The 576,716-nt window shown below is 38.8% G+C and overlaps 1 protein-coding gene and 1 pseudogene across 2 annotated transcripts; both read left to right on the forward strand.

Annotated features, from left to right (window-relative positions):
- Window positions 1-91,648: 91,648 nt before the first annotated feature.
- Window positions 91,649-414,960, forward strand: BICC1 (BicC family RNA binding protein 1). Its single transcript, XM_003258250.3, has 21 exons — window positions 91,649-92,147; window positions 208,486-208,532; window positions 283,047-283,116; window positions 368,774-368,853; window positions 370,696-370,854; window positions 372,152-372,205; window positions 373,041-373,235; window positions 373,465-373,716; window positions 377,290-377,421; window positions 380,130-380,316; window positions 382,193-382,354; window positions 382,846-383,042; window positions 383,983-384,115; window positions 384,674-384,830; window positions 386,863-387,028; window positions 390,322-390,361; window positions 390,742-390,896; window positions 397,343-397,499; window positions 401,079-401,239; window positions 403,883-403,982; window positions 412,271-414,960. Exons 1-21 carry the CDS (start codon window positions 91,658-91,660, stop codon window positions 412,399-412,401), a joined length of 3,225 nt encoding a protein of 1,074 aa, XP_003258298.2. The 5' UTR covers window positions 91,649-91,657; the 3' UTR covers window positions 412,402-414,960.
- LOC105737808 lies at window positions 296,406-297,217 on the forward strand (annotated as a pseudogene). The gene has a single exon (XR_001113501.2). The product of XR_001113501.2 is annotated as a protein FAM133B pseudogene (transcript).
- Window positions 414,961-576,716: the final 161,756 nt, after the last annotated feature.

The raw sequence follows: 576,716 nt of genomic DNA on the forward strand, positions 1-576,716 counted from the left end.
AACCCACCTTCCTCCATCCAAAGATCCCAAGCCACAGTTCCAATTGGCCACAAAATGACCATGGGGCATAATGGGGGAATAGAAAGATGTGACTGTGCCTTAAACTTCTGTGAACATAGACCTTGGACCTTACCACTTTAGCAGCTTGGAAGGAAGATGAGAGAATACTCCTGTGGATGTGATATTGAGGGAAAGTGTGTTGCAAGCAGAGGGAAACGTAAGCACACTGAGGCAGAAGCATGCTTGGCATGCCCAAGGGTCATCTCCTGATTCTTGGCTTTTATTTACTGTTTAATCTGTAACTCTGACAAGTGTTTTGTATCTCAACTGACAGCTAGAGATGTGATACTTTTAAACATTGTGACTTTCATTCCTTGGCTGTACTGGGCAATATTATATTCAGAAACAGAAACTTTGTTTGTTGACATAAACTTATTCCCTACTGGCACATAACATTCTGAAAATCAGTGATGTCACTCTTTTCCTAATCAACATTTATGATGGTGGTATGGTAGGGGGGTACCTTGTAAAGACAGATTACAAAGAGAAGTGATATGAACAATACTGACAATAAATTAAACACTTTTATTGGAAGACTTCACTTGGATTCATAGTTTGTACAAATGATTCATAATTTAGCATGTGCTTTCTGATCATTCCATGAACCACGAGGAATGCTGAAGACTGCCCCCACTCTGACTGTGGAAGAAAAGATAAGCTATACCTAGAGGTCTAAGTTAATAGCACCTCGGTAAAACTTGATCTGTATGGCAGTTGATCCAATCATTTGGAAGTAGTTTTGGTGCCCAGTTTGGTGGATTTTTCCTGGTTTCCATGAGGTTCAGACATCTAGAGCTATTTATCCCAGGAAACTACAGCTAGATTCATTCTCTTATGAGGCTGTTTCGCATTTCTCAAAAGTAGTTTATTCCACAAACATCAGAGGGCAGCATTTGATAGGGATTCCAAAAAGACAGAAAAGCTTGTCCACGTCGGACCTGCTTGCATGCTCCACTGGGCTACGCTTTTCTCTCTCCTCTTTCCTGGTTCCATTTCTGTTTTCAAACCAGGAAATGCCTTCACCTGTGGCTTTCCAGAAACCACTGCTCCCTTCTTTCTCCTGGGACACAGTGAACTGGCTGAGGTACATGGTAGATTAGTGCTCAGCCTCCCTTCTCCCTCCTTCTTGGATGCTTTCCTGTACTACACAGGCTGGAAAGCCAAAAATTCCATGTCCTGATTTTCTTATAGTGAAGGTTCCAGATGTGGGAGCCTTAGACCACGATTCAGATCTGACAAAATCTCAGCCAACCCAACGGGGAGCTCCAGAGCAAAGATTGCTCATTAAAGAAACCCACAGAAATGGCCAGGCCCTAGTGTCCTTACTGTGCTCAGTCACTGGCCGGGGGTTACCTTGGAAGAATGCAGATTCAGCTTGAAAGTGAAGGCAGATCATGAATTCATTAACAGCTGAGGCTGCCAGCAAGTTCTTCCTTCAAGGGAGTTATGAGCAGTAAACCTCCATGGTTGCCACAATCCACCCTTGTGCTGTGTGGCTTCGTGTCACCATATACACTTACAGAGCAGCTTCTTTGGGGTCCCAGTGAGCCTCTCTTCCTAAGAGGAAACTGAGAAGAGGGAGCTTAGGGGCTCCAATTGGCATTCACTATCCCCACCTTCCCCACCCAATGTCCATTCTAAATTCCCTGCTTCCTCAGCTACCACCTCAATGGCTTACCTACTGAGTTGACTCCAATTCCCATTCCTGAGGGGTCTGGACCCCTGATAATCACACTTTTCTCAGATCAGGATGGCTGCACTTGTCCATTCACAGTCACATCTGGATAAAGGAGTAACAGGAAGTGCCCCCGCAGATCACCTGAGTTCTGTAAATATTCCTCTCAATTGTATAAGAAAGAGGTGTAAGCCTCACCTTTTTCTGCTGGTCAGGGCCAATGACACCTTTCAGGACAATAACTCCTGTTCTTGCCTGCTGGTCCTGAATATAAAGAGCCATAGTGCCCAGAGGGCAGCTGAGGCTGGTAGTTTAATGGAAATCTTGCTGTGTCCCTTGGCAAGGGTGTGTCCCCTTTTGGAACCAGGACCTCTAATCCTGCAAAGCCCAGAGTTAAAGGGACAAAAAGAAATGTCCCCTAGTGGGTCATTGCAAATGATGTTAAGCAGGGCCACTTCTGCTTCTATACCTTGGTTCCTACTGGAGACCCAGCACCATATGGAGGTGTCTGATTCAGTATGTGTACTTCATCCTATTGGATGCCTATGAGTTAGTGTTTCAGCTGTGCCTTTTGCAGAGGGATGCCTGTGAGTTAGTGTTTCGGTTGTTTCTTTTCAGCAAATCATTTCATTACTCTAATAGGCTGGCAGCTTCTGGATGGGGCAGTATGTGATATGACCATTGGGTCTCCTGGTTATAGCTCTCACTCTCATAACTCCTTCTCCCCCATACCTTCAGTGGGTTCTCTGATCAGATGCTGAATTGTCTAGGATTCTATGACTATGGATCAGGCGTTCCATAGCCAGACCCTCCAAATCTGATCAAAATCCCATGCAGCTATCTTCTACTGTGATGCAGTAACAGAGAGACCCAATTAATTAATTTTATTGATGTAGATCCTGTAAAAGTACAACTTAAGAGTGCAATTGGTACAAAGATAGAAACGAATCTACACATACTAGTCACCTAACTTATGACGAAAATGACACTGCTGTGCAGTGAGTGGTAATAGATGATCATGTCAATAAATGGTGCTGGTTGGGCAGGTGGTGTGGCCCACACCTGTAGCCCCAGCACTGTGGGAGGCCAAGGTGGGAGTATCACTTGAGGCCAGGAGTTTGAGATCAGCCCAGGCAACAAAGTGAGAGCCTACGTCTACCAAAAAATGTTTAAAAATTAGATGGACATGGTGGCACACACTTGTAGTACCAGCTACTTGAGGCTGCAGTGAGCTATGATCATGCCACTGCACTCCAGCCTGGGAAACAGTGAAACCTTGTCTCTAAAAAATAAATGAATCCATACATACATACATAAAAATAAATGATGCTGGGCTGGGAGCAGTGGCTCACGCCTGTAATCCCAGCACTTTGGGAGGCCGAGACAGGTGGATCACCTGAGGTCAGGAGTTCAAGACCAGCCTGACCAACATGGCGAAACCCCGTCTCTACTAAAAATACAAAAATTAGTCGGGTGTGGTGGTGGGCACCTGTAATCCCAGATACTTGGGAGGCTGAGGCAGGAGAATTGCTTGAACCTAGCAGAGGTTGCAGTGAGCCAAGATCACACCATTGCACTCCAGAGCCTGGGCAATAGAGTGAAACTCTGTCTCAAAAAAAAAAAAAAAAAAAAAAAAAAAAAGATGCTGGTCAACTGGATATCCATATGGAAAAAATGTATCTTGATCTTGAGGCTTCCTTACACTACACTAAAAAAATAAATCCAGCTGGATAGTTGATCTAAATGTGAATGGTAAGACAATAAAGCTTTAGGAGAAAACAGAAAATTTCTGATACCTTGGAGTAGGCAAAGATTTCTTAAAAAGACAACAAAGTACTTACCAAAAAGGAATGTACTTATGAATTGGAGTTTAATAAAATTGAGAACTTATGTTTATCAAACAAACAAATCACATGGAATGTGAAAAGGCAAGCTAGGTCTAGGAGAAAATATTTGAAATGGCACCTGCTTAACAAAGGACTCCTACCCATTTATATAAAGTTCTCTTATTTTCTTACAAATAAGAAAAAGAGACAGCCCAATAAAAAGAGCAATGGGCAAGACTTTTATAACAGGTGCATTACCAAAGAGGATATCATTCATTTAATTCATTTGTTTCTGTTTATTTTCTTTTTTCTTTTATTTATTTATTTATTTATTTATATTTTTTATTATACTTTAAGTTCTAGAGTACATGTGCACAACGTGCAGGTTTGTCACATATGTATACATGTGCCATGTTGGTGTACTGTACCTGTTAACTTGTCATTTACATTAGGTACTTTTTTTAAAAATTATACTTTAAGTTCTAGGGTACCTGTACACAATGTGCAGGTTTGTCACATATGTATACGTGTGCCATATTGGTGTGCTGCACCCATTGACTCGTCATTTACATTAGGTATTTCTCCTAATGCTATCCCTCCCCTCTCCCCCAACTCCACGACAGGCCCTGGTGTATGATGTTCCCCACCCTGTGTCCAAGTGTTCTCATTGTTCAATTCCCACCTATGAGTGAGAACATGTGGTGTTTGGTTTTCTGTCCTTGCGATAGTTTGCTCAGAATGATGGTTTCCAGCGTCATCCACGTCCGTGCAAAGGACATGAACTCAACCTTTTTTATGGCTGCATAGTATTCCATGGTGTATATGTGCCACATTTTCTTAATCCAGTCTATCATTGATGGACATTTGGGTTGGTTGCAAGTCTTTGCTATTGTGAATAGTGCCACAATAAACATACGTGTGCATGTGTTTTTATAACAGCATGATTTATAATCCTTTGGGTATATACCCAGTAATGGGATTGCTGGGTCAAATGGTATTTCTAGTTCTAGATCCTTGAGGAGTTGCCACACTGTCTTCCACAATGGTTGAACTAGTTTACAGTCCCACCAACAGTGTAAAAGTGTTCCTATTTCTCTATATCCTCTCCAGAACCTGTTATTTCCTGACTTTTTAATGATCGTCATTCTAACTGGTGTGAGATGGTATCTCATTGTGGTTTTGATTTGCATTTCTCTGATGGCCAGTGATGATGAGCATTTTTTCATGTGTTTGTTGGTCACATAAATGTCTTCTTTTGAGAAGTGTCTGTTCATATCCTTCACCCACTTTTTGATGGTTTGATTTTTTCTTGTAAATTTAAGTTCTTTGCAGATTCTGGAGATAAGCCCTTTGTCAGATGGGTAGATTGTAAAAATTTTCTCCCATTCTGTAGATTGCCTGTTCACTCTGGTGGTGGTTCTGTTCTGTTCAGAAAATTCTGTTGTATTGGTCTGTCTGTCCAGTCGTGAACTATTATTATGCTAATTTAATTATAGAAGCTTTACAATATGTTTTCATATCTGATATGGCTATGCTCCCCTCCCCACCATTACTCTTGTCTTTCTTGCCTCTTGGCTGTTCTTGCCTGTCCTTTTTCCTATGTGACTTTATTTTTTTAATTGTGTAAATTTATGGGATATAAGTACAATTTTATTACATGCATAGTGGTGATATCAGTGCTTTTAGGATATCCATCACCCAAATAACATACTTTGTACCCATTAAGTGATTTCCAATTATCTATCCCCTTCCACCCCTTCACTCTTCTGAGTCTCCATTGTCTATCATTACCCTCTCTACTTCATATACACCTTTTCTGGCACTCATTTATAAGTGAAAACAGGCAATATTTGTATTTCTGTGTCTGGCTTGTTTCATTTATGATAATGCCCTCCTGTTCCATCCAAGTTGCTGCAAAAGACATGATTTCATGTTTTTATGGCTGAATAGTACTTCATTATGTATATATACCACATTTTCTTTATCAATCACCTGCTGATGGAAACTAGGTTGCTTCCTATCAACTACTCACAACTATTGTGAGTAGTTGATAAACCTACAAGTGCAGGTATCTTTTTGATGTACTGATTTCTCTTTCTTTGGCCAGATACTCAGTAATGAGATTCCTGGATCAAATGGTAGTTCTATTTTTAGTTCTTTGAGAAATCTCCCTACTGTTTTCTATAGAGATTGTACTAATTTACATTCCCGTCAACAGTGTATAAGCATTCCCTTTTCTCCGCACCCTCCCCCAAATCTTTTATCTTTTTAATAATAGCTTCTGATTGGGGTAAGATGATATCTCATTGTGGTTTTAATTTGCATTTCTCTGATGATTGGTGACGTCAAGCGTTTTTTCATATACCTGTTGGCCATTTGTATGTCTTCTTTTGAAAAAATGTCTATTTATGTCCTTTGCCCACTTTTTAATGACAGTATTTGTTTTTTTTTTTCCCATGGAGTTTTTTGAGTTCCTTGTATATTCTGGATAATAGTTGCATGTAGGATAGTTTCCAAATATTTCTCTCATTCTGCAGATTATTTGTTCACTCTGTTGATTATTTCTTTTGCTGTTCAAAAGTGTTTTCATTTAGTTAAGTCCCATTTGCCTGTTTTTATTGCCTGTGCTTTGGAGGTCTTAGTCATAAATTCTTGCCTAGACCTATATCTAGAAGAATTTTCCCTAGGTTTTCTCCTAGTATTTTTATAGATTTGGGTCTTTTGTTTAAGTCTTTAATCCATCTTGAGTTGATTTTGGTATATCCATGTGACTTTAGAATAATTTTGTCTTCTTTATGAAAAATCTTATTAGCATTTTTGTTGGAATCACAATAAATAAACAAATAGGTTAACTTCAGGAGAACTAACACCTTTATGATAATGAATTTCCTTATCCAAGAATATAGTATGTGTCCCAATTATTCAAGTTTAACTTTGTGTCTTTCTGAAATGTTTTGAATTTTTCCTCATATAGGTTTTGTATGTTTCATGTTCCATTTTCTTCCTAGGTATTTTATGGTTTTTTGGTTGTTGGTTTTTTGTTTTGAAACAGGGTCTTGCTCAGTTGCCCAGGCTGGAGTACAGTGGCATGAACATGGCTCACTGCAGCCTTGATCTCTTGGGCTCAAACAATCCTTTTGCCTCAGACTTGTGGGTAACTGGGACTACAGGTGTGTGCCACACTTGGCTAATTTTTTTTTTTCATAGAGATAGGGTCTTTCTCTGTTGCACAGGCTGGTCTTGAACTCCCGGCCTTAAGTGATCCTTCTGCCTCGCCTTCCCAAAGTGCTGAGATTACAGGTGTGAGCTACTGCATCTGGCCTGTTGTTTTTTAAATGGGATCTTCTCTTTCATGATACGTTCTAACTGGTTTACATTTGTGGATAGGAAAGCTATTGATTATTTCATTCAACATTAAATTTACTTTTTTGTTTTACTGAATTCTTTTTTATTGGTTATATATAATTTTTCATGAATGTACAGTATTGCATTATATAAAAATACTGTAAGTTAATTAACCAAACTCTTGATATTGAACATTTAGTTTTATGTGTGTGGGAGGTGGGTATGTTTTACATTTTTCCACTATTAATACAAAGATGTTTACATCCTAGTGGCTAAATATTTTTTGTTTCTTTAATCATTTCCTTATAATAAATTCCTGGAAGTGAATTTGCTGCTTCATTGGATGTCAAAACTGGAAAGCTTTAAGAAATATGTTTTGACAAATTGCCCTGGAGAGGTCTTGTACCCATTTATTCTCTAACAAGTTATGTCTGAGAAGGAACAGAGTTTAATTTTACTGGGCCAAGCAAAACATCAAGCTCATTAAAGGCCTAGGGCAATAACTTTCAAATTATTTAGTCACAGACTTTCTGTTTACAAGGAAGTTTATGTATTATATTGAATTATATGAAATTGACATTTTTGCAGGTAATATGGTTGAATATCAGCAGTTTCCTATGGTTCAACCTAACAGAAGCCTAACAGGTATAGCAAAAAAAAAAAAAAAAAGGCACAGCTGTTTTGACTGATGATGGAGTAGGGGTATTCAGAAGACCTCAGAGAAGGGCTTAAGAGCAGCTCTCTAGACACAAAGCCCTGGGTGGGAAGGCAGGTGCGGGATCTGGGAACCCTCAGTGTCTCAGTCAGGGAGGGCGAGTGTGTGGACAAGAGTGGTGGACAGTGTGAGGGCCCTGATTGCCTGTGGGATAGGAGCTGGCAGAGAGGACGAGAACGTCAACATCTGGCAAGGGAACAGGTGCTTTGGACATTTGCCTTTAACAGCAAGTCTGACCTTGCCCTTTTGTGGGATTGCAATGTCTGAGAAGCAGTACCAAGTTCCTACAGTGTCTCTGTGATGTGTGGAAAGATGTGGGTTCAATCCCAGATCAAGTATTTATTAACAATGTGACTTAGGGCAAGTTTGTAAGTTTTTCTATGAGTTAGTGTTATTTTCTGTAAACTGTGAATAAGAATTCCTACCGTATCAGTTTGTTATTAAAATACGATGCTATGGCCGGGCGTGGTGGCTCACGCCTGTAATCCCAGCACTTTGGGAGGCTGAGGCAGGGTGATCACAAGGTCAGGAATTCCAGACCAGCCTGGCCAATATGGTGAAACCCCGTCTCTACTAAAAATGCAAAAATTATCCTGGCGTGGTGGTGGGTGCCTGTAATTCCATCTACTCAGGAGGCTGAGGCAGGAGAATCTCTTGAACCTGGGAAGTAGAAGTTGCAGTGAGCCGAGATCGTGCCACTGCACTCCAGCCTGGGCAACACAGTGAGACTCCATCTCAAAAAAAAGAAAAATGCTACTACAAGGTACCTTAGATACTTAAAGTATTTACATAGCACACAATAGATTCTCAAAAATGTCAGTTGTAATAATAATTTTATTATCTTATATTCATTCCTTTTGCTCTCATCAAGGTTCAAAAGGACATCCAAATGTGTGTTCGTTTACAGAGTTTATCTTAGGGATTCCACCTCCCTAATATGTCTGTGAACCAAGGAATACAATAACAGTAATAATTCCTCTCACTTTATTGAAAAGAAACTAAAGCAGCTTATTATTTAACTCCATGAGGACCATTAAGCACTGGGACTCATTTTTATTCTCAAAGACTCCCAGGTGAAAAAGACCTAGAAATCATCTGTTAGTTCAAGTTGAGTCTGATTTCTGATTCACATCTGCAACACTCTTGGTGAGACACAAGCAAGCCTAAGAATGGATAGCAAAATCCACAATACCCGTGCCATCACGCCTCTTTCAAGGTCTCATGTAAACATTATTAATTTTTTTAACTTGTCCAAGTTCACAAAGCTAACTCTTTTTTAATGATATTTATTTTACTGCTGAGCCCTGATGGACCTCAGAATCTTTTTCAACAAACTCTGGAAGCAGCTAATACTAAACAATTTGATCTGTCACATTGAGTTGAAATCTATGTGCTGTTCTGACCTAGCCTCTAGCGGAGAGCTAGCCAAAGGCTGGGAATGCAATTCTATTTGCAAGAGCTAGTTTCATCTCTGGAAAAAACATGCTGTCTCATTTCACTTTTGAATTCCCCCAAAATATATGCATAAATGCTTAATAAAGATTTTTACAATGAATGAATAAATAAATAACTAAATGGAAGATTTACAGAAGTGTTTCATAACTTGCCTCAGATCTCCTAGAAAATATGTTGGTTCATCAAACATTTATTGAGAACCTATTATGTTAAGTACTATTTATGTGAGGTGATCAGGAAAGTCTGCAATGATATGACTTTTTAAGTTACGGTGAAATATACATAACATAAAATTGACCAGTTTAACCATTTGAAAGGTACAGTTCAGTGGCATTAAGTACAATCTCACTGTGGTGCAACCATCGTCCCCATCCATCTCCAGAACTTATTCATGGTCATAAACTGAAACTCTCAACTCATTAAACCTAAATCATCCACTATTCCACCCCCCCATCCCCTGGCAACCACTGTTCTACTTTCCGTCTCTATGAATTTGATTACTCTAAGAACCTCATAAGTGAATTCATGCAATATTTATCCTTTTGTTTCTGGCTTATTTTACTCAGGATAATGTCTTCAAAAATTCATCCATCTTGTAGCACATACCAGAAGACGACTTTTTAAAAAGCTTTTAATTAAAACATAACATAAAAAGTGAAAAGTGCATAACTTGCTCACAAACTGAACACATCAGGTTAAGTAGTGTCTACATAAGAAATGGAAAGTTACCAGAAGGGCAGAAGACCTCCCCATGCTCCACTCCTAACCCCCGAGAATAATCTCTGTCCTGACTTCTAACAGCATAATTTTGCCTAGTTTTTAACTTTATGTAAATTAAAGCATACAGTATTTTTTTTTCTATTTGCTTTCTTTTGCTCAATATAATGTTTGTGGTATTCATCCATATTGTTGTGTGTAGTTATATTTCTTTCATTCTCATTGCTATACAGTATGTTATCATGTCAATATACCACAATTTATATATCATTATATTGTTGATGGAGACTCAGGTAGTTTCTGGTTTTTTGTTAATATAAATAGTCTTGCTATGGCTAGGCATGGTGGCTCACACTTGTAATCTCAGCACTTTGGGAGGCGGAGGTGGGTGGTTCACTTGAGGCCAGGAGTTTGAGACCAGCCTGGGCAACATAGGGAGACCCCGTGTCTACAGAAAATTAAAAAATTGGCCAGGTGGGCCGGGCATGGTGGCTCACACCTGTAATCCCAGCACTTTAGGAGGCTGAGGTGGGTGGATCAGGAGGTCAAGAGATCAAGACCATCCTGGCCAACATGGTGAAACCCTGTCTCTACTAAAAATACAAAAATTAGCTGGGTGTGGTGGTGGGCGCCTGTAGTCCCAGCTACTCGGGAGGCTGAGGCAGGAGAATCTCTTGAACCCTGGAGGCGGAGGTTGCACTGAGCCAAGATTGCGCCACTGCACTCCAGCCTGGCAACAGGGTGAGACTCCATCTCAAAAAAAAAATAAAATAAAATTAGCCAGTTGTGGTGGTGCACAGCTGTAGTCCTAGCTACTTGGGAGACTGAAGCAGGAGGATTGCTTGAGCCCAAGAGTTTGAGACTGCAGTAAGCTATGATTGTGCCACTGCACTCCAGCCTGGGCAACAGAGCAAGACTCTGTCTCTACAAATAAATAAATAAATAGTACTGCTACAAACATTCCTGTACATGCCTTTTGGTAAACATATGAATGGATTTCTATTATATATATTATGTATATGCTATATGAATATATCATATAACTATATTGTATATATGCATATATATATATTCAGAACTAAAAATGCTGGGTCACAGAGTATGCCTATATTAAGCTTTAGTAGCTTTTCAATGTGGTTTACCATTTAGGAAGGGTCATTTAAGCTGTGGCCTGAAAAACAAAATGGAATGGAAGCTGCATTGAGATTTCCATGCTAACATCTCCCTACTGCTGTGACAAAAATGTGACCTTTTATAAAGTGGTTAGAGTCAAATGGGAGAAGTCCTTTGCCTCTTTTTTGCTGTGGTCTCCCAGTGCACTTTAGTGCGAAGAGCCTCTGTCATTTTGGTCAGACCCAGGGAGTCAAGAGATGATGACTGATGACTCAGCCTCCTCAGCTCAGCTTCCCAGAGCTCCACTCACCACATCAGTGAGACTGGCATGCAGGGGGAGACATAAACACAACCATGGTGTTGATATCAATCCTAGCAGAGACGTCACAAGCCAAGGCCTGGGAAGAGGAGGAAAGAATCACGATAAAACTTCAGTGGAAAAAAGACCAAGTGAGAGACTTGAAAGTCACGACTAAAGAATTGTGTAAATAACAGTGGCAAATGACAACAAAAAGCCTCGACTGCTAAAATAATCAGTGGTACCTGTTTCAGATCCCCAGGCTTCTCTGTTTTTGGGAGGTCTTTGGTGCAGGGCTTTGCCAATTGTGTGGCCTGGGATGACAGCCAATTGATGGAAGCTGGAATTCAGGGCTTTCTTCTCAACAGAAGTTAAAGAAGGCCAAAAAAAAAAAAAAAAAAAAAAAAAGCCAACAACAACAACAACAAAAAATCTGGCCACGAGTGATGTCTATCAGTGCTGTGTGGGTGTGAGAGCCTCCCCTTTGTCTTAATAGAGAATATAAACGTACCTGAAGAGGAGCCCCAAAGGCCTGGTAGGAATGGGTCATTTTGAGAAAAAGTTTCCAATGGGAAAGATAAAAATCTAGTTGTTTTGCCCTTCAATGTTTTAGAGTTTCCTCAGAGCACAGAGAAATCTTAATTTGCTTCTCCTTAAGGTACTGCTCATAAAGTCCTGTCTTTTAAAGAAAAGGAACAGAGTGAAAAATGATTGATAAGTCAAAGTGAAGTTCCCTTTTCCAAACATGTGTCCATAAGTGACTGATCTGGGGTCCCTTCAGAATTGCATGCTGTGTCTTTAACCCATTTCCTGTTTAGAAAAAAAATGTGGCTCACTGCCAGCACAGTGTTCTTGGGGCAAACGGGAAGTGGCTTTAGGTAGCCAGACAGGTATGCGGCAAAATACCTTTCATAACAATGCCTCAGGCCAGAAGGGATTGGGTCTTACGCCAAAAACATCTTTTGATTATCTTTCTTTAGTATGTACAAAAATTGAGACTTAAAAAGTATTTCAGGGCCATCATTTTAAATTTCAGTGGAACGTTCATGTTACTGATTAGAGTTGTGTCTGTAAAAAGTATTAAAGATTGAAGTGTGTTTCTATTCTGTAACAGTTGCATATGTGTGTATTCTAACAGAATTTCTTGTACGAAATAATTGCCTTTCATTTATGTTTCTCTTAAGAGTTCTCAAGGAAAATACAAGTTAAATTAGTTAAGAAAATTCTGATTAGTTGGGTTCCACCTACCTGCGTATTGATTTCTCTATATATATGGATAAAAGAAGTCAATTTAAATATGTTGACCCATGTGGTCCAGTTTATATGACATTCGAATAAACACAACTTTGAACATCAAGACTAATTGGAAAATAATTCAAATATTTACCAGGGACTCTTGAAGAATGTCAAAAGAATATCTACCCGAAGTCCTAACAGTTATTTCTGCATCTTTCTTTCTATTTCCCATTACTCTGAAGTTTTTTTCCAAAGACTTGCTCAACTCACAAAATCTCTTTCTCATCCCTGCATTGCACTCAGGGTTCTGGTCTTTTTCCTCCCTCTCTCCCAACAAAACACAAAAGTAAATAAATTTGTCTCTTTATAAGATTGAAAAAAAAAGTCCCAGTCTGTATCTTATCTTCCAGTTCTCAGATCTTTCTACCCATTGGCCTGATTAGCTTCACAGAGTCCTGGAGACAAGCTAGCAGTCACAGAGAGGGAAGATTGTGAACCCTTATACAATCATGCTTATAGTCCCAGTTGCACAATAATTTTAAATACAATTCATACAACAGGCCGTTTCCCAGTCACTAAATGACAAAACTTTCTTTGCAATAAGAGGCAAGGCCAACAGTGACCAAAATTCACATTTTTGAAGCCTGGAGAAAGGGATGAGGGAAGAGGTGAAATGTGGTATAAAATGAGTAACATCTTTGAGCAGAGGTGGCATTCTGCCTTAGACCCTCCTCTTCCCCTCGTCTTATGACATCATACATGCCTATGCTTTTCCCTAGAAGCCCTGTTTCTTGAAATCTGAGACCATAACCCAACAAATCATTCCCTTGAAAGTTTACTTACTTTTTGATGGTTATTTGATATGAAGAAGAGATCGAAAAGAGAGCAGAACTTCAAGGTTGAATTTGGCCATTTCCATGCTAGTTCATATTGGTGCCTGAGAATGTCCTCACTAGGATCTCATTTCTGCTAAAGTCAAACAGTATCTGATCTCTGCCTATCCAAGGGCTGGTATGGGCTGAATGCCAACGTTTAATGCTGGAATCTAAAGCTGGGACAGGTAAGTTGCTTCACCTGCAGCATCCCAAAATCAGAGCAGGCAGAGAGGAAGTCTAGGAGCATACAGAGTAAAAATGTATAAATAATATGATTTGATAAGATACAAGCACAATAAAAAGTTAGAAAAGAAAAATACTAAATACACGTTAAATGTATACACGCTGAAGAGATTGCCAGATAAGAGGGTTTACATAGTGTAGTGGAACAAGTGAAGAAATGTTTCCTTAGAGAATAATATATTAAAAAATATCCATGTCACCTGTATTGGTTCAGAAAGAGTTATTTTGAAAGCACCTGGTTGTCTTAGGATTAAACTGCCTAGCCCTTAGGGAAGGAGACAGGGGCTTGTTCATTCATTCATTAACTCATAATATATTAAAATTGTACTTACTATATACCAAGCACAGTATTAGGCACTAGAAATAGGGTATGGAATATGACCAACATGTTGCTTATCCTCTTGGAGCTTACAATGTAACAGGGAAGACAGACCTTGGAAAGGTTATTACTCATTCAGACAATGAATGTGTGCAAAGAGAGTGATGATAGAGAAGTGCATGGTGCTATTGAAGGCATTATGGAAGAATATGACCAAAAAAGAGGACAGGGTCGCTTTCTTATCAGTGAATATCAGTTGAGCAATTCAGGTGCCACTGCTTCCACCTCTGGGCATGGGCTTTCTCCCTTGCCTGGAAAGAATACATTAACATCAGATTAAGCAAAGAGCTCATAAAATGCATGATGGCACACTGACCAATCAAAACATACCAAGCATTCTTTTCCAGAGGACTGGGAAAGAGATTCATTTTGAAATAATTAGCTGGCAATAGGTTCAACATGAAAAAAATAAACATTAAGCCATAATTATTTTTCAACAGAACTGGAGACTTATTCATCCTACTTTCTGAAATTGTATATCTATTTCATAGCACTGGAAGCTCAATACTATGTTTAATGTTCTGAGGGTAAAAACACGATGTCTGTTTTATTTCACAACATGAATTGAAAGCGTTTGTGGGACAGGATGTTGTTTTGGTTCAATAGGTTGTTCAAGGATCCTTAGGAGTTTTATCCAGTAACTGCTTTCAGCTTTAAGAAATTAATGTTTCCATTTGGTTTTCAGATCCAAAAACTGCATAAGCAGATTTTTCTGTGTTTGATGCCTTATCCAATTGCTAGTGTGGTTTAAGGTAATCAATCATATAACTGAGAGTTAAAGAACTCTGGCTAAGAGTTTTTACACAAATAAAACTTGCATTGGTTTGAGTGTGGATGGTGCTTGTTCAAGGACTGTGGGAATAGGTTGTAGTCAAACCTCAGAAATGTTTCAGATTTGCAGCTCATGCACTGGTTGGGAAGGCTATACCTTATGATTCAGGTAAGATACAGGCAGGGCTCGTGTTAGGAAATGAGAATACCTGATGGGAACAACAAAGTTACTGATTCTCTTGGCTCCCCAGCAAATCTCTACCTGTCCCTCATGAATCTTTATGCCAAATTCCAGAAGGAAAAGCTCTCTTTCTCTGGGATATCCGGGGAAGATGGAGGTTCCTTTCCAGCATTCCTCTCATCACAAATTTACTAGTCATATACTGTGGCAGGCATCTAACAGCACAAAGACATAAGATTATAATCCCAAGGAGCTCACTGTCTAATAAAGGAAAATTAGCATAAATAAAATACTTGCAATGTAGTATAAGTACAATGCTAGGAACATTCATGTTATATTTTCAACCAGGAGGCAATGCAATTAGCAGTATCAAGATTCAGGAGAGAGAAGTGTGGCAAAGAATACTGCATAGCAGTGAACAACAAAGTGGGGAAGGGAAGGAAACCCTTCCCCAGGGTTTGTATTTAGGAATACAATGAAATTAGTCAAGGTAGTCACAGCCTATCTTCTTTCAGGACCATTTTCCCCTTCATAGGTCTATCATGCCTATCTTCCAGTGCTCAATACTTTCCTGTTGCCCTCTAGAGGCCCAGAGTTCACCACTCTGGAGTCCTATCTACCTTGGTCTGCCCTTACTTGGCCCAGTATTGTCACCTGTTCTGATCTTTCTCCCAAATTTTACGCTGACTCACTGTCTTAGTTTCCTTTTGTTGCAGTAACAATTACCATTAATGTAGGGCTTAAAACAGCACAAATTTTTTATCTCATTGTTTTGAAGGTCAGAAGTCTGAAATTATATCATTGGGATAAAAACCACGGTGTCGGCACAGCTGCATTCCTTTCTGGAAACTCAAGGAGAATCTGTTTTCTTGTCTTTTCTAGCTCCTAGAGGCTGCCCACATTCTTTGGCTTGTGGCCCCCTCCCATCTTGAAAGCCAGCGATAGCCAGTCAATCCCTTCTCACATTGTTTCCCCCTAGCTTTGCTTTTGCCATCACATTTTACCCTGACTCTTACACTCCCACTTCCTCTTTCACCAAGCACCCTGTGATGACATTGGGCCCAGCTGGATAATCCTGGATACTCTCTCTCTCTCTCTCTCTTTTACAGTCAGCTCATTAATAACCTCAATTCCATCTGCAACTTTAATTCTCTCTTGCCGTGTAATGTAATGTAGTCACAGTTTCTGGGGATTAGAATGTGGTCATCTTTGGGGGTGACTGTTATTCTGCCTACTGCACCCACCTTCAATTCTACTATCAATCAAAATTTACTTGTATGTTCTCCAATGACTCCTCATTAGCTAAAAAGTGGACCTAATAATTGAACCTAAACAGAAGGTGTTAAAAGGAAATATGTAGGACCTGTCCCTACTTATTCTCCTGTCCCTGTTTACATATCATGAGTCAAGCATAGTTCTCTTCTATCTGAACCCAAATGAGCCTTCAGAATCCTTTTTCACATCCTGGCAACCACTTCCTTATGACCCTCTGTGATCTCTACACCTTACCCACCCCACTCTCTTCCTTGAGAACTACTGATCTTTTTGTCTCTATAGATTAGTTTGGATTTCCCAGAGTTTAATGTTAGTGGAATCACACAGTGTGTACTCTCACCCAAACTTCATTCAGTGTAAGTAGTTTATGACTCACCCATGCGTCATGCAATAGTTCATTCATTTTGGATTAGTATTGTGAACCAATATTCCATTGTATGGGTATACCACAATTTGTTTATATATTCACCTTTTAATGAACATTTAAGTTGTTTTACATTTTGGCTATTAAATATAAAGCTGCTATAAAAACTCAGGAATAAGTCTTTGAAAGGACATACATTTCCATTTCTCTTGAGTAAATACCTGGGAATTAAATAGCTGCATATATGATATGTATATGTTTAACTTCTTAAGAAACCGTCAAAATATTTTGCAAAGAGGTTGTACCATTTTACATTCTCCCTATCAGTGAATACAAATTCCAGTTTTTCTACATCCTCACCAGTACTTGGTAAGGTCAGTCTTTTTAATTTTACCTATTCTGATGGGTATGTATACAGTGATATCTCATTGTGGTTTTAATATGCATTTCTCTAATGGTTAATGCTGTTGAGCTTTTCATGTGCCATTTGTATATCTTCTCTGATGATGTGTCCGATTAAATCTTTTGCCTAATATTTAATTGGAATGTTTGTTCTCTTATTGTTGAGTTTTGACAGTTCTTTATATATTCCAGATACAAGTTCGTTATTAGATATAGGCTTTGCAAAGGTTTTCTCCTAGTCTGTGGCTTGCCTTTTAATTTTTGTTGTTTCATTTCATTTTCATTCTTTCATTTATAAAACAGTGTTATTCAAAGAGCAAAATGTTTTCATTTTGATGAAGTCCAACTTACCAGTGTGTTCTTTTATGAATTGTCTTTTTGGTGTCATACCTAAGAAATCTTTGCCTTACCAAGATCATCATAAGTATTTCATATCTTCATTAATCTTATAAATGTTGACACTTCTAAATTTCAACTTCTGACACTTTGTTGCTAGTATATAGATGCCATGCTATTAAATTCCTCTCCATCATGTCCAGAGGCACACAATGCCTGGCTATCCCACTCTTAGTGATGTTAAGATTAACCAATGAGTTTAGATAGTGTCAACATGGTCTATTCATTAAAAAGGTTCTCCATCAACCTTTCACTTAATGTTTTTGGACCACTCAAATTGCCTACATAAATTATTTCATTAGAGGTTCCAAGCTGTTGATTTTTTGATTCTGTTATTCTTCCTGCATTTACTAGCTGTGATTCATTTATGAAGAAATTTTCCTGGTCCCCTATTTTATTAGCCTAAAATATAGCATGTGGAAAAAGAAGTATAAATACTTGATTCTCTTTTTTACTTTATTATTTTTATAATACATATTTAATACTCTAGAAACTACTAAAAGTCGTCAATAATGTTTTATTTTTGGAATATCTTAATGAACACATGCATTTATATTTAGTTGAAGTATTTCAATTCATTGGAGCCCTTATTTTTTGGATGCTTGAATTGTCCATCTTTGGCCAGTATGAGCCCTTTCTTATTGGTCTTTTTTCAGTATGACTCTAGTAGCCATTCATAACTTTCTTGCTTTCAGGAAAGACAAGATGTCCCAGATTCATCCTGTACCTTTCCTATTCTAGATGTCAAATGGCTATTTCTTTAAGGTGCTCTGGCTCCCTTCCTGGAGAAATGATATGAAGTGATCACAATCTAGATGCTAGGGACACTAATTACTCCTGCACTCTGATTGTTTCTTTTAGTGGGGTGTATGTTCATAATCAGAACTCAGTTTTAATTCTGTCAAGTTTAACAATGTTTTATTAATGATCAATCCTTTTTTGTGTCTTGTTTAAGGATATTTCCTTACTTGGAAGTTACAAAAGTATTCTCCCATATGATGCTCTGAAAGGGTTGAATATTTTGCCTTTCCTATTTAGGGCTGTGAACTAACTGGAATTGATTTTGTTTTATGGTTAGGGTTCCAGTATCATTTTCCTCCAAAATAATGCTCAACTTTTCTATAATTGTTTATTGAAAGTTTCACCTATTTCTGACTTCTCTGCTATACTATCCCTGTAATAAATCAAATATCTTTATGTGTGTAGGTTGGTTTCTGGAGTATACATATTTTATTCTATTGGTCTATTTGCCTATCCTTGTATGAGTACCTCATTCTTTTAAGTTCTATAGCCTTTAAAAAGCCTTAGTATGCAGTAGAGCAAATCTTCCAATTATAATTGTGTCTTGGCTATGCTTGGTTCTTTGTATTCTTATATATGTTAGAATTGGCTTGTCAATATTCCTCCCCAAAATCCTAAGATTTTAATTGAACTACATTGACACTAGATTAATTTGTGGAGAATTGCAATATTTATAATATTGAGTCTTCCAATCAATGTACAGTAAATCTCTGTATTTGTTTAGGTCTCCTTTAATTTTCCTTGTTATAATTTTACAGTTCTTGCCACACAAATCTTGTAAACCTTAAATTACAGTTAATTCTAGTTATGTAATATGCTTGATATTACAATAAATGGCATAATCTTTTAAGTTTTATTTTCTAAATGTTGCCTATATATAGAAATAACAAATTAGAAATTGATTTTTTTATTTAGTAGCCTTCTAAACTGAATTATTTACTCAAATAATTTATCTCTGAATTATTTTATACTTTTTATAAACATAATCATATCACCTGCAAGTAATGCTATTTATATTTTGCATTTAATTTTTATATATCTTTCTTTTTTTACCTTGTTTTACTGTTTTGTCTAGGTTCCCTAAGGCAATGTTGACTAGAAGTGGGATAGTAACACCTTTTTTTTGTTCCTTATATCATAGAGAAAACTTTATGTCTCCTCATTAAGAACTGCTTGCTTGTGAAGTTTAAATTTTTATTTTTATTAATTTTTAGACAAAAAAACATCCTCTCAATTCCTACTTTACTAAGCTTTTCTTTTTTAATCACAAAAGAATTCAAATTTTATCTAATGGCTTTTTTTCTGCATCTATTTAATTGATTATATGATTTTTCTTTAACCTCTTAATATGGTAAATTACATTGATTAATTTTAAGTATTAAATCAACCTTGACTTGCTGGCATAGACCCTAATGATTAAATTACATACCTGGCAGGAAACGGTGGCTCATGCCTCTAATTCCAGCACTTTGGGAGGCCGAGGCGGGTGGATCACTTGAGGTCAGGGGTTCGACACCAGCCTGGCCAACATGGTGAAACCATGTCTCTAATAAAAATACAAAAATTAGCCAGGTGTGGTAGTGGGTGCCTGTAATCCCAGCTACTCAGGGAGGCTGAGGCAGGAGAATCGCTTGAACCACAAGGCGGAGGTTGCAGCGAGCTGAGATCACTCCATTGCACTCCAGCCTGGGTGACACAGTGAAACTGTCTCAAAAAAAAAAAAATTACATTACCATTTTGCTATATTGGTTGATTCAGGTTGCCACTTTAGTGGGATTTTAAGAGTGAGTGAAAGTAGGTTCATGTTTTCAATCTGCCATCTTTACTTTCAAGTTAGTACTAATTTTTTCGCCAGCTGATGTACTATATTGGCACCTTCACTCCATTCTAGTATTCCTTGCCACCCTTCTCTCTCCTAAATCCTGGTACTGCTAATTGCATTGTCTTCTGGTTGAAAATGTAACATGAATATTCCAAGCATTGTACTTATACTACATTGCAAGTATTTTATTTATGCTAATTTTCCTTTATTAGACAGTGAGCTCCTTGGGATTATAATCTTATGTCTTTGTGCTGTTAGATGCCTGCCACAGTACATGACCAGTAAATTTCTAATGAAAGGAAGGCTGGAAAGGAACTTCCATTTTCCCGGGATATATATTAAAAATCCCTTATTGCAACATCACTATTTGGCAGCTGCTAAGAATGACAGCTGCCAAATGGTGTACAAGAATGTGTCGAAAGGCCCCATGGGGTATGATAAATTACACTAGCATAAATCATTCTTTTTAAATTTTCAAAGCATTTTTATAATTATCCTCTGATTTGACCCTCACAACTGAGAAATAGGTAAATTAGTAGCTTTATCCCTGCTTTACACATAAGTAAACAAGGCCCAGAGAAACTAAATATTTACCTAAGACTATACGCTAGTTTGGGGCCAAATTTGATCTAGAATTCAGGTTTCCAGATGTTTAAACCCAGGATCTTTTTAATAGACCAGTGGTTCTCAAACTATGGATTACTTAGGTACTGCTATTGAACAGGGATGGGAGAGAAGATAGAGGGTGAAAAATCAGGAATCTGGGCCCCCTACTCATGTTACAGTTCTGCTTTTGTGTCTTCTACGTGTAAGTGTTCCATATAATTTATCACTTGGAAAATAGCTCTCTTGCTGATAACAACACGCAGCCACTAGTCTTTAAGCACATACTTGCTTTCTGGCACCATGTGATGTTTCAGGCTTACTTTGCACATTCCGTGTCCTGGAATTGGTTTCAGCCATTTCTCCAAGGAGTTCTGGCTTCTTTTGGTGGAAATAAGATTTGGAATCCAGTATCTGGGCTCTAGGTGGGCTCGTCGCTGCTGGTGCCTCATTGCTTCTAGCTCTTTACAGGAGACAGTGATAGGAAACTGCTTTTCTAAAACAAAAAAAATAAAAAAAAAAAACAAAAAGATATAAGAAAAGCCTGAGTTTCTAGTAATACTTGTAATTCAAATGCATTACCACATGATTATTTCTTACCTTCTCCCATTCCATTTTTGTATCTCCTTCTTCCATAGTGAAAACTCTGCTTCTCAAACACCACCACCACCAATATTTGTTCACTTCTATTCTGCAATGCACACAAAACAGTTTTTGAGCTACAACACCATACACCTGTTCAAAACTAGTAAATAGTCAAATTTCTTTGCATTTCTTGTTATTCTTCAAAAATATTTCTAATTTTATATGCTTTATTGGTGAATGTATGTGTATATATGCATATGTTTGTGTTTGTGTGTGTATATATATGCGTGTGTGTGTGTACTGAGAAAAGCCTTAATTCCTGTCTATTCAGTCTCGACTTTGATCTCAACTACTCTATATAATCATTTTAATCTGTTGTTGGTTATGTTTTTTCACTTCTTTTTTGACCATAAATGCATATACACTTTTATTTTCTCTTCATTATTGAAAAGATAGCATATTGTATGCACACTCTATTATATTTTTGCTTTAACACTTAAAGATATATTTAAATTTATCAATTTACAATTTTATGTTTAGTATTCTCTTATTTTTTGTTTAAGAATTCTTTACCTGCCCAAAGATCACAAAAATTTTTCACTATATTATCCTCTAAAATTTTTAAAAGTTTTGCCTCTTACAGTCCAGCTTTTAATGTCTCTAGAGTCGATTTTGTGTATGATATGAGGGAGGTACCCATTCCATTCTCAAAAAGAGTTTCCATTTATCTCATACACTTTTTCAAACAGTCTATTCTTTACTCAGTGATATTCGGTGTCAGTTCAGCTCTACATCAAGTTTCCACACATTCATGGATCTGCTTCTGGACTTTCTATTCTGTTTTATTTGTTACTCCATCTATTCCTGAGAAAATCTTCTGTCTAAAACTTTCAGACATATTTTTATTTTATTAACTTTCATTTTAGGTTTTGGGTACACGTGCAGGTTTGTTAAATAAATTGTGTGCCATGGAGGTTGGTGTACAGATTATTTCATCACCCAGGTAATAAGCATAGTATCTGATACGTAGTTTTTTGATCCTCCCCCTCCTCCTACCCTCCACCCCCCAATAGGCTCCGGTGTTTGTTGTTCCCTTGTGTCCATATCTATTTAATGTTTAGCTCCCACTTATAAGTGAGAATATGTGATATTTGATTTTCTGTTCCTGTGTTTGTTCACTTAGGATGATGGCCTCCAGCTCCATCTATGTTCCTGCAAAGGACACGATCTCATTATTTTTTATGGCTGTGTAGTAGTCCACAATATATATGTCCCACAGTTTCTTTATCCAGTCCATCATTGATGGGCATTTAGGTTGATTCCATGTCTTTGCTATCGTGTATAACGTGCTGTCATAACCATACACACGCATATGTCTTTATGGTACAATGATTTATATGCCTTGGGGTATATACCCAATAATAGGATTGCTGGGTGGAATGATAATTGTTTTAACTTTTTTCAGAAATCGCCAAACTGCTTTCCACAATGGCTGAAGTAATTTACATTCCCACCAGCAGTGTATAAATCCTCCCTTTTCTCCATAACCTTGTCAGCTATCAGCATTTGTTTTTCTTTTCTTTTTTTTTTACTTTTTAGTAATAGCCATTCTGACTGGTTTGAGATGGTATCTCATTGTGGTTTGATTGCATTTCTCTAATAATTAATGATGTTGATATGGTTTGGCTCTGTCTCCACCGAATCTTGTCTTGAATTCCCAGGTGTTGTGGGAGTGACAAACGGGAGGTAATTGAATCATGGGGGCAGGTCTTTCCCTTGCTGTTCTTGTGATAGTGAATAAGTTTCACGAGATCTGCTGGTTTTATGAAGATGAGTCTCCCTGCACAAGCTGTCTTTTCTTGTCTGACCCCATGTGAGATGTACCTTTCACCTTCTGCCATGATTGTGTGTCCGGAATTGATGGGTTCTTGGTCTCACTGACTTCAAGAATGAAGCTGCGGATCCTCGCGGTGAGTGTTACAGTTCTTAAAGATGGTGTGTCCGGAGTTTGTTCCTTCTGATGTTCAGACGTGTTCAGAGTTTCTTCCTTCTGGCAGGCTCCTGGTCTTGCTGGCTTCAAGAGTGAAGCTGCAACCCTTTGCGGTGAGTGTTACAGCTCTTAAGGCAGTGCATCTGGAGTTGTTTGTTCCTCCCATCTGGAGTTGTTCATTCCTCCCAGTGGGCTCGTGGTCTCGCTGGCCTCAGGAGTGAAGCTGCAGACCTTCGCGGTGAGTGTTACAGCTCATAAAGGTAGTGTGGACCCAAAGATTTACTGCAAAGAGCGAAAAAACAAAGCTTCCACGGTGCGGAAAGGGACCCCAGCGGCTTGCCACTGCTGGCTTGGGCAGCCTGCTTTTATTTCCTTACCTGGCCCCACTCGCATCCTGCTGATTGGTCCATTTTACAGAGAGCTGATTGGTCTGTTTTACAGAGAGCTGATTGGCGTGTTTACAAACTTTGAGCAAGACACAGAGTGCTGATTGGTGTATTTACAATCCCTTAGCTAGACACAACCATTCTCCAAGTCCCCACTAGATTAGCTAGATACAGAGTGCTGATTGGTACATTTACAAACCTTGAGCTAGACACAGAGTGCTGATTGGTGTATTTACAAACCTTGAGCTAGACACATAGTACTGATTGGTGTATTTACAATCCCTTAGCTAGACATAAAGGTTCTCCAAGTCCCCACCAGATTAGCTAGATACAGTGCTGATTGGTGCATTTACAAACCTTGAGCTAGACACAGACTGCTGATTGGTGTATTTACAATCCTCTAGCTAGACATAAAAGTTCTCCAAGTCCCTACTAGACTCAGGAGCCCAGCTGGCTTCACCTAGTGGATCCTGCGCAGGGGCTGAGCTGCTGGCTGGGGGAGCTGCCCGTCCGTGGAGCTGCCTGCCAGTCCTGTGCTGTGCGCCCGCACTCCTCAGTCTTTGGGCCATGGATGGGACTGGGTGCCGTGCAGCAGGGGGCGGCACTCCCCAGGGAGGCTCAGGCTGCACAGGAGCCCCCCCGGCGGGGGGACGGGGCTCATGGCAGACTGCAGGTCCCAAGCCCTGCCCCTGGGGAGGCAGCTGAGGCCTGGTGAGAATTCAAGTGCAGTGCCGGCACTGCTGGGGGACCCGGCGCACCCTCTGCAGCTGCTGGCCTGGGTGCTAAGCCCCTCACTGCCCAGGGCCTGCAGTGCTGGCCAGCCCCTCTGAGTGCGGGGTTCGCTGAGCCCACGCCCACCTGGAACTGCGCTGGCCCGCAAGCACCCCGCGCAGCCCCGGTTCCCACCTGTGCCTCTCCCTCCACACCTCCCCGCAAGCAGAGGGAGCTGGCTTTGGCCTAGGCCAGCCCAGAGAGGGGCTCCCACAGTGCAGTGGCAGGCTGAAGGGCCAGAGTGGGTGCCGAGGCCGAGGAAGTGCCAAGAGCGAACCAGGGCTGGGAGGGCTGTCAGCACGCTGACACCTCTCGATTGTGAGGCCTCCTCAGCCACACAGACCTGTAAGTCCATTAAACCTCTTTCTTTTGTAAATTGCCCAGTCTCTGGTACATCTTTGTCAGCAGCATGAAAATACAGATGTTGAACATTTTTTCATATGCTTGTTGGCTGCATATATGTCTTCTTTTGAAAAATGTCAGACATATTTTTTAGTTCTAGAATTTCCATTTTAAACAACAGTAACTTTTTCTCTGCTGGAGGATTTTCTACTTCAAAAAGTAGAATTAAAATTCATTATGAACATATTTTCTTCTATGCTTCTGAGGATAGTTTTAATAAAATCCTTTTCTGCTAATTCCAACATCTGGCCAGTTTCCACTGATTGATTTTCTCTGGAATATGCATCACATTATCCTATTTCTTCACAGTATTCTAATTATTTATTCTATTTTTTCTTTATAATTTTGGATTATCCTAGACATTCTAAATGATACGTTGGATTCTGAATTCTGTTATATTCTTCTGAACAGTGCTGAATTTGTTTACAATTAACTTTGCTAGACTCTAAGTTCTAACTCAGTCTACCTTGAAGGTGAAATCTTGTTTAACTCCTTTATTCTTAGCAGGCTGTTTAGGGTTTGCACTACACACGCATAGCTTAGGGGTCAGCCAGAGATTTGGGCAGAGTTTATACACAGAATTTGCGACTCTCCTTTCTGGTTATCTCCTTTCCTGGACTTCTCCCCTCACTTTTAGCTGCTGTGGTGGTTCCCAAACTCTGTTATTTGATATTTCAAGCCACTAAGTCTATTTGAGTTTTGGCCAACTAATGGCTACCCTCAAATAAAGATCCATTAAAGAATAGATAACTCACCCAGTTCCATTTCCTTCATCTAAGTATAGGTCCCCCACTCCAGCTTCTGCCTGCTTTTAGTTGCTTTCCAGTTGTTCCAGGGAATTGGTTTTTTGTATTTTGCCTAGAATTTTTGTGTTTATATGTGGAGAGTTAGTTTGATGGGAGCTACTGAATCATTACGAGGAGCAAATAACCTGATTATTGTATTTATATAGCTTCTGATCAGTCTTGTATCTTGCATGACAAACCTTTACCTTATTTTAATTCTTCAGTGTCTTAGCTATTCTTGTGTAGAAGCTGAAGTCTTATCCAGTATACTTTTCTACCTCTCAGGTCTTTCTGAATGGAAGGAACTGAAAATTAGCCATACCAAAGAGAGGATATGTGGAAGAGAGGAAAGGAAGCTAAACAGCTTCCTTTGTGTGCTGTCCGTGCATCCCTACCACCAGGGATCATGACAGTTTGAGGTACCACCATAATGTACATATGCATGTCTGGTGTGTTTGGGGAAGGCTGTTTAAACCAGGACTGAAAATTTGAGGAAAAGAAGCTTGTGGTTGGGAGAAGCAACTAGGAAGTGTGAAAATGAAGACAGAGGTGAGTTAGTAGGCTACCGCAGGAATCAGGTGAGATGAGAAGCTGAGCTAAAGCAACATTAATGAGAATGTAGAAAGGGACCAGATTGGAAAGAGAATTAAAAATTGATAAACCGGCCAGGTGTGGGTGGCTCATGCCTATAATCCCAGCACTTTGGGAGGCTGAGGTGAGAAGATCACTTGAGCCCAGGAGTTAGAGACCCAGCCTGGGCAACATAATGAAACCCTATTTCTACAAAAAATAAAAAAATTAGCTGGGTGTAGTGGCACATGCCTGTAGTCCCAGCTACTTGGAAGGCCAAGGCAGGTGAATCACTTGAGCCCAGGAGGTCGAGTCTTCAGTGAGCTGTGACTGCGCCACTGCACTTCAGCCAGGGTGACAGAGTGAGACCTTGTCTCAAAAAACAAAACAAAACAAAAAAACAAGAAAAACTTGATAACCCCTGTGTACAGATTGAAAGAGATACTTATAAGGATAAGAAACATTTTCTCCCATCACTCAAATCACAGCAGGTGTCAACATCTTACTTTGCTGACACATGTAATAATAAAGTCTAGAAAATAGAAAAAAATTATCAAAAATTCCACTATCTTTACATAACTAAAAATGTTTTATATTATCTTCCAGGCCTTATTTAGAAACAAATGTATATGTTTTGTAGCTACAACCACACACAAGTTTGAAGGTCTTTGATACATCATAATTTTGCATTATTTCTATCATCTCGCATGAATGAGCAATTTTCATCATGCTGATATCTGTAATTATGTCCTTTTAAATGTCTTACATAGTATTCCATCATTTCACACACCCCAACCTTTTAAATTATTATTCAACTTGTTGGACATTTATATTATTACAACTATAAATAATGCACCACAAACATGTTTATGTATATAGTCTTTCTCTTCTATGGGAGATATGTCTTTAGCTGTAAGATATCCATGGTGAAAAGTAGAAACATGTAATATTGTTTTAAATTTAATATATTGATATTTAGTCACAAGAGCTCTGACATTGTAAAGCCCCAGAGTGATATGTGTGAGAATCTTCAAATTTCAGATAATTACTGAGAGAAAGGACTTTGCTTTGTAGCTCCAGGATCTAGTACTGTGGCTAGGCATATTAGACCAGTAATAGCTGTGTTTTGAATATGTAAATCAATGATTAAATGAATGATTAATTCACTTGTCTTGTGATGAGAGTTTCAACATGTTTCTTGCCATCTGGATGCAGTTTGATTTCAAATGTCCCCTGTGATACTGGCAAGGTCTGGAGAGCCATTAAGACAAAGAGTTTACTCCTGTGAGCTGGGTTCTACTGAAGTCTGGAATGTTGTTGCCCTGAGAACACAATCTGCAACAGTATCTGTCTAAGGTTTTTGGTTTTGTTTCCTCCACCACTATAAACCCAAGCATTTCCATGGTCTCCCTTCTGAAAAAGGGAAGGTGATATTTCCTGGCTGAAGGAGACTTGCCCATTACGTTTTACCTCAGTGTAGCAAGCACACTAAGCTTGGGTCAGAATGTTTGAATGTTTTGGCTCTGTTCTCTTGTGGACTTCAGAAAACAACTAAGTTCATTCTCAACTTAAACTGGATCACTGTTTTTGTTTTGTGATGATTTTTCTTGTAAAGGGAGAAAAATAATTTTGGTTCAGATCAAACTGTAAAAAAAAGTTTAAGATTTAGCCGATCAGAATAAGGCTTTTGAGATGGAGATTTTATATCAATATCGTTTGTCTTTTTACCAGCACTAATAATTACTATTTATAGCACTCTGTGCCAGTCCCTGCTCTAGTACATTTTTTTTACATTATTTAACTTACTTTAGTCATCTCAGCAATCCTATGAAGTAGGTATTACTTTCATTTTGTAATTATCAGGAAAATGATGCTTACAGAACTTAAGTCACCTGCCCATAAGCACATAGAAGTGGTAACAGTCAGAATTGAAAACTAGATCTGTCTGATATCAATGTCTATGCTCACATATCCATTTGATTTTTGTTTATTTATTTATTTATTTATTTTTGAGACAGGGTCTTACTCTGTCACACAGGCTGGAGCGCAGTGGTACAATCTTGGCTCACTGAAGGCTCATAGCAACTTCCGCCTCCAAGGTTCAAGCAATTCTCCCACCTCTGCCTTCCAAGTAGCTGGGATTACAGGTGCATGCCACTCGCTATGCTAGGCTAACTTTTTTTTTTTTTTTTTTGGTACAGATGGGGTTTAACCATGTTGGCCAGGCTGGTCTTGAACTCCAGACCTCAGGTGATCCGTTCACCTCCGCCTTGCAAAGTGCTGGGATTACAGGCATGAGCCACTCACACATCCATTTGAAAAGCACTTTCACATAAATTTTATTTTCTCATTCACAGTTGCAATACGGGGAAGAGGGCTGTGTTTAGTCCTACCTGGCATAGGTAAAGACAGAGATTTACAGGTTATGTGTTTTGCCATCCAAGGTCACACCGGAGAGAGTTATCAGAGTCAGGGCATAAATGAAAACCTTCTGGTCTTCATCCCGTACCCTTTCCACTCTTCTCACGGACTCCCTAGAGATTTTCTCTCTCAATCTCTCACTTTATGTTTGAGCAAATGGAAGCCCAGAATATTGCAATGATTCATCAAGGTCATACAGCTAGTTAGCAAACTGATGCTAGAGCCCGGATTTTTTGCCTCCCGAGCTAGTGTCTTTTCTATTATGTCTATGTAGCAAAAAAACCTGATTGTTAAGGAATGTTCAATGTGAGTTACAATCCAAGCCAGGAAAGACATTAATATAGGCCATCCAGTACAGAGTCCTTCACTCATCATTTTCATTTTTAACAAGTGTCCTCCTCATTTGAGATACCCAGTTGATGTGCTCATCATCAAGTATGCACTGAAATGATGAGTATGTATGTGTCCTGCGCTAGGGACCAGCCCCGAGTGGGTCCCCCATTGTCAGTATATGGAGAGTCTCAGGAATAGCAACTCTCTCTTCCTCAGTGTAGACCTCGAAACAGCCAAAGTAAATAGAATTTTCCGCCTCAACAGCTGTATTTATTTTGGGCTGTTTCTCCACCTACAACGCCCATTTGCTGTTCTCAGAGCTTCTGAACCTGTTTATTTTCAACCTCCCAGAGGCAGCCAGCTGTTGTATTCCCATTTCAAGGCAAAAAGAAGTCAACATGTTCTTCTGGAGGGAAGCAACCCATTTTAAGGTCTTAAAGGCTATCACCCAAAGGAGAGTTTACCAACTGTGGATATTTCCTGAGCAAGACACTATTCCTGCTTTCAAATATCTTATTCAAGTGGCTTAACAGATGTAATTGGAGACAGAGCTTGAGTGCTGAAAATTACATAATAATATAAAAGAGCTAGGGAGCAATATGAGCTGGAGATTTAAATGATGTCAAGTGAATGTGATTGAACAGAGCCTCCCCATCAGTAGGCTGGATTAAGCCTATAGGAATATTTTGTTTGGGATCCAAGTTTGTTTGTGTATGTGTTTGTTTTTCAGTGAGCCAATATTTAAAAATTGAGAGACTTTACCTAAAAGTCTAGATTTCTGGCTTTGTTTGAAATACCAGAAGATCTGTCAATACGTGTTTGTCCTTATTGGGGCATCAGTGGGCTGGTGTGGTGGGTGTGTTAGATAAAACACCCCCTCCTCAGTTTGCCGTAAGTACTCCCTATTTTCTTCCCAATGTTGAGGCCAACTCTTAGTTGCCTTGTACCTTCACAGTTGCAGTGTTGTTTTACTTATTCTCATTCACTTCAGTTTTGTGCTGGACCCCATGGGCATGTGAGTATTTCAACTCTTTTGGGGTCATTAGTGCCTTAAGGGCTGGTATGGATGTCACCTTTGTTGAATGCCCATTATAATATAATAAGCACTGTACTAGACATGTACCTCATTTACTACTCACAGAAAACCCTACCAGGCAGATATTATCATTCTCACTTTACAAATGGGAAAAATGAGACTCAGCAAGTGTTTGTGATTAGCTAGAAGTCATCCAGTTCACGAATAGCTAGGATTCAAATGCTAGCTGCCTAATTTCCTCCTTCATAGATACTGCCTCCCAGAGAACTAGGAAGTGACAAAGTTGAGTCTTGAACTCAGCCTAGTGAACATTCTAAAAAGTCATACTCTATCACAAGCACCAATTTTGCTGTGTGCAGAGAGATAGCTAGCAAATACTTCATGATGAATCAAGAGGACCTGGAAGAAAAGAACCACTTCCCTTGAGAAATTACTTAATAACCAATAATAACTTCTGAAAAGAATACACTGTAATTGTCCTTAAATTGTAAGTAAATGAACCCATCACCAAGGAGTTGGCCTGTGCTTCTGGGATAGATTGAAAATTTTGGCCATAACAGGGTATTGAACTATTAGAAAATACCATTTGGGTATTTCAATGAGAATAATCGAATCTGTGAAGATGCTAAACAAAGACCATAAATTCCATATGGTTTGGGCAGATAAAGTAGTAGTAAAACCTATATTCTAAATTCTAAGCCAACCATTCCTGGGCAGTGGCCACTGGAAGCTGGACCTCAGAGCCTGAAGCCTGGATGTCAAAACCTATCACTTCGCATACAGCTCATTCTAGGTAGCGGAAATACAAAATATTTAAAGGTCAGTTATTCTGTTTTATATTTTTAAAAAGACTTTTGGAAAGTTACATGGCTTGAATTTAAATCCAGGACTTCCATTATATGCTACCTTCCAGAAAACAGATGGTAGAGAGGGGAGGGAAAGGCATTCCAGGCAGGGGATATCATGTTAGAAAACTTCAGATTCAGCTTGGGTAGAGAAGGGAACTAAATAGCAGAGATTACAGTCTCTAAAATTTCTGTCACCATGGTACGTGATGACAGCAGCCACCTGTTTTATTACTTACCCTGTTACCTCAGATTGCAGAGAACTGACCATGCTGGCCCTCACTGAATTTCCCAAGGGACATGTCTCTAATGACCACATGCCCATTTTACTCTCCTTTCACCTAGCCATGGCCATTTACCCCACTTGCAAGACTCACCCTACTCCAAGGTTTTGGATCAGTTCTCTTCCTGGTCAAGGTAAGTTGCAGGCTAATAGGTAAATCACAAGCCAGCTATAGGTTGAGTAATGTTTAACAGCAACAACAAAACCATAAATAACAATTACTATAACAGTAAAAATGGTCGTTACTTTTCCTGAGCTATGTCTATGTACTAAACACTTTGCTATTAAATAAAATAATTAATTAAATAATAAATAATTTATATTCTTTACTCCATATAATTAAATCACTCTGTGAGTTATACATTATGGGGAGAAAATTCTCTGTGGGTCTCTTGCATTTCCGCACATCTTGTGAGTGAGGCATGCGCTCTTCTTTGTTCCAGACTTTTTTTTTGATGGTAAGCAATTTATTTTTTATTTATTTATTTTTTATGATGCTTTAAGTTCTAGGGCACATGTGCACAACGTGCAGGTTTGTTACATATGTATACATGTGCCATGTTGGTGTGCTGCACCCATTAACTCGTCATTTACATTAGGTATATCTCCTAATGCTATCCCTCCCTCCTCCCCCTACTCCACAACAGGCCCCAGTGTGTGATGTTCCCCTTCCTGTGTCCAAGTGTTCTCATTGTTCAGTTCTCACTTATGAGGGAGAACATGTGGTGTTTGTTTTTTTATCCCTGTGATGGTTTGCTGAGAATGATGGTTTCCAGCTTTATCCATGTCCCTACAAAGAACATGAACTCATCCTTTTTTGTGGCTGCATAGTATTCCATGGTGTATATGTGCCACATTTTCTTAATCCAGTCTATCATTGATGGACATTTGGGTTGGTTCCAGGTCTTTGCTATTGTGAATAGTGCTGCAATAAACATACATGTGCATGTGTCTTTATAGCAGCATGATTTATAATCCTTTGGGTATATATCCAAAGGATTGCTGGGTCAAATGGTATTTCTAGTTCTAGATCCCTGAGGAATCGCCACACTGTCTTCCACAATGGTTGAACTAGTTTACAGTCCCACCAACAGTGTAAAAGTGTTCCTTTTTCTCAAACTTTAGGTTGCATCTGAAATACTAGGATACTTGTTTAAAAACACAAAACTTCAGCCCTTATCCCTAAAAATGCCGAATCAGCAGGTCTAGGTTAGAACCAAAAATTGTTATTTAAAAAATAAGATTCCCAAGTGATTCAGGTGCATAAGGGTCATAGACTTCTTTGAGAAGCATTGATCTATGGGGGTAAAATGAAGTTCCTTTACAAGGAACACAAGAATCCCCACTATCTAGTCCTTACTTATATCTTATGCTGCCATTCCTTGTTTTGTGCTTTACATTCTAGCAACTCCTAGCAGCTTTTAACACTTTCTACTTCCATTCTTTCATATTTTGACCATCTTTCTTCTCTACATAAACTAGCTAACCTCTACTCTAGCTCAGGTGTCTCCTCCTCCATGAAGCCTTCCGCCATCCCAAATAGGGGATATACCGTACTTCCTCTTCCCTCCTAAAGCCTTCTGTGCTTACCTTTATTATTTAGATCTACCTTTGATTAAAATTATCTGTTTATATGTCTGTCTCTACCATATGACTATAAAATCCTTTAAGGTAGGCCATGTGTCCACTTTATCCTTATATGGGAAGACCTTTGTGGGATACTACAGTATCTAGTTTACAATAGGCGTTGGGTTTCAAAATCAGTTTTTGTTGAATTAATAAAAGAATGAATAAATGGCTGAATGAATAAAGCCATTTCTTTGCAAGTAGCTTTCAGTATAAAACCTTGTTATGATATACTACTGATTTTCTTAAAAGCATTGGTTTGTTCTGATATAGGACCAGAAATATGAGAAAAACGGGAAAGAGCAAAAAGTTAAATTTTAGCATCATAGGGAGATTAAATATTTTACCCTGGCCAACTCTTTTTACAGATAAGGAAACTGAGGTTTAGATAGGATGAATGACTTACCCAGTGTCACACAGCTTGTTAGGGACAAAATAAGACTGGGAGTTTTTTTCTCTTGGTTCATAGTCCCAAGCTCTTCAGGCTAACCATGGTCCCTCCCTTCCACTAAATTATGTACCTACTCAAAGCCCCACTGAAGTTTCTACCATCCTGGCTTTTCCTGAGCTCATCTGATATAGATCATCTTGGTACTTCATATTATCTGAATAACTCATATACCATTTTTCCTTACATACATTTGCCTTTGATAAATACCCAGTATCGGGAGTATTTTTAATAAACCTTTTGCTGTATTTATCTTTACTGTTTAGATTTTTGTTTTTATATGCTGTAAATCAAATTTGCCTCCTCATCTTGGCTGACTAATCTCTGATCAATAGATTTTTCTAGAGAATGTCTCCTTCACTAGTATTTAAGGGAGGGAAATGTGATATACTAAATAATAAACTCTCCTAGTTTTCCTAAATACATCCAAAGCACAATCATCTCCATCTGTGTTTCCTCTGTCACTTTTATAATCAAATGTGGAAAATATTTAACATCACGTTGAGTCCTCCAGTTTAAATCAGTACACATGATAAATTGCATGGGGGTGTTTCATTTGCCTTGCAACAGAAACCTTTATCTTTGCCTGGCGGCCTGACTGTAGTTTAATAAAAGAAAGGCCCTTTGAATAGATCTTGTGCAATATGAGTTCTCATCCAGGTCTATGAATAATTCATCAGGCAAGAATCTTGTTTCTGTTTATGAAATAATATTCTAAAGACAATTAAGGCTAGACCTGTGCTGTAGTCAAAAGTCCTTCTTGAGTTCCAGCTAGTGATATGCAGAAAATTATTGTTGCTACAACTCTTCAGACATACGGCTAAGTTCAAGGGAATTTGTTAACTTCTTGTGTTGCATCCAAAAGTTTCCAATTATCAACAAAAGATGGCATACCAACGCAATTACTCCTGATGTATTCCAGTTAGGGATTCTAAGTAACCATAGTTGTGTGGGTGTATGTGGTCTGAAATAACAGGAATCAGTGAAAATTTCAAGTGTAAATACACCACGGAGACCACTTACATATCACAACCAGACAAACGTATCCCACTGAGCTGAATATGCTTTTGACAGGAAGCAGGGATTTTTGGACCACCTCCCAAACCCTGATTCCCAGCCGTTGTAAACTATTTGAGATCCATTTTGTTTCCAGTTTTGCAACAGACTTCTCCAACAGCTTATTTGCTTCATGTGTCAACAAAGTTGAAAAACAGTGCCTCTTACACAAGTTAGTCAGAAATGTATAAAGCTATTGTTAATGACGTGGTTACCACCAAACTTGGAAAAACAAATTACAGGCTGTGCCAGAGAAGCAGGCTTATCTCGCTGAGCCTTAGTATGTCTCCTTGATTCCTAGATAACTCTTATACTCGTTGGTTTGGGATCTTCTTAAAGGTTATTTTTAGAGTAATTCTGCTAGCCAAGGAATAGCAAAGTAAGAAAGGGAAAAGACTTGTATAGCTTCAGGAAAACATACACTGCCTGTTTTGGAGGAAAATCATCCCTGGGGATAAGGCCAAAGGGAGATCTCTGAAGGCAAATTCTTGACCATCCAGGTCCTGTGGCCACACGCACTATTGCCTTTATTTATCCAAATATCAGCAGAAGCTACCAAGCCTGTATATGCAAGTGGCAATAATTCAGGTTTGATCTTCTTTAAATGCAGCTCAGATCATGTCACTAAATCTTTACTGATTTTTATCATTCATAAAATCAAGTGCAAACCCCACAGCCTGGCTCTCAATGCCCTCCAAAAATAAATAACTCTCTACTATTATCTTCCATTAATTTAATAAAACCTTATTGCCAGGTAGTCCCTGAAATAACCAGCCCATGATGGTTAATTTTATGTGTCAACTTGGCTGGGCCATGTTGATGCACATTTTAATAATTTTGAAATATGTGTTCAACATTATTCTGGACATTTTTTGTGACAGTATTTTTGAATGAGATTAACATTTAAATTTGTGGACTTTGAGTAAAGTAGACTGCTCACCACATAACGTGGGTGGGTCTCATCCAATCAGTTGAAGGCCTGAATAGGACAAAAGACTGACTTCCTTCTGGAGGGAAATTCTGCCAACAAATGGCCTGCAGACTTGAACTTTAACATCGTCTTTTCCTGGGTCTCCAGCCCAATGGTCTTCCCTGTAGATTTTGGACTTGCTAGCCTCCATAATCATGGGTACCAATTCCTTAAAATAAATTTCTTTCTATGTATGTACATATCCTAATGGTTTTGTTTCTCTGGAGAACTGGCTAAAACATAGCCCCAGGCTTTTATGTTTTGTTGTCTTTGTTTTTATGGTATTACAAACACTATTGCTAGTAATACTGTTATTAGTATTTATTGAATCTTACTATGTGCCAGGCACCATGCATTGAATTTCCACACATTGTCTCATTTAATTCTCACAACAACCTATGAGGCAAGGACATAGAGTTATTAATAATTGCTTAAGATCGTAGTACTAGTAAGTGGCAGATTAAGAGTTTTGATTTCATATGTTTCTGAGACAAAAGCCTTTATTATAATGAGTTCGAAACCCCACAAGAAATTATATCTTTGAGAAAGTTAATTTTCTCTACCAGTTTTTAAAATGATATCTTAGCAACCTGTCTGATCCTCATCCCACTACATAGTGAGCTTGTGGAGAATGGGAATCATGCCTCTGTGTTTTTGTATCCCATGCAACACCGCAGTATTGTGCATAGTAAGTTTTCCATTTGTTCTAGGAAATTCTGATAACCTAAATATCAGAAGGATTCTGAAAAGAAAAACAGATTCAACCAAAAAGAGGAGTTGGTGAGGTTGGTCTCTGGCATCTCAGCCTTCTCTGTCTGTGCTCTCCTTTTCCTCCAGAGAGAACTCCCATTTCCCAAGGCACTCACTGCTAGAATTCTAAGAGGCAGAGGATGCAAGGGTTCAATGAGGGCCAAGCCATGATACGCTGGAACCAATTTGTACCAGCTCATGAGAGTCAATTACAAGCACATTTTCTAAACTCTATATTCAATGATGTAACATTGGAAGCTTGAAATTGCCCATGTGTGAATATTTACACCATGGAAATCAGTAAACACTACAAATCAGGGCTTCCCTCTCTCCCATCCAGAGAACTGGCGTATCATTAAACTAGTACCTGCCCAAAGAGGAGAGGGACCTCTGGTTCCAAAAGCCTCCTGCCTTTTCCCTGCTCCCTTTGACCTTCTCAACTTCTGGATTCACAAAACTTTGTTAAGTGTCTTCTATAAGCAGTTGCTCTGCCAGGTGATATGAAGAATACCATGGTTAATGCCATCTGGTTCTTACGAACTGGTTTCTCAGTGGGAAAATAACAGATACACAAATAACACGAATAATTATTGATTATCCCATTTGGTTTTTCCCTCTTATTTGTTTTGAAATTCAAAGTATGAATATTTACCTACATAAAAATGTAGAGAATGTAAGTGCTACGAGGATAGGAACTTTGACTTTTTATTACCTTTGCCGAGTGGTATGACGGTGTGACGCATGTGATGAGTGCTAAACAGTCAATGGATAAAATTATGCATTAAAAAATGAAAAGACTATATATAATAAAATGTTAGCAATGCTTATTTATATAGGACTGATAGGATTATGGCTCACTTTTCTTCCTTTCCTTTTTGGTGAGGGCGTATCTGTAGTTTTCAAATGTTTAATGATGGGCATGTATTATGTTGGAGGCTGAACAAAAAATAAAAAATAACTAGAATTACACAAAGTAACCAATATTATGTTACCAGAAGGTACATAAATATAAGTCTCACCAAGGCTAGTTGCTGTATAGTCTTATGGGAGTGTTTCTTGAAGGAAATGAGGCTGGCGATATGTCTAAAATCCTCTTTGCTCAGAATCATTTTAAGCTACCTGTCATAGGAAAAGGACCAGGTAAAATAATTCACACTAAGGGATGACTGGCAGCTGATACTGTCATTTCTTTCAGGAGGCAGTCAGTTCACAAAAACCTAAACTAGTGAATTATGTAGTACAAATCTTCCATATCTTTACTAATTTTTCATATGCTTTATCAATTACTGAGAAAAGTATATTAAAATTACCGACTGTTGTGGTGTATTAGTGAGTATCTTCATGTAAAGTGTTTCATTTTATGTAATTTTTCAGGTGTATTTTCAAAATCACTGATTTTCCCTTCATCTGTGTCTAAACCAATATTTAAACCTTCCTCTGAGGTTCAAATTTTAATGATTAAATTTTATTTTTAGACACTTTATTTGTATTTCTTCTCTTTGTCTCATCAATGTTGATACTTCAACTACTTTTTATGGTTTTTAAAACTTATTTTATATTTGGTATCTGATCATTTCAGCATCTGTTGTCTCAGGCTGATTTTGTAGCTTGTGATGACTTGTTTTCTAGTGTGCTTAGTGATTTTTTTAGTTGTGTACTCATATCCCTCTGGAACATCTTTGAGGCCTGTCTTTACGTTTATGACCCAATAGATAATTGGCTTTTGCTTCTATCGGGTGTTTATGGCACCATCAACCTGAAGTCTTTTTAGCCTAATTTTTTCAGCTAGGTTTTTTTTTTTGTTTTTTGTTTGTTTGTTTGTTTGGGCTGCTTTGGCCGCACGAGTTCTAGCTCCAGACCTGTGTGAGGTGGAAATTATCAGGGTTTTTTTTTTCTTTTATTCTGTACCATGCAGAAGTAAGGCTGAGATAGCCAAGTGTTTCCATCATTTACTTTTTTTTTTTTTTATTTGTAAGGTTTAAAATTTTTTGTGTGTGGGTATATAGCAGGTGTATATATCTATGGGGTACATGAGATGTTTTGATACAGGCATGCAATGTGAACTAAGCACATCATGGAGAATGGAGTATCCATCCCCTCAAGTATTCATCCTTTGACTTACAAACAATCCAATTATACTCTTTTATTTATTTATTTTTTTTGAGATGGAGTCTCACTCTGTCACCCAGGCTAGAGTGCAATGGCATGATCTCGGCTCACTGCAACCTCTGCCTCCCGGGTTCAAGCGATTTCCCTGCCTCAGCCTCCTGAATAGCTGGGATTACAGGTGTGCATACCACGCCCAGCTAATTTTTGTATTTTTGGTAGGGACAGGGTTTCACCATGTTGGTCAGGCTGGTCTCAAACTCCTGACCTTGTGACCTGCCTGCCTCAGCCTCCCAAAGTGCTGAGATTACAGGCGTGAGCCACCACGCCTGGACAATACTTTTTTATTTTAAAATGTATGATTAAGTTATTATTGACTATAGTCACCTTATTGTACTATCAAACAATAGGTCTTTTTTTTTTTTTTTTTTTTTTACATGGAGTCTCCCTCTGTTGCCCAGGCTGGAGTGCAGTGGTGCGATCTCAGCTCACCACAACCTCTGTCTCCCGGGTCAAGCAATTCTCCTGTCTCAGCCTCCTGAGTAGCTGGGACTACAGGTGCATGCCACCATTTCCGGCTAATTTTTTGTAGTTTTAGTAGAGATGGGGTTTCACCGTGTTAGCCAGGATGGTCTTGATCTCCTGACCTCGTGATCCACCCGCCTCGGCCTCCCAAAATGTTGGGATTACAGGCGTGAGCCACCGCGCCCGGCCAATAATAGGTCTTACTCATTGTTTCTAACTATTTTTGGTACCCATTAACCATCCCTACCTCCCCCTACAACCCCATGCTACCCTTCCCAGCCTCTGGTAACCATCTGTTTATTCTCTATGTCCGTGAGTTCAATTGATTTGATTTTAAAAATTAAATCAGTAAGTAAGTAAGTACATGTGATATTTGTCTTTCTGTGCCTGGTTTATTTCACTTAACATAATGATGTCCAGTTCCAACTATCTTGTTGCAAATGACTGAATCTCATTTAAATGAGTAAGAACATGTGATATTTGTCTTTCTGTGCCTGGTTTATTTCACTTAACATAATGATGACCAGTTCCATCTAGGTTGTTGCAAATGACTGATTCTCATTCTTCTTTATGGCTGAATAGTACTCTATTGTGTATATGTACCACATTTTCTGTATCCATTCATCTGTTGATGGGCATTTAGGTTGCTTCCAAATCTTAATTATTGTAAACAGTGCTGCAACAAACAGGAATGCAGAGATCTCTTTGATATACTGACTTCCTCTCTTTTGGGTATATACCCAGCAATGGAATTGCTAGATCATATGTAGCTTAATTTTTAGTTTTTTTTTTTTTTGAGGAACCTCCAAACTATTCTCCATAGTGCCTGTATTAACTTACGTTCTCACCAACAGTGTACAAGGTTTCCTTTTCTCCACATGGTTGCCAGTATTCATTATTGCCTGTCTTTTGGATATAAGCTATTTTAACTAGGGTGAGATATCTCACTGTAGTAGTGGTAGTAGATTTTTCACCACCTGCTTCTTTGTGGTTTATCTTCCCCTCCTTCATCCATTGACCTAATTGTCTCTTGGAGCTCCTGAATTTATTCAGTGGTCTATGGATCAACCTTCCATAATGCACTGGTTTCAGGGTTTGTATTTTGTCACTTGAGCATGGGCCATTAATCCCAAGCTGTCTGGAGACTACTAGAGACTTGTAGATGACCCCTAATAAACAATGGCTTTTGGGTTGCTTTCTGCTTTGAATGTACTGTTTCTTGTTATTTCTTCTTTTTTTTTCCCCACTAGTATAGACACACTTAAAAATATTGATTTTATAAAATTTTTACTTTATTATAATAGCTTTTGGGGAACAGGTGGTTTTTTGGTTATGTGGATGAGTTCTTTAGTGGTGATTTCTGAGATTTTGGTGCACCCATCACCCGAGCAGTGTACACTGTACCTGATGGGTAGTTATTTACCCCTCACCCTCCTCTCACCCTTCTCCCTGTGTCCCCCAAATCCATTATATCATTCTTTTTTTTTTTTGAGACAGAGTCTTGCTCTGTCACCCAGGCTGGAGTGCAGTGGCGCAATCTTGGCTCACTGCAAGCTCCGCCTCCCAGGTTCACGCCATTCTCCTGCCTCAGCCTCTCTGAGTAGCTGGGACTACAGGCGCCCACCACCACGCCCGGCTAATTTTTTGTATTTTTAGTAGAGATGGGGTTTCACTGTGGTCTTGATCTCGACCTCGTGATCCATCCGCCTCGGCCTCCCGAAGTGCTGGGATTACAAGCGTGAGCCACCGCGCCCGGCCCATTATATCATTCTTATGCCTTTGTGTCCTCATATCTTAGCTCCCACTTGTAAGTGAGAACATACAGTATTTGTTTTTCCATTCCTGAGTTACTTCACTTAAAATAATGGTCTCCAACTCCATTCAGGTTGCTGTCAATGCCATTATTTCATTCCCTTTTATGGCTGAGTAGTATTCCATGGTATATACATACCACATTTTCTGTATCCACTTATTGATTGATGGGCATTTAGGCCACTTCTGTGTTTCTGCAACTGTGAATTGTGCTGCTATAAACATGTGTGTGCAAGTATCTTTTTCATATAATGAGTTCTTTTTGTCTGGGTAGATACCTAGCAGTGGGATTGCTGGATCTAATTGTAGTTCTACTTTTAGTTCTTTAGGGAATCTCCATACCCCTTCCCTAGGTATGGGGCTTCCTGAGAGACAGACTGCAGTGATTGTTATTGCTCTTCTGGGTCTAGCCATCCAGCAGGGCTACCAGGCTCTGGCTTATGCTGGGGAATATCTGCAAAGAGTCCTGTGATGTGATCCATCTTCAGGTCTCCCAGCCATGGATACTAGCACCTGATCTGGTGGAGGTGGCAGGGGAGTGAAGGAGACTCTGTGAGAGTCCTTGATTGTAGATATGTTTAGTGTGCTGGCTTTCTCAAATGCTGATTTTGCTAGCAGTAAAGTTGTCATGTGGACACCCTCAGGATCTCTAGTTAGCCAGAATGTTTCAGGCAGTTGTTTTAGCTGTAGTTTTCTCCTTCCTGGGAGGAAGGTTATTCTGTCATGAGTTGATGTAATGGCCTGAGTTGGTTGGCCTTCAACCAGGAGGTGGTGCTTTCAAGAGAGCACCAGCTGTGGTATTAGCAGTGCGATTTGGGTTTGCCCTAAATTGGCCAGAGGAAGTATTCTGGTTTCTCAAGCAATGGGTGGGACCATAAAGCTCCTAAGAGTTTATGTGTTTGTCTTCAGCTACCAGGGCAGGTACAGAACTACCATTAGGTGGGATAGGGTTAGGTGGGTCTGGGCTCAGACTCTCCTTGGGTGGGGGTTGCCATGGCCACTGTGAGGGGTTAGGGGATAGTTCTCAGGCCAATGGGGCATAACTGTTCCAGAGGGCATTATGCCTGCCTCTGTTGTGTCATATAGTTTGCCACAGAAGTAGGGGATAGCTGGTAGTGAAAGGCCTCATCCAGCTCCCATGTAGTTAGTGAGGCCAGTCTTACTGCCACAGTGCCCTGCCAACGGCACTGAGTTTAGATCCAGGCAGCCTGCATGTGGAACTCAGACCTTCTCCAGGCCGTAGTTTCCCCACTAAGAAGGCAAGAATGGCTTTCAGGCCTTGCCCCTCCCTCTCTGCCCACAATGTCAGCAGCAGCTCCTGCACTCATATCTGCAGCAATTCCCATTTGCCCCCACCCTGAATTCTGCTCGAGAAAATTCATGCCCAGTCAAAATTGTTACAAATTTCAGTTGGAAGATTCTTTCACCCTGTGACTTTTCCCTAATTCTGCAGGCTGCCTTCCCAAGGGCCCCTGGGAGACATAGTCAGGGATGACTTCTCTGTACTGGAGCTGGAGACTGGAAGTGCCTCCAAGGCTCTTCCCACTGCTGCTTCCACTTTTGTATTTCACATGTGATATGGTTTTGCTGTGTCCTCACCCGAATCTCATCTTGAATTGTAGCTCCCATAGTTTCCACATGTTGTGGGAGGGACCCAGTGAGAGGTAATTGAATCACAGGGGCAGGTCTTTCCTGTGCTGTTTTGTGATAGTGAAGAAGTCTCATGAGACCTCCCAAGTAAGTGTCTTAAACTGAAATAAGCTTAGAAACCACAGTTAATTAAAGTTAAAGGGCTTTATTTGTGGAGAAATCTCAGAGCTTTTAATATATTCAGTGTTCTTTGTGAGTCTTTAAGGAACTAGATGGAGTGTGTAGTTTATTCTAAATTCCTTTGATCACAGAACTCTCTTTCTGGAGGGCATTTCCAGTATCTGCTGTGCTATAGAACCCATTTTGACAAATATTGCTCCAAAATAATGAAATTTATTCTTCTCCTTCTGTAAATTTAAGCATCAAAAATTTTGAAAACATCAGAGAAACATGAAAAAGTCTTTAAACTTTATAGGAATGACTTTAAAATAAAGAAAAACAAATGGAGGTACTCAGCTTGATCATTCTTCCAATCATGTAAATTTGTCTTCAAATGACTCTTCCAATAATCACTACCACCCTCAGATGACTTATTATTACCAAGGACATTCCAAAGACGGAGTCACAGTCTACAGGGAGTGAGTTACCGAAGAGCAGTTCCCCAGCTTCCTAATTTATGGGCAGCATTGTTGGTACATGTGAAAGGCTTGGAAAGGCTTTGAAGAGGCAACTCTTGCTGGGAGATATATATTCAGTGATGCTAAAATCCCAAGCAGTCTCACCAAAAGGAATACATAAAAATGCTAACAGTATCAATCATTAGGTGGTAAGATTGTGAATTATTATTTTTTCTTTTAATTTATCCATACTTTAAAAAATGTCAACAGTGATTGTGTATTATTTATGAAATAAGAAATTTTTTTTTTTTTTTTTTGAGGCGGAGTCTTGCTCTGTCGCCTAGGCTGGAGTGCAGTGGTGCGATCTCGGCTCAATGCAAGCTCCGCCTCCTGGGTTTACGCCATTCTCCTGCCTCAGCTTCCTGAGTAGCTGGGACTACAGGCGCCCGCCACCACGCCCAGCTAATTTTTTGTTTTTTAGTACAGACGGGGTTTCACCGTGTTAGCCAGGATGGTCTCGATTTCCTGACCTTGTGATCCACCCGCCTCGGCCTCCCAAAGTGCTGGGATTACAGGCGTGAGCCACCGCGCCCAGCCGAAAAATATTTTTAAAAAGGAATCTTATAATCATTTAAAAGGGAAAATCCATTTTAAAAATGGAGGAATCTGAAGCTTGGAGAAAAATGAGTTTTCCAAGGTCACATAGTCTGTCAGAGGTAAACTGGATTCTTAAACTCCTGACCAGAGCCCTCCTCAGAATACTCCACATTATTTCACAGTCACAGAGGAATAGCCACTGCCAGGGCTGTTCCTCCTCAGGAAGGGAGTTGTCAAAAGAGGAGAAACATGGATCTTCTGGGTGGGTGAGCCCTTTCCCTCTTCGAACCATAGGAAGGCTATGCTGACACTTGCGCAGATTCTCTTGCTTGTGGTATAGGTTTTGCTACTATTTTTCTGGCTAGGAAATTGTCATGAAAGGAGGGAGAAAGATTTACATTAGGAATATGGGAGAGTTAAGTTTCCCTCAAGACACCATCCTATAATAAATGGAGCATTGTGGCTGCTATTTTTTTCCCAGGCTGCTTATTGCTGTTGAGTTCCCCTCTGCTCCCACAGAAGACAAGGAGAAGGAATGTCACAGGGGCTTGCGTATCCCTCTAGGGAAGAGTGGCTGGAACACCTAATGTGAAAGTTTGGGGAATATTTGGCTGCTGAGGTTCAGAGATTGGGAGGTCTGTGGTGATTCTGGAACTAATTTTACAAAATAGACAATGAAGTAATTGATTGATTCACTGTTTTCCATTAAGATTGTGTTTTTGTGGTTTTTCTTGTGGAAATAAGAGCTCAAAGGGATGATGATATAACATTGGAGAAAGGATGTTGGAACCTCACCCACCTGTATTTGCCTTCCCATGCAACTGGAACAGTGGAAGTTAGAAAGCAGGGTATGAAAAACGACTGGAAGCAGAGATCCTCTCCCACAGAGGGGTAGAATTGGAAGGCACACTCAGAAAGCCTTGTGGCCAACCTCCTCAGTTTTCATACAGGCAAACTAAATATTACAGATGGGAAAATGGTAAGTATTTAAATATTTATTGAGCATCTAGTATATGCCAAACACTGTGTTAAGTATTGAAGGTACAAGAGAAAACAACATAGATGAGTCTCTGCCTTCTGCAATGTAGAGGTCCTGAGAGGTGAAATGACAAAACAAACCCAGAACAAGAATCTAGATCTCTTAGGTCTGAATTGGTGATCTTTCTTAAATTTTCCATCTAGAATACTTTAAGCACCTAGGAATTTCTGTATGACTTTGAACAACTCACTAAACATCTGTAGGCTTCAGTTTTATGAACATAAAAAAAGAAATTTATACATTTACTCACTCATTCATTTACTAAAAATTTACTGATAACCATCTGTATTCCAGGCATAAAGCTCACCAATCTCATAAAACAGGAGCTTTTTTGCTGAGACTAAACATCCATCTGTCAATAATTCTCTCCAAACAGTAACCAATAGGTAGCTGGAAATTCCAGAGTTAGCTGTAGTTTATTTTTTTTGCCATTCAGAGTTGGCTTACTCCCTCAAGTGCCTTGAACCCCCACTTGGAGTTCTCCCTTCCTCCCTCACTTGCCTGCCTTCTTCCTTTCCCTCCCTCCCTCCCTCCCTTCCTCCCTTCCTTCCTTCTTTCCTTCCTTCCTTCTGTCCTTCCTAACTTCCTTCCTTCTTTCTTTCTTTCCTTTTTTCCCTCTCACTGTCTTTTTTCTTTCTATCCACCCATCTTCTTTTCATTTGAAGTGTAAACCCTAACACTAGGGAATTTTTTTACAAGAAGAGATTTAAAAGTCATAAAGCTATACACTTGGATTGGTACGGTTAGTATACTCTTGCTTTGTAGCTGCTCCACATTGAAACTTTTATTTATTATTCCTAAATGTGTACTTTTCCTAAGTCTCAAAATTTTATTTAACACAAGAAATGTCAATACTGGATTACATTCACTGCTGTATCAGGAAAACATGTTACTGGCATTAATCCCAAAGCGGGCAAGGGTGAGAGGAAGAAAAAGGAAAAATGCAAAATGACATGACTGATTCTTGACATGTCCAGATAAAAAGGAAGAAAAAAGTACTAGTCCTTATCAGAGCAAATAGTGTTATCTCCCAAAGTACACAAGAATTTCCAATATTAACCAACCTGTACCCTTTAGAAGACATTTTCTCATAGCTGAAGAATCGCATGCATGTTGGCAGTTGATTTATAAGGGCAGGAATGTGGTTTCTTGGACCATTGCCTCATTAGAATGGAGAAAGTGTAGAAATAAATGGTGCTGCTCATCTGTTTGTTTTTTCAGTTCACTTGTATATAATTTTTTTTTTTTTTTTTTTAGTAGAGATGGGGTTTCACCATGTTGGTCAGGATGGTCTTGATCTCTTGACCTCGTGATGCGCCCGCCTTGGCCTCCCAAAGTGCTAGGATTACAGGTGTGAGCTACCACGCTCAGCCCACTTGTGTATAATTTTTTTCCTGTCAATTTTGAGGAGATTAATGGCAGTAGTTTCTTGAAATTAGGAAAAGTTTATGGGCATACTGTGCTTTCAAGGTTCTGTTTCAATAAGTGAACAAGGTGAATATGCATGTTCTTTTTGAAGACTATTGTTGCATCAGCTCAAAGACTGACCATCTCATTGATACAGCCCTCCTGTTAAGCTGGGAGCTCTCTGCCGTAGACACTGTGCATCCATTCCTGGCTAGTGTGTGTGTGTGTGTGTGTGTGTGTGCAAATACAGATGGTGAATCTATGGGCTAATTTATGAAAAAGGCAGGTCCAGGCTGGAGAACAAAGCTCACTTTTGGTATTGGCAGGATCTTGATTCTGCCATAACTTGGTTTTCCTCATGCTGGAAGCACTCCCTGGGAGACTAAATAGCTGTTGTTTCAGCTATTTTCCTATGAGTGGGGAAAAATGACAATTCTTCTAAATCTATTCTTCTCCAGAGCAAGAGGAGCACAACCAGGCTATAGGCTGGGAAGAAAACTATTCTCCAGAAAATTCCACTGGATACTTTATCTGTGTTTTTATTATTTGCCTTATTGTCTGTATTTCCATTTACTCATGTGTAAAACTGTACAATGGTATTTCATATATTCAGTTCTTTGTGGAGTGCTACAGATAAGTACTTAATGTCTCTTAGCCACAAGTACTGTTACTCTACTACTACTAGGGCTACCACTGCTTCCAGGCTTCCTACAATTACTTCTCTGAGTCACTTCAGTATTATATTTGGACACTCAACAACTATAATAATATTTTGAGCTCCACAAACTTATGATGTTTTAGAATTCTGAAACATCAAAATGTCCTCTGAAGGGTACAGGTTGGTTAATATTAGAAATTCTTACGTGTTTTGGGAGATAACAGTATTTTCTGTTTCTTTACATAACAGAAAACTCAATTCAAATTGGCTTAAAAAACTAAACAAAACAACTTAAAGTTTCACTGCTGGTAATATATGAGCTAAGATAACCTGAAATCTTACCAATATAAACAAATAGAAATGCTGGATCAATTATTTCCAGAAGATTTTAAACTATGAATTCAATTTATTTAATTTTTTGTATTATTCTATTATTCAGATGATCTGTTTCATTATGGGTGAGTTTTGGCATTTTTGGTTTTCAAGGCATTTGTCCATTTTTTCTTTCTAGGTTGTCAAATTTTTGTGTATGGAGTTGCTCGTGTAAGTTCTTTATTTTTTTAATGTATGCTGGGGTCTAGGTGGTATTTTCTTTTTAATTCCTGGTATCAGTAGTGTATGTCTTCTTTCTTTGTCAATTTTGATACAATTTTAATTTTATTAATTTTTAACAGAACAAGATTTTGGTTGTATTGACTTTCTCTTTTTGTTTTCAATTTTATTGATTTCTGCGTTATTATGTTTTCCATTCTGCTTGCATTGGGTTTATTTTGCTCTTCTTTTTTGGGTTTCTCAAGGTCCTTTCTGTTAGCATTTGATGCTATAAATTCCCCGCTAAGCACTGCTTTGTCATCTGACAAATTTTGATATGTTTTACTTTCATTTAGTTCAAAATATTTTCTAATTTCCCTTGAGACTTCTTTAATGCATGGATTATTTAGAAGCGTGTTGGCCGGGTGCAGTGGCTCACGCTTGTAATCCCAGCACTTTGGGAGGCTGAGGCGGGTGGATCACGAGGTCAGGAGATCGAGACCACGGTGAAACCCTGTCTCTACTAAAAATACAAAAAAAAAAAAAAATTAGCCGGGCGTGGTGGCGGGCACCTGTAGTCCCAGCTACTTGGAGAGGCTGAGGCAGGAGAATGGCGTGAACCCAGGAGGTGGAGCTTGCAGTGAGCCGAGATTGTGCCACTGCACTCCAGCCTGGGTGACATAGCGAGACTCCGTCTCAAAAAAAAAAAAAAAAAAAAAAGAAGTGTGTTGTCAAGTATGTCTATCTTGGTGAATGTTCCGTGCGCACTTGAAAAAAATATATATTCTGCTATTGGTCCTGGAATGTTCTAAAAATTTCAATTAGATCCAGTCACTTGATAGTGTTTTACAGTTTATTAATATCCTTGCTGATTTTTTATTAGTTCTATCAATTACTGAGAAAGGAGAGTTGAAGCCTTTAATTATAATGAGAGATTTGTCTGCTTCTACTTTTAGTTTCATGCAACTTGAAGTTCTATTGTAAGGAAAAAACATATTTCGGATTTGTTGTATCTTCTTGGTGAAATAACCCTTTTATCATTATATAATGTCCCTCTTTATCCTTGGTAAATTATTTTGCTCTTCATTCTTCTTTCTCTGATATTAATACAGCCGCTCTAGCTTTCTTTTGATAAAGATTTACATAGAATATGTTTTCGTATCCTTTATTTTTAACCTACCTATATTATTATGCTTGAAGTAAGTTTCTTAGAGACAGCATATAGTTGGGTCATGTTTTTCAATCCACTCTGACAATATCCGTCTTTTAGTTAGTGTTTCAGTGCAGAATAATTTTGACATCTCCTCCAACCCATCATTGTGACAACCAAAAATGTCTTCAGATATTGCCAAATATATGTCCCTCTTTCCTTCCTTCTTCCCTCCCTTCCTCTTTCTTTCTCTTTTCTTCCTTTCCTTTCCTTTCCTTTCCTTTTCCCTCCCCTCCCCTCCCCTCCCCTCCCCTCCCCTCCCCTCCCCTCCCTCCCTTCCCTCCCTTCCCTTCCCTTCCCTTCCCTTCCCTTCTCTCTTTTATCAAATGCCTCTTTAGTGAAATTTCTTTTGTCAAATGCCTCTTCAGTGAAATTGCTCCAGGTTGAGAACCATTGCCCTAGAGTCAACATGCATCCTTAACTAGTTACAGTCTACCTTAACTAGTAATCTAATTCTACATAAGAATGTAAGAATCTTATAACTTGACTCCATTTGCCCCTTTCTCCTACCTTTTGTGCTATTGTCACATATTTTACACTGTTACATGTTCTAACCTCCAAAAGATGCTAGTGTTGTTGCTTTATTTGTTTATTTGTAGTTTTGAGACAGAGTCTTGCTGTGTTGCTCAGGCTGCAGTACAGTGGCTCAATCACAGCTCATTGCAGCCTTGACCTCCTGTGCTCAATCAATCCTCCCTCCTCAGCCTCTCAAGTACCTGGGACTACAGGTACACTCCACCATGCCTGACTAATTTTTTTTTTTTTTTTTTTTGAGACGGAGTCTTGCTCTGTCACCCAGGCTGGAGTGCAGTGGCGCAATCTCGGCTCACTGCAAGCTCCGCCTCCCAGGTTCACGCCATTCTCCTGCCTCAGCCTCTCCGAGTAGCTAGGACTACAGGCGCCCGCCACCACGCGCAGCTAATTTTTTGTATTTTTAGTAGAGATGGGGTTTCATCGTGGTCTCAATCTCCTGACCTCGTGATCCACCCGCCTCGGCCTCCCAAAGTGCTGGGGTTACAAGCGTGAGCCACCGCACCTGGCCTAATTTTTTAGTATCTTTCATAGAGACAAGGATTCATCATGTTGCTTAGGCTGCAATCAAGCTCTGGGCTCAAACGAACCTACCTTCTCAGCCTCCCAAAGTTCTGGGATTACAGTCATGAGCCACTGTGCCTTGTTGCTTTAAATAGTTAGTATTCTTTTATATTTATTCACCGATTTATATTCTTTTCAGTGTTTTTCATTTCCTTCTAATTTTCTGTGTTTCTAGCTCAGAAAATTTCCCTTCTGCTGGTAGAACTCCCTTTAATACTTACTTCAATGCTGTGTAGCTCCAACAAATTCTATTTTAATTTGAAGGAAATAGTCTTACCGGTGTATAATTCTAGGTTGAGAGGTCTTGTTTGCCTTTTTGTTTTCTCATTTTAAAAATATCATGACATCATCTCCTGATTTCCACAGTGTGTCATTTTGGGTTCCATGAGAAGCAGACACCAAGATAGGATTAAAAATATAAGAAATTTGTTTGGGGGAAATGCCTGTAAAGGATAAAAGAAGAAGGAGGGGAGCAGGCAGGGAGGACCTTCAGACACCAAGACAGGTCCAGCACCTGTGAGAGGAGACAGGTGAGGAAGGATTAGGCCAGAAGAGCCTCAGACTATTGACGGGTCTGTTAACTTCATGGCCAGGTCAGTAGAGATCTCCTGAGCCAAACTGCCTGTTAAAGAAATTCTGCATCTACCAATAGAGCCTGATTTTCATACCTCCATTGAGCTAATTCATTGACTGGAAGCAGCCCAGGGGAAGTATGATTTGATATGAAAGTTATAGTGGATCCAACAGTGCAGCAGCTCTCAGTAAGATGAGCACCCCACAGCATAATCTCTTGAAGGGAGTTCTGAGGGGTGCAATTCTGTGGCTGCCACACACAGTTTTTTTTTTTTTTTTTTTTTTTAAGTTAGCTGTCAATCTTATTTTAGTTCCCCTGAAGACATGGGCTTTCCCCCCCTCTGGTTGTTTTAGAACTTGTCATTCTTTTTCAACAATTTCTACAATGTGTCCAGGTATGGTGGGTTTGTTGGTGTTACTGTTGGTGTTGTACTTATTCTGCTTAGGGACTCCTGAACTTCTGGAATTGGTGGGTTTATATCTTCCATTACTATTAGAAATTTCTCAGTTGTATGTTTTCAAATATTGCTTCTGCTGCATTCTCTCTCCTTTCTCTCCTTTGAGACTCTATTACACTATATTAAACTGTTGGAGTATGTTCCACATTTGGACACACTCTTTCTTTCCAGTTTGGTTTTTCTCTGTGATCCAATTTGAATAGTTTCTATTGATCTGTCTTTAAATTAACTAATCCTATCATCTATGTCCAGTTTGCTTTTAAACCTACCTAATTAGTTCTTAAATCCAGACATTATACTTTTCAGTTCTAAAATATCCATTTAAAAATTTGGTAGAGCCCAATTATTTGTTAAAATATAATTTTCACTGTTTTTCTAACATGCTTTTTGAAACTTTTTTTTTTAACATGCCATGGTTATTTTATTGTGCTTTTCCTCATTATCTCAATTCCCTGTGGGCTTCTATTTATTTTATTTTTTTATTATTGTTACCTATCCTGATTGTTTTAATGTGCAGTAAATTTTGATGGCATGCTGGGCATTGTGTATAAAATAACTGTAGACTTCTGATGATATCTTCCACCAGAGAGGTATCCTTTTTTTTTTTTCTTTTCTGTTAGGACCAGGAGCTAACTACCTCATTTGAATGGGAACTGAGTTGAAGTAGGGCTGCATTTACAATTTTAGCAGGATTCTGTCCACCCCTGGTTTATTCCTGCTCTTTAGATATAGTCTTTCCAAGCTTTTGGTTGAGAGCCTGGAGTGTCTATCTCTTCTCAGCTCTAAGAAAATTTTTTCCTTTTTTAGTCTTTTTGAGACAGAGCCTTGCTCTGTCACCAGGCTGGAGTGCAGTGGTGCGATCTTGGCTCACTGTAACCTCCACCTCCTGAGTTCGAGTGATTCTCATCCCTCAGCCACCTGAGTGACTGGGATTACAGGCGGCTAATCTTTGTATTTTTAGTAGAGATGGGGTTTTGCCATGACTGGTCTTTGACTCCTGGGCTCTAGTGATACACCCACCTTGGCCTCCCCAAGTGCTGGGATTACAGGCATGAGCCACTGTGCCCAGCGTCCTTCTGTACTTAGATATCATGCGGTCCTCTATAGCTCTTTTATAACTTTAACAGATTTCTTTCAATGTATTCATTTGTTACTAGTTGCTGCAGCAAGACCTTTGACCTGCTTTGACCTACTACATTCTACCTAGGAACAGAAGTATATATAATCTGTTATTCTTACTAATAATATGGCAACAAATAGTCTTAAATATGCTTTATTTCATACAAATGCAAGTACTGCTGTAGAAGAAATTCCTAGATCAAAAAGTATATGCATTTGTAATTTTGGTAGGTGTGATAGTTAATACTGAGGGTCAACTTGATTGGATTGAAGGATACGAAGTATTGATCCTGGGTGTGTCTGTGTGGGTGTTGCCAAAGGAGATTTAATATTTGAGTCAGTGGGCTGGGGAAGGAAGACCCACCCTTAATCTGGTGGGCACCATCTAATCAGCTGCCAGCGAATATAAAGCATAAAGAAAAACGTGAAGAGGTGAGACTGGTCTAGTCTTCCAGCCTACATCTTTCTCCCGTGATGGATGCTTCCTTCCCTGGAACATTGGACTCCAAGTTCTTTAGTTTGAGACTAGGACTGGCTCTCCTTGCTCTGTAAACTTGCCAACAGCCTATTGTGTGACCTTGTGATTGTGTAAGTCAATACTTAATAAACTCCCATATGTATATATGCCTACCATTTGCTCATATATATATGTATATAGTGTATATATGTATGTAGTATATGTATATATGTATATAGTATATATATAGTGGGACCTTGTGATTGTGTAAGTTAATACTTAATAAACTCATATATATATATATATATATATATATAATGCCTACCGTTTACTCTTTTATATATATCCTATTCTGTCCCTCTGGAGACCGTGACTAATACAGTAGGCATCACCAAAACTCTCTCCTTAGAGATTATAGCAATGTATATTTCCACCAGGAATATATAAATATGCCTATTTTAACAGCAACTTTACAAATACTGTGTGTTAACTTTGAATGTTTGTGAGTTCAGGAGTAACATTATCAGAACTTTGCATTAGGAAGGTTAATGTAGTCATAATGTTAGGTGGATTAAAAAAGACCAAGGACCAAAGTCACTTACCTCATAGTTTTGTCTCTGTTTCTAGTGACCTAAAAAGTGAAAGCAACTGTATTCCTGCTTGAAAACATTTCCCGAATTTTCTAACCAGGTCTCTTTTTAGCTGGAAAGTTGATGGCTGAAAGTTCTTCCACAGGTTCAGTACAGATGTTAGCAGATTTTAATGGCTGCAGTGTAGTACATCTGTTTGTCACACCAAGCTCAGCATCTGTGTCAGGAACAGCCAGTTTTGTGATTCAAGAATAGAAGAGACAGAGATGGCTGTGGTTTCCCCTTAGGGCTCTAGCAGAGGAGACACTTTGGGGACAGTAAAGAACATGAGATGATGTTTCTGTTAAGAAGAAATCTGTTCCTGCCTCATTCTTGGTCAAAACAGCCGTAAGCCTGATAAAACAATATTGCATGCTAGTTTCAGGAATGTAACTCAGCCATTTCAGTGTTTCCTTTCTGGGTCCCTGTGGATTTCTAACCCTCACTTTAACAGTAAGGCTATATTATCCTCATTTTCTCCTGCCATCTCTCGGCTGTTTTTCTTTCTCTTGGGTTCAGTGAGTCATTTCCTCAAGTCCTCCCTGGTTTGGCTCCAAAAATTTAGGATAATCATCAAGGGCTGTCCTCTTCTCCCCTTCAGGCTTGAATTCCTCTTAGTGTTAAAGGCCTTTGACTTCTCAGCGTCTGAGGTGGGTGGGCTTGAGTTAGGATCCTTTCTTAAATCTTAGCGTGTGTGCTGGAGAAAGCCTAACAGATCACAAGAAAGAGGTAACAAAATGAACATTCCAAGGAAACTGGGAGGATGCGGGGGAAAGGTGCAGATTCATACTTCATTCACGTTGCTGATAATGAATGCATTACCAAAGTATCACACTACCAAGAGCTTCCTTTGTAATAACATGAAAAAGTCAATGCTTTGTGATAAACTTCATGTAACTTTATTTTTCTTCCTTACTAGTTGCATTTTTTTCAACTGGTATAGTTGTTAAGCACTTGACTCCTGATGTCAGATGGATCAAGGGTTGAAATCCTGACACTACCACCTTCTAGCTGTGTGACCACCCACTGGCAGTTATTTGACGGGCAGGTATTTTTGTCTTCTTATCTAACAATTTGGGCAAGCACAATAGCATCCTCCTCATAGGACCGGTAGAACAATTAAATGAGGAAATCCACATAGGAAGTGTTTAATAGATTGTAGTTATTACTATTATCATTCCTATGGGAATTTAAATTGATGCCTACCATTTGCTTTTATGTTCTTCTGGGATGTTCATGTGGTAATTAATAAATGACCAAGTCTAAATCAGGTCTTGACAAACTACAAATCTGGCCCATGCCCCATTTTTGTAAATAAAGTTTTATGGGCACACAGCCACACCCATTTGTCTATATATTATCTATGGCTACTTTTGCTCTACAACGTCAGAGTTGAGTAGTTTTAATAGACCATAAGGCCCTGAGGGCCAAAAATATGGACTAGATGGCTCTTTATAGAAAAGTTTGCCAACTCCTTGTTTGGAAATTCATACTTTAAAATTTTTCAATTACAAAGTAGTCATGGAGATATTGTAATTCTGTGCCTCAGTTTCTCTAACTGAAAAAGGCATATATTAGGCATATATTAGATGGCTCCTAAATAGGATCCATCTATAATTATTCGTCTATCATTTTTACGCATGGAGCCCAGGAATTTTTAATACATTTGGGCTTTCTGGTGGGTTCTTCCAAATGCTTTAATGAGAAAGAAAAAGCAGAAAGCAACCTTTAGTGACTTGAATGTCACATATGTGAAGCTTTAGTGTTTTTCTCTGAAGCCAGATTCAGGAGATCTTGGTCACTGGGCCACTTCCAGGCTGATTTAACAATATTTCTGATTCTTTGGTTTTTTTTTTCTTTTTTCTTTTAAAAAAAATCATTCTCTTTGTCTCCCCACTACCTGCTCTTCATACCACTTCCTCTCCAGGTTGGCCCCTGCCTTCTTGCCTTCTTTCAGCCTCCTTCCTTTCTCCAGTGGTTTCTCAGCTCTCCGTCCTCCCCCCAGCCAAATGTGAAGGAGAAGGTCTGCCAAGTCTCCCATCCACTGTCAGCCTAGCTGACTGTAATGCTTCCAGCAGAACCTCCAGCTCAGGGCCCTCTGGCAGGGCCTGAACTCCAAGCAGCAGGAGGGACCAGCGAATTATAAGAAAGGGAAATACCAACAGTAATCTGCATCCTTTGAAGTTGAGGGTTGGGAAGAGGGAAACTGAGAGATGTTTGACAATTTCCCAGGGGGTACCTTGGAAAGAGCCTGAGACTGCGGGTCAGGACTGTCTTTTCCAGCTCTGCCCCAGATTAAGTGCAGAGTCCTTGGGCAAGTCATTCATCATCCCTGAGCCTCAGTTTCTCTTTGTAAAATCAAGAAAATAATTTCTGTCCTGATTTTCCTGTAGGGCTTTTGTGATGATCATACATTTGTGATCATGTATGTGATTTATTTTTTAGATAAATATTTGATTTATATTTTTCCCATTTCAAAATTACCTCGTGCTTATGTGATAGAGGAACTTTTGTCAGTAGCATCTACCATCCCTCACAACAGAACCCCAATTTCCTTTGGGGAGTTAACTTACCCCACCACTGCCTATATTTTACAGAGATGGAAAATCCAACTGCCCGTGCCTCCTGTAGCCAAAGGTAGGCAGTCTCTTCAGCTCAACCCATGAAAGCTCACTGCTGAGATTTTGACTTTTGAGCATATGAAATTGGGTGAGTGAAGAGGCTGGCATTCTTTTATCTTGGCAGGAATATCCCTGCCAGACTGTTCCACTGCAAGACTGGTCCTATCATTCCTGCTTTCCTGCCCCTGAAGCTGAATTGGTGTCCGCCTGTTTCCAAGCCTAGTTCTCCAACTTTTGTGCAATGTTTTTAATAAATTCCCCTTTGTTTAAGTTGGCCAGATTTTTTTTGTTGCTTGTAATCAAAAAACCCCAACTGACACACAAGCCTGATGTAGAGAACCATTTATAGAGCACTTATTTTGTGTGTGGAGAGGCAGATACTTTGCATACATTATTTAAATTAATCTTTACAAAAACCCTAAGAGGTGGCTGTAATTATTTCTAAATTACAAATGAGGAAACTGGGGCTCTATGAGGCTCAATAACTTTCTCACATTTGTATGAGGAGCAAATGATAGAACTGGGTGTTGGAACCAAGGTTTGAACCAAGATGTCTTTGATTCCAAACATTTTAATCTTTATGCCATGCTAAAATGATGTAGTAGTGGGCATTTTATTTTGCAGCCTGTGTTTTGGGATTAGTAATTTATTATGAACATCCTCATGTCAATAATATTCTTGAACAACGTGATATATAATGGCAGTCTAATGGTCCATTGTTTGGGTTCACTACCATTTACCTAACCAAATTCATATTGATAGGCATTATGAAATGCACTGTAATAAATACCCTTGAACATTACATTTTGTACCTATCTCAACCCTTCTTCTGAAAATAAGTTACTGGAAATGAAATTTCTAGGTTTAAAGCTCATGCATAATATTAAGGTTTTTAATGTAATTGACAAATTGCCTGCCAGATAAATCTTACCAATTTTATTCCCACTAGTAGTGTGGATACCAATGTAAGCACTTTCTAAATGAAGAAAAATGCTAAAAACCTGTAAAGGGCTAATTAATGAAGACATTCTTATTTATAGAAAAGGCAAAATGTCTTTCCAAATTACATCTATTACAATAAAATAATATATTTGGCCATAAAAAAGAATAAAATTGGCCAGGCATGGGGGCTCATACATGTAGTCACTGCAATTTGGGAAGCCAAGCCGAGAGGATCTTTAGAGGCCAGGAGTTCAAGACCAGTCTGAGCAACATAGCAAGATCCTGTCTCTAAAAAAAAAAAAAAAAAAAAAAATAGGCAGTCACAATGGCATGCACCTATGTTCCAGCAACTTGGGAAGCTGAGGCGGACAGCTGGAGCACAGGAGATTGAAGTTAGTGAATCATGATTGCACCACTGCACTCCAGCCTAGGCAACAGAACAAGACCCTGCCTCAAAACACAACAGAAAAACAAACAAAGAAACAAAAAAGAAAATAAATCATGTAATTTGCAGCAACATGGATGGAACTGGAGGTCATTAAGTGAACTATGCCAGGCACAGAAAGACAAATATCACCTGCTCTCCCTCATATATGCAAACTAAAAAAAGTTGATCTCATGGAGGTAGACAGTGTAATTGAATGATAGATATTAGAGGCTGAAAAAGGTGTGAGGGAGGAGGGGTGATGAACAGAGTTTGGATAATGGTTGCAAACATACAGTTAGATAGAAGGAAAGAGTTCTAATTGTTCATTAGCAGAGTAGGGTGACTACAGTTAACAACAATGTACTGTACATTTCAAAATAGCTAGAAGAGAGGAATTGAAATGTTCTGAATACATAGAAATGATAAATACTCAAGGTGATGGATACCCCAAATACCCTGACTTTGTCATCACACATTCTATGCATGTAATAAAATATCACATGTATCCCATCAATAGATACAAATATTATGTATCAATAAAAATATTCAAAATTAAGATACAATTTGCAGTAAGATTAGTATTCAAATTATAGGTATTGGGTTCCTATACACTTCCTAAAGAAAGGGAATTACTTTGGGCCAGGCGCAGTGGTTCATGCCTGTAATCCCAGCACTTTGGGAGGCCGAGGCAGGTGGATCACCTGAGGTTGGGAGTTTGAGACCAGCCTGGCCAATATGGCGGAAACCCCATTTCTACTAAAATTACAAAATTTGCTGGGCGTGGTGGTGCATGCCTGTAATCCCAGCTACTCAGGAGGCTGAGGCAGGAGAATCACTTGAACCCAGGAGGTGGAGGTTGTGGTGAGCCGAGATCGTGCCATTGCCCTCCATCCTGGGCAACAAGAGCGACGCTGTGTCTAAAAATAAAAAATAAAAAAAAAAAGGGAATTACTTTGATTCCAAGGGTTTTTTTAGCAGCCAAGTCAAAGAGGGAAGCTAGAGATGATGATAGTGGTGGTGGTGGTAGTGATGATGACGATGATGAAGATGATGATGATGATGATGGAGAGGAGACAGACGGGGAAGAGGAGGAGGAGAATCCCATCGGGCATCTGTGGTGGTCGTATTAGCCAGTTAGATTTACTATATTTTTGAGACTTTGTCTTGGCATTCCTGCAGGAGACAAAAGAAAGGAAAGTTTCTCCTTAGACTTTCAGTAGCCTTGTGGTAAGAAGGCAGCCGGGCCACCCAGACTTACATATTTGAGGCAATAAACAGTGATCAAAGCAGTATGATTTCAGGGGAACAAAACTCTTCCACTCCATATACCTCCCTCTTTATTTCTCAATAAATGCACATTGGTTTCCTTTGTAAGAAGGCTACATTAAGATGCAATTTGACATCTGAAAAAGGTATACAATAAGCTATTTCCCACCATAAAAACTCTAACTGAAATTAGTTCATAAATTTTATTCCAATCATTTAACAAAACCTAAGAGGAAGAAATATAGGACTGCACTATTTTCAAAGGGAAAAGTGAACTAGAAAAGTCATAATGATTGTGAATGGGGTAAGGGATACTTCTAGGAAGTTTTGGAGACTTTTGAGCACCAAATGAGAGCTTGAGGCTTCAGATGGCCTGGAATGAGCTTATAAAGAGCTATTGAAAGTGAGATATGTAATAGCAAGAAATGAAAATGAACTTTGCACTAAATGATAAATACTAAAGGTATGTTATAACAAAGCCAATAATAGTGTTTAAAGTAAGAAATGAGAGTTCCCCACCAATGAACCCCCCCCCCCCCACACACACACACACTGTATTTCATTGATTCTAGGACCCATGTTTTGCAGTTTAACATCTCTGAAACTGGAATGCATTTTGTAATCAATGGTGTGTCATGGTTAGTTGGCAGCATTTTTTTCTTTGCTAGTGATACATAAAGAAATGGTGCATATTAAAATCTATGGTGTCTCCAATTTGAAGTGTGTTTGAGAGAGAAGGGGGAAATACTGTCTTGTCATAGGAAATGTCTGGAAGTAAATATTGATTACTTATACTATTTACCTTCCTAGTTTCTATTGTCTTCTCATTTATTCCTTTTCTTAATTTGAAAAAGGACCTTAGAGATGACTGAACTCAAAGTCTTCATTCTACTAATGAGAAGATGGGCCTGAGGTGATAGGTGACTGGTCCCCATCACAGGTGTTTGGGGTGTGGTGGGCCTGTGAGTATATTCAGAGCATATCTATACGTTCATTGTTTCCCAGAAATGATTTACAAATTACAGAGGGTTGGGAGCCCCAAGTGACAGGATCTGTTTGGAACTAGAAGGACCAAGAGTGATGAGGACAGAGTACTGCCCTTTGAAATGTGCTCCTTGATAACACCAACCCCAGAAAGGGAGGATGAGGGAACCGATCCTGGCCTGGGACAGCCAGTCAGTATTAGTGTGGTTTAGTTTTCCTGACTAGACTTCCTCCTTCCCTCCCTTTCCCTCCCCTTCCCTTCCCTTTCCTTCTCTTCCCTCCCCTCCCCTTCCCTTTTCTTCTCTTCCTTTCCCTCCCCTTCCTCACCTTCACTTCCCTTCCCTCCCTTTCTTCCTCCCCTCCTCATCCCCTCCCTTCCCCCCATTCCCCTTGCCTTCCTTTCCCTCTCCTCCCTCCCCTTCTCTCCCCTCTACTATTCTCTCCTCTCCTCCCCTCCCTCCCTCCCCTTTCCTTCCCTCACTGTCCCTCCCTTCCTCTCCCCTCTCCTTCCCTCCTCTGCCTTCCTCTTCTCTTTCCTTTCCTTTCTTCCACACTTTCTTCTTTCCTTCCCTTCCTCCTTCCTTCTTTCCACCTTTCAACTTTAAATGTTTGTGAGGCATGATAAGAGAGTGAATTTAATTATCCTATTGAGTGAGGAGGGTGCCCTGGCCTTCTTGGCAACAAAAAAGACACCTGTTGCCTTCTGTTCTCCCCCTACACATGCGGAAATGAGTCAGAGCTGCATTATTATTTGCTATGGTTTGAACTCCTCCTCCAAAGTTTATGTGTTGAAAACTTAATCCCCAAGGCAACAGTTTTGGGAGGCAGGGCCTAATAAGAAGCGATTAAGACATAAGGGTTCTGCCTTCATGAATGGATTAATGTTGTTATCACAGGAATGGGTTAGTTATTTGGAGGGTGTGTTTGTTATAAAAGTGAATTCTGCCTTCTCTCATCCTCTTGCCTTCTGCCTTGAGATGGTATAGCAAGAAGGCCCTCGCCAGATGCTGGCATGTTGGTATTGGACTTCCCAGCCTCCAGAACTATGAGAAATAAATTTCTTTTCTTCATAAATTACATAGTCTGTGGTATTGTGTTACAGCAGCACTAAACAGACTAAGACAGTATTTAAGTGTACAGTTGGGTTCTAGTGGGCCTGGATGAGGCAGAGTGGTTACACTTTTCCCTTCTGAAAGTCCAGAAATTGTCCTGCCTCATTTTTTTTGCTCCCTTCTAACCTCCCTTCTCTACAGTTTTCTTCTATTAAATGATAGCCCGACGATTGATCCTAAGGTCAGACTGGAACGCAGCTAAAAATGTCCTCGCTATCTCTTCTCCAGTGACTCTCTTCTTTGAATGTTAGAGTGGCCATTTTAGCTGTGTGACCTTGGGAATCTCAAAATACAGTTTGCTCATCACACATAGGCACATTGAGAAGATTAAATGTGATAATTCTTGCAAAGTCTTTCCATTTCTTACCATCAGGCCAATAACAGATATAAAAAATGTCAGCTATTTTTATTATTTTCTTGGAGTAGCACCTCTTCCCCTTAAGCATTGAATTACAATTCTTTCACCTGATAACAAAATTTATTCTTAGAAATACTTTAATATTAGTGACTTACTGGTATTTGTGTGAATTTATGTTAACTGATATTCTCTCAGTATTGTTTGCATTCTTCCATTTATTTTTGCAAAGTGTAAAGCTACTTCTCATATTGAAGGAAGTTTAGTGAAGTCATTTTGTTGGGCAAATTGTGGGGGGTAGGAAGGAGGGTCTTTGTATCCACTTTCTTTCCTACTTCCATCTTTATTTAAGGTTAATCCAATTGGCTACATAGGGATTTTTCCTGGTTCTAAGTGCTACTCTTGTGATAATCCCAGTCTCGTACACACTGATTCTACCCCTTGTTTTTCCAAAGGCTGCTCCCATTTAACTTCTCTGTTCCATTCTTGGCCTTTTTCTATTATCACCTTCTTCCTTTCCCTGGTAATAACACCCTAGCCAAGCTGCCACTCACCTATTTCCACAGCAGACAACTCTTTCACATCCCTCAAATCCTCTTTAGTTCTCCCTCCATTCAACTCTGCACATGAAAGTACACTCTTCCTTCTACTTGTCAATTCAAAAATGACTTTCATCATACAGGAGACTATGGAAAGACAACAGTATCCAGGAGAAGGAAGCTGTAGAGCTTTTTTGTTATCTTTATTGCTTTTATTCTGATTATAAAAGTAATACATACTATCTCAAAAAGTTTGAACAGTATAAAAATATACAAATGAGAAAGAGAGTCTCATGCAATCTCCCTTGCAAGAGGCAACCACTAATAACAGTTTGGGACACATTGGCCCAAACTTTTATTTCCTAATGGTGTTAAAGGTTGAGGTATAATTAGGCATAATGGAGAAGAGTTGGTTTCCCGAAACTCTTAAAGTCTTTGAAAATACCCAGATCTGCTTCTAGGAATCAGCATCAAACTTCCAATAAAACGTATTCTTCCTCAAGCCAAACATTCACAATACATAAAACGAGTTCTTATTCAATGCACTGTTTCGTTTAATAACTACCATTGCTACAGTATTGTATCACACTATTTTCTTAATAAATAATGTGGGCTTCAGATTCTTGATAAGTAAAGCAGGTGTTTGTGGCCTAATCTGGAAATTCAACCACCATTAAAAACAGTATTTCTGTAAGGAAATATATACTGACAAAGTCCAACAACAGAACTTGGAAACAGCCAATACTTTCAAGTGAATGCAGCTTTCATGTAGATTTAGAGCAGATTTCACTTTCTTAGGCGGTAAAGAAAACCTGGTTGAGGACCCAGTGCTACCTCAGTTGGTAGAACTTTCAGTAAATCATTGAACTTCATTTGGTTGCCTGGAGCTTCCTATGTAATATTATAGCAGATATCTTCTCTATGCATGAACATTACATTGTAGCTAAAAATGAACACAAAAAATAATGAGAATGGAAAATGGGTCTATCGTTTTTAAAAATCCATTCAAGTTATTAAAACAAAGAGTTGATTTTAGGGCTAAAACTGGCAAAAGGAGGCACATTAAGTATAGGTGAGTTGAAAAGGCAGTGAAACTGAAAAACTGGGACCTGAGACTGTTCCACCTCGTGGTTCTTTCAAAGAACCACACGGCCTGCATCTGCATTGTCTGCATGTTGGCCATCCCTGGCGTCTGTAACTTTGACTGACACATGATGATTTTGGCCAGGAGCTTGACACTGATCCTGACTTTAATGTCTCTGATATTCAGCTTCCCCAGCAAATTGAGCCAGAATTTCAAATTCTCAGGATGGAAAAATCTGGTTGGCCCAGATGGTGTCAAATATCTACCTGTTCAATCAATTGTGATTAGGGATGCAGAAGAGACTGTAGGCGGGAGTAGATTCTCTTAGAAAAAGCAGTGGCAGTAATGGGCCGGGCGCGGTGGCTCACATCTGTAATCACAGCACTCTGGGAGGCTGAGGCGGGCGGATCACAAGGTCAGGAGATCGGGACCATCCTGGCTAACACGGTGAAACCCCGTCTCTACTAAAAATATACAAAATTAGCCGGGCGTGGTGGCGGGTGCCTGTGGTCCCAGCTACTCGGGAGACTGAGGCAGGAGAATGGCGTGAACCCAGGAGGTGGAGGTTGCAGTGAGCCAAGATCGTGCCACTGCACTCCAGCCTGGGCAACAGAGTGAGACTCTGTCTCAAAAAAAAAAAAAAAAGAAAAGAAAAAGGAAAAGCAGTGGCAGTAATGACTATGATATTTAATATTAATACAATTTAAGAGAAAAAAAAGAGACTTCATATCTTCCAGTTCTAATCCTTCTTTGGAGGCTCTTATTTCAATTTAATTCAATTCAACAAAACTCAAATCTCTTCAATTCTAAGACATACTTTTTCATAATTTAATGTGTCTGATATCTAGTTCTGCCTCATAATCAGTGTGTTCATTTAATGATTTAATGTGGTAGTATTTCTTCTTCCCTCCTTCCCCTACAGCCAAAAACTATTATTAAACTGGTGAGGTTTTAAGACAGAGGAAATATGGTATGTATTATCAACAGGCATCAATTGCTTTCCATGGAGGATATAATTAAGGAGCCACTAGATATGGGGGTTGGTTGAAAGACAGGGAAATGTTCCAATATCTTTTTCCTACCACCCCTTAAATCGTGAACCAAAAGAAAAAGGAGGCTACATTCCTCCTCGCTTTAAAAGATGAAGTCCATTAAAGATTGTAAGGTGGTCTCAGGATTTACAGCACTGAGAAGCAAATATTTATTTTATAGAATAATAACTATCAGTGCTGACTGAGCAGGAAGTCAACACCAGAGCATGTGTGGGCACAAAATGTAGCTTCACATGCAACCAAATTCCAGGCAATTGCCTCGTCTAATTCACTCAGAATTTTTTAAAAAGAATGCTTCCTTTGAAACTGAAGTTCTTTCTACTTGGTTTCAGCCCAAAGGTGAGCATTTTTTTGAGAAGGTTAAATCTTTTCAGATGTTTTTGAGGTGCACAAAGAGGAAAAACTAAACCATTCTCTATTATGCATACTTCTAGCTTCACATTACCCAAATGGATTTGAGCTCTACTATTTTTATTCAATTTTGAGAGTCCAATGATCTGCTCAGAAAACTAGCTGATGGAAAAAAATTCATGTCAAATTAGTTCTGAAAATAGCTACTTTTATATTTGCTTAGAAGGGTAAACTTTTCAAACTATGTGAGAGGTACATGTAAGATAAGGCCTATATATAGAAACTCATCAGTTGGAAAACTGGCAGATAGAGTCTGTTAAAGTTCCAGAGAAAACTTGAATCAAGTTTAAGGAAATAGTTAACCTTTAAAGTATCAGTGGATTGGAAAAATAGAACATTTAAACTAATAATTGAGGCTGCATAATGTATTGGTTGAGCTTTGACACTTACTTGTATCAAGGACTAGTATGTCCTTGGTTATGTTGCTTCCCCTTTCTGTGTCTCAGATTTTATTTGTAAGGTGGTCATGATAGAAGAACCTGCTTCCAAAGTCGGGGTGAGCATCAACTCAGGAATACAAATAAGACACTTAGAATCATGAACGGCACACTGTAAGCTATCAATGAATGTTTTCCATTAATTACATTGAAAACCACCTTTCAATAAAGACAAATATCATTTAATTTAGAAATAAACATTGCCATTTTAATGATCACTCCATTTTTAAACTCATTATTTTCAAACACAATGGAATTGGTTTTCTTATTTTAGTGGTTTCAAGTAATACATCAAGTCTTTCTTTGCAGCTGGTGCACATTCTCCCTGTCAAATTGGATAGATTGGACCATTTGGAAATGGGATAGTTTCTGAGTATGAGCTATTCAATGTGTATAGTAAAAATTCCATGCTACTTGTTAGATCACACATTTGGAGATATTCTCCTGACACTTGCAATGACTAAATAAAAGATGACTCATGTAGAAACTGTAGACTCTGTTGGCTCCAAGCAGTCCCAACTGGGCCCATCCATACCCCACCACCCCCACTGTTAGCCTTGCCTAAGAACCATAAAACATGCGTATCCTTTATGCTACAAGAAATTTTAAATAGCTTCATACATTTATTTTGTATGATGCTAATACATTCTGGGGTTTTCATTTTAAGACTGACTAGGCCATAGCTTCATGCTTATCATAAGTGACAATTTTGCAAAGTGCCTCGAAACATGGTAAACATTCAATTTGTTCAATGTCTTAATAAAAATGAAGGGCAAATTTATACTATCAATGAATATTGATTTCCATATTGTATGTGTTCCTAAAAATCATACTGTAGACTATTTTTTTATAAATAAAATATGTATTATATTGGCTTTCATAGACTTACATTCGAATTTCTGATACTCTTTTACTTGTCTACAGACATTTAACACTTAAGGTTTAGATGTTTCTTCCATCTTCCCATTTCACCACCTGCCAATACCTACTTCCTCCTCCAAGTCTCTGTCAAGTAGTTTATGATATGGAGACATCCCTTTTGAATTACAATAAACAGCCCTTACCCCCAATTTACCCTTTGAATTTTTGTTTAATTGAGAAAAAAAGTTTTTTGAGACAGGGTTTCACTGTGTCATGCAGGCTGGAGTGCAGTGGTGCCATCTTAGCTCACTGCAACCTCCACCTCCCAGGCTCAAGTGATCCTCCCACTTCAGTCTCCCATGAAACTGGGACCACAGACGTGCACCACCACACCCAGATAATTTTTTATTTTTTTTGTAGAGACGGAGTTTCATCGTGTTATCCAGGCTGGTCTTTATCTGCTTGCCTTAGCCTCCCAAAGTCCTAGAATTACAGGGCCCTCTTGCACATTTTAATTTCCATGTGACAGATTGTCTTTAAGTAGGAATGTACTTATAAATACATTTATTTCAACACCAAAATATAAATAGAAAAATAGAAAATAAATTTTAAAGATAAGTAATATCCCAAATGTTATAACCCTAGACTTAGTGATTTACAACAATATCAATCCTAAGAGAAAATTTTGGGTTAAATCTCTTAAACGTAACAAGAAACCTTGTTATATTTATGACACAAAAACCAAGGTATCCATTTTCCCTTAGCACAAATAATGTGCTGGCTAGCTAGGAAGGGATGTAATTATGTGGTATACAATAAAGGGTTCCATTGATGCCAAAAACAGAAAAATGAGTGAACCCGACCAGAAATCATGTATTGGGTAAACAGCTTTCCAGACAAATGAATTTAGCTGATTTTTAAAAAGCGTTTTGTTTTGTTTTAAATTTTCAGTTTTATGATCTTTATGGATAGATCCGAACTCTATATACATATATTTTTAATTGAAGTACATGGTTCAATATTACATAGTTAATTCCATGAAACAATGTAGTTGCATGCTTGACAGAATAAATGGACATACTTTGGGATACTACTTTCAGGACTTTACCAAGCAACTTAAAGCTAACCTTCATACTTTTTGTAAATAGGTGTTAGGGGCTGGTTGGATGACTCGTCATGAATTATGTAATTGATATCTTTAGTTTTCTTTTTTTAACTTCTCAGGAAGGAGAAAAATGTAATTTTCTTTGGTAGGAAGATGCATAATAATTATAATTTTTAAAAATGTCTGTCTGATCATTTGGGATTATATATATATGTGTGTGTGTGTTTAAAATTTTAAATTTAAGATAATTTACATTTTCTTAAAAGATAAAATAGAAAATACAGAGAAGCCAAAAATTTTTTAAATTTATAATCTAATCCACTCAGAGATAATCACTGTTAATTTTAATACATATACATCCAACCTCTTGCTTCCTCACATTTTTGCAATCAAGATTTTTAAAAACAGCATGTATTTATGACATAATAACATAAATATATTTCTGAAAGCTGCCTCTCCAACCTACCAGTATATGGTATGGATATTTTCCCACATCACTTTATGGAAGCTTTGCCATTTCCTTTTATGGTAGGACCCAGTGAGTCACAGAAAATTGGCAGCTTTGGAGGCATCCAATTACTGTACTTCTGACGTAGACATTAGAATTGAGATGTTTTCAAAGCAGTCTTATAAGAAGTGGATATGGATAAATGGGAGCTGGAATAGTACATTGTGGAAGTCTCATAATGAATTGTGCTTATAGACTAATGTATGAGAAGATATAATTTTGTCTTTTGAAGGACCTTTTGAGATGGGACTAAATTCTTGCTTTAGCAGGTGAGGACGTGTTTGGTTAAATATGAATGTGAATTTCCTGTAGATAGTATGTCGTTTGGGTCTCATTTTTTAAATTCATTCAGCCACTCTACGTCTCTTGATTGGAGAGATTAATTCATTTACCTTTAAAGTAATTATGAATAGGGAAAGATTTACTATTGCCATTTTGTTGTTTTCTGTTAGTCTTGTAGTTCTTTTGTTAGTCTTTTCCTTTGTGTCTTTCTTTGTGTTTTCTAGATTTGCTTCCTTTTGCGCAAATTCTGTAGGTATTTTTTGTATGTGGTTATCTTGGAGTCTATATAAAATATAGTCACAACAGTCTATGTTAAACTGACAACAACTTAAATTCAATTATAAACAAAAACTAACTTCTCTTCCCCCATTTTACAACATAACGTTATTGTTGTTACAGGTTACATTTATTCATATTATGTACCTTTTAATGTGTTTTTATTGTCATTTTTAATACTTTTGTCTTTTAACTTTTATACTAAAATTAAAAGTCACTTACCTACCACCATTATAGCATTATAATATTCTGTATTTGTGTATGTATTTATCTTTATCAACGAATTTCATATTTTCTTACACTATTGTGTTGCTGTTCATCATTTTTTCATTTCAACTTGAAGAACTTTTAGCGTTTCTCATAAAGCAGCTCTAGTGGTAATTAACTCCCTCAGTTCTTGTTTGTCTGGGAAAGTCTTTATTTTTCCTTCCTTTTTGAAGGTCCGGTTTGCCAAGCATAGCACTCTTGGCAGTTTTTTCTTTCATTATTTTGAATATTAATATCTCATTGCCTTCTGGCTGGAAAGTTCTGTGCTAAAAAATCACTAATAATCTTATAGCCAATTCAATTTTCAGAAAGAAAAACAAAGCTGAACATGTTGCCCTTCCTGATTTCAAAGTGCATTACAAAGCTACAGTAATGAAAACGCTATGGTACTAGCATAAAGACAGACATATAGACCAATGGAATGGAAGAGAGAGCCCAGAAATAAATCTATGCATATATGATCACCTAATCTTCAGTAAGGGTGCCAAGAGTACATAATGGGGAAAAGATAATTTATTCAATGTTGGAGAAACAGAATATCCACATGCAAAAGAAAAGAATAAAATTATATTATATCATACTTGAAAATAAAATACCTAAATATTAAATATTAAATAAAACACCTAAAGACTTAAATATTAGACTTGAAGCTGTAAGATTCCTAGAACATGAGGAAAGCCTCGTGGCATTGGCCTTGGCAATTATTTTTTGGATAGGACAAAATACCCAAAAGCACAGGACAGGCAACAAAAGCAAAAATAAACAGTGGTAGTACATCAAACTAAAACGCTTCTGGACAGTAAAGGGAACAATCAATACAGTGAAAAGGCGAACTATAGAATGGGAGAAAATATTTACACAACACATATCTGATAAGGGGTTAATCTAAAAAAAATAAGGAACTCCTATAAGTTAATAGCAAAAAAATCTAATTACCCAATTAAAAAATAGACTAAGGACTTGAATAGACATTTCTCCAAAGAAGACATGCAAATAGCCAACAGTTATATGGAAAAATGCTCACTGTCACTAATCATTAGAGGAATTCAAATCAAAACCAGAATGAGATATCACTTTACACCAGTCAGGATGGCTATTACATATATAAAAAAGACAACTAATGTTGGTGAGGATGTGGAGAAATTAAAACCCTTGTATGCTGTTTGTGGGTATGCAAATGGTACAGTTGCTATGGAAAACAGTGTGGAAATTCTTCAAAAAAGTAAAAATGGAGCTAGCATATGATCCAGCAATCCCACTTCTGAATAGTCATCCAAAATAATTAAAATTGGGATCTTGAAGAGATTTAGCATTCCCATGTTCATTTCAGGACTATTTATAATAGATGTAGAAGCAACCTAATATTCATTGTCAGATAAATGTTTAAAGAAAATATGGTATATAGATAGAATAAAGTATGATTCAGACAAAATACTAAAGGAAATTCTACAATATATGACTACATGGATGAACCCAGGGGACATTAAGCTAAGTAAAATAAGTCACAGAAATATAATTACTGCATGTTTCTACTTATATGAGGTACATAAAATAGTCAAATTTGTAGAATCAGAGTGGATGGTGGTTGCCAGGGGCTGGCAGGAGGGGGAAATGGGAAGTTACTAATCAATGGGCATCAGGTTTCAGTTAAGCGAAGATGAGTAAGTTCTAGAGACCTGCTGTACAACTTTGTACCCATCAATGACAATACTGTATTGTCACGGGAAATTTTGTTAAGGTGGTAGATCTCATGTTAACACACACACACGATATTTTTTTTAAAGATAAAACCCCTCAATTCTCCCAACTATAAATATGGTCCCCATTTGCTATTATAGTTTGCTAAAGCTGGACCAGCATTCTTCTATCCCTATGTATGATTTATACATTGACAAATCAAACAAGCCACCAGGGTCCAGTTATGAGAACAAAAACCACACTAGTTATTTTTAAAAGAATTTAATAAATGAAATTGCTCAAACAGTATGACAAAAAGGGAGCATTATGGTAATACACATAGATACATTCAGGGAGCAACTATGCCACCCATGATTGGGGGAACAAAGGAAAGAGGTAGATTATTAAAACCTGCAAGCTTGAGGGGGGCGGTCCTGTGAAGCTGGGAATAAAACCTCCCAGCGGTGGTGGTACCATCTGCTGGTTCCTCTGAGGGCATGTGATGAGGCTGGTTCTGGCAGTGAAGGAATAAGTGGGAAACCAGAAGTAGACTTTGTCACTGGGTTGAAAGGACATTGCTGGGCAGCAATGACAAGAACGGGAAGCACAAGGAAAAGAGTCCCTTCTTCCTCCTCTAATCTTCCTGTCTCTCTCTATTGAATCCATTTATAGAACCTAACAGAAGGTGCTCTCACAAAACAGAAATGATATTTGCAAAGCCCCAGTCCCAGTATCATAGATTAGTATATAAAAGGTGGCTTGTAGCTGAGAGACAAGAGCTTAATCCAGCACTAGTCTGCTTGGATATAAATGCAATTCCCATTTTGTACTCACAGGATGCTAAGAGAGACCTGGACATTTTTGTTTCTCTGGTTATAAGTTATTAATTCAAAACCACAAGCAAAGAAGCCTATGAAAAAGACAAGTTGTCTAACTAAGTAAACATAAGTTTATGATATGCTACGTAAATGGAACATCAAAGCCTGGATGACAGCACATTCATTTACAGCGTGGTTTTAAGCTCACTGTTGAGATCTGCTGCTCAAAATAAAAGATTCCTTTCCAAATGGTAATTTAATTATCCACTGATCTATACTTAATAAGTAAATTCAGGTGATTTGTCATAGACAAACAGAGGTTATTTCCAAAGTTATTTTAAAAATCTTTTTGAAAAATAACTTAAAATTGAAGGACTTAATATGTAAATCCAGTATTTCTAAAGCAATTGGGAAAAGGTCACATTATTTGATCTAATAATTTGAACACTTACTCTAACTCTGCATTCCACCAGACATATTTAGAACCAGCAGTAAGATGATAGTAAATGGCTGCAAAATGTGAACAGGCACCATACAACAAAGCCTATTTCTCTTTTTCTGCTTCTGTTATTTGATTCCTTTGTTGATGTGGCTCTCCTTTTAAAGACTGTCAAAATAATGATATTAAAACCCTGAAAAAAATAATATGGTTTTGAAAAAATAAGAGAAAAGAAAAAATTAGATAAAAATTCTATTGGTTACAGGCATACTTTGTTTTATTGTTCTTTGTTTTTTGCACAAAGCAGACAACACATTTTTTAAAAATTGAAGATTTGTGGCAACCCTGTGTTGAGCTAGTCTGTCAGCACCATTTTTCCTCCAGCATGTGCTCACTTCTTGTCTCTGTGTCACGTTTTGGGAAATCTCATAATATTTCATTATTATTACATCCATTGTGATGATCTGTGATCAGTAATGTTTGATGTGACTATTGTGATTGTTTTGGAGCACCACGAACTGCAGCCATATAAGACAGAGAGCTTATTCAGTGAATGTTGTATGTGTGTTTTCACTGTCTCCTTACTGATTGTTCCTTTTCTCTCCCTCTCCTTGGGTGTCCCTGTTCCCTGCAATACAACAATATTGAAATTAGGCTAATTAATAACCCCTCAATGGCCTCTAAATGTTCAAGTTGAAGGAAGAGTCGTATGTCTCTCACTTTAAATCGAAAGCTAGAAATAGCTAAGCTTAGCTATTTCGTGTCAACAGCCAGGATAGGCCTAAAGCGAGGCCTCCTACACCAGTTAGCCAAGTTGTGAATGCAAAGAAAACGTTCTTGAAGGAAATTAAAAGTGCTACTCTAGTGAAAGTACAAATGATAAGGAAGCAAGATAGCCTAAGTGCTGATAGGGAGAAAGTATCAGTGGTCTGGATATAAGACCACACCAGCCACAACATTCTCTTAAGCCAAAGCCTAATACAGAGTTAAGGCTCTAACTCTCTTCAAATCTATAAAGGCTGGGAGAGGTGAGGAAGCTGCAGAAGAAAGTTTGAAGCTAGCAGAGGTTGGTTGATGAGGTTTAAGGAAAGAAGCTGTCTCTGTAACATAAAAATGCAAGATGAAACAGCAAGTGCTGATGTAGAAGCTGCAGCCAGTGATCCAGAAGATCCAGCTAAAATCACTGGTGAATGTGACTATACTAAAGAGATTTTCAGTGCAGATAAAAGTCTTCTATTGGAAGTATATGCCATCTATGACTTTCCTAGCTAGAGAAGAGAAGTTGGTGCCTGGCTTCAAAGTTTCAAAGGATAGGCAGTCTCTCTTGTTAGAGGCTAATGCAGCTGATGACTTAAAGCTGAAGCCAATGCTCATTTACTAATCCCAGGGCCCTTAAGAATTATGCAGAATCTACTCTGCCTGTGCTGTATAAATGGAACAATAAAGTCTGCATGACAGCACATCGTCTGTAGTATGGTTTACTGAATATTTTAAGCCCACAGTTGAGACCTTGCACTAGTCCCTTCTCATACTGATATAAAGAAATGCCTGAAACTGGGTAATTTATAAAGAAAAGAGGTTTAATGGGTTCACAGTTCCACAGGCTATACAGGAAACATGGCGGGGGAGGCCTCCGGATACTTTCAATCCTGGTAGAAGGGGAAGCAGGCATGTTTTAAGTGGTAGGAGCAGGAAGAAGAGAGAGAAGGGGAAGATGCTACACACTTTTAAACAATTAGATCTCGTGAGAACTCACTCCTATTACAAGAAGAGCAAGTGGGAAATCCGCCCCCATGATCCAATCACCTCCCACCAGGCTCCTCTTCTAACACTGGGGATTACAATTCGACATGACATTAGGTAAGGACACAAATCCAAACCATATCAGACCTACTACTCAGAAAAAAAGGTTCCTTTCAAAATATTATTCTACATTGAAGATGGCGCCTGGTCACTCAAGAGCACTGATGGAGATATACAAAGAGATTAATATTATTTTCATGACTGCAAACAACATTCATTCTGTAGTCCATGGATCAATGAGTAATTTTCACTTTCAAGTTTTAACATTTAAGAAATACATTTTGTAGTTCTATAGCTGCCATAGATTGTAATTCCTCTGATGAAGCTGGGCAAAGTAAATTGAAAACCTTCTGGAAAGGATTCACCATTCTAGATGCTATTAGGAATATTTGTGATTCGTGAGAGAAGGTAAAAATATCAACACTAACAGGAGTTTGGGGGAAATGGATTCCAACCCTTATGGATGACTTTGAGAAGTTCAAGACTTTAGCAGAGGAAGTACTGCAGATATGGTGGAAAGAGCAAGAGAACTAGAATTAGAGGTGGAGCCTGAAGATGTGAGTGAATTGCTGCAGTCTCATGATAAAACTTGAACAAATGAGGAGGTGCTTCTTACGGATAAGCAAATGAAGTGGTTTCATGAGATGAAATCTATTCCTGTTGAAGATTCTGTGAATATTGTTGAAATAACAACAAAAATTAAGAATATTACATAAACTTACTTGATAAAGTAGTAGTAGGATTTGAGAAGATTCCAATTTTTAAAGAAGTTCTATCGGTAAAATGCTATCAAACAATATCACAAGCTACATAAAAATATTTCCTGAAAGGAAGAGTTAGTCAATGCAGTAAACTTCATTGTTGTCTTATTTTCAGAAATTCCCACAGCCACCCCAACTTGTAGCAACCACCACCCTGATCAGTCAGCAGCCATTAACCCCGAGGTAAGACCCTCCACCTGCAAAGAGATTGGGACTTACTAAAGGCTCAGATGATCATTAGCATTTTTTGGAAATAAAGTATTTTTTAACTAGGGTATGTAAATTTTACAAAACTGAATGCCACTTCACAATATACTACAGTATAGTGTAGACACAACTTCTGTATGCACTGGGAAACCAAAAAATGTGTGTGACTCACTTTATTGTGATATTTGCTTTATTGAGGTGCTCTGGAACCAAACCCCCAGTATCTCCAAGCTATGCCTATATTTTGTACTTGAGCAGAATTCTTGATTGTTTTTTATTTTCACATTTTATTCAGTTTGTTGGCAAGGAGAACATTAATTCATTCACTTTATTTAGTGCCTTCAGTGTGTCAACTTTGTTAAGTGCTGGGGGATATAAAGATAAAGATAAATGGGATAGACCTTGCTCTAAATGGATGTGTGATCTAAATTGTCAGAGGGGCCATGATACAATCAGGTAGACATATCATTAATATATTAGGGAAGTGGTTAATTATGCCTTTGAGATAGGAATGGGTAGGAAAGTGTCCACTGAGGAAGTGCATCTTGTTGAGTCTTAAAAATGAGAAAATTTCTACCAAGTAGGGAGTATGCATACATAAATAGCCTCCACTGATGATTCTTCCTTCCACTACCTCTGATATGGTTTGGTTCTTTGTCCCCACCCAAATCTCACCTTGTAGCTCCCATAATTCCCAAGTATTGTAGGAGGAACGTGGTGGGAGATGATTGAATTGTGAGGGCGAGTCTTTCCCATGCTGTTCTTGTGATAGTGAATGGGTCTCATGAGATCTGATGGTTTTAAAAATGGGAGTTGCCCTGCACAAGCTCTCTCTTTGCCTGCTGCCATCCACATAAGATGTGACCTGCTCCTCCTTGCCTTCTGCCATGATTGTGAGGCCTCCCCAGCCATGTGGAACTGTAATGCCAGTTAAATCTCTTTCTTTTGTGCCCAGTCTTGGGTATGTCTTAATCAGCAGCATGAAAACAGACTAATACACCCTCCCTTTTTTGAGGTTCAGATATTGTATGTGGAAATGTCATATATATTGCCTCCATTTAAGAGTAAGAACAAAACTACTGGATGTCAAAGCCAAAAGAAAGATGAAAACATTCAGAAATATGAAGATCTTTGCCAAGAAGAGCAAATTTTTATATTGTTGGTTTGAGCAATTTACTGTACTCAATTTCTTGGCATTGAAAAAAAAAAAAGCCAAAGACAGGCTAAGCTTATGTCTGGCTTTGAGATTTTGTAATATATCATTTCCTCTTCAGTTTAGCCAATCACAGGCTCCTGTTGAATGTTATTTTAGCCATTTTGCCTTTGGCCTTATAAAATGCAAATTATACTATGCAAAAGCAATTTTAATATAGGACTTAAATCCAGATTCCGTTTGTTTTCACCAACTACCCGCTGTAACCAGATAATATTGAACTGTGTGACTGTTGGTAGAATTTTAGCTAGGAATTAAAATGTGGCAGTAACTGAAAGATATTTAAAGAAGAAATTCAATCACAAATATGTTGGATTTGGGTAGTGTGGATTTTTGAATGATTTACTTGAGCGTGGATTGAAAGATGGGTCTTGGAGTTTTCCTATTGATTTTCAAAATGAAAATATCATCAAAGGATTTAATTTTCCTTTTTAATAAAAAAGAAGTATGTAATTTGATCTTGTTACTTTAATGAAAGACATATTACAGGTACTAATTATATTCCATTACAACTTGAGCTCCAACTAGCAAGACCTGGCTTTAGAGAAAGAGATTATATCTAGATGTTGAGATATGTTATGTTGAACTAAGAATTTAGAATAGTGATTTTTGAATGATGCTGGGCCTTCTGGAAAACATGATAATATATAGATTCTCAACAGTTTCTTTCCATCTCCCACCATAAGACTCAGATTCAACTGGTTTGAAAAGAGTCCTGGAAATTTGCTTTTTTAAAAAATTAAAATGGTATTTGGTAGACAGGGTCTTGCTCTGTTATCCAGCCTGGAGTGCAGTGGCATGATCATAGTAGCCTCAAACTCCTGGGCTCAAGTGGTCTTGCTGCCTCTGTCTCCCAAGTAGCTGGGACTACAGGCATGCACCACCACACCTGGCTGATTTTTTAGTACAGACAAGGTCTTGCTATGTTGCCTAGGCTCTTGTCAATTTCCTGGGCTCAAATGATCCTCCTGCTTCAGCCTCCCAAAGTGTTAGGATTATAGGCATAAGCCACTGCACCAAGCTGACTTCTGACCTTTAGAACTGCTAAAAAATAAATTTCTGTTGTTTGAAGTCACCAAATTTCTGGTTATTTGTTACAGCAGCCACAGGAAACTAATACTACCTGGTTACCTCCCAAGGCAAAGAAAAAGCTAAACAATGTATAAGTGCTTTGTGAACTAAACTGTTCTACAAATATGACATCTCTTTACTGGTCACTTTTCACGGGGATTTCTGTTACCACGCACACAGCTGTTGTCATGGATCAGTCTTCATGGAAAAGACTTCGGGGGAGTTCCTGGAGCTTTCCTGTCTGATTGCATACCGTTCTCACTAATCCTTCTCTTTCCAAAACATTTTAAGTAGTGGTGTGGATATTGCTGACTGTAGCAACCCCAAAGAAAATGAATTAGAACTACCTTAGCCAGTCTCTTCAATCTGGCAAGCAATTACTCTTCTCTTTACTACAAGATCCTATGTTAGTTCAGGATATAGAGCAGGTATTCTCAACAGCAGCAAGACTGACGTTTGGGACTGGACAATTCTTTGCTATGGGGACGACTCTGCACATTGTATGTGTAGCAGCATCCTTGTCCTCTACCCACTAGATGCCAGTAGTACCCTCCCCAGTCATGACAATCATATATTTATCAGAATAATGTCAATTTTTCTGAGAAGCAAACTTGTCTGCCCTTCCCCCTTCTAACCAGTTCAAGAATCCCTGATTTAGAGGATGACAGGACGCGACTGGCCGAAGATCAATCTTGTGTGACTGTTTTAGGGAAGCAGGAGTCTAGGAGAGCCAGAGTGACACCATTTTAAAATCAACTCCATCTTAAATCTAACAAGGCATATTCCTTCCTGGTCTTGATCAATAGTCCTGACTAGGTCATGACTATGTTTACAGCTAAGGAGAGAGTTGAAAGACACCGGCAAGGAGAAATTCCTACAACAGAAAGTCCAGATGTCCCAACACCCATAATATATGCTTTCAAGATAATTATAGTTATGCCTTGATGTACTTACACACTAAGATGTCAAGGATAGATTTCTTTAAATTGATAAAGTACTAAATTTTGTCATGCTATCTGTCCATCCACCTGCAGGCACAGCTTAGTTTAGTCTTTACATAGACAAGATCCCTATGTAAAAAAAACTTAAGACAGTCCATTCGTCCTCTTGCTTTCTGAGGATGCCCTACTCTGCAATTAAGTAGCTTTCGATAAATATCCTTTCTCACTGCACTTTGCCATTTGCCTTGAATTCTTTCCTGTGCAAGATTCAAGCCTCTCTTGGGGTCTGGATCAAGACCCCTCTTTCTGGTAACAGCTCTCCTCCTGGTAGATAACCCCAATCTCCATTCATTCATTAAGATTTGTCCTAGACATCAACAGAGGACATATTTCTTAGTAGCCTGCTGATTCATCGTGAAATTGGTCTTTTTGATAGTTTCATCAGTGTTTCTTAAATTACGATCAATATTCCATTTGTGGCAGAATCACTTGAGCTTCTTGTTGACCTGCTGAAAGAGAGATCCAGGAATTTCCATTTTACATGTTTTGCAGATGATTCTTTTTTTGACTTTCTTTGATAAACACTACTTTTGACTAACTTCAGAAGCCAGGTAGATGATGTTATGTATTCTACTCTCCTGGTTCTGAAAACTGATCCCAGTTCTCCCTGACAAAGTCCTCCTTCACACTTGCTGTCAGTTGAACATCTGATTCTGGAGACCCCAGCCTAACTTCTGTCCTCATTGATATCTCAAGTTGTCTATCCTCACTTACAGTACGGATGTTTCACCCTTCTCTCCCCAGTAGCATTGATGTCCTTGGATGTAAGCTCTGATTTCTGTGGATGCATTCAGAGCTCTTATGTTTGTCTCTACATAAATGAAACCTTGGCTATTCCTAATGCAGTAACTCTATCAACTCTTCCAGCTTTAACATATTTTTGTGTACATGCCTGCATCCTAAATCCTGGCCTTGCCCTACCTCTTGAGCCTGGATACAATAGCCTAGAGGGACCAGAAATCTATAGGTATAGGCAGAGAAATGATCAAGTTGAAGGAATTCAGCTCCTTCTTCAACATTCCCCATCTTGGCTGCTCAAAGAAATGTAATCATAATATTTTCTATCTTTCTCTGCCTTATCTCTCACACTCTATCAATTATCAAGTCCTGTGGAGTCAACCTCTTAAATATCTCTTGAATCAACCTAATTCTCTCCATCCCAACATGAGGCAATTGAATGTGCTGTTTCTCCTGCCTTTCCACAAATATGAAATACTATTAGTTGCATAGTAGCCCGTCTCACTGGTAGGTTAGCCCACAATCATGCTTCAATATTTTGTACAGAGCAAATTTAGAATCTGCCATATGCAAGTTAATATGAAGATGCCATTGATGACACAGAATACTACAAGCTAATATACAAAAGCACCAACTTTGACTACAGATCCAACATAATCCCTGTCAAAACCCAGCTGGTTTCTTTAAAGACATTGATAAACTGATCCTAAAATTCATATGAAAATAAAAGAGATCCAGAATAGCCAAAATAACTTCAAAAAAAGTTGGAGATCTCATATTTCCAATTATAAAACTTACTACAAACTACAGGAATTGAGACAGTGTGATACTGGCATAAAGATGACATATAAATCAATGTAATGGAATTGAGACTTCAGATGTAAACACATATATCTGTGGTCAGTTGATTTTTCACAAGGGCATCAGGATAATTCAGTAAGAATAATCTTTTCAACAAATGGTGCTAGGACAACGGATATCCACAAGTGAAAGAATGAAGCTGGACACCTATCTCACACCATACACAAACATTAACTCAAAATGCATTACAGACATCCATCAAAGAGCTAAAACTATAAAGTACTTAGAAGAAAACACAGGAGGTAAATCTTCATAAACTTAGGTTTTACAATGGGCTCAGATATGACACCAAAAGGACAAGCAACAAAACAAAACAGATAAACTGGCTATCATCAAAATTAAAACTTTTTCTTTTCTTTCTTTTTTTTTTTAATATGGAGACAGGGTCTCTCTGTGTCACCCAGGCTCAAGTGCAGTGGTGCAATCTTGGCTCACTGCAACTTCCACCTTCCAGGTTCAAGTGATTCTTATGCCTCAGCCTCCTGAGTAGCTGGGGTTACAGGCATGCACCACTATGCCCAGCTACTTTTTGTATTTTCAGTAGAAGCAAGATTTTGCCATCTTGGCCAGGCTGGTCTGGAACTCCTGGCCTCAAGTGATCCTCCCATCTCAGCCTCCTAAAGTGCTGTGATTACAGGTGTGAGCCACTGTGCCTGGCCCAAAATTTAAAATTTTTTTTGCTGCAACTGATACCATCGATAAAGTGATAAAACAACCCCCAGAATGGGAGAAATTATTTGCAATTCATTTATTTTATAATGGGCTTCTGTCTAGAATATATAAGGAACTCCTGAAACTCTATAATGAAAAGATAACCTATATTCAAAATGAGCAAATAACTCAATTAGACATTTCTCCAAAGACATACAAATAGCCAATAAGCACATGAACAAATGCTCATCATTAGTCGGAATGCAAATACAAATCAAAATCACAATGAGATACTTAAAACCCACTAGGATGGCTATAACAAAAACACATACTAACCAACTGCAAGATTGTGCTATACATAACCCTTAATATCAGCCACTACTGCCAGCTTAGGAAGCTCTGAGTTATAGCACTACTCCCACCAACACTAGCTCCACATTATTTAACTCAGGAACTTTTGAAAAAGGCCAGTTCCACCCTCCAGATTCTGGCCCAGGCATCTGCCTGTAGCGTTGATTCTATTTAGACACAGTAGAGAATCACAGCACGTAGCTTGAAAAAAACCTACTCTGCAGTAGCGTATCACTCTACTTTCTTCAGTTTAAGTAAAATAGTCACTGGGAAGAAATAAGCAAACCCTAAGTCCATTTGCACCTACCCCTCTCCTGCCCCATGCACTCCCCAATTTCTCTCCAACCACTTTAGGGATTTCTTTCTTTTTTCAAAGATGTGGCTTTGCTGTGTTGCCCAGGCTTGACTCGAACTCCTGGGCTAAAGTGGGCCTCTTGAGAGGCTGGGACCACAGGCATGCACAACCATGCCAAGCTAATTAAAAAAAAAAATTGTTTGTAGAGATAGGGTCTTACTGTGTTGCCCAGGCTGGTGTCATATTCCTGGGCTCAAGTGATTCTCCCACCTCAGTCTCCCAAAATGCTGGGATTATAGTCATGAGCAACCTCGCCTGGCCAAATTTGCATTTTTAATGAGTATTGCAATTGATTCTAATATAAGTGGCTTAGATTACACTTTGTGAAAGGGACCATAAAATTTTCCTCATTCTAAAATTTTTCGTATCTGAAATTTCTTCATCGTAATGCAGAATACAGAGCTATTGAAAGGCAAAAGGCTTGGAACAATTATAGACCTTCTTACCATTGATTTTTGCTAAAGAAGTGAGATTTTTCTAACCTAAGCATTAGACATGATTATGGTTGGTCTTATTAGTTATCTCGTTTCCTTTCTTTTTTGCTCTCTTTTCCTCTCTCTCTCTGTTTAGACTTTTCTACCTTTCACACACTCCACTGATTTTCCTTTTTTTTTAAACTTGTACTGTATCTACAAGTATTACATACTATAATATCTATAATAATCATTAGTCTCAGTTCTACTGGTAATGTATATTTAATATTCAGATCTTATGTTGGATATCTACAAAATCATTTTGTATGCTGAGAACATATAGCAGATTTTTAAGGAACTTCTTTAAATACGGAAACAATATTTCCTAAGTATATTCATAACAGTTTGCATGTATCCTGTTATACCAGGAGGACAGTTTGGCTGGATATAATATCCTCGGTCTGAGAGTTTTCCTATTTTCTTTCTTGCACATCTTAGTTTTCTTCCTCTCGAATAACTTAAATGTATTATTTCTGTGTCTTCTGGCATAAGTTTTGCTGCTGAAAAGCTAATGACAGTCTTATTATTTTTCCTTATAAGTGACTTGATCTTTTTGCCTGGTAGACCAAATAAGTCCTCTTTTTATTTAAAATACAATACTTTTGACTGGAACATGTTTCGGGGTTGGCTATTCTGGGTTGATTTTCCTAGTATATAGATTTATGTCATCTTTTATTTCATTAAAGTTTTGTTCTTTTTTTTTTGGCTCACTCTGTCACCCAGGCTGTGCAATGGCATGATCATAGCTCACTGCAGTCTCGGCCTCCCGGGCTTAAGTGATCATCACACCTCAGTCTCCTGAGTAGAAATTTTTCTTAAGTTATAGTTTTTAGTGTTTGCTCTGTTCCATTGCTTTGATTTTCTTTGTAGGGACTACTATTATATAGAAGCATCCCCACCCCCATGTTCTATATCTACTATTTTCTCTCAAAGCTCTTTTAAAAATCTTTAATTTCCTTTTAATTGAAAATATTTTTCTTCTTTCCATTTTTTACTTCTCTTAAGACAGTATCCATTGTGTTTATTTGCTCTTTTGTTTCTTCCAATTTAGTGTTAATTTATTAATTTAAACTTGTTTAATTCTTTTCTGAGAAAGAATTCTTTATCCTTTCTTTCAAATCTTCATACTTTCCACTCAGATCAGACTATCCAATCCTGATTTATTTATTCTTTTATAGCTTCTATCATTAAAAAATGTCTTTTTATTTGTTTGGAAATTTAAGTTACAATTTTTATCTGTTTGGAGGGCGTGCCTTTCTGTCATGTTTTTATTATCTCTAGGGATATCTCCTCCATTATTCAACTTCTTGTTCCCTTTTTTTCATAATTCAACCTCAATCCATTTCTGTTGCTCGTTTTTAAGTAAAAGTAGATTTCTTTACCAAAGAGATAAAACAAGACGGGCCTGTGCTTCTAAGATTTGCTTCTCCCCTTCTTCCTCTTGTATCTTGGCCTTTTCCTACTTTTGCCCCTATTTCTTTATCCTCCTTGATTTTATCCTATTGCCAGAAGTTTCTCCTCAATAAAGATTTGACCCAGAAGAGAGCTTTGGCTTTTTAGTTTTGAGTGTTCACAGGGTCCAGATTGTTTCGCACCAACAGTCAGAACTTATTGCCATCCATTGCACTTACCTACAAATTGGATCCTGCAGGACTCCCACCTATTTTCAGCCGCTGTTGTCAGATTAGTTTGTTGTGCTTTCCAATGAGTATCTGATGGCAAATTTGGGATTCTCTGGATACTGTCACCACTAGCTTCTATTCCGGGATTTGTACGGATACCTAGTTGTCTAATTCTCTTATGTATATTGTCTATGTGTTTTTGGTTTTGCAATCTGTTAGGTTGGTACAAAAGTAATTGCTGTTTTTGCCATTAAAAGTAAGTGTCAAAAACTGCAATTATTTTTACATCAACCTAATAATCGTTCTGTCTGTTTTTTTGAGAGAATGGGCCAGGATTCAGGGATTTTCATAAAATACACTGCCAAACCTACCGCCACCTTCCATTATTTTTCTTTTTAGGTATATGAATGTCTTCTTTCCTCGAGCAGATTTCTTAATTTTTCTAGTTAAGCACAAAACAGTTATTAAAAATAATAACCATTATTGAGCGCCTGCTTCAATAACCATTGTTGAGTATTGAATGGATTAAATGTTTCATAAAGTGTTCGTTAATCTTTACAAGAACTTTTAGATATAGCTATGTTATACCCACTTAAAAATAAAGTGAGGTTTAGAGAAGTAAAATAATTGGTTCCAGTTTGGAGTAAGCAGATTCTAAAATGGCACCAATAATTCTTGCCTCCTAAGTATTCACAGTCTTGTGTAATCCCTTCCCCTCCAGTGTGGGCTGTACCCAGTTACTTACTTCTAATGAGTAGAATATGGAAACTGTATGTTATGTCACTTCTGAGATTAGTTCACAAAAAGAATGCAGGTTGGGCACTCACTCTCTCTTGCTTTCTTGCCAGCTTACTCTGATGGAAGCCAGCCGCTATGTTGTGTGTTGCTCTATGGAGAGGCTCAGGTAGAAGGAATTGAGGGAGGTTTTCGGCCAACAGTCAGCAAGGTACTGAGGCTTTCGGTCCAAGAGCCTATAAAAAACTGAATCCTACCAGCAACCAGGCAAGTGGCTTGAAAGTGGAGCCTCTCTCTGCTGAGGCTTTGAATAAGATCACAGCTCCATGTGACACCTTGATTGTAGTCTTGTTAGAGATCTTGAGCCAGTGGCACCCAGCTAAGCTGTGTCTATATTCCTGACCCATAAAACCCCACAGATAATAAATGTTTGTCATTTTAAACTGTGAATTCTTGCAGGTAATTTGTTATGGAGAAAGAGACAACAAATACACAGATCATATAAATAAAGTGGCTCAGTTGGCCTGGAACTCAGGGGATCTGATTCCAGGGTCTGTATTCTTTATCTCTGTGCAATGAAGACTTTGATTAGCCTGTACTTTTATAAGCTACTATTTCCACCACATTGAATTTGATAGTGTTTCAGTTCTTCTTTGATTCTATTTGTTCTTCTTTGAAAGAACCTTTTCTAACTAGAAACAACCTGTTGCTGAAATGAGGTATTATTTTCCAAGTAAGCAATTTCTTTGAGTCATGGAAATTTAGAGTTAGAAGGAACTTAAAAATTCACATAGTCCAAATCAACCTGTTCCCAATTTTTACAGATGGGAAATTAGACCCACCAAAATTAAGAGCCTTGTCTAAACTTACACAATTAGTGAAAGAATGAAGATTAAAATTCAGGTCTCCTAATATCCAGTTTAGAACCGATTGACAGCTCTACATGGCCCTAGCTCACTACCACATTGTGGACCTGGAGTAGCTTCAGTTTGATTCCTATTCATTTTAGCTGTACAAAAACATAAGAATCTTGAAGGGAACAGCTGACCAGGATATTTATTTCCTTTGCTCTGAGGCTCACCTCCCCTGAAAGAGGGGCCAACAGCCTGTGTCCAGTTGAATGACTATTCATCTTCCAGTCCCTTAACCACAGCTCAAGATCCAACATGGCAATGAAGTTTCATATTGAGAGCCAACTCCAGATGATTTGTCTTGGCTGTTTGGACTGCTTATTGAGAAGCATTTCCTGAGCTGGAGTGGAAGAGAGCTGTGATCAGCTAGTAATGTCAGCCATAAGAGGAGGTTGGGGGTGTGGCGGAGTGCATGCCATATATTTGCCCACTGGGATTTCTGTGGATTTTGGTCCAACTCCTTCCTTTGATGACCCACTCTCTTCCTGCTATGACCCATTCTTCCCACACAAGTTGCCCAGGAAGGCTCACTTTCAAGGCTCCCTTGGCCCTAATTTCTGGAATCTTTTTCTCGTTTGATGTGAGATTTAGCACACAAGTGGCATTGGTGGAATTTACCTTGTAACTGAGTGTGGTGTTAGAAACAGAGCCAGTTCTCAAATCCTTGTGGGTTGGATGCTTGTATGGCTTTGTAGTCTTTGTTTCTGGCTAGACTTAAAAATCACATTGCCAGCAGGTTATCAGTACATCAAATAAATAAATAAATAAATAAATAAAAAATGCAGGAAGGTACAACTTTGCACATGCTTACTCTGTTGTCTTTTACAAAAACATTCCATCTTTCTCAGTCCCAGGGGGTCATGAGAATAAATTTACATGTGAGTGTTAGCCCAGAAGTAAAAGACAGGGTAAAATACTGATGCTGTAGATCAAAAGCACAATTAACATGTACTTTGAAATCTGGACAACTGAAAGAGCTATGATGGGGGGCTTTTCCATGGGTGGTAACTTCAACATTGTAGTATTGTTGTCTTTTTACCCTCTTTTTGGCAGAGTTCTATGTTAGGCAATGTTAGAATTCAAATAAGTGACTGGGAAGTGTTCATTTCCTTTTATTCTTTTGCCTGCTTTTTAACTTTCTTCTTCCATATTCATCCATTTTATTTTCTTTTAGATGACCCAAATTTTCCTCTATTATTACTTTTCAGCATTGAAGTGCTGAAGATCTTAATGAAAATGTTTTACTTTTCACAATATTTTTAATCAGAAGCTTATTTTATTGAAATAGTAAGAGAATTCAAGAACCGCCTCTGTTATCTAAATATTCCTGCCCTTGCCTTCTGGAAAACAGAAAACCCCTCCTCTTTTAATGGGAAAGCAACACAAACCTGAACATAACTTGATGCTTTGAGCTGTGTAATTTGAATAAGTCACTGTCTCTATATGCCTCATTTGTACCCAGGGATAAATGTGTGTGTGTGTGTGTGTGTGTGTGTGTGTGTGTGTGTGTGTGTGTGTCAGACAGAGAGAGAGAGAGAGAAAGAGAAAGAGAAAGAGAGTGGAATGAGATCAGCAGTTTGAGCCCCTTTGAAACCCTGAGATTATGGGAAGGAGAAGATGAGCTAGTGAGAATCCCCCATCCTTCTTCAACCAGAGCCACTGTTACTAGTTTTGTGTAACGGCTTTCTGCATTAGAGTTAATTTGAAAGACAGTTTCTATTTTTTAAATGTGAAAATTACCTGAATCCATGAGCCTTAGGTTCCTTCTACCTCTAACATTTTACACTATCTACATGTAATCAGATGGTTCCAGGTTTAAGAATGTTGTCTCTTCCTGTGTCCATGTGTTCTCATTGTTCAATTCCCGCCTATGAGTGAGAACATGCGGTGTTTGGTTTTTAGTCCTTGCGATAGTTTGCTGAGAATGACAGTTTCCAGCTTCGGAGGGAGGAGGGATAGCATTAGGAGATATACCTAATGCTAAGTGACGAGTTAATGGGTGCAGCACACCAACATGGCACATCTATATATATGTAACAAACCTGCAAGTTGTGCACATGTACCCTAAAACTTAACGTATAATAATTAAAAAAATGTTGTCTCTTTCAGATGTCTCTGTGTTTGACTTAGAACCATTACCATACTGCAGGTCTTCAGGCAAGTTATCTTCTCGAGGCCTTAGCTCTTCTCTTCTCTAAAATGGAGACAAGAGTTGTACCAACTTCAAAAGATTGTGGTGACAACCAAATGAGACAACTCATAGTGTCCAGCAAATTATAAATGCTCAATAAGTGTTAGTCCTTATTATCAGTCTGAAGAAATGCTTGAATTACACATGGTAGATTCACCTTCCTTTATTAATTTGACTTATGCTTATTGCAAATAAGCCTTCTCCTAGAACAAACTCCAAGGTCATTAAAATAGAATATCTTATACTTTGCTTCTGTTTTAACTTGACATTGCAGGGAAAATTTATTTATATGATTTTAGAGTATTCACTTAAGAGTGAAGTGATATCCAAAACATACTGCATCATATCATGGCTATGTAGATTTCTTCCCAGAAACTTTCAGTTAAAAGTTAAAATGAAAAAAATAAAGTTGAGATGAAATGAATTGTTTCTGTGGATGATACTGTGCTGAATATCAGCTTTATCATAAATTTTAAGCTTATATTTGCAAGATTTTATTTTTTATTTCGGTCTTTGGGTCTTAGGTTCCCGATCTGTGTAAGTCAAGGAACTGGACCAATAACTGCAGATTCAACGTTGATGATTCAAAGTTTATTTCAAGTAATGTGGCAGTCTAATCAATTTGTCTCATTTCTCTGGGCCCGTTTCCTCAGCTGCAAACTGAGGAGAAAATGTTCTTACCTATCAGCTGCTTTTAATTATAATATTGGAGTTTTAACTCTTCTTTTTCTGCTCTTCCTCAACTAAGTTAGTATATAGTTATCTAATCATCCCAATTATAACATATCACAAATTAATTTCTAATGTTTCCAGGTGCACAGTTCAAAGCTTGTCAACATATACTAGGCAACTGCTCGGTGCTAGAGGCACAGTAATGAAAAGTCATGCTTCCTGCCTTCAGGAACTTGGACATCAGACATAGAATGATGATGATGATAAGGATAAGGATGATAATGACAGAGATAATAAATGTAAAGATAATTGCTTTAATAGGAATAAGTACAATATTCACTGGAGACAAAAGATCTAGAGAACCTAAATCAGCCTGGTGGCTGGGTGTTTGTGAAGGCTAGGGGAATAAAATGAAAGAGAATATTCCAAGCTGGAGGAATATTGTGTGCAAAGAGCTGAAGATGAAAAAGCAGGACTAGACCAGAAATTACAAATAGTTCGGAACTGTTGAGGTATGAAATGCAAAAAGAGGAGGCGGGAGAGACAAATGGGCCTAAGAACTTTGTAAGCCATTTAATTGATTAATATCTGGACATATGTTGAGATTTTTCAAACATAATTGTAATGTTAAGGTTTTAAATTCAAATAGAAAAGCAGTTTTAATATAAGCTTCTGAAACTATTACAAAAATACAAAAATTCAAGATCACTATTTTTGTAGGTGGCCTTAGAAGAAACAAATTCAGGGAAATGAAGAGTGCTTGGGAAAGAACACCAAACCATCTTGCTTTGAAGTGTATCCTGAGGAGTTTTTCTGTCAAGATGACTACTGATTAAGGTTAGACATCTAAGGTAGATGTCAGATAACTAATCTTGTTTTGCTAAAAATCTCTTTCGGGTTTTCATAGTTTGTGAACTTGAAGATTTGCTGTGATCTTAGTTATTTAAATTTTCTCAGTGATTTTTTTGTTTGAGAGCCTTACTGCATTAAAGAAAATCTATACAATTGATTACTTGGCATCTGATCTGTTCCTAGACTTCGAATGGGTTGAAAAGTATTCTTTTCTTGAATGAAGTGGAAAGATAAAGACAAACAGATGCATATATATCTATATATCTTTATATCTATATATGCTCTATAAAAACAAAAAGATTAGTAAATATTCTAATTCTGGTTTGATTTTTGTAGAAAGAGCACCTGACTCAGAAGTCATGAATTCAAGGTTCTGCTATTTATTTATTATTCATTAATGATAATGATATTTATCATTATCAATAATGGTGTAATAAGCATGCGTTACTTCATTTGCATTTCCAAAATTAAAGTTATACACCCATCAAATTGTTCTAGAAGACTTGTATAAAAACCAGAAGTACTGTATGCCTTCCCCTCATTTCCCATTTCCTACAGCAATGACTTCCAAAACGTTTAGCTTGATATTACTGTTGCCACTGTGTCTCCAAATAATATGCTTACATTGCTTCCTCCTGATTTTTGAAACCGTTTTAGCTATTATCTATTGATGTTTCCTTAAAGCAGATGAGGTTTTTTTTTTTCACCACTTCCTCCCCTTACACAAAGCCTCCACTACACACAGGCACATTGCTCAATCCCTCAAATTCCTAATCTAGATATGTCATAATTTAGGTTAGATCAATATGCATGGTTTACATTATTACAACTAAACAAATGCTAGTTACGACTCAGCCAGGTTGCATACTCTGATTATTCTGAAATTTCCTGCATGTTTTGTTATACTTGGAGTTAATAATTGTCTTCTTTTTGGTACCACAGTTTTCTATGAACTAATCACTAATTGAACCACAGAGTCTTCATGAGCTGTCTCAATATCCTCTGACTATGTTCTTGCATTCCAAGAATTCCATTTAATCTAGAAGAAATCTCAACCCTGAATTTTCTGACCTACTCCAGTTTGAGTTCTCTTTTCATTATCATCTTGAGGAACTCTTTTGCCTCTATCATGTGCTAGCTTGCTTGTTTTCTATATTCTACATTTTCTCTTTATCTTGATTTAATCTTGTTTTGGTGGCAAGCAATCTTCAGTAGCTACCTCTGACAGGGCATAAAAAAATAAAAAGTTTTTTTTTTTTGAGAATGGATTTTAGCCTTATGTTTGGTTGATAGTTTTGCGGGGTATAAACTTCTACCATGGAAATTATTTTCCACTGGGTATTGCTGCATTGCCATTTGGCTCTTGATGCTGCATCCATTTGGCAGGAGTTCTGTTTTCTCTGTGCCTGCATTCAAGAAGCTGAGTACTGTTGGAGAAAATCATAGGACAAATTATAAATTTATGATTATCATTATAATTTTATAAAGTTATGATTGCCAACATCAACTGGCCTCTCAACAGTGCCACTCATCCTTTTACAGATGCAAAGCCTATATAAAAACCTCTCAACTACCAAAAGCAAGCCAGATCTCTCTACTCCCTTCAAACCTATGACTGCTCTCTTTCCCTCCTACTCTTCATAGATAACCTTGACTTTTACTCTTTTGGGAAAATACAATCCATCATACGGGAATTCCTTCCTATTGTAAAAATGCAGCCTACAAACTGACCTATATTTGTACCCATCTTGTTTACTTTCTGATGAGCTATTTGTCCTCTTATTATCTCTTGTAATCTATTCTGTTCATGCTCTCAAAACCTGATAATATTAATGCTTCTCCTTTTTGTTGAATACTCAATTTCTGCCACCTGAATCTTTTCCAGTCACTTTTAAACATGCTCAAACCTGGCAAACCATTAAATCAACCATCTAACCAACCAAACTACCAAACAACCAATGAGCAATAAACAGGCTCCCTTTGCCCACTTTATCTTTCAGCTATTGCTCCTTCCTCCCTTTCTCAGCCAAACCTTTTCCAAAGAGTTATTGTTACCTCTCATTTCATTAGCTATACCCACTCCTCAACCACTCCATTATGGCTTTCTTGCCAAGGTCTCAGCAATCTCATAAAAAAAAATGTTGACTTCCCTTAGTATACAAAGATGATCACACTTTCCTTTTTGTAATAGTCTTTTTCCTGAGTTTACATGACACAGCTTTATTTGTTTCTTCATTCTTCTTTCACTGCTGCTTCTATATCCTTTCACATTACACTGTCCTCTACTTGACCACTGTCAGAATTTTAAAAAGTCACGTTCCTTGGTTCCCTTTTCTTCTAACTCTCTTCTTTTTCCCTAGACAGTCTGACCCAGGTAGATGGCTAGAATTGTTACCTATAAACAAATAACACATTTTAATCTCTTGCCAAGATTCCTTTACTGAATTCCAGACCTATTCAATTGCTAACACGACATCTCTTCTTGGAGATCTCAACATCATTTCAAACTCAAAATGCCGAATTCAACTTCATGAACTTTCCTCCACTGTGATTTTCTTTCAGTATTCCCAGTTTCAGTTAATGACACCTATCTCTCTCTTATTGTGTTAGCCAGAACCCTGGAGATATTCTCAACATTTCTCTTCCCATCACACTATTTCTAATTCATCACTTGGTGATTCTTACTGTTGAAATATTTCTCAAATCCTCTCATGTCTCTCATCTTCACCACGTATGTAAGCTAGCAGCATTTATTATCTAAACTTCCTCTATAGTCTCTTAATTGGTCCAACTGCTTCTATCTATCCTTGTCCCCCAGTCTGTTCTCCACACTACAGCCATAGTCAACTTTATAAAATGCAAATCTAAGCACATCTTTCTTTACTTACAGCCTCTATATGATTTCCTTTTATTCTAAGGATAGAGACAAAAACTCCTTAATTTGACCTATGCTGCTTACATATGCCCCCTCTTACTTATAGCTCCTGCCCCAGTGAGTCCTAATTCCTTGTTTCCTTGTACCAGCTATGCTGGCCTTCTTTTAGTTCATCCAACAGGGGAATGCATACTGCCCCCTTCTGCTACAGTGTCCTTACTTGTGCTAATCTTATTGAGAGCCAATATAACTTATTGGCTAAGCATAAAGCACCTGAAGCCTAATTTTCAAGAGACTGCCTGGGTTCAAATTCGTATTCTTCAACTTAGTCGTGCAACCTTGAGCAAGTCATTTTACCTTTTGTGCCTCAGTTTCCTCAACTCTAAAATGAGGATAATTGTAGTATCTACCTTCAGGGATGTTACTATGATCAGATGACCATTTGCAGGGATGGCTCTTCCTTTCCTTGCCTAGTTAATTTCTCTTCCAATGTCTGTTCTGAGCTAGAGTCACTGTTTCTGAGAAGCCTTCACTGACCTCTCTGACTGAATCCAATTACTCTATTATAGGTTTTCTCATATCTTGAGTCTCTTGTTTGTAATGCTTATTGCGGGCATGATTTTATATTTGTGATTTATTTTTTGGTCAATATTCCTTCTCATTAGAATTTCAGCTCCAGGAAGGAGTACAGGGATGTGTCTGTCTTTGCTCACTGTTCCTTGGGCTTAACAGTGCCAAGTACATAGTAGGGTCCTAATAAATATTTGTTGATAGAAAAACACAGTAAATGTCCCTGATGGAAAATAGTGGGAACGCTCCTAGATAAACCCTTTTGGTGCTGAAACTAGTGCCTTGGATAGAAATTAACAGTAATTAACAAGTTTATAAAAGGAACACATGATGGTGAATCAGAGCAGTTAAGTGTACTGATGCTCTCAGTTCTTCAGGAGGTGACTCTGGGCAGGAGGGGTCTCCGCTCAAAAAGGTAAGACTTTGTATAAAGACCCACAGACGAGGCCGGGCGCGGTGGCTCACGCTTGTAATCCCAGCACTTTGGGAGGCCGAGGCGGGCGGATCACGAGGTCAGGAGATCGAGATCACGGGGAAACCCCGTCTCTACTAAAAATACAAAAAATTAGTCCCAGCTACTCGGAGAGGCTGAAGCAGGAGAATGGCGTGAACCCAGGAGGCGGAGCTTGCAGTGAGCCGAGATGGCGCCACTGCACTCCAGCCTGGGTGAGAGCGCGAGACTCCGTCTCAAAAAAAAAAAAAAAAGACCCACAGACCTGGGTCCGATTATTGGCTGTATTATCTGCTGCTGGACGACCTTAATCAAGTTACTTTATTTCCCACGGTATCAGTTTCCTCATCTGTACCCATCACAGGGTCAATTCCTGTTAACTAGGCAGCTGAACCTGAAATAATTTTGATTTACCTTCAGCATATTCCATGATTATCCACAGGCCTGTGCCAGTGATATGGCTCTTCCTACATGTGAGCCAGGAAGCCTCCTTCTGTGGCGCAGTGACAAACTGCTATCCCCATCATTCCTCCCCGCAAGTCTTTGTACTTTGGGTCATAAAATAATAGGCTATGAATCTGTGTGAACTGGGAAAACAGAGTTCCAAGGGCACACCCAGTATGAGCGAGTCTCCTCTTCCCCCGCGCTTCATATCCAAGCTTGACAGAGGCCGTGGGTGGGCTGGCCCTCGGCAGTGAGGCTCAGAGGTTACTGGCCGTCATCTGTCAGAGACTGACCTTGAAAACAGAGAAAAACCCTCAGTCCCTGACAAGACAGCCCTGCCCATGTGCCAGCTGGATCCAGCTCACCAACACCGCAATCTCCGAGCCCCTTTTCTACTTTAAAAAAAAAAAAAAGTCTGCTGAGTCCATTCCTTGAGAATCACAGAGAAAACAATTCCTTCCTCACTCCATTCAAGAAAAAAAAAAAAATCCCCTTCTCAGAATAAAAAGAGTAAGCCTCTTGTCCACCTCTCGTGCAGCGGGCCACTTTGCTGGGAGGAGAGGAGGTGTCTGGGTTTGAGCCCTTCCTGGAGGTATGAACTACATGCGAACCACGTCCAGGGCGATGCCTGCGAAAGACGGGCATGATTTCTTCGCCAAGCCTTCTTTTTCCTCTTCCTCACGTTCGAGCTTGTGGAACCAACTGGGGCTGTGAGTTTCAGGGTGTAGGGTATGTATGTAAACAGCGGAATTGTGTATGCACTTAGTGTGCGTTCAGGACTCTGCTGTGCTTGAACTTGGCGTGTTTGTGTTTGTGTGTTTGGAGGATTATGAGAGTATGTGGGGGAAGAGATTTGTATGTGTAAGTGCAGAAAAGTAGTGTGTGTGATGTGTGTGTGTAGACAGGAATTACGTGGACACTCCATGTGCGTTAAGGAGTGTGTGTGTGTTTGAGGAGCTATGAAAGTGCATGTATGGAAAGGATTTATACGTGTAAGTGCAGAAAGTGGCAGTGTGTACGTGGTGTGTGTGTGTGCGCGCGAGTGTGTGAGCGCCAGGGGCCGCCCGCCCGCCGCCGCTCCCCGTGGGCTGGCCGGGCCAATGAGCGCGCGGCTGCAGGGGCGGCGGGCGGGGGGGGGGCGCCGAGCCCTGCGGATGGAGGCGCGGGCTGCGCGGCGCGCTCATTCCGCGCGGGCGTTGCTGGCGGGGGGCGGCGCAGCCACTGGACCCGGACCGGGGCCACGACCTGGGGTGGCGGGCGGCGTGGGCGGCGCCCGGGGCTGGGATGCGCCGGGGGCTCAGTGGCGGCGGCGGCGTTGGCGGTGGCGTCGGCGGCTGCAGGGGGACGAGCTAGCGCCGCGGCGCTGGGAGCCAGTTGAGCCCGGCCGGCGAGCGGAGGCGGCAGCGCAGGCAGAGCGGCGGCGGCAGCGGGAGCCCAAGCGCTGCGCGCCCACCATGGCCGCCCAGGGAGAGCCCGGCTACCTGGCGGCGCAGTCGGATCCCGGCTCCAACAGCGAGCGCAGCACCGACTCCCCAATGCCCGGATCCGAGGACGACTTGGTCGCCGGGGCGACCCTGCACAGCCCGGAGTGGAGCGAGGAGCGCTTCCGCGTGGACAGGAAGAAACTTGAGGCCATGTTACAAGGTAGGCATCCCCCGTGTTCTCGGACTCCCCGACTGAGCCTCTAACTCCTTCTCGGACATCCCCACCGCGCGCCCCGGCGCCCGCTACTCCAGCCTACGGCCGGTTTAGCTCCAGGCCCGCTCCCCCGCGGAGCCGGAGGACACCCAGGGACTGGAGACTTCGCGGGACTCCCCACCCTTCCACGCCTCTCAGGTTTCCAGGCGCTGGGGGCCCTGTGCAAACTTGACCCGCTTCAGAAAAGCCGAAGGCCGAGTTTGTATTGGCGCGCCCAAGTTGCGTTCTGGAGTTTGGAGATGCCAACTTTAGCCTGGACACCTGGGCTGTGCCATCCGGACCACTCGGGCCGCACAGAGTATGCGTGACCCTCCCCATGCCCTGGCAGCCTCGAGTTCTGTCTCTCCGTCTGTTTCACTCTCTCCCCTTGTCAGTATCCACTTCCTCCAGCTGAGGGGCCTTGTCTGGCTATTGGGAAACGCTCTGCAGATGTCAAAGCTTAAGACAGGAGCTCCCGCCCCCACCCCTGTGGTCAAGGAGGGCCAGGATGGGGGTGAGCAGCCAAAGCGAGGGGGGAGTGTGGAGGCAGTGCTGCTATGTTTGAGGACAGTGTTCATCTCTTGACAGGCTTATAAAACATATCTTGAGTTACATTCAGTCCATAAAAATCTTCCTATGCTATGGGTGTCTGACTTTGTCTTTCACAACTTAGAATTATTTTTAACTCTTTAATTTCTTTGGGACATTACCAGGCAGAAAATCTTCAACGATACTGGATCGAAAACAGATTCTGATTTATAATACGAGTATTGGAGTGAATGTCAAAACGTCCAAGGTCATTTTGACCTTTCTTAAAATCTATAAATTACTAGCCTACCTGTAGCCACCGATGTGGCTCATTTCCCACATCCAAAGAGAGAAATGAGTTAGTTTGAATGACTGTTATTCTTAAAATACGTGTACGGGACCAGGCATTAGTCTCACTTAGGGCGCTGGTGAAGATTCATTCAGTAGCTCGTGTTCTTTTATCGCGGGAGAGTTTGGAGCTTTTCAAACTTTATTTGTGGCTTTCTGCATAACTTACTTTGACTTTATCAGTCAATGCATCGCAGTATGGGAACGATTTAGCCCTCTGTGGAGATGCAGTGGCTTTTTAGAACAATTAAGCAGGTTATTTTAAGAGAGAACAACATGTTTTCCAAAACAATAACTTGGTGGAAACAAATAGCAAGAGTGTTTGGCAGGCGTTTTTTGGATGTGCTACAGGCTTTCCTCCCTTGTTGCTTATTTTTATTGATAAACATCCCTAATGTGTGTCATGTCTTTGTCTGTCTCTCCCCTTCCCTCTCTTTTTTTCTCAAATTATGTAACTTTTGAGGAGAGTTACTTCTGTGATAAACTCTTCAAGTAAGACCGTTATAAGATAGATTTGGAAATTAAAGCCCCAGTTGCATTTCAGTAACTCATTTTAGTTATTTCGTCTGTTCTGTGGTTCTTTTTGTCTAGTTTATGATTATAAAACAAAATATTAAATTTATGTCAGGCATATATTGTGAGATTGTTTGGAATGAACTGATAGTAGCACATACTCATCCTTTTCAACCAGCTTTCAGTTTTCTACATTAGTTTGGAGTGATATGAAAGAATGATCTGTTTCACCTGCGCACAAACAAGTAAGGACAGCCATGTTAGCTTCTGGGAAGTTCAAGTGTATAACCTGAGCTTTAGAAGTGAATTTCCTTTTTTGATTTAATTCATTTTCGCTTTGAATAAAATGAAATTTTGATGAGACTTTTTGAAAATTTGAAGGCTCTTTTGTATTAATAGATGTGATATTACGACCTGAGATGGTTTGAAATTGCTTTGCAGTCATAAAGTTTATTTTACAGAAAGTCTTAACATCTCTTGAACAACCGATATACAGTCATGCATTGCTTAAGGACTACGACTGGGATACATTCTTAGAAATGTGTCCTTAGGCATTTTCATTGTGCAAACATCATGGAGTGTAGTTACACAAACCTAGATTGTGTGGCCTGCTACACCTACTACCTAGGCTATGTGGTATAGTCTATTGCTCCTAGGCTACAAATAATGTTACTAGGCTACAAGGCATGTTACTATACCTAATACCGTAGACAGTTGTGGCACAGTGGTATTTGTGTATCTAAATATATCTAAACGTTGGAAAGGTAATGTGTTATGTTACTATGGCTATGACATCACTAGGCGATAGGAATTTTTCAGCTTCATTATAATCTTATGGGACCATTGTAGTATATGTGGTTAGTTGTTGACCAAAACGCAAGTGTGAGCACTGGGACCACTAATACCTGGGTTCAAAACCCTATAGGATCTCAGGAAAGTTGCTAGGCCTCTCTCTGCCTTCAGTTTGCCCATCTGTAAAATGGAGCTGATACTAGGACCTTTTAGGTTTTGGGAGAATCGAAAGAGATAATGCGTAACAAGCTAACATTTGCCCACAGTGTTTGGTCAATGATAAGAACTTAATGAATATCTGTTGTTATTATTAATAATAAATATTGCATCATGGATTAAAAGGATTTCCAGTGCCTACCACAATGTATGAAATATAGTATATACTCAATAAATAGTTGGGGAACAAAATAATTTTGCAAGTTCATAATTGCAGAAGTAAAATAGAAACTAAAGAAGTAAGTCTGTCAAGTCAATAAGCATTCTAATATTGTTAGATATTCTTGGGTGGAAAGCTTTTTATTTGAAAAGTGCCAAGTAAGTAAAGTCTATATTTGAGTTTTCAATTATTGTGAATTTGGGTGTGCTATTTTTCTATTTACAATTGACTTAAAATAGGTACGGGTTTCCAATTTAAATCAGGATAAATAAGATTATCTGCCTTTAAGTATTCAGAGTGCAAATTGGTGATTATAATGCTTGGAATTTGTTTCCAGAGAGACTGTCCTGGGGGCAAGTTAATCTTTAATGAGTTGTATTTTTATTAGTAGAGAAATTCTTCTACGCAATGGACCAAAAATTCAGTGAGGTTAATATATGGGCAATAGGGTAGTAGTCAAATAAATGAAATACCATTCTTAGATGATCATTGAAACTTAAAAGAATTGTTACAGATAAAAACCACCAGGCCAACAATGTAGGGAAATATCACTCTTTTTTCATGGTTTTTTACTGGCAGGTTGGGGTCTAATTACTACTTCGAAACAACCATGCAGAGTATCTGATGTTTTTGCTGTAAATGAAGATTATCAGTTTTATTAGTTTACAGTTTTATAAGTGGAAATTTGTTTTCAAGTTTAGCTTTTTGGTGGGTGTGGTATGTCTTGGAATGAATACCATAGACAGCATTTTTAATGATAAAATCCTTATGTAATTTCTTTAATACTAATCTTCAAATGTAAATTTCATGCATCATGTGAAATAATAGTATTGATTTATGTAAGTCAATTAAATTTTAGGTAAATTAACTCAAAGTTATAAGTTACATATCATAACTCACATTAACTCAACTGTGAGTTATCAGGGAGGAAAGGGAGGAGAGTGTTATAGCAGGAAGTCTGGGAGAAAGTAGGAAATAATTGAGTCAAGAGAATCAGAGATACAGTCTTGGTGTTTGCCAGAGTGCTGAGGCAATCACAGGATTCCTATATTAATACTTTTCTTTTTAAAAGTATTTTTCTTTGTAAAAACATATATGTGTACTATAAAATTAAAAATTCCCATATATAACACAGCACTTCAAATTATTAAAAAAAAATTTCCCACATAAAATTCAGAAGCATTGGCATTTTCAAAGTTTGGGAATCCCTTCTTTCAGTAGAGAAAGTAGTGAGTGTTAAAAAGTGGGACCTGTGGTGGGGAGGAATGGCCTATTTTCATGAAAGGAGATTGACATCTGGTGGGATTTTATGATACTGCTGCCGAAGACTTTAAGAACCATGTTGCATTTTTGCAATGATAGGCAGAACTGGGGTCATTTGCTACTGCTTGGTTAAGTAGCAGAGTTAGCCACTGAAATAGAGGTTGTTGTACATCATTGATTAACAGTAGGAGCAGCAACTATGTTGTCTCTTTAATTCAGCAAACTTTAGTTGATTTTTAAAATGATTTGATGAACAGATAATAATTTAGACTTTTTTCATGAGAGCGGGAAGAAATATGAAGCCAAAAATGTATGAAAATGGGGGAGTACTGAAAGTGAAGATAAGAGTAAAGCTTAAATAAACAGAGTTTTCTAGCTAATGCTTGATCAAGGCTAATAAACAGCAAAAACAAATCAAATAAGTTTATGAGCTTAGAGATTAAGAGCACAGGGCTCTGGGCTAAATCTAGATTTGAATCTTGATGCTACATTTTAATAGGGAGCTTGGGAGAATCCATCACTTGCGACCTCATTTCTCAAACGGGACAGTTAATGGTAGTACTTACCTCCTGAGGTAGCTTTGACAATGGAGAGGAAAAAGGTGTATGTAAGTCATCCCAGTGCTGGCAACATAGGAAGTGCTGAATAAGCTAATAACAATATTCACAGTAAATCATAATGTATAAAATGCCCTTTCTTATATTGATCATGAAAATCAAGTATATTGGAAACTTTAGTTTGGTCTTAAATTATCTTATGATTAATGAACATGCACAGCTATCTAAATATTATTATTGGCCTTCCTGGCAGCTTGCCATGTGTTGAGTACACTTGTAAAGGTGGGTGGGTAAATACTAAGCAAAGCTCCATTAGACATGAGTGTGGAATTTTAGAATTTGCTCAGGATGAGAGGGCATTTCGCCCTTTTTAGTTGTAAATTGTTCTTGCTTTGAGTATTTTTCATTCTTTGAGTGGTCCTGAGCCATTCATTTCTATTATGGTTTACTAAAGACTAGCAGCGAAATCAGTTAATCTCTCTTCTAGTTGTAAGTTGCTCTGAATTTGAGTCATTCATTGGTGTGTAGAAAGAAGCTTTTTTGAAGAAAATACTCTGCCTGGGTTAACATGTTTCATTTGCTCACCTGTAAAATGGGGATAATAATAGTCCCACTTTATGGTGATATTGTGAACGCTGCGTGTGAGAATGTATGTAAAATGCTTAGCTCAGTGCCAGGTTGATGGTGCTTAATAAACATCAGATGCGGCAGTACTGTCTCACATGATGGATAAAGATTTCAAAACACTAGAAAGCAAATACTTGCCAAGTCTTCTTTTCTTTTTTCTTCTAATTGCATGTGAATCCTTTGGGTGTGTGTGGGGGGGGATGTGTTTGATGTGTTTTAGTGAAAGTCTTCCTCAAAAAATTAGAAAAGTTTGTTATGACAATTTATTTGATCCAGAGAGCATAGTTGAAATTAAAATTGCTTTATAGATTAAGTGAAAAAACACATCAGAGGTTGTCTAGCTTGGCAGTAAAGAGCCCAGGAGCTGCTTTCAGACTAACTTGGATTGAGGAGGTCCTCACTTTGCTTCTTGTAGAGTTCCGTGAGGATGCACTGAGAGGGGCAGTAAAACCTCACGCTCACGGGCATGGAGCAAGCACTCTCAGTCACTGTTATCTCTATGAAGACTTGGGGGGTTTTGGTGAAGTTGATCATTGATAAATACATAGCTAGAGAGGTTTGTTACACCAATGACTTTTACAGGCAAGAATGTATTTGGCTGCGACTAACAGGAAACCTGACACAGAGTGGCTTAAACAAGCCAGGGGTTTGTCTTTCTCACCTAATGAGAAGTCTGGGGCTAAGCAGTCCAGGCTCCAAGAGCTGCTCAAGGGCATCAGGAGCCCCATGTCTTCCCTCTTCCCTGCCTCCACCATCTTCAGCCTGTGGTTTTTTGCCTTATTTTTGCACTATGGCTGTGGCCGTGTCTTGAGGTGTGTCGGTGGTTTATGCAGGTAAAAGGCGGAAGAACAAAAATTATTTTCTCTTAGACATTTTGCCTTTTTACGTGACAAAGAATTCTCTCTCCTGGAACTTCTATCTGTACTACTTTGGCCATCTTTTGCTGCAAAAGACTCTGGGAATCTATCTTCTTTTTCCAGCCTCGCTAGTGGAAGTAGGCAAAGAAAAAGGGGGTCAGAATGGATGCTGAATGTTTTACCCCATATTTTCCTCACAGTGGGCAAAGTGGAGGAGCATTGAGACTCAAAATTGCAAATTGCAACTGAAGTCAAAGCGTACCTGTATCAGAGACTTTGGACTGTGCTGATAATCTGTAGGAACATATATTATTCAGTAACATTATGTATCAGTAGAATTTCTTTCTTTCCTTTTTTTAAATGATAATTTTTTTTCATCAGGCAGCCCCTGAACCAGAATAGGTTCTGAGAGGCTCCCTAGAATTTCTTTCTTGGCATAGTCCAGAAATAAACCTAAATACCAAAGAGGAAACCAACTTTGATCGTCTAAAGCTCTTCTCATCTTGTTACTCCTTTTATGAACAGAATCTGGGGCCACTGAGTACTGCACTGTCTCTAAACTCTCCATTGTTTTCTCCATGTCAAATGTTTTTTTTGCATAGAAAATTACGTGGTACAATAAAAATACTTATTTCAATTTTTATTTTTATTTATTTATTTTTTATTTTTTTCATTGCCATTCTTTTTTATTATTATGCTTTAGGTTTTAGGGTACATGTGCACAATGTGCAGGTTTGTTACATATGTATCCATGTGCCATGTTGGTGTGGTGCACCCATTAACTCGTCATTTAGCATTAGGTATATCTCCTAATGCTGTCCCTCCCCCCTTCCCCCACCCCACAACAGTCCCCGGAGTGTGATGTTCCCCTTCCTGTGTCCATGAGTTCTCATAGTTCAATTCCCACCTATGAGTGAGAACATGCGGTGTTTGGTTTTTTGTCCTTGCGATAGTTTACTGAGAATGATGTTTCCCAGTTTCATCCATGTCCCTACAAAGGACATGAACTCATCATTTTTTATGGCTGCATAGTATTCCATGGTGTATATGTGCCACATTTTCTTTTTTTTTATTATTATTATACTTTAGGTTTTAGGGTACATGTGCACAATGTGCAGGTTTGTTACATATGTATCCATGTGCCATGTTGATTTCTTGCACGCATTAACTCGTCATTTAGCATTAGGTATATCTCCTAATGCTGTCCCTCCCCGCTCCCCCAACCCCACAACAGTCCCCGGAGTGTGATGTTCCCCTTCCTGTGTCCATGAGTTCTCATTGTTCAATTCCCACCTATGAGTGAGAACATGCGGTGTTTGGTTTTTTTGTCCTTGCGATAGTTTACTGAGAATGATGTTTTCCAATTTCATCCATGTCCCAACAAAGGACATGAACTCATCCTTTTTTATGGCTGCATAGTATTCCATGGTGTATATGTGCCACATTTTCTTAATCCAGTCTATCGTTGTTGGACATTTGGGTTGGTTCCAACTCTTCACTATTGTGAATAGTGCCGCAATAAACATACGTGTGCATGTGTCTTTATAGCAGCATGATTTATAGTCCTTTGGGTATATACCCAGTAATGGGATGGCTGGGTCAAATGGTATTTCTAGTTCTAGATCCCTGAGGAATCGCCACACTGACTTCCACAATGGTTGAACTAGTTTACAGTCCCACCAACAGTGTAAAAGTGTTCCTATTTCTCCACATCCTCTCCAGCACCTGTTGTTTCCTGACTTTTTAATGATGGCCATTCTAACTGGTGTGAGATGGTATCTCACTGTGGTTTTGATTTGCATTTCTCTGATGGCCAGTGATGATGAGCATTTCTTCATGTGTTTTTTGGCTGCATAAATGTCTTCTTTTGAGAAGTGTCTGTTCATGTCCTTTGCCCACTTTTTGATGGGGTTGTTTGTTTTTTTCTTGTAAATTTGTTTGAGTTCATTGTAGATTCTGGATATTAGCCCTTTGTCAGATGAGTAGGTTGCAAAAATTTTCTCCCATTCTGTAGGTTGCCTGTTCACTCTGATGGTGGTTTCTTTTGCTGTGCAGAAGCTCTTTAGTTTAATTAGATCCCATTTGTCAATTTTGGCTTTTGTTGCCATTGCTTTTGGTGTTTTAGACATGAAGTCCTTGCTCACGCCTATGTCCTGAATGGTATTGCCTAGGTTTTCATGTAGGATTTTAATGGTTTTAGGTCTAACATTTAAGTCTTTAATCCATCTTGAATTAATTTTTGTATAAGGTGTAAGGAAGGGATCCAGTTCAGCTTTCTACATATGGCTAGCCAGTTTTCCCAGCACCATTTATTAAATAGGGAATCCTTTCCCCATTTCTTGTTTTTGTCAGGTTTGTCAAAGATCAGATAGTTGTAGATATGTGGCATCATTTCTGAGGGCTCTGTTCTGTTCCATTGATCTATGTCTCTGTTGTGGTACCAGTACCATGCTGTTTTGGTTACTGTAGCCTCGTAGTATAGTTTGAAGTCAGGTAGCGTGATGCCTCCAGCTTTGTTCTTTTGGCTTAGGATTGACTTGGCGATGCGGGCTCTTTTTTGGTTCCATATGAACTTTAAAGTAGTTTTTTCCAATTCTGTGAAGAAAGTCATTGGTAGCGTGACGGGGATGGCATTGAATCTATAAATTACCTTGGGCAGTATGGCCATTTTCACGATATTGATTCTTCCAACCCATGAGCATGGAATGTTCTTCCATTTGTTTGTATCCTCTTTTATTTCATTGAGCAGTGGTTTGTAGTTCTCCTTGAAGAGGTCCTTCACATCCCTTGTAAGTTGGATTCCTAGGTATTTTATTCTCTTTGAAGCAATTGTGAATGGGAGTTCACTCATGATTTGGCTCTCTGTTTGTCTGTGATTGGTGTACAAGAATGCTTGTGATTTTTGTACATTGATTTTGTATCCTGAGACTTTGCTGAAGTTGCTAATCAGCTTAAGGAGATTTTGGGCTGAGACGATGGGGTTTTCTAGATATACAATCATGTCATCTGCAAACAGGACAATTTGACTTCCTCTTTTCCTAATTGAATATCCTTTATTTCCTTCTCCTGCCTGATTGCTCTGGCCAGAACTTCCAGCACTATGTTGAATAGGAGTGGTGAGAGAGGGCATCCCTGTCTTGTGCCAGTTTTCAAAGGGAATGCTTCCAGTTTTTGCCCATTCAGTATGATATTGGCTGTGGGTTTGTCATAGATAGCTCTTATTATTTTGAGATATGTCCCATCAATACCTAATTTATTGAGAGTTTTTAGCATGAAGGGTTGTGGAATTTTGTCAAAGGCCTTTTCTGCATCTATTGAGATAATCATGTGGTTTTTGTCTTTGGTTCTGTTTATCTGCTGGATTACATTTATTGTTTTGTGTATATTGAACAGCCTTGCATCCCAGGGATGAAGCCAACTTGATCATGGTGTATAAGCTTTTTGATGTGCTGCTGGATTCGGTTTGCCAGTATTTTATTGAGGATTTTTGCATCAATGTTCATCAAGGATATTGGTCTGAAATTCTCTTTTTTGGTTATGTCTCTGCCAAGCTTTAGTATCAGGACAATGCTGGCTTCATAAAATGTGTTAGGGAGGATTCCCTCTTTTTCTTTTGATTGGAATAGTTTCAGAAGGAATGGTTCCAGTTCCTCCTTGTACTTCTGGTAGAATTTGGCTGTGAATCCATCAGGTCCTGGACTCTTTTTGGTTGGTAAGCTATTGATTATTGCCACAATTTCAGAACCTGTTATTGGTCTATTCAGAGATTCAACTTCTTCCTGGTTTAGTCTTGGGAGGGTGTATTTGTCAAGGAATTTATCCATTTCTTCTAGATTTTCTAGTTTATTTGCATAGAGATGTTTGTAGTATTCTCTGATGGTAGATTGTATTTCTGTGGGATCGGTGGTGATATCCCCTTTTTCATTTTTTATTGCATCTATTTGATTCTTCTCTCTTTTCTTCTTTATTAGTCTTGCTAGTGGTCTATCAGTTTTGTTGATCCTTTCAAAAAACCAGCTCCTGGATTCATTAATTTTTTGTAGAGTTTTTTTTGTGTCTCTATTTCCTTCAGTTCTGCTCTGATTTTAGTTATTTCTAGCCTTCTCCTAGCTTTTGAATGTGTTTGCTCTTGCTTTTCTAGTTCTTTTAATTGCGATGTTAGGGTGTCAATTTTGGATCTTTCCTGCTTTCTCTTGTGGGCATTTAGTGCTATAAATTTTCCTCTACACACTGCTTTGAACGTGTTCCAGAGATTCTGGTATGTGTGTGTTTGTTCTCGTTGGTTTCAAAGAACATCTTTATTTCTGCCTTCATTTCATTATGTACCCAATAGTCATTCAGGAGCAGGTTGTTCAGTTTCCATGTAGTTGAGCGGTTTTGAGTGAGTTTCTTAATCCTGAGTTCTAGTTTGATTGCGCTGTGGTCTGAGAGACAGTTTGTTATAATTTCTGTTCTTTTACATTTGCTGAGGAGAGCTTTACTTCCAACTATGTGGTCAATTTTGGAATAGGTGTGGTGTGGTGCTGAAAAAAATGTATATTCTGTTGATTTGGGGTGGAGAGTTCTGTAGATGTCTATTAGGTCCACTTTGTGCAGAGCTGAGTTCAATTCCTGGATATCCTTGTTAACTTTCTGTCTCATTGATCTGTCTAATGTTGACAGTGGGGTGTTAAAATCTCCCATTATTATTGTGTGGGAGTTTAAGTCCCTTTGTAGGTCACTCAGGACTTGCTTTATGAATCTGGGTGCTCCTGTCTTGGGTGCATATATATTTAGGATAGTTAGCTCTTCTTGTTGAATTGATCCCTTTACCATTATGTAATGGCCTTCTTTGTCTCTTTTGATCTTTGTTGGTTTAAAGTCTATTTTATCAGAGACTAGGATTGCAACCCCTGCCTTTTTTTGTTTTCCATTTGCTTGATAGATCTTCCTCCATCCCTTTATTTTGAGTCTATGTGTGTCTCTGTATGTGAGATGGGTTTCCTGAATACAGCACACTGATGGGTCCTGACTCCTTATCCAGTTTGCCAGTCTGTGTCTTTTAATTGGAGCATTTAGCTCATTTACATTTAAAGTTAATATTGTTATGTGTGAATCTGATCCTGTCATTATGATGTTAGTTGGTTATTTTGCTCGTTAGTTGATGCAGTTTCTTCCTAGCCTCGATGGTCTTTACAATTTGGCATGTTTTTGCAGGGGCTGGTACCGGTTGTTCCTTTCCATGTTTAGTGCTTCCTTCAGGGGCTCTTTTAGGGCAGGCCTGGTGGTGACAAAATCACTCAGCGTTTGCTTGTCTGTAAAGTATTTTATTCCTCCTTCACTTATGAAGCTTAGTTTGGCTGGATAGGAAATTCTGGGTTGAAAATTCTTCTCTTTAAGAATGTTGACTATCGGCCCCCACTCTTTTCTGGCTTGTAGAGTTTCTGCTGAGAGATCAGCTGTTAGTCTGATGGGCTTCCCTTTGTGGGTAACCCGACCTTTCTCTCTGGCTGCCCTTAACATTTTTTCCTTCATTTCAACTTTGGTGAATCTAACAATTATGTGTCTTGGAGTTGCTCTTCTCGAGGAGTATCTTTGTGGCGTTCTCTGTATTTCCTGAATCTGAATGTTGGCCTGCCTTGCTAGATTGGGGAAGTTCTCCTGGATAATATCTTGCAGAGTGTTTTCCAACTTGGTTCCATTCTTCCCGTCATTTTCAGGTTCACCAATCAGACATAGGTTTGGTCTTTTCACATAGTCCCAAATTTCTTGGAGGCTTTGTTCATTTCTTTTTATTCTTTTTTCTCTAAACTTCCCTTCTCACTTCATTTCATTCATTTCATCTTCCATCAGCGATACCCTTTCTTCCAGTTGATCACATCTGCTACCAAGGCTTCTGCAATCTTCGTGTAGTTCTCGATACTTGGCTTTTAGCTCCATCAGCTCCTTGAAGCCCTTCTCTCCATTGGTTATTCTAGTTATCCATTCTTCTAATTTTTTTTCGAAGTTTTTAACTTCTTTGCTATTGTTTTGAATTTCCTCCCATAGCTCAGAGTAGTTTGATCGTCTGAAGCCTTCTTCTCTCAACTCGTGAAAGTCATCCTCCATCCAGCTTTGTTCCATTGCTGGTGAGGAACTGCGTTCCTTTGGAGGAGGAGAGGTGCTCTGCTTTTTAGAGTTTCCAGTTTTTCTGCTCTGTTTTTTCCCCATCTTTGTGGTTTTATCTACTTTTGGTCTTTGATGATGGTGATGTACAGATGGGTTTTTGGTGTGGATGTCCTTTCTGTTTGTTAGTTTTCCTTCTACCAGACAGGACCCTCAGCTGCAGGTCTGTTGGAGTTTACTAGAGGTCCACCCCAGACCCTGTTTGGCTGGGTGTCAGCAGCGGTGGCTGCAGAACAGCAGATTTTCATGAGACCACAAATTCAGCTGTCTGATAGTTCCTCTGGAAGTTTTGTCTCAGAGGAATACCCGGCCGAGTGAGGTGTCAGTCTGTCCCTACTGGGGGGTGCCTCCCAGTTAGGCTGCTGGGGGGTGAGGGACCCACTTTAGGAGGCAGTCTATCAGTTCTTAGATCTCCAGATGCGTGCTGGAAGAACCACTACTCTCTTCAAAGCTATCAGTCAGACAGGGACATTTAAGTCTGCAGAGGTTCCTGCTGAGTTTTTGTCTGTGCCCTGCCCCCAGAGGTGGAGCCTACAGAGGCAGGCAGGCCTCCTTGTGCTGTAGTGGGCTCCACTCAGTTCGAGCTTCCTGGCTGCTTTGTTTACCTAAGCAACCCTGGGCAATTGCGGGCGCCCCTCCCCCAGCCTGGCTGCCGCCTTGCAGTTTGATCTCAGACTGCTGTGCTAGCAATCAGCGAGACTCCGTGGGCATAGGACCCTCCGAGCCAGGTGCGGGACACAATCTCCTAGTGTGCCGTTTTCCAGGCCCGTTGGAAAAGCGCAGTATTAGGGTGGGACTCACCCGATTTTCCAGGTGCCACCTGTTACCCCTTTCTTTGACTAGGAAAGGGAACTCCCTGACCCCTTGCACTTCCCGAGTGAGGCAATGCCTCGCCCTGCTTTGGCTCGTGCACAATGCGCTTCACCGACTGTCCTGCACCCACTGTTTGGCACTCCCTAGTGAGATGAAACCAGTACCTCAAACAGAAATGCAGAAATCACCCGTCTTCTGTGTCGCTCAGGCTGGGAGCTGTAGACCGGAGCTGTTCCTATTCGGCCATCTTGGCTCCACCCCTCTATTTCACTTTTTATTATCTTAAGATATCCTTTCTGTCCTCCCTCCTCCCACCTTCCACACATGTCAGATTTTGTTTAGAATTGACAGGTTCAGTGTAGTTCATGCCTCGCCTATTTGGCTTTTCATAGATTGGTCAACAGATTAGGTATAATCTGGCCAACAAAGTTGACTCATTCTTAGTTCATTTTAAGATACAGTTCTTACTTAAAAAATATATAGGGTAATAGTGACCACATATATTCCTTTATGTGAAATATTTAATAAACTACCAGGAATGAGGCACAATTTTAATGCTAATTTATAGTGGTTTTGGTGTGTGGGGATGATCTTGGCAAGAAAATCTTGTTATGCTGTAAAAGCCACCAAATTCAATGTCTAATCCTTATTATACTACCATCTAGGGAAGTCTCTAAAGAGCACAAAACCATCATAGAAGCATTGTGGGTGCTATACATTTGTAAATCCTTTTCCTACCTATCAGGCTACTAATAACTGTGGATGATGAAAACATTTGTATTTGTAGCAAGTATTAAATCTTGTTCCCATTTATGATGCTGGCATATAAAAAGATAACACTTTCTAGGTATCAGGTGGTTTCCCTGTTATAGTGAGAATGATAAACCACGTATTAGCTGCATATTGAGTTGATCTGGAGCTTAACTGTATCTCTTATATAGGAAGGTGATTAAACATAGGATTTGAAAATTAGCCATTGCTGTCTTTTCCCCCTCGATTTTAAAAGTAATACAAACCTATATAGAATACTTGAAAGTATAAACATAAGTAAAAAAGAAAAAAGAAGTCATCCCTAACTCCAGAATCCAGCAATAACCACTGATGATATTTTAGGAATTTTTTTCCTGGTCTTTTGAAAATATGCCCACACATAATTTATTTTTGCCATTCATTTTGAGTTTGTACCATATGTCAGGTGCAGTGTTGAGCTTTAGGGATGCAGATGAAACTAAAGAGTCACTGGCTCTACCCTTCCGTGACTTAGATTCTACAATGGGATCATACCTCCTATCTTTTTCACTTAGCGTTAAATCATAAGTATTTTCTGTTTCATTAAATGTTCTTGAAGAACATGGTTTCAAATGTCTATATAATTTTCTTGTTGTAGTATACTTTGTTTAAACACTACAACATTTTAGTATATTTTTAGGTGGCCAGACAGTGGAATGAGCCCAATGTTTCTACTCAAACTGCCCGGGATTCAGATTATTAGCCATGTGGCCTGGGACAAATTAATAACTAATTTAGCTTCTCATCTCTAAAATGGAGATAAAAAGTATCTATCTTCTAGGTTGTGAGGATTAGAAATACTGTATCCACAAGTGCCAGGTGCGGAGCAGGTACTCAAGATATGACAGATGATAAATATTTAGCCCGCTGTCCCAACTACTTCTGCCTAAAAACCTTTTATGCATTTTTTATTATTCTCATAGGAAAAACCTTATTATTGAAATTTTGGGGAGCAAAGGACATGGAAATTTTAAGGTTCCTGATCAATTTTGCAAAATTATTTTCTGGGAAGTTTTGCAGGATAGGCAGAAGAGACAACAAATCTGCAGGGTAATCTGCTCCTTAGACCTGCGGTTCCCACAGTCCATTATTACAAAGCAATTGAATTACCAATATAGAGTTAGATCTCCATTTTGCCTTTTTCGCTGAAAAATTTAAGTGAATTTTATCTTACCTGCTTAGCATGTCTGTGGATCAATATTTTTAAAAAGCTGGGCGCATGAAAATCAGCCGGGGAATGTGGGGATTTTTTTTTTGAGGGAGTACACTTTGGGCTTCCCTCTCAGATTCCAACTTTGTAGGTTTGAGAGTGGTGTTGGCAGGGTTGGCATTTTGGAAAGAATCTTTTGTGAGTCTAATGGAGATGGTCCCAGGATCACACTTTGAGAAACATTGCAAGGTGGTTAGAGGATGGTGAAATCATTGAAGTTAAGAATCAGACTCTTTTCTTTCTTTGATTTCCTTTACCCTTGAAGCTAGTACTTTTTCCACATTATTAAACCATCTTGAAGCATTTTAGTCTGGGAACGTAATTTATAACTGGCATGTCGTTTATAGTGGCTTGTTGTAAGGGACTTGGGGGAGCAGCACAAATCTATATATTCTTGCAGAGGGCAATATTGTCATATTGCACAGTAGGCTCACAATGCATTCGGTTTTCCTGCAGACTCCCATTAAGTTAGGCATAATAGATACCTATGTAATATGTTATGAAATAATTTAAAAACACACTTTTTATTGTAGAAATTTTTAAAGCAATACACTCCTCAGCAAATGTAAAAGAACAGAAATTATAACAAACTGTCTCTTAGACCACAGTGCAATCAAACCAGAACTCAGGATTAAGAAACTCACTCAAAACTGCTCAACTACATGGAAACTGAACAACCTGCTCCTGAATGACTACTGGGCACATAACGAAATGAAGGCAGAAATAAAGATGTTCTTTGAAACTAACGAGAACAAAGACACAACATACCAGAATCTCTGGGACACATTCAAAGCAGTGTATAGAGGGAAATTTATAGCACGAAATGCCCACAAGAGAAAGCAGGAAAGATCTAAAATTGATACCCTAACATCATAATTAAAAGAACTAGAGAAGCAAGAGCAAACACATTCAAAAGCTAGCAGAAGGCAAGAAATAACTTAAGATCAGAGCAGAAGTGAAGGAAATAGAGACACAAAAAACCCTTCAAAAAATCAATGAATCCAGGAGCTGGTTTTTTGAAAAGATCAACAAAATTGATAGACCGCTAGCAAGACTAATAAAGAAGAAAAGAGAAAAGAATCAAATAGACACAATAAAAAATGAAAAAGGGGATATCACCACCGATTCCACAGAACTACAAACTACCATCAGAGTATACTATAAACACCTCTATGCAAATAAACTAGAAAATCTAGAAGAAATGGATAAATTCCTGGACACATACACCGTCCCAAGACTAAACCAGGAAGAAGTTGAATCTCTGAATAGACCAATAACAGGCTCTGAAATTGTGGCAATAATTAATAGCGTACCAACCAAAAAAAGCCCAGGACCTGATGGATTCACAGCTGAATTCTACCAGAGGTACAAGGAGGAACTGGAACCATTCCTTCTGAAACTATTCCAATCAATAGAAAAAGAGGGAATCCTCCTTAACTCATTTTATGAGGCCAGCATCATCCTGATACCAAAGCCTGGCAGAGACACAACAAAAAAAGAGAATTTTAGACCAATATCCCTGATGAACATCAATGCAAAAATCCTCAATAAAATACTGGCAAACCGAATCCAGCAGCACATCAAAAAGCTTATCCACCACAATCAAGTTGGCTTCATCCCTGGGATGCAAGGCTGGTTCAACATATGAAAATCAATAAACGTAATCCAGCACATAAACAGAACCAAAGACAAAAACCACATGATTATCTCAATAGATGCAGAAAAGGCCTTTGACAAAATTCAACAACTCTTCGTGCTAAAAACTCTCAATAAATTAGGTATTGATGGGATGTATCTCAAAATAATAAGAGCTATCTACGACAAACCCACAGCCAATATCATACTGAATGGGCAAAAGCTGGAAGCATTCTGTCTGAAAACTGGCACAAGACAGGGATGCCCTCTCTCACCACTCCTATTCAACATAGTGTTGGAAGTTCTGGCAAGGGCAATCAGGCAGGAGAAGGAAATAAAGGGTATTCAATTAGGAAAAGGTATTCAATCTGCAAACATCTGTCCTTGTTTGCAGATGACATGATTGTATATCTAGAAAACCCCATCATCTCAGCCCAAAATCTCCTTCAGCTGATAAGCAACTTCAGCAAGTCTCAGGATACAAAATCAATGTGCAAAAATTACAAGCATTCCTATACACCAATAACAGTCAAACAGAGAGCCAAATCATGAGTGAACTCCCATTCACAATTGCTTCAAAGAGAATGAAATACCTAGGAATCCAACTTACAAGGGACGTGAAGGACCTCTTCAAGGAGAACTACAAAGCACTGCTCAATGAAATAAAAGAGGATACAAACAAATGGAAGAACATTCCATGCTCATGGGTAGGAAGAATCAATATCGTGAAAATGGCCATACTGCCCAAGGTAATTTATAGATTCAATGCCATCCCCATCAAGCTACCAATGACTTTCTTCACAGAATTGGAAAAAACTACTTTAAATTCATATGGAACCAAAAAAGGGCCTGCATTGCCAAATCAATCCTAAGCCAAAAGAACAAAGCTGGAGGCATCACGCTACCTGACTTCAAACGATACTACAAGGCTACAGTAACCAAAACAGCATGGTACTGGTACCGAGAGAGAGAGAGACCAACGGAACAGAACAGAGCCCTCAGAAATAATGCTGCATATCTACAACCATCTGATCTTTGACAAAGCTGACAAAAGCAATGGGGAAAGGATTCCGTATTTGTTAAATGGTGCTAGGAAAACTGGCTAGCCATATGTAGAAAGCTGAAACTGGATCCCTTCCTTACACCTTATACAAAAATTAATTCAAGATGGATTAAAGACTTAAATGTGGACCTAAAACCATAAAAACCCTAGAAGAAAACCTAGGCAATACCATTCAGGACATAGGCATGGGCAAGGACTTCATGTCTAAAACACCAAAAGCAATGGCAACAAAAGCCAAAATTGACAAACGGGATCTAATTAAACTAAAGAGCTTCTGCACAGCAAAAGAAACTACCATCAGAGTGAACAGGCAACCTAGAGAATGGGAAAAATTTTTTGCAATCTACTCATCTGACAAAGGGCTAATATCCAGAACCTACCATGAACTCAAACAAATTTACAAGAAGAATACAAACAACCCCATCAAAAAGTGGGCCAAGGATATGAACAGACCTTTCTCCAAAGAAGACATTTATGCAGCCAAAAGACACATGAAAAAATGCTCATCATCACTGGCCATCAGAGAAATGCAAATCAAAACCACAATGAAATACCATCTCACACCAGTTAGAGTGGCAATCATTAAAAAGTCAGGAAACAACAGGTGCTGGAGAGGATGTGGAGAAATAGGAACACTTTTACACTGTTGGTGGGACCGTAAGCTAGTTCAACTATTGTGGAAGTCAGTGTGGCGATTCCTCAGCGATCTAGAACTAGAAATACCATTTGACCCAGCCATCCCATTACTGGGTATATACCCAAAGGATTATAAATCGTGCTGCTATAAAGATACATGCACAGATATGTTTATTGCGGCACTATTCACAATAGCAAAGACTTGGAACCAAGCCAAATGTCCAACAATGATAGACTAGATTAAGAAAATATGGCACATATACACCATGGAATACTATGCAGCCATAAAAAATGAGTTCATGTCCTTTATAGGGACATGGATGAAGCTGGAAACCATCATTCTTAGCAAACTGTCGCAAGAACAAAAAACCAAACACCACATGTTCTCACTCTTAGGTGGGAACTGAACGATGAGAACACATGGACTCAGGAAGGGGAACATCACACACTGGGGCCTGTTGTGGGATGGGGGCATGGGGGAGGGACAGCATTAGAGATATACCTAACGTTAAATAATGAGTTAATGGGTGCAGCACACCAACATGGCACATGTATACATATGTAACTAACCTGCACGTTGTGCACTTGTACCTAAAACTTAAAGTATAATAAAAACAACAAAAAAATTTTTAAAGCAATACGAGGAAGCTTTTTAAGAAGAAAAATAATCATCAGTAATCTCACCATCCTAACAACCATTTTCATTTTTCTGCCTTGAATTAGAGTTTACGTAGTTGCTGATATAGTATTTACTGCTTTGTATTCAGCATTTTAATCTATTAAAAGTTTTCTGTATTTCTAAGCAGTTTTCAGAATTAAAATTCTGTGGTTGAATAATAGTACATTTGGTTGAAAAAATTTTTTTATAGTTATGAACTATCTAATAATGAACGTGATTACATGGCTTTTTTTTCTTTGTGACTGTATTCTGAGGAAGAAATTTGAGGAATCTGAGTACTGAAGAGTGATGGTAATTGCAAAAGCAGCAGCCAGTTTGTATTATCTCTTACTCTGTGTGGGGCGTTGTCTTTGGTGATTTATGCCTGTGCGGTCATCTCAGCCTCTCAGCAACAACTCATGACATAGAGATGCCCATTGGAATCTGTATTTTATAGGTAAAAAAAAAAGCTGTAAACACTTTAAATTTGGAGCCCTGATTTCTTTTTGGAATTCCAAGTAGATCTAGACACTAGTTTTCCACTTAGGGTTGTTGTAGGGTCTGGATTTTTGTATGTTGTGGAGATGTATCATAGCTGAGTTTAGGATGACAAATCACCCTCCGGAATAGGTTACGTTGTTTCTTTTTTTTTTTTTTTTATTTAAGTTCTAGGGTACATGTGAACAACCTGCAGGTTTGTTACATATGTATACATGTGTCGTGTTGGTGTGCTGCACCCATTAACTCATCACATGTGCCATGTTGGTGTGCTGCACCCATTAACTCGTCATTTCCATTAGGTGTGTCTCCTAATGCTATCCCTCCCTGCTCCTCCAACCCCACGAGAGGCCCCAGTGTATGATGTTCCCCACCCTGTGTCCAAGTGTTCTCATTGTTCAATTCTCACCTATGAGTGAGAACATGCGGTGTTCGGTTTTCTGTCCTTGCGATAGTTTGCTCAGAATGATGGTTTCCAGCTTCATCCACGTCCCTACAAAGGACATGAACTCATCATTTTTTATGGCTGCATGGTATTCCGTGGTGTATATGTGCCACATTTTCTTAATCTAGTCTATCATTGATGGACATTTGGGTTGGTTGCAAGTCTTTGCTATTGTGAATAGTGCCACAATAAACATACATGTGCATGTGCCTTTATAGCAGCATGATTTATAATCCTTTGGGTGTATACCCGGTAATGGGATGGCTGAGTCAAATGGTATTTCTAGTTCCAGATCCTTGAGGAATCACCACACTGTCTTCCACAGTGGTTGAACTAGTTTACAGTCCCACCAACAGTGTAAAAGTGTTTCTATTTCTCCACATCCTCTCCAACACCTGTTGTTTCCTGACTTTTTAATGATTGCCATTCTAACTGGTGTGAGATGGTATCTCATTGTGGTTTTGATTTGCATTTCTCTGATGGCCAGTGATGATGAGCATTTTTTCATGTGTCTTTTGGCTGCGTAAGTGTCTTTTGAGAAGTGTCTGTTCATATCCTTCACCCACTTTTTGATGGGGTTGTTTGATTTTTTCCTGTAAATTTGTTAAGTTCTTTGTAGATTCTGGATATTAGCCCTTTGTCAGATGGGTAGATTGTAAAAATTTTCTCCCATTCTGTAGGTTGCCTGTTCACTCCAATGGTAGTTTCTTTTGCTGTGCAGAAGCTCTTTAGTTTAATTAGATCCCATTTGTCAATTTTGGCTTTTGTTGCCATTGCTTTTTGTGTTTTAGTCATGAAGTCCTTGCCCATGCCTGTGTCCTGAATGGTATTGCCTAGGTTTTCTTTTAGGGTTTATATGGTTTTAGGTCTAACATTTAAGTCTTTAATCCATCTTGAATTAATTTTTATATAAGGTGTAAGGAAGGGATCCAGTTTCAGCTTTCTCCATATGGCTAGCCAGTTTTCCCAGCTCCATTTATTAAATAGGGAATCCTTTCCCCATTTCTTGTTTTTGTCAGGTTTGTCAAAGATCAGATGGTTGTAGATATAGACCAATGGAACAGATCAGAGCCCTCAGAAATAATACCACACATCTACATTGCTTCTTGAGTGCCCTGCTGAAATGCAGAGTAGCTCGATGTCAGGCTCAGGGGTGGGTTAGAATTCTCAGTGAGAATGCAGGTTTTCCAAAGCTCTGCCTTCTAGTAGCTTTGGTTATGTTTTCTCAGTTTCTCCCTTTACAAAACAGAATAATAATATGTCTCATGTAGGGTTATGATAACATTTGTAAGGCTGGCACACAAGTGGTGCCCTGTAAATAGTTGGTATTTTTCAAATTCATATTCTGTTCCTCTGTGGCGTCTGGCCCAGAGCTGTGAAAATATCTGGACTATGTTTATAGAATAAATGACCCATGATGGATCTGGATTAAAAAGTTTGTTTCATTTTGGGCTAGCGGACCTGGCATTGACCTCATGGAATGGAGCTTTAAAGCAAAGTCATGTGCTTGGCCTTAGAAAATGCCAAACAGTTCTGCCTTACCCAAGTAAGGCAGAGCAGTTCTCCATATGCAAGATGATCTGTCTTCACCCTCAATCTAGGCAGTATGTAGAATGTTTTAGTGATAGTACATTGGTGTGGAGTTTTGAATGAGGATATGCAAAACTTAATTCAAGCGAGGTTAATGTTAATTATTTTTGTATCTAATCTGGATTAGTTTTATAAATTGAATTTTGTCAAGGTTAATATAATTTCAGTGTATTTAGTTGCGGACACTGAGTTATCTTGTTCTTAGAATAATATATCTCTACATACTTATTTAAATGTGATTTCAAAGCTTCTTAGATAAGAGATAATCCATTCTCAAAAATAAGAATAGCCTTTTATGTTAGCTTGCTCACTGCACTAAAATTATCATTGAGTTATTTTGGGTTAGAGGGAAATAAACCACTTCTCCCCACAAAATGTTGATTAGGAATCAGGTGCCCTGAGTTCATGACCCAGTCTTGCCGCTGACTTCACCACCTTGGACAACCTCTCAGGGTTTTGGATTAGATGCCCCTTAAAATCTCTTTCAGCTCCAGGATTCCAGGTCTTCTGCACGTAAACAATACAAACCCAATGGTACTTTGAACGTGGTATTAGAAGCTGAGTTGGTTCTCCATACACGAGTAGCTTTGGTAGGGATTTGCCTTGATCTATACCACACCTGAGCATTCACAACAAATGGGAAATGTGGTAGAAAGAGAGGATAGTTGAAGTGTCTCGATTTTGGAGAAGGAAGTACTCGTCAGAGAGCTAACCACAAGCTCTGTTTTGTAACATCTTGGCAGTCAAATTTGCGACACCCTGAATTCTGTGGGCTAGAGCTTAGCTAATTTAGGATTTTCTATGGTAATTGAGCAGAGATTACAGTGTAAATCATAGTTGAGACTTGTTGGTGTTAAGGTGAACAACAGATTTTATGCTTCCTCAAGTAGGATCTTTTTGTCACATTTTCCTTTTCCTCTGCTAATATGTCCAGTTATCAAGCTTCATGTGCCAGTATTGATATCTAGCATCTAAGCCACTAGAGTTGCAGGGCAGGAAAATGTAATGTTGTGCGTTAGGGTAAAATTTCAATTAAAAAATACATCCGTATCTGTCCAGATTTCAGGTATTTTCAGAATTGCTTTCATTGCTTGTTGATTATTGAGAACTAACACAGTATTTCTCTTATTCTGCACAGAAGACCACTAAATCTTGTATTATCTATGTTCTGAGTTGATCCCTTTATCATATTATGAGCTTTTTTTGTTTGTTAAAAGCATCACTTAAAGCAAAGGCAATATTTTGGTAAGATTTTATCTTTTTTAGTTATTTCATATAATGATTTAACTTCAAGCCAGAGAAATGTGTGTTTGGCTTGAGTGTTGCAGGAGGAATCATGTAAAGAATGTTTATTTTAATCTGGGGGGATTTTTTTTTAATTAAAACATTTTATATGGGAAAAGAAAACCTGAGATTGTCATAGAATTTTTCTTCAGGGATCTATAATTTACTAAAACATTGTTGGCACTTACTGCCTACACAGAAAGATTACCTTCAAAAATATATTTACTATCAGTAAATGGATATCTGAGATGCATTATCTAAGTAAAGCATATTTGACCAAGTCAAAAAACCGGGCTTTAGCAACAAAACATTATAAAAATGGATGTGAATTTTAAAAGTTTTGCATAAATGATTAGCTTTCAAGCTTGTGAAAGTTTTTTTTTCATTTTAAATCATTTGGGACTAGTGAGGCCATCTACGATGGGAAATTGTTGCATGTATTGGACAAAAATCATGAGTGCATATTATGGGACTGCAGAATTAAATGAGGCCCTTTACCTTTAAAAGGGATATAATCTAGTGGAAACCTATATGTATTTTTAAACAGAAAACAAAAGGAGATCACATAGAGTAAGGGCCCTGATTAATGTACATCATAGCCTGAGTCACGTACCTCCACTGCACAAGACCAAGAAGTGAAATGAGGGAATTGAAGAACCAAATAGAAAAAGGCAAAGCCAATACAATGATGCACTATCTAGTTTGTTACTTCTGAGGATGACTACTACTTCTGGTGAGGCCCAGAAGCTGTACCCCTAAATTGTCCACCTAAGGGATTAAAAAGAGAGGCATTGGTCTGTCAGCTTCTGTTCCCTCCTTGAGGAGAGTCAAGAGTTGCCTTCTGGGACCTGCCTTTCCTGCGATTCTGTGTTAATACACTTAAGACTTAGACCTATAGACATCTAACAAGCTCCTAGGGAAGGAATAAAAGAAGTATGTTTAGTGTAAGATTGAGATGAGACATTGTTACCCCAAAGTGGGTTGATACCTATGCAGAACTGTTTACTGTAGCCTGGCTGGAATCAGAGATGAAGGTGAGATGGTATATAAGATTGTGTGTCCAGTACAATGTCTTTATATACTTTAAATGCAAAAAAAAAAAAAAATCAGAAAGGGAGAGGCGGAAATGGATGTTTAAGATATTTCACACCTTTGTTCTAAATCAAAGAAACTTCCTTACTGTAAATTCTTCATGTAGAGAATGCTTTGTGAGATTACAAAAATAAGCCTGTCTGCAGTCAGCAAGATGGAGGAATAGGAAGCACCAGGCTTCTACCCCTACAGAAACGCTGACTTAACAATATATGGTCCAATAAAGCCTTTATGAGAAGGCCAGAAATCAGTTATGAAGTCACAGAACTCCAGTTTAAAACCAAGAACCATGGTTCTGAAACAGGTAAGAAAAGCTGTTTCATTTCATTTGGGTCGGCCCCTTCCCCAAGCCACCACAGCTAATGATGAGGAAGAAAAGTCCAGTGACCGGTTTCTCCCTTGGGAGAAAAAGAGTAAAATGGAATTATGTCCAATGTGCTGGCTTTTTGAGACTACTCAAGTGACTGGTTTCTGCCTTGCTTGACTTGGAGTGCTGATGAGGAATAGGCATACTTTGGTTGCCTGGGGGCTGCTGAGAACAAGAGAGCTCAGCGGTTGGTGGCAGCACCAAAATACCCGTAGTACTGCAGACAGACACCAGAGGGTGCAAGAGACTATAAACTCCTGAAAAAGAATCCAGCAAACTTACTCTGGTTGTGAAATTACACACATAGGCTCAGAAAAAATTCATCTCTGTAAAAGGTTTGAGAGACCGCCAGAATCTCTAGCTGGGCTGATTGGTGAAGGTCTTTTTCCATCCAAAACCAGTCTGTAAAGCCTGGAAGAGGTGACTGTTTATTCAAATACAAAAATTACAACAAAATATAAGGCACACAAAGAAACAGGGAAAGTATGGCCCAATCAGAAGAACAAAATAACTGTCCATAAACTGACCCAAAAGAAATGGAGATCTGTGAATTACCTGACAATTAGTTTAAAAGAAACATTTTAAATTAGTGCACTACAAGAAAACATATACAATGAAACTGAATAAAATGAGAATATCAATTAAGAGATAGAAACTGTAAAGGTCCAAACAGGAATTCGGAAGCTTAAGAATACAGTAACTGATTTGAAAAAAAAATTACTATAGGGGATCAATAGCAGACTTCATTAAGCAAGAGAAAGAATCAGCAAACTCAAAGACAGGTCATTTGAAATTATTGAGTCAGAGGAACAAAAAGAAAAAGGAAAAATGAAGAAAGCCTAAGGGACTTATGGGGCACCATCATGTGAAACAATATATGCATTACATGAATTTCAGAAGAGGAATATAGAGGAAATGAGGGACAGAATATTTTTCAAACTACAATAGCCAAAACCTTCCAAATATGAAAAAGGAAATAGATACCCAAATTTAAGAAGCTCAAAGGACTATAGTCATGATGAAAATAAAGAAATTCACACTAAGACACATTATAATCAAACTTTCCAAAAACAAAAATCTTAAGGGCAACAGGAGAAAGGCAATGTGGTATATACAGAGACTTTCTATAAGAATATCAAAGATTTCTCAGTGGAAGCATCGCAGGACAGAGTGGAATGAGATTATGTGAGGGATCTTCAAAAAGTTCATGGACAGTACGTATTATGAAAAGAACTATGCATGGATTTCAAACATTTTTTTGGCACTAAAATAAACTCTTGCCGATTTGGATAAGACATCAGTTTGAAAAGAGTCCCTATCCAGAGCAACATATATTCTGCTATTATTGAGGCAAGAACAAATATAAAATTAATGGTGAAGCATGGTGGAAGAATGGTGAAATTATTGATACTTTACAAAAAGTTTATGGGAATAGTATGCCAAAGAAATCAGCTGCTTTCAAATGGATAATTCATTTTAAGAAGGGACGAGATGACGATGAAGATGAGGCCCATGGCAGCCGACCATCCACATCAATTTATGAGGAAAAAATTCATCTCATTCATGCCTAACTGAAGAGGGCCAACAATTCACAGCAGAAGCAATAGCCAAACACCATAGGCATCTCAATTGGTTTAACTTACACAATTCTGACTAAAAAATCAAAGTTGAACAAACTTTCCACTCAATGGGTGCCAAAACTGTTGTGCTAAGATTAGCTGCACACAAGAGCTTTCAGTGAAAAATTCAAACAATTGGCATTGAGATCCTAAAGCATTTCTTGAAAGAATTGTAACAGCAGATGAAACATGGCTTTGCCAGTACAATCCTGAAGACAAAGCACAATCAAAGCAATGGCTACCAAGAGGGGCACATGGTGAAGAGCAAAAGTCATGGCAACAGTTTTATGAGATATTCAAGGCATTTTCCTTGTTGACTTTCTGGAGGGTCAAAAGAAAATAACCTCTGCCTCCGTCCCAAAAAGAAAAATAAAAAAGAAAATAACACCTGCTTATTATGAGAGTGTTTTGAGAAACCCAAAGCTTTAGAAGAAAAACGCCTGGGAAAGCTTCATCAGCGAGTTGTTCTCTGCCATGACAGTGCTTCTGCCCATTCCTCTCATCAAACAGGGACAAATTTTAAATAATTTCCATGGGGAATCTTTAGGCATCCACCTTATAATTGTGATTTATTCCTTTTGACTTCTTTTTGTCTCCTAATTTAAAAACATCTTTAAAGGGTGTCCATTTTTCTTCACTTAATAATGTAAAAAAGACTGCATTGACATGGCTAAGTTCCTAGGACCCCCACTTCTTTAGTGATGTACTAAATGGTTGATATAATCACTTACAAGAGTACTGGAACTTTTTGGAGCTTATGATGAGAAATAAAGTTCATATTTTTAATTTTTATCTTTTAATTCAATTTTCCATGAAAGTTTTGATGTCCCCTCATCTATACAAAGTGCTGAAGGAAAAAAAACTGACAACCAAGAATAGTATATATGGCAAGACTTTTAAAAGTGAAGAATAAATAAAGACCTTTCTGGATAAACAAAAGGCGAGGAATTAATTACCATTATGCCTGCCTTCTAAGAATTGTTAAAGGGAGTTTTTCAGGTTGAAACAAAGGGATACTAGACAGTAACATGAAAGGATATGGAAATATAAAGCTCTCTGGTGAAATAGCCATGGTAGATGCACCAGGAAAAAATGAGAAAGAAAGAAAAGCATGTCACTACAGAAGAATCAATGAAATAGAAAGGAAGGCAGCAAGAGCCGCAAAGGGGGTCAAAACCACTACTAGCCATACAGAACACAATTAAATGATAATAGTAAGTTCTTACCTATCAGTAATTACTTTAAATGTAAATTGATTAAATTCCCCAGTCAAAAGACAGACTGGCTGAATGGATCAAAAAAGAACAAGATCCAACTATATGCTGTCTACAAGACACTTTAGATGTAAGGACATACTCGGGCTGAAAGTAAAAGGATGGAAAAAAGATATTCCATGCAAATGGTAACCCAAAGAGATCAGAGATGTTCATGTTTATATCAGACAAAAATAGACTTTATAGAAAATAGGTAAAGGAGGATTAAGTCTCCCTTTACCCAAGATAGCAGATTGGAGGTATTGCTAGCATGCCTCTCCCACTCAGACAAAGTAGTGTGTAGAAATTAATGCTCTGAACTTTTGTTTTCAAGAAGCAACATAGGAACTTAACAGAAAAACTGAAAGGAACTACAGACCCTTTGAAAGAAGCAGTGGGCAGCAGCCTATACTGTGAACCAGACTGAAAATCCCCACAGGAAACACTGAACCTGCTCACACACCAGGCATATCACTACTACAACGAGCATCTGAGAAAAACATCACACAAAGATTCTCTATAACCAAGAAACTCATACAGAATCTTCACCACTGAAAGTACCTAGAGCCAAAGCTAGGTGACAATAAATTATAAACATTAAAGTCATGCCCTCAAGGGGAATAAAAGAAATAAAAACCCCAGTTAAATGAAAAATAAATTCAAAAATAATGAGAAGAAATAGTCTACCCAAATGAGAAGGAACCAGAAAAATAATTCTGGCAATATGAAAAAACAGGATTCTGTAACACCTCCCAAAAAACACACTAACTGTCCAGCAGTGGATTCAAACCAAGATTAAATCTTTGAAATACCAGATAAAAATTCAAAAGGTTGATTATTAATTTACTCAAGGAGATACAAGATAAAGGTAAAAACCAACACAAATTAAAATAAATTAGGATATCAACGAAAATTTTTTTTAAAGAGATAGATATTTTAAAAAACCAGTCAGAACTTCCAGAAATGAAAGACACACTTAGGGTACTACAAAATGCAGTGGAAAGTGTTAATAATACACTAGATTAAGTAGAAGAAACAATTTCAGAGCTTGAAGACAAGGCTTTCAAATTAGCCCAGTCAGACAAAAATAAAGAAAAAAGATTTAAAAGAAACAAAGTCTCCAAGAAATATGGGATTATGCAAAACAGACAAAGAATTATAGGTTTTCCTGAGGGAGAGGAAAAAACAAAAAATTTGGAAAACCTATTTGAGGGAATAATGGAGGAAAACTTCCCTGTCCTTGCTAAAAATGTAGACATCCAAATAAAAGAAGCTCAAAGAAGTCCTGGAAGACTCATTACAAAAAGGACGTCACCAAAGAACATAGTCATCAGATTATCTAAAGTCAACATGAAGGAAATAATTCTAAGAACAGAGAGACAAAAGCATCAGGTAACCTATTAAGGAAAACCTATCAGACTAACAACAGACTTCTCAGCAGAAACCTTACAAACCAGAAGAGATTGGGGTCATTTTTTAGTCTTCTTAAACAGAATAACTGTCAGGCAAGAATTTTGTATCCAGCAAAACTAAGTTTCATAAATGAAGGAGAAATAACGTCTTTCTCAGACAAGCAAATGCTGAGGGAATTTGTCAATACTAGACCAATGTTACAAGAAGTGCTAAAAGGAGTTCTAAATCTTGAAAGAAAAGATTGATACACACCAGGATAGAAACTTCTGAAAACATAAAATTCACAGGACTTATAAAACAATAACACAATGAAGAAAAGAAAGTATCTAGGTAACAATCAACACTATGACTGGAATAGTATCTCACATCTCCATACTAACATTGAATGGAGATGGTCTAAGTGCTCCATTAAAAGATACAGATTGGCAAAATGAATAAAATCGTCACAAACCAAACATCCGCTGTCTTCAGGAGACACATCTAACACATAAGGATTCTTACAGACCCAAGGGAAAAAGGTAGAAAAAGATATTTCGTGCAAACAGAAACCAAAAGCAAGCAGGAGGAACTATTCTTATATCAGGTAAAACAGACATTAAGGTAACAATAGTAAAAAAAAAAAAAAAAAAAACAAGGTCATTACACAATGATAAAAGAATCCATTCATGAAGAAGATAAAATAATTCTAAATATATATGCATCTAACTCCAGAGCTCCCAGATTCATAAAGCAACTACTACTAGACCTAAGAACAGAGATAGACAGAAACACAATAATGGTAGAGGGCTTTCACTCCACTGGCAGCACTAGACAGAGCATTGAGGCAGAAAGTCAACAAAGAAATACTGGACTCTAGAACAAACTGACCTAAGAGATATTTACAGAGCATTCTACTCAAGAACTACCCAAGAACTGCAGAATGTACATTCTTCTTATCAGCACATGGAACATTCTCCAAAATAGATCATATGTAAGCCACAAAACAAGTCTCAATAAATTTTTTAAAAATTGAAATCACATCAGCCATATTCTCAGACCACAGCAGAATAAAATCAATTCCAAGAGTAATCCTCAAAACTGTATAAATACATGGAAGTTAATCTGTTCCTGAGTGATTTTTGGGGTAACAATGAAATCAAGATGAAAATTGAAAATTTTCTGAAATGATTGTTAACAATGACACAAGTTATCAGAACCTCTAGGATACAGCAAAAGCAGTAAGAGGCGTTTATAGCACTAAATACCTACATCAAAAATTCTGAAAGGTTACAAATTGACAAGCTAATGTCATGCCTCAAGGAACTAGAAAAAGAACAAACCAAACCCAAAGCTAGCAGAAGAAAAATAACAAAGATCAGGGTAGAATGAAATGAAATTGAAAAGACAGTACAAAAATCAATGAAACAAAAAGCTAGTTATTTGGAAAGATAAACAAAAACTGTTACACTACTAGCTAGATTAACCAAGAAAAGAAGAGAAAAGATTCAAATAAGCTCAATTAGAAGCGAAAATGGAGACATTACAACTGAATGTAAATATAAATATATATTTATATTTATATATGGTGAGAGATAGGAATCCAGTTTCATTCTTCTACATATGGCTATTCAATTTTCCCATCACCATCTATTTAATGGGATGTCCTTTCCCCAATTTATGTTTTTGTATGCTTTGTCAAAGATCAGTTGGTTGTAAGTATTCGGCTTTATTTCTTGGTTTTCTATTTTGTTCCATGGTCTATGTAACTACTTTTTTACCAGTACCATACTTTTTTGGTAACTATAGCTCTGAAGTATATTTTGAAGTCAGGTAATGTGATGTCACCTTCAGAAATATAAAAGGCTATTTGAGATTACTATGAGCACCTCTGTGCACACAAGCTAGAAAATCTAGTGGAAATGGATAAATTCCTGGAAACATACAACACCCTAGCTTGAATCAGGAAGAAATAGAAATCCTGAGCAGACCAATAACAAGCTGTCAGATTGAATCAGGTAAACAAACAAACAAACAAAAACCCTGCCAACAAAAAAGCCTAGGGCAGATGGATTCAAGCCAAATTCTACTAGACATTAAAAGCAGAACTGGAATCAATTCCACTGAACTATTCCACAAGATTGAGAAGGAGGGAAACCTCCCTACCTCATTCGACCCAGTCAGTATCATCCTGATACCAAAGCCAAGAAAGAACCTAGCAAAAGAAGAAAACTACAGACCAGTATCCCTGTTGTATATAGGTGCAAAAATCCTCAACAAAATACTAGAAGCGGAATGAACTAGAACAAAAAAAATAATTCACCATGATGAAGTGGGTTTTATTCCCACTTTTTCTTCCTCAATAGGTGCAGAAAAAGCATTTGATAAAATCTGGTATCCTTTTATGATAAAAATTCTCAACAAACTAGTTATAGATGAAACATACCTCAAAATAATAAAAGCCATCTATGGCAGATTCACAGCTAACATAATACTGAAAGGGGAGAACTTGAAAAAATTCCCTCTAAGAATGGGAACAAGACAAGGATGCCCACTTTCACCACTTCTATTCAGTATAATACCGGAAGTCCTAGTCAGAGCAATCAGGCAAGAGAAGTAAAGGGCATCCAAACTGGAAAAGATGAAGTCAAACTTATGTCTTTTTGCTGATGATGTGATCATATACCTAGAAAACCCTGACTCCTCCAAAGAATCCTAAATCTGATAAATGAATCCAGTAAAGTCTCAGGTTACAAAATTAATATACATAAATCAGTAGCAGTGCTATATGCACCAGTGAGAACGAAGCTGAGTATCAAATTGAGAACTCAATTCCTTTTACAGTAGTTATACAAAAATACTTAGGAATATACGTAACCAAGGAAGTGAAACATCTGTACAAGGAGAACTAAAAAATACTGCTAAATAAATTACAGGTGACACAAACAAATGGAAATACACCTTATGCTCATGGATTGGAAGAATCAATATTGTGAAAATGACCATACTGCCCAAAGCAATCTACAGATTCAATGTAATTCCTATAAAAATACCAGCATTGTTTTTTCAGATAATTAGAAAAAAAAATCATAAAATTCACATGGAACCAAAATAGAGCCCAAATAGCCAAAGCAATCCTAAGCAAAAAGAACAAATCTGAAGGTGACATCACATTACCTGACTTCAAAATATACTTCAGAGCTATAGTTACCAAAAAAGTATGGTACTGGTAAAAAAGTAGTTACATAGACCATGGAACAAAATAGAAAACCAAGAAATAAAGCCGAATACTTACAACCAACTGATCTTTGACAAAGCATACAAAAACATAAATTGGGGAAAGGACATCCCATTAAATAGATGGTGATGGGGAAATTGAATAGCCACATGTAGAAGAATGAAACTGGATTCCTATCTCTCACCATATAAAAAAATTAAGATAAAGACTTAAATCTAAGACCTGAAACCCTGAAAATTCTAGAAGAAAAACTTTTCTGGACATTGGCCTAAGCAAAGAATTTATGACTAAGACATCAAAAGCAAATGCAACAAAAGCAAAAATAAATAAATGGGACCTAATTAAACAAAAGCTTCTGCACAGCAAAAGAAATAATCATTAAATAACCTACAGAATGAGAGAAAAAATTTGCAAATTTTGCATCTGACAACATAAGAGGAACTCAAATCACTAAGAAAAAACAAATAATCCCATTAAAGAGTGGGCAAAGGACATGAATAGACAGTTTTCAAAGGATGATATGCAAATGGCCAACAAACATGCAAAAATGCTCAACATCACTAATCATCAGGGAAATGCAAGTTAAAACACAACAAGATACCACCGTACCCCAGCCAGAATGACTATTATTAAAAATTCAAAAAACAATAGATGTTGGCATGGACAGGGTGAAAAAGGAACACTTATACACCGCTGGTTGGAATGTAAATTAGTATAACTTCTGTAGAATACAGTATGGAGATTTGATCCATGAATTCCACTACTGAGTATCTACCCAATGGAAAGGAAATCAATATATAAAAAAGACATACTTACCACAGCACAGTTCACAATTGTAATGATATGGAATCAACCTAAATACCCATCAACCAAAGAGTAGATAAAGAAAATGTGGCATATGTATATTGTGGAATACTACTCAGCCGTAAAAAAGAATGAAATAATGTCTTTTGCAGCAACTGGGATGAAACTGGAGGCTATCATTCTAAGTGAAGTATTTCTGGGATCAAAATCTAAATCCAACATGTTCTCATTTACAGGTGGTTTCTAAGCTTATGGATATGCAGGGGCATACAGAGTGGTATAATGTACATTGGAGACTCAGAAGGAGGGCAAGCGGGAGAGAGGTGAGAGACGAAAAAGTACCTATTGGGTATAGTATTTGGGTGGTGGGTGCACTAAAATTCTAGACTTTACCATGGTACAGTTCATCCATGTAACCAAAAAATCGCTCATACCCCTAAAGCTATTGAAATAAAAAAATTTTTTTTAAGTACATTATGTAATGATAAAAGGGCCAATTCACCAGGAAGGGATGACAATGATAAATATACATGTACCTTACAGCAGAATACAAAAAATATATAAGGCAAACATGGACAAAATTGAAGGGAGAAATAGTAACGTAATAATAATAGAATATTTCAGTGCCCCACTTTTAATAACCAGACAGAATATTAGTAGAGAAACAGAGCACTTGAATAATGCTATAGACCAGTTGGACCTAACAGATATATACAGAACACTGCACACCAAAACAGCAGAATAGACAGTCTTTTCAAGTGCACTAGGAGCATTCTCCAGGATGTATCACATGGTAGGCCACAAAACTAGTATTAAGAAAAGATTGAAGTCATATCAAGTATCTTTTTAGACCATGTTGTAATAAAACTAGAAATCAGTAGCACAAGAAAAACTGGAAAATTCACAAATATGTGGAAATTAAACAACACACTCTTGAATAATTAGTGGATCAAAGATGAAATCATGGGAAATTAGAAAATCTATTGAAAAATGAATATGAAAACACAACATAGCACAACATATAGGATGCAGCAAAAGCAGTAATAAGAGGGAAATTTATAGCAGTAAACATCCATATTAAGAAAATTTCCAATCAACAACCTAATTTTATGCTTAAGGGGACTAGAAAAGGAAGAACAAGCTAAACCCAAAGTTAGCAGAAGGAATAAAGGAGGAATAAAGGAGGAATAAAGGAGGAATAAAAATTAGAGTCCAAATAAATGAAATAGATAATAGAAAAACGGTAAAAAAAAAAAAAAAGGCTATGAAACTAAGAGTTGGTTTCTTAAAAAGATCAACAAAATCAACAGTTCCATACTTAGCTAGACTAAGAAGAAAACAAAGACTCAAATAACAAAAATCAGAAAAGAAAGAGGAGACATTACAACTGATGCCACAGAAATGTAAAGTATCATAATAGAGTACTATGAACAATTATACAACAACAAATTATATAACCTTGAAGAAATGTATACATTTCCAGAAATATACAATCTATCAAGACCAAATTATGAAGAAATAAAATATCTGAGTGGACATATACTGTAGGGAGATTGAATCAGCAATCAAAAGCCTCCTGACAAAAGCCCAGGACCAGATGGCTTCGCTGGAGAATGCTTCTAAACAATTAAATAAGAATTAACACCAGTCCTTCTCAAACTCTTCCAGAAAACTGTAGAGGAGGAAACGCTTGCAAACTCATTCTATGAGGTCAACATTACTCTGATACCAAAACCAGGATATACAAAAATCCTCAACAAAATTTTAGCAAACTGAATTCAACACCACATTAAAAGAGTGGTGCATTATGACCAAGTGGGATTTATTACTGAAATGCAAGTATGGTCCAGCATATAAAAATCAAGGTAATACTGATATGTTAACAGAATAAAGGAAATGTAACACATGATCATCTCAATTGATGCAGAAAAAGCATTTGAGAAAGTCATACACCCTTTCATGACAAAACACTAACCAAACAAGGAATAGAAGGAAATTACCTCAATGAAATAAAGGGCCATATGTGAAAAGCCCACAGCTGACATCATACTCAGTGGTGAAAACTGAATCTTTTCCCTTTAAAAACAAAAAGCATCCAAATAGGAAAGGAATAAATATAACGATCTTTTCATAGGTGACATGATCTTGTACATAGAAAACCCTAATGATTCCACACACATACATAAAACTGCTAGAACTAATAAACAAATTTAGCAAAGTTGCAGGACACAAAATCAACACACAAAAGTCAGTTACATTTCTATACTCAGCAATGACCAATCTGAAAAGGCAGTTGAGGAAACAATCACATTTACAGTAGCATCGAAAAGAATAAAATACTTAGGAATGAACTTTACCCATGAAGCAAAACACTTCTACACTGAAAACTACAAAACATTGCAGAAAAAATTGCAGAAAACACAACTAAATGGAAAGACCTTCTGTGTTCATGGTTTGGAATCCTTAATATTTTGTTAAAGTATCTCTATTACCCAAACCAATCTACAGATTCAGTATAAGCCCTATTGAAATAGTAGTGTTATTTTTTGCAGAAATAGAAAAAAAAAAATTCTAAAATTCATATGGAATCTCCGAGGACCCAGAAAAGCCAAAAAAGTCTTGAGAAAAGAAAAACAAAGCTTGAAACCTTGTATGTCCTGACTTAAAAACATATTACAAATCTATAGCAATCAAAATATTATGGTAGTGGAATAAAGACAGACATATAAGCCCAGTGTGGTGGCTCACACCTGTAATCCCAGCACTTTGGAAGGTAGAGGTGGGCAGATCGTTTGAGATCAGGAGTTTGAGACCAGCCTGGGTAACATGGCAAAACCCTGTCTCTACAAAAAATAACAAAAGTTATCCAGATGTGGTGATGTGTGCCTTTGGTCCTAGCTAATCTGGAGGCTAAGGTGGGAGAATTGCTTGAGTCTGGGAAGTTGAGGCAGCAGAGAGCCGTGATCATGCCACTGCACTCCAGCCCAGGTGACAGAGCAAGACCCTGTCTCAAAAAAAAAAAAAAAAAAAAAACCACACATACAGACTAGTGGAACAGAACAGAGAATCAAGAAATAAATCCTCGCCTATATAGTCAAATGATTTTTGACAAAGATGCCAAGGCTACTAGTAGGGAAAGGACAGTCTCTTCAACAAATGATGTTGGGAAAACTGGATACTGGCATGCAAAAGAATGCAGTTAGACCCTTACCTTATACCAGATTAAAAAAAAAATTAACTCAAGTGGATTAAGACCTAAATGTAATACCTGAAATTATTAAGCTCCTGGAAGAAAACAGGGGAAAAGCTTCATGACATTGGGTTTGGCAATGATTTTGTGGATTTAACACAAAAAGCACAGGTACCAGAAGCAAAAATAGACAAATAGGACATCAGACCTAAAAACTTTTGTGCAGCAAAGGAAAATCAACAGAGTGAAAAGGCAATCTACGTAATGGGAGAAAATAATTGCAAACCATATATCTCATAACAGGTACATAACCAAAATATGTAAAGAACTTCTGTAACTCAATAACAAACATCAAAATTTAAAAACGGGCAAAGGACTCGAATATATCAAAGAATATATACAATTAGCCAACAAACATGAAAAGGTAAACATGGCTATGAAAACATCAACATCAAGTAACTGTTAAGGAAATGTAACTCAAAACCACAAGAGGTATCACCTTGCACTCATTAGGATGGCCATTATTTAAAAAAAGCAAACTGAAAATAACAAGTGTTGGTTAGGATCTGGAGAAATTGCAATCCTTTTGCACTGTTGGTGGGAATGTAAAGTGATGCCACTAGGGAAAATGATATAGAGGCTCCTCAAAAAATTAAAACCAAAATTACCGTATAATTCAGCAATCTCACTTCTGGGTTTATATACAAAGGAATTGAAAACAGGACCCCATGGAGATATTTGCACACCCATTTGCATTGCAGCTTTATTTCCAGTAGCTAAGAGGTGGAAACAACCTAAATGTTAATCAGCAGAGATAGGGATAAAAAAATGTGATATATACATACAATGGAATATTGCTTAGAATTAAAAAAAGAAGGAAATCCTGTCATATGCTACAACATAGATGAACCTGGAGGTCATCACGCTAACTGAAATAAACCAGTCACAGACACATACCACATGATTCCACTTACGTGAGGTATCTAAAATAGCCATACTCTTAGAAACAGAAAGTAGAATGGGTAGTTACCAGGAGATAGGGATGAAGAAAGGGAGAGTTGTTCAGTGGTTATAGAGTTTTGGTTTTGCAAGATAAGGAAGTTCTATGTTTCTTTTTTACAACAATGTGCGTGTAGTCAACACTATTGTAATGTACACTGAAAAATGGTTAAAATGGTAAATTTTGTTACTCCTCCCATCCCCCTTTTTTAGACAGGGTCTGGCTCCTGTCACCTAGGCTGGAGTGCAGTGGTGTGATCATAGCTCACTGTAACCTCAGATTCCTGGGCTCAAGCAGTACTCCTGCCTAAGCCTCCCAAATAGCTAGGACTATGGTTATGTGCCAGTAGGCTCAGCTAATTTTTTTAGGTTTTGTAGAGACAGTCTTGCCATGTTGCCCAGGCTAGTGTTGAACTTTTGGCCTCAAGCGATCATCCTGCCTCGGCCTCTCAAAGCACTGGGATTACAGGGTGTGTGTGAACCATTATGCCTGGCCTATTTTTTTTTTTTTTACCATAATTAAAAAAAAAAAAAAAAGGGAAACCACCTGTCTGCATTCTGATATTTTACCTGATAGGACAAATTTGCCTTAGGTAAACCTTTACAAACAGGCATGATCTTTTAAAAACTGCTCAAACGTTTTAAAAGGAAGAGCAAGAGCAAAGACACTTGAAGAGTCATAACTGGTTATCTTTTGTTAACAGTTTAAAAAAGGTAGCACTTTCTGTGTTTCATAGGGTGAATGCGTTCATCCATTGGAACCTGAACCATGAGTATTTCCTTCTGAGACCTTCATCAAACTAAGTCTGCATGAAGGCAGAGTCCTGTGGCAACTGGAACCTCATAATAGCATTTACATTTGGTGTTAAAATGCACCCAACAGGAAAAAGCATTCAGTTATTTTCAAGCTTCCAAATCCCAAATATGCTGAATAGACATTTCCTTTAAAAAATATACAAAATGGATTTGTGTGACTTGAAGTTTAAAAGAAATGTTCTTGCATGCCATAGTTAAGAATTGTAACAATATCACATTCTCAAGTTTCCCTATTTTAAAAGTAGACTGTCATGGTTTGGCTCAGCTACTAAATTAAATTATTGCTGGCTTGAACATTCCTGTTGGTTATACTATAATCTTTACCTCCCTTGGAAAATATGTCCGATTTTGAGTGTTTATTTCAGACTTGTCTTGAAACACCTCTGTTTAGCAGTGAAGTGTGGATATGTATGTGTGATCTGTGTTATGTATGTAGAAAGGAAAGAAACAGAAAAAAGTTTTACATTGTGTGTTACAAATACACACTAACAGGAATACATATATGCAACTAGAACCATGCTTATCAATGATCAAGATAATATAACTATACTGAATTAATAGACATACATACATACATATCTATCCATTAATATGTTATTACGGGTTGAATTGTGTCTCCCTTTCCCCCAAAATCAGATGTTGACATTTTCACCCATGGGAGCTCAGAATGTGACCTCATTTGGAGATAGGGCTTTTGCGGTGGTAATCAAGTTAAAGCAAGATCATTAGGTTGGGTCCTAATCTAATACGACTGGTATTCTTATTAAAAAGGGGAACTTTGTATACAGAGATATGCATAGAGGGAAGACAGTGTGAAGAGACACAGAGAAAAGACAGCTATCTACAAGCCAATGAGAGAGACACGGAACTCATCTTTCTCCCATACCCCCCAAAAGGAACCAACCCTGTCAACACTTTGCTTTTGTATTTACTGCTTCCAGAATTGTGAGACAATAAATTTCTATTGTTTAAGCCACCTAGTTGGTGGTACTTCATTATAGCAGCACTAGCAAACTAATACAAGGTATTTCTCTATTATGCTAGAAATCAGGATATACTCATTTAGATAGGATACATGATTAGTCTTTACATGTTTTAACTTTTCATAGTATCTCCTAAGCACTCTAAGAAACTAGTTTCCCTAAAAATAAAAAGAAAGAAAAAAAAGAAGAAATTAGTTTCTCAAGTTTGCAAATTAAGAAATTAGTTTCTCAGTTTTGCAAATTGAGAAATTAAGGTTGACTGTGATGATGAAGCAGTTAGATTTGGAAAGTGGATCCTACTTTACGTAAGTAATAATCAGACTTTTTCTTTTATTCAGGAGTCTGTGAGTTTATGCAATTTGTGGTGATAGTACCAGAGTTTACCAGAGTCCTAATGGATTGGAAAGTCAGAATCAGAAACAAGCAAATCTGCCCTCATCCAGCACCAGAATAAAAAGTTCTCAAAATTGCGCACATGGGAATTAAAATTTCTCCACATTAGAAGCAGATGCCTTCAAATAACTGATTTTTCCATTGTTCCAACGTGTAAGTGCCTTTTTATTGTGCTCATTTTGTCATCAGTAGAAGGACGCTTGAGTTCAGTACTTGGAAGAGTGGAAAGGTGCAGTATTCCTTGGGCCCTATCCCTCTATGTTTCATGGTATGCCAGGGATGTCTGTGTTTACTACCTCCAACCAATGCAAGAACATACCTAAACAACCCAAACTCCTGACTGGGGCTAATTGGAGTTAGTGATAGAGAAGAACACTATTTTACAGTGTTGGATATTTTTGTGGTTGCTCTGGAGGTTGGGAGGGATTAGTCTTTGTCAGGAGATAGGAGTTAGCAGAATATATCTATTTATATCTTGTTTTATCTGTTACATCTCCATCCTATTGACTTCTTTCCTGAACCCGAATTAAGCAATGAATGCTGTTTTGGCATTTTTAGTTTGGGTGTTCATTAGTACCTGGATAATTCAGAGTACTTCTAGGTCATGATATAAAAATGCTGTTATTTGTATTAGCTTACAGATATTGTTGGTCTGTCTCCAATGTTATTGTTTTTCAAATTCCAGGAGTAACAGGATGGAAGGTTGCAGAGCTCTAAGTAATAAGTAAAGTGGCCTGGGATACTGAACATAGGGAGTGGTGGAGATTGAGGCAAACTAGACAGATAGCTATGCTTTGTTTAAAGGGGCTGCCTCTGTTCTATTACATCTGGTTGTTGTTCTGTGAAAATGCAGGCCCGATGTGGCCAAATCTTCCTGTTTTTCAAACCAAGTGGTAGAAATTTGAATTTTCACAAGTAGTCTCCCAATTTTTATTGTGACAACTAGTTCGGATTACGAAAAATATTTATGGGTCAAGTAAAATACCACCTGTTTTCAGCCTCTAGTGTAGGATATATGAAGCCAGCTTGTTCTTCCAGGTAGCAGGTGGTGCTTATAGGTCATCTCTACTGAGGCATCATTGGTGAAGTCCTCTGGGACTCAGCCCTGGGACCCTCTGTACTGAATGGCTCTCATAGTTGCAGGAAAAACCCAGGTCCAAATGATACCCACAGTTGACCACAGTTTTACTTAATTAAGTAAAAAGTTTTTTAAAAAAATAATTTATTTTGTTATCCTGTTACCAGTACTTTCAAATACTTAAGAAAAAAATCCATATTAAAGTATTTTGCAATCCAGAGGATATTTGTACTTTTTCAAAAAAATTTAAAAATTAGAAAAAAGATAACATATTGGCCTCCTGCCTTTCAAATATTTAAGGGATGAATCAGACTTTCAGATGTGCTTAAATTGGTACCTAGAGACCTAATGGAGATTTCTTATTTTCTTCACTGGTAAGAATTTGTCATTCATTCCAGTAGATATTTTTAAGCAACCTTTTTATTTTAGAGCAGCTTTAGAGATAAAGTTATGAATATAGTACAGAGAGTCCCCCTATACGCCAAGCCCAGTTTCCCCTTATTATTAACATCTTATATTAATGAGCCAGTAATGATGCATTGTTATGACCTGAAGTCCATACTTTATTCAGATTTCCTTAGTGTTTACCTACGGTTCTTTTTCTATTCCGGGACTCTCTCCAGAATATCACATTGCACTCATTGTCATGTCTCCCTTGGCTCCTCTTGGCTGTGACAGTTTCTCAGACTCCTCATGTTTTTGATGATTTTGACTGTTTTGAGGAGTATTCCATAAAACATCCCTTAGTTGGGATCTGTCTGATATTTTTTTCTCATGATTATGTATTTTTGGGGAGGGAGTCTAAAGAGGTAAAGTACCATTCTCCTCATATTAAGGGTGTACACTATTGTGTCAGTATCATGTTTTACTGTTGATGTGAATCTTGATCACCTGGCTGAGGTGGTAGTCATCAGGTTCCTCCATTGTAATGGTACTGAAGGCACTGCGTGCAGCCCATGTGTGAGTAGGAGTCATGCTGCACTTCTGTGAGAGGAGGGTATCTACATCAACTATTCGGAATTCTTCTGCCTAAGAGATGGGTCTCTTCTCTGTGTATGCATGCATGCATGCATTTATGTATGTCAGTATGGGTATTTATTTTATACTTTGGATTATAATCAAATACTTGTTTATTTCATTGATCAGACTGTTGCAGCTTTGGCCATGGAAGCTCTTTCAATTGGCTACTGTGTCCCTTTGATATACCCCCACTGTTGCATTGTCGTTGTTTTTGAGTACTTTCTTAATTTCTGGCACTACAAGATGCTCATGCACATCTTGTATATTCCCTGCTCCAGTGCTAGAATCAATGATTTTTCCAAGGATCCCTGATTTCTTTTATTGGAGACTATTACTAGAAACCAAGATCTGCTATGCTCATTGCTACTGGGATGTGTTGCTTCTAGGCTCTTTCAGCTGACAGAGCAAGGAAATATGTTGTGTATAATAATCTGTGTATGTTCACATATTTATAAATATTTGTGTTTGTGTCTGTCTATATTAAGCCAGATATGTGTTTATACTGATGACTCCAACTCTTAATCTGTTACCACATGGCTTATTGGAGTTTTCTCTCATTGCTTCTCTGTAAACTGTCACTCAAACACTGAGAGATTTGGCTCCCAAGAGCCATGATCCATTTACGTTGTTCAACTCCAGTATACAGTATAATAGTGATTTTAGAATTCCTAACTAAATACCCTGTGAGAAACAGTTTTATCCACAGAGCTTGTGTGCAGTGCCTTTTGCCTTTAGTCTTACCTACTCCACTTATCTGTAAGGATTCTCAGGTCAGCATCTTTCCCATTCCATCACTGAGTGTATTTTATACATTTGCTAGATTCTTTCACCACAGCCTGCATTCCATCTTGGATTCTCCAACCTCCCAAATGATTTTTTACAATTTGCATACATTAAGGTTGGCTCTATATTTTGTGGGTTTTGAAATTTACCATGTCATGTATCCCCCATTAGAATATCAAAGAGAATACTTTCATATCCTAAAAATCCAATGTGCTATATTTATTCAACCCTCACCCCTTCCCAAACCCCTGGCAATGATTGACCTATTTACTGTAGTTTTGCCTTTTTCAGAATGTCACACAAATGTCATATAGTACATAGCCTTTTCCTTGGCTCAACATCATATTTATGTATATGCATGTAAGAGTTGTCTATGTTGTGTTTTGGGGAGGGGAGAGGACAGGGTCGTGCTCTGTCACATAGGCCCTTGTTTTTGTTTTAGTTTACTTTGGGGTATGTGTGTGTCAGGGTTTCCCTCTGTCACCCAGGCTGGAGTGCAGTGGTGCGATCATGGCTCACTGAAGCCTCAGCTTCCTGGGCTCAGGTGATTTTTCCACCTCAGCCTCCTGAGTAGCTGGGACCACACACCTGGCCAACGTTTATATTTTTTGCGGAGACAGGGTTTTGCCATGTTGCTCAGGCTGGTCTCAAACTCCTAGGCTCAAGCAATGTGCCCATCTTTGCCTCCCAAAGTGCTGGGACTACAGGCATGAGCCACCTCCCTCAGCCAGTTTTTTTTTCTCCTGTGAATAGTATTCTATTATACGGATGACAACAGTTCGTTTATACACTCACCTATTGAGATTGCTTCCAGCTCTTGACCAGTATAAATAAGACTTCTATAAACATTCTCATGCAGGTGTTTATGTCGACATAAAATTTCAAAGGAGCACAATTGCTATATTATCTGATAGAGACTGTGTTTAGCTTTTTAAGACACTGCCAAACTGTATTCCAAAATTTGGAATGGTATACAGCTTTTGCATTCACTCCAACAATGAATTGAGAGCTCCCGTTTCTCTGCATCCTAGTCAACATTTGGTATTGTCAGTTTTTAAAATTTTAGCCATTTTAATAGATGTCTAGTAGTATCTCATCATTTTAATTTGTATTTCCCTAATGACATAATGATGTTGAGCATCTTCTCATATGCTTATTTGTCATCTGTATATCTTCTTTGGTGAGGAGTCTGTTCAGATTTTTTTTTTTGGCCCATGTTATTGTTATTGTTGAGTTTTAAGAATTCTTTTTTTTTTTTTTTTTTTTTTTTTTTTGAGGTGAAGTCTCACTCTGTTGTCCAGGCTGGAGTGCAATGGTGTGATCTTGGCTCACTGCAATTTCCGCCTCCTGAGTTCAAGTGATTCTCCTGTCTCAGCCTCCTGAGTAGCTGGGATTACAGACGTGCACCATTGCACCCGGCTAATTTTTTTGTATTTTTAGTAGAGACGGGTTTTTACCATGTTGGCCAGGCTGGTCTTGAACACCTTTACCTCAGGTGATCCACCTGCCTTGGCCTCCCAAAGTGCTGGGATTACAAGTGTGAGCCACTGCGCCCAGCTTAGTTTTAAGAATTCTTTGTGTATTTTAATTATTTATTTAGTTTGGAGACAGGGTGTTGCTCTATCACCTTGACTGAGGTGCAGTAGCATGATCATGGCTCAAAGCAGCCTCAAAATCCTGGGCTCAAGTAATTCTCCACCTCAGCCTTCTGAGTAGCTGGGACTACAGGCAGTGCCACCATAATCTACTAATTTTTTATTTTCAAATTTTTTTGTAGAGACGGGGTTTTGTTATGTTGACCAGGCTGGTCTCAAACTTCTGACCTCAAGCAATCCTCCCACCTCAGTCTCCTAAAGTGCTAGGGCTACAGGCATGAGTCCCCCTGCCCCACTGTATATTTTATATACAACTTCTTTATCAGATGTGTTTTCTAAATATTTTCTCCAAATCTTGGTTTGTCTTTTCATTCTGTTAATAGTGTCTTTCACAGAGTAGAGTTTAAATTTTATTAAGTCTAATTTATCTATCTTCTTTCATAAATAATGTTTTTTGTATTGTATCTGAAAACTCATCACTAAACCCAAGGTCATGTAGATTTTCTCCTATGTCTTCATCTAGAAATTTTACTGTTTTGCGTTTTATGCCTAGGCTTATGATTCATGTTGCATTAATTGTTTGTAAAATATAAGGTCCAAGTCCAGGTTCATTTAATTTTCTTCTTGGTGTATGAATATCCAATTATTCTAGCATCATTTGTTGAAAAGACTATGCTTTTTTCATTGAATTGCCTTTGTGCCTTTTTCATAAATCAGTTGACTACATTGTATGGGTTGATTTCTGGGGTCTGTGTCCTGTTCCGTTGACCAATGCATCTATTCTTTCTGCCAATTCTACAGTTTGGATGGAGTTTGATTTTAATTGGTATTAATTTTTATTTGGGGTTTGAGAAAGAGGTTCTCATTCAATTTTATGACAGTGCTTGTGTGTTTGAGTGTTTTTAAGATATTAGACATTTTATCTCCTTCATCTTGTCATCAGCTTTTAACATTCCACATCCTGTTTGTTTTTAAGTGACATTGAGAATGCACGTTGCTGGTCTTCCTTCACATCTCAGTACTAGTAAATACAACCTCTTTCTGACATATGATATACTTGTTTGCTTTTTATCTGTTCCCCTGATCCTTCACTATTTCATAAAAGTTCATAAAAGCAGGGCTTTTAAAATTTGTTGTTCACTACTGTATCCCCTTCACCTAGGACTTGCCTGGCATCTGGTAAGATCTCATTGAAGTAATGTAAACTAGATTAATGAAACATGAGGTCTCACATTTATAACATCTTTGAAATAGGGTATTATACAAAGGTGAATTTGCTAAATGGCTGAACTTTATACCTTTAAGCTGCAAAACTTTTATTATTTATTTATTTTTAAATTGACATAAAAATTTAATATGTTTATGGTATATACAACATGATGTTTTGATATGTGTACATATTGTGGAATAGCTCAAATGAGCTAATTAACATATCCATTACCTCACGTACTTAATTTTTGTGTGTGTGGTGAACACATTTAAAATCTGTTTTCTTCTCAGTAGTTTTCAAGTGTACACTACATTGTTATTAACTGTAGTCACAATGTGTACAGATCTCTTGAACTTACTTTTCTTGCCTGTGTGAAATTTTGTATCCTTTGACCAACATCTTCCTAATTCCACACCTCTCCTTCCCACCCAGCCTCTACTATTTGTTTTTGTGAGTTTGAATTTTTTAGATTTCGCATATAAGTGAGATCATGCATAATTTATCTTTCTCTGACCTTAGGACTTTTATAATTGCACAGATCTGTAGTTGATATTTTCAAACTGTAATTACATTTTATTCTTATTTCTTTTTTTATTTTTTATTTTATTTATTTTTTTTGAGATGGAGTCTTGCACTGTCACCCAGGCTGGAGTGCAGTGGTGTGATCTTGGCTCACTGCAAGCTCTGCCTCCCAGGTTCATGCCATTCTCCTGCCTCAGCCTCCTGAGTAGCTGGGACTACAGGCGCCCGCCACCACGCCCAGCTAATTTTTTGTACTTTTAGAAGAGATGGGGTTTCACCATGTTAGCCAGGATGGTCTGGACCTCCTGACCTCGTGATCCACCCGCCTCAGCCTCCAAAGTTCTGGGATTACAGGTTATTCTTATTTCTTAAACACACCGTAGTGAACTTATTTGTTTGTGCTATCTCATATAGTATTTTGACCAGAAATAAGGAAATTGAGTTCAAGTCCTGTTTCTGAAACTATCTAGCCAAGTGATCTTAGGAAAGTTATAATTTCTCTAGGTCTCAGTTGAACACTAGATTGGTGGTGAGATATCTTCAGATCTCAACAGTCTCTAAAATTCTGATTGATATTGACCACATTCCTTGTGACATTTTTTAAACAGGGCTTTCCTCACAATCATATTAAATTATGTAGAGCATTCCATGTAGGCATGGGCTTTCAGACAGATACATAATATTTTAGTTATTATTTTAAAGAAATTTTTATTCATCTGCCTTTGTTGCTAAGTGTTCCTGTGTTTATATATTTTTTCTGCTGAATTGTAGTTTTGTTCTTTTGTCTTTCCCTTTAAATTGACCCCCATAGGGCTTGTTCATCTCTATAATCTGTTAATAGACTCTCTCAATAAATGTATGACAGACGTAGTGGTGGAGAGAAGACAGACCTCCCAAAGATGTCCATATTCAAATCCCTGGAACTTGTGACTGTGTTACCATGGCAAGGGGAATTAGGTTGCAGATGGCTTTAAGGTTACCAATCAGCTATCCTTAAAGAGGTTAGCCTGGGTTATCCAGGTGGGCCTAACGCAATCACAGTGGCAATAAGTGAAAGAGGGAGGCAAAGGAGTTAGAGTCAGAGGAATTCAATGTGAGAGCAACTTGATTGGAATTGTTGGACTTCAAGATGGAAGGAAGCTGCAAGGAATGTCGGCAGCCTCTAGAAGCTCCAAAAGTCAAGGAGCCAGATTATCCTCTAGAGTTTCCAGTAGGATTGCAGTCCATCAGCACCTGGATTTTAACCCAGTGAAATCCATTTTGGACTTCTGACCTCTAAAACTGTAAGACAATAAATTTGTGCTGTTTTAAGCTGCTAAGTTTGTATTATTTTGTTACAGCAGCAGTAGGAAGGTAATACAGATGTTTAGTGCAAGGAGAACCATGCAAGTTAATTTTAGAAATTAGTCTTCTGAAATGTTTATAAAATATATAAAGACAAGTTTTTTTTTTCGGGGGGCTAGACTCCCCCTTCTTCTTTTAGCTTTTTCTTTAATGAACATCAAGCAGATTTTAATGCTCATTTTGTGTGCTAACACTTCTTTCTCATTTTCAAGGGTAGCTTTTTGGAACTTTTGTCAATAGAGTACAAAAATTAAAAAAAAAACAGTCTACTGGGTCTGGATGGGAAAGAGTTCACTCTTCATGTGTTAAGAGTCTTAACTTCTTGGTTACCTACAGTGTTTGAGGGGAATGGTGACTTATAGAACTGAAAACATTGAATAACTTATGTCTCAATTTATACTGTTTGGATTCTGTAGAACAAGAATTTTATTTAAAATAATGTTTTTATTATGTTTATTTTAAATGATATTAAAAATGAATTCCATTTTCTCAAGGTCATTTAAAATGAACTGATCCTTTATTGGGTGATAGGTGGAAGGCAGGAATTGATTTAATTCATCTCTGTTAATCACATGTGAAATTCTTAAGGAGTTAGGAAGATCTGTAGTGGTTGTACTAATTCTACAGTTAAGGAAAGCTGAGAGTCAGAGAGGACGATTTTAAGTGATGAGCTCAATTAGCTTATCTGTTTTATTGTCGAACCCTGAGCAGAACTTAGTCTCTGAACTTTATATCCGGTCTTCTTTTCCTGTCTTGTGAGACAAAAATGGGGGAATTTTAGGCTTTTAAAATTGAACTTTAGTCAATGCTGTAGTTACGTACTTTTTATAAAAAGCCTACAATATATAGATTCTCTTATTAAACATATTTGCCATTATAAATGCCTTAAGCAAACGGGCATTCTTATTTTATGGTTCAGTTTCTGAAGTTCCTACTCTTTTTTGTTGTTCTTCCTGTGATGTAAGCCAGGAGCAGTGGTTTTGGAAGAAAGTATAAATAAGGTGCAAACATCAGAAAAAAAATGCTTGTGTGTTTACTACAACAGCATTTGTATAATAAGAATTACTTTGTGTTTTTGACCCATGAAATATACACATTCGTTATGGCTAAAAGGAAGGACCTAATTTAAACAATGTGATATCAATGTTGGTTTAATATCCTGATTTTTAAAGTCTTACATGACTTACATTTGATTTTTTTTTTTGCCTCTCTAGCCTTGTTAGAATTACATTTAATTTTGGTATAATAAATTCTGTTATATATGCCTCTTTTTCTGTTTTATATATTAATATCTTACTATTTTATTTTCTTGTAAGCTTAATTTTGTTTCCCTTTTGGCTCTGTGACTGATCAAGGACATAACTAAATGTATAAAATCTGAGCTCGTTATTTTAAATTTGTAATGCCCAGGTTTTGTTATAAATACCTTAGTGTCTTTCTTTAAAAAGTAAAAGAACAAATAATAAGTAACTCACATAGTGGGGAGAGTAAAACCATTTTAGCTAAAATGGTTTAGATCTAGGAAAATTATTTGGGGGAAAATACATTTTTGAGATTTTTTCATATTTTTGCTTGAATTACCTTTACTTTCAGTGCAAACTTCTGAAATTTGATGTAATGTACTCTTTATTCCTGTTCTAACAACCTCATAGATGTCAGATTTTTATTTTATAGCTGAAGAGAATGGAGGCTGTTGGACAATTTTTTTTAGGTGGCTGACCCTAGGACATAAGCAGCAATGCTAAATGTTGCAACTTGTGGTCCTATATATTGTAACCTGTTGGAAGTAGAGTAATTGGTAGTACTGGTGGGAATCTTAAAAACATCAATATAAATAGGCAAAATTTCTTTTCTGATTATCAAGATCAAAAAAGGGAAGCTAAAGTCTAGGTAATGAGGTTCTCTATGTGAAGTCAGTTAATTTTCAATGAGCAGATCGGCGTTCTTATCTCTTCTCACAATAATGATTAGCAGTTCTTTGCAAAGGAAGTTTCAGTGAGTGCTTGAAAAATATGGGTAACTGAGGTCTCCCATGCGGAACTAAGTGTTGGCCTGGCATCTCTGGAACTCAAATGATGGCCAAGCAGGCTTGACTTCAGTGAAACAGGGTTTTAATGATTAAATGGAAATGGATGAAGTTGGTGAACAAATATAGTGACTTCAAAGCCTTTAACTTTGATTACTGGAGAATCAAGTGAAATATTTCACCACTGTGTTACCACTAAAGAGAATCAGTTCTGTGCATGGTATTGGTTCTCTAAACATGATGTTCTACACTAAGGACCCGAACTGTCATTCCCAGTTAGATAGTGTTTGAATGGGAAGTAATGTTGAATTGTTTATTCTAAAAAATTTTTTTTATTTCCTTAATTATGGTTATTTAGATAATCCATCAATTATAGAATGAGAAGCCTATTTGTAAGATTGTGGAATTTCTAGTTTTAGAGTGTTGGGGGATAGTTAATATTATGACAAATTATTAACTTAGGGTGATTGCGAAAGTTATACCTCCTAGGTTGTTGTTTAAAATGCTGGTCTCTTACTGTTGAATGTGAAACCTTGAATATGTCTAATTTTTACTGGCATGGGTGTATGCATACAAATAGAGAAAGGTAAATTCTACTCATTTGCAGCTTCTCAGATATTCTGAAATTGCATTACTAGCTGTAAAATAAACATAATAGGTCAATTTGGTCTTGCATCAAAGCATTTTATGTAAGGAAAATGTATATTAAAAGTTATTGAATTTCTTGATGGGCCATAAATCCCCTTAGCATCAAAGTTTGCAGCTTGGTTAAGAGTATGAAGGAGAAAAGAAGCTTGACCAAGAAATGTTACTTAGAAAATATTTGTATGGAGTTAAATTACCATAATTTCAATTCCTCTTATGCTAGATTTTGCCCTTAAAAGTGAAAAGCAATTTGATTGATAGAACAGTTGATGCAGGCAGGCAGAAACCTTTTTTTTTTTTTTCAAATCACTCTTCAGATTGCTCATGAGTTTTTTTTTTTTAACATCACTTACAATATTATCATTATGTAAATATTTGCTGTGGAATCAAGTAGTATACTTGGAGTGATTAAGAAGAAAACAATCTCCAGCACCTGTTGTTTCCTGACTTTTTAATGATCGCCATTCTAACTGGTGTGAGATGGTATCTAATTGTGGTTTTGATTTGCATTTCTCTGATAGCCGGTGATGATGAGCATTTTTTCATGTGTTTTTTGGCTGCATAAATGTCTTCTTTTGAGAAGTGTCTGTTCATGTCCTTCACCCACTTTTTGATGGGGTTGTTTGTTTTTTTCTTGTAAATTTGTTTGAGTTCATTGTAGATTCTGGATATTGGCCCTTTGTCAGATGAGTAGGTTGCAAAAATTTTCTCCCATTCTGTAGGTTGCCTGTTCACTCTGATGGTAGTTTCTTTTGCTGTGCAGAAGCTCTTTAGTTTAATTAGATCCCATTTGTCAATTTTGGCTTTTGTTGCCATTGCTTTTGGTGTTTTAGACATGAAGTCCTTGCCCATGCCTATGTCCTGAATGGTATTGCCTAGGCTTTCTTCTAGGATATTTATGGTTTTAGGTCTAACATGTAAGTCTTTAATCCATCTTGAATTAATTTTTGTATAAGGTGTAAGGAAGGGATCCAGTTTCAGCTTTCTCCATATGGCTAGCCAGTTTTCCCAGCACCATTTATTAAATAGGGAATCCTTTCCCCATTTCTTGTTTTTGTCAGGTTTGTCAAAGATCAGATAGTTGTAGATATGTGGCATTATTTCTGAGGGCTCTGTTCTGTTCCATTGATCTATATCTCTGTTGTGGTACCAGTACCATGCTGTTTTGGTTACTGTAGCCTTGTAGTATAGTTTGAAGTCAGGTAGGGTGATGCCTCCAGCTTTGTTCTTTTGGCTTAGGATTGACTTGGCAATGCGGGCTCTTTTTTGGTTCCATATGAATTTAAAGTAGTTTTTTCCAATTCTGTGAAGAAAGTCATTGGTAGCTTGGTGGGGATGGCATTGAATCTATAAATTACCTTGGGCAGTATGGCCATTTTCATGATATTGATTCTTCCTACCCATGAGCATGGAATGTTTTTCCATTTGTTTGTATCCTCTTTTATTTCATTGAGCAGTGGTTTGTAGTTCTCCTTGAAGAGGTCCTTCACATCTCTTGTAAGTTGGATTCCTAGGTATTTTATTCTCTTTGAAGCAATTGTGAATGGGAGTTCACTCATGATTTGGCTCTCTGTTTGTCTGTGATTGGTGTACAAGAATGCTTGTGATTTTTGTACATTGATTTTGTATCCTGAGACTTTGCTGAAGTTGCTAAAAGTCAGGAAACAACAGGTGCTGGAGAGGATGTGGAGAAATAGGAACACTTTTACACTGTTGGTGAGACTGTAAACTAGTTCAACCATTGTGGAAGTCAGTGTGGCGATTCCTCAGGGATCTAGAACTAGAAATACCATTTGACCCAGCCATCCCATTACTGGGTATATACCCAAAGGACTATAAATCATGCTGCTATAAAGACACATGCACACGTATGTTTATTGTGGCACTATTCACATTAGCAAAGACTTGGAACCAACCCAAATGTCCAACAACGATAGACTGGATTAAGAAAATGTGGCACATATACACCATGGAATACTATGCAGCCATAAAAAATGATGAGTTCATGTCCTTTGTAGGGACATGGATGAAACTGGAAACCGTCATTCTCAGTAAACTATCGCAAGGACAAAAAAACCAAACACCGCATGTTCTCACTCATAGGTGGGAATTGAACAATGAGAACTCATGGACACAGGAAGGGGAACATCACACTCCAGGGACTGTCGTGGGGTGGGGGGAGGGGGGAGGGACAGCATTAGGAGATATACCTAATGCTAAATGACGAGTTAATGGGTGCAGAAAACCAACATGGCACATGGATACATATGTAACAAACCTGCACATTGTGCACATGTACCCTAAAACCTAAAGTATAATAATAAAATAAAATAAAAAGAAGAAAACAATCTTAAATTACTAAGTATGCAGTTCAAAAGATAATGGCCCAGGCATCAAAGTCCAAAAGAGTGTCAGTTTTTTCTTTTGTCTGTTTCTTCTCAGTCATATGAGGCTTAACATTTAAAAAGAATTCTCATATGTTTTTCTTGCATTACTATTTTTTGTTCTAGTGTAACATATTTTTGAGTGGTTTCTTCATATGAGGTGTGTGGTTAGTAGAATAATGGCCCCTAAAGGATGTCTACATTCTCAGTCCAGGAATTTATGAATGTTACCTCGCATTGTGAAAGGGACTTTGTAGATGTGATTAAGGATCTTGAGATGCAGGATTGTCCTTGATACTTCTTTTTTCTCTGTCTGAAGGATTTCCTTTAACATTTCTTCTCCTTTAAGATTCTTATTTTGCCTTTATTTTTGAAAGATGTTTTCATTGAGTAAGTAATTCTAGGTTGACGGGTTTTTTTAATTGCTTTTAAGATGTTCTACTCTCTTCTGGCTTGCATTATTTCTGATGAGAAATTGACCATCAAGATTGTCTTTGTTGCCTTGTAGATAATGTGTATTTTTTTTCTCTAGCTGTTTTAAAGATTGTTTTTAACATTGGTTTTAATCAATTTAATGATATATGACACTGTTTTTTTTTTTTTCATGTGTTCAGTGGAGTTCATTGAGCTTTTTGGATTTATAGCTTTATTGTTTTCATTAGATTTGGAATAATTTTAACCATTATTTATTCAAATATCCTTTCTGTTTCTCCTTCATTGGGAACTCCAATTACACATATATTCGACTGCTTGATGTTGTTCCACAGCTTATTGATGTTCTATTCATTTTTTTTCAGTATTTTAAAAATCACCATTTAACTTTAAATAATTTCTGTTGCTATGACTGTAAATCCAGTCTCACATTTTTTTCTCACGTAGACTAATGTGCTATTAATACTTTTAGTGCTTTTTTACCCCAAAGATGTAGTTTTCATCTTTAGAAGTTTAGTTGGGATCTTTTGAATATCTTAACACTTTTCAAATTTTTCTTTAGCTTTTCAAATACACAGTAACCATTTTTTATGTTCTTTTCTGTTAATTCTAACATGTAACAATTCTATGTTGATTTCAGTTAAATGATTTTTCTTCTCATGGCCTGTATTTTCCTGTTTCTTTACATGTCTAGTAATTTTTGATTAGAGGTCAGACATTGTAATATTACCCTTTTTGGTCCTGACATTTTTGTACTCTTGAGCTTGTTAAGGGATACAGTTAAATCACTTGGAAAGGGTTTGACACTTTTATGTCTGTCTTTTTGCTTTCTCAGGTAGGACCAGAGCAGCATTTAGTTCAGGGCTAATGTTACCTCCTACTGAGGCAAAAGCCTTCTAAGTTTTCTACCTGATATCCTGTTAATTATAAGGCTTTCTACTCTGACCATTGTGAACAGGAAGAGCTGTTCTAAAACTATGTGAGAGTTAGGATTATTTCCTGTAATCCTTTCAGTTGGTTCTCTAGTAGTTTACTCATATGCATGGGTTGATCAGCTGAACACTCAAGGAGTAAGCCTGAACATCTCCAGAGTTCTTTGTCCTTGCAGCTTTCACCTCTTTGCTATTCTGCCCTGCAAACTCTAGGCGTCTTGGTCTCTTTGGTTTCCAGGCCCCGTTCCTCTACTTAGAGAGACTTCTAGTTTCCACCTTGCTTCATGCTCTTCGCGTCACAATCTGGAAGCTCTCCTGGCAATAAGCTGGTTCAATTGTATGATTATTTTATTTGTTTCCTCCCAGGAATCAGCATGCTTTGTTGCTTGTTCAGTGTAAAACCACTCTTAAATTTATGTTTTCCATTTTTCAGTTGTTTTCAAATGTGAGGGTAAATCAGGTCCCATTTTCTCTATCTTGGCTGGGAGAGTATTTCTCTTGCCTATGAGATCTTAATCTTACCTCTAAGCAACATTCTTAGTGTCTTAGTTCACAGGTGCTGCTATAACAAAAATTCTCTAGATTGGGCAGTTTGTAAACAACAGAAAATTATTTCTCACAGTTCTGGAGGCCGGGAAGTCCAAGATCAAGGTGCTAACAGTATAGGTGTCTAATGAGGACCTGTTCCTCGTAGATGATGCCTTCTAGCTGCATCCTCACATAATGGAAAGGGCAAGGCATTTATCTGGGTTCTCTTTTATAAGGTCACTGATCTTTATGGGTCACCATAAGGTCACTGATCTTTATAAGGTCACCTCACATTTATGAGGGCTCTTTCCTTACACTTTAATCACCTCCCAAAGTTCCACTTCCTAATACAATCACCTTGAGAGTATGTTTCAAAAATGAATTTTGAGATGATACAAATATTCAAACCATAGCACTTAGGATTGCCTTTTGTGGTACTTGTTGCTGTTGCTAACTTCATGATGTGTTTTAATTAATAACCAACCCCCCCAAGACTTTGACTTTCATAATTGGGCCCTGAGAAATAATGTATTTATATATATTTAGGAGATGTATAATGACTTATCTGAGAGTCTATAAAATATAGCAGAAATCTCAGTGTTCAGTCACAATGCTGAGAAATACTAAAATTAAAGTTGTAAAGGATTTACAGAACTGAAAAATGGTAGCATACTTATTCACTTTTTGCATGCTAAATTTATTTCTAGGCATTTGTGTTTTTTTTGGTAGGTAGGTATTGTAAATGAGATTGCTTTCTTGAATTGTTTTTCAGCTCTTTCATTATTGCTTTATAGAAATGCTGTCAAATTTTGTATTTTGATTTTGTTTCCTACACCTTTATTAAATTCATTTATCAGTTCTAAGAGTTGGTGGAGACTTTAGGTTTTTCTGTATATAAGATTATATTGTCTGCAAACAGGAACAGTTTGATTACCTTGTTTCCAGTTTGGATGCTCTTTCTATTCCTTAATTGTTCTGGCTAAGCCTTCCAGTACTGTGTTGAATGTGAGTGGTAAAAGTGGATATCCTTTTCTTGTTCCAGTTCTTAGAGGAAAGGCTTTCACATTTCCCTTGTTCAGTATGACATTAGCTATGGGGTTGTCATATATGGCCTTTATTGTGTTGAGGTACATTCCTTCTATGTGTAATTCGTTGAGAATTTTTATCATGAAGGGATGTCGAATTTTATCAAATACTTTTTCTGTGTTTATTGAAATAATCATTTTGGTTTTGTTCTTCATTTTGTGATGTATCATGTTTACTGATTTGCATGTATCCCTGGGATAAATCCCACCTGATCATGTTGTGTAATTTTTTGATGTGTTGTTAGATTTGGTTTGCTAGTGTTTTGTTGAGGATTTTTGCATCTAGGTTTATCAGGGGTTTTGGCTTGTAGTATTCTTTCTTTTTTTGCAGTGTCTTTGTCTCGCTTTGGTATTAGGGTAATGCTGGCCTCATAGAATGACTTAGGAAGAATTACCTCCTCTTCAATTTTTTGGAGTGATTTGAGAAGAATAAATGTGAGTTTTTTTTTATAAGTTTGGTAGAATTTAGCAGGAAAGTCATCCATTCTTGAGCTTTTCTTTGTTTGGAGACTTTTTATTACTGACTCAATCTCCTTACTCATTATTGGTTTGTTTAAGTTTTCTATTTCTTCCTGGTTCAATCTTGATAGGTTGTATGTGTCAAGGAATTTATTCATTTCCTCTAGGTTTTCTAGTTTGTTAACGTAAAGTTGTTCATAACAAGCTCTGATCTTTTGTATTTCTGTGGTATCAATTGTAATGTCTTCCTCTTTTATTTCTGATTTTGTTTATTTGGGTATTCTCTCTTTCTTGTGGTTAGTCTATCTAGTGGTTTATTGATTCTGTTTATCTCTTCAAACAACCGTATTTTGATTTCATTGATCTTTTGTATTTTTTTAGTCTCTATTTTGTTTATTTATGCTGTGATCTTTAAATTTGTTTTTCTTTTACCGACTTTGGTAGAAGGAAAGATTTGCTTTTGCTTTTTAAATTCCTTGAGGTTGTTCATTTCAGATCTTGCCACTGTTTTGATGTAGGTGTTTATTGCTGTAAACTGTTTTCTTAGTTCAGCTTTTGCTGTATCCGATAGGTTTTGGTATGTTGTGTTTGTATTGTAGTTTAATAATTTTTTTTGTTTCCTTCTTAATTTTTCTTCATCACTATACTGGTGTTCAGGAACATATTTTCATTTCCATTTGTTTGTATAGTTTCCAAAGTTCTTATTTATTCCTAGTTTTATTCTATTGTGATATGATTTCAATTTTTAAAAATAGGTTGAGGCTTGTTTTTGGGTTATTATCTGGTCTGTCCTGGAGAATTCTCCATGTACTGATAAGAATGTGTATACAGTAGCTGTTGGATGAAATGTTCTGTAAATGTCTGTTAGGTCCATTTGGTCTGTGATGCAATTTGAGACTGATTTTTGTTGCTGTTGATTTTTCTATCTAGATGACCTGTTCAGTGTTGAAAGTGGAGTGTTGAAGTCCTCAACCGTTGTTGTATTGGGGCCTGTCTCTCCCTTTGAATCTAATAATATTTAGATCTGTTAATTCATGCTTATGTATCTGGGTTTTCCAGTGCTGGGTACATATATTTACAATAATTATATTTTCTGGCTGAATTGATCTCTTTATCATTATATAATGACTTTCTTTTTCTCTTTTTATAGTTTTTGACTTAAAAATTCATTTTATCTAATATAAATATAGCTACTCCTATTTGGTTTTGGTTTCTCTTTGTGTAGACTATCCTTGTTCATCCCTTCATGTTCAGTCTGTGTGTTTGTTATAGGTGAAATGAGTTTCTTATATGCATATAACTGGGTCTTGTTTCTTTTTTAAAAAAAAATCTGGCCGCGTGTGGTGGCTCACGCTTGTAATCCCAGCACTTTGGGAGGCCGAGGCGGGCGGATCACGAGGTCAGGAGATCGAGACCACGGTGAAACCCCATCTCTACTAAAAACACAAAAAATTAGCCGGGCATGGTGGGGGGGCGCCTGTAGTCCCAGCTGCTCGGAGAGGCTGAGGCAGGAGAATGACGTGAGCCCGGGAGGCGGAGCTTGCAGTGAGCCGAGATTGCGCCACTGCACTCCAGCCTGGGCGACAGAGTGAGACTCTGTCTCAAAAAAAAAAAAATAAATAAAATAAAATAAAAAAAATCTATTCAGCAACTCTGTGTCTTTTATTGGAGAATTGAAACCAGCCATTTATATTCAGGATTATTACTGACAGGTGAGAGCTCACTCCTATTATTTTGTTGTTTTCTGGTTGTTTTGTGTATCATTTGTTCTTTTCCTCCTCTCTTGTTTATCTTTAGTGGTTTTCTGTAGTGATAAGATTTGATTCCTTTCTCATCCTCGTGTATCTGCTCTGTCAGTTAATTTTATACTTTCATATGCTTTCAGGATGTTAAATTTTGTCCTTTTACTTCCAGATGTAAGACTCTCATAAGCCTTTCTTATAAGGTTGCTCTAGTGGTGATGGATTTCTTCAGTTTTTACTTGTCTAGAAAAGACTTTATTTCTTCATTTCTGAAGAATATTTTTGCTGGGTACAGTATTCTTTGCTGGCAGTTTTCTTTCAGCATTTTGAATATATAATCCCATTTTCTTTTTGCTGGTAGCATTTCTGCTGATAAATTTGCTGTTAGTATGATGGGGAGTCCCTTTTTACTTCATGCTTTTCTCTTCCTGTTTTGAAAATTCTCTCTTTGTTTTTGACTTTTGACAGTTTGCAGTAATGTGCCTTGGAGAGAACTTTTTTGAATTAGATTTACTTAAAGATTTTTGAGCTATCATATCTTTTCCATGACTTGGAATGTTTTCAGCGAGTATTTCATTAAATATATTTTCAATGCCTTTTTCCATCTCTTTGTTGAATTCCTATAATGCAAAAATATGTTCACTTATTTGTGTTCCATTGTCTTGTTGGCTTTCTCCATTCATTTTTATTATTTTTTCTTTTTATTTTGTTTGACTTGACTATTTCAAAAGACCCATTTTTATCTTTACAAATTCTTCCTAGAAAAATCAATCTCTTCTGCTTGATCTAGTCTATTGTCGAAGCTCTTACTTTTGTTTTCTTATTTCATTCATTGAATTCTTTAGCTCAATGTTTCTGTTTTGTTCTTTTTTATGTCTATTTGTGTTGAATTTCTCATTTAGATCATGAATTGCTTTTGTTTTCATTGAATTTTCGGTCTGTATTCTCTTGTATCTTGCTGAGTTTTCTTAGGATCATCATTTTGAATTCCTTTTCAGCCTTTTTATAAATTTCCTTTTTTTGGTGTCAGTTACTGGAGAATAGTTTTCCTTTGGAGGTGTCATATTCCTTGCTTTTGCCCTTCTCTTGTGGTCTTACATTGATATCTGTGCTCACTGCTTCTGATTTTATGTAATTTTTGTAAGGATAATTTTTTTTTTTTCTGTATATGTGTCTTGTAGTGCTGGTTTGGTAGGGTGTTTTCATTTTAGTTCTGGATTGGAACAATATTATCTTCTTGTGCTTTCTTTGGCGTACTCAATGTCAGCTGTGTCTGCAAGTGCCTCAGTGGCCTGGGCTGTGGGTGTTTCTGTAGGCAGTGGCACAGCTTTTTTGGTGTGGGGCCTGCCAAGCAGGCTGACTCTCAGGTCCTTGGGAGCATATATGGGCTCTCTTGGTCTTGAGGGTAGTCTCCTCTCTATGCTGGGCCACTGCTTCTTGGTATACAGGTTGCTGTATGGGCTTGCATGCTTGAGTCATTGCCGTACCACTGGGTTCAGGGTGGCATCATTGTGCTGCAGCCTTCTCTGTAGGCATGGTGGGATAGTGGAGGGACCACAGGGATATGGAAGTGCAGGGATATTAGGCCCCAGGGAAAGATGCACTCTGGTAGTAGCTCCTCTCTCAATATGGCTCTGTGCCACAGCAGCCTGGGTCCTGGGGGTTGCGGGGAGACCCAGCATGAGTTTTCTCTCTGGAGCAGTGCAGCCATGTTAAGTTTAGGCAGCTCTCTATACTCTGACTAAAGTGTACTCCACTTAGTCCTCTGTGAGGACAGTGGGGCTTTCCTATAGCAAGGATTGCAGGCATCCATGGTGGCAATGGAGGCTACCTCTTACCTTTTCTCCACAATGGAGAGTTCCTCTTGGTTCAAGCCAATCCTTGCTGGATGCTTTACTTCCTTCTCTGTGATACTATCCTGAGTTTTTGTGTCCAGAGGCTTTTTGTCACTTCCTTGCTAACTTGCGGTGTTTTCTCTTAGATATTCTACTCAAAGTGCAATTATCTCTTTGTCGTTTTGGTTCTTTGTGGAAGAGGCTAGCAGTGGGCACCTCCACTCAGCCATTGATGATGACATGTTCTCTGCTTTTGACTACATGAACTTTGAAAATCAGAGACAAAGGGGTGTTTTAAAGTTTTCCTTTCATGTCTCTTAGCAACAGCAAATAAATTTTCTTTGGATTGCAATTTTATAAGTGATAAAAATTTTTAGCAATATGATGAGGTGATTGAAATTTCTTGATAAAAGTTGCCAGTTTTTCTAATGTTTGCCATGAAAAGTAGATTGCATATTTGAGTACTCAAACACATATATTTAATTGCTAATAGTATCCTATGCCACATTTTATTTTGTACAGCTCTTTCTTTTGTCTTTCAAGTAGAAAAATAAATGTCTTGTGATATTTTGTGATAAATATGTGACCAAAGTTGAAGGAGAGTGAAAGCTAAACACTGTATTTTAAGCTAATCTTAATTTAAAATATATTTTGTTTTAACTTTATATTTTTGTTATAAATTTACATACAACATAGTAATTTTGAGTATTTTTTTGGTCACTCTTCTTTTTCATTTTCTCTTTCTTGACTGTTTAAAAAATTAAATGGTTTTGAAGGAAAGTCACACAATGCTTTGCTCTCCTTTATTGTTTATTTTCCATGGCTATAAATCAAGTCCATAAATGAGAAAATGGTTTTGCCTTTTTCAGTGAGGCTTGAAGTGCTTGCTGATCATGGTGTCTGAACCAGTGGGGCGGTCCTTGGCTTTACAGGTGGCAGGCAGTTAATATTGATCATCTCAAATCATCAGCAGTATATCTGGCATTTTATGGATGAAGAACCCATTTTGTGGATGAAGAACCTAATATTCAGTGAGATCACTGTAAGCTGCTCCTTGTCACTCAGTGAGCAAAAGGTTGATTTTTTGAACTTCATGACAACTATGACATTATGCTGTTTTCTACCTTTTCCCCTTGGACATGGGTAGAGACAACTATTACCTGTTCAATTGCCCCTTGTTCATTGTTATGGAGGTCAGTGTACCGTCATCCAGAGGAATCACTGGCCTTTGAATTACAGTCCCAAACTAGTCTGTTGGGATGTCCCACTGCTTTATAAAAAGAGGCTATGAAATCCATTTGATATGAATTTGGTAAATATGGTTATAAATGGTTCTGGCTATTTATTTGAGAAAAATCTACAAAATGGGATACTTTTAGGAATAATCCCTTTTTTATTTATTTTGGCAATAAGTTAAAAATATGAAATAATGTACTTTTAGGCGTAATGTTGTCCTTTTCATTTTATATAATATTGGTATTAAAGAGGAATAGGAAAGAAGGAAACTCAAGAATATGACATCCCTTTTTTTAAATTATTTGATTTACCTATTTACATTTTTTACTTCAACTTACCTAGCCATCAGAGAAACTTTTATTGTAAACCAAATCTTCCAACACTTCACACTCACTGATTTATCTCCTGGGTATCATGTGAATATTCTGACCATTTATATCAGTGAAAAAATTTGTATGTTTGCAAATTGATAGATGCATTTCATATTTAGGATTTTATTAGCTTTTATGCTTCATCTATGCTATTTAAGCAGGTAGGCCCGTGTGAAAAACTGATATCAATTAGCCATTACATAATTATTTTGCGTCTGTTATGTCCATGTGCCTAGGAACACAGTGTGAATAAGCCAGGCCTAGACCCTCATCTCTAAAGAATTGCAGTCAAGGAATCACAGGAGATTTTGGAATGTTGAACAGATGCTGAGCAGAGCCTCTTTTCATCCTGTCCTCAGAGGAGCTGGTCAGTCAAATCTGCCAAAATTCTCTGCCTCTGTGTAGCCTATTCCTTGGGGGTTTAGGAAAGAGGGCAATAATCCTCTGAGTCAGAGAGCAGACCATCCCTCATCCTTTACAGCAGCTGGATACTACTGTCTCCCCTTGCCCCCCGATGTGTGCCCTGGGTGGACAGTACTAAATATAATGGAAAGCCAAAATACTTAACTGGAAACCTTTGTCATATTAATTAGATCTCTCTTTGCTTCAGGCTGTAAAACTGATTAGTGTTCTCAAAGTCCCTGAGAAGACTTTGCTAGCTTCTTTGACTGATCTATGAAGGAAGGGGTAGAAGACTGGTTGCAGGGTAAGGCTGGCCCAGTCCAGGAAAAATCTTTTTTGTTTTTTTTGAAAGGTCAATATATTTTTTAAAAATCCTTTATTTCCATAGGTTTTTGGGGAACAGGTGGTGTTTAGTTACATGAATGAGTTCTTTAGTGGTGATTTCTGAAATGTTGGTACACCATACCCAAACACTGTACACTGTACCCAATTTCTAGTATTTTATCCCTCAGCCCCATCCCATCTTTTCCCGAGTCCCCATAGTCTATTGTATCATTCTTATGCCTTTGCATCCTCATACGATGTTTGGTTTTCCATTCCTGAGTTACTTCACTTAGAATAATGATTTCCAATTTTATCCAGATTGCTGCAAATGCCATTTTTTCATTCCTTTTTATGGCTGAGTAGTAGTCGTGTGTGTGTGTGTGTGTGTGTGTATACATATACACACGTATGTATATGTGTGTATCTATACATATACACACGTGCATGTGTGTGTATCTATACATGTACACACGTGCATGTGTGTGTATCTATACATGTACACGTGCATATACATACGTGCATATGTATCTATACATATACACATGTGTATGTATAGATGCACACATATGTACACACACACCACATGATATGTGTATATATATTCAATTATGTATATACATACACATATACATATACATATACACACACATATATGTACACCACGATTTCTTTATCCAATCGTTGATTGATGGGCATTTAGGCTAGTTTCATATTTTTGCAATTGTGAATTGTGCTATTATAAACATGCATGCAAGTATCCTTTTTGTATAATGACTTCTTTTTCCTCTGGGTACATACCCAATAGTAGGATTGCTGGATCAAATGGTAGTTCTACTTTTAGGTCTTTAAGGAAACCACACCGTTTTCCATAGTGGTTGTGTAGTTTAAATTCCCATCAGCAGTGTAAAAGTGTTGTCTTTTCACCATATCCCCATCATCATCTATTATTTTTTGATTTTTTTGACTATGGCCATTTTTGCAGGAGTAAGGTGGTATTGCATCATGGTTTTGATTTGCATTTCCCTGATCATCAGCAATGTTGAGCATTTTTTCATATGTTTGTACCCCTTATCTTCTGATGTGTTTGTGAGAAAGGCCCTTACTTGGAATGTGTGTGCATTCTTCTGTTATTCATGATTTCAGCAAGCTTGCTTACCTGGTGTTTAAGTCCACAGCTAACTAGAAGTGACACAATAGAGGCTTGGAAAAGGGATATTTAGGCCACTTACTGTCTGACATTATAAGTAATACAGCACAGTTGAAACCTGATGGGAGAATAATAAAAAGGTGTAAAAAACTGAAAACTGATTGTACTCTGGTAATAGGAGGTAGAGAGGCAGCGGCAGCTGTGCACATCTTTGGAGGCCTGCAGAATCATAATCCACGTGCATGGTGATGGGTTAGACCATGTCTTTTGTGCCTTAGGAAAGATGGGGAAAAAGTGTTTTAGAATGTCACAGAAAGCTTTCTATGCTTAATGGTTTACTTACATTTTGTTGTTGTTTTGCTTAAGGGTATAAACTTTAGTTTTTTATGGTGGACTATTCCCAGACCTGAGGTTTTAGTGCACGTGTCATTAATCAGCCTTTCCCATAAGCTCTCAAAAATTATTTGGACGATTTTTTCTCCCTTTAGGAAAGTTATGAAGAGAAAGAAAAGACAGTGATTTGTCATCTTTTAGGGGAGATATATATATATGTGTGTGTGACTTTTAGGGGATATATATATATATATATCTTCTAGGGGATAAATATATATATATATATGTCTTTTAGGGTATATATATATCTTTTAGGGGATATATACATGTATATATATACATGTATATATCCCCTAAAATTATATAAAATATATAATTTCCAATCCCCAATTGGCTTATATGACTTTAATGTTTCAGCATACTTTTTTGAGCCTCTGCTGAATGCTGTGTCTGTAATTGCATAGCTAAGACCTTAGACAGCCACTGTCAGTTTAAAGTCAGTACTTAAATACTTATAGTTAATAGATTACTTATAATATAGCATTTATAAAGTTCCTACTATCTAGAGACCCCCTGATCAATTGTGCTTGGAAGTGTGAATACCCAGGGAAGGCAGTGACGTCATCTGATTCTAAAGTAAGTGTCTTAAGGGACTTACTTACCTAGGGACCTGTAAGTGCAGAAGCTTCACTGTTGGGAAGGGCATGGTATATTTGGAGAAGACTGGGAGGTTTATGTGATCAAAATGCTCAGGGGAGAATGGGGAGGGAATCGGAAAGAAAAAACAGTTAAAATCTTCTCTCCTGGAGTGATGATTTTGCAGTCAGTGGCATTCTACTCCCAACAACTTTTTGGCCATCTGAGTTTAGGTAGTTTACCTTGATTTTCTCATCTGTGCAGTCAATGGTGCTAACAGTGAGACTCCAGTCTCTAGGAGAGCTTTTCTAAGGACTAGATGAGGAGATACAGAGGTCTTGAGCACACTGCCTGGAATTAAGTGCTCTCTACAGGTTATTCTCTCCTTTTTCTCATTCTGCTCAGGACCCCTGGTGACATCCTTGTTAGTTTCATCTTGACTGACAGATGCCGAGTAGAGCCCTAGGATTTGATACGAAAGGGCTGGCTTGGGAATGCCTTTAAGTAAGCAACATTTGGTTTGCTCCTTCAGAGAGTTCTCCTTGAGAGCACCACACTCTAAACCTGGGTCACATTTGTTCCAAGGCCTTCTAAAGCTAATTCTGTATTATGTAGCACTTATTTTAATGTTCCAGTGGGTTATCTGTTCACCTCAAAGATTAAACTGAGAACTCCTTCTGGCAAGAATGAAAGGAAAGGAAGAGGGGTTGTTGGCCAGCAAAAACAGAATAGAAGAGAAACTAGTGCCCAGAAAGCCCACATCAGCACACCGCATCCACTCCAAGGAGGCTTTTCCACCCCAGACATCCAGCCAGGGTTTTTAGGTAAGGATTGGTCTTTGTGTTCAGTGTTTGTCTTGGACGTCTTCACATTTTTTCCTACTCCTGTGCTCCACTCCCTTCTCCCCCTCGCCTTCCCTCAACTCAGTGGATTATTAGAAGAAAGAAGGCAAGAATCACATTTGAACACCTTTTGTAAGAACGACATGATATTACCAAGGCCTCTTTAAGGAAGGGGAATTTGGCCCCAAAGCCACTGGCCTCTTGGCTCGCCATGGAGTGGGTTTGGAAGCAGCTACTGCTCAGGCTTTCCCTACTTTACCTTTTGTGTTCCTAAGGAAAGATTTTTGTAAAAAGACCAATCAAGACATTCCACTTCTTAGGGTTATCCCTAAGAATTTTCAGCTTGGGCCCTTTTAATTTTCCCCTTCTCTGAATAACAAAGGTAGGAAATGAACCTGGACAGGTTTGGTAAAGGTACACTAGAAACGCTGTTCGTGTATGTTTAAAAGTTACATTGAAAGGGAGAAAACAGCACTTCAAGTTAAGTAAGTTACATGTAGAATGCAGTCTTTACATCTAATAATATTCATTTGGAGTTGGTATGACTCAATGTTCGTCTACAGTTTCCTGGAAGTTCTTCAATCTCAAACCTCTTTAAATTATACAGTGTTGCATTTTTCTTGTTGCAGTTCACCTCATCACAAGGAATATATGTACATTTCATAATACTTAAACATGCGATTAAAATGGAATGTCTTTTTAAAAATTATACTTTAAGTTCTGGGATACATGTGCAGAATGTGCAGGTTTGTCACTTAGGTATACACATGCCATGGTGGTTTGCTGCACCCATCAGCTCATCATCTTCGTTAGGTATTTATCCTAATGCTATCCCTCCCCTAGCCTCCCACCCCCTGACAGGTCCCAGTGTGTGATGTTCCCCTCCCTGTGTCCATGTGTTCTTATTGTTTAACTCCCACTTATGAGTGAGAACATGCGGTGTTTGGTTTTCTGTTCCTGTGTTAGTTTGCTGAGAATGATTGTTTCCAGCTTCTTCCATGTCCCTGCAAAGGACATGAATTCATTCTTTTTATGGCTGCATAGTATTCCATAGTGTATATGTGTCACATTTTCTTTATCCAGTCTATCATTGGTGGACATTTCGGTTGGTTCCAAGTCTTTGCTATTTGTGAACAGTGCTGCAATAAACATATGTGTGCATGTGTGTTTATAGTAGAATGATTTATAATCCTTTGGATATATACCCGGTAATGGAATTGCTGGGTCAAATGGTATTTCTGGTTCTAGATCCTTGAGGAATTGCCACACTGTCTTCCACAATGGTTGAACTAATTTACACTCCCACCAACAGTGTAAAAACATTTCTATTTCTCCACATTCTCTCCATCATCTGTTGTTTCCTGACATCAGGAATGTTTTGGGGGAAAATATTTCTGTGAGAGTATCCCTCAGATAAAACTTCGGGAACTTATAAGTTGTCAATTGCAGTAAGCAGTACATAAGCAAACATGACTGCCTAGTGAGAGAGCATGAAAGTCAATGTATTTATTGGTTCTGATGAAGAGCCTTCGTTGGAAAATTTATTTAAAAACAATAGATGTAGTATCCAGTTCTGATGTCAGGGTTAGAGAAATTATCTTTGGCTAAGGTTATCTCCTATTTTGCCCTGTAACATTGAAATGCATGCTGTTATGTGATGCCAGCATGTGCTTTTCCTGGCTTGCTGCCCTCTTAGGTTTGGCCCTGGCAGATTGAAAGGTTCTCCAAGTTGGCCAACCCTTGTGATGAACTCTTTGAGCATGATAGGCTGGAGGCGGTGGCAGGAGCAGCCAAGATGACTGGATTCTGGTGTTGAAAGAGGGTGAAGTGAAACTATTCATAACAGATGCAGAGTTACTTACTTCAATTGATCCCATCTTTTAGGCTTCTTTTCAGCTTTAGAACTGCTTCTTACTTTGGCTTTGTATGTTTATCTTTCCCTTAACTTTCTAGTCATAATATATTTGAGTCAGCAGAGCTTAGAATTTGTGCCTAATTTGCACAAATACAGTTTGGAAACTTAAAGGTCAGGGAAGTTATGTGCAAATAGGAAGTTTAACTTAAACCAGAACTGTGTATTTCCAAGACCCGAACCCGTGTAACCTGGAATCACTAAGCCAACTGCTAATTTAGCATTGACACAGCCTAAACAGAAACAAATGGGTAGCAAGTGTAGTTTTGGCTGAATGTTTTGAAATAATTTCTGTTTGGGGTTTGTAAAAATAAAATGCTGCTGATCTTATTTTGCTCTTTTTGGGTAGAAATGTTTGCTTGATTCTGGTCATTTTTAGTACCCAGCAAAGGTATCCACTTCATCAGTTGCTCATTTCTTTACCATTGCTGTGTATCCAGTGCATTCTAGAATTGGTTGCAGCTCTAGATCAAACAATTTGATTTGAGAATCTGGCTTCCCAGTTTTCTTATTTTTGTTTCATAGACTGCAAGATTTTAGAAAGGTGTGCTGACCAGTTCTGAATGGTGTCCTAAGAATTCAGGGACTTGCATAATTTTGTTGGAAGAAAACTTTGTTTCCCCTGGGCCTATCCAAATACCCAGCTCATGGAAGAGTCTTAAATACTTTTTCGTTGCAGTTAGATAATCAGGTTTTATATTTTTATTTATATATTTTTTATTTCCAACTTTTATTGTAAGTTCAGGGATACATGTGCAGGACACACAGGTTTGTTACATAGGTAAACATGTGCCATAGTGGTTTGCTGCCCACATTGTCCCATCACCCAGGTATTAATCCCAGCATCCACTAGTTATTCCTCCTGATTCTCTCCCTCCTCCCACCCCCGCCCTCTGACAGGCGCCAATGTGTGTTGTTCCACCCATATGTCCATGTGTTCTCATCATTTAGCTCCCACTTATAAGTGAGAACGTGGTAGTTGGTTTTCTGTTCGTGCGTTAGTTTGCCAAGGATAATGGCCTCGAGTTCCATCCATCTCCTTGCAAAAGACATGATCTCATTCCTTTTTATGGCTGCATAGTATTTCATCATGTATATGTGCCACCTTTTCTTTATTCAGTTTATCATTGATGGGCGTTTAGGTTGATTCCATGTCTTTGCTATTGTGAATAATGCTGCAGTGAACATATGTGTGCATGTATTTTTATAACAGAACGATTTATATTCCTTTGGGTATAAAGAAATGGGATTATTGGGTCGAACGGTATTTCTGCCTCTAGGTTTTTGAGGAATCGCCACATTGTCTTGCACAATGGTTGAACTAATTTGTACTACCACCAACAGTGTAAAAGTGTTCCTTTTTCTTCACAATCTCGCAAGCATCTTGTTGCTTTTTGACTTTTTAATAATAGCTGTTTTGACTAGTGTGAGATGATATTGTAGTTTTGATTTGCATTTCTCTAATGATCAGTGATGTTGAGCTGTTTTTCATGTTTGTTGGCCACATGTATGTCTTAAGAAGTGTCTGTTCTTGTCCTTTGCCCACTTTTAAGTGGGATTTTTTTTCTCATAAATTTGTCTAAGTTCCTTATAGATGCTGAATATTAGATCTTTGTCAGATGAATGGATTGCAAAAATTTTCTCCCACTTTGTAGGTTGTATGTTTACTCTGTTGATAGTTTCTTCTGCTGTGCAGAAACTCTTTAGTTTAATTAGATCCCATTTGTCAATTTTTGCTTTTGTTATGACATGTCTTCATCATGAAATATTTGCCCCTTCCTATGTCCTGAATGGTATTGCCTTAATTAAAGACTTGTTTAATCGAACTGATATGGGTAAGCAGTACACTATTTTTATAGATGATCTTGTTGGAAGCCAGATTTAAGGAGATTGCCTGGAGACTAAAAATACATTATTTTCATGGGGATTTCATTTTCAATCTAATGTGAAAATAGTGTTGATATGAGCAAACTTTATTCAGTGTTGTAATTCCTCAAATAAAATATTCATGAAATTGAAAAGCACAAAAGTCTTCAACGTTTATCTATGTCATCTATGTCTATGTCTACCTGTAGATATATAGCACATATCTATATTTGAATATATAGAGAACAATGCTAGAATGATAAAATAGCAACAGGGATTTTATCTGGGAGATGGGAAATGTGAGAAAACCAGATAGCCAGAGGTAAACAATACTATGCCTTTGATCCCTCAACATGGAATGAAATGTGGTGAACATTTTCCATTGTCATTAGGTAGTCTTTGATGGCATGGTTTTCTGTTATTATGTTATTCTGTTATGTTGTTATGTTATTATGTTGTTATGTGATATTCTATTATATAGGTATTTTGGTTATCTTGGTGCTTAAGAAAGCCAAAGTAGATAATTCATATTTGACTTTGGATCCTGTGTTTTCTAAGTTTTTACCTCAGACAAAGTGATGACACAATACCTTGATGTGGCCTGAATTTTGGAAGCTGCATATTCTTTCTGCTTGGTGCTCTCCCATTCTGCCTCTACTTTCTCTTCCCTCTCTGCTTTCTCCAGTTGTAAATAGGATTATCTTAGTGGTTATGCACTGCCAACTTTTGTGGCATTGGGTTCAGTTTATAGCATGTGTAAGTGGTCGATGAATGTTTCTTCCTCTAAATACTTTTGTTACAAGAAGAGATAGTTAGATTCTGAATTTTATCCGGTTTTCATCCAACACAAACTCCAATCTGGCCTTTGTCATTACTGAAGATACTGATTTTGCAAGGCAGAATTCCTGCAGCTTTTGAGCCCTTTCTAGGCAGTTCTTTGCAGTTAGATGACAGTGCTGGATAAGAAGGAATAGGTATTTCTCAGGCCCAGATGGTCTGAAAGAGGTTTTGCTAATGCTCCTAAACCAATTTGATGGATTATAATTCTTTGTTTCTTTTGGGTAAGCGCGAAGAGTGTAATAGATGGCAAGGTAAGGGCTGTAGGGTTTCTCTTCAAAGACTTTATTAGGCGGTGTGTAATAACCAAAGCCAATCTCGCAATGAATTCTGCCTCACATGCAAACCCTTATTAATGAGCAGGGTCCAGTTGTATGACTGTTCTATAATGCCAGTGAGGTGCCTGCCGTCTGTCCTTAAGGTACTCTAACAGATCTGTGCATGAGATGTTTATTTAAAGCAGAAAGGGAAGTTGTTCAAGCAGCATGATTGACTTCTGGTTATTCTTCAGCATCAAAGTCCTAAGCTTAAGGTACTGATCCTAAGGGGTTGAGGAATTGGACATTATTGGTTTGTAGACCCTGTTTAGTTAAAGGCAGGAGTACCCTGTAGTATTTCTAAGCACTCTACATCTGGCAGAATTCACATTTACCCATGAGAAATAATTTTTAACATCCATTTTGCTGACTAACAAAGCCTCCGTTGTTTATGACAAATAAAATTTGGAGTCCACTGACTCTGGAGTGTGAGCCTCCCTGGGAAGGCTTTCACATACTCACAAAGCACCTCTGGGGTATGCTCTCAGCAGGAATAACCCACCACTCCTGGGAGGAGGGTCAGAACCATCCTACAGGCATTTGTTACATATACTGTGCTGAAGTGTTTTAAAGATAATTACAGACAGCACAACAGAAGGATGTTTTGTGATTCTTCTTCTGTGTGAGAATCAGATTGGGAGATGGATTTGGACACAAAAATGTTGAAATATAAGGAACATTTTTGTGGTTGATGGGAAAAATTGGAAACACATTTGATGTTAAGACTGTCCTGGAAAACCCAGGACACGTGGCTACCAGAGAACAGGCTCTTTCAGTTTGCTTTTTTCTGGGAAGTGAGATAAAAATACCGAATGCAGTGTGATAAACTTTTCCTTCCCGTAAAATCTACATGTATTGATATGTTAAAGTACTATATGTTCACAAATACAAGCTTAATTTTATACATATGCATAAGTATTAAGTGTATACAGCTCTTTCACCTTCAGGAACAGTTTTCAAGCATTTTGGTTTCAAGCCCCTTTTACATTTTAAAAATTGTTGAGGATCCCAAAAGAGATTTTATATGTTTGGTTTATAGCTATTCATGTTGACTATATTTTCAGTTAAATTAAGACAATTTTAATAGATTTATTAATATTTTTAAAAATAACATAAAACTTACTGCATGTTAATAAAAAATTGTTTCATGAAAAATTCCCTATTTTCTAAGACAAAAAATTCAGTGAGATGAATGACATTGTTTTACGTTTCTGCAAACTTCTTGTGTGTCTAGTGTACAAGAAGACAGCTGCATTCTCATGTCTTCTGCATTCAGTCTGTCCCTCTCACTCTTCAGGTAGCCTCTGAAAAACCCTGTGTACATTTGTGTGAAAACAAGAGTGAACAAGGCAAAAAATGACTCAGTATAATTTTGGAAATTATACTGAGTCATTTTGGAAATTTGGAAATTATACTGAGTCATTTTTTGCCTCAGTGCAGAACGTGCAGTTTTGTTACATAGGTATACATGTGGCATGTTGTTTTGCTGCACCTATCAACTCGTCATCTAGGTTTTAAGCCACACATGCATTAGGTATTTGTCCTAATGCTCTTCCCTCCCCTTGTCCCCCACTCCCCAACAGGCCCCGGTGTGTGATGTCCCCCTCCCTGTGTCCATGTGTTCTCATTGTTCAACTCCCACTTATGAGTGAGAACATGACCTTGCAAACCTTTTAAAGAGTATCAAAGATCCCCAAGGTCCCTGGATGACACTCCGCGCACTGCTCCGTGCTCCATGGTTTCAGTGTTCTACCACCCATTGTGTTATTTGGTCCTAATTGCCGGCCCTGAGAAGTCATTACTATCTCCATTTTATAGTCGAGGCAAACTGGGATTCCAGAAGGCTTGCCTTTGAGTATTATGAAAGTTCCACTACTACTGGTGCAGCCACTTTTTATTTTTATTTATTTAGTGTTTAAAGGTTACAGTCTTATTGCCTTGGAGATTTATGAAGTAGTTTTTTTTGTTGTTGTTCTTGTTGTTGGTTTTTTTGTTGTTGTTGTTAAGAAATAGGGTCTCGCTATGTTGCTTAGGCTCTCCTTGGACTCCTGGGCTTAAGCGATTTTCCTGCTTCAGCCTCCTAGGCAGCTGAGTCTGTAAGTGTGTGCCACTGCTCCAGGCTGCAACCAGTTTTTAAATGAGAGTCTTCTGACGGCTTTGTTTCTGTGATTGTTCCTTTTCAATGTATTACCATAAATTGTATTTACCTTCTACTTAGAATTCAGGGAGAGGGAAGCTTTTATCTTTTATTTATGCAAGTTCACAATAACAGAAGTTTGCAGAGCGTTATAGCTTTGGATGATTTTTCAGACATTTTCGTATCAGGTTTTAATCTGTAATATTTTAATGTTTGAGCGTTTATGGTAAGAATAAGTGATAATATTTTAGAGTTTTTTTGGTGTGTGCTTTAAATAGGTTATTTGAGGACAGTTGTTTTATTCTCTCACTTTATGTGGATTAAATGTCACATCTTTGAAGAGCCGAGTGGATTTGGCAGAGTGTCACCTAGCCCCTAATTAACTGTGTTTACACAGTCCACAAACTTGTGCCTTCCATGGAGGTCAAAGCAAATTTGCCTTCCAAACCTTTCAGGAACAACTGTTATATAGAATCTGAGTTTTAAAATTTCAAAATTCCAGTGGAATGATACTTTTTGTATGGCGTACTGATCCTGTAATAGTTAATACAAGTGAATAGTGAGAAAAATGATAATTACTAGAAAAGCAACAGACATACAAAATAAAAGCCTGGATTTTTATTTCATTCCACATGCATACAACTACCTTTTCAAGTTACTATAAGAATTTCTAAATACTCTTAATTTCTGTATCATTCTGTATTATCTGCTCGCTCTCTGGGAACACACGGTTCATGTACAAGCAAGGATCACACTTTGAATGGCACTGATGCCCATTATTGCCACTGTGCATTCCTGCATATTTCAAATCTGGAATTTTAGCTGTCTTACTTCATGCCTCCCATCCTCAACTTCAGTTTAAACTAGAGAATTATTTATTATTCTCTGCCTCCCTTCCCAAAATATTTAAATGGTGTTATACATTGTTACAAAAGTGAGGGAGGTATGTATATGCAAAATATACTGTTTAAAAGGATCAATACTGTTACCAAAAAACCGCATTCAAATGTAAATTCAGATGACATTGTTCTGAATCTTATTTTCCTCACTTAATAACGTATCACTTCTGGCTCACTTGCTTGAGGGGGACAAACTAATGAGAGAGAAAGAAAGTTATCCCAGATGTCTTGAGTTAAAGGAAAGGATGAGTGATTGCTTATTTTTTTCTTTATGGGATTCTTACATAGTGGTTTTAACGAAGACTTGTGGATGAGGGGAGGAACAGAGCAATAGCTGGTCAGAAGTGGGAGCAGCTGAGAAAATGAGGGAAAACAGAAACAAACTGTCGGGCCAGAGGCAAAAGGGGCCCTCAGAGATAGAGGAAGCAACTTTGATCCGATGAGGTTGGTTTCCACAATGTCCAGCTATCTGCTGGACCTGTGATCCTCACAATCAGTGCTGGGTTTCCCTGAGCACTTACCATTTAGTAGGTGCCTACCATGTGCTAGACAGGGGAGGTTCCTTTTCACACACCTGTACTTAACCCTCACAACAGACCCAAGAAGTGGGATGAGAGAACAATGAGGCTCACAGGGGTAAAGTATTGGTTTAAGGGCACCAACTAGTAAGTAATGAGACTGGGATGGGAACCAACATCATTCTGATGCCAAAGCCTCTTGCTTTTTCCAGATTTGCTACAAATTTAAAATATAGGGAGTCGAGACTGAGGAGGGCCCATGAAGGAGCAGTAATATGCCTGGTACACTAGCCCCTGTAGCTTCCTAACAATTCCTACAGTACTTCTCCAGATAAAGAATATGGAAGACAGTGAAGGATCTGTTTCCAGAAACATTTTTGAGGAAGTCAGAGAGAGGCCAAAAGGGACTTAAGTTTCTTCAGAGAGGAAGTTGAGAAACTCAAGTATAGCAAACCACTAATGCCAGATGTTATTTATCCAAAGGTTTTTGGCTATATTGCAATACTTTCTGGATCTCTGCTAGTTCTCTGCAATCTTTCTGAAGCTGCTTTGAGTTTTGAAAATATACATACCTGAATTTGAAACCATGGTCATTTAATCTAAAATATGTCCTTAAAATCCTAAACTCTTTGTAATAACAATGGTGGAAGCACAAGAGGAATCATTCTCAATGATTATTTGAAATATTATTTTATTCTAAGTCAAAGAAGTATTTCTGAGTTGGTAACTGTTTCAGCTAGAGCAAGCTGTGTTTTTGCTTTAAAAAATTGCATTTAGCCTTCTCTTTCTATGTGCAAATAGAGTGTCTCTTACTTAAATTTTTAATTATTATTCCTTAATGGAAGGCTGAAAGGAGATTTCATTATATTATAGCCCTCATTGACTTTTCTATCTAAATGATGACAAAAGCTTTTAAATTTAGTTATAAGGCAAAAAATACTTATGAACCTGTAAAGCGTGTGAAGAGGTGGGTGGGGGTAAAGACAATTAACATTTTCCCTTATGAAAAGGGCTGATTTGTGATATAAATTCTCTATTTATGCTTCATTTCCTGTGTGTCATTTTCAGCAACATTTCAACTTTAATATCTTGACTTTTGATCATTTTTTCCTCTTCACTTGAGAGTATTTCCAAGTTGTTATTTTTTGTTCCTGAGACTTTAGTCAAAGAATCTCTTCTACTTGTTCTTTTTATTTTTCTACCAGTATATTGTGTGGTCTACCTTTGTCTTTTCCATTGTAGGGCCCACATTGTATTTCAATACATCACCCTAATTGATAGAAAACTTGGGGGGATGTATTGTTCTGGCTAATCTATTTTTCTTCTTAATAAAGAGTCATGAAGAAGCTTTATTTTCTTTTTTGACTCTGACTGTTGAAAATGTTCCTAAAACAATAACCCACATTCCTGCCTTAGTAAGCACAGTGGATATGATTGACTCCTGATGGCCGAAAACCTTGTAGTGTTTGAGAGCAACTCCTGCAGATATCATTTCTTCTCAAATGTATGGTAAATTGAAATTTGAAAGAGGTGGAGGTAAACAGCTTCTGACATAATTGTGAAAGAGGCACAGGATCTCATTACCCTATCCCCTCGCCCCTCATCAGAGGGAAACACCATAACCCCTATGAGAGCCATGCCCCCTCTCCCACCCGTGTGTGCAGGAGTTCAACCTCCCTTCACTTGCAAGTGTGCAGAATTCTCTTCCTTTGCTGCTTCTCCTTGAAAGCTAGCCCTCTGTGCCCTCTCCTCTCGTACACATAAAGGGGGAAGGCATACCTTGGCAGTGCCTTTTAAGATAGTGAATGGCCAGGAAGTGGCTATTATGAAACAAATCCTCATGATATCTAGATTTCCTATGAGTTGAATTTCTCATGAAAGTTCTGGCTCCTAATGTTTCAGACTTGTGCCCTGTTGAGAATTGATGAGGAATCTAAAGGCCCCCTTCATATAATACCACTGGTGGTCAGCCCCACTGAAGCCCCACTGAGACCTAAGGCCATGTCCCTATTGAGCTCACAGCTGCAGTGCTGCCACCTTGGGTCAGTTGTGCCTCTGGCTTCCTTGTGACATTCCTTAGAACTGGCTTGAAACTGAAGCTCAGTGGGTGTTCACAAGGGCAATAGTCCACTCCTTGCTGGAGAGAAGACACTTTATTTTTGGGTTATGCTGCTTACGTAAGTAAAATTAAAAATAAGTAATTATTTTTTCCTGCTGGTGCTGACGAGTCACACCCACAGTAAAACTAGAATTGTCTTCACCAAAGGAGTGGCTTGTGTGCACGCAGGCATTATTCATGGTGAACACCACAGCGTTAACAATCCATGTGTCACCATGGTCAGATCCCGGAGCCACGCCTACTGGGGCATCGGTTTTTCCTAGCCTCACTAGCTCTGATTTTACAATCCATCCCCAGGCAGAGAAACTCGGGGTTCTCCCTGGATGTCAGCAAATCACTGCTGGCTTGTAACTACCAAGTGGGAAGTGTTCATCCGTAATTCTTCCTAATTTTTGAAGTAATGGGAGTTTTCTGTTTTCTCTCCTACTGCTGAGCCTGTGAAGTACTTCCCCTACTCAGTTGGCTGAGTTAATCTGTTCTCAGAGAGGATGCAGGCTAATTTAGCATAAAGGGAGTATGATTAGAAAGGTAAGTTTACAGGGCAAAGAAAGCACTGGAAGTCTTCCAAAGTAGAAGAGAACAGCTTTTTTGGATTATTCATTTTTTCCATAATAGAATGTATATACTCTAGCTTACTCTCAATCACTCCAGTTTAGTTTCATGGCTATATGAGAAATAATTATATTACATTTTGCCCTAATTTTTTTTATTGTGTTTAAGAACACTTAACAAGAAAGCTGTCCTCTTAGCAATTTTTTTTTTTTTTCCAGACAGAATCTTGCCTGTCATCCAGGCTGGAATGCAGTGGTGTGATCTCAGCTCACTGCAACCTTCACCTCCTGGCTTCAAGTGATTCTCATGCCTCAGCTTCCCGGTAGCTGGGATTACAGGCACCCACCATCACACCCGGCAAATTTTTATATTTTTAGTAGAGACAGGGTTTCACCATGTTGGCTAGGTTGGTCTCGAACTCCTGTCCTCAAGTGATCTGCCCGCCTCTGCCTCCCACATTGCTGGGATTACAGGTGTGAGCCACTGTGCGTGGCCTCTCTTAGCAAATTTTAAATGCAGGTTGAGCATCCCAAATCCCAAAATCCCAAATTTGAAGTTCTCTAAAATTCAAAACTTTCTGATTGCTGACATGATGCTCAAAGGAAATGTTCATTGGAGCATTTCAGATCTCAAGTTTTTGGACTTGGGATCCTTAACTGGTAAGTATATAATGCAGATATTCCAAAAATCTGAAAAAATCCAAAATCTGAAACACTTCTGGTCTCAAGCATTTTGGATAAGGGATATTCAACCTGTATATAATACACTATTGTTGACTATTGGCACAGTGTTCTACAGATCTCTAGAGCCTATTAGAAGCTCTTAACTGAAACTTCATGCTTGTTGATTAATAACTTCCATTTCCCTGGATATTATGCTATGGAATTTTTGGCTCTCCCTGCTACCAGCTCTCCCTTCCCAATATCAAGCAATATTTTTATTAAATTTGAAAACCTCAGTTACCAATGGACTGCAAACAAACTCAGTGTGTGAAGGAGCTAGTGGTTTTTAAAGCTCAAATCGTTATCAGAGGAATTTTATGTTTAGTAAATTTTAAAGTCTCCTTAGGATACCTTAATGATGGGAGTAAGAACAGAAAAAGTTATGTGACAACCTTTGTATTTTATTTAGAAAAGGTTTTAATCAGGGAAGAGGGGTTGGTATTCAGGTTTTGAAGTTATTTGTGTGTGAAAACTTACTAGACGTGTCTAAGAATTTTATTTTCCTTTTAAAAATTAAATGATGGCTTTATTTCTTGGTGTTTCAGTTTTCCATACTTATAAAGCAAAGGAAATAATAAGAATCTCTTTGTACCTCTGCTTTTATAAGGATAACATAAAGTCTCAGATAATTGTGCCTACTAATCCTGAAGGAATTATATGTTGAGGCCTCTTTTTAAAAGTGTTAACTAAACTATTTTGAATAGTAGTGCTTTGCTAAATTTTGGTACTTAAAACAGAGCTACAAAAATTAAGTGGTAATAGTAATATTTATATTTAAAATATATCTCAGTTTATTATGATATTAAGTTTTTCAGTGGTCAGTTTATTCATTTATATACATGCTGAATATTTTTAAATGTTGTAGTGTTTTTGATCCATAGGATTTTGACTTTTCATGTGCCTCTGTTTTATGATCCTTAAAAAGAAAAGAAAAAATCAAGGCACAACAAACTTAAAAAGCAGGAATTTTGTTCTGTATTGGTGGAGAGGAGCAACTAGACTGATGTGAGATATTAGAAATATTTAGGTGTTGATATCAGTTGATAGGTGTTGGTTATTTATCATACTGTAGTCTTAGTTAACAACGTTAACGATCCACCTGTGTGTGGTCAGATCCTGGGGCCTCACCTACTGAGGATCGGTTTTTCCTAGACGCAATCATGCTGCATTATAAATAAGAGGGAGAAAAGTGCTGAGGGGACCCCCTCCCTCCAATTTGGGAAGATTGAGAAAAGCACATCTGTTTGTTTTCAATGGATAAAATATGCACATGGCAAGTTTCAGAAGATTAAAAAAGAGACTTAAAAGTATATTCGTATATTTTTTCTCCATTCCTTTAATCATCAAATTCCTCCCTATCTCTCCTCCCCCACATTATGATACTGGATTTTTTCAGGTTATTTTGTCCTCTATCCCACCACCCCAAGGTCATCTGTGCATATACATGCATATGTGTGTATAACCTGTTTTGTTTTTAAAGCAAAATTGTAGCATTCTCTGCACTCTTTCCCTAGCTCCTTAGCTTTCAAGTTTTGAAGATTGCCCCTTCTTAGTACTCATTCTTTCCAATATCCAGCTGGATGTACTAATATTATTTAGCTAGTATTCTCTTAGTGGACATTTCTGTTGTTTTTAGTGGATGTTAGGTTATGTGTATATTGAATTTCAAATGATATTACAGAATTGCTCTCTGTGAACTCTCCACTTTATATTTACAGCAATAATGAGTGATATTGCCTAGTTTTCTACATTCTTACTAGCATGATACGGTCCTTTTGACCTTCGTTAATCTAATAAATAAAAATTGTATCTTAATGTAGTTTAAGTATTTCCTTTGAGGGAGGTTGAGCATAAATGAATACCTTTAACTATCAGGGTATTAGACTCGATCACCAACCACTCAGGTCCTTTTCTTTGCAGTTTATATTCTTTGTATTGATGGTGTTACAAATTCTTATTAGCTTCAGTTACTACCCACTTACATGTCTCAAGGGCCACTTGTATTTCCTGTTGTTGCTGTAATAAATTACCACAACCTTAGTGGCTTAAACCAATACAAGTTGATTATCTTAGAATTATAGAGGTCAGAAGTCCAAAATAGATCTCACTGGGCTAAAATTAGATAGTTGACAGACCTGCGTTCCTTCTAGAAGCCTAGGGGATGTTCATTTCCTTGTCTTTCTCCAGCTTTTGGAGGCCACCTGCATCCCTTGGCTTGTGGCTCCTTCCTCCATTTTTACAGCCAGCAGCAAAGCACCTGATTCTTCTGCCTCCCTCTTCCATCTTTTTAAGAACTCTTGTGATTGCATTGAGCCTACTCAGAGAACACAGGATAATCTTATTTTTAGGCCAGCTGCTTAGCAATCTTACTTCCATCTGCAACCTTTATTCTCCCTCAACATGTAACCATATTCATAGACTCCAGGGATTATGATGGAGGGGCCATTATTCTGCCTACCACATGGCTTAAACTCCACATATCCAACACAGAATTCCATCACCCCACCCTAAACTTAGTCTTCCTCTAGTGTTCTGTCTTAATAAACGGTTCGTCTGTCAGTTGAAGAAATAGATGTCTCCGAGTTATTGTTGATTCTATCTTTGTCTTCCTCGCTTTTTAGATATAATCTATCATGAACTTTTATGGATTCTGCTGCCAAGATAGATTTCTTAAAATTTTTTTTTCAGTAGGTTTCTGGGGAACAGGTGGCATTTGGTTATATGGATACATTCTTCAGTGGTGATTTTTGAGATCTTGGTGTACCCATCACCTGAGCAGTGTGCAGTCTTTTATCGCTCATCCCCCTCCCACCCTTCCCCTCGAGTCCCCAAAGTTCATTATAACACTCTTGTGCCTTTGCGTCCTCATAGCTTAGCTCCCACTTATAAGTGAAAACATACAATGTCTTTTTCCATTCCTGAGTTACTTTACTTAGAACTGTGGTCTCCAGTTCCATCTAGGTTGCTGCTAATGCCATTCTTTCTTCCTCTTTTATGGCTGAGTAGTATTCTCTCTCTCTCTCTGTGTGTATGTGTGTGTGTGTGTGCACATACATGTGTGTGCAAAGGTCTTTTTTGTATTATATAATGACTTCTTTTACTCTGGGTAGATGCCCAGTAGTGGGATTGCTGGATCAAATGGTAGATCTACTTTTAGATCTTAAGGAATCTCCACACTGTTTTCCACAGTGGTAGTACTAGTTTATATTCCCACCAACAGGATGGCCTTAAGTCATCCTCCTGCCTTGGCCTCCCAAAGCTCTGGAATTATAGGCATGAGCCACTGCACCTGGTCACTTTTTCTTCATAGCTATTGTTATGGTTTGTAATTGTAACTGTTTTGTTGAGTAGTTAAGTATCTCTACTCTGAATGTAAACATGAAACACAAACACACACACACACACACACACACAGTTTTTCAGTATTTTTTCTCACCTGTGCTATATTGAAATTCCCATTTCTGTGAGGTAGAATGTAGCATATTTCTTAATGATATCTCAACCAGATTTTGTAGCTTTCCTTTATCATTTCAGCATTTAAGACTCAATCCTCTTTATTTTACACCTTCTGTCTTCAAATTGGGGAAGAGAAGAAGTGACCTCTCCCATGAATTCTGTTGTCCTCCGAAGGTAACCATACCCTGTGTTCTGAGCCCCGTTTTTGGACTGCCTGAGGTGTGGGTGAAATGATGGTTGGTGGAATTAGGGCCAGTTCTGGTGCCTCCTACTAAACTCTGGGAGGAGGTGACTTCGGCAATATCTGGTGCGCTCCTCTGACTGCTCTGTGAATGTGTATTGTGATGTGCTTAGGTCTGGGCCTTTGCTGTAATTTCAGGATATGAGGATCATGGCTGGGATGCTATTACATAATTTGTCTTTGTGATTGTCAGAGAATTTTCCTTTTCCTCATTACACAGAAAGGTTCATGAGTACAATAATGTATATCTATCTTTTCCCTTCATTTGTTTCTCAGTGGAGTGTGACTAGCTGTTCCAGTTTGTCCAAGACTGAAGGGGTTTCCAAAGACATGGGACTTTTAGTGCTGAAACTAGGAAACACCTGGGTAAATTGGGATGAGTTCATTAGTGTATTGCAGTGCCTTTTTTTTTTTTTTTCTTAGCACAATGACAGTGACTGACAAAATGGTTATAAAACATTTTTTGAAAAAACGTGAGTGCGGAAGAGTTTTACAAAGACTAACCAGTCAGGTTATAAATGATTATAACCAATATTAATGATTGTGTATTTTCATTTTACTTCATTAATAAAAATTTAGCATAAATAAAATTAGTCATTGTGCAGCCTCAGCTGTTTAGTGATTAATTTCCTTCACTTTAGGTTTCTAATTTACAATTATACCTGGCAAGTGGTAGGGAGTTGTATAGGTAGAGTATGAGAAGTAGAATTCAGTTGACTTAATGCTTTGTGAACCAGATCAATAATTTATTTGTAGTGTTGAATAAGACTAACGTATTTAGGTAGCATTTCAGTATTGCTATTTTTTCCCCTTTTATTTTGAAGTTTTTACTTTGGCAAGCAAGGCTTAGGTAGTCTGTGTGGTCTGTTCCTGTCCAACTGTGACACAAATCTTTGTGTGGCCGTTGTCAAGTCACTTTTAAAAATCAGGTATTATTCAGTTGGTTGGTGCTGGTCACTTTTGAACAGTTCCTAAGGATGGGTGCTATCATTAGAAGATCCAGTGATGAATGGGCCTCAACTCACAGTAAGTTTATACTTAAGGAAGTGATTTATACTATTTTCTGAATATAGTAATACAAATTAGGGTAAAAAAGATCAATGCTCATATTTTGATAAATTGAGAACTATTTTCTTTCTAGTTTCCCCTCCTATTTTTCCTTTTCCGTGATTGCAGTCTTTGGCATATGTGTGTCATACACCTCACCGGGGACCAGTGGATCTCATTGTGCATTCTCCCTCCTCCCCGAGAAAAACCTTATACTTCCCCTTTTCTTTAATAAGAAAGCACTGTGGTGAAGTGTGCTTTATGTTTTTTAGTGGAGTAATCAGAAAATGGATTATCTCAGATATGGACTCGTGAATTTGGTATAATTTCTTAATAATTATTGAGTTCATTTAATTGTAACAACTTCATATATTGTAGTGTAGGTATTATTCTCCCCATGTGTGACAGATGATGATGTACCTTCAGAGAGGTGGCCAAGATAGATTGTGGTTGTATGTTAGCAGAAGTAGCACTTTTATTCTGAAAGGTAGGGGCTGGTATTCTACACATAAAATACACAGTATTTTAGTAGCCACATGAGTAGCTAATACTCATTTTAAGTGTTTTCCTCCAGTTAAACTTTATCAATTAAGAGATGCTCTCACCTTATTATTTAAAATTTTCTACACTGGAAAATGATAGTTTATACATGCTAGTAGTAGAAAAAAATGTAAGCATTTGTAGTTTCCTTCGTGAGGACTAAATCCATTCTAAGTAGAATCCTAAAAATGCGACTTCCTTCTTTGATTCTTTTGTTTCTTAACCTATTTATTCATCCATCCATCCATCCATCCATCCATCCATCATTATTATATGTCTGCTACATTTCAGATATTGTCAAAGATTGGGGGATTGGTGGGCCAAAGAAGTGAGGTGATTAGGACCCAATCCCTGTTTTATACGAAGTCAAGCTCTACAAGTTGCATGTTCTTGGTAATCTCTTACTGACTAGCAATTGACTTTCTAAATATTTGCTGAGTACTTTCTTCGTGTCAGGCACTGCTGTTAACAGTGGAATACAAAGTGAATAAGATTCATGCAGAGTACTTCCTGTAATACCAGCTACTCGGGTGGCTGAGGCACGAGAATCACTTGAACCGGCTTGGGGGAGTGGGGGGAGCGGAGGTTGCAGTGAGTGGAGACTGTGCCACTGCCCTCCAGCCTGGGCAACACAGAGAGACTCACTCTCTCTCAAGAAAAAAAACAAAACAAAACAAAAAACTCAACCTCATACAGAGTTCCTATGTTCACATATACATACCCACACACACTATATACACAGACACGCATACTGCAGACCACATACATATACATGCAAATAAATACATGTATACATAGGCAGAAAGCATGCAGTTATATTCCCATCAACATATGGATATCATCTGGAAATATGTATGTTTATGTGTCTGCAAGTACGTGTAAATCAATGAGCTCATTGAACTGAGGGTGATTTCAGCAATCAGGCATCAACCAATATTATGAACTTGTAGCCCGGTTCTTCTCTGGCCTCGTTTGCCCATTTGTTCTCCACGGGAGAGACACAGGAATTAGTTAGCCTGCTGACAGCTATGGGTTTTGTGTGTCCTGTGCTGAGAATAAGAATGGTCTTTACCGTGGGTGGCCTAATTAAAGCCTCATGAATATTGAGTGCCATGTATGTCTCATGTATAATTTGTGCAGCATGAATATTTAGTGCCTCAGGTGCCTTATGCATATTTAGTGCCTCATGAATTTTAGAAGCTTCTTGGTCCTTCCATCTTTTTCTGTGTTCATGCATACGTGTTCTGCTTGCTTTATCTAATAGGTTTCATTACTTATCTATGCTTAACACATTGTATGAGCTTCATCTATCCCATGTATTTTCCTGTCTTATTGAGCATAGTTTCTTGTCCTATTAAGCAGAATTGAATTTTCTCCAGCACTATAGCAAATTTACATTACATCTGTCCATTTGGAAAGCCTACGGCCCAGATGCTTTATGGAAAAGAAAGCTATTTTTAATATTCAGAATTTCAAGTCAGTACATACACTTATAGATATTTTCCAGTGTAGGACTTTTCATAAAATCTTTAGCATAATAAAGCTCAAAATTGATTTAACAATCTAGAAAAAGTATTCTTGAGGAATTCATTCATGCTAGTTTATGGTTTTGCTTAAAGCTTGTTGATGGAGATGGTAAGGAAGGAGAAGGTAATATTCCTTACTGGCTTGGGGGTTTTGAACTTTAACTGGCCAGCTTTAGCCCTCTATGTTGTAAACATTTTTGATGTAGTTACAATTCAAAGTTATGGCATATGGAAATGTTCTACTGTAGGATAAAGTGGCGGAGTAATATAAATAGGGTTTGGCTGGCTAAAAAGCTCCATTTATTCTGACTTTGAGTCAGTTACCCATTAAGCTTATGGGTTTTGAGTAACCTAGGGGTGTGTTTAAGGTTAGTAGTAATTGACAGGGTTGTTTGTATTTTCTGCGTATTGTGGGAGGAAGTTCATTCCATTTCATGATTAATCGTCAGCAAAGGACTTCTAGGATTTGGTGTTTCATCTTCCACCATTGAAGAGGACCTCATTTAGATTGTTGGAGAAGATATCTTTGAACAGACACATCAGCCATCCTGCATATACTTAGAGAAGTGGTACGCAAAGTGGTTCATGTACAGAAATGCTTTTCCATTGTGATTGACACCAAAATAAATTTGCTTAAATTGAAGAATCATAAAAAATATATGCTCTACATATTTTATTCCCTTCAAATATTAGTACATATTTATTCATGACCCCTGCCCCTTTTATTTACAGGGACAAGGCCTTTTCTGAATATGAGAGGCTGGCTAGAAATATGTATTTCATGATTATTTATTTGACAAACACATTTGGGGACAAACACAGTTGATCCTTGGTAAGCAGATGATACAGCTGGTGGTGGGAGCAGAGGTGCTGGCGGGTGCACGGGTGTATCTCGTTAACCCGAGTATTTGGGGTCCTCATATGCATCGGTCACTTTGTTTTACGGGCAGGGAGAGTGGCAGTGATGTGAAGGTTGAAATGTGTTAGAGCTGCTTCTGCATTTCGTACTTTCATTCTTTTTTGTCTACCTTGAATTCCAGCTTAGATCTCTACTGCATGCCAGTGATGGAGAGGGAAGAAAGGCATTTCTTGTATCGGAGGCTCTTGTTTGTGGCATTCTGGAGCCATTTAAACAGGCAGGGGCTGGCAGCCTGAGGACTGTTCTCTAGTGGATCCAGCTCCAGAGGGCGCTGTGCGCATGATGTCACAGGCACCATGTGGCTTTAGGGTAGTAAAAACGCATCCCTGTGTTGCTTTGAGTATACAAAAATAGTTAACATCCAATATCGAGTGCCAGGCCCCAGGCTAAGCACACTGTGTGAAGGAGCACATTTGATTTTCATGGCACTGGATGGCATAGCAGACTTGGCCACACCTCTTGCGACTCACCATCCTGTGTCAGGATGGCTACTGCAAGCACCAGTTAGAGTGACCAGCTGTCTTCCTTTGCCCTGATCTCAGGGTTGTCCAGAGAACCTTAGCTTTCAGTGCTAAAATGAGGGTGAGTTGGTCACCCTAGTACCTGTGACTGCTGTCCAAGGACTCCAGCAGCCAAGGAAGCTCTCTCACAGTGGTTGCTGCCCTCTACCAGTGACACCGGTGACGGTGATTGGTAGGTGAATACCACCTCTGCAGTCTCCGAGAGTTCCCCTGCAGAATTCATCCTGTGGCCCACAGAGAGAACCCACTCACACGCTCATCCGTGTAGGATTCCCTCTTTACTCTTTTGCATTTCACTTTCTCACCTCCCTACCAGCACCTCCTGGGATCACCTTCTGCATAAATGACTTTCACTCAGGTGCTTGTCACAGGGTCAGCTTCTGGGGGAATCCAGTCTAAAACACATGGGTAGAACTGCTTTACCACCATTTCACATAAGAGGAAACTGAGGTGTGGGGAGTTTAAATAATTTTGCTCAAAATTGTACAGCTGGCACACAGTGCTAATAATTCTTAGTTATTAAGTTATACAGCTTTAATTTTTTTTTAGTTTTTAATTTTTTGAGACAAGATCTCACTTTGTCACTCAAGCTGGAGTGCAGTGGTGCAATCATGGCACACTGCAACCTTGAATGCCTGGGGTCAAGCTGTCCTCCTGCCCCAGCCTCCCAAGTAGCAGGGACTACAGGTGCATGCCACCATGCCTGCTGATTTTGTTCTTTAATTTTTGGTAGAGACAAGGTCTTGCTGTGTTGTCCAGGCCAATCTTGAACTCCTGGTCTCAAGTGATCTTCATGCCTCGGTTCCCAAAACAAAAGGATTACAGGCATGAGCCACTGTGCCCAGCCATTACAAATTTTTAAAATTATTATTTATTTATTTTTTTTAGTGATGGGGTCTCATTATGTAGCCCAGGTTGGAGTGCAGTGGCTCTTCATAGGCATGGTCATAGTGCACTGCAGCCTTGAACTCCTGGCCTCAAGTGATCTTCCCGCCTCAGCCTCCCGAGTAGCTAGGACTATAAATGCACACCCCTGTGCCTGGCTTAAGTTATACAGCTTTTGTTCCTATCTTCACCCATGTGTATTTATTTCCAGAAAATCTAAAATTTCATTTATTCATATGGGATTAACAATAAGCTATCGTCAGTCCAGTGGGGTTATGAATGGTATGTTATTATTCTATCTCTGCTAAATTTATTGAGCATGGAGCAGAAGTCTTGATTTTAATGGACTTAGGGGAGTTTGATGGGACTGTTTTTATGAAGGAGAAATTTGTCTTTTATACATAGTTGCCAAAACCAGCGCTGTTGCTGACTAAGGACTAAGTGCCTATCCCTTGCCTAGCTATGCGCAGTCTGGCCTTGGCTGGAAGCAGGAATCGTGACATCTCTGACCAGATTGGATGTAAACTGCCTGCTGGTGCTAAGGAGTTGTGTCTGCTGGTTCTTGGCTCCCATCCTAGAGTTCTCTGTGAAATGACTCATTATAAGGAAGTCTATTAAAAAACAAATCTCTCCCCATTTTAGAGTATCTCTTAAAATTTCTTCTTAATAAGAGAATTTTGGTGCTTTCAGTTCCAGTTAGTGCCAAATTTAAAGTGTGTATTGAAGAAGGCTATGATAGTTATGGTGCTTGAATTTCTTGTAAAGATAGATGCTTTGGGAAGTGAGTGTATTTCCTTTTATTTGAAAGACAGAAGCTTGGAAATTCTACCAGACTTAAAAAAAAAAAATTTTCTTTCACTGCAAATCCACAGCCTAATGGAAAGTGCTCCAAGTTTCTCTAGTGAAAGTGGCTTCACTTACCTCAGCATTTAAGATCCTTTCCCATTGTTGTAGTTTTATAGGTATTTCAGATTATCTATTTAAAAGGGCAACTGCCTGTCTAATGATCCACATAAATAAGATTGTGCGGAAGCGTAGAATATAACCGCATGCCAATCCTTAGGAAACAGTGGGAAATGTTTTACTTTAAAAATGTAGGGTTTTGCTTTTACAAAACTGATCTTTGACCGCAGGTTCTCTCAGGCTTTGCCTTTACTAGTTCAGTGATCTTTTCTACTAGTTCACCCCTCCCTTCCCTCAAAGGCCTGAATAGACACTTCCCAGTTTGGGAAATAGACCTTCATTAGTTACACCTGGCTCAGCATTTCTTTTTTCTTTTCTGCACATCTGCTTAGCATCATGTATTTGAAGGTGCCACATACATGTTTGCTAACGTTGCTTTAGATGCTGTTGAGTCATAAGAAGATAAGCAGTGCTAGGGAGGATTCAGTCCAGCTTGGTATTCTTCTGCACAAGTGTGACTTGGGTAGGGAATGGGGGACACTTTCTTTGGTCAAGACAGAAAAACAGATTCACGTTACCTGTCATTAGCATAGTAAAAACTATGGGAAATGTCTTCTTAGTCCATTCCGACTGCCATAACAAAATACCATCAACTGGGGTGGTCTATAATGAACAAAAATTCTCACTTCTAGAGGCTGGGAAGTCAAAGATCAAGCGTCTGGCCTTAAAGATGAGATAGAGAAGGCACATCTGTGAACCAGCAATCAAGATCAAGGGCTCGATTGCTGGTTCACAGATATGCCTTCTCTGTAACCTCACATGATGGAAGGGGCAAAGGACCTCTCTAGGTTCTCTTTTATAAGGGCACTAATCCCACTCTTGAGTGCTTCCTCACATGACCTAACCACCTCCTGAAGACCCCACCTATTAATAAGTATCATTACCTTGGGAGTTAGGTTTTCAACATATGAATTTTGGGAGATACAGGCATTCAGACCACAGTGGAAAATTAAGCTTAACTGATGGGGAGATGTAGGAGATGCAGTGAGAGAGCTTTGTTGTGCTGTGTGCTCTGTGCTCTCAATATTATGATTTTAGGAAGGCCATTGTCTTCTCAAGAGTTTAGGTATGTGCTGCAAGCACTCAACTTTTTGTAATTTACATCCTGCCTCTACGGATGGTTGAATGAATGAATTGCTCTGAATTCTTGTACCTATTTCTGTTTCTGGCCTGTGCAATGGAGTTTAATGTTTGCTAACCACATATAAAGTTGTGCTTAGCAATGTTTCTCAAGTGGTGATGTTTATTGTTTTTCTAGATTATATAAAATAATATAGAATATACTTTCCAGAATATGACACATCTTTGTATTCTCTCCATACCTTTTATAATTTTATAAATGTGATTTTATAATGTTTTTAACTTATCCTTGCTGCAATGAAAATTTCCACAACAAAGTTTATTAGAGCAAAAACATACATTTTACTTACTGTATTAATTACCCTTATTTGAAGATTTTTTTTGTTATGTGTTGTGATGAGAAATAACAAGCAGTATTCCCTGTATAGCCGAGTATTACTTTTGGCTAAAATTAGGATAATGTTCTTTGCCCTATTTTGTCATTGCCCATTTTTTCTTCTTGTTAGGGAGGCAGAGGTGGTGGTGGAGACAACTGGGAACAGCTAGAACTGAGTTAGTATCTTTAGAGAATAGTCTGCTATGACATTGTTTTTGTTTCCCTCTATAAATTCTTCAAATAATTTTTAGGAAATTCCTCTGGGCCAGGCACAGTGGCTCAGGCCTGTATTCCCAGCACTTTGGGAGGCCAAGGCAGGTGGATCACGAGGTCAGGAGATCGAGACCATCCTGGCTAACACAGTGAAACCCCGTCTCTACTAAAAATACAAAAAATTAGCCAGGCATGGTTGGTGGCGGGCACCTGTAGTCCCAGTTACTTGGGAGGCTGAGGCTGAGAATGGTGTAAACCCAGGAGGTAGAGGTAGCAGTGAGCCAAGACCACGCCACTGCACTCCAGCCTGGGTGACAGAGTGAGACTCCGTCTAAAAAAAAAAAATTAGCTGGGCGTGGTGGCGTGCACCTGTAGTCCCAGCTACTCAGGAGGCTGAAGCAGAATTGCTTGAACCCAGGAGGTGGAGGTTGCAGTGAGCTGAGATCGCACCACTGCACTACAGCCTGGCCACAGAGCAAGACTCCATCTCAAAAAAAAAAATTCCTCTGAATTGAGAACCAAGTGGTCGGGCTCGGCGGGTCTCACCCTGACAGAGCCCAGCACACTAAGATCCACTGGCTTGAAGTTCTTGCTGCCAGCACAACAGCAGTCTGAGATTGACCAGGACGTTCGAGTTTGGTGTGGGGAGGGGCGTCCTCAGCAATGGTCCACCATTGCTGAAGCTTGAGTAGACTGTTTTACACTCATGGTGTAAACAAAGCCACTGGGAAGTTCAAACTGGGTGGAGCCCACTGCAGCTCAGCAAGGCTGCTGTGGCCAGACTGCCAGATTTCCTTTCTCTGGGCAGGGCATCTCTGAAAAAAAGGAAGCAGCCCAGGTCAGGGACTTATAGATAAAACCCCCATCTCCCTGGGACAGAGCACCTGGGGAAGGGGGTGGCTGTGGGCACAGCTTCAGCAGACTTAAATGTCCCTGCCTGACAGCTCTGAAGAGAGCAGTGGACCTCCCAGCACAGTGTTCAAGCTCTGCTAAGGGTCAGACTGTTTCCTCAAGTGGGTCCCTGACCCCCTTCTATCCTGACTGGGAGACACCTCCCAGTAGGAGCTGACAGACACCTCATACAGGAGAGCTCTGGTTGGCATCTGGCAGGTGCCCCTCTGGGACGAAGCTTCCAGAGGAAAGATCAAGCAGCAATCTTTGCTGTTCTGCAGCCTTCCCTGGTGATACCCAGGCAAACAGGGTTGGGAGTAGACCTCCAGAAAACTCCAGCAGACTGGCAGCAGAGGGGCCTGACTGTCAGAAGGAAAACTAACAAACAGAAAGAAATAGCACATCCACTCAAAGACCCCATCCGAAGGTCACCAACACCAAACACTAAAGGTAGATAAATCCACAAAGATGGGGAGAAACCAGCGCAAAAATGCTAAAAATTCCAAAAACCAGAATGCCTCTTCTCCTCCAAAGGATCACAACTCCTTGTCAGCAAGGGAACAAAACTGGATGGAGAATGAGTTTGACAAATTGACAGACGTAGGCTTTGTTAGGCAACAGGGGTACCTTAATAGCGCGGGTTCCGGGTTCTTCTCCCCTCCTTGACTGGGCACTGTCTGAACCCGCCAAAGGAGGGCCAATCAGAAAGAAGCATCTCCCACCTTCCCTTGGGCCTGCCCCACGTAGGCCCAAGGGATATAAAACCCAGCACACCAGCAGCTTCTCTCTTCTCTTCTCTTCTCTCTTTCCCCCGCGCAACCTGACCTCTACCTCTCCAATAAAGATCTCTTGGCTGCTACCAGTGTCGTCTCTGACTAGCCTGTCGCCCTTCAGGCTTCAGAAGGTGGGTAATAACAGACTCCTCCAAGCTAAAAGAGCATATTCTGACCCAATGGAAGGAAGCTAAGAACCTTTAAAAAAGGTGAGACGAATTGCTGACTAGAATAACCAGGGTAGAGAAGAACATAAATGACCTGCTGGAGCTGAAAAACACAGCACAAGAACTTCGTGAAACATACACAAGTATCAATAGCTGAATCCATCAAGCAGAAGAGAGGATATCAGTGATTGAAGATCAACTTAATGAAGTAAAGAGAGGAGACAAGATTAGAGAAAAGGATAAAAAGGAATGAACAAATCCTCCAGGAAATACAGGACTATGTGAAAAGACTAAATCTACATTTGATTGGTGTACCTGAAAATGACGAGGAGAATGGAACCAAGTTGGAAAACACTCTTCAGGATATTATCCAGGAGAACTTCTCCAACCCAGTAAGACAGGTTGACGTTCAAATTCAGGAAGTACAGAGAACACCACAAAGATACTCCTTGAGAAGAGCAACCCTAAGACACATAATTGTGAGATTCTCCAAGTTGAAATGAAGGAAAAAATATTAAGGGCAGCCAGAGAGAAAGGTCAGGTTACCAACAAAGGGAAGCCCATCAGACTAACAGCGGATCTCTGTGTAGAAACCCTACAAGCCAGAAGAGGGTAGGGGCCAATATTCAACATTCTTAAAGAAAAGAATTTTCAACCCAAAATTTCATATCCAGCCAAACTAAGCCTCATAAGCTAAGGAGAAATAAAATCCTTTATAGACAAGCAAATTCTGAGAGATTTTTATCACCACTAGGCCTGCCTTACAAGAACTCCTGAAGGAAGCACTAAAAATGGAAAGGAACAAGTGGTACCAGCCACTGCAAAAACGTATGAAATTATAAAGACCATCGACATTATAAAGAAACTGCATCAACTAATGAGCAAAACAACCAGCTAGCATCATAATGACAGGATCAAATTCACACATAACAGTATTAACCTAAATATAGGCTAAATGCCCCAATAAAAAGACACAGACTGGCAAATTGGATAAAGAGTCAGACCCATCAGTGTGCTGTATTCAAGAGACCCACCTCAGGTGCAAAGACACACATGGGCTCTAAATAAAGGGATGGGGGAATATTTACCAAGCAAATGGAAAGCAAAAAAAGCAGGAGTTGCAATTGTAGTCTCTGATAAAACAGACTTTAAACCAACAAAGATCAAAACAGACAAAGAAGGCCATTACATAATGGTATAGGGATCAATGCAGCAAGAAGAGCTAACTATCCTAAATATATATGCATCCAACACAGGAGCACCCAGATTCATAAAGCAAGTTCTTAGAGACCTGCAAAGAAACTTAGACTCCTACACAATAATAGTGGGAGACTTTAACACCCTACTGTCAATATTAGACGGATCAACGAGACAGAAAATTAACAAGGATATTCAGGACTTGAACTTAGCTCTGGACCAAGCGGACCTAATAGACATCTACAGAACTCTCCACTGCAAATCAACAGAATATACATTCTTCTCAGCACCACATCACACTTATTCTAAAATTGACCACATAATTGGAAGTAAAACACTCCTCAGCAAATGCAAAAGAATGGAAATCATAACAAACAGTCTCTCAGACCACAGTGCAATCAAATTAGAACTCAGGATTAAGAAACTCACTCAAAACCACACAACTACACGGAAACTGAACAACTTGCTCTTAAATGGCTGCTGAGTAAATAATGAAATTAGGCAGAAATAAAGATGTTCTTTGAAACCAATGAGAATGAAGACACAACGTACCAGAATCTCTGGGACACATTTAAAGCAGTGTGTAGAGGGAAATTTTATAGCACTATGGCCACAAGAGAAAGCAGGAAAGAGCTAAAATTGACACCTTAACATCAAAGTTAAAAGAACTAGAGAAGCAACAGCAAACAAATTCAAAATTTAGCAGAAGACAAGAAATAACTAAGATCAGAGCAAAACTGACAGAGATAGAGACATGAAAAACTCTTTAAAAAATCAGTGAGTCCAGGAGCTAATTTTTTGAAAAGATCAACAAAATAGATAGACTGCTAGCCAGACTAACAAAGAATAAAGGAGAGAAGACTCAATTAGACACAATAAAAAATGATATAGGGGATATCACCCCTGATCCCACAGAAATACAAACTACCATCAGAGAATAGTATAAACACCTCTATGCAAATAAACTAGAAAATCTAGAAGAAATGGACAAAGTCCTGGACACATACACCCTCCCAAGGCTAAACCAGGAGGAAGTTGAATCCTTGAATAAACCAATAATAAGTTCTGCTCAACTTGTTTGAGGGATCAAGTTGGCTTTATCCCTGGGATGCAAGGCTGGTTTAACATACGCAAATCAATAAATGTAATCCATCACATAAGCAGAACCAATCGCAAAAACCATGTGATTACCTCAATAGATGCAGAAAAGGCCTTTGACAAAATTCAGCACCCCTTCATGCTAAAAACTCTGAATAAACTGGGTACCCATGGAACGTATCTCAAAATAATAAGAGCTATTTATGACAAACCCACAGCCAATATCATACTGAATGGGCAAGACTGGAAGCATTCCCTTTGAAAACCAGCACAAGACAAGGATGCCCTCTCTCACCACTCCTGTTCAACATAGTATTGGAAGTTCTGGCCAGGGCAATCAGGCAAGAGAAATAAAGGGTATTCAAATAGGAAGAGAGGAAGTCAAATTGTCTCTGTTTGCAGATGACATGATTGTGTATTTAGAAAACCCCATCATCTCAGCTCCAAATCTCCTTAAGCCAATAAGCAACTTCAGCAAAGTCTCAGGATACAAAATCAATGTGCAAAAATCACAAGCATTCTTATACACCAGTAACAGACAGAGAGCCAAATCATGAGTGAACTCCCATTCACAATTGCTACTAAGAGAATAAAATACCTAGGAATACAACTTACAAAGGATGTGAAGGACCTCTTCAAGGAGAACTATAAACCACTGCTCAAGGAAATAGGAGAGGACACAAACAAATGGAAAAACATTCCATGCTCATGGATAGGAAGAATGAATATTGTGAAAATGGCCATACTGCCCAAAGTAATTTATACATTCAATGCTATCCCCATCAAGCTACCACTGACTTTCCATACAAAATTGGAAAAATCTACTTAAAACTATTGGGGGATCCCACCCCCAATATTTCAACCTAGGTTCTTTCTATTTTCTGTAAGTGTCAGCTGGCTGAGAAATAAAGAGAGACAGTACAAAGAGAGGAATTTTACAGCTGGGCTGCCGGGGGTGACCACATATCGGTAGGACTGTGATTCTTGCCTGAGTCTCAGACCAGCAAGTTTTTATTAAGGGTTTCAAAAGGGGAAGGGGTATAAGAACAGGGAGTAGGTACAAAGATCACATGCTTCAAAAGGCAAAAAGCAGAACTACTAGTAAGGGTCTAACACAGATCACATGCTTCTGAGGGAACAGGACAAAGGGCAAAAGCAGAACTACTGATAAGGGTCCAACAAAGATCAAAAGGCAAAGAGCAAAAGCAGAACTACTGATAAGGGCCCAACAAAGATCACAAGGCAAAGAGCAAAAGCAGAACTACTGATAAGGGTCTGTGTTCAGTGGTGCACGTATTGTCTTGATAAACATCTTAAACAGCAGAAAACAGGGTTTGAGAGCAGAGAAACAGTCTGACCACAAATTTACCAGGGCGGAGTTTCCCAACCCTAGTAAGCCTGAGGGTACTGCAGGAGACCAGGGGGTATCTCAGTCCTTATTTCAACCGCATAAGACAGACATTCCCAAAGCAGCCGTTTATTGACCTCCCCCCAGGAATGCATTCCTTTTCCAGGGTATTAATATTCCTTGCTAGGAAAAGAATTTAGCGATACCTCTCCTACTTGCACATCCGTTTATAGGCTCTCTGCAAGAAGAAAAATATGGCTCTTTTTGCCCGACCCCGCAGGCAGTCAGACCTTATGGTTGTCTTCCTTTGTTCCCTAAAAATCGCTGTTACTCTGTTCTTTTTCAAGGTGCACTGATTTCATATTGTTCAAACACACGTTTTACAATGAATTTTTACAGGTGACACAATTATCACAGTGGTCCTGAGGTGACATACATCCTCAGCATATGAAGATAACAGGATTAAGAGATTAAAGACAGCCATAAGAAATTACAAAAGTATTATTTGGGAACTGATAAATGTCCATGAAATCTTCACAATTTATGTTCCTCTGCTGTGGCTCCAGCCGGTCCCTCCATTCAGGGTCCCTGACTTCTCACAACATAAAACTTCATATGGAACCAAAAAAGAGCCTGCATAGCCAAGACAATCCTGGGCAAGAAGAACAAATCTGGAGGCATCACGCTACCTGACTTCAAACTATACCACAAGACTACAGTAACCAAAACAGCATGTTACTGGCACCAAAACAGAGATATGGACCAATGGAACAGAACAGAGGCCTCAGAAATAATACTGCACATCTACAACCATCTGATTTTTGACAAACCTGACACAAACAAGCAATGGGGAAAAGATTCCCTATTCAATAAATGTTGTTGGGAAAACTGGCTAGCCATATGCAGAAAACTGAAACTGGACCCCTTCTTTACACCTATACAAAAATCAACTCAAGATGGGTCAGAGACTTAACTGTAAGACCTAGGACCATAAAAATCCTAGAAGAAAACCTGGGCAATACCATTCAGGATGTAGGCATGGGCAAAAACTTCATGACTAAAGCACCAAAAGCGATGGCAACAAAAGCCAGAATTTACAAATGGGATCTAATTAAATTAAAGAGCTTCTGCACAGCAAAAGAAACTATCATCAGAGTGAACAGACAACCTACAGAATGGGAGAAAATTTTTGCACTCTATCCATCTGATAAAGGGCTAATACTCAGAATCTACAAAGAGCTTAAACAAATTTACAAGAAAAAAACAACCCCATCAAAAAATGGGCAAAAGATATGAACAGACACTTCTCAAAAGACATTTATGCAGCCAACAGACATATGAAAAAATGCTCATCATCACTGGTCATTAGAGAAATGCAAATCAAAACCACAATGAGATACCATCTCACACCAGTTAGAATGGCGATCATTAAAAAGGCAACAATAGATGCTGGAGAGGATGTGGAGAAATAGGAACGCTTTTACACTGTTGGTGGGTGTGTAAATTAGTTCAACCATTGTGGAAGACAGTGTAGCAATTCCTCAAGGATATAGAACCAGAAATACCATCTGGCCCAACAATCCCATTACTGGGTGTATACCCAAAGGATTGTAAATCATTCTACTATAAAGACACATGCACACGTATGTTTATTGTGGCACTGTTCACAATAGCAAAAACTTGGAACCAACCCAAATGTCCCTCAGTAATAGACTGGATAAAGAAAATGTGGCACATATACACCATGGAATACTATGCAGCCACAAAGAAGGATGAGTTCATGTTCTTTGCAGGGACGTGATGAAGCTGGAAACCATCATTCTCAACAAACTATCACAAGAACAGAAAACCAAACACTGCATGTTCTCACTCATAAGTGGGAGTTGGACAGTGAGAACACATGGACATAGGGAGGGGAACATCACACACCGTGGCCTGTCAGTGGGTGAAGGGCTAGGGGAGGGATAACATTAGGAGAAATACCTAATGTAGGTGACAGGTTGTTGGGTGCAGCAAACCACCATGGCATGTGTATACCTATGTAACAAAACTGCACGTTCTGCACATGTACCCCAGAACTTAAAGTATATTAATAAAAAAAATTCCTCTGAATTTTCTTTTAGTTACCTGTCCTCTTTTTCTCTCTTTAATCCTACCCAGAAAGGGCTTGGGGACAGTACCAGATCAGTGTGACCTGTTTAAGGCACATCTCTATTAAAAAATTCTGAGACCAGTTTTTGTCCTTTTCAAGAGTGGGAGGGTGATGTAAGAGAGAGACTTTTTTCTTATGGGATCTGATTGTCCCCCAAACAGCACTCCTGCTCTGACTAACATGATTTTGATTGTCTTTCACAAAATCTAACTAAAGAGGGTGTGTGTGTGTGTGTCAGTGGGAGCATCTTGCTTGTGTTTTTCTGTGTTTTGTGATTCATTACTTTTTGGAAGTTATTTGGACAAAGATTGTCAAGAATTGCTTCAAAATGCATCCCACAGACGCTCACGTTCTTGTTTCCTAATTGCTGATGGGGAAGCTTTTCCTCCTCCTGTCATAGTCACTGCTTCTGCCCATGTGTGTCAGGGGGGCTCCTCACGGTTCATACAGCAGCACTGTTTTGAGACATCTGCTCCCAGCCCTTACCGTTACAACATGCATGTCACATAGCACCCCGTTTTTCAAAATCATTTTTGTTGGCTTGTGATTGTCGTCATAAAACGTGCTTAATTGGAAGCCTCACAGCTGTAGCTTTCTGTTTATAGCCACTGAGTAGGTACAGTTAAGCTGACTACATTTTACGTGTTGTGAGCCACGGCCAGGGAATGGAGAGATTCAGGTTGTCTCTAAGACAGAGCTATGGGGAGAAGCTGTACAGGACCTACTAGAAGGCAAGCATTCAGGCTTAGATAGACAGTTGAAGAACTTGGTCAAGATGTGCTGTTTTGTACATTCATTTTGACTTTGTTAAACTTAAAATATCCTTTGGAAATGGAACTTTTCTGTACTAGATTTAGTTAGATATATGAGTGAATACAAATTCATATAATATAGTTGACTCTTAAATACTATGGGTTTGAACTATATGGGTCCACTTACATATGGATTTTCTTCCACCCCTGCCACCCCTGAGACCTCAAGACCAACCCTCTTCTTCTGTCTCCTTCTCAGCCTACTCAGTGTGCAGGCAATGAGGATGAAGAACTTTATGATGATCCACTTCCACTTAATGAATAGTAAATATGATTTCCTAATAATATTTTCTCTAGCTTACTGTATTTTAAGAATACAATATATAATACATGTAACATACAAAATATGTTTTAATCAGCTGTTTATGCTATCTGTAAGGCTTCCAGTCAATAGTAGGGTACTAGTAGCTAAGTTTTAGGGGAGTGAAAAGTTGTACATGGATTTTCTACTTCCAGAGGTGGTTGCTGACCCAACCCCTGTGTTGTTTAAGGGTCAACTAGAATCCTTTTTTTCTCACAAATGGATAATTTAAAATAGACTTAGACTTGATAAAAACTCTTCACTAGTATTTACTTGGGTATTTATGTGTATACATACCTTTTAGGCAGTCATTTAAAAAATAATATATATATATATATAACCCAATCAAATTTGGAAAATAAAGAAAATTTAATATAATCATATTCTTCCCTGGCATACACATTTTGATCTTGTGATGAATGTTCCTAGTTTTTATGTGTTTATTTAAAGAATAATAGTTACAATCATGTTTCACATGTAATTTTATAATCCACTTAAAAATCATGCCTTATTTTCTTTTTTATGCAGTTTATTATAATCATTTTTCCTTATTGCTTCAAAGACTTTTGCAAATCCAAATCATCTTTTCAAATGACCTGAAAATGTTTGAAAAAGTGCCTATATCTAAATTTGCTTAATTCCCATATTGGTTTTTCCTTGTTATATGTATTACTAAGATGACATGTTTGTGGCAATAGTTTTTCTTCTTTCTCTTCTTACTTGGAGTATATTTTTAAGACCTAGACTCCTAGGAATAGAATTACTGGATCAAGTACATGGAAACTATAGCTATTCTTTATATAAACCAAATTATTCCTCAAAATGGTTGTGTGAATTTACACTTCTGCCATTGTACAAACACTACATCATTACTGGTGCTTATGATATTACTGAATCTCAGGGTTGTAATTATATAAATTATACAATCTTCAACTGAGGTAAAATCTTTAAGTTACCTGGGAAAATACACCATTTAAAAAAGGATGGATTCAAGGGTTGTATCGTGAATTGAAGATCAAGAATTTATTTTCAAATCTTTCTTGAATTAATCTAAGCAGATTTAGCAAAATTAGAAAGATATCCAGAGAATGTTTACATTGTATATTTCAGGAGAGGTGTCTCAGCCATGAAGATCCAGAACTTGATAGAGCATTGCCAACTGTTAAAGAGAATAAACTTCTATCACCTTTTTAGAAGGACTTGAATATTTTGAGACTGGTGAATAAACGAGGCCTGAAACATTTAAGTTTCTTGAATTTAAGAAGAAAAATGAGCTTAAGCTTTCCAAAGTAAACAAAGTCGGAAAAGCAGCTGAGAAGATAGAACTGTTCAAGATAATAAATACTTATAGGACCACTATGCAATTGTAGCAGATTCATTTTAATTGAGATAGAATTTGACTCCTTAACCAAAGTTACAATTCTGGGAATAAGAATAAAGTTATGGCTTAGAGTATGACCACTGTGTTTGCATCGTAAATGTACGCACATATTTTTTGAAAGGAAATCGAGGTAACATTATGTTATAACTTTTATCCTAGGCCAAAGACTATTACCTAAAAATTACTCTTCAAGCATTGTTTGAAATGAAAACCACATTTAAAGGTGGTTTGCTGCCTACTGATGAAAAATGAATTCATGTTAACAAACTGAGGACTTTAAACAGAATAAATTATAATCAGATGTTAGATTTAGACCAGCTTTAACAAAAACAAATGATTATTTTCAGAGATGAAAACTGATGGCTTAGCCCTCAAAGCATCTATCTTTTTTCAAACTAAATGTCTTGAGAGAAGGGGATCTGCTTAATTTCATAAAAGTAGGTGTGTGATTTATCAGCAGCAAATTGCTGAGTTTAAGAAATAAGAACTCCCCTAACTCCCCTAAATGTTTCCCTAGGCCTTCTAAATGAGAATGCTTTGATTTGTAGTAACTTGATTATGCAAAGCTATATTTTACAGCAGGTTAAAACAGTACCCATTGGGATCATAGACCAGATCCCTTCTGAATGATGACCATTGCTGCCTTTGTTTGCATGTCCACACTTACTCCATAAAGCTCTAGATTATAGAGTTGGTCTTATTGAGTAAAGAAAATCCCCCAGTTCCACTGGACACCTGCTGATTTACTTTAGCACTTCAGGCCTCTTTTAATGAGATGCAGTATGAGACAGTCTTAGGGCTCAAAAGGCATTTAATAGATCAAGTTTAGAATATTTTAATGTTAACATGTCTATCAGTGACTGCTTCTACCATCCTTCATTTCACCTTGAAAAACAGCTCTTTTAGGTCATAATGAATTGTGCTAAACACTGAGAGCAATTTGAACCTCTTACTTGCCTCAGAATAATTAAACAGGAGAATTGTTTCCTCACATTTCTCTGTAATCCTGGGGTTAAGTTAAATATGGGATAGATGGTAATGAGTACAACTAGTTAGGATTATAGGAGGCCAACTTGACTGAGAGTTTGGAAATAAAAAGTATTGATTTCACCATGTGATTCCAGTGGTGTCACAATGCTTGAGACTTACCTGTGTGTAAAATTTACCTGGCATGCTTGCAAAAATGCAGATTCCTAGGATCCCAGAACGATTAAAATTCAGTGGGATCTGTGGGTGGGGCATAAGAACTTGATTTTTCTTGTGAGCACCGCACTACCTCTGTGTATCTTCAAGTAAGTTGGTATGCCGTCAGTCCACTGTAGAGCATAATAGTTGATACACTTGAGTTAGTCAGTGTGTCCAATGAAAAAATATACATTTTGTGGTATAGTTAAATGTATTAGCAAGTTAAAAGATGGAAGGATCATGCAGATTAATTATCCATTTGGTAGTTCACAGGTCAATTTTGTAGGGAGGGTGAAATTATATAGAATGTACCTTGATGGAGGTGGAATTCTACTTGCAGTGAAAATGCCAATCTTCCATAATAGTTATTATCAGGAGTGGGAGGCCAATAACATTCTGTTGGTGCAATTTCTAAAATCATAAAGGAAGTCAATAGAAAAGTGAGCAACTGGTTACTCATTTGGTACTTAAGTAATTACTTAATGAGTAATTTAATACTTAATAGGTAATTAAGTACGTAATAAGTATTGCCAATATTAGTTAGGCCTGTGGAGTTTTTCATAATGGTCTTCAAATCAGTTCAGATCTGTATTTCTGTTATGTGCAAGGGGGTCCCTCTTCGTTTTTGAATGCTTCATCTACTCATTGCCTTTCCATCTGTTTGGCCTTTCTTTGCTTCTGCTTTCTGACTAATTCTGCACTTTCAAGAAGACTTCAAAGCAATAGGGCCCTCCAGATTTTTGCCACATGGATGGTTCACTTAATTATCCTCTGACAGTCCCACTGGGGAGAGGTGGGGCAGTAGAACTCCTGAGCCTTGCTACTGCTGTATTAAGGGCCACAGTGATAAACTAACATTGTTGTCTTACAGTCTGTTTGATATTTAGACTACTCAAATTTAACCATAATCTTTAAAAATAAAATGTAAATATAAATACTATTAGGTCATGAACAAAAAAAATTAAGCGGCCGGGTATGGTGGCTCATGCCTGTAATCCCAGCACTTTGGGAGGCCGAGGTGAGTGGATCACGAGGTCAGGAGATCGAGACCATCCTGATCCAACCCCATTGCTACTAAAAATACAAAAAAATTAGCCAGGAGTGGTGGCGGGCGCCTGTAGTCCCAGCTACCTGGGAGGCTGAGGCAGGAGAATGGCGTGAACCTGGGAGGCAAAGCTGCAGTGAGCTGAGATCACACCGCTGCACTCCAGCCTGGGTGATAGAGCGGGGGAAAAATAAAATAAAATAAAATTAAGCAAAAGCATAATTTCCATCTTTACAAATCCTGAATGAATATTAGTTCATGCTTTTATGTATTTAGAAAACATAGTTGGAATGGTGTCTTAGTCTGCTTGGGCTGCTATAGCAGAATACCGTATACTGGGTAGCTTATAAACAGAAATTTATTTCTCACGGTTCTGGAGACTGGGAAGTTCATGATCAAGGTGCTGGCAGATTTAGTGTCCTTTGAAGCCCGACTTTATGGTTCAGAGACAGTGCCTTCTATTTGTGTCCTCACATGGTGGAAGGCAAGAGGCACCTATCTATGTTCTCTCTTATAAGGGTGCTAATCCCATTGTGAGGGTACCACCCTCATGACCTAATGACTTCCCAAGGGCCCCATCTCCTAATAGCATCCATCACCTTGGGGGTCAGCATTTCAACATATGACTTTGAAGGCAAAACATTTAGACCAGAGCAAATGGTCTAGGCCAGATTATCACCCTTGTCCTTTGTATTCTCTTTGTGGTGTGAGTACTAAGCTAAAATAGCCTAGAATATTAAAAATCGTCCCATAATATATACGCATAGTTTAAAAATGAAATAGTATAAAAAGGCTTATGATGAAAACACAGTACCTTCCCCACAAAACATACTCTGTTCCCTAGATGTAGCTACTTTTTATTCCTTGAGCTGTTTCTTACTGATTCTTCATTTTCGAAATCTATGTTTATTGCATTCTCCCAATTCATTACCTTTAGCCATTGTCTGTTGTATTCTTTTGTGGTAGAAAGGATTTAGTTCTCTACTTTTTTCCTCCTCTGTTTTCCCAATAAAGTTTAATGACAAGTTTTAGTTTAATCAATATTCAGTGTTTATATTTTATTTGTCCTTTGGTATCTATGGGGGATTTGTTCCAGGACCTCCTATGGATACCAAAACCTGATGCTCAAGGCCCTGATATAAAATGGGATAATATTTGGATATAACCTATGCATATCCTCTGTACACTTTAATCTCTAGATTACTTACAGTACCTAATACAATATAAATGATATGCAAATAGTTGTTACACTGTATTGTTTAGAGAATAATGACAAAAAAGGCTGTATTTGTTTAGTATAGACACAATTTTCTGTTGAATATTTTTGATCTACAATTGGTTGAATTCACAGACATGGAAGCCAGGGAATATGGAGTGCTGGCTCTCTATCATCTGTGTTGTTGTTTCCTGACAAGCCAACTAATATACAAACATTTCTTTTCCTTTTTTGTCAGAATTTTGTTTTTCCTGGAGTTGGTAATTGCCTTGTTCTTTTTTTCCCCCTTGGGTTTAATTTTTTTTTTTTTTTTTTTTTTGAGACGGAGTCTTGCTCTGTCGCCCAGGCTGGAGTGCAGTGGCGCAATCTCTGCTCACTGCAAGCTCTGTCTCCCGGGTTCACGCCATTCTATTTTTTATACCTATCACAAATTCTTTCTACACTGTCTAATCCTCTCAGAACAATTTTCCACATGGTTAAGATTTCAGATAATCAGTTTTTTTTTTTCCCTGACAACTTTTTTCTTTGAAGCCTGTTGGCCTGCTTCATCCTTTACTATTTGCCTTCTGTCCTGGCTTCACAGCTGTCAGCATGGAATTTGCTCCCATCCTGGGAATTTCTCCTCACTCTTTTCTATATTTAATCCCCAGTTTCTTATATAAGGGAAAGTCTCAGTTTCTTGGCTAATTTATTCAATTTGATACATACAACCCCTACTAATATATGGAATCCAAGTAGTAGGGAGGTAATTTTTTTCCCCTTGCAACTTAGCGTGCCTGAAAATTTCACCATATCCTTCTACTTAATTGTGGGTTTAGCCAGGTAAAGAATTTTGGGTTGAAAATAATTTTTCCCTAGAATTTAAAGCTTTACTCTCTTGTCATATACCATCTCATGGCTTGAATGAGAATTCTGACACTGTTCTAATTGCCTATGACTTGTTTTTGTCTCTCTGGAAGGTTTTAAGATATTTTTATTTCAAATGTGAAATTTCAGAAGGATATGCTTTGAGTATTTTTTCTTTCATTCAGTTGCAAATTGAATTAGCTCTACTGATATGGAACCTTATGTTTTTTGGTTCTGGACATTTTCTAGTATATTTCTTTGATTAAAAAATACATTTTATAGTCTGTGTTTGCTTTTTCTGGAAATGCAGTTAGTTGGTCTTGGATTTTTTAAAAAGCTATATTTCCTCCTATATTTTGTGTATGTCTTGTTCTTTCTGGGAGAATTTTAAAAAACGTTTCAAATCTTGGATAGGATTGTGATATTTTTGTTCTCTAAATGTTTCTCTTTTAAAACTGTCGGCCGGGTGCGGTGGCTCACGCCTGTAATCTCAGCACTTTGGGAGGCCGAGGCGGGCGGATCAGCTGTGGTTGGGAGTTTGCGACCAGCCTGACCAACATGGAGAAACCCTGTCTCTGCTAAAAATACAAAATTAGCCGAGTGTGGTGGTGCATGCCTGTAATCCCAGCTACTTGGGAGGCTGAGGCAGGACAATCCCTTGAACCCAGGAGGCAGAGGTTGCAGTGAGCCGAGATTGCGCCATTGCACTCCAGCCTGGGCAACAAGAGCGAAACTCCATCTCAAAATAAATAAATAAATAAAAAAAACTGTCATGCTACTGTTTTTTCTTTTGGGATGGGTGCATTACTTTTTCTTATCTTTCTAATATCAATTGTAAGTTAAAAAATTATCCCATCCTCCATTCTCTTTCTTCATTTCCCAGCCTATCCTTCCTCATCTTCTCCACCTCCTTTATCCTCCTTCTCCTCTCTTCTCTTTCCTTTGCTCTCTCTCTCCTGTCCTTTTCGTCCCCCTTCCCCTTCTCCTCCTCCCCATTCTCTTTCCCACTCCTCCCTCACTCTTCCCCATTGGCCTCCCTCACTTTATTCTCTTTGTCATTTCCTCATCTCGTTCTCAATCTCTTCCTTCTGTTATTTTGTTTTGCTTTTGCTTATATTTTGGAGTGAGGCAGTAAAACTCTTTCTGCTTTGGTGTGATTTGTTGACTGGTCCTCACCAGCAAGGGAATGACCTCGTATGCTGATACATTTCTTAGTGAATAACTGCTACATGGCTGTCTTCTGATAGTACAGTCCATAACAGGTAGAGCATTGCATCAGCTGTGCACCTGAATTGGAACATGATGCCCTAGAACTGGACATGTGGAGAACCCAGGAGCAATCTTGAACCCTGAGGAAATAGCTGTCCTTCCTGGTTTTCATGGTAATGTATGGGACTTGAGCAAGTCTAAGTCACTGACACTGAAGCAGTAGCATAGATATGTACTATTTAGAAGATCATTTACTGAAGAAAGGACATTTCCTAAGAGAAACAATATATGGGTATCACTGGTATTATACTCCTAGTATTATACAACCCCTTTGTGGGTGTTCTGGGCCCTGGACACTAAATGTCTGTATCATTACCCCTTCTTCCTCCCCCATTCTATAACAACCATAAAACTACTCCCCACCTCTCCCGCCTCCACTGCCCCAAAACCACCTATTACAGAACACCTGTCTGAGGAGTGGGACCTCTGCTGGTGAAGAAAGTGTTCGCGAGCTTGCGGGATTCCCTTTCCCTTTCACCATCACTGGAGAGCTCCCCTTCTTCCCCTGGCCTGTACCGTCTGCCTCCTTCTAGGCACAGGTACTATTTCATGTGCTCTGAGGCACTGAAAAAAAGAAAACGAGTTTTGGAATCAGACATTCATGAGTATTCACAGCATTCTCTCTGCCCAGAATTCCCATTCCCCATGTCCTCATGTCTAAATTCTACATTAAATAATCAGTTCAAAAGTCTCTACAGTAGTTATTCTTTGAATTCCTGTGCTTAATCATCTGTGACTCTTCTGTAATGTTTTAGTTTTGTCGTTTTTATTACACAACTATAGGTCCTTAGAGGTCAAAGTAGAAGGCTTCCATTTATTAAATGGTTACAGGGTGCTGCTTTGCATATTTCAGGGGTAAAACAGAGCTTGAGGGAAACTGAAGAATTTGCCCAGAGTTATGCCACTGGTAAATGGCAAACCTAGATTTGAACCTAGACTTTTCTGATTCCATAACTTTTATCTCCTCTCTCTGTGCCTTGTTGCTAAATAAATTTGTATAAATAAATAAATAAATAAATACATGAGTATTTTAGCATAAAGATGAATAAGCAGCCCTGATGAAAGCAGGCATGTCTTTCCTTTGCCCTCTGTCAACTTCCAGTTTTGGTGGAGAAAATAGCAAAACAGACTGCCTTGTCATGGATTTCTGCATATAACCTGAACTTTAAACATGCCTGGAACACATTTGGTTCTGATTTAAAGCAAGTTGGCTTGCCCCATTGCCATGTTATTACAAATACAAAAGAAATATAAACTTCATTCCATTAAATAACCATCCACATAAACTCTTAAATAGTTTCATGGCTTTGGGCTGGGCCAAAGCTGGATATTAAGGAAATGATTATTAATGTTACATATTTTATTCAAACTGCTCTAATTCTTTTAACCTTCCCTCCATCCCTAAAAGTACCAGTCAACCTTTTCCTTCCTCCCGCAAAATGTTCCCAGGAGGTTAAAACAGATAGAACTTTGATTTCAAGCTGCTGACTCTTACCATTTGGAAATACTCTTTGTTTTCAGTTCCTCATAGCCTGTAGCTGTGTGCTGTACTTGAAACTTTTCAATCCTCCTTGGATAATGGCAAAGTTAGTTATTATTCCCTATAGCGGTGCTGTACAGTGGAAATATGTGAACCACAAATGTAATTTTATGTTTTATTGCCACATTAAGAAGAGTGAAACAAAGCAGGTAAGATTAGTCTTGTAATATTTCTTTGTTTAACCCAATATATAAAAGTAACATCATTTCAACATGTAATCAAAACATTATTAAGATTTTTACATTCTTTTTTTTTTACTACGTTTTCAAAATCCTGTTTGCATTTTATACCACAGCATATGTGAATTCAGACTAGCCACGCTTTCAGTGTTCACGAGGCACATGTGGCCAGTGGCTGTCATATTGGATGGCGTAGCTCTATAGGAAGATCAGCATAAGCTCACTGTGGTGTATTAGGTATTCCTGATTCCATTAAACTATGAACATTGTTTAGATTTTGGTAAAGGGTTAGGGTTGTTTTTCTAAAAAGACATTGAAATTATGTAAATACCCAAAGTCTTCAAATAGTGTTATGACCTCAGGCCAGACTAAACGATGCTTCAGGGATTGCTTATATAAGAAGAAATAGCATCTGAAAGCAAGGCATTGGACATGACCAACATTTCTGTTAATCAGTTGGACGGAAATTCCATTGACATATGTTAGGTCATCAGTCCACCAGGAAGTCTTCATTGTCAGGCCAATAAATTTGAAGTTCGAATAAACCCTTAGCAAGATTTACTGAAAGAGTTCAAGTTAAAAGTTGCTTAAAGCAGTGAGTAATGTAGATGTGCTCAAATTTTTGGGAATATGTATTTCCCTACATTTGATAGCAACAGATGCTTTCTCAAACTAAAATCCCCTAGATGAGAGAATGCTGGCCTTTACTTGCTTTCTGTTGTGCCCTGAGTGTGGCAGGGCCAGCACTATCTTAGATTGTTCCTGGCATTGGAATATTGGCAGGAAAAAGATTTGACATGTGAAAAAAATCCCCTGCAATCCACATTTTGAGAAGGGTGTGTCATCTGCAGAGTCTTATGGAGCAGCAGTGGTACCCACTGTTAGACAGATTAGGAATCCTCCCCCTAACCTCCATCATAATCTTTCTAATTCTTACTCTGTTAAAATATTTTGTGGGAAATGAAATTTTAAAACACAGTCTCAAAGGATGTCTTGGATGGTTCAATTATTGGCCCATCCTCTTGTCCCAAATTGCCATGGATAATCTATCTCTCTCTTTTTTTTTTACTCTGAGCCATAGAGCCCTTTTGTAATGGGGTAAATTTCTGTTTTATTTCATGTTTCATTTGATGTGACCTTTCAGTGAAAGTGGGTTTTCTTTTTAAACAGCCTAGAATTGGAAATGTACACATATACATTTTTCTTTTTGCAGTTCACACATTTTGGAGGGTGTCTATTTCTGTCTTCTTTGGCTAGCTATTGAGTTTGGATATAACTCAGAGGTTTTCCGAATACTAGATTATTTACTGTTTTCAGCTTGGAAGATTCTACTATAGGCCTAAACGATTAAAACTTCTCCACTGAGAGCTGCACAAAATCAGTGTTTCATTCTAGAAAGAACTAGGTTGGTTAAAACCTAAGATCTATACCTGGCATGACATTATTGATTGTCCATTATCTATCTCTGATATTGCATTAGTCATTGTGTCTCCTTAGGCAGCTTATATCTACGTTTGATTTTCGTACTTTTGCCAGTGATTGCCTTATACACTGTGGGCTGAAAATAATGCTGTGACAGACCGGTAATGGTGAAACCTTGGTTCATTCTCAAATAGGAAGATTTAAAAATAATTTTTACCTGAATGTTCTCTAGTTAAAAAGCAATTCAAGCTATTTAAAGGTATGCTGAAAAATACGAAGAAAAAATGATAAACAGACCCAAGAATTCTACCACTCAAATAACAAGTGTTATTAATATTTTGGTATTTATCCTTTCAGTCTTTTTTCTAACACATTCACTATGTATCCATATATCTAAATGCATGTTTGTTTATATTTGTGTCTGTATATGTACACGTACAGACGTTTATTCAGAATTTAAGTCATTCTGTACATTCTGTTTTTTTGTTTTTTGTTTTTTTTTTTTTTTTTTTTTTTGAGACAGAATCTCGCACTGTTGCCCAGGCTGGAGTACAGTGTCATGATTTTGGCTCACTGCAACCTGCACCTCCCAGGTTCAAGAGATTCTCCTGTCTCAGCCTCCCAAGTAGCTGGGATTGCAGGCATGCACCACCACTCCCAGATTATTACTATTATTATTATTATTATTATTTTGCATTTTTAGTAGAGATGGAGTTTCACCATGTTGCCTAGGCTGGTCTCAAACTCCTGACCTCAGGTGATTCTCCCACCTTGGCCTCCCAAAGTGCTGGGATTGCAGGTGTGAGCCACTGTGCCCAGCCTGTACATTCTGTTTTTTTTTTTTTTTTTTTTTGAGACGGAGTCTCGCTCTGTCGCCCAGGCTGGAGTGCAGTGGCGCAATCTTGGCTAACTGCAAGCTCCGCCTCCTGGGTTCATGCCATTCTCCTGCCTCAGCCTCTCCGAGCAGCTGGGACTACAGACGCCCACCACCACACCCGGCTAATTTTTTGTATTTTTAGTAGAGATGGGGTTTCACCGTGGTCTCGATCTCCTGACCTCGTGATCCGCCCACCTCGGCTTCCCAAAGTGCTGGGATTACAAGCGTGAGCCACCACGCCAGGCCTGTACATTCTGTTTTATACTTTAAGAAACCAAGTTAAGACTGCATTTTTGACCATGGGAAGTTAACTGCAAAAATAAAACAATATTTAAGAAAAAATATTAAAAGTGAAGAAGAAAGCCATCCTTAATCCAGCCACTGTTGAGAGAAAAATTATATTTATTTTTGTCTATTCTTAATTTTTCTCAACAGGCCTATTAATTTTTTACAGGCAGGTGAATTTGAATTGTTCACAGTGAAGACTGGTAATTAGTTAGGGAAAAGATAGGGTCTGAAAATTCTCACATTTATGAGATACAGCATTCAGATGATACTTTTCACTGTTGAAATTTAAAGTTAGAAGTGTTCTTCAGTTGGTTAGAGTATTTTAATGATGACTGTGATTTTAATTCAGAAGTGGAAGATACTTTAAGAATGAGCTTAATGACTATTTTCTCAGTTGGCTGTCAGAGCTTTGCATGCCATTACAAAGTGCAAGGTATAATTCATGAACATAAAAAGTTTCTCTGGGAATATATAGAAACTGCATCTTCTACATCTTTTGTGCTGATTCCTCTTTCAGTTGAATTGGCTGGGTTGTCAGGGAAACAGTTAACATACAGTTTTCTGGAAACAGTTAATATACAGAATAAAATATATGGCATAGCTCTTTTAGCATATGGATTAAATTGATACAATAAGGGAATGTTTTAAATTTTGAGTAAAATATTTTTGCACAAGCATCAGGCTACCTGAATAATTGTTTATCTTTCAGGTGACTTAAAGGCACAGCAGCCCTCTTAGTTGCAAATGTGTTGAGTTGTGTTAAAAAAAAAAAAAAGATGGAGAGGAATGCCCTGATTCTTTACAGATTTGAAGAATTATATCTCAATTAATTTTATAATTTGAACTTGGTATTTTCTTGCCCAAATTCCAAAGGGGAAGAAACCCTATTGTTTATCAAGGTAATGTTTAAAGATGTTTCATACTATGTTATAAATATGAAGAACATTGTCCTTGTGTTTTTAGAGTTGGCTCCATAAAGCATCAGATGTTGTAATAGAAAAGCATTTCAAAATGAAAGGGATATTTAAACAGAAGTTTCCATGTGCCCCAGGAAGAATTTGAAGTCAAGCTCCCCCACCTCCATTTAATTCAGTCATTAACTGGACTTGCTCTGTAGTTTGGGGGGATTGTAATAGTTTACACCTGTTTCAACTTTTGCTGTTTTTATTGGCAGTGGCTTTTGCCATCCCATATTTCTTGTGAAGCAAAAATATGAAATAAAATATGGCAAAGCATTGGAGAAATTATAATAAACATAAAACATGAATTGTTCAGCTTAAAATATGAAATGCTTTACCTGCACATTCAGCCAGCCACGTTTCAGTAGTATTGAAGTAATTTATTCCCGGAGTTCTGTGTCGTGAAAATAAAGACAATTGCTTTCATTGGCAGGAATAATCCAGGGTTTTTACATCCAAGTGAATAAACCTTGGAACATCAGGCAGAAGTTACATTGTAAAGACAGTTTAAGGAAAACCTGCTAAATCATTATATGTGTGCTCATGTTACTGTGGAATAAAAAAGATGGAGTATCAGTGTCTCAGATTGCAAAGACTCAATAGAAGTATTTTACCACAGAGTATAATCAAACTTTAAAGGTCAAGCAATACCATGACATAAAGTATGGTTTGGCTCATTTCACAGGCACCATTTTGCCCTTCAAATATAATGAAAAGGAAATGATTTGAGTCAATATATTATCATATCTCATATATTTTTTTTTCTTCCAATCCAGCTCTCTAATGGTCTCCATATAAGTGCCCTTTGTTCTTCAGATCTAACAGTAGCTGTCCAGCTCCAGTGTTGGGTTAGAAGTGAAATGATTAGCTTTTCAGTGCATTGTCTAGAATGAGAATAGCTAAATTAAATTTATAAGTTTAATTTGGGTAGAACTGTGACTGTGAAAAACTCTCTGGGAAAGTTGCTAGGAGAACTGAATTTTAACTTTGGCTTAATCTCACCAGTTAGGTTGCTTTGAATATTTTACAGGTCAGGGTTGTAATTTGAATGAAGGTAGGGCCTTGCCTATTTTGATTCATTAGCATCGAACCTAAGTCCTAAGTATTTGCAGAATCAAAGTGTCAGCTTTTCTGGGTCTGTAAAATGAGCATTTTATTTTATTTATCTTATTTTTTTTTAAATGAGCATTTTAAATGCCCAATTTTATGTTGAGAAAAATGTTCTTCAGTGATACCCTTTTCCCCAATCTCTCACTTCTTGGAAAGACTTTATATTTTGACACTAATAAATGTAAACTAAGTGGGAGAAGTAGACTCTCAAATTTGGGCTCAGAAGAATCCGTGTTTGGGGGAAGAGAAGACTTTTAGTGAAATGTTACTCTCTTAATAGGCTCTCATGGCCTTTGATAGCTTTGTCTGCTTGGGGTCAGTGGACGTCCTTCAGGTGACCTGGCATCCTGGGAATGAAATGAGTATGCTTTTCCCTAGGAAGTGCTAATGATTGGGACTCAACATCGTTTGCACCTGAGACCATGATCTAACCAACAACTCATCAGGGTCTTTTACCAAGGTATTTATGGGCTTGGGAAATGGATACATCAGAATTGAGGTAAAATCAGGCTCAGATTGAGAATTTCTTGCACACAAACACTTGGAATAAAAAAGTCCAAAGATTTTAGCTGCCAAAGAATGTAATTTGCCATTTCTGGCTCCTTGCCTGCTGTTTTCCCTCAAATAATAAACTCAATAAAGGTGCAGGTTTCTGGTTAAATTTTAGTGATTTTTTTCACCTTGGAACAGAGGTAATAATAGTTTAAGTCTAACTTAGGAAATCTTTCCCTTTTTATTCATCTGGAGGTTGAAGGGCCATTTTGTGAAGGGTGTTTAGTGTTTTGATGGACTTGGAATGAAGGGGTGTGACAAAGTGTGATGTAATGAGTTTGTCTTGAGCAAAATAAGTCTCAAGGAAGTTTCTGTAATAAATATAGTTGTATAATGAAATTTCAACAGACGAATTCTAAATTGTGAAGGAATTTCCTGTGGTAAAAAGGGCGATTATCTACTTTGCTTGATAGACCTTTGAAAATATATTTGATTCTAAAAATTTCTTTTCACAGAAGAGTTTCCTCAATGCCACAAGATATTTTTTTGAATCTCCATGTCCTTATCTGCTACTTTCATTGCCATATGAAAGTGGGTATCATTGAGGGTGGCTCTTTTAAAACTATTTTTAGCCTTAGACAAAGACAGCTAGGAATTGGCTAAGTGCCCCCCAAGATACTTTTCATTAGATTTCAGCACTGACCTTTTTATCTTGCCTGGGTGTTCCCTTTAGCTAGGGCCACCCACACTTGCCAGTTTGCTTAGAAGTTTGTTCAACTTTACTTTTTATGTTTTTATTGAGCTTTAATACTGGTATATTTCAAGTTAGAGAATGAAAATCATTGTTTGCAGGACAAACTACAGATAATTTATTTGTAGAAATGTGTGATTCAAATGCCCTACATCAGTGTGTAAGAAAAATGGATGTGCTGCAGTCAAGAATAAGCCAAGGCAGACATCCAGTTCAGCATGACTCAGCGAGTTTGGAGTGCAGGCGCACAACTCCACTCATTATGTAACCATGCCACATGAGGTGCATTAGGTGTCCACCCACATGAGCTCGTGCTTTGCTCAGAGCCACTATTGTCTGTAAAAGGTATAATTACCCTGCTGACACTACATGCAACTTGTGCCCCGGTCGGCTTGTTCATGCCAAGAGAGAGAATAAAGCCATGTTGAAACCCCCTACAATTCCTCGAGTGTTCTTTCAGCTGTCCGCCACTCATCCATCCACTCCTCAGTCCTCAATTTGGGCTGGAACCTAACACTTGGCATGACACTTGGCATAGTCAGCAGGATACTGAGGAGGGTGAGCCTTCGGTCCCCACTGATTCCAGGTTGGGCATGTGACTGCAACATGAGTTGTGGTGCCCAGTGGCAGCTGTACTGCTTAATGGGCTCTGGTGGAAACCTAAGTGGCAGTAGATCGGTCCCCCATGAGCATGGAAAAGGTGCTGAAGCAGCTGGAAGTGCAAAGCCGTGAGAAGGAGTGAGCTTTTGCTGGCAGAGTTGGATAGGTATTTTTGAATGCACTATGAAAAGTACACACCCAGTCCCTGAGGGATGCAGCAGAGGTAAGGGCCCTCCAGGTGCAGGCTGGGTGCCTAGAGGCCTGGCTACACAGCTCAGAAAAAGATTTAGAAGCTGTCGTAAATGGAGACCTTCAGGCACAGGCGGGGTGCCTGGAGGCCAGGCTACAGAGCTCGGAAAAGGAATTAGAGGCTGCTGTGAATGCAGGCCTGGGGCTGTTGTCTCAGCTGGAGACCCCCACTCTGATACCGAGGAGGCTGTTAGTGAGACCGAGGGGTCTCCTCCATAAAGAAGGAGAAGATGCCCTGCCTTCAGGGGCCCCCCCTACTGGAGAACAGGGGGCCCTAACAAGTGACATGCTCACAGATATGGATTGATTTGGTTTTGGCCAGGATTGACTGAGAGAAAATCGATAAGCAGCCAAATGAAGTACTCTTAACTTTATGCAATTCCAGAAAATGCCCCAATGGGAGAAGGACATTGCTGCACAACCTGGTCCCACCCGGGCGCTTCAGCTCAAAGACTCCGTATGTGCTACAGCCAGGTGGGGGTGTAAAGCCTTTTCTGTATGATGAGGGAACTGGCTGAGGTTCGACTTAGGGGAACACCAGATGATTGGAGGCCACATATGGAGTTGATAGTCCATTGTTAAACGTACAGCGAGTGCTGGCACTGGTAGACACCAGCACAGATAACGTTTTGGGCATGGATATTTCACGTGGCTTGGCAGCCGTGCCGTCTATCAGTGGGCTTGACAAAACTGAGACAGTACCACTTTGTGGTGGACTTGGCCAATGCATTCTTTTCCAGAGAGCCAGGAGCAGTTTGCCTTCATGTGAGGGCAACAGTGGACTTTCACAGTGTTGCTGCAGGGCTATATGCATAGCCCCACCATATGTCATGGTCTTGTTAATGATACTATGTTAACTCCTGATTCTGTTGCAGATTTAGAAGTGACAATGTTCCCCTTGCCTAGATTTAAGATGGTGTGCCTGAGACCACCTTCCTGGCAGCCAAGTGGGCTATTCAGCAGGCACAAGGCCTACGGGTAGTTGACCAGGGGTACCTGTTTGAGCTGGATGTGCATGTGACCACAGATAGTTTTGGCTGGGGCCTATAGCAGCGCATGGAGTGCTTGAGAATACCAGTAGGCTTTTGGTCCCAACTGTGGAAAGGAGCTGAGCTCCAGTATTCATTGATAGAGAAGCAGTTAGTAACTGTATATGCTGCCCTTCAGGCTCATGAAAGTATGACAGGATGGACTACAGTCGTCGTGCGGATGACTTAGCTGATAGCGGGATGGATGCATTCATGGATAATGACTCCCCAGAATGGGCTAGCACAGACATCCACTTTAGCAAACTGTGGCGCCTACTTGGAGCAGCAGAGTACACTGAATACAAGTCCCTTAGCAGCAGAGTACACTGAATACAAGTCCCTTAGCAGCAGAGTTGCAAGAGGTCTTGGGACTTGTAGTCCTAATGCAAGATAAGGCCATGGGGCCTGAGGCACCCCTCCATTCCTGATAGAGCATGGTATATGAATGGGTCTAGCTGGGGTACTGCTATTGCCTGGACTGCTGTCACAGTTCACCCTAGTACTGATGCCATATAGTTTGATACCAGATGTGGACAAAGTAGCCAATGGGCTGAAATCAGGGCAGCGTGAATGGTTATCACCAAGGCGGTGACACCTACAGTAATCTGCAGCGATAGCTTGGCAGTTTATCGAGGCTTAGCCTTGTGTTTAACTACGTAAAAGTAACAGAAGCGGCCAGTTGGTCCCTGGCCTATATAGGGCCAAGCCATGTGGCAAAACCTATGGGAGGAAGGATGACCTCCTCTGACCAGGTATAGAGATGAATGGTAACCTGTTGTTGCCTGCCCCAGTGCTCCTAAAGGCAGGGAAATAAAAGCTTGGCTAAATGTACAAAGCAACATTGGTGTAATGTCACCATGAGGTGGTTGCCCACCATAACCTGGAGTTGTTGTTCCCTGTATTACTGCTGTGGCCTCTGGATCCAGGGTTCCACCCTGTGGGCATGTCTCCCCACTAGAAAAACTCCCTCTGCCTAGGGGGTGGAATGTAAGACCTATGTGTTGGGCCTGAGTGTCTGGGGCCTGTGTCCCCAGAGCCTATGTGTAAGGTCTTGTGTCGGACCTGTGTGTCTGGGGGCCTGGCTTACATGCCCAGAGCCTATGTATGAGGCCTCTGTGTTGGACCTGTGTGTCCAAAGCCTATGTCTCCCTTGGCTTAGGGGGTGGAGTGTAAGGGAAATGGATCTGCTGTGGTCAAGAATAGGCCAAGGCAGACATCTGGTCTAGCATGTGAGTCTGGAGTTTGGAGCGCACGTACACAATTCCATTCCTTACATAACCACGTCACATGAGGTGCATTAGGTGATCACCCATGTGAGCTCATGCTTGGCTCGGAGCCACTATTGTCTGTAAAAGGTATAATTATCCTGTGGATGCTGTACAAATGGCTTGTGCCTGGGTTGGCTCGTGCCCAGGTTTGCACCCACGGTTCGTGCCCAGGCTGACTCGCACCAAGAGAGAGAATAAAGCCATGTCATAACTACCCATGATTCCTCGTGTGTTCTTTCAGCTGCTCGCCATTCGTCTACCCCCTCCCCTTGGTCACCCACTTGGTCTGGAACCTGACACTTGGTGTGACACAGTGTCTTGGTGCAGTTCATGCTATTGATGATGTGGAATTTGTGCAAAAGTAAAAGTTAAAAAGACGTTAGCATTATAGGTTAGTTTGCTTTTGCTGCTGTAACAAGTTGCCACAGTGTAGTAGCTTAAAACAATAGAAATCTTACTTTTTGGGTCCGAAATCTGAAGTGGTTTTCACTGGGCTGAAAGCAAGGTGTTAGCAGGGCTGTACTCTCTACAGAGGCCATAGGGAAAGATAATTTCTTTGACTTTTCCAGTTCTTAGAGGCCACCTACATTCCTTGGCTCATGGCCTGTTCCCCTGTCTTTAAATCTTCGTCGTCTCTGATCTGTCTTTTGTTGTTGTGTATCCGTCTCTCCTTGTGCTTCCATTGTCACATCACTTTGTTGTACTCTGAGCCCCCTGCTTCTTTCATTAAGGACACGATTACATTGGGCCCATCTGGCCAATTCAAGATAATCTTCCTATCTTTTAACTTAATCACATCTACAAAATCTCTTTTGCAGTGTAAGATTCCAGGGATTAGTACATGAATACCTTTGCTTGGAGCCATTATTCAGCCCTACCACATATTAGAATACAATTTTTAAATTCCTTTTTAGCCCTTGTTTTTGTGTTTTTTTCAGATTGTCCTTGGAATTTCCAGAAACATGTACTCTGCAATCTGTTGTTTGGATAAAAATGTGTTGGTAAAAAATACACATTTCTACAAAAATAGAGATGGTGTCTTATATTTAACTGTAAAATTTAAGTTGGTGAAAAAAGAATGTAAATACTTGTTATTTCTTTGAGGGCAGAGAGAATTTCTCAAGTTTTGAATCTTTTTTTTTTTTTTTTTTTTTTTTGAGACAGAGTCTTGCTCTGTGCCCAGGCTGGAGCGCAGTGGTGCAATCTTGGCTCACTGCAACCTCCGCCTCCCGGGTTCAAACGATTTTCCGGCCTCAGCCTCTCAAGTAGCTGGGACTACAGGCACGCACCACCACGCCCAGCTAATTTTTGTATTTTTAGTAGAGACAGGGTTTCACTATGTTGGCCAGGATGGTCTTGATCTCTTGACCTTGTGATCCGTCTGCCTCGGCCTCCCAAGTTTTGAATCTTTCACTTAACAATGTCAAAGTTATGGTAGATGCTTGTCAAAACTTGGTAAGTGACAAATGTGATTCTTAAGTGATTGCTCTGCCATATTTCTTAGGTCTTTAATCATTTTAACAAGTGTTCTGGACACACACACACGCACTTCTGCACACAAACATGGCTGTGCTGAGGTGTTACCTAGGAGGTGTTTGGTTTACTGTGGTCTTCCAGACTTTAATTTCCAGTAGTTCTCACTTCAGCACCTTTCTTTGTCCTGGCCAGGCTTCTGTCATTAATCACTATTCCACCCTACGCCTGAATCAGAGTCCTGTTTGGCCTTAGAAAGATGCAGTCCGAGTCTGTTGCAAGCAAGATCCTATTGGCTCTTTATCGCTTCTCTCCTATTAGTCAAATTCCCCACCCCTCAACACAAATGAATACAAAATGTTCATAGTCACAAGACTTAGGAACACAGACTGAGAAATGGGTTTGTCCTGTATTTATAGGCTACCATTTATCTATAAAAATGATGTTCAAATACAGCGATATTTTAATTAATGTTACATGCAATTTTATTGTTGGCTGTGACCTTCACCATTACTGTTTACTTCTCATGGTTTTTTTTTCTCTCTTTGTATATACAAATGAAGGAGTGAATTAAAAGTATATGATGCCAACTGAAATTCAAGTAGATTATATCGTCTTTGTAAAGCATAAAATGGAAACAGCTCAGAAGTAGGCCATATACATGAGCCACCTGCTGACAAGGCAGCCTCTTGTGCCTGGGACTGATCACAGATAGGAAGTGCTTGGAATGCTGCAGTTGATTACTTTGAGAGTTGCATTTATTCATATAGTTCTTTAACTATGAAAGGACGAGATCACTTTCATCATCTAAGTGTGTAGGGGTTTGTGAGTCTTTCAGACAAAGCAAAAGAGTGTTAAATAATCTAGCGACGTGTAATTGATGGATTGGAGTGCTATTCTTTACCAGTTTTGCATCCCAGTGAGGCATATTAGCAGGCACTGAGCTGTGGGAGAGCAAGGCTGGCATCTTGTTTGCTTTTGCATTCTCATATCTGATGCTCGAAAGTTTTTTGAATGCATACATTGAAAAAGTATTTTAAATGTGAACATTTTTATTTACAGCTGCTGCTGAAGGGAAAGGCAGAAGTGGGGAAGACTTTTTTCAAAAGGTAAGTTGCCTTTTACTCTTGTCATGGTGATAAGTAAGAGGAAATATACTTATCTCAACAGCTACCCTAGAAGCTGCCGAACGCTCCCCTTCACGTGGGGGAGGACAGGTTTCTATATGGGAGCTGGAAACACTCAGAGCTAGCCAGGAAAAGAGGGGATGCTGTATGAAACTTAACCATTCCAAGAAGGCTCCTTCCAGGGAAAATCTAATGAAATTTTTGCTTAAAGGCAAATAAGCAAAACGTCAGAGGGCTCAGAGGTGGATCAATTCATGTGGCATTCACACTTCATTTGGCTGGCATGTGACATAGGAGGGGGTTATTGTGCAAGGTGAGGTACACTATCCTATATGATGAATATGGTGGGGGAGCTTTTCTAAAGATATTTAAATTAAAACAAATTTTAAAATGTTCTACTGGCCAAATAGAGTGTGCCAGACTGCCAGTTTTCCATCCTTGCTAAATTTATAAGCTCAGGCTGTTGCAGTTTAGGTACTATACCCCCTGACTTGGTGTTATCTGACATTGGTTAATCTCCAACTTATACTCAATACCTGAGCATTTCAGAGTGCCCTGGCCTTACCTGGGGCAGGCTTAGCAACAAGAGTAAGACAAGAGAAGACAAATAGCCTGGGTGCAGTGGCTCATGCCTGTAATCCCACCACTTTGGGAGGCTGAGGCAATCGGATTACTTGAGTCCAGGAATTGAAGACCAGCCTGGGGCAGGGCATGGTGGTGTGTGCCTATAATCCTAGCACTTTGGGAGGCCGAGGCAGGTGGGTCACTTGAGGTCAGGAGTTTGAGACCAGCCTGGCCAAAAGCCTGTCTCTACTAAAAATACAAAAGTTAGCCTGGTGTGTTCGCAGATGCCTGTAATCCCAGTTACTTGGGAGGCTGAGGCACTAGAGTCACTTGAAGCCGGAAGACAGAGGTTGCAGTGAGCTGAGAGTGTGCCACTGTACTCCAGCCTTGGCAACAGAGTGAGACTCATAGCATAGCATAGCATAGCATAGCATAGCATAGCATAGCATAGCATAGCATAGCGGACAGCATAGCATAGCATAGCATAGCATAGCATAGCGGACAGCATAGCATAGCATAGCGGACAGCATAGCATAGCATAGTGGACAGCATAGCATAGCATAGCGGACAGCATAGCATAGCGGACAGCATAGCATAGCGGACAGCATAGCATAGCATAATCCAGCCTGGGCAACATGGAGAAATCCCTCCTCTACTACAAAAACAACTAAACAAAAAACCCGAATTAGCCAGGTGTGATGATGTGCACCTGTAGTTCCAGGTCCTCTGAAGGCTGAGGTGAGAAGATCACCTGAGCCCAAGAAATTGAGACTGCAGTGAGCCATGATCGTGCCACTGCACTCCAGCCTGGGTGACAGAGTAAGACCCTGTCTCAAAGAAAAAAAAAAAAAAAACGAAAAGAAAACAAATAGCAGAAATCACAGATTTCCCTTGGGTTGGCTCTGATGGTAAAAATAGATGCTGTCTGTGGAAGGATTCTTCTTCATTGTTCTTCTTTAACTCACAGATAGATGTAAAAAGCAGATGCTTCACCTTTGTGATTTCAGACATTTTAAAAGCTGAGTCAAAATATGGTGTATATGATCATAAAGGACCTTCATTCTTAGATTTGCTAATATTTCTCACTGTTTGCAGAGACATGTATACATTCCAGCAGTTTAAATGGAAACACATGTTTGAATCCAGGAACATGTGTGTGTCCTGCAGACTATGAGCTAGAGTCATAGATTCTATTCTTGGTCACAGATTAATGAGGTCTCTGAATAACTAGATGGGAGTACATTTTATCTTCTCATTTTTTTCTTTAGTTTAATAGGAAGTGTCTTTTCCATAGATAGGTGTCCATATAGGATTTGCATACTCATCCAGCAAAAAATCTCTAACTTAGAAACAGCCCAAATTCCAGAAGAGTCATTTTTCACTATTTTGACTAGACAGAAGTAGACATTATGGTTCATCTACAGTAGAATGAAGTAATGGAGAAATACTGAATTGTCCTCCAGGAACTTGCATGCAGTCACATGTATTCTAGTTTTACATAATGACATTTGGGGAAGCATTTAAGAAATTGCTGTTCACTAGCATCTTCAAAGAAATATTTTTCTCTCTCTAAAGTAATGCAAATATGAAGGATCTAGGCTTGTGATTGGAATGTTTCTTAGTTTTGACTTTGAGGTGTGCACGACAAAAGTTAAAACCTCTCTTTAGCTGAGTTTGAACTTCAGCTACTCAACTTTTCTAAGCCTGGAAGGATATCTACCTAGCTTCATAGTGCCTCTCCCTACATGGAGATTTGAGAAAGAGTGTGAGACTTTTCATATGTAACTTTATGGTTTTTTTGTACCATAAAAATATATGTAAAATCATAATGACTATACTAAATTTTGCTCAATTTAATTAATTACTCTTATTAAAGTTTTTGAATTAGAATATAATAAAATTAATTTAAAAAATCTTCCAAAATAAGAATTGGTATATTTCCATAAAGAGCTTACATTTCAGTTTAACAGATAGTAAGATTGTCAAACATATTATCTCAAATTTGAAGCTATAATAGTAGTTGTTAAGCTTATTATACGCTTCTTCCATTGAGTCAGCATTACTGCTTTTTCCAGAGATCTACCCAGTTTTCTATACACTGTTTTACTGCATGGGTTTGAAATGATTTATTTCCCAAACACAATAAAGGATAAAAGGTAAAAGGCTAAGATGTTATAGCAAAAAATCCCCAAAACCCCAACAATATAGTGTCTTAAAGAGCAGAGTCATTCGTTGTACTCTCATATAACATTCTAAGGAGAGTCTTCCAGCTGGGTTGGTAGCTGTGTCCCATGCTGTCATTCAGTGACCCAGACTCCTTCTAAGACATATCTGGATTGTCCCTAAGCATGGCCTTCAGAACTCTGTTGTTGAAGCTTGGTCACCACCATGTCCAGTTGTGTGTTGGAGAGGGAGATAGAATATTGAAGAGAGGCACGCCATGGTTGTAAGGCCCAGGCCTGAATGTGGCATCTGTTACTTCCTCTCACACTCTGTGGGAGAAAACTTAGTTATGTAGTCTTACCTAATAGCAACAATAGAGGGGAGGGAGGGGCTGGGACATTTGGAGAAAAAAATTGATTTTGCAGGCACTATTCACCACAAATGAGATTGTTAGGGGAAAAAAAATCTGTGATCAAAGTGTAATTTCTTCGTGTGGTGTACTTTGAAACTTTTTATATTTGTTTGTTAGGGCTCTCATACCACAAACTGGGTGGCTTAACTATGATAAATTATCACCTCACAGTTCAGGAGGCTAGAAACCCAAGATCAAGGTGTCAACAGGGTTAGTTCCTTCTGAGAGCTGGGAGGGAGAATCTGTTCCATGCCTTTCTTTAGCTTCCCATGGTTTGCTGGTAATCTTTGGTGTTCCTTGGCTTGTGGAAGCATCACCTGGATCTCTGCCTTGATCTTCATGTGGCATTTTCCCTGTGTGCCTGTCTCTATGTCCAAATAAAGACACAAATTACATTGGATTAGCAGCCCACCCTACTCTGGTGTGGGTTCATCTTATTATTATACATCTGCAGTGACCCTATTTCCAAATGTCACATTCTGAGGTCCCAGGCATTAGTACTTCAACATATGACTTTTTGGAGGACAGTTCAAACTATAATACCTTTTAATGGAGAAAATGATTCTGTAGAAAAATTTACTAAGACTGTAGATGTTGTCACATTTTGATACTCAGTCTGATCTATAGATTTTTAACTGCCTACTCATTTATACTAAATCTATTTTTAAATCACAAGTCATTTCTGAATTGTCTACAATGACTACATAATTGACATGCAAAAAGAGAAAAAAGTAATCTGTAATATTGCCTTTTAGCTTTTGTTTTTTGTGTTTTTTTGAGACGGAGTCTTATTCTGTTGCCCAGGCTGGAGTACAGTGGCGTGATCTCGGCTCACTGTAACCCCTGCCTCCCGGGTTCAAGTGATTCTCTTGCCTCAGACTCCCTAGTAGCTGGGATTACAGGTATGCGCCACCACGCCCAGTTAATTTTTGTGTTTTTAGTAGAGATGGGTTTTCACCATGTTGACCAGGCTAGTCTTGAACTCCTGACCTCCAGTGATACACCCACCTCAGCCTCCCAAAGTGCTGGGATTACAGACATGAGCCACAGTGCCTGACCTGTAATCTTGCCTTTGAAAGAGAACTATTTGTACACCCTTGGTCTTTTTTCTGTGTATATTAAAAATATATATAAAGTGATTTTTAATATTCCCTGGTTGATGGGATTACAGATTAAACTATGTATTTGCATTGGATCCATTCCAGATGTTTTTCGGTGTTTAAACTTTGCAAAGTTATCCTGTAATTGTACTTTTTATTCTTTGGCTCTGACTACACTTATAAAAGGTGGGAATGGATATAACTTTATCAGTATTCTCCATCCACTCCTAATGGCAACTCTATCTAATGGAAACACATGGAAACAATCTTCCAGGTTTTTTACAGTTCTTTGGGCAGTTGTTCATGGCTTACTCACTGTCTGTCCTATTTCCTTTTAATCAGTTCTTTTTTCCTTTCTCTTGTGAAATGACTATGGTCAGATCTTGGAGGGGAAAATGGGTTACAGTATTTTAGGTGGGGATAGGGTCAGTGATTGTATTATACATGTGACTCATCAAAGCGAACTGCATTAGGAATCTGTAATCCCAATGGTTGAAGAAGACAAAATCCAGTCAGCATTGTAATTTATGAAAGCCAGGTTTTTTTTGTTGCATTGGGTTATGTACAGCATTTTTCCTCAAAGTATACATCATTTATTTTAATGTAGGGCTATTTTATACTCTTTGAATATATTGGATATTTATTTGGAAAACTGACCTATAAACCATGGCTTGTCACAAAGGCTAACAGTGAGACTAAAAAAATGAGATATTGATGGCTTATGTGGTATATTTTTAAAACTTTCAAACTCATTGTTTTTAGACAAACATTACTTTTGGTGTTTTCAGACTGGAAAATAGCAAGTGTTGTCTTCTGGGGAAAATTCCTGGGATAAATATTTGGTTCCCTCTGTACCTAAAAATGAGTGCATTAGATGGTCTTAGATGGGGACTAGGTGAGTCCTTTTATTGAGGTGCAGCAGAGATGATAAAGTTACTCTGGCTTTCTCCACTAGCCATTATTTTTATATTTTGAGTGGGTTATTTCCTCTAGTAATGGATATAAGTTTTGGTTTAATTATTTAAAAGTGAATTCAGTTAACTCTGGCTCATGAATGTGCTTTTTCTAATACTGAGTCTATGCTTAAACACAAATCAAATTTGATTTAAATAAGATCTGGATATTTTAAAGCTTTAATTTTAGTATTTATTTCAATAGGTAATACACGTACATGGCTCACAATTCAAATTTATAAAAGGGTATGCAGTGAAGAGTATTTGATGTCTTGATGGTTTCTGAAGGTTTACTGAGAAAGCTGTGCAGCATTACATTGTTGGTCCCAAGCTTAAGTAAAGATGATCACCAATGTGCGTCATTACTAATGAAAACTTAGGGCTTAAAGCTAACATTCCATGAGTTCTTATTACCGATCACAATGCTATTGCCCTGAGAATGTTCTAGTGACAGAATCCGTGATCATGTTTTCTTTATACTACTGTCTAGATAGGGATAACTGGATGCTTGTAAGACTTAGAAAAGAAGAGTAACTTTCCACCCCGTAAATGTTGTTTAGTCATCATCTAGAAAGTTACTAAAGATGAGAATGGATCTTATTTTTATACCTTATGATTTACTCATCTTCTATTAAGAATCTAGTAAATCAGGGTTAGTGAGAAGAGATTAAGAAAAAGATCAAGTAATTTGCTCATCATTCATTCTTCTAGTCTTTCAAGTTTTGTTCTTGTGTTCATTTGAACACAGGAAGACTGGGTTTTGAGTCTATATTCTCTTAGCATGTTGTAGAGTCACCTGCTTTGAGTTGCATTATAATGGTATATTCTTTTATTTCATCAGTCATTTCACACAACCTCTTTATGAAAAACCACATTTCCTGTATTATTCCTCTTTCTAAAACCATGGAAGCAAGGAATGTCATTGAGATTGTTTAAAAATATATGTTTAATGGCCAGGCACGGTGTCTCATGCCTGTAATCCCAGCACTTTGGGAGGCCGAGGTGGGCAGATCACCTGAGGTCAGGAGTTCGAGACCAGCCTGACTAACATGGAGAAACCCCGTCTCTGCTAAAAATACAAAATTAGCTGGGCATGATGGCGCATGCCTATAATCCCATCTACTCGGGAGGCCGAGGCAGGAGAATCGCTTGAACCTGGGAGACAGAGGTTACAGTGAGCTGAGATCGTGCCATTGCACTCCAGCCTGGGCAACAAGAGCGAAACTCTGTCTCAAAAAAAAAAAATGTATGTTTAATGATAGTGAACGTAACTAAATTACTACTGCAGTTTGTTCAATTGAATAATCTTTAATCAACATCTGATGAAAGTTTAGTCATTATTGATTAAAATGATTTCTTGAAACCAAACTCATGCATTGGATCATGTAGAAAATGAAATTGAATTCATGAAAATAGGTCTTTTAAGAAGGGTCACAAGGCAGGACTCTGGATTACAGACTTGTAGCGCAAATAACGATGGAAAGGTCTAGTTAAGAGACTTATTGACATTAGTTTAAAAAGGTTTGTATATTATTTTGTAAAGCGTTCTCCCTTTATGAATTAAATGCCTACATTAATTCCTGTACTTGTCGGCATTTCCCTTAATTGAAAGATCTTGAGATACAGACTTCCTCATTTATGGTTGATATTAAGATTTTGGAACTATTTTGACATTATGCAGATAGAAATTACCCTAACTGATAATATGCAAACATAAACATTTTTGTGTGGATCAGAAGCAACTTTTGAAGAGGGTGGCATTAGCTGTTTGTGAGGAAGGAATACCTTTGATTAGTTCCAATTTTAGCCTTGCCTTTGCATTGTGTGTCTATTTGTCTTTTCAATGTCATGTGATTCAAATTGTTTTTATATCTTAGCAGGGGCATAGGACAAACTTGGTCTTAATATATTACATAGAACATTATCAGAGACGTGTCTGAAAATCCATATATAAAGATATTCATTGTCACAATATTGTAATAATTAAAATAAAATTAAAAATAACCTAAGTGCTCAGCCATGTAATATTTGAAATGTGGTATATCAGACATTGGATTATTATGTAGGCATTAAAAATCATACTTTTTTGTAAATATTTAATGACGTGTGAAATTGGTTACTACATAAGTACAGAAATTAGGACAAAAGGCATATAAATAGCTTGATTCAAATTTTGTTATATATGTTTATGCCTAAAAAATGACTGGGCAAGAATTATGCCAAAATGTTAACTGTGACTCTCAGTGGTGAGATTATGATTGGTTTTTATTTTCTTTCTGTACTTTCCTATAATGGATGTCCATTACTTTTATAATCAGGATTAAAAACAACTACCATCTTATGAAGAAAAACAGATAATAATAACTAAGATGGGTTGAAGTTGTTAATGGATTAATAAATTATTGCAATTTAAGAGCATGCAGTTTTTTTGCTGAAAAACATTTAAGAAGTCAGACTTCCCATCATACTGAGGTTACTTCTGTGTCTTTTATATAACAGTTATAAAGACAGAACAAGTTTCAGATAATCAAGGTGGATCATTTCTAGGTAGTGTTAATATTTAGAAAAATGTTCCCCCTTTCTTTCGTCTATTTGCCCTTGTTCTGACATTCAGAGGTATAAAATTTTTTTAAGATTTTTTTTACATCTCTGTGCCTTCTTTTCTTCAGAACAAAGATACTTAGTTTCTTATTTATCATATTACTTAGTTTGCAGACCCCTTATCATTCTTTTCACTTTCAGTAGCAAGATCAGTGTCCCATTTTAAATGTGGCAACAATATCTGGATATAGTGTTTTGGATAGAGCCTGGCCAGTGCAATTATAGTGAGGCCATAATATTCATAATATTAAGGTGATCCAGAAGTGCCTAAATATTATATAACCTTTAGGCACTGTTATATTGGTCACAGACATGAAGAATTGACATTACTTATCATTCTTCACCCAACTGAAGAGAAAAGGTTGGCTCCAATGTCATTGCTAGGTATATAACATAAAATGAGGATACTTCTAGACTGTTGACTGGCTGGTAAAGGCCTCCATAGATGTAACTCAATATGCTGTGCCTGTCACTCTAAGCTCTTGACCTGACATATGGCTTGGAGACCATGTGGCAGATATGGTGGCTAGACTGAAAGTGTGGAAAGCCTCACTCTGGGAGATTTCACTTGGTTTGGACATTGAATTGATAATGAGAACTCCTGCATGCTTTTTTCTTCTCTCTGGACTCCTTGAGTTACCTGGGGGAGAGGACTCAGTGACAGGGTGACAGTCTAAGATGATGGGCTGGGTGTAGTGCCTTTTAGTCTGGCTAAAGTAACGTTTAGTAAAGAACTTTAAGCTTTACTGATTTAAAATGACTTCATAGAAGAATCAATACAGTTTAAAGCTGGATGTGGTATTGTCTTTTTCTTCTAGTCAAGGATATTGTGGTCTAAATAGTCTTAGATTGATTTTTTTTTTTCAAGTTTATATAGGTTGTTGGTGGCAGCCAGAACTTAGCGATATTCTGACTCTATGCTTGACTACTGTTAATACAAGATAAATGTTTTTATTTAAATCAGCAATTATCATGCCCACATTAATGAGCTATGCTTCTATAGTGAGAGAAGTTCTGCCTAAAACTGCAAGTTTTGCTAAGTAGGGCTCTGAATTAGGGTCATTGTGGCATATTAGAGGGACAACCAAAAGGCTGGAGGCAAATTAATACACGAAATAAATGTATGGATTTTGTAGTACTTTGTATTTTGTTTAAATAGATTCAGAATCCCACTAAGGTTTATCATTTTGAAGTTTGTACCTTTGGTACTTTACTTTTAAAATTTCATCTAGGAGATTTACAGTAATGATTTGTTGTAATCTCATGAATCGGTTCTAAATTCGAGTTTGGGAATCTTTCTGGTTTCTTAACAATGATCTTTGGCTTGATGTATTTGGTGTTTTTGCATTTTATCTGGACAAAGTGTGTTGCTTTAAAATTTGTTTTTTGGCCAATTCAATTCTTTAACCTTTAGGCACTGTTATTCAATTCAACTTGCTTTCGTTTCTAAATAGTACTTTTAAATTTCTAGGCTTTGTAGTTTATGTGATTATAGCTCCTACCTTGCTGCATGAAAAAGGAGAGGAGAAGGCCTTATTTTGCACCACTTGACTCTGCTTCCCTGCTCTTCCAGCCACAGCTGCTTGGGCCAGGATGTGGGTGCCACATGCAGCAACAAACCTTCTCTATACAGTGTACATGACCTATATGGCATGCTCTGTGAACTCAGCTGAGCCAGACTCATCTCTATTGAGTTAGGAAGCTAAGATCAAGAGTGGGAATGAGAACAGAATGGGGAGGGTCATGAGGTAGCATGGAGTGAGGGAGAGGCCAGGAGTGGTGCTGTTCATCATGGGAAAGCTGGGGTTAGGAGAGGGAGAAGCTGTGAGTAAGTGGCGAAGACCCATCCATGGAGGGAAGCATGAAGCAGAAAACAGAGGGGGAAACAGATGTTCCAGAGTGAGCGATGCTCCTACTTGGAGTTGGCACAGTTTGGGATGCATCTCAGGTTCTTTTTCTGTTTTTGTTTTGTTTTGTTTTGTTTAAAGAGATGGGTTTTGCTCTGTTGTCCAGGCTGGAGTGTGGTGGCCTGATCATAGCTCACTGCAGCCTAGAACTTCTGGGCTCCAGCCATCCTCCCACCTTAGCCTCCTGAGTAGCTGGGACTATCGGCATGCGCCACCACGCCTAGCATTCAGGTTCTGATCTATAGGTGTCCCTAGAGTCTTCTTCCCTTCTCCTGATGTAGTTGGGAAACTCTACAAGGCCTAAATCATGAATTCAACTGTGATGCATAAAAGGCATTCAGTTAACTGGGATAATTGCATAATCCTCCTTTCTTCAAAGGGTTTATGCACTCACATGTTAACAAAATTTGGTGTTTGTAGAGTAGTTTAGCTCCTCAATGAGTGCCCCAAATTAAGTTATATCTTTAAAGGAGCAGTGCTCTTTATATAAAAGGTATTTCTGTCAAATCTGTCATTTAAAATATGTATACTGCAGCAATGCTATGGTAAAACATTAGACCATACTATACCAGTGTATGGTGAACTCTCCATATATTACATATATACTATAAAGTATATATGTTTCTTCTTTTTGCTGGTCAGTTGCCAGCATTATTCAAGAAATAATGGGGTTATTGACATTAATATATTAAGTAAAAAAAGTGAGTGCTGTCCTTTTATGTTACTGAGCTTTTATCCTGCATATCAGAATTTCCTCCTCCTCTTTGTCATTGGCATTGATATTGTTTTCATCACTCTTATACTTTTGTGGGAAGTTTGTAGACAGCCAACATGCAGAAAGGTTAGCATGGCATATAAATATTTTCTATTTTTCTTATTGATTGTTACAGAGAATGCTTTGCTACTCTATGCCTCTCTAAGTAACATGATCCTTGAATAAATGTATTAAATATCCTAATGTTACTCTCTCCTTTTATATGTTTAACAGTTGCGGCTTGTCCCAAACTGGCTCTTTGGCAGGTTGTTTTTTTTTTTTTTTCGTTGGATGTAAATTTCTTCCTAAAAGGAGTTGTCTTTTGGCATTTTAAGTAGTGGAAAAATAAATTTCATTATCTTTCTTCATTTTTTTTTTTTTTGTGTGCAATCAAAATTATCAAGAAATGTGTACATATGGCTTTTCTTCTTAGCATTTGCTACTTTTGTTACTTTTGTCACCCTGGATTATCCAGTTATTCAAATTTTCTGCTTCTCGATGGGCAAAGTACTGATAAGTAGGGAAGGAGGGTAATTTAGCCAAAGTTGTAACTGACAATAAGCAAAATATAGAGGCCTCTGTGTTTCCTGCTTGGTTCTCTTTCTTGAGTTCATCACTAATTTTATGAAAGAAGAAAACAAAACAAAAATAACCAGCTTCAATTTCCATGTGCCTGTTTATTCTGGAGTTACCAGGAAACCTTAATCTCCAGTGAATAAGAACACTTTAAACCCAATTAGTTTGGAGTTGTTTTCTTAAATAGAACTTCTTCCTGTTATGTTTTCCTATTGGCATTTGTAAAACAATGATTCATGTGTAAATCAGTAGGAGGTGCTGTTTGAGAAGCTTCCTAGGTTGGTAGGTTCCAGAGCCTAAGCTTTTCTTGGCTTCAGTCAGTATGTTGAGAGGGGAAGGTATTAACAAGATCAAGGATGTCATAGTTTTCAGTATGTAGTTGGAAAGTGGGTTATGTGTGTCTTATTTGAATATCACTTTGTTGTCCTTTTCATATGTTAATATGATGGGGTACCTCATAATCTGTGAATCCAAAAATTATCCTGCCTTCTTCTAAATTCCATGAGAATACTAAAGAAGAAGTAATTTTAACTTTCAAAGAGCTTTTATTCTGAAGGGAAAAGATACTTGTAAGATGGTGTTAGCATGCATGTGTGCAGGCTTCACAGAGCTGCTAAGGACGCCATTCATGAGACATTATTGCCCTCCCTCTGAGCCCGACACTATACCATGTACAGTTGTTCTACAGAGGGGGAAGGGTGGCCCTATGGCTTCTCTCCTCAAGAGGGGCATACTCCAGAGGAGAAGTGGCACAGAAGTGCCACCCAGTGTGGCGAGAGCTTTATAATGGAGGATATGGAGGGAGTGATTTTTTTTTTCCTATTCTGAGGACTCAGGGAAGATGGATTTCTTGAGAGAAAGTGTTTGAGAGAAAATTTTGAGGACTAGGTAAAAGGAATATAACTAGTATGTTGGGTGAAGTGAGGAAAGGCTTTGTGGCACAGTTTCTGAGCAGGGGGCAGTTTAGATTAGATTAAGATGCCTTCCCAGACCTGTGACTCCATGACCTGAATGTCCTAATGGAGACAAAATGGAAAGGCATTTCCAGCAGAAAGAACCAACTGATTGCCTTTGCAAAGGCAGAATAAAGGACAGAGGAGACTGTTTTTATCTCATATAGCCCAGAAAACAGATTAAAGGTTTTACATAGATAGATAGCTAGATAGATAGCTAGCTAGATAGATAGATAGATATCACTTCATCTGAGCTAGTTATTTAAAAATTCTTTAAGTGAAAAGTTTAGAGGATATGTAGAAGGATTTGAAATCTAGAATTTAGGAGATCATATTGTTTCTATTCATTATTGATATGGTTTGGCTGTGTTCCCACCCAAATCTCACCTTGGATTGTAATAATCCCCACGTGTCAAGGGCGGGGCCAGGTGGAGATAACTGAATCATGGGAGACGTTTCCCCCATACTGTTCTTGTGATAGTGAATAAGTCCAGAAGATCTGGTGGTTTTTTAAATGGGAGTTCCCCTGCACAAGCCCTCTTGCCTACTGCCATGCAAGACATGACTTTGCTCCCCATTTGCCTTCCACCATGATTGTGGGGCCTCTCCACCCATGTGGAACTGTGAGCCAATTGTACCTCTTTCCTTGATAAATTACCCGGTCTTGGGTATGTCTTTATTAGCAGCATGAGAACAAACTAATACAATTGTCTACTCAAAGAGGATGAGAATTGAAAATGATAGCCAGGATGACCAAACATTTTGCAGTATAGTTGCTTTGCAGCATCTGACGTCATTAGTGCCAGGTTTAGGGACAAATTACTACTTTTTTCTCCACTACCTTCCTAAATGATAAATGCATTCCTAGAGAGATTAACTTTTAACTATGCTTTGAACATGAGTTTTCAGCTATTGTGATGCCTTCATTACATTCTAAATGATAAAATTGCCAAGTTCAGAATGACAGCTGTAAAATAAATGGCATCATTTAATTAAGTTCTGAACCTTTGATGATAACGCAGTTTTAAAAAAATGTATTTTCCAGGAAAACAGTTGGAAGTTTCGACTTCGTGGTTTACTTTCGGCTGTGTTTTATGGAAATCAAATGAAAACTTCTGAGAAAAAGAGACAAATGATTCAAATTTGGCAAGTAATAGAAAATTGGGTTCCATTTGTATAAAAGATTCCCTGAAATCATTCACTATCAGTTTAGCACACTCTGGTATTAGCATTTAACCACCAGTATACTGATGAACAAGTACAGAGGAGAAAGCCAAGGATATTTGAGATCCAGTATCATATGCAGAATAAATGTAATAACTTTTAGGGGCGGATTTTCTTTTTCTTTTTTTTTTTTTTTGAGATGGAGTTTTGCTCTTATTGCCCAAGCTGGAGTGCAATGGCACAATCTCAGCTCACCGCAGCCTCCACCTCCCAGGTTCAAGCAATTCTGCCTTAGCCTCCTGAGTAGCTGGGATTACAGGTGCACGCCACCATGACTGGCTAATTTCTTGTATTTTTAGTAGAAACAGCATTTCACTATGTTAGCCAGACTGGTCTCGAACTCCTGACCTCAGGTGATCCACCGCCTCGGCCTCCCAAAGTGCTGGGATTACAGGCATGAGCCACCACGCCTGGCCTAGGGGCAGATATTCAGTTGAATTATTAACTGGAATTCATGTTCCTGTTCCCATTTCTCCAGTTCTACCATCAACCATTTTAGTGATAGTAAACTCTTAATCTAGAGCACCATTCTTAACCCCCAGTACAGGTTTGTCTGAGGAACTTTTACAAACTATTGATGCTTTAACTAGAGATTCTGATTTAATTGTTCTGAAAGTAAGGCCTGAGCATTAGTATTTTTTTGGAAAAGCTCCTCAGGTGACATTACTCTGTAGCTAAGGTTGGGAACTACTGATGCGGAGTACCGGTAAGTACAAAGAGAAGTTGTAAATTCTTGTTGGTCTCTACTGCTGATAAAAGGAAAGGAATTACATTTTACTCTTGAACAACACAGTGGCAAGGGTTGCCAACCGCCGCCCCACTGTGCAGTCAAAAATTTGTATATAATTTTCTCTCCCCAAAAGCTGAACTACTGATAGCCTAGTGTTGACCAGAAGCCTTATTGATAACATCGTCAATTAACATGCATTTTGTATGTTATATATATTATGTAACATATTCTTACAATAATCTAGAGAAAAGAAAATGTTTTTAAGAACATCATAAGGAAGAGAAAATACATTTATTCATTAAGTGGAAGTGGATCATCATAAAGGTCTTTGCCCTCATCATATTCATGTTGAGTAGGCTGAGAAGGTGGAAAAAGAGGAGGGGTTGGTCTTGTCTCAGGGGTGGCAGAGGCAAGAGAAAATCTGTGGCAGACCCATCGCAGTTTAAACTCCTGTTGTTCAAGAGTCAACTGTATATGTATTTTGTGTATGTGTGTCAATTACTGATGGATTTAATTTTCTGTTCAGTTTCATTCTCTTAGAGGGTATACTGTGAGATACTAGTTCTGCACTATCTTAATAAATATCATATGAAAAAAGTTCCATGGTAAGATAAGTTTGAGAAATACAGCCATTTACAGTTAAAAAATAGTTCTTTCCTATAAAACTGGTTGCAAACTTAAATGTGTTGGTTATTTGCATTTTATGCATTTGTTATGGAAATATATAATTTGTGGCACTTCCCAATATTGTTTGATGAAATGATTTCTTTTTCTTGCTAGAAACTCCATTCTACAAAATTAAACAATCAGTGAATCAGTTGGAAATTCACTTTTTTCTCTTACTGAGATCAGTGTTAGGAATGGATGTGATGTAGCTATACAGCAGAGGCTCTCTTGAAAAGTTCCTCAGCGAGCCTTATCAGAAGGGTGAGAGTGTAAATCATTCCAAGGTACACAATTCTTTTCTAAAAAACAACAGTTACCTTTTTGTATCTACGCTCAGAATTTCTCTGACAATTCACCATTGCCTTCCAGGTAAAATTAAATAAATATCCACCTTTGACATCAAATGTTTATTATAGTCTGATCCCCTCCTACGGATATAACTTTGTTTCCCATTGCCCCTCAACTCAAGCCCTTCTCTTGTCAACCAGTGGTATCCCCAAGTCCTGATCATTCTTGACTCTAACAGCTATAGATAAAAATATATCCCCAACTAGAATGTCTTTTTTTCTTCTTTGTCTCTGGCCCTCTCCAGTAGTTGTATAGTTAAAAGTCCATCATTTGGCATTTTCTGGACTAGCTCAGCCTGTGATGACAGTTCCCACTTCTTTATATGTTAAACTTACCTATCTGGGGTCACTTTGTTTGGATTTTCTTAAAAAGTCAATTTTCTTGCTTTGTTCTCTTGTTATGAGTTAATACACTAATAGTCCAACTAGTTTCTGAATCTTGAATCGAGAGACTCAAGTGTTTTGGGACCTAACACATTGTTCTGTGTGTTTGGTGGGGTGAAGTAACTCTGTAGAATTGTGATGTTGTGGGACTGTATGGGACCTTAAAGATTTCCTAGTTTAGCAAGTGTACAAAGGAGGAGAAGACCTAGCATTTTTAAGTGATTTATCTGAGTCATATGACTAGCCATTTGTTGAATCTGGGGAGAAAACCCAATTCAACACTGTTTATTACACTGAAAATTCATAACTTTAAAAAATCTGTGCTTTCAAGAGAAATTAAATTTCATACTTGTCTTTCTTAATGGGAAAACACAATAAATTAAATATTATTAAAGCAATAAGAGGTAGTGCTGTCTTGTCCCATCTTCCTGCCTCCCCACCTCCTCCCGAACACACAAAAAGATCCTATAGATGTTCTTAAGGAGCTGTTGTCTGAGATGGGGCCTAGGAAGTAGGTTTTTAAAACTTGGGTGATCCAGAGTCAATGATGATGTGCATTCTTCCATACACATCATTGTCTCCTCCTCCTCCTCCTCTTCCCTTTTTTCCCTCCCCCAATTCATGCCAGGCTGTCATTTTGAATCAATAAGTGAATGTAACAAATAAGAGATGTTAATACTATGAAGAATACTGAACTAGGAGCCATGAGTTCTGGCTTCGAATCCCAGTACAGTCACCAGCTGTGAAATCTTGGGCAAGTCATTTGACAACTGAGCTTCAGTTCTCCTGCTTAGAAAATGGGGATAATTCCTCATAGAAATGATGTTAAAATTGGTTGAAATATGCACTCAAAAGTGCTTTATAAACAGTAAAGAATTGAGCAAATGTGAGAGATGATTTGATTCTTTAGAGAAGACCCTTTCATTCTAGTGTTTGCATCCTCTGGCTGGGGGGAAGTCTGTGTGGCTGATGTAGGATGAGGCACCTTCCATATCTTTAGTTGCTTGAAAAAAAACCACACACAGTTCTATAGTATTTTTGGCAATTTGTCTCAGTTTAAAGCTGTGATCGTACCTTTTATTTGGGGATACTACTTTCTTGATTCTTATATGGGGAAAAATTCCATTTGTTGGTTTGTTTTTATTTCAATATGTTTATGTATTTTGCATTTTAGAATAAAAACATTTCCTTCTCGAGTGAAGTTTTTTTTTCTTTTCTTTTGAGGTGGTGGTGAAGTTCTCATGTAATAGGATAGTTGGTTGCTATTAGAAATACGTTTTTTCCTTTGTTATGAAATGGAAAATTGTCAGAAACTGATAGGCGGTGGTTGGATGAGGTTTGCTACCAATAAAGAATTATCAGGGCAAACTGAACTTTCATTTAGGATGCAAAAATATTTGTTTTGCTTGGCAGAATGGGATAAAAAGAAAATCCAAGAAACTTCTTGTTTCAGGAGCTGCCAGTTCTCTCTGTGGCTCAAAGAACGTTTCGTGTCTCAGCCACAAGAATTCGCCGCTGGTTCTGATGTTCATTGTCTTCCCTCCTCACGCACGCTTTGCTTTCAGCTTGTGGCTTTACAACCCTTTGCTCTGAGATGATGAAAGTCTTTCCAGGGCTACTCATTAACTTTCCCTTCTACATCTTACTGGTATGAATAGTGGGAGCCTTTCATCTTTATTGTTATGAAAGCTTTTATAGAATATTGAATGCAGGGCACTGTGTTAGAGCTCTGTAAAACATGGTAACATAGTAGATTCTGTCAGTTATTGGCTGCGAGTAGAGGTAGTTTGTTGGGGATCAGTATAGGTACCAGTGGCATAACTTATAAATTGGTACAGGCATGGTAGACCAGAGGGGATCTAGTAACTAAGCACTGTGATAGGCAGGGGAATCACTTAAACAGGACCAGTAAGGTACAGAAGGCCTGGGAATTTGGGGGAGGTGTGCGAACAGGAAGATAAAGGGACTGATACCAGGAAATTAGAGGGAAGAATCTTGGATGTAGGAGGTAGTGGAATGAAGTGGATTTTAAGGTTTCTAATACTAAATGACAGACATAGTAACATCTAGCAGGAGGGCTGTTTTGGAGAAAAAAAATGTAATTTTAACTAATACGTTGACTTTTAAGTCTAGGTGGTAAGGTTTAGAGTAACAGAGCAGGGCTGGAAATAGTGACTTATTAGGAATTAACTTGCATTCCAGAAATAGAGGGTTCATGTAGAATTGCCTGTAAGCCAGGAGTTTTCTTATTCCTATCTTTAATGTTATAGAAAATAACATCTGTACTTTATGGTAAGTAATTACGGAGTTTAAAAAAAGGCCATTTGAAAAAAGCAGCTTAAAAATGTCAAATAGGAAATGTGGGGATAAGTGTATTCTTTTCAAAATGTGGTTCTGAATTGGAATAACTCAAGCTGCAGTTAAAGGAAAAAGGGCTCATTTATTTGACTCTTGCCTTCTTTGCTTTCTTCCTGTCTCAGGCTCCTTCCCCCAACGCCTCTCCCCTTTTTGGTCTCAGTGCTTCTGAAATGTAGACACTGGTCTACACATGGGTCACCCAGAGTTCACAGACTTGAAAGTCCTCTTATTCCCAAGAGCTGCGTGTGCCTCATCAGCCTTCTCTGGGTTTTGTGGCAGGGGGTAATGAGAAAGGATGCCCAGAGGCTACTTGTACCAATAAGAGTCACCGCTTGTTGTGAAAAGAGCACCAATGAGGAGAAAGCAGGCAGAGATGGTCCCGGCACTGGGTATCTCTTCAAGGCCTCTGGTTCCATTATTCATGAAAGGGGGGGTAGAACTAAGTATATGGTCTCTAAAGCTTTGAAATTCTTTTCTTTTCTTTTTTCTTCCCTCCCTTCCTCCCTTGCTTTCTTGTTTGCTTTCATCTTTTTCTTTCTTGCAGTTGACAAATAAAAATTGTATGTATTTATGGTGTACAACATGTTTCATTGTATATATGTACATTGTGGAATAGCTAAATCAAGCTAATTAACGTATGCATTACTTCATATACTTATCTTTTTTGTGGTAAGAACGCCTAAAATCTACTCAGCAATTTTCAAGTATAAAATACATTGTTATTAACTAGTCACCATGTTGTATAATAGATCTCTGAATTATTCCTCCTAACTGAAATAAAATTTTTTTAGTGTGCAGAAGATCCATATCTATACCCTAAGGGTTCCCAATAAATCAAAATAGTGTCCAAGAAGCAGCTCACAGGGCATATTTGTTTTGAATGTGAGATTTACGTAGCACTTTTATATTTGCCAAAGCTTTTATTTTCCTAAATTCCCCAGTGAAGTAGGGCAACAAGAAGATCATCAGTGGTGAGCCTGCCATTTAAATTTTTTTTTTTTTTTTTTTTTTTTTTGAGACAGAGTCTCACTCTGTCGCCCAGGCTGGAGTGCAGTGGCACAGTCTCGGCTCACTGCAACCTCTGCCTCCTGGGTTCAAGCAATTCTCCTGCCTCAGCCTCCCAAGTAGTAGCTGGGATTACAGGCGCCTGCCACCACAACCAGCTAATTTTTTTTTGTATTTTTAGTAGCGATGGGGTTTCACCATGTTGGCCAGCCTGGTCTCGAACTCCTGACCTCAGGTGATCCACCTGCCTTGACCTCCCAAAGTGCTGGAATTACAGGCATGAGCCACTGTCCCCGGCCAAATTTTTTTTTTTTTTTTTTTTTTGAGACAGGGTCCTTTGTCTCCCAGGCTGGGGTACATCGTGGCTCAATGAAGCCTCAACCTCCCAGGCTCAAGTGATCCTCCTACCTCAGCCTCCTGAGTAGCTGGGACTAAAGGAATGTGCTACCATGCCTGGCTAATTTTTGTATTTTTTGTAGAGACAGGGTTTCACCATGTTGCCCGGACTGGCTGCCATTGAAATTAATCCAGAGTAATCTTCTCAAATGCAGTGTAGTATTGAGAAATGGGGTCCAGTGCAACAAGGAGTTTATGATTTTCCCTGAGCCTCATGCCTAAGATCTTGTTAACCAAATTTTGGACAGAAATGGTAATTTTTCAGTAAGCATAAGATAACATTACTTTTTATTCTTTTTTTTTCTGGTGGGAGTACTGATCAGTAAATTAAGCAATGTAAGCTTCTTAGAAAAGATTGGGTTGGAAAAAGAATTGAATCCACACTGTAGTTTTGTTCTGGATTTACGTTATATGCCCTGCCTGTGTTTACTGACAACATTCCTTGAGCATTCTATTTGCTATTTGGATATAAAAAGGTGTTGGTTGTATAGGAAGAAACCAAAGTTATAGTAGAGTGTTTGTACCAAAATGTTTACCTATAAACAGGTAGGGCTGTCATGAAATGCAATAACTAATCTTTATCCATACTGAAGAAAGCTGCATTGTGGCTTTTTTACATGCAAAATCTTAAGGTGTTATAACTTAAGTTAGATTTTAAATAAATTATGGACTGCCTTTCTTCCCTTTGTGACCTCTTAAATCTCTGAGACCAAAAATATTTACATATGCAGCTTATAGACATTTGTTAAACCCTAAGATGGTTATTGCAGCCATGGGATACTCAATTAACTATGCATTTACTCACCAAAAATTTTTTTTGAGCCCACTGGTGTGTGGCAGGTACTGAGTTGGGCCTTCAGAATACAGTGGTGAGCTGTTATGACATGGATTCTGCCATTATGGAGCAAACATAAATTTCACTGAAGAATGCAGACAAAGTATAGAGAAATGAGTAGATAGAATAATTACTGATTATAATATATCTATGAAAGAAACAACTTGGAAGGGACCTATTACATGGTGAACACATCAAGTAAAAAGCTCTTCAATTTTTAAACAAAATAATTTTGAGGGACAGCTAAATTTTCATCACTTGCTTTGAATAGATAAAAAGTTTTCTTAAGTATCTATTTCAACTTTCAAAAGCAGTTCTTTGCTTTTCCACTTAGAAGAGCACATTTAAAAATTCTTGCGCATTAAGGATATAATTGTATTTTCTTTCAATTGTCTTTATTGGAATTCTTTTACAATTCTTCCAAAACAATAATACATTCCTTAGAGCTGAGCCTCAGCAGGAAAAATGAAGCATCTCATTTGATGTATTATTCCATTACTTATGATGTCAAGGCAGTTGGTAAATAATTTCTTTTTATAGAGCAACCACAGGGGTTGCTAACAGTGCAATCCCCAGGAAATGATTTTGGGAAGCTCTATCATGTGATGGCTGCTATTCATTATCTACTCTGTGTTGGACAGGCTCAGGGTTTTGTTTGCCTTTTAAATCAGGGCAACACTTGCATTGTGGTTTTGCTGTCGTGCCCTTGCTTCATGTTGGAATTTTTCTAGGACTTGTTGCAGATTCAGAGGCAGATGTTTGTCTTCCTGAGGTTAGGAGATGATTTGGCGCCATCTAGGTTGACTTTTTTTTTCTTTCCTTTTTTTTTTTTGCTTTCCTGGAACAAACACTATTACTGAATACGTTTCAAGCAATGAAAATAGCTCAGTAGAAATGGTATGGTGGTGCCTTCACACCCTTGGCTATTCGAGTATTGACTAGTCTTAGAGAGATTAATCATTTGTAGTTTTAAGTTCTAATAATACAGTGAAGGTTATTATTTGTATTTTAGGAAACTTAATAGCCTCTATACTTTGTAATGGAGAATGAGTTGGCTGTGGGGTTAACAATGTGGTTATATAGAGAAAACCTCTTTTGAGAGATTCTTTTTTCAAGAAATTGTGGTAAAACACACATAAAAGTTACCATTTTAACCATTTTTAAGTATACAGTCTAGTGGTGTTAGCACTGTTGGGATTCACATTGTGTTATGAATTCACATTGTGATTCACATTGTGTTGGAATGTGAATCACAACAGTATGAATGTACCTAACGTTGCTATTTTGACGTCTAAATGGCCACATGTTTTCAGAGAAAATAATTTAACATTGAAACATAGTTACAAAATATTTTGCAGGGAAGACACAATTTGAAGTTGTGATAGCAGTGCTGCAAGTTTATAGTAAAACTGGAATAGCCAGGTCTCTTCAAGGCCAGCTTTGCACATTTAAGTGAATAGTAAATAGTTATTCTAAAGCTGGCATTTAGAATTATTAATTAATTGGTAGGTGCTGAATACCTGCAAAATAGCCCAAGGAAGTATCTGCGTTTTGTGAGGTGTGAGTTAGGCTCTGCACTTTCGGGGTAAATGAAAATGAACAGCAGCTGCTCATGGTGGCTTCTTATTCCTGAGTTCTGAAAGAGGCTGGGGGTATTTTCATGTACTGAATACTGTCGTATGTAGATCTTAGCTTGTCTTCCCTGAAATGTTTATTGAATCTCTGTGTGTTGTGTTCCAGGATGTGGAAGAGTGACTTTGGTTGGTTAGAGGAAGAGGTCAGAATGATGAGTTCTAGGTTGGCATTATTCCTGGAATGTCATGGAGCTTTTCCTGTGATGAGTTCCTGGTAACTTGAGAACATTTGCAAAACCATGCCCTCAACGTCCAGCTGTGCGGTCATCCTTTCTGTTCCACGCAGCCAGTGGTCTCCCAGGAAAGTGTGGTTGACTGTACAACCCATCATTCTATTGCACCAATCACCAAAAACACATATGCTCCTGACAATATGAACCATTTATTATTATTATTATTATTATTATTATTATTATTGAGGCGGGATCTTACTCTGCCACCCAGGTTGGAGTGCAGTGATGTGATCAGTCTTGACCTCCTGGGCTTAGGCAATCCTCCCCACTCAGCCTCCTGAGTAGCTGGGACTACATGTGTGTGCAACCATGCTCGGCTAATTTTTTTACTATTTTTGTAGAGATGGGGTCTTACTTTGTTGCCCAGGTCAGTTGCAAACTCCTTGGCTCAAGCAATCCTCCTGCCTCGGCCTCCCAAAGTGCTAGGATTACAGGCCCTGTCTTTATTATTCTTGTAAACTTAATGTCTGCAAGGTGTTTATTTACCAAAGAGGTTTGTAAACCAGATGTCTCTTCTCTTGAACACTAATGAATAAAATCTTGTATTTTTTGGCTGTCTCAGCTAATCATTACTTAAACCTTCAGCTTAAAAACTGGGGAATTGAAATCCCTGTGGCTGGCTAGTCCTCTGAAGGCTTTGTGATGATGTCACTCTCAGATCGGGACAGAAGCATTTGAGAGAGGGATAATACTCTTGCTTATGTGACAGCTGTATGTGTCCAAGAGCATTTGGCTACATTCAGTGATTTGAAGGCCTTGTTCTGATTACAGAGCTCTTTTCTATCTTCTTCCTTTGCATCGAATTTTGTCAAATTTCCCAGGTATTCCCTGAAGAAAGTTCCTCTTTAGTTGTCAATCACCACCTGTCCATCAGAGAAATCTTTTAGTTACCTCTAAATGTGAGCTTGGCTGGGCTAGGTTGAATGACAGAATTCTTGTATTTTTAGAGTGAATTCTGAATAGCAGAATGGTCAAGACTTACAGTACATTATTTTATCCTTTGTTCCAAAAAGGGGTTTGAAGTGGCTTAGCAATTTACATTTAGTAATACAGACTGAAAAATAAATATAATAGGAAATTGTTGTGAAGGGAAAATAAGTGTTGGAAAATAATTTGAGAGGAGGAACAATAAGATTTGTACACAACACACACCATCAGGATCTGAGCTTCCTCCATGGCCACAGCAGAAAAGGAAACCTGACCAGTTAGGAGAACCACAAGGTCCATGAGATTAAAAATAAATTAGTGGCTCCGGAAGATCACAGGCTTTATTGCTACAGGAACCTTGGAGGAGCTTATGTTAATTACCTAATGAGACACTGCAGTGTGTGTCTGGCAGAATATGTCCTCAACAGCACCTACCCTGCTGAAATATGGTTGTTTCCTGTTATGTGTCAGTATAGGAAATAATATAGTTGCTTTCTATTGTGTGCTAATGTGACTTAAATCAGTTCTAAAAAAGTTTGAAATTTTTTTGGAATATCTACGATGAGATATATACCTGTCAGTCCTCCATGAATTTCTCCCAGTTGAGTTAGGTAAGGTGGTTATCTGGCCTTTAGAATATTATTATTGCTAATAATTATTACAGTAGCACCAGTTATAACACATAGCTACTCTTTCCCAAGTACCTATAATGTTTTAAGCATCGTACTAGGGCACTTGCTACAGAAGAGATCTCTTAATTCTCAAGGAAACCCCATGGCTTTATTCTTATTTTAGAGAAGGAAAATTGGCTCAAAGACTGACTGACTTGGCCAGGTTTGCATGGCTACCACTCCCTGTGTGCCTGGCCCCGATTCTTCTACCTGAGACCCAGAAGTTGTGTAAGGAAGACAGTTTAGCTCTTTTGAGTCAACTCCCTAAAACAATCAATCAATCCTTTTCTCCTATTAGTCTGTGCAGCACAGAAACAGAACCCCACCCGCCCCCATGCCTGGGAAGTCTCTGATTTTTGTTTAGGGCATGTGTATCCCATACGTGCCTTGTCGCAATTCCATAGCTGGCTCCCTTTAGGCTCCGTGGAATTGTACATCTAGGGCCACGTCAGAGTGATCGAAAAAACTAGATAAGGGTAAGTATTTTCTTGTTTTAACTTTTTAAAATGTTCTTAAGCTTCGAAAATAGAATTGAATTTAATTTGGCCAATATTGTCAGGAAGGGCAAGCTTATAAAAAGAAAAAAATAACCTTTCATGTAAAGTTATTTGAAATCTCATAATATTTCTACTGTGCCTTTTTGATTAAAAATTTAAGTTAAAAGCAATGATAGATTTTGCCCATCATTTTGATTTTTTAAGTTTATGTTCAAAAGTATGCCTATATATATTTTAAGTCAGAGGCCGGGTTACTTTTAAATACCGGTTCTTAATAACAATAAAAGGTCATCAGATAGTATTATGTTCACATTCTAAAAGGTTTAGTCTGTGTCTAAACAAAAAAAATTTTCTTTATATGGACAGAAAGAACCCCTTGCCCCACCAATACACACCCTCTTTCTTACACCTTGTAGTACCCTAGGTCAAAGTAGGGAAGCTCATTATACGTTTTAAAGAGGGAAAAGGTGGCCAGGCGCAGTGGCTCACGCCTGTAATCCCAGCACTTTGGGAGACCGAGGCGGCTGGATCACGAGGTCAGGAGATAGAGACCATCCTGGCTAATTTGGTGAAACCTCCTCTCTACTAAAAATACAAAAAATTAGCTGGGCATGGTGGTGGGCACCTGTAGTCCCAGCTACTCGGGAGGTTGAGGCAGGAGAATGTCATGAACCCAGGAGGCAGAGCTTGCAGTGAGCCGAGATTGCACCACTGCACTCCAGCCTGGGCGATAGAGTGAGACTCCATCTCAAAAAAAAAAAAAAAAAAAAAAAAAGGGAAAAGGTATGCAATTAGAACCAGATTGGCATTTTGGCAGGTATTTATTTTTCCAGGATGAACGTGCTTTCAAAAATTGCCAGTAGTTGCTAGGCAGACTTCAACAAACACAAAGGACATTTTCCCAAGCATCTAACCTGGCTGGTTTCTCCATTTAAATTTTGTGATCCTGGCTTGCAGTGTAGTAAACCCTATTACTATTTGAACTCGAAATACAGAATACTTCTGCCAGCAGTCCCATTGGCATTCTGCGGCAGTCGTGAAGTTAAATTTTCTTCCCCAGGAGGCCAGTTGACTAACTTTAAACGATGGCACATTGTCCAAGATTGTGGGCAGATCATTTAAACTGCCTTGAAGTTGAATAGAAACTATATAAAGAAAACAACTCCATCTTGCCAGAAGCAGTTGCCTTTTTATTTGGTGTTCTCCTTTCTAATCACTGAATTTTCCTGCTGAGTTTATGCTTATTGTATCTTTCTCTTTCCTCTGGTAAATGAACAGAACCCTCACATACGCAGTTATGGTCAGTCTTTTACTTAAATAACTTTGCTGGATGAATTTGGAACAATGCCAGAGAAACTGAAGAAACACTTGTTTTTCTGGAATAGCAATTAGATTTGCAAAGCTTTTTTTTTTTTTTTTCTGAAGAACTGTTTAACCATAGATCTGTCCATTTCCTTATTTTTTGTTTGTTCATTCGTTTTTGTTTTCCACTACTTGCCCAGGCCAACTTTTCCTGACAATAGTATTATGCCATTTACTAATAGATGGGAAATGCAGACTAATTTTGAAGGCTAAAAGTTTAAAAGTCAGCATCTTTTAAATGCGTTGATCATATTGGGGCAAAGTGCTAATAAATATAATTTTCCTTCCACAGAGAGTAAGCATGCACAGCTGGGATAAGATTGCAAAATATTTATCCTGACTTGTAATGGTAGTAAATGACCTATTTGTTTGGGCTAAAAGTCTCAATAATATAGTAACAGTTTTACCATATTTTCTAGTAAGTTATGACTGTCATATATTCTTTAAAAAAGGTTTTAGGGTCTTGCAGGCTGTCTGCATTGTATTTGGATATTCATTACCTAAAAATGAGGATATGCATTACCTTCTGCATGTATAACCTCTTATAACTATTAACCTTTTATATTTAGTCTCATGTGTCTGGAACATTTTGATTGAGACTAGCATGATATCTCTGTGCCTCCTGTATAGAACTTCTTAGGAAACTCATAGCCAAAATGACGGGAGAAACAATTTTATTTTAGGCCATGGAGATTCTTGTGAAAAATGTTAACAAGTAGGTAGTGCTGTAATTGGGAGATATATGTTCTTTCTTTCTTGCCTCTTCCTGATTTTTTTTAAAATTAAATACTACAGTCAATTTTAGGGAGTTGACATGCTAGTTTTAAATGCAACAGAAGATATTTCTTTTCATAGGTTAATATTCTATTTGGAAACATAGCCTTTTTCCTTCTTTCTCTCTTTCCTTTCTTTTTTTCTTTAAGTAAAAATGGTATATACTTATAGAAAGAAAAAAATTACAGAAAAATCCACAGCAGGAACTAAAGAACAGCCAAATTCTCTCCCCAAAGATACTGTTATACATTTTGGAAACATCTTTCTAATCATCTTCCTATGATAGATATACCTGCATATACCACTTTAATTTAATTGTCATTTACTCTGTAAACTAGTCTGTATTCTGTTTTTTTCTAACCATCAACTTTTCTTGTTCATAAATACAGATTTACAAAATCCCTTTTAGTTATAGTCTCACATCAAAAAATATCATTGTTTTATTTAGTAAGAAAAGTAGCATTAAACATTCACTATTTGCCTATAATAACTATTGAAAAGAGAATATTCCAAATTTCTACTGTAAGAAATTTAGTTCATAAAACATTGAAAGTGTATTATTTTTAGGAAAGAGCATGAATGTCAAAATAACTTTGCTGCTTTGGAGAACCAAAAATCTTTGGCCTTTAGCTTATTTCAGAAATTTGGAAGAACTTAAAGATAATTCATGAGTTTAGGAAGCATTTTAATACCATAAAATGCTACTTATCTGGAATCCAGAGAAATGAATCATAGTGGTTACAGTATCAAAGAGTGAGTGATTTTTTTCCCCAAGGTGGTTTTTCCACACTCCTAAAAACCATCATCTTCACTGTAACCTGTGTCTTTTCACTTGTCAGCACATTGAAACATAAGACTTTTCCAAATCCCAGAACCCTCTTTGGCTGCTCATAGCTACTTTTCAATCTTTTTGACAGGGTTTAAAGAGCTACCCTGCACCATTTCAAGAATGTGTGCTTAAGGGATTTGAAGAGGGCTTTCTCGGAAAAAAAAAAAAGTGTGTATAGTAATGTAAAGGAAACATGGCTCTGCACACATGAAACTAGCTGAAGTTTTCTCCAGCTTCCTTCAGTGTTTAGCTTTGACCAGAATTACAGAGAAAGTTGATAAGCATGTTCCATGATCTGCTGATTTTGTAAGTGTTGTAAACTGTTGGAGAATACATTGCGTTAGTAATGCAGTTTCCAGAAACCACATATTTTTTTGTACCTTTATGACATGCTAAGTTATTGTCTTAACTTGATCTGGTGGTTTCTTGCCTTACTTTAATTAGAAAAGATTTTCAGAAATACACATGACACAATCAACTGCATCAAAAAAAGAAAAAAAAAACTACTTTGCTTTTCCAGCAGTCCATTAGGCATAAGTAAGGGCAGTATCTGCTCTTTTGACCAAGACCCTGTCCTCCAGTAGAGCATGGCTGAAGCCATCTGCTTTAGGAGGGTGTAGTGTTTTGCAGCTGTAGATGCTGTTATATGTAAAAATATTTTAACAACTGCCCTCTTTGAACTGTGTTCTCATATGTAACAAACTGTACACAACTCAGTGCTTCAACCTTGTACTGATCCTTCAATGTTTTTTGTGTTCACCTATGTTAAATGTCATTTCTCTCTGTCCTTTGCCAGAGAGGCTTTTGAATCTCAGCCAAAAAAGGCATTTATTATACACAGAGTTATATTCTCTGGCATGTAGAATACTCTTGTATGCTGGCCACTCCACTCTGACCTAGTGTATTCCTATAAATATGTCTATTGCTTTCAAAGGCTATGATCTGGAGGGAACAATGGTACGTTTAGTGCCTCTCTCTCTCTCTCTCTTTCTCTCTTACAGAGACACACACAGAGGATCTCGTATCTTTAGGCATCAGAACACTAAGGTACAGAATGCATCTACATTGTTGGAAATCCTCGCCGTTGTTTGACCGTACTGCTACTTGCTACTCCTGTCTCTTATCTTAATCATGATGACTCCTGATCACTCTGCTTTTCTCTTTCCTTTCTGCTTTTCATTTTCTCTTGATAGTTGCACTATGCATGTTAGTATCACATGATTTGAGTAGGACTGTGCTTGTTATCCCATAATTGGCAACTAAGATTCAGAATGGAGAGCCACGTGTGGCCCTGGCATTCTGAAGAGTGCTTTGAAAGATCTGCCAACATTTGAAGGCATACACTTCTCCTTCACACTTAATGAGAGGTGGCAGAAACTTCTCTAATAACAACAGCCACTATTACAAACCACCCTACTACCCTGAACACCTTCTCCCCAATAAGAATATTAAAGAGAGAAGAAAGAAGTGGAAAGTCATTGGTGATAAAAGGTGGTGGGAAATGGGTAGGCCCCATAAAGGCGAGTAGATGATCTCTTGGGAGAAAGAACTTTCCAAGGAAATCTCTCTTAAATATTGGGCATGTCTACAAGAGGAGGAGGCCAGAGTTTCTTTCCCTGGTTGCACAACTGCTTAAGGGACAGACTTGTTGATGTGCCCCAACGCCTATGAAAAGAGACTTGAGAATTGGGGAGAAACTCTCCCACAGTGTACCATGAGTCAAGTAGGTATCACTGAATGAGGCTGGGCTTGTGCTCTCTCTCTGATAACCCACCCATGAAGCCTGCCTGCTAGGTTAGTAGAGCCCAGCAACTAGAGACCATCAGATATTCTGCTGGTATCAGAGGATAAGGAGACATGGGATATACCGATTTTCTCATGTTAGTGAAGTATGCAATGGGAACCCTCATGGGTGTCTTTGAAAAAAACTCTTCGATTCCCATGAGAGAGCTGCACCTGCGGAGGCTGTCAGCAACCAGTTAATATTAGAGAAGCACTGGGAAGCAGTGGAAAGAGAATTGTGGTTGCATCCAGGTAAGTAAGAAGACATTTGCTTTTTGTTTGATCCCTTTTTCCTCTGAATAGCTAATCTCTATTGGTACTATTCCATGGGCTTTCCAGATATTGGCTCATCTAATCCTTCTAGCAACAACATAGGTTCTACTGTTGTTGTTCTTTTGCATGTATAGGAACTAAGGCACAGAAAGGTTTATTACCTAGGCACAGAAAGGTTTATTACCTAGGATTTGGATCCAGGGGGTCTGGCTTCCAAGACCATGCTATCACTACCATATTGTACTTGTACTGTCCTACCACCCAATATTGAGATAAATCACTTTCAAATTTTTTGAATATAACTGTAAGAAATATATTGACCCACTACTTGACCCACTACGTAGCTACATAAAAATAATGAAAAAACATTTCATGAAACAATACTTGTATGTAATATAACCTTATCATTTTCTCTTGTTTTCTGTTACATTAACGATGCTAGTCACTATCTACTGAAGAGATGATCTGCAGCCCTGAAGAAGTTTGAAAGGAGAAAAGAACAGTGCCATTCCCAATGTACATTTCCTCTCTCTCTCTGTCTCTTTCTCCCTGTCTTCCTCCTTTACTCCACTGCTTCCCTTGCAAACCTGAGTTTCCTGAGCTGTTAACTCTAGCTGGTCATGTGGAGTAGGTTAACTTTGAATTAACTGGTTATGAGAGTGGAGTGTTACATTTCACTGGACTGAGTTTCTGATACTACAAGTGACCAGAACGTTATGGAATCTTACCTTAATGTTAATACATGAGAAAGAGGGATTCCAGAGAGCACAGTTAAAAACAGTGATGGTGTCCTATCCCCACCAAATGATGATTATTTTGGTGAGCTGGTTATATCAGCCTTCAACTGTTTGGACTATGTGAAGGGCTTGCAGTCCAGTCAGGATGACCCTGTCTTCAAGGGGTTGTGCCTATCATCCATGGAACATTGGCTACACTCTTCTTATTCATGGCCCGAATGGGGCTGTCAGGGTTCTAATTCCAGACCTCAAGCTATTTTGTGTTACTAGCCTAGAGTAGGCTTTACTGAAATAGCTTATTTTGCTAAGTCAGACTTGTTTATTACTGCATTTATTACGTGCAGCACACTCATATTCATTCATTCCTCCTTGGCTTATAATTTCTTTTCAATAAAACTCAGGCTCCTCATATCCTTTTTATAAGCTTTTCAAGTTAACCTGGAACTCCCCTTGTTAAAAATAAATAAATAAGTCAAAATGAAAAGATGTCTCGGTGGGAGACGATGAAACTAACTGCAGTCAGTCTTTGAAAATTTACAAGACATACAAATGTTAATGGTAACACTTCTGTTAGAGTTTGTTGAATCATGCTTTTTAAAGACCAAAAAATTACTGGGCTCCCTCCTCACCCCACTCCCAGCTTACAAATTACTTTTGTAGACGATGAGGAATGCCTGCCCTGAGCACTTTCCAGGCTAAAATGATTGCTACCACGCTGTAAGCTTTGTGACCTTAATTGCCCATTTGTCTGGAAGTTGGAGTAAAGCCAGACTCTTCTCTAAGGGAGATTTTGGCCTTGTTCACAAATACTTCCTCTGCACAGTGAGATGGGTTGTCTGTCTTGGTTTTATTTGGCATGAGGCCATCTGCCTGTGTTGAGAGACAGTGAGCAGAAAAGACCCAGCACACGCTAGTGTTGTGGAGGACATCACCCACCACATCACAGACTGGACTCTATGAAAAACCACCAGGGAAACTGCCTGCAGATCTTCATACCAGCAGCATCTGTGCTTCCATCCTGAAAGAGTGGTTTGCTTTTTAGCTATGGACAATGTGAATCCTGTTCAGATGTTGTTTCTCTCTTTGCTTGAGGGACATAGGAGTAAAATTTGCAGCCCAAAATAGTGGCCATTAAAGCCCTGTGTAATGAAATTTAGTGTTCCAGTCCTAACCTTTGTTTTATTATTTCCCTATCCTGATTTTCCTTATGAGATTCTCTCTGTTCTTTATGTTTTTGTTTCTTTTGTGCTTTTTTAGACACCTCCAGTCCTCTTGGTGAAATACATACATCTAGAGTGCCGTTGCCAAGTAAATACAGTGTGTGTTTTTAAAGCTTTAGTCTTTTTCAACCTGCTACATAAAATAGTGATTCTATTTGAAAATAAGTTATTTCCCCAAATTTATAGTGGATGACTGAAATCATAGCTTTTCTAGAAATCTTGAGATCTTGTTGTAAGCTTGGCAAAGGTAGACATGATTAAGTACAAGTGCATCCTTTTCTTGAGATAACAGGATTAAGATGGTTGAAAGGTCATGTTAATTGCTCAGTAGACCTTGTTGGTATTAAAATTTATGGAACCACCCAGAGGACCATTCCAAATTCGGTAATGAACTGAGATAGAAAGCGTATTTAAAGTTCATATTTAATAGTTCAAAAGACAGAAATGGAGTTGGAGGCATTGATACTGAGAAGTAAGAGACCTATTAGCTATGTTACTTAGGCCATTTTACCTTTTTTTAAATTGGTCATCTCATCTATAACATGAAGAAACTAGATGAACATAACCAATCTATCATCTCTAGAGTTTTGTGATTTATTTTTCAAATGCAGCTGAAATAGAACCTCAAAAAGAAAATTTATTGTTACTGCTTGGATAAGTAAAAATTTGGGAATCCTGAGTTTTGAGGTCCTTAGCGATAGCCAAATTAATATGTTAATTCGCAGACCCTCATTGCTGTCTCTTGGCACAGTGTCTGGGGCTCTAGACACAGTCTTTTGCTCATACATCTGAACATATAATAGTAATTTATAATAAAGCAAATTGAAGAAGTTCTGTATACACACACTTGCATGCATGTGTGATTACAGTAGTTACCAGAAAGATTACGTGCTCATAGTTATCTTCTTGGTAAGTTTTAAAATACCCATCATTAGCATTCAATAAATGTTCATTGTTTTGATTTGAAATTATACATCATTATCCACGTAACATGCTCAGTTATATAATGTCTTGTTGCCTACCTTGGAATTAATTTTCTTTTAATTTTTTAAGGATGATAAAATTTTAATGTTGTAAGTACTACCTTAAACATTTTTGTTTCATGATTTTGGAGGAGATTGTTTAGTATTATTACTGTCTAGTGGAATGTGGCTTGTTTTTACTTATTTTAGAACTCTTAAACTTATCTTACATGTGTAATAGAGGAAGGTAAGCACTGCACCTAGCACGTAATTGGAGTTCAGTAAATGTTCTTTTCCTCCTTTCTTTGAATCAGTGTTTGCTGTTAGTAGAAGGCTTCACAACTAGAAATCTGTACACATGGAGGCTGAGCAGAGGTTTCCTTGATACCATGTTATGTACACTGGAATTTTGGCCATGCAGATGAGGGGTTTAATCACCAACATAAGAGACATACAGAAAACAAATTAGTACAAAGTTATTACCTTAGAGCTAATCATTGTTTTTTTTTATAAAGTAAATAAGAGTGTAGTATTTAAAAGTTAAGTTACTCTAAAATATGAAGTATATTTAGGCAGGTTGAATTGATTTTGATGGTTTATGCTGCTGATGGTAGCTGCCATATTTTACAAAAGAGAATGCTTTTTCACTGAAATGGGCAGAAGCAAACACTGCCCTGATTTTGGCCAAGTAGCCAGAAATAGTTTTGGGATTCATGGAGCTGTCTCCAAAATTCCAGAGATATTGCATCATCTTGGTGCGTCTGGTTTGTTTTCAGTTCTTTTAGAAACTGAGCCCTGCTGATGGGACAAATGCTTGGTAAATCACATTCACACCAAGACTGTGGACACCGAAGACAGTCACAGAAATTTAAAGCCCATTTCATAAGTATCAAACTGTGCACGCCACTTCTGAAGAGTGGCTTTATTTCGATGAAAATATGGTTCAGCATTTCTTCAAAATATGTGAAGTTTGAACTCAAAATAGTTCAACATGGAAAACTGCTGAAGTGTTGTCTTCATTTGCCATCTGTTCAATCCACACGTCTTGTTTGAACCAGGGCAGTGCGCATCCTTTTACAAGTATTGCTCTTTCTTTGTCCCAGCTTGACCTCAGTAAGAAATATCATCCTTTAATCATAGAGGCTCTAATAAGTTCAGTTCTAAAATTTTATTCCCTAAGTTCCTTGATCTGAGAATACAACTCAATTACTTCATGTTTTTACAGCCAGCTGAAAGAATTTAAATGACACCTCCATACTCTACCAGCGGAACTTCCGACCTTCAGTAAATCAGATGGTTAATTTTATCTGGGCATAACAGTTTATAATCTTGACAGTGTCTCCATGACTTAGAAGGTCACACACTGGTTGAACATCTATTAGGAGATTGACAGTGACCCAGTCTGGGATTTGCTTGATTATTGAGGCACTTCTACCTTCTGCACTAGCCTCCCTCCAGCCCCATCATTCTCCATTCCTCTATCTTAAGTAGGTGCTGTTGTCAAAATGAGCTGCTAGCTTCTCCTCACATGCGCCATTCCATTTACCTGAATGCTCTCCTACTATCCCTACTCTCGTCTGGGCGAGATGCATTATTCTTGAAAGGCCAACTCAAATGCCATTTTTTTCCATGAAGTCTTTCTTCATCACAGGGAGCTGGAAATGATCACTGTCTATTGAAATGTTCTGTGTTGTAGTGCACCATCTGTCACTCATTGGAGTTTTTGTCTGCATGCATCACTGCACTGCATTATAATAGATGTGCTACAGTCAGGTAAAGGTAAGGATTGCTGTTTTTGCTTTTTTGTATGTTCCTGAGGAACGTGCACTAGTAGTTTTTGTGTATCTCAGTAGGAGCTCAGTATCATTGAGTGACTGAACATTCCCTTGATTGAATTGGCACCACTTTCAGGTACACTGTGATTGAGCGTAGTAGGAGTGGTCTGGAGCCACTCAAGTTACCTTAGGGTAGGAAGATTTTCTGAAAGTGAAATTGTTTTGTTTACATGTTAATTTAAATTCTTGCTTAGTTAATGTATTTTCAAGATTCAGGATTCAAAATGTACAAAGGGGTATATATAATGTTAAAAGAGCTTCAGTCTCCTTTCTTTGCCTGGCATGTACTTAACATTTCCACTTTTGAATTTGCTTTATTTTTGTTAACTTTAACCATAAATCTAGAAACGTATTCCAATTGAGTATATAAAGATCACTCATATTTTTTTCTTCTTGTTTCATATTACATATTATTACAATGTGTGGATATAGCATAAAGAATTCAACCAGTCCCCAGTTGATATGTCTTCAGTTGTACAACTATTTATTGTTACAGGAGTGAATTTTCAACCATTTGCAAAACTAGAGGAGGATTCTGTACTCTTGTCAGTATGTCACCTTAGGAAAAATTGTGTCAATCTGTCCTTCCAGTAGTGGTGTTAACTGTGATTACCTAGCCAAGTTGGTGAATGATGAGTTTTTTCACTACGACACCACCATTATCCCCTTTGTAATTAATTAGCACCTTGTGCAGAGATGTTCTCATATTATGCCAATTTCTGTTCATCACGTCTTCACCTACAAGCCAGAGCTTTCATAACAGCTCTCTGCTTTTTTTTGAGACAGAGTCTCATTCTGTCACCCAGGCTGGAGTGCATTGGTGCGATCTCTGTTCACTGCAACCTCTGCCATCTGAGTTTAAGCTATTCTCCTGCCTTAGCCTCCTGAGTAGATGGGATTGTAGGTGCGCGCCACCACGTCCAGCTAACTTTTTGTATTTTTAATAGAGACGGGGTTTCACCATGTTGGCCAGGCTGTTCTCAAACTCCTGATCTCAGTGATCACCTGCCTTGGCTTCCCAAAGTGCTGGGATTACAGGTATGAGCCACTGTACCCGGCCTCTCTACATTTTAAATGTAGATTACCACTATGATAGTTGCCAAATGGTGATTAATTTTCTTATACCATCTGTTTTTTACTCAGCATTGTATAAGAAAGAGTGCTCTTTTATTCCCTGTTTATCAAATTGCTTGTTTGTTTAATGGGTTTGTGGACTTCCATTTTATTCAATGGATAAATACTGGATAATGGATAAATAATATCAGTATTTGATGCCCAAATTCTTCCAAATTTGGCCAGTAGGAGCCCTTTCAGATTGGCTTCTGTGTCTTTTTGACATGCTCCCATCATTCCTGGAGCATTTTCCTGCTTTCTGGCACAAGCAGATGTTCCAGGTTTTTTCTTGTATTTTCTGTGCACCAGCCCTGATCCTTTTTGTGGAGTGGAGGATGGCAACAAGAAGTCATGATCTGGGCCTCAGTGGGTTCATTGGCACTAGAGTGTAATTGGTTCTGTACCCTCCCAGCAGATAGAACTAGGACATGTATCTGCATGTGTATGAATGTGTGTGTATGTATACACATATGTGTATCTATGACTAAATCCATATGTGTCTATATAACTTTTTAAAAAGAGTTCATTCTGGGCTATTAAAAAGTCAAAAAATAACAGATCTGGTGAGGTTGTTGAAAAAAGGAACGCTTATACACTGCTGGTGGGAATGTAAATTAGTTCAGCCATTATGGAAAGCAGTTTGGTGATTTTTCAAAGAGCTCAATACCATTCGACCCAGCAATCCCATAATTGGGTATGTACCCGAAGGAATAGAAATCTTTCTACCATAAAGATGTATATGTATGTTCGTTGTAGCACTATTCACAATAACAAAGACATGAAATCAACCTGAATGTCCATCAATGGTAGACTGGATAAAGAAAATGTGGTACATATACACCATGGAATACTACACACCCGTAAAAAAAGAACAAGATTATATTCTTTGCAGCAACATGGATGGAGCTGGAGGTCATTATCCTAAGTGAACTAACACAGGAGCAGAAAACCAAACACTATGTATTCTCACTTCTAAGTGGGAGCTAAACTTTGTGTACACATGGATGCGGCCTAACTGAGGGTGGAGGGAGGGAGGAGGGTGGGGATCTAAAAACTACCTTATTGGGTTCTATGCTTATTACCTGGATGGTGAACTGTTGGTACACGGAACCCCCATGACACACAGTTTACCTGTATAACAAACCTGCACATGTACCCCTGAAACCAAAAGTTAAAAAAGACTATCTTTCAGAATTTCTGGGAAAATTTTATGTCAAGTGACTGATAAAAGTAGAAGCCCAGAACATAGTAGTTATTGGTAAAAATTTCAGAGAGTAAAATAAAAATCTGAGAAACAGAGCACTTGAGAAGAAGGTAAAAGTATATTATTATAGCAACGAAGTAACAGTACTAATACTGTTACTATTATTATACTGTGCTGACGTGTAGTTTTATACTGTGCTGGCGTGGAGGTAGTTCTGTGTGGTTCTTATAAGGAGGATTGTCTAAAAAGGACTCTGAGAGTTCTCTCTGAATTGCCTAAACAATGAGCTAGTTAGCACTGGGGCTTACCCCTTCTCCTAGCGAGAAGAGCTCCTCATCACCAGCTGCCTGTGGGTCTAGAGGCCCTTTGCTCCAGCAGAAGGTGCTGTAATGAGCCACAGGACTCCAAATCACCAGGTGCTGAGCAGCTAATTTTCCCAGACAGCCCTTATAAACAGCAGCACCCAAACCTGGAGGACTTGGTGCTCAAGTAGTGTATTTGTCTTCTCCCCCAACAACACAGGCAATTAACAAGGCCACTTTCCCTTGTTTGTCAAATAAGGAGAGTATAGTAATAGGGGACACATTTCCTGCCCTAAAATCATTTCTCCAGCAGCATACCCTGGCCCTGGATCACCTCTCCTCAGGAATAATGAGAGATTTCAGGATTGTGTATCTTCTTTTCTTGCTGATTCTTGTTTTATAAATTTCCTGAAAAAAGTTTGTTCCTTAATCCATTAAAAAAAAAAAAAGTTCATTCTGATAGTTCAAATTCTAACCAAATACTTTAGTGTACTTTTAGCCCATCTCTTCTCAGAAGGTAAGAAAGCTGGTTTCCAGGATCCTCAGTGTATTAATTTTATGCCTAATTAATTAGTTAATTGTGCTCAATGTAACCAATATTCCAACTACTCAGGACTCCTTCTGACACCTTTGTGCCCTCCCATTACCTCCCTTCCTTGGCTACCAGTCTCATTGGACTGATGCCTCTGCCTGGCAACTCCACCCCATCCCATTGCACCTCCTCAGGAGGAGAGGAGAGAGAAGGGAAAGAGAAAGTCACCCCAGGCGACTTTATGTGCTGCCAAGGTTGAAAGCCACTGTATTTAACGTTTACACACATTATGTCTCTTTAAATATTTCAAAGCCTAGATGCTTTCCACATGGAGTAGTAGAGATTTAAGAAAAGTATATTTTTATCAGCTTCTCTTTTTATAATTTGTCCATTTCTCCCACAAGTGGAATAGAGAGGTAAGTTCTCATTAACTGTGAGGCTGTAGTGGGGTGTTGATGGCTGGATTTTATTCGAATGTTTTCATTTCCTCTGTGGTTTTAGGGCAGTGGTTTTCCAAATGGTCTGATCTAGTGCATTGGTAGCAACCTGGTGCTGTCAGGTTTTTTAAGGGAGAGATTCTTATTTTCAAATTTGTAATTTTTTAAAGGGCTCACATATCGAGCTTGAATTTTTTTTTTTTTTGTCCCTGAAGTTCTCTCATGCCAATCCTTGTTTCTGCTTCGTCGCTCAATTCAGAACACCGGTATTCAGTTAGTCCCATGTCATTTCTCTCTGGAGTTTAGAAATGGCATTTTAAAGACATCAGGCATCCCCTAGCCTAACCCCACCTCCTTTAGGAAAACCGGAAGGAGAAAAGGTAGAGGGTCACTGGCCTAGATTATAAAAATTAAAGCACCAAACCTGATTATAGTCAAAAGAATCCTAGGAGTGATCTGAAGCTAAATTCCATGGCTGTGTGATTCATGATGATCTAACACCTTTCATCTGTTTTTCATTTTCTGAAGATTGTTAAGTTGGTTGCTATTATCGACAATGTTTAGGTTTAAACAATTAGAATAAAGGTATAGAGTTACCTACATATGCTGTGTTCGGGTTGTGCTCATTTGTTGGCACAAGTTGATTCTGCAAAGGTTGTGTGGCAAAAGTTTAATTTAGGTCATCTCTTGCATAGTGGAAAATAGCTGAAGTCATTGGAGGATAACAGTGCTTTAAGTAAATTTTTACTTAAAAATTGGATTAAGTATTATTGAATTTATACTTCAAATCTGATATAATTTGGCTTTTAACATATGAGGCATTGAAATTTGATATAGTTTTAAAAGATGAAATCAAGAAAGTAAAATCAGAAAAATTCAAGTGTAGGTTGAGAAAAAATTGGAAAAATATAGAAAACTATACTTTTTCACCTTGAGAACTGTCACATTTTGGAATTTAAAAATTGTTATGAAGAATAAAATGTTCCATATCTTATGTTCTAAATTTCCATGCATCGTGTTTTCTCTGCAGTGAGGTCCTTTGAGAGGCACATATGGGTGTGCAGTTCCATTCTCTTAGTGTGTGCCTGTGTATTGAGTAGGACCTGCCTCTGGTGTACTTGAAGAAAACTTAAGTGGCTATAGAATTAGTAGTTCCTCCAGGCCAAAATACAAATGACACATATCTTGGACATCTTCTACTAGAAGAATATAAAAATCCCAATGGCCAGAAAAAATTAGAATAATGTTAAAGCACACAATTTCTAATTTCGTTTCCAAAATTATCTGAAGGAATTGAAAGGATATTCCATTTTTAAATGCCCAAATGAAATAATCCTTTTAAACAAGGGTTTTCCACCCATGATAAAGAAGGAGGTTAAATTAAAAACTTAAATGAGAACAATTGTGTTGTTCTTTAGTTCTTACATTAGGAATGTGAAACCAGAAGTCAGCTAAGTCTCCATAGCAAGCATCTGTATTTACAAGACGAATAACACAAGTCTGAATGTTGCGAAAGCTCTTGAAAGGTGAAAAAAGTTCAGAATATCAGATGTTTTGACTAGAAACTCTGTCACTGATTATCTCATATTACAATGAGAAGGGCGTGACATGACCCCTGATTACTTTTACACCTTTCTTGCTTCTGAGTCCTTGTTTTTGAAACATAGGAAAGAACCATTTTGTTGACAACATTGCAGTTTCATATAGTTCATCCTAATAAATGTATAACAAACTATCATGAGAAAATATAGAAGATTTTATAACAATCTGGTAAGAAAGGAAAAGTATTACGAATTCTGAACATTCAGTTACATGTGGAAAACTTGTATAAAGTGAATTTATTGCATTCGTTGTCATCACTTTTCTGAAAAAGAGAACTCTTGCAACTAAAATAAAATTATTTTTTATCCAGTGTCTAGAATAGTACCTGCCACATTGTAGGCACTCAATAATGTTTTGTTGAATAAATAAAGGAAAGATGTCATTTTTGTTTGTAGTTGGCTTTGAACATCCAATTTTTTTCTTTTTCTTTTTTGAGACGGAGTCTTACTCTGTTGCCCAGGCTGGAGTGCAGTGGCACTCTCTCGGCTCACTGCAACCTTCGCTTCCTGGGTTGAAGCAATTCTCCTGCCTCAGCCTCCTGAGTAGCTGGGACTTCATGTGCATGCCACCATACCTGGCTGTTTTTTTATTTTTAGTAGAGACAGGGTTTCACCGTGTTGGCCAGGCTGGTCTCAAACTCCTGTCCTCAGGTGATCCACCCACCTCGGCCTCCCAAAGTGCTGGGGTTACAGGTGTGAATCACCACATTGGGCCCAATTTTTAGGTTTTATTTAACAGACATTTTCTTCCTCCCAACTTCTAGCACTGGACAACCTCTGATGCATTTTCTCTTTCTTTTCCAAAATGTCATTTAAATCAGGGGTCCCCAGCCCCCAGGCTGTGCACTGGTATTGGCCTGTTAGGAATTGAATCACACAGCAGGAGGTGAGCGGTGGCCAAGTGAGCATTACTGCCTGAGCTCCCCTTCCTGTCAGATCAGTGGCAGCATTAGATTCTCATAGGAGCATGAACCCTATTGTGAACTGTGCATACAAGGGATCTAGGTTATGCACTCCTTATGAGAATCTAATGCCTGATGATCTGAGGTGGGACAGTTTCATCCCGAAACCATCTCCCTGCCCCTGCATTCTGTGAAAAAATTGTCTTCCATGAAACTGGTCCCTGATGCCAAAAATGTTGGAGATGGTTGGTTTAAATAGAATCATATGCTGTAGTCTTTTGTCTTCTTTTATTTATTAAATCTTTTGAGATTCATCTCATTTGAGGTTGTTGGGTATATCAGTAGTTCATTGCTTTGATTCTGAGTAGTAGTCTATTGTATGGCTATATCACATTAAAACATTCATTCACTAGTTGATGGAATTTGAGTCATTTTTAATTTAAGGCTTTCATGAATGAAGGTGCTGTAAAATGCACATGGAGGTCTTTGTGTAAACATATATTTTCACTTCTTTTGGGTGAGTGCCTTGGAGTGGAATTGTTGGCTCATATAAGTGTGTGTTTCACTTTCTAAGAAAGTGCCAAGTTATTTTCTAAAGTAGCTATGCCATTTCAAATTCCCACCAGCAATATACGAGAGTTTTAGTTGTTTCACATCCTTGTCAGCACCTGTTATTATCTATCTTTTGAATGTTAGTCATTCTGGTGGATACTTAGTAGTTTCTGATTGTGGACTTACTTGCATTTCTCTGAGAACCAGTATCAAGCATTTTTTAATGTGCTTAATCATTGTTTCCTTTGGTGAAGTATATGTTTGAGATTTTGCTAATTTTTTATTGGATTAAAAAGCATTAATAGTTCTGGATATAGGTTCTTCATAAGATATAGATTTTGTAAATAGCTTTTTCCTCAGTCTGTGGCTTTGTTCTGCATTTCAGACATTTTTCACTGGATTCTTTTATAGTTTTTATGTCTCTGGTAAAATTTCCCTTTCTATACAGACACATCGATGGTATTTTTCATTAGATCCTTATATTAATTGTAGTTATTTTAAAAGTTCTATCTGATATTTACAAGTCTGGGCCATCTTGAGTTCTATTTCATTTGACTATGCTATCTGTTGATGATAGGTTTGTGGGGGGTTTCTTTCCCTCCACTTTTGTGTCTTGTAATTTTTTGTTGAATATTGGTATTGTGTGTTAAAGAGCAATAGTCTGTGGTAAATAAAATTAATACCCACAATGGTTACTTTTTTTGTTTCTTCAGTTCATTAATATAGGGGAGTGTGTCAGTAGTCAATATTGTCAGCAGTTGAGCTGGGTTTGAATTTTGCTGTTGCTGTAGTTACCTTGAGTGCAAACAGACTTCAGATTTCTCCGGTGGTGGATGGATTGCTGCCGCTGCATTGAGCTTCATATGAGGCCCAGAGTGTGGTACAGTTTTCTGTGTTCCTGATCTACCTTTGGCTTTCTGCCAGCTCTGTACAGCTATGCCACAGGGGTCTGTGTTATTGCCACTTCCCCAGTAGTAGACTACTGCTTCTTATTACTTGGTAAAAAGTTCATGGAAGGGTAAGTGGGTGGTTTGGTATTCTGTCACTTCCCAGCCTCGGTTTTAGTCAGGTCTTGTGTGCCGAAGCCTCAGGAAAGGGGCATTTTCAGTGTTGCCATCTCTCTCAAAAACAACCATTTTTGAAATCTGCAAGATCACTTTTAATAGTATCTTGTTCCCTTAACATACTTTTGATAACTTCTCTTATGTCTTTAAGCATAAGTATTCTATATCATATTATTATAGTGCCTGCATTATTTTAGTGGTCTTTTTCTGTTAACTCTCACTAATCATGGCTTTTCCTCTCATATCTTTGGTGGTTTGATTGTACTTGTTGAAGCCCATATTTAAATTCCTTGGCCTCAGAGAGTATTTTTGTCTTTATCTGCCTGGGAATACAGCCATAACTAAATGAATCTGTTTTGCTTTGTTCATGAACTCTATCACCAATAGTGCATAAATACAATCTTGTGTTTAGGAATTCATAGGAGAGAGGTTTTTCATTCCCCTTGCTTCACCAAGGCAAAACCAGGCACTCATCTACACTGTGAATCACTAAGGGAAAGTTTTATTTTATTTCATCTTCTGAGACTTTATGTGTTTTGATCTGAAACTTATTTTCTATTCTTTAAACATTTTTTAAAACCCACGCTGTAGACCACCAGGTATTAGGGAACATTTCGCTGGCAAATGCTGGCTGCAGCCCTAATCTACCCCTCTATTTCTTTGTTATCATTTCTGATCTCTAATGAATTTTATAACCTTGCAAAAGTATGGTTTTATATTTTACTCAGCATTTGGAGATATTTTCTGTTTAAACAGGTATAGTCGGTTTCATCTGAACATCCAGTTTACCCTCTTGCTAGACGTACAAGTTCCTTGTGTTCTCATACTTCTGGCCAAGCAGTTGATATATTATATTGGTAAAATGAAAACTTCAGCCAAATTAAATTTAAAGGAGCTTAATTGAGCAATGAATGATTTTCAAATCGGGCAGCCCCCAGAATCACAGCAGATTCACAGAGACGCCAGGGGTGCCTTGTGGTCAGAACAAATAAAAAAAAAGTAAAATGACCTACTTTCACTTTCAGAAGTGAGGTGCAGAAAGAGTGAGATTGGTTACAGCTCGGCATTTGCCTTGTTTGAACACAGGTTGAACATTCAGTGGTCTATGAGTGGTTGAAGTAGGCCACTGAGATTGGCCAACACTCAGCTATTGTTTCAGGTGCGTATTACTAAGTTAGGTTTTCAATTTTGTCTCACTATTAAGCTAGGTTATAGTTCATCTATAAGGACTCAAATATAGAAGTACTGAGTCCTTCTCAGGCCATATTTAGTTTGCTTTAACAATATCCTAATTATGTTCTTCTCCTTTAGCCAGCATTTTAATTCTAATAGGTTGCTGAATGTGACTTTTAATTTTTGAATTGTTATTCAAGCACACAGAAGGTGGGAAGAAGTGTGATGTAGTATTAAAGTGCTTGGATTTTTCATTCAAGTGTGTATATGCTGGAAATACAAAATCAGCATTTATTAGCTGTATGCTCTTAGGCAAGTTACTTAGTGTTTGAATCTCTTTCTTCACCTGTTAAATGGAATAGTGAGGCCTGCCTTTTATGGGACTAAAGACAGAAAACCAGTCTACCTAAAACCTCTTACCTTGCATGACCCCTCCCGCCATGCATAGTAGCCATTCAACTGCTGAGATGGCACTCTTTTTCTCTTTCTTAATTGAATTATTTAGTATATGCTTGTTTTTTCCTTGAGTTCCTCCCTGGAAAGAACTTTAAATAAGATACTAAAAAATTTCAGCTATTTGTTCCTATTTAACGTGTCTACTTAATATTTAAATTCCTTTGACAAATATATTAGACATGATGGGTTGTTCTCACTTTTCAATAATGATCTAGATGAAAGAGGCTTACAATTTGGTCAGCTAGATGGAAAACATTTCAATTTAGTGCCACTGACAGTTTTAAAGAAGGCAAATTACTTACCAAACTAGGATTTCATTTTATTTTCAAACTGATTACTGTGTGTTTGTACCTCTGTAGATTATATAAGTAGGATACAGAAGCAACTACTTGCTTATTCTTCTTGGCCTTTTAGTCCTTTTAAAAGCTAATTTGTAAAGAATGACATGTAAGTTTAGATATACAATTTCTCATAGCTATTAATGATATTTCTTTACCAAACTCTATGAGAACACAGTAATGATTTTTTAAAGTGAGGGTATGAGATATTTGAGGGAATTTTATGAAGTCTGGTCCCATTTGTTCACTGGAATTATGAAAAAAATATAGCAAAAGTAGAAGTCTCTGGATACTCTTATAATCTAATTTTAGGAAGTAGTTTTAACTTATTCTCAGTTCAAGATTTTATTTTCCTTTCAAAGTCTGATGTAGTTACCAATACCAAAACACACTTTTAAGTACTCTTTTTTTTTTTTTTTTTTTTTTTTTGTCAGCTCCTTTTTTCTTAAACCATTCTGTGGAATTAGTAAAGAACAGTGAAATTGGATAAAGGCAAAGACAGTAGGGTAGAGGGGAGGAAGTAAGCCTGAACATCTATTACCAGTCTCTGAAAGATCAAATTTACCTTTTAAAGTAATTACAGTGTTCACTTGAGTCTATTTATTTTGTCTATGAGGAAATAGAGTGTCAGAGAGATGACATATCTATATGAACTAATAGCTACTCCTTGGAGAAGCCAGTACTGGAGGATGCTTCTGACTCATAGCTAGGTGATCTTAAATCTCTCTAAACTTCCTTTTCAAATGTTAGATGGGGAGCATGCCTGCTTAATAAGGTTAAGTAGATTAAGCAGAGGTAAAGCACATATTTATGAAGTGTTCATGGATACCAGATGTTCAATAAAAGTTTTTTTCCTTTGTCTCATCCTGGCTTACTGTAAATTTTTTAAAAAAACATACTAAATTAAAAATTGGTAGTAAACAGTTTACACAGAATGAAATATTTCACGGTCATCCGGCTTTTAAGAAAATGCATAGCATGCAAACTGGAAGCAAAAGTTCTTTGGGAAGAGTCCCTGAGTCATTTGAATTTGGAAAGAAAAGGAAGTTTTATGTCATCTGTAGATGCTCTGATTTCAGTTAGTGCATTATTGCCTTGGGCCAGGTGCACCAGTTTATACAAAAAGTAGTTTTAAAAACTTTTCCTCTCCATTTCTTTTATGAATTCATCTTGTGTGAGCTTTTGATCTTCACTGAATGACCTTATAAAATAAAGGGAAAAATCAATAAAGCTTAAAACTTATACTTTTCACTCAATTTTTTTTTTCTGGATGAATTCACAGTGCTCTGAATCTCACCTTTAGGTTTGACCCCGACTGAAAAACGTCTCAAAATTTTACTTTTGCACAACAACCTGTATCCCAGTAATCATATTTGAGCTGCACTTTTACTTCATTTGCCCTTTTAAAGAACACACATTCCAAGGATTGCATCAGTTTAAATGGACATAGCATGTGACTAGAAATTATCTTATTTGGGAAAAGTGTTTTATTGATAACAGAGAGTTCTGGTGTTGGTTTACTCATTTGTTGATGATCATTACTTCATTTTGGGCCAGTTACAGTAAACCAGAACCTAGGAACTTGCAAAACAAGATTATTTTTCCTTCTCTTCTACTAATGGTGCATCTAGTTCAGTATTTTTCCTGATCAGATTAAAGAAAAACTTAGGAACTCAGGAGTTGGGACCAGCCTTGAGCTCACTTAGCTTTTTCTCCCTGCCATCCAGCCCCACTCTGTCTTTAACAGTGGGAATCTAACAAGAAATAGTGCCTATTTGAGGGATGTTTATTTGAAGGATTAATAAACATTTATTTTGAAATCTAAAAGGATTGTAAAAAGTTTTTGAGCAGTTAAAGCCCATGTTTTTACTGTGGTTTGTATAGTAAGAGAAACTAATATCTAAGAATATTTCCCAGATTATTTGTTAAGAATAAAACCTTATCTACTGAAAATGAGCAATAAAATATAGTTTCTTTGGTAGTGTATATGAATAGGCATTTAAAATACTTGTGCTACTAAATGACAATTCTTTTTTTTTAAAAATATACCCAGTTGAGCATCTCAAACCTCAATCCAAAATGCTCCAATGAGCATTTCCTTTGAGCCTCATGTCAGCACACAAAAAGTTTTGGGTTTCAGAGGATTTTGGATTTTGGACGCTTAACCTGATACGTATACAGGAATGCTTGCCATTTAATAAACTCTGCGTATTGGTTGGGAATTATGAGAGTCTATTTGGAGCATTTTAATTTGTAGTTGGTTTTGAAAATTCAAATTATGAGTTTTAATTAAAAGGACAATTTGACCTTATATTTTGAAGATGAATTTTTAGTAAAATTTAACTAAGCTTTTAATAAATTGTAGTTGCTAATTTTTGCAAAGAAAGACCTGGGTGTTTTTATGTACAAACTATTGCATTTGATAGTGGAAATGAAGGCTAGAAACAATATTCCTAGGGAAACATGCAAAAATACATTGAGTAACATACTGTGACATTTGAGATGCCAGTGATAGTTGTCTACTATAAAATAGGTCCCACATAGCTGCCAGAGTATAAAAATAACAAAACAGAATCCCTTAAAACGTTACATAATTAAGAATAACTATTATTTTCCCTAATGAGCTAGAACTTTACCCATATATTTTTTTCTGAATTAACATGGTGTTAAAATATTTCTATTTCACTCTTTTGCTGCAAAGTAAATGTTTTGGGCTTTTGATAATGATTTCAAACGGCATTAAAATTATTTGTCATTTCATTGCTCACAAATCCATTAGTAGTAAACATTCATGAATTCTTAATAAAAGTGAAGATGTGAAGGAAAGGAAGAAGAATGTGCTGTTTATGTTATTGTAAAGTTTTAGATCATGCTTTTAAAGAAATGCAGCTTGGTTAAAATTTTTTTAACATTCTAATAGGAAAATACACAAAAGTTGAGATAATTTTGCATGGAATACCAGATGTCCACTACCTAAATTCTAAAATTATTTTAAAAAATATTTGCTTTATCACATATCCAGTCTTCTTTCTGTTCATCAATCCATCTTATTTTTTGATGCATTTCAAACTAATGTGCAGAAATATCCCTACACTTCACCTCATCAGTGTGCATACCAATTACTTGTGTCAATATTTCTTACGTAGCTTTTTTGGGGGTGGTGGTTGTTAAACTTTCATAAAGTAAATGTAGCATTCAATGTGTTTCTACAAATATATATATCTATTTCACCCAAACTCCTATGACAATATAGACCATTATTATCACAATTGTCATCCTACACCTTCCAAAAAACTCCACTGAATATCCTGTCCCCATCTGCCATGGCAACAAAAATACCCGTATGGCACTAGGGCAAAGTGAGTAAATGTGAAGAAGAGAATACTGGCAGGACTTTGGGTCTGATCATATGGGAGGAGTCAGGGACAGGCAGTGGTCAAGGATAACACTGAAGACTGTGACTTGAACAGTAGAGGGAATGGCAGTGCCATTTACTGAAATAAACACTTGTGGAAAAGATACACATTTAGATGAGCTCAATTTTGAATATTCTGATTTTTAAGTTCCTGTGAGATCATCAAATGGAAATACCCAGCAAGTAAAAGACTTGTTTTCGGCATCTTTATTCATAAAAGCCAAAACCTGAAAGCATCCAGGTGTCCATAGAGTGGATAAACAAACTGGTGGGTTTCATACAATGTAACCATACTCATTAATAAAAAGGAAGGAACTACTGACACATGCAACAATATGGATGAAACCTGAAAAAGCGTTATGCTGGGTGAAAGAAGCCTCACCCCACAGAGCAGGCACTGTATGTTTCCATTTATATGATATTCTAAAACAAGCAAAACATGGCTCTACGTGGTTTCCCTTCTCTCTCATCTTCCCTTTTTCTTGTCTTTCTAACCACATGGTTTTGCATGTCCCTCATGCTTCCCATGGAAGGCGGTTTCCCTCTGCCTTGTCTCTTTAATGAGATCATTCCCATTTCTACAGAGTCATATTCTAGTGTCTCCAATAAAACCTTCTTATATTAGTTGGGATTAGAATTGTCTGCAGAAATAGAAAACCAAAGCAAAACAAAATAACCATTGTTTAAATAAGTTGGAAGGGTATTTGTCATGAAAAAACTCCATAGCAAGGTAGTCCAGGTCTGGTGTGGTGGCTGTGCTTTCCAGAGACCTCAGTAACCCAAGATTCTTCCACCTGTACAGTTCCCATCTGGGGGGTATGGCCCTTATCTTCATAATCCAAGTGGGAACTGTGGATATCACAGTCCAGTCAGCAGGCTGGAGGAAGACCCAAAAGACATTGACAAGCTGAATGATGAGATTTCTTAGAATCTGCTAAAATTTCCCTGGACAGAACTTAGTTATGTGCCTTGGGTGTTACCTGTCTTCAAGGAAGGCAGGGTACTTAAGTGTCCATGTGTCCAGCTAAAAATGGGGTTCCAATTGGGACAAATTGGAAATTAGGGTGGGCTGCTTAACTACTTCCATGCTTCCTTTGATTTCACATTATCCTCCAGCCATTGTCCTGTTTCTCTGCTGCTTGTTAGAATTAATACTTCTTGAAAGAGTTATCTACTCATAACATTCTATTATACTTCCCAAATTGCCTTGTTTTTTCAACTCACTCCAACTTCTGCACTCACTTTTCCATGTAAATGGCTATCAAGGGTACCCATGATCTGTTTCAAAATGTAAGACATTCTTTAAAGTTCTCATCTTATTTGGTTTCTCAACAGCATTCAATTCTTTTCCTTTTCTTGAGATTCCCTGTAAAAGGAACAGCCTTGAGTTTTTCATTTGTCTTCTATGACTTCGTTATTGTCTACCACCATTCTGGAAGCTCGTTCCCTGTCATTTTTCTAGCATCTCCTGTAATGTGCAGTGTCTAAATGTTGGAATTTTTTAAGGTTTAGTTTTTATTGTGGTAGCATATACATATCATGAAATTTACCATTTTAACCATTTTAAAGTGTACATTTCAGTGGCATTGAGTATATTCACATTGTTGTGCAACCATCATCACCATTCATCTCCAGAACTTTTTCATTATCCACAGCTGAAATTCCATACCCATTTAACAATGATCACCCATTTCTCCCTCCTCCCAGTCCCTAGCAACCACCATTCTACTTTCTTCTCTCTCATTCAGACTTACTGGAGTAAGTCTCTCAGTAGATTTACTTTTTAAATTCTATTCACTATTATATACCTAATGCTTAACGTAAGGACGGGCACGTATTTAGTATGCAGTAGATGTTTGTGAATTGAGTGAATGCTAATCTCCCTGGCATGTTTTGTGTTACCCCATTTGATGGAACCATGCTTCATATTACAGCTTAGAAAAGGTAGCCTTTTCTGATTATTAGACTAGTTGGGGTCTGTATGTCAGATGATATCATTGCACTTTGTAAATTTTTCATGACACTTAACTTTGTAATTATATATTGGCAAGTGCTGTTTGACAGTTTGTTTCCCTGTATGTACTATAAGCCTCACAAGAGCAGGAACCAAGGCTGTCTTGGCCACCATCCTTTCCCCTGGTGGGAAATACAGCCTCACACTCACCTTGTTTTATAAATGAATGCACAGTGATAAAAATAAACCTCTTTAACTGGTTACATTTCCTAATACCTGAAAACTGTATGCCATTTTATTCTTTGTGACTAGGTGTTGGAAATTGAGGTTATATTGAGGGAATTTGAATTTCTTGAAACCAGAGTTTGGAAAGTTGAGTGGTTTTTAATTGGCTTCTCTTTAAATGTTGAGCAGCTAAAGATTCACCAGGGAAAAGCCGTTTTGAAACTTTTACTATAAGAATCACATGAAGAGGTCTGAAGTATTGCCAACTCTAATTCTGCACTGTTGCAGATGAATGCAATCTTAGGACATCTGTGTGTTCGTCTTTCCAGCTCTCCCTTGTGACATCATTAGTGCACTTAAGCCTCCAGAGTAGCTTCTTTGGAAATTTTCATTACCAATTAAACTCATTTTTGAAATGTATAAATTCTTTGAATATTACTAATAACTTTTTATAGGCTCCACATTTTTTCCCTATATCAGGAAGATTTAAAATTACTTTTGCAGAAACATACATGTAGAGTGCAGTAGGTATTTTCTACCATGCTGTACCAAATTCAACAGGGTAACAATTTTTCTGGCATCCTCCGGGAAGGAATCAGTTCCAATATTTATTCAGGAAGTATTATTGAATTCCTACCATGTGCAAGGGGATTTACATATAACCCTTGCCTTAGGCTTAATTGGACTCAGTTTTCTAGCAGCCTTTAGCCCTGTGCCTCCCCACCAAATGCTTTAGCCTGTAAGACAGGTGCTGGACTATAAATTTGTCTGTTCGTTCTTCCTAAGATCAAAATCCAGCTAGTTATAAAATGCCATGGAGCACAAGCTTTTATGATTCTGGTAGTAGCACCATCTACTCACTTTGAGTATTACTACATTCTTGTTATTTTTTTTTATTTTTATTTTTTGTGATTAAGTCTCCCTGTGTCACACAGGCTGGAGTGCAGTGGCACGATCTTAGCACACTGCAACCTCCACCTCCTGGGTTCAAGCGATTATCCTGCCTCAGCTTCCCCGAGTAGCTGGGACTACAGGCGTATGCTACCACGCCCAGCTTTTTTTTTTTGTATTTTTAGTAGAGACGAGGTTTTACCATGTTGGGCTAGGCTGGTCTCAAACTCTTGACCTCAGGTGATCCGTCTGCCTTGGCCTCCCAAAGTGCTGGGATTACAAGTATGAGCCACTGTGCCCAGCCTATTTTTCTTTTAATCTATCTCAGGTAAACACTCAAGCTAATAGCTTGCTGTTGTATTTGGCATACAAGTTATGTTCACTGTAGGCCATATTGTGTTTGTCTGAATAATGATTTTGAAATAAATCATTTAGCTGCCAACATCTTAGAATTAAGGAGATTTACATACCAATCTGGTTGACAGAAGTAGGCTTCAGAAGGTAGGTAATAACAGACTCCCCCAAGCTAAAGGAGCATGTTCTAACCCGATGCAAAGGAAGCTAAGAACCTTGTTAAAGGTTACAGGAACTGCTAACTAAAATAACCAGTTTAGAGAAGAACATAAACGACCTGATGCAGCTGAAGAACACAGCACAAGAACTTCGTGAAGCATATACAAGTATCAAGAACCAAATCGATCAGTTGGAAGAAAGGATATGGGAGATGGAAGATCAGCTTAATAAAGTGTGAAGATAAGATTAGAGAAAAAAGAATAAAAAGGAATGAAGAAAGCCTCCAAGATATATGGGACTATGTGAAAAGACCAAACCTACGTTTGATTGGTGTACCTGAAATTGATGGGGAGAATGGAACCAAGTTGGAAAACACACTTCAGGCTGTTTTCCAGGAGAACTTCCCCAACCTAGCAAGATAGGCCAACATTCAAATTCAGGAAATACAGAGAACACCACAAAGTTACTCCTAGAGAAGAGCAACCCCAAGACACATAATTTTCATATTCACCAAGGTTGAAATGAAGGAAAAAAGTCTTAAAGGCAGCCAGAAAAAGGTTGGGTTACCCACAAAGAGAAGCCCATCAGACTAACAGCGAATCTCTCTGCTGAAATCCTACAAACCAGAAAGAGTGGAGGCCAATATTCAACATTCTTAAAGAAAAGAATTTTCAACCCAGAATTTCGTATCCAGCCAAACTAAGCTTCATAAGTGAAGGAGAAATAAAATCCTTTACAGACAAGCAACTGCTGAGGGATATTGTCACCACCAGGCCTGTCTTACAAGAGCTCCCGAAGGAAGCACTAAATATGGAAAGGAAAAAACGGCACCAGCCACTGCAAAAACATACCAAATTATAAACACCATCAATGCTAGGAAGAAACTGCATCAACTAACGGGCAAAATAACCATCTAGTGTCATAATGACAGGATCAAATTCACACATAACAATATTAACCTTAAATGTAAAGGGGCTAAATGCCCCAGTTAAAAGGCACAGACTGGCAAATTGGAAAAAGACTCAAGACCCATCAGTGTACTGTATTCAGGAGACCCATCTCACGTGCAAAGACACACATAGGCTCAAAATAAAGGGCTGGAGGACGTTTTATCAAGCAAATGGAAAGCAAAAAAAAAAAAGCAGGGGCCGGGTGCGGTGGCTCAAGCCTGTAATCCCAGCACTTTGGGAGGCCGAGGCGGGCGGATCACGAGGTCAGGAGATCGAGACCATCCTGGCTAACACGGTGAAACCCCGTCTCTACTAAAAATACAAAAAATTAGCCGGGCGTGTTGGCGGGCGCCTGTGCACCTGTAGTCCCAGCTACTCGGGAGGCTGAGGCAGGAGAATGGCGTGAACCCGGGAGGCGGAGCTTGCGGTGAGCCGAGATCGCGCCACTGCACTCCAGCCTGGGGGACAGAGAAAGACTCCGTCTCAAAAAAAAAAAAAAAAAAAAAAGCAGGGGTTGCAATCCTAGTCTCTGATAAAACAGACTTTAAACCAACAAAGATCAAAAAAGACAAGGACATTACAAAATGACAAAGGGTGCAAAAAGAAGAGCTAACTATTCTAAATATATATGCACCAAATACAGGAGCACCCAGATTCATAAAGCAAGTTCTTCAAGACCTACAAAGAACTTAGATTCCCACACAATAATAGTGGGGATTTTAACACCCCACTGTCAATATTAGACAGATCAACGAGATAGAAAATTAACAAGGATATTCAGGACTTGAACTCAGCTCTGGACCAAGGAGACCTAATAGACATCTACAGAACTCTCCACCGCAAATCAACAGAACATGCATTCTTCTCAGCAGCACGTCACACTTACTCTAAAACTGACCACATAATTGGAAGTAAAACACTCCTCAGCAAATGTAAAAGAATGGAAATCATAGCAATCAGTCTGTCAGACCACAGTGCAATCAAACTAGACCTTAGGATTAAGAAACTCACTTAAAACCGAACAAATACATGGAAACTGAACAACCTGTTCCTGAATGACTACTGGGTAAATAACGAAATTAGGCAGAAATAAATAAGTTCTTTGAAACCAATGAGAACGAAGACACAATGTACCAGAATCTCTGGGACACAGCTAAAGCTGTGTTTAGAGTGAAATTTATGGCACTAAATTCTCACAGGAGGAAGCAGGAAAGATCTAAAATCGACACCCTAACATCACAATTAAAAGAACTAGAGAAGCAAGAATAAACAAATTCAAAATCTAGCAGAAGACAAGAAATAGCTAAGATCAGAGCAGAACTGAAGGAGATAGAGACACTAAAAACCCTTCAAAAAATCAATGAATCCAGGAGGTGGTTTTTTGAAAAGATCAACAAAATAGATAGACTGCTAGCCAGACTGATAAATAAGACAAGAGAGAAGAATCAAATAGACAAAATAAAAAATGATAAAGGGGATATCACTACTGATTACACAAATACAAACTACCATCAGATAATACTATAAGCACCTCTATGCAAATAAACTAGGATATCTAGAAGAAATGGATAAATTCCTGGACACATACACCCTCCAAACACTAAACCAGGAAGAAATCGAATCCCTAAATAGACCAATAACAAGTTTTGAAATTGAGGCAGTAATTAATAGCTTACCAACAAAAAACAGCCCAGGACCAGATGGATTCACAGCCGAATTGTACCAGAGGTACAAAGAGGAGCTGGTACCATTCCTTCTGAAACTATTCCAAACAATGGAAAAAGAGAGACTCCTCTCTAACTCATTTTATGAGGTCAGCATCATCCTGATGCCAAAACCTGGCAGAGAGACAATAAATAAAGAAAATTTCAGGCCAGTACCCTGATGAACATCAATGCGAAAATCCTCAATAAAATACTGGCAAACCGAATCCAGCAGCACATTAAAAAGCTTATCCACCATGATCATGTTGGCTTTATCCCTGGGATGCGCAAGCAGGTTCAACATATGCAAATCAATACACATAATTCATCATATAAATGGAACCAATGACAAAAACCACATGATTACCTCAATAGATGTAGAAAAGGCCTTCGATAAAATTCAGCACCCCTTCATGTTAAAAACACTCAAACTAGGTAGAGATGGAACGTATCTCAAAATAATGAGCTATTTATGACAAACCCACAGCCAATATCATACTGAATGGGCATTTCAAAGCATTCCCTTTGAAAACCAGCACAAGACAAGGATGCCCTCCATCACCATTCCTGTGTATTGGAAGTTCTGGCCAGGGCAATCAGGCAAGAGAAAGAAATAACAGGCATTCAAATAGGAAGAGAGGAAGTCAAATTATTTCTGTTTGCAGATGACATGGCTGTATATGTTTGTATATTTGGAAAACCCCATCATCTCAGCCCAAAAACTCCTTAAGCTGATTAGCAACTTCAGCAAGGTCTCGGGATACATACAAAATGTGCAAAAATCACAAGCATTCCTATACACCAATAACAGACAGAGAGCCAAATCATGAGTAAACTCCGTTCACAATTGCTACAAAAAGAATAAAATACCTAGGAATAAAACTTACAAGGGATGTGAAGGACCTCTTCAAGGATAACTACAAACCACTGCACAAGGAAATAAGAGAGGACACAAACAAATGGAAAGACATTCCATGCTCATGGATAGGAAGAATCAATATCATGAAAGTGGCCATACTGTCCAAAGTAATTTATAGATCCAATGATATTCTCATCAAGCTACCATTGACTTTCTTCACAGAATTAGAAAAATGTACTTTAAATTTTATATGGAACCAAAAAAGAGCCTGTATAGCCAAGACAATTCTAAGCAAAAAGAACCAAGCTGGAGCATCATGCTACCTCACTTCGAACTATACTACAAGGCTACAGTAATCAAAACAGCATAGTACTCATACCAAAACAGATATATAGACCAATGGAACAGAACAGAGGCCTCAGAAATAGGTCCACACATCTACAACCATCTGATCTTTGACAAACCTAACAAAAACAAGCAATGGTGAAGGGATTCCCTATTTAATAAATGGTGTTGGGAAAACTGGCTAGCCATATGCAGAAAATTGAAACTGGACCCCTTCTTTACACCTTATGCAAAAATTAACTCAAGGTGGATTAAGGATTTAAATGTAAGACCTAAAGCCATAGAAAGCCTAGAAGAAAACTTAGGCAATACCATTCAGGACAGAGGTATGGGCAGAGACTTCATGAGTAAAACACCAAAAACAATGGCAACAAAAGCCAAAATTGACAAATGGGATCTAATTAAAGAGCTTCTGCATAGCAAAAGCAACTGTCATCAGAGTGAACAGGCAACCTATAGAATGGGAGAAAATTTTTGCAATCTATCCATCTGACAAAGGCCTAATATACAGAATCTACAAGGAACTTTAACAAGAAAACAACTCCATCAAAAAATGGGTGAAGGATCTGAACAGACACTTTCAAAAGAAGGAATTTGTGTGGCCAACAGACGTATGAAAAAAGCTTATCATCACTGGTCATTAAAGAAATGCAAATAAAAACCACAATGAGATACCATCTCCAGTTAGAATGGCAATCGTTAAAAAAACAGGAAACAGCAGATGCTGGAGAGGATGTGGAGAAATAGGAATGGTTCTATACTGTTGGTTGGTGGGAGTGTAAATTAGTTCAGCCATTGTGGAAGACACTGTGGGGATTCCTCAAGGATCTAGAACTAGAAATACCATTTGACTCAGTGTGCCCGGAATTGGTTCCTTCCGGTGGGTTCTTGGTCTCGCTGACTTCAAGAACGAAGCCGTGGACCCTCGCGGTGAGTGTTTCAGTTCTTAAAGATGGTGTATCCAGAGTTTGTTCCTTCAGATGTTCAGAGGTGTCCAGAGTTTCTTCCTTCTGGTGGTTTCGTGGTCTTGCTGACTTCAGGAGTGAAGCTGCAGACACTTCACAGTGAGTGTTACAGCTCTTTTTTTTTTTTTTTTAAGTTCTAGGGTACATGTGCACAACGTGCAGGTTTGTCACATATGTATACATGTGGCATATCAGTGTGCTGCACCTGTTAACTCGTCATTTACATTATGTGTTTCTCCTAATGCTATCCCTCCCCCCTCCCCCCACCCCATGACAGGCCCTGGTGTGTGATGTTCCTCACCCTGTGTCCAAGTGTTCTCATTGTTCACTTCCCAACTATGAGTGAGAACATGCAATGATTGGTTTTCTGTCCTGGCGATAGTTTGCTCAGAATGATGGTTTCCAGCTTCATCCATGTCCCTACAAAGGACATGAACTCATCCTTTTTTATGGCTGCATAGTATCCCATGGTGTATATGTGCCACATTTTCTTAATCCAGTCTATCATTGATGAACATTTGGGTTGGTTCCAAGTCTTTGCTATTGTGAATAGTGCCACAATAAACATACATGTGCATGTATCTTTATAGCAGCATGATTTATAATCCTTTGGGTGTATACCCAGTAATGGGATGGCTGGGTCAAATAGTATTTCTAGTTCTAGATCCCTGAGGAATCCCCACACTGTCTTCCACAATGGTTGATCTAGTTTACAGTCCCACCAACAGTGTAAAAGTGTTCCTATTTCTCCACATCCTCTCCAGCACCTGTTGTTTCCTGACGTTTTAATGATTGCCATTGTAACTGGTGTGAGATGGTATCTCATTGTGGTTTTGATTTGCATTTCTCTGATGGCCAGTGATGATGAGCATTTTTTCATGTGTCTTTTGGCTGCATAAAGGTCTTCTTTTGAGAAGTGTCTGTTCATGTCGTTTGCCTACTTTTTAATGGGGTTGTTTGATTTTTTTCTTGTAAATTTGTTTAAGTTCTTTGTAGATTCTGGATATTAGCCCTGTGTCAGATAGGTAGATTGTAAAAATTTTCTCCCATTCTGTAGGTTGCCTGTTCACTCTGATGCTAGTTTCTTTTGCTGTGTGCAGAAGCTATTTAGTTTAATTAGATCCCATTTGTCAATTTTGGCTTTTGTTGCCATTGCTTTTTGTGTTTTAGTCATGAAGTCCTTGCCCATGCCTATGTCCTGAATGGTATTGCCTAGGTTTTCTTCTAAGGTTTTTATGGTTTTAGGTCTAACATTTAAGTCTTTAATCCATCTTGAATTAATTTTGGTATAAGGTGTAAGGAAGGGATCCAGTTTCAGCTTTCTACATATGGCTAGCCAGTTTTCCCAGCACCATTTATTAAAGAGGGAATCCTTTCCCCATTTCTTGTATTTGTCAGGTTTGTCAAAGATCAGATGGTTGTAGATGTGTGGTATTATTTCTGAGGGTTCTGTTCTGTTCCATTGGTCTATATCTCTGTTTTGGTACCAGTACCATGCTGTTTTGGTTACCATAGCCTTGTAGTATAGTTTGAAGTCAGGTAGCATGATGCCTTCAGCTTTGTTCTTTTGGCTTAGGATTGTCTTGGCAATGCAGGGTCTTTTTTGGATCCATATGAACTTTAAAGTAGTTTTGCAATTCTGTGAAGAAAGTCATTGGTAGCTTGATGGGGATGGCATTGAATCTGTGAATTACCTTGGGCAGTATGGCCATTTTCACGATATTGATTCTTCCTATCCATGAGCATGGAATGTTCTTCCATTTGTTTGTGTCCTCTTTTATTTCGTTGAGCAGTGGTTTGTAATTCTCCTTGAAGAGGTCCTTTACAACCTTTTAAGTTGGGTTCCTAGGTATTTTATTCTCTTTGAAGCAATTGTAAATAGGAGTTCACTCATGATTTGGCTGTCTGTCTGTCTGTCTGTCTGTTATTGGTGTATAGGAATGCTTGTGATTTTGCACATTGATTTTGTATCCTGAGATTTGCTGAAGTTGCTTATCAGCTTAAGGAGCTTTTGGGATGAGACGATAGGGTTTTCTAAATATACAATCATGTAATCTGCAAACAGGGACAATTTGATTTCCTCTTTTCCTTCATTGAATACCCTTTATTTCTTTCTCCTGCCAGATTCCCCTGGCCAGAACTTCCAACACTTTGTTGAATAGGAGTGGTGAGAGAGGGCATCCCTGTCTTGTGCTAGTTTTCAAAGGGAATACTTCCAGTTTTTGCCCATTCAGTATAAAATTGGCTGTGGATTTGTCATAAATAGCTCATTATTTTGAGATATGTGCCATCAGTACCTAGTTTATTGAGAGTTTTTAGCATGAAGGGCTGTTGAATTTTGTCGAAGGCCTTTTCTGCATCTGTTGAGATAATCGTGTGGTTTTTGTCTTTGGTTTTGTTTATATGATGGATTATGTTTATCGATTTGTGTATGTTGAACCAGCCTTGCATCCCAGGGGTGAAGCCAACTTGATCATGGTGGATAAGCTTTTTGATGTGCTGCTGAATTCGGTTTACCAGTATTTTATTGAGGATTTTTGCATCGATGTCATCAGGGATATTGGTCTAAAATTCTCTTTTTTTGTTGTGTCTCTGCCAGGCTTTGGTATCAGGATGATGCTGACCTCATAAAATGAGTTAGGGAGGATTCCCTCTTTTTCTATTGATTGAAATAGTTTCAGAAGGAATGGTACCAGCTCCTCTTTGTACCTCTGGTAGAAATCGGCTGTGAATCCATCTAGTCTTGGACTTTTCTGGTTGGTAGGCTATTAATTATTGCCTCAATTTCAGAGCCCATTATTGGTCTGTTCAGGGATTCAACTTCTTCCTGGTTTAGTCTTGGGAGGGTGTATTTGTCGAGGAATTTATCCATTTCTTCTAGATTTTCTAGTTTATTTGCATAGAGGTGTTTATAGTATTCTCTGATGGTAGTTTGTATTTCTGTGGGATCGGTGGTGATATCCCCTTTATCATTTTTTGTTGCATCCGTTTGATTCTTCTCTCTTCTTTATTAGTCTTGCCTAGTGATCTATCCATTTTGTTGATGTTTTCAAAAAACCAGCTCCTGATTTCATTGACGTTTTGAAGGGTTTTTTTGTATCTCTATCTCCTTCACTTCTGCTCTCATCTTAGTTATTTCTTGCCTTCTGCTAGCTTTTGAATATGTTTGCTCTTGCTTCTCTAGTTCTTTTAATTGTGATGTTAGGGTGTCCATTTTAGATCTTTCCTGCTTTCTCTTATGGGCATTTAGTGCTATAAATTTCCCTCTACACACTGCTTTAAATGTGTCCCAGAGACTCTGGTATGTTGTGTGTTTGTTCTCATTGGTTTCAAAGAACATCTTTATTTCTGCCTTCATTTTGTTATGTACCCAGTATTCATTCAGGAGCAGGTTGTTCAGTTTCTATGTAGTTGAGGGGTTTTGAGTGAGTTTCTTAATCCTGAGTTCTAGTTTGATTGCACTGTGGTCTGAGAGACAGTTTGTTATAATTTCTGTTCTTTTACATTTGCTGAGGAGTGCTTTACTTCCAACTGTGTGGTCAATTTTGGAATAAGTGTGATGTGGTGCTGAGAAGAATGTATATTCTGTTGATTTGGGGTAGAGAGCTCTGTAGATGTCTATTAGGTCCACTTGGTGCAGAGCTGAGTTCAATTCCTGAATATCCTTGTTAACTTTTTGCATCGTTGATGTGTCTAATGTTGACAGTGGGGTGTTAAAATCTTCCATTATTATTTTGTGGGAGTCTGTCTCTTTTTAGGTCTCTAAGGGCTTGCTTTATGAATCTGGGTGCTCCTGTATTGGGTACATATATATTTAGGATAGTTAGCTCTTCTTGTTGAACTGATCCCTTTTCCATTATGTAATGGCCTTCTTTGTCTCTTTTGATCTTTGTTAGTTTAAAGTCTGTTTTATCATAGACTAAGATTGCAACCCCTGCTTTTTTTGTTTTCCATTTGCTTGGTAGATCTCCCTGCATCCCGTTATTTTGAACCTGTGTGTGTCTCTGCACATGAGATGGGTCTCCTGAGTACAGCACACTGATGGCTCTTGACTGTATCCAATTTGCCAGTCTGTGTCTTTTAATTGGAGCATTTAACACATTTACATTTAAGGTTAGTATTGTTATGTATGATTTTGATCCTGCCATTATGATGTTAGCTGGTTCTTTTGTTTGTTAGTTGATGCAGTTTCTATCTAGCATCAATGGTCTTTACAATTTGGCACGTTTTTGCAGTGGCTGGTACCGGTTGTTCCTTTCCATGTTTAGTGTTTCCTTCAGGAGCTCTTGTAAGGCAGGCCTGGTGGTGACAAAATCTCTCAGCATTTGTTTGTCTGTAAAGGATTTTATTTCTCCTTCACTTATGAAGCTTATTTTGGCTGCATATGAAATTCTGGGTTGAAAATTCTTTTCTTTAAGAATGTTGAATATCAGCCCCCACTCTCTTCTGGCTTGTAGAGTTTCTGCCGAGAGATCTGCTGTTAGTCTGATGGGCTTCCCTTTGTGGGTAACCCGACCTTTCTCTCTGGCTGCCCTTAACGTTTTTTCCTTCATTTCAACTTTGGTGAATCTGACAATTATGTGTCTTGGAGTTGCTCTTCTTGGGGAGTATCTTTGTGGCATTCTCTATATTTTCTGAATTTGAATGTTGGCCTGCCTTGCTAGTTTGGGGAAGTTTTCCTGGATAATATCCTGAAGAATGTTTTCCAACTTGGTTCCATTCTCCCCATCACTTTCAGGTACACCAATCAAATGTAGATTTGGTCTTTTCACATAGTCTCATATTTCTTGGAGGCTTTGTTCATGTCTTTTTACTCTTTTTTCTCTAAACTTCTCTTCTCACTTCATTTCATTCATTTGATCTTCAATTACTTACACCCTTTCTTCCACTTGATCAAATCGGCTGCTGAAGTTTGTGCATGCGTCGTGTAGTTCTTGTGCCATGGTTTTCGGTTTCATCAGGTTATTTAAGGTCTTCTCTACACTGTTTATTCTAGTTAGCCGTTCGTCTAATCTTTTTCAAGGTTTTCAGCTTCTTTGCGATGGGTTCGAACATCCTCCTTTAGCTCAGAAAAGTTTGTTATTACCGATCGTCTGAAGCCTTCTTCTTTCAACTTGTCAAAGTCATTGTCCATCCAGCTTTGTTCCATTGTTGGTGAGGAGGTGCATTCTTTTGGAGAAGAGGCATTCTGATTTTTAGAATTTTCAGCTTTTCTGCTCTGGTTTCTCCCCATCTTTGTGGTTTTATCTACCTCAGGTCTTTGAGGATGGTGATGTACAGATGGGGTTTTGGTATGGATGTCCTTTCTGTTTGTTAGTTTTCCTTCTTACAATCAGGACCCTCAGCTGCAGGTCTGTTGGAGTTTGCTGGAGATCCACTCCAGACCCTGTTTGCCTGGGTATCCCCAGTGGAGGCTGCAGAACAGCAAATATTGCTGAACAGCAAATGTTGCTGCCTGATCCTTCTTCTGGAAGTTTTGTCTCAGAGGGGCACCTGGCTGTATGACGTGTCATTCGGCCCCTACTGGGAGGTGCCTCCAAGTTAGGCTACTTGGGGGTCACGGACCCACTTGAGGAGGCAGTCTGTCTGTTCTCAGATCTCAAACTCCATCCCGGGAGAACCACTGCTCTCTTCAAAGCTGTCAGACAGGGACGTGTAAGTCTGCAGAAGTTTCTGCTGCCTTTTGTTCAGCTATGCCCTACCCCCAGAGGTGGAGTCTGCAGAGGCAGGCAGGCCTCCTTGAGCTGAGGTGGGCTCCACCCAGTTTGAGCTTCGTGGCCACTTTGTTTACATACTCAAGCCTCAGCAATGGTAGACGCCCCTTCCCCAGCCTTGTTGCTGCCTTGCAGCTCGATCTCAGACTGCTGTGCTAGCAGTGAGTGAGGCTCTGTGGGCCTGGGACCTTCCAAGCCAGGCGCAGGATATAATCTCCTGGTGTGCCGTTTGCTAAGACCATTGGAAAAGTGCAGTATTAGGGTGGAAGTGTCCTGATTTTCCAGGTACTGTCTGTCACAGTCTCCCTTTGCTAGGAAAGGGAATTCCCTGACCCCTTGTGCTTCCTGGTTGAGGCGATGCCCTGCCTTGGTCCGTGGGCTGCACCCACTGTCCAATAAGCCCCAGTGAGATAAACCCAGTACCTCAGTTGGAAATGCAGAAATTACCCATCTTCTGCATCGCCCACGCTGGGAGCTGTAGACTGGAGTTGTTCCCATTCGGCCATCTTGGAACCTCCCCCAAGTGTTACAGCTCTGAAAGGTGGCGCATACATAGTTTTTTTTCTTCCCGGTGAGTTCATGGTCTCACTGACTTCACGAGTGAAGCTGCAGACCTTTGCAATGAGTGTTACAGCTCTTAAAGTTGGCGTGGACCCAAAGAGTGAGGAGCAGCAAGATTTATTGTGAAGAGTGAAAGAAGAAAGCTTCCACAGTGTGGAAGGGGACCCAAGTGGGTTGCCGCTGCTAGCTTGGGTGGCCAGCTTTTATTCCCTTATTTGGTGCTGCCACGTCCTGCTGATTGGTCCATTTTACAGAGTGCTCATTGTTCCGTTTTACAGAGTGCTGATTGGTGCATTTACAAACCTTTAGCTAGACACAGAGCACTGATTGGTGCGTTTTTACAGAGTGCTGATTGGTGCATTTACAAACCTTTAGCTAGACAAAGAGCGCTGATTGGTACGTTTACAATCCTTCAGCTAGACAGAAAAGTTCTCCAAGTCCCCATCTGACCCAGAAGCCCAGCCGGCTTCACCTTTCACCGGCAATCTCATTACTGGGTATATACCCAAAGGATTATAAATCATTTTGCTATAAAGACACATGCACACGCATGTTTATTGTGGCACTATTTATAATAGCAAAGACTTGTAACCACCCAAAGTGCCCATCAATGATAGACTGGATAAAGAAAATGTGGCATATATACACCATGTAATACTATGCAGCCATAAAAAAGAATGAGTTCATGTCCTTTGCAGGGACATGGATGAAGCTGGAAACCATCATTCCCAGGAAACTACACAGGAACATAAAACCAACCACCACATGTTCTCACTCATAAGTGGGAGCTGAACAATGAGAACATATGGGCACAGGGAGGAGAACATTACACACTGGGGCCTGTTCGGGAGTGGGGGGCTAGGGGAGGGATAGCATTAGGAGAAATACCTAATGTAGATGATGGGTTGATGGGTGCAGCAAACTACCATGGCACATGTATAACTATGTAACAAACCTGCACATTCTGCACATATATCCCAGAACTTAAAGTGTAATAACAACAACAACGACAACAACGACAACAACAAAAAAAAAAACAAGAAAACATGTTTTAAGAAAGAAAGAAAGCCTTTTGATGCTAATGATCAAGAACCTTTCTGCGATATCATCTAGGATCTAGGATCTAGGATCCAGGATCCAGGATCCAGGTGTTTTCTGACTCTATCTTTCACACTGATGGTTGGTACTCCTTATGGCTCATGGGTGGAGCCTGTAGCATCAGGGCTACCTGTGCCTTTGTTCACATGTAGTAAGAGAAAGAGAGAACTTACTCAGTAATTCTCTTACAAAGCCAGAAAGCTTCATTCTCAAAAGCTTCCATGAGACCTCTTCTCCCTTGTCTGTGGCCCAGATTGGATCACGTGCCTATTGTTAAACCAACCTGTGGGAATGGGAGTGGCATCCCTTTTAGATAATCAGGTTGATTCCAGGATTCTGGGTAGACAACTTAAATGTCCACTTGTGCACAGAAGATTGAGTGCAGTTTAAACATGTCAGGGAGCTGGTGGCATAGCAAGGTTGCAACTTGCTTCAGAGGTTACGTTTATGAGTCTGGGTTCTGAAAGGAGCAATATGTGTTTTAAAGGAAAAAAACAAGAGACAGTGTTCTTGAATTCTTCAGTGTTTTCAAACTCTTTCTGTGAATGTGTTAGTCTGAAAGGTTGTAGTAGTACAGACCTGGCCAGTTTTGTACAAGCAAAGCAGAGCAAACATTCAGTCCACTGATTCCCAAGGTACTGAGGACAGAAGTTAGTGGAACAGTCCGTGGTGGTGTAAGCTGAGTACTGACACTTTCCTCATTTACCTGCTAATTCTCCCTTTTACCATTTGATCTGACTTCGCCAAAATTGGTCAGATGGATAAGGTTTGGGTGGCTGAAGCATATGACACTTTCCAATTTTAGAGCTCGTTAGATGTTTTTTACCAGTATTTCAACTTGATGCATTACAAATTTAATGTAATTCAGGGAAAGGACCTGTATGGGATAACAGTAATCAAAATTATTCTGACCTTTTTATGTAGAGTGTATGTTTCACCATAAACATATTGTTTACTTTTGTCTCTTCTTTAAGGAATATGATACAGCATTAAAAGATGAGAGTTAAGTAAACTCTGGGCTATCATACAGTGGAATATGAATAAAATACATACATACACACACCCCCTTCCTTAATCCCTCCCCACACCCCTACACCTTCCTGGCAGAGGCAGTCATGCCCACCAAATATTCTAATTGCTTTCCGCATTTCCCAGCCACCTTTCGGTTGTGTGGGCATGTGTCTCGTGATGGACAATGGGCTGTGAAAGAGATACGTTTTTCTTACAGGCCATGGCAGTAAAAGATCCATGCAGAATTCTTCCTGTTTTTCTCCCATGAGGAGACTGAAGGGACCATGGATTCCAGATGGGCAGCTATAAAATGGAAGGATCTCTATTAGAGTCCCTGAGTGACTGTGTGGAGCTGAGCCTCTTGTTGACCCTTGTAGGCCATTTAACATGGGGGAGAAATGAACTTTTGTTGTGTTCATCCACTGGCATTTGGAACTGTTGCAGGAGCACAACGAATACATACCTCCTTTCAATATTTACTCTTTGTCTGGAAGCACCTTTCTCAAACCTAATCCTTACCTCCTTGTGTGCTCACCCAGTAGAGCCTTCATAAAAGTTTATCTCTTTTTGATATCTCAGTGTTGCCATTATAGATCTCAGTTATTGTGCTGATCTCTTATTACTCATCAGCATAGATGTCATCAGGGCCTACTAAGCTAAGTAGGGTCATTTGCTTTAAGAAGATGAACTGAGTTGAGTAGTAAAATGTATTCCCTAAAAATGCATGTATGAATCTATAGTAACTAGAGTAACTAGTCTTATGAAAAATTGGAGACTAGAAAATTGCATTCAAGGTTTGGTAGCTTGATATTTTGTTAAATCAGTACTATTTCAGTTTCTCCCCCAAGTTTGTTTAGTTTCATTTTTTAAAAAGACTTTATTGAGGATAATTGACATAAGAAGGTGTACATATTTAATGTATACAACTTGATGAGTTTGGAAATAAGTATATATCCAAGAGATCATCACCGCAAGCTATCCACCCTCTCCAAAAGTTTCCTCCTGTCCTCTTTATTATTGTTTTTTTTTTCCTGAGAAAAACACTTCATATAATATCTACCCGCTTAGCAAATTAAGTATACAGTACAGTGTTGTTATCTCCAGGCAGTGTGCTGTACAGGAGATCTCTAGGAATTATTTGTGTTGTCCAAATTATACACTGTTGTATTCAAGTTATATACAAATTGTACCTTGATAGTTCAAGTTTAATAAATCTCTTTGTAGTTACCCATGAGATCTGATAGAAAATCTGGTTAATATTTCTGAAGGAATTATTCCTTGGAGAATGAAGTAGCTTTTAGAATCACATATCTTTATGTCCCAGAGGAACCCCAAGACCTGTTCTCATTATAGGCCGTCATAAATAACCCACCCACACACCATGAAAATTGTCTTTGGTTTGGAGCAGAGGTCAAAAAGTGGGACCCATGCTTGCTTTGGCCCACAAAGTGGTTTTTGCATGAGGAAAATAGGTGCCAACTTTTAGAAATCAGGAAATTTAACACAAAAGGCCCGCAAAGTGGTTTTTGCATAAGGAAAATAGGTGCCAACTTTTAGAAATCAGGAAATTTAACACAAAACTCTAGATTTCTGGCTGCTCCTTTAAAATGAGTGGATGTGGCCACTCTGAGCCTGTGTTGGCAGAAGGTTGGAATGGAAACAACAGAACTGAGGCATCCCATTTTCCACAGCCCACGCTTGGCTCGGTTTGCCTCTCACTCACTGCACTCACCCCAGTACTGCAGGCATTTTGGTTGCAGGGTTCCTTTCTCCATTATCATGCACATATTTCCTGGGAGAATTAATCCTGCCAGTGGTTTAGGACTTACTTTCATCTAATGAATATTCACTTAGTATTCACTTAGTTTCACTTACTCTGGTAAGCAGACGCCTCAGAAATACCATTTGTCGAATGAGTTAAAAGAGACTTTGGAGATGGAGCTTCGACTTCACGTTGCCTGTACTCTATGATAGACCGCGTGCCATATAATTGGAAAGCCTTACATAATTGTTGCCTCTTCTGTTCTCTTCATGTTATCTCCTTTATCACTATAGCATTAAATTTACTCCAGTGATACTTATTGAGATCCTATGTGCTAGATTCTAAGGGTTTAAAAATGAACGAGATACAGTTGTTGGCCACCAGGAGCCCAGCTTGTTGGTGATATTGTTAAAGAAATAAGCACTATAATGTTGCCACAATATATTGAATACGAGAGAGAGAAAGAGAGAGGGACAGGTGACCTCTGATTGGGAGAGTTTTGGAGGAGTTTTCTTAGTGGAAGGCACATTTGAACTGGGTTTTCATTGATAAGTAGGAGTTCTCTAAACTTTTGAGATAAATTAGCTAAGCCTGCCTATAGTGTGGACCAGTTTGAAACTTTTACTAATTCTTAGTGAAGCATGAAAGGTAGTCTTCACTTTGCATGGCCTATGGGGACATCAGAATGACTACACAAGTTGAAACTGTGCAAGAGACTTTCATCAATCAATGGGAATGTTTATTGATCTACAACCTTTAAAATTTTTTGTCAAAATATTTAGTCTCTTATTGTCAGTCATAAATGTATAGGAAATGAAAAAAGTAAAACTAATGTTTATTCAGTACACTCTATTTAAATGTTGGAAACACTGAAAATTAACACGTATTATTTCTTTGTAAAAACTTGTTAAGAATAGTTTGAATAGTGCTTTCTTTTTGTTGTATAATTTATAATAAGGTGAGAGCATCTTTTGTAAGCCTTAGGGAATTGTCATACTCAGGAGTCTGGATCAGCTTCCAGTGTTTCATCCTGTGTGCTTTCAAAGTTGTGAAATATCTTCTAGAATTTCTTTAATGTGAAGTTTTTTGCGGCATCACTTCCTCAGGGATATCTCCATCTTTTTTGTCACAGCCCCTTCCTTGCTCATATCAATAAATGTATCTTCACTAAGTTCCTCTGGCTGAGCATCTGGAGTCACTCAAATAATTAGCAATGTCAGCATTCCCACCATCAGCTCCTTCTCCTGTTCTCATTGACTTCTGATTCAGATTTCATTTCCAGCATTGTCATTGTTTGTTTCCTTGCTGCACTTTCGCCTTTGTTGGTCAGTTTCCCCTTTTGATTTACCCATTTTTGTAAAATGCTGCGTGGTTTTATGACTGGGAGACAAGGAGTTATCATGACTACTTGCTTTGCCATCTGTGCAGAACTGATAACAGACATGTGGTGAGCAGTCACCAACAAACTTCAAAAGAGAAATGTGATTGGTCACTGATCCAGATGAGACCTGTTATTTATGGACTGAAGAGCTGGCAGTGAAATTTGTATTTGATGCAACAACTCACAGTTTGTGTATCATGGTAATGGAAATGTAAACTTGTGTTGTTGAGGGATTGGTGGGTTTTCAACCAAGCTATGGTAACTGAAATTCATGCATAGTGGAACTTTGTAAAGCGTGTTCTATCTGTATTGACATTTTGAGTGGATTTGTCCTGTCCTCTGTTCAGAGTTTAGCAAGTATAGCCCTGGCCACTTGATGGCATTCCATTAAAACCCCCTAATTGCTGTAGCCACCAAAATGTTTCCCATATTTCCCATATGTGTTTGGGGGTGGTGGTGAGGACACTAACCTAGTTTGGGAACCATTTGGGGGCTATCTCTGGGTCATTTCATCATTAATAAGGTAGGAGTGTTTGGAAATAGCCACTCTGCTGCTGCTCAGTTACTTCAGCATTCATGGCTGAATTCTGAGAGGTGGAGCTTTCAGAGTGACCTCCTCTTAAGTATGTGGTGCCTTCTACTTCCTTCATAAGCCAAGGGAGGCAGAAAGAGCCTCCGCGACAAGAAATCACATGACCTGGATTCTAGCTGGACCTTGCCACATATCTGTCTGCCATATAACCTTTTTGAATCCTAATTTTCACAGCTATACAGTAAGTTTATCTATCTGATTTACAAGTTATTGTGAGGAATAAATGGAAAATGTATGTAAATACTGGGTGCACGTGAGGAATTGTTCTGATGATGATGAATAACTGAATCATTGGGAGGCCTTTCTTGGATTACAATGAAATATAGCAGAACCCTCTAATGTCTCAGCAAAATAAACATCCTCAGCTTTTAGACACCCCCTCAAGTGAGACGTTCACAACTTTCCCATCTCCGCTTAGTTGGCTCTTTTCTCACTCAGCTTCCTTCATGGCGAAATGCAGCAAATAGACTACCAGTCCATTATTAGTCCATGAAATAACTTTAAACAGCCTCCTCCATGAGGGACAGACCTTATTTCTCTATTAATATAAGGAAAATAGAGCACAAATTAGTTGGTCTTTTAGAGAAACAGGCTGCAGATGGCTCCCAGCTGGTAGCCATTTTGAATGATGAATTTTGAATAGAGTATAAATGTCGAGTTAAAGAGTTCAGTGTTCTTTTCCTGGTCCAAGAATAAATATTTTTAGTAAAGTTAGTATAAATAGACCTGTCTTGGGGTGATCTGAGATGCTGATTACTTACCTGTGGATTTTTAACTTTATGTCTGGAGTGAAGAATTTGGTGAAATAAGCATGTTAGTAGAATATTGCTGGCTTGGCAAAGGTTTCCTTCATCTGTAAGATATTATCCTGTAATTGCTGCAAACCTGCAACATATATGGTTTGGTGAACATTGGTAGAGATGTTCTCTTTCCACATGGTATACTAATCTGGAATTTGTTGGAGATGAGATAAATCTATTATGACTTGAGCATTGAAGAATATGAATGGAAATTATTTTTATCATGGATGAAACTACTTGTAGAATTTGATTAGATTTTACTTATTTTATTCGAACTTTAACAGTTTATTTCAAGAAAGTGAAATTACTTAAATGATTCAGTGTAAATCTCTGAAATTTTTTCAATAGCTTACAGACTTTCTTCTAATTACAAAAAATTTGTAATTCTAGCTTTTGTAAACATTACCTTCCCTTCCTATCTTTACCCCCCAAAGCCCCACAGAAACTGAAAAGAAAACAGGTACATACAATTTTATATTTATTTGGTACCTTTTTAATGTGGAAAAGAAGTACTGAAGTCTTGGATCAGGGAACATTACTTCCTATTTATAAAATTTAAATGTGAAGTGGAAAGTTAAGATAACTATTTAACTTCCAAAGCTGTTACATATCTATAGCATGCTATCTTCATCAGATTTTTCATGATGAAAAAAAAACTTTTGCAGATGAAATATTAAAAAAAATTTTCTTACATCAACAATCTTAATTTTAATTGTTTCACATATTTTAAAATTGATATTCTTTGGGCAAGCCCTTTTTTACTATGAATATTTGCTATTCATCAAATCTGATATTACCATAAGAATGAAGTTACACTTCAATTATTAGTTCCCTATAAGAAATGAGCACAGTAAATCTAACAACAGAAATTTAAAACAATTATATATTCAAATAATTACATTTTTAGATGGACGCCTCCAAAATCTCTTCTTTTCTTATGACATATGGGATTGCTAGTATAAGAGAGCAGCTAAAGAACCCTAGCAGCGATTGGTAAAATTGAGAAGAGATTTCTTTTGTCAATGAGGATGTCCAGAAGTTGAAACTGACTTACCTGAAATAGCAAAATCATACAGCATCCAGAATTATGAGTTAGAACAAGAGTTTTAAAATACTTAATGTGTGTTTTAATGTTCATAGAAAATGATTCAACATCAGATGTTTGTTCTTTGAGCTTTCTTTTGGTTTTGTGGTGGTGAAAACAGGGACGATAGTAAGATTTTAAGAAACTAGCTGGAATTCACTCTAGGGCTTCCCCCGTCCCCCGTCCCCCCCCACCTCCTCTGAGACAACATCATTTTCTTCCCGGAGATTTTCTGGCTTTGCATAACTTGGCATTCTCTAATTTAACTGACAGCATGACATTTATGGTTTTGTTTCCATAAGGAAGTACTAATTATTTTAAACATGTTTCCCAACTTTCAGGTAACATTTCACACAACTGGGAGGCATCAGCAACATATTTTGGGTAGGGGATGACCAGAATGATCCGCTTAATTGAATTATTCCTTGAAAGCAAACTAAACATTTTGGACAACATACTGACTCACTTAAGCATATCACATGTTTCTTGGAAGTGATTTTCTTGTCAGATTTTTTGGGAATTAATTGGATTGTGAGAAATGTACAATATCCTCTTGAAAAAGTGTCAGTGTCTCTGTCCATTGTAGCATTCATAAAATTATCTCTTTATTTCCATGATGTTTTTGAAAATGTTACTTTAATGTTTATAGAAAATAATTCAAAATCAGTAGTTCTTTCAGTTTTGGTTTTGTGAAGGTGCAAATAGGGACAATAATGAGATTTTTTTAGATACCAAAAACCAACTAGTTGAAACTCACTGTGGAGTTTTTTTATTTCCTCTGAAACAGAAATAGTCATTTTCTTCTCAACGGTTTTGTAGCTTCTTTGATTTCAACCACATCTTCCTAGCCTTACCTTTTCCAGTTCCCTAATTTACCTGCCTTGGTGAACATTTAGGACATATTTTTGCATAGCTTGTGGATACAGAACCTCTGACTTGCTTACTGCCCTACCTCCTGCCTTTGTGCCCTTTCTTCCACCCCATGCCACTTGTAGGAGATGTGCTTGTCGGCCCCCAGATCCAGTAACCTAGCTCCAGTACTGGGGTTCCTGGACCAACCTCCACCCGCACCCCCTGCAGGAGATGTGCTTGTCAGCCCCCGGATGCAATAATCTAGCTCCAGTACTGAAGTTCCTAGACCACGCTCCACCCACACCCTCTGTAGAGACCTCGTGCTTCCTCCCCCACCTCCCACCCCCATGACAGAATGCTTCACACTCCACTACTGGCTGAGGCTGTCACAAATTAATAGTGTGCCATATCAAAGCTGTAAGAATAGACCTGGAGTCATGGTAGATGATGGTTTTAAAAGCTTCATTGATAACATCCTAAGGAAAATTTTGACTTCCCGAAAGTGAGTAAGTGTGGCCCCTTCTTACGTGTAATCACTGCACTGGCCAGAATTTATTTGTAGGGAGTGTCAGTCAAGCACAGGTACTTGGTGGCTTCTCTTGCTGTCATAAATTCAAGTCAGTTTGAAGGGTATTAGTGTGCACAGCCATAGGACAGTGGGGATGACAAGAGACACATTACCTGTCTTGGATGTGTGGGGTGAGCCTTGAAGCCCTTCGGCTGCACTGAATCACCCTCAGGGCCTTGCAGGTATCAGCCCTCTCTTCTTTTTCCAGACCTTTCCACGTGCCCTCCTCCTCTGCCTGGGACATGTTCTTCACCTTTTCTCCAGTGAGCCAACTTTTTCTCCTCCTTTAGGTCACAGCATTAGTAAGCATTTTCTTGAGGTAGCTTTCCTTGACTACCCATGACTGGGTTAGGATCCCCTCTGTACGTGCTCATATTGCGCTGCCCCATTCTGAAACATGGCACACAGCACCATGATGGCGGTTAGCTTGTCTTCTCCCTTGTTAGATTCTGAGCTCCTGCAAGGTAGGAATCATCTTGTTTGCTGTTGTATCCCTAGTATCTAGGACAGTGCCTGTCTGACCAAAAGTTATTAATATCACGTAAATACAAGGGCTAATATCAAGCGCTCACTACGTGCCATGCTATGTGCTTTGGGTTTTCTTAAGTTCTCACAACAACTTTAGAAATAGATATGATAATGAATTTTACAGAGGAGGAAATTGAGACTGAAAGAAGTTAAGTAATTCGCTCAACACAGCACCCCTAGAAAGCAGCAGAGCTGGTATTTGTCTCCGGAGTCCCTGCTCATAATGGCTAGATTACACACAATGATGAACAAATAAAGGATGTCTGCAAAGGCATCTGGCCAGAGCTCTGTGTGGGGCCAGCAGCTTCATGAATGATCCAAGGAGTTGACATTAGCTGGCCACAACTGCTGTTCCAGAGAGTCACTTTTTTTCTAGTCATATAGGAGAGGTCAGCTCCAGATGCCAAGTTCTAATTACTGGCAATTTGTTTTCTCTAAGAGGTTTGGCATTTACTGTGGCTCATAGAACTTTAGAGGTCGTGTGGTATAGTATATAGAACTCTGGTTTTAGAGTTAGGGATTTGAGGCTTGGGCTCACCCCACTTTCCCTTAAACACAGTGTTGATGTGAGTAGGTTGAGAGTGGTCTTTGTGAGCCCACTTCTCTGCACGGTATAGACAAGGAGTTGTAGTGGGGCTTAGAGGGAGTGTGTATAAAGCTGTCTTCCCAACTTGATGGCAGTTACCTACTGCTCTTAGGATATTTTCTCTGGCATATTATTTTCTGTCATGGGGCACCTATTGGTGCTTAATAAAATAAGTGTACATGCAGGGTTATTTCTGGGTACTTCTACTAATGATTTAAGATTTCAGAAAGTTGGGTCTTCTACTCATATGTTAAAAGGGAAACTTATCTATTACAGTATCATAATATGGCCCCTGACTTCATTTACTGGATTAAGCAACTGCATTATTTAATTCAGAAAAAGAAAAGCATGTAGATTGTTTTCTTACTGCCTCCCCACCACCAGCAGCATTATAGTAAGATCTTATTTTTCTATCTTTCTTTCTTTCTTTTTTTTAGAAACAGTGTCTCAATCTGTAGCCCAGGCTGGAATGTGGTAGCATGATCATTGCTCACTGCATCCTTGAACTCCTGGGCTCAAGTGATCCTCCTGCTCCAGCCTCCTGAGATGGGACTACAGGCATGTGCCACCATACCCAGCTAATTTTTGTATTTTTTGTAGAGACAGAGTCTCACTCTATTGTCCAGGCTGGTCTCAAACTCCTGGCCTCAAGCAATCCTCCTGCCTCAGCCCACCAAAGTGCTGGGATTATAGGCATGAGCTACTGCATGCAGCCTTATTTTTCTATCTTATCTCTTTGAGAGTCTTAAGTAACTTAGAGGAAAATTCTGAAACTGGTTAAATCTGGGGCCTGCTGTGTACAGGGCAGAGAACTTAGTTTCTGTTTTGCAGAGACAGGTTGTAAGTAAGTAAGTTCAGAAAATAAGAGGATTTCCACTTGCAATAAGGGTTAGGAGGGAAATAAACACAATGAGATGGGAAGAATAATTGTGGTTGGGTTGGTGTGAGAGTAGAAAAGGATGGGGAGTTGGACAAGATGGCAGCTGAAGTCTGAGCATGAGAAGGGGCTGGGACAGGAAATTCTGGGGAAGAGATAGCAGTGAATGCAGGGACTCAGAAGGGGAGCCTGCTGGGCATGTTTTTGGGGTGGCATCATGGCTGATGCAGAGGGAATTGAGAAAGATAACATTTTATTTTTAATTTTGGTAGTGGTTTAGACTTAACTAACCAAGTTAATGGTGCAAACGATAAACACATTAGCAGAGACAGGCATGAATGAGAGAAGCAGCAGCCGGGGCCAGGTGCTGTAGGATAAAGGTAACGAGCTCACCTGCCTTCAGGGCCAGACCAGTACCTTGACTTAGTGAAGACAGTGTGGGCTTACGTTTGTTCAATTTTTAATAGAGACATAAGTGTAGAGAAATGTTGCTCTGAGAAAAACAGCAAACACCATGATAAATGGCAAGTGAGCAGTACAATGCCATGATGATGATGGCAAGTGGCCTTTGACCTCAGAGTCAGAGACACAGTAGGGACTGGGAGCAGCTCAGAGCCTGTTGGCCCTGACTCAAGGGGGCAGCTGTTTCTCAGTGCCAGCCAAGCATTGCCATGTGGGAATGTGAGCTGTCTCTGCTAAATTTGCCAAGTTTTCCAGAGAACCAGAAATCTGAATTGTTCTATGAAATTCCCAGATTTAAAAATGTTGGCTCAAACTTTAAAAAACCTTACAATGAATAGACAAAATGCGTCTGTGGGCTTACAGTCTGAAACATCTGCTGTGAAAGCCCTTTTATATTATGATAAAGGGGGTTCATGAAGTATGATGCATGTGAACCATTTCCTTGTGCCCGGTACATAGCCAGTACTGAGGAGAAAAAGGTACTCATTATTGATTGCACCCTTGATGTGTTTAGGTTGTTTTCACCATTAAGTTATTTAACGAACTGTCAATCCATATTAAAGATAAATATTATTCCAGTCTAATTCAAGTGATTAAATTAATACATGATTTTTTTGCTGTTTGCTTATTGGTTAGTAGTTTGCTCTGTTAGTTTGGTTAATTCTATGTTCGTGTTACATGAGCAAACATTAATCTTGTGTAATTCACGTAAAATCAGTGAGGAACAAAGGATGCACATTTTAAATCCTGTTCTTTTCTTATTTACTGTCCATTTCTGTTGCTGGGCAGTCGTTGTTTACCTCACTTGTCCTGGTGCTTCCACTCATTTAGATCTTGAGACCTCCTAGCCAGTGTTAGCTGCATATGCAAGTGGGAAGGACCTTTGGCAAAAATGCCATTCTGAACCAGGCAAAGGATGATCGGGAATGCAGTCTCATGACGTGATGTTGCGTTTAGAGGGTTTTCATCAGTTTTAATGAAATACAAATGCGCCCAAAGCAAGTTATTTTTTCCCCCAGGGAAAAAAAATCTTCATTTAGTATGGTCTAACTCACGCAGTTTTGTATTACAGGAATCATGTTTGGTGTGTTGCAATCCCTTGGCAATTGTCTTGGGGAATTTTATTCAGCACAAGCATCTCTGATGGTTCTGGCATCAAGTTGGGTTAATTACTTGTTCATGTACTTTTTGGTCTTGTGTCTATGTTAAAATTCTGAAGCATTGTGGAGAGGAACACTGGGAGTAACAAAATATATTTGAATATTTCTAATAGATTAAAGGCTTATAAAAACATCTCTTTTTCCCCCCAGGGTTTTTTTTTCTTTGCATTGTTTTCAAATGAGATCATTTTGTATGAACATGAACTTAGGAACTTGAAAATAAACTTTTTTGTGTGTGAAAAATCTTATCTGTAAATACAAGTTTTTAATTGAGTCAATATTTCTCTCAATTTTTGTTACAGATCATGGAGGAAACAAATACGCAGATTGCTTGGCCATCAAAACTGAAGATTGGAGCCAAATCCAAGAAAGGTAAATTGTGAGAGGGCGAGAAATAGGTGGTTCTGATAACTGAGATTATGGAATTACTGCAGGTTTGCTGGGGAGAAAACTAACCTTTATTCTTAACACTTTTGTCCCAAAATATTTAAGTAGCAGTCTTTCAGGAGGATTTTCATAATTAAAAATAATGTATAGTTTTTATCCAACAACAGAAAAATATTAACTGTTAACATTATGATAGAAATGTAATTATGAAAGATACAGCAACCTGTGATTTCAAGGATGCTTATTCGATTGATATCCATGAGTCATGGTAACTCTTCATATGTTTTTAAAACATTAATTTCTATTGTTTACATTTCAGAGTTCTTTTTTATGTACTACACAGATTTAATAGCTGTTTTTTTTTCCCTCCAGTATGATATGAACTTTAGATTTCAGGTCTCGAGTGCTGCTTGTCTTCATCTATCAGACAGCAAAGAACCCACTAGATTTCTCTTTTAGGCTGAGTGTTTCCCTTGCCTGGTTTTACCCTATGGGACACTACCCAGTGCATAGATGTTCAGAAATGAAAATAAAGGCCTCCCTAGTTTTCTCCCTGGATTACGTAGTATTTTCAAATGTGACCTGCCAATACATATTTTTGTGGATAGTTTTTAAAGTATGACCTTAGTCTCAACAAACTTTGTTGAGTATGTTTCATTAGAAGAATGCAGATGCATGTAGTTGTCAGGATATAATGACAAATACCATCAAACAATTAAAAAATAATTGCAGTCTGAGCGTTATCCATCATGGTCTGGCTTTGTTATTGTTGCTGTTTAGTTTTGTATTTGCTGCCCCTTCTCCCCATGACTTACTGTTAAATGGTAACATTGTGAGATTTCTCTGTTTCCTTTCTTACTTCAGTCCAGTTTGCCTTCTTTTAATTGCATTTTGTTAGAGTTACTCATCACATGGAATAAAAATTATTTTAGTTATTTAGTGAGTGTTGTTAGCTGGACTTGAATTGACTGGAATTCCTGTAGGAACTCCTATCTTGTTACTTTTTTTTTTTTGAGACAGGGTCTCACTGTGTCACCCAGGCTGGAGTGCAGTGGCATGATCATGGCTCACTGCAGCCTTACCCTCCCAGGCTCAAGCCATCCTCCCACCACAGACTCAAGCAGCTGGGACTATAGGTGCACACCACCATGCTTGGGTAATGTTTGCATTTTTTGTAGAGACGGAGTTTCACTATATGTTGCTCAGGCTGGTCTTGAACTCCTGAGTTCAAGCAATTCTCCTGCCTTGATCTTCCAAAGTGTTGGGATTACAGGTGTGAGCCACCGCACCCAGCCTTGTTACCTTTTTAATTGTTATCATGGGCGGCAAGGAATTGGGAACTTATATGCTAAATAATCATAAGAAGACATGGTGAATTTGCAAGTGCAATTCTGTATCTTTGTATAAACCTGTATTTCTCAAGTGGTGTAGAATATATTCTTAATTAATCTTCAGTAATTTTTGTGGTATGTTGGAATGTTTTATACTCATTATGCAGAAGAAGAAACTGCTGTTCATGGATTATCTAGGTATTTGCAGCATTTAAAAATTTCTGTCCTGCTACTTGAATAAATTGGAACTTGAACATAGACTAAATCTTCTTTCCCTATTGGCAGGCATTTTTACTTAAAGAATAAAATTAGCTTTATTACTAGCCTAATAAAAATGCAACTTAATCAGTCTCCAAAGAAAATCCCCAAGGAAATGTGAACATTAAAACAATTCCAGATAACTTTTTATGTCTTATTCTCTTGCAGTATCCATGCTGTTGTTTTCCTCTCCCCTATGCCATTATCCTGAGAAACTGAAAACTGATTAGTTTTTGTTCAAAATGTGGTGACAACATTAGACATTTCAGAAAATATGGAGCTGAATAGATTTTATTCATTGGTTTCTTGTCATTGACACTTAACCCATTCAGAATGGCCAACTATATTGCACATTTTGATTATATATTTTGCTTTGGAATTAAGAATATTACAGCAGTACATTCGAGGGTGTTTGGCATAATTTCCACATGGTTAAAATTAACCTTTGGAATTGTGCCTAAGAATTGATCCCTTCAGGCCTGGATCTATAGACATCATTTTATTTTGTATTACTTTTGAAGTGTTATGGATGTATATAGTACTACATGATGCGCAGAATGCACTTAAAGAGAACATGGAAGGGAGAGAATCAGAAGTTTGCCTCAGAGGAATTTACTTGTCAGAATTTACTTGAGTTGCTCTTATCGTTTAAGCACACAGCTGCTGAATCAGTTCTTGGCTAACATCCCTGGTATGTGTATACCTATATTATTTTTTAAATGATTCACTTCAGAGATGCAATTTTTGGACCATAATTTGTATTTAATAAAAGTGAAATGAAAATGGCGGGAAGAATGTTAGAAGGTAATTGTTTGCTCTTTCATCTGATGTGGCTGTTCCTTCTCACCCCTGAGTGTTGTAGAGGAAGGAATTGTTGGTCTTTAGAGCTTTTTCATTCCAGACTATTATTATTCAAGAGACCCAAGAATATAAACGTATTTAGGGACTCATGCTGTGTTTTGGATGGTTATTACATTCTAAATCCCATGGTGATGTGAAACTTTGGAATATACACATAATCTCCAGGCTGTGCTAGAGAGAAAATACAGCCATAGGTTTGTGTTGCATTTCACTTCGGAGTTTCTAAAATGCATGTTGGCTAAATATTTGAGCCTAGACAAACATTTTTCATGGCTACTGTTACCACAGTTTGCCCCCTTCTTTACCTTACTGGAATTTAGTCCTGTGTTTCCTAAATTAGCTTCCATAGCTTTGTCTAAACTTTATTTTTTAAGCCATTAATCCTTTATCGAGAGCAGCTGTGTGAGTGGCTGTATGGCTCACTTGCTTGAAGAGCTGGCAGGAAGCTGCCTGGCAAGAAGGCAAGGAGCTAACAGCCTGAATTTGCCATCAGTTGGAGAGTTCAGATTCCTCTCCTCTAAAGATGCTGGCTCAGTAGTTCTGAGGCTGGTACTGGGAGCTGCTATATTTAACAAGTTTCACTGCTTGTTCTTATGGTCAGGCTGAGTTTGGGAAACACAAATCTCACCATCTGACATGGAAATATCACTAAGAAGACCACGTGTTCTGAAGGCAATGGGTGACCACTACTGAGAAACAGCAGAGTCCTTCTACAGTCACTTCTGGATAATGCCCATCTTGGCATCTATAGAACTACATTTTTATGGATGCATTAATTTCATTTTTCTATTATCTTTGTAGTCAGTTAACGTGGATTAGTTTAGAGTGATGACAACCTCATTGTTCTGTGCCTGTGCTAAATATTGGATAAAAGACCATCTAATTTTTGTCCATTCCCTTTCCTCCTCCCTTTCTTATCATCTCACTTTTCTTTCTTACCTTTCACTCCCCTTGCATTCTTCTGTGACCGTATTCTAGATGGAATATAGTGGGGGCAAAAGTAATAGAAATATTTTCATCTGCACAGGGCATTTTAGGGAAGTGCATGTTTTGTGATATAAACTAAGGAACTATAGAATTATTTAAACTTTTTTTTATTTTAGATTCAGGGGTACATGTGCATATTTTTTACATGGGTTTATTGCATACTGGTGGAGATTGGGCTTTTAGTGTTACTGTTACACAGATAGTGAACATGGTACCCAATTGGTAATTTTTCAACGCCTTGCCCTAGAATTTTTTAAAACCTCTCTAGAATATTTGAAATTATTGGAAGGTTGAATCATCATTAGAGCTGGAGAGAACTGAGAATTTAAGGTTCAGTATAATGGACATTTAAATGGGTGACTGTAGAATTGTGCTAAAGAGGGTCACGATTAAGAACAACAAAGCAATATTTGGTATTTGTTCTGTATAACGTAAATTTATTTTGAGTGGATAAAAATCTAACTTCTTCCAACTCTTAGACTGAGAATATTAGAGCAGTCTCCTTTATATTGAAAAATTTGAGGTTTGTGCCTGTGAAACCAGTATATAAGGATTAAGGTGTTTAATACCATACACCCTTACCAACAGAATAACTTCAAGGACTCATTAAAATTTTGAACATGCTATTCTGAATCATAGCCTTAATATTTAAAAATAAATACAGCTTCATTAAAGTACAAATTGCATTCTTAACAAATTTGATTGTTTTGCCAAATAGAAGTCCTGCCAGACCTGCTTTAAGAAATAGATAAAAATGATTTGCAATGAGAATTTATCACACTGGTATATTGTGCTGTGAGCTTCATGATGCTAGATAAGTTTGTTTTCTTAAACAAGGTAAACATTTTTCTCACAGTCTTCTTTTGCTCTTAATCTGCTCATCAGTCTCTTCTTAGACTGGCGAAGGTAAACGGTAAATGATATGGTTTGGCTCTGTGTCCCCACCCAAATCTCATCTCGAATTGTAATCCCCTTTATCCCCACATGTCAAGGGAGAGATCTGGTGGGAGGTGATTGGATCACGGGGGTGGTTTCCTTCCACGCTGTTCTCATGATAGTGAATGAGTTCTCACAAGATCTGATGAGTTTAAAACTGTTTGACAGTTTTTCCTTCCCACGCTCTCTCTCCCCTGCTGCCATGTAAGATGTGCCTGCTTTCCCTTTTGCCATGATTGTAAGTTTCCTGAGGCCTCCCCAGGCATGCAGAACTGTGGGTCAATTAAAGCTCTTTCCTTTATAAATTACCCAATCTCAGGTATTTCTTTATTGCACTATGAAAACAGACTAATACAGTGAGTAAAAAAATGTTTAAAGTTTTTAAGCCAAATTTCAAATCACTGAGGTCAGCATGAATGAAACTTTATTGCAGAGTTAAACCAACTGATAGGAACTAATCCCTGCAAGTGGTCCTTGCATGATGACTTAGGAAACCCCAGGACTAGCAGGAATGAGAGGCATTGACTGGGTTACTTGATGTTTCCTGGTTTGGAGGCAATTTGGCACCAAGTTTAGCCATTCTCTTCCTCCCAGAATAAACAAAAGAATCTTCAGAATTCCATGAGGTTTTATTGTTTTTGGTTACATTTTATCAGAACAAGTAGATATCTAATAGAAAATGTTAGCATGAGAAAAATAGTAGACAGTTCATTTTGTTTTTTCCAGAAGAAAATGTTTTGTTGAGTATGCTTATACTTTTATTGGGTGTTCATAGTGAACTAGTTAGTTGAGGGCTTTAACATAGTTGCACTTAAAGGGCTGAGGGCACGGAAGAGGCATGGCAGGGTATGGCATGCTGGACCAAAGTGTTTCTAATGGTGGGTTGCAACCTATTCGTGTGTCAGGTGTTAGGTTAGTGCATTGCAGCCAATAGTAAAATAACCCAACTAGGTTAAAAAAAAAATAGAGTGTAAGGGCATTGTTTGTTATTAAATTTGTATTTTATATTTTTTGAGACAGAGTCTCACTGTGTCAGCCAAGCTGGAGCGAAGTAGTGCAATTTCACCTTGCTGCGGCCTCCGCCTCCCGGGTTCAAGCGATTCTCCTGCCTCAGCCTCCTGAGTAGCTGGGAATACAGACACACACCACCATGCCCAGCTAATTATTATTATTATTATTATTATTATTATTATTTGAGATGGAGTTTTGCTCTTATTGCCCAGGCTGGAGTGCAATGGCACAATCTTGGCTCACCGCAACCTCCACCTCCTGGGTTCAAGCGATTGTCCTGGCTCAGCCTCCCAAGTAGCTAGGATTACAAGGCACCCGCCACCACGCCCAGCTAATTTTGTATTTTTAGTAGAGACAGGGTTTCTCCATGTTGGTCAGGCTGGTCTCAAACTCCTGACCTGAGGTATTTCACCCACTTTGGCCTCCCAAAGTGCTGAGATTACAGGTGTGAGCCACCGCGCCTAGCCAGCTAATTTTTTTTTGTATTTTTAGTAGAGACAGGGTTTTACCATGTTGGCCAGGCTGCTCTTGAACTCCTGACCTCAAGTGATCTGCCTGCCATGGCCTCCCAAAGTGCTGGGATTACAGGTATGAGCCACCGTGCCTAGCCAGCTAATTTTTTTTTTTTGTATTTTTAGTAGAGACAGGGTTTTACCATGTTGGCCAGGCTGCTCTTGAACTCCTGACCTCAAGTGATCTGCCTGCCATGGCCTCCCAAAGTGCTGGGATTACACGTGTGAGCCACCATGCCTGGCCAATATTTAATTGATAGAATACTTTACATATTTATAGAGTACAGTATGATATTTCAATACATGTATACCAGATGTAGTGCTCCAAGTGAAGCAGCATCATTGTCTGGGGTAAATTCCTGAGGTTCGTTGTCTCATGCCAAGGAAATCAAGGACACGGACACACATGGAGTAAGGTTAAGAGCAGAGGTTTAATAGGTGAAAGAAAGAGAAAGGAGAACAGCTCCCTCTCCTGCAAGAGAGAGGGGTGCCTAAGTGGGACTTCCAGCCTGCAGTAGAGTGCACAGGATTTTATAGACAGGCTTGAAGAGATGGTGTCTGATTTACATATGGCCTGAAGATTGGTTGGACCAGGTGTGACGTTTACATAGCACGTGAAGAGGCTGGCCACTCCACCCTAATCTTTTATTATGCAAATGGGGTCTGTACTTGACCTGTGCCATGTTGCCTGCTCCTTACTGTGCACGTGGTTGACAAGGAAAGGGGAAGATGGAGCTGCCATGTTGGACCTAGCCCCCAGGTGGTCTTTTCCTAGTGGCACAGCTGCTGGCATTCACCCATGCAAGCTTCCAGCTTGCTTGTCTATGTTTGCAGCTCGATTTTACTGGCTGCTCTTTGTTAGACAAGAAAATGATTTGGAGGCTACTTTTCATTAAAAGGAAAACCTTACTGAGGACTTCCTTACTCTCACTATCTGCCTAAATAGTATTCTCTTAACTCCTATATCACAAGCAGGGTAATTAGCATATCCATCACCTCCAGCATTTGTTATTCTTTGTGTTGGGAACATTAAAAATCCTCTCTTCTAGCTATTTGAAAATATATAATAAATTATATTTAACTGTAGTCACCCTACAGTGCTACAGAACACTAGGATTCATTCTTCCAATCTAGATCTTACCTTTGTAACTGTTAACCAACCTTTCCCTATCCCACCGTCCCACACCACAGCTTTCCCAGCCTCTAGTAATCATTGTTCTGTTCTCTGCTTCTGTGGGATCAACTTTTTTCTCTTCCACATATGAGTGAGAACATGCAGTATTTATCTTTCTGAACCTGGCTTATTTCAGTAAGGGTATTGTTTAGTAAAACTTTCATATGTGTGTGTTTATGTGCAAACATACACCTGTGCACAAATATATTAGTAGGTCATGATATAAAATGGATGACAATGAAAGGTTGTAGAGCACTGTGCTAGGTGGTCAGCTCTCCAAAGGGTAAGGAGCACGTGGATTTTGTGAATCACTGCATCCCTAACACTGTAACCAGTTCATAGTTGGCACTCAGTAAGTGTTTGTAGATTGAGCCCACAACTCAATCATGGAAACAGTGGAACCACTAATACAGATGGGAATGTATATCCCTAAGGTGTGTCATGTAGGAAAAAGATTTGGAATTATTGCCTTCCCAGATGAGTGATAATCACTGTTATGAAAACTATCCACTACTGGTATCTTCCCTATAGACCCCTTAAGTAAAAAAATGTGGGACATGATTGTGACTAAACCTTCTTTAGTGGTTCTGAATAGTCCTAATGATGACTGCCTCCACTAATGAGGGAAATGGAAGGAAACTTAGGGACAATGACCTGATCATTGTCATTCACAGGACACCTGAATGAGTGAAACTCTGGTGCCATTCTCAGTAGGCTTTTAAATGAGACTTAACAAGACACAGCCTCCTGGTAGACCTCCAGACTATAGTTGTTTTGGTTGTGGTTATTTTAATTAGTATTTATTTACATAATTAGCAGTTATGTAAGTGGGTCCTACCATTTGTTGAAACCTCCTGGGGTCAGGCACTATGCTAAATATTTTAGTACATAATCTTTTCAAATTATCAGAGCAACTCTATGAGTGAGGTGGTAGTATTTTCATTTTCAGATGAAGAAACTAAAGCCAGTAAAGGTAGGTTAACTTGCCCATGGTTTTCCAGTTGGTAAGTAGCAGACCTCAAACCCAAATTCAGGTCTGTTTGTTTCCAGAACTCCAAATCACTGTACTCAAATGCCTTTTCACACCCATACTGGGCAAGAAAATTCCTTCCAGGGTGCTTTTCCCTATTCCAGGAAGTTCCATAATGTATAATAATATCTCTTCAGCAACCATTGCCAAGATTAGCTGATGATGCTCAGTCCAGTTTCATAATGTCTCAGTCCTTGGAGATTACAGAGGTTTGAAGGTAGGCTAAGGTTAGCATTTCTTATAGACAACACCTCTTTTTTCAGGGGAAATTAGATTTTATAGTTTAAAAGGACAAAACCACTCAAAGGTATGTACATTTTTGAAAAGTGCTTGCCTCTGGATTTTACCTTGGTATTTCATGCCATGTGTTATTTCCTTAGGCAGAGACTTTTTGATATGTCATTAAACAACTTTGAAAAAATGAATTTGGAAGGAAAATAAGCCCAGAATATGTTATAAATTGCTTGTTGTATTGGTTTTCTTTTACATGTATATGTGTGTGTGTGGTTTTTTTCTGTGTGTGTGGTTTAAATCTTCGAAAGTACTGTTTGTCACATACCTGAGGACCTGTGTATTTCTTCTGGGTAAAAAAATGTGTGATTTTGTTGTTGTTGTTCTTGTTTTTGAGACGGGGACTTGCTCCTTTGCCCAGGCTGGAGTGCAGTGGCATGATCATAGCTCAGTGCAGCCTTGGCCTCCATGGCTCAAGTGATCCTCTCGCCTCAGCCTCCCAAGTAGCTGGGACTACAGGTGCAAGCCACCATACCTGGCTAATGTTTAAATTTTTGTGGAGATGGGGTCTCGCTGCATACCCAGGCTGGTCTCAAACTCCTGGGCTCGAGCTATCCTCCCACCTCAGCCTCCCAAAGTATTAGGATTACAGGCATGAGCCTCTGTGCCTACAGAATATGTTGTACTTAAAACTTTTGTGTATATTATTAAGATCATCACTTGGTGAATGCTAATTGAGGGCCAAGAGTAGAAATTCACCCAAAGAGTTGAGTAAGTTGTATGCAATGTACCAATAGTCACTGTGGCTAGAGAGAGCATGGTCTAAATAGGACCACTCAGAGGAGAACAGAGACCTGGGCCATTCCAGTTCTTGAAGATCCCAGTATACTTAAACAATAAAAATTTTATAAAAAGACTGTATTCTTAAATATTCAGTTTTTCAGTGCATCTTTTTCTATGTGAATAACTGTATTTGTAGATAGTGCCAAACATGCACATTTGAGATCCTTTGAATATGTATTTTCTCACACTCACAGACACACAGTGCACACATCATTTTACAGGTGAGGCAGCTCATGTTTGGTGACCTATTAGCAAGACTAAGGACCTGAGCTTGGGTTCATTTCTTGATCTCCAGCTAGTTCCGCTTTCTTCTCTTCTGAAGGCCCCAGGTATTGGCTTGTTTGCTTATCTTATAACTGCTGCAAACTAGCTGTTCTTTCCAATCTTTTTTCTGTCTCTCCTGTACCAGGGTCAGAGAGGAAAATGGTCTCAGTTTTTCAGTTATCTTCTCAAGCCTAAATAAGCAAATATATTTGGTAGTTTTGTTTTTTTTTTGAAAAGATATTTTCCCTTAACTTAGAAAGGAAACAAATTTTCAGTGGAATAGAGAGGTAAGAAAGTAAGTAAAAAAGTGAAAACATCAACAGAAAGACAAGCCAGAGACAGGGAGAAAATATTTGCAAAAGACACATCTGATGAAGAACTGTTACTCAAAATATACAAAGAACTTTTTAAAACCTAACAATAAGAAAACAACCTGATTTTAAAAGTGGGTCGAAGATCTTAACAGACACCTCACCAAAGAAGATATACAGATGGCAAATAAGCATGTGAAAAGATCCTCAACATCATGTATCATTAGAGTTGCAAATTAGAACAGTAAGATATCACTGCCTACCTGTTAGAATGGTTGAAATCTCAAACACTGACAACACCAAATGCTGGTGAGAATGTGGAGCCGTAGGAACTCTCATTTATTCTTGGTGGGAATGCAGAATGGTACAGCTACTTTGGAAGATGGTTTTGCAGTTTCTTGTAGAATTAAACATGCTGTTACCATATGATGCAGCTGTCTCACTCCTTGGCATTTATCCAGGGGAGTTGAAAACTTATGTCTGCTCAAAAACCTGCACATGGAACAGATGCTTATAGCAGCTTTATTCGTAATTATCAAAACTCGGAAACAACCAAGATGTCCTTCAGTAGGTGAATGGATAAATGTGGTACATTGACACAATGAAATATTATTCAGTGCTAAAAAGATATGAGCTATCAAACTATGAAAGGGCGTGGAGGATTCAATCTTAAATACATTATACTAAGTGAAAGAAGCCAGTCTGGAAAGTCTACATACTTTATGATTTCAACTCTAAGTCATTGTAGAAAAAGCAAAACTTTGGAGACAGTAAAAAGATCAGTGGTTATCAGGGACTTCGTGGGAGGGAAAAATAGGCAGAGCACAGAGCATTCTTAGGGCAGTGAAATTATTCTGTATGATTTACAATGGTGAATATATGTCATTGTACATTTGTCAAGGCCCATAGAACAGGTTTTGAAGTTGATGTGATGTTGACAGTGCCCGGGGAGGCTGTGCCCGTGTATAGAAAGCGGCGTATGGGACTGCCCTGAAAAATAAAGTCTATATTTAAAAAAATAGTCATAGATACTAGACACAGCATTTTTATCAGTATTTTAAAATATACTATATGCAAAGATAATATTATATGATCAAGAATAACTCCTTAATGTATAAATTTAAAAGCACCATGAAATCTCTTAAGAAACAATCAGAAGTTTTATAAAATTTTAAAAAAGGAAAGTGAGGAAAATGCCTAAATTAAACAGTAAAACACACCTAGTATATTCAACACCAGGTGACGACTGGACCGGGTCTGGATTTTTCTTAGCTTTCCTGACTCTGTGACTGCTGCTCTCTGCTTTCTTGGGCTCCTTCTCCCTCAATCTTCCTGTTTCCAGAACAGATGCTTTTATGTCCTCTTGCCTGTGGTGACATCCCAGGATCCCTTCTATCTGCAGTTTTTTCTTACTTGTTAAACTGTATGAGGAGGAAGGGAGAAAATATTGATTATTTACCTGTTTTGTAGTAGACATTATAACAGATGCCTGTTGTAATCTCTTTTAATCCTTACAATAACCCACATGAAGGAGTGTTATTGTCCCCATTATATATATTAATAACTAATGTGAAAGATGATAGAATTTGTTGAAGGCCACTGAATTGTAAGTGATGTAGTTCAGATATAAACCTTGGTTTCAAAATTCAAGACACGGTAATCTCGTCCATTCTGTAAGAAGCAAGCACATAAGTGCTAATGATGAGTGTTTGGTCACACACAAAAGATAAAGATTTACTAACACATTTATTTAAGAAAACTCAGACTTAAGCTACATTTGGTTCTTAAATATCTTCTTCAAAAAGAAAGGCAATCTTGGGTAATTCCTTACCTGACTTTTGGAAGTGTGCTGGACCTCTGTCTTTTAAAAATGTTCAGCCTACATTTATTTTTATTATTCTTGTTCTTCACGGTATCTTTCTTTCCTTTTCTCCTTTTTTGAGATCCATTAAGGATTTTACTGTGATTTATAAACTTTCTTCTGGAATGGTGGTTCTGCACCTGAGGTGATTTTATTCCACAGGGATCATTTGGCAAAATCTGGAGACATTTTTCATTGTTACAGCTGGGAGAGGGTGCTACTGGCATCTAGAAGGTAGAGCCGAGGGCTGCTGCTAAACTTCCTACCCTGCAGACGACAGCCACCTCAACACAAAATTATCTAGCACAAAAGGCCAGTAGTTCAAGGTTGAGAAATGCTGAACTAGAGGAGTGGGTTTATTATCATAGCACTGGATTCCCATTGGAATCCATAGTGTCTTCATAGCACTGGATTCCCGTTAGAACATTTCATGCAGCCTGGTGCGTCAATTACCTGGCTTCCTTTTTTGTAGCATTGGCATTAGAATATAGTTTAGTGTGACTACAGAAGGAAGAAAATACATATGTAACAAAATAGGTGAACTGACAGAATTTTGGTAAAAGAGATGAAACATAGTAGGGTGATAGGTCTACACATTTTAAAAGCCAGTTTGCAATCAGTGTTGAATTTTATAGTTTAATTGTGCAACTTCAACTGTTTGTTTATTCTCCATGAGGGTTTCATGTTATGCCTTTGTGCCTGCTTCAGTGCTGGGGGACAGACCTTCTACTCTCCTGGTTCGTGTTGCCTCTGTCTTCCATTCCTCTTTGCTGGAATGTGTAGTTGTGATAACTGTGACAATTCCTAAGGTTTCCGACAGTTTTTGAACACCACAATGGTGCTGTAAATTCCTGTCTTGGCCAGGAGATGGACACCACATTTTGATGGTTTCTCAAACCATGTGTGACCTTTTCCTGGTTTTCCTCTGTTCTGTCAGTCATGGCATGGCTGGACAGAATTCAGGGACATCTATCAGGCCTCTCAGGAGCAACTAAATTATTTTCATGAAGGCATTTTGCAGTTGTAAACAATATTGAAGCCACTATGTGGCATTTCTCATTAGCTAAAAAAAAAAAAAAAGATAGTGGCAATAATACAGGATTATCTGAATCGATAATTAGCCAGGCATGGTGGCACACGACTGTAATCCCAGCTACTCAGGAGGCTATGGCAGGAAAATTGCTTGAATCCGGGAGGTGGAGGTTGTAGCCAGCCGAGATCTAACCACTGCACTGCAGCCTGGGCAACAGAGCAAGACTCTGTCTCAAAAAAAAAAAAAAAAAAAAGATGAAAAATAATAATTAGGAGGCAGAATAAACAACATCTTGGTTTTTTCAAAGTCCTTTTTATGCCATTAAAGTGTGGCTTGTGGTTTATTATTACATTTTTATGCAACCTTGGTACCGACATTTTTATCAAAAGATATTGGAGAGATTTCAGGAATGAGGAGTTACAGTCCCTTTACATCTTGTTGCCAGAAATTACTCTTAAGCAAAATAAATTCTGCCTGAAATAAAAATAAAATGAGAACACAGCATATGCGTGTTTTTGGCTCTGTGATCTATGCAAATAGTTATGTATTAACTCATTTATTAAAATGGGCTTATTCTACACACACATTTCTACCATCGGATTTTTCTTCTTAAAAAATAACCAGAGCCGAGTGGGGAGGCGACAAGAGGACCTGCGGCGGGCCCTCTTCGGCCGTCTCTCCGGCCCGGTTTCCCTCGGCGTACCACTGTGCGCTCAATCCAGCACCATGGGGAAGCGGGACAGTCGGGTGGCCTATATGAACCCAATAGCAATGGCGAGATCAAGGGGTCCAATCCAGTCTTCAGGGCCAACAATACGGGATTATCTGAATCGACCAAGGCCTACCTGGGAAGAAGTAAAAAAGCAACTAGAAAAGAAAAAGAAAGGTTCCAAGGCTTTGGCTGAATTTGAAGAAAAAATGAATGAGAACTGGAAGAAAGAACTGGAAAAACACAGGGAGAAATTGTTAAGTGGAAGTGAGAGCTCATCCAAAAAAAGACAGAGAAAGAAAAAAGAAAAGAAGAAATCTGGTAGGTATTCATCTTCTACTTCTTTAAGCTCTGATTCTTCCAGCAGTTCTTCTGATTCTGAAGATGAGGATAAGAAACAAGGAAAATGGAGAAAGAAAAAAGAACCGTTCACATAAATTTTCTGAAAGCTCAATGTCAGAAACTGAATCAGCCAGTAAGGATAGTTTAAAAAAGAAAAAGAGGTCAAAAGATGGAACTGAGAAAGAAAAGGATATTAAAGGACTCAGCAAAAAGAGAAAGATGTATTCTGAAGATAAACCTTTATCATATGAGTCCTTGTAAGAATCAGAGTATATTGGGGAGGTGTGAGCAAAAAAGAAGAAAAGCAGTGAAGAATGAGAAAAAGCAACAGAAAAAACAAAAAAGAATAAGAAACAATTGTTCTCGCTCCTCTTTGCCAATACTGTGCTTTCCTGTCCTAGGCCAATCTAAATAGTGAAAAAAAAAAAAAAAAAAAAAAACCCTCATGTTGTCACATGCACTTTCCTAATAGAAAAGTTGAGCATTGTTTAATCTGTTTGTGGAACACTTATTTGTATCACTCTGTGAATTGTTTGCCCTTCCCTTTTGTTGGTTTATTCATATTCTTTCCCTATTTTAGTGAGTTGTTATCTTAGTTCATTTTGGCTGCTATACCAAAATACCTTAGCCTGAGTAATTTGTAAACAATAGAAATTTATTGCTTCCAGTTCTGGAGACTGGGAAGTACAAGATCAAGGTGCTGGCAGATTTGGTGTCAGGGCCTGTTCCTCATAGGTGGTATACCTTCTATGTCTTCACATGGTAGAAGGGGCAAAAAACTTCCCTCACATCACTTTTATAAGGGCACTAATGCTATTTAGGAGGATGCAGCCCTTATGACTTAATCACCTTCCAAAGTCCCCACCTCTTAATACTGTCAGCATTGGGGATAGGTTTCAACATAGGAATTTTGTGGGGATATAAACATTCAGACTGTAGCACTTGTTCATCTTTTTTTTCCTAGTAAAATTAGACTTTTAAATTGTTTTTTCTACTGTTTAATTGTCTTGCCTAAACTGTTCCTTCCTCACCACCAATGCTTATTTACAAGTAATTGATGGATAATTTCTATATCAAACTAGAATGAAATGAATTGACCTTAAATACTAATAATGTGTTAATTTTTAAAGGACTATAGGAAAGTATGTATTAACATTTAGGCCATTGGATTTCCAAAATAAATTATCTAAAGACTAGGTCCTCAATATTAATAGCATGGAAATGTGTGTGTGTGTGTGTGTGTGTGCACATGCACGCACGCTTATGGGTGTGTGTGTGTGCGTGCGTGCATGTTTGCCCTGATATGAGAATTACTTACTGTGTTATACAATAGTCATTGAATTTCTGAGTTTTCTTGGTATAACAGAAAGATGATACAATAAGTTGTTTGGTTTTATTTCTATGTGTTGGGATTTGAATTCTAATTTTAGGGTAAAATTTCTGAATTTTTTCTAATCCATTATATTCAAGGGAAGGAGGACATATAAATTTCAGTATGTTATTTTGAATTGGCTTATATTCCATTTCTACTTTGTCTCCATTTCTAGAATGGGATCCATATGTAAAAGTATTTAGTTTTTGGTATAGTTTACTTTCTCTTTAACACTCAGTTTAATTAACTGAGAACAAAATTCACCTTCTGTGCTGTGCAATTTCAGAGGTGCCAAAATAGCACCTTATATTAAAAAATATCCTGGAAATATTTTTGAGTGCTTTGAATAAAGTTTCTCCAGCAACATTGATTTATATTTTGTTCCTCAACTCATTATGCTACTTTACACCTGGGTTGTGACTGCTGTGGAAGGGCATCCTCCACCCTCCCTTTTCCAACTGGCCAACTCCTACTCATCCTCACACATCCGTCCCAGGTGGCATGTCTTCCTGGAAAGCTTCACACACGCCTCCAGATGGAGCCTAACGCTCTGTTTCTTGCACCAGCTCAGCACCTTATTCATGTTTACATTTGGGCACTTTTCATGCTTGTATTGCATCAGCCTAGACATTTGCCTTTTCTTTGGACTTTGAGCTCATGGACCTATGTCAAAGACCAGTATGTCTTATTCCCTTCCATGTGTGCAGTGCCTGCCAGAAAGTTGGAGTGATAAATTATGAGTTAAAGTTTACATTATCATTAGATTTAGGATAAATTTGAAGTTAATTCAATAGTTATTTAAGTTATTCTGTTATCTTTTGAATAACTTTTGACAAAGTAAAAAATGGCCCTGGCAGCTGACAGGCCACAATGTTCCCAACTGAACATAAATACCTCTTGCGGAATATAAATAATCAGACAAGCCTACTTCTTGAGTATGTCTGAAACAAGACTGAAAAAGGACCCTCTCCAACCACACACGAAAGTAATTAAACATCCCTCTCTTATGACTGACATGAATGATTGCTTCTTCTTTACCGATGATGACTCCAATTCAGCTTTAATCCTCTGCTTTCTAGATTAAATTTGCCAAGATAATCAATGAATTGTCCCTACCTCCTGACAGCTCTCAATCCAAACCTGGCCTCTGGTTTCTTAATCCTTTCTTGGAATCACCGAAAACAAACTGAAATAGAGAATCCTAAGTATCCACCAGTTTCTTAAAATTCTCCAATTACTTTGGTGTACTCTTTCTTGCTGTAGTAAGTGAATGAAAGCTCAATTTATTTACTGCAAGAGTGTTCCTGGTGGTTTTTGATTAGTGGGCACTAGAGTGAGTGTTGGAGTAATTTAAGAAAGAAACATTTATCTCAGTCTCTGCCATTTGGATACTTAGAGTTTGCCTGGGGATTCTGGCCCTACGTGCTTTAAATAAACCTTTAAAATGGCATTGTTTGCCATCAAAACTAGAGTAGAGGAGGAGAAGAGTGCAAGTCACAGCTAAGGAAAATATTCCTTAAGTATTGATAATTTCTAGTGTGGATCTCAAAGGGCTGCGGCATTCTGTGTGGGAAAGGCTGAGAGCTGGGGAGAATCATTATGTGTTACAGGAAGAGAGGAGACTATTTTTTGAAAGGGAAAGTATTCGAAGAGTTGGTGGCCAGTAAGGTTGGACAGGTGGAGGAGTCAGTGACAGCCGGTGACCTTGTGAGAACTCATTTACAGACAGCGAAAATCCTGGGGTTCGGGGTGGACACAGGAGATAATTAGTAGGAAGGGGTTAAAATACTGAAAGATGAGTATAGTAGGTCGTATTTGATGACAGGAGGATCAGAGAGTCTTTTCTGAAAGATGAGTCAGCAGGACATGGTAACGCGATAAGAGCAAGGAATTGGGTGGTGGGCTGCTGTAGCAGATGCTTTTGATACGGTCTTGGCCCACCTGTGAGTTCACCCACAGTGGACATCTCCCATGCATGCCAACAGCTTTCCATCTCAAGGGCCTGATCTGTGCTTCTCTACCGGAGCACATTGTCAGCCCTGTGGAAACTTACTCTTGCTGCAGAGCAGCCTTGAAGTATAACCTTTACTCAGTGAAGGGCTGGAGTCAGAAAACAAATGCCCATTTTCCCCTTCTCTTTGTGGGACAATTCTGAAGCACATTATTTATGTCTTTTCAGAACATCCTAGGGACATTGACCCCCAGCAGGAATGCTCCATACCACCCCCTTCCATGGTTTTTCTCTCTCCCCAGTCAGGCTTTCCTCACTTCCTAACTTATGCTCCCTGGGATCACCTCCCCAATTCACTATGCCACACTAACCCATGTTCTTATCTCAAGGTGACTTTTGGGGGAACCCAAACTAAGACAGATATCTTGGATAATTGGGTTAATTATTATGCCATGGAAAAATGGAACTGGGATTCATTCCCAGGTTAATTAATGACTGCTGTCTAGTGAAAAAATGACTACAGTCATCTCAAGTGTATTTTATATATCAGTGCAGGAATATGGCAAAATGCTTTAGAGTTCGTGGCTTCTTTTGAGAAAAAAAATATGCTCCAAACCATCTGCAAAAGTATTACAGTGATCCCAAGTGGAACACAGGCACTTGAAGCAGTTTCCAGGCACATTAGATTGTTGTCAACAAGAAGAAAAATATACGCCATGGGGAGGAGCAAGAAGAAAGAGAGGGTCTAGAAATCCATGATTTTAGCAAGTCAGGAAAAATAATTTTCAGCACGTAAGCAGGGCAGGAGCCCTGAGCTCCTTTACCTGGATGTCATCCAGGTGGTTTAAGATTCTCAGGCTATTGGCACCTATGATGTGGCTCCTGCCAGGTTAAGGAGCATTGATGATTGATCACAAGGGAAAGGACCCAGCCATATTATTGTTTCTGTCAGCTTGTACTCTCCTGAAAGTCATGATTAATGACTTGAGCCAAGTTAGGAAAAATATTTCCGTTACTAACAATATAGTTGTTAAGTATGCTCCATGGGGATTCTGAAATATTTACTTGACAGTAATAAGCTTTAGAATTTCATTCTTTTCCTATGATTCTTCATGATCACATTTGCATCCAGAGCTTTGAACACTCAGCACTTGATGGAGTTTAATAGAATAATGGCAAGAAAATTGCTCATAAGTAAAGGAAGCAGTGAATCCATCCGGTTTCCATGAGCAGTCATACCTGAGTTCTTCAGCAATTGGAACAGATGCGTCACTGAAAAGATGCCTGCACTGGGGTGGTCCTATCCATTACATTCTCTTAGGAAGTGAAGCCCTGGCTTTCCTTAGCCCTGTGATCTATTTTGAATCTTATTCTAGAGGAGAAGGAATATTGTTTATTGATTTTTTTTCTCCTGTTGTCTATTATTTAGAGATTCTTAATTCTACTAAAATAAGTTGGGAGAATGCATATCGTTTGTTTACTATTTAATAAATTTTGGAGAATCCATATAATCACTTTACAGTATTCTCATCAATCACATGAATTAAGTAATAAAATAATAAAACATTTGAGTTCTTAGAAACATGTATTTTTTAATCAGAAAATATTCACCTCCATGGTTAGAAAACCTCATATACAGGAAAATAAAATTAGGTCATGATCACATTAGTGATCTCTGAGAGAGCAGTTTTAGAAATAATAATCTAGATGACAATGACCAGAAAAGGAAGAAGTAGCAACTAATACTTAAGGGTACCTACCTATGAAAGAAGATGGTAATAGATAGGGTAATTTCTTGGTGCATCAGTGGGTTGAGGTGAAATAAGTTTATTTTATAGTTGTGTTTTTGTTTCCTTTAAGAAAAAAGGAAGCTTATTTGAGTGAGCTTCTAGACTGAGGAAGTGTAGATTGACAATAGAGGAAATTAGAGGGTGGTGTTTAACCTGGAGCGACCCTTTGCAGGGGTAGATTTACGGTAACAGGTGTTAACGCTGTGGTTAACTAGTTTTGGGCTTGTTCACCTCACTTTGTGAATTCTTCCACTGACACTTTGCTCATTTTATTGAAATAACTGATTTCAATTTCTGGTTTCTAGTCCTCATTCAGTTCTGCTAGGTATGGTCTCAGACTTGATGATGAAGGCTGTTGATTCTTCCAGACACATGACCAATAAAATGCTTAGCTTTTAGCAGGTCCTCAATAAATATAATTAAAACATATTTTCCTGAGTTTGGGAAGAAGGGGGTGAGACAAATAAAAATTATAATATATTTGGTGTAAACTGGAGAAAATTCAGTGTAAATTCCCTCTACTTTCCTCAGTCTATTTGGAGATAAAGTCATCTCCTGAGAGAATAAGGGGATGGATTGGAAACTCGAAGAAACTGGGGAGTGTTCAGAACAGCTGCTTATGGAAAATGCATAGAAAAAAATTAAAAACTTGCCAAGATGAACTGAATATCCAGCTGATGCTGCATGGTATGAACTTGTTGAGTTTCTTAGGATAGTTCTATGCCTTTTTCTAGTTCTTTTGTCACTCAAAAGTTGAGGAAACAGAGAGGGGTTATCTTTGGTGAGACAGGTATGGCAGAAAGCCTGAGGACTGGGGATTTTAGAGTGTTTGATAAAAAGATGAAATGTTCAGCTGAAGGTTGTGATGGCACAGGGAGAATTTCAAGCCAGCAGGGAAGCTAGAGAGGGCAGGGGCTGGAGTCATAAGCTAGAAAACTTATTATGTGTTCTCTAGCTTGTTGCCTGTGGGGTTGAGGGCATTCAAGATTGTGTTGGTAGGAGGTTGTAGCCACAGAAGGAATGATAGCTGAAAAATCTTAAGAGGTTGAGTGGTCTGGATTGTAATAAAGTGCAATTTACAGCTGGGCTTATGGGTTGCTAATGTGTAAGTACTCTCACAATTTGGCAATTCTCAGCATCTTTAGGAGTTTTGTCTAGCAAATTAAATTAGATTCTTTAAACAAGCAAAAAGAAACTTGCTAATGAGTTACAACCAAGTAAGATGAAAACAGTGTCAACATGAAGAGTTTGTGAGATTCTATGTGACTTTAAGACTTTGAGCAGCCAAGCTAATGTTCAATTCAAAGTAATTGAATTTCATGTATGGAAGAACGCCTTATGAAACAGCCGATTAGTGCTTTTGCTAGCCAGTTTTGAAATGTTACATGTCCAAACACCTCATAACTTATGCATGTTCTCCAGTGAGAATTACATCATAGGTCGAAAGAAAATAAATGCATCCATGATTCTTAGATGTTACATAATCTAAGAACTTCATAACTTCCTAGTTACATAATCCGTAGTTATTATATAATCTCATGGCTCTTTACAAAGGGGGAAATCAAGCTATTCTCAGAGAAATTCAATTGGATGATTGGATGAAAGAACTCTGTGTGTGTGTGTGTGTGTGTGTGTGTGTGTGTGTGTGTAATTTTGCACATATACAAATACTTAAATGCTGGTTAGAATTGATCTGACCCTCTCCCTGGCTGCTTTTCCCAGCCCACTCCAGTGACCAACTGGGTCATCTTTCAGCTCCGGAACATTAAAAGTTGTGACCTGTGCCATCCCAGGACTATGTACAGGATTCCTTGGAGTCATAAGGAATGTTCTTCATTCTTCCAGCCATTTCACTCTGTTCCTGGCTTTTGGCTCTGCCCCAGTAGTTATTTGGGGCATGTGCTCAGCCCTACTTGCCCTGGCAACAGCCCCTGAACCAGTTGCAGGTTCAATTGGTGACTTCAAGATGGGGACACTGGCTTACAGACTGGTAGTCACCAGAACACATCTGCCCAGAGCCCCGGTTGCCCCAGTCTTGTTGAAACAGGCGCTGCACCTTCAGGTCTCTATTTTCCTTGCACCTCCAGTTACTCATCATGGTGGAGTCTGGGTGAGAAGGAAGTTCAAGAGATGAAAGCAGATAGAGTTCCTGAGGATCTCATTGCCAGTCCTGGCTGTCTATTCCCTCCCTTGGCAGCCCAGTGTCTGATTTGAGGTTAGACACCTGTCTGGTGCAGGTATAAACTGATATACCTACCTCCCCATTTGCAGCAAGAATCTGGAGTCTCCTATGGCAATTTTGTGGGGGTTGATTTTGGAAGACTTTTATGTAGACATTTCTGCCTTGTTTAAAGTGTGGCTTACTTTCCTGTTCTGTGCATGTTATTATGCATTGCTGGCATAATAACATGCACAGAATGCATGTTATTTCCTTTTGAAGCACGTTCTTGCAAATATCAATCATGCAAGACATGTACATTTGTGGCAGACTCTTAAATATGTAAGGATGCAGTGAGGTTTTGCTTAGCCTGATCCTTCCATCTGTGACTTCCACTTCCTTGCCATCCCTGCCCTACTACAATCCCCAACTGCAGACTCTGCCCAGATGTAATTCAGCAAACATTTTAAAATACCAAATTTTCTCTCTACCCCTGTCTTGACTGTGGTCCTCGTTGTGCTTCTTTCAAGTATGGATCATCTAGTCTCCATCCTTGTTTGTGAAGTTGTCCTCTCCTTCACATATTTTTAAGAGGGGAGAGGAGCAATGCGGAACTGTATTTCACCACTAGAGTGAACGTATCATATCAGAAGGCAGAAATGTGTATTTTTGTAATTACATAGCATGTGTTTTTGTCTGTGGGTTTGCTTATTTTGCAAACAAATCCACATGGTTTACTTGCTAGTCTTCTTGAATTTTTCAGATGGTGAGCCTGTGGATCCTCATCTCATCCAAGATGACTTCCTGGCCACCTCAGGCCATGTTAAACAACCTGGAATGCTAGTATTACTACCAGCAGTGTCTGCGGGAGACATCCCATAGGCTGTTGGTTTTCTAGAATCATGTTTTCAGGGAAAAGGCAATAACTTTTTTATGATGAAGTAAGTTCTTAAAAAATTGCCTTATTCTTTTGATTAATGTTTCTTAACAGCTTTGTGGGGAATGGTTACACACTTTATAAAGTTTCCTTTACAATTGGAGAACTTGGAGACCAACTTTAATGGTGATTGTTAAGGCTATTTCACTTATAAAATTTAGCTAGCTATTAAAAAATTTCTCTGCTGTATTTCTTACATCCACAAGGGATTAGAATCTATTGCTTTTGCAATGTAATTTTAATTAGACTGAAAATTCAATCATCTGACTAACTCTTCCCTTGTCATTTAAAATTGTTTGCAAGCTTCAATGGGAAAAGTTAAAAATGAGACCAGATAAGCATGTGTATTTTCATTCAGATAAGACTACCCACAATGGATTTAATCATTTAACCAGTTTTAATAATAATAATAATAGTGAAAATTACTATAATTTATTGAACACCCACCTAGTCAGCTGTTGGATTTTACATGTCTTATAATTTATCTCATTCTTCTGAATAGCAGTTCAATGAGATGGGCATCACATCTCAAAGTCAAGAACAGGCTTAGAGAAGTTAAAGGAACTTCGTATGTTTCCATTAACTTGTAGGTTCTTTGGCTGGGATTTGAACCTACAGTTCATCCATCTGGGCAGCGCATCATCTTCACAGTGCTTAGAGCTTCTACAATAGGACCCTGGCACTGCCGTTGTATACTCAAGTATCACATGTATATTTTTGAGCACTTTAATTGTTGTCTTTCTGATTTCAACAGCTAATGTTGCTATTATATGTCATGCACAAGTAGGAGACAGCTGTTAGGCCTCCATCCATCCTGTGTCTGTTACTTACATACTGAAAAGAAATCAGCTGGTTATGTTTTATTTGGGAGTGACTGGAATTAGTCTCTGCCCATTTTTGTGTGTGATCATCTTAAAAATGTATCTGTTACTATGGAATGTTCTGCAGTCGCTTCTTAAGGTTGAATACACAGTTGATGGGAAATATCTTTTAATCTACATACAAAGGAAGAAGTTTACCACAGTGAAATTCAGTTGTATAGACTGTTATGTAAAATGGAACTTTTTCCTCCTAGAATTTGGCAGACTTTTGAGTCCAGGAGGAGGAGGGGTATATATGTGGATGGAAGATTGAGGAAACATGAAGTTGCTTTAGAAATGTAAGGAGTTGATTAAAAAGTAAGCATAGATGCTTATTTTACAGAGCTTTGTAACTTTGTCTCACTAATGTTAACATTTGCCTTCAAAAAATGATAGAATTTAGTGTTGCTCTTTTCTTTACAAATAAAACTATACCATAGAAAATGGAATTTTCTAGGGGACAGTAAGAAAATAATATATATATGATTTAAATTCTTTATTTTATCTTATTCATTTAATTCTCTGAGAAAACTTAGTGCATACATATCCAAAGTCTCTAACCAGATTGTTAAGTTAAAAAATGGTTTTCAGGCTGGGCGCAATGGCTCATGCCTGTAGTCCCAGCACTTTGGGAGGCTGAAGTGGGCAGATCACTTGAGCCCAGGAGTTCGAGACCAGCCTGTGTACCATGGTGCAAACCCGTTTCTACTAAAAATATAGCAATTAGCAGAGTGTGGTGGCGTGTGCCTGCAGTCCCAGCTACTTGGAAGGCTGAGGCAGGGGAATCACTTAAGCTCGGGAGGCTGAGGCCGCAGTGAGCCAAGATCATGCCACTGTTCTCCGGCCTGGGTAACAGAGCAAGATGTTGTCTCAAAAAAAAAAAAAAAGGTGGGGTGGGGTGGGGGCGGTTCATACTTAAGAATTACAAAAGGATTCCTGGCAAAGTTGTTCTAAAAAGTAGATTTCTTTTTGTATTGAAAATATAATCTTTAGAAACTGGATTTATATTCCTTTAGCAGCAAACCTGATTAATGTCAGTTAGCAGCTTCTTCTTAATCAAGTACAGACATACCTTGGAGACATTGCAGGTTTGGTTCCAGACCACCTCAATAAAGCAAATATCGCATTAAAGTGAGTCACACACATTTTTAGTTTACCAATGCATATGAAAGTTATGTTTACATTACATGGTAGTTAAGTGTGCAATAGCATTATGTCTTTTTTTATTTTTTTATTTTATTATTATACTTTAGGTTTTAGGGTACTTGTGCACAATGTGCAGGTTTGTTACATATGTATCCATGTGCCATGTTGGTTTGCTGCACCCATTAACTCGTCATTTAGCATTAGGTGTATCTCCTAATGCTGTCCCTCCCCCCTCCCCCCACCCCACAACAGTCCCCGGAGTGTGATGTTCCCCTTCCTGTGTCCATGAGTTCTCATTGTTCAGTTCCCACCTATGAGTGAGAACATGCGGTGTTTGGTTTTTTGCCCTTGCGATAGTTTACTGAGAATGATGTTTTCCAGTTTCATCCATGTCCCTACAAAGGACATGAACTCATCATATTTTATGGCTGCATAGTATTCCATGGTGTATATGTGCCACATTTTCTTAATCCAGTCTATCGTTGTTGGACATTTGGGTTGGTTCCAAGTCTTTGCTAATGTGAATAGTGCTGCAATAAACATACGTGTGCATGTGTCTTTATAGCAGCATGATTTATAGTCCTTTGGGTATATACCCAGTAATGGGATGGCTGGGTCAAATGGTATTTCTAGTTCTAGATCCCTGAGGAATCGCCACACTGACTTCCACAATGGTTGAACTAGTTTACAGTCCCACCAACAGTGTAAAAGTGTTCCTATTTCTCCACATCCTCTCCAGCACCTGTTGTTTCCTGACTTTTTAATGATGGCCATTCTAACTGGTGTGAGATGGTATCTCATTGTGGTTTTGATTTGCATTTCTCTGATGGCCAGTGATGATGAGCATTTTTTCATGTGTCTGTTGGCTGCATAAATGTCTTCTTTTGAGAAGTGTCTGTTCATGTCCTTCGCCCACTTTTTGATGGGGTTGTTTGTTTTTTTCTTGTAAATTTGTTTGAGTTCCTTGTAGATTCTGGATATTAGCCCTTTGTCAGATGAGTAGGTTGCCAAAATTTTCTCCCATTCTTTAGCATACTTTAATTTAAAAAGCTTTTTTGCTAAAAAAAATGCTGGTGATCCTCTGAGCTTTCAGCGAGTCTTAATCTTTTTGCTGATGGAGGGTCTTACCTCAGTGTTGATGGCTACTGACTGATCAGAATGATGGTTGCTGAAGGTTAGGATGGCTGTGGCAATTTCTTATGAAACTCAACAATGAAGTTTGCCCCACCAATGGACTCTTCCTTCCATGAAAGATTTCTCTGTAGCATGTGATGCTGTCTGATAGCATTTTATTCAGAGTAGAACTTCTTTCACAATTGGCATCAATCCTCTGAAACTCTGCCACTACTTTATCAACTAAGTTTATATAGTATTGTACATTTTTGGTTTTCATTCAACAATCTTCATAGCATCTTTATCAGAAGACAAAGAACCCATGTTCTTTGCCTATCCATTAGAAGCAATGTCTCATCCACTCAAGTTTTATCCTGAGATTGCAGAAATTCATTTATATCTTTAGGCTTAACTTCTAATTACAATTCTCTTGCTGTTTTCACCACAACTGCAGCTACTCTCTTTAGTGAAGTCTTGAACCCCCTCAAAGTCATCCACGAGAGTTGGAATCAACTTCTTCCAAACTCCTGTTATAATTGCTATTTTGACATCCTCCTGTGAATCATGAATGATACCTAGAATAATACATCCTTTCCAGGGGTTTTCAATTTACTTTGCCGAGATCCATCAGAGGAATAACTGTGTCAGCTATGGCCTTACAAGATGTGTTTCTTAATAATAATAATAATACTTGAAAGTCATAATTACTCCTCTATCCATGGGGTACAGAATGAATATTGTGTTAGCAGGCATGAAAACATTAATCTTTTTGTACATCTTCATCAGACCTCTTTTGTGACCAGGTGCATTGTCAATGAGCAGTAATACTTTGTTTTTTATTTTAATATTAAAAAAAGGAATCTTTTTTTTTTCTGAGCAGTAAGTCTCAACGGTGGGCTTAAAATATTCAGCAAATCATACTGCAAACACATGGGCTGTCATCCAGACTTTGTTACATTTATAGAGAACAGGCAGAGTAGATTTAGCATAATTCTTGAGGATTCTGGAATTTTGGGAATGGTAAACGATCATTGGCTTTGACATGTAGTCACCAGCTGCATTATCCCCTGTCAAGAGTGTCAGTCTGTCTTTGAAAGCTTTGAAGGCAGACATTGACTTCTCCTTTCTAGCTAGGAAAGTTCTAGATGACACCTTTTTTTCCAGCAGAAGGCTGTTTTGTCTACACTGAAAATTTGTTGTTCAGTGTAGTCACCTTCATCAATTTTCATAGCTAGATCTTCTGGATAACTTGCTACAGCTTCTATATCAGCACTTGCTGCTTCACCTTGCATTTTAAAGTTATGGAGGTGGCATCTTTTCTTAAACTTTATGAACCTGTCTTAGCCTCCAACTTTTCTTCTTTAGCTTCCTTACCTCTGTCAGCCTTTAGAAAATTGAAGAGAGTTAGGGCTTTGCTCTGGATTAGGCTTTGTTGTGGCTTCTTACATTTTCTATTCAGATCACTAAAACTTTCTTCATATCAGCAATAAGGCTTTTGTTCTCACACAGCTTTAAAGAAATACCTGAGACTGGGTAATTTATAAAGAAAAGAGGTTTAATTGACTCATGATTCCACAGGTTTTACAGAAACTATGGTGGCATCTCCTTCTGGGGAGGCCTCAGGGAGCTTTTACTCATGGTGAAGGCCAAGTGTTAGCAGCCATCTTACATGGCAGAAGCAGGATGAAGAGAGTGAAAGAGGCAGAGGTGCTACACACTTTTAAACAACCACATCTCGCAAGAACTCACTCACTATTGTGACGACAGTACCAAGGGGGATGCTGTTAAACCATTCATGAAGAATCCACCCCATGGTCCAGTTGCCTCCCACCAGGCCCGACCTCCAACACTGGAGATTACAGTTCAACATGAGGTTTTGTGAGGACATAGATTTAAACCATATCTTTCTGCCCCTGACCCCACAGATCTCGTATCCTTCTCACATTGCAAAATACAATCATGCCTTCCCAACAGTCCCTCAAGTCTTAACTCATTCAGCGTTAACTCAGATGTCCAAAGTCTCAGGTCTCATTTGAGACAAGGCAAGTCCCTTCTGCCCATGAGCCTGTAAAATCAAAAACAAGTTAGTTACTTCCAAGATACAATGAAGGTATAGGCATTAGGTAAAATACTCCAGTTCCAAAAGGTAGAAAACTGCAAAAAAGGGGGCTACAGGCCCTATGCAAGTCAGAAACCCAGCAAGACGGTCATTAAATCTTAAAGCTCCAACCAAAATAATCTCCTTTGACTTCATGTCCCACATCCAGGGCACACTGGCATGAGAAGTGGGCTCCTAAGGTCTTGGGGAGCTCTACTCCTGTGGCCTTGTGGGGTTTAGCCCCTGTGGCTGCTGTCATGGACTGGCATTGAGTGCCTATGGCTTTCCAGTGCAGGGTGCAAGTTGCCAGTGGTTTACCATATCAAGGTTTGGAGGACGGTGGCCTTCTACTCACAGCTCCACCAGGCAGTGCCCCAGTTTGGACTCTGTGTAGGAGCCCCAACCCCACATTCTCCTCCACACTACCCTATTAGAGGTTCTCAGTGAGGGCTCTGCCCCTGTAGCAGGCTTCTGCTTGGACATCTAGGCTTTTTCATGTATCCTCTAAAATCTAGGCAGAGGCTCCCAAGCCTCAGTCTTTCATTCTATGTCCCTGTGATCTTAACACAATGTGGAAACCACCAATGCTTCTAGCCTGAACCTTCTGAAGCAGAGTCCTGGGTGGTACCTGGGCTCCTTTGAGTCAGGGCTGCAGCTGGAGCAGTAGGGATACCGGGGGCAGTGTCCTAAGGCTGTGCAGGGTTTCAGGGCCCTTGGGCTGGCCCAGGAAACCATTTAGTCCTCCCAGGCCTCCCTGCCTATGATGGGAGTTTATGCAAATTCCTGCAGCCTGCTTGAATTCCTCCTTTGAAAATGGGCTTTTCTTTTCTAACACATAACCAGGCTGCAAATTTTTCCAAACTTTTATGTTGTGCTTCCCTTTTAAATAAGAGTACCAGTTTCAGATAACCTCTTTGCTCATGCATATGAGCGTATGTTATTAGAAGCAGTCAGGCTATATACTTGAATGTTTTGCTGCTTGGAAATTTTTTTTATCAGATACTCTAAATCATCTCTCTCGAGTTCAAAGTTCCACAGATCCCTAGAGCAGAAGAACAACCAGGCACGCTCTTCGCTAAAGCATAACAAAAGTGACTATTGGTGTTCCCCAAAAGTTCCTCATCTCCATCTGAGACCTCTTCAGCCTGAACTTCACTGTTCATATCACTACCAGCATTTTAGTTACAACCACTCAATAAGTCTCTAGGAAGTTCCAAACTTCCTTCATCTTCCCCCTCATCTTCCTGTCTTCTTCTGAGCCCCCCATACTCTTTGTACCTCTTCCTGTTACCCAGTTCCAACATTGCTTCCACATTTTCAGGTATCTTTGTATCAATATCCCACTCCTGGCAGCAGTTTTCTGTATTAGTCTGTTCTTGCACTGTTATAATAAAAAAATACATGAAACTGAGTAATTGTTAAAGAGAAGAGGCTTAATTGTCTTGTGGTTGTCAGGCTGTGTAGGAAGCTTGGCAGCATCTGCCTCTGGGGAGGCCTCAGGAAGCTTGTACTCATGGCGGAAGGCAAAGTGGGAGCAGGTGTCTTACATGGGAGGAGCAGGACAAGGGGAGAGAGAGAGAGAGAGAGAGAGGGAGGGAGTGGAGGAGAGGTGCTACACACTTTTAAACAACCAGATCTCTCAAAAACTCACTCGTTGTCATGACAGTACCAAGAGGGATGGTGTTAAACCATTCATGAAGGATCCACCTGAATGATCCAGTCACCTCCCACCAGGCCTTACCTCCAACGTTGGAGATTACAATTCAAAATGAGATTTTGTGGGAACACAGATCCAAACCATATCAAGGCTATTTCTCTTTCTTATCATTTGTGTGTTCACTGGAGTGGCACTTTTCATTTCCTTCAAGAACTTTTCATTTGCATTCATAACTTGGCCAACTGTTTGGTTTAAGAGGCTTAGCTTTTGGCCTGTTTTGGCTTTCAACATGCCTTGCTTACTAAGCTTAATCATTTCTAGCTTTTCATTTAATGTGAGAGGTATGTGAATCTTCCTTCTGCTTGAACATTTAGAAGCCATTGTAGGGTTATTAATTGTCCTAATTTTAGTATTGTTCTTTCTTAGGGAATAAGGAGGACCAAGGCAGCGGGTCACATATATATATATGCTGGTCAGTGGAGCAGTCAGAGCACACACATCATTTGTCAATTAAATTTGCCTTCTCAGACAGGCACATTGGCTCACACCTGTAATCCCAGAACTCTGGGAGGCTGAGGCAGGATTCTTTGAGCCCAGGAGTTTGAGACCAGCCTGGGCAACGTGGTGAAACCCTGTCTCTACAAAAAATAAAAAAATTAGCCGTGTGTAGTGATGCACATCTGTAGTCCCAACTACTTGGGAGCCTGAGGTGGGAGGATTGCTTGAGCCCAGGAGGTTGAGGCTGCAGTGAGCTGTATTTTGCACCACTGCATTCCATCCTGTGCAACAGAGTGAGACCTTGCCTCACACACACACACAAAATTGCTGTCTTATGTGGTTTGGTTTGTGATGCCCCAAAACAATTTACAATAGTAACATCCCCTGATCACAGATCACCATAACAAATACAATAATAATGGAAAAGTTTGAAATAGTGCAGGAATTACCAAAACATGACACAGAAACACAAAGTGAGCACTTTGCTTTTGGAAAAATGGCACTGACAGACTTGCTTGATGCACGATGTCCACAAACCTTAAATTTGTTTAAAAAAAAAAAAAGCCCCCAAACAAAAAATACAGTATCTATAAAGCATAATAATAAAGCAGAGCACAATAAAATGAGGTATGCTTGTAATATTTAACACTGTTACTGTGTAGGGAGATTAAGCATGATTGTAGCTAATAAAACATGATTTTGTAAACACCTGTAACTCTTAATTTCCATGAATCTCTAAAAATAGAACTTTGTGAAACAATCACTAGCCCTTGAGGCAATACCTAGTGCATAGTAGGTGTTCAAAACTTTTTGTGAGTGAGTGAATGAATGGAAGCGTTTGTGATTATGTGAGCTTTAACACGTCCTTTCACTGCCAGTGCAATTTCTTGTGATTCTAATCTGTAAAAAAAAGTATTCCTCTTTTACTATTCCCTGTTGCCTTACTTGGGTATACTTAGCTTTATGCTCAGAGAACACACTTGCTTAAAACTAGAGGAATAATCACAGGTACAATGTCCACAATACATTTCTGTGGAAATTTTTGTAATCTGGATTGCGTTGGTAGTAACCAAGTCTCATCTAGGATAGCTATAGCACCTCAGATACTCTCCTTCACCAGTGCCATCTGCTGAAGCCTGTTTCTATGGTTTGCTGTTGATGCAGCTATTGGAGCTACTCTCTTGGTAACTTGCTTACCCAACTTCTGAGATTCCTCTAAAAATCAATCACATGGCTAACTGGCTGCCGCTGTTGATCAGGGCCAGTCAGCCTAGCATCATAAATGCATTGCTAGTTGGCATTGATAATCTTGGAAGTGGTTTTCTTTCTGATATAAGCCTCTTTCACTCTAGTATAGGATAGTAGTTAGCATGGTGTCTTGATGCAGAACTATGTATGTTGTCCTGCGTCAGCCAGTTACTAGTTGTACTTTGAAATTATGGGCAAGTTATTGTACCTCACTGTAAACATCTCAGATTTCTAATCTGTTAAATGGAAAGACAAGTAGTAGCCACCTCTTAAGGGATTTATATTGATCTCTGCCCTAGGTAGTGTAACGTACACTTCCATCTCTGGGAAAAGTCTGTGACTGTTGTCACTAACCTGCACAGGGTCCTGGGCAAAAATGAGGAAGACTTTAACACAAAGTTGGGACTGTGTTTAAGTATTCATCTGCCACCCTGCCTCTGATTATCTTCACCTAGTAGAGGATGAGCACCCCCTCTCTGTGACTTGCCGACTTGGCAAGGATTTTAGGTCACTTTCTACCCAGATGCCAGTATCCAGTTAAACTCTGGAGAGTCTGTGATCATTATGATAAAAATGTTCATTCTGGAAAAGTTTGAAAATGCTTTCTGGTTAGAATGAGATTGTTGGCATGTTTTAACTGTGGTCTTTGGCTATAAATTCCTGAAATGCTGACATAGTTGAATTTATTTTTGCTTTAAACAAAATTGTTAACATTTCCAAGTGTCCATATGGGTTCGATAAATACTTTGCCTCTGCTTACTGCATATGTGAACCGGGTGAAGAGGAACCATCATGATGTGGGGAATCTTGAACATTTTTCTTCATTTAGCTTGACGGGGAAGTGAATTGGAAATACTTCTTTGTCAACATAATTTTGGGGTTTTGAAATTGTGTTTGGGTTTTCAGGAAATTGGTGGTAACCTTATATTAGCTGAAAAAAAGTGAATTTTAAAATTCTCAGTGAAGAAGCAAATGATTTATTTTTCATAGAAGAAGCTGCTTTTTGCAAGGGAATTTGCTGCCAAGCTGTCTGCAGTGGCTTCAGGCATTACTTGACCTTTTGGCATATCAAGAAATTGTGGTTTTTTGGTCTAAATATTAAATACATATTTTAGGAAGGCTGGGTACTCTATGGTATATAGTGCAAGAGCAGCAGAAAGAGTCAACCTGGTGCATTTCCACATCTGCAAGCAGATTTGGTTTCTGTACTGTCCATCAAGCAGATCTTACAGAACGAATTTTCATCCCCTCACTAGTTGCCAAATTCTATTAATAGTTCTCCAAGAAATAAATCACAGTGGCCCTTCTGACAAAGGTAGACAGTGAAAAATAGTACAGGGATATAGTACATCCACCCTTAACCAGAAGCAAATTGTTTTCCCTTTTTATACTACAAAAAGAGAAAACAATTTACAAAACCGTTTCTTCCACACGTGTGTTATCTATGATGTGATAGACTATGTTCTTTTCATAGCCGTTTTCTGTTTTGGTGACTGCAACAGGGTATTATTTGGAACATGTACTCTTCTGTTTGGACACCATACTCAGGCTCTTTTTCTTCTTGCAGCCTGTGCTGCTGGAAATATTCCCCCTCTCTCTTAGCTATCATAAGTAAAGGACACCTTCCACTGCGACATGCTGCATGCTGTTAAAGCCCTTCGATGCCAGCCAAATGTTACACCGTGCCTTCCAGGATATCTTTAATTAAACCCTTATATATGCATTTATAACGATCTGATGAGCGGATTAATATTACTTGTGCTTAACAAATGTGTTAACTGAGAAAGGAAAAAGAATACAAAATAAACATTTTTAAGTGCCTTCCCCATCGTAGTCACTGGGCTAAGTCACAGCCACCTTGCCAGGCAGAAGTTACCATCCCCATTTATGATTGGGAACTGAAACTTGAGGCACTTTTGGGAAACTCTTCAACTGATTATTCCACTGTGTAAAACTGAGGACCATGTGCAACATCAGCTGCTTCCCTGAGTTTCACAGTGAAATGTGAAATATTTAAGATCCTCAGTGAATATTGTTGAGTGTGAAAGATGTTTACTAAATTGTAATAGTTTCCCAAACTATGTTCTTTATGCTACAAGGTAACTGGATTAAAATGGACTTTCCATAGGTACCTCATTCTTAGCTTGACCCCAAATGAACTTGGGATCTCGTCCTAAAATTGTCCCCACTTCAGTGTTCCCATCTCACATGCTCCAACCAGAATTCCAGGAGTTTCCCTTGAGCCCCATTTCCCTTTCTCTTTCCATGTTTTATCAGGCACAAAAGTATCACGATTACCTACGAAGCATCTCTGCCAATTGCAGGGGTGCCTGAGAGAGCAGGAGGGCAGAGCCCAGTGCAGCCCCACAATTCAGACCTGACACCTGTGGAAAGAGATGTGTGTATTGGGGCAGGGGATGAAATGGAGCAAGATGGGGACAGGAGAGCTTCAGACTGTGATGCAGATCTGTTTTGTGTGGTCAATAAGTAAATCTACACATTACCATTATATTACAATACACTAGCCACTGGAGATGGAGTGGGATACACCACCTTATGTAGTGATAATAAGGGGCACCCAACAAATAGCTGTTGACTCACTAAAATGAGCAGTAAAAATTTTATTATTTTGTTTATCAAATGTTTCTTCTGTCAGAAAAAAACAACGTAATATGTAGAATTTTGTGATTAAATTTGATGCTTGTTTTAATTACTACCGCATTTAATATAGTGTGATGTTTTTTCTTGCACTTCTTATTCTTGTGAAAAATCAAGTACCAAATATCTAAGGTGAGTCATCAGAGGTGAAAAGATTGGTCTTTCTGGAGTACTTATGACCTACTCATTTCATGAGATTTAAGAAACACTGTAATGCCATCTTTCCATTGGATATCTCCATGATTTATTGATATGTTTTTAGAAAATGTAAACAAGTAAACAAATTTTAAAGTTATCCCCATTCTTATTGAAGAAAGTCTGTGTATAAAAATACGTATGTATTTAAAAGTAGTTAAAGTCATTGTATGTTATCAAATTCTTGTATTACCAGAAGACTTACTAAACAACAGTACTCTTTGTGATTACCTAATACTGGATGGAGAGGTGAGCTGAGTAGTGCTAGGGGAATCTAAATCTAAATTATTTGTCGTATTCAGCCAGGATGAGAAACGTTGATTTGATTGAACAAATAAAGAAAATAGAACTGATTTTATTTTATTTTATTTTATTTTTTTGTCTGGGGCATAGAAATTTTATTTTCACAAAAGTATGCTTTATCACACTAGAATATTTAAAAATCAAATACTATATATGTCAACATTTGAAAAAAATTATTTTTTTGTGACAGTCATTTAGTATCACCTTTATTTTGTACTTTCTGTGATTTTTTAAAATTATACTTTAAGTTTTAGGGTACATGTGTACAACATGCAGGTTTGTTACATATATATACATGTGCCATGTTGGTGTGCTGCACCCATTAACTCGTCATTTAACATTAGGTATATCTCCTAATGCTATCCCTCCCCCTTTCCCCCACCGCACAACAGGCCCTGGTGTGTGATGTTCCCCTTCCTGTGTCCATGTGTTCTCATTGTTCGGTTCCCACCTATGAGTGAGAACATGCGGTGTTTGGTTTTTTTGTTCTTGTGATAGTTTGCTGAGAATGATGTTTTCCAGTTTCATCCATGTCCCTACAAAGGACATGAACTCATCATATTTTATGGCTGCATAGTATTCCCTGGTGTATATGTGCCACATTTTCTTAATCCAGTCTATCATTGTTGGACATTTGAGTTGGTTCCAAGTCTTTGCTATTGTGAATATTGCCACAGTAAACATATGTGTGCACGTGTCTTTATAGCAGCGTGATTTATATTCCTTTGGGTATATACCCAGTAACGGGATGGCTGGGTCAAATGGTATTTCTAGTTCTAGATCCCTGAGGAATCGCCACACTGACTTCCACAATGGTTGAACTAGTTTACAGTCCTACCAACAGTGTAAAAGTGTTCCTATTTCTCCACATCCTCTCCAGCACCTGTTGTTCCCTGACTTTTTAATGATGGCCATTCTAACTGGTGTGAGATGGTATCTCATTGTGGTTTTCATTTGCATTTCTCTGATGGCCAGTGATGATGAGTATTTTTTCATGTGTCTGTTGGCTGCATAAAGGTCTTCTTTTGAGAAGTGTCTGTTCATATCCTTCGCCCACTTGTTGATGGGGTTGTTTGTTTTTTTCTTGTAAATTTGTTTGAGTTCACTGTAGATTCTGGATATTAGCCCTTTGTGAGGATGAGTAGATTGTGAAAATTTTCTCCCATTCTGTAGGTTGCCTGTTCACTCTGATGGTAGTTTCTTTTGCTGTGCAGAAGCTCTTTAGTTTAGTTAGATCGCATTTGTCAATTCTGGCTTTTGTTGCCATTGCTTTTGTTGTTTTAGACATGAAGTCTTTGCCGATGCCTATGTCCTGAATGGTATTGCCTAGGTTTTCTTCTAGGGTTTTTATAGTTTTAGGTCTAACATTTAAGTCTTTAATCCATCTTGAATTAATTTTTGTATAAGGTGTAAGGAAGGGATCCAGTTTCAGCTTTCTACATATGGCTAGCCAGTTTTCCCAGCACCATTTATTAAAGAGGGAACCTTTCTGCGTTGTTTGTTTTTGTCAGGTTTGTCAAAGATCAGATAGTTGTAGATATGTGGCATTATTTCTGAGGGCTCTGTTCTGTTCCATTGGTCTATATCGCTGTTTTGGTACCAGGACCATGCTGTTTTGGTTACTGTAGCCTTGTAGTATAGTTTGAAGTCAGGTAGCATGATGCCTCCAGCTTTGTTCTTTTGGCTTAGGATTGACTTGGCTATGTGGGCTCTTTTTTGGTTCCATATGAACTTTAAAGTAGTTTTTTCCAATTCTGTGAAGAAAGTCATTGGTAGCTTGATGGGGATGGCATTGAATCTATAAGTTACCTTGGGCAGTATGGCCATTTTCATGATATTGACTCTTCCTACCTATGAGCATGGAATGTTCTTCCATTTGTTTGTATCCTCTTCTGTTTCACTGAGCAGTGGTTTGTAGTTCTCCTTGAAGAGGTCATTCACATCTCTTGTAAGTTGGATTCCTAGGTATTTTATTCTCTTTGAAGCAATTGTGAGTGGGAGTTCACTCATGATTTGGCTCTCTGTTTGTCTTTTATTGGTGTATAAGAATGCTTGTGATTTTTGTACATTGATTTTGTATCCTGAGACTTTGCTGAAGTTGCCTATCAGCTTAAGGAGAGTTTGGGCTGAGATGATGGGGTTTTCTAGATACAGAATCATGTCATCTGCAAACAGGGACAATTTGACTTCCTCTTTTCCTAATTGAATGCCCTTTATTTCCTTCTCCTGCCTAATTGCCCTGGCCAGAACTTCCAACACTCTGTTGAGTAGGAGTGGTGAGAGAGGGCCTCCCTATCTTGTGCCAGTTTTCTAAGGGAATGCTTCCAGTTTTTGCCCATTCAGTATGATACTGGCTCTGGGTTTGTCATAGATAGCTCTTATTATTTTGAGATACGTCCCATCAATACCTAATTTATTGAGAGTTTTTAGCATGAAGGTTGTTGAATTTTGTCAAAGGCCTTTTCTGCATCTATTGAGATAATCATGTGGTTTTTGTCTTTGGTTCTATTTATATGCTGGATTACGTTTATTGATTTGCATATGTTGAACCAGCCTTGCATCCCAGGGATGAAGCCCACTTGATCATGCTGGATAAGCTTTTTGATGTGCTGCTAGATTTGGTTTGCCAGTATTTTATTGACGATTTTTGCATCGATAGAACTGATCTTATAAAACTTTGGTTTAATTTTTTTTTTTTACTTTCCTTCCAGATCTAATTTGTCTCCAACAATTCTTACAGGGAAGTATAAGATTTTTCTCCTCATTTGTTCTTGAGCTGTTATAGATAAATTTTAACTGAACCCTTTTGTTGTTAGAACCGATCTAACTTGGATTTACTGTTTGGTCAAATTAAAAATCAAAATCTATATATAGATACATGTACACATATGCCTTCTTCCAGAAAATTTGTAGTTTTTCCATTTGTTAGGAAATAAAAAACTATTTTAATAATGTCTCTTATCACTTTGAGAAATTAGTATGTAAATCTTAGATGAATGGCTCATATCCCCACTGGTCAAAGAAGGTTGCCCCTTTGAATTTGACAGTTGGAACAAGTCTTTATTTGTTCTCTAGAGAAGTCATCTAATCTGTTTAGCTTTTTGGTAATAGACTTTAGCTTATAGAATATATACATGACCTTGTGAGTCAGATTGTCTGTATTTGAGTCCTTGCTTGATGATGTCTAGCTGGGTTTACTTAATCTTTTTGATCAGTTTCCTTATATGTAAAGCAAGAATAATGATTCCTACTTCATAGGTTGGCTGTGGGATATAAATGCAGGAACCTGCAGGAAGTGCCTGGAGTAGTCCTGGCACTAGGCTCCCAGGGAATGGTAGCTATTACTATGACCAGTGCATGGAAATAACATGTGTTTTTATTTCCCAAATTCAAAGTTAATTTTTGAAATGAAGGTTTATTTCCCAGTTGAATTCTAAAAGGTTTGCACATCTATAAAGAAAAGATGATTATAATTTAGAAATTATATTTTGGAAACTTATGGGAGTCTTGAGGTTTTATGCTTTTCCCTGAAACTCCTTTGACATTTAAAAGTTGTCAAGACACCATCAGGTATTTCAAAATGAGATCAGCTCTGATTCATTTGGATAAATCAAATGATTTATAAAGTTTATTTGATTGTGTTGGGGCTTTTGTTTTCATATTTCCCTGGATTTTATTTGATGGGTGTATATGTATGTGTGTGTTTAGTCAAGAGTCATTATGGAGTGGCTTAGATTTGGGTGAAAAGAAAAAAAACCTCTTTGGAAATTAATAATTTCTACATCACTGTTTAAATCTTTTAACTCTTATTCCCAAGCCTTAACAGCTCCTTAGGACAGAGTTTAAAACAAAGTGTCATGGGAGTCCACATGAGGAGTGACTAACTCATTCTGGAAGACCTCCTAGAAGAAGTGACATTTGAATTGGCTTTGAAGGATGAATTGTTCGCCAGATGGAGAAAGGGATGGGTGTGGGGTGGCTTTGGCGGAACAAAGGCGTGACACGTGAGTGGTGTGGCTTTGGCAGACCAAAGGGGTGACATGTGAAAATGCAGAGTTCTGAAAGCCCACATATTTCAGTAACCGTGGGAAATTAGGTGCCCAGACCGTGAGAGACTACGATGTGAACACTGTCCCCGGAACCATGAAAGAGTGGTTTCAAATGGTGAGGAGCATGTTCAAGAGACGGGAAATGGATTTGGGACCAAACTGAGACGGGCCTGTATCCTAAGGAATTTGTTCTTTACATAGAAGGCAGTGCTCACATTTGTATTTTAGATTTCTGGGTGGAGAATCACCTGAAGAGGGCAGATGAGTTGTTGGAAGGTGTTGACCGTAATACGGACGAGAGATGAACTGTTGTAACAGAAATGGCAACCCAAGGAGATTAGGAGCGAGATATTTAGGCAATAGAATTGGTTTGCAGAAGGAGAAGGGATTTGAATTAATTTTTATGGGATTATATATGATCAATTTTAACCTTGTAACAGCCCCATGAAAGAAGTTAGTATTTTGTGACTGATTTTTTTGAGGGAAGAAATATTAATACATTTCTCAAATAGGGATACTGTAGTCAAAGAAGTTTGGGAAACAGTAGATTAAACAGAGTGAGATCATTTTTGCTCTATTTATATTATTTCTCATAACCTTTAATTTGGCAATATGTTTGGCAAATTCCCAAGAGAGCAATATAGAATGACAGAAATACATCTCAAAAACTATTTGTTAGTTGAAGCTTACTTTTTTATTTTAAAAAATTTCTTATAAGACTCATGTTGAGAGAGGTCTTACATCTTTGCATTGCAAACGGGAAACTGAGAATAAGATTGAATATCTTGTCCAAGGATTGTTTACCTAGTAAGAATCCCTTTATATTTAAACCCATGCCTTTTATTTTTCATGATATTGTAGTTCTGCTGAAATTGTTGGATTTAGGGTTTGAGCCTAGGAGACGAGACGAGTCAAGACTGACTTAGAGGCTTTAGTTTGAGTGACCATGGTTGCTGGCACTTTGAACCAGCAATAGGAAACTTGAATACCGAAGCAGTTTTGGTTTTGTTTTGTACATGTAGGAATGGAATGGATAATCATTTAAGCCTTGGACTTGTTGCATTTAAGGTACTTGGTGGAGATGCCTCATAGGCAGTTGGAATATCAAAAAATGAAAGGTATACTTTTGGACTTGACACAACTATAACTTTTTCTGTTATAAAATTGGCCATTAAAGTTTGGATGTTCAATTTTATTATGACTTCATTTATAAGTTGATGTCTAAAACTGCCAAAGTAGTCAGTTTGAAAAGTTTTGTTTTTTTCCTAAGTGCAAGTATTACTTCACACCCAAGTGTCATGTTTCATTTTACTTGTGTGTGTTTTGTCAGAAAGCTGTCTGAAGAAGCCTTTAAAGGGAAAATATTTCTACTCATTTTCTTTTCAGAGAATTATACTCTCTAGCTCTTACGGCATATTTTAAGGATTTCTTGACATTAACAACTGTCCATGTGCATGAATTATTATTACCTCAGTGGTATTCTCAAGAGTTAGTTACTTCTGCCATGAGGTTGTGTGTATCCTTTAGTTTTTTGTTTGTTTGTTTGTTTGAGATGGAGTCTCACTCTGTTGCCCAGGCTGGAGTGCAGTGGCACAGTTTCAGCTCACTGTAACCTCTGCCTCTTGGGGTCAAGCAATTCTCCTGCCCCAGCCTCCCAAGTAGCTGGGATTACAGGTGCCCATCACCATGCCTGGGTAATTTTTGTATTTTTAGTAGAGATGGCATTTCACCATGTTGGCCAGTCTGGTCTCGAACTCCTGACCTCAAGTGATCTGCCCACCTCAGCCTCCCAAAGTGCTGGGATTACAGGAGTGAGCCACTGTTCCGGCCAAAATTCTCTGTTCTAACTGTGTGTCAACAGCGTTGGCTTGATGTGCTTAAAGGCTTCTAGTTTAATATTCTTAAATATTGATTGATTGAAGCTGATATTCCTTAATTTTCTACCATTCCATTATCATCATTGTCATTCAGGTTACTGGAGAACTAGCTATTAGATTAAGAGCCATTGCCCACACCTTAAATGATCAATATTATCCTGGAGAGGTGATGCAGACACCTGAATACTTTGGTAGGCATAAAATAAATGTCAAGCAATGTGAATAAAATAGTTAATATAAATTCATAAGTCATTTTTGCCAGGTGGCAGTTGAACCTGGTTTTATAGATTATTTACTCCTTGTAGGATGATGGCTCAAAAGGCATTCGGGTGGTGGTGGTTGTTTGGGAAAGTCAGATATTTAGCTTATTTACAGAATGACAAGCAGACATATTTGGCTGGAATGCAGAATTCATGGAATTGTATAGTTGGACGTTGGCTTAAAATTAAGTGGCTTGGGGCCAAATTGTGGAGGACTTTGTGATATCTGATTTCTTAAGAAAATACTATCTCCAGGTCTCTCATCAATACCAGTCTGGCTGTCACTTTTCTGTGGACTAGTTTATCTTGTAGGCCAATGAAACTTGAGCTATAGAATGGCACACACATGCATCCAACAAAATGGGATCAGGGCCTCTTCCACTCTCTCTAAATTTTTATTTCTCTACCACCATTTGCTGGGATTTTTTTTTTTAATATTTTGATAGTGAGCTTTAGGTAAGTTTAAAGGAAAAGATGAAGTTAGCTGAATTTCCCTTAAAATACCAGCAGAAATAAAGCAAGGAGACAGCAGCTGTGAAAACATACGCTAAACGTCTCAGTTATGGTCTTATCATGCTAGCTTCAGTGCAGGCTCACAGTGTGTGCTTCTGTTTCCATGGTTACCTGCTAGGCAGCAGAATCCCCCAGGTTGGTATGCCATAGAGTCAGGATTTTTCATGGAAAGGAAATTCAAGTCTTTTCAAAGAGTGAAGTTAATAGTTTCCTTTTTTTTTTTTTTTTTTAAAGCAGATGGGTTATACATTTTTAAAAAATAAAAATGGTTACTGCAGGTTTGATTTCCAAACTGTAAGTGAAGCCAGACTTTAAGGCAGTGTTTTAGTGGTTTGGAAATTCTAGTTTTCAAATGGTTTCTCCTAGATGGTCCCCATGGCAACAAAACTTAAGCAGGTATCGAGTATCATCTTTGCTGTGAAATATTCATGCCACAAAAATTCCTTTCATTTTTAATTCTACGCTAATAAACTAAGGCAGAAGAAGTTAGCTTATTCAAGGACAAATGGACAAATATTTAAAAATCATTGTTGAGCTTAATAAAATTGCAATTCTAAGTGAGCTTTTAAAAAATTGAATGATGATATCATACTTTATTATATTCTTAAATTGATGTTTTGTTCCCTTGAAACAAGTATTATTTCAATTGCTAGTTGGAAAAAATAGTATCATTTTGTGATAGAAAAATTTGAATTTCTTAGTCGTAGCAGAAGATTGCTGTTTTAATAATGCCTATTTTGTAGTGTAGTTAAAAAACTCTCTCAATGTTTTGGCATATATCTTTCCCCACTCAATTTTTCTTCCAGAAAAATTTTATTTTTAAGCTAATACTTGATAAAGCCATTCATTTGTTAAAAGATATGATTTAAAAAAAATAGCTTTCATGCATGCATTTTAAAACTTTGTTAAAAAATTAGAATGAGGTGCCATTTAAAGAATAAGCTTCTAATTCATTAATATAAATTCATTAATATTTTTTAATTTTAAAAAGGATAATTTTTTCAAAAGTGACAATTATCCTGTATTTGTTGTTTAATATTTTATTTTATTAGCCATTGAAGAGGAAGCATAAAATCTTACATTCCATGATGAAACTTTTATGATTTGACATCTTTATCCTTATCTTGAGAAATAAATTATTTGCTGATGAGACCCCCTTTATCAAATTCAGATGTCTCTCTCTGATATTCAGTACAATATCTGCCTCTGGACCAGGGTTCAAGGAAAAGGATGGATACAGGAGGTCATTGTGAAGACACTGGGTAATAGAGAACATCTGGAGGTGATCAGAGATAGCCTTACAGGAACTGAACCATAGAAAGGAAGTTCATTACAGCAAATGGATGAAATTGATGGTCCAGAAGAAATGAGAAAGATTGACCCATGTTGAGAGTTCTTATAAGAGTGTTTTTATTTGGGCTACTTCTGCAGATTCAGTCAGGCCTTAAATTAGATTTTCTATCTCCTGTTATGACCCTGTTCTGCTACATTCATATTCTTGATTAAATGTTATAGTAAATATTTCCTTTAACCACATGATGACTCTAATCTTCTGAAGACTTTCCATCCCAAAACTTCAACTTTTAACCACAGGTTATGGCTGTCCATAAAGTATTTTTCAGTAATTTTCAGTCTTTCGTATCATAAAGTCCTGGCTTAGGGGCTTGGGCTCTGGAACTTGACTAACTGGGTTGAATGCTGGTTCCGCCACTTATTGGCTCTGTGACATTGGGCAAGTTATTAACTTGTCACAGTATCTTCACCTGTGAGATGGGAATGATAATAATAATCCCTCACAGGATTATGCAGAAATTAATATATCAGAAATATCCAGTGTTCGTTTTCTATTGCTCTAACAACTGACCACAAACTTAGCTGGCTTAATACAGCACAAATTTATTATCTTATATTTTTGTAGGTCAGAATTCCAACAGTCATATCACTGGGCTAAAGTCAAGGTGAAAGCAGAACTGTGTTCCCTTCTGGAGACTGAGAATTTCTTTCCTTGCCTTTCCAGCTCTAAGAGGCCCCCCAACATTTTTTGCTGATGGCTCCATTCCTCTGTCTTCAAAGCCTTTTCTTCTGTAGTCATGTCTCCCTCTGCTTCTTCTGCCTCCCTCTTCCACCTTTAAGGAGACTTGTGATTACATTAGGTCCACAGATAACAATTATATAACATTTTATTTTGAGATCAGCTGATTAGCAACCTTAATTACCTTTTGCCATGTAATCTAACACAGGATTTAAGGGTTAGGATGTGGAAATCTTTGGGGGATCATTGTTCTGTCTGATTTGTGTTTTTACCTGATGCCATCCTACGGTTGTAGATGTTTGTATATTTCTGCAATTCTAATATATAATTCTATCTATTTTGGAGCAGATGTATTACCACAGGCAGATGAGAGAGGTTGAAGAAAGGGAGAAGTAGGAGGAAATTATGTCCTGATGCTATTTTTTGCAGCCACAAAGAATTTATTTGTCGTATTTTTGTAGCAATCCAAATTGGCCTTCCCATTTGGTTAGTGCCTCTGAAGTTTGCTAAAAGCAGTTATAACAATGTGGGTAGAATTTAATCTACTTAGCTTTGAGACGTCTTTTTCCTACTGAAACTTTATTTTGCTTACATCTGTAAAATGTGGCCTAACTACATCAAATATTACAATTTAGGGTGGGCAAAGACTGAAAACGATGTATTAATATTTGTAAAGTGCCTCAGCATTTACAAATGTTTTCATAAAAATTATTTTATGTAGCCTGTCAGCATTTGGAGAACTAAAGCAGCTCAGCTCTTTCAGATAACAAGGTATCTCTAAATATTTGCTCCCATTGCTTCCGCCAAAGAGGACAGGGGTAAGGAAAACACCTACCTTCTTCCTTAATTAAAATTTGGCAGTGGTGTGATTGGTAAGAAGGGGGAAAATGAATGAGGAGGTGAGTTCTCAGTTTCATAGCTGAGCAAACTAAGGTGAGCAACACTAAGGCTGCCCATTGTTGTGGCTGAGTTTCTGTCCCAGACTGGTTACCTTTGTCCTTGGTGTGAATCGGTTTGCAGGAGTGGGCTAGGAGAGGCATTCTTTCCTTTTCCTAAAGCAGAGCATGAATACAGGTATACGTAAAGCCATTGTTTCCTAGCTGGGTGTGCATCTACTGGCACTCTCAATGATTGCATATAACAAAAAGGGAATGGAGAGAAAAATCTGTTCTGAGTTCATAAAACTCACTGAAGAAAAAATGTAAAGTCAGCTGATATGTCAACAGCAGGGAAATAATTCATTGTCTCTTAGAAAAGCGAATGCCAATAACAATAGCCATGATTCTGGCAACAGAGTAGTACTTCAGAGGGTCACTTTCAGCTCTTGGCTTTCTCCTTTCCCTCCATTTCCAAAGGACATTTTCCCCAGCAACAGAAACCAAGTGATTTATCATGGCTCATGTCAGCTGCTGAGGTTCACGGGACCACACAGTGTGGTTGGTCAGCCAGGTCTGTCTTTCCATGGCTGTTATTACAAAGGAAGTATTCTTTTATAAAAAGAGAAATATAAAGTAATATATTTGTTTGTTATTAAAGCCTTTCTGGATGCCTCAGAGAAGATTAGCTTCAGCTCCAGGGTGCCAGAGTAAACTTGCATTTGATAAAGCCATGGTCATTTCTACTGCTGTCTTCATTGCACCCAAATCTTATAAGGTAAAAGACGTGAAGAAGACAGCCTTTCCTTAATTGTCCATTTTGATTATATCTCTGTATTTAAAAAAATACAGAAATGAACTTTAAGACCAACTTAAATAAATAAGCAAATAAATGATATAAGAGATAAGTATGCAGAAATAGTTATTCATTTCTTAGGAGTTTATATATTTTATTTTATTTATGCCTATTAATATTATTTTTGATTGAAAAATTATCGTATACATTTATGGGGTATAATGTGATGATGTTTTGATATATGTATATGATGTGGAATGATTAAATCAAACTAACCTGTCTATCACTTCATTTGCCTCTCATTTTTTGTGGTGAGACATTTAAAATTTACTCTTTTAGTTATTTTAAAATACACGTTATGGAGTATATACCTTAGATAACATAAATGTTTATATGCTGTTTCTAAAAACAGCTGTTTGAAACCCTGTGTATAGCCTTTTGTCTGTATCTGTCAACTTAGTTTTTAAATATAAAACCAATAATAGTTGTTAGCTCTCTTGCTTTGATCAGGGATTGGCAAACCACATTTCACAGGCCAAATCTGGCCCGTTGCCTGTCTTTGTAAATAAAAAGTTTTATTGGAATACAGCCTCATCCATCATTTACATATGGTCTTTGTATGCTTTCGTGTTACGGAGGCAGAGTCAACTAGCTAAAGCTGAGTCTAAATGGCCTACAAAGCCTAAAATATTTACTATCTGGCCCTTGCGGAAAAAACTTTGACAGCTGCTAGACAGGTAAGTTACATTATATCATACTAGGTGATGTGGGTTCAAAAACCTATTTAAGACTAAGTCTTTAATAGTTTATAATGTAGTTGGATAAAAGACATACCAAGTTTAAGTGATAACACAAGTCAGTTTTAAATTTATGTTTTCATTGTCTCAAATCAAGTGACTTTTGAGAGTGTCCTGTGTGCTAGGCAGTGTTCTAGGGACTGGGATATAAATGTAAAGAACACAGAATTTTTGCCTTTATGGAGCTTATAACCTAGTGGATCAGGCAGATAATAAAGAATATATAGTATAATGCTATACTATATATTCTTGACACATTGAGATTTAGCCCAGGTCACATTAATGGTCTTGTCTGCCTTTAGCAATAAATTGGTTACTTTTCCTAAATATCTTTTTCTCCAGTAAGATTCATATGAACAAGTGGTGGGGGGTGGCGAGAATGAAAATACCTCAAACCAGTCATTGTTTCTCTAAGTTTGTACACATGGTTCAGAATTCGATTTTTATCTTGATGTAGGGTGGCAAATATTATAAACCTGTTCTGGTATAGTAGAAGAATATTTGATTGGGAAACAGAAAACCTGTATCTTAGCCCTAGTTTAGTCTCTTTGGGCTGAGTGGGCTTGTAAAGATTCTTAACTTCTCTGGAGCATGTAGAGTATTGTACTCTGTCAGTATTTCACAAACTCGAATGTTTGTCAGAATCACTTGGAGAGTTGCACATTTTTGAGCCCTACCCCCTGAGACTCTAATTAAGTGGGGCCTGAGAAGTTTCATTTCCAGTGAGTTCCCAGGTGAAGCAGCTGCTGCTGCTGTTTTGGGAATCTGCTTAGAGAAGGACTGCACTCCATCATTGTGGAGGTCCTTCCAGTTTCTCCATTATTTTTAAACTCCCTGGAGAAGCTTTATAGCTCTTTGAGCTTGCCTAGGAAGATCCTACTAAATAATGGTTTGGTTAAATTGTCTACTTAATACTCAGGGCTATTTGCTGAGGAAGAGATTTCAAAGAAATAAGAGTTTTTAAACACTTGCTTATGGTCACATGGATTGATATTCAGTTAATTGATATTATGTGGTTTCTTTGGGAAAATTAATGTGTGCTAATTCTAAGGGCAGAGACTATTCTTGTTCATGATTTCTTCTTTGTATCCTGAGTCCACGGTATGCATTAGATGCTCCATACTGATCTGTTTAATTGATCTAAACTTAGAGAAGCACAGAATACTTCTGAAGGTCATCTTCCTGAGTTCCTGTAGGGTTTCTGTTATGCTCTATTTAGAATTAAGAATCATGAACTCTACTGGCTGTCAAAACTATATGCATTATTGTATTTTTCCAATGTGTATTGGTATTATTTCTATAGAAATTCCAGTAAGAACTTCATATTGATATTCAGTCTTTCTCCTCCTTTGAGTCTGAATATACAGCAAAATAAACAAGCAGAAACAAGACAAACAGTATAATAAATAAAAGTTATCGACATTTTCTGTTACATATAATGTATCCACTTAATTTAGCGTAATTCAGATGTTTTTGTTCAAATGTGACTTTTACAGAGTATCCCTTGAAACTGTAATGTTATTAAAATAGGTTTAAAAAGTAGATACTCATCTCAACCTGTTTCTAAAATGCCTACTATGGATCTACAAAGATGCATAAGATAAAATTTCTGCCATTAAGTGCCCTCCAGACCCTTATTTGAATAAATCAAGGATTGAAAAAAATGTCCAAGGAGCCAGGCACCCAGTGCTTCAAAGTTGGGATTTTTATGAGTTTTTAAATTGTTGGCTCAAGTTAAAAATAATCAAAAATGAAAACAGTGTGGATCAACAAAACCTAGAGTTACTTACCAGCTGAATTCTAACATCAAGCCTTTAGTTTATAAGTTTTGAAACATGGATGCACAGACATAATACTTGGGGATGTTTCATACGATCTGGAGTGAGAACAAATCTAAGTGCAGAGATTAGAAAAGGTTGCTTAGAGGACCTGGTGTTTGACTTGGACTTTGAAGGATAAATAAAGACTCTAGAGCAAAATCTAGAGCAGTATGAGGATAATGAGTCCTAGCAGAAACAGACCATGAGAAACTTCTAAGGCAAGTAGATGGAGTCAATGTTCAGGGCATGGTGAGTAGTTTATTGCTAACAGCAGGAGTGCAAAAATGGTAGTGAGTGAGAGAATAGACTGGTCAGTGTAGTTGGGATTCTACTGTGTGGGCCCGTGATGGCCAGTTGGAAGTTTTATACTCAGTGTGTTAGGCAACTTGAATCACCCGCCATAGACAAGCACTATTAATCTGGATTATATTTATGCCCTATTTCATCAAATCTAAAATGCCATTGATTGTTAGAAACATATAACCACTAAGGAAGAAAAAAAATGCCACTGTTAAACTATGACACAATGCTCTGTTGTCATTTGGAATTATTTTAAGTTCATAAGAACTCATTGAACTCAGCTCTGCACAAAGTGGACCTAATAGACATCTACAGAGCTCTCCACCCCAAATCAACAGAATATACATTTTTTTCAGCACCACACCACACCTACTCCAAAATAGACCACATAGTTGCAAGTAAAGCACTCCTCAGCAAATGTAAAAGAACAGAAATTATAACAAACTGTCTCTCAGACCACAGTGCAATCAAACTAGAACTCAGGATTAACAAACTCACTCAAAACTGTTCAACTACATGGAAACTGAACAACCTGCTCCTGAATGACTACTGGGTACATAACGAAATGAAGGCAGAAATAAAGATGTTCTTTGAAACCAATGAGAACAAAGACACAACATACCAGCGTCTCTGGGACACATTCAAAGCAGTTCGTAGAGGGAAATTTATAGCACTAAATGCCCACAAGAGAAAGCAGGAAAGATCCAAAATTGACACCCTAACATCACAATTAAAAGAACTAGAAAAGCAAGAGCAAACACATTCAAAAGCTAGCAGAAGGCAAGAAATAACTAAGATCAGAGCAGAACTGAAGGAGATAGAGACACAAAAAACCCTTCAAAAAATTAATGAATCCAGGAGCTGGTTTTTTGAAAAGATCAACAAAATAGATAGACCACTAGCAAGACTAATAACGAAGAAAAGAGAGAAGAATCAAATGGACACAATAAAAAATGATAAAGGGGATATCACCACCCATCCCACAGAAATACAAACTACCATCAGAGAATACTATAAACACCTCAACGCAAATAAACTAGAAAATCTAGAAGAAATGGATAAATTCCTTGACACATACATCCCCCCAAGACTAAACCAGGAAGAAGTCGAATCTCTGAATAGACCAATAACGGGCATGAAATTGAGGCCATAATCAATAGCTTACCAAACAAAAAGAGTCCAGGACCAGATGGATTCACAGCCGAATTCTACCAGAGGTACAAAGAGGAGCTGCTACCATTCCTTCTGAAACTATTCCAATGAATAGAAAAAGAGAGAATCCTCCCTAACTCATTTTATGAGGCCAGCATCATCCTGATACCAAAGCCTGGCAGAGACACAACCAAAAAAGGAATTTCAGACCAATATCCTTGATGAACATTGATGCAAAAATCCTCAGTAAAATACTGGCAAATGGAATCCAGCAGCACATCAAAAAGCTTATCCACCATGATCAAGTGGGCTTCATCCCTGGGATGCAAGGCTGGTTCAACATATGCAAATCAATAAATGTAATCCAGCATATAAACAGAACCAAAGACAAAAACCACATGATTATCTCAATAGATGCAGAATAGGCCTTTGACAAAATTCAACAACCTTCATGCTAAAAACTCTCAATAAATTAGGTATTGATGGGATGTATCGCAAAATAATAAGCGCTATCTATGACAAACCCACAGCCAATATCATACTGAATGGGAAAAAACTGGAAGCATTCCCTTTGAAAACGGGCACAAGACAGGGATGCCCTCTCTCACCACTCCTATTCAACATAGTGTTGGAAGTTCTGGCCAGGGCAATCAGGCAGGAGAAGGAAATAAAGGGCATTCAATTAGGAAAAGAGGAAGTCAAATTGTCCCTGTTTGCAGATGACATGATTGTATATCTGGAAAACCCCATTGTCTCAGCCTAAAATCTCCTCAAGCAGATAAGCAACTTCAGCAAAGTCTCAGGATACAAAATCAATGTACAAAAATCACAAGCATTCTTATACACCAATAACATACAAACAGCCAAATCATGAGTGAACTCCCATTCACAATTGCTTCAAAGAGAATAAAATACCTAGGAATCCAACTTACAAGGGATGTGAAGGACCTCTTCAAGGAGAACTACAAACCACTGCTCAGTGAAACAGAAGAGGATACAAACAAATGGAAGAACATTCCATGCTCATAGGTAGGAAGAGTCAATATCATGAAAATGGCCATATTGCCCAAGGTAATTTATAGATTCAATGCCATCCCCATCAAGCTACCAATGACTTTCTTCACAGAATTGGAAAAAACTACTTTAAAGTTCATATGGAACCAAAAAAGAGCCCACATAGCCAAGTCAATCCTAAGCCAAAAGAACAAAGCTGGAGGCATCATGCTACCTGACTTCAAACTATACTACAAGGCTACAGTAACCAAAACAGCATAGTCCTGGTACCAAAACAGCGATATAGACCAATGGAACAGAACAGAGCCCTCAGAAATAATGCCGCATATCTACAACTATCTGATCTTTAACAAACCTGACAAATACAAGAAATGGGGAAAGGATTCCCTCTTTAATAAATGGTGCTGGGAAAACTGGCTAGCCATATGTAGAAAGCTGAAACTGGATCCCTTCCTTACACCTTATACAAAAATTAATTCAAGATGGATTAAAGACTTAAATGTTAGACCTAAAACTATAAAAACCCTAGAAGAAAACCTAGGCATTACCATTCAGGACATAGGCATGGGCAAGGACTTCATGTCTAAAACACCAAAAGCAATGGCAACAAAAGCTGAAATTGACAAATGGGATCTAATTAAACTAAAGAGCTTCTGCACAGCCAAGGAAACTACCATCAGAATGAACAGGCAACCTACAGAATGGGAGAAAATTTTTGCAACCTATTCATCCTCACAAAGGGCTAATATCCAGAATCTACAATGAACTCAAACAAATTTAGAAGAAAAAAACAAACAACCCCATCAAAAAGTGGGCAAAGGATATGAACAGACACTTCTCAAAAGAAGACATTTATGCAGCCAACAGACACATGAAAAAATGCTCATCATCACTGGCCATCAGAGAAATGCAAATCAAAACCACAGTGAGATACCATCTCACACCAGTTAGAATGGCGATCGTTAAAAAAATCAGGAAACAACAGATGCTGGAGAGGATGTGGAGAAATAGGAACACTTTTACACTGTTGGTGGGAGTGTAAACTAATTCAACCATTGTGGAAGTCAGTGTGGTGATTCCTCAGGGATCTAGAACTAAAAATACCATTTGACCCAGCCATCCCATTACTGGGTATATACCCAAAGGATTATAAATCATACTGCTATAAAGACACATGCACACGTATGTTTATAGCAGCACTATTCACAATAGCCAAGACTTGGAACCAACCCAAATGTCCAACAACGATAGACTGGATTAAGAAAATGTGGCACATATACACCATGGAATACTATGCAGCCATAAAATATGAGTTCATGTCCTTTGTAGGGACATGGATGAAGCTGGAAACCATCATTCTCAGCAAACTATCGCAAGGACAAAAAACCAAACACCGCATGTTCTCACTCATAGGTGGGAATTGAACAATGAGAACACATGGACACAGGAAGGGGAACATCACACACCGGGGACTGTTGTGGGGAGGGGGGAGGGATAGCAGTAGGAGATATACCTAATGCTAAATGACGAGTTAATGGGTGCAGCACACCAACATGGCACATGTATACATATGTAACAAACCTGCACGTTGTGCACATGTACCCTAAAACTTAAAGTATAATAATAATAAAATTAAAAGAAAAGATTGTTTTGACACAAGAAATAAGAACCTTTGTGTCCCAGTTTGTGCTTGCATGTAGATCTATGTTATGACTGCCACCAGACCACGAGCTATTGCAGCTATCAGTTTGAAGATGCATCACCACTTCATAGAAGTTGAAAGGTGCATCCTACAGTCAATAAAATATGATAGGTGAAAAAGTCTACATGTTGGATATTATACATAATGGATTGAATGGAAGATTTTTTAAACAAAATGCCTCCCATCTAGATCATAATTACCATTATAATCCAACTATTACCATTTTCAAGTGAAAAGATTTGTTAATTAAGACTTATGTTCCAGAAATCGGAAACCTGCTTTTTAATTGGAATCAGTCTTTACTCTTTTGAAGCCACGAATATTTTCTTACATGAAGGGTTCTCATTGAAGACAGCTGATTGCTATTTCATGTTTGTGTTCTTCCTTGGGAAAGTCTTTTGCATCCCAAGCTTTGTTTTTCTTCTTCTCTTTCTCTGTTAAAAAATGTTAAGATTTTATGAAACGGAAGAACAGTCCTAGGGAATAAACTGTTAATCACAGAGCTGATTGAATGGGTTTGAAATAGAAGATGCACACACCCAAATCAATAGCCATAGAAGGATAGAAGTTCTGCAAGTTTCCAGGAATTCTTCTTAATTCAGAAAAGCCAGGAAGGGTCACGGGCTCCAAATGAGTAAGGCTGTTTTTCTTGCTCCTTTAATGTTTTGTTTTTAAACCACCCATGCCTGTAACTTAACTAAAGCATTCCTTTTTATTTCTATACTACTAAAGTGATTCTAATATAAATGGTACAGTTGTTGAAACACTGATCACTGCCATTTCTTAAGGTTTTGATGTGGTGTTTCTGACTGGTGTCAGCCTACCGTGCTATCCTTTTTGAGATGTTACTGGTAAATATTTGTAATAAAATATAAATATTAAAAACTATTGGCTGTTAATTTCCTTTAAACCTAACCAAGTCTTTTATTAATAATACTAGGGATATGTTTTGTATTTAGGAAGTAACGTGCCCAGTGGGAACTATTTCATCTATTTCTCTCTGTGTGTTAGGGATGTCTAATTTTATCTGTTGAGATGCAAAATATTTCACTGTTAAGCAGATAATATTACTGGAGAAGAATAATTTAACATCCAGGAACTATTATAGCCCGAAATATAACTTCTTCTTACTGCTAGTCAAAATACATATTCTACTTTTATATTTTAATTTTTTTCTTTATTGAACCATTGAAAACTTCATATTTTGTTTAGGAGAGACAAACTTTAATTTAACTCCTTTGTTTTATTTTTAAAGTGCCTGAAGCATATATCCATTCACATGTAGGTTTGGAACCAAAAACCACAGGCTCAATATTTTTAGGGAATCTAATGCATTTGGAAATTGAGACTGTACATATAACATACCTATAGGGTGCATTTATTTTTTTCCAGAAAACCAAGTTTAATAATGTGTTAAGATGAAAACAAGCCTCCCTTTCTGTTATAACCTTCTCTACAGTATACCTCACCATGATTTCACATGAGCTATTGAACTTCTACAGTTTTTCTTATTTTTAGACATAGAATTGGATGTATGCATTTTTAAAATATCTCTTCAGCTAAGGAGAGAATGTGGAAAAAACAAAGAGCAAACCCACTTTACCATAATTATATTGCTGAATCTAAAGGATTTTTCACTGGCACAGCAAAGTGTAAAAGAGCCTCACAGTGTGACATTTGTGCTATTGTGGAGTTGACTTAAGTATATAAATCTAGGTTTTTGTCATCAGCGCGTATTGATGGCATTTTAAATATATTGGCATGCAGTTCTCTGATATTAGCCATGCCCAGGCATAGAGTTTGAGTATCTGCTTGCAAAACGTCTCAGTAGAAGGATCTAATTCTCTGCCACAATTGCAAGATTTGGGCCTTCCTGAACAATCCTACTGTCTGTCTGGGGCTGATTCTTCTGAATGCCATCAGAACCTGGTTTAGCAGCAGTTGAACCAGGGCTCAATAATGGGTGAAGAGAGAAAGAACAATTTTCTTTTAGCATGAGTATTCTACTTGACTGCTAGGCTGCTGTCTTTCTTCTCATTTCTCTTCTTCCTGAATCTTCTTCTGATCCCATCTCCTCAGTTCAATATCTTAGAGGCACCGTTGATTCTAGAAATAGTTTTGATTATTTTCAAGAACACATCTGCTCTGAATACTAAAGGACATTTCAAAACCATAGTGGTGGGCAATGTTTTGTTACTTTGGGTATACAACATTTACTTTACCATGTACTTTCATTTGTGGCTGCAAAGAACAGAAAACCCAACCAGTAGTAGCTTCCAAAAACAAAGGTGAATTTTCCCACTTACCACAAAAGGTCTGGAGGTCAGCAGTGCAGGCTGGTTCCATTGACTAATGATGCAGGTGACCAGGGACCCAGGTGCCTGCTCTCTAGAGAGCTGTGCTGGCTTTCTTTATGCTTCCCATAAAGAAAATGTGGTCACAAGTTTGTAGCTGCATCTGAGTAATCAGGAAAAAGTGGGGTGATTGAAGGGCTGCAGGGTGTTCCACTCTTCCTTCCTCTGCAGATGGATATTTACATTGCCTCTGCTGGGCTCCCCAAAGCCTAGTGTCTCAAAGTCAACTTAATTTTTTTCTATTTGATTTTACGTTGTTGTTGTTGTTGTTGAGATAGGGCATCCCTTTGTCACCCAGGCTGGAGTGCAGTGGCATGATCATGATCATAGCTTTCTACAGACCCAATTTACCAGGCTTAAGCGGTTCCCCCACCTCAGCCTCCTGAGTAGCTGGGACCCCAGGCACACACCATCAGGCCTGGCTGATTTTTTATTTTTGTTAGAGACTCTTCTCGCTATGTTGTCCAGGCTTGTCTCAAACCTCCAGGGCTCAAGTGATCCTCCTGCCTTGGTCTCCCAAAGTGCTGGGATTACAGGTATAAGCCACCACGCCTGGTCGGTTTACCTTTCTTATGTAGATCTTTGATCCATCTGGAATATGTTTTTGTATATGATGAGAGGGATCCAATTTTTTCCCACAACATGAGTCAGTTTTCCCAGCATCAGTTTCTAGATAATCTATCCTTTCTCACAGGCTTATGATGCCACTTCTCTGCATCGGCCACACCTGCTTTCTTTATGATGCCACTTGTTAGCTAAGTTGGAAAACACACACACAGACACACACACACACAGTCTCTTTTCTCTCTCTCTCTCTCTCTCTTTTTCTTCATCCCTCCTTTATATTTTTCTGGAATTTATATTCTTTTCCATTTTTCTCTTAGACTTTGTAATATACCTTGATAAATGCTAGACAAAGGCCCTTTTTGCCTTGCCTTGCCATTTTTCCCTATTCCGTACTATATCTTTTGTCCTGTTTCATTTTTCTTTCCCCCCTTTACTTTTCTTCTCTTTTTCTTAAAATTGACAGTAGATGATATCTCTGCATACCCACCATGTGATAGGACTTAATTTTTGTGTTTCTCTTTCATTGACCAACTTTAAAGCAAATTTTGAGGTATTAGGTGTATAAAAAGGCTACATTCAGCAATAACAGCCTAAAAACAGCATACTGTGTGTTTCTAAAGACTGTATGTTTCTGGCCACTACAGAAATTTTGGGTTTGTTTTGTTTTGCTTTGATTTTTACTGCCAGATGGAGCAAAGTGTTCATGTACAGCTCAAACATAGCTCTGTATAGTGTTGCCTTTTTTTTACTCTTGTCTCCTTACAGTCATTATCTGACTAAAAGTAATTAGTGTGTTGGAAATTTAGAGTGAATAACTTTGAGAGGAAGCACTTATTTTCTTTTATTGCAAGTAAAAGATGGTTTTTGATTCAGTTGAATAGTACTTGAAAGACTGAACGAATGTAGCAAATTCTGTCAGCAAACTGGATAATCCAAAAGTTGAAAATGTGGGGGTCTGCAAAAATCAGTTACAGAAGATTAAAGTACCTTTGGTAGCACATTGTTAAGAAAATCCACAGCTGTTTTAAAGTGGGCGTTTCCTCATGGAGAAAAAGTCTAAAGTCTCTTGCAGTTACATTCTAATTTCTTTGTAGCTTGCCAAAGGTTGGCAGCCTCTGCTCAGTACGTGCCTCACACGGCAGGGAGTAGGAGTGTCTCATTTCTGGGGTGGGTGGTCTCCCTGGGGGAGCCCAGGGATGCCTTATGCATGGCTGAGAAATTTTCTTTCTGTGGCCTTCTGTACTGTATGGGCTTTAGGGACAAACTTGTGAGGGTGTGTGTGTGTGTGTGTGTGTAAAACACTCTTCTTGAGCTCTGACTGCAAGATGAAATGGTTTGAGAAGACAGAGGAAGGCTGAGAAAGGACTTTAAATGTGAAAATGCTATTCTTGTAGCATCCTTAATGCCATTGGTCCTTAGCTTTATAGATCAAGATTGCAAGCGAGTCCCCTATAGGTCTGAGCTTTATTGTTGCTAATACCAGATGAGTTACAGTATGTATTGTAGTCATTGTATTTTAAGTTACATCTGGTTTCTCTTAAAGTTCCTTAGTAAACCAAAACTGTTGGTGAGTGGAAGCCTGATGCTGAAAATTTTGAAAAGCAACTGTGTCAGATCACAGGATTTTTCTTTGTTTTTTGTTTTCATAGAGTTGTTTTGGGCTTGGTGACTGTTTCATTTAAATCAAGTATAAATGCATGGAGGTAAACAGCCACTCCTATTTAGTCTTATGAACTTGGTTTGATTTGGATTTTTAACTGTCAGGGCCCACTGTTTAGTGTCTAGCCTGCTTTCTATCTCCTGCGCTATTGTTTTGCTTTTGGTCAGCTTGGGGCAAAGGCTACAGCTTCCATGGTCCCAAAGGCAGTGGCACTGTCAGATTATAAACTGAGAAGAGCTGGTTCCTTGGTGGACAACCAGAATTCTTCATGTGATTTTGGTTTACATTTAGTTGGATTTCACATTACAGTACATTTGGTGAATTATTTCCTGAATGAGACTGAGAAATCACTGGGCTCTGGCAACTCTGTACTGCTTCCTCTGCGTTAGGGATTTTCTGTCTGAAATCTTTGGGAAAAGTTGCAATAGAGTTCATGAAAACCCTCAATTCTAAATGGACACATAAAGAAACACCTTAGGTTTGAAAGGGTGCTTTACAATTACATTCCTGTCTTGTATTTTTTTTTCTCCTTTTTACTTTTTTTTTTTTCTTTTTGGCCTAAGTTTCAATGACATTCTGGAAGGTGAATTTCAGTTGGGTTTTGGGAAACTATTTCCAGCAGCGTTTGAGTCTGGATTTGATTCCACAGAGTTACAGCCGAGGCTTCTCTGCATCAGCCACACCTGCTTTCTTGAGCAACCTGAGAGACACTGCCTGTGGACATTTTCCACTACTTAGTGCTTAGTCACCTCACAGTTCTGCTGTTTTTGCCGTGAGATAATTTCACTTTCTCCTTCTGCTCCTGCGTCTTCTGTGTCTGTTGTCACCCATCTTTGCTTTTCCCATTTTCCTCTGGATTTATTTATTCTGTCCCTTACATTTCTTTATATGTTTGCCTCTTCTTACTCTGGGAACCTCACACCTCTGCTTGTTCCATTTTCACTTGTGTCTGGATGTGTTGTATCTTTTCCTTTGAAAAACGTTGCTCTTTTGTAACATGACCTGTCCCAGCATCATCAAGATACAGACTTTAAAAAAATACTCCCTTTCATATCTTAGAAGGCAGTAGATCTTCTTTTCCAGCCAATCGGCTGGAAAGGCTTCTTTTTGCTTTTCCGTTTTTTGCATTTCCACGTAGACTGCGTTGCTGCTTACTAGAGAAACCACAAGCATTCCTGTGTGAAATGAAACTTGCTGTTTTGTGATTTTGTGTGTGGGGGTGGAGAGGGGGCATGGTAATATTTAGAGTCTTTGGCCTTTGCCTCCCAAAGGTTTGTCATTAACATTTTGTTGATTTTTAAGCTTGTTCCTATATTTAGGACCAGATTACTGAGTTTACCTCCCATTCCCTTTCTAGCAGGACACCCGAGAGTCCTGTTTGCTCGTTTCCTCTTGTCCCAGTCCCACCCTAAAGGTTTTCCACGGGCTCGCACTTCTCAAGGAGTTCTCGGGCTCCAGAGAACTTTAGCAACTACTAGCATTTTTTTCTTTTTTTTTTGCCAGAATCTTCTCCTTAGCAACTGTAATGGCATATTAAGTTACAGTTAATTCGTTTGTGAGGAAGAGCAGCAGTTTAATATCGAACAAAGGCATGTTTGAGCAAATATTGATGATTGAACACTTTAGCAACATTAAGATGCCTTTTATAATGGATCTGTCTTACAAAGAAAAGCGATAACTTTCTAGTCTCTTATGCTGTCCAAAACTCAGGGACTTCGTAGATTTAGCTAACATGATTTCCTTGGTAGTTGGATTTCAGCAATATCATAGACTTTGATAGTGAAGCATGCTTGTATGCTATTTTCAAATAATTTTCATTGGTGCTAACATTTTTAAAAATTCAATTATTGTCTCAGTGCTTTAATTTCTTAATTGCTCTAATAAGAAAGCCCTTTTATTGTGCAGAGAAATAACCATATGTAATTTATAATACGGGATGCTGAACAGGACTTATTGTATAACCAGCTACAAGACTTTAGAATATACAAGGACTGTATATAAAATAATGAGACCAAGTCTGTGGCTCAAGCATGAAATCAGCCACCTTGTTGAACGTTAAACTACTTTTATATAATGTTCTGTGGATTTGTATTTGCTCATGAGTATGTGAACATTTCTCCTCTATGAAATAAAGCTATCAATGAGTTCTGTGAAATCATAACACATTTTCTATAGGATGAGTATTTGACATTATGGTTAAGTATAGTACCAATTTATCTACCCAACTATTATCATGTTTCTATGTTTCTACTGGAAAATGCACTCCTAATTGAGATGTCAGAGGTGAGAAGTAAAGCCTCTGTGAGACTAGCATTTAAGAATGCAAAAGTAAATATCAGTGAGTCCATGCCAGAGTGGAGCTTATCAGTAAGTGATGTTATGGAGAGTATATATTCAGAGTCTCTAAGGTTTCAGTTCCTTTAAGAGATTGAGTCCGTAAAAAGGGACAGAAAGGGCACAGGTCTTTTAATGCTGTACACCTATGTAATTTCACAAGAGCCAGGACCCCCCATCCAGTTCAGCCACTCTCAAGATATTCAAGACATAACTTCCTTCAATGATTATTTGTATGTTTTGGTTGTTCTTGGGTAAACTGTGTTAGAACCAGAGATGCCATAAATATCAATGCAGTCTGTCCTTAAGCCTGTGGCCGCCCACTCAGATCAGCTGTGTACAGCTGACCTTTATATCAAAGGCTTCTCTTTTTGCTGCCACAGCAAAAGGTTTGAAGTTCTTGGCAGTCAGCAACACTGTGAAGAACACAAGGGGAAGATGCATTCCCTATCTCAGAAAGAACCCATAGAAAGCAACCTTAGCAGTGGTGCTTGGTTTCCTAAGCCATTCTGCATAAGACATAACATACTGACACTTAACACATTTACAGTATTTTCCCTTCTACTATCTTAAAAAAATATGTATCTAGTTTTAAAGTCATCCTATGAATGTTACGCTTCTGTGAGCCAAACCTAGGTCAGTAGCCATCATTAAAAATTGTTTTTGGTTGGAAAAATATGTTGTATATTTCACATAACCAGTTCATACAAACACTTACAGAATATAATCCATTCATAAGTTTGTGGTTCCCAAGTGTGTGTTTAGTATGTGCTATGTATACTTATAGATTTGACATTATATAGGAGCCCCTCACTATAAGTGCCTAAAGGTTGCTAGATGATTACTAATGTATTCTTCCCCTACCAAATTGACAATTCTACTGAAAAAAAAAAAAAAAAAAAAAAAAAAAAAAAAAAAAAAAAAAAAATTCTCTGTACTACTCGAATAAAAATTGGACAATTCTACTGCATACTGAAAGAAGATCGTAAAAAAAAAAAAAAAAAAAAAAAAAAAAAATGAACTTGTAGTGTATCCTAGAACAGGCTATTAAATCACTACCATGAGTATGACATTCACTAAGAAAGTAATTCCTGGCACATAGTTCGTCTAGTTTTTCTCCTCTTCCCTATAAGGTCTGTGACAAAAAGGCAGTTCACTGTTCTTCTTGTCCCTGCCTGGTTACAAGGTTAGTTCTAATAACCAAACTATGGATCTACATAGTAATTCTATTTCAACCCTGTAAATCATTACCCAAAGCTGCCAAGCTTAAGAAATGTTTTATCAGCCATTTCTTCTCATCATCTGTAAGTCTAAGATAATGAAACAAATGGCACTAACTTTTTTTATTTTTTACTCGTAAAACATTTCTGTTTTGGGGAATAAAAGAGCAAGAGATTTTTAAAGCTCTGTTAAGTTCTGTAAAGTCTGATCAGAAAATGGAATTAAAATTAATAAAAACTGAGCTTTTGTTCTAATAAGATTTTTTTTAAGCTGGCCACTTGCTTAAGTCCAATTTAGCTTCCCAAGGACAGTATCTTTGATCATTAAAATATTTATTTATTTATTTATTTATTTTGAGACGGAGTCTTGCTCTGTCACTCAGGCTGGAGTGCAGTGGCACAATCTTGGCTCACTGCAATGTCTGTCTCCTGGGTTCAAGTGATTCTCCTGCCTCAGCCTCCTGAGTAGCTGGGATTACAGGTGTGTGCCACCACACCCAGCTAATTTTTGTATTTTTAGTAGGGACAGGGTTTTGTCATGTTGGCCAGGCCGGTCTCGAACTCCTGACCTCAGATGATCTGCCCACCTCCGTCTCCCAAAGTGCTGCAATTACAGGAGTGAGCAACCGCACCTGGCCTGATAATTAAAATATTTAAGAGAGTAGCAATATAAAGAAAAACGATTCAATATAAACAAATATAAATTTCAATATAAGCAAGATTTATAAAACCTAAAATATTTGAAACTTTTCTAGAGAGAACACTAGTCTAAATATCTAGGAAGTAGGCATTTAAGTCCTTGTGCTGGCATATGAAATGGGTTAATTCCTTGATACAAACAGCTCTGGGTATTTATTATATATATTTGTATAGTGGCATAAAACATCCTTTACTAAGTTACAAGTCAAAACAGCAAAGGAATGAAAATGACTAAATTGTTCATTTGTTAAGACAGTATTTCCTGTTTACTCTTTTTCTATGGTGTAAAAGAAACTCAATGTTGACTTTCTGTTTTGTAAAACCTAAAAACAGAATTAAGAAGAAAAGAGCAGGCCTGGCGCGGTGGCTCACACGTGTAATCCCAGCACTTTGGGAGGCCAAGGCGGGTGGATCACGAGGTCAGGAGATCAGACCATCCTGGCTAACATGGTGAAACCCCGTCTCTACTAAAAACACAAAAAATTAGCCGGGCGTGGTGGCGGGCGCCTGTAGTCCCAGCTACTCAGGAGGCTGAGGCAGGAGAATAGTGTGAACCTGGGAGGTGGAGCTTGCTGTGAGCCAAGATCGCGCCACCACACTCCAGCCTGGGCGACAGAGTGAGACTCCATCTCAAAAGAAAAAAAAAAAAGAAGACAGCAAAGAAGTGAGAAAGGAGTTTTGGAAGGAGTTACGATCATTTGAAACATGACACGATGTTAGCTGCTTTTCATAAGCACGTTTTAAGCAAATGTGTTCTTAGCTCTGTTTTTAGTTTTCATAGTAATTCCACTGTGAATTTGCATATTGTGGAATGCGAGAATAGTGTTAAAAGGTGCCTGGTTATTGCCAGATCTAAGAATGGGAATGATTTTCTCAGGCAACTCTTATTCCATCGAGAGTGTTAAATTTCTATAAATTACAATCATGCAGGAGATTGGTGGTCCCCAAATGACGTTTTCCACTATTTCCAGCTCGTTAGTGTATTTATACCTAACAGTTTTGCATCTTGTTAAACCGCAGCATTCACATATTATGCCTCTTCCACAGAGAAGCTCACATGTACATTCCAGGTGGAATCCCACCATAATACATACATCACAACCAAACACCATAGAGTAGGTTTTCTAAATCATTTATTTAATTGGTATTTAATACAGAGAAATTTCTGTTTGCCAAAAAATGTTTTTTGTAATCTACTGTAAGCAGACTTAAATTGTCCTTGTTAATGGCTTTGGGAATTTTTTTTTTTTACCATTAAAGAATAATTTTCTGGGAAAATAAAAAATGATGACTCTCATACAGACATAAATTGAACACGTGTTAAAGATTTTATGAATCTTATTAATGGAGAACGAGGAAGATGTCATAACCATTCAAAGGAGAATCATATATTTATATGGAATAAAGAAATATGAGATGAATTTACAAATGGATCTGAAGCTGGCTTTTTCTAATGGGAGGAGGAATGTAAATTGAACCTCCAAGGGACAGAATTTATTTGTATTGTCTATAGAAAAGACTTACTTTGCTTTGCCCTCGTTTATCTAAAACAGAGCTATGAATATTTCAGAGGCAGTAAAATGCCAGAATCAGAGGACCCCAAAGGGTATTCTCTAGACAATGCATTGTTTTCCATTGGAAACACCTAGTAATCCTTTTTGTTTATCACCCTCCCCGGCAAAATTTTTGTATTTTTTTTTTTTTTTTTTTTTTTTAGTAGAGACAGGGTTTCACCATGTTGGCCAGGCTGGTCTTGAACTCCTGGACTCAAGTGATCTGCCCGCCTCAGCCTCCCAAAGTGCTGGGATTACAGGCGTGAGCCACCGCACCCAGCCTAAGAGACCAAGATTTTATGAACAGAATGATGAGTTTGTGTGAAAGTACATGATGCTAAGATACAGATGGAGGCTACCCCACCTCTGTGCTAGCTGTCTACAAAAGGAGCCGAGTGGGGCTGGAAAGGAAGTTGCTTCCTTTCCAATTCAAAGAGGAGGTATACAAATCCTAGAGCGGGGGGCAGTGACAAGGTTTAAAATCGATGTGAGAGAAACACTAGGGAATGAGTCAGTGAAAGATTTTAAACTCCATCACACCCAACTCAGTTTCTCTGTAAAGGAAATGGCAGAGACGCCCATCAATGTAGATTTTTAGAGATGGTTTATTGTGATTTCCCATTTATGTTAATTAGCTTTATCTGTCTCCTTTCATTTCTTTTGATAAAATCACTTAGAAAAATGTAGACGTAGTTAATGTGTGTTAAATAATATAATTCAATTTGACAAGGAGTTGCGTCCCTGAAGATGTGTTGTTGAGAATGGATGACAAACCAGTTCAGGCCAACCTTGAGTAAGTGTGAGGAAAAAATATAAATAAATGAAGGATGTAATTGGGCTCCTCTCCTGGAGACTGAAAAGTAAGGACTGGCATGGAAATCTTTGATTTTTGGCAGTGTATCATTATCTTTAGAGGTCTAGAAAAAGTGCCCACGTCATCTTTTCTATGAACACATTTCAGGAGCTGAGAAGTTCCTATCCATCATGAATAAAAGCAACCACTTTCATGTGGGTTTTCTAGAAAAAAAATTCTTATAAAACATTTTCATCAGGAAAGAACCGGGAGTCCAAAGTCAGATGAAAGACACGTCAGACTGTAGAAATCAGCTTTGTAGGTATGAGTCCAGGATCAGTTTGAAGTCAAACCCCTTTGCACATGTTTGTTTTTAACTTTGCACCGCCCTCGCTCTCAGTGCTGGCTCCTCCACTCATCTTTGTTGCTAACTCATGTTTGAGAGAGTCTGCACAAACTCCCCACCCAGCCTGGTATGGGCCTTACCTTAATGCAAGTTTGTGTGTCCAGGAGACTCACAAATCTGATCAATTTCAAGGCCAAGTAAGTGAAAGCTGGAGAATGTACTAACAGAAAATCGAAAGCCATGGAAACTTGAAGAGACAAAACGAGAATGTAAGAAATGCCACTAAAATGAGAAAATATGGTCAAACATTGAGAACTGATTTGCAGATAAGCTTTATGGGAATGTCTGTGAAATACTGGAGAATGTAGGTGTCAGATTTGCTGAGTACAGCAAATAAAAAAATCTAAGCATATAGTGGTAGTACCAAAATCAAGACTCATAAGGTTTTACATGATGTAGTATCTGGCCAAATATGTGGTCAGCATTGTTTTTTGTTTGTTTGTTTCCACACTATGTGGTAAAAGGAAGAAGAACAGGTTATCAAGTGGCCAGCATTCATCTTTATAATCTCTGGTGTCTGTGGTCAGTCCTGCTGCAGGGAATATCCAGCCTGTATGCTTACACATGTGGACTGGTTTTCATGATGGACCATTTCAGTGCCAGACAGTGTACATGACATTAAGCTTCTGTACACACTCTTTTCAAAATTATCTTTACATGAAAATTAACATCAGTTTTTATTATGAGATGTAAGTTAATAGGCATTGACAAAACTTGAAAATGTACTTTAGAAACTTTAAAAAACAAAGACTTCTCTCTCTCCAGATCAGCCTTACAAGCACATCACAGGATTTAAGCAATTTCATCTTAACACAAAGGAGGCCCAGTACATTCTTCAGTGCCAGAGCCAATCCACATGCATTGGTTAGACTCAATGAAATAGAAAGTTTATAGGTTCTAAATGTAAAACGGAGCCAGCCCTATTATGTTTGTTGTTTTAAGACCCTGTGATATTTTGTTTTTGTGAATGGGGGAAATATAGGAAAAAAAACCACTGAGTTTTGAATTATTAACATACTATGATTTGCCTCATAATTCTCAGATGTAGTTCTGTCAGATCCTCAAAATGTGCACAAGATTGACCATCTCTTCCAGGAAGAAAAATAGTATGCTTCCAATAATGAATGTACTCTAAAAATATATGGTAGTTAACTTTTAAAATATTGGAGATATTGGGAAAAATTATTATTATATATTTTTTCTTTTAAGTACTGTTAAGACACTAGTCACTGTAGCTGATAGCATGGGTTAGTCAGCCTTCACAAGTGATTTTAAAACTGTGAGAGCATAGCCATAGCCCTGAGCTTTTCCCAAGACAGCATCCCAAGGAACAAGTTAAATGTGATTTAAATGGAAGAAGAAAATATTTTGAGGTACAAGTGGACTCAATAAATTTAGGAATTACTATATTTGAAGGAAAAAAGAAAGCACAGTGATTCCTACTAATGGATTGTGCCACACTGACCATTAGAATTACATACACAGGAGAGATCCTGGAGGAGTTAAGTTCTGAGTACAGACTATTGTTTATATTAAAGGACAAGATCACATGCTGGTGATCTGTTAACCTTTGGATTGCTTTTTCTACAGTGTTCTTTCTTAAACTGTGGAGATCCCCATTGCTCCACCCAAAAAAGAGAGAAGAGTAATGAATTTTGGACCTGGCATGTTGAAATTAAAGAGCATGAAGAAAGTGAGAAGTTGTTTACTAGGTTTGAGACTAGCTGGGAGGCTCAGAAGAGAGGCCTAAACTAGGAAACCAAAATTGGAAAGAATCACAATACTGGGTAGTAAAGTTACATGAGTAGATGCCCTAGGCAAAAGACCTGGAAGAGAATAATGCCAAAGGGGTCACTTCTAAGAGCAGAGACAGAGAAGACAGGAAACTGAGAAGGAATATCAAATGAAGACTCACAGGCATGGAATTGCTATACATTTAGTGGTGTTGGGGGGCCCTCAGAAGGTACAGGTACAGTAACACATACTGATGTTTACTTACACTTACAATGAAGTAGGCACTATTGTCAAAACCATTTAATGAGTGAGGAAACTGAGTTCACTTCAGTAGACCCAGGACTCATACCTGTATTACTCTGAGAATAGCCAGTTGCCTACATTAGGCTTTTGAAAGCTTAATTAGACAAATGATGAAACAGAGAGCTAGACATGACAGTGAATTGGCAGAAACACTGTTTCTTCAGAGGCCCATAATCAGCTTACATACCTAGAGACCCTAGACTGAGCCATAGAAGTGGAAAAAAGTCTGATTTATATGACTGGAGAAAATCCTATACTTGGAATGCTGTACCCTGTTCTCGACACATTATTGGCAGAAAGATACATATCAAGGAAAGGACCTGAAATTCACTTGTGGATAAAAAAGCAAAAGAAATAAATGTGTAAGGCAGTAAAAGTATATAGAAAGTGAAGGTGATACACATGTATATGCTGACATAACAGAAGGAAAATGACCTGAGTAAGCATAAAACTGATGCCAGAGTCAGGAAGAGAAACATAAAGCCTGGAAATTGATCACTAATTTCCTTCCTTTTTTTTTTTTTGTTGTTGTAGGCTTGACATTTTCCACTTTCTTTCTCCTAAAACAAGAAAGGGGACAGGTTTTAGATTTTATATCTTTAATTTTCTTTAATTCTTGCCTAACAGTGATAAAAACATAAGACCAGTGGGCTGGCCGGGTGCGGTGGCTCACCTTTGTAATCCCAGCACTTTGGGAGGCCGAGGCGGGCGGATCACGAGGTCAGGAGATTGAGACCGCGGTGAAACCCCGTCTCTACTAAAAATACAAAAAAATTAGCCGGGCGTGGTGGCGGGCGCCTGTAGTCCCAGCTACTCGGAGAGGCTGAGGCAGGAGAATGGTGTGAACCCGGGAGGCAGAGCTTGCAGTGAGCCGAGATTGCGCCACTGCACTCCAGCCTGGACGACAGAGCGAGACTCTGTCTCAAAAAAAAAAAAAAAAAAAAAAAGACCAGTGGGCTGAAATTCAGGGACACTGAGGGAATGAAAATAGAAAACTAAACCTGGATAAGTTCATCAGCATGTCTGGGAATAATCAACAGGTTATATGAGAAACAAAGGTTTTAGTAAGTTATGAATCTGGAATAATCAAGGTGATAACTGTATAAATTAGGAGAAAGTTTGAATCTAAGAGCTTGTATTAAAAGAAAGTTTTCTTTTCCTCTTTTGGGTTACATAACCAAATTATGGTCTAATATTCCTAGAGAAACTAGTTTAATAATTAGTTGCTGCAGTTTTGTAGGTAGTATGGTTTTGTTTTGTTTTGTTTTGTTTTTGAGACAGTCTTGCTCTGTTGCCCAGGCTAGAGTGCAGTGGTGCGATCTCTGCTCACTGCAAACTCCGCCTCTCCGTTCAAGCAATTCTTGTGCTTCAGCCTCCCGAGTAGCTGAGATTACAGACGTGTGCCACCATGCCCGGCTAATTTTTTTTTGTATTTTTAGTAGAGATGGGGTTTCAACATGTTGGCCAGGCTGGTCTCGAACTCCTGACCTCAGGCAATCCACCCACCTCAGCCTCCCAAAGTGCTGGCATTACAGGTGTGAGCCACCATGCCTGGCCTGGTAGTATGTATTTTTAAATGTGTGCAAAGTGGGCTTCCACAGGACCTATGTTGTTTGAATAGGACCTCTCTTGCCTAAACATTTTTATTTACATTCATTCATCTATCAAACATGTTATTTAAAGTAAAGGTGAGCTCCAGCCTCACACAAAATTTTTATATTATTATAAATTAGTGAAGTTCACATTAATGAGGTTGTACATGATAAACTCCACTGTGAGTCCTGAAACATGTACCCTGTCAAGACAGGAGAATCCCATCAATATCTAAGATTTCAAAACTTAGCAACAATTTTGGACAGGCCAAATCATAAATGAAGTAGTCTAACATTTTACCAACTAAAATTTTGTATTCTAAGATGAGGACTCAGGGCAAAAAGGCCTTTTCTCTTGTTCTGAACAGATACCTCTAGTGCTCTGCACTTACTAGTAATCATGTCAAAAAAGCTGATGCCAATTTCATTTTTCCTCTTAAACTCACTCTATTAAAGGAAAAAAGGTTCTGTTAAAATTTAATCAACAAAAGCAGGTGTTACAGGGAGGGGTAGATTCGTTGAAAGTTGCCAGTGAATCCAAATACTCTCTCTTTTCCAGGCACACAATAAAGTTGGTCCACAAGGGCACATGAAATCTTTCCAGCCCACAATCATATTAGAATATGCATTGTGTTACTGGAAGCAGCACAGAAATATTCCCTTTTGGCTCACTTCAGTTCTTCGTCACCCGCTGAAGCTGCCTCCTGCTGATTCGAAGGTCTTGATAGTTTCTGGCAGGACAGTGGTATCACTCTCCAATTATATTGCTGCTTAGCATCTGGTAGTTGCAGAGGAGGTTTATACTGCATTATGTTCCAAGAAAACCCAATCTGTGAACCACATTAAGGCCAAATCTAGTCCTGGATATAGTGCCATGGGGTGGGGATGAAAAAGGGATGGCCGGGATACTGACTGGCAAAAAAGCTGGAACTTGATGGAATAACATATTAGAAGAATGACCCCCATGTGTGTATTTTTATTTTGTTATTTCCCTAGAAGTATGTGGGAAGGGAGAGTAATTAGGGGGTGGGCACAAGAGAAAAGCATACACTTTTCTATTTAGTGATATAAATAATAGTAAAATTTGGATAATCTCCTGAACTGAAGGATCTAGTTCTCAACAACAAATGCTTATCAGGAATGATTTCAGCAAGATAGCAGAATAGAAGTTTTCTATCATCGTCTCCCTGTAGAAGTACCAATTTTGACAATCACTTATGGACAAGAGTACCTTTGTGGGAGTCTGAGAGTCCAGCAGAGAAGTTCCAGCTCATTGCTGGAGCAAAAAATTTAAGGAGAGATGCATTGAAGAGGTTAAGAACATTTTACCCATGTCACCTCTCCTGTAAAGCGGCACAGTTCAGTGCCAGGAGAGACCCCTCTTTGCCCATGATTCTTCTCACAGGGGGAAAGTTAGTGTTGTGAATACCCAGCTTTACCAGCTGTGTAAAATGCTGTCCAAGAAGCTCACCTCTTTTTTGACCCACTGAGAACACTGGAGATTAGCATGTCTGAGTGGCTGAAAGTAGGGAAAGGTGGGGTTGGGGGGAGCGGCAGAAATCACAGCAGATAGGTCTTAGAATTCAACAGCTGTTTGTATCCGACTGGTTCCATCTCAGACTCCATTAGGAGGTCTGCCCATGAGCTAGTTGGAATGCCTGACCTATAAACCCAACCAATTCCATGGGTGCCCCCATGCCCCACATGCTTCCTCCCCCCACCCTTCCTGTGGCCAATTCCAATGCACATTCCTTGGGTCATGATTACAAGCCTTTACAGGTGGTTTGTAGTCACATGTAGTCAGTTGGCTTGACTCTGGGATTGGAAGAAGGTACATAAACTGAGCATTTCAGGGCACTGCCCTAGGGAAAGCAAATGAAAGGCTCTCAGCACAAAGCCTGGCTTTGTGAGATTGAGAGAAGGTACACAATCTTGAGTTACCTCCCAAAAGAAAGCAAAAAGAGTGGAGGGAGTGCTTTCATAGAAAATATCTGAGAGAGCCTCAGAATTCTAGCCAGGCTGACTGGTGAAGGAGTTCCTCTCCCCAAAGCTAGTCAGTAAAGACTGGAGATGACTACTATTTTAGATGTGAAAACAGCAACAAAGGACTTCACAGAACACACACACGCAGAAACCCGACACCAGCAAAAGAACACAATAATTTCTCAGTAACCAACCCCAAAGAAGTAGAGGTCTACAAATTGCCCGACAAGGAATTTAAAAATAATTGCTTTCTAAGGACACTTAGCAGGCTACAATAAAACCCAGTATAAATCTAAATAAAATAAAATCAGTGTAAATCTAAATAAAACTCGGTGTAATCAGGAAAACAATATATGAACAAAACTAAAAGCTCAACAAATAGATATACATCATAAAATAGAACCAAACAACTTCTGATGCTGAAGACTGCAATGAATGAAGTGAAAAATGCATCAGAGAGAGTTAGCAGCAGATTTGATCAAGCAGAAGAAAGGATCTGTGAACTCAAATACAAAGCACTTGAAATTATCTAGTCAGAGAAGAAAAAAGAAGAAAGCTTATGGGATTTATGGGATACCATCAGGAGAAATAATATATGCAATATGAGAGGCTTCAAAGCAGAAAAGAAAGAAAAGGGCAGAAATCTTACTTTAAATAATGGCTGAAAACTTCCCATATCATGGGAAAGATATGGACATCCAGGTTATGAGGCTCAAAGGTCCTCAAGCAGGTTCAACCAAAATAAAACTTCACCAAGACACATAATCTTATTGTCAATAATCAATGACAGAATTTTTGAAAACAGCAAGAGAAAAGAGACTCATCACACATAAAAGAAGACTATCAGTTAGACTATCAATAAGACTATCAGTTGACTTCTCAGCAGAAATCCCACGGGTCATGAAGGAGTGGGATGATATACTCAAAGTGCTGAAAGGAAAAAACTGTCTTTCAATGGTACTTTACTCAGCAAAGCTGTCCTTTTTAAAGGAAGGAGAGATAAAGATTATCCCAGACAAACAAAAGCTAAGAGAGTTCATCACCACTAAGACTGCCTTACAAGAAATGCTAAATGAAATTGTTCAAGCTGAAATGAAAAGGCGCAAATTAGTAGCATGAAAATATGGTATTTTTACTCCCTGGTCAAAATAAATATGTAGTCAAATTCAGAATACTCTAATATCATAATGATGGTGTTTAAATTCATTTTAACTCTAGTATAAATGTTAAAAGACAAAAGTATTAAAAATAACTATCGCTACACCAATGTTAATGGATACACAATATAAAAAAGTAAATCATAACATCAAAAACATAAAATGGGGAGTAAAAGTGTAGAGTTACCAGCTTCAAATAGACTCATAACTATAAGATGTTTTGTGTAACCCCATTGTAACATCAAAACAGAAATCTATAGTAGATACACAAAAGATAAAGAATCAAACCACACCACTATTGAAAATCATGAAATTACAAAGGAAGATACCAAGAGAGGTATAAAGGAACCAAACAACTACAAAACAATCAGAAAACAACAAAATGGCAATAGTAAGTCCACAATGGAATGTTATTCAGCCTTAAGAAAAAGGACATACTGCCTTTGTGACAACATGGATGAACGTGGAGGACATTATGCTAAGTGAAATAAACCAGACACAAACAGACAAATACTGCATAAGATAACTTATATGTCAAATCTAAGAAATTTGAACTCATAGAAACAGAGAGTAGAACTGCAGTAACAGGGATTGAGTGTGAGGACAATGGGGAGATGTTGGTCAAAGGATACAAACTTTCATTTATAAGATGAATAAATTTTGGAGACCTGGTGTACAGTGTGGTGACTCTGGTTCACAATATACCCTTGAAATTTGCTAACAGGGTAGGTTTTAAATGTTCTCAACACACACACACACACACACACACACACACACACACACACACAGAGGTCAGTATGTGAAGTGATAGATATGTTAACTTGATTGTGGTAATGGTTTTATAATGTGTGTGTGTGTGTGTGTGTGTGTATATCTATATATATCAAATCACAGTATATACCTTTAATAGATATACTTTTTATTTGTCAATCACTCCTAAGTTTGCAAACTCACCATTTTCAAAGCAGTCACTCCTTTCATGCCCACATTTCATCAGGGAATGATTTTGTCCCATTGTTAATATAAGTACCATTTCCCATATATTGTTTGACTTAAAGATTTCTGTTTCTCCCATGTTTTCATTGTGCAGTCTGAACTACTATTGGCCCAACTATATTTACATAAACAGTTCTAAACTTAGGGATCAATTATTGTTATTTTTGTTTAGAAAATATTTTTCATGAATATCAATGGCTTTTTCGTTTGAGATTCTACTGTATTCATATAGTGTACTTTACTACCTGTACCTTATTTATATTTTACCAGCTAGGGAGCTGAGGGGAACTCAAAATATCCAAGACTTTGGGCCTAAATTTCTAAAAATGGTCATTAAAATAGGAAGTATTAAAGGAGTGTAGGTTGTGGACTTTTGTACTGATTAGCATGAACATTTGAAAAGCATAAAAGTAGTGCTACAAAATATTTCAGGTTTACATATCTTTATTATATGTTCAGTCAAAGCTATCAAAATTGGTTCTTACAGTTTCAATTATAATTGCAAAATAAAAATTTTATAAAATTTTCTGAGTAATCTTTTATAATCTTTAGCAGATATAAGTTCATTTAATTTATTTAGAAGTGTTGCACAGAACTCGTTTGCTATATTTTCTAATATGTAAGTATCATTGAGAGGCTCTGCTGTGAAAAAATATATATTGTAGAAATGTTAGGAATTTGTGGTAAATTAGTCTTCATTGATTTTTCAGGTTTTAGAATTTCTTTTGCAGTCATAATATTCTAGTCTGACATTTTTTCTTTTTTTTGAGAGAGAAGCAATGAGATGATGGCAAAGTGAGTATGTCCCATTTTTTATTGCTTTTCATCAAATGTTACTTTCTCATAAACTGCAGAGTGAACCTTTCTCCACCAAGTAATTATGCTGATATGTTGTACATTCTTAATACTCCTTAGAAGTGAGGGAAAATAAACATATCAAATGTCAAATAGCATATAAAAATTTCTCTATTAATCTAAGAATAAGAGTTATATGTTTAGATTCCCTTGATCATATATTTCTTTATGAGGATGGTACCAACAACCCAATAGGAATTTACCATAAAAAAACACACAAACAGTGATATAATACAACTAATATAAGACATTTTATTATAATTTATACTAAAACCATAATAAAAAGGTTGTTTATACTTAATGGGACAATCCAGGGAGGGGAGGAATACAGGGCTGAACACCAGTTGATATGAGAAGGCTCTGAGATTTTGCTTGTTAAAAGTCACTCTGCACCAGCATGTGATGTGTCTGCAATGCTGTTATAAATGCCATCTTAGGCAGATTTGACAGAGGGATTCGGAGGTTATGTAGACCTGTTGGGCTCTGCTAATCAGAAAACATCTCTAAAAAGATATAAGAAGAAATAAGAGCTGAAATGGTAACTATTGTCATAATCCATCGTTTAGTTACTAATAACTAACATTTATGGAGTATTTACTGTGTCAAAGACACTGCTAAGCCCATATCTTACTTATTATAATTTAATCCTTACAAGAATCTATTTCTGTGGACACATACTTTATTCCATAGCCCATGCTAGAGATTGAGGATTCAAAAAATTAAAGTTTCCTGACTTAGAGTCAGTTCACAGAAGGACCCACTGAGAGAAGTAGGGTGATTGCCCAAAGAAAAAGTGATTGAGAATGTAACAGTTGGTGGCTGTGCCAGAGTCTGAAGGGCTGTCATGGATATGCTAAGGGGATGACATTTTTAATGTAGAGGAAGGGGGAATAAAGGCACAAAAATTAGGAGGAAACAGATATCAGTCACTCTAGTGAAATCCAGATAGTTATCTAATGCTTGTGTTCTAAAACTTGGTACATAGTCTGTTTTGTGAGCGGTATAAAAACTGGGCACAGTGTCTCCCATTAGATCACAGGGCCTACAGACTGACGACGGCAGGTATATGGATAATGGGGTAGCATGTAATAGGCCTTTTAAAGGAACAAGCAGTGTCACGGGAAACCAGCAGAGGTAGAGATTTACTTTGCACTGGAGGGACCTGACAAAACATGACATTTGTGTTAACCTTAATGTGGTGAGGATTGGACAGATGGAGCCAAAATAATAGTGCAGTATCCGGTGGTTTCAGGAACAGAAGCATGAAGATAGGAAATTATAGGACATTTTGGTGCAATGGTGAGTATTTTGGTTTGGTTGTAGTGTGAATTTTATGAAGGGAAATAATGGAAGAGAAAGCTAAACAGCTGGGCACAGTCCTGATCATGAGGTCTTTGAAAACCACAGCAGACAGTTTGCAATCTTAATTCTGTGTAATTGGGAAATCATTGAAGGCTTTTGGGGAGAAAGATGGTTTTAAGGAAATGATTTTTTAACAGGTCACCTTTGCTTTTTGATAAAATAGTTTTCTCTCCGTCACTAAAAGTCTGTCAGTTTAGATGATAGCTTAGGAAGAATGTTACATAGAAGAAAGCATGCCAGGAGTGGGAAGTTTTTAAATCTGCGCTCATTTACTGGCTTGGATCATGGTATCATCTTCACTGTGACTCCAGTTTCCAGGAGTGTCTGGCCCACGGTAGGCATTTGGTGAGCCTTGGGGAAGGATGTAAAGGACAGATAGAACTTCAAGTTCCATTCCAGGTCTGAAGTTCTTTGATACAATTCCAGAAGTTAACATAGCTTCTAAAACAAGATTTCATACAAAAATCTAATTCTGTAGCCAAAGCATAACAGTTGTAGGATTGTACCTCCAATAAAATCCACAAAAAAATTTTTTTTTAAAAAAGAACAAGAGTTAAACAACAATTAGATTCAGTTGTGGCTTCTGTCCCATGCCTGTATTGTTACTGTTTTCTCCTGTGTCTCTTATAATAGTAACTGAAAGGAAGTGATGATTATCTCAGATTTGGTGTTGTCCTATTGATTAGCATTCACGTTTTAAATATAATTGCTGACATTATATTAAAAAATATAATTGTTGAAAATTTCTGAACCAAAGATAAATACCAGCTTGTAGTAATGCCAAACCAAAATTGAATCCTTTGAAGGTTTCAAGATCTGTTCCCTGAATGTCTGCAAAATTCCACACTACTTACAGCAGGACTTAGCTTTCTTAGCCTTTCTGAGAATCAGTAGATGCACTCAGAAAAGTTTACCGATACACATGTACATAGTCTTTGGATGCAGTTATAGGCCGGTTTGTTTAAAGGCCCCATGAAGATAATCAATAGACATCCCCACCCCTCAGATGGAAGTGAATTCAGTGGTTACAGAAATCTCACTTCAATGTATTTGAAGTTGTCGCAAAAAAGATGTGTACTGCATGTATCTTTAAAACAATGTTTTTTGAGATGGAACATACAAATAAATGCCTTTAGAGGTAAAAGTTGTATGAAAGCCAAGAAAATATTAAAGAAATTCAAAAATGCTGCTGATCCACACATATTTCTCAAAGGTCCTATAAACATTACACCACATTTATCAAAGAACATTTGAAGGTGCCAAGATACTTCCAGTAATAAGCGTGATTATATGATTAAAATGCATTTGCATAGCCTTTGGGGAAATGGAGCGGGGAGACAAGGAGAGAGAAAATAAAGAGGAAACTGCATTAGTGATTCTCTGCCGTAGTTGTGAAGTTGACTTGTATTGAACAATAAGTTAGACACCAATTTTTCTAAAAAAGTGTATGCTAAGACCTAAGGAATATTATTTTTAATGTATCTAAAGTATGGAGTCGACCCCCTAAAAGTTAGTGCTTCTGTGGAGAAAGGAGACCAACACAAATCTTCACCACTCCAACCCCTGCCCACATACTTTCTCATTAAAAGAAGAAAGGAATTGGTGGAATGGGTGTTGTATCAGTCTCACTCTGCCAGAAAACAGAGTTAACTCCAAATGGTTTAAGAAACTGTAACAACGGGGCTGTTTACAGTAGACAGGGTTAAGTGAGCAAGCAATGGATATTAATAGATGATGAGGCACAAAAACTGGCAACAGCTGGAAGCCATTATCATCACCCGAGGGCTGAAGGGGCAAGGGGAGGACAAGGTATTGTGGGAGCCCAGTGAAAAAGGAAACTGCCAAGAGACTACTCAGTGGAATTGTAGTCATGGAGCCATGCAGCCACTGCCAGGGGTGCTGGTCCAGCTTGCTGGGCACAAAGCAGGGCAGAGCCAAAGACAGAATAGCCCCAGGGCAGGGGCAAATGGCGCATAACCAGGTACCGTTCTCAACTCTTGGACTTCTCTGCTGAGAAGATAAAACATCTTTTAAGTTGCCATCCTGGTGAAACTAGTTGTTACGAGGGTACTGTTCTGTGAGGTTTTTATTGCTTGCGTTAATAGGCGGCTTAATCACACCCTGAGAATGATACCCAAATATTGCTTTTCTAAATGTCCTTGTTTGGGAGACATTGGAAAATTCTTTAAAGAAAGAGCAGTATACCCCCACTACCGGATTGTCCTTTTTTTCCATTTATTCCAGAAACCATTACTGCAGGAAAAGAGAGATGTTGCCATAAATGTTTGAAAGAATTCCTTGAGTAGTTAGTGGTGGCCATAAACATGTGGCCTTCACTAACTATTTGCCCTCTGTTCCAACCTTGTCTTTCCATGACAGTTAACCCCATCATTATGTATTCCTGCTCCAGTTTCACTGGGGAATTCTGTATTCAGAGCCAAAGTATGTCAGTAAAATATTAAAAGTAACAGCACAACAAATAAAAAGAGATAAAGTTGAGAAACTGCATGGCAAAAAGCCTGTCACAGAATTGTAGAGAAGAAAGAAGGAACTTTTTTTTTTAGCTAATTGAGAAAGCGTTGTTGTCATTATTGCTAACATTTAAAGGTCTCAATTTTTAAGGGAATTCTTGAAACATTGTACTGGGGAAAACAGGAGTTCTGACTTGAATACATTTTGTTTTAAAGTAAAGGATGTAATTTGAGTGAATTGATCTCAGACTTTACAGATGATCTTTTAAGGTATGAGTATTTTTTCTGCATTATAAAAGTATAGTTGTTCATAATGGAAAATACAAAAGAGCTTAGGGCATAAAATAAAATAGAAATTACCTGTGACTCTGTTGCTTAGAAGTAATCACTATTAATTTGGTTTTCTTCTTTTCTTAATATATGTGTATTCTTAAAATTATGACATTTTGATCCTTCATTGATATTTCCAAATTACTTTCCAGATTTTCTCCACTGGTTTTTATTTCCCCCAAAAGTATGGGAATTTAACTATGTCCTTGTTGGGCTTGAAATTTTAAAGACCTTTCTCGATTTTATTTTAAAAAGTGATTTAGTAAGGTTGAACTTTATTCATAGTTATATATTTATTTATCATTTTGTATTGAATTATTTATCCATGTCTTTTGCCCATTTCCTTAAGGGACAATTAGTATTTTTTAAAATTATTTTTAGGAGCTCTTTGTATGGAAAGAAATTTCAGAAGATCATCTTTCTTGTTAGAAAGGATAGGACTAATTGGTCACTCTTATCAGGTGATTATTTGATGCAATTTTTGATGCCTCCTTGCTTTTAGAAAAACCAATTTTAAAGGACTAAGTTCAAAATTTTTGTTATTTAAGATATTTAAGGGCTGGGTGCGGTGGCTCATGCCTGTAATACCAGCACTTTGGGAGGCCAAGGTGGGAGGATCACTTAAGGCCAGGAGTTCGAGACCAGCCTGGCCAACATGAAAAAACAGCATCTCTACTAAAAAAATACAAAAATTAGCCGGGCATGGCACGTGCACCTGTAGACCCAGCAACATGGGAGGCTGAGGCAGGAGATTCACTTGAATCTGGGAGGCGGAAGTTGCAGTGAGCTGAGATGGTGCCACTGCACTCCAGCCTGGGTGACAGAGCAAGACTCTGTCTCAAAAAAAAAAAAAAAAAAAAAAAAAAAAAAAAAACCATTTAAGCAGGAACTTTGCCTTTGAATAAGTGCTTGATGAATTCTGACTTAGAAATTGTTAGGTCTTAGGTAACTTTTAAGATATTATTCTTAAGAAAAATAAAGGATTGTTTTGAAGTTATTAGACAATTAAAACTTTATTCCCATCTCCTCGCCCAAAGATATAAATCTCTTAGGACTGAGAGATTAGGATCCTTCATTTCTACTTTATGAGAAAAACAAATAATACACAGTTGGGGTGAGGAATAATGCACAGTTGGGGAGAGGAATAGGCATATTGTGCCAGTATATGTGGCTTCATGAAAAAACTATTAACAGCTGTTGTTAAGCTAGTCTGTAGAAAGTGGGAGTGAGAAAAAGGCAGATAGGCATTTTCCAAGTGATAATTTTCTTTAAGGACCACTTACCTAATATTAGGCCTTTTTAATTTTTGTGAATATTACCAACCTTGAGATCACGAACAAGCTTGAAACACAGTCTTTAGCACACAGAGTCAATTGAACCTATAGTTAGCTGCTCTTTAGTGTAACATACAAAACAAAGTTGAGAAAGGTAAAGAATTTTAATGCCAGTCTCAAGTTGCTAAGTTATTTTTAGAATCGAATTCCTAAAAGTTTTGCTGTTTCCTGCATGTACCTGTAATTGTTCCTTGAATCTCTTCAAGAGACAGATTTTCTGGTTTCTAAATTCTTATCTGAGTAGGTCAGACATAAAGACATCATGTATATAGTATGATGTGGTCACCTTTTTATTTACGGGACTTTCTTAGTCTAATGTGTGTGAACTCTTAAATGCATAGTGTCTTACTCTGTAACAGCAACCAGCAGTTGTGTGTTAAGATTTTTCACGAAGAGTCCCAGCTGTTGTAAAAAGGAACAATCTGCCCCGGCCGCAGATTACAGTGCTTTGGGTTTAGACTGCAGGCAATACCTCTGGGACCTGTCATGCACACTGTGAACATCAGTATTCCTGGGAGAGAGAAGGAAGATTAGTCACTTCTGGCTCTTAGAAGTTCTTGCATAACATGCTGTTATCTCAGTACAATTTCCTGGGGATGCTTTATCCTGGCATGTGCCCCCTCCTTTATCAAAAGGACCATTGAGTATTGGACTGGGATGCCATTGCCATTGCAGAGGGCTGGTATTGTTTCCTCCTCTTCATCCTGGATCCTTGCATTATTGTTTTTGCCATGTGGGGTGTCTTGGCTTCATTTCCACCATCGCAAGAGTTGCCCATCTCCCACTCATACTTATGTCAACGACCTCCCTTGCAGTAACCTAGCACTACCCATGCTTTCTGTAGAATTGTTATATACAAACCATTCTAATGATTCCAGATTTCCTCCTGGCACTTCATTTTCTTTCCTCCCCTTCCCAGAATCCTCTTCCTTATCTCTGGAATATAGAGCTCAGATGCCAAGAGGCTGCGGGAAACTAATTGAGTTAGGCTTTGTGTTTCTTTCTTTTTCCACCCTCTGTGTTCCAAAGCTGGATTTCTCTTATGCTTTGGATTTTTCCCTGCCCTCCTCCTATCTGAACAGCAACTTTCAGATTATGTCTGGGGTTTAGTTTACGCTGTATAAGACAAAGTGGTTTATAAGATAAGGTAGTTTATCCTTTTCCAATTCTCACACTCCTTAAATACATCTGTTGTTGATTATTTCATCTGGTATGCCTCGATTTTTGCTTTCTACTTTGTTTGCATTTCATTGTTCTTCTCTGAGATTATTTCTAGGCTTTTTTGCTGAGCCCCCATAACTCTGTTTCTGATTAAGTAAACAGCTTTGATAAGTCACAGTGGAATCTTAACACAAACTGGCATATGCACAATTTACCTCTTCTCTCCGTTAAGCTGCATTTCCTCCTGAAGTTGAAAAGTCAGTGGAGAATAGTTCTAATGGCCCAGCATCCTTGTATTTTAAACTCTTCCATTTCTGATTATATTGGAAATACTGGTATTCCATCACCAAAAGCTCTTATTTATCTTCCAGCTAGTTTTGAATTTTCTCAAGTTGGTAGCTCTTTTTTATCCAGTTGGTAAACCATTCACAGGCTCCACCTTGGTATGTGAATGGACCTCACACCCTTTCCTTGCATTCAGCAAGAACCTGCCTGAAGTATTCATTGCTGTAGCGATGAGGGCACCTGCTCCCCAGTCATTGCCAAAAAGAGAGCTGAAAATGCCTAAGGAATTTGCCAAACTTGCTTTCTTACAGTTCGCTCACATCACTCCTGCCATTATCATGTCAAAAATACTCTTTCTCCGTTAAATATTAAGTTTCATTTGGAAAAAAAAAAGAATCTTGATAGGAAGTTGCCATGGGACCTCACTGTGTATAGGTTGATATGGATACTAATGGTAACATTAATCTCATGAAAATTAGGTTTTTGAATTTAAAATACATTTGTTTTTGCACTGCTTGCTGTCTGTTCCTCTTCTCTTTTAGTTGACTAGTAAGGAGATTATTTTTTCAGTTTTAAAATAAGATATTGGCTGGGTGTGGTAGCTCATGCCTGTAATCTTAGCACTTTGGGAGGCCGAGTCAATGGATTTCTTGAGTCCAGGCGTTTGAAACCAGCCTGGAGAATGTGGTGAGGTCCCTCCATCTCTACAAAAAATTAGCCAGGCGTGGTGGCCCGTGCCTGTAGTCCCAGCTACTCAGGAGGCTGAGGTGGGAGGATCGCTTGAGCCTGGGAGGCGGCGGTTGCAGTGAGCCGAGATCACACCACTGCACACCAGCCTGGGTGACAGAACAAGCCTCTGTCTCAAAAAAGTAATTAATTAATTAATTTAATTAAATAAGATACATAAAGATGATTTTATGCTTTATCCTAAAGCAATGTACAGGTAAGCCTTGAACAAGTGGGGTCAGGGATGTTGACCCACCACACAAAAATACACGCATAATTTTTGACTCCCCAAAAACTTTATTAATAGCCTGCTATTGACCAGATGCCTACCAGTAACATAAAAGGTTTATTAGCATATATTTTGTGGGTTATATGTATTATATACGGTAGTCTTAACAATAAAGTAAGCTAGAGAAAAGAAATTTTATTAAGAAAATTATAAGGGGGAGAAAATAGATTTGCTATTAAGTGGAAGTGGGTCATCATAAAAGTCTTCATCCACATCATCTTCACATTGAGTAGCCTGAGGAAGAAGAATGAGGGGGAGTTCATCTTGCCGCCTTAGGGGCAGCAGATAAATTCCGACTATAAGTGGACCTACGTGGTTCAAATCCATGTTGTTCGAGGGTCAACTGTATTTGGTGTAGGGAAGGCCTAGAGCAGATGGGTTTGTTCTTTATCCCAGTTATATTACCTGACATGTTATGGCTGCCCACTAACGTTTTGCTTTAACTATGTGTGGCTTGGGCTCTTTTACTCCCCTCTTGAAATATACTCTGCTCTTTTATTAGAATTCTTACTGTCAAAGAACATTCCTTGAAATAATCTGGAATCCATCTCACTGGCCACAAAATAAATGTAAAGTGCATAGGCTTCTAGTCGTCCTGTTTGCTCTTTCAAAATCATTTCCAGTCAGGCTTAATAAGTCAGTTCAGGTGTTCTCCATCTCTTGGTAAAGTATGTATTTTCACTGTAAAAAAATGTGATATTGGTAGGTTATTTGGCCCACGTACAGTTTTTGTTTAAAAAAGAAAGTCAATTTATTAAGAAGCCAGGGGGAAACATGTTTCACCATAAAATATGGGCAGTGGCCAGTTGACTATGAGTAGAATTCACTTTTGCTGATCACCAAAGTGACTTGCCAACCTAATAGTCATCAAAATAGAAGCCATATTAGATGGCTCAGATAGGGTTTGAAATATAATCTCGTCTTTGTATGGGGTTGTCAATGCATTTGTTTTGTGCCTAAAAGCACATTATTCAGGAAATGCCACTGGGGTGAACACTGCCTTTCATCCACTTTGATACAAAAATCACAGATTCTTAAAATGTGCAAAATAAGAGGAAAGCCAGTTGTAGATGTGTCACCAGATTTAGGCTAGTTTAAGCTTCTTGGAAACATTTTAGATTTTAAGTGAGCTACCCACCATGAGTTACCAAAAATTGTAAAATAAGGTTGCTTATTAAAGAACCTTATAGTACTATTTTATACCAAAGAAATTTGCATTTATACGGAAATATAGCAGTGATCTAACTGAATTTCCTCATTTATTTTTTGAGGAAACTATACTTGAGTGATTCAGTGACTTTTCCAAGGTGACAGAGTTTGTTTATGGCTGAATTGTGATTAACTGTAGACACCACATATTTTCACCACATCATAAAGGAAATCTGTAGTCGATTGCCACGTCAAAGGCATTAAAAAGTAATACATTCTGTGTGATACATTCTGGCTTTTCCTAGCTTTTCCCTATATGATTCCAAGTGAACTAACGCCCTTGAGAAGCCTGGGGCTTTTTCTGACACTTTTTTTCTTTCTGAGATTTTTTTCACAAAATTGTAAGCCTAGGGCTACATTCTTTCTTACATAAAAATTTTGGCCATTATTACTTTGGAATACTTGCCAAAGGTTGACATATTCCCAATAATCTCAGAAGAAGTTGGAGCTGCGCCTCAGTGTTTGTCAACACTGGCCACTCCTGACAGATCCAGGCCCCAGGTAATGCCCGTCTTGATTATATTGTTTCAGAAGTCAAGTGCTTTTGGAAGAAATTAACTTGAAACAAACGTGAAAGAGCTCCACGCCAGGGGAAAGTAAATTCTGTCCACTCATCTGTTTGACAGTTTTGTTTATGTACATAAAATGTACCACAGCCATCCAGACTTGAAGCCATTTATAATATATGGAACTTTTCCCTGTAAACAGAAGTACAACTCTGATAGGATAACTTTCGTTTTGTTTTTATTGTGAGTGGGAGGCAGGGAGGTGGTCAAACAAGGGATTTTCTGTTGTTTTCTGTCTCTAAATGTACATGCCGAGGGTGGAAGACATACTGTGAATTTGGAGGGGTTGAATCCTTTTCTCAGCAGCACTTAATCATGGAGACAGGAAAGTGGCTACAGATTGTTGATGAAAGATTGGCCTAAATTCATCATGTGTCTGTAGCACATTACTCTCTGTAGCATAATAAATGCAAATGGCTGACATGAGTATTTTCTGTAGATTTTGCTGTGGAATAGGAATGAAGTGGGAAGGAGGTTTAGGGGCCTGAAGAAAGAAGGAAGAGGCAATAAAGTATTCATTAATGTTTCCAGGGGTGGGAATGTTTCCAAGGATGGAAAACCACAGAGTAGAAACCAGAGTACCAAGAGATAATCTTTTAAAAGCATAACTAAACTTCACATAAAGTCATAAAAACATTCAGTATTCTCACAATAGAGTAAGGTAGAGAAAATAAAATTTTAATTTTAAATATTGAAATACTTTATTTTTATTGAAAATACGGTTTTTAGCAGGTGTCCTTATGATAATTGTTGCCTTGTTAAATCCTTACAGATATCCATATGAAAGTCACAAAAACCTTTGTGTTCAAAGGTTTAACATTTTTAAAAAGGGGAATTTTTTTCTCTTTGGCATTATTCACATAACCCATTTCATATGCATGTCCATTACAGCTTCCTATTACTTAGAGAAGGTTGGATTACCATCTGGTCATTTTCTCTTCATTAGGATGACACCAGAGAGATGTGAGCAGACGGGTAGGACAGGAATCTAAAAACCAAAAATTGAGGTGAATATCTGACAGGTTTTTTGTATTTTTAAAGAGGTGCTAAGATCAGAATATTTGAACTCAGAACTTTTTTGGAAAGTACAGCACACAGAGTCACCCTGGATATGAGCTTTAGACTCTTTCTATAGACTTCCATCTCCTCTCTCTGTATTTAGCCGTTTCCTAAATTATAGGTGCCATCTGTTCATTCAACAACAGTTTATTGACTATCTACCACTTGTTTGGCACTGTGGTAGTTACAAAACCAAGTTAAACATGACCCCTGTGTTCAGGGAACTTGAGGATTGGTTTTAAAGTAATAATTTTTTTTTTTAAGAGTAAATGTCTCAAAACCTTCATGCCTAAATTGAGTTCTTCAAAGCAATTAATTTTGGGAGGGAGAAGCTCTACACCTATTTCCTACTTTTCTATTATACCATCTTCTAACCCTCTTTATAGCTGACTTTTTCCTCAATTTATGTTTATTAATGTGGTTAATACTTTGACTTTTCTCTGTCAAGTATTTGCAGAATGGGTCTAAAGGAAATCTTAATCCCTTGTGGTATTACACAGACATGTTTGAATTGTAAACTGTTAACAGTCGTTGAAAAACAGAGACCTGTATTTCAGGAATTGAAATGAATAAATTAAGATCAACCTGGAAAAAAGGACACATGTTGTATGCATCTTTTAAGCAAGAACCAAAAAGGGAATGAAAAACGCAATGCTGCTAGCCACTTTAGCAATCTAAACCAGAATTTTGACGTTTGTTTTTCTCTGTCCTTATTAAGCTTGACTATTTGAAGAACTACTTTCCAAAAAAGCACTGATTCAGACCCTGGAGGTAGATGTGTTACATGTTGGTGACTGTCTCTGCATGCATGCTCATGTCTCTTTGTGCCCACTGATAATTTATGTTTTTGGTCACTAGATGGTGCCCTTTCACTTTGAATGAAAGTGTATTTTCTGTTGAGGCATTTGCTTTTTATTTTGCTTGTTGTTCTGTTGATGCAAAGATGGTGGAAAATCATCTTCTTTCTTGATTTAAGAAAATCACATTCTGTCTTAAATCGGATACGAGGCTCCCTGTCCTGTCCTGTCCCTCTATGTATGCATAGGAATTTTAATGTGATTATCCAACCTGTAAAGTAACAAATTTGTAGATTGTCATACCACTCAAAACTTACTGTTAATTTATTTTGTGGGAAAAATACAAATTTATCCTATAGAAGCATTTTGTATAATATGTATAGGACCAATACATAAATGACTACAATTGAAATATCTATGTGGTTCAATCTGCTGTTGTCTGTACTTGAGTTAACCATCACTTGGAAAGCCAATAAAATGCCAATTACTGAGTCCTAGAGGCCCAGAAACCTGTATTTTAACAGGCATGTTTTGAGAAACATTGGGCTCTAATCACCCACAGTAGTAGCGAACATTTTCGGTAGAGGTTAACTTCATTGTCAGCCAACAGTAACTAAAACCAAAGTTAAGGATAGTTGAGAGTGAAATTTTGAAGGTAGACAGCCCTTTAAAGCCTGATTGAAGGTAGACAGCAGCTTGAAAACCTGATTGAAGAGGGAATTAAGGAGGCTAGTCCCCACCCTGAGGCTTTGGCTCTGGTATCTCCCTCTACCTGGAAGGTTTCAGCTCAGCCAAGTATCTTACCTCCTTTAAGCCTATTGCCTAGCCAAGCTATCATGGACGAAATAAGAATTATTGAATAAAATGATCTGTCTGTTTACCTAAGTGTGGTAAAAGTTGGCTAGAGTATAACAGAGAAAGGGCAGTCCCGGTTCTTGTTAGGATGCATTAGAGAGCAAGCAATGGAAATGAGATGCTGTTGGGCTCTCTCCCAACTTGTGTTGGTCAGACACCCCTTGTGCCTTGCTGTTAGGCCCCTCATTTCATAATAACTGATGCTTAACATTTTGGAAAGTTTTGACCACTCTTTAAGACCTTTGACCTTCACAGTGTCCCTGTGACAGGTTAAGTGTCAGGGGAGGGATTACAAAATAGGATAAGGAAGGGTGCTTGAGACCAAGAGCAGCCACCAGGAGAGGGTGGGGGCTGGAGGTGGTGACAGAGACTCAAATTAAGCACAGCTGCTGGACATCTCCCCAGGAGGCCAGAGGCATTCCTGAACTCTGAAGCTTGGTGCACTGTTATTAACTGTGATTTCACCATCCTGGTCCTAGCAGTGGGTAGCTTTAAGAAAAATGGCTTCCTCCCTTCTTTCCTTCCTCCCTCTTTTTTGGTGAGGGGAGTGGCAATTGCCGAATTGCAACATAAGAATATGATATGCTCTCTGTGGCATTTTCACCTGGGCTGTGGGATGGGGGTGGGAGATGACAGTGTCAGGGGAGTATGTGTGGTTTAGATAAAATCCCCACCCAGTGATTCTCATTCCTTATCCTAGAGAATAGATGCTTTAGGAGTTAAAGGATTCAGGCAGAACTGGTGGTAAATTGTGAAAGGTGTGAAAGGTGTTCAGTAAACATTTACTGACTCTTTACTGACTGGATGCATAGTACAGGATATAAAAGACTTATCCAAGAAGTCGGTACATTGTAGGCACTCAGTAAGGTTGAGACATGATCAATGGTGGTGATAATCATAATGAATTATCTCTGTTATTCAGTTTTATCATAAAGCTAATGGGTATGGAACTTTTGACTTATCCTAGAATGATCTTGGTCTGTGTCAGGCTGACCTGTAAAATAAGGGAATACTTGGATTGCTGGGCAACTTGAAAACCTGATTGAAGAGGGAATTAAGGAGGCTAGTCCCCACCCTGAGGCTTTGGCTCTGATATCTCCCTCTACCTGGAAGGTTCCAGCTCAGCCAAGTGTCTTACCTCCTTTAAGCCTTTACTCAGATCTCCTTTTCTCTATGAAGTCTGATACTCCTCAAGACTCTCTCATAGCTGGTACTTCCTCATCTTTTTGTCTTACTCTCCTTTTTCTTTTTTCATAACATGTGTGTTCTGATTAATTATTAATTAGGTAATTTATTTGATTAAATTACATTTTGTCTCTCTGCAGAAGAATCAAGTTCTTTGTGGACAGGGCTCTTGCTTCTTCACTTATCTATTCTCTGTAGTCCCTGGAACAGTGCCTGGTGCATAGTAGAAGTACAGAAAAGATTTGGTGAATGAATGAGTGCTTTCCTGTAGAAAGTTTAGTGGCAGTAATAAACCGTATTAGTCACTCAATAGTAATTCTGGATAAATATTGAATTAAATATTCCTGAATGAAAGTTAAAGATTTTTTTTTCTATTAGCCTTCACTGTGGTGATGTCTTTTCAATTAAGTTACCGCGTAAAGTGTGGATCCAGAGTTGGAAGACATTGGATTATAATGTCCAAGCTTCTGAGTGGTTTTCTGGGACAAGTTACTAAACCACTCTGTGCTTTAGTTTCCTCTGTAAACAACCTCATGAATCCGTGCTGTGGATTAAGTGAATTGATGCACTTCAACCCTTAGAACGGGGTGGAGACTTGTAGCAGGAGCTCAATTAATAAATCCAATTTATAAAAAAAAAATTATATGATATTTTTATTTTGCAAGTATGTGATATACTTATTTTGAAAAAAATGTAAATTTAAATGGTTTAGCCAATTTTAAGGAAGAAAGTCACAGATAAATGAAAACTTGGGCATTTTCCTTATTCCCATTGTTATTACAATAACACACCTAGAATTTTATTATAATAATAAACTCCAACTGTTGAGTTTATTATGGAACCTCTTATGTTCTAAAGTCCATTTTAAAACAGAGTTTTTAAAACAATTTTAAACAGAGTTTGGGAGTTTTACACAAGCCTTTTATTTCTCATTTCTTATAGATCCCCATATTAAGGTTTCTGGAAAGAAAGAAGATGTTAAAGAAGCCAAGGAAATGATCATGTCTGTCTTAGACACAAAAGTAAGTGAATGTTAAGGACACTCAGAACCTTGTCTCTGCAAGGGCTACTTCATGCCGTTATGAAAGAACCATTTGGAGAAGAAAAACCAGGAGAGAGTAATGGTGGGTTTTAAAATAAGCACATGTGACTCTACAGTGGATGTAAAGTTCTGTTTGATATTTGAATAGGTTCTCTCATGCTGGGTAATTGAACTATACATACACACACACACACAACTATATATACCTACATCTACATACATATATATGTATTGTGTATGTATGTGTATATATATATATACACATGTACATGTATACCATCTTCAGAAATAGAAATTGGCCCTGATTAATATAGAGTAAGTAATAAGGATTGTGGGAATTAGACTATTTGCTTTTATGATGTCAGTAGAATACCAGAATGATCTTCTGTATAGCTCTGTGTTGGGTGTGTGTAATGGCATGAAATTTGATGCTTGCTTTTGTGTGATCCGGTGATGTCTCTCTCTCTCTCTGTAAGTATATGTATAGAGAGATAACAGGGAAATTTCAATATGTAAAAATTTATACTCATTTGTGAGAATTTATTTTCTTTAACAAACACATCTAAATCACTTATTGTATACCAGGCACTTCGCTAAGTACTCTACATTTTACACTTATTAATTTGTTTGATCCTCGTAACTGACTCAGCACAAAGGTATTAAGTAATTAGTTCAGGACCCTAGAGCCGGTTAAGTGGAGAGGTGGGATTCAAATCCAGGCTGTCTCATTCTTAACCACTTTGTCTTGCCACCTGGCATTTCATTAGAATGATCTCTGATCACTTTCTTGTTTTCATTCTTTCTTTCTGTTCTTTGTTGGTTTTCTTCAAAACGTTTTTAAAAAAATTACTCCCCTGATAATTATTAAATAATTTAGAGTTTTCTTCAGGAAAGGGGGATTTTTTTGTGTTTTAAAGGTTAAACCGAAAGAACTAGACTTAAAAATCAAAATATATTTAATGGGCATAAATTTAAAACTTAAGAATTCACAAGGTTTAAAATTATTTTTAACATATTTTGATATTTTGATTTTACTTTTTAAAGACTGAATAATTTCAGTAACAGTCTTCTAAATGAGAAAGGATTTTATGTCAGTCTTTATGATTTTACAGCACTAAATTCCCCAAATTAAATATAGTCCAATATGACCACAGCATTTTTATTTATTATGTCTTAGAATTTTACATTTTGCTTTAATATAACTAATGTACTTTGAATTTCTTTATTTAAGCCATTTTGTGGCCAGTTGTCTGCACTTTGTGATCTCTTTCTCCCTTCTTTCTACCAGCAAGAGTAATAGATCTACTTTGTAAAGTTCAATATATAGTAATATAGGAGTTGTGAAAGCAGTGATTGTAAAAACTTCCTTATTCACAGTTTTGAACTTTATTATTTCTAGTTTTGTATCATCTTAGTTATGCAGTCCCACTAGCATACATATCTTCAATCTTGTAATTGTGTTTTCATCTGTTTTTAGTTATTTGAATTAAATGTTTTATGAATAATGTCTTTAAAGACAAACTGAGTAATTTATTTGTTAACTGTAGCTGACTTTATTTAAAGACTTCTTTCCAAAAAATTATCTTGGTAAAGAATAAATTTTTCTATTTCTTCTGACAAATCTATCTTAAAATGAGAATTTTTTTTATAATCAGAGAAATTAATAGCAGGAGAACACTTATAGATTAAGATGATCTTATTAAGAAATAAGATTTCCCACTGACTTGCTTTTTGTTAATACCATTCCCTTGAGGGAAAGGCATTTAGGATATCATTCTTTCCTTTTGCATACATCAAGTAATAATACATTATTTTCATATAGAGCAATCGAGTCACATTGAAGATGGATGTTTCACATACAGAACATTCACACGTAATCGGCAAAGGTGGCAACAATATTAAAAAAGTGATGGAAGAAACCGGATGCCATATCCACTTTCCAGATTCCAACAGGAATAACCAAGCAGAAAAAAGCAACCAGGTGGTTTGTCTTTTCACATGAACTTTTGTGGGATGAATTACAGCCTTAATTTTCAGTTTGCCTATCTTTTTTTTCTGAGAGGTGAGACAAAAAAAAAAAAATCACATAGATGACATGCAGTGTAGATTGTACAACTTGCTGCAAGGAAATTGAAGGTGCTTTGCTTTTTTGAGGAGATGAGTTGTAGATGGGCCCTAAACTCTTGATCTTGAAATCATTGATAAAAAATAGTGGAAGATGTAATGGCCACAAAACAAAACCTTAAAGAAAGGCCGAGAGAGCATATCATTTAGGACCTGGAAGCTTGCCTAGTCCAGGAACCTATCCATTGCCTGGTTCTGTCTACAGAGACATAGAAGTAGATACCTCTGTGGCACACCAGATCACCTTCTGAGGAGCAGTGCATTAGTACCTGACTTCTTACATTGCCTTAATTATGTCTCTGTAGTTTATACACATTTATGCTTGTTCTTCTGTTTGGCAGCAAATGGAACTCACCTGTCCTCATGCAAGCGGTTTCAGTACTTGAAGAACAGATAGTATTATTTGTGATGTTTGGAAGTATTCTCTCTTCTAAACTAGTTACAATACTAGAAACTGTCAACCACAAAGATAAATAAGTAGTCTTTTCTCTACAGGGACTAATGGTGATAGTGGGATGTGCGCATAAGGGACTAGACAGAAAGCTATAGTAAAAAGAAAGACAATATTCAGAATACTTAAAAACTGGTATGGCATGACCATTGGCCCTAAGAACAGTGTCCTGGAGCCCCTGTACCCCCCACCACAATGCCAAGACTAACAACTTGAGTCAGTGGGTCATGGGAAGGCCCAGGAGATTTCAGAAGAAAGCTCCAGGTAGATGTTGGAGCAATGATTGTGTACCATCTGGTATGGAAGACGTTCACTATTTTCAGAAACTAGTGTAGCTCTGTCGTTGAATGTTGATATGTATCTGGTATGCAAAGAGCTTAAGCAAAACGGAGAAAATGCAGTGAACAAGAGTAATTATAAAGAGGGCAGGATGATCTCCTGGGGGTTGTGGGGCTTTCAGTAAGTCCAGTGGGTGAAACAGATCAGTTGACACAAATTACCGGAGGATCTCGTTAAAATGCAAATTCTGATTAAGCAGGTCTGGATGGGGGCCTGAGATCCTTTATTTTTAACAAGCTTCTGGATAATACCTCTGTATTTGTCCCTGGATGACACTTTTAGTAGCAAGCATATAGATGAACTGGAAAAGCAGATGTGAGTTTGATTAAAATAAATCTAACTCTGTATTTTCCTTCTCTTATAGGTATCTATAGCGGGACAACCAGCAGGAGTAGAATCTGCCCGAGTTAGAATTCGGGTAACTATTTATTACTTTAACATTGTAAATTGATGTCAGCAACATTTGCATTATAAGGCATTAAAATATAATAATTTATCATTTTATAACTAAATCATGTTCAATCAGTAGGAAATAGTGGCAAAAGTTATTTTAGTATCTATCTTAGCATTCATTATCTAAATGTTTAGTGTATATGTTCAAAAAGTGAGTTTCTATGTTATTTATAAACTTTTTTCACTGAAAATGTTTCTCAGAGATGTTCTGGATTTTATCTGACTCAGTTTTTCTAGTTTTTATTCAATGATCATAAAGAGGCCTAAGGAAAAATGTCACAGGTAATGTGAGTTAGAAACTCCCAGGTTTCACAAAAGGCTCCCATCATTTAAAAACACTTGTAGGCCAGTTGTGGTGGCTCACACCTATAATCCCAGCACTTTGGGAGGCCAAGGCAGGGGGATCACTTGAGGCCAGGAGTTCGTGACCAGCCTGGACAATATCACAAGACCCCATCTGTCTCTACAAAACATTTTTAAAAATTAGCCAGGTATGGTGGCACATGCCTGTAGACCCACTGATTCAGGAAGCCAAGGTGAGAGGATCACTTGAGCCCAGGTGGTTGAGGCTGTAGTGAGCTGGGATGATACCACTGCACTCCAGCCTGGGTGACAGAGCAAGACTCTGACTCAAAAAACAGAAAGGAAAAAAAAAAAAAACTTTATATAATGTAGCTAAACTTAATATCTATAAGGGCAGTTTATGTTTTAAAATCCATCTTCAGAAAAGAACATGATACACATGTCTGAATGTCTAATGCTTTAACTCTCTGCTTTGGATTCTCATCATTTCATTTTAGGAGCTGCTTCCTTTGGTGCTGATGTTTGAGCTACCAATTGCTGGAATTCTTCAACCGGTTCCTGATCCTAATTCCCCCTCTATTCAGCATATATCACAAACGTACAATATTTCAGTATCATTTAAACAGCGTTCCCGAATGTATGGTGCTACTGTCATAGTACGAGGGTCTCAGAATAACACTAGTGCTGTGAAGGTAAATTATTCAGATAATTCTGCACATCCTATATGTACAAGTTATATGAGTTTTATTTTTAAAGAATGTTAGACTAATTTGATTTCCAGAATTTTCCTTCATTCTACATTTTGGTTTGCAGAATATGCTGTATATTTCCATAGCTGTTAGAAATGCATGCAATAGAATCTTTCCCCCTATATGAACAGCTAATGTATAGAATTATTTCTTTCCCACCCTTTTCTCTTAGGAAGGAACTGCCATGCTGTTAGAACATCTTGCTGGGAGCTTAGCATCAGCTATTCCTGTGAGCACACAACTAGATATTGCAGCTCAACATCATCTCTTTATGATGGGTCGAAATGGGAGCAACATCAAACATATCATGCAGAGAACAGGTGCTCAGATCCACTTTCCTGATCCCAGTAATCCACAAAAGAAATCCACTGTCTACCTCCAGGGCACCATTGAGTCTGTCTGTCTTGCAAGGCAATATCTCATGGTAAGGTTACTGAAATAAGTGTTACAATTTTTTTAAACCTCTTTGGATACAGTGCATGTTTTTGCACTGTACTAATGTGATATTTCGGAAAGCACTCTGGAAGCCTCGTCAAATAAGGAAGTTTCTTGCTAAAAGGAAATAAACTAGAAGAGTAAGGTTCATAGTGCCTCAACAGGTTTAATTTCATTGCATATGTAATTTTATTTCAGTGTTTTCTTTTTAACTTAGACTAAACACAGAAGAGAATTATAGTGAAATACTTGACTGCATTTTGTGGCAAGGATGGAAGGTGACTGTTTTCATCTGACCTGTAATATTAGTGTGCAGTTTGTATTTGGCAAAAAAAAAAAGTCCTCTGTTTAAACAGAAAAGTAAAAATACTATTTAAATTTCACCATCAAAGACAAATTTTGTCAGCCCAAAACATTTGTACATTTCATAAATCTTTGATACAATTAAAAAATACTATTTAAGCCACAAATTTGAGTGTCACTTATTGAAGGAAGAAAAGCAAAGTTATATGTTATAATTCAATACTACTTTACTACTTCTAATTTATAATTGCAATATTTCTATCATTCCCATATTTGTTTAAAACCCCTCGGCCAGGCGTGGTGCCTCATGCCTGTAATCCCAGCACTTTGGGAGGCCAAGGTGGGCAGATCACTTGAGGTCAAAATCAAGAGCAGCCTGGCCAACATAGTGAAACCCCGTTTCTACTAAAAATATAAAAATTAGCCGATGTGGTGGCAGGTGCCTGTAATCCAAGTTACTCGGGAGGCTGAGGGAGGAGAATCGCTTGAACCCAGAAAGCAGAGGTTGCAGTAAGCCCAGATGGCACCACTGCACTGCAGCCTGGGCGACAGAGGGGGACTCCATTTCAAAAATGAAATAAATGAAATGAAATGAAATATCCTAGTGTATGGGTTGATAATATAGTAACAAAATGGATGGACATGATGCTGGGCTCACAAATATTTGTATTAAAAACACCATTGTATTCTCTCATTCAGTGCTTGACCTTTAGTGGCATTTGAATCAGTAAGCCTCAGGTGTGACATTTACTATTATTAACTTGCAGAGTTTATTTTTGAGAAACTTTCAGAAAATCTAAATTTTTATTGTTGATTCCATTCTTCTGACAGATGAGAACTTGTTGGAATCAGTAAGATTGTAATCCATGATTTTAAGAAATTTGTTGTGAATGATTTTTTTAGCCAAGCTTATTTTCTCAGGTTATTTTTAATATACTGTACTACAAGTCAGATGTATATTTATATCCAAGAATTGTTGTAATTAATCTTCATGTTTTTTTCTGCTTTACAAGTTCTTTAGATGCTATTTTTTAGTTCAGTGAAATTTTTCAAATATTCTCTACAGTTATTAATGCACATTTATACTTTGACCATACCTGCCAAAAATAATGACTCATATTATTGCACAACATTGAAATAACTGAAGGAGAAATTAAAAGGCTTTAACCCATGTTTTAAATACCATCACCATTTTGTATAGCACTATTCTTATAAAAATCACTTTCTGGCTGGGCACGGTGGCTTACACCTGTAATCCCAACACTTTGGGAGGCCAAAGCAGGCGTATCACAAGGTCAGGAGTTCAAGACCAGCCTGGCCAATATGGTGAGACCCCGTCTCTACTAAAAATACACAGAAAAGTTAGCCGGGCGTGGTGGTGAAGGTCTGTAATCCCAGCTACTCGAGAGGCTGAGACAGGAGAATTGCTCAAACCCCGGATGGGGAGGTTACAGTGAGCCAAGATTGCACCACTGCACTCCAGCCTGGGTGACAGAGCAAGACTCCATTTAAAAAAAAAAAAAAAATCAATTTATTCCACAGGAGAAATGGAGCATAGTATTATATTTCTTTTTCTTTTTTTATTTTAGGCAAGTTCTCACTCTGTTGCTCAGGCTGGAGTATAGTAGTGTGTTCTCAGCTCACTGCAATCTGTGCCCCCTGGGTTGAAGTGATTGTCATGCCTCAGCCTCCCGAGTAGCTGAGATTACAGTCATATGCCACCATGCCTGGCTAATTTTTTTAATTTTAGTAGAGATGGGGTTTCACTATGTTGGCCAGGCTGATCTCGCACTCTTGGCCTCAAGTGATCCACCCACCTAAGCCTCCCAAAGTGCTGGGATTACAGGCATGAGCCATGGTTCCCGGCTTAGTAATTCATTTTAATCCTAGTATGCTTAATGGTAACCTCTCCTGATATCCATTTACAAATTCCAGCACCCAGTGGGCTAACACTGGAAATTCTGTGCATCAGAGAAAGTATATTACATTGTTCCTAGACTCAGTAGATCAGAGGCTGTGAGTAGAGCATTAGAGAAAAAAAAAATCTAAAAAATGAGGTAGTTAAAAGAAGGGACAGTAGTAACAATTTACTCCAGGAAGGAGGAAAGGTTTAAGCTGCATTAGGTTAAGTAGGATTTATATTGGTGAAGAAGCCTTTGATGAGTTAAGACAGGGGTCCTCAATCCCCGGGACACGGACCAGACCAGTACTGCTCAGTGGTCTGTTCGGAACTAGGCCACACAGCACGAGGTAAGCAAGGGCAGCTTCATCTGTATTAACAGAGGCTTCCCATCACTCACATGACTGCCTGAGCTCCACCTCCCGTGAGATTAGCAGTGGCGTAAGATTCTCATAGGGGCATGAACCCTATTGTGAACCGTGCATGCAAGAGATTTAGGTTGCATGCTCCTTAGGAGAATCTAATGCCTGATGATCTGTCACTGTCTCCCATCACCTCCAGATGGGACCATCTAGTTGCAGGAAAACAAGCTCAGGGCTCCCACTGATTTTACATTATGATGAGTTGTATAATAATTTAATTATATATTACAATGTAATAATAATAGAAATAAAGTGTCAAATAAATGTAATGTGCTTGAATCATCTGAAACCATCCTGCCTTCCCTCCCCCTCCCCTGGTCCATGAAAAAATTGTCTTCTGTGAAACCGGTCTGTGGTACCAAAAGGGTTGGGGACCCCTGAGTTAAGATACCAAAGTACAAGATCCTCTTAAAGGATCGTTGAGAGGCTGACCTAACCTGGAGGAAGGGGAAGACATACAGACATAAATCTGTGGCTGAACAAGCAAGTCTGGGCTAAAATGTGGAACTCTTTAAATGTTCGATCATGTTTAGTTTTCATTCGAAATACAATCAAAAGCTGCCACTGGAAGTCATTGAGCAAAGGCAAAGATTAGTACTCTTGATGTAGTCGAGAATCTAGTTTCTAGCATAACTAACAAAACTGAAGTTAGAGAATAAAGGAATTTTCCAAGGTGCACAGTGGATAAAAAAAGTCCAGGGCCAAAAACAGAAACTTTAAGACATACAACTTTGTCATCCAAAAATGGTTTTCTCCCCCTCAACGTTAATGCCACACCTGTCCTCTAAGCTATGTGAACTTATATAATTCAGCTTTAATACTTCAGTTTAGTCTTTAAATCTGTAAAATAATGCATTATTTGTAGGCATGTTAAATTATCAGGTGTTTAAATGATTAAATTTTTACCTCCTACACATTCTATTATGACATTTTCTAGGGTTGTCTTCCTCTTGTGTTGATGTTTGATATGAAGGAAGAAATTGAAGTAGATCCACAATTCATTGCGCAGTTGATGGAACAGCTTGATGTCTTCATCAGTATTAAACCAAAGCCCAAACAGCCAAGCAAGGTTGGTTCAGAGTCTGAACCCAGAGAATTATGTATCATATCATATGCTGTATAGTTTTATTTTGCATACAAGCATGTATTTGCATATACATGAAACTATTACTCTATACAGGTTGAATATCCCCAGTCTGGAATGCTCCAAAAGCTGAATCTTTTTGAGCATTGACATGACAATCAAAGGAAATGCTCATTGGGGCATTTTAGATTTTGGATTTTCATATTAGGGATGACCAACCAGTGCAGATATTCCCAAATCCCCCAAAACCCCAAATCTAAAACACTTCTGGTCCCAAGCATTTCAGATAAGGGATACTCAACTTGTATAATATATATGTTATTATATATTTAGTTATCTAATATAAATTTGTAACAGTATTCATTATAGATCATCATTTTCTTTATATATATGTTGGTTTTTGCAGTCCATTTAGAGTAACCATTATTTTTCCATAGTTAAATGAGAAGGAAAGAACATTTGTTCTTAATTTGGAACCTGGTAACTTGAAGCTTTACTGAGTTACCCAAGAGTTGATAAGGCTACTTACATGTTGTGTGTGTGTGTGTGTTTGTGTACATGTCCAATGTAATTCAGAAATTGTTTAGACTACTTACTATATGCCATCTCCTGCACAACCTGGAGAGTTAAAGAAGAGGTGCCTGTGCTTTTTTGTAAATACTTTAAGGACTGAACTGTCTCAAGTTCAGCGTTCTTGGAACCTCTCCTCAGAGTGTTGTAAAATTTCAGTAACTACATGTAGAGTAAAAATTTAATGGAATAAATCATTTCTTTTTTGAGACAGGGTCTCACTTCATCACCCAGGTTGGAGTACAGTGGTGTGATCGTGGCTTACTGCAGCCTCGACTTCCTGGGCTCAGGTGGTTCTCCCACCTCAGCCTCCCGAGTAGCTGGGACCACAGGCATGTGCCACCACACCTGGCTAATGTTTAGTACTTTTTGTAGAAATGGGGTTTGGCCATGTTGTCCACGCTGGTCTTGAACTCCTGAGCTCAAGCAATCCACCCACCACAGCCTCCCAAAGTGCTGGGATTACAGGTGTGAGTCACTGTGCCCAGCTCAGAATAAATCTTTTATTAAGTGCTAGTAAGAATGAGGAAAGAGGAATGTTTCTACATTAGTATTGTTGTTGAAGAGCGATTTCTTATCATCCCATTATTCTAAGATATTGATTCCCCTACCTGCAGTAGTTCTGCTTCTGATTATACACTCTGAAAACACCTTTGCACCAGGAGTCAACACGAGAATGGTGTTAAGTAAAAAAAGTATATTGCATCATAGTATGTATTCAATGGCAGCATTTTTATGTGTGTGTGTATATATATATATGTGTATATATATGTGTGTATATATATGTCTATACATTTTTAAGTATAAAGCATTGTCTAGAAGGATGCACACAAAAATCATGATGAGTTGCCTTTGGGGCAATAGAAAGGAGAATGGAACAGAGTAAACAAGGGAAATGTTCTATTTAACAAAAATCAGAAACAAGAAAATAACACCATTTTTAAATTTTGAAACTATAAATCTTACATGTATAGAATGGTGTATATATAATATGTATTTTATATAATTTGGTATATGTAAATAATGTGGTAATCGCTGTCCAACTGAAGAAAAATGATCTTGCCTTCTCCAAAAGAAAACTTTAAAGGAAAAGATAGCATTGATTCTAAGTGAACTTGATATAATGAGTTTAAAGTTAGGGAACAGGACATTAATTTTATGTATCATGAAGCTTCATGTGTGACTAATTTGAGTTGACCAGAGTCACTGTAGATACCAGGACTAAAAGTTAAAGACAGGAGAGACATTAGAGGGCTTGTGCATATTAAGATGGACAGTCAGAAGAATTCCAGGAGTTCACTAAGAAATGAGCAGAAGTCAGGGAAAAATAGATTGTAAATGAGAACTCCAAAGCCTTGCAGCATCCCAGGGCCATTTAATTATGCCCAGCTGGCCCCCATTCTAACTACTGCTTTAACTGCTTTCTCAGCCAGAATTTTTTTTTTTTGGTCCATTGAGGGCTTTCCCCTTTGAGTTCACATTTCAAATTTTCTTAATGAGTCCATTGAAGAAGAAAAATGATTTATTATTTAGAATTTTTTTTTACCATAAGCTTTGCCATAGATATGTCACCAATGAGGAATAGTCATACCTCAAGGTCTGTTAGCTAACTAGTAAACCATAAATGTCAAACATAAGTGATGATGATTATGCAGTTTATATGTGGTCACAAGTTTGATTTGGTATGTAATGACAAGATGCAAGGGGGAAGCTTTAGTGTAAAGATGAGAGGCTGTAAAAAGGGAACCCAAGTTCCCATCCTCTTGCTGCCCCTTCACAGCTGTGCCATGTCCTGGGCTAAGTCCCTTAACTTCACTGAATATGAATAATGATTCCCACCCTATAAGGTTTTGCTGAGAATGGGAACATATATGCAGCTGCTATCACAGCTCCTGGAACCCAGAACATGCCCAATAAATGGTAACTAATAATTTAGGGTTTTACCAAAAGGAGTAATCTTAAGCACTAAGTGGTTAGAATTTGCAGATGATTTAAAAGCAGCATTGATACGTCCCTTGAGTGGAATTCTTATTAGCGTATTCATTTTCCACCTCCTTCCCCTCCCCCATTCATTGTAGACTACTTGCATGTCACTTTTTTTTCCCCATTATGTGTTTTCATAGTCTGTGATTGTGAAAAGTGTTGAGCGAAATGCGTTAAATATGTATGAAGCAAGGAAATGTCTCCTCGGACTTGAAAGCAGTGGGGTTACCATAGCAACCAGTCCATCCCCAGCATCCTGCCCTGCCGGCCTGGCATGTCCCAGCCTGGATATCTTAGCTTCAGCAGGCCTTGGACTCACTGGACTAGGTATACAATTTATTATTACAGCGCGTCTCAGTCACTGGGGAAATGCTTATCTGGTTCCCTTTCTTTCTACCATTTGGGTCTACATTTAAAGGCTATTTTTTTTTCCTTTGGGCTCTAAGATCAGGTGAAAAGCCATACAACCTGAATGAATCCATTTTGGGGTTTCTTAGTCTCTGTGGGTTTGTTACCCAGATTCTTCCCATGTTTGCATAAATAATCAAGGTCTGACTATTTTATTTTCAGTGGCTGTGTTGTTCTAAATTAAGAATGCCATTGAGATTGAAGTAAGCATGCTGACTGTAATTTAAGTTTGTTCTCTCCTGCATTTGCAATATTGCCATCAGTCCCTAGAGATAAAGATTATCCAGTTTGCTTTTTAAAAAGTAATTGCAAATCTGTATGAGGGGTGGGGAGTGGGGTGAAAATAAGCAGAACCCGCATCTCCAGTGGTTAGGCCTGCCTTACCCAGACACAAAGGAAATCTAGCCAGAGGTCAGACCTGTATTTCTATCTAATGTGAGGAATAGAAAATAGAAGAATGAACAAACGTCATCATCTCAGAGCTTTAGTCAAGAAAGTAGAATGAGCTGCTTAATAGTCATGGTGATATTTATGTCCTCATCTATGGATTGCTATTTCATAGGCTGAAGTTAGTTGCTGTATTACAGTTTTGCTAGATTTGTTTCTTTCCTGCACATTTCTCAGTTGCATTTATTTTCCTTAATCAGTACTCCTAGCAAATAATCCTGGGTCATTCAGTGTTGATTTGAGACAAAAAAGAATACTCTCAGCAGTCTTTAAAATTTTTTTTCCAATAGCTATTCTTCCAGCCTTTAAAATTTTTTTCCAATAGCTATTCTTGCTTTTAACTTTTAAGAAATTTAATACTCTTATATGATTGATTTTCCAAGTAGCCCTGCCTAGACATCATTAAAGAAAGATTTTTTTTTTTTATCTTGGCCCCTAATCTATCAAAGTTGTTCCTTCCACTGGGACCTGAACAGAGTCATAATAACATAGCAATGACGACTGTGAGTCAGGAAATGCCAATTAGGTAACTTAGCAAGAACCGAGTTCATCCTGCACTAGAGAGAAAACAAGTGAGCAAAGATTCAGTAACCGAATTTTTAAAATGTTTTCATTGCTATACCTATCCTGTTACATACTTTATGCTTTATATGTATTCCTGGAAACTTGTATACAAATCCACATTTCATTCTAGAACATATTTTAAATGCCCGAAGGAAAATTTTATTATTTAAATCAAGCATTGACTCCTTAGAACAACAACAACAACAACAAAAAAAAAAAAACAGTATTTTTTCCTGAAGAAATTTTCATCGTTGAGATGGAGCCCAGAGAAGTCATGTATATGTTTTGAAATACATTTAGGAACTGTGCCGGTAGCCTACCCTATCTGCAGCGGGGACAAATAGATCTATCCTACCACAGGAAAGCATTCCCTAGTCGCTGCTACATGTGAGTAGTTTGAAAAGGGTTTGTTTGTAAGCAGATGACAAATGAGTTATGCAGAAGAATAAAAATGAGTCTCCACTTGAGCAGAATTTTGTTCATCCTGGGTAGCTGACATGAATGTAAAGCACCTGGTGATGTTCAATGACCCTAACTGCCATCCTGGTCTGGGCACACCTATCTTCCATTTTCTGATAGCAACTCTTTGTGGATAAGCTGCTTCCTCTGTTGGAGCTGTATGATGCAAAACCCATGTGAATATTTGAAAGAAAATCTGTCATCCATATTTTATATTTAGAAAATATCAGATTATATTGTGCATTCCCAATGGCAATATTGGTGCCATCTCTATTTTAAAATCTTAAATTTATGTGAATTGACTTTATATATTCATTTGTTACAGGTCTTTTGGGACCCACCACCTTATCTCTGAACACTTCAACAACCCCAAACTCACTCTTGAATGCTCTTAATAGCTCAGTCAGTCCTTTGCGAAGTCCAAGTTCTGGTACACCCAGCCCCACATTATGGGCACCCCCACTTGCTAATACTTCAAGTGCCACAGGTCAGTATCATTTAAGCATATTCCAAGATGTGTATTCTTAGGTGTTACCAGTTTTTTAAATAAAATTTACGAATGGCTCAGTTTTCTTAGGGCAAAATTAGGGTTCAAAGCATACTCCATTGAAACAAATTCCCTGATATGTAAATTAGTTAAAATGAAGCACAGCAAAGCAGTTTGAGTTTTTCATACAAGTGAAATACCATCTTCAAATGTGATAAGCAGACCTGGTAGTTAGGTTCTAGTTGGAGTAACTTGCTGGTAGTCATCTACATCCGTACAATGAGAGGGTTGGATTAAATATTCTCCATAGTGTTGTCCGATTTTAACACTTTTGTGTTTTTATAGTAAATAGTACCGCTGTTTACAGAGGTGTCAAAATTGAATTCTTTTCTGAACTTGCAGCAACAAAAATGATATTTTTATTGTTAATAAAAATAATAGTTGAATCTGAGTTTCTTCCTAATATCTGTCGTCATAAAATGTTGTTGTAGGTTTTTCTGCTATACCACACCTTATGATTCCATCTACTGCCCAAGCCACATTGACTAATATTTTGTTGTCTGGAGTGCCCACCTACGGGCACACGGCTCCATCTCCCCCTCCTGGCTTGACTCCTGTTGATGTCCATATCAACAGTATGCAGACCAAAGGCAAAAAAATCTCTGCTGCTTTAAATGGACATGCACAGGTAATGGCTTTCTGCTAGAATGTGTGTGTGATCTCTAATGTTTGTAAGAGACAAATGCCTGGTAAAGTTAAAACATGCTGGAATGTGTGTGTGTGATCTCTGCTGTTTGTAAGAGATAAACCCCTGGTAAAGTTACAACATGTTTAAACTGTCACCTAAAATGAATTTTATTTATTTTTTCAACTTTTATTTTAGGTTTAGGGGGCACATATTCAGGTTTGTTACATGGGGAAATTGCATATTTAACTGATCTTGAGTTAATTTTTATATATGGTGAAAGGTAGGGGTCTGGTTTCATTCTTCTGTATATGGCTAGCCAGTTTTCCCAGCGCCAGTTACTGAACATGGATTCCTTTCCCTATTGCTTGTTATTGTCAACTCTATTGAGGATCATATGGTTGTAGGTGTGCAGCTTTATTTCTGGATTCTCTATTCTGTTCCCTTGGTCTATATGTCTTATTATTTTTATGCCAGTACCATGCTGTTTGGTTTCTGCAGCCTCATAGTATAGTTTGAAGTCAGGTAGTATGATACCTCTAGTTTTATTCTTTTTGCTTAAGATTGCTTTGGCTATTTGGGCTCTTGTTTGGTTCCATATGAGTTTTAGAATAGTTTTTTCTATTTCTGGGAAAAATTATGTTTGTAGTGTGATAGGAATAGCATTGAATCTGTATATTACTTTGGGCAATATGGCCAGTTTAATGATATTGATTCTCCTGATCCCTGAGAACGGGATGTTTTTCCATTTGTTTGTATCACATACAATTTCTTTCAGCAGTGTTTTGTAGTTCTCCTTGTAGATATATTTCATCTCCTTAGTTAGAAGTATTCCAGGGTGGTTTTCTTTTTTTGTGGCTGTTATAAATGGGATTGTGTTCTTGATTTGACTCTCTGTAAAATTGTGACCGTGTTTATATGTTATTTTCTATTATTATTTTAGTCTCCAAATATAAAATATGGTGCAATATCCACTTCATCACTTGGAGAAAAAGTGCTAAGTGCAAATCACGGGGATCCATCCATCCAGACAAGTGGGTCTGAGCAGACATCTCCCAAATCAAGCCCCACTGAAGGTCGGGAACTATATCCTTCTGAAATTTATTTTGGTTGTTATTTGGAAAAAGGAGGTTGTAGAGAGTCTATGCAGTGATTTTTGAGTTGGTTTTGCCAAACAGCTATGATTCATCCTACCTCAATTATGTGGAAAGACAACATCCTGAATAAAATTTCAAAGAGCATGGTGAAAGAGTAACTGAAAAGCACTTTCCACAGAAAGAATCATTTCCCCATTACATTGTAAGTTCCTGCATTAAAGTGAAGGTAATTGTGTAGCAGAAAAGCATCAACTTACTAAATGTTACATATATAGTTCCCCCAAGTAGAGTATCTTTTTATAACCTTTTTACCACCTCCCCACCAAATCTTTAAAATATATGCGGGTCTTCTCTTCAAATTGAGTTTTTGTGACAACCTGAACTTGTTAAGGTGTTTCTTTGCAGATGGAAGAGGTCTCTGTCAGGTTAATCATGTCTCCATAGAGTAGGGTTCTGATTTGTTTCCATTGCAGATAATTGTCAACTGGAAGGTGCTGTTGTTTAGGTGTTTCACTTGTTTTTCCTTCTCCTCTGCAGGTTGTAATGATGCTTTTGTTGAAGTAGGCATGCCTCGAAGTCCTTCCCATTCTGGGAATGCTGGTGACTTGAAACAGATGTTGTGTCCCTCCAAGGTTTCCTGTGCCAAAAGGCAGACAGTGGAACTTTTGCAAGGCACGAAAAACTCACACTTACAGTATGTATTTTAATCTTAAAAGAGCCCTTGATGTTTTGAAACGATATATATTTGTTCTCAACTCTATAGTTAGTACTCTTTGATTCAAGTCGTGTTTGATCTCATCCATGGGTGTTTTCATTTTATCCTTTTTTTAAAAAAAATATTAAGGAATAATATCTGATAATTTTCACCCTTCTCTGTCTTCTCTGTAGTCCCTTCCCCATTTAATGAATTGATTTATATCTGTGTCCTCTAAACCATCTGTATTACTCTGAAACTGTAGCATTCTCTCTGCTCTTCAGTAATCAGCAGGGCCATTTTTATTCTCTGATTTTTGCTGTTAGAAATGTTCCCACTGTGAATTCTCCTTCATTTGGCTTTGAATTTCTTTCTTACTGTGGCTCTCTTTTTTCCCAAGGTAGTTAATTGCAAACTTTTAAATAAATGCTTGACATTATCATGACTTTGTTTATTCCAAATCACTTTGGTTATAAATACATAAGTTGTATTAAATATTAAATATAAGTCTTCCTTACCATAGCACAGTTAAAGTGTATCGTCCTTACTCTTTTTTTTTTTCCTTCATGTGTTTTGGGCAGTTTCCACAGTGTAAGGTTTTGTTCCCACCTATTCCGTCCACCTGATTTCCTCTGCTGTCTTACTAGTTCCTGGTATACCCTTCTAGAGTGTCTTTGTGCAAAGATTAGCATACATGGTTTTATTTCCTCCCATTCTTACTAAAATCCATTTTCCTTTATGAACTCTTTGGTCAATCATTATTACCCACCGTTGTCCAATTCTCCTTTATCTGTGTTTTTCTTTACATGGCGCTATTACCCAAAATTAACGTTCTTATTATAGACTAGAGAAACAGTTTTACTTCCTTGAAACTGTTGAAGCATCTAAAATAGATACCTATTCTTGTCATCACTGAGTATGTCCCGAACCTTCTCATCATCATCTTCTGGCTTAAGCTGCAGCCTCCAGAAAGATCTCCCTGCCTCCAGTCTTTTATTAGCTTGATCTATCCTTTATTTTGCCCCAGCAATTTACTTTCGAAAACAGGTCTAATCTTGTCACACTCTGGCTTCAAATCCACCAATGGTCTGTGTTGCCTGCTTCCTTTCCTTTACTTATGCTCTTCCCTCTGAGTTGCTGTTTTCCTGGCCTTTGGCACCAGACAACTTGCAGATGCTCTTAAGTTCCCAGTTCAAATGTCCTTTCTGTAGCCTCTGTCAACTTTTGTCAAGCGAAGTTCATTGTCCCTCTTTTTGTATTCCCAAAATGCTTTTCTAAATTCCTCTAAATTCCCTTGGCACAGCAACTGAATAGTTGAACAAATAAAATCATGAATGAATAAACAAACCAGTTCTTGATTGATATTGCAATCCCTATTTTGAGTCTAAGGTGCAGTTAGATTTGAACTTGAGGTGCGTACATTCTGTACATATCATGTGTTGTAATTCACATATTTGCTGCTCATTGTAAGAAGCACTTTTATGCTCTGCCTGTCCCCCTCAACAGACTTTGAAGAATATTTCTTTTCTGCTACATTTATTTGTTACCATCATATACATATTTCATACACATGAATTGGATCATCTACATGCCTTCAAATTGACTGGATCTCTGTTTAGACTTTGCATGGATGAATCATTGATGTCTCCTTGATGTATAAAAATTAGAAATCTCATCTGTACATCTATGCCATCTATATCATATGCAGTATACCATATATACTATATATACTGTGTTTGAATGTGCATCATGAAATAGTTTCAAGCTTTAGCCCTACAGTCAGAGTGCCTGATTTCAAATTCCATCTCTACCATTCACATTAGAGGTATGACCTTGGACAGTGTACTTCCCTCATCCACAAAGTGGGGATAACAATAGTACCCGTGTCATAGCATTGTTGCGAGGATTAAATGAAAGACTACGTGTAAATAGCTGATGATGGTAAACATGCATAGTAAATGTGGCATGTAGGAAACATTCAGTACATTTGTATATATAGTGGAGTGTTAAATTCCACACTCTTATTTCACAGCAGCACTGACAGGTTGCTCTCAGACCCTGAACTGAGTGCTACTGAAAGCCCTTTGGCTGACAAGAAGGCTCCAGGGAGTGAGCGCGCTGCAGAGAGGGCAGCAGCTGCCCAGCAAAACTCCGAAAGGGCCCACCTTGCTCCACGGTCATCATATGTCAACATGCAGGTAATGGTAATAAAATAGGAAAGCCATTCAAATGTCACGTGTTTAGGTTCTGGTATGGAGAATTCAGTGAGTGTTCAGTAGTAGTGCAGAAATTAGGTTTTCCTTCTGTGCTACATTCAAAATGAAATTTAAATATATATGTAGCAGTTAGCTTGCTATAAACATTAAAAATGAAAAGCAGTATTTAGCTTAAGTGAGAATTCTTTAAAATATATTAAAAATGGTGCAGGATGGTCTGTGTCACTGTCTTATGCAAACAACATTATTCATGTGTTACTTAAAAAATTTTTAGATGAGTTTGCGGGACTGCATTTCTAAGTATTATTGCTTCATGACATAGTCTTGGATAAATAGATATACTATTTTCTATGTAATGAAGATGATAAATGTGTTTGGTGCCATTTAAAGATAGTTATGAGAATAACGAATGTGGAGTGTTCTTTGAAAGTAGATGATGAATATTATTGATGGTTGTGTTGGTTCACAGATTTTTTATGATTATAAAAACAACTTCCTTTAAATAATTTTTATGATTAAACAGCTTCCTCAATAGGAACTTTCTGTGTATCCATTTTCAAACTATTAGGCTAATTACTCAGAATAGACTATTGACCATGAAAATGCAGAAATTATAGATGACAATATGAAAGATAAGGATTTGTGCTTTGTGCTTTTAGAGATGCCTATAAACATTTGATGTCAGACCAGAATTGCTGAGTAGACTTACCTGTTTTATCTTTCACCACCAAAAAAGAGGAAGAACGTTCCACAAAATCCTAGAAACAGAAAAGCTTTCATAGATGTGTCAAAGAAATTAATTCATGGAGCCAAACTATATTACTTTAATTCCAGTGCAATCTGCAGTTTAGTCCTCCTTCTCTGTTTTTTTAATCTTTTGCATTGGAACATTTTCCTAAGTTTTTCGATGAAATTTCTTTTAAATAGAAGCCATGGCCTTTATAATGTGTCAGTGTTTAAAAAAGACATTTAAGGCCGGGCACGGTGGCTCACGCCTATATTCTCAGCACTTTCGGAGGCCAAGGCAGGTGAATTGCTTGAGTCCTGGAGTTTGAGACCAGCCTGGACAACGTGGCAAAACCCCATTTCTACAGAATAATTCTAAAAAATTAGCAGGGCATGGTGGCAGCTACTTGGAGGCTGAGGTGGGAGGATCACCTGAGCCTGGGAGGCAGAGGTTGCTATGAGCCAAGATTGCACTACTGCACTCTAGCCTGGGAGACAGAGCGAGACCCTGTCTCAAAAATTAAAAATAAATAAAATAAAAAAGACATTTATTACATTTTCTCTGGTGGATGTATTTTCAGTTAATATGAATTACAATTTATTTAACAAATATCAAATCCCCTTTATAATATTTTAATGGTTTTTGTCTTGTGGTTCTTGTCACCTTTTCCATCAGATTTATACCTGCAGTGAACCAGTTTCTTGCTTCTTTCTTTTAGGATGGATGAGCATGTTCTTAATGTTTGAGTTTCAGCCTAACTAGATGTATTTATGTTGTTAGTGAACAGTTGACTCTTAAAATCACTAAGAAATCAATGATAATATTCACTGAGCATTGACAGGGAGAAAGATTGAAAACTTGGCCTGATTTCCTTGGCTGAAAATGATCTCTATCTCCTGATTGCTCTTGGAGTGCTATATCCCCAGCTCTCTTTTTATGCTTATCTCAGTTTCTAATTTATTTTATAGTTATTTCTCTTTCCTAACCCTCCTAAGACTGCAAATCAGCCAGGCACAGTTGCTCACACCTGTAATCCCAGAACTTTGGGAAGCCAGGGTGGGCAGATCACCTGAGGTCAGGAGTTCGAGACCAGCCTGGCCAACATGGCGAAACCCTGTCACTACTAAAAATACAAAAATTAGCCCGGCGTGGTGGTGGGCGCCTGTAGTCTCAGCTACTTTGGAGGCCGAGATAGAAGCCGAGAGGTGGAGGTTGCAGTGACCTGAGATTGCACCACTGCACTCCAGCCTGGGCAACAGAGCGAGACTCTGTCTAAAAAAAAAAAAAAAAACTGCAAGTCATTGAGGCTGTAGCTTATTTTTGATTCGTTGTTGTATTCTTCCACAAAGCTGAGCATAGTCTCTTTAACCAGTAGGCCCTCAATGAATATTTGTTGAACAAGTAAATTTAGGTTCTCCGTATACCTTGCCTTTAGGCATTAATAATTAAAAATTGATTTTAACTCCCAATGCCATTTTAGTCCTAGGATTTAAAAACTTCATCAAAAATATTATCTAAAAATCTGGCTTTCCTGATACATGGCTGTGTTTTTAGTTACCACATGTCCTTGTTTGTCTGGGACAGCCCCTATTTACTTTTATTATCCTGGCCTAATTGCTATTCACAGCACATTTCACCTTCAGAAATGTCCCGTTTCAGACCATAGATTATATATAAGTGCCTTATATATGATGGTGTAGTCTTTCTGGTTAAAGAGCTCTTGCCAATTGGCCTTTGGTCCTTCTGGTAGGCCTTTGAGACATGCTTAGATCAAGTCTTAGCTAGTTCCTAAATTGGGGAGTTGATAACACTCAGAAAAGATTTGAAATGTAGCTGTATCTGCACTACTTTCTTCAAAATGATCTATCTTGGTCCTCACATAGACTTGACTACATCGTAGTTACTCATTCAGTTTTAGTGGAATGAATCAATGGTGCTATCCTAGCCCTGTGCAAGAAACAGTAACTAGGTTTAATTTTATGGCATTGCTTAATGTCATTATAAATTAAAGTTAGACATCTGCCATTTATCTCACTTCAAACACAAAGACTGTGCCAGTTAGGTTAAATAATTTCTTAAGTTATCTTGATATCATACCACTTCAGGCCACGCTTACCTAAATGAAGAGGGGATTTTTGAGACCCTAAGGGGGCCAATAGATACACGACAGCATTTTGGAAATGTATTCTTTCAAAACCCACATTATTATTATTAGGCTGTTCACTATACTCTAGCAGACATTGGCTCTGGTGTGCTAGGTATTTATGGTAAATGAGATTTTTTTTTCTTTTTTTAAGGAAAAATTCTAGCTCTTAAAGTCAACCTTAAAGTCAGAAGTGGTAATTTATTATTACCAATTAATTAGTGTTGGAAGCATGTTTAAACTTACAGATATATCTTGGATTTCTGTGGCATTATTGTGCAAAGCTTGGTGTATGTCTCAGGCAGATTCATGGAACACAGTCAAAACCTTTGTTCTCTAACCATGGAGTATTGGCATGACATTTGGAGAGACTGTCAATAAAGGTATTTTCTGTTTCATTTTCAGGCATTTGACTATGAACAGAAGAAGCTATTAGCCACCAAAGGTATGTAATACACTAATAACTTACACTTGACTATATTTTAGTACACTCACAAATGTTTTTTGAGTACTCATGATGAATTGAGAACTTGAAAACTCATAAAAAGAAACCTAGAATATTTGGGTTCAAGTTGCATAAATTCTGTTGAATATATTTTGTTGAATGGTTTAGCATTAGACAAATTAAGAAATCATTTAGCACTTTTCATTTATCATTACTTTGGATAAAATGTTTCATTAAGATATTTTTAGGCATTTTGTGTTAAGAAATAACATTCAGTGATAATTGCTTCACATATATCAAAGAAATGACACTTATCATCAGTGTTTTATTTAAGAAATGCATTAAACATACCAAGCATTGGTTTTATTTTGTTTCCAAAGCTATGTTAAAGAAACCAGTGGTGACGGAGGTCAGAACACCCACAAATACCTGGAGTGGCCTGGGTTTTTCTAAATCCATGCCAGCTGAAACTATCAAGGAGTTGAGAAGGGCCAATCATGTGTCCTATAAGCCCACAATGACAACAACTTATGAGGTTTGTAGAGTCATGTCCTACTCATTCTTCCTGTCTGTTCTCTCAGCAAAAGAGGACAGTCCTTCCCCTGCCCTCATTCTTTATGTACATAAGGGAAAATGATTAGTGGTGACTTGTTTTTATTTCTATTCTTGTAAACACACTGTTATAAAACTGATGCACTTTTGTATATTATGATCTTTTATCTGTATTCTCTCAAAGTTGTTGATCAGCTCTTAAAGAGATGTAAATTTGGATGTGAGTTTTTGTTGAGGGTGGGATGTGTCATAAATGATAAGCGTAGGGCTAAGATTAACAAAAGGCAGATGTAATATTCCATAAAAATGTATAAAGAGTCCTTTTATCCAAGGGTTTCACTAGCAAGGTCACCATAGGGGGAAAAGGCAAATATTCAACAAAAATAGGTTTTCAGATACGAGTTAAAAATTCAGTGTGCTCAGATGTGCCAAGAACACAGCAAGAAGTATCTCAAACAAGTGCTCCAAAATTTTTATGTTTCCCAGATGTTCGCTGCCCTGCTCGGGGTGAGACTGAGAAGCTGGCATTCCTACCATATGGAAGGGATGGGGAGTTCCATACTCCACAGCCAGGCTACAAGCAGATTCACCAAGCAGGCCTTTTCCATTTCAAAGTATCAGATTTTGGCTCTAAGCCTTTGGGGGTGGGGGTGGGGCTAGAGAGAGCATGCACACATACACAATGCTGGGAGACTGTACAAACCCAAACATGGATGAAAATGATTAATCCAAGAGTCCCAGTGTTCAACCAGAGAGAGCACTGTAGGCCAAAAAACAAATACTGGTTAAGGGTTTCACAATTGTTAGTCTAATAACTAGCATTTGTAGATTGACCTTTTCTCCACCTATTTTCTTTGTGATAAATTAGGCTATTGATGAAACACAAAAGCAAACATGCTGCTTTTTTTTTGTCTGTTTTGAGTAAGTGATAAAGAAAATACTATTGAAATATTAAAGAAAGAGTCTCCTGTGAATTTCATTGTCAGAGTAGCAACCTGGCAGGCTGTATTTTAAAGATTGAAGTTACCTTCAGCAGCAGAATGCAGGAATCATTATGAAAAATGTTGAGGCTCTAGGAGGTACACTCTTCTTTCTTCCATTATAACACAGAGAGAAAATAAACATCTCCTTTTGTTAGCAGAGACCATAAACTGCTGTGCTCATTCTTAGAGTTTCACCTCATGCACGATATGGCTATTCCTTTCAGCCCATCCTTGCTTTTGACAGAGTGAAGTGTGCCAGGTTGTTGACTGTGTTCCTGTAGTTTCACAGATGAAGTATTTACTTCAGAAATGTTCATTCAGTTCTGCTAAGACCAACAGTAGGACAACTTGAAAATGATGTTCATTTTGGTAATGGAGTGGTCAAGTGCAGGGTTCTGATAACCACTTCTGACCAGATGTATAGCTTTGGTGAGTGACTTCACTCATCTGAGCTGTGTCTCATTCAGGTTGTGCTGAGAAGGGCATTGGAGAGGGCATCCAGTGCTTAGCATGATGTATTGTCGGTTCTTAGTGATATTTAAAAAAATATTTATTTTTTTTGACATGGAGTCTCGCTCAGCCACCCTAAGCTGGAGTGCAGTGGCACGATCTCGGCTCATGGCAACCACCATCTCCTGGGTTCAGGCAATTCTCCCATCTCAGCCTCCCGAGTAGCTGGGATTATAGTCACCCGCCATCATGCCTGGCTAATTTTTGTATTTTAGTAGAGACAGAGTTTCACCATGTTGACCAGGCTGGTCTTGTACTCCTGACCTCAGGTGATCCGCCCACCTCGACCTCCCAAAGTGCTAGGATTACAGGCGTGAGCCACCGCGCCCGGCCTAGTGATATTTTAAAATATTTTACTTTATTATTATTATGAGTCTCACTCTGTCACACAGGCTGGAATGCAGTGGCATGATCTCGCCTCACTGCAACCTGTGCCTCCCAGGTTCAAGTGTTTCTCTTGCCTCAGCCTCCTAAGTAGATGGGATTACAGGCATGCACCACAACGCCCAGCTAAGTTTTGTATTTTTTTTTTCTTTTTTAGTAGACCCAGGGTTTCACCATGTTGGCCAGGCTGGTCTTAAACTCCTGGGCTCAAGCAATCCATCTGCCTCAGCCTCCCAAAGTGCTGGGATTACAGGAGTGAGCTACCACACCTGGCCAGTTCTTACTGATACTGAGTGGCTGTTACTATTTCCAGTGGAGGACTTATTTTATCCTGAAGAAAACCAAGGGCTTGCTGAAAGATGAGATTATGTTTATGAATGCTCATTAGTGGAAGTATTTCTGCACACTCAGCCTAGTTACACTTTTTTATATTCAAAGGAATATCTTAGGGTATTATGTGAACACATAAGAATTTAAGGTAATGGTAGTAATTATCTTAAATCACATTCATTTAGTTCATCCACAATTTTATTCAATCCCCACAAACTCCTAGTAAGGAAAGAGGGGCCCAGAATGGCTAAGTGTCTTACTCAAGGTTGCTTATACTCCTCTTCCTAATGATTTAACCCAAGAGAGTCCATAGCAAAGGGTGGTATGTAACTAATCTAGAGCCATGTTGCATAGTTTTATGAACATAAGAATCACTCGAAGGCTTAATAATCCAGACTTTTCTCCTAGGATCTCACTCAAAAGGTAGGGAGTGAGAACAAGGTGTCTATTTGTGTTTTCAGCAAGAACCTAGTATAAATGTGATGCACGTGTCCCACAGGAAACACTGCCATGAAGGGATGTAACCCTATGGGGATAAGGGCAGGAATAGGCATAGGAGCCCAAAAGGCTCTTCTGCTCCAGCACTTGCCCAAGGACAGGTAGATCACAGATCATTTTATGTGGGCAGAAATGTGCAGGGCCCTCTCTTCCTGTGGCTTTTCTTGCTTTGGCTATCTTGGCTAGCCTGCCTCATCATCCTGGCTGGTGTTTAGCAGCCCATTCACATTGAAATTTGGGAGGGAGGCTGGGTGAGACCTGCTGGATTCCAGCATGGACATTAACCATGTAATCTACTTTTCTTCACTGCCTCTTTAAGTGCTACTAATGGAAAGATATAATCAAGTTTTTTTTTTTTTCTTTTTTCTGAATGGTGTTCTAGATTCTCCCTGGTATATAAGTTAGACTTGAGCTTTTCCTCATGTATCCCAAATTCTTTGAAATGTAAGAAAGGGCCCCTCACATAGCATGGTCTGATTTTCTGCAGCAGTGGTTGTGTATGTCTTTTCCTTTATTCTTCATAGCTCAGAAGGATCAGAAATAGGGCATCCAGCGAGTATTGCCTCTATAGATTAGGAAGAGGGGAAGGGCCTGGGGAAAAGTAGAGAGGGAGATTTTTATTAAAATAGAGACCACATCTTTGCTTATGGCACTAATATTTTTAAGTTGGAGAGTAGCTAAAAACACCTTCCTTTTTATTTTTTTTCCTTTTTCAAAAGAAAAATAAAGGCAAATGAACAAGGAGAATGCTGATCTATAAAAAGAGCAAGCATGTTTGACCAATAGGTCCTGACGGGTGAGGGCTGCTCACTCAGTGTGCCAGGGACCAAATGTTTCCTGCTGTAGCAACTTTGCCTGAGGCAAGAATCTGATACTTCAAACTCTGTATTCAATATTATTGAGAAGCTCGGCTTGAGCAATTTTTTCCGGTTTTAGGGCAGCTTTGAGAAATTAATCTACTTCAAAGAGATCCCTTAGATAAGAAGCAGGCACTTTCAAGCTTTTTTTGTTTTCTCCAAGATTCTAAAATATGACCCTGTCCCCTTATATTATATTGGGATACCAAAAGTCAAACAAAAGGCTGCTTTGACCTGCAGTAACTGTGTCACATCAACAAAGCTACAAAGAGGTTTGGGATTTTCTTTTCCTTTTTGCCACCCATCTCTTAGAAGCATGAGTAATGGTCACATATTCTCAGAGCAAATAAAAACCTGCATTGAGAATCAAAGGTGGTTTTCAACTTCCCTAGCACTGATAGTAACGAGGTTGTCTAATTATTTTAAATCTTACAAATCTAGGAGTAGAAATATTAAAGATATTTTATCAAAGATATACAAATAATAAAGATACTTTCATTGAAAATGCCAGTTTTTGGTCTCAGAAAACTTCATTTCCCTATACCCATTGCCAGAAGTTAGTGAAGGTATCCCATAGTTGTAGGGAAAGGAGTCCTTGAGATTAATTCAATAATTCCACAAATACTAAGCACCTTATGTGTTCCAGACACAATTTTATACACTGGTAATACAGTGTTTGAATACAAGGTTCTTGCTTTTGCAGATGGAGCTTTCTTGTGGGTAGAGGGAAATACAAAACAAACAAGAAGTCATTAGGTAACAAGAGTCTCTGTTACATATGAAACAGAACCACTTTAGATTGGGTAGTCATAAAGCAGACCTTATGAGCAAATGACATTCAAGCTAAAACCTAGATGCCAAGAAAAGGCCATGAAGATCTGGGGAAAGAGTAGTAGGCCAAGGGAACAACTGGCACGATCATCCCGGAGTCAGAACCAGCCGGTGAGTTCCTGAAGCTGAGGTGGGTAGGGTTGGGGAGCATCAGCATCAGAGAAGAGATTGGAGAAAGGCAGAGGCTGGATTATGGAGCCTGTCAGTTTATGGTAAGGCACAGTGGAAATATATCACAGGACTTTACACAGAGGCCTATTTGTTTTAATTTGCATTTTAAGAAATCAGTCTTGTTGCTTCATGGTAAATGGATTGTAGGGGGATAAGCAGCAAAAGTAGAATTAAAATGGCCCTTAGGGAGGCAGTTGGGACATTGTGGAGGTGGATAGAAGTGGGCAGACTTGGGGTATGTTTAGAGATGACACTGATGAACTTGCTGAAGGATTGGCTGTGTTGAGGGAAGGAGGAACCAAGGATGACCCTTAGACTTTTGGCTGGAGCAGCTGGGTGAGTAGTAGAGTCACTAGCTGGGGTATAGGAATTCTGAAAGAATAAGTTTGAGGGTAGCTGATGGGGATGGGTAACAACAACTTGGTTTCAAGCACACTGAGTTTAAGATGCCTGTCAGACAGGAAAATGGCAATGTCAGACTGGCACCTCTGATTCTAAATTCTTTTCTTTCTTTTTTTTTTTTTTTGAGACAGAGTCTCACTCTGTCGCCCAGGCTGAAGTGCAGTGGCACGATCTCGCTCATTGCAACCTCTGCCTCCTGGGTTCAAACAATTCTCCTGCCTCAGCCTCCTAAGTAGCTGGGATTACAGGCACGCACCACCACACCCAGCTAATTTTTGTATTTTTAGTAGATATGGGGTTTCACCATGTTGGTCAGGCTGGTCTTGAACTCCTGACCTCAGGTGATTCACCCACCTCGGCCTTCCAAAGTGCTGGAATTACAGGTGTGAGCCACCGCACCCGGCCTATGATTCTAAACTTCAACAGAGAAATCAAATCTGGAGTTAGAAATTTAGGAATCACTACTGTCATTGCTTTTTGAAAGGACTTGAGATTACTTAACAAGAAAGTAGACAGAGGGAAGAGAAGAGATCCTAGGACCAGGTACAGGGTAATCTGACATTTTAGAATGTAAAATAGGAAGATCCTCCAAAGGACACGGTGAGGTAGGTGGAAAACCTGGGGCCTGGGGTGTCAGGATGCCCTAAAGAAAGAAATTTTTAAAGGAGGGTGTAGTGAGCTGTCTTTATGCCATTGCAAGATTGAATTAAGTAAGTTTATTGAAGTGAACAGTAAAGGATTCTCTTGGAATTACCTAATGAACATAATACTTTGAAAATCAGAGAATCTTGACTTTAATACTCTAGGTAATACCAAGTAGGGTGTCTATAATATAGTGATTAAATAAATGAAAGGATGAATAAATGCAAGTTCAGTGCAAATTTTAAATTATTTTTGTTTTTACTGTGGAGAATTTAAAAAGATAAATTACTCCAGGTATGTAATTTGTTAGAGAGATTGTATCCTTGTTTGTTTAGGGGAGGATGACACAGGGGAAATGACAGCTCCCCTTCCAACCTCAGGCTCTACTAGCATTTTGAGAAGCCAGCTTTGCCACATCACCATTTCTCTTACTTGTGTGATACAAGGCAGAGAATCTTTGCTCTACCAGCTGGAAGATTTGCTTTGTGGTCTCCAAAATTGGAAGGAGTCTCAGCATCCCCTCTTCCAAATTTTACAGAAGGTATTATTTACACCGGGGGCTCTCAGAACTCTCCCTCAGAATCTACTCCCCATAATGAAAGAAAAAGACTTCACTGTGCAAATTACCAAGTGTCCTTAGTGCTGCAGGGCAAAGGCTGTAGACAGGTTCCACAGCCTTCCCGAGAGTCAGCACTCATGAGTAACTGCGGTGGTTGGCAAGAGAAGTAAACGGCAGTGGTGTAATGTGGATTCTTTTCTCCTCCCACCCTGAAAAACCCACCTGATTAAACATTTCCTTATCCGGCTTTGTCTGTTTACAGGGCTCATCGATGTCCCTTTCACGGTCCAACAGTCGCGAGCACTTGGGAAGTGGAAGCGAATCTGCTAACTGGAGAGACCGAAATGGAATCGGACCTGGAAGTCATAGTGAATTTGCAGCTTCTATTGGCAGCCCTAAACGTAAACAAAACAAATCAAGTGAGCTTTGTGTTTTATGCACACTTTTAGGTATCCCCAGATTAGAATGTGTTTATTTGGGTTGGAGTATCCCTGTGGCCTCTCTGACTTCAAGTGCTTGGTGTAATTCACATGCCATCTTCTCTGTGATGCCATTCTCGTTTCTCCCAGTGAAGTAGGCCACCTGGTTCTCTCCTCTCACTCCATTTTGTGCATGCTTTCATGCTAGCACTTGCCACATCGAAGGGCAATTATTTATCTACCTATCTGTATCTCCTTGTGAAATTTGTGCTCCACAAACCACAGACTGTATTTGTTCATTTTATAAACATTTATGAAGTGTCCACGTCAAGTATTCTGTTATGCTCTGCCTTATTGGATATTTCTTCCCAAATGCCCAGCAGACTGTCTGACACCTACTAGGTAGGTGCTCAGTAAAAGTTTGTGAAATAAATGCATGAGTGGGTAATGTACATGCATGCATCCAGGTGGTGACAAAAAGACAAGGACATAAGAAAGTGGTTGAGACCAGGCATGGCAGCTCTCGCCTGTAATCCCAGCACTTTGGGAGGCGAAGGTGAGATGATAGCTTGAGCCCAGGGGTTTGAGACCAGTCTGGGCAACATAGTGAGATTTCATCTCTACTAAAAAAAAAAAAAAAAAAAGACTGGGTGTGGTGGTATGCATGCACCTGTAGTCTTAGCCTATGTGGGAGACTGAGGTGGGAGGATCGCTTGAGCCCAGGAGTTTGAGGCTGCAGTGAGCTGTAATTGAACCACTGCACTACAGCCTGGGTGACAGAGCGAGACCCTGTCTCAAAAAAAAAAAAAAAAAAAAAGTGGTTGAGAAAAATGTGATTGAATTAGCATCTTAGACCATTGAAGAAAGACTGTCCAGCGGGTGGCTACTAAAGGTGAATAACAGGGTTTGATTTTGTAAATAGACAAGATGTTGCTGAATTAGCATAAACAGGAAAAAAATTAACTTATTACAGCATGGGGGTTCTGGCTTTTAGAAAATCTGGCTGAGACTCAGCATGAGCCCATTGTTTTATCTACAACAGCACCCATACTTCTGGGCTGTATAAACAGATGAGAGCTGACATTGTCATCACAAGATAGGCCCCAGTGCCTTTTTTCAGGGTTTTTGACAAATTTGGAATCCTGAAACATGTAGAATATTTGAAGACTTCTTGAAGCTAGGCAATCTAGATGAGCATGGTAGACGCTCAGTAACAGTCAGTTGTTACGTTACTATCAATCATGTCAGCTGTGTTGTCAGGAGTCTCAGATTTGAAAGGAGTAATCAGATTGTTGGCCAAGTCTAAATAAGAAAGCACGGTCAACTATTTCATTCCTAAATACACTGTCAATAGTAGCCTGGAGACTTCCCATTAGTTACCGGCTGGACGCTCCACCACTGACAGTATAATCAAGATGAGAGTCAGGCTGGTGCCAGGCACAGATGGAGGGGTGTAAATGATGTCCAGTCTCTAGCCCAAGATACATTCATTTGGTGCTTCTCCTTTTCTGTCTTTATCTCCTTTCCCTTCATTTAACATTGGATAATTAAATTGACTGTACTACTCAGTTGAATAGAAGTTCAAGATTAAGATGGAGGATACATTAATAAAAAGGAATGATTAATGAAGCACAGTTATTTGGGTTTTGTCACTTTTTTTAGGGCATAGGGAGTTTAAGAGAGACTATAGAAACTACGAGTAGTTAAGACCAAAAAAGAAAAATTAAGTAAAAGTAAGTTATAGGCTACTTTGAACATTTATCACTGTGAACATTTTATTTTCAAATATTTGTTTTTATGATTTTTAATAATTTATTTAACTCAACATATGTTAAGATTCCTTTTAAATATGCAATCAATATAAAAATTATTTGAGATAGCTGACATTCTTTCTTAGGTTGTACAAAGTCTTTAAAATCCGCAGTGTATTGTGTACTGACAGAGCATTTTCATTCCCACTAGGCTCATTTCAGGTGCTCAGTAGCCATGTGTGGCCAATGGCTACTGTATTGAGCAGCACAGTTTTAAATAATTTCTCTTAACACCCTTGTCCAGGTCACCAATGTTTCCATTTTCCCTGGGCATCCCTATTTATACCAGTTGCTGCAGCATAATTCTCAGTAACTCTTTTACTCTCGGAAAAAAAAGTAAATGTATCATTTGGACCATAAATTATATGGGCAGCCTTTTAGCCACTTTGATGTTGTCACATCCCACATCTGGTGGTCACTCACCCCATTTTGCTTATCGCAGTCCACTTTGTGGCTTTGTGTCACCTTTGACCCAGTACCTCAATAGTCACTCCTCCTCAAACTGTTTTTATGACTTTGGGGCCTCTGCTTCACCTTTAAATGGTGGAGTGTCCCAGAACTCAGTATCTTGGGGTTTGGTTTTGGGTCCTTTCTCTACACATTCACCCCAAGAGATAAACAGCTATCCTTAAGAGAAAAACCTTATCAGGAAATGCCTTCCGCTTGAGAATCATAAAGGACATCTCAATTGGGAGATGAAAACAACCGGAGAAAGTGATCAGTGACACCCAAAACAGTGCAGAACAAGATTCCTAGATTTGGCAGATGCATGGATCCCCAGAGTAGACTAGATGGATCTGATTGGCTTTGGTCAGTGTCGTCCTCCCTCACCTCTTTGGGGATCTCTCCTGAAGCCACATCTTTGGTGTAAGAGGACAGATTTCCCACACAGGCAAGAGCTCATTATTGGTCTGGGAGGTGGAATGCCTGCACTCCACTAAAATCTCCAAGGCTGTGTGTGTGTGTGTGTGTGTGTGTGTGCGGTGTGTGTGTATGTGTGGAGACTTACTTGGCTTGGTTCAATAGTCCATCACCAGCACTTGCTTGTCACTGGGTCTGAGAGCCACAGACAGTTTGTTGAAACCTTTGCCCACCAAATCAGTTGCAGAACCAAGGAAAAGTTCAGCATTGCTATCTTAAAAGTTTTCCCCGAGACAGATTTATTTTTGTCCTAAATTAAATCCAGGAACCCCAGCATCATTCTTATCACTTCATACATTACTGTTAATCTTGGAAGTGTGCTGTTTTGTGACCTTGCTACCCAATTATATTTTTTAGGGAGCAGGATTCATGTGTTGCAATATCATACAATTCCTTTGACCAAAGAAAAGCACAGGTGTAGATACAGAGAGCCACCCTGCCATCCAACGGAGCCTGGACTTGTAATAACTTTCCATACCTTTATTTTGTCCCAGGGATCCTCTTTACAGCTCCTCATTTAATTCACATCCAATCAATTATAAACAACAAATGCTTCTGACTACTCAGGGAGAATATGATGAATGATTATTAACTACAGAGGCACTGTTGCTGAATTTCTGCCTCCCAAGTGTAACCTTTTAAATGGCGAGAGCCTCCCTGAAGGCAATAACCAGCATTTCCTTAATGAAAAGCCAATATTTCAGTAAAGGATTGCTGTATTTCTACAGCTACTGCCCTATTCAGCTGAACAATGAAAGTTGAAATATTTAGGTGATTAAAACTTTTAATTAAACCATGTTCTCTCTGGGCATTTACACTTCAAGCCTGTCTCTCCTTTGCCTTTCAGCGGAACACTATCTCAGCAGTAGCAATTACATGGACTGCATTTCCTCGCTGACAGGAAGCAATGGCTGTAACCTAAATAGCTCTTTCAAAGGCTCTGACCTCCCTGAGCTCTTCAGCAAACTGGGCCTGGGCAAATACACAGATGTCTTCCAGCAACAAGAGGTCAGTCATTATTTATTTTCCCAAGTATCTTTGTTTTGATTGTGTGTATGATGGCTTCGAGAATGAAATCACTTACTGACCTATGAGTATGCCTTCACTGAGCATTTATTCAAGTCTCATAGCTTGTTCTTGCTACTAAGAAAAATGTCATCTCATTTCTTATTTAGTGCAGCTAGTAAACACAGGATAGCAGAAATAGAGAAAATCATACTTGCAGAAAAATGTACAATAGCTATGTAACAGTTTTAGCAATAAAACCCAGTCGATATATAGATTCCTAGGAATTTTTGTAGTCACAGCTCCCTTAAGGGCAGTAACAAGTCTGTATTTAACATGATTTCATTTTGAATCTGTTGTTGTCTTTATTTGTGGCCCTTAAAAGTAAATAACAACATCTGAAATATCTCTGGCTGTTTTTGACTCATCCTGGTCATACTGAAGTCTGTTCTCACAGAATATATGTTTTTTTCAACATGTTAATTTATTAATTAACTTATTGTTTGGGTTTTACCTGAACTGAGACAGAACTGAGATGTCTACTGAACAGTCACGACCATGGATTTTGGTCAAACTGATTAGCTGTATCCTATTATGTACTGGCACAAAGAAAAGAGGCCCCAGGCATGATTCTTCCTAACAGTGCTCTCATATTACGGGGGCACAGCTAACTCAAAGTGTCAGAAAATTAAAATGGTTTTATACATTTGTGTCTTTTTCAAATCAAGACATGGTCCATGTTTGATGCTAGTTGGCTTAATTTTATGTTAGAGAACATCTGCTTTAGTCAGTAATTTCTAGGCACATGTCAGTTAATAAAGAATCTATGGTTTTTACTAGGCACTTTGTATCATAAATTCAGTGTACTGCCCATGGTCCAATAAATTATTAAGTTTAAATGCTGAGCATTTTTGTTTTTTACACTGAAAGGGCAATTGTTGTGTGTATTAAATTTCAGGGTATTGAGTTTTTTTTTCTGTTTCCCCTACATCTGAGTTAGTGTTCATTTAACCAAGAATTTTCTAAGCCGAATAAACCTTTCATAATCAGTGCATTAAAGAATATATCTCTTTATTTTGTCTTGCTGGTTAGATGATGGTAGCTGGAAGCAGAAGAATTTTAATGTGTCCAGGCACAGAAGGTCAAAAAGCAAGAGATTCAATGTTAATTCAGTGATATTCTGGGTTTGTTTTCATCTATGTTTCCTATTTGAAGAAGCATAGAAATTGTAGCTATTTCTTATTCCAATTACTCCAAGAAGGAAAAAAAACATGAAAGTATAAAGCCAGAGGGACTTAATTTAATATTTCATTAACTACAGCAGGGGTCAGCAAACTGTGGTCTGCAGGCCCGCTGCCTAATTTTGTAAAGTTTTATTGGAACACAGCCACATTCATTTGTTTACATATTGTCTATGGCTTCCTTCCAGCTATAACAGCAAAGTAAAGTAACTGCAACACTGACATTATGACCCACAAAGCCTAAAATATTTACCATCTGGTCCTTTAAGAGAAAGTTGGGGAACACTTGAGCTGAAGAATCTCTATTATAGAATTTCTGAAAACATATCTTTAGAACTGTGATAAATGATGGCCTAAGGTTTTCTAAGATCTGGATGTACCTTCCAAATCAAAACAGGACAATTTAAATTATCTTCAATATCATTTAATGAAAAGTTTTACCTGTTCATGGCATGTTGAAATTTGGTCATCTGCTTCTTTCAATGTAGGATATTTTCTAATACTCAGATGTGATTTAACAAGAATCCCCCATAAGTAACTTCATGAGATTTAATTTATTGTAAGCATGTTGAAGATTCATTTAGCAACTTTCACAGATGATGTATCAACATGCATTATTACTAACCATACCTGCCAATTATCTTCTTTGGTAAGCCCAGTACTTTATAGCTATAGTGAATGCTCACAACAGTTCTGCAAGATACAGTATTGTCAACCCTCTGTGCCCACAGCTAGTAATGGCAGAGTCAGGATCTGAACCCAAGTCTCTTTGGCTTCAGAATCTGTTGTCTTTCTCTTCTTACACGCTACCTTTAAAGGAAAGTGGGGGATCCTTGGGCAATTTCCCTTCATACTTTGTTCCTGATGCCAGACAGTACAGTTTTATAGTTCCTGCAAATACTTCTTTTGTGTCCCTTTCAGTGATAGTTTGCTGGGTTGAGCCAAGTGAACTGTAGATCTGATTGTGTCTGGGAATTCTTCTTTCAATCCTTTCAATCCTGTGTTGAACACAAAGGAAGATGCCATCTGTTTTATTATTTAGTTTCTTCTTATAAAGATAAAGGTACCCTTAACCAATTCAAAATCCCAACCTAAGAAATATTTTTCTCTTTCCTGAACAGATAATGCTCTTCATTTTATCCGTTCACAAAAATGGTACAATCTTTTGTGTTTCCTTTTTTGCTATAGTTGCTGGGTTGCTCAGAGCTAAATCTTCTGCTAGAATCATCATTTCCATTTCACCACCTTTCTTAATTCTTGTTTCTTAGGTTTGTGCTACGACCTTTCTTTTCTGGAAGTAGGCAGAGTATAATTAATAAATAAGCATGATAACAAGTTGATCCTACAGTGGGAAAGAAAATAAGTAATTAATATATTGGTTATAGATTGACCTTTCTACCCACAGATCGATCTTCAGACATTCCTCACTCTCACAGATCAGGATCTGAAGGAGCTGGGAATAACTACTTTTGGTGCCAGGAGGAAAATGCTGCTTGCAATTTCAGGTGAATATAAATATTCAACTCATATGTTAAAATCTGAATAACCTCTGCCAGTGGTCTCAGCCATTGGGTTGTTTCTACCCATTAACTGCTGGCTTACTAACCTAACACCTTAGTTGTGGTTTCAGAGGGTTTTCCTGTCAACAGTGTGACAGATCCTGAGACTGTCTTACTTTTTCATCAAGGCATTGCCTGAAAACCTGCCTTAACAAGGGTCATATATGAAAATAGGTCTCTTCAGAAAGATCTAACCAAAATTGCCCTATGCAGAACATGAGAAGTTGGGGAGAAAGTTTAATTCTCCTCTTTGCAGTTGTGTTAAACAGTAATCATTACATTAGTGAATAATTATTCTTGATTGGCAGTTATGTTTCAAATGTGTGTGTCCTTGCACACCGACTGAGATCATTGCACTGAGAAGAAAAGAATGCTGGTTGCAATAGTGTGGAATCTGGCAGTGTTACTTGTCTTAATTCTTCTTAGTCTTCCCACTGTTTTAATAGAATTTATGAGTCACAGGACATAGTATCCTGAAGATAGTCACAGAATGAAGGAAAATAATGTCTGTCTCCCTAGGCCACTTTCTTTGTGCATCTGTTGCATATATATTTTAGAAATCGCTCTATACATATTTATTGGGTGCCACTCACTTGAAAGGAATTGAGCCAGATGATGAGTCAGGAGTTGGAAAATACATAGTAACGAACCTCAAAAAAGTGTTTAGAGAAATATGCGGAAATTTGAAGGAGGGAATGGGATTAGTTTTTGAAGACTTGCCAATAAAGTTCTTGAATGTCAAGTTTATATGTGTCCCAGTCTCAGAAAGACAGACACACCAGGGGCAGAAGCCAAGTGTCATGTGCTGTGGAAAAACGAATGCTTTTTCAGAACACTGAATTTGCAGGCTATGCCTCAGTGAAGCCAGCAGTTACATCCAACTGGTCAAAGTCCATTCCAGACAGGATTCACTAATCAGATCAGCAGATAAAATTTAAAACCTCAGTGGTTTTCCATTTTATTTTAGCAGCATGTTGAATGCCCCACCCATCTTCCTATAGGAAATCTTTATCTGAAGCAGATATAGGCAAAGCATCTTTGAAATAGGAGTGGAAATCCAGCCATTGAGCTTCCTGGTGGCAGCCTATTAGGTTCTTCTGTGGACAGAGTTCTACACTCATCAGTTTTACCAGAACTTCTAAAATTTCTTCTTGGATATACTGTGTGTACCCAAGAGGGTCTGTTAATGGAACTCCACAGGGAAAATGCATAATTCCTGCTCATAAGATCATCTTGGTATAGTGGAAAGAACACTGGATTCAAATAGGAGATCTGGGCTTTACCTATGCTAAGTCATGAGTCCTTGAGTGAGTTTCCAAACCTCTTTTGGCTTTGGTTTATTAATCATGAAGGTAGATTGGAATTTGTGATTGTACAAAGGTCACCTTCCATTTCTGAGATCTATCCTTTCATGTGATATCGTCAGGCTTAGTGAAAATGGACAAAACTGTAGTTTTATTACTTGTTCTTTTTACCATCTATGATAATAGAGTAATTTTTAAAATTTGTTTTCTGTAAAGCTCATCCTCGGGGCTATCCCTAGACTCAAGCTAACTTTAAAAGTTTTCATATTCTTTTATTAATTTGCAAATGAAATTTATATACTGTTTGAAATGTGATTAACTTATGCATTCACCATACCTATACTGTTGAAATATGCCTGCAGGCCAGCAATTTTTTATCAGTGAAGTGTACAGTCCAGAGCTCCATAATCTTTCACTAGAGATTCATGGAATGGCAGTGAGGATATAGTGAAAACTAAGTTCATTTTTTGGTGTCCCAACCCAATTCCGAATTCTGTAAAGATTTTAGCAACAAGCAGATAGCTGTAAATACATTAGCAGGTTGTAGATAGATCATCAATACCTTTACTCTGGAATATATCAGTATCTTTTGGGGGAGGTAAGAGGGGAATCAGAAAGGTTTCAAGTTCTCTATTTTAAAAAAATAATATTTTTTCTAATCATTATCTTCTTTGTCATTCTGTTGAGGTTATATAGTACTTTTGCAGACTTCCTCTCTCAGTGGGGTTCACCAGGTCCTCTTGCTTTTAAAGGGAGTTTGAGACTGACTAAAATGCCTTATGGCTGCTCTGCACAGCATAAAGACTTGATTATTTTAAGAATAATTTTGTCTTACTTTGTTGAGTGCATTTGTTTGAACCTGGTAAATTATTTTCTCTGAAAGCAATACATTTTTATTGAGAAAATTCTTCATCAAAAAGCTTCTTTCTTCAATTCAACTTATCTGATAACAAAGACATCCCTTTATAGTCCCAGAACATTCTGTCTCCCTATAGATGCAGTATAGCTGGGCAGGCCGAACTCACATTTGTCTTATGGTTACAGATTGGTTAGGTCCAGAGTTTGCTTAAAATTGCTTTTTAAATTTTGTAGATTTTAAACTTATAATCTGAGTGATTCTTTCAGTAGAAGGTTTTATTTTTAATCTCAAGCCAAAATACATTTAATGTTATAGCAGTAGATGAAATTTATCTCTAATAGAGATGGATCAAAGTATAAATTTGATCTCTTTTTCCCCAAATCCACTTTTTTTTTGGAAAATTCACAGATTTTTCTCAGAATATTTTCATGATTGGTTAAATGTACAGGGACTCAGTGAAAGGACGCTTAGCATCCTGTTGACAGGCTTCCCACCACGGCCTCAGGTAGATCTAACATTTCCCGACCTATTCTTTTAGTTTGTGACTCTGTTCAGATCCGCAACAAGATCCTGAGAGCTGCCAGGATTGTGTGAACCTTGGAATTTCAAAGAAAAAGGTTGGTATTTTCCCAAACCATCCCTTAGGCTTACTGAAAAGTATTAGAGGAGTTTGCCTTATCATTTAAACAACAACAGCAACAATTCTAAAGTCTCTTCAGTAGGACTTGACCTTGATAACCTCTCTGGAAGATTTATCTCTGTGCATCACATTTAAAAACATATGTGTGTACTCTCTTAGAAACTGTATCGGTTAGGGTTGGATTCCCTTGTGATCATTTTACTGTTTCAAAGATCTAGCTGATGTGTCTTTTCAGAATAAAGTTTTTAATATTTATTTTGAAAACCTTTGTCTTTATGGCCCAGTCGTTGTCATGTGCTCAGTTATACGTGTTATATATGCTAAAGGAGAATGTTGTTTGGCCTCATTCCTTTTTTTTCTTTGCTGTAAAATGGGAATGTCCTCCTGAATTGTACGTTATTCTCCCGTGAGAAAATGGAGGCCGAAGATAGTCCCTAGCTTGAAGATGATAAAACTTTTCCAGGCTGTGTACTTAAGGGGATTCATTTATTATTAACGCTTCTATAAGTTTGCCGTTAAATATATTCAATTCTGTCTTGATTTCTGAATTTTGAAGTGCTGTGTTTGTTTTTGTTTTTAACAAGATACATGTATTCAGCTTTTAATAACTGTGTTTCTGGAGGAACTTGAAACAACAGCCATCTGTATGCATGCCTGCATGTGTCTTTTGCTTGTAAAGATACCTTCCTTGCTTCTTCAGAGTGAAGCTGGGTTTTTCTATTTAAAAATTAAATTTGGCATGTTAAAATAGCAAATAAAGCTCTGTTATCTGGCATACTTGGAACTATCGGTTTCTCAGATTTGTATTCCTGATGCCTTGGTTGGTCTTCTCTGTCCAGTGGGTCACTGAAGGCCAGTGCTCAGGGCATTGACCTTTCCATCAGGCATGTGAGGTTTCACCTCTGTCACTTAGTACCTGTGTGGGCAAGTGACTTAGTCTATTTTTTAAATCAGTTTTTTCACCTATAAAATGGAGAATGGTAATATTTTCTATCCCTTAAAGAAGACTTGAATAGGGCAAAATAAATGTAAAGTGCTTGTCATACAATAAGGCTAATGAATCATTGTTATTTTTCTTCTCTCCTAAGACCTATATATGAACAAAAGAGAGACATCTCCAGTGTTACTTTGACCATATAGAGCAGGCATTTACATTTTGGAAGGCAATGGGGTAAAATGTTAAGGGTATTGGTCATCTTCCAGAACTTGGCCATAGGAGCGTGTCTGGTCATATGGTCATCCTTAACACCGTGCAGTCTGTTACAACCTGAGTCTGTGTCTTCAGCATTACTGTAGATGGCCATATCTTACATTGTAACTTCACAATTCAAAAGGGGATTGATTGTGTGTGTGTGGTTTAAAAAGTACTGAGTACCATGCAAATATAAGGTGAATCACCTGCTCTAGCCCCTCAAAGAGACAACTTTAAGCAAATCAATTACATAATCCCTCTAATCTATTTTAAACTGAATAAATTTAAGGGTATTTGCATTTGTTTGTTATCAAAACCCTAATTTCCATAGTCTGATGATTCTGTGTACTTGCATGAGTTTGTCAGAACGAGTTACATCAGTGATTTTGAGGTGGGGGCGGAGGTTGATGCATACTCATAAAACAACGTAATCTGTTTCAATTAACTTTTTACCTTTCCAGTTAATAATTTTTAGTTGGCAAAAGACAAACTAAACAGTGTTTTCAGAGTACTCTGATTTCTTTACAATTCAAATAGGGCACCTCAGGTTTTCCCTGAAATTTTAGATTCAAGTATTTGTTGTTTGTGAGTATTAATTTTCTGAGCTGATATGATTTTTTTACTAGATTAATTTTTTATTCAAAGAAACCTACTCATATGCCTCTTTCTAAAACTATTTCTGACTCAAGAAGTATAGGCTTCATAAGTTGGCAGAGCCATGGGGGCTGTGGCTTAATACAGTTGACCCTTGAACAACATGGATTTGAACTGCACAGGTTCACTTATACACAGAGGTTTTTCAATAAATATATTGGAAATATTTTTGGAGATTTGTGACAACTTGAAAAAACTTCCAAACTGCATAGCCTGGGAATATTGGAAAAATTTAAGAAAAAGTTAGATATGTCAAGAACGCATATGTATGAAATATATACAGATACTAGTCATATTTTATCATTTACTACCATACACTATACACATCTATTATGTTAAAATTTATCAAAACCTCACAGACCATATATGGCACCACTGGCAGCAGAGAGAAATGTAAACAAACATAAAGACATTTTAAATCATAACTGCATAAAATTAACTGTGTTATATACAGTACTGCTGTAATAATTTCATAGCCACCTTCTGTTGCTATTGCAGTGAGCTCGATGTTACAAGTATCCGCCTAAAGCACTGTATGACACTAATCTCCACCTGAGCAATTAATCTCTCCAGTAAGTTGCATATAACAGTTACAAGTGATCTCTCACAGTTCTTGAGTATTTTTCATTGTGTTTAGTACAATACCATAGACCTTGAATAACACCATAGGACGCACATAAAGTGCCACTAATGCTCTCAAAAGCAAAGTCATGACATCATGAGAAAAAGTTGAATTGCTTGATATGGACCACAAATTGAGGTGTGAAGCTGCATTTGCCCACCACGTCAAGATAAGTGAATCCAGCATAATGACTATTGTTTAAAAAAAAAAAAGGAAAAAAGGAAATTTGAGAAGCCATTGCTGCAGCTAGACCTGCAGATGCAAAAGCCTTGCACTTTTTGCAAAATAGCTTTTTTATCTTGCATTGAAAATGCAGGTTTTAGAGTGGGTGCAGGATTGTTATAAAAAAGCATACTTATTGACTCCATGATTCAAGAAAAAGCAAAGTCATTATATGACAACTTAAAGCAAAATGAAGGTGTAGGATCTAAAGTTGGAGAAATTAATGACAGCAAAAGATGGTATGTTAATTGTAGAAAGCGGTTTGGCTTAACAAATGTGAAGATAACAGGAGAAGGAGCTTTTGTCAACCACGAGATACCACATGAGTTCCCAGACACGGTTAAGAAAATCATTGAGGAGAAAGACTATATACCTGAACAGGTTTTTAATGCAGATGAAAGTGTCCTATTCTGGAAAAAAAAATGCCACAAAGGATTTTTATTAGTAAGAAAGAGAAACGAGGCCGGGCGCGGTGGCTCACGCCTGTAATGCCAGCACTTTGGGAGGCCAGGGCGGGTGGATCACAAGATCAGGGGATTGAACCATCCTGGCTAACACGGTGAAACCCTGTCTCTACTAAAAATACAAAAAAAAAAAAAAAAAAAAAATTAGCCGGGCATGGTGGCAAGCACCTGTAGTCCCAGCTACTTGGGAGGCTGAGGCAGGAGAATGACGTGAACCCAGGAAGCGGAGCTTGCAGTGAGTGGAGATCATGCCAGTGCACTCCAGCCTGGGCTATAGAGCGAGACTCCGTCTCAAAAAAAAGAAGAAGAAAGAAACGAACACCCGAATTTCAGACAGGAAGGGATAGGCTGACTGCGGTTTTGTGCGAATGCAGTCACGTTTATGATCAGGACTGCCCTTATCTGTAAAGCTGCCCACCCTTGAGCCTTGGAGGGAAAAGATTAACACCAGCCGCCAGTCTTTTGGTTGTAGCACAAGAAGGCGTGGATAACAAGAATGCTTTTTCTAGACTGTTTCCATTGATACTTTTTTCCTGAAGTCAGGAAGTAACTTGCCAGTAAAAGACTGACTTTTAAAGTTCTTTTGATGTTGGATAGTGCCCCTGGCCACTGAAAACCCCATGCGTTTAACATCAGAGTGGTCAAACTAGTTAACTTGTCTCCAAACATAAAGTCTCTAATTCAGCTTCTAGATCAGGTGGTCATAAGGACCTTTAAGGATTGTTACACATGGTACTTTATGGAAAGGATTATCAAGGTTATAGAAGAGAACCTGGATAGAGAAAACATTATGAAAAGCTGGAAGGTTTACACCATTGGAGATGTCATTGTTGTTACAGAAAAAGCTGTGAAGCCATCAGGCCCGAAACAATGAATTCCTGCTGGAAAAAACTGTGTCCAGATATTGTGCATGACTTCACAGAATTTACCATGGAGCCAGTCAAGAAAACCATGAAAGAAATTGTGGATATGGCAAAAAAAAATAATAAATAAAGGTAAAGGGTGAGTGAAGGATTTCAATATCAGATCTTGGAGAAATTCAGGAGCTAATAGATACCACACCAGAGGAATTAATAGAGATGACTTGATGGCGATGAATGTTTCTGAACCAGTGCCAGATGATGAGGAAGACATAGAAGAAGCAGTGCCAGAAAGCAACTGACGTTAGACAGTCTGGCAGAAGAGTTCCAATTATTCAAGACTGCTTCTGATTTTTTTAATGACATGGATTCTTCTATGATAAAACAGTGGAAGAATGACTAGTACCATATAGAAATATTTTTAAAGAAATGAAAAAAGCAAAAATGGCAGACAGAAATTATGATGTATTTTTGTAAAGTTACACCAAGTGTGCCTGTCTCTCCTTCCACCACCACTACCTCTTGAACCTCTACGATGCCTAAAACAGCAAGAGCAACTCCTTCTCCTCCTCCTTCTCAACCTACTCAACGTGAAGACAACAGGGATGAAGACTTTGTGGTGATTCACTTGCACTTAATGAATAAGTAAATATATTTTCCTAATGATTCTCTTAGTATTTTCTCTGGCTTAGTTTATTGTAAACATGCAATATAAAATACATATACAGAACGTGTTAACTTACTGGTAAGGCTGCTGGGCAACAGTAGGCCATTAATAATGTTTTGGGGGAGTCAAAAGTTATACATGGATTTTTGACTACATGGGAGCAGGAGGGGTTTGGTATCTCAACCTCTGCATTATTCAAGGGTCAGCTGTACTTCAGGATGCTCCTCCAATATCCCTGTGCTTAGGTGTGGGGTCTTCTTTTCATATCTGACTTTAATCAAACTAAATGATTGCCATGTTTGACATGAATGAGTTCAGTAGCTGTAATAATTTTCTGTGCCATCAGTCGTACGTCCTTTCACGAGCTTTGATTGTTCTTCTTGCCTCTGAAATGACCTTTGGAGTAGGTCAAACTATTTAATTTGGTTAGAGACGTCTGAGAATGGTATATCCTCCAATATAGTTTACAAACTATGATAGAAACTGTTTGCTGTCAGGAGTTTACGAATTGCAACAAAAACTATTTGCTGTCCTTTATTCTCTAGACTATCAATATGCTATCTTTAATACCATACTTTCTAGTATTTCAGAAATGCCTTGACCATCAACTAAAAGTTTTCCTTTTGCTACCAGACTTGACTTTCCTCAAAAAACCTTCTACGTCACCATTTTCTGAGCTCTAGTGCCGTGTCCTGTAGTATACACAGAACTTCTCTTGAGCTCCTAACAATTCTCTCTTTCTCTCTCTAGAACTAAATAAAAACCGAAGAAAGCTTTTTGAATTGACAAATGCACGCACCTCTTTCCTGGAAGGTGGAGCGAGTGGAAGGCTACCCCGTCAGTATCACTCAGACATTGCTAGTGTCAGTGGCCGCTGGTAGCAGCACCCTCTTGGCATATACCCGCTGACTAACTGTAAAGTGGACACAGGAGATGTGTGAACAGCCTTCACAGCACACCGTCCTCAGCACTCTGGGTGTCTGGTATCGGGACCAAAGCATTTTATTCGCACCTGTACTTTATGGCCAAAAGGAAGAAGAGAGAGAAGATGTTCTTATGATGTCATACGGAACACCAAATGTGGATTACTTTTTTAAAATGGCGGTTGGACAGAATTTGCAATATGAGGATAGGGCTTTATTTCCTGTTTTTATTTACCTATATAACATATGCACTGATGATTTTTTTTTTTTTTTTTTTTTTTTTTTTTTTTTTTTTTTTTTTTTTTTTTTTTTACTTAAAATGAAGGATGAATTGACATCTGGGATGCCAGAAAACTTAGAAGTTATTTTGTTTGCTTGTTTTGTTTTGGTATTTGGGGATTTTTAAAAAATAATCAAAGTGGAATTTTCTGGTACTGCTTTAAAATAATTATTGCGGTCTTTCAGCACTTTACACGTTCTGATTTCTTGTCCTGTGGAAGTTCTTGCTGTCTCCATCTCTCTCATTTTTGTGTCACCTAATATGTTGGTACAGATCAGAGTTAGTTACATTTTTCTGACTGCATCAAACTTTTATTTGAAATGGTACTGGATCTTAGTTTCTGTGCAGAATATTCTGTGATTTTGGGAAATGTAAGTGAGTCCACTTGCTTCTGGACCAATTCTGTTTCATGTATGTTAGCATCCTAGAAACACCTAGCAATGGACCTAGTTCACAGTAATAGGTGCAAAGAAAGACCAAATGGACTTTGCAGTATTAACCCTTTGCAGTCGTCATACTTAGCTGCTGCCTATAATGCTAAAATGATTTTAATGGTTGTCTGGAGGCAAAGGGCTGTTTTTTAGTATATTGCCACTAAAGGACATTTATTTATATCAAACTTTTATTTTTAGATATTATAAGCATACAGTACATAATTGATGAAATTGATATTTACTAGAGATTTATGGTAGAGAATGGACGACATTCAATAACTGGAGCCCTAGATTGTCACTTTATTTAAAAAGACAAATAATCATCTGACAAGACAGCACTGTTGCCATTATGAGGAGAAATAGATTACAATCCTTATCATGTACACGTTAGCTATGTTCCGTGTGGCCACAGGACTTTCCTGAAACCCTGTCTGTCTGCTTAAAGTAGACATATGTTTGTTGAGAATGAACAGGCTTATTTGAGCCTCCAGGGTGGCAGTTCATAAAGACAGCTCAGTTCTGAAGGAAAAAAAAAAGATATCTTTTTAAGTGGCTAGAGTCGTTATTACAATCTTATACTGTGAAAGTCCAAGAAGTCAGGCAACATTGTTTCCTGGGTCTTTTCAGAGATCTTACAGATTTATGAAGTGTTTTTAATCCATGAAGAAACACTAAAGTGCCTTTCTTTCTTCAAAGCAATATTATTTCCAAGTATATTAATTTGTTAGAAAACTTTCCCATAGGAAATGTTGTCAGTTACCTGTACTGTAAAGAGTCATTTATGTTCAGTAGTCAAGATTTTCTACATGGGCATAAACCACTCTCATGTGCTCTCAGCAGAAGGCATTAGATAAGCATATACGAGAGTTGGGTACTTTTATACAAATATGGGATAAGAAATACTTGCCTGACCCTTTTCCATGGCCGAGTCTGACCATTACAGTAAGAACAAGAATTGAAGAGGCATTTTGCACACAGAAAAATTTTCACTTTAAAAAATGGTATTGGTTACCTTGAAGGAATAGATAATGGGCCTGTCATAAAATTATCAGTTATAACTGGCACTGAGGGACTGCCCTTTTTAAGCTAAACTAAGCCTTATCTGCTTAAGGATGTTGAACTGAATCACTCCCTTTACTCATCCTGTGCATATGTGTACAAATGGTCTTGTGGATCATGTGATGATCATCCATCTTATTTGATTGTATTAATGCATCATGCTAAACATTTAGTACAGGTTAACAATACCAGATTTGGGTCCTGTTCAACAACTCAGTACTCTAAATGTTGTTATGTTTTTAATAAGACCTTCCCAGATAATAATCTTGGAGCTCTTTTCCCAGCTCTCTACCATGCATTTGCAACAGGAGGAAGATGTAATGAATATGCAGTATTAAGTTGATTTATGAACAGTGCTTTGATATGCCAAAGGGAAAACTGTCCCACTTAAATTAGATTAAGTAGGGTGGCTAAAAATAAAAACACTGGAAATTCTTTCTCTCACTTTCTCTTGATGCAATGAAGGGAATATGACATTACAGTATACAGAGTTGTTATATGATGCACAAAATATTTTCATGATTTGAATAAATGTTAACTTTTAATCTGCGCCTTAATAATGACTGGTTATCTGTAAATATAGAACAGATACAGATTGTATTTTTCTGTGGGTTTTTGTCCTTTTAGTGATTTTTTTCCAAAAATGGGAGATGGAATTAACATTGAAAATGGGAATTTTTTCTAACTGAATCAATTGTTACATGAAAAATAAATTTATATAACCCCTTTGTATTGCTCTTGCTATATGAAGTGTGTCTTTTTTTAAAAGAAAATCTTTATGCATAAACTCTATGCCTATCTTTGTTTTCTAAGAAAGGGGTTTTTTTTTTTTTTGCCATTTTCGGCAAAGTTGAAAGATGTTTCTTCGTAGAATTGAATATGTATTCTGTGTTCTCTTATTTTGCATTGACATTCCTCATTTTCAACCAGAAACTAAAGCACTTTATTTTAGTCAGTGAATCCAGGACCAGTCATCAATCATTGTTTCTTTGGCCACCCATTGGTACATACAAAAGAGTAACATTATAGAGCAGGTTTTATTCTTGTTATTTCTTTCTTTTATAAAGACTCAAGTGTATGACCGCTTTGACAACCTCATTTATCAGCAAAGGCTGACGTGATGCTGGGCTTTTTGATCCAGGTTTCCCTTTCAGAGACTGCCATTGTGTTATCTATCACACTGTGTGTTTACCATGCCATGCACTGAGATGCTCCCTGGACTCATGCTAAACGGAACTGACACACTCTTACTTATTCTGAGATTTTGCTAAATCTTAAAGAAAACCTAGCCCTCCACATATTATGCCCCCAGGAATATTTCCACTTGAATTATCTATGCCAGTGGTTCTTAAACATTGTTTCTGAAACAAAAATTCTTTTGATAATTGGAATCGTAATTACCCATGACCCAATATTAAATTACTCATTTATTACTTACTTGGTTCATTATATACATATTAATGACACATAAATAGTGTCGGGCTCTGGTCTACGAACAGTAGTGAATAAAACAAAACCCCTTGCCCTGCTTGAACTTGAATTCTAAACAGAGGAAGGTGGCGCTAAAGAGGGAGAGGTTGGAGGATGGAATATCCCCACCCTTCACATGGGCCTCCATGTGTTTACCACACTCCAAGGGGACTCGAGAGAGCTCTCTAGAAACCTGTTTTTAACAAAACTGTTAAAAGTGGCTGGGCATAGTGGCTCATGCCTGTAATCCAGCACTCTGGGAGGCTGAGGCTGGCAGATCACATGTGGTTAGGAGTTCGAGACCAGCCTGGCCAACATGATGAAATCCCACCTCTACTAAAAATACAAAAATTAGCCTGGCGTGGTGGTGCACGCCTGTAGTCCCATCTACTCGGGAGGCTGAGGTAGGAGAATTGCTTGAACCCAGAAGGCAGAGGTTGCAGTGAACCAAGATCACAATTGCACTCTAGCCTGGGCAAGGAGTGAGATTCCATCTGAAAAAAAAAAAAAAAAAAAAAAAAAAATCCTGTAAAAAGTACCCACCATGTTGAAACAAGCCTGTGCTTTCAAATGCAAAATATTCCTTTCATTCTCCCTCCCTCCCTGTCTGTAGGTTCCACATGTTTAATCACATTCTGAAAAGGAGTGTGTGGCCCAAAGTGCTATGTTCCACTGCTTTATAGCTATACCCTAGGATGATAATGGCTGAGGACTCATCACTTCTTAGACTTGACTCCAGGTGACTTTGCAGTTTTTAGAAATCAAGTTTGCCTTAACATGATTTTTGTTACCAAGAATACTCCAAAGAATGCATTATTACTTGGAAGTTAATTTCAAATGTAGACCTCCCACAAGAAAATAGTGCAATAAATAGAGTGTCCTTAGATGACTGTTTCCAAGGGAACTTCACTCCCTTGGCTATATAAATCCTGGTATATACTGTTAAATTAGCTCAGAATTTATCCTGGCTTAGATACGTAGTAATTTTGTGAATTCAAATGAATTGAAGTGCATTTAACCTAATTTTGATGATCTTATGTTTAGTGAATGTATTAAATATTCCGGTCATCACCCGAGGCCATGATTTCTCCTACAGTCCCACTCCAGGTAAGTCAGCTTCCTTTCTTCTCAAACAGCCTTTTGGATAACTTACAGGTAATCTGGCTGAGAATTAAAGAGGTTGGACTTTGTCGTTTTACAAACATGCATTTAGATCTTGACCGTAGACCTTGGGAAAATTTCTCTGTGTCTAGGAGTCCTCATCTGCGAAATGGAAATAATACTTACCTCTGAGAATAGTTGAAAGGATAAAGAGAAGCTGTGTGTAAATTTGTTCTGCACAGTACAGGGCACAGAGTGAACAGTGAATTAATAGCAGCTACTATTATGAATAACAGGATTTTTCTTTCACTGCATGGGCGCGTCTTTGCCTATCGGGGATCTTCACGGTGTTCATCATTCTTCTGTATCAGAAGGAGGAAGCCCATTTCCTGTGCCCGAGTGTCAGAACTGTAAACTCCAGTCTCAGGGACCCACCTCCTGGTTAATAAGGTTGAAGTGAGAACACGGTCCTGAAAGTCGGGGTCAGATTTCTGTACCTTATTTGGTTGCTTTTTATTTTATTCTTTTAAGTCTCTGATTCACCAGAGTATTGAAAACTGGGCTTTCCATATGGGTGGAGAAGGTTAGGAGCCAATTCTAATAGTCATATATTTTGTGCCTAATGGCCCTATTCCCCGAGAGCTCTCATTACTCTAAATGGTATTCACTCCCTGTCACCCACAAGGTCACCTCCATCCTAGCCCTAGTTTCTCCCACTTTTATTTCTCTCTGCCCACCACTACCACAGGATCTAATACAAACTGCCTTTGTGTGTGTATAATGAGCTTAGCTTTTCTTTTGAAAGGAGCCATTTGCCTGTATTTGTGCTGTTTAGTTGTTTTCCACTTTAAAAAGTGAACAGAGTTAGATAATATTTGACCATTCCTACAGACATGGCCAAGAGACTTCAAAAACACTTCATCAAGGGATTTCACATTTTTGTTGCTTTTTAAAATACTTTGACTCACTCTGAAAAGAGGCAGGTGGAGCTTGAAGTTCGCTTTCTCAAGGGTTAGGCCATGAATGTGTTTGGAACAGATTTTGGGAATTGGAGTCTGAATCTGATTTAGGAGGCGGAATTTCAGTGTGGGAACCAGAACCTTTAGGAAAAAATTACAGTAACCGAAATGTTTCAACTTCATAATAGAATGTTTGGATGAGTTACAGGAGGGAAAAAAGAGTAGCTGAATAATTGGGTGTGTGTGGCCTTTTTTTTCCAGGCCAGAGAAAACAAATGACTCTGAATTGACTGTCTTCAGTGATGCTTGATCCCTCATAAGAGAGGCTGTGGGAATTAGACATTAAAAGACGTCAGCAAAACATCTAGAAAACAATTTACGTTCAAACAAAATTTTTACCCAGGCAGAATTGACTCTTTGTCCAAATTGCTGATACAATTTGATTCAAAGTCGCTATGGATAAAATTTTCCAGTTTTCTAAGTTTGGGGATGTGGGTGGGTGACATTTCCTTATTTTTCCCCCTCTTTAACAGAATCATAGACTGATATTAATAACAGTCAGGCTTGGAGTGGTGGCTCATGCCTCTAATCTTGGCACTTTGGGAGGCTAAGGCAGGAGGATCGCTTGAGCCCAGGAGTTCAAGACCAGCCTGGGCAGTGTGGGGTATCTCATCGCTGTGAAAGAAAAAAAAAAAAAATTAGCCAGGTTTGTGGTGCATGCCTATAGGCCCAGCTACTCTGGAGGCTGAGGTGGGAGGATCACTTGTGCCCAGAAGGCCAAGGCTGCAGTGAGCTGTGTTTATGCCACTGCACTCATGCTTGGGTGACAGAGCAAGACCCTATCTCAGAAAACAGCCAAATGAAGTTGCTGTAGGTAAATTTCTCCTACGGATTGAAAAATGTCCACAAAGAAAAGTTATGCTACCTTCTGTTTCATGAATCTGAGTTAAATTCCTAAACAAGGAGGGGAAATTCCATCTTGTTCCTTTCTTTATACATTTAAAAGCTTTTAAAAAACACATAAAACTACCTTAAGTATTGTCATGGTGAAAATGTGAAGATGGGGGGCTTTAAGAAAAGTTATAGCTTTGCCTGTCATACAATAAATTTTATACCAGGCACTCCTAGTATAATGAGGATGTCTTTAAAGAACTGAGTTGCATAAAAAATATCAAAGAACATAGAATTGAGTTAGAAAAGAGTATCATGGGAATGATGATGATAATATTTGTCTCCCATGTGTCATCATAAGCATAGTATAAATGCAAACTTTTTGGAATATCCATGTTTTAGGAAATGTAAATATGAAAAGTGAATTCATTACTTTCTAGTCACAATATTTTTCAGCCAATTAAGGAGAAGCCAGTTAAAAAATAATTCAAAATGAAAACATTTTGATTTTGAGCCTTTTAATTTTTTTAAATTTTAACTAAAAGTTTCACATCTTTAATTGCCTAATTTTATGTCCTCTCCATACAGTATTTCTGTATGAAGGATTCTGTATTTCTGCCAGTTTGTTAACAACAATTAAATTTAGGTGGTGCAAATACAGGTGTTCATTATACAAGCATTTCTCAAACCATATGTGCTGAAAAGCCAGTTTGTTTGTTTTTCAACTTACTGCAGACTAATATATTTGTAAAATATAGTAAAAATGTGATCATATAAAATTGCTATGAAGTTTTTAAATGCTTACTCTGACTTTCTGTACTTATTGTGAACCAGGAATAAATGCTTCTTGGAGACATATATATACACACACATACATGTCCACAGACCACTCCTTGAGCAGTACTGAATTATAAATTTTTCATAAAAGAAACTTTAAGAATGTATTCAACAATATATGGAATTATCAAGTGCCATTGCATGTTTTATCAGCTGTGCCAGCATAGAGAGAACTTAGATGTGCTTTCAAGTATCTTTAAGACACAGTGAGTTGTATAAATCTCTTGGAGACAAATGAAAATGTGCCTCCCATGTGTGCTCAATGTAAATGTGCTTTTCTTTTGATTCTTGTTTTTTGGCCAGCCCTGTGGATGCTGCTGCAGCTCCCCGTGTGTTTAATGTATTAGATTCCCCCTGTGCTGGTTTCTCCATCTCACTTTGTCCCATTTATTTATGCTTTCCCACAATTCAGGGAAAATAGCATTTTCAGTCACTTGGAGGAGTATTGATTTTGTGTGGCAGGACCTCTAGATTCTGGCATGCTTTGGAAGTGGAAAAAATTTTCTTTGATATTCTCAAGATGGTAGTTTGCTGAGTTCCAAAGAGAGGCCAGCAGGGCACACATGTAACAGTACAGCATTTTGGAGGCAGGCCCATTGCCATTTTCACCCTTGGAAGGCTAATACAGGCCACTTTGAAGCCACTCTTTATTAGCAGATGTTAAAACCTTACCTCCTTAAGATGTTCTTAGAAATTGATTTTAGGCCGGGCGCAGTGGCTCACGTCTGTAATCCCAGCACTTTGGGAGGCTGAGGCGGGCAGATCACAAGATCAGGAGATCGAGACCATTCTGGCTAACATGGTGAAACCCTGTCTCTACTAAAAACACACAAAAAATTAGCCGGGCGTGGTGGTGGCCCCCTGTAGTCCCAGCTACTCGGGAGGCTGAGGCATGAGAATGGTGTGAACCCGGGAGGCGGAGCTTGCAGTGAGCAGAGATCATGCCACTGCACTCCAGCCTGGGTGACAGAGCAAGACTCCGTCTCAAAAAGAAAAAAAAAATTGACTTTAGCATTCTGCTAAAGTAGAGGAATCCTCTTACCATCCACAGCAGGCAGTGGTAAAGATACATATTTAACAGCAAAAAGGAAAACCAAATCCCAAACAACTGTCACTCCAGCCCACAGCCTAGAGAAATGAGTTGACAGCTCTGTGAAGAGGATGTCCAAACCAGTGTGCCTGCTAGAACTGAATGAAGCACCCACGAGGAGTGACAGTAACAGACCAATTATCCACTGGTTGAGGATTATGAAGACCAACTGTCCACACATAAGGGATGGAAACAACGTAAAACAACATGAAGGGAAAGGAAGAGGTTGGTGGAACACACTGCAGCAAGGCCTGCAGGCCACGGCACAGAAGACTGACATCCCTGGGTTTGTGTCTGCAGAACTTGAACGTGTTCTGGATTCAGTCCCTCCAGCCATGTAGTGGGAACTGCTTCGGCCAAAAAGGGACTCCTGAAACCACAAGGCTCCATAAAGTGGCTTCGTTTCCAAACCCTGCTCAGGCCTTCTAGGATTTCTACTAGTTAATTGTGAGGTGCCGGGAAGGGGGAGGGGCAGACAGCAGGACCACCCTCCCCAAGATGGAAGGAATGGAGGGGACTCCACAGCAAGTGTGAAGGTGAGCCGTGACCAGGGCTGAACACAGAATCTTGCTTTATAAATGAATATGCAGCCCATAACTGTATGCCTGCAGCCCTGCCAGAGTGCATGGGCCACTGTGCATAAGAAGCCTGTGCCAGCTTGGAGGGACTTGAACAACGACATTCTCACTCCCTGCTCTTAGCCCAGGGCCACATTGGAGTTATAAAGATTAATTACTGTTTTCTGCTTGGTCTTTTGTGATGCTTTAGTTCACACTATTCTTAATGCTTTTTAAATTACAACCAATAGATTTCATAGAAAGAGACTCCCCATCTCCACTCTAAATGAAAACAAGTTTCTTGGGAAAGTTTCAGAGAATCTTTCTTTTTCTAAAAGCTTTCCAGATGGTTCTGCCACATCATGGCTGGAACCCATGAGCAGGACCATTGTTCAATGTTCATTTCCAATTTAATATTTTTCCGTGATTCTAAGTTTGAGTCTAACCCCATCTTTTAGATACTATTTAAAGACTTAGGCAGGAGATGAGTTGTAATTTGCTTTTGTCTGGAAAATCCATTCTTCAAAGTATAGATTTAAAAGGACATAAAGAGCTCTTAATAAGGCAATGCTGAGTAAAACACACTTTAACCTCTGCCAGGCTTTGAGAATATCTGCTACCTGTAGATCAGTTGCATGCTAATTCGAAATTAGTCACAAATTTCCTAAAGATTTGTATAATGCGATGGTTTAAAGAATAGATTAGCATCTTGGACCTTGTACTTGGAAGGAATAAAATTACACTGCTAGAATTCTGCCTTTCAGAGATGGAAATCCATACTACTCTGCCTCCTTTATGCTTCCTACCTTACTGAATCTCTTGCTTTGGGGCAGGGCTGGCTTCGTGGCATGTGACCAATGCAGTCGCCCAGGGCTCCATGCTTAGATGGGCCCCGTACTTGGTTTAATGCGCTGGGTTTTTTTTTTTTCATCTTGAAACTCTTGATCTTCTAAAAAGAGAGCTTACATTTTCATTTTGCACGAGAGCCCACAAATTCTGTGCTTGTCCTGCCTGGAAGGTGATTCCAACTCCCTACTAATAATCAGAAACTCTCAGCCATTCCAACTTCCTTTCCATTTTTGTGGCTGTCATATTAAACTGTGTATCAAGATGAATGGAGAGAGGTGGCTTGTTTTGGGAGATTGGACATAGATCTTCTCCCTGGAACAGTGATGGGAAAAATACTGCCTGTGTTTTGGCCCATTGCCCCTTCCTAGCAAGGCAGACTGGGCTTCATTCAATGAACAGCGAATTCAGCATATTACTATCACTGTTACTTTTGTGGAGCATCATAGGGAAGCCAGACTCAAAAGAATCCTTTCTCCCTTGCCTTCTGCTAGGGCTGGGCCTTGTATATATGTGTGAAGTAAATGGCTGACTTAATGGATGTGTGGTCTGGCCAGCAGCTGCCATTCAACTTCCCTCTCTGTCAGCGCAGTGCTGTTTGCCAAGGAACCTGGAGGTCTACTCTTCTTCCTCCTTGGATCCTCTGCCTCACTTGTGGTATTTAATTTATTACTTAGGACTTTTCTCTTTTCCCCTAACCAGCCTCATACTCCCATCAAATGGGACCTCAGTAATAAAATTAGAGATGGGTGGACAAGAGGAAAAGACTTGATGGACTAGGACAGAGCAGGTCAGGGAGAAGGCAAGTTGTTTCTCCAGGGCATTGAAGAGGAAGGAGGTAGTGTTTTGCTAAGCAAGATGAAGATTAAAACCTTCAGTGTTGCCGGGTGGTAGTGGCTCACACCTAAAATCTCAACACTTTGGGAGGCTGAGGTGGGAGGATCACTTGAGCCCAGGAGTTTGGACCAGCCCGGGCAAAATAGCAAGATTCTGTCTCTACAACATTTTTTTTTTCTTTTCTCTTCTTTTTTATTTTAAGTAGCCAGGTGTAGTGGCACATGCCTGTAGTCTCAGCTACTCAGGAAGCTGAAGTAGGGGGATCACTTGAGCCCAGGAGATTGAGGCTGCAGTGAGCACTGTTTGTGCCACTGCACTCTAGCCTGGGCAACAGAGTGAGACCCTGTCTCAAAAAAAAAAAAAAAAAAGTCCTCAATGCTTCCTGAACCCTGTAACTAGATAACTGGCCCACAGTTTATGTTCCAAGATATCCTGGATTTGGCATGACTTGTGACAGGGAGGAAAGAGGTCAGATGAAATCATCAACATGACATGTAGGCAGGGCACCTGGAAAAATAATACCCAACTAAATTCTGAAAGTTGCAAAGATTCAAAGGAGAAAAGGATGGCATAGGCATTTTGGTACTTACCAAGGGCAGAGGGTTTTATGGCACAAATGGCCTGCAGGTGGGAGCCAGTCTCTTCCAGAGGGCTCTGCACTCACCAGGATGTGGAAATGGGCTGGCTGGCTTTCAAATATGTATTGAGCGCTTGCCTTGTACCATGCACTGTACTAAGAGCTTCACATAGATTTTCTCATTTACTTCTCACAATAGCTTTAAGAGATAATGCATTAGTCAGCACACCTTAGGTTGCAAGCAACAGAAACTCACTTCAAATGTATTTAAACAAAATGGGGAATGCATTGGCTTGTGTACCTGAAAAAAACAAACAAACAAACAAACAAACAAAAAAAAAACACGGGATACTTCAGGCATGGTTAGATCCTTGTATTCAGTATTCTTAGGAATCTATTTTTCTCCAACCCTGTTTTGCTTTCTCTCTGTTGCCTCTATTCACCATTTGGCTCTCCCTAAGGTGGCTACTAGTTGCTCCGAACTTATAACTGATGGAAAGAGTGCATCTTTCACAATATTCTAACAAAAATCCTGAAGAAGACCCTCACTGGCTTAAACTGAATCACATGCTCATTGCTGACTTAGTCTTTGATTATCCAGTCTTGGATTACATGCCCACCCATGAAGCCTGGTGTGGGTGCAGCTCAAAGAGCCACATAGACTGAATGGAGGAGGGGTACCTTCCCAAATGAAAAAGAGGGGTTGTTAGTCGAAGAAGCTAGAATAGATGCTAGCAGGGAAAACAAAACAAAAAAAATTCATTACAGGGAGGCACTATTGCCATCCCCTATTATAGATGATAAAACTGATACAAACACATGATATCTAATTTGCTAAATGTCATATAGCCCGTAGGAGGTCAGCTGAGGTTTAGACTTAAGCTCTTTGACTTTAGAAAGGTAACTTTCTTCACCACTGTGCTGAGCTGCAAAGGATCTGGGGCAACATGGGCAGATTGGCTGGTCATACATTGCCTATTTGTGTTTTGAGAGGGACCGTGATCAGAAATGGGAAATTGACTTGAAAAGAGAGTACCTTTCTGCGTATGCTAGTAAGCAGGAGGGTGGAATTCCATGCAGTCTGCCCACCTCAAGCAATGCAGAGACAGGTTGAGAGCATCTCAGGCAGGCAAGGTTCAGAGCTGAGAGTACACAGTTTATAAGTGGCAGCACCTCCTCCGGGCTGTGTGTAGGAAACACTTGACCTGGGAGAGTCACATGGGGTATAAATCTGGAAATGTACTCTCCTGGCACTTCATCTCTCTTGGGGTTCACATGCTCTGATTTTTCCAATTTCCATGGAACTTAAACCTTGTTGTGAAAAACAATGTAAGGGCTGTGACTCATACGTGAACTGTTTTCAACCTGTCATGAAAATACCGTCATCACAGGGAGGCGATGGCAGGGAAGGAGCCAGGTCTTCCCTGTTTCACTTCTACTCCCACCCACCATTCCCACCCCCTTTCCAGGGTAAAGAACATGCTTAATTAATGTCTGAATTTCTCCAGTGACATTGCTGTAAGTGTTTGATTGCAAATATTCTGCTGTGCTTCTCCTGGTGATCTAATGGTATTTGCTGCTGACTAAATATTGACTATTGGATTTAGCCCACTTACCAGCTCTTCATTACTTTGGGCAAGTTATTTGGCTGCTCTGACATTATGCCTTCTCATTTGTAAAATGCAGTTAACAAATTTCCACCTCCCAGGGTTATCCTGATAATTAAGTATAATAATTTGGATTAAGAATCTCCCTCAGTGCCTTTCAATTAGGACATGCTCATTTCTTCTTCTCTCATGTCTCAGATCAGTGCTGTCTCTAGGACAACACTTCAAAAACTGTTGAGAAAAACAATTACTAAAGTTATTTGCATAAGATTGTTATATTTCATAATCCTATATACAGAATTCCTTGCCTCTTCTGAAAGGGATTTTCCATATAAGGTGGTTGGTGATGCCCTCCAGTCAGAGTTCACCAAGAACATACCTTGAGTGGACACCTTGGGGATATTCATTGCAGGTAGAACACACACCATGGGGGATAGAGGAATGTCTCAGTAAGTGGGGTGTCAGAAAGGACCTGTAGGATTCAGGCTGGCATTTTGCGGGAGAGGCTAAGCAGAGAGGTTTTACAGTGGATTGGTTGCCTGCATTGCCAACACTGGAACAAATGGGATGAGGTGTTCACATCTCAGAGAGCTCTGTTCCAACTCCAGAGGTTGCTCAATCAGAGCAATACAGTGGAAGATAGACTGATCAAATTGGACATGGCTGATGAACTCTCACTACTGTCTTGATGCTGGCATCCAAGATAGTGGAAAGAGCCACAAAAGGCTTCCTGCATGGCTAGTTTATGGAAGCAGTGGCATTTGTTTGAGATTTCTCTTGGCGGTGCATCCTCCAAAGGAGTTATAATTGAGACTCCTCCTGAAGTTATGGTCTAAGACCATCAACAATCTCTGTTGTTTCTAGCATTTCTCTAAAGCAAAAATGCAGGCAAGAACCCAAAAGAAAATGAGAAATGCATGTGAAAATGGAGAAGATAAGCTCAAGGCTGGTAGAGACTTGTGATGACTGCTTCCAGGGGTCAAATATCAGTGAACAGAAAGCTTACTCTCCCTCCAGAAGCCCATCTAGTAGCAACTACTAGCAGAGAATTCTTTTATCCGTAAGTCTCCCATGCTATAGCTAATCAACCTTCTCTATGCATGCTTAGTTATTGGAGAGGAGCAAGGTTATCTGTAGGAAAAGCTGTGGAATAAATACCGAATCCCAGACAGGCTCTGCACCCGGATCTCCTCGGCCTTCTAGGAGCCTCAAGTTTCCCCTCCTAGATCTACTTCCATAGGCTCCCCAGCCCATGTCCTCTTTCTCAACAAATTAGTTTTTCTTTCAAGTCAAATAAGGTTACTTGGGAAAGGAAAAAAAATCCTGCTTAGGTTTGAGCAGCAAGAAATGCTTTTAATTCTCAAAGTGGCTACTGGTATCTTATCCAGAAATAATGACTTAATCCAAAGGAATGAAGAACAAATGGTGGAATATAAGGCATCAACTGTTCTCCTTTCTAGAAAAGTTTTAAGTCTGATTTTTAAAAGCCTTTGCATGATACCAGGTAATCAGATGCCTGTTCTGTCCCCTTAAGGGGCATTCTCTGTAGAGGATTGATGATCCTCCTTAAGTTAAATAATGAAATACATGAGACTTTTCAATTTTTCACATCATAATGCTTACTGACAGGTAGTTGTAATTATTATAATCTACTGAACTGCTTTTTACATACTTTGGCTACTACTAATGTGGGTAGGGTGATCTCAGCCAATTGAATATACAACTTGAGATCATGATTTTGCACGGGAAGAGATTAGGGCTGGGTTTAGTACCCAGAAGTGCCATTTATCTCTCCCCCATTTTGGAGTATTCGATCCTCACAGGACAATGGGGTATATGTTTGGGTTTTGCTATGCCTTCTGTAACCAACCATGGAAATCCAATTTGCTTTTTATTAATATGTGACCCTGGCAACTTCCACTTTGACAATCTGGGCTAAAATGTTTTGTGAACTCCATCTAGGACAGAAGTTGAGCAGATCCTCAGGGAACACACACTGGACACATACCAAAGATGTCCAGAACCAGACATTTTATACAGAGCTCTGTGGATTTGGGCCAAGTCGTGACCCAGTTCTGGACACAGTTTTCACAGATGTGAGGTTGTCAGTAGATGGCTTTTAGGGAAGTGAATCCCCACTTACAGCTCTCCTGGGTATTGTAGCAGTGACCCTGAGCAAGACTCTCAGGTCACTCTAGAAGGACAAGATGGATTTAACTGCAGATTGCAACATGGAAGCCCCTGAGTTAAACCTGGTGATGTATGGAATAGGCTCCTTTGGGGGTGATTATGCTCCTTACATAAGTTTGCATTTGAGGAGAAATTTGAGTGGTCCTAGAGGAAAGATGTTTAGGGATATGGCAATAAAGCATTTACACAATATATTGGTGGCCACAGTAAGAGCGATATACAATTACAAGCGCAGAGGGGCTAAATCCCCAGTGTTTAAACCGGTTGTTGTGGCTCCTTTCTTAGCTTGGGTTCCCTGGAAACCAATTAGATGGAAACCTTTCGAATTAACATTTTATCGGGAGTGCATTCACAGGCAAAGAGGAGCGAAGATAAAAGAGAAGTAAGGCTGGGCACAGCGGCTCACGTCTGTATTCCCAGTACTTTGGGAGGCTAAGGTGTGAGGATCACTTGAGCCTGAGTTTGAAGTCAGCCTGCGAAATACATTAAGACCTTGTCTCTAACAAAAATTAAAAAAAAAAATTAGCTAGTCATAGTGGTGCAGACCTGTAGTCCCAGCTACTTGGGAGGTTGAGGTGAGAGAATTGGTTGAGAGGTTGGTTGAACCCAGGAATTCAAGGTTGTTGTGAGCTATGATGGCACCACTGCATTCCAGCTTGGAGCAAGATCCTGTTTCAAAAAATAAGGTGGGGTGGGAGAAGGTAAGTCAGAGAAGGCAGAACAGCAAAGAACAGGTGGTGAATTCTCAAGCTGACCACTGCTTTGTGGCAAGATGACCATGGGGTCTTGCAGGAAGTCTTCTGAGAGGCCATATAAATCTCTTGCCTGAGCTATCCTTTGAAGACAACGGGCTGAGAAACAGAAGAGTGCATCCTCATCTGTGTCCAGCTGGCCAAATTTATACACTCCTGTGCATCAACTTCCACATACTTCTGGATTGCACACATGTGGGTGCTAGGTGGGTCCCTTGGTGTCTCACTCCTCAAGGGCAATAAGCAGCCCTCAGGCAGATGGTGTACAGCATGGGCATGAGGCAAGACACCGTCATGACATACTCAAGAGAGACCGAAAGACCAGCTGGCCCTGCAAGATGAGCAGTCTGTAGCAGAACAGGTGGTAGCAGCAGACACCTGGCTGCTTGACAATGGGACAATGCAGGCTACTGTAACGGCTGCTCAAGTCAGAGAGCAAGGCAAGGGCATGGATTTAGGGCTGTACATTTCCTGTTATCTCATGACACTCAGTAGGGCAATAAAATGAAAGGAAAACAAGAAAGTTTGCTTTCAGCACCTGGGGAAGCCAAGAGACAAGATAGCTTCAGTTCAGAAGAAGTGACCCAACAACTAAAATATTCTGAGTGGTGGCAGTATTTTCACTGTTTAGAACAACGGAATAAAGAAATAGAATAACACCGTGGAAGCCAAAAGACATCACTTTCAATGCAACAAAAGGGTCCACAAAAGATGTCACCATTTGGAAGAAGGGATTGGGGAAAGTTAATATTGTAAATCGTTTAGAGGGGAGAAATATAACAGGATCTTTATAATTCTCCTATTAGTATTATATTCTTTTTACAATGTAATTAGTATTATATTCTTTTTACAGTATAATTTTACAATGTAATATCAGACAAGAAAGACAAGAAGAGTTGATAGCAAAGATTATCATAGGCACCTTTTTAGAAGCCAAGACCTTTGGGAAGACAGGTGGGGACAATTAAGATGGCAGTATTGATTAGACAGCTTACTCTCTGACTTGGAGGGGGAAATGTATCAGGGTTAGTAAGAAGAAATGCAATAGGTGAAGTCAGTGGATTCAGAGTACTCTGTACGGATTACAAAAGACCTTGTGGAGAAACAAAATAGGGAGAGGGATCTGCAAATGTTCGAATCCTCTTATCACAAATTAAGGTAAACCAAGAACACCTTGTATACATCTTATAGCAGGGCTCCTCTGCACAGTGTGGACATTCTCATGAGAAAAATACCCACATCCAAATGAGTAAGAATAAGTAATCATTAGAGGTGTCACCACAGGTGGGGATATCTAGTAACAGACCTGAGAACTGTTTATGCCCTAGATACGAAGAATGAGGTTACGGGGAGGAACGTGACTTCTGCATGGTGAGAGAATGGCTTCAGCCTAGGAATTCGAGCCCAGGAATTAGAGCCTGTGCCATCAATAGGGTTCCTCGGTACATCTCATAGCCTGTTTTTTTGCCACTTTCACAGAAGTCAGAGTAGGTATTAAAAATATGCAGTTGCATCTTTTTCCCTTCTTCTTAACACTGGATGGCTGAGATGATGGAGCAAAGTCTGATTTCATTCCTAGAGCCCAGACCCTGGGTACTGATCACATGGAAACAAGAAGCAGAAAGAGGGCCCACTGGGCAGGGACCAGAAATGACAGGGGGCAGGCTGAGGCCTGGATTCTGTCTGTGAAGCTCAGCACCTGCCCACTAGAAAAAAAACAGACCTAATGAATGTTGTGGGCTCTGCCAATTAGATTTGCAATTTTTCTTTTCGTCAGGGGAAGGTTTAGGGAGGGATGGACATACAGGAAGGAGCATCTAATAACACTTCTCCCCTAGATATGAACCTGCCTAGAAATATGAGGTGAGGAAACTTGTCCCCACCTCGACACTCCTGGCCCTCTCATATCAAGGTCCAAGTCCTTTACTAGAGCTTTCAAGACCCTCCACACTCCATTTCTAGCCTCACCTTGCAAGATTCATGACACACACACACTGTCCAGCCTAATCAAACCGTGGGGCCTTCCTTGAGCATGTTCTATGTGTCCCTGTCTCCATGCATTTGCTTGTGCTGCTCTCTCAGCCTGGAATGCTCTCCCTGTGATTACCTGGGTGGAAGCATCTTATTCCTCCTCTGAACTCCTATATCCCTGCATAGCTCTCTCATGGGATTGATCAAATGCTACTTTGTAACAGAGATATTAAGGACAGAAACTAGCTTTCATTCATCCTTCTTTCTATCCTCTCATTGGTGCCTAGGATGGTGTCTAAGATAATGACTAGGAAACAGTGAGTTCAGCAAATATTTGCCAACCTGAATTGAGTTTAAGGGTTCTTGATGGAAAATAAGGAGACAGCTCCAGAAGTGGAAGTGATCAGCATTTCCTTCTCCTCTGCTTGCAGCTTAATAACTGTCATTTCATACCCAGTCATGGTGGATATCCTGGAGGTGACTGAACTGAGAGTCAGGAAGTGGAAGGATGGGAGACATGAATCCAATTTTTTTTCCAAATGCAAAATATGTTGTTCTTGAAATGGGCAAAAAGCATGCTATGCTGCAGCACAGTGTCATTTCACAGCGTGACCCATCTGCTATAATTGCTCTGTGCACATTTGTTCTGATATCTGGTCTGATTTGTGTGTCAAAGACCGAATGATGAAGCCAATGAGAATTAGTGAGAATAGCCTCCAACTGAAAGGGGAAAATGGCACTGAGAACAAAAATGAAATGTAAGTGGGAGCAACTGAGAGACTAGTCAGCAGTTAAAGATCATTCTAGAATATTTTGGAAGTCAGATTGCTAAATAACACACTTAACAATGTTCATTGTTCATTCTCATTGGCTTGAGAAGAGATTAGAACTGGAAACCAGGAAGCCTAAGTTGTTTTCATAGTTCTATCTCTTCTAACAGTTAGCTCCAATTGGCCACAAATTTTGCATGTATGAAATGGTTCTGAGATACCTCACCAGCCATGTCCTAGAAAGTACGGAGCACAAGAAAGAAAGAAAGACACTTCTCTTCCAATTCATGTGCTGATAACTCCTGGCCTTTAATTCTATAAGAGGATTAGCTCATCCAGGATGACCAATTTTTGTCCATCCATCCCCAGATCATTTCATAGGCATCTCCTGTGTGCCAGGCTCCACAATATGTTCTGGGAATGGAAAAATGAACATTAAAGATAACTTATAATATAGTTTAGATATTTGTCCCCTTCAAATGTCATGTTGAAATGTGATCCCCAGTGTTGGAGATGCGGTTTGATGGGAAGTGTTTTGTTCATGGGGCAAATCCCTCATGAATGGCTTGGTGCTCTGCCTACAGTAATGAGTTCACATGAGACCTGATTTTTGCAAAAGTCTGGGACCTTCTCTCCTCCTTGTTCCCTTTCTAACTTATGTGACATGCTTGCTCTTCTTGCACCTCCCTCTATGAGTAAAAACTTCCTGAGGCCTCACCAGAAGCTGAGCAGATACTGGCACCATGCTTTGCAGCCTGCAGAAGCATGAGGCAAATAAACCTCATTTCTTTATAAATTACCCAGTCTCAGGTATTTTGTACAGCAATGCAAAATGGACTAATATACCTTCTGTAGTGAAATAGCATTCAGCATGGTTCTAGCCAAGTCCACGTTAGATGTGTGACCTTGTGCAGCTGTCTTTCCATCTCTAAGCCTGTTTCCTCATCTGTAAAAATGAGACGACAATAGAATCCAACTCAAAGGATTGTCATGAAGATAATATAAGGTAAAAATGTGCAAAGCTCTTAGCAGAATGTCTGGCAAATGGGAGACTGCTCACATTTGTTAAAAATACGATAATGATTTGACTGCCTCAGAGTAGTAGACCAGTTGGGAGTGGGAGCCAATCACATGACAGCTAATACAATTAAAAATACCCAATGTCTTGAGTAGAATGGTTTTCTTGGGTTTGGTAGCTTAGAAGTTCCAAACATTTCTATTCTGTCCCTTGCAGATTCTCTGTTCAGTTCCAGGCCTCAGTGCTTTAGTGTTGAGCCTCCAGCTTCTGCTGTTGAGACTCAGGAGTTCTGAATAGATGTGGCTACAGCTCATGGCACCTTCTCATATCATGGGAAGGGCGAAGAGGAGGCCTAGGCCAGCGCATGAGAAATACATGTGTTTTTGGTTTCCAGCTTCCCCAAAGTGCCATTTTCTGTATTTGAGAATAGTAGATTCCCAGGTGTGACAAAAACTGAGGTTCTGAGAGAGTAAGTCACTTGGCCAAGGCCCTTCCTTGGTGATAGGATTGGAACTCCAGCCCTAGCTTGCTAACTCTCACCACAATGCTCTCTCCATTGCGGCATTTTTCACTGAGCTTTGCATAGTGAATAATGGGAAAAGAGCAAGGAGAGTTTTGTGGCCTTGAATCTATATCCTTCTTGATATGTTCTTGTCATCAACGAGTTCAAACACCTTCTGAGGTGAACTTTGCATAGCACCCAAGATTATATTTTTCTGCTCTGTATGCTAGAGGATCAGCCCCAGCCTCCTTCTCTGTACTCCCAAAGCACCTGTGCTTTTCTTTTTATGGGGCAGCAATGTGCTAAGATAAAGTGAGATCCTCCTCCAGGCCCAAGGAATGACTCATGATACATCTAAAGCCAATCCCAATAATCCCGAAGATTGGCTAATTCTGACCAATAACACATAAAGATATATCTATTATGGCTAGGAGCAGTGGCTCATGCCTGTAATCCCAGCATGTTGGGAGGCCAAGGCAGATGGATCACTGAGGTCAGGAGTTCAAGACCAACCTGGCCAACATGGTGAAACCCCATCTCTACTACAATTACAAAAATTAGCTGGATGTGGTGGTGCACACTTGTAATCCCAGCTATTTGGGAGGCTGAGGCAGGAAAATCGCTTGAAGCCAGGAGGCAGAGGTTGCAGTGAGCCACTGCACTCCAGCCTGGGTGACAGAATGAGAATCTGTCTCAAAAATAAATAAATTAATAAAGATACATCTATTAAGGAAGGATGTATGCTCCTTGGGAAGGAATTTCCTCTCTGACAAGGAGAGGGGCTTTACAATACTATAAAGCTACAGTAATCAAGACAGTGTGGTAGTGGCAAAAGAATAGACAAATAAATAATGGAACTGAATACAGTGCCAGATTTGGACCCACATAAATATAGCCAACTGATCTTTGACAAACGAACAGAATCGATACAATGCAGCAAAGATTGTCTTTTCAATAAATGGTGCTAGGGTAACTGGATATCCACATGCAAAAAACAAAAACAAAAACAAAACAAAAAAAGATCTAGACATAGACCTTACCATACATTTTTCATAAAATTAATCCAAAATGGATTATAGACCTAAATGTAAAATGAAAAACTATAAAGCTCCTAGAAGATGACGTAAGAGGAAAACCTAGAAGACATTGTGTATGGTGATAACTTTTCAATGCTTATTTCTTACTTCTTTAATCAACTTTTATTTTAAGTTCCGGGATACACGTGCTGGATGTGCAGGTTTGTTACAGAGATAAACGTGTGCCGTGGTGGTTTGCTGCCCAGATCAATCCATCATCCAGGTATTAAGCCCAAGTGATAAATTTTAAGGTACAATGCTAAAGGCATGACCTGTGAAAGAAAAAATCGGATCAAGTGGATTTCATTAAAATTTAAAATTTCTGCTCTGCAAAAGACAATGCCAAGAGTATGAGAAGGTAAGCCACAGATTGGTGTAAAATATTTGAAAAAACACCTCCGATAAAGCAGGGGTCTTCAACCCTCAGTATCTATCCATGGCCTGTTAGGAACTGGGCCATACAGCTGGAGGTGAGCTGCGGGCAAGCCAGCAAAGCTGAGCTCTGCCTCCTGTCAGCTCAGCAGCAGCATTAGATTCTCATAGGAGTGCGAACCCTATTGTGAACTGTGCCTGCAAGAGGTCTAGGTTGCACGCTCTTATGAGAATCTAGTAAATGTAATGCTCTTGAATCCTCCTCAAAACATCGCCCCATTCCACCCCAGTCCATGAAAAAATTGTCTTCCACGAAACAGGTCCCTGGTACCAAAATGGTCGGAGAATGCTATGATAAAGGACTGCTACCCAAAATAGACAAAGAACCCTTAAAACTCAATAAGAAAAACAATCTGATTTTAAAATGGGCAAAGACCTTGATAGATCCCTTACCAAAGCGTTGCTAAGATATCTATCAAGGTCTTTTCCCAGTTTACACAGGTGGCAAATAAGTATCTGAAAAATGTTCCACATGATATGTCATCAGAGAAATGCCAATTAAAACAACAATGACATACTGCTACACACTTATTAGAATGGCCAAAATCTGGAACATTGGTGTTATGGTTTAAATGTGTCTCATCCAAAATTCAGGTGTTGAAACTTAATAGCCAGTGTGATGGTATGAAGAGGTGGTGCCTAAGAGGTAACTATGCCATGAAGGAGGTCTCCTCTTTCATGAATGGGATTAAGATCTCTATAAAATAAGCTTCATGCAGCATTCAGCTTGCTTGCCCTTCTGCCTTCTACCATGTGAGCTTGCAGCGTTCCTCCCTCCCAGAGGATGCAGCAACAAGGCACTATCTTGGAAGCAGAGAGAAGCCCCCATCAGACAGCTCAACCTTCTGGTGGCTTGATCTTGGACTTCAACACCCAAAACTGCAAGAAAATGAATTTCTGTTCTTTATAAATTACCACAACTACTCAATCTGTGGCATTCTGTGATAGCGGTACAAACAGAGTAAGATAATTGACAATACCAAATGCATGTAAGGCTGTGGAGCAAAAGGAACTCTTGTTCATTCCTTGGGGAGTGCAAAATGGTACAGCGACTCTGGAAGACAGTTTAGTGGCTTTTAAAAAACTAAACATTATCTTACCATACAATCCAGCAATCACGCTCCTTGGTATTTACCCAAAATACTTAAAAACGTATGTCCACCTGAAAACCTGCACATGGATGCTTACAGCAGCTTTATAATAATTGCCAAAACTTGGAAGCAACTAAGATGTCCTTCAGTCAGTGAATGGATAAACTGTGGTATATCCAGATGATGGAATATTATTCAGAACTAAAAATAAATGAGCTGTCAAGCCATGACAAGAAAAAAAGGAAACTTAAATGCATTTACAAAATGAAAGAAGCCAATCTGAAAAGGCTGGACATTGTATGAGTCCAACTCTATAACACTCTGGAAAAGGCAAAACTATGGAGACACTATAAAAATCAGTGGTTGCCAGCGATTAGAGGGGGTGAGGGGAAGGATGAATAGGCAGAGCAAAGTGGGTCACCTGAGGTCAGGAGTTCAAGACCAGCCTGTCCAACATGGTGAAATCCCCTCTCTATGAAAAATACAAAATTTAGCCAGGCGTGATGGCATGTGCCTGCAATCCCAGCTACTCAGAAGGGTGAGGCAGGAGAATCACTTGAACCCAGGAGGCGGAGGTTGCAGTGAACTGAGATCGTGCCACTGCACTCCAGCTGGGGCAACAGAGTGAGACTCTGTCTCAAAACAAACAAACAAAAAATAGGCAGAGCACAGAAGACTTTTAGGGCAGTGAAACGATTGTGTATGATACTATAATGATGAACGCATTTTATTATGCAATGGTCTAAACCCATAGAATTTATAAAACAAAGAGTTAGCGCTATTGTGAACTATGAACTTTGGGTGATAATGAAGTGTCAATGTAGGTTCGTCAGTTGTAAGAAATGTGCCACTCTGGTGAGGGATGTTGATAATGGGGGAGGCTACACATGTGTAGGGTCAGGGAATATATTGGAAATCTCTGTACATTTCTCTTAATTTTGTTGTAAACCTAAAACCGCCTGATAAATAATGTATTTAACGAAGAAAAATATGGAGGTTTCTAATCAAATTTCTTCTTATGCCTCCAGCAAGAGAGAGGCAGAACATCTGTTCCTTACTCCCTGGGCCTTTGGGTGTTTCACGATGATAAGGTGCTGTGGCAACCATCTTGTGACTCTGAGACAAAAACCAAGAGAATTAAGGAAAAGTCCCTGAGCTATCGAATCACTTAATATTGGAACTCTCTACCTTCAGATTTTTTTTTTACATTAAATAATAAAACTAAATTTTAAAAAATTCCCTCACTAATAGCTAAAAAGCATTCTAGCTGATTTCAAAACCTTCCTGGAGGTGATGAGAACTAGGCCTTGAAAGATAATAGGATTTGGGTAGGCAGAAAGGAGGCAGGTAGACCTTCTATTGGAGAATAAGTGAAGGCAAAGGAATGAGAATGAGCCTGGCTAATGTGGCTGCTGGTGAGGGACCTCCAGCCTGCTGTGGAAAATGTCAACTGGAATAATTGGGGCTTTCTCTGAACTTATAGTACTTAGTCCACCTGTATTTGTGTATACATTTTAAAATATTTATTTGCATGCAGATTCTTTTCTATAGGAGGAGAAAAGTGGTTGGCTCAGGTGCTTTAGATACAAAAGGACAGAACGGTCTTTTCCTAGCTCTTTGGTCTTGTAGCTGGGGCCTTCATGCTTGTATTGGAGCGTTACAGATAGCAGCTACAGGCAGAAGCTGGAATAACTGTTCTCACAGGGTACTCCATGAGACTGACCAATAGTACCTCTTTGGTTTCCAGGTAACTAAATGAGACAGGGTGGACAGGGGGTTCTCTCTAAGCCTGCAGGGCCATGGTGGTGTTGATGCCCTGAGAACTGTGTTAGCTAGCTCTGGGCACACCAGGGACAGCACACTTGGCCCCATCAGTGTTCCCCTGGAGGATGCAGGCATCTATGCAGGGTGAGTTGCTGCTCCTAAGGGACTTCTCTTGCATGTGCCACCACAAGGGCAGGAGCAGAGAGAGAAAGACTACATGAACTGCACAAATTCACTGGAGACAGCTCCTGGACGTAGAAATAACAGCATGAGACTTAAAAAAATTTTATGAATACAGAATGTACATACTGATGAGGTACACGTGATACTTTGAAACAAGCACACAATGTGCAATGATCAAATCTGGGTAATTGGGATATTCATCACCTCAAGCATTTATCATTCCTTTGTGTTAGGAACATTCCAAATCTACTCTTCTAATTATTTTGAAATATACAATAAATTATTGTTAACTATAGTCACCCTATTGTGCTACCAAGCATTATATTTTATTCCTTCTAACTGTATATATATTTTTTTTACTCATTAACCAATTCCTTGTTGTCTCTCCACCACACCACCCTTCCCAGCCTCTGATAACTACCATTCTTTTCCTTACCTCAACAGTATGAAACTTTGAGGGGAACAAAGCCTTTCATCATTCAGGTGGGAGCCTGATTCTAGGAAATGGCAGCTATTATAGTGAGTGTGGCTCTGCTGGAATCCCTGGCACGTGAGTCTAGGTCAAGATTTCTCAATCTTGGCACTCTTGACTGACACTTTGGGCCAGATGACTCTTTGTTGTGAGGACTCTCCTGTGCATGATAGGATGTTTATTTAGCAGCATCCCTGGCTTCTACCCACTAGATGCTAGGATCAAACTACTCCCTAGCTGTAACAATCAAAACTGTCTCGAGACATTTGAGAACCACTGATCTAGAGAATCGTGGGATGTGTGTGTGTATAAGGATATATCTACCAGCCATTTAGATTTCTACCTTTTCACTTTTAAAAAGCTTCAGTGAACTTTTTCTAGCTTAATTTTGTCACATCTTTATTTTCTTGGTTTAGATTCCTAGACATGGAGTTGCTTGGTGAAAAAGTGGCACACGTCAAGGTTTTTTATATATATTGACCAGTGGCCTCCAAAAAATATTTAAGTCTGATTCCTACCAAATTTGACACTTCCTTTTCATCTTTACAGAGTTCAGTCTGGTTTTGCACATGGTAGGTGCTCAATAAATATTGCTATTTAGGTGATTGAATGTTAGCTGTGAGTATCCCTTCCCTTTTTCTTCTACTAAATATGTGGGCATGTTGGTATATGGCACTTCACAATAATTTTTATAAGGGCTGAGTCTGGAGAAGATGTTTGTGACATGGGATTATTTCCTGTAAATAAGTGCTTCTCAAGTATGATCCTGGAACTAGTGGCATCTGCATCACTTGGAAACGTGCTAGAAATGCAAATTCTCAGGCCCCACAAGGACCTACCCTGTGTTTTAAAAGTCCTCCAGGTGATCTTCTAAAAGCTAAAGTTTAAGAACCACTGCAATAGATAATAAAGTGAATCAACACATGCTGCTTTTATCAGCAGGAAAATAGCTGTTCCCTAAACACTCTGTAATGTCATTTCCCTGGTGGGAGTTAGCCAGCCTGCCCTTGGTTCATTAGAGGTTATGAGACCCAGTCTAAATGCAAGTAATGCTTTCTAACTCCATCTGGTGCCCTGGTTGGTTTGAGAGGCCCATCTCATGCCTATACTTTATGCTCAGGCCCATCTCAGCCTGCTCCATGGCCCACAGCCTGGGAGGCAACAGCTGGGACGTTTAAATGCAGAATGATACTTGCATGTTCAACCTCATTTGCTAGATTGCTCATTAGATAGATAATGCTGTTATCTTGGCTAGATATGAGGTCCAATGTGAGCAAGGAAGCCATCTGTTCAGGGCTGGATCCTTTTGGTATAATCAGAGACTATGTGGCTCCAGTAGGCACTTCCACCAGAGACCGCAGCGCAGTCTCTGGGGCTGAACCACAGGGCTGGTCATGTGCTGGATAGAGGAGAAGGTGGGAGGGCAAACAACTTCCAAGAGCCTTTCTTCTAGATGTGACAGTCTCAGGGCACCCATCGGCCTTCCCAAAGGAGAAGAGACACAAAGTCAGGGGATTACTTTGGAAGTGTGCCACCGCAGTCAGCAGAGACTTTTGTGCTTGAACTCACACCTGGTTCCTCTCATCCCCTGTGGGTCAGAAATGAATCCATAATAACAGCTCCTGACATCTGTAATTCCTGGGGCTTACAGGATTCTGTGTTTGCAGTTCTCTAACTAGACTGAGACCTTTTTGTTGTTGTTGTTGAGACAGAGTGGTCTCACTCTGTCACCCAGGCTGGAGTGCGGTGGTGCAATCATGGCTCACTGCAACCTCAGTCTCCGTGGGCTTAAGCCATCCTCCCATCTCAGCCTCCTAAGTAGCTGGGACTACATCATACCCGGCTAATTTTTGTAATTTTCGTAAAGACAGGATTTTGCCATGTTGCCCAGGGTGTTCTTTAACTAGTGAGTTCAAGCAATCTTCTCGCCAGCCTCAGCCTCCCAAAGTGCTGGGAACATGGGCAGGAGCCACCACACCTGACCCTCGACTGAGGCCTATCTTAAAGGCAGGGGCTCAGCTTGGCTTATAATGGTCATTTTTAAATGGGCTGACTGCACTTTAAGTGCTCATAAGCTAAGTTGCCTAATCTTCAGGATTCCCAAGGAACACCAGGTGGCCCTGCCCACAGACAGATACATACTCCCAAGAAGCTAATTATATACAGGGGTTGAAAAACTTAATGTGAAACAATTAGTCAAAACTCTTCTTTGGAACCAGTTCCAGGCACTACTTTGTAACTAAGAATTTTAAAAATGGTGAAATGCGGCCGGGAGCAGTGGCTCATGCCTGTAATCCCAGTGCTTTGGAAGCTGAGGTGGGTGGATCACGAGGTCAGGAGTTCGAGACCAGACTGGCCAACATGGTGAAACCCTGTCTCTACTAAAAATACAAAAAATTAGCTGGGCTTGGTGGCAGACGCCTGTAATCCCAGCTACTCGGGAGGCTGAGGCAGGAGAACGGCGTGAACCCAGGAGGCAGAGGTTGCAGTGAGCCGAGACAGTGCCATTGCACTCCAGCCTGGGCGACAGAGTGAGACTCCGTCTCAAAAAATAAAAATAAAAACAAAAATGATGAAATGCATCATCATTCATATCTGACCCCTCTATCCCAGATTGATAGCAGTTTATTCTGTGACCAATTCAGAGGTTCAGTAACTCAAGGTGATAGAGTTAAATTCTAAACAAGCCATCAAACTCTGCCTCTTCTCTGGCTATGAGACAGCAACTTGTGAAAATAATTTCATCTGATTTAAGCAGACCAGGGCTGCAAATAAAGCAGCTGTTCTAAGGAAGTGGGTGCTGCAGTTATAACAGTAAGCGCTGAAGTGGGTGTGCAAATGCTGACAGTCAGAACATGTGTGCATGACTGGGCAGCTCTGTAGCTGTGAATGGTGTAGCATGGCATGAATGGAATGTGCTGGAATGCAGAGGACTCCCTGGGGTTCTTGTTGACCATTACATGGGTGGAGGATGACCAACTGGTTTTTAGCACTGAACGTTCTAAATAGAACTTTCTGGGATAGAGGGGTCAGTTATGAATGATGATGCATGTCATCATTTTTATTTTTATTTTTATTTTTATTTTTTGAGATGGAGTCTCACTCTGTCTCCCAGGCTGGAGTGCAATGGCACTGTCTCGGCTCACTGCAACCTCTGCCTCCTGGCTTCATGCCATTCTCCTGCCTCAGCCTCCCGAGTAGCTGGGATTACAGGCGCCTGTCCTGGGAAGCCCCCTCAGTCTTTGGCGAACCAAGATTGTTGGTCACTCACTCTGTGTGGCTTCCAGATGTTTCAGCTCACTCTGTTCCCACGGCAGCCCGTCCTTTAGAGGTGGCTGAGTTCTTCATGAGACACATTGCAAGCAGCCCTGGAAAATAAGGGCGCTCCGTTAACCTTTCAGATCTCAACTTTTTTCTGCCTATGAAGTGCATGTTCGGTTTTTATAGATTTTATATGTTTTCCCATGTTTCAGATCTAGAGCTGGCAAGCAGGTGGTATGGGAGTCCTAAAGTGGGGCAGCTGCTGATGTTGGAGGTAGATCCTGCCTCAGCACTGAGGCCAGGCTTCTGCAGAATCCTTTGAGGCGTCTGTCCTGAACTTCCAAAGTTCCAGCAGGAGGCGTTGGGCTAAGGTCAGGTGTCAGAGTGGGAGTCCGTTGCAGAAGCATAACATTCCAGAGGTTTCAGGGGCTTTCCCATTCAGTTACTCAGTTTGTCGCATCCCTCATCCCTAAGACTCTGGCCAGGCACATTTCCCTTTAGATGCTTATTGATGCCACTTTGGATTTTGTAGCATTCCCTAGAATATCTAGAATGTTTAAAGTTCTGAAATGCACTTAGTTCTCAAATATTTGAAAACAGAGGCAACAGAATGTGTTGAGAGTGTGATTTCTGGAATCAGACTTCCTGTATTTAATCCCAGCTCTTCCCTTTAATATCTATGACCCTGGGTGTGTTACTTCAACTCTCTAACTTCAGTTTTGTTACCTGTATGTGTATATATATATATATATATATATATATATATATATATACATATACACACACACACACACACACACACTTTGAAGAATGGGTAGCCATCCCCTCAAGTGCTTATCCCAAGTTGCAAACAATCTAATTACATTCTAAGTTTTTAAAAGATGTACTGTTATTATTGACTATAGTCACCCTGTTGTGCTATCAAATAGTAGGTCTTATTCATTCTTTCTACTTTTTTTGTTTCCATTAACTATCCTCACCTCCCTCAACCCCCTACTACCCTTCCCAGCCTCTGGTAACCATCCTTCTACTCTCTATGTCCATGAGTTCAATTGTTTTGATTTTTAGATCCCACAAAGTAAGTGAGAATATGTGATGTTTGTCTTTCTCTTCCTGGTTTATTTCACCTAACATAATGATCTCCAGTTCCATCCATGTTGTAGCAAATGACTGGATCTCCTTCTTTTTACTGGCTGAATTGTACTCCATTGTGTATATGTGCCACATTTTTTTTTAATGCATCCACCTGTTGATGGACACTTACGTTGCTTCCAAATGTTAGCAAACATGAAAGTGCAGATATCTTGTCCATATACTGATTGCCTTTCTTTCGGGTATATACCCAGCAGTGGGATTGCTGGATCATATGGTAGCTCAGTTTTTAGTGTTTTGAGGAACCTCCAAACAATTCTCCATAGTGGTTGTGCTAATTTACATTCCCACCAACAGTGTACAAGTGTTCCCTTTTCTCCACGTCCTTGCCAGAATTTTTTATTGCCTGTCTTTTGGATACAAGCCATTTTAATTGGAGTGAGATGATGTCTCATTGTGGTTTGGATTTGCATTTCTCTGATGATCAATGCTGTTTAGCACCTTTTCATATACCTGCTTGCCATTTCGATGTCTTCTTTTGAGAAATGTCTATTCAAATCTTTTGGCCATCTTTTGACTGGATTATTAGATATTTTCCTATAGAGTTGTTTCAGTTCTTTATATATTCTGGTTACTAATCCCTTGTTAGACGGGTAGTTTGCAAATATTTTTTCCCATTCTGTGAGTTGTGTCTTCACTTTGTTAATTGTATCCTTTGTTGTGCAGAAGCTTTTTAACTTGATGTGATCTCATTTGTCCGTTTTTGCTTTGGTTACCTGTGCTTGTTGGGTATTGCTCAAGAAATTTTTGCCCAGATCAATGTCCTAGAGATATTCCCCAATGTTTTCTTGGAATAGTTTCATGGTTTGAGGTCTTATTTTTAAGTTAACATATATTAAGTGTTTTGAGGACAGAATAGTGCAAATGGAAAGAGTTTAATAGACACAGCTACAAAATATACCTCTATTACCTCCTAGCTGTGTAGTCATGGGCAATTTAATTCACCTCTTGGAGCCTCAATTTCCTCATCTGTAAAGTCTTATCTCATAGATTGCTTATGAGAATTAAATGAGATGACTAGGTAAAATTTCCAGCATATTGCCTGGCACCCTGCTTGCTCAATACATATTGATACTTTCCCATACACGATAAGTTAACATAGATTTGGTGCCAAAACTATTTAGTCATGTTCATCAAATAATTATATATGAGGCACTACTGGTGATTATTGAACTTGGTCCTTGGACTGTCATTGTTCTTGGTTAAGGTGCTGCAGATGTTAACTTTAAAATAGACATTTTGGTTCTTTGGTATTTCAATGGCAAGGGATGCTGTAGCAAATTTCTATGAACCCGGTAGCTGAGCAGATACAGTCTCACTTTATAACAAAGCATATTTTCATGAGACTCATGGAAATGGTTTACCAACTCCCAGAGGATTTGGTTACAACCACAATATTGCTTACCAGCTGTAAATGAAGGCTTTTGCCTGTCTGGAGCCAGCTCAGCACCATGAACTACCTGGAGAAGAGCCAATAGGTCATGGAATTCTTTCTCCAGATGCTGCTCATCACTGCTTGCCTGGTCCCAAAAGATTTGTCCGGTGTCTTTTCTCCCTTCTATCCCCTGCTTGGATAGCATGCACTATCCTTCTTTTTTCATCTGATACCTTCTCTGGCTTGCAAAGGCCTTTCTACAGTCTTCCCTCCCTCTTTCTCCCACACAAGGCATGCTCCCATATAGCATTACATTGTCTACTTTCTCCTCTTGCGAGAATCCTTGGAAGAACCTAGCCTTTGGGCTCAATATCTCACTCCCTGAGTGGTCAAACAATGAGATTCTTCCTGACTCACAAGCAAAGTTCATGGCTCCAAGGAAAAGCCAATGTTATCCATGGCAACCCTGAAAGATGAGTGGGCCCCATGCCAGCTGCTGCATGGGAAAGGCCAACAGCAAAATATCTTTACCTGACATACACACTCACATTCCTTTCACTACCTTCCATTTTTATCAGAATCCAGGCAGACTGATAATACATTCTAGACAATTGTTCTAAGCCATTCTTGAATATTTAATAGAGTAGATAATGTATAGGTGGGACCATCTGCATCTTTTTGTTACCTTTAACTGTTCATACTTCTGGTTATCTGATATTTGATATGAACATAAAGCTGAATGAACAATGTGGTTGCTTTGTGAATATGAGGTTATTCATTCCTAACCTCACTGTTTGAATACCTACGATATGCCATCCCTGTGCCAAGCCCCATGATAACAGGTCAAATAAGACACAGCATATTTGCATGACACTTACATTATGATGAGCGACAGAGAAATACATCAGTGATGACAGGACTGCATAGTATTAGGTTGGTGCAAAAGTAATCACGGCTGTTACCATTACTTTCAATGGCAAAACCACGACTACTTTTGCACCAACCTAAAAAAACTATAACACAGGTGTGGGTAAGGAAAGCATCAAATCCTACTGGGATGGTGGGGTAGGGATAGAACACGGAAGAGCGTTTGGAAGACAATCATACTAAGCTCACTGCTGGAACAAGGGGTGGAAACCAGATAAATGAAGACAGATTGGAGGGAGATCTGTGTCTCCTTCAGCCCTCAGTGTCTGCTGATTTTGTCGCTGTAGACAGTACTTTACCCCTGCTCTCTCTCTCTCTGCATTAGGGACTCTGGAACTTTCATATAAGGAACAGAAATCCCTCAGTTTTTTATAGTGCAATTAAAAATATAAAATCTCCTCATTTAGAAAGTAGTGACTTGCTGTTTGGGGTAAGTTTCTCTACCCTATATTCAGGCATGACCTATAATTTTAGTTTTTGGTTTGTTCCCCACTAGTCCCTCATAATACCAGCTTGCAGCCTGAGTAGGTTACCCTGGATCTCTGAGTTGGAAGACATACAATTTTTACACTGCCCCATGTCCTCATCTTTGGCCCTTCTCGGAGTCTGTAATCATGGGAACAGGGCAAGTGAATTTTATGAGGGAAGAGTTTTCTGCTTAGAGAGCTCAGGCCTGTATAAATGCCCAGGGAAGTGGTTGGGCAGTCAGGGAATTGTATTGAAGGTTCTACATGCCAGGAGAATAAAGAGGAAAAGAAGAGGAGATTATAAGGCAAATAAGACAGGCACAAACATAAACTTGGCCTTCCTCAGGGTATTTTTGTGGAGTTCTGATTATGTTGCTATCTAAGTTGTTCTGGCCAACAAAGAACGAGGGTATAGTGTCTTCTGAGAGATATGAAGCCATTAGCAAAACATCTGCATTTGCAGATGGACACCCATCTCAATTACTTCCTCTTTCCTAGGGAAGCACCTTATTTTCTGGAAATATCTTCTGGGCCTGATCCTGATTGTGTCTGCAGTTTCAGTGCTGCAGGTCACGATGCTATGGGCTGTGCCTAGAACCTGAGGTGTGGGACACCCCTATCCCATGGGATTTAAGTTTGCTCAAAGCCCTTTAACACCAGTTTCTGGCCAAGGCTTTACTGGCTATTTGTGATTATAACCAACTATTTTCTGACTTTGAGAACCTCACATAACCTCACTAGTAATTCATAACTGGGATAGAATTTTGAGTCTAGCATTAGAATTTAATACAAGGGCCAATTAGAAAAAATGTTGCATTGCCCCTCGCAGTTCATGCTTCAAAAGGAAAACCATAGACTGTGATTATTTAATGTTGTTTTGGTACATGGTCTACTCCAAGGCAAAACAAAACACAATGTATTCCATACACTGAGAAATAAGGCAAAGCATGTTGTAATTTTATCAGAATTTTGTAGGGGAGAAGATAAGTTAAAGAAAATGTTTTCTTCTGGTCAAAGTCACCTTTTTTTCCCTGTATGTACTTTGAACTATGTAACTGATAGCATTCTCATTCTTTTAAGCAGTATAGGGAAGAAATAGTGGATTTAAAAATTTCCCTTTTGAAGAACAATCCAATCAAAAGAATGTTGCATTGATAACACTGAAATCACTTGGAATAATAAATGCAAAATCCTGTAAATGTAATGTGGTACGATTATGTAAGAAAAAAACAAATAAGACAGTTAAAGAGTTGGATCTTTCTGTAAGAAATTTTCAAAGGATGTTTCAAAAGCAGAATTATAATCTTCAATGTAAGGGGGTAGTGATAACCGACATGTCATGCCTCCAGAACCTATTCGGCTTTGTTTTTGCTTCTGTCAAAACAGAGTCTGTCATTGCGATTGAATTAAGATTTCATCCCCTCCTCTAATTATCTGTTCATTTATTTAAGGAGGAGTCAGGAGGCTAGGCGAACATTAAAAGCTGACTGTGACCTCCTAAAAAGATGAGTCAGGAAATAAAATGGGGAGCACCATGAATCATGGCAGAAATGTGTTGACCGAGGAAATTTAAGCCGCTCTTGCTCAGACATTGCAAACACACTAAGCCCTTATCTTTTATGGTTGGTGCCACGGTTTCTCAAATACAGTCTGATGGATCTGGGAGAGCCGAACTCTTAGCGGAAGTTATTTCTTTCCTTGTTATGGATTCAGAATTCTCTTGGGCATAAACTACTTTCCTTCTTGGCTGGTGACCTCAGGCAATTATGAGGACTTGACGATGATAGAGCTAGGGTATCTGTCAACTCACCGATTGCCAGAGTCCATGTGACTAATATGGCTGGCTTGATGTCCTCTTCCTCACTCATCACATAGTGAGGAATGCTCCTGAAATTCTGTGCCTGGTCAGAGAGAATGATGTTCCCTAGTAGAGAAGAACTGTTCTTCAATCAAAAGTAAGCTGTCACAGAACTGCCCTGCAAGAAACTTTGTACCAGTTAAACTATTACTGGTGAATTTAAGCAGAAAATGAGGATTATTATAAGGGTAGTGGGCATATTTTTAGAAGAAAATGTAAAAAAAACTACGACCTTGGTAATGATGAGGAAACATTTCTTACACAAGATGAAAAGCACAAACTATGCGAGAAGACTGATAAACATGACTACATTAAAATATAATTAAAATCTATGCTTCAAAAGACACTGGAGACAAAGCAAAAGCAACCATAAACCTAGGGAAAATATTTGCAAAACGAGTACATTTTTCATCTCATGCATTGTAATTTTCACATCTAGAATTTCAATAAGGATATTTTTATATCTTCCATATTTATAATGTTCAATCTTTCCTCTAGCTTTTTGAACAGATGTAATATAGTTATAATAATTTTTAAGTGTTTGTCTGATAATTGAAACATTTATACATCTGAGTCAGTTTCAATTGTTAATTTTTATTCTTGTTGAGGGCTACTCTATTTTCCTGATAAGCTTTGATAGGGATGGCAGACATTGCAAATTTTACCTTGTTAGGCATTGAATACTTTTGTATTCTTGTTGGAAATAGTTTGATTGCTTGGGGCAATACTTTCATTGTTTTTAGGTTGGCCATAACTACATTTATTCTAGGGATAATTAAATTCATTGCTGAGGTATGTGCCTTCTGACTACCAAATTTCCTCTGATTATAATGTTTTACAGTTTGGCTGGTGGGAAGAAAAGTCAAGAAACAATGCTACGTGATCAGGGCTTTCTGAGCAAAAATAGCTGACACCTGGATTAAAGTTTTTTGAATGGCAAACGACTTGGGAGTTGTAGATAAAGACCTCTGAAGAGGTTTAGAAGTAACTCCCCCAGGTGGAGGTTGGAGTGAGCCGAAATCGTGTCACTGCACTCCAGCCTGGGCAACAGACTGAGACTCTGTCCCGGAAAAAAAAGAAAAGAAAAAGAAATAACTCCTCTGGAGCTATTTACTTATATTCCAAAGGGTCATTGGCTTAGGAACCTTTACCTCTTTTCCCCCAAAGTGCTTTTGTTTATATTAAAAGCAGCTGAAAGAGTGACGCTCAGACTTAAGACCACGGCACACCGGCTCAGCCAAGAGATCTTTATTGGAGGCAGCAGGCTGGGCTGGGCAGGAGACAGAGAGAGAGAGAGAGCGAGCGCGGTGGGGGGGTTTGCTTCTTTTACGCCCAGGAGGGCTGCGTGGATGTTTGTGATTGGTTGGGGTGGGGCTTAGAGCGAGGCAGGAAAAACACCTCTCTCTGATTGGTTTTTCCTTTGGCAGGCTTGCATTGAGGAAGAAGAACCCGGAACCAGCACCATTAGGGTGCTCTAGTTACCTAACATTCCTCCCTTTTTTGTTTTTTAAGAAGTGGGGAGGTGGGCGTCGCTGTTCGTCTGGCTACTTCCTGCTGAACGGGGCGTCGTGGGAAGGGATATTGGAGGACTGTAGGGGCCGAGCAATAGCAGGAGGCCAAGGAAGACAGCGCTGAAGGTGAACACTTCCCGGGGTGTGAAGTCTAAAGATGTCCCTTGTAAGTAGAGGTCATCTATGGACGCAAGCCATCCGTATGGCAGGGAAGGATCTGCTATGAGCCACGTATCTTCTTGGAGGGCCTGGAGGAAATCTAAGAAATTACAGGTCCTGGAGGTGGAGGCCACGAGCAGGTGAGTCCTGGTCTTCTTCGGTTGCTAGGAGTTGGTAGTGCCTGATGAGAAGCTGGTTAAAAGTCTGGTTAGATAAGGAGGAGATTCGTTGTTGCATGAACTTTATTAGGAAGGGGAGGAGGGTAGAAAAAGCTGCTATTCCTAGGAGGGGGTCCGAGAAATGGTAGGACCCAGGCTAAAAGAGGCATTTTTAGAGTGTCCCAAAGTGAGAAGCCTGTATTCGTTTCGAGGAGTTTTTGTCTTATGTCATTAAGATTTTTTATGTTAGTCTCGACAACCTGGGACTCATTAATAAAGTAACAACAGCTTTCTTGGAGGAAAATGCATGTGCCTCCTTTTTCAGCTGTCAGGAGGTCTAGGGCTCTGCGGTTTTGGAGGACTACTCCGGCTAAAGGGGTGATTTGTCGTTGCAGGGCGGCTAGTGACTGTGCAGTTTTTTCAATAGTGGATTCTAGGTGTATCTTTAATTCATTAACCTGCGAGGCTCCATATCTGAGGGAGGTGGCCCCTAGAGCGGAGCCTAGAAGGGAGGTTGCAAGGGAGAGGCCAAGGATGGCAGGTATAAAGACAGCCCGTCGTCTTCTTGGGGCCTGATTTATGGGAGGGTGGTTAAGGTTGAAGGCGGTGGTCCCTTCGGAAAGAGAGAGGAGGGTAAGTTGTGGCAGGAGTGTGATGGGGAAGCAGGTGGTATTGATGGAGGAATTGATTGTTTTGTAAAGAGTGTGGTTACACCAGAAGAAGTATCCATTGGGGGCGGAAGAGTTAGGGTAGGAGGTGGAGGTATTGCAGAAGGAAAAGGATTCAGGGGAGTCTGTGTAGCAGGTAATGGCCTGGGACATGTTGAAGAGGGGAACACTGAATATTAAGGGGGTGTTTGGGAGTGATGAATGACTGGTAGTGTTAGTATTGTTTGGGAGGGCGACAGGAACAGCAATAAGTGGCGGTTTATTAAGGCTGGCACATAGGAAGCAGTTGGAGGGAGAGATATTAGAGGCATTTAGGAGTTGGATTCCTTCCTGCAGAAGTAGGAGCCAAGACTGCTGTATTGAGACAGAAACAGAGGAGGAGTCTAGCTGCTGAAGGAGGTCTTCAGCGGCTTGAGAGATGTCACTGGAGATGCCGGGAAGTGTGAGGAAAGGAAGGGATGCACTGGGGCATGATCAGGAACTTATGAGAGCATGTTAGGGGCGGGGTGGTCTTTGGCTGCATGGGGTGGCCCCCTACTTTGACTATAGGAGGGCCAGAGGTGGAGACAGCGCCTTAATACTCCTGCAGAACCGAGGAAGTAGGAGGGAAATGACGAGACGCCTACTCACCACAAGAGGCACCCTGGGCTCCTGCGTGGTGATGGTGTGTGTCAGGAAGAGGTCCTAGGGCCCCGTCAGTCTTAGGCTGCCAACTTAATGAGATCGGCTTTAGGACGGGGTCTGGCCCAGCTCCCCCGAGGGAGCTGGGGCAGTCGGTCGCCCAGTGGCCGGATTGTTGGCACTTGGGGCACGGTCTTTTGGGTGGCCTGGGATTAGGACACTCACGAGCCCAATGACCTTTGTTCCCACGTTTAAAGCAGGGTCCGGGGGGTTGGCGGTGAGTGGTGGACATAGAGGCATGGCGTCTGATAGGCTGGGTTGAGGCCTTGAAGGCCTGAGCCAACATCTGGCACTTCTGCCTCCTTGCCTGCTCGTCACGGTTGTGTTAGACTTTGAATGCGGTGGCGAGGATCTCGGTCTGTGGGGTAAAGGGACCTCTGTCTAGCTTTTTTAGTTTGGCCCGAATGTCTGGGAAGCTTTGTGCGAAGAAATGGAACATGAGAAGTTGTCTGCTGTAGGGGGCTTTAGGGTCCATGTTGGTGTATTGTTGGAGTGCCTGTGTAAGGCGGGCGAGGAAGGCGGACGGGTTTTCATGTTTTTCTTGGATGATTTTGTGGAGTTTATCAAAATTGACTGCCTTTTGAGCTGCCTTCCGGAGACCTGTTATTAAACAGGTGGCAAAGTGGTCTCGGGCTGTGACACCGTCTTGGGAGTTATAATTGCAGCCAGGATTGTGGTTGGGGACTGCCTGCGCTCCGATGGGTAGGGCTGGGGTTGTTGGCGGCGGCTCGGTGGCGGAGGGGCGAGGTTGGGGATGGTGATATGGCGGCGGTTCATCAGCAGGGTTAAAATCGGAAGTAGGAAGGGGAGAGGGTTGGGAAAGGTTTTTGGAGTGAAGGCCAGCCATGACACTTGTTGTGGTTAGGGTTAACAGGGACAGAAAGAGGTGAGGCTTATCGTCTAATAGGAGAAGTTAGGAACATGGGGGATCTCTGCCCAATCTCCCGTGCGCACAATCATTGTAAGGGCCCTGGGGAATTTCAGGGTCTAGGGTCCCATAAGGGGCCATTCATTTTGGTTGTCTAAGGGGTAGGTCGGCCAATCTTGCGTGCAGAATTTGATTAAGCATTTAGGTTTGAGGTCAGTGGCAAGGCCTAGGGTAGCCAGATTGTCTAGAAGGCATTTTAGGGGGGAGTCGGCCGGCAGGGATGTGGAGCCTCCCATGGACCGAGAGGCAGTGAGGGCTAAGAGGGCGTCCCCTAGTTAGCCGAACACTGTAATCAGGTTCAGGGCCTTCGGTTGGTCGTCACCAAGGTGAAGGGACTGAAGGGCCAACAGCATGGCCAAGGGACCGTGAGCCACTTGGTACCAAGATTTTTGTTGCCAACAGTATGGCGCGGAGGCTCAGGCCGGAGGAGCGAGGGGGAGAGGGAGAAAACTCAGTTCCCTACGGGTCGAGGAAGGGAAGCAGGAGTCTGTCGCCACAGTATAGGACTAGGCGGCAGACGACGGAAGGGGACTTACCAAACAGGAGCCGGTGGTGGATGTGCTGTTCAGCGGACGGGAAATTGGACGAAGGCCGGCCGGGGCCTGGTCTGAGTCTGAGGGGGACTGGGGTCCCACCGGAGGCGGGGAGTCCCAATCTGAGTCACGGCACCAATGAAAGAGTGACGCTCAGACTTAAGACCACAGCACACCGGCTCGGCCAAGAGATCTTTATTGGAGGCAGCAGGCTGGGCTGGGCAGGAGAGAGAGAGAGAGAGAGCGGTGGGGGGTTTGCTTCTTTTATGCCCAGGAGGGCTGCGTGGATGTTTGTGATTGGTTGGGGTGGGGCTTAGAGCGAGGTGGGAAAAACACCTCTCTCTGATTGGTTTTTCCTTTGGCGGGCTTGCATTGAGGAAGAAGAACCCGGAACCAGTGCCATTAGGGTGCTCTAGTTACCTAACAGCAGCCACTTTCCATTTCTCTGGAAGGAGGAGGGGCAGATGTGTCAGCTGCCCTATAAAAGCTGTGAGATTCATAATTTCAGGATTGCTCTCCTGTTGTAAAAAACAAAACAAAACAAAAACACACACACAAGTGATTTCAGTCCTCAGTGCACTGCCCTTTGGGGGACTGGAGCTGGAAGGACTGACACAAGTTGTCCTCTGAGTACTTAAAAGTTTGTCTCTGACCCAGAAACCTCATGTTTCAGTCAGGATAAAAATTAATAAATATAGATGTAAAAACCTCGCAGGCACTAAGTTTTCTGGCCCTGTGTGAATTTTGAGTATGTTCCTTCTAATTCTTTTGCATGACTCTTTCCCCAGTTTTGGGTTGTTTTATCATAAGCATGTGCTGGGCGGTACTCTGCTACATCCCTTTGAGTTTGCTCTCTGTTACATTTCTCCCCTCTAGTATTCTGTCCTGTGAATTCTGGCAGCTTAGAGTCTCCCCGGACCCTTAACTTTGTTTCCTCAACTTAGGGAGCACACCAGGATTTGTCTGTATTTCCCTTTTCTGTGCTGCAACCTGAGAATTCTCTCAGAAGGCAGTAAACTAGGGCTTCACAGGACTGGTCTCATTTTTTTCCTTGTTGCTCTGGGATCACTGTTTTTTGTTGGTTGATGGCCAAGGTCTTGAAAACTGTGGTTTCATATATTTGGTCAAGTGTTTCAGTTGTTGAAGAGGGAGAGTAAACTCAGCACTCTATCTTAGATGAAAGTAGAAGTCATATTGGAGCATTTTTAATAGAGAAAACTGTAAAAACACCCACTGTCCTTATCAAGAGAAGAAATAAGTTTTTGATAAGCATACAGTGAGTGATATAAAATATAGCGGTGAATATTAGTGAAAATCTCACACATGAAATATTGAGTTCCTGAGACATGTATACAACTATCTCCACTCAGTAAAAGTAAAAAAGCTTGGCACTTATTTCATTTATGTATATACACACACATATATATAATAAATGTATAGCTTATGAGCTTGTTCAAAATGAATGGCCACATATAGCAGTATAATTATTGGTGCAACGATGAGAAAATTGCTGAAACTCTGACTTCTGTGAGTAAATCTGGTAGAAATGGTAATATTTAAATGAGTGAAGGCAATTAAGAGGCATACACACATGCACCTTTAACAAAAACATCCTGAGGATGGATGTAATTTAGAGAAATTGTAATAAACTAGAAATAGTGTATAAAAATATGATAAGCTAGGTAATAAATAGGTAATTTTGGGGTTACTTCTGAAATATGGAAGTGTAATACTTTTTTCCTGTGTTGAATGGACAAATAGTTTCCTGTCAGGATATACACATTTTCTCATAGAGACAGGGAAAATATCTCCCTCACTCAGGCTGGAGTGCAGTGGAGTGATCATAGCTCACTGTAGCCTTGAACTCCTAGGCTCAAGCAATCTTCCCACCTCAGCTTCCAAAGTAGCTGGGACTACCGCCCCTCACCACCACACCTGGATAAAAATTAAAATATTTTTATTTTTGTAGAGACGAGAGTCTCACCATTTTGCCCAGGCTGGTCTTGAACTCCTAGGCTCAAGCAATCCTCCTGCTTTGGCCTCCCAAATTGCTAGGATTACAGTGTGAGCCACTGTGCCCAGCCTAGATTTTTTTTTTTAAGATTAAAGGAAATTTTAAAATTATAACAAAAAGTAAAACTATATTTTTATCCCACATAATAAATATTTTTTATATGTACTTTTTATTGTTTTTAAAGTAATTAATATGGATAAAACAAAAATCCCCATAGATATCACTGTTCTTAATTGCAGACCACAAAATCCACTCTGAGTTTCAGCAGAAAGGAATTTTTCAAAGGGTAGTAGAGCAGCACATAGAATCTCAGGGAGGGCAGAGAACCAGGCTTGGTTGCACATAGCCAGGACCAGTAGAGCTAGACGGTGTTACCAACCTCACCATGGAGCTCTTGTAACAGAAGCACCACCATTGTTGCCACACATTACCCAGGATCTATAATGCTAGGGGTTGGAAGTTAAAACTCTCCCACAATGTCTCAGAAGAATCAGATGCTTTCACCATCAAGCTTATCAGGAGTTTCTGCAGGCAGACTACCATCTTACGATGCTTACTTTCTACTGCAGTTGTATACGAGACTCTCTGCTTGGCAGAACCTAAGCCATAGGAGGAACCCTAGCTGCAAGAAATGTGGTTCCTCCCTTTTCATTCCTTGACAAGCTAAAAAGGGATGATATGAGCATGGAGCAATCAACAGTGTCTTCTCCAGCCCCTTTGACCACCACTCCCAGTCTCTTTCTTCCGTAACCCTTTGCCTATCCACCCCCAGAAGAAAGAAATGCATACATTTCACTATAAAAAATAACACTATAAATTTATATACATTATATTTTTCTTACATGGTTCTACAAATTTATTTTTCTTTTTCACATATTTGAGATCTGTTCATTCTCACATATTGTTAATTGGTACCCTCCATCTGGATATACGCCATTTTACTTTTAAAATTTATTTTTATTTGGTTTTATTTTATTTTTCTTCACTTTTGATGGACATTCAGTTTGTCTTTTTTTTAGTATTATAAAGACTAATAAAATTAATATCACTACATTATTTTCTTGGGAATATTAATACAAATTATTCTAGGCCAGAGTCCCAAATTCCCTGAAGGTAAGAATCACCTGAAGGCTATTACAATACAAATATAGTTTCCTAGGTTTCCCCATATCACTCAAGGGCCAAACAGAAAACTTGGAACACTCAAAAAAATTGAAGCAGGTTTAATTACAAAGGGACTATTTATAAAAACATGAGTACGGATCATGGGATGAGTAAACTTTGGCTGTAAAGGATCAGATCATAAATATTTCAGGCTTTGTGGGCCACGTACAGTTTCTGTTGCATATTCTTCATCACCTTTTTCACAACTCTTTACAAAAGTGAGAGCTATTCTGAGCTAAAGAACTACAAAAACAGGCTGGTGGTTTGCTGACCCCTGGCTTTGATGAAACAAGGAATAGTACAGTCATCTGGAGCTAGTAGCAACTAAGGTTTTACTACCCAGACCTGAAAGGAAGAGATAGGTTACTGGAACCTGAAAGGAAAAAGGATGTCCTGTAGAGTTACATGCCTTGAGGGAACCATGAGAGAGCCAGTCTGTGGAGAGCTTCCAAGGAGGAGTTAAACTCCACTGTCTGCCTTTCTACCAGGGCTCCCCATTGGCTAAACCAACTCTGAAGCTAGAAGAAATGGAGCCCTGCTATTGTAATGTAGTCCAGCCTTCTGTGACACAGAGTAGGGGGGCAAGGCGGAGAGTAGGTTTGGAGGAATGAACAGAAGGTATCTAAGAGGCATCCACTGGAGATTCTGAGACAGGAATGGCTGGGATAGAACCTAGGAGTTTGTGCTTTTAACCGTAAACCAAATGATGTTTACCAAGCTTGAGAAACACTGTTCAAGCGTAAATGGCTAGAAGTGAAATTGCTTGATTTCACTATGTGTGAGTTATTGATATTAAAGCTAAATTATTTTGCATTGTGACCATATCAATTTAATCTACAACCTGCCGTATAGAAAAACAACTAATGTCCTCCTCAATCTCACCAAATACTTGATATTGTTAAACTTTTCAAAATTTGCTAACTTAATTAGTAAAACATGAAATATTGTTGGTTGTATTATTAGTGGTATTTATCTGATTTCCAAGAAGATGAATATATTTTCATATATTTGTCATTTCAGTATCCCTTTTTACCCTTTTTAAATTTTTAGTGATCTTTACCCATTTTCTATTGTATTGTTTTTCTTTTTCTTATTAATTGGCCAGAATTCTGTATATATTCTGGATACAATCTTATGTCTAATATATGCTGCAAATACCTTTTCCTGGTCTGTGGCTTATTTTTTTCATCCTGTGTATGTTGTTTTTTTGCCATATGAGATTTGAAAATTTTTATGTGGTAAAAATTTTAATTTTTTTATTTTAATTTGTGCTTTGTATTATTTCTGACTTTTTCTATCAAAATTTCATTAATGTATGTTCTTTACTTTCTTCTAGCAATTTTATTTTTTATACTTAATATATTTGGAATTTGAATTTTTTCCTCCAAACATAACAATATACAAAATGCCTATAAAATTATACTAAATTACACTGTGTATAAGTTAGTATATCTTGGATTTAGAATTCATTTAAATAAATTACATTTTTCTTAGGGCCAACATGAATGAATTGTTAGATAGTAGATATTTGAAAGTGCCAACACAGAGAATTTTGAAAGAAAGGAGATTTCAGCTTTGGCAATCTTTGATTAAAATAGAGTATTGCACAAAGGGCAAAGAAAGTAAAAACACTAGTCCGATTAGTATTAATAATGAAAAAATATTTCTAAGTGTAACACTATTACCATGTATTCTTGTAAGAACACTCTAATTTAAAACATGTTCAAGTTTAGCCATTTGGCTAATAACCTGTTATTTCTGTTAGAAGTAATGGCAAGAGGGTGCTTTTAAGAGATGGAAAATAATATTAAGATAATATTTTTGAAATCTTGTTCAAAAGGTGGCCTGAGTACATATATCTACCTCAAATGTCCCCATATTTCTTCTGAAACAAGAGAAATTAATTAATTGAAAATATGGGTTGAGTGTGGTGGCTCTTGCCTGTAAGCCCAGCACTTTGGGAGGCCAAGGGAGGAGGATTGCTTGAGTTCATTATTACAAGACCAGCCTGGGCAACATGGCAAAACCCTGTTTCTACAAAAAAATACAAAAATTAGCTGGGCACAGTGATGAACACCTGTGGTGCCAGCTACTTGGGAGGCTGTGGTGGGAGGATTGCTTGAGCCCAGGAGGTGGAGGCTGCAGTGAGCCATGATTGTGCCACTGTACTTTAACCTGGCAGGCGTCAGAGTAAGACCTTGTCTCAAAAAAAAAAAAAAAAAAGAAGAAAAATTAACTATTTGATAATGAGAGTCTGGAACACAAAAGGACAACTAGCAGCCAGAAAATCATGGAAATATATGAAATAGATGTAATCAGATTAATGGGATTAAAAAACAAAATAAAAAAGCTCAGACGATGCCTACTTTACCTTAAACAGAGGCTTAGACACTCTTTCCCTGAGGAGCACCTGTAAATAGAGCTCCAAACTTGAAGTCAGAAAAGTGTGGTAATTATTTAGAGACCCACAGTGTGAAGGGCCAGACCAGTAAGACCTTTCACCTACCCTCTACCTCCTACCTCCTAGCAGAGGCCTCTAGGACAAGGCCTTATTATTAACTTAACTAAGTTAAAGCTCCAGGCTTATTCTCTAAAAAATTGGTTAGTTAGCCTGAGGAGTATTTCTAGAGTAGATATTATGGGCTGAGAGAAAAACAAACAAACAAAAAACACTTGAGGAAATTCAAGACCTACATATCAGAAATTAAATTTTTTTTAAAGCCAATTTTTGTTTTTCAAAAGTGAAATACTTTAAATTTTTCTACTACAGAGTAAAATGCTCCTTGCATTGGCAGTTTTGGGATCCACAGTCTATCTGTTTTCTCCATGCCTGTTGATATGCCCTGCCACTTACAGTTCACAATGAGCCAATCATTCACTCAGCAAACATGACTTGAGTGATTGTCAGGCATAGAGCAGGAAATGAGATGAACATGCCCCTGCCCCCATTATGCTAATACTTTAGAGGTGAAAGACACACAATAATCAACCAAGCCAGTGTATAACATAGAAATTCAAATTCTGAGAACTGCTAAAATAATCAGGAAAATATGTGAGGTAGTAGGGGGCTACTTCAAATTGCACATCAGAACAGGCCTTTCTGAACTAAGATCTGCAGCAGGAAAAGAAATCACTTATGAGAAAAGCAGGGTGACAGAGCATCCTGCACAATGGGAGAGAACACAGCTAACCAGCACTCCTGTTTTTAGGGTTGCCGATAATTGCAGAACTTTGCACTGATATATAAGTAAGCATTTATGTAGTTTTGTGTATGTGCATGTTTTTGCCACAAAATTACAAAAACGAAAAGAAAAAGAAACAGACCTAGATAAGTGGAAGGGAAAAGGTTTCTAGTGGACTTCTGTTTGTTTGCCAGCTTTTCTTTCTGCCCCCTTTTGCTTTTCCCTTTGGGGAACTCTCACTCTCCCACTCATTGGTTCATGGTAGAATTGTTGACCACAATGTCTTCTACCCCTGTGAAGAAGTGAATATAAGGCCCAAATGAATGCTTTCTCTAGGAGTTTGAATCTTAAGTGGAGTGACTTAATGCGAAAAGTGTTTGGAGTTGTGCCATTTTGAAGGAAGCTCCCTAAATAGACTGCACATTGCTTTCTTTTCTCTGTCTTCACTCACCTGCCCCCAGCTGCCTGGTACTTTTCTTTCAGAGGCAATTCTCTGTTTTCAATTCTGTATGTCACTCAAAATCATTTCAGTGAATTCCTTCTCCTTATTAGCTCAGGTTATACGGAATTGATTTCTGTTCTTCACAACCAAATTATGCTAACTTGACAGAAAACCAATGCAGGCACCCACAGTAATCAACCTAGCTCTTCATTCATAAAAGGAACTGACAACCAAAGATCACACAATATTTGGAGAAAACAGCAGAAAAGATAATAACGAAGATGAACAAATAGAAAAACTGACCTCTGAGCTAACAGAAGCATAAAGGACAAAGTTATGATTATGAAACCTAAATAAAGATTATAAACCTTGACCAAGAAAAAATATATCTAATTTATAAAAATGAGGGTAGAGAGATGAAAACAGTTGAATGAAGGTGTTCAATTTCTCATCTTTCACAGTGAGAAGTCAACAAACTCCTTAATAATTCAAGCCAGAGTGGTGCAAATATATTATTCAAACTTGTTTAACAGTCAACATCAAAAAAAAAATGAAAAAAAAGAAAGAAAGAAGAAAGAAAGAAAAGAAAAGAAAGAAAGAAAAAGAAAAAGAAAAATTAGGATGCACTTAAAGCAACTACTTCAGGATTTGGACATTAAAAAAAGAGAGAGATTTTGAATTTTAGATTCTTCTGCATGGTTTGAGGTTTTTAAACTTCATCTGGGTATTATTTTAATTAAAATTAATCCTACTTTGAATAAAAAATAATTTGTATTATACAAATGATGCATATTATTACTTAACACTTGCTTATGTTTAATTTTTAAATAAGAAACTATATCCATTTAGGCTGGGGTATTTAGGACCCTCCAAATCTCATTCTTGACCAACGACTCTCCCCCAAGGGTCTACAACATGAAGTGTATACACAGGAGGGAAAGCAAGATAAACAGAAGGTAAAGGAACACTTTAGTCCTAGCTGTGTCTTATTTGACAACCCAGTGCTCAACACTGTGAACTAGTTATCTGGGCTGTGACACACCTGGCAGGGACTTTATTCCTTAACCTGGGAGCCAGTCAAGCAGGCTGTGAAGCAGGCTCGGTCTGTTTTCCCAATTTATGCCAGAATCAGATCATGCACCCTAACGGAAAAGAAGTCCAATCAGAGAATTTGAAGCCTCAGAGACAGAGCCTAAGAGAGAATTTTTCTCTCCTGCCAAACTGATGCAGAGAAGGGAATATAATCCAGGGACACTGAACTACCTGTACCTTCCATGTTGAAGCAGCCCTCAGCTCTCCCCATTTTAGTCACATGGAAGTAAACAGGGAGAGATGGGCAAGAAAAATTCGATCCACATGTGCTCACCTTTTGACACAAAGGTTCTCAGCCTGGTTATACGTTAAAATCACCTGGGCAGCTTGAAGACTTCTAAGACCTGGGCTACATGCCCAGAAATTGATTTAATTGCTCTCAGGTACATCTTGGACAATGAACATTTTAGAATTTCCCCAGGTGGGATATGGACTAACAATTCTGAAATGACTTTTTCTGTATACTGGAGTAAAAAGATCAGTAAATGGGCAATGAATGGTGGGAGTCAGGTTTCTCATTGTCGGGGGCGGGGAAGTTACAGATTAGCAAGAAGGGAAGGCTAGAATGAACCTTGTAGGCTGGATTAGAGTTTGAGACGTCAGTAAGAACTCATGTTTAATTATACACACACAAACCCAAATACATACAGAAACAATTACAGATATGTGTGTGTATACAGGCTAATATACAAATATGTATTACCTAGCTCTATGCTAAGAGCAATGACACTTCAACAGCAATTAGCATTCCCAGTTCCCAGATCTTGGTGACTACTTATTCTTTTCCAATAAAAAGAACCAGGTTTCTTTGGAGAAATGGCTGATTCTACTGCCAGGGCATGAAAAATACAAGATGAACTGGAAGCATCTTGTGCTACCAGAAACTAAGGCAGTGTTGAAAGAAATAAAAGGATGGTATTATGTCAAAGGGACACAGGAACCAACCCGAAAGAACTCCTAATGGCCAAAGCTGGAAAGATTTGAGCAATAAAATTAAAAAATGTGGTACTGTATTACAACTCAAAGTATAATATGAATACACTTAAGTCCATACTGTTATAAATAACTGAATTAATAGGGATAAAGAGACAAGCATTTCTTATAGAATAATCCCAAATAATTTATGTACATATTTCCCTTTCCAGGAAATGGAGCTTAATTCTTCCCTCATCTTCCTGAGGGTGGGCTAGACTTTGTAACTTCGTTCCGAAGAATAAAGTAGGAAAAGGGAAAAATGTAATAGTAACTTATCGTGGAGAAATCTGGAAAACATGACTTTAACAAAGTGATGAAGGTTGAAGGTTAACATCACCTGTGATGCCATGTGGTCATCATGGATCCCTTGGTGTTATGTGATGATAAAGGCACTTCACCTTTGTGGTACCATTCCCATAAACCCACAATCCCATTCTAATTATGAGAAAAACAGACAAATCCAAGTTGAAGAACATTCTGTAAAATACTTACCTGTACTCCTTAAAGCTGTCAAGGAAAGCAAGGAAAGACTGATAACATGTTACAGACAAGCAGAGACTGAGAGACACAAGGTCTAAATGCAGTGTGGTACTCCGGACTGCATCCTTGAATGGAAAAAGAGCGTAATAGAAAAACTGGGGAAATCTGCATAAAGTCTGGATTATAGTTAATTGTAAGGTACCATTGCTGGTTTCTTAGTCCTGGCAAATACACCACAATAAAATAAGATGATAACATGCGGGAAAACTGGGTGAGGGATATATGGGAAATCTGCATTATTTCTGCTGCAACCTTTCTATGTATCTAAAATTACTTCAAAATAAAAGTTTATTTAAACAAAAACAACAAATCAAGCAGATCAAATATTGGGCAAGAATTCCCAGAATAGAGAGGTTCAAAATGATATAAATAAAATAAAGCTCTCATAATAGGTGAAGAAACTTCCCAGGTGATTCTAATTACAATCAAATTTGAGAATCACTTTTTAAATCCTTTGAAATCTTTGTTTCTAGAACATGTGACCAAGTAGCAGTCTTTGATTTTGACCAGAGGTCTCCCCTCCTGTTGAGGTAGAGAGAAGAGGAAATTTGAAAGCAAGGCTTTTAAACTACTCACCACAGAGGCCAGGGATCTGTATCAGGGTTGTGGGGAAATATAGAGGATTGTGGATATTTAATTGTTCTTGATTTTCGCTAAACGGGCTTTTCAGGCATATTTAGGAACACACGGGAGAACTCAGAATTAAATCAACACTGTCTTGTAGTGGGAAACAGTGTCAATAGTTAGGAGATGTTCATTTCAGCAATTTAAGTAGATTATAGATAACCAGAATTCAGGGACATCCTAGGCATATACACTTTGTCAGTGTTTTCTTGTCTTGGCACATGTAGGCATTCAATTCTTTTGCTTTGCCTCATTTTATCTATTTATTTACTTTTTCATACTAATCTTTTTTCTTTTTTTTTTTTTTTTTTGAGACGGAGTCTCGCTCTGTCGCCCAGGCTGGAGTGCTGTGGCCCAATCTCGGCTCACTGCAAGCTCCGCCTCCCGGGTTCACGCCATTCTCCTGGCTCAGCCTCTCCGAGTAGCTGGGACTACAGGCGCCCGCCACCACGCCCGGCTAATTTTTTTGTATTTTTTAGTAGAGACGGGGTTTCACCATGGTCTCGATCTCCTGACCTCGTGATCCGCCCGCCTCGGCCTCCCAAAGTGCTGGGATTACAAGCGTGAGCCACTGCGCCCGGCCATCTTTTTTCTTTTTATTTCTAGTTGCCGCATAATAATTGTACATATTTATGGGATACAGAGTGATATTTTGATATGAGAATCCAATATGTAATGATCAAATCAGGGTAATTAGCATACCCATGACCTCAAACATTTATTATTTATTTGTGTTGGGAACATTCCAAATTATCTCTTCTAGCTTTTTGCAAACATGCAATAAGTTATTAATAACCATATTCACCTGCCTGTTCTATAGAACACTAGAACTTACTCCTCCTCTTAGCTGTAACTGTGTATTTGTTAATCTCTCCCTATGCTTCCTCCTCCTCGTCCCAGACTCTGATAGTCTCTACTCCTATAAGCTTAACTTTATTTTAGCTCCCACATATGAATAAGAATATGTAGTATTCATCTTTCTCTGCCTGAATTATTTCACTTACCATAAGGTTCTCCAGGATCATCCACGTTGCCATGAATGACAGGATTTTATTATTTTTTATGTCTAAATAGTATTTCAACCACTTTTTTTATTCATCCATTTGTTGATGGACATTTGAGTTGATTCCATATCTTGGCTAATAGGAATAGTGCTGTGACAAATATGGGTGTGCAGGTGTCTCTTAAATATACTGATTCCCTTTCCTTTGGACAAATATCCAGTAGTGGGATTGATAGATCTTATGTACTTCTATTTTTAGTCTTTTGAGAAGCCTCCATACTGTTTTCCCTGTGGCTGTACATATTTACATTTCTACCACAGTGTATGAGTTCCCTTTTCTCCACATCCTTGCCAGCATTTGTTATTTTTTTCTTTCTAATAATAGTCATTCTAACTGGGGTGAGATAATATCTCACTGCAGTTTTTATTTGTATTTCCCTGATTATTAGTGATATTGAATATTTTTTCATACACTTGTTGGTCATTTGTATTTCTTCTTTTGTGAAATGTCTATTCGGAGCTTTTGCTGATTTTTAAAATCAGATTATTAGGTTTTTGCTGTTAAATTGTTTGAGTTTCTTGTTTATTCTTTTTATTAGTCTTTTGTTGGGCACGTAGTTTGCATATATTTTCACCCATTCTACATGTTATTCCTTCACTCTGATGATTATTTTCTTTGCTGTGCAGACTTTTTAGTTTCATGTGGTGCCATTTGTCTATTTTTGTTTTGGTTCCTTGTGCTTTTATAGTCTTACCCATAAAATATTTGCTTAGACCAACGTTCTGAAGCATTTCTCCTATGTTTTCTTTTAGTAGTTTTGTAGTTTTTGAGCCATACATTTTAAAATCCATTTTAAGTTGATTTTTGCATATGGTGAGAGATAGGGGTCTAGTTAGTTTTTTTCTTCTGTGTATTGACATCCATTTCCCCAAGTACCATGTATTGAAGAAGGTGGCCATTCCCCAGTAAATGTTCTTGGTTCCTTTATCAAAAATCAGTTAGCTGTAAATACATGAGTTTATTTCTAGGCTCTGTATTCTGTTTTATTGGTCTATGTATTTGTTTTTATACCAATAACATGCTGTTTTGTTTACTATAGCTTTGTAGCATATTTCAAAGTCAGGTAGTGTGATGCCTCCAGCTTTGTTTTTATGCTCAGATTGCATTGGCTGTTCAGGGCATTTTGTGGTTCTATATAAAATTTAGAATTATTTTTTCTATTTATGTGAAGAATGCCATTGATATTTTGATAGCAATCCCTATCAATTCCTAGCAAATCTGTAAACTACTCTGGGCAGTATTGACATTTCAACGATATTCACTCTTCTAATCCATGAGCATGAGTTGACTTTCCATTTTTGTGTCCCCTTCCATTCCTTTAATCAGTGTTTTATATTTCTCATTATAGAGATCTTTCATATTCTTGGTTATCCTTATTTCTTAATATTTTATTTTTTATAGCTATTGTAAATGAGATTGCATTCTTTTTTCAGCTAGTTTGTGATTGGCATGCAGAAATGCTACTAATTTTTGTATGTTGATTTTTTATCTTGCAACTTTACTAAATTTGTTTATCAATTCTAAGATAAATAAATTTATCTTGGGGATAAATTTGTTGGGGAAGTTGGGGAAGTCTTTATGTTTTTCTGCATATAAGATCATGTCATCTGCCAAGAGGAACAATTTGACTTCCTTTTTTTCCAATCTCATCGCTCTTTGTTTCTTTCTCTTGCCTAATTCTTCTGGCTAGGACTTCTAGTACCATGCTGAATAGGAGTGGTAAAAATAAATATTGTTGTCTTGTTCTAGTTCTCTTTCAGTATGATGGTAGCTGTGGGTTTGTCATATATAGCTTTTATTGTGTTGAGATTTGTTTCTTCTATACATAATTTGTTGAGAGTTTTTACCATAAAGAGGTGTTAAATTTCATTAAGTGCTTTTTCTGCATCAATTGAGATAAGCATAGGGTTTTTAATCCTTCATTCTGTTGATTAGTTTGCATGTGTTGAACAGTTCTTGCATCCTTGGAATAAATCCCATTTGATTACGATGTATAATCTTTTTGATGTGCTACTGGATTCAGTTTGCTAGTATTGTGTTGAAGATTTTTGCATCTATGTTTATCAGGGATACTGGCCAGTAGCATTCATTAATTGTGTCCCTATCTGGTTTGGTTTCAGGGTAAAACTGGCCTCATAGAATGAATTAAGACAAATTTTCTTCACTCCAATTTTTTGCAAGACTTTGAGAAGAATTGGTGTTAGTTCTTAAAATGTTTGGTAGAATTCAGCAGTAAATTATTCAATCCTGGGCATTTCCTTGTTGGGACACCTTTTACTACTGATTCAATATTGTTACTCATTATTGGTCTGTTCAGGTTTTCTATTTCTTCTTGATTTAATCTTGGTGGATTATATGTGTCCAGTAATTATCTGTTTCCTCTAGGTTTTCCAATATGTCAGCATATAAAACTCTTACAATATAGGCATATAATAGTCATGGAATATCCTTTATAATAGTCTCTAATGATCCTTTGTATTTCTGTGATATGTTATAATGTCTTTTTCGTTTCTGATTTTATTTATTTGGATCGTCTCTCTTTTTTCCTAGTCTAGCTGATGGTTTGTTGATTTAACTTTTCAAAAAACCAATTTTTTATTTCATTGATCTTTTTATTGCTTTCTTGCTTCTATTTTATTTAGTTCTGGCCCGCTCTTTATTATTTCCTTTCTTCTACTAATTTCAGGTTTAGTATTTTCTTTGCTCATTCCATGAGGTTCACAAGTAGGTTGTTTATATTTGAAATACTTCTACTTTTATAATGTGGTTATTAATTGCTATAAACTTTCCCCTTGGTGCTGTTTTTGTTGCATCCCATTGGTTTGGGTATGTTGTATTTTTATTTTCATTTGTTTCAAGAATTTTTTTCATTTCCTTTTTAATTTCTTCATAGACCTATTGGTGATTCAAGAACATGTTGTTTAATTTCCATGTATTTGTACAGTTTCCAGAGTTCCTCTTGTTATTGATTTCTAGTTTTATTCAATTGTGTTCTAAGACACTTGGTATGATTTTGAGTTTTAAAAATTTGTTGAGACTTTTTTGTTACTTAACATATGGTGTATTCTGAAGAATGTTCCATGTGCCAGTGAGAAGAATGTGCATTCTCTAGCTGCTGGATGAAATGTTCTGTAAATGTCTATAGGTCCATTTGGTCTATAGTGCAGTTTGAGTCTTATGTTTCTTTGTTGATTTGCTGTCTAGATTATCTGTCCAATGCTGAAAGTGGGGTGTTGAAGTCCCCAACTAATACTGTATTGATATCTATCCCTCTCTTCAGCCCTAATAATATTTGCTAGTCTGCTGCTCTGATGAGGGATTCATGTACATTTACAATTGTCATATCCTCTTGCTAAATGGGGATCCCTTTATCATTATATAACTTGCCTCTTTTTATGTTTTTTGACTTAATATCTATTTTGTCTAATATAAGTATGGCTACTTCTGCATGCTTTTGGTTTTCATTTATGTGGAATATCTTTTGTCACCCCTTTGCTTTCTGTCTATGTGTGGCTTTACAGGTAAATAAATTTCTTGTAGGCAGTATATAGTCGGGGCTTGTTTTCTTGTCTATTCAGCCACTCTATAATTTTTTATTAGGGAATTTAAACCTTCCATTCAAGGTTGTTGTTGATAAATGAGGACTTACTCCTGTCATTTTGTTTATTGTCTTCTGATTGTTCTGCATGTCCTTTGTTCCTTTCTTTCTCTCTTATTGTTTATTTTTGGGGACTGATGGTTTTCTATAGTAAAAACATTTGATTCCTTTTGTTTCCTATTTGTGTATTTGCTCTCCCAGTGAGTTTTATACTTTCATATGTTTTTATAATGGTATATATCATCCTTTTGCTCCTAGATGTAGAACTTGCTTAAGCACTTCTGGTAGGATCCATCTAAAGGTGATGAATTCCCTCAGTTTTTCCTTGTCTGGAAAAGACTTTATTTCTCTTACATTTCTGAAAGATAGCTTTGCTGGGTATAATATTCTTCTCTGTAAGTTTTATTCTTTTTCTTTCAGTATTTTAAATATATAATTCTATTCTCATCTGGCCTGCAAGATTTCTGTTGAGAAATCTGTTAGTCTAATGAACATCCCTTTATATGTGACTTGATGCTTTTCTCTTGCTGGTTTTATAATTCTCTGTTTGTCTTTTCCAAAGTTAAACTTTTGACTGTTTAACTGTAATGTGCCTCAAAGAAGGCCTTTTGAGATGAGTCTTTATTGGTACCTTGATCTTCCTGTATCTGGATGTCTATATCTCTCTAAAGACTTGGAGAATTTTCTGTTGTTACATCATTAAATAAATTTTACCTTCATTTTTGTATCTTTTCTACTTTTGGAACTCTCAAAATGTGAATGTTTATTTACTCAACCTTTTTCCCACTTAGAAAAAAAGTGCAGCTTGCTGCCAGTGCTCATTTAATTTTACATACACACATTCTTTGAGGCTGAAGCAAATCTGACTGATTTTCAATGTGAAAATAAAATGTAAAAACTGCTCTTTGAGTTATATTTCTAAACAGAACTAATGTCAGAATCATCTGAATCATCAAAATCATCTATTTTGGAAAAATCTAATCCACCAAATGAATCTTTGGCTAACAGCTGTTAGAGAACAATGTTAACATCACACATAGGAATGCTGCATTTTCTACTATTTGACATTTTAAGCAATCGAGAATTACTATATTTTGTAAGTGGAAACACCACTACTAAAAACAGAATGCTGTAAATAGAATGATGTCTTTTGTTTCCAAAGTTGATATAATAGAGTGATGCAAAAATAATAATAAAAGTGAGATACTTCATGGCTAAATTGTCTCAGGGTAAATGCTGCAACCACAAGTGTTGCTGGCAAGTATTCTTGGGGCAAATGGGAAAAGGGTTAATAATGTTCCATATGTCATATAGGCTTTCTATTTTCATGTTTCTTTTTTTCCTTTTTTGGTTTGACTGAATTATTTCAAAAGACTTGTCATCAAGTTCAGAAATTATTTCTTTTACTCAATCTAGTCTAATGTTGAAGCTCTTGATTGTATTTTTAATTTTATTCATTGAATTTTCAGTTCTAAGATTTCTATTTGGTTTTCTTTTTATAATATCTGTCTCTTTGTTCACTTTCTCATTCATATCATGAGTTGTTTTTCTGATATCTTTATATTATCTATCTTCTCTTGTATTTCACTAAATTTCTTTTAAATTATTATTTTGGATTCCTTTTCATGCATCTCATACATTTTGTTTTCTTTGGGGTCTGTTAGTGGAAAATTATTGTCTTCCTTTGGAGGTGGCATGTTTCCTTGCTTTTATATTTCTGTGTTCTTACATTGATATCCACATGTCTGGTATAACAGTCACTACTTCCAGTTTTATGGGGTAGCTTTCATAGGGAAAGCTTTCATGGGGACTTTTTCCTGTAGATGTGTCTATAGTGTTGGTTAGGTGAGGTGCTTTGGCTTGGTTCTGAGTAGGTTCAGTAGGGTAATCTCTATATGGTTTCTTTAGCTGTTCTCAATGTAAGTGGTGTCTGTGAGCTCCTCAGTGGCTCAGGCTACAGATATTTGTAGAGGCTGTGGGGTGCAGACAGGGATATGGGGAGGCTAGTCTTTGTGACCCTGGGTGATACGTGCAAGTGCCAGCAGTAGCAACAGTAGGACCCCTGGTGGGCCTCTTCTCAGGTCCTTGATGTCCCCATCCCTGGGGGCAGAGTTGTCATCAATATTGGTAACTCTGGAAAGGCTGCTCTCAGCTTCTGAGGAGCACATGCTTGGGCTTCTTATGTGCTGGGGGCAGCATTCTTGACGTGCTAGACCATCTGTTTTCCAGGATATAGGGTATGGACTAGGCTCAACTGCCAGCAATGATGCTACCTCTCTGTGTCCAGCTGGTGCCGTGACACTACAGCCCTCTGGGTAGATGTGGGGAGATGTCATAGGGGTCCTCTCAATACATATTTATTAAATATATGAATAAATGTCTGAATATCTTCCAATGGACAGTACAAGGAATTAGAAAAAAAAATTCTTGCTCCTGAATCACAGAGACATTATTTATGAGATAAAATGACTGCATGCGCCTTAGAAACTTGAACAGATATACAGTTCTGGCATAAATTAAAAAGGCATAATAATGCCCCATTTATACTAATTCAACCAACTTTTGTAATTATGTACTGTACTGCAGGGAAAAGAAGAAATGCTTCTAAGATGAGAAAAGCCTACTTTTCATTTTTTAAACATTTATTTAATTTAGCTTCCTGAGATGCAGAAGTATTGTCAGAAGGCCTGACCTTCCCTGTTTACACATCAGTGAACAACACACTTTCTTATATATCAAGAATTCTTCCCATCCCCTGGGAAAAGTGGTAGGGCACTTAAACACTTTATCCCTATGGCCAAACCCATCTTGGCAGATGATCTTATGGCTTAGGTTTTCTAAGGGAGAAACAGGACTAAAAATATATCAGAGAGAGGAAAGAAGAAAGAGGAGGGAGAATGATTAGGAATGAGTGGTGAGCTGTAAAGCAGGAAGAAACAGATGGTTCCAAATGAAAACAAAGAGTCTGCTTTTCCTTCCAATGTCAAGAAAATTGGCCCTGGCCTAAAAAGAGGTCTGGAAAGGATGAGGGGCAAAGAATCTGCCTTGGGAAGACGTGGTCCAGTACCTCTCCAAAGAAAATACTTTAGAAAAGTTAAACATAAAAAAAAGATATCTAAGATTTGTCGTGCCCCCAGAGACCTCTCCCCCTCTTTTATTTTCTGAGGTGAGAAAAGAAGGATTAAATGAGGTAGGGTCACCACAAATGGAAGTGCACACATGCTGCCCATTTCCAAAATTCCTGAGCACTTAGGGCAAATACTGCAGTGATGGGAAATGTAACCCAAAGATGAAATGAGGGGCTAAGGGGTGCATTTATCAACCTCAAACTATGCATTTTAAAATTTGTCCTCCCAGATTCTGACCATAATGGAAAAAGCCTTCACTGAATTGTGTAATAAGTGATTCTTTGTAGGCCAGAAAACTCTGTTAAATGGAAAGCTAAGCGGTAAATGATTCTGTTAACTACATGGAAAAACTTGTGGAATCTGAATGACAATGTATATTTTATGGGTGTCCATTAGATCTGAGACCACTCTCTTTCAAACCAGGCAAACTGAAAGAAGATAATTTCTTTCCTAAAGTGAAGGTTAAGAACTCAATTCCTTGGTTCATAATACCCTATCCTCTTTTTAAAAGGCAATTTGGCATGCTTAAAATTCAAGAAAAGATTATATTAAATCACAACACCACTCTGAATATGTTAGGTTTTATTAATAAACAATTATTTACTGAACACTCTTTATGTATGAGGCACTGTGTGAAGCACTGGGGATACCAGGACAAACAACAAAAAGCACATTACCTCTGCATTCCCTAGCTCGTAGTTATCTCTAAAGTAGCAATAGACTCTTTGAGAATAACATGGATTTAGCTTTCATTTCAGAATATATAGAAAGCAGAGCTCCAAATTTCTGTTAATGCACGTCTAGGGTTCTTACCTAATCACATAAGAGGACACAGACAAGCATTATACTTGGGGAGAAGCTATAAGTTATAAAAAGATGAGACAGATGCTTCTGTTCATCTCCATAAAGAACACAGACATGTTGGAATTGTGCTAGTTATAAGAACAAATCTATTAAACTTGACCAATCTCTGACATTTTAGATTAAGGCCATAGTTTTATTTTCCAGTATATCAATCACTTTTGGAGATCACTGCTATTTTCAGTAAATTCGTGGGAGCTTGTAAAATTATTCATTATCTGATCCTCGATTTCCCAGTCTGTAAAATTGGGATAATAATACCTACTTTATAGAGTGGCTATTTAGGTAAGTACAATAATATCTGCATAGTGCTAGATACAGTTGATCCTCAAAATGGTTGATTTCTCCCCTTTTCGTTTTTCATAATGAAATAGCTGACTGATGAAGTGGCAATTCCTCTGTATTTGAAAACATTCGTACCTGAAAGCTGTGAGGAGTAGCAATTGACGGAGATGATGTAGAGCTAAATCATTCATTGGGAAGATGGTGGGGACTAGAATGCAACTGTTTTCCAACTCTGAGATTCTACAAAACCCTTGATTAGATGTTGCCATGGAGCTTCAGTTTCCTCTTTCTTAGCAAGCAAGTCTGGATACCCAATCTGCCTTAGAGGTTCAGATGCACTTCATTGTTTATTAGGCACGTCTGATGTGGGAGACACATTCCAGGTGCCTCCAACATGTTATAGCAGTCAATCCTTTCAACACTCTAGTGCAAAAGAGATTTTAAGGATGTGACAACAAAGTCTCAGCAATGTAAAAATTCAATATAAACTCAATGAGTGAAAGAGTCAGGGTTCAAATTCAAGACTTTCTACTAACTCAAATCCACAGCTTTCATCCTCAGCAATACTCAGGTTTGGATGTGGTTAAATTAGACCTTGATTTATCTGGCAGAAAGGGCCATGGATAATGGGTGTTTTTAACTTTTGGCTGCTACTAACCAAGCTCTGCATATCCTCTGTTAATTTTAAAGCTTCAGTAAGGGCTGCCTGTGTTTCTTGCTATTGCTGGGGATGCTTGGACAGCATTTTACCCTTTGAGTTCTGGGAGCACAGGTGTGGAAACTAGAGTAAAAGCCAAAAATTTAATGATTTTGAACTCCCAAAGCATGAGGCTCTGGGCTCTCAAGCCCTCAACCGAAGACACAGTGGGGGAATAATGAGAAACAGCTGCATTGCTTTTCATCTTATTTAGGATTTAGGGAAAGAGAAGTTATTGTAAGTCACGTTTTTTGAAGTCACTGGAGTATTAGGAAATACCTTTAAACATTTTGTCATGCCACAGTTGAATATAAAATATGAATTGCATTTAAAATTTCTCATCGAATTTGAAGACAATTTTGCCCAGAGGCATCCATCTGCAAGTTTAGCAAACCAGGCATCAGCTATATTTCATAACAGGCTGGAAAGATACCCCAGAAAATAAGTGTTCTCTGACAGAAGTGCTGTTTCCATTAGGTCAGCTGCAGATGGTAAGAATTTCTCCGTTAGCCTTTGCAACACATTTATCCACAAAGGAAGCTCAGTCTAAAATTCTCTTTTCCTAAGTGACCAATAGAAACTGAGAGTCAAAAACAGAGGAAACCAGCTCTCTTTTCAAAAGTCTGTTGGGTTCTGGGTTAAACACAACATCCCACAACATCTAGCAGATTATTTAGACACTATTTAGCGTCTCAAATCCAAGCCCTACATTAAATATTTGCAGCATGGAAGGCATTATGCATAGAAAATGAAACTCCCAAACAAAAAATTATTGACTGTCATCTAAGAAATAAATGACTCCTACTTCTGTATTTGCTATGATCAGTGTGTTGTTGAGATATTGTGCGGTTACTATGGAGATGGAAGGTCTAATAAAAAAGCTATAATCTCCATTAGCACTGCAAAAATGACCCCACTTAGCCCCATGAATTAAATGAACCCTGCCTTGCAATTTGGTAGGAGGCACAAAGTGCTCCAACCTCTTTTACTGCTCTTATAAGAAGCAGTCGACTCCAGTAGATTGTATTAGTATTGGAGAAATGCAGTGGTTTAGCTAAAAGCTAGAGCATATATTTAAGGCAGCATATTTCTTTACAATTATATCCAATGATTCATTTCTACTGGAAGTTTACGAATGTGAAATGGTTAGCCACCCTCAACTGATATGCTATTTAATTTTGTTTTTCAATGAGAAAATATCATTTATCATCTATTGCAAAGTTATTCTGAGGCTCCAAGGTAAGCAGAGAAAAAAATGTTTAGAGTCTGGGTCACTTTTGAATTGGCCAGGAAATAACAGAAGCAAAATAAATGAGTTGTTATCAGATCTGCTATTTTCATCATTTGAAATATGTCTCAACTCATTACTGTTCTTACTGCACTTTTCATCAAAGGAATTGACATGTAGTTTATACATCACAGTGATTTGAATATTAGAGACTTGAGATCCACTCTTCCCTATTTGCTGGTGGGCAATGAGTTGTCAGAAAAGCAAAGAATCCTGCCAGAGAATTAAGAGAGTCATATTTTGTTTCAAGTTAAACTTTTGTTTCGGTTTGTTTTGTTTCCATACCGTCCATACCTGGGCTACCAAATTACTCTCTGTTGTCTGGGACAGCCTTCCTGCTTGCTTTAAAGATGTGATCCTTCTTGGCCTATTGTTTTATCATAGCCCCCCACTCTCATCCACATACTTATTCAAATTCTACCCTTTCTCTGGCAGCTGATTAGATGGTGCCCACCCAGATCAAGGGCGGGTCTGCCTTTTTCACCCCACTTACTCAAACATTAATCTCCTTTGGCAACACCCTCACGGATACACTCAGGATTGATACTTTGCATCCTTCAATCTAATTAAGTTGACACTCAGTATGAACCATTACACTGTCTTTCTCAGAGGCCCTACACTGTCTGACCCCCTTTTCTCTGACCTCATTCCCTGTGACTCTCCTCTTGATCATTGCTCTCAGCCATTCTGTGCTTCATGTTGTTCCTGTGACTCAGCCCCTGTGCAAACATCTGAGGGTCTTTCCACATGCTCTTCCTCTTCCTAGAGTGCCTTTCCCCCAGATTTTCACATGGCTCTCCCCTTTTCTCCTTCAGGTCTCTGCTAAGGGCAATTAAGCTTTTCCAGAAAATCTTGTCTACAATTGCATCTCTCTTCTCTCAATACTCCCTCCACACACAATTACTCTTCTCCCTCCTTGCTTTATTTTTGCTCCTTAGCACTTATCCTAAGCCAACCTATTACATTTTACTTACTACCTTCTTATTCTCTGTTCTCTGTCCCCACTAGAATTGGGCTTCCCTTCCTCACATGGCAAAAGGGGTGGATGAGCTCTCTTGAGCCTCTTTTATAAAGGCACTAATCCCATTCATAAGGGTGGGGCTCTCATGACCTAATTACCCCCAAAAGATCCCACCTTTTAATACCACCGCATTGGCTATTAGGTTTCAATATATAAATTGGGGGGCATACAACCATTCAGGCCATAGCAGTATTTTTACTTCCAGATTTCTATTTCAATGTGATGACCTGGATCTACCTCCCTAGGTGGCAATCATTAGCTAGAGCAGGGCAGCAGCTGCACAGCCCTTTTAAGAAGGATATATGAACCAGGTTACCACAGACCTCACCACTTCTCTTACTATGTCTTAAACACTACATTCATCTATATTACTCATAATGCTAAGAATGCATTTGAGTCTGGAACCCCTGGCCTAGACCTTCCAAACCAAGACTGGGATGGGGACCATGTCATGTTGGCACAACTCTATATACATCATGATACTCAAAAAGGCTGTTCCTCCTGGAATCAGGAATCCAGGAACAGGAAGCACAAAGCCCAATTCTGTTAGGGGGATGAGGAGAGAAAATTACCTTTTTATTATTTTGCTAATGGTTTTGTTCTAGAGGAAAAAAAAAAACCACAGAGTAATTTCTATATGAAACTTTTAACATCATTCAGTAGTTTTATTGCTAAGAAGCAATTAGTTTTACATAAAGATAAGTCCATTGAATTTTTCATTATTCACCTGTAAGAAATGCCAGAGGATCAGTTGTCGGCCCCTCAGAAGAACTCGGCTCAGTTCACCAGGAGAAAGCCAGACACAGTTTGAGAAGCAGGCTCCAGAAAGAATATTCTGATTGAATCAGGCACATGCTGTCTCCTGGGACACTCTCTTATCGTCAGCTTGGGGATACAGTCTTGGTTATGATACTCAAATATAATCCAACCTAGTCCTGAGTAAACTTGTCCCACTTTCCTCAAAAGTTAATTAAAAGAAAACAGACAGCCACCCTTTGGAGAGCCCAATAAACATGCATAAGCCCCAGTCTTCAGAGATGCTTTCCCAGACTCTGAGGGAGTGGCAGCCACACAGCAGTAAGAGCCACAGTTGTGACATTGAAGGACCATTATTGGCAGAACTGGTGACTCACCCATCAGGCAGGCAGGTAGTTTGATGAAATGTGACTTTGAGGTTGACAGCAAACAAATGTAATGGGCTCTCAAGGAACGCACTAAGACATTTGGGACTTTGCTAAAGGAAAGAAGGAGACTCTAGTTTCTAGTAATTATAATTGGTAGAGACTTATTCAAAGATATTTACCACTGTCATTGTTACTTCTGGCTTTGTCTCCCTCAGCTTCTAAGGCATAGGAAGCAGTGGCTTTACAGTCCATATAACCAGCATTAAATATGATTTCAAACATCACTCCTTCCCTATTCAAAGGTAAAAACACATAAGACTCTTGATGCTTCATTTTTGTAGGAATTAAAAAAAAACTGTTGATTCACGTCAAGCCCAATCACTACATTAAAGTTGTTGTTTACATTTTTCTCCATCCAAGTGTCTGTTGTAAGATCCTCTGGGACTACTAAGCACATGAGATGAGTGCCCAGAGAGATGTGATTCTCGACCATGGCTGGTAGCTCAAGCCCAGTCAACCCATTTGCAGATGGGTGCCATTTCTGTATTGTTATTGGTCACAAGAGAAACTCAGTATGTGATTACAGACTAACACAAGGAAAAACATCCCACTCCTGGAAAACTATCTGAGGATGAGGAACTTGTCTCCTATTTCTATGTAGAAGGACAGCACACAGGAAAGAGCATTGGCTTTGAATTTAGAAGGACTCAGGTCAAGATTCAACCTCTGCCTCTTCCTGAAAGTATAGCCTCTAGCACTTGCTTAGTTTTCTCATGCGTAAAATGAGGATGCTAAAGCAACCCCGTAGGATTGTGGCTCAGGTGAAAAATAATACAAGTAAAGGACCTAGTCCACCACTGGCTCACTAAGAATCAATGAAAGGTCGTTAATTTGGTGGTGGTTGTTTTTCCTACACAAAGAATGTTGTAGAGAATCAGAGAGCCATAGAACTGAAAGCAACCTTGAGGTTTTCTAATCCTACTCTCTTTGAGAAGCATGAAGCATTTCACATAAGGGATTGTCCAACCTTTGCTTCAAATTGTCATTTTCCATTAGCAGTATGTTTTATTTCTATTTTTAATTTTTTTTAATAGAGAGACACAGGATCTGTCTCTGTTGCCCAAGGTATCGAATAAATTCCTGCTCTCAAGTGATCCTCCTGCCTCAGCCTCCCAAAGTGTTAGAATTATAGGCATGAGCCACCATGCCCAGCCTCCATTAACATTAATAACAAGATTACCGAACACTGAGTAGTTTGTGTGAATGCTTTCTTTGATGTTTAATGCGAACTCTGAATGTATGGCATAAGTACTGTTATTATCATCTTCTGCTTTATAACCAAAAACTTGGAGGCTTAGAGAGGTTCCATAATTTGCTCAAGGTCACACTGCGGGCCTTGAACCCTGATGCTCTCACTATCATTCTATGTTGTCTCTCATGTTCACACTTTTAGAAAGCCAGCCTTGCTGCTGAAATAAGCCTCTTTTTTTGTCTTCCTAAATAAAAACCAGGCTAATGGAACACACATACCTTCCAGACATAGGAAGTCCCTGCTGTTAGAAGAGCCACAAAAAGTAAACACACCTGACTCACCAGACTTCTCTTTCTGTGACCTCTTTTCACCCTGGCTCTGTCCCACCAAATTCAGAAGCTAAAACCATTTAAACACCCCTGGCTTCTTTCATAATGAAGTGCAATAGAGCACCTTTTCTGAAATCTCTGTCCTAGAAATCAGGGCCTAAGGTTCCACTTCATAACCTTATATGTTAAGGAGCTACATGACAATTTTTGATCGGGTTATTACAACTTAGGTGACGAAACTGGAATTTGTAAATCTGAGGGACAAGGTAAACCTGGCAGAGCCCTTGAGGTTCTGGTTAGATGGCATCCTAGAAGTCAAATCAGTCTGGAAGGCAGGTAACCTCTGAGGAGCTGTTGCTGGTACACAGGCAAAGTCTTGGCAGTAGAACGGTAGGCAGATCTTCTGTAGGAACCTTCTGTGTTTTCAACCTCAGAAGTTCAGATCATCAATAGGGGTGATGATCTGGTTCTCTGGAGGCAAGAGAGTCTGTCTGGTTCATACCAGCGATGTGTGCTCTATAAATACTTGCGGGATCAATGAATAGGAGTAGCTGAGGAAGGAAGGGATGTGAATGAAGACAAGGAGAATGGACTTACCAGCACTGGCAGCAAAAAAGGGACATGTTTAGATGATAAGCAGAGAAGAAAGTGATTCTCCAAGTCAGGTGGCCAGTTATAAATGAGAGATTTACTATAACATATGACACAAAATTTCATAGTAAAATAGGTGAGTGGATTGATGAATGGATGGATCTATGCACAAAATGTATATAATGTTTATAATTGTGAAGTGGGGATAATGGGCTGTTTTATTTCCCCCTTTTTATAATTTTGTTATTTCATTTTGTTATTCAGATTTCTCGGAGTTTATTAAACATTATGCTTGGATCCGTCACATCTTGCAATGAACTCTGAAAATGCCTTTGTCATTTTCCCTGATGGTAAACTGACTAAAATCCATAGGTCAGTTGAAGCTTAATGAGGAGAGCTTTTCTTATCTAAGGCTTGCTTAACTCCACCTGCATGTCCATATCAGCCAGCCATCGACGAATGTGCCTTTCCTTAATGAATCGTTCTGTCACTTCTTCACAGTCTTTGTTGCAGGTGCTTTTCTTGGCTCTCGGATATCAGTCAGAAAACGGAGATTTATACTATCCTTTTGAACAGACAATGCCCATGTTCTTATATACAACCCCATGGATACTAAAAGCCCATTAATTTCAATAGCTATTACAGATACTTACAACAATATTATAAGAATTCGTGCTTCCCAGCCCAGAAGACTGGGGAATACCACTGGTTTTGCTAGTGGAATGTATTTAGCACAACTTTGAATTTGTATTTTCTTCCTTCTTTGTCTTGCTTTTCTGCCTTTAGCCTTAGAGAGGGTGTCACTCAGGGCTTGGTGCCAACCTTTTGGTGCTCTGCAGGATAAAGAGGCCTGAGGAGAATGTTGCTTGCCATTACAGAAAGTTTATTATTATTGAATGTGCTATTGTGTACCGAGCATTTATGCTACACCCTGCTGACTCCTTTTTCGCTTGGATTATGTCTGGGCTCTGATTTGCCTGGTGTTTATCTATATTAAATCAGTCTCTCTCTCTCTCTCTCTCTCTCTCTCTCTGTCTCTCTTTCTCTCTCTCTCTCTCCCCTCTCTCTCTCATTTTTGCTCTTGTTTCTTTCCTAAATAAAATACCTGAAGAAAACAGAAGTGAGGCTAGGAATGTGAGGAACGTGTATGGAGAGTTTTCTGTATTACTCTAATGTGCGGAACAGATGTGGGGGAAGATGCTCTTCAATTCAGGCTTGTGTATAAACAGTTTAGAACCTATGCAATTTCCATTTTTAAAGAACAAAGTCCTGGTGTGGTAACCAGCCACATTTTCTGGTGAACTCTTCATAATCTATGCCTAGGGTTGGCCAGTCCAAATTATAAAGTAGTAGGTTTCGCTGTTTGCTGCTGCTGCTGCTGCTGCTGCTGCTTCTTTTTTTTTTTTTTTTTCTGTCCTGTCTTTCCTTTCTCAAGGCGCTTGTGCTTTCATCAAAACCTGTCCCTTGGAAGGAGTTGGCATCAGGCATTTTTATGTTAATGTAAATGGAAGTTTCGGTGTTAGCATTTGTGGGCATTTTGAATCTCACCTCTCATTTTGTATCAAAAGATGGATGGTCCTCTGGAAAGCACTTGGGAAAAATAAGGGTATAAGTATAAATCTGATGAGACTCCCAAGACCCTGTGTTTGCTCAAGTGGCATCTTGCAAAGGTACCAAGGAAGCAAGGGGTAAGCCCTGTTCAGGTGTGGATAAGTGGGAAAGTGAGACCATGACATACTGTCATGTTTTTTACATAAAATCATTGCATATTAAGAAAAAATACATTTTTATTAACTTATATTTCCTGATCACAAGCCAAATGCAAGAGCAAAAATTAAAGGAAATTTAAACCTTTATGTCCAGACTAGGGTTTTACTTCTTCTATTTGTTTGTTTTGTTTTTGCTACTTCAAAGAGATGAGCTCCATAAGGCTAGATATTTCTTTCTACCTAAAAGAAGGCTATGATTATATATGTACCTCTGTATCTTTGTTTATGTTTTGTCAGGGATAATAATTAGTGTATTTCCCTTTTCCCCTCACCTGCTGAACACATTTTGATATCCAACTGTCTCACTTTTCTCTCTAATCTGACCTTTATTGAAAATTATGTTTTTCAGTGCTGAGTTTCTGGGTCTTTCTAATGCTAAAAGTAATGCAGCAGAAATGTAAAACATGTCCAGTTTTACTCTCAAGGGTAGTAATTTAAACAGGAATGATGGAAGCTAAAGAAATAAGTGAGGAAGAGTTTTAAAAAGGAATAGGGAGGAGTTGAGAAAAAAGTTGAGAAGTATAGAATGGAGAAAGAGGATTTAAGAAGTAAATTGGGGTTATAGATAGACATCCTTTGAGAAAATGGACTGAAAATTTTGATTAGTTTTGATTAATAGGGTGTTTTTCTTTGAATACAAAGTAGTGATGGGAGAGCCATAACAAATCCCCCCAAATAAAATTAGGGCTTCACAAATGCATGCATATATCTTCTGTATTTTCTCTAATTTGAGATACACATCTAACCATAATTATTGATTTTAAGAAACATTGCTATTTCATATACTTATTTTTAACAAAACACTTTAAATTATTATTTTAACAAGTTATCAATTATGAGATAAATCTGTTTCAGAGATGTTAAAATATAAAAAAGTATATTATAGGTAAAATAATATGCATAATATTAATAAAACACAATAAAATGAGGAGAAGATTCAGGAATTGCAAGTTATTGCTTTTTTTTAAACTTTTATGAATTTTCATGGTGTTTTACTATGATCATGAGTTACTTTTCTAATTAGAATCAAAAACACGGTTTGGATGTATTTTTTTGTTGGAAATTCACAGGGAATGAAGCTCTTTGCTTCTGGCAACTTCTGGTCTCATTGACCAAATCCTACAGTGGCTACCACCATCAGATAACCATCTTCTAAGGTCCAGCACAAGAGAGTTCAAAATTATTCTAACAGCTTGTTGTCTGGATTTCCCAGGACCTATTGAGCCTCCCTGACAATGAAACAAATATAACTTTACTTAGCATAAATTATTTGGGCATCTATAAATGTAGGCATATCCGTTTACAAAATGTAATATTGGGACAATTTCTAAACTATGCAGTGCACAATTTATTTTCAGTGGCCAGTAAAATGCTAAAGTCCACCAGTGTGCCTCAGGCCTCTCTATCTCTCATGCTTTCCTAAGTTCATCTGATTGTCCAGTGGATTCAAGGTTTGAAGATTCTGACGTGTAACCTGAGGGTTTAACTCCAGCCTCCATCTATTCTGACGCACTCTTCTGGAAGGCTGAGATCAGACGGTTAAAGGCTACCTGTGCCCTCTACCACATTTCATTGTTAATAGCTCAATGTTAGAGAAAAGCTTAATCAGAAAAAAAATTTTCACATTTTGTATGGCAGAGTTTCTAGCTTGAGCCAGGCTATTTTACCCAAGAATACAGATGAATTTGGGTCAGAAGTGTAGCTTTGGAGGAAAAGAGTAAAAGAGGGAGGAGGATGGTGATTGAATTTCTGAAAATCTCTCTCCCAAAGCAAAATATTTTAATAATTTTTCAAACTATAATCAAATAAACTCCAGAGAAACCTATGTGAAATATGCAATAAAACATTAATGGTCAGACAGTGAGACATGTAGTCAAAGGGTGGTGGCTGTTTCATGTGTTTGCTCCTCATCAAAAGTGCTCTCACTCCCAGGAACCCGGCTTTGCTGATAGTCCGGGCATGTCTGGAAGGCTGGAAGGCTGATCCCCAAAGCACTAAACAGGAAAGACTTCTCCATCCAGAAGAGGGAGTCTGGTTCACAAGTTCAAGCCAAGAAAAATATGTCAGAGTCAGAGGGCAGAGGTAATTTTGAGTACAGCACAGTGTCTGTCTCTCAGTCTGTCCTCTGGAACATCCTTTTCAGAGTCATAGATTGTTTCTGGAAAGAGGCAACTTCAGTTAAGAGGAAGTTAAAAAAGAAAAAAAAGCTTAACAACTTCATAATAAAGTCTCAGTAAAACTAGGAGAGCAGAGGTAAGGCTATGTAGCAGAATATAGCACACATGGAGATGAAAGGAACCTTCTTGACTTGAGGAGGCCTTTGGAGCACAGAACAGACAGGCTTAATTTGGGCTGGAGATGAGAAGCTAGGGAGTTGAGAATCGGGGCAGCCCATGCACAAGAAGCTTTGGCAGAAAACAAACAAACAAACAAACAATAAAAAATGGAATTTACCCCCGACAGCTTGAACAGGAGCAGAGAGAGATGACAGAACTTAAATTGTTTGCTAAGGAGCACGCAGTGCCTTCCCTAAGGAAGTCTGGAGAGGCAGAGGTGGCCAGGGCAGGCTGGTTTCACACCAGAATCAGGAAGGGCAGAAGCGAGAAATACTGTATTGTTACTATGTAATGATGCTATTGTGATACATAGAATTTGAGTTATACACTTAAACTTGATGCAAAGTGACTCCTGACTTTGCCTATAATCACTTAGGCGAGAGACTGTATCCATCCAGTGACCATCCCTAGGACGGTGCTCTGCAACAGCAATATGACTCATTGCTGGTACTGCCCCTCTTCTAACAGATGGATGCTGTGGAACTTCAGGGCTCTAAACTTGGCCACCTTCACATACTTAAGAGTGCCCCAGATTTCCATAGGTTCTCTAGTCTTCAGAAGGAACCTTTCCCACATGCCACTATTCCCAATTCCCATCTGTTGAACCCTGGGAAATCTATTTTTTTTAAGTGGGTTCCTTTTTCTAAGTGTTTCATGGGAATTTCCAAGGAACACTTAAATATTATAAAATTTGGCTCTGGTTGTTTGTCACCTGAGAAGAGAACTACAATGTGGAAAAGAAAGCTTGGAACTGGATATAGATGTTACTCCTTCTAGAGCCCTTGGAAATGCCCCTCCACCGGATTCTTTCCTTGCAGTTGACCTGCCACCATGTCCCAGAGCTAAGCCACCTCCTCTCCCTGACGATGCCTTTCAGCAGAAGTTCCCAGTATTCAGACTCACCTGCTCACAGCCCTATGATGTCATTTCCTCCTCCAGGCTATGGCCCACTCCATTTTTCTCTCTTCAGATGATTGACAGAAAAGATACAGATTTTCTAGGTGGGAAAGTCCCACTTTTGTTTACAGGATGTGACCTCTGGACCCCAAGGCATGAGATAAGGCAAATGAAATATTTGACCAGAGTTACTTCAATCAGAATTATGCCACTTTTTCCAGGAAGGGAGAAAGGAAGAAGATCAGCAGAGAGTGGGCTTTGGCAAATCCTATCTTGTCTGTTTTATGACACAGCCTCTAGCACAAGGTGAAGACATGCCAGATTTGCTACCTCATCTTTTCTGCCATCAACCAGTGTCAGCTTCCAATTTTTGTGTGTTGTTCTTGGACATAATATGTGTGTGCATACACCCACATCCACACATGCACACACATCCCCCATAAGAACACTACAATATTTTTTTGTAGACAGGGATGTCTAGTGAAAAAAAAAATCTCAATCTGTAAAGATAGAATCACATATCTAGTTTATATTACTAAACTGAACCTTTAATATCTAGTTGGAAGCAGGGTTCTCCAAGAGAAATGGGTGTGTACTTGTGTTTTATCTGTGTAACTAAAAGCGCCTGCCCAAGTGGCCTTTCCCAAAGACTAATACTAGCTTTTACTGCACAAGAAAAATTTTGCAGACAGCATTCAAGGGAGTAGCTTCTAGCTTTGATAATTTAAATGTTCATTCACCACAGGTCCCTTTTAACAAAAATAATAATACAATTGAATAAGACCTTGAGAGTATACATGTTTATGATTTTGTCAAACAATTTTAAAGCATATTTGAATTATTCCAGTTAAGGACACTCTACTAAGATAAATATTTGGATAAAAGTGGTGTTCTTGTGGCCTCATTTCCAGAAAATCCTGAGTTAGGATCTATGAGGAGGAAGAGAATAAGTACTTGGATTTCATTTTGGAATAACTTTCTTATAAGCCAGCAGAACTCTGTGAACTAATAAATATTTCTACAGCCACTACTTTTACATCAGAAAAGAGCTTTCTTCTTGTTTTTTAAATGTTTCTTTGGAAAAAATATTTCAAACCCTCCTGAGTGCTTTAAATATTCTAATTCTTAGCTTAACCTTTTGAATCACTACTTTCTGGCTTTTCTTTGGGATCATATTTTTCTGTTTGATTGTCCACAGTTCCAACCCAATAAAAGATTCCCCAGGCTGAACTTAGTTTAAACTATAGAGAGGCTACCTTGGAAAAGTTCAACTTCATGCTAATCTGGACAGGAAAGAAATTTCGGAGGTTATGCCACCTGTACCACACCAGGGACTTGGTAATAAAATCTCAGAAGAGAAAACTGCCTGCATCCTATTTCCATTCTTTCTCCTAAATTTCACTTTACTTCCATTTTTTTTTCCTTTGAGTCTCTTTTGTTTCTCTGGGTTTTGTCTATTACCAATATTCTCCTATGCAATGATATAACTGCCTGACTTTATTGTACTAAATAAACAATTACACAATGTTTTTGTAACATTACACAATGTTTTGCTCACTCCCCCCTTCCTCTTTCTTGTTTATTTCTTTCTTCTTTTTCTAGTAAAGGCTCAGATGGGGCAAGGGAGCCAGCCATATGGGTATCTGGTGAAAAGACTTTCCAAAAGGAGACATAGCAAATTTAGAGCCTTATAGAGGAGCATGGCATGTCTGGGATGAATTGAGTGAAGGCAAGAGGATAGAAAAGATGAAGTTAGAGCATGAACCCCATCAGCTAGACCCTTGTAAGCTATGGAAAGGCTTTGGTTTTCACTCTGAATGAGATGGGAAGCCACTGGCGGATGTTGAACAGATTTATCCTCCAGTTTTAAGAAGCCTACAGTAGCAGATATCTTGAGAATATACTATGAGCAACTAAGAGAGGTACAGAGTGGGAGCCAATTGCAATAATCCAGGCAAGAGATGATGGTGACTCAGATCAGGTTAGTGGCAGTTGAGATTAAAGAAGTGTTTGGATTCTGGATATACTTTGAAAATAGAGGTTGCAAGATTTAATGACTGATTGGATGTGTGGTGATGAGAGAGAGACATTGAGGATGAATTCAAGAATGTTGCATGATAAACATCTAGGACACAGTGAAAAGAAAAAAGTGGAAAAGAAAGAATTTTGCATGAGAAACTGGAAGAATGCTGTTGGCATCAATGAAATGTTAGCATTTCAGTTAATGACTGAGGGTACAACAAGTTTGGGAGTGAGATCATGAGCTCAGTTTCTTTGAACATATTCATGTTGGGATTTCTAATATTCAGATATAATTGCCAGGAAGACAGCTGAGTTTATAAATCTGAAATGCAGGGTAGTGTTGTAGGCTGCATATATAAATACGAGAATCTTCATTATGTAAGTCGTTTCAAGATGGGTGCATGAATGAAATCACCAAAAGAATAAGAGTATGGATAAAAAGAAAAGGAGGATGTGAACAGTAGCCCTATGTATCCAGGTGTTTTTGTGGATTCTGTCCCATTATGATGAAAATGTCTCACTGGCATGGTAGTCTGTCCCTTTTCAAGGGAAAATGCTCAAAAAATGAACACCTTTCAAAGATTTTTTGTTTGTTTGTTTGTTTGTTTCCTTCCCACACACTCACTGGCAGGGATCCAAAACAGGTGTGTGCTTATGTGCAAGTCTATGTGTGCATTCTTTTCTGCTGCTTTTGAAATATGTCAAGAGTACCAGCTTGCTTGGAGGAGGAAAACATATCAAGATTTGTTAAAAAGAATCAATTAAGTTACCTGATGAATCTAGAGTAAAGTGTACAGTTCCTGAGACCTTGTGGAGAAACTGATGACACAGAAGGATTCTGCTGAACGTGTATTTTTTTTGCTGCCATGAGAGTGAGGGGCAGTCATCAAGAACGCCATTGCAGACTGACCAGATGGAGAAAAGATTGTTCCATTGACGGTACAATACCACTTCTGGTTGCCTTGGTTACAGGAACCTCATAACACATGCAAATGAAGTAAATGGTAATTAGCAGTGGAGCAACAGGTGACCTAGCTTAGTGCTACCTTGGGGGAAGATTGTGTGTCTGGAAACAATGAGACAGGAGACAAGGAACTTGTTGTGAATAACAAGCGTGACACTGGGGTTGCCTGTTCAGGAACCTCTCACTGAGGCAGACCTTTTTATATCTTCCATTAGCTCTGGCCAGTGATATAGTTCATTTCTGTGGCCCCATCCAAATCTCGTGTCAAATTGTAACCCTCAATGTTGGAGGTGGGGCCTGGTGGGAGGTGATTGGATCATGTGGGTGATTTCTCATGGTTTAACACTCTCCCACTTGGTGTTGTCGTGGCGACAGTGAGTTCTCATAAGATCTGGTTGTTTAAAAGTGTGTGGCACCCTGCACCCCATCTTCCTGCTCTGGCCATGTAAGAGGAGCCTGCTTCCCCTTTGCCTTCTGCCATGATTGTAAATTCCTGAGGCCTCCCCAGAAGCCAAGCAGATGCCAGTATCATGCTTCCTGTACAGTCTGCAGAACTGTGAACCAATTAAACTTCTTTTCTTTATAAATTACCCAGTCTTGGGTATTTCTTTACAGCAGTGTGAGAAAGGATATAACAGTCAGCCTCGATGCAGATAACCCATAGGGTTGCCACCCTGGTCCTGTCTGATGTCATTGCTGAATAGAAGGACACCCTGGGGACAACAAAGTGAGTGGATGAACAAAATAATTGTTATAAATCCTTTTCTCACAAATGGGAAGAGTACATTTTGAAATGCACCTGAGCATTTCAGCATTAATTTCTGCATAAATCTCTGTGGGTATGTACCTCTAATATTAGCTACACATTATTCTGAGATAAACTGAAATACAAAAAAATTACTTAATTGAATCTATTTACATGGTTCTTTTTGTTCAAAGCTTCAGAATAAATCCAAATCTCACATAAGATAAAATTAAGAAATGAGAATGGTACTCCCGTTTTTAGGGTTTGATAGGTTGATCTGAAACAATTTGGAATTTCTTTGGAAGTCTGGGCATGAAATCGACACCCTCTTCCCATCTATCAGGCTCCATTGGGTTGATGAAGCCACAGAAGAAACCTGCACACTTACTGTGAGGGGAAGTGGCACAGCCTTCCTAGTTGGAGTCATCACAAGCCACAATAAATAATAGTATTATAGCTGCGACTACTTCTTTATTTTTACTTTTTAGAAATAGGGTCTCACTCTGTTGCTCAGCCTAAAGTACAGTGCAGTTATAGCTCACTGCAACCTCAAACTCCTGGGCTCAAGGGATCCTCCCACCTCAGCCTCCTGAGTAGCTGGGTCTACAGTTATATGCCACCCTGCCCAGATATTTTATATATTTTTTTTATTTTTTGTAGAGATGAGGTCTCACTATGTTGCCTAGGCTGGTCTTGAACTCCTGGCCTCAGGTAATCCTCCCACCTCAGTCTCCCAAAGTACTGGGAATATAGGTGTGAACCACTGTGGCTGGCCTAGGGGCTGCTTCTTGAAGCAATCAAAGCCCATCTGATTTTTACTCTGCCTCCCGGCACAAAGGTACTTTGGAAGTTATAATTTGGACATTTTAATATTGGATTTATGGGACTCTTAAAATGTCTTGAGGGTTGGATTGAAGAAATAAAGGAGCCGAGGAAACAAAGGACTGTTTTTCTGTTTCTAATGTTGATCTTCTGCCACCTGGATGTAACACCTGGAAGCGGGTGGGGAGGAACACATAGTGTATATTTGGACCAGCAAAATTGAGAATTCTATTATTTTGTTCCATGTGGTTTCATTCAGGGAGGAAGATCAGCTAGGCAAGGAGCACCAGGAGAGAATGCCAGTCCTGAAAGATGTGTCCATGAGTGATGATCACATTGGCCCCATTGTTTGAACAAGGGCTCAAGCTCCAGCTATAAGCATAAATAGACGGGATTTCAATTTCTATTACTGGCAAGATAATAAACTCAATGTTTCAAAGATTTAAAAGCTTTTCAAATTATTCAGCATCCCCAAGTACTCATCCAAACATCAATTTTTCTTGTTAATGTTTGTGCTGATGGGAAGAAGTACCAGGAGCTAAATATAACCCACAGATAGGCAATTACTATAGCACATTAGGAAAGCTCTGTTTAGTGGAGTACTTTAAATAACTGGTGTCCCTTTGCCATGTGATATGGTTTGGATGTCTGTCCCCTTCAAATTTCATGTTGAAATGTGATCCCCAATGTTGGAGGTGGGGCCTGGTGGGAGGGTCATGGGAGCAGATCCCTCATGAGTGTCTTGGTGGCCTCCCCATGGTAATAAGTGAGTTCTTGCTCTGTTAGTTCACATGAGAGCTAGCTAAAGCTCTGATTTAGTTAAAAGGAGACTGGTTGTTTAAAGGTGAAGGGCTCTCCTCCAATCTTGCCCCCACTCTTACCGTGTGACACACTGACTCCCCCTTTGCCTTTCACCATGACTGAAAGCTTACTGAGGACTCACTGGAAGCTGAGCAGATGCCAGCACCATGCTTCCTGTATAGCCTGTGGAACCATGGGCCAATTAAACATCTTTTCTTTATAAATTACCCAGTCTCAGATATTCCTTTAAAGCAATGCAAGAATGGACTGACACATCATGATACAATAAACATTTTTCTCCCATCCAATCTGAACAACAATACCAATGACATGTTGTCTCACAAACAGCATTAATAACTTAAAAGTGAAATCCTTATAAGCAGAAACTAACTACTTTTGGAAGACTCACTCTTACACAAAGCAAACCACAGCATTTGGAAATGAAAGGTGGAGTCTTTTTCTCTTTAAATGAGGTGAAAGGAAGCATGGGGTGTTTATATAAAGATTGGCCTTGTTGCATATGTATTTTCAAGGAGAAAATGTTGAAAGATGCCATTCCTTTGTCAGGATATTTTAAAAATAGAGATGGCACACCCATGTATAACCCACACTTTTTAATGCAACAAGCATCGATTGACTGTTTATTATTTTTTTATTAAGGGTCTGCACCATCTACTTTACAATATGGTTGACCCAGTCCCTGACTCTTGGACGTGTGTAACCAAGCTAATAGCACCTTAGTGAGGCATAAGCTTTCATGCTGATTGTCTTCTTTCACCTTCTTGCTGCCTGACAGTACTCTTAGCCTGCTTAGCTTTCTGACTAACTGAAAAAGATAAACTTTTACAAACTTATTAGGTATTAATTTTAATACTTAGAAATTATGTAAAATTATGTAGATCTTGTTACTTAGCATGTAATAAACATATCACTATATAATGAATTTGGTTTTTAAAATAATTTGTATTAGAATAGAATTAGCTTCCTTTGTCATTTTACATATTTTATTTTGTATATTTAATAACCTTATTCTGAGAAAGTGTTCATAGGTCTCATTAAAGTGCCAAAGGGGCCATGGTGCAAGAAAAGTTTAAGAACTCTAACAGTCTGTTTTGCAGTATTTGTTTGTCTGAAAATATGTTCTTTTTGCTTTCATTTTGCTATAGGTTGCTTCTTATTTTCTTTTCAGCATATTGAATATGTGTATCCATTGTCTTTTGGTCTTCATCATTGCTGTGAAAAAGTCACTGCTAATCTGTCACTCCTTTGAAGATAATCTTTTCTAACTTTTAAAGATTTCTTTATTTTTCAGCATAATGGGCTCAGATACATTTTCTTCTTATTTATTTGCTTAGCTTCCTGAAGCTGTGGCATAGTGTCTTTCAATAATTCTGGAAAATTCTGTGAAAACTCTCTGCTAATGCTGCCTCTTCTTCATTATATTATCTCCTACAGGGACTGTTTCTCTCTACACTTTATGTCTTTCACTCTTCTATATTTTACAGCTTTTTGCCAACCTTTACATTATTTGAGTATTTTCTTCTGATCTATTTTCCAGTTGTTTGATTTTCTTTTCATCAGTGACTAATCTGCAATTGTGACTATTCATTGAATTGTTAATTTAGGTTATTGTATTTTACAGTTCCAGAATTTCTATTTGGTATCTGCTGGGTCATTATTCCAGAGCCTGTGAGTTAGTTTTTTTCATCCTTCCACTTTCTTTTTTCCAATCTTGTTGTTTTCTCCTACGTTATTGATAATAGTCAAATGTAGATTAAAAGACACAATTAAACATTAATTTGTTATACATTTCAAAGCATTGAGGCATTACACTAGGTGGAACCTGGGTTGACTATTCTTCTCTCTGGGCCTCCATTTTTTTCATCTGTAAAATGAAATTGGGAAAGATGAGTGACTTCTAGAAATTTTGGATTTTACAGGCAAGTAATATTTCCAAAACTAATTTGGTATAAATTAAAAGGTTGTCAAATTTTTATATTTCTAAATGAGGACATTAGTTAAACAACCATCATCATTATTTCATAAAAGAAAGATATTTAATACCAACAAATCTTATAATAAAGAAAAGTGGAGTTGGCCAAGATGGCCGACTGGAAGCAGCTAGTGTGCACGGCTCTCATGGAGAGGAATGGAAGGGGCGAGTAAACACAGCACCTTCAACTGAAACATCCAGGTAAGCATTTTCAGACTAATCAAGGAAACAACTCAACCCATGGAGAATAGAGAAAAGCAAGTTAGGATGACTGCAACCTGGGAGCAACATGGAGCCAGGGGAACCTCCACTGCCCAGGCAAGTGGTGTATGAGTGAGCAATCCTGAGAATCCACACTTCTTTCATGGATCTTTGCAACCCTCAGGTCAGGAGATCCCATCATGAACCCACTCCACCAGGGCTTTAAGTCTGACATGCAGAGCTACATGGAGTCTCAGCAGAGTAGCCCCTCAGCCACACGTGAAGCCCAGGGAGCCTTAGATACTCAGGCTTCCTGGCAGAAGCAGCAGCAACTCCGGAAAAGCAGGAGGTGAGATCTGTATACATACTCCTAAGAAAGGGACTGAATCCAGGGGGCTGAGCAGCGACTGTCTGCAGGTCCTGCTTTCACAGCACCTCGCAGGATAAGACACACTGGCTTGGAACTCCAGCCAGCCACCAGTAGCAGCGTTACACCTCCCGGAGATGGAGCTCCCAGGGGTAAGAGCAGGCCACCATCTCTGCTGTTTCACAGCTTTAGCCATTTGTTGCCTTAGGGCTCTAGGGAGTTGAAGGTGACTAGGGACTGGATTCGTCCGCCAGCACAGCCTAGCAGCTCTATAGAGAAGCAGGCAAACTGCTTATTCGCACAGACCCCAAATCCCATTTCTCTTCACTGGGCAGAATCTCCTGACTGGGGTCTCCAGTCGCCCCTGCCAGTGTTTTCTTGCCAACAGCAGTTTCAAGCCTCCCTAGGAAGGAGCTCCCTAGAGGAAGGGGCGGGCCGCCATCTTTACTGTTTGACCACCTTTTTCCCTTCTTGCTTTCGGGCTTTGGAGAATCTGAGGTGACTGGGGGCTGGAGCAGACCACCAGCGCAGCACAGCTGCTCTACAAAAAAGTGGCCAGACCGCTTTTTTACATGGGTCCGCAATCCCATTCCTCTTCACTGGGCAGGATCTCCCAACCAGGGTCTCCAGCCACCTCCTGCAGGTGCATTCAGGCTGGCAGCAGGTCCTTACCTCCCTAACATGAAGCTCTCAGAGGGAGGGGCAGGTTGTCATCCTTCTGTTTCACATACTTCACTGTTGATATTGTCCAGTACTGGAAAATCTAAGGTGATTAGGGACTGGGAAGGACCCCCACCATATTGCAGCAGCCATTAGGAAAAGTGGTCAGATTATATGCTTTGTGGGTGCCCATTCCAATATCTCCTCACTGAGTGGGTCCTCCAGGCCTGGGTCTCCTGCCACCCTCTGGGGCTATCGAGCCAGTAGCAGCTCTGTAACTCCCTGGGGCAGAGCTCCCCATGGGAAGGGGAGTTGCTATCTCTGTTGCCTTGCAGCCCTTGCCCTTGCTGCCTCCAGGCTCTGGAGAGTCTGCAGGGACCAGGGGCTGGCCCGGACCCACAGCACAGAGCAATCACCTCACAGAAAAGTGGCCAGTCTGTTCTCCATACAGATCTTGGTCCTTACTTCTCACTGGGCAGGGCCACTTGACCTGGGACTCCAGCACAAGCACCCTGCCTCTACCTGATCACCACAATCAGGTGCAGCCTAGCATTTCTCCAAGGAAGAAATCCCAGAGTCAAACTCACAACTCCTCTGCCACTACAGTTGCATGGCACCATCCTAAGAGCCCTTGGGCTGGGGAAAGAACAAAGGGCCTATTCATTACACTGGCACCTCCAGCAAACCATAACCAACATATGGAGAGGAGTCCAGCCCCTTTTCCCTGTTTACCTCTACCCTCCACTTTTCACCAAACGGGGCTCCTATCTCATGAACGCAGAGCATTTGTGTACCTACAGCTGAGCATACCCACAGAATTTCCCTAGGGAGAGCTCCCAGAGGCATCTGGCAGCCCCTCTGCCACTGCCACAGCAATAGTTCTACCTCTGCTGCCCTAGGTCTGGGGAAGAAACAAATAGCCTGAGGGCTACTCCCGAGCTTACAGCATGCCACAGCCATCATACAAAGGGTGGACCAAGGCCGGGCACGGTAGCTCATGCCTGTAATCCCAACACTTTGGGAGGCCGAGTTGGGTGGATCGCCTGAGGTCAGGAGTTCGAGACCAGCCTGGCCAACATAGTGAAACCCTATCTCTACTAAAAATACAAAAATTAGCCAGGCATCGTGGCATGTGTCTGTCATCCCAGCTACTCAGGAGGCTGAGGCAGGAGAATCACTTGAACCCTGGAGGTGGAGGTTGCAGTGAGCTGAGATTACGCCACTGCACTCCAGCCTGGGCGACAGAGTGATTCTGTCTCCAAAAAAATAAAAAAATAAAAAAATAATGATTTATTATCCAAAGGTTCTCTGGCATGTAAAGATCAGAAACAGGATGTAAACTCAGGCTGACTGGCTCTAACCCCTGTGCTCTGCGTATGTCAGGACACCAGCATGACAACTCAGTTCTGGTTTGGTTAACATTCACTCCCATACCTTATTTTGTAATCTTAGTTGTTAACTCTTAGAAGAGTGAAATGCATTTCAAGCCAAATTGTGCAAGTTAGATGAAAATCTGACATACAAGTGGACCCAGACATGGCGTTTGGTGAGGCAAAAGTTCTCATGATGGAGCTGATCTAGGAGAATTCTTTCTCTTCCCCATCAAATAATCCTTCTATTAGGACCTCTTCTCCACCACATTCTCATGGATTTCTCTGACAACTAAAACAAAATAAGAGGTTGTTTGGCAGCAGTTCAAAATGTTCCCTTTCCAGGTGTAGTGGCATTTTAACAGGGGATTCACCAAGCTTGAAATACCTTCAGGACCCAAACAAATGAATCACCTGTCATGAAATTTTAGACACTATGGTCAGCAGCTGGTGAAGATATTTTAGGACAAAACACTATTATCTAGAGCCTCTGGAATCATACACCTGAAATATAGAAGAAAATGCACAGTTTATTTCTATTAATTGTGGTTTGGTAGAAGAAAAAAGAAAGTGGGCAGCATTTCAGTATTGCACGTTCAGGAGTCAACAAAAGCAGTAACATTAATCTTCACAATTTAGATGCAGGAGTAGCCCCAAGAGTCTGATGCCGGTGAGGTGATCTAAGACCCAAATGGTCTTTGAAGCTCTAGAGTTAACTCTTCCCTCTTCTGCCACTCTCCATGGGCTTCTTTCTACTTACTACCCTGTTACCAACTAACTCTCCTAATTCTTTTCCTCTCTACTCTCTACTTGCTACTTTCCCTCTCTGAGATTTCCTATTTGATGCTACTTTCCTCTCTGCTTACTTTTGCTGTAAATCTGATTAAAATCTCCAAAAGATGATTAGATTGGGCTGAACTGCAGTCATCTGGTATGAAATGTTCCTGCTTGGGAGAAGTCTCAAGGTAAACCACACCAAGGTCACAGACCAGATTGAGAGTAGTGGCTCATACCTGTACTAAGAGCACTTTAGCAGGCTGAGGCAGAAGGATCACTTGACGCCAGAAGTTCAAGACCAGTCTGTGCCAGAGAGTGAGAAAAAACAAAACAAAACAAAAACAAACAAACAAAAACATTAGCATGGTGGTGTGCACTTATAGTCTTAGCTATTTGGGAGGTGATGCACATCTGTAGTCCTAGCTATTGGGAGGCTGAGATGGGAGGATACCTTGAACCCAGGAATTCAGTGTTACAGTGAGCCATGATTGCACCACTGCACTCCAGCCTGGGTGACAGAGTGAGATCCTGTCTCAAAAAAAAAAAAAAAAAAAAAAAAAAGGAAAAAAATGTCATATACCACAGAGAATTGCCTCTAGTTCAGACATCAATCCATTGTCAAATTGGTTATGACCAAGTTAGCTGGGACCTATGGTACAAAATTGGGTGACTTTTGGGTAAAGAACCACTGAAAAGAGTATAATAAAAGTAACAGGTGCTTAGAATGAACCATTAAATAGCACCCCATGTAGGCACAAGCCTGTTCTACTTCATATCTGATTCCTATTCAGATGTATTCCTGAGTGAGGCTGGGACTAGGTGAGAGAGGCTTGGGTGCAGAATATTAGGAAGGACTCATCTTCAAGGTTGTGCCAGGGAAGGGTGGGCATCTGGAGTGAATGCCTCGCTAAATTTTACATCGCAGGCCCCTCATTTCTCTCACTCTAGTTCTGGTTATGCTCCCAGGAGGCGATTCCCATTGTTTTGACTTCCTTTCACCTTCTATTACTTGAATTTTAATGCTGTGTCTACCACTAATATTGCTATTTCCAGCATGAAAGTCCACAAGAGTTCTAAAAACCTGTCCACTATTGCATTTCTTATGAAGATATAATACATAGTCTTTCTAAAGGGACCCTAAAATTAATAATAGTAAGGATCAATCACAGGTTTTATTTCACCTTAGTAAGGATTAGTTAACAATAATAGACAATTCAGGCATTTGCTATTAATTTTGTTTCCTCTTATATTGAAATAAATATTAGTAGCCCATGGAGTTATTTTCTGAGCTGACCTCCAGTAAACTGCACAAATTTGAACTCTCATTCAAAGGTGAAGAATAAAATATCTTGTGGGTGGAGGGTCAACTGTTTTTCCAGAACAGAAAAACATGGATAAATATTTTACCCAATGAATTGCTTAAAATATTTGAATCATGTGGTCTGTGAGTAGAATTATTTACATTCATGCTATAAGCTATTTGCAATATCTATTGTATTCCCAACAGAGATGAGCCATTTATGGTGATGTGCCTAAATGGCACACCTCAAATACAATGAACTTGAAAGTACAACAAATGGCAATTGTAGGGCAAACACTAAGGGTAAATGGCAATTTTTTTCCTAGTAAATTAAATGTGGATCATAAAAATCTTTCTTTAGTAAAATATACCAAGACTTGTAGTTTTGTGGTGCACCAACCGGATCCCCTCATCACACTTGTTCCTCCAGATGGCAGAAGTGTTAGCCACTGAAGGCTCATAACTATGTCCCTGTTTTGGGAATTGCCATCTGTCTACTGTTACTGCCTTCCCAAAGTTACATCCATTCCAAGGGAGCAAACGACCTGTATTCAATAACTGGCCAATGCAGGGATACAAAAGCCAGACTGAACCTCTTGCTTCTATTATAGGCATCTCTAAAGGCAGCCCATCTTCAGAGTTCCCTGGAGGATCCACTGAGAGTATCACAATTACATCACAGTTTGACCTTTTTCCTCTGCCCCATCCTTCTTACCTAACACTTTCGCAGGCATTGTTCCCAAAAGCATTCCTCAAGAAATGTCTCACATGCAATTTTCAGAATTGCAGTATTTCCTGGGAACTCTAATCTGCAACAGTTGGAGCCAGAAGTGATCCTAAGAGCAAATCCTAAAATTAGATTTTGAAGTTGGATAACCCACCAGTGGAAGGAAATGAGAACGTCATCACTAGTATTTGGTGGAGGATGGGTACCTCCTGGCATTCTATAGGAATGCAACTACCAGCATTTTCATATGTGGGGAACTGGGATGCGATGCCGGTAGAAAAAAATGCCCTGAGAGGTGCATTATCTCAGGTGTGTAAGAGATATGGGGTGTGGTGTCTATAATAGATGGCTGCAATTCTTTTTAATATTCCTTCCATTAATAGGAAGGAACTATGTCCACTATCCATGAATCTACAGCTTGTAACTGCTTTGACCAATAGATTATGGTGGAAGTGACCCTATGGGACTTCTGAGGATATGTCATAAAAGGCAATGCAGCTTTTGCTAGAATTTTTTTTACCCTTTTTCTCCCAAATAATAGATTATTATTATTTCTACCATTTTAACCATTTCCACATGTACTGTTCAGACACAGCCTTGTTTGCTATTAAAGCATTGTAAAAAATCACCTTTAAAAAATCATGTAAAAGTCTACTACCCTGAGACTGCCATTCTATGAGGAAGCCCAAGTCATATAGAGAGGTCCCAGCTAAGCCCAGCTTTTGTGCCGTCCTACTAAACCTCCAGATCAGGGTTTCTCAACCTTAGTACTATCCACATTTTGGGCCAGATGATTCTTCATCGTGAGGAGATGTTTTGTGCATTGTAGAATGTTTTGCAGCATCTCTGGCCTCTGTCCACTAGATCCAGTAGCACTCCCTTCCTCAACTTATGAGAAACAAAAATGTCTCAGGTATTACCAAGTGTCCCTTGGAGACAAAATAACTCCTTTTAGGAACTATTTCTTAAGATAAATTCAGTCCTCGGTCCTGTGAGTAACCCTAAAGACATTTGAGTCATCCCAGCTTATATCCCAGACCATCATGAACCAGAGAAAGCAATTTCTCCCTACTGTGCTATGTCCAACTCAGTGTTCTGCAAAATCCATAAATATGGCAGGTGCGATGGCTCATGCCTGTAATCTCAGTAGTTTGGGAGGCCAAGGTGGATGAATCACTTGAGGTCAGGAGTTCAAGACCAGCCTGGCCAACATGGTGAAATCCCGTCTCTACTAAAAATGCAAAAATTATCCAGGCATGGTGGCATGCTCCTGTAATCCCAGCTACTCAGGAGGCTGAGGCATGAAAATTGCTTGAACCGTGGGGGAAGTTGCAGTGAGCCAAGACCGCGTCGCTGCACTCCAGCCTGGGCGACAGAGCGAGACTTAGTCTCAAAAAAAAAAAAAAACTATAAATATGTTCTTAAATTTGTTGTTGTTTTATATTAGTAATTTTAGTTTTTTTTAATGCAGTGCTAGATAGCAGAGCATGGAAGAAATAGTCATTATAACAAAGATGACTATTACTAGATACAATCAACAAGTTAGAGAGAATAATAGAAACTGAGGATGCTTGATCACAGGTTAAAAAGAGAATGTGAAAGCCATAGGCTCTTCTTGGCAGCATATAGAGAGACTCTCGTCTCCTGAAAGCTGAGGATCAGGTCTCAGAACTTCATTCTAAAAGTGGCACAGCTATAGAGGAGGTTTAATTCTCAAATTTGGCCAAGGCAAGGGCTATATTTGGAGAAGTAGGGCCCTAGAGTTCCTGGCATCTGCAGAAATCTGGGTTGATGATCTCAAAAGTATTGAATCCTCAGATGCTCTTTAACCTCCTGAGCCTGAAAAGGTGGTCCAATTCTCTCTGTTGCGTTTTAGTTGTCTCCATTTGCTTGAAGATTATATAGAGTCCTCTGCCTTGCAAGATAATGTGGTGTCCCACTACCTTCAATTCCTTTCTTGGTTACCAGGCCAGTAACTAGGCTTAGGTCACAATTCACTCTAAGTGTGGAGTTGCTGGGACTGATAAGAAAGGAAAATATTACACATTGGAAAGCTGCAGGTCCTACCTAGCCAATGTGGGCCAGCAGGAGCTGGGAGAACATGTATGGGACTGGATCCTGAGGCTGCTGGTTCAAGCAGGGAAGAACATAAAAGTAGATAAGGAGAGTTTATATAGGAGCACTTCGGAATAATAAATTATTTAGCACCCTGGAAGGTACTCTATGAGACACTATTGCTGCTGTCTGTGATGCTGCCTGTCATTGCTGTCTTGATGATGGCTCTTAGAAGTTTGGAGGAAGACAACACTAAAGATGCCATACCTGCCATGGCAGAGAACAGCAAAGAAACTATGTGAACTGGACCTGTGAGAGTAGCTATACCATGTCATTTAGGAAAACCCGCCAGCCCACTATGTTGTGTTGGAAAGCCCAGAAGACACTTTACTTCTCAATGAGATAAGAAAGGCATCAGTGAGAGGGGACCGGCATTGATTAAACACTTAGTGACAACTCTCTCTGTAGGCTGTGACTGATGGTAGGAGATGCTCTTATAGAACTGGGTTCACAGATGGGGTGGTGGTATTGATAGGATAGTGACTTCTGGAGAGTGGTTAGTATATTACCAACTTCCACTCAATGTCAGTGATAAAGAATTACTGCAAGTGTTAAATTAAACATTTCAATTGGTTTGTAAGCCATTCATAAAATGTTATTTGTATAAATGTCCTGGATGCCACTTATCTATTAAGTTCTGAGACTGAGTCATATTAACTTTTCTTCTCAGTCAAATCACAAAGTTCCTAGAATGTAGACGGTGCTTAATAAATGTTTGTTGATTAAGTGATTGTGAAAATTGACCTTCAATATGACAAAAATCTCAGATATGTACATGACATGAAAGTAAAATACTTATATTTTATTATAAAGTTAGCTAGCAACAATAAATTCACATGCTTATCGTTGTGGAATAATAAAAAATAAACAAGAATTTTTTAATCCCTTTCTGTAAACACCAGCTGTCTAGTGGAGTCTATAATTAAGGAGGCTAGACTCGCAGCAGAAACAATAAGACAAGAAGACAAGTGATCACACCAAGTGTTCTTTAGTCTACGTACTATGGAGATATGTTGAAATGGCCATGAAGGCTTCCAGGAAGAGGTGGGGTTAGGATTGAGTTTAGATGAGCAGAGAGGAGAATACTGAGCAGAATGGATGGCACTGGAGAAGTGGTGGGGAAGACATAGGGTGTGAGAGGTCAACCAGATTGGAAGCCTGGTGAGCTTGTGGACAGAGAGGAAATAGATTCAACCAGAACCTGGCAGAGTATGTTAAAGAATAGTGGAGGGTTTGCTATGGTAAGAAACAAGCAGCCGTTGAAAATTTCTAAGCACTGGAGGTAGTCATGTGCAGTTCCCAGCTTTAACAAACATTTAGTTCTGTCCCTGCACCATGATTCTCAGGGATTTCCAGTCACCAAGATAAATACTTCAGTGTGTTTTAATATTTCTCTGTATTTTTCCTTTATGTGTGTAGCCTTTATGATGGTGTTTAGTCCTATAAAATTTGAGGGTAAAATTAATGTGTTTTCTTTATTTCTTCTGTATCTCACAGCTCATCTATAAAGATGTGACAGGAAATGGTTGATAGCATCCATCTTTGTCCCACTTCAGATCGTTCTCACTGGCTGGGTACCTTTCTATTTATAATTATCATCCCTCTGCAATGCCAGTTAGCTCTTTCTTGATGTAGTCATTATTATTTCTTTCTAAGCATTTTCACTAAACTTTTCTGAGGTCAACCATAAAAGGGCTTACTGAAATTTAGAATGGGTAATGTCTAAAGCAATTTTTAGACATTTTATCAGCCAAATTGGTTCTTCATTATATGTTAAAAATGTGCACCCTATTAAATCAACTCTCCAGGCTTGCATGTTCTATAGAATATGTAATTTATATTCCTTTTAAAATGCCCAGAAACTTAACAGCAGATTTTGCTTAAGGAAAAAAAGTAAAGGAAGGATGGAAAGATGCAAGGATGGAAAGAGGAAGGAAGGAAGAAGAAGGAAGGAAGGGAGGGAGGGAGGGAGAGAGGGAGGGAGGGAGAGAGGGAGGGAAGGAAGGAGGCAAAGAAAAGTAAGGCACAACATGAGCTCAGTCAAGCTCCTGTTAACTTGCCTCATGTGTGACCGTGTGTTGGTCATAATGTGATATTTTATATGTCGAAGATACATCCTTTAGTTGTTAGTTAGTTCTGCTTAGGAAATATTCATGGGGTTTTTTTAAGAGACATCTGGCACAAGGTTCTGGTTTTTTTTGTTGTTTTTTTTTTCCTTTTTTTTTATTATACTTTAGGTTTTAGGGTACATGTGCACAATGTGCAGGTTTGTTACATATGTATCCATGTGCCATGTTGATTTCCTGCACCCATTAACTCGTCATTTAGCATTAGGTGTATCTCCTAATGCTGTCCCTCCCCCCTCCCCCACCCCACAACAGTCCCTGGAATGTGATGTTCCCCTTCCTGTGTCCATGAGTCCTCATTGTTCAATTCCCACCTATGAGTGAGAACATGCGGTGTTTGGTTTTTTGTCCTTGCGATAGTTTACTGAGAATGATGTTTTCCAGTTTCATCCATGTCCCTACAAAGGACACGAACTCAACATTTTTTATGGCTGCATAGTATTCCATGGTGTATATGTGCCACATTTTCTTAATCCAGTCTATCGTTGTTGGACATTTGGGTTGGTTCCAACTCTTTGCTATTGTGAATAGTGCCGCAATAAACATACGTGTGCATGTGTCTTTATAGCAGCATGATTTATAGTCCTTTGGGTATATACCCAGTAATGAGATGGCTGGGTCAAATGGTATTTCTAGTTCTAGATCCCTGAGGAATTGCCACACTGACTTCCACAATGGTTGAACTAGTTTACAGTCCCACCAACAGTGTAAAAGTGTTCCTATTTCTCCACATCCTCTCCAGCACCTGTTGTTTCCTGCTTTTTTAATGATGGCCATTCTAACTGGTGTGAGATGGTATCTCACTGTGGTTTTGATTTGCATTTCTCTGATGGCCAGTGATGATGAGCATTTCTTCATGTGTTTTTTGGCTGCATAAATGTCTTCTTTTGAGAAGTGTCTGTTCATGTCCTTTGCCCACTTTTTGATGGGGTTGTTTGTTTTTTTCTTGTAAATTTGTTTGAGTTCATTGTAGATTCTGGATATTAGCCCTTTGTCAGATGAGTAGGTTGCAAAAATTTTCTCCCATTCTGTAGGTTGCCTGTTCACTCTGATGGTAGTTTCTTTTGCTGTGCAGAAGCTCTTTAATTAGATCCCATTTGTCAATTTTGGCTTTTGTTGCCATTGCTTTTGGTGTTTTAGACATGAAGTGCTTGCCCATGCCTATGACCTGAATGGTATTGCCTAGGTTTTCTTGTAGGATTTTAATGGTTTTAGGTCTAACATATAAGTCTTTAATCCATCTTGAATTAATTTTTGTATAAGGTGTAAGGAAGGGATCCAGTTGCAGCTTTCTACATATGGCTAGCCAGTTTTCCCAGCACCATTTATTAAATAGGGAATCCTTTCCCCATTTCTTGTTTTTGTCAGGTTTGTCAAAGATCAGATAGTTGTAGATATGCGGCATCATTTCTGAGGGCTCTGTTCTGTTCCATTGATCTATACCTCTGTTGTGGTACCAGTACCATGCTGTTTTGGTTACTGTAGCCTTGTAGTATAGTTTGAAGTCAGGTAGCGTGATGCCTCCAGCTTTGTTCTTTTGGCTTAGGGTTGACTTGGCAATGTGGGCTCTTTTTTGGTTCCATATGAACTTTAAAGTAGTTTTTTCCAATTCTGTGAAGAAAGTCATTGGTAGCTTGATGGGGATGGCATTGAATCTATAAATTACCTTGGGCACTATGGCCATTTTCATGATATTGATTCTTCCAACCCATGAGCATGGAATGTTCTTCCATTTGTTTGTATCCTCTTTTATTTCATTGAGCAGTGGTTTGTAGTTCTCCTTGAAGAGGTCCTTCACATCCCTTCTAAGTTGGATTCCTAGGTATTTTATCCTCTTTGAAGCAATTGTGAATGGGAGTTCACTCATGATTTGGCTCTCTGTTTGTCTGTGATTGGTGTACAAGAATGCTTGTGATTTTTGTACATTGATTTTGTATCCTGAGAGTTTGCTGAAGTTGCTAATCAGCTTAAGGAGATTTTGGGCTGAGACAATGGGGTTTTCTAGATATACAATCATGTCATCTGCAAACAGGGACAGTTTGACTTCCTCTTTTCCTAATTGAATACCCTTTATTTCCTTCTCCTGCCTGATTGCTCTGGCCAGAACTTCCAGCACTATGTTGAATTAGGAGTGGTGAGAGAGGGCATCCCTGTCTTGTGCCAGTTTTCAGAGGGAATGCTTCCAGTTTTTTCCCATTCAGTATGATATTGGCTGTGGGTTTGTCGTAGATAGCTCTTATTATTTTGAGATACGTCCCATCAATACCTAATTTATTGAGAGTTTTTAGCATGAAGGGTTGTGGAATTTTGTCAAAGGCCTTTTCTGCATCTATTGAGATAATCATGTGGTTTTTGTCTTTGGTTCTGTTTATATGCTGGATTACATTTATTGATTTGCCTATGTTGAACCAGCCTTGCATCCCAGGGATGAAGCCCACTTGATCATGGTGTATAAGCTTTTTGATGTGCTGCTGGATTCGGTTTGCCAGTATTTTATTGAGGATTTTTGCATCAATGTTCATCAAGGATATTGGTCTAAAATTCTCTTTTTTGGTTGTGTCTCTGCCTGGCTTTGGTATGAGGACAATGCTGGCTTCATAGAATGTGTTAGGGAGGATTCCCTCTTTTTCTATCGATTGGAATAGTTTCAGAAGGAATGGTACCAGTTCCTCCTTGTACCTCTGGTAGAATTCAGCTGTGAATCCATCAGGTCCTGGACTCTTTTCGGTTGGTAAGCTATTGATTATTGCCACAACTTCAGAACCTGTTATTGGTCTATTCAGAGATTCGGCTTCTTCCTGATTTAGTCTTGGGAGGGTGTATTTGTCGAGGAATTTATCCATTTCTTCTAGATTTTCTAGTTTATTTGCATAGAGGTGTTTGTAGTATTCTCTGATGGTAGATTGTATTTCTGTGGGATCGGTGGTGATATCCCCTTTTTCATTTTTTATTGCATCTATTTGATTCTTCTCTCTTTTCTTCTTTATTAGTCTTGCTAGTGGTCTATCAATTTTGTTGATCTTCTCAAAAAACCAGCTCCTGGATTCATTAATTTTTTGAAGGGTTTTTTGTGTCTCTATTTCCTTCAGTTCTGCTCTGATTTTAGTTATTTCTAGCCTTCTGCTAGCTTTTGCATGTGTTTGCTCTTGCTTTTCCAGTTCTTTTAATTGTGATGTTAGGGTGTCAATTTTGGATCTTTCCTGCTTTCTCTTGTGGGCATTTAGTGCTATAAATTTCCCTCTACACACTGCTTTGAATGTGTCCCAGAGATTCTGGTATGTTGTGTCTTTGTTCTCGTTGGTTTCAAAGAACATCTTTATTTCTGCCTTCATTTCATTATGTACCCAATTGTCATTCAGGAGCAGGTTGTTCAGTTTCCATGTAGTTGAGCGGTTTTGAGTGAGTTTTTTAATCCTGAGTTCTAGTTTGATTGCACTGTGGTCTGAGAGACAGTTTGTTATAATTTCTGTTCTTTTACATTTGCTGAGGAGAGCTTTACTTCCAACTATGTGGTCAATTTTGGAATAGGTGTGGTGTGGTGCTGAAAATAATGTATATTCTGTTGATTTGGGGTGGAGAGTTCTGTAGATGTCTATTAGGTCCACTTTGTTTAGAGCTGAGTTCAATTCCTGGATATCCTTGTTAACTTTCTGTCTCGATGATCTGTCTAATGTTGACAATGGGGTGTTAAAATCTCCCATTATTATTGTGTGGGAGTTTAAGTCCCTTTGTAGGTCACTCAGGACTTGCTTTATGAATCTGGGTGCTCCTGTGTTGGGTGCATATATATTTAGGATAGTTAGCTCTTCTTGTTGAATTGATCCCTTTACCATTATGTAATGGCCTTCTTTGTCTCTTTTGATCTTTGTTGGTTGAAAGTCTATTTTATCAGAGACTAGGATTGCAACCCCTGCCTTTTTTTGTTTTCCATTTGCTTGATAGATCTTCCTCCATCCCTTTATTTTGAGTCTATGTGTGTCTCTGCACGTGAGATTGGTTTTCTGAATACAGCACACTGATGGGTCCTGACTCCTTATCCAGTTTGCCAGTCTGTGTCTTTTAATTGGAGCATTTAGTCCATTTACATTTAAAGTTAATATTGTTATGTGTGAATCTGATCCTGTCATTATGATGTTAGTTGGTTATTTTGCTCATTAGTTGATGCAGTTTCTTCCTAGCCTCGATGGTCTTTACAATTTGGCATGATTTTGCAGTGGCTGGTGCCAGTTGTTCCTTTCCATGTTTAGTGCTTCCTTCAGGAGCTCTTTTAGGGCAGGCCTGGTGGTGACAAAATCACTCAGCGTTTGCTTGTCTGTAAAGTATTTTATTTCTCCTTCACATATGAAGCTTAGTTTGGCTGGATAGGAAATTCTGGGTTGAAAATTCTTTTCTTTAAGAATGTTGAATATCGGCCCCACTCTCTTCTGGCTTGTAGAGTTTCTGCCGAGAGATCAGCTGTTAGTCTGATGGGCTTCCCTTTGTGGGTAACCCGACCTTTCTCTCTGGCTGCCCTTAACATTTTTTCCTTCATTTCAACTTTGGTGAATCTGACAATTATGTGTCTTGGAGTTGCTCTTCTCGAGGAGTATCTTTGTGGCATTCTCTGTATTTCCTGAATCTGAATGTTGGCCTGCCTTGCTAGATTGGGGAAGTTCTCCTGGATAATATCTTGCAGAGTGTTTTCCAACTTGGTTCCATTCTCCCCGTCATTTTCAGGTACACCAATCAGACGTAGGTTTGGTCGTTTCACGTAGTCCCAAATTTCTTGGAGGCTTTATTCATTTCTTTTTATTCTTTTTTCTCTAGACTTCCCTTCTCGCTTCATTTCATTCATTTCATCTTCCATCAGCGATACCCTTTCTTCCAGTTGATCGCATCTGCTACTGAGGCTGCTGCAATCTTTACGTAGTTCTCGAAACTTGGCTTTCAGCTCCATCATCTCCTTTAACCCCTTCTCTCCATTGGTTATTCTAGTTATCCATTCTTCTAATTTTTTTTCAAAGTTTTTAACTTCTTTGCTATTGTTTTGAATTTCCTCCTGTAGCTCAGAGTAGTTTGATCATCTGAACCCTTCTTCTCTCAACTCGTCAAAGTCATCCTCCATCCAGCTTTGTTCCGTTGCTGGTGAGGAACTGCGTTCCTTTGGAGGAGGAGAGGTGCTCTGCTTTTTAGAGTTTCCAGTTTTTCTGCTCTGTTTTTTCCCCATCTTTGCAGTTTTATCTACCTTTGGTCTTTGATGATGGTGATGTACAGATGGGTTTTTGGTGTGGATGTCCTTTCTGTTTGTTAGTTTTCCTTCTACCAGACAGGACCCTCAGCTGCAGGTCTGTTGGAGTTTACTAGAGGTCCACTCCAGACCCTGTTTGGCTGGGTGTCAGCAGCAGTGGCTGCAGAACAGCAGATTTTCGTGAGACCACAAATTCAGCTGTCCGATAGTTCCTCTGGAAGTTTTGTCTCAGAGGAGTACCCGGCCGAGTGAGGTGTCAGTCTGTCCCTGCTGCGGGGGTGCCTCCCAGTTAGGCTGCTGGGGGGTGAGGGACCCACTTTAGGAGGCAGTCTGTCCGTTCTCAGATCTCCAGCTGCGTGCTGGGAGAACCACTACTCTCTTCAAAGCTGTCAGTCAGACAGGGACGTTTAAGTCTGTGGAGATTCCTGCTGACTTTTTGTTTGTCTGTGCCCTGCCCCCAGAGGTGGAGCCTACAGAGGCAGACAGGCCTCCTTGAGCTGTGGTGGGCTCCACCCAGTTCGAGCTTCCTGGCTGCTTTGTTTACCTAAGCAAGCCTGGGCAATGGCGGGCGCCCCTCCCCCGGCCTCGCTGCCGCCTTGCAACTTGATCTCAGACTGCTGTGCTAGCAATCAGCGAGACTCCGTGGGCATAGGAACCTCTGAGCCAGGTGCGGGACACAATCTCCTAGTGTGCCGTTTTCCAGGCCCGTTGGGAAAGCGCAGTTAGGGTGGGACTGACCCGATTTTCCAGGTGCCGTCTGTTACCCCTTTCTTTGACTAGGAAAGGGAACTCCCTGACCCCTTGCACTTCCCGAGTGAGGCAATGCCTCGCCCTGCTTCGGCTCGCGCACAGTGCGCCTCACCGACTGTCCTGCACCCACTGTTTGGCACTCCCTAGTGAGATGAAACCAGTACTTCAAGCAGAAATGCAGAAATCACCAGTCTTCTGTGTCACTCGGGCTGGGAGCTGGAGACAGGAGCTGTTCCTATTCGGCCATCTTGGCTCCACCCTCAAGGTTCTGTTTTTTTATTGTAGAATACATTTTCCATTTCAAATCATTTCAGATGTGAAATGTACCAACAGACACCAAAATGTGCATGTCTGTGCCTGAGTATACTTTTAAAAAAATTGGAATGTTGCCCTTTATTCTTTTAATACTTATCGAACTGAGAAAAGATGGAACATGACTTAAAGAAATGCCATGAGGAAGCACAAATTGGAATATTCTTTAATCTCAACCACTTAAAATTTTTGATCATCTGAAAGTGGTAGTATCTGGGTTCTAACCTGTAAACTGCTATAACATCTTTATGATTATTACACTTTGAGATAGATTTTTCTCAATGGGGAGGTGGCAGAAGTCTTTCTGCCTGCTTGGTTGTTGCATCTCACTTATTTACTTAAATCTCCTTTTTGAGACTCTTATTTCTCTGTGTCACATTAGTGTGGATAGTCTCATTGTCTACTAAAGAGAAATGAGTTTTTGTGAGTGGCCTATTTCTGCAAACTTGGACTAAAATTTTCCATTTTGAAAGCTTGCCACCCCTAATGAGATGGCAGCTCACAGAAGCAGAGAATAAAAAAAGACGTTTAGACATCATAGAGTTCACATCTTTTATTTATGATGACAAATGAGAGACTAAGAGGCTGGAGATCATCACAGAGATGGGAGAAGGACTTAGAGTCCTTAACTCTTGGGTTAATTTATCTTTTCTGTCTTTACCTTCTCCTCTACACACTAAACGTTTCTCCTTTCTTTTCAACTCACAGTCAGTAGCTTCTGCCCTCACACATAGACAACATCACTGGGATTATTCTGTTAAACATTAATCTTCACACATTCTAACTTGGTCCCACCAAATATCAGTGATCCAAATAAATTTTTATTAAGATATTTTCTGAAAAGTGCTACCATAATGTAATCACACACCAAATATATAAGGGGCTACATATGGCTTTTTTTTTTTTTTTTTTAACAATCGTCTACTCCTCACAGATAACTCTAAATGTAGTTTTTGATTCTGGAAACTTTAGATAACTTTTTAAATTTGGGGTTCTGTATTAACTAATATCAGAGGTTTCATATTTTTCAAGTTATCAAAACTAAAATGTTCCTTTATTTAAACAACTGTCTACCTCGACCATCCTTCCCTACCAATCATAAAGTTTGAATCATTGGTTTTTGTCTGTTCATATCTTTTTCTAAAACTTCCTCCCATCTCAACTTTAACCATCATTTGGGACTGGTTAAATATATGAATCTTTGGAATTTTGGTGCTACTGACAAAAGACAGATAGCTTTTCATTAACTCCACTCTTCTGGAATAGCTCCTTTGTGATTGCCTTTCTGGTGTGCCAGAGAACTTCTTTTTCATTTTGACTTTTAGTCCTGTTAACCTTGAATCACACTGGCCCAGGTCAACCATGTCAACAATTCAATGAATTCCAAATTATAGCTAGCAGCCAGATTGAAAAAGTATTAACTGAAATAAACTGCCCCAAGAATATGGGTAGTATAGGGGAGACAAAACAAAAGCCACAACTCTATTCCAGGTTTAGGTCCAAAGAACCTCTGTGACTGAAATTCCATCAGGTTGTTTCATCCATATTGAAGACCATTTGGTTAGGGGAATTAAAACACTAAAGAACATATAAAGTCGTATTTTCAAATGCCTCTCTGTTGTCTAATAGTTTAACACCATGATGTCTTTCTGTAGAGTTAGAGGTTTCTCTGAGCTAAAGTTTTACTAATTAGTTTCACTGGTATTTCTATTATTACTAAAGCAAGATGTTTTCTTTTTGAAATATATATAATTTACTAAAATGTATAAAATAAATCACTTGTATTTCTAATATTTTGGTGTACAGTGTTTCAGACTTTTTCTATAAACATACACATATATATGCATATTATAAAATATTGAATTATGCTGTAATAATGCTATTTTCACTTGTGCATCCTTCTATATTGAAATTATCATCCTCCTGCATGATTCCATTGATTATGGACACGGCCCAGTATCATCACTTTGTACTCATTTCTAAGTAACTTCCAATTTGAGGCTCTTACAAATAATACTGTGGTAACCATCCTTGTTTACCATCTTTACCCATTTGTCTAATGCTTCCTTAGAATTAATTTTTGCATGGTAAATTTCTGAATCAAAGGGAATATACAGTTTAACAGTCTATTTGCATGTATACTACCAAACTGTCTTTTGGAAACTTTGTGCCAGTTTAGACTCCTGCCAACAGTTGATGAGGACCCTCTTCCCACAGTACATCACACATTAATGAGATTTTAGCATTCCTTTTACGTTTGTTAATTTGAGAGATGAAGGGGGAATTTTACTTTTTCAGTTTGCTTAAATATCGGTAAGGCTGAACATGTTTTCATGTTGTTTTGGGTTAAGTCTAACTAGAAAGCAAAGCGCAACTTAAGTATAAGTTGGGTCTAAAATTAATTTTACTTAACTAAGAAAGGCAGTAAATGCGGTTTTTGAGACCATCAAATTTGCTGAAATTAGAAGATCATTTTACTGCTGCGCCTTCTGAGCCTCTTATAATAAGGAGTGATGTGTATCAAGTACTTGTTTTATACCAAGCATTTTTCCACATGTATTGAATTTAGTCTTTATAATAACACTGTGCAGTAGGTACTACTTTTTCAATAAATTTTGTCAATTGAGAAGACAGGAATAAAGAAAGTAAGTAACTTACTAAGTAAGTGGCAGAGCTAAGATCTGAACTTAGATACTGCCTCTAAAATATGCTCTTCAGCTCCGTGTTATTCTGCTGTTTTCTCTGTGCACATACCTAAGACATGTTGAGGGAAGACTTTATATTATCTTCCTCTATACTATATAAATTATTAATGAATATTACTATTAAAATAAAACTAACAAGATAGGTTTCTTCTGGAAAAACTGTTTTCAGAATATCTTAAACTATTTTACTTAAAATCCTGATTTAAAAATGTGTACGTGGGCCAGGCATGGTGGCTCATGCCTGCAATCCCAGCACTTTGGGAGGCAGAGGCAGGCAGATCTGAGGACCTGAGGTCAGGAGTTTGAGACCTTCCTGGCCAATATGATGAAACCCTGTCTCTACTAAAAATACAAAAATTAGCTAGGCATGGTAGCACCTACCTGTAGTCCCACCTACTCAGGAGGCTGAGGCAGGAGAATCACTTGAACCCATAAGGTGGACATTGCAGTGAGCTGAGATCGCACCACTGTACTCCAGCCTGGGCAACAAAGTGAGACTCTGTCTGAAAAAAATAAAATAAAAAAGTATATGTGGGCTGGGTGCAGTGGCTCATGCCTGTAATCCCAGCACTTTGGGAGGCCCAGGCGGGTGGATCACCTGAGGTCAGGAGTTTGAAACCAGCCTGGCCAACCTGGTGAAACGCCATCTCTACTACAAATACACACAAAAAAATTACGTGGGTGTGGTTGCAGGCACCTGTAATCCCAGCTACTCAGGGGGCTGAGGCAGGAGAATCACTTGAACCCATCAGGTGGAGGCTGCAGTGAGCTGAGATGGTGCCATTGCACTCCAGCCTGGGCAACAGAGTGAGACTCTGTCTCAAAAAAAAGAAAAAATAAAAAAGTATATGTGTAGCTAGAATTGGTGGTCTATATTTGGGGCTGAATACCAAAAGTTTCAGAAACACAGATTTAAACTTCTTTAAATTTAGATATAATAGCTTAGGCTAAATGTTGAAGTTCCCTTGGAATAAAAAGCTCTTTGTTTTTTTCACTGACTTCCCTTCTGCCCACTAATAAGCTAGTTTTCTCTTTTCCTAAACTCCTGAATTTTCAAGCTGCACTGCTGTTTCTTAAGATTTGGACAGCATACCCACAGGTACAAGGTTGGATGTGAATATATTAAACAAGTTGATGTTTAAAACATATTTAAATGCATAGGCTAATGCACGTGAGTTGCTTGTGATACATAAGTAATGAAAAAGCTGCTGCCCTGAATGACAGGAAACGTCAGGATGAAAAATTACATGACATTGGCTTATGGTAATGAGGATTAAAAACACGAAAATCATGGTTTTGAGTTAGAAGGCCAATCATCCAACAAATGCCAGGAAATACTAATTATTTGTCCTAAACCAGTACAAAGTAAGATACCTGAGTTCCAATGGGCAAAGCCCTACTTATCTTTGATATGATGAAGCTGTTCATATCATTCAAGCCTCACTAAGTGCATTATGTGCTTTCTACACTCATGGAAATCAATCTTTTCTTTGGATTTAGGAGGCTTTGATCCCACCTCTTGCCTCACCTTGCTGGGATTACAATTCACTGTGAAGTATCTGTGCCAGTGATGTTATCATTTTTCAAGTTTGATTTACAGATCCGAGCAAGGAAGCCTATGATATCTTTTGAGCACCAAACAGTAGGATATTTAGCCTACAGTAACTCCATAGGCAGGTCATAGCATCCTCATTCTCATATGAAGACACACAGACTGGGAAAATGAGGTTCCTGTATTCAAGGAGCAAAAATATCACTTGGGAGACTGTCAGGCACTCTCTCTCTCTCTCTGATACTCCTTTTTTTTGTCAGCCCTTTTCCTACTAACTTCTTAAATATTTAATGCTAAAAAGCTCAGCCACAAAAATGTGATAAGAATAATCACAGCAAAGCAAGCAAACAAACAAAAAAGTTAATTCCTCTACTGATACCATTGGAGATACCCTAGTATCTTATTGGCCCAGAGGAGGTAAGATGGAAGGATGGACCCGGCGCAGTGGCTCACGCCTATGATCCCAACACTTTGGGAGGCCAAGGCGGGCAGATCACAAGGTCGGGAGATTGAGACCATCCTGGCTAACATGGTGAAACCCCGTCCTTACTAAAAAATACAAAAAAATTTAGCCGGGTATGGTGGCAGGCGCCTGTAGTCCCAGCTACTCGGGAGGCTGAGCCAGGAGAATGGCGTGAACCCAGGAGGCAGAGCTTGCAGTGAGCAGAGATCGCGCCACTGCACTCCAGCCTGGGCGACAGAGCAAGACTCCATCTCAAAAAAAACAAGATGGAAGGAAGATCATTTTAAAAATGCATTTTCTATGGGGTATAAATTTCAGTTAAGATGTAAACTTTTACAAGTTATCTCCCAAACTCCAATTACTTTTCAATTCTTCACAACACACAACTAGTTCAACTGCGACAATTTACATAGTTATCTTTTGCTCTTATTTTATAGATAAAGGAGTTATTTTTCAGTATTGATATTACAAAATAGTTATTTGTTTTTCTTCTATTGTTGCAATGAGATAAACATGTACGAGTTGTGAGTATTAGACGCAACAATGTCTCCCTTCATGCCAGAGGACTAATAGCAACAATCCCAACAGTGAAAATATGAATACACAAATGCCACTGCTTAGATCACTGCAGCTTCTAGGACCCAATTTCTTTTACTGATTTAAAAACAAAACAACAAAAAAATTTAAAAGTTTGCCTGACATGTATCTTGATGTTTCTGTTTTTTGTTTTTTAATAAGTAGCCACCAGAGTCCTGTAGAAAACAGACATTAGACCCTTGGTGTAGCTTCTGTTCAACTTTATATCATGGGAACAGATGGGTCTGATTTTTTGGCCCTCATCTTGAATTGCTCATATACAGGGTCCCTGGCCAGTGGACTGAAGGCTTTGTCTGTGATGACAAGGCTCAGCTCAGGGGATATGGGGGAGGGCATTTTCATTTTCACACTTGTTGTTTGAGGTTTTGGTCCCTGGGTAAAGAGGCCATTTATCTTTGTAAATACAAAACATTTTTGCCTTTTCCAGTTTTCTGTTAATGGCGAAAGAATGGAAGTGAATTAAGTTTTACTGATTTTTTGAGACACTAAAAATATAAATAAATAAATAAATACCCAATAGTTCTATATGCAGCATTCCTCTGCCCAGGCAGTGTTCTAAATGTTTGATTTATACTTCAAAAGTCCTATCTAATGCAATTATTGGGGTACAAATAATTTAAAATTCCAGTGAATCATTATTGAAAGGTTATTGTTAGCCAGCTAGGAATTCCCTGGGACAATTCTAATCCATTCTTGTTCTGGCTATGGATTGATGCCATCTGGGAGGAGCTATTCTGAATCCTGAAAGCCTAGCCCAGACTTCCAGGTCAGCATGAATGATTCCAGGAATCTCTTAATTAGGTGGCAGTCTTTTCTCCCCCATAGTCCTGGGATACAGTGTCAGTAGAATTCTGGGACGTGTGCTGGGTAGAGGGTGGGAATTAATCAGGTTGTATGTGAATATGTATCATCATGGGGGAAAGTTATTCCAGATATTGTTTTCTATATTAATGCACTACAATTCTAGGGTAAATACTACTATTTTCATCTGCGTTTTTAGATCAGAGAACTGAAGTTTCGGAAATTGAGCTATGCCCACATAGTTCATAAGTGGAGGAGCTAGGATTTGAACTCGGGCAGTCTAGCTCCACTTGGATGTCTCTCTCATCTTTGACACCCATGGGCAAATCACGCATTTGCCTTGTTAGGGATTATTATCCAGGACCAACCTACCAGTGTTCTTCAAGTGTTCTGATAATGGTGGAGAGATTTATTATTGATTTAGACAACAAAAGAAGATAACTGCTTCTCTGAAAGAAGACGGAACAGAGGGAGAAATGGCCACCTCCCTATTACTCATACCTGAATGGAGATTCAGGAGGGCTACATTGGTGAGAAGTGACTCAGAAAGTCTATAAAAGCCAGCCTGCTGTTTGAGAGGAGTCATGAACCTGTCATTGGTTGACCAAAGTTACCAGTCAGACCCATCAATATTCCTGCAGCATCACAAATCCAGCAAGGTTGCAGAATGCTAAACAGGTAATTATTTCTGTGCTAGGGCTATTCTTGTTTCCTTTCTTTACCTGCAAAAGGTAAATGAAATTACCTTGTTGTTTCTTTTATTCCTTATGTTCTCTTACTGTTAGGTTCTTTCATTCTATTCTTTCCCTGCTGTTAGCAAGATGAAAAAGGCGTCATATTCCACAGCTTTCTGTTGACCTTTGGGACTTAAAAGTCTCCCACGAGGGAAAGACAGCATCCTTGAAATAAATGTGGATTCACAAAATACCTCGGGCTTGTGGAGGAAACAAATGACTCGGTTCTTTTCAACTCATAGCACTCAGCAGGCAGAAAAACAGCAATCTGAGATTTCAGTGAGTCTGGGAGTCTCACAGGATAATGCTGAGAGTCGGCAGTCAAAGATACTAGTGAAGTATCAGTGCCGCAAGTTTAAATTGTTCTTGCTTCCCAGGGTTTGAAAAAAATAGGACAGCCACAGGCTTATTAAATTCAGTGGAATTTCTTTTTCAGTTGTCAGTTTGGGGGAATTTTCCTTGTTTTTCCTGTTTTGATTTGGCAAAGAGACATCACTGATTACTCATATTCATAAAGAGCTCCAGAGAAATGAAAATGTCAAGCTGTAAGGGAGAAGCAAATGTCATAGAGCAAAGATCATCAGCTTGGGAGGAAGACAGATTTAAGTTTGAAGTGCAGATTGAGCAGTTAATTTTATCTTATTAGGAGATCATTTAATACCTTTATTTTTCCTGAATTAGTACACTAGATTCCTAGCTTGTTTTTCTTCATCCACTGTTACCTGCCACACTTACAATTATATCTAACATGAATTACAAATTCTTCACTATGGACTATGAGGGTCTACGTCTCTCGCATTATTCCTGATTAATCTCCCTTCTTCCTCATTCTCTTCCAGCAACACTAGCTTCCTTGTTGTTCTTTACATATACCAAACATGGATACACCTCGGGGCTGTAGACTTGTTTCCTTCGCCTGAAGTCTTCACTGGGCTTGCTTCTTCCCTGCATTCAGTTCTTTTCTCAAATTCATCTTTTAAGAGCAGGCTTCCCTAAACGAATGGTCTGAAAAAGCACCCCTCGTCATTCTTGATTCCCTTATGTTGCTTTATTTTTCTTCTCAGTTCTTATCTACATCTGATGCTATATTGGCTTACATGTCTGCCAGTTTCTCCCCACCAGAGTGTAAACTCCATATGGGCATAATCTGTTTTTGTTCACCACTCTATCCCTAGTGTCTGGAGCAGTGCCTGGGCCATAAAAGGCACACAATAATTATTTATTGGATGTGTCTTGGTTTCTTTCTAAGAAAAAAAAAAAAACCTCTTTGTAGTATTTGTGAAGCTTATAAATAATGCATTAAATGGATCTCAAAATCCCCTAGTACATCGAGGCATAATCCGTCTGTGCCACATTCTTTATCAATTGTGTGTACTCTGGTGGACTTCCAGCTTTCAATGTATTCCACTCTTTTCCTGAGGGCTATTTCCGAAGATTTGGAAGGACAGAAGTACCCGAGAGACAACACTGCCTTCCCAGAAGGCCTCAAACTCTGACTCTTAAGTGTTGGTGCATAAATATCCCAGTGCTTTTGTCCCTCAGGATAACTCTGAGATGTGTTTTGCACCCTTCCCAGAACTCCGTAGGATTAAGGTCCAGCCGATCACAGTGGTAGCTAGCTACATGACATCTCCTTTATTGGGTGCCTTGTTTCAGGGGTTTCCCAATAAAATAATTGCACTGAATCACTGTCTCAGGATCTGCTTCTGGGGGATCCTAAGTGGAGGTGTTTAAACAGTGGTAGTTATTAGTATATAATAACTTTTTCTAGCTCTCAAAGTGAAGGTCAAATCTTTTCATATCAATTTTCTGTATCTGGATAAATGTATGTAATTGTATACTTCTTAATAATTATTAAAAATAAAGGTGTATTTCTGTGATATTTAGCTCATTCCTTAATATCTTACAGCAGTGCAGTCCCCATCTCTGTATTACATACTTGTTTTCTTTTGTTCTCTTCACAATGATTAAGCTTGTTGATTATTTATATCTGGAATATCTATTTGATCCTCAAACATAGCCTTGTCCCAAAACAGTCCATGTATTTGGGGGTGGGGATCAAGCATTGATACCCTAAAAAATTTATCCAATGATCTCCTGTGCACTTCATATGGCAAACTCTGGTAAATGTTCCATAATTTCTCCCTTTTTATCAATTTCACTAGCTTTCTCCAGAGTTCTCTGCTGTTCTGTATCATCATGGAGTTTTATTTTCATCTTGAACGTCTTTCTTCCCTGTGTTGTTAGCATTTGCTTATGGGTTCTCAGAGTTTTACATTTAGCAACTTAAAAAAATTTTTTACTCATTTAAATCTTTAAATCTTAAGAGTTTATAAACCAATAAATGATTAATTTCAAAGCATGGATGTGAAAAGTATTTAAAGCTAATTTATAGCCATTTTAACCTTCATTTAAAAATATTAAGCATTAATACAGTGTAGTATTGGCATAAGGATAGAAATACAGATTGACAGAATAGAATAGAGTCCAGAAACAAATCAATGTGATATTCGAAAAAGGTGCCAAGACAAAGCAGCAGAGAAAGAAGAGTCTTTTCAACAAATGGTGCAGGAACAATTGAATATTCACATTTAAAAATTATATCAACTTTGATTTATACCTTGCACCAAACATAAAAAATCAGCTGAAAATGAATCATAGACCTAAATATAAAAATTTAAACTATAAAACTTCCAGAAGAAAACATTGGATAAAAACTTTGTGGCTTTGGGTTAGGCAAAAGTGTCATAGATACAAACCAAAAGTATGATCCATAAACAAAAATTGGTAAGTTATACTTCATCAAAATTTAAAATGTCTGCTTTTCAAAAAACATCATTAGGACAATGAAAAGACAAGTCACATACTTGAATTGGGTATTAAAAATACAAAGCAAATAAAGGACTTATCCAGAATATATAACAAATTTTTATAACTCAGTAATAAGACAAATTAATGCAAAAATTGGGCAAATAAATGTTCAAGAATCAATTCCTACGAATGACCACCACCTATCTTCACCCGTCAGTGTCAACATCATCATTTCTAAATTAGTTATTGTGGTTTTCTTGTGGCTCCCGCTTCTGGGGAATCCTCAGGAAGCTTGCTATCATGGTGGAAGGCACCAACCAACCAACCAAACAAGCAAAAATCCAAACAAAAAGATCCACCTCAAACCCATATCTTGTATCTTACACAACTGTTAACTCAAAATGTACTATAGACATAAGTGAAAACATAAAACATAAAACCTCTAAAGGCAAATTGAGGAGATAACCTTTGTTATCTCAAGTTAGACAAAAGGTTTTTAGATACCACACCAAAAACATTCACAAAAGAAATATTGCTAAGTTGGATATTATTCAATTTGGAAACCTTTGTTCTGCAAGATGCACTGTTAAATGAACAAAAGGACAAGGTCCAGTTTGGAAAAAATATCTACAAATAACATTTCAGACAAAGGTCTTATATCCAGAATACATAAAGGATTCATGAAACTCAAAAAGAAGAGAAGCAACAATCAATTTTTTTAAAAAATGCCAAAAATCTAAACAGGCATTTCATCAAACAAGATATATGGATGAAAAATAACTATATAGAATGGTGCTCAACATCATTAGTCTTCAGGAAAATACATTTTAATACCATAATGAGACACCTTACATGCACATTAGAATGGCCAAAAACAAACAATCAAACAAAGTGACCATGCCACGGGAACTCTTATACATTGCTGATGGGAATGAAAAATGGCACAGCCACTATGGAAAATATTTTGGCAGTTTCTAATAAAATTAAATATATGTTTATCATTTGACTCTGCAATCCCACTCCTAGAAATTACTGTGATGGATAATTTCATATGTCAACTTGGCTAAGCCATGGTACTCAGATATTTGGTCAAATACCAGCCTAGATGTTGCTAAGATACCTTTTTTTTTCTTTTTTTTGAGACAGAGTCTCACTCTGTGGCCCAGGCTGGAGTGCAACAGCCTGATCTCAACCTCCTGGCTCAATGCAACCTCCGTCTCCCGGGTTCAAGTGATTCTCCCGCCTCAGCCTCCTGAGTATCTGGGACTACAGGCATGTGCTACCACGCCGGGGTAATTTTTTGTACTTTTAGTAGAGATGGGGTTTCACTGTGTTAGCCAGGCTGGTCTTAATCTCCTGACCTCGTGATCCACCCACCTCAGCCTCCCAAAGTGCTGGGATTACAGGTGTGAGCCACCGCGCCTGGCCCGCAAAGGTGCTTTTTAAGATGAGATTAACATTTACCTCAATAGACTTGGAGTAAAGCAGATTGCCCTCTCTAATGTGGATGGGCCCCATCCAATCAGTTGAAGGTCTTAAGAGAAAAATTGAAATCCCTGGAGGAGGAGGGAATTCTGCCTTTAGACTGCCTTTGGATTCAAGCTGCAGCATCATCTCTTTCCTGGGCCTCTGTCCTGCTGGACTACCCTACATGTAGATTTGGTACATGGCAGCCTCCAAAATCACATGAGCCAATTCCTTAAAATAAATCTGTTCCTGGCCGGGTGCAGTGGCTCACGCCTGTAACCCCAGCACTTTGGGAGGCTGAGGTGGGCAGATCACAAGGTCAGGAGATCGAGACCATCCTGACTAACACGGTGAAACCCTGTCTCTACTAAAACTACAAAAAATTAGCCGGGTGTGGTGGTGGGCACCTGTAGTCCCAGCTACTCGGGAGGCAGAGGCAGGAGAATGGTGTGAACCCGGGAGGTGGAGCTTGCAGTGAGCTGAGATGGCCCACTGCACTCCAAGCCTGGGTGAGAGTGTGAGACTCCGTCTCAAAAAATAAATAAATAAATAAATAAATCTGTTCCTGTCCCATTCCTATTCATTCTATTTCTCCAGAGAAGCATGACTAATAAGATTTTGGTACCAGTTGAGATACTACCATCATAGTATTCCACACAGCACTGCTTCTGATCAAGAGACCCACTTCATAACAAATAAAGTACAGTAATAGATGCATGCTATTGAAATTCACTGATCTTTCCATGTTCCCCACCAACCTGAAGCAGATGGCTTGATAGATTTGAGGTGCAACATCAACTCCATCCTGCCAGCCTATCCTATAGAGTTTGGACTTGACAACCTCCACAACTATATCTCTCTTAATATACACATCTTACTGGATATCTCTTTCTATATATACACATTCTGTTTCTCTGTATAACCCTGACTAATACATTTGCCCAAGAGAAATGAATACTTACTTTCACACAAAAACCTATACAAGAATACTTCAAGCAGATTTGTTCATACTTGCCCCACTTTGGAAACAGCCCAGTCCCCTTTAATCAGTGAATGAAAAACTACTTACTGTACATCCATACAATGAAATACTATTCAATAATAAAAATCAATAAATTATTGATTCATGTAACAACATATGTGAATCTTAAATACACTTAGCTAAGTAAAAGAAGCCAAATCTAAAGGGCTGTATGTTAGATGATTCTATTTATATGACATTCTGGAAAAGGCAAAACTATAGAAATGTCAAACAAATCAGTGGTTTACTTGGGTAAGGGGCAGGTGGAAGGGTTGACTACATAGGGGCAGTTCAAAGGAAGTGCAGTGATGGAAGTGTTCTCTGTTATGGCTGTGGTGGTGGATATACGATGCTATGCAACTGTCAAAATCTGTATATTACCTTGAAGAGTGAGTTTTACTGTAGGCAAATTTTTAAAAATCAACCAGGTTTTGATGGGAAACCAAAATGGAATATAAATATTACAAGTGAGCCTGTGTTACAAATCAATGACATAACCACCCTGAAAGGAATGAAGAAGAAAATAACTCAAATTACTTCAGAAAACAGCATTTTTGGACTGGATTCTATAAGACTGAGGACAAAAAGAACTGTATGTAAACACTGAGTCTAGCTGGCAAATTGTTTTTCACATGAGCACAGGTTAAAAATTATGAAAGTTTATTGATATACACTAGACTTGAACAATTAAGTAAAAATATTGCAGATAATGAGATCCAGGTTTTTCACTGTGTAGAAAAACGTTATAAATAAGGAAAGTGGAACATCTAGAATAAACCCACGTTGTTACTGGAATCAATCTGAATGCACACACATACACACACAGATAAATACAGAAATAAACACAGATGTATATGTAATCATGGCATAGCATACATATGTATATTTCCTGGTTCTGACTTCTGAGAGGATAATGGCAAATCAATAGCAATGAGCACACCTAGTACCCAGATCTTACTTTCTAAATGCTACTTTACAATCAGAATTCCTTGGAGAAAAGTGGTTGATTGCAGACCTGGGAAAAGATGGAGAAGATTATGATTATGGTGCCAAAAAGTAAAGAAGTGTTCAAAAAAAGAAAAAATTGAGGGTATGTCAAAGACCACAAGAGCCAACCTGAAAAAGCTCTCAATGGCCCAAACTGGAAAAATCTGTACAATGAAATTGAAAATGATAATATATAATAACCCAAAGCATACTGATATAAATAATTAACTGAATAAATAAATGAGGGAAAGGGAAGTTCTGTCTCATAGAATTCCAATGAATAAATGTAGAAGAAATGAGGGAAATAGGAAATCACCATGATAATCACACTGTAATAATTGTTTTAGGCAAGATCCCCCCATGGATGATAGATTTAGTGGGCAAAAGTCTGAGGAGACACAGGATATTTTCATAAACTCAAAGTATCTTCCTCCACAATATTTATTAATTACAAAGGGAGAGACAATAACTTCATAATAGAAAAACCCAGAAGATACCATCACAATCATGTGATCAAGGGTAACATCACTAGGAATAAAACAAAAACATTACATACTGCCTGATATAATGTACCAAGAAGGGAATATCATCTGTGTATTTTTTCACCAAAAGTGCCTAGCGTCAATCTAATCATGAGAAGACATCAGGCAAACCAAAATTGAGGGAAATTCTACAAAACAGTTGCTTGGTGTTTTTCAACAGTATATTCATTCTCACACTGCTAATAAAGACATACCTGAGACTGGGTACTTTACAAAGAAAAAGAGGTTTAATGGGCTCACAGTTCCACATGGCTGGGGAGGCCTCACAATCACAGTAGAGGTGAAAGGCATGTCTTAACATGGCAGCAGACAAGAGAGAGAATGAGAGCCAAGAGAATGGGGTTTCCCCTTATAAAACCATCAGATCTCATGAGACTTATTTACTGCCATGAGAACAGTATGGAGGAACCACTCCCATGATTATTTATTTATCTCCCACTGGGTCCCTCCCACAACATGTGGGAATTATGGGAGCTACAATTCAAGATAAAATTTGGGTGGGGACACAGCCAAACCACATCAAAAAGTGTCAATGTATAAAAGACAAGAAAAGACTGAGGAATTGACACATTCCAGAGGAGATTAAGGAGATGTGACAACTAAGTGAAATGTGGGCTCTTGGACTGAATCCTGGAATAGGAGAAGGACATTAGTGGAAAATCTGGTGAAATCTGAAAAGGCTGGAGTTTAAACAATAGAAATCTACTAATACTAATTTGTTGGTTTTGATAATTGTATTATGGCTATACAAGATGTTAAGATGAAGAGAAGCTGTGAGATGGGTACACAGTGACTCTGTACTATTCTTGTAAGTCTAAAATTGTACTATTCTGTAAGTCTAAAATTATTTCAAGATAAGTTTAAAAATTATATGACCAGTATTACTGCTAACAAGGAATATCTGTGAAATTTGAGAAAAAGAAACAAAAAAAGATATATACATACATATATATCTTAATATATATATACATATATATGTGTGTATCTATATATAGTGTAGCATGTGTGTGTATATATTCATATATATATATATATATATGTACATATTCTCCAATCCTGTCCTATTCCATGGCTAATAGAGCTATGATACACCATATACTCAGAGATGACATCTATGGCATTTACGATCATGAAAAAAATCTGAAAATTAAAAAGTAAACATCAAATTATAATAAAATATTTGTATACTTTCTACTTGTAAAGACAATGCTTCAAAGTCAATAGTAATAAGATAAATTTTGAATTATTTTTCTAGTAATTATGATCAGGCTGTGCTAAGCCTTTATTTTCAAGGTATTGTTGCATTTGAGAATCAGCTAAGCATTTTTAAACTGCAGCTCTGTGCACTGTTTCAATAATACTGAGTTGAGGCTTGAAAACAAGGGTTTTTTTTTTTGCTTTTGTTTTTGTTTTTTGAAAATTCTCTAGGTGATTCAAACATATTATACAACCAAGTTTGGATACCACTCTTCTATATCATCCTCTCTTATTTATCAGAGAAATATGATTTGCCTTCTGTCTTAGATTCAAGTTGGCTATGAAACCTGAATCTAAACCCCAGGCTCACTCACATTTCTTTGAATTCATCTGAGTAGCTTTCTGGTGTGTGTATTGGCAGCCTACAGGCAGCTGGGCAGGTATTTAACTTATGGTCCTTCTGTCTATGCTATTCTTTACCAGCACCTACAAATTTAGATATGGCTTTAGATTTTAGGCAGGCATATTTTTTGAAAGGACAAATATAGAATGAGTGTAAAAATCTGATATTTAATTTAAGAGATCCGTAAATGAAACTTCAATGTGTCCTTGTCACTTCTAAGTTAATGAGGCCAAATATATCCTTGAGCACCTCTCCAGGAACACCTTGGATATGCCTCTTTTCATTTAAGATAGACCTTCTGACAAATCCACTGACAGTGGATGAGTTGGGGCAAATTAACTCTTCTAGTATTGAATTTTATAATTTGCTTATCATCATTTTGTTTTTATGGAATTTCTTTTTTTGAAAATTTAGAGCACTAATATTCATTCAGATTTTAGTGGTCATAAAAATCAACCAGAGAAGAAATTTTTAAAAGTGGAAATTCTTGACTACCTACCTTGAGATTGCATATAATTAACTTTGAGGTGAGTCCCCAAAACCTATGTTTTTAAATAAGTATCTTTTCATGATTCTAATGCAGATCATGAAAAGGGGTCACTATAATACAGATCATGAAAAGGAGTCCCTATAATACTCCTTAAGAAATCCCAAGTAAGATAATCGCTGAGAATTTTATGTGTTTATGGTTACTCTGTAGCTGAAAACTAGTATAGGCATTGAACTTCATCAATGCAGATATTGTAAGGAAAAATAGAATTTGCTAAAACATAAAGGGGAAAAAATCTAGCTTTGAAAATGAGCCTACCTCTCACTGATTAGTTGATTTTTTTATAAATAACAATTTTTGTGAAATGACTCACTTGGGTATTATTACAGGCTGAGTATGATAGTAGTCATTAATATTCTGGCCACATATGCAATTCATTTAGCAAATGCTTTGCTCTTTGAATCGTGAAGTTCCTAATGTAATTGCATCCAGCAGCTAGTACGTGGCAGTAGACCCCTGCATGGCTATGTGGATCTCTCCTTTCAAATATTGTATCGAAACCTCTATGTGTGGCCCTGATGCAGGGTACTTTCAGCTTCCATCTGTCCTTCTCCCTCATTTCTAAAAAACTACTTAGTTATATTTACAATCAAAGAGGAAAGAATATTTTTTCATTTTGTGGTCCTGGCTGAATGTGAAAACACTCTGAGCTGTTTTGAAGGTTGGCGTAAAAAAGAAAAAAAAAAAACAATTCAATCTCTAACACTTTTGCAGCAATTGTTATGAAACCAGCAAGGGGGAATGTGAAGGCAATTTGGTTATCATCACAGTATTATATTGCCTTTTGCTTTTCCCTCAGACTTTAACCTTTTCTTAAATGTTGAATCTTGGGCTATATTGTTAATCATATCTACCCAGGAAATGCTTTTCCCATCAAATGAATTTTCTTTTTTACCTCACTTGCCATTTAGCTTTTGCTAAGTACAACTGGGAGTAGCATTATGGTCTCGGATAACAGCAGGAAAATTAAATGTGTTAAAAAGCTGTCTGGTGCTTTTTCTAGGGAGGTGAGGCCTCATTGTCATGCATGAGCCTATTGGTTAACTTCTAATGGAGGACACAGGAATGTGATTCTAGAAAATCCTATTGTGGGTTTTGGGAGCTCATGCGAGCCCAACAGTCTTTACTGCTCAGGCATCCTGTCCTTCGCAATTTGTTAAATTGTATTTCTCATCAGAGACTAGCTGATAACACTTGTAACGAGCCAGGGGAAAGTAGGTTTTGCGGTATCTTAATTTGAGAAAATTGATTAAGATATTTAAGATTGTGCCCATCTTAGGGAAAAATGAAATAACTCATTATGAAGAGAATGGACAGCTTGTTATTATTCTGATGGGGACAATTTGATGAGCAAATTTTGAAGTGTCATAGCCAACTTCTTGGGCTTTGCATTTTGTTTGGTGGTTCCTAAAGAAAAAAAATTTAATCAGCTTTAGGAGGTGAGCAGATGTTGACATAGAAAACTTTCAAAAATACACAAACTTGCAAAGGAAAATTAATATAGTTGTTAAAATTTTGATGCCTGTGCCTCCAGCCTATTTTCTTTGTGTACACATATATGTTTGTGGCATTGTGTTTTATAAACTTCTCTGAATACCATCTTTTTTTGGCCTGCTCCTTAGATTGTAAGCATTTCCCATTGCTATTAAAATTTTTTTCACAAACATAAATTTAATTTTTGTATAATGCAACCTTTATGCACTATAATTTAATTAACCATTCTTTAATAATTGGACATTAAGTTTATTTATAATAATCTTGATCTATGATTGGAGGCCTAAAATATTTGTCAAAAACTCCATATTTCCATGAGTAAATTAAATGGCAATGTTGGATTCTGGATCTCTCTATTTGTAGTAACTAATTTACTTCTTGAGAAAAACAAAAAATGTTGAATAGAATCACAGGCCTTAAAACTGGTTATCTGGGAAATGTGTTTTGGTTATATTGGGGGTTGATTAATTGTTTCCTAAGTAGCTTCTGCTACTTAGGAATGTTTGTGGTCAGTAGATTAGAGCAAGAGTCCCAGTCTTTTGTTCAAGAAAGGGAGTAGGCTTATAGCTCCAAATCTGCCAGATTGTGGCAATTCATTATGAAGTGTCTGAGTTGGGTGTTAGGAACTCTACACTCACTAACTTCTCTGACTGGGGAGGGAAAGAAAGCATTCTCCTATGGTGAGAAACATGGAAGGCTATGAAGTGACTAGTTGCTTGAAATAGATTATTTGGGAAGAGAAATGATAAAGTCAACTTTTTAACCAGATGAAAGTTTGACATCTTCTGACTCAAATTTTGTTTGGCCAAGTCAGAGACTAATTTGGGGGTAGGAGGGTGATTCACCTAGAGTTTAAAACTGAAAGTCTGAGTAAAGTGTTGAGCATCATGACTAAATGAATAAGTAAATGAATGTCTCTGACTCTCCATTCTCTGACACAAACTGGGTGTCTACCAATTCAATTCAATTCAATTGAAGGCTCAGTCCCACAAGACTGCTCCCCCTTCAGAAGCCAGCCACAATTGAGTGTGCACGCTTATTCTTCTGTCTAACTTGGCTGCAAATGTGGGATTCCCCATGACTCCTCTTTCTTTATGTTCAGTAATTTACAGAAAAATGCTATATTTACGATTACAATTTATCATAAATGATACCAATAAAAAAAACAGTTGAAGAGGTACATAGAATGAGGTTTGAAAGTGTCCCTAGTGCAGGAGCCTCTGTCCCTGTTAAGTTGGAGTGCATCACTGTCCTGGCACCTCAGTGGGCTCACAAATTTGGAAGCTCTCCAAACCCCATTGTTTAAGAGTTCTTATGGAGGTCTCATTACATAGGAATGACTACAGAAATCGTTTCTTGGTGACTGAACTCAATTTCCATCCTCTCTTCGAGGTAGGAGGATGGGGCTGAAAGTTCCAAACTTCCAATCATGGCTTGGTCTTTCTGGTGGCCAGCCCCCATTTGAAGCTGTCTAGGCCCCTTCTGCCAAAAATAATCTCATTAGCATACAAAGGACACTAATCACTTAGGAGACTCCAAGGGATTTTGGAACTCTGTGCCAGGAACCAAATATATATATTTTTAACCTTACCACAGAATGAATGAATGAATGGATGGATGAATGAATGAATACAAGTTACTGAACACCTCCTATGCATAAAGCAATAGACAAGACACTGTGAGGATATAGCAATGCATAAAAGTAGTTTCTAATATTTGTTGTATAGTTCATTTAGCCTCACAGGAGATGGAAATTGTTGTAAAAGCTGCAGAAGGATATATAGGATCTCGATAGGTAGAGAAGCGGGGAGGAAAACAGCTACAGGTATACAATTCCTTGGAGTGCAGGGATCTTGATCCTCTCCTTCATTGTTGTAATGCCTAGTGGAGGACCAGTACATAGTAGGTATGCAGTAAGCACTTTTTAAAAGAAACAAACCTTAGGGTAGGATGCTAGAGGGCTGAATGATGGGAAAAAGTGGAGAATGTGCAATTGTCCAGGGATGGTTTCAGAGGCCATACATGTCATGCTCTGGGATTGGCTATTAGAAATCTACTTCATGGGAGTGATTGGCATGTATAAGGAGCAGGGGCTGGAAACAGTTTGAGACCAGTTGCAGAGGTCTATGACTGACAGACTAAGTGTGGATCATTTGTCCATTAGTCACTGAAAGTGACTGATGGTTTGGAAGTTAAAAATGATCAAACTGGCATTTAAGAAGAAAGATCTGGCATAGGTATGCAGTAACCGGGAGGGAGTAAAAAAGGTATGATGTTGAGTGTTCCAGGCACTCAACACCATATGATATATTCAGTGTGGAGGAAAAAAAAAGAAAGACAATATGGGTGATACCTTTAATAAATCAACCTCAACGACTAGGCAACCTCTGTATACTTTGCCCTATAAACTTAGGGACCATATACACGACTAAGGGACCATGGGCCATCTCTTCAAAGAGGTTTTATTTTTATTGAGTCCTTGAGCCTGTCTTACAGATATAAAGGAGATATCTTCAGGCCCAGCCTGCTGTCTTTTCTTCCAAATCCATTTGCTCTACCCTAAAGACAGCGGTTCCTACTCTGACACATCTCAAGTAGGCCTTTTGATAATAACACTTTGATCCCAGTCCTGATTCATCTCACATGAGGGCTCCTTGATCTGCTTTTGGCCCACATTCTGCAGCCACTAGCAAGCTCTGTTCCACTCTTACCCCCATCCCAGGGTCCTATAACCCCCACCCTGTTTCAGTGTCTGGGAATAATTATTGCAATGTCCCTATAAGTTGTTATCACTATTTTACAGATGGGGAAACTAAGTCACAGAGAGGTTATTCAGATGGAAGGTAGAAAAAAATAGAATTGAAACCCAGCCATTTTGGCTCCAGTGTCAAAGCCACATGAGATTACACTGGTAGATTAGAAAAAGGAACAGATGAATTAAGGATTTCCTAAAGAAGGTCTGAAATTTTTCTAAGCAAAGAAGAATATAAGTCTGAGGACAGGATGAGAGGGGCACTCAACATCAGGAAAGTGTTGTGGATCCCAGTTTCCAGAACCAAATGTGATTTCTCACATCTTCATGTCTTTACACGTGCTGGTTTCTCTACCTGGTATGTTTTCTGCCTTTTATTCTTTTGACTAACTCCTGTTCATCCTAAAAAAACTTAGCTCAGATACCACCTTGTCTTGAAGGCTTCCTTACATGCAATGCTTTTGGCTTATTGCTCTCTACTCACTCTGTGCTGATTTCTGTCACAGCTTGTGGTAGACTGGAAAAAATTAAAAGTTGCCCCCAACTTTTCATCAATTTCTATATACACACACTTTGCTATATTACTTTGCAGCCCAATCAAGAGGCTGTACGTATTCCTCCCCGCTGCCCCATCCAGCCACATCCTTGAGTATGGGCCGCCTGTGATTTTCTCTGGCCAACAGAGCATGGGAGGAGTGATGCTGTCCCAGGTTTCAGGCTGGACCTCCAGAGATCTCGTGACTTCTGGTCTTTTGGAGCCTTCCCTCTCCCATGAGAACAAGGCTGGGTTGACCTGATAGCATGGTAAGGAAGCATACAGAGGAGAGGTGAGCCAATCCTTAGAAATAGAGCCCTTGGCTGGCCTCTGCCTGGTCATAGATGCATGAGGGGTCCCAAAGAAGAAAGGTCAAATCTGGCCCAGATCAGCAAAACTGCTTAGTCAACCTGTAGACCCATGAGAAACAACAAAAAACACTGTTGTTCTAAGCTACTAAGTTTTGGGATGGTGTATTGCACAGCAATTACTAACTGATACAGAAATTGATGCCTAAAACAAAATCCTAAAATACGTGGCATTAGCTTTGTATAGGAGTAGTGACTACAGACTTTAAAAACTAAGCCTAGAAAAATGGTGAGAAAATTTTAAGGGGAGGCTGGAAAACTGGCAATCCACGTTGTATATTAATGAAGTGACTAGCAAAGTGTTATTTGTGGCAACTTGGAGGATGGAACATGTCCCTAATGAATATTTGAATTTGGCTAAGAAGATTGCTAGGCACAAGAATGAAAGTGTCAATTGCCTGCTGCCTGATGAATATGACAAGGTACAGAAAGCAGATGATAAACTTAAAAAAAAAAAAAAAAAAGAACTAATCAGTTTGTGAAATGCAAAGTTTGCATAAAATTTGTTCTTATCGCTAGCCTCTCAAAGCAGTAAAAGATCAAATACAGGGCATGCCAGAAAGACATGGCCGTTAAGTGAAGATGGACATGGAAATAGGGAAGCAATTTATGGAATCTAGGCAAATTAATGTTGATCAACTAAGCAAAAACATATGTAATTAGTAGGGAGAAACTGATATGCAGGAAATACAGAAAACTTTGAGATAAAAATTTGAACATGTGCTTGTTTCTAAACCTGCCAACTTCTCTCCCTTTTATCTCTATCATTGTCAATCTTCTCTCCCTCTTCATTTGCCCTTCTGATTTCTTTTTTGCTATTGCCCTTTCTATCTTTCAATGATAGGAACAATTAAAACATATCCGGAAAGGAGAGAACCTTGGAAAACTGAGCCCAAAATTCAGCATGAAACTTCCCCTTGAGGCATCCACTAACTCCTAGCTGGGCTTACATGAGGCAAAATCAGGCAAATCTCTAAAGAAAATCGCAGGTTGTAGCAACTGGGGTGCTGAGTAGCTGAGCAGGGATTTTTGGCAGTCATCTAGCACTGGGTAGGCAGAAGTTGGAGTTCATGGTCCAACAAACTGGAGAAGCTCTGTGAAATATCCTCATGTTTTCAGCTGAGACTCCAGATGGGGAATTAACTAAGGGCTAAGCCATTGCATTAAAAGGCGCCCTCTAGTACACCATGTTCCCATTATCTGTCACTATTTTGCAAACCATCTCAAAATTTAGAGATTTAAGAGGAAAACTTACTATCTTTCATAATTTTGGGGGTTGACAGACTCAGCTGGGTGGTTCAGTGATCTTCATGTGCAGCCAGATATTGAGATTGCAGTTGTTTGAAAGTTTTTTTTGCTCAAGTCCCTAGAGCCTGGGCTAGGAGGTTTAAAATAGCTGGGGAGTGGTCCAGTATTTATCTCTATAGGAGTCTTTTCCACATGACTGGTTTGGGCTTCCTCACGGCATGGAAGTCTCAGTGTAGTTGCGCTTCTCATATGGTGACTACTTTCCTCCAGAGGGGGCATTTCAAAAGACAAGGCCAGTCTCTTAAGACCTGGACCACAAATTGGCACAGCATCACTTCTGAGACAGTGTGGAGAAGAGACTCTATCCTGGCAGACAAGAAACTTGGTAACCACGATCTCAGTGGGCCTCACATGTTTTGGATATATTCCCTCCCCCCAGCCTTCCTGCTACCCAAATCACATAGCCTCTCCTAACTTAGCTAATTAGGCTGAAATCCAAACCATAAAAGAAAGAATCTAACCATTTAACTCCTTGAGTAATATCTTCCAAGGTTGCTGAATCAGGACTCCGGTATTCCTTAGAGGAACTGGACCAGATCCAGCGGGCTGAAGACAAGATGAAATCCGCCACTGACCTTTCGTGACTTTCTTCTCACTGTAATCTCATTGTAATACTAACATCTCCGCCCAAGGCAGGGTTTATCCGCCATTTTCTGTACATGGGCCTGTCAGGGGATGACGGCCCCCTGCGCAGGCACAGGGAAAGCTCCGTCTAATCAGGCCAGTGGGTGACTACTTTTCCCATGTCAGCTTCCTTAAAATGAGAAGAGCCTGGCTCCTGCAGGAGCTAGCACCGGGAGCCCTTTCCAGTATGCTGCTGCCTTGGGAAGCTCAAGCAGCAAACCTAGCCTGAGAAAATTTCTCTTTGGCCTGGTGTTAATTTCTGCTTAGCCGAGAGCCAAAGAACTCAGAGTTCCTGGTGCAGTGACGCTTCTGCCATATTAGATCGGTCAAAGCAGTCCCAGAGCCCACTCAGTTGTAAGAGGAGGAGCAACTCAACGAAAGGAATGTCAAAGAATTTGAGGTTATCTTTATTATGCCCCAAACTAGCTCTCCCAAAGCTTTAAGTCCAGCTTCAACTGGATGAAGCGGATCTTCACATGGTGTATTTGCCTGTCAGAAAAGCAATTTAATCTTCCAGGAAGAAATGTTACTTCATCCAGAGACCCCTCCTGTCAGGGTCAAATCGCTTCGCTGTGCTAACTCCGACTGAGGGGCAGGATGTTTCGCAACGACTTTTTGACCGATTAAATGCCCCTTCAAATACATGGTTTATTATGAGGTTTTCACTCAACAACAGTCGTGCAAATATATCCAATACCCACAGGCAGTATTAAGAGAGAGGGAGACCTTAACCACAGTGAGTAGCTCAGGAGACCAGCACGCTGGCTGACCAGCTGGGTGGGTCTGGCTTTCCCAAGGTGGCAGAGGGTGTTGCCACTCTTTCCCCAGCAGTGCTCCCAGCAGCTGCTGCCTATGAAAAAGAGGTCTCAGAGTTGTCGTGGGCAGAGCTTCTGCAAGCATCTTGGCCATGGCCAATTTCTTTGCAGTTTTTATGACCCTCTGCAGGAGGATCCATAGTCGTGATCTCAGCTGACTTTTGGCTTCACTTTCTTGTTAGGTCTTGGGGGTGCCTGATCACCGCAGGTCGTATCCTATCACTTCAGTCCACCATACATATGTTTACCACTTTGAAAGGTCAACAATTTCACTGTAGGCTGAGTCACTTACCATAAGTGACTCCATTATGAGAAACTTAGGATCACAAAACATTATTATTTATCAAGACCCTACAAGTTGTTCATGTACAATGTTTTACATTCAATGAAAAATTATTAGAAATGCTTAAAAATAGGACCAAATGTCCAAAAGCCAAGAAAAAGTAAACAATAAAAGCAGGAGCAAATGTTAGATTTATTATTTAGGGAATTTAAAATCATTATTAGTATAATCAAGAAATTTTTTTAAAAACATGGAAAGCTTTGCCAGAAAACTGGTATCTATAAAGAAGAATAGAATCAAATGAAAATCCTAAAACTTAAAAATACAACATCAGATATTAATTCAGCAGATTAAAATGGAATAAGAATGGATCACTAAACTGAAATATAGGTTAGTAGAAAATATTCATTTCTGATGATACAGAGAACAAAAGGATTGGAAATATAGAATGAATGTAAGTAATACATAGTAGATGGTGAAAAGTATTAGTATATGTAACTGGAGTGCCAGGAAAAGAAGAGACAGGAGGAAACAGAAACAATACATACCTCTGATGGAATATTGGCCAGGAATTTTTCAAAAGTTGGGAGATATCAAGCTTACAGAGTCAAGAAGCGCTATAAACCCCAAGCAGGATTAACACAAAGAGGACCACATCTAAATACAATGTATTCTAACTAACAAAATCAAACTACAAGGAGAAAAATATTTAAAGTAGCCAGAAAAAGGATACCCTCCTTCAAAACAATGAGATTGACAGTTGACTTTTCAACAAAAATGCTGAATGCCAGAATTCAACAAGATGATTAATATCTTTAAAGAGTTGGAAAGAGATAACTGCCAATTTAGAATTCTATATATAGTGACAATATCCTCATAAAATAAAGCAACTTAAAGACAGATTTAGACAAACAAAAAATGAGAGAATTTGTTTCCAGGAGACTTGCACTAAAAAAAAAATATTAAAAGGAACATTTTATGCAGAAAAAGAGAGAAAATACCTTAAATGGAAACAAAATAATGCAGGAAGGACTGAAGATCACTGTGGAGGAGGGAGAGTGAGGAAATCTAAATAAACTTTGATGATTGAGAATAACAATTACAACATCTTTTATGGCTTAAAAATATAAAGAGAGTTATAATACAACAGAAAAATAGCATAGAAGGCAATAGAGAATGGTAAAAAGAGTTGAAATGCTGCAAATTGCCTGGGAAGCAGTGAAAAAAAATAATGTTAGGAAGACTCATACATTACGAATGCATCTTGAAATGCCTAAGATAACCACTAAAACCACTATTAAGGGAGAAAATAGAAAAATAATTTTAAAAATACTTGATTAGGCTGGGCGCGGTGGCTCATGCCTGTAATCCCAGCACTTTCGGAGGCTGAGACGGGTGGATCACGAGGTCAGGAGATCGAGACCATCCTGACCAACATGGTGAAACCCCGTCTTTACTAAAAATACAAAAAAATGAGCCAGGCGTGGAGGCGGGCGCCTGTAGTCCCAGCTACTCGGGTGGCTGAGGCAGGAGAATGGTGTGAACACGGGAGGCAGAGCTTGCAGTGAGCTGAGATTGCACCCCTGCACTCCAGCCTGGGCGACAGAGCAAGACTCTGTCAAAATAAAAAAAAAAAAACAAACTTGATTAATTCAAAAGGCAAGATAAATAAAAATTTAAAAAATAGATATGATAAACAGAAAATAATCAGATGATAGATTTAAGCCCAAATGTACCTGTAATTACATTAAATATAAAGGAACTAGAGACTCCAAATAAAAAGCAAATATTGTTAGAACATATACAGAAAAAACATATCCAACTATATGCTCCTTACAAAGTTTAAGCTTTAAATGTAAAGCATGGAGGGTCAAATGAAAATATAGAAAAGACTGTCCCCTGCAACACTAACCACAAGAAAGCTGATATAACTATTCTAATGTAAGACAAAGTAAACATTAAGGCAACAGCATTGCTAGAAATAGATATTTTGTAAGAAGGTGGACACATGTTATTTAAAGTAAAGCACAACAAATAAAAGAAGAAATTGACAAATTCAAAATCACATTTGGAGGGCAGGCGTGGTGGCTCAGGCCTATAATCCCAGCACTTTGGGAGGCTGAAGTGGGCAGATCACTTGAGGCCAGGAGTTTAAGACTAGCCTGGACAACATGACGATCTCCACTAAAAATACAAAAAAATTAGCTGGGCATGGTGGCACTTGCCTGTAGTGCCAGCTACTCTACCTGGGAGGCTGAGGCATAAGAATTGCTTGTACCTGGGAAGCAGAGGTGGCAGCGACCTGAGATTACACCACTGCACTCCACCCTGGGTGACAGAGCAAGATTCTGTCTCCAAAAAAAACAAAAACAAAAACCCAAAAAGTAAAAAACAAAAAACAAAAAAAAGCCACACAGCTGGAGATTTTAACTCGATAGTCTCAGTAATAAATAGAATAAGCAGATAAAAAATAAACAAAAATACACCAAAACAGAAAACAAAAATAAATAAGGATATAGACAATATGAACAACATATTAACAAATATGAACAAATTGGCCTGTATAGAATAGTCCACTGCAAAACTAGAAAAAAAGAAAAAAATTATTTTTCAAGCACATATGAGATATGTACCAAAACAGACATATGTGAAGTTGTAAAGAAAGTCTTAATAAATTTCAAAAAGGCAAATATTTGATACTATGTATTCAAACAGAAGTGAAATTAAGCTTGAAACCAAAAACAGAAAAATAACTAGCAAAAATTGATTAGACTTAGGAAATTAAGTAATATGCTTCTAAAAACCCATGAGTCAAAGAAGTCACAGATATAAAATATTTTAACCAAATAAAAATGAAAATATGATATATCAAGATGTGAAGATATAGCCAAGGCAAAACAAACAAACAAAAAACAATCTTAAATGCCTGTCTCAGAAAAGAAGCCATGCTGATCCTCAATCATCTAAGCAAATATCTCAGGAAGAAACAAAACCAAAATTAAAAAAATAAAACTCTTTAAGAAAAGTGAGAAGAAGTAAATAGGAAGGATGAGACTAGACATCAATTAATAATAAACAAATATATAATATGAAAAAATTAACAAAGTTAAAAATGGGTTCTGTGGAAAGATTAATAAAATTAATATGACTAACAAGACTGATTAAGAGAAAACACAAATGATTAATATGAGAAATACAAAGGGGGATATCAATACAGAACCTATAGACATTTAAAAATAATAAAAGAATACAATGACAACTTTGTGCTGCGAAATTTCACAACGTGGATAAAATATACAAATTTTTATAAAATATTCCTTGATAAAAAGAAATAGAAAATTTGGACACTCCTGACACCAAAAAAAAAAAAAAAAGAAAATTTCAGAGTCAGATGGTTTCACAAATGTAAAAGAAAATCAGCATCATTCTTACCCAAGTTCTTCTACCAAAGTCTTTTTTAGCCCACTAGTCTGTTAAATGCTAAGTATACAAAGAAGAGTAAGACAAGGTCCTCATCCTCAAAACTTGAATGGGGGTGACAGACTTGCAAGCAAAGAGAAATTACAATAAAATGGGCAGGGCACCACTGTAGGGGCATAAGGGTTTTGTTTTGGTTGCATATAATTGATTTGTTCAGAAGAAATCTGGGCAGCTTTGTAGAGAAGGTACATTTGAATTGAGTCTCTAATATTAGGTAGGAGAACCTGCCAGAGAGAGAAAAGGAAGAGGCACTGGCATTCTAGGAAGGGAAAATAAGAAGAGCAAAAGGCTCATCTTAAGTGGGTATGGTATATTAAGGTCAGGGTGAGCAGCCTGGTGTAGCAGGCATAGGTGCATGAGGCAGGGTTAGTAAGGAAAGGTAATCTCTGAGCTGCCCTCTGTCTTATTTCCTTCACTTGTGATCTCTAGACTCCTAAGTTGAGTTAATTGTGCTTTTTTCTATGCCAGTTCAAAATAACCTCACCTGGGCTGGGTGCAGTGGCTCACGCCTGTGATGCCAGCACTTTGGGAGGCCAAAGCGGGTGGATCTCTTGAGGTCAGGAGTTTGAGACTGGCATGGCCAACATAACGAAGCCCTGTCTCTACTAAAAATACAAAAATTAGCTGGGTGTGGTGGTGCATGTATGTAGTCCCAGCTATTCAGGAGGCTGAGGCAGGAGAATCACTTGAATCTGGGAAGCAGAGATTGCAGTGGGGCAAGGCATGGGTGCTGGGAACAACTGAGGGAAGAGTATGGGATGAGGGTGGAGAGATTCTAGGAAGTAGGGAGAGGAAAGACAGCTTTGCCACTTTCCCAGATATGTGATCGTGCTGCCCAGTGATGACAAATGTACTCTCATATTGATCCAGAGTCCTAGCTATCCCAACTCCTATGTGTCCCGGATTCTGCAACCTGGCTTGTGGTTTTGTTCTTCCTACTGACTCTCCTTTCAAGCCAAGTCTCCTGAGTACTAGGGTACAATCTACCAGTGTCAGGGATAAAACTGACCTGTTATCAGATGGAGTATTAAGATGAAAACATCCAGGACCCCATATTGGAACAAAGCCATCTGCACTTCATCCTGAAGTCACTGCAGGACAATCAGACATGCTGGGGAGACCTGAGTAATAACTGTTAGAACACAAAACAAGGTAGCATATAATTATGATATTATATTGTTGGTATAAACGTCCAAGTATGTGGAGCAAAATCACAGAGGAAAACAATAAAGTTTTCTGAAGCAGGGGAAGACATTAAATCGGTATTGTTTTTCATTATGACCACCTAGGAAAGAACAGAACAGAAATAATTTCGAACTGTAAAGAAATGTAGTAACACAGTTAGAAAAACCTTGGGAAAATACTCGGAGGGGAAAATATTGACTGTTCATGTTACTCAAGCTATATTGATAGGAAACCAAACCAACCAACGAATGCAGTTAGACAACCAGATGATGCAATGGTAGAAGAATTCATCAAGCTTGTTGCTTAATCACAATTTTATTTTTTGACAAAGTTTGACAAAGTGGGAAAGAATCTCTTGTCTTCAGAAAATTGGGGAAGGTTCAATAGTCATTCACAGGGATTAGTTTCAAACAAATAATTTGAAAGTCCCAAAAGTAAGGCTAGAAGTAGGGCCAAAGACCTTGAGTGCTCTCTGTGATTTTTCTCTTGATTAATTGGCCTCCGCCAGACTTTTGTTGCATTTTTGCCTAGAGTTATTTTCGATGACATTCCTCTTGTCACATGTTAAGACTTGCTAGGGGGCTGCTGCTGGGTTCTTACAAGTACCTCCTAAAATGCCTTCTGTTTGACATCATTTTATCCTCCTCCCTGAGATGAAAACAAGCCAACTGAAAACGTAACAAGTGTTGGGTTGGGTATAATTGATATTATACTCTTTTTGACTAATTGGCACTAGATTTTGGAACAAAGTAGTCTATTTACTGCCTGTAAACATTTTGTTGACCTGAGAAAAATACGTTCATGAAATGTATTTGCATTTTCTGATAGAGAAACACTGTGGTAAAGGATTTTGTTGTGTCATTTTGAAAATTTTGGCTCTCATTCACCAGTCAAATATTTATTGAAAGCCTACTACATTTCAGGTATGATATGCTTTGGGGGAATGTTTAGGGGAGGGTTTTTCAAACTGAACATCAAGATATTAATAGATGTTCCTTTGACAAAATGGTTTCTGGCCAAATGAGTTTGCAACATAAACTCTTTCTTTGAATCTTAGCACATATTAGGATGATAAAGTTCCTAAGCCTTGCAGCAAAGAAGCCTGATTAATTTTGTTTTGCTTAACCCAATGTTTCCTTTTCTTAATTTTTTTCTGATCATGGAACCCCTTATTCTAGAACATTCATTATATCTCTTGAGATAGCAGGGGGTTCAGCTCTCTCTGCCCTCCCTGTATCTTTGGAGGAGTGGAAATGAAAGAACCTTCACGGCATATCATGTATTAGACAAGTGCTGAACAGAATATGCATGTTGTAAGGAATCTGGTAATACAATGTGTTAATGGCAGAAAAAGACCCATGTAAACATTTTGCCGAAGTATTTTTCTCTCCTCTTTGTTCCTAGCCCTGATCTCTGTTACCTTTCTTGAGCCTCAGGCACAGAGAAGCAGTAGTTCCTTTTCCTTGAACTCTCTTCTTGTAAACCATACTGTTCCTTCTGTTTCTGCCAGTTTTTTTTGTTTTGTTTTGTTTGTTTTGTTGTTGCTGCTCATACAACCTGTGTTAAGAAGAGGTTTGGCTTTACATTCTCATTCAGTATGTATGATCAAGCATCATCAAGTCAAAAGCTGACTAACACATATGAAGGGAATAAGTCTGGAGATAGATTCTCAATGTGGTTGGTGGATGTACAGCCAGGAATCTGTCCTACATCCTAAGTGTCCTGAGTGTAGGCAGAAAGCCAGAGAATTTCCCCAAGTACAGGGTCAAGTCAGTCATTTCAAGCGTCAATAGGATCAGCAAATCCTAGGCGGTGTAGGCCAAATAGTCTGGTGAATATACCCTGGGAGTCTGAAACATTGAATGGAGAAGAGAGTCTGCATTGAAAAGAAGAGCATTGGTAGCTATCAGAATTGGGAGAGAATGAAGAAATTCCTCTGGGAAACAGAGTAGCTAAGTTTAATTCTTCTCCAACTTTGAATTTCAAAATAAACTCTAGGAAAACATCTTGTCATAAGAATGTTCTGTGAGTTTTCAGGTGCCTCCAGATGTAGAGGGTGGTGGTATCTTGTCTCCTGATGGAGTAATGGAGTTCAAAGCCAAATACCATAGTTTCCATTTATCTGCAGTTTCACCTTTTTATGGTTTCAGTTACCCATAGTCAACTGCAGTTCTGAAAACATTAAATGGAAAATTCCAGAAATAAAAAAATTATAAAAATTATAAGTTTTAAATGCTGCATCATAACCTCACTTTATCTCGTCATGCAAGCATTTCATCGTCTCACATCATCACAAGAAGAGTTCAGTACAAGAAGACATGTAGAGGGACAGAGAGAGAGAGATCATATTCCCATAACTTTTTTTAACAATATATTGTTATAACTGTCCTTTTTTATTATATACTATTGTTAATCTCTTAATATATCTAATTGATGTATGAAATTTTATCATAGGTATGCATGTTTAAGAAAAAACATAATATTTGTAGGGTTTTGTACTGTCCATGGTTTCAGGCATCCACTGAGGGTCTTGGAACATATCCCCATTGTTAAGGTAAAACTATTGTAGGGCTGTATGGAACAAGTGTTTCGAAAAGTAAAAAAATACAAATAAAAATGCTCCATTAATAAAATGTAATATTGCTAGTAAATTGGGAGTATTTCATATTTGTTATCCCATTTGGTTTGGGAATATAATTAAAGATGTGTGTTGCCCCAAACCTTTGTTCACATCCATATTTTCATCAAAGACCCACTGATGGGCACTTCGGTAGGAGTCCAGACCTTAAGGGGTATCCATACCAAGAAGGGGGGACAGTCTGTAGACAGACACTTTCAATACAGTGCTGAAATGGGCATCCGCACACCGTGTGATGGGAGCATAGAGATGGGAGCAATGAAGTCTACCCTAGGTTTGGGGAAGAGGGAAATTAATTTGGGTATTCAGAAAAGGCTCTCTAGAGGAAGGGATGCTTGAACTAAGTCCTTATAAAAGAATGGTTAGCTTCAGGTTGCATGAGGGATAAGATGGGAGACAAGAGACTAGGAAAGACATTACGTGTAGAGGAAGCAATGTAGACCAAGTCACAAAAGCAGGAAACCTAGCTGCTCTATAAGGTGTCTGCATAGAATGTAAGCAGAACAAAGGGTAGACTGCATTTGTTTTCTAGTCTTTGCACAACAAAATACCCACACTTAGCAGCTTAAAACAACACAAAGTTTTTTTTGTATAGTTCTGGGGCTCAGAAGCTTACAGGGGTCTCCCTGGGCTAAAAGAAGGTGTGGTGAGGTGGCATTTTGTTCTGGAGGCTCTGGGGGAGAATCTGCTCCCTTGTGTTTTCCAGCTCCTAGAGACTGCCCGAATTTCTTGGCCAGTGGCTCCCTCCTTTCATCTTCAAAGCCACCCATATAGCATCTCTGTGACCCTACTCTTTCTTTGACCAGAACTAGGAAAGTCTCTCCACTTTTGATGATTCATGTGATTAAATTGGGCTTACCAGGATAATCCAAGATAATCTCCCTATGTCAATGTCTGTACCCTTAATCACATCTGCAAAATCTTTTGTTCCATGCCAGATAAAATATTCACAGGTTCTGGGGATTAGGGTATGAGTATCTTTGGAGGATGACTATTCTGAAACCTACTGCAGGCAGGGATGGCTTTGGTAGGCAAGGACCACAGCATGGATGGAAGGCCCTGTGTGCCTGTCACTCTCAGAAGCTAGGTTCTGACTTCTCTCTTCCAGTTTGGATTGGCTCCCTTGCCAGTGCTCTGCTATTTTGGGACTGGAGCCAGTTTCTGGTCTCTATGGCTCATTGATAAAAAGAGTGATTGAGGAGTAATTACTTTTCATTACTCTGAATGCTGCCCCTGACCCCAGGAAAGTTAACCCCCGCACAACAGTAATTAAAAAGCTGTTTGTCTCCTCTTTCTACTTATCTGAAGATACACACTAAGATAAAAGGGACTTTAACTTCTTTATTTTTTTTTTTATTTTTTTTACTTTTTTTTTTTTTATTATTATACTTTAGGTTTTAGGGTACATGTGCACAATGTGCAGGTTTGTTACATATGTATCCATGTGCCATGTTGATTTCCTGCACCCATTAACTCGTCATTTAGCATTAGGTTTATCTCCTAATGCTGTCCCTCCCCCCTCCCCCAACCCCACAACAGTCCCTGGAATGTGATGTTCCCCTTCCTGTGTCCATGAGTTCTCATTGTTCAATTCCCACCTATGAGTGAGAACATGCGGTGTTTGGTTTTTTGTCCTTGCGAGAGTTTATTGAGAATGATGTTTTCCAGTTTCACCCATGTCCCTACAAAGGACACGAACTCATCATTTTTTATGGCTGCATAGTATTCCATGGTGTATATGTGCCACATTTTCTTAATCCAGTCTATCGTTGTTGGACATTTGGGTTGGTTCCAACTCTTTGCTATTGTGAATAGTGCCGCAATAAACATACGTGTGCATGTGTCTTTATAGCAGCATGATTTATAGTCCTTTGGGTATATACCCAGTAATGGGATGGCTGGGTCAAATGGTATTTCTAGTTCGAGATCCCTGAGGAATCGCCACACTGACTTCCACAATGGTTGAACTAGTTTACAGTCCCACCAACAGTGTAAAAGTGTTCCTATTTCTCCACATCCTCTCCAGCACCTGTTGTTTCCTGTTTTTTTAATGATGGCCATTCTAACTGGTGTGAGATGGTATCTCACTGTGGTTTTGATTTGCATTTCTCTGATGGCCAGTGATGATGAGCATTTCTTCATGTGTTTTTTGGCTGCATAAATGTCTTCTTTTGAGAAGTGTCTGTTCATGTCCTTTGCCCACTTTTTGATGGGGTTGTTTGTTTTTTTCTTCTAAATTTGTTTGAGTTCATTGTAGATTCTGGATATTAGCCCTTTGTCAGATGAGTAGGTTGCAAAAATTTTCTCCCATTCTGTAGGTTGCCTGTTCACTCTGATGGTAGTTTCTTTTGCTGTGCAGAAGTTCTTTAGTTTAATTAGATCCCATTTGTCAATTTTGGCTTTTGTTGCCATTGCTTTTGGTGTTTTAGACATGAAGTCCTTGCCCACGCCTATGTCCTGAATGGTATTGCCTAGGTTTTCTTGTAGGATTTTAATGGTTTTAGGTCTAACATTTAAGTCTTTAATCCATTTTGAATTAATTTTTGTATAAGGTGTAAGGAAGGGATCCAGTTTCAGCTTTCTACATATGGCTAGCCAGTTTTCCCAGCACCATTTATTAAATAGGGAATCCTTTCCCCATTTCTTGTTTTTGTCAGGTTTGTCAAAGATCAGATAGTTGTAGATATGCGGCATCATTTCTGAGGGCTCTGTTCTGTTCCATTGATCTATATCTCTGTTGTGGTACCAGTACCATGCTGTTTTGGTTACTGTAGCCTCGTAGTATAGTTTGAAGTCAGGTAGCGTGATGCCTCCAGCTTTGTTCTTTTGGCTTAGGATTGACTTGGCGATGCGGGCTCTTTTTTGGTTCCATATGAACTTTAAAGTAGTTTTTTCCAATTCTGTGAAGAAAGTCATTGGTAGCTTGATGGGGATGGCGTTGAATCTATAAATTACCTTGGGCAGTATGGCCATTTTCACGATATTGATTCTTCCAACCCATGAGCATGGAATGTTCTTCCATTTGTTTGTATCCTCTTTTATTTCATTGAGCAGTGGTTTGTAGTTCTCCTTGAAGAGGTCCTTCACATCCCTTGTAAGTTGGATTCCTAGGTATTTTATTCTCTTTGAAGCAATTGTGAATGGGAGTTTACTCATGATTTGGCTCTCTGTTTGTCTGTGATTGGTGTACAAGAATGCTTGTGATTTTTGTACATTGATTTTGTATCCTGAGACTTTGCTGAAGTTGCTAATCAGCTTAAGGAGATTTTGGGCTGAGACAATGGGATTTTCTAGATATACAATCATGTCATCTGCAAACAGGGACAGTTTGACTTCCTCTTTTCCTAATTGAATACCCTTTATTTCCTTCTCCTGCCTGATTGCTCTGGCCAGAACTTCCAGCACTATGTTGAATAGGAGCGGTGAGAGAGGGCATCCCTGTCTTGTGCCAGTTTTCAGAGGGAATGCTTCCAGTTTTTTCCCATTCGGTATGATATTGGCTGTGGGTTTGTCATAGATAGCTCTTATTATTTTGAGATACGTCCCATCAATACCTAATTTATTGAGAGTTTTTAGCATGAAGGGTTGTTGAATTTTGTCAAAGGCCTTTTCTGCATCTATTGAGATAATCATGTGGTTTTTGTCTTTGGTTCTGTTTATATGCTGGATTACATTTATTGATTTGCCTATGTTGAACCAGCCTTGCATCCCAGGGATGAAGCCCACTTGATCATGGTGTATAAGCTTTTTGATGTGCTGCTGGATTTGGTTTGCCAGTATTTTATTGAGGATTTTTGCATCAATGTTCATCAAGGATATTGGTCTAAAATTCTCTTTTTTGGTTGTGTCTCTGCCTGGCTTTGGTATGAGGACAATGCTGGCTTCATAGAATGTGTTAGGGAGGATTCCCTCTTTTTCTATCGATTGGAATAGTTTCAGAAGGAATGGTACCAGTTCCTCCTTGTACCTCTGGTAGAATTCAGCTGTGAATCCATCAGGTCCTGGACTCTTTTCGGTTGGTAAGCTATTGATTATTGCCACAACTTCAGAACCTGTTATTGGTCTATTCAGAGATTCGGCTTCTTCCTGATTTAGTCTTGGGAGGGTGTATTTGTCGAGGAATTTATCCATTTCTTCTAGATTTTCTAGTTTATTTGCATAGAGGTGTTTGTAGTATTCTCTGATGGTAGATTGTATTTCTGTGGGATCGGTGGTGATATCCCCTTTTTCATTTTTTATTGCATCTATTTGATTCTTCTCTCTTTTCTTCTTTATTAGTCTTGCTAGTGGTCTATCAATTTTGTTGATCTTCTCAAAAAACCAGCTCCTGGATTCATTAATTTTTTGAAGGGTTTTTTGTGTCTCTATTTCCTTCAGTTCTGCTCTGATTTTAGTTATTTCTAGCCTTCTGCTAGCTTTTGCATGTGTTTGCTCTTGCTTTTCCAGTTCTTTTAATTGTGATGTTAGGGTGTCAATTTTGGATCTTTCCTGCTTTCTCTTGTGGGCATTTAGTGCTATAAATTTCCCTCTACACACTGCTTTGAATGTGTCCCAGAGATTCTGGTATGTTGTGTCTTTGTTCTCGTTGGTTTCAAAGAACATCTTTATTTCTGCCTTCATTTCATTATGTACCCAATAGTCATTCAGGAGCAGGTTGTTCAGTTTCCATGTAGCTGAGCGGTTTTGAGTGAGTTTTTTAATCCTGAGTTCTAGTTTGATTGCACTGTGGTCTGAGAGACAGTTTGTTATAATTTCTGTTCTTTTACATTTGCTGAGGAGAGCTTTACTTCCAACTATGTGGTCAATTTTGGAATAGGTGTGGTGTGGTGCTGAAAATAATGTATATTCTGTTGATTTGGGGTGGAGAGTTCTGTAGATGTCTATTAGGTCCACTTTGTTTAGAGCTGAGTTCAATTCCTGGATATCCTTGTTAACTTTCTGTCTCGATGATCTGTCTAATGTTGACAATGGGGTGTTAAAATCTCCCATTATTATTGTGTGGGAGTTTAAGTCCCTTTGTAGGTCACTCAGGACTTGCTTTATGAATCTGGGTGCTCCTGTGTTGGGTGCATATATATTTAGGATAGTTAGCTCTTCTTGTTGAATTGATCCCTTTACCATTATGTAATGGCCTTCTTTGTCTCTTTTGATCTTTGTTGGTTGAAAGTCTATTTTATCAGAGACTAGGATTGCAACCCCTGCCTTTTTTTGTTTTCCATTTGCTTGATAGATCTTCCTCCATCCCTTTATTTTGAGTCTATGTGTGTCTCTGCACGTGAGATTGGTTTTCTGAATACAGCACACTGATGGGTCCTGACTCCTTATCCAGTTTGCCAGTCTGTGTCTTTTAATTGGAGCATTTAGCCCATTTACATTTAACGTTAATATTGTTATGTGTGAATCTGATCCTGTCATTATGATGTTAGTTGGTTATTTTGCTCATTAGTTGATGCAGTTTCCTCCTAGCCTCGATGGTCTTTACAATTTGGCATGTTTTTGCAGTGGCTGGTGCCAGTTTTTCCTTTCCATGTTTAGTGCTTCCTTCAGGAGCTCTTTTAGGGCAGGCCTGGTGGTGACAAAATCACTCAGCGTTTGCTTGTCTGTAAAGTATTTTATTTCTCCTTCACATATGAAGCTTAGTTTGGCTGGATAGGAAATTCTGGGTTGAAAATTCTTTTCTTTAAGAACGTTGAATATCGGCCCCCACTCTCTTCTGGCTTGTAGAGTTTCTGCTGTGAGATCAGCTGTTAGTCTGATGGGCTTCCCTTTGTGGGTAACCCGACCTTTCTCTCTGGCTGCCCTTAACATTTTTTCCTTCATTTCAACTTTGGTGAATCTGACAATTATGTGTCTTGGAGTTGCTCTTCTCGAGGAGTATCTTTGTGGCGTTCTCTGTATTTCCTGAATCTGAATGTTGGCCTGCCTTGCTAGATTGGGGAAGTTCTCCTGGATAATATCTTGCAGAGTGTTTTCCAACTTGGTTCCATTCTCCCCGTCATTTTCAGGTACACCAATCAGACGTAGGTTTGGTCGTTTCACGTAGTCCCAGATTTCTTGGAGGCTTTGTTCATTTCTTTTTATTCTTTTTTCTCTAGACTTCCCTTCTCGCTTCATTTCATTCATTTCATCTTCCATCAGCGATACCCTTTCTTCCAGTTGATCGCATCTGCTACTGAGGCTTCTGCAATCTTCACGTAGTTCTCGAAACTTGGCTTTCAGCTCCATCATCTCCTTTAAGCCCTTCTCTCCATTGGTTATTCTAGTTATCCATTCTTCTAATTTTTTTTCAAAGTTTTTAACTTCCTTGCTATTGTTTTGAATTTCCTCCCGTAGTTCAGAGTAGTTTGATCGTCTGACGCCTTCTTCTCTCAACTCGTCAAAGTCATCCTCCATCCAGCTTTGTTCCATTGCTGGTGAGGAACTGCATTCCTTTGGAGGAGGAGAGGTGCTCTGCTTTTTAGAGTTTCCAGTTTTTCTGCTCTGTTTTTTCCCCATCTTTGCAGTTTTATCTACTTTTGGTCTTTGATGATGGTGATGTACAGATGGGTTTTTGGTGTGGATGTCCTTTCTGTTTGTTAGTTTTCCTTCTACCAGACAGGACCCTCAGCTGCAGGTCTGTTGGAGTTTACTAGAGGTGCACTCCAGACCCCGTTTGGCTGGGTGTCAGCAGCGGTGGCTGCAGAACAGCGGATTTTCGTGAGACCACAAATTCAGCTGTCTGATAGTTCCTCTGGAAGTTTTGTCTCAGAGGAGTACCCGTCCGAGTGAGGTGTCAGTCTGTCCCTACTGGGGGGGTGCCTCCCAGTTAGGCTGCTCAGGGGTGAGGGACCCACTTTAGGAGGCAGTCTGTCCGTTCTCAGATCTCCAGCTGTGTGCTGGGAGAACCACTACTCTCTTCAAAGCTGTCAGTCAGACAGGGACATTTAAGTCTCTGGAATTTCCTGCTGACTTTTTGTTTGTCTGTGCCCTGCCCCCAGAGGTGGGGCCTACAGAGGCAGGCAGGCCTCCTTGAGCTGTGGTGGGCTCCACCCAGTTCGAGCTTCCTGGCTGCTTTGTTTACCTAAGCAAGCCTGGGCAATGGCGGGCGCCCCTCCCCCAGCCTCGCTGCTGCCTTGCAGCTTGATCTCAGACTGCTGTGCTAGCAATCAGTGAGACTCCATGGGCATAGGACCCTCCGAGCCAGGTGGGGGACACAATCTCCTAGTGTGCCGTTTTCCAGGCCCCTTGGGAAAGCGCAGTATGAGGGTGGGACTGACCCAATTATCCAGGTGCTGTCTGTTACCCCTTTCTTTGACTAGGAAAGGGAACTCCCTGACCCCTTGCGCTTCCCGAGTGAGGCAGTGCCTCGCCCTGCTTCGGCTCTCGCAGGGTGCGCCTCACCGACTGTCCTGCACCCACTGTTTGGCACTCCCTAGTGAGATGAAACCGGTACCTCAAGCAGAAATGCAGAGATCACCAGTCTTCTGTGTCGCTCGGGCTGGGAGCTGGAGACCGGAGCTGTTCCTATTTGGCCATCTTGCCTCCACTCCTTGGGACTTTAACTTCTTATGGATTCTACCAAGCCTCTGTTTCTGCCAGCTATTACCATCCTTTCCTTTATATTTGATTTTCAGTTAAGTGCACATTAAACAATATTTGACAGATTCTACATATATTCCCTTCAATCGACCTAATTATATGAATTTATAAAAATAAAATTAATCCTGAGTCAGTTCTTTAAATTATCTTACTTGATATGGTTTTTTTTTTTTTTTTTTTTTTTTGAGACAGAGTCTCGCTCTGTTGCCAGGCTGGAGTGCAGTGGTGTGATCTGGGCTCACTGCAACCTCCGTCTCCTAGGTTCAAGTGATTCTTCTGCCTCAGCCTCCCGAGTAGCTGGGACTACAGGCGCATGCCACCACGCCTGGCTCATTTTTTGTATTTTTAGTAGAGAGGGGGTTTTACCATCTTGGCCAGGATGGTCTCGAACTTCAGACCTCATGATCCGCCTGCCTCGGCCTCCCAAAGTGCTGGGATTATAGGCGTGAGCCACCGCACCCAGCCATTTGATACTTTATAGAAAAAAAAATTTGAGAAAATCCAGTATTGCTCAAGCTTTTGTCCTCTTTCCATATTGTTTTTATGCTCAGTTAATCTTTCTTAGTAATGTCTCTCATTAAATTAAGTGATTCTTAATGGAACATAACCTATGGTTTCACAATAATTGATCTAGTCAATTTCCATAACGTTAAGAACTAGGTAACTGACACCCAGATAGGTGAAGCATGACTTGCCCAACATCACATAGCTACTTAGCCAAAAATCTAGGATTTGACCCTGATATCACTTCTGTCTATACTTTTAAGCTTTAGATTTTATATCAATTTGGTTTCAAATTTATCTCAAGCTTTTCAAAGATTCCTTTGTTAAAAGCAAAATCATTTTTGCTTTTCAGTCTGTTGATGTTTTTGGCTTAGCCCCACATTTTAGTAGTTTCACTATCTTTGTTGGAAAAATAATGTCTAAGGACAAAACATGGACACGCAGTCTCTTTCTATGCCCCACATCACCTCCTTTTGACAAAGAGAGATAAGCTTTGTTGATCTATGTTTCTTTTTGCAAATCTTATTCTTGTTCTCTTTCTCATAAAGCTCACTCTCCCCTTACTTCCCCTCTGCTTCTAGTTCTCTTTCTTTTCATAACATCTCACACTCTACATGCATCCTGGGTCTAATACTAACAAAGGGCAGACACAAATAGCTGTAGCAGTGGATGTTGATTTAGATGCTTGGCCACATTTTTGCTTGGGTCTCCTCTGAGTCTTTCCCCCAGATGCTTAATGAATTTTCCTCCTCCTTGATCTATTTTTTCCTCTCCGAAGAAAATGTGCTCAGCTTCATCCACATCATAGTTATGTGTCAGCACACGCAGAGAATGAGCTTCCCAAAAAAGATGACTATATTGAGCATTTATGTAGCACCTTCCCCCTCAGCAATTGAAAAACCTTCCTTAGGGGAGAGATTTGCCTTCTTTATTACATTGCTGATGAGAAATGGAGGTGGGGAGTAGGAGGAGAATGATACTAGAAGGTGGGAAGAAGATATATTATCAGTTACACTTTGCAGATGGAGCAACCAAAGTAGAGATTAGGTCTATCCAGCTATTTCCCTTTATCATTTGGGGCCTTAGGGGAGGTCATAATATTGGAGCCTTGATGAGAAGATTGGCTTGCCAAGAAATCAACCCAATCCTCTAGTGAAGATACCTAAAATAGAGTATATTCACAGCCCACAGGCCCACAGATGAAAGCATCTTAATATTTGGGCAGGGCAAGCTGCTGCAGAACATAGTGTGGCACTTTAATGAAAGGCACTGTGTATGGCCACAATATCTTGGGCTCAAACCCTATTCTCCTCCTTCCTCCTAAATCTCTAAGAGCCTCTATTTTCTCATCTGTGAAGCAGAAATAGACAAATATGATTTTCAGGTTTAAGTGATGAAAAAGGCTTTAGTATATTAGAAAGCTGATGAGAAAGATCCAATATAAAGCAAGAGATTTAAGACAGGAGAGAAGGGATAATTTGTAAACCAAGATCTCTTCCCGATGAAGCAGGGCAGGGGACCAGTGGAGGGGTAAGTCTTGATTAGAAAGAAGAGCCCCTCTTCTGCAGTGGCAGGAGGCAAGTTGGAAGAGTGGCTGTATACGTGCATGGGTTTGTAAATGTGGTGGTGGGAAGTTGGAGGATCTCCTCTCAGAATGTCTCTATTTTCTCTATGAAGTAGGAGTTGATGCCATCTGCCTTGAGTATTGGGTGGTGTGAGGAAGCTGAAGGATTGAAGATAGTGAAAAAGTACGGAATCCTCACCATGGAGAATAGGAGAGCTGATGAAAACTCAGTAAATTTCTTGGCAGTGTTTTATGTCCTATTGAGGATGCTGTCATGAACACACCATGGCAACACTCTGCCCTGCTGCATTTTCTGCAGTGATGCTCAGCAACTTTGGTCAATAGTTGGGTTCACTGAGAGAGGCCAAGTAAATGCGATGAAAGGATAGTGGGCAAAGGAATTGAAGAAACTGATAAAAGAACGGTTGAAGTAACAGGATATTGAATATAAATAGGATAGGGAAGGAAGCGAAGGAAGGAGGACACTGATATTCCGAGTCGGTGAGATAAGTGAGAAATTGTAAAGGTAGTCAAATGAATTCAAAGAGCTGGTTTAATTGAAATAACTCAAAGAGCCATCTAAAATGATAAGAATTGGGAAGTGTCTGAGTTCTTGATTTTGAAGCTAGGACAATGGTTCTGGTTGCTATCAAGGCCAAAAGAAGGGCAATGAAAACACATGACCAAAGGAGAATATCACTGGAGATAAAGAGTTCAAGGAAGTGAGCAGCCAGGATGTTGGGTATTACCATAGATAATAAAGTCACAAAGCATATTGATATTAGGATCTGGGTAGGAGCCCAAGATTTTGTAGACAATAGTGACAAAGAGGGATTGAGGATGGTAGAGCCAAAAGCATGAGTCTCAATGAGAACACTGCCTCCAGACTCTACGGTATGTGATTGAGCAAATGCTCCTTGAAAAAGCTGGACAGAAAGTTATGTCTACAGGCAAGCCAACATCCTACAAAATGGGGATGATAATACCTATACCTTAGGGTTATCAGGGTTAAATGAGAGCATGTATTTTGAAATATCTTATATATATATATATAATGATAGTTTTGTATATTTAAAAACAATACAATCAACAATGCACAAGACACTATGCTAAGTGTATTTTGTGTCTTATCTCATTTAATCCTAATGATCTGATGGGGCAGATACTATTATTATCTGCATTTATAAATGAAGAAGCTGGGTTTTGGAAGGGTTAAATAACTTGAACAGGCCATTCATCTCAGAAGTGGCGAATGTGAACTCAAGCAGTATGGGGCCAGAGCCCACACTTAAACACTATTATGTGCTTCCTATTTTTTTTTGTTTGTTTAGTTTGTTTGGTTTGAAACAACTGTATCAGACTGCCCATATGAACAAACTCAAGATATGAATTTATTTTGAAATAATTTAAACTAAACCTAAATTAAGTCAGGCTCTAAGCAAGACGAAATTTTGGGGTAAATGTGAAAATTCCCAAAACTGTAGTGTTTATGCTATTTTCAGCAAGAAAAACCCACTGCCATCACACCCTACTTGTAGGACCAGGAAAGGGGATAAAGGCCAGTCAATAACTTTATTGAGCTGTGTCCCAAGTCAAATCTACCAGGCTATTTTGGACTGTTTGATCTTGACTGATGACTAAGAAATAACAGGATGAGTCAGGGAAGAGATGAAAATGAATTCAGAGTAAGTGCAGCAGCTAATAGTAGAAGTAGGTGGAAATAAAAGGAAATATATTGGCAGATGTGGAATGATGAGGGGCGTAGTGAGGGGAAACCATGGGCTCCAGTCACCTGCATCTCCTTGATGCGAAATTGAGAAGGGATGGTGGAGGGGACTGTTACATCTCTTATGGGTTTTGCGATGACAGAATTGTCACTTGCATTGAGCAGTGTCTTTGAGCCATTGGGGGACAGCTAGAGCACAAATTAGAGTCCAGAATTTCCAAGAACTCTGAGTTCTTCCCTAAGAGAGAAAAGGGGGCAGTAGTAATGTCCAAATCACAAGAACCTTCGTCTGGCCTTGGGTGTTTCATTTGGACCTCCCAGTCCTCATTTAAACCACACACTAAAATTCTGAGTAAACATGAACATTCTCATTTTTTCTGTCACTGAGGAGCAAAGATCTCTAGTACCCTGATGCAGCCCTCTGTAATTTTGACGTCCAGATGGCGCCATTGTCCATGGGGACTGTGTTGAGATGGAAAGGGTACACAGGGATTCAGGTGTAAACCAATGACATTCCAGATAATGTCTGTGGGCAGTGGTGAGCCTCAGTCTCCTAGAGGTTGAGACTTGAAGGGAGATGATCATGAGAAGGGTTTAATTGAATAAATATTAATATTTCTATAGCTAGTTCTTATTTTTGTTCAAGAGGAAACACGTTTTTATTATAACCCTGAAGGTACTAAAATAGTACCCGGATTCATCTGAACCCCCCTGGGACCCGACAGTATTTTCCTTTGTCAGATCGCTGGGCAACAATGGTCCCAGAGATATGAAGTAAAGGTGTTAACTTTTCCAAATTATGAAACCAAATGACCAGCCTGGACCTGTTCCTTAACTGGCGGTACTGTTTTGAGTAAAGAAAAATTTTAAAGGTACATTCAGAGCCAAAGAGTTCCAGGGAAATTTTTTTGAAGTACCCAGTGAGAACTTCCCGGCAGCCACATCTTCTTTCTTTCCTTTGTTTTAGAAGTTCAGTCCCTAAAGTGCTGTGTTCCAAGAATTGTTAGGGAAAGATGAAACTCTTCTGGCAGGTACTGGGATGTTTGGTTTGTTTTGACTCTGCGTTGATCTCAGGAATGTTAACAGGCATGTTTCCATGCAAACCACACAATAAAAAGATGACTATGGTTAAATCTAGTCCCTTGGGATAGCTAAAAAATTTTTTTTAAAAATGTACCTATTGGAAAACCTAGTGCTTCCGTAGCCAGTTCTGCCAGATTAACAGAGGAGGCCTTTCTGGAAGGCTCTGCACTGATCCTGTCAATTCTTATTAGGATGGCAGTTCCTAGCTCTTTCCGTTATGGTTTGTCAGTTTTTCCGTTAAAGAGCATGGCTTTTCGGAACACAAACATCTGGTGTGTTTCGAATCCCTCAGGATCTTGCTGATGGCATACAATTTAATGGCAGGCAGGGCACGTCTTGCACCACATCTTTGCCTACTTTCTGGTGCGAAATTCCAAGTTTTGTAAATCTAGTCTTTCCCACACAATCCTGTACAGCTGTTTTCAGATCCAGGAAATCCTTGGACAGAAAGCAGATATGCTTTCTGGGATGTGATGAGCTTTATACAAGGGGGTAAGAGATTCCTGGCGTGTAAACTTGAACAAGTCTCAATTGTTCCATTTCCTTTTGGAAAAAGTCAAGGTCAACACTGTTGACCAGATGTACTTCAGTTAGTATCGAGAATTACGATGAAGAATAAGAACCAAGAGGCTGATTTTGTTAGGAGGCCTAGGTTAGAGTTCTGACCTTCCACTGATTAGCTGTATGGCCCAGGGTGGTCATTTATACTCTGTGGGAAATGGTTTCCCCTTGGATAGAATGAAATGGTTGGGCGTGTTGGAATCTATGCCCCTCCTAGCTTCTGGAACCCAGAAGATTCCAGAGAAAATGAAAATGCTTGTCATAGGTTTCACAGTACTACCCCATAGCACCAGTAGATGGCAGACTCGCATTATAGTCTGAAATTGATACCACACTATGATACTGGTCACATTGTCAAGGTAGGTACAATTTAATGATCATTAAAAAAACCAGAAGAATGAAAAAAAAAAGTGTTGTTCTTAACCAGCAGGCTCATGTAATCCTAGGCAAAGTTCTCTGTTTCTATTAAACTTAATGAGGACTCCATACTTGCCCAATGACCATCTTTTAAACTGTGCCTGGAAAGGCAATATATCCATTGGGGCAGACCATGCATTTCTTCTCTCACTAACTCTGATTAATTCATTCACCAATGATTTGTCTTATGTTCAGTGTGTTCCAGGTCTTGGGCTCAGTGCTGGGGATACAGAGATAAACAAAAGAGACAGTCCCTGCACTCAGGAATCTCATCCCCCAGAGGAATGAGACAGCCACTGAACAAGTAGTTGTCACTGTGGTGCAGGTCTACTGAGAAGTACATACTAGACAATGTGACATGGATGCTGGAGGAGGAGTGACAGGGATAACTTCCCTGTGGAGTACTGGATGTATGAGAATGAGTGAGGGCTGGCTTAGCAGACAGGAAATTTGTTGAGGAAAGAAGTGGTTCAGGCAGAAGAAACAGCAGGTGGAAAGCTGCACAGGAGAGAGAGGGGAAAGAGCAGTGCAGGAGCTAAAAGAAGCTGGAATGACTATGGCATTGAACCAGGCAGGGAGTGGTAGGAGATGAGGAAACCAGATCTCATGGGGGCTATTGACCATGCAAAGGAGAACGCTGATTTCATAGAATTCTTGATTTCTCCATGATGTCGTTGATAAGGGTGATTTTTATCAGATTAGTTAGCAGGCATCTTGGTGAATAAAGAAGACTGTGACACTGGCCAACATGGTGAAACCCCATCTCTACTAAAAATACAAAAATTAGCTGGGTGTGGTGGTGCGTGCCTGTAGTCCCAGCTACTCAGGAGGCTGAGGCAGGAGAATCCCTTGAGCTCGGGAGGCAGAGGTTGCAGTGAAGCGAGATCTCGCCATTGCACTCCAGCCTGGTGACAGAGTTAAAAAAAAAAAAAAAAAAAAGAAGAAGAAGCCTGGTATGACAGTAAAAGAGAGAATAGGCTCATTTTTACTGGGAAGTTGTAGGAGAAAAAAGGTGTGATGCCTTTCCTCACCCATCATAAAGGTCATGGCTAACACTCCTGTAACAAAAGACAGATTAACAAGAGAAAATAATAATAAATGTATTTAATCAAAGTTTTACATTATAGGAGGCTTCAGAAACGAAGACACAAAGACCCAGAGAAAACTGTTTCTATGCTTAGGTTTATTGAAGAATAGACAGCCATGTAGAAATGTGATTAAACAAAAGGGTATGATCTAATGGTAATAGACTCAGGTGGAGAACCCAGCAAAGCCTGTCTGTTCAGATTCTTCCCGGTCTCTCTGTGCAGCATTCCTTCTTCCCAGGGATGGGGCAGGACCCCTCTGGAATGAGGGTCTTTAAGGTGTTTCAGTAGGTAGCTAGTCAGGCATGAGCAGGGCAGGAGAGGGCTCACCCTTCCCCACATGCACACATGAGGAATGGAATGTCAGGTGACCATCAGGTGATGGTGAGGCAATTGTTAACTCTCTCTGTAAAATAATAATTTGTCACAACTGGCACCAAGGAAGGGCAGTTTCCCAACAGATAGAAAAAATCTGCAACTGGTGAGCGGCAGCTTCTCAATAAGATTTCAGGAGTTTGGTGAGTGGGCTCAAACATACACGTTAAGAGGCAAAATGGCAGAGTTTAACTGGTATATGACCTTCCTCTAGGAATGCTAGACTGGTAAGGGAAGAATACCTCAAGTGAACATGCATACAACTCCAGTAAACACACTGCGCATGTTCCCCTCCCAGGTGCCAGCAGGCTACTGCACACCTTGGCAGCCTGCTCCAAAGGAAAAATCAGGGGAGAAGTAATGCAAGACACCAGAAGTATGCCAATGCATAAAACGCCAAGTCAAAAGGTCAAACTGCAAACTTGATCTCTCAAGTCACCTGTTTGGCCCTCTTCCAAGTGTACTTTATTTCCTTTTATTTCTGATCCAAAGCTTTTTAATTAATGTTCACTCCTGCTCTAAAACTTGCCTCGGTCTCTTCTCCAGCCTTATGCCCCTTGCTTGAATTCTTTCTTCTGAGGAGGCAAGAACTGAGATTGCTGTAGACCCGTATGGATATGGGTTTGCCATCAGTAACAAAGGGAGAAGGGAAAGAATAACTTTCCTAGGTTTTATGGCTTGCTTTGGGAAGAGAAGGATTCTAGTTCCTATAACTCGCCTTAGGGAAGAGGAATTCTGGTTTCTACATCTTTATTTTGGGGAGCAAAAGGGATAGGAGAAAGGAAGGCAGGAGGAGGTCAGAGAGAACTTGCTTCTGAGACCCTTCCAATGTCCTTCATTTAGTTCAAAGGATTGGAGTAGTGTGCCAAAGTGCCATACTTTGGAGTACGATGTTCTGAGCCCCAAAAAAGTGGATGAGCAGAAAATGATCATCAATATTAGCTTTGATTAGTTTAGATCAAAAGAATATTCATTGCATTTTGGGGATTAATTATCCATCCTTCACTAGCCAGCACTCAATATGGTGGCAAGTAGCCTGTCAGTGACACAACAGCATCTCTCATGTCGGTGTACCATTTGATTTATTCTCCTTAACAGTAATCAGAGATAGCTAGCTGTGTGTCACACACTGGGATTGCCACTTTCAGTGCAAGAATTGGCAACACTATGAACCAAAAGAAACATGGAGCTGGCTGAAGAGGCCTGTGCCACCCCTTATTTTGTCTACCAAACCCTCACTCATCATGGTTCCTTATCAATTAAGCAATCGTTTTTCTCTGAATATCTGGGCTCTTCAATAACATGGCTGCTTAGCAAATGACACTATGAATTAGCTCCCAGAGTGTTTCCACTTAGTAGAGGGAACAAATAACTTGCCATTATGGATTTTCTGGCTGTAAAACCAAGACAGGTATTAGGTTTTAAAGAGTTACAGTCCGAAGACAAGCAATCACTTAATTTTAAAAGCAACGTTAGGTCTGTAATCTACTGAATATCTTACAGTGGCCATGAAGTTGAAGGTAGACAAAGTTATATCTGTGAACTCACATGACTAGTTCACATACTGTCCCCCTGCCCAGTTTTATTTTAAATGCCCAGAATAGTGAGTATGATGTGCCTAGATATTTGCTCAAAGCATGCAAAATTCAGAATTAATGACTCTTTACTGCCTTTATGTAAAGCCAAGCACATTTACATAATGCATTTCTGTGTGTGAGAAATTAGAGATACTTTGGGGCTACTGGGAATTTTTCATTTAGCTTGTAGTGACATACATAGCACCCAGTCAAAAAAAAAAAAAAAAAAAACCACAAAAAAAAAAGAAGGAAAAAAAAAATCACGAACTGTTTATCTTCAGGGGCCTGGCTGCATTTTAGCAGAATACAGAGGCCAGGCATTTATAATCATTTTTAGCCATCTCCTTGCTTGATCTAACCATATGTCTAACTGTAGGTTGTGATAAATATAATGAGGATCTATTTGGAGATGTGAGGCCAGAGTTGTAGACAGTTTTACTAGTGTTCATAAATATTTATGCTCCAGATGTAATCATATTGTTACAGTTTTGTACATACACATAAAATTCACGAGTTTATTTATTTTAATAACTCGGCCATGCCCCCATCCCTAGGCAGCAAAATAAATTAGAGATGATAAAAATAAGGACTCAACAGTGGGTTGGCAAGATTGCTTCAACTAGAACCCATTTCAACTAGAATCCGAGTGCTTAGAGCCAGCCCAACCCATCAGTGGGTCAAAATGTTCCCCCACACCACACTTCACACTTTCCTGGCCTGCAATGCCCACCATTGGAGACAATCATGGATGGTGCTATCAGTCACGAAACTTTTTCCTTTGGAAGAAACAGGAGAGATGACTTTCCTACACATTACACATAACCACTGGCACCCAGGACAACTCTCAGTGCATTAATTAAACTCTACCCTCTTTCTTCTCCACTCAAAAAATAAAATTGTTTCCATTCTATATAGAAAGTGACTGATTAGCCAACTAACACATAAAGTAGTAGTGAAAAAAATCTCTGGTATATCTCATGTTACTAAGGCCAGATCACAGCTTCCAAGAGGTCCAAGGAAAGATTCCAGAAAGGAGCCTAAAGAGTTCTTTGGCTATCTGAAGAATAATGAATTTCAGAGCAGTGACTATTATCACTGGAATGCTGAGGGGAAGGGAAAGAAGCAGTGGAAATGTAGATCAATGAAGATCACAGCACTTTCCCAGTGTAACTGTGATCATCAGGACAATGGAATTTCCCCTGCACATGCCCAGGAGCTTCCAGATAGACAATATGGGAGCACATGTATCTGCTAGATGATTTCAAAAGGCCGGCTATAGAAGGGACCAAGGGGAACCATTTTCTACATCTCGTTCCACCAAAGCAGAAAATGTTAGAGCTAGGAGATACTTATTTTAAGAAGTCTCCCTGAGTTCCCAGATAACCAAAGCAAACTCAGAATGGCTGAAGGTCACATGGGAGCTGTGGCACAGGCCTACCAGGGCAGTGAGTTGAACCCACCTCTAATTACCAGTGAGATCTAATTTCCTCTACACTGCATATTAAAGCAAGCAGGAGAAGCAAGGTGAATAAAGAAATAACTATCTACTTGAATGCCCAGGAATTTCTTAGCCTGCTGAAATGGATACTTTTAGGAAAGTCAATTCCCTTGAGAAGAAACAGTAAAATGCTATCCTTTGATTACCCTTGGCTGAAAGATATAATGGACACTTAGCTTTCAGTGTCACCTGTTCGATACAGTCCTTCCTCCAAGATTGGTCATAGTCCCAGGTTACTTTTTTTTTGGTCCATCTGCTTCATACACACACAATTCTAGACCTCATGTGCCGATCAGAATTCCCTACCCATGCCTGATCTTCCTCTTCTGGCCAAAATAAATAGATGCTTCCATAGCAAATGTAAATCCTTTTTTCTTTTGTCCTTTAAGAACAGATTTTTTTTTTTGCCACTAAGTCTCTAGCTATCTAATCTGCTAAACCTATCCAAGTTACCATGCTGAGGGTAGTCTACAAGGCACAGCAGAGCCAACCTTCCCTACCTAGCCATTGTACCTACCTGTCTATCAAGCAGCATAATGGAAAGAGGAATTGGAAGATAAAACTTGAGTCTTGGCTATGTGACCTTGGGCTTTAAGCTTTAAGATCCTCATTATAAAACAGGTTTAAATCCCCACTGTTTATACCTTACACAGTAGTGAGGTCCAGATGTGGAAGGGTATGTGAAAGTGCTTGATAAACTTAAAGCACTTTGTAAATTCAATGCATTCTTAGTAGTCCATAGGAGTGATGCTGTAGTGGAAATCTAAAGCCAAGGATGGAGAATTCTTAGGCATTCTTAAAAATCCATGCCCTGGTGACTACCTGTTCAACCTGTGCATAAAATCAGCTGTGCCTCTAGGTTTTTTAAGAGAATCACCATCTTCATGGAAAAACACAATTTTTACACCATCCTTAAGGTGTCAGACAACCACTTTCCACTACTGTTACCCAGAAGCAGAAGGTAGTTCAGGAAAGAACTAACTTTTTCTCATTATTAGCCAATGATTCAGGGTTATTCTTATAGTATTTTTCCAGAAGATGTTTGCCTGATATCCCAAAACTTCCCTGCAGCCTCCTTGACTATCTTGCTAATTCCTTGACAGAAACTTCATCTGGTACCCCTACTTTTTTATCTATTATGTACACCATGTAACAGAAAAGTGTTGTTCCCCTATTGCCTTTTGAGCCAAGAGTACCAAAATTTGGTGCCTGCAATTTCTGAATGCATTTCCTCTAAAACAAATCTTTGTAGTAAATCTCCCTTGAACCTGGCGTACCCTTTTCTTTTCACACATTTACACTATAAATTCACGTCTTTGCTTTCTCACCCCTCTGACATCCTGAAAGACAGTATAATCTACACAGTAAGTTAAAGCTGCTCTGCCTTTTGCCTCCATGGGAAGTTATCCAAGAACAGGCCAGGCACCTGCCCTTTCTCACCTGTGACATTTATAGCAGGCACTCCATCAATGAAGCTTCCAGACCCAGTTTATGCTTGATCATCCTGGAATGCAAATCAGATCAAATGTTGATCATTTGGCAAATCATTTGAGCTACCAATCAGCTTGTGCAGAACCCTTGGGAAATAGGTATTTCCAAGCAGTTGAAAAGATTTTAAAAGTAGTACAATTTTAGGTAAGTGGAAGTTTATGTATTTCCAGTAAATGTTAGATGGGACCTGGTTAAGTCAAAGTAGTAGCCCAGCAAGTTGCTACCTTTGACTAGTGTTCTTCTGAGATAATTTTTAATTTTTTTTGCCCTTTCAAAAGAGTGAAATGAACAGCTAAACACATTTTATAATAAGGAATCTATGGAGGAACTGGACATTCTTACATGTGACAGAGTCAGTAGAATGTAGTATTGATTTAAATTTCCCATTCCTCTTATTGAGGAAATGATAGCTAACAGAATAGTTTTGTTTTTGTTTTTGTTTGTACTGTTTTGATGATTTTTTCCCTTCTCTTACTTTGAAAATTTTCAGACCTACAGAAAAGCTTACAAAAACTACTATCCTTCCCCTAGATATACCAATTATTAAATGTTGCCTCACATGCTTTTTCTCTCTCTTTGTATCTACTTCTTTCCTCCAGAACCATTTAAAATAAATTTCAGACGTTATAATGCTTCACCCATCAATATTTTAGGGCATATCTTCTAACTACAATGTTATTATTATATCCAAGGAATTTAACATTGATATAATTTTTAAGCAGATTTTTAGGTATTCACATACAGTGAAATATATCAATTATAAGTGTACAGTTCAATCAGTTTTAACCAATGAATATACTTGTATAATCCATGCCCCTATCAAGCCAAAGGGCATCTCCATCATCCCGGAAGATTCCCTCATACACCTTTCCAGTCAACCCCTCTTTACTCCCAGAAGTAACCACTGATCTGATTTCTATCACCATGAATTCATTTTGCCTCTTCTAGAACTTCATATAACTGGAGTCATACATTGTGTATATTATAGTTAAGCTTTCTTCCTGTCATAATATTTCTGAGATTCATCCGTGTTGTAGGGTGTATTAATTCATTCCTTTTTATTGCTGATTATTATTATATTATCTAAATATAGCTCAGTTTGTTACTCATCTCCTCTGGCTGTGTTGAGTTTTTGGCCCTTGTGAACATTCCTGAACAAAGGTTTGTGGACATATTAATACAGTAATATTGCCTAATACATAGTTCATATTTAAATTATGCCAATTGTCCCCAGCTTTTCTTTTTTTCATTCCAGGATCAAGTTAAGTGTCATGCATTATATTTGGCTGTCCTTTCTCTTTGGTGTCCTTTAATTAACAATGATCCTGCTTTTAAAAAATATCTCTCATGACTTTTTCTTTTAAAGTTTGAGAAGATTGTCTTGTGGAATGTTCTTCATCCTGGGTTTGTCCATTATTTCTTTGTGATTAGATTGAGTTTGAGCGTTTTTGTCAAAAAAACCAAGATGATTGATTTCAAAGGCAGCCTCTAAATAGTTCCCAGTGATCTTCACATCCTAGTGGCCATGACTTTGTGGTAACATGGCCATGCTGATATAGGAATTAAAAAGAAATTATTTAGGCAGATAGGGTAAGGAAGTCCTTGGTAAGGTTTTCCTTTTAATGAAAAGCAGCCCCCAGATTATTTTCTTTTCTAACAAAGAGCAACCTGTAAAATCAAGCTGCAGACATAGATAAGCAAGCTGGAAGCTTGCACAGGTGAATGCTGGCAGTTATGCCAATAGGAAAAGGCTGCCTGGAATTAGGCATGTTCAAAATGGTGGCTCCATCTCCCTTCTCTTTGCCAGCCATGTGTACGGTAAAGAGCAGACAAGATGGCACTGGCCAAGTGGAAAGCCCATTTACATAATAAGATTAGGGTGGGGCAACCAGCCTTCTCTGCCTGCTATGTAAACATCACACCTGGTTGAACCAATCCATGGGCCCTATGTAAATCAGACCCCACCTCCTCAAGCCTTCCTATAAAATCTGCTGTGGTCTGCCACAGGCCAGCTTTTCCGTTTTAGTTGCCTCTCTCACACAAAAGAGAGAGAGCTGCTCTCCTCTCCCCTTTCTTCTGCCTATTAAACTTTCTGCTCCTTAACCCACCCAAGTGTCTGTGTTTTTAATTTTCTTGGTGTGAGATGATGAACCCCGGGTATTTACCCCAGACAATGATGTCACTTCAATGCCACATTAAAACAGGTCTGGCCTGTGTGACCAATAGAATACTGTGGATGTGATGATTTGTGATTTCCAAATCTAGATATAAAGACACTGTGGCTTTTGCTCTGAGCTCTTGGTTCACTAGATCTGGGAGAAGCCAGCTGTGATGCTGTAAAGGCACTCAGGCAGCCCTGGGGAGAGGCCCAGGTGGAGAAGAACCAACTTTCCCAGACCAAATGTCCAGCCATGTGGCATTTTGAAAGTCAGTAAGCCATCCCCCATCAGGCCTTCAGATTACTGTAGTCCTCACTGACCTCTGATTACAATCTCATGAGAGACCTCAAGCTAGAACTTCCTAGCCAAAACCTTAATAATAAATGATTACTATTGTTGTAAGCCACCAAGTTCTTGGGTTATTTATTATGCAACATCAGATAACTAATATAGTGACATCATATACTTCCCACTGAATGACAACAGGCATCATATTCCACTATCGGTAGTGCTAAGTTTGATCATTTGGTTAGGTTAGAATCTACCAGGTCTCTCCACCATACGTTTACCTTTCCCCTTTATAATAAATACATGGGGTCATGTTTGAGACTGTCTAAATATGCTGATCCCCAATAACTTTTGCCCAATAGCATTAGAAACATTGATAATCCATGTCTGAATCAATGATTACACTGATATTTGACAGTGGAGATTTTCCTAATTCTATCATTCTCTTTATATTTACTATCTGGCATTCTTTTATAAAGAAAAAAAGAGCTTTCTCTATATTTTGTTCCATCTCTCTTTTTTCTTCTTATCACTATGAACTTATGGATTCGTTTTTATTCAATGTACATATCCAATATTTTCATTTGCCCCCTCCATTTGTTTAAAATTGGTCATTAGGATCCCCTTCAAGCTATCTCGTGAGTTACGTAGACATATGCTTACTGGTCTTTGAGCATTTTGGGGTAATAATCTTAGTGCTAACATAGTCTAGTTCTTCTCTGTGGATCCCACAGAGTATAGACAGCACTTAGGTTTCTTATTTCAGGTCCATTATTAATAATTGCAGAATTCATTTAACAAATATTTATTGAGTACCTACCAGCACCAGACATTGTTCTAGACATTAGAGAGAAAGGCCTAGGTAAAGATAAGAACAAAAGAGAAGAAAGAATCTCCGCCCTTATAGTTTACATTTCAGAGAATATTCTTACATTTTTGCTAATATAATTTTTCAAGTTGTTCAGAAGACCAAGGCTTCATCTCTTGCTTCTGTAGGATTTTGTTTTCTGCTTTTTAAAATGCAGACTGCTTGATATTCTTCTTAAGTTGGCTGCTTGTTATTATAGATCTGCCTGTCTTTCTGTTTTTCTGTCTCTCCTGGCTCCTAAATTCTTATATCTGGGTTCACTTTCACAGTTATGTTTTCTCTGTGTGATCAGCCATATTTTGTGCACTATGACAATGAGAGAAGTATTTTGAAACTTTGGGGCATGGAAAAAGTCATTTCCACCTCAGGGTCCAGCTGAAAATAACTTCTGTATTCTACAGCTCCATTATTTTCCTGTGTGACACCATTAAAGCCCTCCCAAAGGCAATCTTTTGGGCATTATTGTTTAATCAAATTATTCTGACAGTGTGTGGACTGCACGAACACCTAGAACAATAGTAAGCATATAGTTGAAGCGAAGACAATGTCCAGTGAACATCAACAAACTGTTGGGCTGATTTGACTGAATCAACCAATGGTAACTGTGGCTTGCTGTTTTCTTATTATGCAGGACTTCTATTTTATGTTGAAGGTAAAAATCCTATGCAACTCTACGGGTATTGAAGACTTCATTCCTGTGGGGAAACTACTAATTGTAAGCAACAAAGACTAACAATTCCTCTTTTGTTCTCTTGAAGGATTTCAAAACAAAATCTTCTTCCACCTTTCCTCTATACCAGTGGTTCCTAACTGAGGGCAATTCGGTCCCCAGAGGACAGGTGGCAATGCCTGGAGATATTTTCAACAGCATGACCAGGAGGGGTGCTGTTGGCATCTACTGAGTAGAGGCCAAGGGTGCTACTAAACACATAAAATGCACAGAACAGCCCCCACAACAAAGAATTATGTGGTCTAAAGTGTCAACAGTGCTGAGGCTGAGTAATTCTGTTCTATATGCATAGTCTAAGTCACCATATAATATGTAAAGGTGCTAATACCCAGAGTGCCATTGGGGGTGCTGCTCCATGATGTCGGAACATAGCCTTTGGGTAATATAAGCAACCACATCACTGGTAACTATAGCAAAATCGAACTTCAAGAGCAAATTGACAATATCTGAGTTACTGGGAGAACTGAATTTCACAAAGAATGATCTAGAAATGGTTTGATTTTTCTGCAGCTTTCTGTAGGCCTTTTAAGGTTATTCTACCTGCAATCCATGTTCTTTTTTCACTATCTCCTTCTTGGGTACAGATGGGAGGAATGGCCCAGAGATTCCAGGAAAAAAAAAATGCTTTTATCCTCTCCTTGCCTTTCAAAGTCTTTGCTTCCTTTACATGGCTTGGCTTCACATAGTCCTTACCTGGTGGGTAATAGAGTACAGACTGTATTCCTGAAGAGCTGCCACCCCTGCTCTGTTTAGGGACTCTGCCTCAGCAGGCTGGGCCATCAGCTGCCCCCACAGCCAGCGAGCAAGTGAGGTCACACAAGCTGTGGTGGCAGAGATTACACCAGCCTTTTGCATTTGGCCTGGAATCCCATGGGGCATTCAATCCCCTCTCCTGTGGTGCCTTTGTGGGCCTTCCCCTAACAAATGCCTACTTGTTCTTCCTCAAAGCTCACAGGGTGTCAGAAGCCAAGACTGAGCCCTCGTTTGCATTCCTTGGGGCCCACTGGCATGGCCTCAGGAATCCTGCAGCTGCAGCATGAATGGGGCCATTTGATGGCTTAGCTAAGGGCTTAAGTGGAGTTGGATGGCACAGAATCCTCCCATTAAATGGCACTGTCAAATTTTCAACCAGACTCAAACTAATGCTCTTTAGAAAAATCACTTGTTGTCTGAGTTCCCCCAACTTTCAACTCTTTGGTAAGGGAGGGCATCACGGATCTGGATTCAGCTTCCACAGCAGTGGGCTTGGTACATAATGCTCAGTAAATATTGGTTAAACCAAACTATGAAAGCCAAAGTGCCAAAATGAAGCCTTATGGATTGGTTGGTAGCACAGGGGAGGAAACAATATCTTCTTCCTCTACCCCTTTTGGTTCTCCTTCTGCAGGCCTGTAAATTAGACTGACAAAAGTCAGATTAACTAGAAAAAAACAAAACAAAACAGAAGTTTGTTAGTATATTCAATGCCCATGGCCATGGGGGTACTCAGTAGTGACTTAAAGGGGTAGTTAGAATTTCAGCTTCTATAGCATCTTGAGAACAATGAATTAGGAGAGAAGGGACAAGACAAGGGAAAAGGACTTAGAGTTTCTAGGCACTGGTAAATTGTGGAAAGGTAAATATATTGGGGGAACTAATGGAAAATAAGGGCTCTTTTTAGCCAGGTCTGCTTCTGGGCTGATAAATGTCTAGAGTTGTCTTCAGTGATGAATTTCTGTCCTTTCAGGTAGAGAGGGGTAGGGGAACACCTTTACAAATTTATGTCCTGTTTTTAGGCAGAGAGCTTTTCTTGTATCTGCTTCTTCTCCATGAAGCTTCGGCTCAAAATAATCCCTATGTTAAAGTGGCATATTTTGGGGTGGCATACTCTGCTACTCTTCAGCACTGCTTTTCTTTGCCTCCACCCCTATCCTTTAGCCCTTATCTTTAAAGAGCACTGTTCCCAGAAATGAATAATTCTCAGTAAAAGCAACAATATGTTTCTTTACAGTCAAAATTTCAACCTTAACACCAGGCACATTGTTTCCATACCCCCAGGCTTATTTTCACATGGCCAACAGACTGTTCATTTTTAAAATGCAAATCTGAGTGTGTTCGATCATCAGGGAAAAACCTCTAGCCTCAAAACCCGTCACTTTCCCTCTCTCTAACTGTACACTCTGAGCTCAGTGCAGCCCTCCTCCTTTCACTAAACCACTTTGTTCTCTCTTGCCACTGAACCTTTGCACATTCTGTTGCCTGTAACACTCTTCCTGCCTTTCTTTGTGGTGCTCACTCAGGATGCATTTAGCTTAGGTCAGTGGTTCTTAAAGTATACCACACATTAGAAACGTCTCAGAGAGCTTTTCATCCCCTGTAGCAATTAAATCAGAATCTCTGGGAATGGAATCCAGGGATGGGGATTTGATTAAACTCCCCAGGTGACTTCAATGTGCAAGCAAGTTTGAGAACCAGTGTTTTACTGTGTATAAGTATTACCTGGTAATCTTGATGCAGATTCTGACTCAGTACATCTAGGATAAGACTTGAAATTCTGCATTTCTAATAAGCTCCTAGGTGAGGCTCATGCTGCAGGCTCATATTGCTCATCTGCAGACCATACTTTGGGTAGCAAAGGCTTAGACTTCAGCTCCTCTAAGACAGTGGTTCTCAAAGCGTGGTCTCCAGACCTGCAGCATTAGTATGGCCTGGGAACTTCCTAGAAATGCAAACTCTCAGATCTCAAACCACACCTATTGAATCGGAAACTCTAGGATGAGGGCCAGCAGGATGTGTTTTTAAAGTCCTCCAGGTGATCCTAAGCACACTCACGTTTGAGAACTGCCCCTGTAGGAAGTGTTCCTGAGACCCCAAAACTAACTATATTTTCCTCTTTCTAGTCTCCTCTGCTTTTCCAGAGAATCTTGTGTTTCCCTCTGCTGCAGCAGTTTCGCTGTCTGCGTTCTAGCCTATATCCCAAACTGGAGGGCAAAGTCTGTGATTCTTAGGCCCATGGGATCCCAATGACCTAGGATAGTGGCTAGCATCTACTAAGCACTCAGCAAATATTTGTTGAATGCATTAAAGAAGGACAGGGAGTTAAGCTACACCTCATTATGTGATTCTTTCCAGGTAATTTCCTCTGTGGCTAGCATAAAGAAAAAAGAAGAGAGAAAGAACAAGGATATAAAATACCATCAAGGCCATCTGGTGCCTGAACTCTGTCCCTCACAGTGAGAAAGTCCAGGTTTTCATGATTCTTCTCTCTAGCAAAGCTAAAAATGAGAGTTTAATAAATGTCTTTCTGTGGAGAGGCTAAGCCTAGCACAAATAAAATGAGGGAGAGGGAAGGAGGAACGCAGAAACAGTTTTCTGCAGAATTACCTGGCAGTAGTTTCTTCTCATGCTGCAACACAATGAAAAAAGAGTAATTCAGATTCCCTTCACATTCTACTCTCCCAGGTTTTCTTACCTCATAGTCTCCCTGATAGTCTCATCAATAGGAACATCTCCATTTCTTCCAGGGAATAGAGGTGAAGGTATGCCACTTACTGGGGCCCATAAGCACATTTTGTTTAGCAGTAAGATAAAGGGAGAGACTTTTGCCACCCCTCGGACATAGCTATCAGCAGATTTCACGGAGTATCCCTAGCAAATTCATATTGGTTTATATAAATCTGTTGGAAGATATAAAACTGCTGATACCCAGGAGAGGCATAGTGGGCATTGGAAATTCTCCTTCCAGGAATCACAGGATCCAGAGGGGGTAGGGTTCTCAATCCTAGTTGCATATTAAGACCACCTAAGGAGATTTCTAACAAAAGCAATGCCCAGCCCAACCCTACACCAATGCAATCAGACTCTCCAAGAACAGAGCCCAGGCGCCTGCATTTTTAACATCACCTGGGCACCCCAGGTGATTCTAATATGCAGCTTAAGGACCACTGGCATAGTGTTAAGGCCAGGTGGGGACTTAGGAATCATGGGACCCAATGCCATATAATGGTTAAAATGAGTGAACTAGAGCTCTATAGAAACAATAATGTGGAATCAGCAAAACATCACAATATGGAATGGAAAAAAACAAGTCTGCAGAAAAGAAGCTCAGAATGATACAAATTATTAAATACATGCCCCCAAATTACATATTCTCTATATTGCTATATTGATTATATGGGTAGAAGTCTAAAAGTGGATTAGAAGGAAGTGAGTTGAGGTCTTACAAGTCGTGTCTTCTGGGCCCAGGGGAAGGGACTAGGGAGGGAGGATAAAGGGAGCAAAGTGGGGTCCACCTTCTTGTTTTGTGCTTTCCTTCATTTATGGTTTCAAAACAAGACTTGAAACCAACATTGCACAATGTTAGTAGTGTCTTCTGACTGGAGGGTATGCACAGATTTATATTTTTGTGCTTTCCTATTTTAAAAAAATTTCTTAAAACAAAAATAATTTTAAAAATAAAGATCTAGCACCTCGGGTTTTCTAATGATAAAGCCTGAATGCATAAATGCCATAATAACTCTATCAAGGGTTCTGGACTCACACACCTCAGGGAACTGCAATTAAACTGCTGAGTCACAGATGCCCTGCCTGGGGAGTCCTGTGTCTTCTCAGCATCCCTGTAACCTCCTCTGTCCCCAGGTTCACAGCTCCCCTACTCAGAGGCTCTCAGCTCCTCCCTCTGCGGCTGCAGGCTGCTCTCTCTGTCCCGGCCTGCTGGCCTAGTGGGTGGTGGCACAGCTCGGTGCATTCCTGCAGGCAGGCTCAGGCCCCTGTGTACTCGGCTTGACCCAGGCAAGCTTCTGTACTTGCTGCTGAAGAGCAAGGGCTCAGGCGGGCGTTCCGGTGCGGGAACCTTGCAGGAAGGCAATCAGTCGGTTTGTATTCAAGCTGAAAAGCCCCCTCTGAAGCCTGCGATCCAGACACAAAGCGGGATGGATGTGCTTCGCTGCAGAGCGTACAGCTGGGTTATTGACTGGGACTGAGAGAGGCGTTGAAATGAATAGGGAGACTAAAGAGATCTGCTCTTTTGATTCGGTCTCTTCCAGGATTTTGCAAGCTCCAGATGGCTTTGGTCCAAAGTGAAAAATCTCCCTGAGATCCTTTCTAAAATTTGGGGGAATCAGCTGCGTAAATCATTTTTCTTTTGATAAAAAGCGAGCGTGTGCTGGTTTCTCCCCCTCCCATGTTCTAATGTGGCTGGCTCACCTGTAGCTGAGCTGTTTGAATGAGCTGGGTTTTCCTCCTTCCTAGCAAGCTTAGGTGTAAAGCAAGCCAGTTCCTGAGAGCAGTGGAGGAGCCATGTTTATGGAGGCTGAGGACAGTCCCGAATTATGCCAGGCAATCAGAGGCTTTAATGGATGAATAACTGTCAAAGCACAGTGGGGTGTTTGATAACCTGTAAGGCTGCTTATTGTGAGTGGAAATCACAAGGTGAAAAAAAGAGACAGGGATGGATGAGCTTGTGTTTCTTACTCCTCCTTGCCTTTGAAGAATTTGACAATACTGTCATCAAGTGCTCCCTGGGGAGGGTGCTCTTGGGGACCTAGGAGGATTCTGGTTTGAGGAAAGCAGAGGAGAGCTACATAATTAAGGAAGAAAAAGCAGAAATTAAGGGTAGGGCTGCACACTTAATGCAAGAATTCAAAGCATAGAAGTCCTGTTGAAGAAAAAGGGGGAGAAGCCTCCACTATCCAGTACCTCCAGAGGAGCAGCTGGAGGCACAGACCAGATAGGATCCCCACACAAGGTCTTCATATAGAAAACAGGAAAACTGAGGAATCTGCTTCACTGTTGAATAAGTCTCTCCAAGGGTTTTGCCAGCTCCAGAAATTGAGCTTAAGTGGTGTTCTAGACATTAGATCATTTTATTGCTAGGTTGCAATAGGAGGAATTTTCCTTAATGTCTGGAAACAGGAGGGCATTGACTCTGTTTCTAATGCAGGGATGTCTAATAGAGCTCAATTTGCTTGCCAACTCTGCTCGAGTGGTGGTGGCTACCTGGAGCACTCAGGAAGGGCCTTAAGGCCAGAGCCAGGCTCTGGTGGAACAATGATTGATTAGTGATGTCTGCCTTGGGTGTGTAATGGTAAAGGCAGCACGTGTGCCTCCTATTTGGAATTTCTGCTTTGGGATGCTTTCCCTTCTGTAGGTGTATCACCACCTCTGACATCCATTTAACAATCTATGCATTAGACTCCAAGTCTTTTAGGCTCTTCTGCTAAGGAGCTTTCAGCCTAAAAGGGATAGCAAAACAGTTCATCAATCATATTTTTTTCTAGGTCCTTTGGAATCGGCTAAGTTTACAATTCAAGGGGCATTGGAATACTTTTCCACTGGCTTGCCTCACTTACCAAAATGCCTACAGAAGTTATGCCAGAGAGAACAGACCTTAATTTTTAGGTTTATCCTCCCCAAATTTACACCAGAAATTTGCAATTGTATGGTGAAAATAAATCTTCGATGACCAAGTCTCCTTTCAAGGCCCTGATATAAGTAGCTTTGAGTCTAAATCCAATTTCCAAATAGATGTTTGGGCATCTCAAGTGGTGATAATAGTTATGGTTTAATGAAACTGGAAGAGTATCTGGGAGCAGAACTCTGACGCCAATGTCTTGTTGCCTATGGGAGGAAGGATAAGCCCAGAAAGGATGACTCAGGTCTTGAATCCTGATAAAGAGCTGAGAGGAGGGACAGGAGAGGGATTGTGGAGAGGGATTTTAGAGAGTGTGGTAGGCTGAATCATGTCTCCAACCAAATATGTTCAAGTCCTAATCTCTGGTCCTTGTACACCATAAAAGGGACTTTTTGGACGTGATTAAGACTTTCAAGATGGTGAAAATATCCTGGATTACCTAAGTGGGTCCAATGCAATCACAGTGGTTCTCATAAGAAGGAAGCAGGAAGGTCACAGCCAGCAAAGGAGATGTGATAATGAAAGCAGAGGTCAGTGACATGGGGCCATGAGACAAGGAATGCAGGCAGCCTCTGGAGCAGCGGTCCCTAATGTTTTTGGCACCAGGGACCAGTTTTGTGGAAGACAATTTTTTCATGGACTTGGCAGGGAGATGGTGGTTTGGGATGAAACTGTTCCACCTCAGATCAACAGGCATTAGACTCTCATAAGGACCACACAACCTAGATCCCTTGCGTGTGCAGTTCGCAATAGGGCTCATGCTCCCATAAGAATCTCATGCTGCTGCTGATCTGACAGGAGGTGAAGCTCAGGCAGAAGTGCTCACTTGCCTGGTGCTCACTTCCTGCTGTGCAGCCCAGTTCCTAACAGGCCATGGACTGGTACTGGTCCATGGCCCAGGGGCTGGGGACTCCTGCTGTAGAAGCTGGAAAACACAAGGCCAGATCCTCCCCTAGAGCCTCCAGAAGGTACACAGTCCTACAGACCCATTTTAGGCTTCTGACCTCTAGAACCATAAGAAAATAAATTTGTGTTGCTCTAAGCTACTAAGTTTGTGGCAATTACAGCAGCCATAGGAAATGAAGACAGAGCCCCTCTCTGACTTACAAAGCCTCTCCTCTATCCCCACAGCCTTTAGGCTGCTGGTAACCATACCCCCATAAACAGCTGTTCATAGGAAAGGAGGCCCTGTCCTGTGTGGTTTAGTATGAGTTTTAGTCACACATTTCAATCACCTCAGCAGCTTGACTAATGGCAAATTTTGTCGATGCTACAGGAATTCCAAGCACAAAGACCCCTTCCTAATCCCTCTACACATAAGTCTGCCAATTTAGCATCAAGGGAAGGTTTAATGTCCTAGACAGGAAGAATTTTTAAGGTAGGGAATTCCTAAAATCTCAACCTTACTTTTTTCTCCCTTGATAAGAAATCATAAGACCTGCAATTTTAAGTTCTTTTTTTCTTCCTTCATTTTCTTTTTTTTTTAATTTACTTTTTCTTTCATCTCCGTCTATCACTTAGGCTGGAGTACAGTGTTGTGATGACAGTTCTCTGCAACTTCTAGTCCCTGAGCTCAAGCGATCCTCTCACCTCAGCCTCCTCAGTAGCTGGGACTACAGATATGTGCCATCAGGCCTGGCTGGTTTTTAATTTTTTTGTAGAAACAGGGTCTCACTATATTGTTCAGGCTGGTTTCAAACTCCTGCCTCAAGCAAGTCTCCCACTTTGGCCTCCCAAAGCACTGAGATTACAGGCATGAGCCACTGTACCCAGCCCGATTTAAAATAATTTCTAATTGCTCTGTGTCAGTTAAGATACCATAAGACTTGTCTTCACATCAGCCTTCATCTATCACATTGAAGGAAAAAATTACTTTAGCTGGACATATGACTAAAAGCATCTGTATCTTTTGAGGCTAATTAAGGTGAAATTCACTGAAAATTTATTTCAGAGAAGTAGTCTGTAGGTTCCATGAGGCCAGGACCAGGGTGTATCTGTCACCATCAATGAGTTATAGTAACTAGCAGAGTGCCTGGAACAGAGTAGACATTCAAGCAATAGATTTTCATTGAATAAATGAATGAGCTAAAGTAAATAATGTTTGATAATGGTGGTTCACTAAATGAGTATCCCCAAGGAAAGTAACCCATGTAGAAAATACTAAAGGCTGTTGCTAAATTTTGCAAGAAATGTAGTGGTCTTTGAGATAGAAGTATGAAATACAGATTTTCTTGCATGTGATTCTTGGTGTAATTACAGGAAATTTTAATTTTCTTCTTTATGCTTGTCTGTGTTTTAAAATTTTGTGTACTGAATACGATTTACATTTGTAATCAGAAAAAAGTAATTTCTCAAAACGTTCTTAGGGAGTATGATGAGATGGCTAGAGTTACATGACTTTCCTGGGATGTAGCTTTAGCTGTTAGAGGGAGGTATTAAACTCATGAATGCAGTTAATTATTGATCACTGGTTTTCTTACAGGAAAGAGATACATGGAAATAGCCAGCAAATAGGGTTTAGAGTTATGGTGAGAAGCAATAACCGTGAGTCAAATCCTCAGTCTGTCCTTAGTACTTGTTTGACTATAAACAAGTTACTTAGCTTCTCTCAGCTCTGATGCTTTATCTGTAAAATGGGGTAAACAACTACACAGGACTATTTGGGAGTTAAGTGAGACACAAGTTGTAAAGCAGCGCCATGCCTGGCACATGGTAAGTGTTCAATACATGTCAGCTCTTATTATTTTTATTATTAACAAATTGAACATTCTTGGCCTTGATGCTGACATTTCCTGCTGATAGGCAAACTGATTTTTTTCAGTGCACACAAATGGAGGGCACTGGGAATCTCTGGATTTTTTCCTAGCAATAATTAGAAATGACAGAGTGATTAGGTGGCTAGAGGACATAATTAACCTCTCCGGCTCTCAGTCCTCTTTTCTGTAAAAGGAGGGGATTGAATTAGATCTTTAAGGTTCCTTCCTGCTCTATGATGTTATGTGTATAAGATTTATTTTTGCATTGGAAACCTTCATTTGAAAGATAATGACTTTCTTAAAATTTCGTGTATTTATTTATTTAGAACCACAATCTATTCCCTCCTACAATCTATTGTACTAGATGAGTATCTGGGTACATAATAAGAAAGATACTGGTATCTGGTCAATTGTCTTTGTATTCCATATACAAGGCTGGAGTCTGATTTCAATTTTTTTGTTGTCGCTCAGGAAACTTAAATTACATTTGTCTTGGAAATGGACTAGAGGATGAAGAGCCTGAGATTTTTTAAAACCCATGCATTGTTAAAGAGACCAACAGCCAGCCATTTCAAGGTTGTAATGCCTAACTTGGTGATGGAGAAATTTAAGATTGTACCTGACTAAAATGAAAACCTTTTTGTTTTTTAGATGCCTGCCCTGTGGCTGCCCAGGGCTACCAATTATGGTGCCACCTTGTCTAACTTCTCACTCTGTCCATTTTCCTCCTCATGAAAATTTACCTGCACAATGTTTCATCCCCCCAGGGCCTTGCTTCTAGTTGCTATGGCAACAGTGAGCTAATCCACGCTTAATGTGCCCTTCCTACCGTCTCAAGCAAGGGAGACTTTAGGAGACAATCTCTTCCTGGAAGTGAAATGACACTAATGGGGAAATCTCAAACTAAGATTTAAGACTGATTGTTTGAAACAAGCAACCTGTAGTACCTCTCAAATTAAAACATGGAAGTCATCTTCCTTCCTACTTACATATAGAGCCAACCTGGTGCCTTGTTATCCTTATTCTTTCCTTTGCTAAACATCATGTCCTATTCGCTGTGATGATAGTGACATGCTGGCTGTGGTCTGTCCTGCTGAGTGCTGTGACTGCACAGGTGATATCCAAATTCAATCATCTAGCACTTTTCCTCGACTTTCACTAATGCGGGAAGAAATAACACTGGATTCAACAACAACAACAACAACACCAACAAAATAACCTCTGGCAATTTCTTATCCTGTTTCTGACTGACCTCTTTTACACCCAAGGAAAGTATTGTCAAACCACCAATCCCCCAGAGCTGCACTGTCTTGGAGATGCTAAATTGCAAAGAGGAAACATCTCAGCATTAAGGAGGAAGAGAGCTCTGGCTGTGGAATGATTAGAGGGTGGAGCATCCTTGGGCAAAATGCTGCAATATCTCCTTAGGCTTATATGCTATTATCCTGATTTCTAAGATTTTCCATCTCAGGTATTCAGACCTCTAAACCCTGTCTCCTTCTCCCCAACCCTATTTACAAGTTGACATGTACCAAAAAGAATAAATGAATAACAACAGTTTACATTGTTACTCATTCTCAGAGACATTTTCATTTTGACATGAAATACAGATGTAATTTAAACTACAGTAGAATTTAAGTATAGAATCAGGAAGGGGTGGTGGGAAATTAGAGGTGCAGATGATTATATGGTCCAGTAACCTAGGATTAATTGCCTCTGCACTTCTGCCTTTGGCAGATCCTTAACCTCTCTAAACCTTAGTTTTCTCACCTATATTATGGGATCATAATTGTTCCTATCTCATAAAGGACTGCCAAAGAAAAACTAGAGCTGCATAGTAATTAAAGTGGTAAAAGCAGATTTTGATTAGGAACTATTGCAATAGGGGAAAATGTGTCTAGCCGAGTATACAGCACTAGGCTCAATTCTGAATACAGCAAGCACAGGTGAAGATTTATAGCCAAAGAGCAGGGTGGGAGTCAGTGAATAAAAAATTACTAAGAGGAAACATCAGGGGTGTAAGCCAAAAAAAAAAAAATTCTAAGCCCCTCAACCAACTGAATGGAACCCCTCTTGACCAAAGGCATTCCAAAGTAAACCTGAAAAATGAGTTCAGGCCATGATAGGAAGGGAGGATCAGACATACCTCATTTTTATACCCTCCTCCCTTTGTAATTCAGACACAACTTACCAGCATTAACATTAAAACAGAGATCTTAAGACTGACAAAACAGACTCTTTGTAGCGATAAGATACCAAATTCTAACCTGAATCTGGTATAGCGTCACATGACAGATAGCAAGCCCTGAAAGAAATAGAAACATTCAAAATGTACTTCTTTTTTTTTGGCGGCGGGGGGGGATGGAGTCTTGCTCTGTCGCCCAGGCTGGAGTGCAGTGGTGTGACCTTGTCTCACTGCAACCTCCACCTCCTGGGTTCAAGTAATTCTTCCTGTCTCAGCCTCCCAAGAAGCTGGGATTATAGGCACCTGCCACCATGCCTGGCTAATTTTTGTATTTCTAGTAGAGACAGGGTTTCACCATGTTAACCAGGCTGGTCTCAAGCTTCTGACTTCAGGTGATCTGCCCACATTGGCCCCCCAAAGAGCTGGGGTTATAGGCATTAGCCACTGTGCCTGGCCCCCAAATATGTTTATTTGACACATTTTGAAATGGCCCTGCAAAGCTATCTCTTGTGGGAAAAATCTACATTCTGTAGAGAATCCCCTTCCCTTTCCATGTCTTTTCCTGATCCAGGAGAGAGTTAGCTAAAAGTGTAGCACCTTTAAGGGTCTGGCAAGAGATATTTACCATCTACTCCCTGAAGCCTGCTAACCTGGAGGCTTCATCGACATGACAAGAACCTTGGCTTCCACAATCCCCCTATATCAGCCACAAACATTTCTTTCTGTGGGCCTCAATTCCTCAGGCAGAACTTTTTTAACCAATTGCCAACAGAGAAACCTTTAACTCCACCTATGATGTGGAAGCCCCTGCTTTGAGATGTCTCACCTTTCCAGGCTGGATCAATGTACATCTTACATTATTGGTTTACAACTCTGTTTGTAGTTTCTGTCCCCCTGAAATGTATAAAATCAAGCTGTTAGCCAACCACCACGGGCATATGTTCTTGAGACCTGTTGAGACTATGCCTTGGGCCTTGGTTACTTGTATTTGGCTCAGAATAAATCCCTTAAAATATTTCATAGGGTTTGACTATTTTTTTTTTTATCACCAGGAGTAAGGAAGGATTCTGGCTAAATGACCCAAGAGCATTCTTACTGAATGCAGATCAAGGTGATCAGATATCACTTGGGGATAGTGGGAGATAAGGAATTTGATCAGATATCAAGGATGATCAGATATTAAGGGTGGAGGATTCTCACTAAACTGACCTAGCAGTTTTAAAATTGGGCAATGCAGAGATGAATACTGAAGGTTGAGGCCTACAGGGCTTAGAGGAGGCTAGAGTTAGGTCAAAGAGAAACTCTTTGTCAAGGTGTTCAGAAGATTAAATTAATTATCCACATAAAGTGTTAAGGGATCAAGTAAGCACTGGATATATTACAGTTCCTGTTAAAAATAAAGCATTAAGAGAAGGAAATTAAGGCTGGTTGTAGACTTTAAAACATCACTTGTTTGGAAAAATGTTTATTCAAGTCATTTGCCTATTTTTTAAATCAGGTGATTTATTTTATGCTGTTGAGCTGACTGAGTTCCTTATATATTTTGGATCTTAACCCCTTATCGGATATACAGTTTACAAATATTTTATCCCATTCCATAGGTTGCCTTCTTTCATAGGATTGTTTCCTTTGCTCTGCAGAGCTTTTTAGTTTGATATAGTCCCACTTGTTTATTTTTGCTGTTGTTGCTTGTATTTTTGGTGTCATATCCAAAAAATGCATTGCCAAGACCAGTGTCAAGGAGTTTGTTCTTGGCTGGGCATGGTAGCTCATGCTTGTAATCCCAGCACTTTGGGAAGCTGAGGTAGAGGGATTACTTGAGCCCAGGAGCTCAAGACCAGCCTGGGAAACATGGCGAGGCCCCATCTCTACAAAAATAGCAAAAAAATAGCTGGGTGTGGTGGCACCCACCATAGTCCCAGCTACACTGAGGCTGAGGTGGGAGATGGCTTGAGCCCAGGAGGTCAAGGCTTCAGCAAGCCATATTCATGCCATTGCATGAACTCCAGCCAGGGAAGTCGGGGCTGCAGCAAGCCACAATTGCACCACTGCACTTGCATCAGCTTGGTGATAGAATGAGACTCTGCCAAAAAAAAAAAAAAAAAAAAAAGAGAGAGAAAGAGCTTGTTCCTTTTGTTTCTTTTATGAGTTTTATGGTTCCAGGTCTTGGCTAAATAGATATATGAGAAGGTACTTAACATCACTAATCATCAAATGCAAATCAAAACCACAATGGGATATCACCTCACACTTGTTAGGATGGCTGTTATCAAAAAGTCGTAAGATAACAGGTATACAGTCATCATGGAAAACAGTATAGCAGTTCCTCAAAAAATTAAAAATAAAACTATTTTCATCATATGATCCAGCAGTCTCACTTCTGGGTATATATCTAAAGGAAATGAAATTAGTAATGTCAAAGAGATATTAATATCCGCATTCCCATGTTTGTTGTAGCACTATTCACGATAACCAAAATATGGAAACAATGAAGTGCTGATAGATGAGTGGATAAAGAAATTGATATGCGCACCCTCACGCACATACACACATGCAGACACACACACACACACACACACACACACACACACACACACACTGGGATATTATTTAGCCTTAAAAAAAGGGAAATCCTGCCTCTAGCAACAACATGAATCAAGCTGGGGGACATTATGCTAAGTGAAATAAGCCCTACCCAGAAAGAAAAATAGTGCATGCTTTCACTTATAGGTGAAATCTAAAAAATTCAATTTCATAGAAGCAAAGAGTGGAATGGTGCTTACCAGAGGTGAAAGATGAGGGGAAATGGGAAGATATTAGTGAAAAAGTACAAAGTTAGTATGTAGGATGCATAAGTTCTAGAGCGCTAATGTATTGCATAGGGAGTATAGTTAGTATTCTATTCTAGAAATTTGCAAAGAAAGTAGATTTTAAGTGTTCTTACTACGCACATAAAATGTTAATTAGCTTGACTGCAGTAATTTCCTATGTATATGTATTAATATATCAAAACATCACAATTTACACCTTAAAAATACAATTTTAATAAAATTTTTTAAAAAAATAACTTGTTTATTCAACAAATACTTATTAAGCACCTATCGTATGTGTTCAGGCACTGCTTTATTTTATCATTTATTAATTTTTTTGAGGCAGGGTCTCGCTCTGTGGCCAAGGGTGGAGTGTAATGGTGCACTCGCCGCTCACTGCAGCCTTGACTTCCTGGGCTCAAGCAATCCTCTTCCTGAGTAGCTGGGACTAAAGGCATGTATCATGTGCATATCTTTTTTTTCTTTTTTTTTTTTCGTAGAGATAGCTGTCATCATGTTGCCGGGGCTGGTCTCAAGCTCCTGAGCTCAAGCAATCCTCCCACTTTGGCCTCCCAAAGGGTTAGGATTACAGGTATAAGCCACCATGCCTGGCCTCTAGACTGTTTTGAATATTGTGCTAGGAGAACAGCCATGAACAAGATGGACAAAATTTTTGCCATTGCTGAGCCTACATATTAGTGGAGGAAGGTAGGAAATAAACAAATACATGTGTATTAATTTCAGGTAGCGATAAATGCTGTGAACAAAATAAGCAGGTTAAGAAGATAAAAAGTGATATGGAGTGGAATTATCTTAGATAGGGTGGGCAGGGAAGATGTCTCTGAGGAGGAGGCTATAATCACAGAATTTTAAATGAAATAAAGGAGTGAGTCAGGTGAGTGACTCTGATGGAAAGAGTTAGTAAATCAGCCATGATTTGGTAGATTGTTTTGTTTTTCTGGGAATTTTCCATTACCTATAAAATTATATCAGTGGATGCAAATTTATTCGGCTAGAAGTAAAGTTGATCTTGAATGTGAGATTAGGGCTAGAGGAAAAAGGAAACCAGGGTTTGCTGAGCACTTACTATGTGCCAGGGGCTATACTCCCCGCTTTAAACAGGTTTGTTATGTCCTCTAATGTAGCAGTCCCCAAACCTTTCTGGCACCGGAGACTGGTTTTGTGGAAGACATTTTTTCCACAGACTGGGAGGCGGGGATGGTTTCAGGATGAAACTGTTTCATCTCAGATAATCAGGCATTATTAGGTAGAGTCTCATAAGGAGCGGGCAACCTCGATCGATCCCTCGCATGCGCAGTTCACAATGCGGGGGCGGGGAAGCACTCCTATGAGAATCCAGTGCTGCCGCTGATCTGACGGGAGGTGGAACTCAGGCGGTAATTCCGCGGGCCTGTCGCTCACTTCCTGCTGTGCGTCCTGGATCCTAATGGGCCACGGACAGGTAACAGTTGGGTACAGGGAGTTGGGGACCCCTGCTTTAATGAACCAACCAATCACGCTGTCATTTCTCCTAACAGCCCTATGAAGTTATTACTCTCCCAATGGGAAAACTGAGCCTTGAGAATTTTCAGCAACTTACCGCAAGATAGAGGCTGAAATGGAATTTTTCACCTATCACTGGTAAGCTCTCCAGATAGTGCCAAAACACAACAGGACTATGCCCTGAAAAAGCAGTTCCCTTGCCCGTCATTAAATCTTTAAAAGGTATTAGCCCTCGTGTGGTCACTGAGAATGTATCCAAAAGCTCCAGACCTAAATTCTTCACCTACAACAAGTGTGGATTTCACCAACCTGAGCTTGACCTTAACTTATAAGCAGAGAAGTGCCCATACCTAGATTCACCCAGGGAAGACCTGGGATGCAGGCTTGATATTTTACCCATCTTTCAGTCCCAGTATTCAGGGGCTCAAAGAATTTCAGCTGTTCTGCTTTGTGGGGCGCTTTCAGATCAGTTAGTGATTCTTTGAATGTGTAGTTTAATGACAGATTGACAACATATGGGTTTTGGGCCACTTGTAGGAGGCATAACTACAAAGAACTATCACCTTTTAAAAGCTGTTCTGTAAGCCAGGTGCAGTGGTATGTGCTTGTAGTCCCGGCTACTCAGGAGGTCAAGGTGGGAGGATTCCTTGATTCCAAGAGTTTGAGCTCAGCCTGGGCAATATAGAAAAATTATTGTTTAAACACACTTACGAGGACATAATTATAAAAAAGAGAGTCAACTAAGGAAACTACTTATTTAAGATGCTGAAATATTTTGTTAAGAAGAAAGGGCATTAATTGAGACACTTCTATCTGCTGTTAAACCCTTTATATTTAATCTATGAGGTGGGTAATTTTATTCCCTGTACGCAGATGAGAAATCCGAGACTTGGAAATATTTTGAGTCACTTAATATTAGCCATCTAGCAAACTTAGATTTCAGCCCATCTGTCCAGATGTGCCAAAGCCTGTGTTATTTCAACTAAAGTGATTATCTCCGTTAGAATTTACTTTCAGAATTGGCAGCATGTTCATTCAAGTAACTCCACTGGTGGCAGCTGATCATCCAAGGTAGATTTAATACTGGAGAGTCAAGTTCATTTGAAGTCAAGACCGAGTAGATGATTACATTGCATGGTGTCATTTTGTTACTTTGACTAGAAAAAAAAAAAAGAGAGAGAAAGTCAAAACGACCTCTCATTCATCTTGCTTTCCTGTAGCCACAAATATTTTGTTTTACATGGTCAATAAGTGGGGTTGTTTTTAATGTAAAATTATTTGTTGAAATGTAACACACTGATCTATCACCAATGACCTATACTAGCATTAACTTATTAGTCAGATTTTTCTGTTAGCGAGGAGAATCTGGAAAGAATAAGATACAGGACAGATGAGTTTTGATGGTGGGGTTAGGATGCAGGAAGGTCAAGCTTCAAGGGACTACTTGTGGGAGGGAGAATGGGGGTCCTGGGGGCTGGGGTGTGAGGGTGAAGAATAGAGAGGCTGGGGTGGGGCAGAGGGTGAGAAGATTGGGGAGTGGAAGTGGGCAGTGTGGGAGCAATAGAAACCTGAGATACAGGATTAGACTCTGAAATGGTGCAGAAGGGGAGAGAATAGGCATAGGAAGCCTACTTAATAGTCTTAGGAAAGACAAGCACTCTGGGAGTAAAATATAATAAAATGTTACGTAAAATTATACTTCCAGGAACCACTTAGTGACTTGGAAGAGGTCGTAGTAACCTCGTTTGCCTCAGGGAGAGCTGAGTATTTTCTCACTCGATTCACCATGGAATTAACTCCAGCTAAAATATAAACC

Source organism: Nomascus leucogenys, chromosome 18 (assembly GCF_006542625.1).
Source record: "Nomascus leucogenys isolate Asia chromosome 18, Asia_NLE_v1, whole genome shotgun sequence".
Classification (NCBI taxonomy): domain Eukaryota; kingdom Metazoa; phylum Chordata; class Mammalia; order Primates; family Hylobatidae; genus Nomascus; species Nomascus leucogenys.

Bases quoted from the DNA above. Each gene is read 5' to 3' on its own strand.
- BICC1 (XM_003258250.3), top strand. From the start codon at position 91,658: ATGGAGGCGCGGGCTGCGCGGCGCGCTCATTCCGCGCGGGCGTTGCTG. The intron at 387,029-390,321 runs GTAATGGTAATA...TTTCATTTTCAG, and splicing joins CATCATATGTCAACATGCAG to GCATTTGACTATGAACAGAA. The intron at 397,500-401,078 runs GTGAGCTTTGTG...TTTGCCTTTCAG, and splicing joins ACGTAAACAAAACAAATCAA to CGGAACACTATCTCAGCAGT.